This window comes from Anopheles marshallii, chromosome 3 (assembly GCF_943734725.1).
Source record: "Anopheles marshallii chromosome 3, idAnoMarsDA_429_01, whole genome shotgun sequence".
NCBI lineage: Eukaryota > Metazoa > Arthropoda > Insecta > Diptera > Culicidae > Anopheles > Anopheles marshallii.
Window position 1 is genome coordinate 42,122,614 of NC_071327.1, and position 543,020 is coordinate 42,665,633.

The window sequence follows — 543,020 nt, forward strand, 5'->3', positions numbered from 1 at the left end:
ATGCATGAGTGACGATTCGTCAAACAAATGTGGAAACACCTTTAGTCGATAGCAGATTATTGTTCAATGTGTTTAAAACTATTTAACTGTTTTTAAACAAATTTATTTAATAATAAAAAAACACCACGCAGTAAGACAACTGCAGCGTTTACACTACGTTCGTCTGATAAATCGGCGTTTACACTATGTTCCTAGCTAGCACAAACGAACTGTTGACTCTCAAGGTATTTGAAGTAACTCAATACGACATAACCTGTCCTACCTCTGATTTGTCCTTGCTTCGTATGCTTTGCTCGGTTCGTTTGATTCCCAGCTGGCTGAAATCCCACCCATGCATGTAAAAACCCAGCTCAATAGGTGCTCAATAATAGCTCGGTAGACGAACATTATTGAGCGGGTTTCAAACATGTGTGCGTGGACGTGCCCTCTTCGGTTATCGAGCCAGTTCTTTCCATGTGTGAGTGTTTTTTTTTGCCTTCTTTTTCTTCCGTTCTGTTCGGCGATAGAAGAAACATAATGCGATACACAAAATTTGCTACACGTAATACTTAATTTTATTTTCGATATTATGTTCTAACAAATTTGTTCTTAAATTTATTATTATTATAATTATTATTATTTCAATGCTCCTGGAGGAGCTGGATCTGATTGATTGCATTCGTGTTGAAGCGGAAAAGGCTACGGAATGCAAGGTGTTGGATACGTTACGCAGCGGGGCACTCACGTGCGTTCTCCGCGAGAATGGTCTCTCGTCGGTTGATGAGCACGAGTGCCCGTTATCATGAGATGGACCGAGATCGTTATCTCTGTGCCGATCGACGAAATGTGCAATTCGGGTTTGGGACACAGCTGGAGCAACAGCTCGAGAATCCTCTAGTGAACCAATTTAGTTAATAAATCAAATAATGTATAAAACATAAAACAAGCTATTGGCTTCCGATTCAGCTGAGGTTAAGAAACCTTTAGGGGGCTTTACCGTTGTTCGGGGCCCTTCTTTTATTCCTCCTTCCTTCTTTGTTGGGACTTAGCCACTCTTCGGTCCTCCTTGGGGTTGCAGCGAGATGTTCGTCGGTTGACGGGGAAACGATAACTACTTTTCGTTCGGACATGCCACCGCTTTTATACTGTGCTGGCCATGTCTCGAACTTTCCTGTCTCCTTACCATTCGTGTTTGATCCTGTCTGTTTTTCGTTTGTTCGCCTATTCTTTCGTTCCTCTATCCTTTTGTCCTAGCTTTACCGGTTGCTAGTTTGGGTTTACCTAGGAACAAAGAACTCATTGTATTCGTCTTGTCCAGGCAAAAACTTTCCAACTAGCAATTTGTTTAGTACCCTCTTTTTTGCATAGGTGGCGCTATTTTGTGTCTTGGCTAATTACGTCGCTCTGGTCGCCACAGTACTCCCCTTCTAGAGCGGTGTTACCAGAAACTGCGTGTGACTAGGAAACACCGATCGAAAGATTCCGCCAGTGAAGTGGCGACGAAGGATGACACATCGGTGATGTGATCCGGCGTCTGTTGTTGTGAAGCATCGGAGATGCGGTCGGGTGACGATAAACCAATTCGGTTGGTTCCATTGGATGTCGTCAGGCTCAGGATCAGTGTGCCATCAGCGATGATGGTAGTTCGTTCGTTCCCAGGAAACTCAACGAGGTGGAACGGACGCTGTATATTTCATGGAATACGTGGAACGGAACGGCATCGAACGGGATGATGTCGAACGGAATGATGTCCTACGGAAAGGTGCGGACGGGATAGCGTCGGTACGGATGGTGTTTGTTGACATGAGCCGGTACACGACGATGTATAAGTTAGCAGCATTTACGGGCCGAGGCGTTGGTATGGGGTGGTACTAAAGGTTATGCAGTCATATATAAAGAAAAACGTGTGTTGCCGCTTTCGATGTAAACTTCGGAAAGAATATATTTCAGTGTTGTCAATACAATATAAATGGTTTACAGTAGAGTCTTCGCACATCGTGTCTATCACACGTCATAATTCAATATGTAGGGTTTACATTCCTAACAGGTACCGGATGGTTCGTGGCTGCTGGTGTTGTTCCTCGGCGGCGGAGTTATCGCACGTTTCTGCGTTCGTCCTTGTTAAAGTGTAAACGGTTTTATTACAAGTTCTTAGTACACGTGTTGTCGTTACGAGGCGTTTCAGCAGTAGAGAATTGCTCTGGTCGTTTCCGCTCTTAACTGACACTGATCCAGATCTGACAATTAGACCGTGACCTGTTTATGAACTACGTTCTACTACTAACAGCGTTGCATTATCCAACAGTCCTTAGATGGTGGCGTCGTTCAGCACGTGGTGAAAGAAAATGGCGGCGTTAGGAAATCGTCACCGTTCACAGCGATCGTCATGATTGCGTTCGTCGTGCGGTGAAACGGCTTAGGGTGGTACGGCGTGTACGGACACAAGGCCAGGCGTGTATTGGTCGGCGTCGGAGAGCCAGCGTGTACGGGACGGCGTCATACTCAACAGTGTTGGTACGGGACGATGTCGGGTGAAGCGGCTTGTGCGGGTCTATACTGTACACTAACACGTACGTGGGGTAAAGAAACCGGATGTCCAAGGGAACAAAATCCGGAGTTTGGGAACTATTCTCAACCGAGTTTGGTCCTCCGAAATGTGGTCCCGAATAGTTCCGGTTTGCAGCAGTTTGGGCCTTCGAGGAACCCAAATTTTATGGACTCATGAGTTGAGTGAGCAGTTTTTGGGACTTATCACTCAAATTTACGACGAATCTCTAGAGATTGGACTTTGGAGCGCTTTTCCCCTGCGCAGGGAGAGAGAACAAAAAATATATGTTTCTCTGCTCTACTTTCCCCTACTTATCTTATACACTTCTCTACACTACTGTTGTACACTACTGCAGTACTGTTCACCCAAACCCTCGAATTGTGAGATTTTCGATCGGATTTCCGAGAGTTTTTCGATAAACCAAAAATGATCGGAAATCCGATCGAAAATCTCACAATTCGGGGGTTTGGGAAAGAGGATAGGGTAATTTTAGCGCATTCTTTCATTTTTGCTCCAAGTGATAGTCGACGACCGATCAGGTTAAGAATATCATGTTTATTCAATGAAATATCACAAAAATAAAAAAGACACTCGTAGCAATTTTCGTGCCCATTACTCGCTATACATAAAACGTAGATCGTAGAGTATGTCGGCATGCAATGTATGAACATATACACGCATACACGCGAAGATAACGGGACCGCATACGCTCACGGTACAATGTGTCGGATACAATGTGTCTTCTTCCTTTCGGATTTGGATATGATTCGGACATTCGATCTGTTTTGAATAGAACAAAATTCAGAACTAACTATCAATCAGTCGATTGATACTAACGTATGCACGTTGGGCGGAGTAGGCGACCGCCTAGAGCCTCGTAACAAGTTGCTATGCTGGAAAGCGTATCTGGATTGTCAAAGCAATGCTTTAACTCTTCCGCAAGGTATAACAGTTCCATACCTTCACTGAAATCGGCCGAACCATCGATGAGCGTTACCATTCCGTGCGGGTGCAAGCAGGAGAGAAATAGCGGTTAGAGCGAGCACTTCTGAGTTCTGTATGGCGCTAGGTCTAAATGTTTGCCTTGGGAAACTCGGTTGAGAATAGTTCCCAAACTCCGGATTTTGTTCCCTTGGGTTATTCGCGTAACTCGGGAAAAGACTGTGTATTACTTTGCAATACGTGTGTTGTAAACGGTTCACGTGTAATTCATTTTCGTGCATGTATGGTGCCGTCCTATTAGGCGCTAAAGAAAACATAAAAATCGGGTCTAAATGTTGCTTGGGTAGGTTATTGACTGTGTAAACTACCCCCTTATATACCCTTCTTATCGCCAAATATTCGAAGAAGTGGCTGTGGACAGTTTGAAGCCTAAATTTTCGTCCAAAAATATTTTTCTAGAATTTGGCGTTTGCGAAAACAATGCTAGACCTTCACGGTCTATCGGATTATAATTTAGTTCCGTTGGGTGGTCTATTTAATAGTGGAAAATTGCATTCTACTAATCCAGCGTTTAATTATGATGTGCCGTTTTATTCTTATCTTCTTGTTGTTCTTGTTATTTTTTCTTCCATTCAAACCATTAATTTAACTTTAAAAATTATAATATTTCAACCGCCTTTTTAAATACCAAAGCAAATTAAAAAAATAAAAATCTTTGCAGCAAAATCTCACCACACGCTATAAATATACTAAGTTAAAATGTTAGCTTATGATAATAGTAAAGAAAAAACGGAATAAGAAGCCTAAAGGAAATTTGAAATTGAAATGCTCAGAATTCTGACCAATACAAATTATATGATAACTAAAATTGATGTGTCGGACTTGTGATAATTTTCTACTGGAAAATGTTGTCCACCTGTTTTCGAACGTGTACAATGTGTTGTGTCTACTGTATCTTGAACTTTAATAAGAGAGTGTGAGAAAATTTTCGCCGCGTTTGCGCACTTCGTTGTCTACGCCAGCCCAAAGTGTATCAGAAATGGCAGCAGTAATATTATAGGTTGTCCTTGTTAAATAAGAATAGAAAATTTTCCACATTTCTAACAAGTTGGAACCTAGTATTCCAATATTGTGAAGTTTAGTACATTGTCGCTGAATACCTTTTAAAGTATTAATCTTCGGCATACGTTCTGTGACGCTGTGTAGTTAAAACGATATCCATTGTCGAAAACATATTTTGGCCTTTTATATTTTTTGATAAATTTGAGTACGTTTAAAGTGGATAGGAGATTTTTGTTGGCATTGGAACGGAATCCTGTTAATTGGTTGTTGCAACAATGTCTAAAATTGCACAAGAAAACAAAAAATCTTGCTTATACTCATTTGGACGTTGGTTCATGTATGGTTATGTACTGTTACTCCAAGTACCCTCCATCAACGGTACGTACGTGTTTTATAAACAATTTTGATATTTAGTAGAACCATGATATTCCCTGGAGTGTTGAATTTGATTTCGTTTAGTTCATTTGATACTTTTTCGATAACCCGTTAGTTCCACTCTAGTTTCAATAATAACGATCAATTAAAATTTTATTTTATATAGCAAGAAGTTTTTCATTTCTTTTTTATTTTTGCAGGTGCATATGGAAATGTTGTGTCTCTACCAGGGGAGTGTCGAGATGTGAATGGAAAAAAAGTGGAACAAGGTGATAGGAAATAATAATAGTTAATGCTTGTTAAGATTCGTAACTGCATTTTAAAAATATGCCATTTTCTCTACTTCGTTCGTAGATGCACATTATGTGCCACCAGGATCGGATGCCTGTCGACTATGTTTATGTGACAATGGCCACCCAAAGGCTTGCAAAGCAGTGCTTTGCAGACCACCGAACGATTGCAAATCCTTTCAGATTGGTAGTTCCTGCTGTGAGTTCATCTGTTTGGATGACACAATAGGCAATTCGGCAGATAAAAACTACGATGTCGGCATGTGACTAGTAGCTACTGGAGTGATCGTTACCTTTTCGTTAACCCTGCTTTTCTTCGTTATCAGTCGCTTAAGACATCGTAAAAGTCGTGCTCAAGAAGGGCGCGAAGTCATCGATGATCCTAACCAACGCAATTTGGTGAACAACGTGGGTTATATGGGAGGCAGTATAGGTTATCTCGGTGGAGGAACGATGAACATGGATTATTCATATGTAGACCATGCTGTCGCTCCACACTACCAACTTTGGAAACCTCCTGGAGCGTATTATACGAGGGGAGAAGCTCCACCTCCTTATGAAGAGGCCATAGCCATTGCTCACGCTGAATCGTTAAGTTCGTGTACTGTAAGGTAAGGATCTGTTTGTATGTAATATAGGAAGCATGAGGCTATGTTAGTTGTAATTAAATTAAAATTATGATATATTCATTAAGCAATTTTTTCAAATATTGAGTAATTTTTGGGTGAAAAGTTTTCATGTGGTACTAAAACATAAGAGGACTTGGCCTGCCTTTTTTGGATTTCCATGACTTTTAATAATCTTTTGTTGTATCCGTCATTTGAATTTGTATTCCAAAATCCATAATTATACATAATCTTGGCTAAACTGAGAAAGCCAAATTTACCAATATATGGACATCGATTATTTTTATTTTTTTTATTTATTCAGCAATAAAGTCATAAAGCCAAAATAATTCAAAAATGGCTTGGAGTAATATCTTAGGAAAAATAATCTTATGACCCTGTTAACAATTATCACGATAATTAGTTCCTATAATTTGTTTAATTTCGATGATCGCTCGTAATTATATTTTGATAAATTTTTGAATACAAATCTCAGTACATACGATTCCTATACTGTTTTACTGAAGGTTATTTAAGACTTAATTGAAAACGACCATATTACCGACGAATTAATAAAATATATAAAAGTAATTTGTAAAGAATATAAAAGTATCTCCGTCAATCTTTAAAAAAATAAATTGCATGTGTTTTTTCCGTAATTGTTGTATCATTTGGGAAAAAAATGATTCCTTACTCCAGTTCTTTCTTAAAAGGGAATTTTCATTCATTGTTGTGCATGGCTATTAATTTTGTTTTGTTAATTTTGTAGAAAATATTTTTTGTTACACTGGACAGCAGTTGAGTTTTATTGTCGTTAGAATGGTCAGATTTGAAACTACCACACATGCGTTAACAAAACATGTTACTCCTTTAAAACTTACTGTTATAATTTGCTAGTCATAAGGGATCAATATCGTCCTGGTTCTGGTTAACTAATTATCTGCATAAATGTTACTAATAGTCTTATTGTTCCCATAAAAGAAACATAGTCTGCATTCATGAAGAATGACAAATTGGTGCAAAAAGAACTATTGAACTGTAAACAATTAAAATGTATTTTAACTGTACATATTTTCTCCGCTTTTACATACCATTCCAGCGTCGCTACATCAACAGGAAGAAATTTTCCACTCGGAGTTGTGCAAGATTCCGATGCTATGTCAAACATTACGGCAAATACTACGAATTTAATAAGTATTAATATTAACGGAGGGGGGTCTGCCGCAAATGTTACTGAGATCGGTAGTGGGGATAGCAGCATGGGGGCTCGCAGTGTGGCCACTATTACTAACGAAGACCCACCATTTGTAACCTCCGCCAGTAACCGTGTTAGTGGTATTAATGGACGTTCAAACGTTTTAAACGGAGAAAATAGGCATAGTAACGAGACAAACGATGACACAGCTATGACAATTTACAATCATCAAGTATCGAATATTTTACACCAGAACGATGTAATCGATGTTAACGCTGGGAGTCTCTGTGAAAATGTAAATTTAAGTAGTAATCACCATTGCACCGGAAGCAACACGATTGCTTTCAGTAGCGTGGGGTCAGATCTATGCATGAACTCTAGCTGCGAGTTGAATATTAATGCCCATCAGTGCAACTTAACGCATCCTCAAGCCGCTGTTGCAGCCGTTAACGTCACTTCCGTGGAATTTGGCGATGCAGGAGTACATAGAGTAGCTCCGAAAGAGGACCATTGTTCTACCATGTTTAATAATCCAAACCGTCTGTCGGATGGTGTCGAAAAATTTGTTGATGCAAGTCATCATCGTCATTGTCAGCAAACGGGCACTGGAAACTGTGGAGACGAATGCGCACAATTACCAATTTCTTCTCAATCTCCTATATCACAGTCATTGATACAATCCGTCCCGGTACCAGCAATGTTCAACGATGATATGATAAACGACGGCAAGTTTAGCAACTATTCGGAAAAATCCACTGATGTTATCAAAAACCGATTAACGGGGAAAAAATACCATCGCACTATTCCTCGTCATTTTTCTGTTGTTGATCCTATAATAAATCCAATCAAATCAAACTTCATGGCAGCAGGGACAGCAGCCACTGCCACTACTCCTTCCGATTCTTCAGCATCATTCACTGTATTGCAGCAGGATCATATATTGGGAGATATAAGAGATAAGCAAAGTTTGCAACGCACTTCTACGCAAGGAGCGGGAGGCGTAACAACATCGCCAAACATAATGTTGACCTCAGTAAATGGAAATACAACAGTAGCAAACCGGAAGGTTTGTCAATGTCCAATACAGCATAAAACAGTGTCGGGTTATCAGTCAACAACTGCTGGAAGATCCTCGGTTCTATCATCAGTTCCAAGCGATGATAGCTACCGTAGCCTACGTACAACATCAGCCGATATCAGTCTGCACAATCGGGGCGATACTAGCAACAAGCAAACAACAGGCTATAGTAACCTGGTCATAGTTGCGAGCAAAAGAAACAATGGATTAGGAACGTTGAGAGAAAGTTATGGTACGGAAAGAACTGCACTAAAGAGAGGTAGCGATATGGGGCTAATGAATCAGCGGTATCATGAAAAGGAGCAACGTAAAACGGCTTTGACGTTTACTGACGCTACCGTAGGTACTGGAGTCAACAGGGTTAAGGCTAAGCAACAAATTAATTATCAACATCGTCCACACTTAAACCACAGCTCACACAGCGTTGCATCTGAACGCAAGGTGAATACTCATTTGCCATTGGATGATCTAGCGTCTACACGCTTGACAACCAGACCGGGAATAGAAGGTGAAGATCGGTCCCATTCTATTCTCAAAAAGCCTTCGTTAAATACAAACGCAGAAAATGAAGCGAACAGTGGTTTGCATAATCCCATTTTACCCCCGAAGGCTAAAAAACAACAGCAGCAGCATTCACAGTCACATCAAAATCAAGCATATAATAAAAACATAGCTGCTGGAAATCAACATCAACTGCGCGAAGGAAGTTTAGTGCATCAGAAATTAATGTCCCTTCCAGAAAAGTCTAATGATGTTAACAATGGAGGTGGAAACAAATTGCGGGAACTTCGAAAGTCGCCAGTCCACGTTAACTACGATACAGGTGGTGTGCTAAAGGTGTGCAATAGCAATGTTTTGACCAGTGGATTTTCAAATTCTCTACCCAGACACTCGTTTACAGCAGCACGAAATTATGAAAAGAAGCAGCGCAATGATAATTTGTCATCGTATAATTTCGGTAAGGGTTCCAAGTATACCAGGTCCGATGGGGCTGATAGTGGGTACGATAGTAATACGCTGCCGAAAAATATTCCTAACCACAATGGACGTAAAACAAGCCTAGTAACGGAAGCGGTAAACCACATTCCCCCTATTATTAATATTCCAGTTACATCACACAGTGCTATGGCTTTTGGAAGAAATGCAAATTCCAACAATCTAAGCATAAATACCATGAACTGCTCCAATAGTGCAACCGCTACAGTAGTAGGAAGCAGCAACCATCCGTCAGTTTTACACGGTTCGACGGAAGGTGCGCTAGAACTCACTGTAACGAGCACCACCAGAAATGGTGTTACCGGTGATGGTGATGATGGAGGGACCAACAGCAATTCATCCAAACAGCCGATTCTTCTGCCATTGCCCGTGTTGATGACGACTATCACAAATTGTGCCAATCCGCGGGAACACATCCTACCGAACGACAACAGTCTCGATGAGGACTATTTAAGCGAGTGCGAAAATTGCAAATCTTCCGCTAACAACATGCGCTACTATCTCGATTTAGAAGATGGTAGTAAAACTTGTGCTCCCATACAGGAAACAATGACATTGCAAAGGAAAATGCCAGACGTTGCAGAGGAGGAACAACAAAATTATTATCGTGTATCTTCGACATTACCGACAAATACCAGTAAACGAAATGTACCGTAAGTGTATTTTACTGATTCTTGCTTCATAACTTTGCTACTGCAGTGTTGTTTTGTTGCTTATATCTGTTGTTTTGTTTGTGAATTATTTGTCCTGTTCAGCAAGATGTTTGTTCTGTCTTGCAAACAATTCTACATAGTTCAAAATTCGTTTGTTGTAACAAGGGTTGTGAGTAGAGTAGTTTCCTTAGGTCAATAGCATATTGCAAACCAAAGATTATCATTCAGATTAGTAATCAAACACGTTTTATACATATAATTTTGTTTTATGCATATCATTTTGCACTAGTGTTTATTTGCATTAGTGTTTATTAACGATATGGAATATTTTGATTATCTAGTATACACTCAAATACAGTTGATAATCTTTTTATACAAAAGCTACAAAACTATTCTAGTAGCTGTAATTTTTTAGCTCACGGATAATCTGCTCGCCGGTTTGACGATTGGATGAGCCATCAGCATTATAATTTTCAATTTCTTTCATAATTTATAGCCAATTTCGTAAAATATTGTATTTTACATCTCAACTCTTGAACCCGCTTATACGTAAACAGTTTGATCAATATTGCATTTACTAAATTGTGCACGCGATACCATATCCAGTTTTGGCGATTCAGTAATGTGTACAGTCCTTTCCCGAGTTACGCGAATCTTAAAATGTTGACAGTTTGAGTAATTTTGTATGTGGAAATTATTGTTTTTTTTTTGTAAATGTACTTCTTCTTCTTTATTGGCCACAACAACCTTAACAAGTCTAGGCATGCCATATCTGGCATACTGTGACTTTATTTACCCGTAGCTGGATAGTCAGTCCTGCGTACGGGGGATTGGTCCGGGTGGTCCGTTAGTGTGTATACCGGCGCCGCTACCATCATGCCCCTTTGCCATTGTACAGTGTACAGAATTTTAAATTTGCCTCTAAAATACGTTATATTTAAACATTAAAATTATTTTTGTTGGTAAAAATTTACTATAATTGTCGAAATAGACGAAAAAATATCAATTAACATTATGCTTCGTAACGTGAAAAGAAGAATTCGATCACTGAATTCTACATACAAACGATACAGGGTTCAACAGTCCAGAAAACAACTGTCCACAAGATTATAACAACCGACCCTTAGACTTGACACCACTGTCTACCACTTGTACACACGACAGACGGTATAAGCTAATCTGTCCAAATGATTAACACAATAGTCAACTTCTTTTGAACAACTGTCATCTTCGCCATTTCGGCTACATGTTTATAATGTACACGCACATCTATAGCCGATTTCTAGATTGCTTAATTTATGATATAGAGGTGAGTTATGCGAATCCAATTTGAGGTTTCATTTTACTGTTATGCAATTTAGCCATTTAGTATTATAATTCAATCGCAAAACTCACCTGTGTTAAAATAAATTAAGCGGGAATAACTAGAAGTTGACTATTGTGTTAATCATATGGACAGAGTAGCTTACGCCGTTTGTCGTATACCTAGCTTTTCCCGCTTGCTTACATAAGGCACAGGTGTAACGTTTTTAAAATAAACTCAAAAAACTACAAAATAGTGATAATAACACAAATCTAACCATACTTTTTATTTCATGATACTTCCAGGGTTGTCAACAAGGATCGAGTAGCATGGTTTTCTACTATACCAGCTAGTTCGTCGTCGGAAGATGAAGAAGCTTGTGAATAAATTCACTAAAATGGCATACTTGTTTTAAGAAAACATTCCGCCATGTCTAAAACTCGATAGTAGTAGTAACCAACGACAGAAGATTGCATCTTTACTGAAAAAAATAAAATCTTCAATACGTGGAAATATTTAGAATATAAATAGTATTTAAAGTCGATAAAAATATGGTGAAAAATCAGCACATTAATTCAAATCCATTACAAAGCAGATATAGTATTAATTTTCAGCATTGTACCGTAAAATCCAAACAATGGTTATATGGATTTACTGTAATCTGAAAAGTTGGTGTATATCTATTTTTGTCAAAATTCTAACTCGTGGAACCGGGAAAATAAATGATAATGTAAAAAATCTGCAAACTTGTTTCTTATTCCTTGTATGAGGTGTTATGGCGTTAAATATACCAAGTGGTCAACATGGAACATTAACCACGGCTCTAACATATGCTGCTTCGGAACATATGTAGTGCTCGGTGATTGCATCATTAAAGTTAATAGTTTGTGAACGAATTATCTGCTTATCAGTTCTCATAAAATCGTGTACCTGTGTAATTTGAATTATATTAAAGGTATTATTTAACGTTTTGAGACGTTTTATATGTGTCGTAATTGGCTGCGAATGTGCTGCACTCGCTGGATTTCGATACATGGAGGAAGATCTGTACTGTACGTTAATTGCATGTTTTTGTTGTGTATTTTAACATTAAGTCGCATTAGGATGCCTGTGTGTCGATTGTGTTCGATGTTTTCAAATGTGACATTCAACTTTGGTTCTCGCGAATCTCAATTTTTTTACATTGCTTGTAATTTTGTTCGTCGAACTGAATTTGAAAAATTTCAAATCATCTCGAAAATACGTTACATTTTAACGTTAATATTAGGGCCAATTATCTATCACAAACAAGATGGTTTGAGAAAATACTTTACAAGATGTAGAGTATAATGAGAGCACTGACAGAGGACTGGCAGGAACGAGAGAGTGAACTCAAGAGGTTAGAAGCTGCAGGAAACTAACGGCAAATATTGGCAGAATCAATGTCACAGTCGAAGAGTGCGGAATTAAAACAAGAATAAAGCAATTGAGCATAAGTGAATTCTACACAAGACAAACGAAAACAGATTGCTTGATTGCTCAAAATTGGACCATTCAAAATTAGACACAAGCGGCCTATTGGCTGGACACACACGTACGTCCACTGGACGTCCGAAATCCACGAAGTCATACAAAAATTAAAAAAATGGGTCCTGCCGTGGACGCGTCCACAAAGCACGAAGTGAAAAAGGAATCGAAAATAACTATTAGAATGACGGGTACGGAGCATACGGGCTGATCGTACGACAATCGCTGTCTCGCTTAGGCCGTGCTCTGGGATTTGTCGTATACGACCAACGACAACGACATGTTTTACGGGTGCTCTAGGAGTTGTCGTATACGACAAACTATCAAAGCACGATGTTTAAATTTTTGTTGACGGTTGAACGGATTTGTTTTGATTTTACCCCTTGAAGCGCTTGTCAGATGCTTCAAACACTCAAGATCCACATATACTAGCTGTGCGAACGACAAGTTTTACGAGGTTTATAGAAAAAACAAATTGATTTGTATGACGACAGATGTTCTACCAAGTTTGATCGGATTTCACAGAGCACCTCCATAGAGCGCCATACGTTTGTATTTGTCGTTGGTCGTATATGACAAATCCCAGAGCACGGCCTTATGCGTACGGTAACGAATAGGTGTTTATGATATGGACGTGGGCAGGATGTGGACGTCCCGTGTGTGCACAGCCTATAAATACACATCTAGGTTCGAACTCTTCGAAAACTCTTCAATATTTACTTCAGATTCGTTCTAACATAAAAAATGTACATTTTGGTAGGAAATACACAATAAAATCACTTAACAACAAGAGAGTTTGAAGATTTTTTCCGTTGCAATTAGTTGCCGGAAAACAGTTTGCCAAATATGTGTATAGTTCACTGTTCTTTATTCCGTATTAGAACATACCGCTCAAGCGCATCTGCCCCTCGATTCCCACTTTAATCTCGAGCCATGCTGTCACTCACAAAGTTCTCATCGTGCTTAAACACACCATTCTCACGGGTTTCCATAACTCTCATCCCTACATCTCTTTTCTCGTCAAAAAAATAAGAATTACAATAAAACAAATTTAAAAAAAATCATTTACTCGTGCCTCGCAGGAAGCTTACATATTCGTTTCGGTCTGATTTTGTTTCCATTACCTGAAGTAGTTACCGTTCCTTTTCCTTTACTATTTTGTACAATTGTTTTTGCTTGTATCTTCTTAATGTGCGCAACCGGCCGCCGGTACTGCACTCCTTGGTCATGAACTACTATTGTAGTTATTTTAGTTATTGTAGGTATTTCCTTCTATTTTTACTACTTCATAGAACTCCCTCGACCACCCTGGTTCCAACTTTCCTAGTTCATAATTTCGTATTCTTACTTTATCTCCTACTAGAATTTTAGAAACTTGCTACCCCCGTATCTTATCGGCGTAAATTTTTCCTTTCATTTTATGATTTGGTTCTGTATCTTTAGTACTTTCATCTCTAATCCAGCTGGAGTCTGTCTTTAGTGAGGGTAGAAGGTGCTTTATTGGTCTTCCCGTCAGTAATTCTAATGGAGCTTTACCAGTGTCGTATGTTTTTATGTATGCATATTCTGATTTTCTGGCTTTGGCTATACGTAATGCTCGTAGAATTCCCTGATTGTTCCTTTCATTTAGGGCCAATTGGGAATGGTATGAATCAATCTCACATTCCTTCGACTACAATATGTTTAAAAGTCCTCGCTCGAAAATGGTGGACCATTGTCACTTCTAATCGTTTCCGGGTACGATTGTTCTTTAACCACTGATTCTAGTGCCTCGATTGTTTTTGATGCCGATGTGTCACTTATTCCATAATTCTCATATATCTACTGTAATAGTCAACTATCACCAAAAACGTTGCGCATTCTTTTGCAGAAACACTAATGAACAACCCTCATATTCTTGTACATAGTTTTCTACTTCGCGATCCATATACTACCACCATAATCTTTCTCTGAGGTTGCTCTTCATACTCACTGTTCTGAGATGGCCTCTGTGTGCTATTTGTAATGCTTGTCGCCGTAAACTACCCGGAAGAACTTTTCGATCATTTCTAACAACTATTCCGTCTATTATTCCCAATTCATTCGAGAAAGCTTGAAAATGTGCCAAACATGGATCCCATGACTGATTGTTAATAGTCATCCTGACTTTGTTTAACACTTCGTCTCGTAGCTGTATCTTCTTTAATTTGCGGTAGAGTAATTGCGATATGCTCGTCTCCAAGAGCATATAGGAAATGCTCCGTATTATCATCAAATGGCTTGTCTCCAGGTAAGGGACACAGTCGCGACAATATGACGGATACATTAGTAGGCCCGGGAATATGTTTTACTTTATATCTATAGGGAAGCAGGCGAAGAGCCCATCCTTCGGCTCTAGAACAAGCTTTTTTATCAGTCTGATGTTTGCCTTCAAAAATATATTGTAGAGTTTTGTGGTCGGTGAAAATAGTAAAATCTGTTCCAAATAGATAGTAATAAAATTTCTTCACTGCCCATACTATGGCCAAAGCCTCACGTTGCGTCTGTGGATATATCCTTTCGGTTTTCGTTAATCCTGTAGTGTGATGTACTACTTTGCATTTATTTATGAACACTTCGTTACACTTTTATTAACGCCTCAAGGTAACACGTGCTGTTGCTTGTCGGTCGGTCCAAACAGGAGTGATCTTGCAATCTTTTTTGCCAGTCCAGATCTTTTTGACAGAGCAGTCAGAATGACCCTGTGACAGATGCCAGCAGGTCGCATAATATCGCGCGGATGACAAAACGTTACAAACGTTTACTTGCTGGTACAATCCTTTAGACGCAAAATTAATTATGCGAGCCTTCCCTGTCTTTGTTCGTTGTGCTAGGACCGCTCCGGAGATGCATTCGTATACAATTCAGTCTCGTCTTCAGGATCAAAGAACCCTAGTCGTCTTACTGTAATACATAGTTCCTTTCTTTTTTCATCAAAAGCTGCTTTTTCATTCTTACCAAACGTTTTAGTGTCGCCTCGTATAAAATTCCGTAATGGTTCCGATTATGTCGATAGTTCTGGAATAAATTGTCCGACAAAATTGATTAAGCCTAAGACTCCTAACTTCTTCTTTTGTCTCTGGTTTCCTGAAATTTTTGATAGTTGTTATTTTTTCTTCCGATGGAGCTAGCTATTCCTTTCGCGCTAATATTGTATCCAAGAATCTCTAAGTTTGATGTTCTTAAAATACTGTATAATTTCAACTGATCGGCAAAGACGGTTAATGCGATATCAGCGAGTGATCGGTGTTGCACGTTGGGCATTCAATTTGCTACTGTTTATTAAACTGTCCGGTTACATAATTCATTCGGTAGAGTTCATCATTTGTGGATCGGATAGATCATCGGATAACGGGATTAAAGGACGGGAATTTAAACATTGCTCGACTTGAGCAATGAGGGTGAGCATACTCTCCTGCGTAATACTTGTAACACCTATCGTTCGCACTATGTGTTTTTTAGCCGATTTGACTGCCGCTTCCCACAGTCCGCCAAAATGTGGTGCTCTTGGGGAATGAATTTCCATTCCATTTCGTTGGACGCGCACCAATTGATGATAAGCCGGCGATCATCATCGTTGGTCTTCAGCATCTCGTACAGCCGATGCAGCTCATGCGCAGCTCCCTTAAACGTCGTCGCATTGTCGGAATGTAATTCACACACCTTGCCTCGGCGTGCCACAAAATGACGAAGTGCTGCCAAAAATGCCGTTGTGGTTAGGTCGCTGACTAGCTCGATGTGTACTGCTATGGTCGCAAACACACGAATATCGCGATGTATGCTTTGGTCGGGCTCCGGTTGCGGACGGTGGCTTTTAGCATAAACGGACCACAGTAATCCACACCGCTGATCGAAAACGGTCTTGTCGCTGTAACTCTCGACGTTGGTAGATCGGCAACACTTTGTTTCACGAGAGTCGGTTTGTTTTTGAAACAAACATTGCACCTATGATAAACAGCCTTTGTCAAGTTCCGGCCCCCTATTAACCAAAACCTTTGGCAAAGTGAGGCTAATAACAGTTGCGATCCAGAATGTAGCAACTGTATAAGGCAAGCCACTGCCAATAGCACCGACAACGGATGCTTCGCTGACAAACGTTGAAGGAAAACTTTCGCGATGATGATAGTCGGACCCAACAGACCAAGTGGGTCGAATATGCTTGCCGTATACGATAGGACAAGGCTCCTAGTTAGTACTTCTGCTGCCATTTCAGGGTTGATCTTCAAGCGCCGTTCCACTCCCAACAATCGTCGATCAGCTATTTCCAATGTCCCGTAGTTGATGATTGAGGTACAGGATACATGAGTGGAAATCACCTTGTGGGAAGTATTCCCAGCAACTGTCCACCCAAACGGAGTCTCAACCAACTAAGGACCGCCTTCGACCAATAATCGCTTCTTTCCCGTATGCATCTCCTGTTGGGATTATTATTCGCAGTGCAGAAAAATGTTGGGAGTGGAACCTCGTACTCTTGCGTGAATTCAACCTTTATTACGTTTTTACATACATACATCTGTCATCTCCGCCTGACATTTCGGGGGGTAGGAAACTAAACTATTGCAGAGAGTTAATACATTGCTATTTCTAACATCTCCCAGTATGCATCACTACCAATGACAACATCGATTTTGGCAGGCAGATGGAACGTCGAATCAGCCAACGGGATATTTGGGAAATTCCACGCAGTAACGTCGATAGGGGCAGTTGGCATTTCAATGCAAGGTAATTTCAAAATCACGAATTCTATTGGCGACGAAAATAGAGCTGAATTCGACTCAACAGTGACAATCAAGGAACCCTTGGCTTGCTATACCGATTCACCGATACCCGACAATGCTACGTTAATCCTTTTCCGCGTGGTCAACAGCTTTCGTGCTAAGGATTCGGACACAACATTACACATGGAGCCAGAATCCAACAACGCTCATGCTTTATGCCGGATGCCATGATCATCGACTAACCAGAGCATCGCTGTTTCAAGAACCACCACGTCATGATTCAATCCTACATTCATGGACACCTGGGCGGGAGTATTATCGTGCAAGAGGCTGTGATGACGTGCGTTACACTTGCTGCAACGGAAAACGGAATGGCACGTCCTAACCTGATGGTTCGGATTCAGACAATTGAAGCATAGTTTATGCTTTGCTATCACCTCACGCCGAAACTTAATATCTCCCCTTTGGAACTTTGGGCAGCTTCGTAGGCTCCACACACCAATGGACACGATACATGGGCTGCACTGCTAGGTGGCTTCTGGGTTGATACGGTATTTGCAACGTATTTTACTCTTCCCGATCTTCGCTCTCCGCCAGCCACCATTGTAGACGTTGATTCAACAACCTTTGTTAATGCTTGTGACGATCGCAAAATTCGGATTCTATCCTGCAGAAAGTCGATTAGTTCCGGATACTTATCTTGGCGGCTCGTTGACGAATGTTTCTCCCAAGCCAGGATAGTTGCGGGATCCAATTTGAAAAACATCAACGTGGTGAGCGGCGTATTCCAACTATCAACCGATTCAAGCAGCTTCTTTAGTCCGTTAACGTGGCGTGTGAACTCGTCCCCAAGCTGCGTCAATTCATCAACCGACTTTTAACGCATAGTGGGAAGGTGATGCAACTTTCGATAGCTGCGTCAATTCATCAACCGACTTGGAACGCATAGTGGGAAGGTGATGCAACTTTCGATAGTAGTCATGAACTAACATGCGTGGATTATCGTAGCGCTTTAGTAACGCGGCCCATGTAATCGCATAATTGTCCGCGGTTAAATTGGTATGCTCGAACAACAGCGCGGACACTTCAATGATGACAACAGATATTGTAGTTTAGGATGGATGGAATATCTGCCGAGGAGTCAATCATTGCCACAAATCGATCAAGGAACGTGAGCCATTTTGTCTTGTCGCCGTCGAACGTTGGGAGATCAATTTTCGGTAAACGAATATTAACCGAGCCTAAATTTCCCGGTGAATTTAGGGTAGAATTCGCTTGAGTTACCGACGCATTGAGCGGGTTGGCCTCACAGGGCTGCTTTTGCAGCAAAAATCCCTTTAGTTTGCGGTACGCACTATCCATATCACAACGTTCTTGCGTTAACGATTCTAACACTTCCGACGATTCCTCTAAGTTCCGCTAGTTTGACGTGACTTTCACTATGACGCTAAGCTGCGCAGGACGCTTCGATTCGACAGCTTCGATTATTGCCGTAAAGTTGATGCGGAGCAACAACTTACAACTCCACCAACGAATATCACACAACACACGAGAAAACTAACACAGTTTCGCGCCAATATGCGGAGCAAAGCAGCGAACAGGTTCGGTTTCTCACGACCACAATGAAAGCAACGTCGATACTGTTGCTTCCGGCTCGAAGGACCAAATGTAGAATTTCAACTGATCGGCAAAGACGGTTGATGTGATATCAGCGAGTGATCGGTGTTGCACGTTGGGCATTCAATTTGCTACTGTTTATTAAACTGTCCGGTTACATAATTCATTCGGTAGAGTTCATCATTTGTGGTCATTTTGTAAGTTCATTCTAACATTCTGACATATTCGCGTCAGAATACATTCGCATACATTCGCGTGCCTTGTGTCGCACTATCTTGCCCGTCTCATCCCTTTTCAGTTTGAAAACCCATTTCGCTCCTATGGGCTTCACTCCGACGGGTAAGTTTACAAGCTCCCATGTTTGGTTCTGTCCATGATTTCATTTCTTCAATCATAGCGTCTTTCCAAACAGGGATTTTCCTCGCTTCATGATAACTTGATGGCTCTTCGTCATGAGTGACCTTGACCACAACAAAGTCCTCATAACGTTTGGGAAGGACGCCTCGCATACTTCGACCTTCATTTAGTGGCTCTTCAGAAGTGTCACTCTCTTCTGCATCTTCATACACTGTCAAAGTATTGACACAACCTGCCCATTAGCAACGATAGGAGTTCGGGACGAATGACGGAAGAGGGCGCCACCATCAGGGGGATAAAAGGGACTGCATTGCGAGGATCGAGTTCTTTTCCTGTTGCAGACCACACAAAAAGGCAGTAATAAATTTTGAACGTCTCTAACCGAATCGAGGCTGTTAAAAATATTACACAAGTCCGAAAGTTTGCAACATACACAGATATAGTTTCTTCGGATTCTCCCACAGATACTTGATTCATCCAGTCCAGTTCAACAAGTACTTCAGTCCGAGCTTCCACGTTTTCCACAGTGCACTCTTCCTGCTGTTCGGAGCCATTACTCAGCTCAAGAAACCGGGCATCGCGACTAATGATCACGCGATCTTTATCGATGTTTAGAAATCTATACGCCTCATGCTGGTCCAAGTAACCTAAAAAAATAAGTTTCTCCACCTTCGCATCGAACTTCTTTCTTCTTGGGTCGGGAACATGAACGTAAGCCTCGCTTCCAAACACTCGTAGTCTGGACAAGTCCGGCTTTGACCCAGTCCAATGCTCGTAGGGTGTACGGTTTACTACTCTTGAAGGGAGTCGGTTCTGCACATAGGCTGCTGTCAATACAGCCTCTCCCCAGTATCGTTTCGGTAGTCCAGCATCAAGCAGCATACAGTTCGCCATCTCTTACAAGGCTCGGTTCTTACGTTCGGCTGGTTAGATTGTGGTGAGTATGGAGTGGAATATTGTGCGCTTATACCTTGGAACTTATAAAATTCCTGTAGACCTCTAACCGTGTCCACTCCACTCTCTTCATCGGTCCACATATATCAGTGTGTAAAAGGTCTTTAGTAGCTGTCCAACCGAAGTTGGGTCCTATTTTTATTTTTCCTTCCAACTGCTGGGAGTTAGGTCCCAGACAACTTTGCTTCCCTACTACACGTTTACTGGCTGAAGGATTTTCTTGTCGAATATCGGAGCGATAACTCGCAGAAGGTCTTCCTCGTCGGAGATCGGAGCGATAACTCGCAGGAGGTCTTCCTCGTCGGAGATCGGAGCGATAACTCGCAGAAGGTCTTCCTCGTCGGAGATCGGAGCGATAACTCGCAGAAGGTCTTCCTCGTCGGAGATCGGAGCGATAACTCGCAGAAGGTCTTCCTCGTCGGAGACCGGAGCGATAACTAACTTTCGTTCGGACATGCCACCGCTTTTATACTGTGCTGACCATGTCTCGAACTTTCCTGTCTCCTTACAATTCGTGTTTGATCCTGTCTGTTTTTCGTTTGTCGCCTATTCTTTCGTTCCTCTCCTACAAACAAGGATCTTATTGTTCTAGCTTTACCGGTTGCTAGTTTGGGTTTACCTAGGAACAAAGGACTGATTGTATTCGCCGTGTCCAGGCAAAACTTCCCAACTAGCAATTTGTTTAGTACCCTCTTTTTTGCCTAGGTGGCGCTATTTTGTGTCTTGGCTATTTGCGATGCTCTGGTCGCCACAGTACTCCCCTCCTAGAGCGGTGTTACCAGAAACTGTGTGTGACTAGGAAACACCGATCGAAAGATTCCGCCAGGAAGTGGCGACGAAGGATAACACATCGATGATGGGATCAGGCAACGGTTGTTGCTAAGCCTCGGTGATTCGGTCGGGTGACGGTTGTCACGACGTGATGAAGGCGGGCACATCGGTGATGTGATCAGGCAACGGTTGTTGCGAAGCCTCGGTGATGCGGTCGGGTGACGGTTGTCACGACGTCACGTCACGAGCAGGTCGATGATCGTCAACGTTGTATCGTAAACCAATTCGGTTGGTTCCAATGGATGTCGTCAGGCTCAGGATCAATGTGCCATCAGCGATGATGGTAGTTCGTTCGTTCCCAGGACACTCAACGCGGTTGTGTTTGTCGTTGTGCAGTGCAAGGAAAACAACCAGTAGATGATGGTGTGGCTACGTTCGTCACGCAATAAGACGGCGTGGATAGCGTTTCCTGGGAAGTTACAGCGTCTAGTTTTGTCGAGTATAGGGGCGCTCCGTATGTGCTTTTTGGCGCACTAATACGGCGTCACTGCGGATGACGGACGCTGTATATTTGATGGAATACGTGTAACGAAACGGCGTCGAACGGGATGATGTCTAACGGAATGATGTCCTACGGAAAGGTGCGGACGGGATAGCGTCGGTACGGATGGTGTTTGTCGACATGAGCCGTTACACGACGATGTGTAAGGTAGCAGCATTTACGGGCCGAGGCGTTGGTACTTTTGAGAATAAACTTGAAACAGACACTGTACGTGTTCACTCCTGAACGTTCCGTTTATTTCAATTTCAATATGTGTACCTCTCTGACAGATTACAGTGTCACACAGCTAGCTCCCACTGGTCATGCATAATGACACTTCTGATGTTGTACATGCCAACACTCCTCCTCAACATCAGTTACTTATTTTTCCAATCCACTTAGCTTTCTAAGATACTCAATGCGAATGCGCGCCATTGGTTTGGTAAGCATATCCGCCAACATATCTTCTGATGGACAATATTCGTACTTGATGCTTCCTTTTCTGTATAAATCTTTAACAAAGTTGTACTTTGTGTCTATATGCTTCGTTCTATTGCTGAATTTTTCCGCATTTAACATTTTCAAACACGATTGATTATCTTCTTTAAGCTTTATAACCTTAACATTCTCTCCTAAATCCGTAAACAAACGTTGAAGCCAAATTGCTTCTTGAGTAGCTTCTGCTAACGCTATAAACTCAGCCTCTGCTGTTGATAAGGAGACACATGTTTGTTTGCGACATGCCCATGATATTGTACCACCACAAAACTTGAATAGAAATCCGCTATTTGACTTACGATTCGCTGTACATTCAGCCCAATCAGCATCTGCATATCCTACTAATCCTGATTTGTCCAAGCGATTACTTATTCTCAGTTTAAGATCTACCGAACCTTTCAAATAACGAACAATTCTTCGCAATTCATTCCAATCTCGCTGTGTAGGATTGACGAGTTTACGACTCAAAATTGATACTGATGCCGCAATATCAGGTCTACTATTACATGCAACATATAATAATTTTCCAATGAGCTTCTGATATTCGAAATTATTTGGAAGTGGTTTATCTTCTTCAGTTGGCTTCAAATATCCCACATCGATAGGAACTTGTGATATTTTCGCATCTTGTAATCCTGTTGATTTCAATATGTCCTCAATATATCTTCGTTGAGAAATATGATAATCTCCATTTCCATCACATTCTACTTCTATACCAACATAAGTTTTAACTTCCCCTAAGTTAACCACCTCAAAATGTCTATTTAGTGTCTTGCTTATGGATGCCAAATTATTCTCATCTTCACTTGCTATTATTAAATCATCTACATAGATTAATACATAGCACCATTTGCCATTTTCTTGCCTTCTGTATAAGCATTGATCCGCTTCGCACCTTTTGAACCTATCACCTTCCAAAACTTGATGCAATTTGATATTCCAAGAGCGAGCACTTTGTTTCAAACCATAGATGCTTCGTTTTAAACGACAGACCTTGTTTTCTTGATTCTTTATAATATAACCTGGCGGCTGTTTCATATATAACTCCTCCTCAAGGTCTCCGTTTAAAAATGCCGTCTTTATGTCATATTGTCGCACAATCATTTTATGTTTAGCTGCTACAGACATAAGTGCCCTAAACGTCGTTTGACGAACGATACGGATGAGGCATATATTTCCTCATATTCAATGCCATATTTCTGATTAAATCCTTGAGCTACGAGACGAGCCTTGTACCTATAAATCTTATCTTTTGACGTTTTCTTTAATGAATACACCCATTTACAACCCAATACCTTCTTACCTTTTGGGACATCCACTAGTTCCCAGGTATCGTTACGTGTCATGGCCTCGAGCTCTTCTTGCATTGCCTTTCTCCAGTTGCAGCTATCAGGACTCGCCAGCGCTTCTGCTAGATTTTTCGGCTCCTCCTGAAGCGTAGTTTCAGCTAGACAGACATACCGCATCGGTAGTTTTCCTTGGGTAGCACGCGTTGATCTTCTCAGCATTTCCTCATCTGCTACAGGAGCATCTTCCCATCTTCGAAAGGGCATATATTTCCTCATATTCAATGCCATATTTCTGATTAAATCCTTGAGCTACGAGACGAGCCTTGTACCTATAAATCTTATCTTTTGACGTTTTCTTTAATGAATACACCCATTTACAACCCAATACCTTCTTACCTTTTGGGACATCCACTAGTTCCCAGGTATCGTTACGTGTCATGGCCTCGAGCTCTTCTTGCATTGCCTTTCTCCAGTTGCAGCTATCAGGACTCGCCAGCGCTTCTGCTAGATTTTTCGGCTCCTCCTGAAGCGTAGTTTCAGCTAGACAGACATACCGCATCGGTAGTTTTCCTTGGGTAGCACGCGTTGATCTTCTCAGCATTTCCTCATCTGCTACAGGAGCATCTTCCCAATCGTCTTGATCATTAGTGTCTGTTGTTGCAGTATCTATTGACACATCAGTTGGATCTACATCTGAATCGATAGTTGGCTATCTTCAACCAATAAACCGATCGTGGCCATTGCTATTTGGTCTTTCTTTGTCCATTTTTCAGGTGCCCCCTCTGGCTTTGCTTCACTGATCACTTCCCAACAACCATCCTTTATGAGGAGCAGTTTCACCTTGAAACTCCAATTATCGTAGTTGGTAGCATTCAGTTTCACAATTTTGTGCTCTATTTTTTCACTCATTTTGACGATATTAAACAAAACTGTTTCCTGGAACCACTGCTGGGCCCATAACCTTTTGAGAATAAACTTGAAACAGTCACTGTACGTGTTCACTCCTGAACGTTCCGTTTATTTCAATTTCAATATGTGTACCTCTCTGACAGATTACAGTGTCACACAGCTAGCTCCCACTGGTCATGCATAATGACACTTCTGATGTTGTACATGCCAACAGGTACGAGGTGGTACCGGATGTTTCGTGGCTGCTGGTGTCGTTCCTCGGCTGCGGAGTTATCGCTCGTTTCTGCGTTCGTCCTTCTATGGTGGCGTTGTTCAGCACGTGGTGAAAGAAAATGGCGGCGTTCGGAAATCGTCACCGTTCACAGCGATCGTGATGATTGCGTTCATCGTGCGGTGAAACGGCTTGAGGTGGTACGGCGTGTACGGACACAAGGCTAGGCGTGTACGAGTCGGCGTCGGAGAGCCAGCGTCATACTCAACAGTGTTGGTACGGGACGATGTCGGGTGAAGCGGCTTGTGCGGATCGAGACTGTACACTAACACGTACGTGGAGTAAAGAAACCGGATGGTTCCTCAGTACCCATGTTGATCCTCGGTGCCAGTGGTGCGGTACCCAACAAGCCTGTTTGAAGGCTGATGGTGGAAGGAATCACGTCGGGGTCACCAGTTTTAGGAGTGGTCCAACCGTTGTTGGGTCCTATTTTTATTCTTCCTTCCAACTGCTGGGAGTTAGGTCCCAGACAACTTTGCTTCCCTACTACACGTTTACTGGCTGAAGGATTTTCTTGTCGAATATCGGAGCGATAACTCGCAGAAGGTCTTCCTCGTCGGAGATCGGAGCGATAACTCGCAGGAGGTCTTCCTCGTCGGAGATCGGAGCGATAACTCGCAGAAGGTCTTCCTCGTCGGAGATCGGAGCGATAACTCGCAGAAGGTCTTCCTCGTCGGAGATCGGAGCGATAACTCGCAGAAGGTCTTCTTCGTCGGAGACCGGAGCGATAACTAACTTTCGTTCGGACATGCCACCGCTTTTATACTGTGCTGGCCATGTCTCGAACTTTCCTGTCTCCTTACAATTCGTGTTTGATCCTGTCTGTTTTTCGTTTGTCGCCTATTCTTTCGTTCCTCTCCTACAAACAAGGATCTTATTGTTCTAGCTTTACCGGTTGCTAGTTTGGGTTTACCTAGGAACAAAGGACTGATTGTATTCGCCGTGTCCAGGCAAAACATCCCAACTAGCAATTTGTTTAGTACCCTCTTTTTTGCCTAGGTGGCGCTATTTTGTGTCTTGGCTATTTGCGATGCTCTGGTCGCCACAGGTCCAATGGTTTCTTGGATTTGCATTCGGTCACTAGAGGAAAGGGCTTTCTGGATAGCTTCCCCTTCAAACAGCACTCGCACACAATCCTTTCTCTGCAATCCTTCACATGTAAACCGTTTGCTAACCCACCACGTCAGTCACATAACCGCCTTTGAGCTCCATAAAAAACTCGCGATCGTTGGTCATGTGACACGTGCAGCCACTATCTATCGTCCAAGCACCAGGAATTACTTCCACAGCAACAAAACACGCCGCGTCATGAACAGCAGTATCATTCCTTGTTGGTTGTTGCTTAGCTTGGATACGCTTAGCTTGCGCAGGTTTCGAAGTCTTCTTATAGGATGGCCGTTTCTTTCAATTTCACTGGAAATGACCAGGCTGGTGACAATAAAAACATTTCAACTCACCACGATCCGTTGTTTCAACCTTAAGGACTTTCTCCTCCTTACAACTTACTCCTGGTTGACATTCGCGCTTCATGCTTTTTTATCGCAATCGTGCCAATACTGATTCCATAGTGACGTCATCTTGAGGATCTCTCTTGAGGTCTCCACCGATGTGAAAAACGTGCTGCACGACGGCGGCAAAGTCCGTAGAAATAAAATGATCCGTAGCATTTCACTCAAATCGACGACGGCGTTGTCCATTTTTTCGTAGATGTTTTCCATATATTCGATATGCGATATGAGATGCGATTCCTTGCCTTTGTGTCCTTCTTCTTCCATTCTGCGAAACTGTCGTTCTTTTCATCCGGTATAGAAACCTCGATCACTTCCCATACCTCCTCCGGCAGCGTTTGCATACTCTAGCAGCGTTTGCATACGGAATTTCCATGCGATGAAATTCGCATAGTTTTTTTTTTTTTTTTTCGTTAGAACGGCCTGGCCGTATCGACTTATTTTACCTCGTAGCCGGATAGTCAGTCCTTGCTACGGGGGATTGGCCCGGATGGGATTTTGGTCCGGTCCGTTCGTGTGGAGACCGGCGCTGCTACCATCATGCCACCGGGCTGCCCCATTTCCCCAAATTCGCATTGTTCAATTTCGTAAAAATGGCCTTAACGGAATCCGTCATTTTGTACACCAAGCGACGCCGGTTGTTCAGGAACTTTATCTTTTCCTACGATCACGAAGAAAGAAATAATGCGCAAACTAAATACGCTCGCTTAGCACGTTTCGCAAATTACTCAAACTAGTAAATTTCAGCTCCTGGACCCATAACCTGATGAGTAATGCTCACGCAAGTAAAACTCTTTGCACAGTCCAGCGTCCGTTTTACTCCACGTTCAAAGCTCAAATGATTTATTTCACGTATTTTCAGTTTGACAATTCGTTGGCAGTGTTGCCAGAAATACAGAAAGTTGTTATTTACATTCAACAGTAACTAAAAAAACAAACAATATTGCATATAAACAAGTGCTTCAAACTCAACCCAATCTTTCACAAGGGGGGTTATACACATGCTGCTGAAAAGCTGCCAAGAGTCGGGCTGATGAAATTAAATGTTCCCGTTCAAAAATCCGGTGCTTGCAATGAAAAATGTGCGCCGGCGACAAGAAATCGAGTGAGGCGCGTCAAAAAATGTGTGCTGCAAGTCAAAACTAAAATGTAAAACCCTGTATGTTACAACTGGTGTTTTCTAGAGTGTGCAAGAAAAGAATCATCAGAAGAGTTGAACCTCATTCCGAGCAAACAAATTAAAGTAAGGCAAAATAAGTCCTGATTGATTAAATTGTACTTACCCTATAAGTGATCGAATGTTGCTGAAAACTATATATATATATAAATAAATATATATATATATATATATATATATATATATATATATATATATATATATATATATATATATGTATATATATATATATATATATATATATATATATATATATATATATATATATATATATATATATAACTGTACAACAGTATGTAGTTTTGAAAGATAGCCAAACGCGGGTTTTTGTACTGTAAACTAATTTTTAATTTAAAACCGTTACAAAAATGTTCAGTTACATTTGATAAAATGATGATGTGCATTATTACGGGGTTTAAATAATTTATGAAATATGATTTCTATAATATAATATATAAATATGTATGTATATAATACTAAGCTTTTGTTAAAAAGATATAGGTTGCATTTTTCATTCCATTCGTTAGTTTAAACACAACTTAGCGAAGCTGTTGTGAGCTTGTCTTTGCTTCTAGATTCGTTTTAATATTATATACGATAAATATGGCCGGATTATTTATTACAAAACAAAAACTAATCGTAAAAGCTAGCATTTGCCTTCGAAGTTTTCGTCCATTTGCTTGTATCCTCCTACTACCTGACATCATGGCTTATTGCAGCATATTTCCTACGGATTATTAGTATTTAAGTACAGTTTGTCAAATATTGGTTTATAGTAATTTCGTTATTTCAATCACACATTGGCAAATGATTGTGATGTCCCGTATCAATAATAAACAAATCGAGAAGTAGAAGCGTAATTACGCGTAATTTAATTTAACCCCATCTCGTGGCCAACGAATAAAGCGATTTTAGTAGTTCGAGGGCACGAGTATCGGAATTATGAGCGGAATGGTATTTATTTTTACTCGATGAAGGATAGCCTAGTGAACTCGAGAGATCTTTTGGCAAGCGCTGCGATACGATGTATGGTGGTTTGAGTTCGGAAGATGCATCCGATTCTAAAGACTCTACAGATCTATATTCTGTATCGATGATGTCAGCCGGAGTTTGAAAGGTCGTTAAGCTTGCACTATCCATTGTTTCCGATGTTGGGATTGCTGTTAATGTAGGGATTGCGGTGGGTTCCGTGATAGTAGTAAATGTCGTTGAAATACTACTATCAGCCGTTGTTTGTACTACCGTAGACGGATATGGTGTCGTAGTTGACTGTGTCTGTTGTGTATCGTCATAGCCATTAGCCCATCTGGCTTGGGTAGTGATAAAGTTCGGTAAGTAGCTTGTTTGACCCTCATTGGAAGTGTAGTACATTTTCGTTGTAGCTTCCGTGGTTTGAAAGTTGTTACCTTTCGACCACTCCTCACTGTTAACACGTTCTTGACTTTCACGCTCTTCACTGCTGCTGGCATCGTTTGAGCCCGTAAACGCTTTGGCATAATTTTCTGTCGTTGCCGCCATGTTAGGAGTTGTTGATTTATCAGCTGAAACATCGTGCAAGAGATTTGTATCTCTGTTGTACCCAATTTCTTTACCTCGACGATGTTCTGCCTGTCGAGTGTGGCTATCGGATAAGATACGTAGCTCGTCAGCACTTTGAGGATTCATTACACCACCAATGTTAATTAATGCCTCTAGCAAAGCTTTGCGCGATTCTTCATTCGTATTTGTTGGACTATCGTCACAGGTACGTATAAGAAGCAGAATCAATCTTCGCATCGACTTATCCTTATCGGCCATTTGAATTGCTGTCATAAGTTTATCCGCTTGTGCATCGTTCAGATCGCCAAACATTTCGTTTGCCTTTTTTTGCATAAAGGTAACATTTTCGCGTAAACTTTCGCTCATCAATGGCGTGGAATAATCTTCCGTTGCTATTCTTGATGCAGTATCACCCGGATTAAGCAGGGTTCCGTTCCATCCATAATGACGCGGCATATGTATCGCTGGTGTATGTGCTGCTGTTGGTTTGGGTTTTTCAAGTTCCATAAGTTCATCGTTGATAGTTAATGGATCAAAAAATACGGTGTAAGACATCGTAGTACGCGATGATGGCACTATACCGTTAGCCTCGTGTTGTACACTGATGGATGGCTGAACAGTAGCGGCAGACGTTTTGTTTACTGATGTGCCAAATGTTTCCACCGTTGTTGGATTGCCCCTAAAATTATGCAAGCTAATGACGCTGTACTTGTTTCTCTCATATATTGGTCGACTGTTTTGACTGGATAGGATCGATTCACTTTGAGCACGTTGCAATTGTTCGTCATCTTCTAGCACCAGTGTTGTTTTCGGTTTGATTTCCATGGAAAACCGATTGTTGGATAATACCGGGGGTTTTAATATAGATTGCGGGGCCGGTATCGCTTCGGTTACGCTAGCTGTTGATGTTGTTGGTAGCGTGGTAGAGATTGTTTGCGTATTAGTGTCTAATAGACTGTTGGACGGTAATGAGCTCGATGATCTTATGCCTCCGAATTTGTTTTCTTTGTTCTCTATACTAGCAAGATCCGCAAATCGGTTTGAAAAAATCGAGGATGCCGGTGTTCCTAGCTCACTGTTAACTTCATCGGCAAGTTCATTGCGACTGTTTGTTATGAATTTAATTGACAAACTTTTACCTTGTTTTCTTGAGACATCTTCTGCCTTACCCGTCATCTTATTATATTCGGTATAGTAATCAATCGTTGTTGTTGGTATGGTTGATGTATCGGGAATTGTTGTTTCATTTTCCGTAGGATTAGCAGTGATAGTAGTTGTTGTTAAGTCGGAGAAGTCTAGGACTTCATAATTTTCTGCGTCGTGCAACTGGTCATTTTGGATGGCCTTACCGACTGGTAAATACGTGGTACTTTCAAGCAAAGAAGACACGCTTGTACCGTATTCGTTGACAGTCGACCGCACGGGTGTTAACGATTTGTTGGCTGTTTGCGTTCCTGGAGCTTTCGGGCGAATTTCAGTCAAAATGCGTCGAAATGTCACTGGATCTTGCAAGTAGGCCGACAATGCATGAGTAAAAATTTGTGCCAACTCACGAATTTGTGTTGAATTTGACATTCCAAACACAGGGTACCTTGAAGATTGACCTTCCAGATCGTGTTCCATTTGCGAATCCATGTAAAACTCCGTCTCCAAGTGATCGTGACCGTGCATATCTTCAATATGGTTTTCACCATTTTCGTTATTTCTCGAATGAAACAGCCGATCGTATTCATTCAACGTGGTGCGCGTTAGAAGCGACCGATGGCCAACATCAACGTCGGGTTTACGCTCGGACACAATACGCATCCTTCTGTAGCGATCTACGCTTGGACCAACTCCCGATGGATGTTGAAACAGCTCGACAGAAGCCTTTGCTGGCGACGCAATCGTGGAGAACGTAATGGACTGGCCATCGAATGTATTGGTGGCTGCACTAGCCATCACGTCTTCCATGGTTCGTTTCACTGCATTACCATTACCTGCAGATTCATCAATTTTTAGATTTTTGATAGTTTGCATAATTTCAATGGCATGATCCATTATCGACTCTTCGTCTGTGGTACCCTCACGCCGTATTAAATGATTGAATTGGTTGCTAAAGCTGTGGGACTCGTTGGTTTCACCGTTGCTGAAACCGCTGATTGTTGTGGCCTTTGTCGTGACCATGGCATCCCCCGTTATTGCTCCCCTCGTGGTTGTTCTCGAGCTGGTAGTGAACGTGGGTACTGTTGGAGTGTAAAATTGCGTAACTTTGCTGTTTAAGTTCAGTTTTCGTGCAGTTGTATAAGGCATGTAGTTCATCACGTGCCTACTGCTGCTGTTGCTGCTGCTGCTGCTATTCTCTTCCCGACCATCTTTGGACAACACCGAAAGATAATCACGATGTGCATCTTCAACATTGGACTCAACTCTTCTGGGTTTGTTAACGTTTGTTTGATCTTTAAATTTTTGGTCGTGTGCGTAATACGTGTTGAACATTTTCTTTGCTATCGCGGCAAACGATGCACTTTGTGCAGTGTCTTGTATTTCATCCGCTGCATTTAATTTGTTGTTACTTCCTTTTATAATTTTACCACTTTTATTACGCCTATCGGAAGCGAATCCGATCAATTCTGCAGAGTTGATTCTATCGATACGTCTGTTCAATTCCAGCGAATGACGAGTCGGTATTTTACCAGGGAGAAGATTATTTGTGTTTCCTAACAGCAAATGCTTATCTTGAATGTTGAGCATAAGTCTTTCATCACTTTGATTGATAGGTTGGGGTACAGGGTGCTTGCTTTGTAAACGTGCTCTTTTAGCTTGGGTCAGCATTTCGGTACTTTCAGCGAAATGGTTTGGTGTCGCAGCACAGTCCACTTTAAACCACCAGTCACAAATTAAATCGAGCTGCCTAAAGATCGTACCGTTTGGGCAAAGAAACGAGATCTTCTTTCCATCATCGCATATATGGAATACCTTTAAATATAAAAGAAATCAACAACACAAAGAAACACAGGATTTAGTATTCAATCAAAAACTTTGACAAGAACGTATGATAAATGAAATTAAGATTCTTTGTTTGCGTTGGTTCAAAATAGGTGACGCATTAAAAAAATAATTCCTCGTACTCTATACTGACCTGGCAACGTGTTTCCAAATCGGCAAAGTAACCATTTCCATGACTTTTACAGTCAAAAATGGTCTTCGGGATATGGGTAAGGACCGGAAAGTCAATGCCTGGCCGGCCAACCAAACCTTGGTAACTGTTCATATGAACACCAGCAAACGAATTTGTCGCAGTGCCACCGTCGTTTTGCTGCATCAATACGCTTCGAGGAACTCGTCGCGATGGCACATGGAAGAGGTTACGCTGTATGCTTTTAGAATTGCCTTCGATTGATGCAAATTCGGTTACAATAACAAAACTCAAACACACTTGATCAACGTAAGAAGCGATGAAATGAGAAAAAAAATATCAAAATCTGATTAATTATCACGACAGTAGAATTTGAACAAACAGCAAATGTGTTTTGATAAAAACAAAAACTATTTTTCTATACTATTCAAAACAAAATGCTTCAATGAAATAAAATTCGAGGTAAAATCAATGTATAAGAGCAACACGATCAAATATCATGAAATTACCTAATTTAGATGGGATTATTATTATACTTGGTTAATGAATTATAGTCGATACCCGAGCTAATGCGTTCCAGAGAAATATCGAATATTATATGAACGTTTCGACTCGGGTATCGACTGAATTTGAGAAATTTGAATCAAACATAGTAATTAATAATTAATCCAATCAATTAATAAACATAATATAGTAGACCGCCGATTATCCGTGCTCATCGGGACTCAACATCGAAATTATAGTTGCTTGTTTTAAAATTGTAACTTTTTTTTATCTTAAAAGAGTTGCTAAGATGTTGCAGGGAATATGTTAAATTTCCTTTGGAACTATCATTTCCGAGCTGCTCGGATAATCAGGTATCCAGATAAATGGCACCGGCAATGCCGATTATACCAATCGGCACTCCACTGTAATTAGAATAAATTTATGAAATTACTTACTCAAGCGAATGAATAAAGTACAAGGACCCATTTTAGTGTAAGCTTTAAAACAATAAAATAAAAACAGTGCATACAGAATACATTAAAGCGTGTATGTAACTTCAAAGAAATGATGAACTATGATTTCAATTATTACCTGTCGCTCGTAACGAACCTAAGAATTGTGAACTGTAAAAAAACGTTACGGATGTACGATGATCCAACTTTGCTGCATGTGACGATGACTGTGACGTTTATAGCATTTCATGTGCAATACAATTTTTTGCTAGAATCCATTTAATTTTAAATGGAAACGCGGCCTGAATAAAGAAAAGAAGGAAATTATTCGTTTTATCGATTAAATAAAATAATAATTGTGATTTTGTGATAACCGAATAAAAAAGTAGATAAAGCACAAATCAACAACACCACCGATCATAGCTCAAACCTTGTTCCGCGATATGTAAACACACCAAATTTAACTTTATTACATAGCAGAAAACGACGTCCTTGGTATGAATTAGTTGGTCTAGATCTGATCCGTTACTAGGGTTGTACATTTGGTACGGAGCCATTGTATCAATGCCCGTTCCTATACCATTGTTAATGAGAAAAGGTGAAAGTAATTCATAGGATGGATCTGCGATGCGAATGGACTAAACACTGGGTTTTAACACTGCACAGATCGTCATTTCAAATCTACAGCGTAAAGCAGTCATATGATCATGTAGATGAGGGATCGGCACACTTAGCTAAGACAGATTTTGAAAATATACCAAAGTTGCGGACCAGATCCCTCAAACGAGTATTTTGCTATATGAATGAGATTCTTTGTCGATTATGCTGGTGCACGTATTGGTAAATCCTCCGAAAATTAAGGGTACTACAGCTTTTACTGACCTAATTTTTTTAAAAATATCGCCTTGATTAAACCCGTTAGAAAATACGCAACAAATAAACGAATTTTTGGTGAAATTTTCGTTTCAATTTATAAATGATGAATAATCACTATACATAAATGCTTTAATCATCCCATGCTTACTGTAAATCGCAACCTAAGTTAGGTTTTAGACAAACCAAGAATGAATAATCTAAAATAATAATCTTGTGTACATGCTTGGGTGTGTACTTGTCTTCTAAATTGTTTTGTACATCGCAATAATCTGAGATCATGTATGGACTTCACCGATATCTAATGTCATAGATCATAGACAGTTTTGTCGTTTTTTTAGTTTGAAATGTATTATAGTTTAAGATGAATGCAAATTGAACTGAACTATACTTCTATAACAATTTGAATATTTTATCTATATATATAAATATTTTATCAAACGAGCAAGTAGTCTCCTTTTTGCCTTAGCTATATAGCATTCGATTAAAACAATCAATTTTGTTTAACATTTTTGTTCTAATTAGTATTTGTTATTTAAAAAATGTTATTGTTACAACAATACAATTGAATATGTTTTTTGTATTTGTGCGTGAGTTCATATTACTTGGTTCCCATTATTTGGCTGTTAGAATTGCAACTGTAATTTTAGTTAACACAAATAGTGTTATTGGGTTTTAAAGTATAAAATAGTTACTGTAGTAGTATGGTAATGAACATGTGGAGCAATTCCGGTATAACATTTCGTAGATAATTTTTGCCACGTAATTTACCGACAATATACATGTAATAGTAATTTTGTGATTACAATCCACAATGTACCTCGATGCTCACAGTCATCTTCAAATCGAGCACGAGTAATCTTCATCACTCTCATCCCAACATAGACTTTTTCTGTCTAGAGCTGACCTCTCCCATAGCCTTCCAAGCAAACCAGACCAATTATTACGTTAGATTCAGAAATTGAGTGCATGGTATTCAACCCTACCACAACGTCCTCTACCTAGTAGTAGACGCAACTCTGGGAACTTGTTGTTTTTTTTATTATTTGTTATGTAAGCTCTACCATTGTTACAGTACATAATTAGCACTTGGTTTTGTCAGTTCGTGCCAGTTAAATTTTATCTAACGAACAAAATGAACAACGTAATCAAAACAGTTTCCCCCACTTGTACATCCGTTTGATTTTTAATCAAAAAATATCATTTCATTACATTCAAAAAACTCAAACGAGATCACATCATCATTCAGCTGTTAAAAAAGAAACTGTTTCATATAGTAGTATAGTTACCATCGTTTCTCTATTTAAAATCTTTTTGATTCGTCATATGTTAAAGAAAGTGAATTGAAAAGAAATTTGATTTACTGTAATTTTAATAGAACACAAATGACATCAAAACCTATTACATATTCTTGTCCTATGTGAATATATTTTGTTCAGAGGCTATGATACAAGCTGAATCACCTGAAACAAACGGTTTAATTATGACATGAAACCGAAGAAAAAAAACAACATATAAACCAAAACAAACTCATTCACCAAAAACATGTTCAAAACATGATCAAAATCGTATCAAAATCATGATCATTAAGAACGATATTATCAAGAGGTTCGGTTGTGTAATTTATAATTTCAACATTAAATTATTTGTATAATATAAAAAATCGATTCAATAACATATTTCTGCTTCAACAATGGATAACTGTCTTTTTTACTGATTGTAAAACTGCTTAATTCTTTACGTCAACTTATAAAACGCACAGTCGATTTGGTGAGATTGTGGTAACAAGTTGTGGATAAATTGCGCATTGTTTTCAAATTTTCATGACCTCCGCGAACACAGCCAGTTGTAATACAGCATCGAATGAAGCTGTGATCAAATGAAGGGTACAAAAGAAGAAGCATACTTATGGCAGACTGCCATTGCAATGAGTCAGTGAGACTAAATGTTGCATGCAGCGGGATTGAATCTTAATGCAAAGTATTATCGAAGCACGAGGCTCCCTAAAAAAAGTTGCATCAAAACTTCATGAGCCACACAGTCATGCTATGTTTCATGGGAATTTCTTTCTTCTGTTGATTGCACTGTACTTGCTGGTGTGGTAAGAAGCATTGGAAAGGCAGATGGTGTGAACGGGGTTGCAACGAAGTACAGTTTTCTGTTTGTATGGTAATACGTTACCAAACCATCTTCATTCTTTTGGTTTGTTTTCTCTCTGTTGAATCTAAGCAATAGGAGAAGTAACGAGTGAATTAAACAACGGATGCAATCATTGAGCAACTGAATAGCGACCATTGCTGAAAAATAGTTACAATGAGGAAAAAATGTGCGATTGTGCAGCTTCATATTGTTATTTAAACTGTACAGCATGAGTTCTTCTCGAAATTAAAATTTTGCAACTAACTTAAGAAAAAAAGGAGAAACATACAGTGATGAAAAAAAGCTAACAATTGCAAATATCATATGAACATAAATATGTTTGTACTTCCAATGCAAACTTTTCGCTTAGGTGTTCTTTCAATGCATTTTCAGCATTTTTTAGATTACAACGATTACGATTGAAAATTTACTTTTTTTAGTTTGCCTTGCTTGCTTGCTTTAATCTTCTTGCGCACAAAAATGTTATATAGTATATAGCAATATAGCGGGCATAAAGTTATGAAAGACAAATGCATATGATGTGTAGAGAGACGAAAATAATCGCAACATTAATGAATGCATGAAGGCAAAGCGGTATTAAACCAATACTACCGATACGTGCAAAAATAGATATTCACAATAATATGCACAACGCCGATTTCAACTGAAGATTAGAAAATGTTTTGTTGTAACGGACGTTAAATCGAATTGCTGAAGTATTTCTTAACACATGTGCTGAAACGCAAGAAACTACCACGGTCGTGTACGAATCTAGTGAAAGGTTTCAAGTCTCTAATACAGTCTCGCAACATGTAGCTGACATTTTACCCTTTTTTGATCTCATGACCAGGTCTGGTTTTTGCTATGCGAATGTTGAAATGGAATGCGCTTGAATAGGGCGCAATAGTCATACCGCGGAACAAAGATGCACCCATGACACAAAAGCCTTTCCAAACGAGAAAGTCAGTCGAAAACTGGTTATTTTAGAGAGATTTATGTTGATCGGAACAATGCTACAAGTACAAATACCCTTGGACTTTATATAGCAAAGAATGGAAAAATTGATCACATGTGTTACTTTTTGTTAATCACGACATTCGAAAATACGTAAATTTAAACCATTAGCAGATGGAGTTACATGGATGGTAAAAACAACAGAACTCTCTATTTTCTCATTTTGTCGCACACATTCTTAACGAGATGTAGAACGCACGAAACTTGGCAAAAATTTTAACTTTCGACCTGGGTACACATTGGCATGCTATTTAAATCCCATCAACTATGAGCGCCACGTGTATTGCAAAGAAGTACGAACTTTTTCGCGTATTATTTGGCGAAGGAAAATGTTAAAATAAAATCATTTCCACAAGTTAATATAAAATGCAAATGTAGTCAATGGGTGGCACGGTGATGTATTTGATAGCGACTTTGACAGAATCAGCCCAAAATATCTAGCTGCGGGTAAATTAAGTCAAAGAAAGCCAGATTATCAGGCCTAAAGCTATTGAGGTTGTTGTACCACTAATAAGAGAGAAGTAAATGTAAGGTAAGGAATAATTTTCATCAATGCACAGCAATTCATATGAATGGTTTGCACTTATTTAGAATAAAGTCCAATTGGAATAGTACTTTGCCTGCCTCATATTAGGTAATATTTCTTATCCTTGGCTTTGTTAGACTATTCTATATTTACCACGTGGCCCGAAAGTTTAGATACGATTATTTGTCATAAGTTAAGTAAAGCACTTAGGAAGGCATCTTAGAATCGTCACTAATGTACCTTTATGCATTCGGTTAGAGTTGTTTCTCGATGTATAGCTTTCACAAATAAATCGTGTGCAATAGATTTGCAAATTGTTTTGAACTATTAGTTTTGATCGGTTTTAACGGTACTGCAGTCTTAATTTTTGGTTTTTGTCTTTCACATCAAAAATCTCTGTAAAACACATGTTCACTTTAACATAACACTTAAGACAAAAACGTACACCATTTTCTACGACAAAAATGTTTAAAACAACTTATAATTTGTATCTGGCTTACTGTAACACCAAACTTACTGCAACACCAAATTTCTCCAGAAACCACAAGACGCTTACTGCTAAGACCACCGTCCGCCACCGTACGGAGCAGATCTAGAAGTGGCAGTGAATAACGTCTTTACACTATAACAATTAACAGAAGAATGTTCGTGGCTGATGAAAACTTTTATTCCATATCTTTTCGTGTAACAAGCTAACGATAGTCTTTTTCCCTTCTCCATTCACGATCAGCTAGCGCATCTTTTCGTACATCCATTGCTTTGGGCTTTTTGATGTAACTTCACGTACACCTCAGCAGCGAGAGCCATTCTCCCACCTTAGGTTTTAGAGATGCTTCCCACCACTACCCATGAAGTTGAATTCTGGTCAGAGAGCAGACTGTGTGAACTGGTAACCGTTTCATCATTATGGACTTGGTATACTACGCCGCAATTCGCTTTGCAATCATTTAACGATTTTATATTCTTCAAACCATTTTGATTTCTATTATAATTGTACATCAATTTTTGGGATTATTTTCTTAATGTTTCATTTCTTAAATTTTGATTGTTAGATTTTTCTTAATGAATGATCGTTTCTAAATTTTCCAATATTCATATAAATTTATTTTATTAATTATTTAATTATTTGTCATAAAAAAAACATTTGTTTTCAGTTCAGTAAGGTTGAAGAATAAAACATTTTGCTTCAGGACTCGACGTACGCGGATTTTCTAGTTACGCGGATCTTTCCCAGATTATAGCGATCCCCTATAATAGCGTATCTCGGGGACTGCCAGTAGTATTTTTTTTTAGAATTAAGGTTCTACTTATCTCACCATACTGGGTTTCTCATTTCTTCCGTCAACGATGTTCCAGGGAATATGTCAAATATCCTGTGGAATTATCAAAAATGCATTCAAAAATGCATTTACATTCAAAAATCCACGAAATACCAAATTTATAAAATCCACGTATCTGCGAATCCGCGTAAGTCGAAAACCGTGTTCCTCGGGTATTTACTGTACAGGAAGTTCCTGAGATACGTTATTAGAGCTGATCGCTACAATTTGCTCTGTAATGGAGTGGATCTTCATGGTTCCGTAGGCTCTCCTACTCAATTCCGATTCCGTCACGTCCGCGTGCAGAGTGGTAACGTGTTTCACTGCATATACAAGCTTCGGTACAAGGGAGCCACCATCCGGTGGTTAGGGCATGGTGTTCAGAACAGGCGTGGCAGGAACCGCTTCGACATTTACTACTGCTGCATCGACCGCCACCACATATCCGAGGTATGACCTTAAAGTCATCCTGGGGGATCCAATGCTAACATCGGTTGGGAACCAATGTACCGCCAATACATTGGCAGTTAGAATCACATTATATGAGCACAGCAATGACAATGGTAATAGTTTAGTAAAGTTTGTAAAGCAGCATACAATCTGGTTGTTGGAAGCACAAAATTCGCACTTCGGAATATCCACGAACCCACGTGGGTGGCACGTGTTGTTAAGTAGCCGAAGGCAATCGAGCATGTTAAACGTCATAATAAATCGGTGCCAACATCGATTCCGATCACTATTTGGTTGGCCTAGTGATACGTTTTAAAATCGCCCGTCTCGCCCAAATGAAAGTAAACATGCAGGTTCAACTCTACACGGATTCCCTAAGGGGCAGTAATGTCCAACAGGCATTCACAACCACCATAGATAAAGTAAATGATGCGTCCGCCAAAATGGCCGGGATTTGGGATTGGCTGGATGGCGCTCTACCGTGAGCGGCTCCTCCGCGAAGTCCTCGAAGCGGTTGTAGCGCCGAATAGGTAAGTAAGAAAGTAAGCTATGCAGTGTTTAACAAGCCACTTTGTCATGTGAATGGCATACTTCGCCGGTCTTGAAATGCATTTCGTATCCCATGAAGTATTTCCTACCGCTCAAAATGTAATTCCGTCGGCTCGATATGATTTGCGCAACGATTGCTTTAGTTTTTTCACTGGCATTTCAGGCTGAAAACGCTTCCGAACGAAATGTGTTCATGTTTGTGTGTATATGCACATGTGTCAAACCGAATCTGAATGACATGTAAACAAACCAACTTTGAGAATGGCACGTTTTAGTAAAATAGTGATATAATTCGAATAATATACATTAAACAAATTAATTTGTAGCAAATGCGTGAAAAAGTAGTTAAAATTGATGTTGAAAATATGGTACAAACCACGAATGTAAATTGAAAATATGATACAAACCTCAGCTGTCAAATTACTAATAACTGCCTCTCTCTGAGTCCGCGGACTGTCTGTATCTGTACTGTCTGTAGAACCGTTAAAACCACTGCGATGATCTGGCGTTTAACCAGCTTGATAATCTTCAGTAGCTAACGTGGGTAGGAACTGTGGCTTGTAGGCGCAGACTTTACTTTGCGAAGGTAATGTTTTTTTATGAGCCGAAGTACCAATGCATTATTTTTATATAACATTGTTCGAAGAGCCAATGCATTATTTTTATATAAGACTGTTTCTACACAGTTGACGATTGTCGCAATTGCGACTGCGACTCTGTCAAACTCTATACATGGGTCGTCACATCGCGACATTTCGCAATTTTTTTTGTATAGAGCTTGATAAGTCGCAGTCACAATTCCGGCAATCGCTAACAATGTTGGGATGGTCTAACATTGTTCCTAATCAACAATTTCTCCAAACAGTAAAAGGATACCTTGTCGAGGTGATGATTTGAGTAAAATAAAATCAAAAATATTTTTAAATATAGCACTTAGATGACGCTCTAGCCGAGGCCATGATTTAATCGTTACAATTTATGACGATTTTGTTGTTGATGAATTATGTTGATCTGATTCTGATTCGAAGAAATATCGGAAAAATTATTGAATTTTTATTCACCATTTCTTTCAAAAAGTGGACAGTCGAAAAGCTGAATGCATTACGAGTAGATAAAGCCAGTACTTTAGTTTCAAGGAATTTATACTGATAATTCGGTTTATGATACAAGTTGGTTCGCTCTTGTTGTGGGTGGCTTGTTTACACTTCGTCCTTCAATTTCGTTATTTTGATTGATATTTATTCAAAATTAATTCAGACCTTCGGTCAAAAAATTAACTTCCTACAAAATGAATTGTACATATTTATGAAATATATTATATCATTCAAATAACAAGCTGTGCGAATTAGGTGGTATGATTCGTTATACAGTCACTTCCTGTGTTACGCGACACTCAAGTTACGTAAATTCGACTTACGCGAATTTCAAAATTATGACTGTTCTTATTGATTGTGATTTTATGTTAGGAATAGAATTTTTCGATTGTAAAATTTCTTTTTATTTACAGAAATATGTTAAATTTTACTACTATAAAACTTACTGCTGGTAATATTTTACTCTAATTTTCGAAATAAATCTAAAACTTTCGTAATTTTCGTAACGTGAAAAGAATTATAAGATCCCTGAATATTAAATATAAACGATATTATAACAGAAATTCAACTTACGCTAAAACTCAAGTAACGCGAATTTCTCTAGCACGCAGTATTGGAGTAACCCGGGAAAAGACTGTATATTATAAACAATATTATTGGGAATTTAATATTAAATACTGCAATGCTGCTGTTGGCATTACGATCAAACGAGTATCAGCGTACTTATCGCTTCATAAATAATTAGGAATCATCGGACAAATCACTTTCGAAGTCAAGTGTATCCTGAAAAATAAACAAAAATAATAATAAAACAACTATAAATCTTAGTCGAAATTTTACAATATCTTACCTTCTCCTCATTTCCGTCAAATATGTTGGACATCATTTTGTTCAGACCTGCCACTGTTTCAAGAGATTCGGTTCCGTTGATTACATTAATTATAAAATCATCTTTGCTGCAAGCATAGCGTTCGAGAACTGCGGGAGAACATGCCACACAGTTTGTGTATCGCTCTGTAGCAGTAATCATCGATTGAAGTGTAGCGATGTTACCACGTATGGAATGGGGTATAATTCCAAGTAATCCATCTGGTTCTTGTTCTTGGTGAAAAGGATCCGATTTAGGAATCCGATAATATGCAGGAGCATTTCTGAAAATGGTTGTAAAAGATTCAAAACGTAAGAAAACGATAATTGTAGAAACATATTTCATAATTGTTGACCGGGATGGGGGTAGTATGTTACTTTCTCGACTACGGTTAAAGCGACACTTTTCGGTCCCATTTCTGGCAAAATTCATAGAGTTGTTCCTATTAAACTTTTTTTTTTGGGACACCCCACACGGTGGGGCCCTAAGCAGCCCCCTACTCCCCCTACCGTTAGATCCACCACTGCCATAGGATGTTATAATTTAAATTTAATAATTTATATAATTTATAATTTAAAGCGCCTCGGAACTGGACCTTTTTTTTCGTAATGGAACGGTATGAATGGCCCTGAGAACGGTTTATTTTGTTTTTTTTTTTTTAATTCTTTTGGTTCCTTTATTACTTTCTATCCAATTGTATGGTTGCCACTGTATAATTGTAAGAAATAAATCATCGAATCTTGAATTCTAGGTTATTAGTTTGAAAATACTATACCAAATCCCCACATATTTAAGTAGAGAAGTAAGTAAGTAAGTTAAGTCCGCGTAAGTAGAATCCGGGAGTAAAATCGTTTATACTTCAAAGTTAGATACTTGACTACATTCTCTGCACATTATTTATTCAGCCATTTGATAGAATACATTAGAATAAACTAAAAACATATGTTTTATATGTTATATGTTTATCAGATGAAGCTATTTTAGACCAATTTTACACCTTTTTACTTAGATTTTGTGCTATAAACGAACTCGGCTGTCAAATTTCCAAAAATCGCATATCTCCGAATCCGCGTATAAGAGGAACCGCGTATAAGAGGAACCGCGTATCTCGGGGACTGTCTGCATTTTTCATTCGTTTATTATAATTCAACGGACCGGGGGCAGTCCGGTCGCATGATCTGGGACCGAACCATTTCCGATTCCATTGACAAAAAACTGCATTGACGTTACTGCAATATTCCAAGCAAAAGAAGGAGGCGAATGTTTACAGAGATTGTGTAAATGCTACGCCCGAGTCCACATTTGAATTTACTTCCGCAAACCTAAATACAATTTAAAAACAACCGGATATGTTTGTCTGATCGTGCATTTTCGACTATATTATTTGAATGGCACGTAGCAGTGTTTAATGAAGGAAAATTATGATTTTTACAGGTTATTGGATTATATATTTAAATGTCATAAGGTATGTTCTTCTTCGTTATCGGCACAGCAACCTCAAAAGGTCTGGGTCTGCCATTTCTGGCTTTTTTTGGCTTTGTTTACCCTTAGCCGGATAGTCAGTACAACGCACGGGGGATTGATCCGGATCCGTTACCAATACACTACCGAGCCGCCCCTAAGGGACGGTAAAGCCGTGCTCTGGGATTTGTCATATACGACCAACGACAAATACAAACGTATGGCGCTCTATGGAGGTGCTCTGTGAAATCCGATCAAACTTGGTAAAACATCTGTCGTCATACAAATCAATTTGTTTTTTCTATAAACCTCGTAAAACTTGTCGTTCGCACAGCTAGCATATGTGGATCTTGAGTATTTGAAGCATCTGACAAGCGTTTCAAGGGGTAAAATCAAAACAAATCCGTTCAACCGTCAACAAAAATTTAAACATCGCGCTTTGACAGTTTGTCGTATACGACAACTCCTAGAGCACCCGTAAAACATGTCGTTGTCGTTGGTCGTATACGACAAATCCCAGAGCACGGCCTAAGGTATGTTCACACGATACAACTCATGCTCGCTTTTTCATCCTCTGTAAAACTTTTTTAGCATGTGTTGATGTATTAGCTCAGAGATGGCAAATTGTCGCCATGAATATTAGCAACATCGATTTTTATGTTAACATACAGTTGCCATATTAACATGTTCACGTTAGAATCGCCTGTGTTGAGATTAATGGAGACGGTTGAACTGGACTTATAAACACTGTAAGGTATTAAATAAATAACTGAATAAATACTATTTTTTACATACCCATGTTGTATAAGAGAAATCATCAACTCTACTGCTAATGCTGACGCCATGTTAGATACAGCTGGCCTCGTTACAGTACACTGTTGGTCTAATGTGCGATCCTTCATAGACTGATTGCGAAGAAATAGAAATGGTTAAAATGTCATAAAACTAACTAGCTTTTTGTAGTATACGTATAAAGAATACAGGCAGTCCCCGAGATACACTATTATATTGGATCGCTATAACCCGGGAAAGTTCCACGAAACTTGAATTTCCGCGTATGGCTAGTCCTGATGCAAAATCGTTTATACTTCAACGTTACATAGTTGATTTCTTTTTTTGTACTTTATTTATCCATCAAATCAGGTGTCTTTTTGAAAGAATCTTTAATATAAACTAAAAACAAATGTTTCATATGACAAAGGAAAGAATTTTCGACTTATTTTTCATCTTTTTGTTAGATTTTGTGCTATAAATTTACTAAGTTGTCAGATTTCAAACGCTGGCAACAAAATTGCTATGCATTCAAATAGTAACGTTGTGAGACTATTTCAGTGTAATGGAAGTACGAATCTAGTAAAGGTAACTGACGAAATGCTAAAAATATTTTTTGAAGAAAAAACTGATCAACGTGACGAGTTTCAAGATTTCCGTATAAGAAGTACCGTATGTTTCGGGGACTGCCTGTGCATAGAAATGCACTTACATTTCCAGGAGCAACAATATCATTGCAAAAGTAGCATCCCAAATCACAGCTTTTGATTTTACGGAATCCAGCAGGACAAGATAAATCTGCATCACTAGCCATATTAATATTACTGTTTCCAGTTTTTCCATGACGCATAACAAGATACGAATCGAATCCTAATGCAGCGTTTATAATTTGCTACAACACATAAAGGAATAATAGTTATTAAACAGTTATAGATTAATAACAGAAATATGTCATAATATCATACATACCTTATTATAGAAAGCGCCAAGCATAGTTGGAAGCCAACGACTTTCACGTGAGTCTGTCAGTAAGTAAATAACATCATGATGTTTAATGAGACTCACAAGTTTGTATAATATGTCTCTCGTTTCTGCAACTGCATCACCATGACCAATTGTATGTCCGGGCATTGGAATTTTTAGATTAACTCCAACAATTTTCTACAAGCATACATCCTATATAATTATCCGCTACGAATATAATATTTATGATTTACCGCGGCTGGGTTGATTTCAAGCAAACGTTCGGACGCCGTACTGGCCTTCGATTTTCCACCATTTAATGTATCTTCAAAACGGTATAAAGTTTGTCGAATTGGATTCGACATGGAAACATTTCCGCAGTCCACTATTGTAATATTGGTGATGCCCCAGGCCTAGAACGAATGATACAATACAATATAAAGCAAACTGTACGGCAAGCATACAATAGCTTCTTCTTCATTTATACAATTCATCAATTTAGATCACACATACTGATTAGTTAATTATCAATATAAATTCGTTTAACAACTTGAACAACAAAGTGAGCTTAAATAAATAAACATACGAAAACAATAAGGTAAAGATAAAATTTTATGTTAATTATCCTATTGCCGTCCATTATATTTAAAATAAAATTAAAATTATTAAAAACTCACCATCAGTGATCTAGCAACATTGCATCCTAGCGTTCCGGCACCTAGCAGAAGACATTTAGTTTGTTTGATAGCTCCTAGATTTAGTGTTGGGATGAGCCGCCATGTCATAAGTTTTAGATTTAAATCGATTGTATTTTCGGCGAGGCTAATAAAAAAATAATTTGTATGGCTATATTGCGGCATCGCTCATTGGTGCTTTTTCAGAATCCACTATAATTACCTTCCAGGAGACATACTATCGTTTAAAGATGTTACTCGTGGCAAGTATTTACCATTTCCATCAGATTCCCAACCAGACCAAAGTTTCAAATCATTTACATCAGCTACATGTTTTGGAAGATATATAGTCATTAAAGACAATTGAAGTTCACCTGGTGCTGAACCCGTCACTCGAATACAATTTATTCCTTGTTCGGCAAGAACTGGGCTTTTGGAGGAAAACAAAAACAAAGCTAGATAATGTCGGTAACATTACTTAAATTATGATAGCATACCTTGAAACAACCAGATACGTAAGCATCTGTCGTAAGTGCCAACCAAGTGCGAATGAATTTATGTCACTCGTTGGATCGTAATAACAGAAATAAACATTTTCTATATTTTCTTCACGGAAGTTAGTACCAATATTGCAATGTTGAATGTAATCGGGTAGCAGTTGAATGCCTTTGATAGTATGGTAAATGAAAAACGGTTCATTTGGCATTGACTTTTGGTACAGAAACTCGCCTATGCTTGCCCTTAGGTTTTCATACAAGTCCGATGGAATAGGTTGCTCATTTTCGTGCCTGTATGTTAATTCTGTTGGCACAGGGAATGCGAACCAATGGAAGAATTTATACGTTTTTAAATCCTAAAATCAAGAAAACAAATTGTTAATCTTAATCATAGACCTAGGTACTAGCGAAGTCGGGAGATCTGTCTCAATAATAAAATAAAAAAAAAAACAAACAAACAAACAAACAAGCATGCAATGGTAGTCATGCAGGCATAACGAATATTTTCGAGCACTTACTGCGAACGATAGCAATACAAAATGCACCAAATCTGCGCTGCTTTGGATCGTATCCTGTTTCATTAAATCATGGTAAAATTGTACTGCTTGATTTTTAAGAACCAAATTCTTATCACACATTTTGAAGGATTCTAACGTATTATGGTTTAAGAGAGTGCCTTTGCATCGAAAACCGCGCTGTGAGTCATCATGGTATGTACTGAAAATTCACGATAAAAAGTAGTTAGGAACGAATTATTACTTTTTAAAATACTTTTCTTACTTTCACTTACGCATTGAAAGAACTGCACGCAACCTCTAGCATTGTAGTCTTTGCAGCTTTTAACGCTATGGTGCCGTAAATTGGACGACCGGAGTCATCTAAACGATCAATGTCTATTTTGATTTCAGCATATTTATGCCAAAAATCGTTATGAATGAAAGATCGCAGTGGAATAAACTTTAATGTAGGATTTGCAATTGCTTTTTCAGCCATTCCGAATAATCGATGCAGATTATATTGAGCGTGGTAATTCTTGCACTCTGTATACGATATCCCGAAGAGCGGATTGAAAACAAAACTAGATTACGCGATTGACAAATTTGACAACATTAACGTATGAAGTGACGTCTACACGTATCTATTTGTCAAGGTGTGTACAACATTTTCAGAAGCCTTTAGAGATTGATCACAGCTTTGCCGCACCCGTATTGCCGCATGCCTTCGTATGGAGTTTGACGGTTATGGCAGCAGCTTTCATTTTGCCGTGAGACAATATCAAACAAGTTTGATATGAGCCGCATCCGACAAATGCGGATGCGGCAGAGCTGTGACCAGTCCCTCAGGTTAACAGATTTACCAACATTTGATGTTTCACAGAAATGTACTTACATTTGTAAAGATTCGCTCGCAAGCTCAACACCACTAGCCACAAATCCCAATATCAATGAGAAGGGGACAGCATCATTTGAGCGAGAAACTATGAGAAATACTGTAATACTGACAGTGGTGCAAAACATACCATAAGAACTTAAGCTTTCAACCTGTATCTGTTAAATAACCCTTGTACCGGGTTGTATCAGACTGTACAGATTTGTAAAAGAAAAAAATCGTTCCTTTGATATGATTTATAAACAATGTTTTAGGGGCATTTCGGGATACGCGGATTTCTCTGCAACGCATTATCCGCGTATCTCTATCGACTATATTAGACAAAATTCTTGAGACTTCTTCGTATGCTTGGCTGCGTGTTTGAAAACTTTGTCTAATGGAATCTTGTGGAATGCTAAAATAACGTTTGCGCTAGTTCATTGTGAATCACGATTTGCCATGGAGCATTTTTGTGCCCGATCCGATATTTAATGCGAATGCTGGTTGGGTGTGTAATTGTGTCAAGTATCTGCCACTGAACTGTAATGTAAGGCAAGCATTTTTGACGGGTATGTCACATGTTTTGAACACGTAACACAGTGTCGTGGTGTAGATTGTTTTGAAAAAGTTATATTCGCAGGTTTGAAATTCATCGTACGACTTTCGAAAGCACGAATCATCGCTTTCCACGCGGTGTATATATTAGTTTATTGACACAGAAGTTTATCCTTTCGTTTGCCTTAAGCCATAAACGCGGATTTGTTTCTGGGTTTTGCAGTGACTAAAAGAAGAAGCTGCCTAGTGTATGTATTATCTGTGTGAATGTGTGTACTTTTGTACGTAGGGATTGTAAGACTTATGGGACGGCCGATGAATAAGTTAAACCTAAATTGCATTATTTGTTATATCTTCCCCAAGTGACAAGTTGCTATGTGTGATAAGCCAGGAAGCAAACTCATGTTAAATTACTCATAGAAGAACCAAAAGTTGTGTTCCAGGTCAAAACATTACAAGTTCATCTTACAAACCAGAAACACAACTGAGAAAAACGTCAATTTATGATCGATATATATATATACGACCAGGAATTGTGCAGTCTTTTGAAACTTCGGTGAGCAGATTTAAGGTATTGAAAGGTCCACTGTGAATGAGAGTGCATTATTGATGCGGGAAGCGAACTGATTTTGTAAAAATAGTTCCGGTGATATTTATCGCCGCACAATAAATCAATAATTTTGTTAAGTTATAGAGCTGGAGCTTTTTAACGAAAACAAACAAACCCGATTGTAAGTTTGCCGTAAGACCAAGATTAAATACGCGGTAGATCACAATGCTACACAGCAAAATTTCGAATCTCGTTTCAGTAAAGTTTCTTACAGAAGTCCGTTCAGAAATGGTAAATATGACTGATTTTCAGCTTGAGTGCCACTATTTTACCAAACTTCAGAAAAACAATTTACTGCGCATTGCCATTTTTTCTGAAAAATCAGCATTTTTTTACAACAGTTTAATGTTTCACTAGAACTCAGTGAAATAAATTGTGAATCAGTAAAGGAAATTTTAATTTTTATCGTAGCAATTCTTGCGTTAATGTTTGCTCAAAGTCCACTGGACTGGTCAAGTCCAATTCAGTAAACTGTCCTATCATTGTCATTACCGAATGATACAGTAAGCCATTCTATTCTTTTACTGAAAGGATTACTGAAATTACCGTACAAAAATTTTCAGTAAATTTTACTGCAGTGCGGTAAAAAAATGTGTGTGCACGTTTTTTTTCGTGTCACTAAACCGTTGCTGTGGCTATTGCTTGCTATTTTCGGTTTAGGCTTCTTAGTACGCGAAGTCGTCGTGTCGCTCGAATTGCCTGAGCGCTAGTTGCAGCCAAACAAAAATTCAACCTGCCTTTGATTTAAATCTCACATATAAAAACTAGAATTAAACTATGCATCCAGTCCCCAAGCAACACGGTACCTCATCCCTTTTCTACTCGACAGTACAAAATACAGGTAGAAAATAAAAAAAAAAGAATTATGTTTTGTAATTCGAAGCTGTAAAATTGTATTTTTTATTTTTTCTATTTTGTTTTTACTTTCTTTTGTTTTGTAATGCGAATTTTTAAAAGTTTTCTTTCAAAAAGTCGCCTGAAATGCCAAATTAATTACGAGCAAAGAAGGAACTCGTCTGTTTAACTTGCTAGAATAATCAATGATTTATGAATTTTTAGTTTAGTTGCTTTTTATAAACTAGATACCCGGGTAACCCTGGCGTTTTTACACATTTATAGCTTCTTCCATTGCATACGTGGAAGTTTTTAAAGATAAATATAAAGATTTAACGAGAGAGATTAAAGAGATTTTGAACGACCTCACAAACAACACAAGATCTCAGTACTATACGTAACAATTGTTTGAAAAAAAATTGTAACAGCTCTCATGAGTGTCGGTTAGCAGCTATGAGTACCACATTGTTTCTTGGTTGTTGCAAATTATGTCATGTCTTGGCCACGAAATAAATATAAATCAATTGAGTAATACGATTTTAACCAGCTTCTCAGTATGCCTAATGTATAGTTCAAGATAAGCAGATGAGTAAAAAAGTGAAAAACACAATGTACACAACAAAGTAGAGGCTGCTCGATATATAACTTTAAAATAAATTGTTTTAAACGATTTTACGCCTTCATGTAGGTGACCAATATTATCTGGTATGCGTTGCTGATATGTTTTACTACAGGTTTTTGCCGTATTGATTCGTAGAACGTTTATCCTTGCGAAGAGTGATAATTTATTAACGTATACAGTCGATACCCGAGATACGTGGATAATGCATTTTTAAAGAAATCCGTGTATCTCGAGTTTCCTTCAAAATATGGTCCATATGTCGTAAAAAGCGATCGAATTTTTATTCCAACGTTACGAAGTACATTCAACAATGATATTTTTACGATTAATTCAAAGTTTCGATGAAATTTTATGAAAATTATGTTTTATAGCAATAAAATGTATCGTGTTTTTCGGATTGTTTGAATATTGCTGTTACGAAATTCAATTGTACTTGTAATCTCCGAATTCGCGTTAGTCGAGAACCGTGTCACACAGGTATTAACTGTATACTAGTACATCTAGAGTATACTTTGCAGTTCTTATAAATAATTTAACGGTTATGCATGAACATTAATTTTTACGTCTTTCGATTTTTATCCTTCATTTGTTTTGCTCTCTAGATTGTTTAGATTGCTGAAAAGTTGATAAATTTGTAAAGCACTCAAATATTCGTTGTTATGCCAAAAAAGGTGATTGTGTCCAAAAAGAAACCGATGAAAATGAAGAACATTGCTGATAATCTCAGTGTTCATCATCCTGATAATACGAATACATGGCGTCCTAAAGCACGTGAGGATGATAGTATTGTTTATGAAAACAGTCATTGCAAAACTTCGATTAGTCAACACAAGAAGTCGAACAAAGAACATGACAGGGGCGAGCCTTCATTCTGCGATAAAGGGAAACAGGTGAAGTGCTTCTCGTAAATTATGGAATATGCATGATGTGATGTATTAGCTATTATTATTTTCCTTCGCTCATTGCTCATTTTGACACTTTTTGTGTTATAAATTTAAATTATTGGTAACTTTCATATTTAGACGGATATGCATGTTCATAAATATGCACTATATCAAAGATGGAATGGGGGGGGGGGGGGGAGTCTTTTGATATATAGTTGGCCTTTTTTATGTGTATTGTATACGTGTTAGATAAATTTGCGTAGCTGCGTAGCATTTTTTGCGTAAGTCGAATTTCCTTCATAATATCGTTGATGTTTAGTATACAGGAATTGAAAACTTTATTCACGTTACAATGCACATTCATAATTGATATTTCTACGTTTATTTCGACAATTGGAGTATTTTTTTACCAAAAGTAATTTTTACAATAGTAAAATGTAAGTGTTTTAGAGAAAGTTGGAAATTCGGCAGATAAAAAATAGAACTCTAGTTTTACAAAATTACACTATCTGTCACAATTTCGAGATTTGCGTTACTCTGGAAATTAGTGTAATACTTTTCTACCGTAAAGTTATTAATGTATTTTTTTTAACTGTTAATTTAAAACTTAAATAGTTTCATCGTACAGACTGCTTGCCTTACCAAGATGTAGTTAACTGGCCCTTTCGATTAAGTAGCTGCTTTTGCTTGCTTTTGCAAAAAAAAAAAAATGCTTTTGCCACACATACATCTACCTTGTTTTATTTTCATATACATCCTGCACTATATGTATTTATTATGTAAATTAAGAATCTATAAAAAATCGTTTATTTATCATATTCATAAAAGTGTTTCATCAATTTAAACGTAATGTTTTTTTTATCTTCTGTACATATAGTCTCATCTGCTGGAGCACAGAACTGCTGGTAACACGATGAGGAAAAAAAACAGCAGTAGTTCGAACATCATTGCAACCTCCAACCGCAACGGGAACAGCAATAACAGTAACAGTACGGTATCACAGAAGAATGACAATAAAAAAATGGCCAAAGAAATCAAATCGCTAGTGCTATGGAAATCACCAATGAAAACCCTGAAATATGCAAGCCTAGAAATTTTATTCCATTTCAAAACCAACGTTAATAGGTAAGATATTTTACATATTGATTTATTGTTCAATTATCATTGCTCTACATCATTACGGCCGCTTTTACTATTTACATTCGTTGACAGGTTGATAATATTTTCCCTCTTAATTTGAAATCCTGTCCGGTCTTGTCCTGTGAAGACCGGAGCCACTACAATTGTATCACCGGGCCACTCCTGGCCAATGACCGGTGAAATTCACAACAATTCAGTGCTAATTGAGTGAGGCAACTAATCAATACTGTTATTACTATCGTTTTTTTTACTTAATTATGAGGAAAGCAGACGAAAGACAACGAAGCATTCATTAAATCTACTTACTATTACTATAAGTATCTACTTATTTCTTTGGCAGGTTGTTGCACCAACGGACACTACTCATGGCTATTTTAATTATATTATGTACCACCGCTGTAGCCATTTTCACTCCAGGTCACCATCAGAAGCTGATAGAATCTACTAAAACCAAAGGATTCTTTATTGCGTATTGGTTAGGCCTGGGTATACTATCCTCTGTAGGGCTTGGGACTGGACTGCACACTTTTTTATTATACCTTGGGCCACATATAGCCAGCGTTACGTTGGCGGCATATGAGTGCAGTTCTCTCAACTTTCCGGAACCACCATATCCAAATGAGTATGTATATCGCCATTGGTTTTTTTTTCGTTATTGTCCAATTAAAATCATATTGCTCTACACCAGAATTCTTTGTCCCGATGAAAACGGTGCATCGAACCATATCATTCCATCGTTATGGTCGATCATGGCCAAGGTTCGATATGAAGCATTTCTTTGGGGAGCCGGTACCGCACTTGGAGAACTTCCGCCATATTTTATGGCAAAGGCTGCCCGTCTTTCTGGCAATACAACTGAGGAGTTGGAGAATCTACAAGAATTAGAAAAGCTACAAAAACGCAAGGAAAAAGGCGAAAAGTTAAGTTTATTCGATAAAGGTAAATTGATGATGGAGGACATCGTTGAACGAGTTGGATTCTTTGGTATTTTGCTTTGTGCTAGTGTGAGTATATGAAAACTAATTCGTTTCTCCCCGAAAATTTTATATTTAAAAACTTTACTCTGTTTCAGATTCCTAATCCCTTGTTTGATCTGGCGGGCATCACATGTGGCCACTTCTTGGTGCCGTTTTGGAAGTTTTTCGGCGCTACCCTCATTGGTAAAGCGGTGATAAAAATGCATATACAGAAAATATTTGTTATTATATCGTTCAATGAAAACCTAGTAGATAAATTCATCGACATTCTTGCTTTCATTCCATTAGTAGGTGTACGCTTACAAAAACCCTTTAAAGGTTTTTTTGAAAGTCAGAAACAACGTCTCCACCGAAATAGTAATAAGCAGTCGATAAACGCATCTCAGGGCAACATATTAGCTAGTGTATTCGAATATTTTGTGTTTATCATGATTTGCTACTTTATAATCTCGATTATTAACACCTTTGCTCAAAATTGTTGTAAGCGTCTGAGAAAGAATCATGGGAGTAGCGCATCGCTAGATGTATCTATTAAAAAGGAATCCTAAATCATGGAATCGTCATTAAAATGAATGATAGCTTATACCTCTAGCTAAATTTTCTTGTCTTGTGTAAAGCTTTTCTACGTTGGTAGCTAAACGCCGTGGTTTCACCAAATTATATTTTAATCCAAGAAACTTCACACATCCTGGACGAAACGAATAAAAGGGTTATCAAATTAATAGATATAGAATTACAAAATTATAACAATAGCTTATTTGAGGCATTGTTTCAACTCTAGTCAACTATTGTTCCACATCCAAAATTTAAAATAATAAAATAACATAACATGAACCATACATGGTACAGCAAGCACAGAAAAAAAAAAACAGATTAATAAATACAAAAAAAAAACAACAGTAAACTGACTGATATAGTTAACAAAACCAGTTCTTTGCTTGATGAAATTAAATGAATTATTGTAGGTAATATGAGCTGCATTTGAATGATTCAATTTCAACTGCTTTAACCTGCTTCATTTTAAACTATTAAAACCATTTAGGCACGGTACGGTGGTGTATTGGTAGTGTCACCGGTCATACGACAAAGCCGAGACAAAATTCCATCCGTACCGTTCCCCCGTGGATAGGATTGGCCATTCGACTACGTGATTAAAATGCAGGCATAATATAATTTGGTATGATGTGGAACACAACTTTATATAATGGCTGTTAAAACATCTTGATCGAAAACATATTCTAATCTTCATCCCCCAACACAGAAAAGTGATTAAAAAAATATTTATTTTATTTATTTATTTCTTCCATGATGACGGCGTTTGCCGTATTATCAATTAAAAAAATATATTGAAAAGTTTTTGGTTTATCTGAATAAGTACTACTTTTTACCGATTAGTTGATTATTGAAATTATACTAAGAAACTGAGGAAGAACAAATCAATACAGATTATTGATAAATGATTGTTTATTACATATTACCCATACAATATTGACCTAGTGTTCCGTATTGATAACTTTTTTCTTGGTTTCTGGTACATACGGTACGGTACCGGGTTTTGAATTTTGGCGTCTATTTTCTTCCTTGCGTTTCTCCCTTTGCTTCGAAGCACGTTGCTTCGCCTGCTCATTGTATACCATTTTCGGCACCTGGCGATGTTGAGCAATGCGTCTAATGGAAGGATGTGCAGCATATTTCTCTTTCAAAGCCGTGTTGTAGTTGAATGCATTCTTTTCGCGCATCTGTAATGCGCCAAGTTTTTCGGCCGCATTTGCCTTCCACACACGTACGTTCATTTCATCGGATCCAGAGAATATAAACTTATTATCCATGCTCCAATTTACACACGTTACATGTTGCATACGCTTCGTGTGGTAAATTTCTTTGCTGTTGGCCTTTGCAGCATTGAATATACGTATGGTTTTATCGTAGCTTCCGGAAACGAATTCTCTACCCGTGGGTGCATAATCGACAGATGTAACCGACCCGACATGACCGTGGTGTATTTTTAAGGGTTGCGTTAGCTGACGGGTGTCGTAAGTATATAGGTTGTGATCTTCGTTGGCAACAGTGAAATGAAACGCTTGCATGGGATTCCAGGAAAGTTGATTCGAGCGCAAGGTCATAATTATTTTGCGAATAGGTTTGGTTTCACGCTGGTCGTACAAAATAATTCCACGATCAGAACCACAAGCCGCAAGGACAGACGTTTCTGTTGGATTATATTTGATGTCCTGTAGTAAATCAACACCCCATTTCAGTTCCTTTAGAGGTTCGTTGCGACTCTCGTCCCATATGTGGCAGGTTTCGCCGCTTGTTGCAAAGCATGGACCATCGAAACTGTGGGACAAAGAGGCTAGAACAGATTTGGTTGCAATTATGTTCGAAGGCTTTGGAGTTTCGTCTTCTCCCTGATCGACATCGTAACTCCAAGTCATAATTTTCTTATCGTCTCCAATCGTGATTATCCTGCTGCCATCGCCACAAAATGAAATTCCTCGGCAGTAACCGGTGTGTGCATTAATGCTCGTTATGCACTTTTTATTCGCCACATACCACACCTTCACCTCACCGTCGTAAGCGCCACTTGCAATAAGCGAAATTTTAGAATAACTTTTCGCCATTACCGCAATTCCATCTCGATGTCCATCCAGATTTCCTACGAATGGTTTAGCAAACACTCTTTCCAGTTTGGTGGCGTTCATGGCTCGCACGTACTCCCTCGAGCTTTGAAAAGGGTGTAATTCACGGTCATAATTACGAAAACATTTATGTATGTCCTGTTTAGTTTCACGAACATATTTGTCCGGATTTCTGGAGATAACTTTAACTTTCATCTTTAACAATAAAACAACTATTGTTTTTGCTTGGTACCAAAAACTCGTGCTACAGATATGTCATGCGGCACAGGATAACTAGAAGCAAGATGAGCACGGAAATGACAGATGCTATCTAAAGTATGTATATAGAAAGAAGATGTGGTTACAGCATTTTATACAGGGAAAGTAAATCATTAAAAACGGTGCTAATTGAAGAATAGCGACCTGTTTTATATAACAATATTTTTGAACGTATTTTACAGTATGCACAACAACCGACATAAACGTTTTATTATCATAGCTTTTCAACTTATCAATTCCACGTTTCGTTGCATGCTACTGTCAAACACGATGGTTAAAAATGGCTTATCGTAATAGGAAACCAGACAGACTGTTTTGCTCGTAAAGATATTACCTATGGATATGCATAGAAAAGAGTGATTTGTTCGGATTGGGAAAAACATAATCTTAAAATATGAAATACTGTGTGTATAATTGATGTAATTTTTGTTGACATTCCTGCATGGATCTAGTCATTTTTGAAGTGAAAGTGCTAAGAAACATGTACGGAAGTTAAATTTGCGACAACGGTAAAGTGATTGTAAACAAATCAGCGCATTGCAAAAATGCTTATGAAAGCCTAGGACAAACGTAACGTAGAAAAATCGATTTTAAGTGTAAGACAACATTGGCTCAGTGGAAAAGTTATCGTGATTGATTGTATATTTAATCTTCGTATCGATCGTAAACAATGTATGAAACGGTGTAAGCAATTTGATTCGTTGGTTTTGTAGCTTTAATTGGCCTTTGATGGATGCGAGAGGTAAGCGTGAGGTTTTATTTTACTTGAATGAATTTGATAAGGTTTTAGTTAAAGTCGTTTAAAGCAGCTATATTATGTCCGTAAATGAAGGGTATTTAAAAAAAAAAACTATCAAATTGCAGGAACAAGTCCATCTGTCAACATGAACCAGGAAGAGATCAAATCTTTGCAAGGAGGGAAGCAGTCTGACACAGGCGATAACGATGAAGTGGAATTAGCAATGTTGCATCTCCGGAAACTATTTGATGAATTTATCAGTCTGAAATCTTCTATGACGGATCCTGAGCGGGATAAGAAGCTCTATCAGATGCTACCACTATACTGCAACGTTGTAAACAATGCTAACCAGATGAAAGACACAACACACAATCTGTATGGATCTGGTAATTTGTTGTCATGGGAAGGTCATGCTGCTTTTTGTCATCACACCAGTCAGTTATTGGCACGAGAAATCAGGCGCAGGTAAATTCGATAAAGATTTATTGAAATATATTGGGGCAGCCATGTAGTATGTTTGACAGCGGCGTTAGCAACACACGAAAGGTCTGGTACAAATTATCAAACGGGCTGTTCTTCCGTATGGATGGATTAAATATCCGGCAATGTGATAAAAATAATTATACGTCCTTGCACAGGCGGATTTTCGGGTCCCCAAGCGGTGGTACCTAACCGTCCATTTATACCTAGCGGTCTTCACAGGTACGTTACCTGCCATTTACCATGGAGCTGGGTACGCTACCAGGTACGTTGGGAGCTTCCCACGATTTGTGGGAGACCAAAATGACAGGTACGCTGGCCAGCTTACCTTGGAAGACCGCTAGGTGTAGATGTACGGTAATGGGGCCCTAACCTTCTGCAAGAATATATCCTAATAATTCTAAATAATGCTAATTATAAATAATAATATTACAACATAAATAAACAGTTTCAGTATTATTAATTATTTAGTTATCTATGCATATTAAAATCTTCAAAATATGCTACATTATTCAGCCTAATGTTAATTTTTTTTATTCAACAAGAACGGCCAGGCTGTATTGCAACCTAATGTTGGTTAATGTCTACAATATATCTGAGTTCTTTTAAATACAAACAGTTACCGTGCTTATGCCACATTACATACAGGCAGTCCCCGAGATACGCGGATTCGGAGATACGCGGTTTTTGGAAATTTGACAGCTGAGTTAGTTTATGGCCGTATTACACGATGGTTTTTTGGCTAGTTATTGTCTGTCAAATCGCTGCAACCCGTAAAGGTATTCCGTGTTCCGTCTCTTCCAGATACGACGCAAGTACTCCTGCGTCTGCTGATAACGATCGAGCCGGTTATCGGGAATCCCATAAGACGGCTCTGGTAGCGATGACAGCGCACGATGGATGAGAAAATGGCCAGGGGTGATGATCTCCAAATCTTCAGAATCTGTTGTCAGTTGTGTTAGGGGCCGAGAGTTTAGGCAGGCTTCTGCCTGAACCAGTAGAGTTTCAAAGTCATCACGCCGCAACACTGCATTTCCGATGGTGGTCTTCAGGTGACGCTTCAGCGACTTAACCGCCGCTTCCCATAACCCGGCGAAATGCGGGGAACGGGGAGGAATAAATTTGAAGTTTATTCTCTCAGATCCGCAGTAGGATGTGACGGCATGTTGTAGTTGTTGCGTCTCAAACAACTGATGCAGCTCCTTCAGCAGTCGGTCGGCACCTCTAAAATTTGTTGCATTATCACACTCGATGATGTTCGGCTTTCCACGACGTGCAACAGATTGTTTCAAGGTGGCGATGAAGGACGGCGTCGAAAGACTGTCAATCAACTCGACATGTACAGCCTTCGTCGAGAGACAGACGAAGATGGCTACAAAACATTTCACCGGTATTGTTTTGAGAATTCCGGAACGGTAGTAAAAGGGTCCGCACAGGTCAACTCCCGTCTGTAGAAAAGGTAACACAGGTGTCACCCTTTCTGGTGGTAAGTCACCCATGAGTTGCTCGTTGGTGGTGGGTTTTATTCGGAAACACTGAACACAGTCGTGTACCACCTTCCGAACCAAGTTTCGAATCCGTAGCGGCTATTAACGTTCTCTTATGGTCGATATCATCATTTGTTGTCCTGCGTGAAGCAACGTTTTATGATAGTGCTGCACTATCATCAGGGTCAGCGGGTGTGATGCAGCTAGGATGACTGGATGTTTCCGATCATAAGAGACTGGGGCGTGTCTTAGGCGACCACCGAACCGCAGTATACCGTCGTGTAAGATCGGACACAGGGTTTTTAGTTTTGATGATGATTTTACTTGGCCGAACTCTTCTCTGAACGATTCCTGTTGAGCGATGCGGAGTAACACTCGGGTAACTTCATGAAGTTCCGAGGGTTGTAAGAATCCCACCTTTCGGTGGTCTCGATTGGCTGTTGAACAGTTGAAACCAAACCGACGTAAGTATGCGACTAAAAGCACTAAGTCCCCAAAAGACGAACGAAGTTCAAACAACATGTTTTTTGGCAAGAACTGCGTGACTGCCACTATTGGTTTCTCCTCCAACTCACCCGTTGGAACCTTTAGAGGCTGGTTCAGTCGGGGCCATTCTTCCTTGGGCCGTTGAAGCCACGGTGGTCCATGCCACCAAAGCGGGGTCTCTTTTAGTTGCGAAGGTGTCATGCCCCTAGAGATTATATCAGCTGGATTTTGTTCGCCGGCAACATGGTTCCACGCTTCTTTCGGAGTCTGGGTTTGGATTTCTGACACCCTGTTCGCAACAAATTGTTTCCATCTAGCAGGATGATTGGCTATCCAATACAGCACTATAATGGAGTCCACCCAAAAAAGCTTTCAATGGCGAATTTGCATCCTTGGTTCGCTCTTTGTCAGAGGTGCGCCGTTAGCAGGGCGCCGGATAGTTCGAGCATAGGAAGTGTAATGTTTCTTCTACCCTTTGTGTTTGGTATAGGAACTACCTTGGATTTGGCCGTAAAAAGATGAACACTCACCTTTCCATCAGATGCTTCGGACCTCAGATATAGACACGCTCCGTACGCCTTAATGAAAGCATCACTAAATCCGTGCAACTGGATAAGGTTGACGCATCCGACCACTCTTCGTGGAACAGTTAAAGTCTCGAGTTCTGCTAACTGTTCTCGAAACTGCAACCAACGCTGCTGTCGCTCGTGATCCGGTTCGTCCCACGTTTTTTCGTGTTGCCAAAGCTCTTGCAAGAAACATTTGGCAACTACCACTGTCACCTTGTGACCGCGCGATCGTTTTAAGAACGCTAGAACGCTAGAGTTTAAGTTGCGCTAGCTCCCCGCAGATGGCGCTACTTCGGACGCTTTCGGCCAGGACCCGAAGAATGACGTTCAGGAGGTGTCACTGATAAGGAGCTTCCTTTTTGATCCCGACCGGCCAACGAAGCGGACGAATTTTTAGCGCAGCATATTTGTACGGAGCGTATATATTTCTAAAATAAACGCAAATCAAAAGCTAAAAAAGCCGGAGTATTGTTCTGGTCGGGTCAGTGGACAACATTCTAAAAATTCGTAACTGATTATTAAAACTTTCCTCGTTAATTATCTCGTGCTGACATCGCATCGTGAAACCACGTGGTGACGAACAAAGGACTTGAACTTGGTAAGAGCTACACACACAAGCATACACTTACACAAAGTATCCGAAACGTAGTGCGTAATGGAACAAGTTAGTGAAACGGTTTCAAATGTTACCTGCGCGACGTGCGCAAAGTCTAACGATGAACCAGCAATACAGTGCGACTTTTGCGATAAGTGGTTTCACTACAAGTGCGTGAATGTGGACAAAATGGCGGAAACGAGGGCATGGTGGTGTCCAGGTTGTGACGCGAAGTGCAAAGTGGCTAACGATGCGACGGAGGACGAATTGACGCGCCTGAGGCAGGACATGGAGACTCTCAAAGCAACTACGGAAAGTGCGGTTAGACTGTTGCGGGAAAAGGATGCGGAACTAGCTCGGCTTTGTAACGGCCGTGAGCGAACCTCGTTTTCGTTAGGGGAACCGCTTCCAAGCTCAACGGCGAAACGGATTTCAGTGACCGACGATTGTGAACTGAGCCAGAGCCAAATAGCAGCCCGCCAAGCTGTAAAATCCGAACTTCCTACGTTCAGTGGAGACCCCGAGGGATGGCCGTTATTCTTATCTACTTTCAGAAGGTCTACCCGAACGTTTGGCTTCAGCGAAGACGAAAACATCCTTCGGCTGCAATCGGCCCTGCGCGGAAAGGCTTTACGCATGGTGCAAAGCCGTCTCCGCCACACGGACCACCTGGATGAAATAATTGACGCGCTGGAAAAGGCTTATGGACGAGCGGACGTGCTCGTTAACACCTTACTTGAACAGATTCGTGAGGCGCCACCGATAAAAACTGAGAAACTTGATAGCTTTATTGAATTCGGTGAGTTGGTAGCAGAAATCTGCGCGACGGTTAAGTCAAGCGGGAACGCTGAACGGCTTTACGACGCGTCGTTGTTGCAAGAGCTGGTGGACCGAATGCCGGCTTATCTTCGCTGGAGCTGGGGCATGCATAGTTTGGAGTTAAAGCGCATCACGCTTACAGAGTTCAGCGCCTGGGTTCAAAAGGCAACTGATGGAGCAATGGCGGTCACTCCCCCTCAGCCGAAGAAGAAAGCGTCCACGCGACAGGTTCACGCGCAACACGTGGAGAGCCACGTGGTCCAGAACAGTAAACCTCGTGCATGCATGATTTGCGACAGTGACTCGTGTAACACGATTGGAGAGTGTACGGCGTTCAATAAACTGAGTGTTTCAGCTAGGTGGGACAAGGTACGTAGCCTAAAACTATGCAAAAGGTGTTTAGGCAAGCACTACGGCTCTTGCCACGTACACGACGAATGTGGATTGCAAGGATGTGTTGCAAAGCATCACCGTAAATTGCATCGCGTTACCGGTGAGGAGCGGAAAGCCGAAGTGAACCATCATGGAACGGGAACGGACCACACGCTGTTACGATACGTTCCGGTAAAGCTACATGGAGAGAAGGGTCCGATCTACACTTACGCGCTGCTGGACGAAGGGTCGACGGTGACGCTGATGGAGCAGGGGCTGGCCCGACAAATGGGAGTTCACGGCGTTCCCGATCCAATGTGCTTACAATACAGTGCCGGACAGCGACGAGATGAACGTGAATCGGAAAGAGTGACGGTGAAGGTATCCGGTATTCAAGCAAGTGCGTCTGTCTACCCGATGGCCAACGTGCGTACAGTCGGCAAGCTATCACTGCCTAGCCAATCAGTGAACACGGACGAGCTCAAGCAAAAGTTTGAACACCTGAAGGCGATTCCGGCACCATCATACAAAGATGTTTCACCTCGAATGCTAATTGGTATTGACCATTACAGGTTAACGCGCCCTTTGAAGACGATAGAAGGAAAGTCAGGACAACCGACCGCAACGAAGACGCGACTGGGATGGCTCATTTTCGGTATGTGCACAGATCGTGATAACGAAGCGAATATAGTGCAGCCTGAGTCAAGCTACCACATCTGTGATTGCCAAGGAGTCACATCAAAGGCAGATCGTATGATGGCAGCGTATTTTGAGGTTGAAGGTTATGGTCCTGCAAAACCGCCATTACTCTCAAAGGAGGATCAACGGGCAATGGCGTTACTTAAAACCAGCACTCGACATATCGATGGGCGGTACACGACAGGTTTGCTCTGGCGAGCCGATAACGTATTCATGCCGGAAAATCGCCACATGGCACTGTCTCGACTAAAGTGCCTTGAAAGAAAAATGAATGAGGATAAGCATCTAGCTGAGGAAATTAATAGAATTATCAAGGACTACGTAACGAAGGGTTACGTGCGACAAGTAACGGATGAAGAACTTAAGACGTTTTATCCGAAGAAGTGGTATTTGCCTGTGTTTCCCGTCACTAATCCAAACAAGCCGAAGAAAATCCGATTGGTCTGGGATGCTGCTGCTGAGGTGAGGGGTGTCTCACTTAACAAGAAGTTGCTGACCGGACCAGATCTGCTGACCCCACTGCAAGCTGTGCTGTTTCGCTTTCGTGAATACAAAATCGGCGTGGCAGCTGACATTAGGGAAATGTACCATCAGGTGCAAATCGACGGCGATGACATACATAGCCAGCGTTTTTTGTGGCGATGGGGAAACACCAACGTGGAACCGCAGGAATATGTCATGTTAAGAATGACATTCGGTGCAGCGTGCTCTCCATGTACAGCACAATACGTAAAGAACGAGAATGCCGAGCAGTATCGCTCGCAATATCCTCGAGCAGTACAATGCGTTACGGAGGAACACTACGTGGACGACCTGCTAACGAGTGTGGAAACGGAATCAGAAGCAACCGAACTTGCGCATCAGGTGAGCCACATTCATTCAAATGCCGGTTTTTCCCTGCATAATTGGCTTTCCAACAGCAACCAAGTTGTTATAGCAGTAAAAGGCAATCGGGAAGGTGGAAAGGAGATGGATTTTGAATCGTGCCTAAAACCCGAAAAGGTGCTGGGAATGTGGTGGGACACCACAGCAGACAGTTTTAGTTTCAAGCTATCCCGCGTAAGACACCTTGAATTAGCACGCAGAGATAAACCGTTATCCAAGCGACAAATGCTAAAAACGTTAATGTCGATATACGACCCTCTAGGCCTGATTGCTAGTGTGTTATTTTATTTGAAAGTTCTTCTTCAGGAAGTATGGCGCTGTCAGCTCGGCTGGGACGACGAAGTCCCAAACGAAATTCGGTTTAAATGGGAATCGTGGATGGAAAGACTGCCGGAGCTCGAGAACATCGTAATACCTCGGTGTTATCGACAGGTGCCACTACATGAGTCGTCTCTTCAACTTCACGTGTTCGTTGATGCGGGTTCCGATGGATACGCGGCGGTTGCATATTTCCGCTTTGAGTATAAAGGAAAAATAGAAGTGGTCCTGGTTGGAGCGAAAGCTAGAGTCGCACCCCTGAAATACTTATCGGTACCTAAATTAGAATTACAGGCCGCTGTCATGGGATGCAGGTTAGCTACAGCTATAGCAAATGCTCATCGACAGACGATCCAACGTTATCGTTTCTGGACGGACTCGACCGATGTGATTGACTGGATAAACGCGGACCATCGCAAGTATTCGATTTTCGTCGCACACAGGATTGCTGAAGTGCTGGAGACGACTTCCAAGGACGAATGGCGATGGGTCCCAACCACAATGAATGTAGCCGACGAAGCGACCAAGTGGACCAACCTGAAGAATCATCTAGCATCGAAGCGGTGGTTCCATGGGCCTGAGTTCCTGCACCTACCTGAAGCAGAATGGGACATCCCGCAACGGATGCCATCGGAGACCCGCGAAGAGATGCGGAAGAAAAAGCTACCGAAGCTAGTTGGAACTCAAACAGTGCGTCAGGAGTTCATCGCCTACGAGAGATTTTCACGTTGGACGCGTCTCGTGCGGACAGTCGCCTATGTGTGCCGGTATGTAAACATTGTTACCAACGCTAATCCTCTTGCGATAGGTTCACTCACTCACCAAGAAGTACAAGCGGCCGAAAAGGTGATCGTGCGAGACGTACAGAGAAACGTGTTTCCCGATGAGTACGCACTATTGAAAAAACATAGGGATAATCCTACTGTGACGTCATGGAAGGGTCTGATACCCCGAAACAGCTCCCTATTTAAACGAAACCCTTACATGGACGAGGAGGGCCTGCTGAGGCTATGTGGACGGATCGATCGTTGCCGTTTTGTGGATGCGTCGACGAAGCGTCCTATCATTCTACCCAGGCAGCACTATGTGACAGAGTTGATAGTAGATGATATCCATCGTAAATACAAACACGGTTGCCAGGAAACGGTAGTAAACGAGCTGAGGCAACGATACGATATACCAGCGCTTCGATCGGTGTGTAGACGCGTTCGCTCGCATTGTAGAACTTGCATGTTACTACACACGCAACCGGTAACGCCGCAAATGTGCGAACTGCCCGCTGCCAGACTAGCTGCCTTTTCACAACCTTTCTCTTATACGGGAGTCGATTACTTCGGTCCGCTGTTGGTGACGAACGGTAGAAGAACGGAAAAACGCTGGGGCGTTTTGTTTACGTGTCTGACGGTCCGAGCCGTCCACATCGAGGTGGTGCGATCTTTGTGTACAAGCGATTGTCTAATGGCTGTTCGTAGCTTTATGGCGCGTCGCGGAATACCAACCGAAATCATCTCTGACCGGGGCACAAATTTTGTAGGTGCCGATAGAGAGTTAAAAGAAGCAGCAGAACGTGTTAACACAGCGATCCTCAGCGAATTCGGTCCTCCCGATCCAGCGTGGAAGTTCAACCCTCCGGCAGCCCCACACTTTGGCGGATCCTGGGAGCGAATGATTCAATCGGTCAAGCGAATGCTAGCTCGTACGCTCATGGAGAGGCATCCAACGGAAGCAGTGCTAACGGCTACCCTCATCGAAGTCGAGAATATGTTAAATTCACGGCCGCTCACCCACGTTCCTGTTGATGGTGAGGATGAAGAACCATTAACTCCCAATCATTTCTTGTTAGGCTCTTCCGCAGGAATGAAACCGTTGGTTAAGCACGATGACTCGCCCGCAAACTTGCAACATAATTGGAAGGCTGTGCAGGCAAGGGCTAACGCATATTGGAAGACATGGATCAAGACGTATCTTCCAACGCTAACACGGAGGACAAAATGGTTTGAACCAAGCAAACCGATCGAACCCGGAGACGTTGTCCTAATCGTAGACGAGAACTGCCCACGAAACTGTTGGCCGAGAGGAAGGGTAGAACGAGTCATACCATCAAGGGACGGAGCCGTCCGTCGAGTCATAGTGAAGACAGCGCGAGGAACAACGCTAGAAAGGCCAGTAGTAAAAGTTGTAGTATTAAACGTCGCGCCAAGCAATTCCTTTTAACTACGTCAAAACGCTGGTGGACTGTCACCTTGTGACCGCGCGATCGTTTTAAGAACGCTAGAACGCTAGAGTTTAAGTTGCGCTAGCTCCCCGCAGATGGCGCTACTTCGGACGCTTTCGGCCAGGACCCGAAGAATGACGTTCAGGAGGTGTCACTGATAAGGAGCTTCCTTTTTGATCCCGACCGGCCAACGAAGCGGACGAATTTTTAGCGCAGCATATTTGTACGGAGCGTATATATTTCTAAAATAAACGCAAATCAAAAGCTAAAAAAGCCGGAGTATTGTTCTGGTCGGGTCAGTGGACAACAACCACTATTGGTCCTAGCAGACCCAAAGCGTCAAATAGGTTTGCCGCATCAGACGCTGCTATTCGCTTAGTGATTGGAATCTGTTCACTTCCAGATGGTACATGGAAACAAAGCTGGTCTGTTGCAGGTCTCCAACCTAATCCCAACGTTTTGATCGAAGCACCTGCTTCAGTATTGAGAATCTCACTGTCGTTCTGGAGCTCTACCGGAATGCTTGCTAGAACTTCGGATGAGTTCGATGCCCACTTTCGTAATCGAAATCCAGCAGATGCCAGCAACTGTTTTAGTTCACCGCACACAGCCTTACCTTCGTGGATAGAGTTCACACCAGTAATCAGATCATCCATGTAGAAATCCGTTGCTAGGATTTCTGATGCGCTGGGATGCGTTGATCGTCCGTCATGGGCTAGCTGTTTTAAACACCTAGTAGCTAGGTATGGGGCCGAGGCAGTCCCATAGGTTACCGTTTTTAGCTGAAATACTCGAAGCTGCTCGTCCGATGACTCCTTCCATATGAGGCGTTGCAAGGGTTGATCCTACTTACGTACCCATATCGGCCGGTACATTTTTTCAATGTCTGCAATGATTACAATTTTATGTAATCGGTATCGAAGAAGCAAACTGAAAAGATCCTCCTGCACTGTTGGACCCACCAGTAAAGCATCGTTTAAAGAGATCCCGGTATCGCTTTTACACGACGCAGTGGTATTCGATGCGTCAGTTTAGTAGTGAGGCTGTCAGCACGATTAATACAGTGGTGAGGCAAATAGTATACTTTACCATTTATCTCGTTGTCAGGGTTAATCTCCTCCATATGGCCCAGGGCCAAGTATTCCTCCAAGAAGTTATCGTAAGCACTCTTGAGGTCGGGTTGAGCTTTTAATCTTCGATTTAAGGAGATAAAACGTCCTTTGGCTATCTCGTATGATTCTCCCAGTTGTGCAATTCGTTCTGGATGTTTTGGAAGAGCGACTACAAACCGACCGTCTTCATCTCGGACCGTTGTTTTCTCGAATTCAGCCTCACATTCTCTTTCTTCTCGAGACCAAATGCTAGGAGACTGGCAGGATTCCAGCTCCCAAAAGCGTTTCAGTTGATCTTCTAAAGATACGACGTTGCATACCGTTAACAAGGACAATGACGACTCAGGTTCAGCGCGAGACACGTTTCCCGACACAATCCATCCTAACTCCGTGTTCTGCAGCAGAAGCGCGGAGTTATCGAATCTGATCATTCCCTCTAACAGCAGCTCGTTGAAGCCTTCTCTGCCGACGAGAATATCGATAGGGCTCGGTTGGTCAAATTGAGGGTCAGCTAAGGGCAGATTATCCGGAAGCTGCCATCTTGTACGATCTACTGTCGACGAAGATTGATCTCAAGTAACGTTTTTCAACACGTGGAACTTCCAAACCGTCCGGAACGAGGTACAATTAGACTGGATGGACAACTGTACCATATGTAGGCAGGTGTGTTGCGCCTTGCCGATTCCACCTAGTGTATGATTCACTCGTGTCTTTGGAACCCCCAATCGTTGAACCAATCTTTCCGTCACAAGATTAACCTGCGAGCCGCCGTCTAGTAGTGCACGTGCCCAATGGTGGACTCCGTTAGCTGTAACGATTTTAACCACAGCGGTTGGTAACATAATCAGATGATTAGTCTTCATAGAGTTAGCGTTGTTGCCAGTGGAGGGAGTGTGAGTACAGTGGCTCAGCGATGACACAGTTGCTGGTTGGCGCCACAGCTTCTTCTGCGGGTCGACTACCGCTAACACTGTTTGCTGACGAAGAACTATGTAGCATAGTGTGATGCTTTCGACGACACACACGACAAACTCCTGATTTGCAGTTACTTCGCTGGTGCGACGCTGCCAAACAGTTAAAACACAAACAATTTTTCTTCGCCAGTTCATACCGCTGGATAACTGATGCCTTCCGGAACACCTCGCACTCGTACGCCGAATGAGCTTTCTTTTGGCAAAACACACATGTAGCTGCCTGTTCGATGTGTGCACTGTATACATCACAATGTTTCGGTTTGGGTTTTACGGTTGTTGAAGAGATATCCACATTACGCGCCTGTGTTACTCGAAAAACGTTCGCATGATCACGCAAGAACTGCAAAACCTCCTCGTACTTCGGAACTTCTTGGCTATGATGGTGGGTTTCCCACTGCTTGAGAGTACCCGGATCCAATCTTGCACATAGCATATGCGCCAATAACTCGCTCCAACCATCCGTTTGTACACGCGTCCGTTCGGTCATTTTTACACTGCCTTCAAAGCTCTCGATCAGCGCGATAAGCATGCCATATTCCTCTTTTCTCATTGCCGGTGTGTTGAACAATTTGTCGAGATATTTTTTCACGATCAATTTCTTGCTGTCGTATCGTTTCTTCAGAAGCTCCCATGCGACCACATAATTCGCGTTGGTGATCTCGATGGCTGCTACTAAAGTTTGGGCCTCTTTTGTCAATGCTCCCTTCAAGTATTGTAGTTTATCCACATCTGACAATGTACCGTTTTCATGGATAACGCTGAAAAACGCGTCTCGGAAGGGTAGCCATTGTTCGATCTGACCATCGAAGGAAGGTAAGCGGGTTTGTGGAAGTTTAACTCGTGCCTTGGTAGCGACTGGTGGTGTCACACTTGAGGACAATTGACGCTCAACATGCAACGCAATATCAAAATGCCGTCTTTCGAACATGGCGTACTGCTCCTCCTCTTGTTCGATGGTGTCCTCGGACGTCGTAGCATGCCGATTGGAATGCTACGTTTCGTATTCTGCAGCTAAGTTGGACAAACGCGCTGCACAACCCTTAAACAAGAATTCGTCCATGAGCGTAGCATCTTCCAACGTCTGTTCGATTCGTGCCAGCCTATTTTCATAATGCTTGCGCATTCGCTGATCTTGCGCATCCACATTAGTGGAGTCGAACCCTGCAAACTCAGAGCCCGATGCTGCCATGACGCTGCCGCTAACCAATTGGCGCGCTGTCACTTGCTCCTCGGAACTCTTCTGTTTAGAGGGACTTCCCATTACCGGCATTGTACCGCTCACACCGACTTTTTCGATTCCGGAAAATGTTCGCAACACAGCTCACTACGCGCACACAGTAAAACCGACGCTTTGCTCGATAGGCACCATGAATAGCGCTAGCACACACAAGTAGCGCTAAGGCCGATATCCGATATCTAAATATCCGATTGTTCCTACACATTTACAATAGGAATTTCTTTATCACTTCACACACGCACGGACCTGCACGAACATGAATTGAATGGAACCTGTACACCATGTGTTCTATACTTGAACTATTACAAGCCAACGATACGTTCTTATTGATTTCAAGGCAAGCAAATCCTGCACTTTAGATATTTCTTCCCATGGAGAAGAAACCAACTCTCAGATCGTCAGTACGATCTTAATTTGGCACCATGTACCAACTGTTACACAAATCCGATTTGCAAAGCCTAAATCCGGTTTGTCGAAGGACCAAATGTTGGGGGACTTGCTTTCACGATAGTTCAATTGCTACTGCTTTATTCAAATACATATAACCTTCTCAATCCGTCAACTCTCCTTTCTCTCCGTCTACCGGTGGTTGAAGAGTCAACCAAACATTGGCGTGTTAACCCTTCAAGTGCTAACAATATCATTTTGTACAATCATTATCAATCGATATCGATTAGCCACAATCGTCCGTGAAATGTCCTTTTCCACTCGATCTTAAGAGAGCGGCATCTTAAGATAGTGGCACTCCCAAGGATGAACTCGTGCGCAGATTCAGTTATAACGAAATGAATGCCTTTCGATTAATTGATGTTTTTCACGAAAAGCTGAAAACCAAACCAAAAATGGTGCTGACCGCAATGCGTTTGGACATTTAATTGAAGCATATTTTGCAATATTTTAATTTTTTAATAGATAGGCTGGTATCAATTGCCCAGCAAAGAAATGAGTGATATATTCTACAAATAATTATTTTCCGGGGAAATTTCCCCTTCTCAAATGATACACGTTCTATACGCTTGAACCGCTTTAACTGTAGCTATAAACGTATGATCTCACACCCACAAACGTCAAATTATTGGAAGAAGAATTTTACGGAAAATCGCTAATATTCAACATTGTCTCCTACAATAGCCTTGATTTTTAGAATCGAACCTGTGATGTTTGTGTCTGAATGTCTAGTGTGTTATGTATTTGCCTTTTACACCTGTGTTGTATTGGGGGCTAATATAGTGCAATAAAATCTACCATGATAGAATCGAGCGAAATATGCACTTCTGTTGTATGCCTTCGACATCAATTTGCACAAAATGCACCAAATTGTTGCAGTGCACAGTGCAGTAAAAGGTTGGTATGCAAGTTGGTTTCGTTCAAACCTCGGCCTCAACGAAAAGTGTTTCCTGAATTGAATTGAGATAAAAACAGTCACTATTCTACATTTAATATCAGACACTGATTCCAATGGAACAGCTGCGTCATCATTATCATGAAGCCTTCATGAGATAGTCTCGTATTGTGGGATTGTAGCGTAAACTATATAGTGTAATTCTCCATAAGTCAAAAACACACGTTTTCCAACCGAATCGTCGAAACAGATGGATTTTATTTTTTTGACTTAACCATGACATTTCCATCGTGACATCCACAATAAATACAAACTGCAGTAAATATATACATTGAAATCAAGGTCTACAAATTCACGATTTTAAGGTTACTACAATAGTTATGCTACGCATCCGTAGTATGATGAGTTGCATCCGACACCCTGGTTCCGTGTTGGACCACGTGACTTCCGAGCAACAGCACTGAACCTGACGCTCCAAGAATGTCACCACACTACATGGTACCGTGGGAATGGCAGTCAACACAAAGAACTGCTAGATGTCGTGCTTGCAGTCTAGTCTCGTCGAGCAGCCGCAGCGGATGAACGTATCCTAACCCAAACATAATCATTGGTAATAAAATTTGTTCTTGAAAACAATTCATAACTTTATATTTGCACCATTTATGTGCACCATCGCTAATGTTTCAAGAACTCTACTTGCAAACCATACGTGCGATTATAATGTCTTTTTCGACGCACAATATCACATGTACATTCAGAGGACGGTGGCGGTGATGAAAATTTCAACTTATATTAATCACTATTTCATGGCACTGGAGCTGTTGTGCGATGAAAAATGATCATCTATGCGTTCAGGACCCTCTTCGGGCACAAGATGGACTAGTATACTGGTGAAAAAGCACATTCATAAAACATAGATTTCTTTCATTCCTTCCGATCTTTCGGCTCCACGATCATGACGTTGGTACCGGTTGCACGATCATTATAGTAATACAAATGCGAATATTGCTTGATTCGATAGGGTAGAAGACGCAAAAGACTCCTCACTGTTGTTTTCTGCATGGAAACAACTATATTTCACATAATTACAGAAAAAACTCGTTCGTTTATAAAGCGGCTTCTCTTTATGTTGTTTACATGTGCTTCTTATTCTTCTTTTTCATGGCGTTGTGACAACCAATGTACTGCCCAAGTTATCAACATCAATAATAGCAATGCTGACGATGGTGGTATAGCCATTTATGTTTAGGGGTTTTGTAGGCTATCATATATTTATTTGGTATGGATATTATAGCACTGTGTAAAATGGAATTAGTGCAGCTTTGTATTCGCGGTATAAACACTGAACGCATCCGGGAGAGCAGTCCTTACTCGTAGGCAGTTGATCGCAGACTAGCTGATGTGTGTGCAGAACTGCTTTGCATAGGAACGTGTGTGTGTGCGATGTATTCCCGTGCTGAATACAATCCCGTGCATTGTCTTCACCGCAACTACTTGCGCTGAAGCCTTGCAGGCCGGGGAACTGAATTCAGGGAATTGCTGCTCGAATGGCTATTGCCCAGTCGAACAAAGTTTCCGAAAACCTTTTGTTCGTTTGGTCGCGGATATACCGCATCGACCTTTAACCGGAGCACCGATGGTCAGATACTTTCGACCTTCACGCACACACTCTCACCGGGGTGGTATATAAGGCTCCGCGTAGCAACGCGCGCTTCAGTCGCCTTCCGGCGTTTGCAGCGTAAGGACCTACGTCAGGTTGCAACAAAATTATGATTGATTTGATGACGAAATATTGGATTCGAGTGGAGGGGGAAATTTGGCTAAAAATAAAATTATTTTTTTGTTCTCTGCCTCGACAAGCCGGGGTGAGCGCTATACGCTCATGGGGAGCATTCGTATGTGCTCCCGTATCTTTTTTTGATACGTCTCTCTTTTTCCCATACAATTTTCTTGTCGCTGATGCTGTAAGGAAAGAGAACATTGAATTAAAGCATTGGTACAGAAGAAAGTGGTACTTACATTATTGCCGTCTGATTGTTGTTGAGTTGGGTACGTTGCGTATCATATATGAACGAGACGGAACGGGAAATATTTTAAATGTACGAAGATTACAAAGTTACTTCGTTTCGTATAGTGTACATTTGTAGACGAAATAATTTATGGTATGCTTTCTGCGTATTGTATTGTATTTACGCGTTCTGCGATTTTATTGACATTTGCCTCATTATTATCGCATGAATGATTCGATTATTTGCTGTTTATATATTGGTGAATAATTCGTGTTTTTTGCTCTCTAGGAGTATACAGTTTTATGGAAGATATTTGTTACTCAACTGCATCATGTGCCGGATTATTTTACGAAAATGGATAAACAACAGGAAACGGACACATTTAAAGGAAACGGGTATTTAAAAAAAAAGCTGTTCGGTATCGCTGTAAACTAATGTGTACGGTAGCAGTTTGCGGTTGTTAGAGACAAATGAAGAATACAGGTTTATTTAAATGAATCAAAACCGTTGCTCGCTGATGCGGGTTTGGTTATTTTCTCTATTGTAACTTAATGCCCTGCTCCATGAAACATTTGAATTGGAGTTTGTTCATTACGTTTTATTCTGGCACGTATTACTGTATGTATGTTATTAAACCATTTACAGTTTAGAAATTATAAGCGTTGGTTAAGATATTATATGTTAATCGTACTTTTTGTTATTAATTTAAAACACAAGGATGAAACCATATGTATGAACAATATACTGTATGTATTAACATATTTTATTCATCATAACTTACAAGGGTTGCAAAGTATGTAATAACGGAACTACAACGAGTCGTCGTTGTAAACGTGTTTACCTGCACATTTCTTACCGACAGGTAATGGGGTACACTCGCCTCGCACTTTCCGGTGTGTAGGTCAGTTACACTGACATTGTACGATCGAACCAAAGAACTTCGACCGTTCAGGCTCTTCGTCTGAACTCTAAAGCTGCGGGGCCACGAGCGTTGAGACTGCGTCTCAAACCTCCTCAGTCACTCATTTACCTCAAAAAGTCACTCAAAACCAAAGTCTCCGTTGCCTCTTGAGGATTCCCTCAATTTCAGTACAGTGGTGACCTTACTGGATTTGACGTTGACAACATACAGTATGTGACGAGTAAAATGTTTTTCATGTATTTTTATTTTTTTGTTTCTACTGTATTTTTGTTTCAATTTTATGGAAAATATGGTCAAAAAATTGTGGTTTGTTGATTAAAAACTAAATCATCATTTTCTTAATTACAGGAGCTTAATCTATCAATCATATTGCAGTTGAAAAGTATCAATTCAATTATAAAACATGTTGACAACTTTTGTCACACATTGTTCCAAAAAGTACGTTGCGGAGGCATAAAAACATCATACCGTACGCCAAAACATTGTGCTTGTACAATCATAATTACGCATAAAACACTTTCAGAATGTAGTTACATTCATAATAGTACGCAAAAAGTGTACTTGTATAAAAAATAAACCATTGTTCGTTCGCCATACCATCGGCAGATACAACAGGTTTTGTTTACATTTTGAGCTGCTGACTGGCCGAATCTGTCAAAAAAGTCTCAAAAATTTTTGAGACTTTTGTAGATGAGTCAGGTTTCCCTCAAAATTCAAGTCACTCAATATTTAGAGTTTTGAGGGAATCCTCATCGCTCGTGGCCCCGTGGCTTAAGGGGGTTCTCTTACTCGACTGTGGGAGACATTGAGGCCTTATTTTGGGTAGGGGACACGCAAAGCTCCTGAAAGAAGAACATAATGGGTTGTAGTTGTATGAACTCTAAGCCTGTCAGTCCAACTTCATCTCCGACTCTGACTCTTCCAAGCTTTAGTTGGCTTTATTTATATCTTAGTCATGAGTTTACGAACATTGCTTGAAACATTTCTTTCTCCATAAATAGTGCGAAAATCCTTGACGAACTGATGCAGCATTTGTTTTCTAAGTTCCCATTTGCGTCCCATTTGTTTTTTTTAATTAAAATTTAAACACGCTGCTCAACGGTAAAAATTGTCGGGTAATCGAAGAACATTTCCTGCATTTAATAGCATTTAATTTTTATTTATTTACAAACGATCGATTGCAAAGTATTGGCAACACTTTAAGCATTGGAACACTTTTTGCTAAGATATTTTGAAAAACAAGTGCTTAAATTCATTGGCCAAAACTGGGTATAATTAGATACATTCCGAGGCAATGCATTGCGGCGGTCGATAACTTACGGGTGTTTGTAAATAGCAAAAATAAAGCAATATTTAAATAATTTTATTAGAAAAAAGAAAATGTATGTCTCTATGACTTTCCTATGTAAAATTTTTACTGCCGAAATAATGAAAACATTTCGAACAAATATAAATAAAAAAATACTAATATTAGATCGATTGCATTATTTTTAAATATTAATATTTGAAACTTATTTGCTGCTATAAGTTATTACATAATTGCTTTAAACAAATATACTCAATTCTGTTATACTTGCAACTAGTTCTTCGATTACCCGGCAATTTTTACCGTTGAGCAGCGTGTTTCAATTTTAATTAAAAAACATTCCCTGCTTCTGTAGTCGGTGTCCCGTAGCCGCACTTACCGACCACTCTCAGAAGATTAATGATATGAGTTCAGCTTGAAAATTGGAGTTTTGGGCCAGTCCACGCGCAACTGCCAAACAAAAGTTCATCTAACATCAGGTCCAGAGCGTTTTGCACTCGGTTCTTTGGATCATCGCGACCGATTTGATCACTTAGCTGATTCCAACCTGTCTTCCAAGCTGTCCAGTTGTTCCGGTGTCTTAATAATTTCGAAAATAAAGCCACTTGGAGCCTACGATGACGGGACTATTCCAATGATATCATACACTGATGAAACTACGTGCACTACAGTACGCAAGCGTGGTCATCCTAAAGGAAGCTCCCCATGAAGCAGCATACAAGAGCATCTCCACGTATGCTTTCGAAACCGAACCAACACCTGAAGCGTCGGATGAAAGGTGGGAGCAAATTTTTGGAACAAATTGTTAACAAAGTGTGTGAACTACATCATGAAAATATAGCCACAGTAAACAACGAAACCAGCAATTAGGATAACTACACCAGGGCATAACATTTCCTTACACATCACTCCCGAATCCAGCTTAAGAAAAGGACCCAGGAACGAGTGATTTTTATTGAAGGACAGCACCATAATGAAATATTGTAGGGCAGCTCAATCAGAAACAGAAGGTATAACCGTCTATGGTTATGACTTCGTTCGTCAGTACGAATTGTTTGCCTATCCTTGTTCTTCTACAAAGCTAATGATGTTCCAAGCCAGTGTGAGTGACCTTTCCCCTTCGATAAGACAAGTGTCGGTTTCCGATATCCGCTGTAAGCTAGTAGGAATTAACGTGGATCATTCTGCTGTAGCATATCTGCTAAACCTCTAGTTGTAGCACAATTCTATCTGGAATAGTGAAATTGCTAACTGTGACCTACTTTAAGTGGAACCAACAGTCGAATAAGAGAACCCCCTTTGAGTTCAGACGAAGCGCACGAACGATCGAAGTTCTTTGACTCGATCGTACAATGTCAGTGTAACTGATCTACACACCGGAAATTATGACGCGAGTGTACTCCATTACCTGTCGGTAAGAAATGTGCAGGTAAATACGTTTACAAAGAGGACTCGTTGTAGTTCAGTTATTACATACTTTGCAACCCTTGTAAGTTATGATGAATAAAATATGTTAATACGTACAGCATATTGTTCAAACATATGGTTTCATCCTTGTGTTTTAAATAAATAACAAAAAGTGTTATTAACATACAATATCTTTACCAACGTTTATAATTTCTAAACTGTAAATGGTTAAATAACATACATACAGTAATACGTGCCAGAATAAACCGTTATGAACAAACTCCAATTCAAATGTTTCATGTTTTCCAATATGAACAAACCCGCGTCAGCGAGCAACGGTTATAATTTATTTAAATATATCTGTATTCTTCACAACAACCGCAAAACCCTACCGTACAATACAGCGATACAGGACAGCTTTTTTTTAAAGATACTTGTGTCCGTTTCCTGTTGTTTATCCAGTTTCGTAAAATAATCCGGCACATGATGCAGTTGTGTAACAAATATCTTCCATAAAACTGTATACTTCTAGAGAGCAAAAAACACGAATTATTCACCAATATATAAACAGCAAATAATCGAATCATTCATGCGATAATAATGAGGCAAATGTCAATAAAATCGCAGAACGCGTAAATACAATACAATACGCAGAAAACATGCAATAAATTATTTCGTCTACAAATGTACACTATACGAACCGAAATAACTTTGTAATCTCCGTACATTTAAAATATTTCCCGTTCCGTCTCGTTTATATATGATACGCAACGTACGCAACTCAACAACAATCAGACGGCAATAATGTAAGTACCACTTTCTTCTGTACCAATGCTTTAATCCAATGTTCTCTTTCCTTACAGCACCAACGACAAGAAAATTGTATGGGAAAAAGAGAGACGTATCGAAAAAAGATATGGGAGCACATACGAATGCTCCCCATAGCGTATAGCGCTCACCCCGGCTTGTCGCGGCAGAGAAAAAAAAATTTCATTTTTAGCCAAATTTCCCCCTCCACTCGAATCCAATATTTCGTCATCAAATCAATCATAATTTTGCCACAATCCGGCGTAGGTCCTTACGCTGCAAACGCCGGAAGGCGACTGAAGCGCGCGTTGCTACGCGGAGCCTTATATACCACCCCGGTGAGAGTGTGTGCGTGAAGGTCGAAACCCAAGCAGTCTTTTTGCAGCCATTTCGGAATAAAACAGGACCGTTTTAGGACGTCCTAAATAGGTCCCGTTTATACTCCAAAGGAAGCAAATTGGACCTGTCGCAAAATTTGTCAGGGGGAGTGGCAAAATTTTTTGGAAGCTTTTCGGTGCGATTGTGGTAGTGCCATAAAAAATGCAACTTTTTTCCAGTTGGAAAATTCAAAAATTAATTTCTCTCCGGTTTATGCTCTCTATCTTCGCTCTGTTCTATCTAGTGCATTTCGCCTATCTGTGCTAGCGCTCGTTAGTACTGTTTTTTTCTTGCACGTTTCGGCGCCGGTGGAAGTGCGTGTGGAGTGTAAAGGAGTGTGGCAGATGTTTTTTCCTTCGTGATCAGCTGTTGGGAGAACGAGTAGAAAACTTATGTTTACAATTTACCTCAAGTCGCCGTCGAATCGATGTTGCCACGGAATCCTAGTCAGAGGGTACACAACCGCGTCGAGTTTTGTTTTATGTAGTCAGTGCGTCGAGTGTTGTGTGTGTATGCAACTTTGGTGAACATACATTTCGGTCATTTGACCAAATGTGTCATGATGCGCAATTGGCTTTAACGCGCTAAGCAAAAAACAAGTATGATGCGCATTGAAGATGTAAATATTCCAATGATGCAATGATTTTAGAAGGATATGTTCAGTAAAGTTTGGGTCAGTGTTTGAGAACAATCCCTTTGATTTGTTATTGTTCTACGGTTGAAGCAATGACAATCGAACATTCGTATTCCCTCTTATAAAATGTTGATACAATAGACAGTACTAGAAACATGTTTTGAATGTCATCATGCAGATAGGTACTGCAGTTGCATTACGATGCAAGGAAGTAAACTATTGATGATATTTGATGATTGATGTCGAAACATCATTCAGGAAAAAGAGACTACTGCAGGTTTAACATGGTTTCTTTCCATTTTACTCCGAATAATAATCGATGACCGATCTGGCTGGAAGCAATTTGCGTACCGTGTTAGTCGTTATTGGTTGAGTCTGAAACAAACGTGTGAAGATGTATATGCGTGCGCACGCAGATAACGGTACTTATGCGCATAAGGTACAGTACCGCACAAAGAAGGTCAAGACGGCTTATGGAGTTAGTTTTCGTAGATGTTAACAAATCGTATATCGAGAGTAAACTATTACTGCTAGTTTGTTCGGATTCCTATCAGATAGCATAGCTGAGGAAAAAGCGTGTATGTTCGGTCTTACTAGAAGCAATGTTTTTTGTTTGTTCTCATGAAGCCTTTAGGTGTATGGTGACATACCATGTTCGTTATCTTTCCTTTCGTGAAATCATAACAGGAGGTGAATGTGGGTGAGGGGCATAGACAGGAGCATGTTGGTGTACCTTTCATTGGCACATGTTGTTTTAAACATGTTGTTATATTTGTGTACATAACTCGATGGATCTGTTCTGCATAGAATAAGATTAAGCTAAATAGTGATCCTATCAATCCATCAGCAACGTCCTAACGATGAAAAATTGACTGATTTAAAAAGGACGACCTCACCGTACTGCTAGAAAGCGTAATGTATACAAAAGCCCCATAGCTTTTCATGTAGCGCTACAAGTCTATGAACCATTTTTATGCCGTCTTGCTAGCAATGCAAAGTCCGATTAAAAAGTCAGTATCAGTCTACGGATAGTCTTTTGCCTTGGCGATCAACTGTCTCTACGTGTTGGATAAATCATCCGTCAGAGGTTAGGGAGTAAAAAGTTATGCTCATCGCTTTTGAGCGCTGTTTGGAGGAATCTTTTTTCTCTATGAAATGTTATCCTTTAACAGACCCAAACCTGCAGCTCAGTCATTGCTTGAGAGAGCTAACTATTTGCGCACATCCGATTGGCCTGAGCAGAACCTGACGCATAATAAAGTTTACAAACAAGATGAGTCCTTCAACTAGTGATGAGAAGTTAGAGGGCCGATCCAGGCTTGAAAAATCTGATCCAATCCTATTATATGGGATCACTGTTGAATAGCGCTTTTGATCGCTAGCCATCCGGGATCATCGTTGCATGGAAAAGGTGATGCCTTGTATGGGGATTGTGATCCACAGCGATCCGGGAACATCGTTGCACGGAAATAGCTCTCCCCCCCTTCTCCCCCTCCACCCCGCCAACCATTCCACAAGAGATCAGGGATCATTCGATCCCATCCTATTCCGGTATCGAGTAAATTTACACGATCCGATCCCAACTTTGGGATCATTTCCCATCACTTCCTTCAACCAACAGAAAGAACGGAGGGATCACTTTGATTTCGATTGCCATCTTTAACTTTTGCTATCTGTTCTAACATAACTTCGATAGCATTTGCCTAACAAATTAGCTGATAACGTGAACAAAATCTTAATCTGAGCTACAACAGAAGAAACATGACTGGAATCAAACACATGTGGCAAGGAACTCTTACGTTGGCTATCCTGTTGTTCGATCCTGTTGTAGCATTTACCGTTACAATTGCACGGATGACATATTTATAATCATGACAAACAAAACTAGTTCGTCATAACATATGACCAGACAAACAACAAACCACAAAACATCATACGTGAATCTACAATAGATTTCAGTAACTATAATTGTACTAGTGGAATGACCGGTAAAGTACCCAACATCCTCTGGGATAGTGTTATGGATATTAAAATGTGTAGAGAATCTTACTATGAACGAAATACATGCGTGCATTGAGCGAACCAATCAGCTCTGCAATGTTTCAAATCAGTTTTTTGCCATGAATCCCTCTGCGCAAAGTGAATTCACATTCAAAAAGTGAGGTTAAAAACGAAGGATTTTTGCAACAGTGGACTGTGTGTGTACGTTTGTTGACGTTTGTGTATGCCTGCAACGGACGCGACCGAGAAGGAACGACTTCGAAGAAACGAACAGCAAGAGAAATTTCGCTCCGATTGAGAGAGCTTTCGAGGGGGGGCTCGATTCGACGAGAGTGCAAGCAGGAGCGAAGTAGCTGTTAGAGCGAGCACTTTCTGATTTTCTATGGAGAAGGTCCAATTGCTCTCCTTGGGAAAGTATCTGACCATCGGTGCTCCGATTATAGGTCGATGCGGTATATCCGCGACCAAACGAACAAAAGGTTTTCGGAAACTTTGTTCGACTGGGTTGCTCCAGTTCGAATAAAGACATGTGTGCAGGATTCCAATGTTTTCTGAACAAACGGTCGCTGTGTGGAATGATGAGAGGTGGAAGTTGGTTTTAGCTTTGCCATTGTTTTTTTCAGGTTTCATCGAAATCTGTTGTAGGCTTGGTGCTGGAGTTTTCGTTTGTGGCAAAAATTTCCCCTGGTAGTCGAAGCGATGTACCGTAGGTTAGTTCAGCTACTGATGCTCCTGTCTCCTTTACATGAAGTACGCACTCCGAGTAGCACGATCGGTAATGCTGATGTCCAACTGAAGGTGTTGTGGCATTTCAAAGCGGTTTTGAGCTGATGATGTATGCGTTCTACATGGCCATTGGCTTGGGGGTGGTAAGGTGTAGTACGCAAATGGTTAATGCCGAGAAGAATGAGTAGCTCTCTGAGTGAGTTCGGATTCGAACTGTCTGCCTAAGTCGGTTTTATTGCTCGGTACACCAAATATGGCGATCCAACCGTTGACAAATGCTTTCGCTGCTATTTCGACAGTGATGTTTGGAATTGGCATAGCCTCGGGCCATCCTTGTTAATTTGTCTATTACGGTGAGACAATATTGATTCCCTTCAGATGGTGGCAAAGGTCCAATAATATCCATGTGGATGTGTGCGAATCTGTTGTCTGGCACGGTTATGTGTTCGATCGGTGTTCTGTTGTGACGAATTATCGTCGTTATTATACAGTGCATTACAAAATGTTTGCAATCACGCCCTATTGCTGGCCATACGTATGAGTCGGCTTGCTTGCATTGGCGGAAAGCTTTCGTTGTGGCTTCGTCCCATGTCAATGGTGTGCTGTCATTGCGAACATTGCCTTGCATCATGTTTTGGAGAATTTGTTGATTTTTCGCTGCGAGCGGTATGAAACGACGATAGAAGTTTACGGATACCAGAAATCGTTTTAACTGCTTGGCTGTTGTCCAGGGAACAGTGGGAAGTTTAATATGGCTTCTACCTTGCTTTTTGAGGGTTTGATTCCTTCAGCAGTAATCAGATGTCCGAGAAAAATTACTGCGTTGAGTCTGATTTGGCATTTGCCTGTGTTGATGGCTATTCCATTTTCCCTTAACCGTTGAAAAACCTGACGAAGATGTTCCTTGTGTTGTTCAATGCTGCTAGATGCGATGCACAAATCGTCGACGTACGGGAAAACAAAGTCTAGATCGCCTAAAATGTCTTGAAGATGTCGCTGAAGTGTCTGGCCTGCATTTCGGAGTCCGAACGTCATGAATTTAAATTCGAACAATCCGGTATGATGATAGCGGTTTTTGAAATATCCTCATGTGCGACTGGAATCTGGTGATAAACGCGTTGCAAATCGATGCAGGAGAATATTGTTTTGTTGTGGAGAATGTTTGATTCGATTGATGATTGATTTGACGATTTGATGACTGGCTCGGAAACGCTGCTGATGTTTGTTATTTCCAATCGTGTGGTGTTATCGATGATTTTGTTTCGTCGTATATCTACCAACAGGTCGTGATGGCTTAAAACATCTGCACCGACGATGGGTGATTTTACATCTGCTATGGTGAATAACCAGGTGAATGGACGACGCAAGCCTATGTTGAGTGTTAGACGTTAAGTGCCAAATGTAGCTATTTTAGTTCCGTTTGCTGCGAAAAGGTGATCTGATGAAGGATTATCGCGTTCTTTTAGTGTTGGCGGAATAACGGAAACGTCTGCTCCTGTGTCGATCAAGAAGTTTTGATGTGAAACTTGGTCCAGAATATGAATACGGTTAATCTGTGTAAGTTTAGTGCAGGTAGATTGCGCACCACTTAGTACTTTTGGAACCGGAGTGAAATGACATACTTTTTTGGACTATGTTGATTTTCACATTTTTGGGCAGAATTACTATAGTGTCGATGGTAATAGCAAATGGATAGACCACGTTGTTTGGACTGGCTGCGATTACGATGGTTGAGTCTCCCCGGATGACTATCGCGATGATTGGATCGACGCCGATGCTGTTTGCGCAGGAAATGGTCGAATTTCTTGTTTGATTGGTGATTTGCGATTCCAACGATGTTTGTCGTTCAGTGGATGGGGTAGCTTGGAATTCCGGATAGATTATCTTTAACAACTGTAACTGCGGGGAAGTACCTAGGCGTTTCTATTTACTTTCCGGATTCATTTTTACACTACGCGATTGTGTTTGTCGGGCGCGGGACGCGGTTCTGCTCGTTGGGCGCGGGACGCGATTTTGTTCGTTGGGCGCGATACACGAGTTTGAACTTGGGCGTAGTACGTGGAGTTTTTCACGTGAAACACTAATATGGTACACGGGATCGTCACTATTGTACTTGGGGTCACAAATATTCTTTGTTGAGACATTGACATTGAGTGAAATGAGTTTTGAGGAAAACCTGGCTCATCTACAAAAGTATCAAAAATTTTGGAGACTTTTTTGACAGATCCGACCTGTTAGCAGCTCAAAATGTAAACAAAACCTGTTGTATCTGCCGATGGTATGGCGAAAGAATAATGGTTTATTTTTTATCTGCAAGTTCACTTTTTGCGTACTATTATGAATGTAACTACATTCTGGCGTTTTATGCGTAATTATGATTGTGTCAAGCACAATGTTTTGGCGTATGGTAAGATGTTTTTATGTCTCCGCAACGTACCTTTTGGAACACTGTGTGACAAAAGTTGTCAACATGTTTTATAATTGAATTGATACTTTTCAATTGCAATAAGATTGATCGATTAAGCTCCTGTAGTTAAGGAAATGATGATTTAGTTTTTAATCGACAAACCAATTTTTTTTACCAATTTTCCATAAAATTGAAACAAAAATACAGTAGAAACAAGAAATAAAAATACATGAAAAACATTTTATTGGTCACATACTGTGTGTTGTCAACGTCAAATCCAGTAGGGTCGTCACTGAACAGAAATTGAGGGAAACCTCAAGAGGCAACGGAGACTTTGGTTTTGAGTGACTTTTTGAGGTAAATGAGTGACTGAGGAGGTTTGAGTCGCAGTCTCAACGCTCGTGGCCCCGCAGCTTATAATAGAACAAAATGCATCACGAAATGATGGTCAATCTCGAATCGATCCATCAAAACTGGGTAATTTGAGTTCGGGAAGTTTAATTCGGCGTGGTTGTGTACTAGAAGATTCAGCGCGGTTTGGTTTGTCATTTGTTGAAAGTGTTAGCAGTTTTTGTTCGACCTTTAGTTTCAAATCAAATAATTGATCATCGTTTCTCGCGAATCGTTCTTCTCCTATTTGAACCTCTAGACTATCACCAGTTTCCATTATCGATGAAAATATTAACGAGGAATCACACGAAAACTCCTTTAGCTTTTCCGCAATCAATTTCAACGCAGATACATCTGAGCACCTTTTGTCGTAGTTAGCTTCCACGCGTTTTAATTGTCGCATAAGTTGGTTAATTTGACGTTCACTTTTTTACCAATCTTCAACACTTGGGAATCCCTTAAAGGCTTCATCGTCCGAGTCGCTACCCTCATCAGGGTTCCGTTTGTCCTTGTCCGAGCTTGCCGAAACAGGTACATTTGTTGGCGTATGCATTAGCGACATTTTTGCAGTTTAATTTAAAAGCGTATACGCTCCAAATAGTCACTAGGTTCGATTGTCTGTATATGCACTTGATAAGAACGGGTACGGGTAAGTGGTAAGATGATGTACTTGGATAGAACTGAATAAGAGTAAGCGATAAGATGATGCAACACTTTGTAAGAGGCAGTAAGCACTGGTAAGAGTTCGAAGTGTTACACCCGGTTCGAAGGACCAAATTTTATGTAGAGTTTGTTTCAGTTTTTGTTTTGTAAAACAGATTTGTTATACAATTTAGTTCTTTATTTTCTAGTTCTTTAGTTCAATTTAATCCGCACCAATCCCGACTTATCCGGTTGAGGTCTAGGTTGGAACTAACTCGCTGCGCTTTTTCGCGCTGTTCTGAGAGAGTCGCGTCACCGTTCCTTCTCCGTTTGCTCGCTCTATCTCTCAATCTGATCCGCTTGATCCTTAACACCAGGGATAGCCTTCAAACTAAATAATTACACTATCAATAGACTTGATAGAACCCATAGACCCAAAGGTGGTGTCGCTATTGTAGTAAGATCGGATATAGCCCATAAGCTGGAAAAAAAATCTATAACCAAAGTAATGGAAACATTACATATTTCAGTGAATATAAATAGTGGAAATAATATAAGAATTGTTGCGGCATATCATCCTGGTTCCAACAAAAATATGAAACATTTTGTTTCAGATATGACAAGCTTAACTAGATATAAAACTAGCACTATTATCTGTGGTGATTTCAATGCTCGAAATAGAGTTTGGAACTGCGCTAGCACAAACTCAGCTGGAAAGACCCTTTTTGATCATATACAAAAAGGTATCTTTACTATACATCACCCAAGTACACCCACTTTCTACTCTGCTGATTCAAGTCCAAATCCGTCAAAATTGGATTTATTAATATCTAATAATTTAAATAAAATTACTGCTCTAATTACGCTAACAGATTTTGCCTCTGATCATCTACCAGTTTTATTTAAAATTATAACCTCTAAACGCATCTTAAGACCCCCCAACAAAATAAACAATTATGCAACAGTAACTTGGTCACTATTCAAGAAATACATTAATAACAACTTAAATATATCTCACACAAATCATAGTACTGTACTTCGTACTGATAAAATAGATTAAATGATTTCACATTTCAATGAAGTCTTGACCACAGGCCACAATTTAGCCGTTCAAACCGTTACTCCTGGACAATTTAACCTAGTAATCCCGAAATATGTACTAGATTTAATGAAACTCCGGAACAAGTATAGACGTAAATGGCACAGGCACAGGCTTTGCGCGGAATATAAAAAGGCATATTACACCCTCAGGTCCCATATTAATTATCACCTAGATTATATAAGGAGTAATGCACTTGTGGACATCAATATGAACATCCAAGATAGAAACAAGCTATGGAAATTTGTTCGCCTAATTAAGAACAAAACAAATACTATCCGTCCGTTAAAAGTAAATGATCAAACTATAATTGTGAATTCAGAAAAATGCAAAATTCTAAAGCAACAATTTTGGAGGTGCTCACAAAATCACATATATGGCAAAAAGTCCAGTATAACGTAATATAACATCGATAAAAAAAAATTTTCTCGGATCATCAATCACCAGGCTTGAGTGAATTAAATCTGGTTAAGCCAAAAGAAATCGGAAAAATAGTAAAAAAATTAAAACCCAAGAAAGCAATTGGATACGATGGCATCAATAACAAATCACTAAAAAGGCTTCCCAACAAAGCATTAGTTTTCTTAACTATAGTTTTCAAGAGTTGCTTTAAACTTGGGTATTTCCCTAATATTTGGAAAACATCCAAAATTGTTGCAATCCCTAAACAAGGCAAAGATTTGACGAACCCGGAGAGTTTTAGGTCTATAAATTTACCTAGTTGCCTGAGTAAAATTTTTGAAAAGCTGATAGAAATACGCATTCGTTCTCATACAGATAATAAGAAAATAATTCCCAAATATCAATTTGGGTTTCAGCCAGCACTCTCTACAACCCATCACAGATTAACAAAAAATATCCTAGTAAATAGAAAATAAAAAAAAAATCAACAGAGTTAGTTATGCTTGATGGAGAAAAAGCTTTTGATGCCATATGGCATGAAGGATTACTAAACAAACTTATATCTGGCAAATTTCCTTCATATTTGATCAAACTAACTAAATCTTTCCTCGAAAATAGACAAAATAGCGTTTGCATTGGTCAAGTAAAATCAAAAACCTATGTACCCGTAGCAGGTGTTCCACAAGGGAGCACGTTATCCCCTCTGCTATTTAACTTATATACATCAGATATCCCTACAATGCTAAACTGCGAACAATATCTATATGCAGACGATTTTGCTATATTTAATCATCATCCAAATTCCCCAAAACCATAAACAGATCACTAAATAACGCCTTGAAATCATATAGCAGATATTGTATAAAGTGGAAGTAGAAAATAAATGTTGTCAAATCAGAGGCCATATTTTTTACGAGGTACACATCAACACGCAGACTACCTCAACAAAATTTAAATATAAATTCTTCCACAATCCCCTGGAAAGACTCAGCGAAATACCTTGGTCTAACATTAGATAAAAGACGGACGTATAAAAACGACATAGAAAAATCATGCATCAAATCTGGTAATATACTAAAATCTCTGTATCCTTTCCTAAACCGGAAATCCAAACTAAATTTAAGAAATAAGCTTCTCCTATACACTGCTTGTTTCAGGCCAATGCTCACATACGGTAAACGCAAAACAAAATTTCAAAAATAATTCTAAATAAACTAATATGGTATAGTACAAGGCTACTTCATGTTAAAACCAATATAGACAAATTAGAAGAATGTATTTCCAGTATGAGCCTAAAATACTATAATAACTGCTCAGCAAGCGAAAATCCGATCTTATAACTACTAGTGCACTAGACTTGTTAGCATAGTATTTAAGTGTAAATAGTTCTATAGTTATTTTTTAGGTTAGGTATTTTCTTTTCTTTTCTTTTTCTTTTCATTCTTTAGTTATAAATAGAAAACAGAAAAATAATTAAGGGTGTTACGAACGTTATCGTAACAGAACGGCTCATAAAACGCGGTGTAGATTTTAATAGCTTTATTTTCCTCGAGAGAGGGCTAAAAAATTCACTACCTTCTCTAACTTTCTCAAGGCCATCGATTTGTTGTTGGGTAATTTTATATTGCTTCCGGGCCATAATAGACCTGTTTCGTACCGACCGTTCACTAGCTTAGTGTTTGAGTTGAGCAACTCTAAGGCCTGATCATCTTGTTTAGAAATACTGATTTTCATATTGGAGGATCGTACATCCTCCAAAGCAAAGCCTTGTTTCAAAGCGGCGTCGATTTTAGCATCTATATTTGCGCAGTCGCAGACGATTACACTATGTGTGGCTACGGCCATGTTTCGATTCTGTATTTCAGTGGTACAGCTTCCTGATACAATCCATCCTAAGCGGGTCTTCGTAGCCGTTGGTTCATTTATTAGTCCCTCTACTGTCTTAAGAGGGCGGGTTAGGCGATAGTTATCGATTCCGATAAGTAATTGAGGAACAGCCGCTTCATAAGGCTGCAACGGAAGAGTTTTTAGGTGGTTATATCGCGACGTAAGATTACTCACGTTGACAGATTGCGTTGGTAAGCCTAGTGACTTAACTGTCCGAACAGCAGGCATCAGGAACTTTCGATCTCCTTTTCGAATCCCGGAGATGGTGATCGGAATCTCGACGGAACCGTCCTCGTTTCGTAGTTGCCCCCCGGTCCAGCTCAAACAAAGAAGTTTTTTTGTTCCCTTTAAGCCCAGCTGTTTCATCAAGCTATGCTCCATCAGCGTCACGGATGAACCTTCGTCGAGGAGTGCCACCGTATGAACCGTCCGTTCATGTCCATGTACTGCCACAGGGACATAGCGCAACAATACCTCGCCTTTGCTATGTACTTCCGTGGAATGCGAGCGATTAACTTACTTACGATTACTTACGATTAACGCAAATCCGTGTCACGCGGCAAGGGTTGCGGTGACGACGCAAACATGTGCTGCATAGCTGGTCATTCTTCACACGTTTCCACCGCTCATCCGGAGTTAAACGCAGGAAACTCTCACAATACTCCAGCTGATTGCACTTGTTGTTGCAGGCGCACACTATTTTTTCGGAATGTGCGGGTGGCTCAGCCGTGGTATGCACGTTGATATGTTTGGCACTTCGCTTCTCTTCTGGTTAGGCACACTGGCACACTCTGCTTCGCTGCTGCTGCTGCTGCTGTTGGGGAAGCTATCAGTGCGGCTTCCTTAGCGTCATGGATCCAGATACCAAAATCAGTCAGGCTAGCTGGCGGCTTCCTCACACGTTCCATTCCCCATAGAAAGGCCACGGTAGACGGCAGTCGTCGCACTAGCTCCTCCAATAAAGGACCGTCGTACCGATTTTCGAGACCACTTGTCTTTACTGCGGCGCATACCTCTTCCACCATTATCGCGTAATCCACCAGCGTGTCCAATTTCTTCATCTTCGGCGACGGTGCCTTCCGAATTTGATCCATAAGCGAGCTTATGATCATTTCCGGTCGACCGAAACTGCTTCGTAGCGCTTCCATTACATCGGCCAGGTTGTCCGCTTTCCGAAGTCTCAACTGTACAGTCTTCAAGGCCTTTCCCTTTAATGCTCTTTGTAGCCGCATTATGTTCTCCCCATCCGAAAAACCACACAAACGCGTGCTTTCTTCGAAAGTCGAAATAAACATCGACCATTGGTCGGGATTTCCGGAGAAGAAGGGAAGCTTCGCCGCACCAGTGTGTCTTGCAGATGATTTGGCCCGCGATAATTCCGGTTCATCATCTGTTGCAGAAAACCCGAAAGTTGTAGATGCCAAAGCCGCCATTTGCGTTAGTGGCGTGCGCTTCTAGCTTTTGTTCTAACAAGTTAATGCGTTCTATCAGTTGATCCACTGAACTTGACACTGGTCTCCTCGCTACCGTACAAATCGCGCACTGCCAATCACGTATCGCAACTGCTTCTACTTCCTGAATACACTCGATGTGACACCAGCGATCGCATTTATTACACTCGATCATGTTCAGTGTGCCAGTACGATTGCACACATAGGATACTCGTTGAGGAGAGGAGTTGCTAGGGGGTTCGCCCCCTCGTAACATGCATGCCTTCATTTCGTTAAAGAGGCGACTTATCTCGTTCACAGTATCGTCCGGCAGCGATGATTGACGTGCTACCGGATTGTCTCGAAGCGGGGACGATGTAGCCACGCTCGTCGCGCGAGGTATGCATATTGCACATCGCCACTCGCGGGTTCTCACCGAATCGTCTTCACCTACGCAATCCGGATGATATGATCTCCGGCAATCAACGTATCGAATGCACACAATATCGGTGGCCGAGGCACAGATTACACAAACTAGTTCGTTGGGTGCCATTTTCACAATTTCACTTCAGCACGGTTCTGCTGTTCTATTTCTTCAGCAACTTGCCGGCAACGGGTGAGTCTGTGATGAATTAGCACTTTTGTCACTTATTCAACACAAGTGATTTTTTTAGAATGTTGCGAACGTTATCGTAACAGAACGGCTCATAAAACGCGGTGTAGTTTTTAATAGCTTTATTTTCCTCGAGAGAGGGCTAAAAAATTCACTATCGTTTCGCAATAAACAAATGAGCGCTTTTTTCCCTTCGTCGGTCCCCTTTATGCCTTTTTCTCGTCCTGGCCAGCCAATGACCCCTAATCGAAACGTCATTCGACCCGATCGACTCCACTTCGTACTGGGCGACGACGCCAACGCCATCTACACGTTGTTTATCTCTGACGCTGGTTCCTAGCTTTCCTAATTTTAATCGGATCGTTGATTTGTATCAACAAAGGGTTTTTTGTATCATTTTTCCCATACAATGTTTAATTAAAAATCACAAACAGTTCAAGGTATATTTTTGTAAAAACCAGCCAGACTAATTAGTTACACAACAATGAGGAGAGTATCAATATCGAACCCGTTAAGCCGTGGCAAAAACAAAAACCGTGTACCCATGACACAGAATATTAATGTAACCAATAAACACTACTACTACTACTACGTTTATTCAACAGCCACATACCACAGCAATATTCCCCCTGCATCGAGTAATGACTCTTGCAAGAATCATGTAAAGAGTTGACTCTTGTATGCAATTCATTCACAATGAGTTGAATCTTGAAAATGAGTTGATATTCCCATCTCTAGTCGACACACGCTTTGTGATCGGTCGCTTTGCATGTGTTGGTGCGTTTCGTACGTCCGTACACGCGCGATCGAGGGAGTACCGTGATTGCGCGTGTGTATGACGTGTGTGTTTGTCTTTTGTCTCACGTCGCGTGTAGGTCAGTACGAGAGATCCGAGTAAAATTAGATGGGGAGTGGCTCAATTGCTCGTTGGGATGATATGTAGACGAACGAACGAGAGTCAAGGAATATTGTCACACGCGCACCTTCTATTAGAATGACGCGTTCGGAGCATACGGGCAGATCGAACGATTATTGTGTCTCGCTTGCCCGTACGGTAAAGGATAGGCGTTTATGTTCGGATTTGCACGAAGTTCGATGTGGACGTGGGCAGGACGTGGACGTCCCGTGTGTGCCCAGCCTAAGCCTTTTGGATAATATAAATAATAATAATAAACGCACATTAAGTGCATTGAAGAGAGAGAGGGAGAGAGTATTTCCATGTCTGCGGCTACGTCTCGTCACCGGAGTGTCCCCGGTGTCCAGGATCGGTGGAGTCAGTGGCCTACGTGGCCTTGTCTTCAAATACCCCGTCATTTCGGAGATTCGGCAGAATTTCCTGGGTTTCTGTTCTGGGGACGCGATTCATGCATACAACCTAGCCATGAAACTGCTGGAAAGCCTGTAACAATGGGCCAGTATTCAGGAAGCAGCTCGCCAGATCACGAAGGTGCTGCAGGAGATCTAGCATCAGGATCGTGAGAAGAGGACGAGAGTGAGGTGAGAGTGAGAGAACAAAAACAGCACGGGGGAATCGAATCCATTGCGAATCCGAATCCATCCATCCAATGGCTGGACGGAATCGACGGAATCGGGTACCGTCTACGACGCCGTCTGACGCAGGTGACGTGAGGCCGAGCAGATCCGAAGAGCTGCGATAATGAGTGCGAATCAGGCAGATTAAGACACACGCGAACCCCTTATTGCAGACAAGTAGGCCTCGATAACCGAGACGACGACCTCTGGTCGGTAAATGCGACCCAAGATGTGACGGAAAGCTTAGTTCGAGAGGCTTATAATGAAACGGTGAGAGAATTTGATCCCGGCGAAGCGGATATCATCATATGAACTTGGGAGTTGCAAATTAGTTTAAATTAGCGTTAGTAGAAGCGTACGAACTATATCGAATATTACTAGCATATAAACTCTTATGGGAAAAAATGTAATGGATGGTACGAAAGACAATTACAGGCAGTCTCCGAGATACGCTATTATAGCGGACGCCATAACCCGGGAAAATTCCGCGTATCTCGAATTTCTGCGTAAGTCAAATCCGGGAGTATAATTGTTTATACTTCAAAGTTAGATAGTCGATTTCCTTCTCTGTATATAAATTATTCAGCAAACCTGGCTTTTTGATAGAATTCATTTATATAAACTAAAAACAATTGTTTTATATGATAAAGGAAGCTATTTTACACCAATTTTTCATCGTATTGCTTAGATTTTGTGCCGTTAACTAACTCAGCTGTCAAATTTCCAAAAACCGCGTATCTCCGAATCCGCGTATCTCGGGGATTGCCTGTACTTGCGTTATAATATCAAAATGTAGTTGAATAAACAGTTAACAAAAAAAAAGAATCTTGCATTAAATTTTGCGCTGGAATTGGAGATGTGCAGAAATGAATTAACTTTGTAATCTGAGCCATTCGTTTTAATTACTGAGTAAATTAACTCTTTATGTTTTCTATAAGGAACTTTTTCGGAGTTTCTTATAGAACAATGAATTGGTTTTCAAAGAAAAAAGAAACAAAATATTAAAAAAAATCGTCTCGTCAATATTGTTGTTGCTTCGGCAGTTTTTTTTAATCAATAAGGACGGCCAGGCCGTATTGCTTCTGTTTCGGCAGTTTGTGCACTGCAAAGTGTCTTTTCTGTTAGTGTAATACTCGAAGTATATACGATGGTGATCAACTATTCTTACTTTAGCTCACGTTTCAGCTTGTTTGAGTGATCCATTTGGAAAATGGAGGAGGTACAGAGTTTGGTCATCAGTGTCTAGTCTTTCGATGGAGTAGTGTTCACCACGATGACTGAACGCGAAAAGTTTATAGTGTAGTGTATTACATGCTCCAACTTGTGTACTGGTAATGACAACAAGGGTTTTTTTTTTCTTTTACTTGCTTTGCGTTTTTAGGTGCTACTTTTGTATGGGTATCAAGGGAGCCTCGTCTTTGCTAAGGATGTCGTAATAATTGCTGGTACTAATTACTGGGAAGTACTGGTATACGACCTCGATGGCATCGTCCTATATTATTTTATCTTACACCGGTGCTGTGGTTCTGTTGACGGTTGTGTAGCAATACACCTCCGGTACGGGACAGGATCCGACACCTCTCGAAGGTTACATAGGCTCTCCTGCCCCTACTCTTACTCAAATACGTCCCCGTCGTACAGAACGAGTCTCTATCCTATATCCGAGCTTGGGTATATGGGGAAACCCAACCCCTTGGGAGTGGGAAAAGCTGGCTAAATTTGAGAAGGGGGGGGGGGGGGGGTAGCCTGGTCAAACAGGCATCCCCCTTGTCCTGGCATCCTACGGGACGTTAAACAGCTAGTGTGCGTCGGCCCACCGACGAGACAGGTGGCGGGGGGAGAGGCCTTGCAAGCCACCCCCTGTATTACCGCAACGAACAGCCATCAATATAATATACCGATTGGACCAAACGATGACCGACCTACGCTACGAAAACGGACTAACGATTGGAAACTCGGGACATGGGCAGTCCCATGTGCATGTCCATGATCCCTCACGTCCGCTGGGAGTACCCGAATACTCGCGGACGAGGTGAGGGCCCGTGGCTTCGAAATAATAGCACTTCAAGAGTTGCGCCGGAAGGGAGTGATGGAGCGTCCGTATCGCAGCGATTGTATGATCTACCAGAGTGGTGGAGATAAGCACGAGCTCGGTACGGCGTTCCTCGTCTTAGGTGAGATGCGCAAGAGGGTGATCGGGTGGTGGCCGATCACCAACAGAATGTGCAGGTTGAGGATACGTGGCCGTTTCTTCAACATTAGTATCATCAACGGGCACAGTCCGCACCTTGGAAGCACTGATGACGATAAGGACGATTTCTACGGGCAGCTGGAAAGGGAGTATGATCGCTGCCCCAAACACGATGTAAAGATCGTCATCGGGGACTTTAATGCTCAGGTCGGACGGGAGGAGGTGTATAAACCAGCGATAGGCAACTTCAGCGTCCACCAGCTGTCAAACGACAACGGCCAGCGCCTTGCCAATATCGCCTCCTCCAAGTGCATGATTATCCGCAGCACCTACTTCCAGCACAAACCTCGGTTCAGCTACACCTGGAGATCTCCGCAGAACAGTTATTCCCAGATTGACCACGTTTTGATCGACGGACGACACTTCTCGGACATCATCGACGTCAAAACCCTCAGGGGTGCAAACGTCGACTCGGACCACTTCCTACTCATGGTCAAGCTTCGCCAAAAACTGTCCGTGGCTAACAAGTCACGGTCACAGCCTACCCCGCGGCTAAACACGGACCGGCTGAAACTAGCTGATGTGGCAGGGGACTACGCGGCAGCCCTCGGGGAGGCTCTGCCGGACGACGACGCAGTCACCACGATGTCCCCCAAAGCCCACTGGCGTATAGTGGAGCGTGCCATCAGCAAAGCAGCGGAACGACATGTCGGCTACGTGACACGCAGCCAGAGAAAGGAGTGGTTCGATGATGAGTGCAGGCGAGCACTACGGGAAACTCGTCAAAACGTGGAGAACTACAGATGGCTGAGGAGGCAGCAGACCCGACTGTTTCACGAGAAGAATCGACAGGTGGAAGTGCCACTTCGACGGACATCTTAACGGAGCACAGGCAGGAATCCTAGATTTGGGGGTGGAATGCAGAATCGAGCAGCACATCAGTCTGGTGGCAGGTGACGAGGTGCCCACGCCATCTTTGGAAGAGGTAACTAGTGCCATCAATCAGCTGAAGAACAACAAATCAGCAGGCAGCGATGGCCTAGCTGCCGAGCTCTTCAAGATGGGGCCGGAGAGGCTTGCCGTCAGGATGCACCAGCTGATCGTGAAAGTTTGGGAAAAGGAAGAACTATGTTACCGAAGGAATGGAGGCTGGGCATCATCCACCCAGTCTACAAAAAGGGCGACAGGCTGGACTGTGGGAACTACCGTGCCATTACAGTCCTGAACGCTGCCTACAAGATCCTGTCCCGAATTCTCTTCTGCAGACTTGCCCCACTTGCCTCAGATTTCGTCGGGAGCTATCAAGCCGGTTTTGTTGGAGGAAAATCGACGACCGACCAAATCTTTACTCTCAGGTAGATCCTCCAAAAATGCCGAGAGCACCAAACCCCCACGCACCACCTGTTCATCGACTTTAAGGCGGCCTACGACACCATAGATCGGATGCAGTTATGGAACACCATGCAGCGGTACGGCTTTCCGGGAAAACTGGTGCGGCTGTTGAGGGCCACCATGGACAGGGTGCAGTGCAAGGTGAGAGTATCGTGCATGCTGTCGGATGCGTTCGAGTCTCACCGGGGATTGAGGCAAGGTGACGGACTCTCCTGTCTGCTGTTCAACATCGCTCTGGAAGGTGTCATGAGAAGCGCGGGCTTCGATATACGGGGCACGATTTTCACCCGTTCCATCCAATTCCTTGGCTTTGCGGATGACATCGACATCATCGGAAGGACATCTGCGGCGGTGTGCGAGGCGTACACCAGACTGAAGCGCGAAGCCTCAAGGATTGGATTGCTGATCAATGCGACGAAGACAAAGTACCTGCTTGCCGGAGGCTCTGACCGTAATAGGGCCATGCTGGGAAGCAGCGTATCGGTTGACGGCGATGATCTCGAGGTAGTAGAGGAGTTCTGCTACCTCGGTACGATCATAACTTCGGACAACAACGTAAGCAGCGAAATCCGAAGGCGCATTCTTCAGGAGAATCGTGCCTACTACGGGCTCCACAAACTCCTACGATCCAGAAACCTTCTCCTGCGCACGAAATACACAATATACCGTACATTGATTCGGCCGGCTGTCCTCTATGGTCATGAGTCTTGGACCATGCTCACAGAGGATGCCAATGCACTCGGTGTTTTCGAACGCCGCGTGCTAAGGACGATCTTTGGCGGTATCTTGGAGCACGACGGGTGGAGGAGGAGAATGAACCACGAGCTTGCTGAGCTGTTTGGGGCCCTGACATCCTGACGGTGGCGAAGGCCGGAAGGATACGCTGGTTGGGGCACGTCATGAGGATGCCGGACTCGTGTCCCACCAAAAAGGTCCTCGTCGGCGACCCGTTCGGCACGAGACGCAGAAGAGCGCAGCGAGCCCGTTGGCTGGATCAGGTGGAGCAGAACCTGTCGGAGATCGGGTGCAGCAGAGGATGGAGAGCGACAGCCCTGGATCGAGTCTCCTGGAAACGTATTGGTGACCAGGCCATGTCAGCACGACGTGCTCAACATTAAGAGCGGGCCAAAGAAAAAGAAGACCGGTGCTGTGAGTGGTTTCGCAATGAGTCAGCTATGCTTTCTCTTTTTTCTCATTGAGATTTTGGTTGCGTTACTCGTTTAGCTTTTTGTTTTGATTTGCCACAGCACGATTAAATTCGTCCGATCAGATCAGATGCTGACAGGGAACTAGAGTTTCGATATAAGAAAATAATATTTTCTGAATTGCCGTACCACAGTGGCCTGGATGGCTCATGCAATCCACGGATTTGTGAAGTTCAATCGGTAGTCGCTGATTCGCCTCATACGGACTTGGCACCTTCCGATTATCACTTGTTTGCATCGAAGGGCCGAGTACTGCCACTATACGTCAAAAAGTTTCCAATTAATAGTTTGGGATTTTCGTTTTATAGTTTTTTCTTGAAAAGTTTTTGTAAATAGAAATATGGCTGAAATTGCTTTGAAGTTTGAGTGCATGTTTAACAATCTACGAGTAACAGGTATTTGAAAGAAGAATAAAAAATCATTGGTTTTATGTTTTTAGATTTGTCCATCGTCTGTATATTAACGCTTAAGTTTTTTTTTTTTTTTTGCAGAGCATTAAACCGAAGCACAGAAACTGCTTCAAAAACTATTGCATCGTTTTTAGAGCTTCATAATGTATACGGCAGAGAAGAACCGGGTAATGGAGCAGTTCTATTAACAGCTGTCAATTTGATGGTTACCGCAATGAACGATAATTCCTTACAAGAGGTATGTATTTAGCTGCATTTTTTATGTAAAAAAATGTAATAAATGTAATAATTAATACATTAAAGATGTACTTTCCTGTAAAGTCTCGAGTAATGTTACAAATCAGTTAGAAAAATTCCCTTGTTTCGGATTGCCTTATCCGGAATCATATTCTAAGCCAGTTTTTTGTATGTGTTTTGACTAGGGATGGGCAAAACGATTCTTTTTGATGAACTCGAACGACCCAGCTCTTTTTCAAAAAAGAACGAATCGTGAATCGCGATTCTTTCGTTCATTTGCGTGCTAGTATTTAAGAATGATATTATATATTATTATATTATTATACTATATTATTATTACTATTATATATTGCATTCCACTTTTTATTGAATTAAAACAGAATAGCGTTTAAATTACAGATTTTTTTTTCATTTAATCAACATACTCATTATTTAAGAATTGGTTAATTCATTGGTTCGATTGGTTAATTAATTCACTCGATACAGCCAGGCAGTTTTAACGAAAAAAAAGCTTATTTCATGAAATACTGAAAATGCATGAAATAGTTTTATTGAATCTCACCATCTGTTTTAAATTTCCTTACGAGTTGTTTTGTACAAATAAAATCTGTTCACACTTTTTTTGTAATCTAGTTCTTTTCTAAGCATACACCTGTCCTGCCTTAGAAAAAAATCGTTCGCAAGGAACTGAAGATCCTGGAATATTTAATAATTCAATAGCTAAACCAGAAACTAATGGGTACTTCAGAAAATTATTTTTCCACCATTCTAATGAATCCTCGTCAGTTAAAATATTTCTATCCTTCAGGTATAGTTCGAATTCGCCCACTGTTAGCTGTCTGGGATTATTTACATTTTCTTCATCATCCCAATCCATATACTCACTGTATATGTTGCTTTTTGTAGATGCGTGTTTACTTGTCTCATTTTGCATCAAATTAGATGATTCTTGTGGTAGGAGGTGCATGAGATCACTTATTATAGTTTCATACACTTTTTGAAATTCTACTGGCTCGTTTCGGAAAGGTTTTTTCTTAATACGTGGGTCTAGTAAAATGGCCATTGCGACTATTTCACTTTGTTTAAATGGCTCCAAATATTTTGCTACACCTTGTAAAAGTAACGATACTAGTTTGCTGATCTATGGAACTATAACCTCTTGTTGTAAATATTTTGTAAGGTTTGCTGCTTACATTTTACGCAACACCCCAATATGGGATATAGTAACGGATTTTTCATAACATATAAAATCTGTTGCTTTGTCAAATATCTTTATCACGTCTATGCTTTGTTCGATTATTTTCCATTCCGATGTTGCTATAGGATTTGGAATGTGAAATGTATCGCAATAAGCAAGTAAAGATATTTTGTTTGTCAAAAACCGGTTAAGCATATCATAAGTGGAATTCCATCTTGTTACCATATCTAACTTTAATTTTAGTTTTGCCTGATTTATTTTTCTCGTTCCATTAATGTGGGCTAATATGGGCAAACACTCGTGACATATCATGTCTATTAACAATGTGTCTAATTCTCGTTTCTTATTAATTGCCATTGGTTTTTTTAAATAGTGTGCCATAGAAGGGTATGATATACGTTCCGACGTGTCTGAACCATTATTATTTTCTTCTGAGTTTTTACTCTCTGCTGTATCTGAACGGCAATGTTGTGTAACGGATTCGCGATGAATTCCTGCAATTTCATCTCTGCGTTTTGTTCTATGTTCAACGGAACTGTAGGATGTTTTAGGGTTATGTGACGCTTCAAATTCGATGTGTAGCCTTGCGAATATAATATTGTTTAAAAACAAATACGACATTTAGCTCCTTTTCCAGTTTGTTGTAGTGATTCCAAATGGCACTACTTTGCTGATTCGGAGCCATATCTGTTAAAAACCAATTAAAAATATTGTTTCTAGTTTCCTTTCTAAATACAAGACCTATAAAAAAAAATCTCACTCACTTGTTTTAGTATACTTCAATTCACTCCAACGAACCGTAGGGTCAAGACAAGTTTGCTCAAAATGTACTTCTGCTAGGCCTGGTTGTTACGGACTGACTGATAACTCGTGACTTTTTTGACTGACTATCTAATATTTTCTTGTTCTCAATCTGCACGGATATCATCCTTTGTTTTCTTTTACTAAGAACAAACGGTACCTTTTATTCGTGTGTTAACACGTTGTGCGCAGTTATGCATCAGTTTTCGTTATGCCCATAGTTTGCACGTTCAAACTTGTTACTAAAAATAGAACATTTGCAAAGCAGCACATAGAGTAGAAGAGGCAAACAAAGAACAAAGAAGCAAGCTGGACAATATTTTTCGGTATCGTTTTTTTTTTTTATTTCAGTTGAAACAATGATTCTCCGGTCCAGCATTGTTCATATGGCACATACACACGTATGATTACACACTTCTAAGACGATTTAATCACAGAACCGAAGATTTTACCGCGCCGTACTCTTTACTCTGATTGCAATTCGATCTTGCCTAAATTTGATTGCCGCCTAGAGGCTTTGAGTAACAGTTTTGGAGTTTATTTAAAATAATAATATATGTATTTTACATATTATTTTTGAGCAATACCAAAATATTGTACATAGTTGAATGTTGTCATTTTTTTATTTATCTTAGATCAAAGTCTAGGCATTTGGCAATCGTAACAAAAACTTGTTTTTAATACCATCACTACATTTACATATAAGATTTACAGTTTGCACGTTTTGACAAAAAAATACTGATTAATCATTAGGCGCATATTATTATTAATTTTTTTATTATTTCAATTCATTTTCTTTATCACGTTGAAACAAATAATGCTTAGGGGCCATTCAATTATTACGTAACGCAAAAATTGAGAATTTTGGACCCCCTCCCCCCCCATTGTAACAAAACGTAACGCTGGAATGAACCCCCCTCAATTAATTACGTACTATTTTGTTAACACCCCACCCCCCAGAAATCGTTTATCGTTGATTATGAGCTTTAGTTTCAATAAAAACTGGAAACAAAAATATGGTATTTTCTTAACAAAACGTTTAGGAATGGTTGGTTTTTGACAGCAAGAATTAAAATCGTGGTTTTTTGATAGCTAGGCTTTAAAAATGGGTGAAACTTGGTGGAATATTAGGAAATATGATAAATTATGCGATGAAATTCATTTGAGACTGCAGATCGCCATTTTTTCATATTTTATATATTTTTATATATTCTTTTTTCATATCCGACGATAGCACAACAGTTGGTGCTAGCACAATTGATACACTTACCCTATCGCTAACAAACACTATGTAAAAAAATGTATTACTGACATAAACCGCTAGACAACAACAAGAACAAATAGGCTTGTTTACTGACGCCATGAATACCTTATCAAAACAACTACAAATACAAACAATAATGATAAAAAATGAAGAATCTGAGATGATAATGATAAAAAATGAAATCTAAAGAGAAATTTATACTTAATGTATACTGTATAAAGCTGCGAATACAAATCACACAACTAAAATAGACCCAACCAGTGAGGTCGAAACTATGTAGTGGCAGTAGTGGCAATGATGAATGAAGAAGAATCATCAATAATTTAGCCATCTGAACAACTTATTCTATGTTACGTAACATAAAATTGAATCCCCCCTCCCCCTATGTAACAAACCGTAACGTTAGTAGGAACCCCCTCCCCCTCCTAACAGCGTTACGTAATAATTGAATGAACCCTTATATCATTTTTGTATGACTTCGGGCAGCTTTGGCTCTGTTCCATTCTAGTGTGGCGTCTAGCCATCTATCAAACAGAAGCGGTTCTCAGAGAGTACTAGTTTGGTTCTCTCTCATTTTTGTATGGCAAATTGTGGCATACCCCTACAAACAATGAGAGAAAAAACGAGTGCGATTTACAGGCCAAGGGGCTGAGGAGGCCAAGAAATCTTGGGGAAACAACGTGCGACGCCGTGTAAAGACGAGGGGCCGTTGAATGTGTGCGTCAGCTATCGGCGGTTTCCACGAGCGAAGCGATTATGTACACGCTCGAATCCTTTCCATCTCGCATTGTCCTTCATCGCAGCGATCCTGCTCACGCGTTAAGCCAGCGCGGTTGCTGCTCGCTGATCTAGAGCGGTCGTGGGATGAGAGTTAGAAAATGTTCCCATCTCGTCCTTATCCGCGTAAGGACGCATGCTGTATCGATCTTTGTCTAGCGTTCACACCACCATAGCGAGGTCAGCTCAGTCTTCTGAACGCTAAGTCCGGGACGGACGTGTCGTGGGTGTTAGAACATTTTGATCTGTGCGTGTGTACCAACAATGCGCGGAAGTTTGCAAGTGATGCGCATTTGTTTTGTGCTACGTCTGCTAGAAGATATTGTTTTTTGTGAAGTGGAGGAGATTGTGTGCCTGTGTTTTGCCATGCCGTAAATGTGTGGTGTTTGTTTTCTTCCTACACTCCGTGCTTGCTTCGGCAAGCGCATTTATATTGGAGTTAGGAAAAAAACTTTCGGTACATGTTGTAGACAATGCGTCCTTCTTTTTATGCATCTAAACATAGTTGGTGTTTTGTGTTTGGAGTGAAATAGTGATTAAATTTCGGGTAAATGTTTATGCGCATTGTTAATCATCTCGTGTATTGATTTTATTGTCAGTTAGTGTGAAAATGTACGCGCGCCTGTTTTAGTCAGTGTAGGATCGTGTTGTTTTCGTCCTTCCTTGTGTGCCTGCGTTCGTCCGCATCGATCGCGTGTGTGGTGTTTGTGTACGGTGCAGCGTGCGCAGTTAAACGCACACTCAATCACCTTTGCTCCGCCCACACGGACAAATTGAAATAAAAAAAATAAAGCTCACGGGAGCGAAAACCACGCGCGAGAGCGCGCCGTGCATTTTGAATGGGGAACGGGAGAGGGCGACCGTTCATCGAAACTTAACCATCGAATGAGCCCGTTGTTCGATCTGGCGTTCGATGTGACATCTCACTAACATTGTTACAAAAAAAGCTCAAATTTTGCTGGCCGGGATACGATTCTTTGAGCGACCTTGCTCAGTTCTTTCTAATTTTTGTATGGTAAATTATATTATACGATTCTTTGAACGACCTAGTTCGGTTCCTTTTTCATTTTTGAATGATAAATTGCAACATTCGGTTCTTTCTCATTTTTGTATGAGAAAAGCAATATACGGTGCTTAAAGCGAACTAGTTCGATTTTTTATCTGCAGTTTTTTGCATAGCCTAAAAAAATATTAGTCATATGTTTTTAACCTTTTAAAAAAGAACCGTTCGTTCTTTTTTTAACGAACCTAGATCGTTCGTTCTTTTCAAAGAACCGCAAGAAGTTCACGGTTCTGATTCTTTTGGCACAGCTCTAGTTTTGACGTTTCCATGCTTATCCGTTAATAGCTCGCCATACAAATGGCAAGCCAAGTTAAGCCTAAGAAAGAAGGATTAGATTGGTTTCCCAATGAAAGCAGCTGACCCAAGCTCGACAAATGGCATAACAAAAAAAATTGCTAGGTGGTCTGAGCCAGGTTAGACCATGTTTCCCGTGTGCGAAAAATGTAAACAGTTTTTTTTAACAAAAACAACTGAAAAAGGATTATTTTAATAATGAGACAGATATATTATTTCAAATGAATTGATATTAAAATTAAATTTCTAAACTTTGATCGATTTTTCTTAAATTGTAGTTTACAAAAATGATCCCTTGTGTCATTCTTTATGTTTAAAAATGCTATGTCCTTTAAGAATCTGTACAGAATGATACAGCACGGTATCTGGATTATTTGGCATATATAGGCTTAAAGCTTAAGCTTTCTATCTTAGAGTATGATCTGCCCCAATATTTGCTTCATTATACTTACACTTTCTGCAGTTTGATGAAAGTGCAGTTGATTCTACTGGTCCTGTTGTGATCTGCATGCTATTCCTTGCTCTGAGACTTCTGTTTTTTCAACTTGTGGCTTTATGCGCTGTTTGCGCATCCTATTACCACCTTCGTTCGAATCGCATGCAGTTTCCATCGCATCGTGTGCCGTTTCCATCGTATCGTGTGCTTCTACGTCTTTCGCTAACGCTGGATTTGGCGTCATTATTTGAGACCTCACCAATTTTTGTATGGAATTAACAAGTGACGCAGACTGTTACGAACGTTATCGTAACAGAACGGCTCATACACGCGGTATAGTTTTTTTATAGCTTTATTGTCCTCGAGAGAGGGCTAAAAAATTCACTATCGTTTCGCAAATACAAAAATGAGCGCCTTTTTTCCTTCGAGGGGGGTCCTTTTTATCCCCTTTTTCTCGTCCTGGTCAGCCAATGACCCCTAATCGAAACGTCATTCAGCCCGATCGACTCCACTTCGTGCTGGGTGACGACGCCAACACCATCTACATGCCATTTAGCTCTGACGCTGGTTCCTAGTTTCCCTAATTTCAATCGGACCGTTGATTTGTATACAAAATGCTCATCGTCGTTTATTCCACTCTTATATACTCACACAGGCTTGGCTCATCCAGATCGATCGGTAGTGTGAGTCGTTTCATCTCGTAGATTTAATCTCGGAATTCCGGTTGATTAATGCACGATGCACATCACTCGCCCGTATGCGTGGAGCGAATTCTTTGATCAGCACCTTCTCCAATTTTGCAAAACTACTAAAACTGGGCCCAAGGGAGAATACGAATCGTCTAGCCGTACCGGCTAGTTTCTTACGGCAAGTGATCAGCTACTGTTCGTCGTCCCATCGCGCTGCTTTGCACACACTCTTTAGCTGCCTCAGCCACATCCTCACATCTTCTCCTTCCTCGGCACCGAAGGATTCAATGCTATCTTCCATGTCTCTAAAGGAATACACTTTCTGTCGTTTCGGTGCGTGTCTTCGTGGATTTTTGGGTGTTGATGTAGATTTAATTGCTGTCCGATACATCGAATCTGAATCTTCTTTATCAATGTTATCGTCCTCGTCGTCATCTTCGTCGTCAGTGCTTGGGCCATCGTCTTCATCGAGTTCCTCGTTGCCGGAGTGTTGTGAGTCGTCTTTCTCACAATTACCGTCGTCTTCGGAGCAACGATCATCATCCTTCTTGCCTTCTGAAGCATCACCGTTTTCACTATTGGAGCTGGTCTTACTCCGATGGTTGATGATCTTTTCGGCAAGTTCCATCTTTCCACCTGTGGTTGGCAAACCAAGTTTTTCGCACTCGCGTATCAAACCGATCTTAGTAAAATTCTCGCACAGTTCTTCAATCGTCGTCTTTATTTTTCGTCTTTATTTTTCGCACGTTTTAATTTGACACCAACTTATCCTTTTTTATTATCTCACTCACTTCCCGGACGAGCCCCCATGTAAGAGAAAAAAGTGGGGAGTATTTATTAAAAGATAACTGATTACAAATTCAATGTGCTTCCTCTTTGGCCGTCGATACGCGAATCTCTAATCCAGCCGCGCGTGGCTGATTATATTCTTTCTGTCCATCTCTTTCGTTTATACTCCTGCGCTAGATTGTTTTCACCTTGCATTATTCGTTCGATGTTATTCGATGTGCTGTCGCTTTTGATCGTCCCAGAAAATGATCTATATTTAAAACCATTGGTAATACAACATATATCCGCTCAGTTGCCAAATACTTCGTAGTTTCATTATATAACATATTTCAATAAATCGTCCATTCCTGATTCCTCTATGCTGTAGCTTGATATAGGTGTATTGTTATGTGGATAACTTCCAATCCATAGGGGCGGCCCGGTGGCATGATGGTAGCGGCGCCGGTCTTCACACGAACGGACCGGACCAAAATCCCATCCGGGCCAATCCCCCGTAGCAAGGACTGACTATCCGGCTACGTGGTAAAATAAGTCGATACGGCCAGGCCGTTCTAACGAAAAAAAAAAAACTTCCAATCCACAGCAAGCCATTCTTCGTATTTAGCATTGCAGGGAACTCTGAAACCAAATCTACACGACCATCTTCTAGCACTTCAACAAATAGTTTTGCTCCCAACTATACATCTATCCCCTTGGCTTAAATAAAATCAGGATCTGTCAGCTGTATTTCTTTATGGATCTTCCAGTTGTCAGTGGAAATGTTTGAGGTGAGTACGTTAATAGTTGTTTTTGGGATAACTAAAAAATCGGATGTTCATACTCCGCCAGTCTCGAGCGTATGGTACAAATTGTTATACCTTCAGATGCAACCGAAATTTGTCCAATGCCAGTCCTTGAGGTGCACCTTCTTCTCTCTTGCCTTAGCAGCTGTTTTACACGTTTTGATATAATGTTCAATTGTAATCTTGGGTCTTATAGTACTCTAGACTTTTAGATGATATGGGGTCGTCGCCCATAGAGTTGAGATGTGATATCACACGCGTAGAACGCTGGAACACGGCTGGTCAAGGTAACACTAATTATATAACAATTTTTTCCTATCCCAATGGGTGAGTTCTGAGTTTTGAGTTACTTACGCTTCACGCACTTTAATACTGCGGTCGCGTTTACATTTCATGTCACCACACTACTTCCCCCTTAGCTTTTTAGTATCGTTGAGGGATTTTTACCGTGCGTCCTGATCGCGTCCGATAGGAAGGCTCGTTGGTGATTAGTTTAGTCTGTTGGACATCCTTTGTATCGCTTTCTTCGCTCTGGGTAAATGCAGCCTTTAAACAATCAATCGAAACTGTGATGTTCTTTTTGTTGACCTCTACGACGAATACCTTTTTCTTTCGACGAACCACACGATATGGTCCATCATACGGTTGTGTAAGAGGTGGTTTGATGGCTCCTACTCGGATGAAAACATGGGTGCATGTAGAAAGTTCGTTTGAACGAAGGAAGCTACTCGCAAATTATGGTTACTGGTTGGCTTAGGTGAGATTTGAGACATAACCTATTTTAATTGTTTAACAAATTCCGGTGTCGCTTTTCGTTCGTCGTGTGACACAAAAAACTCGCAAGGTAATCGGAGTGAAATTCCGTAAACCAGTTCAGCGCATGTTGCCTGTAAGTTCTCTTATAACCGAACGCATGCCTATAAGGACAATAGATAGCACTTCTGTCCAGTTGGAGTTTTCGTGGCACATAATTGCTGCCTTAACACTTTGACTGCCAAGCAATTTTGAGCGAAAATCTTCGTGAGGCCACGGCTCAAGCGTATGTGTTGGTGCGCAGCGCATCGTAAATTTACAGCAATGGTTCTAAGAAAGACAAATGTATTTTGCTCAGTAGAGAAAAGGCTAGCCCTGTTATGTCATTATCGTTCTTATAAGTTGTGTTGGACGATGAAAAAAATCTTTATTAGTATATTACAAACATCAATTCAATTTTTTATTCAAAACATAGTTCATTGAGATTCATTGCGGTGAATTTGAAGCAATCCTCGCACATTTGTGGCTGATGCGGACAACGGGCACAATATGTTTTAGTTTTTTTTACATTGCAGTGAGCCTTCAAATAGTCCATTGCATTTCTTCGTAAGGAATAACATCGCTTACAAGCACGCCGTATCGTTTTACCCAAATCATTCTTCCGGATGGCGATAGTATGCTTTTTATCAGTAGATTTGGTAATATTGCTAGCAGGCAGCCTTAATAGTTGTTCCGCTATGATTTCCTTAAATTTTCTAATTTTCATTCCTTTGCCAGTAGCTGTTTTGTAAACCACTAATGCATTAACCACAGAAATTCCTAGTACCAAATGTATTCTCAGTTTACGATACAATTTAATTCCTTTTCTCAAAGCTGACGCATAAGATACCATTTGATCTGAATAATCTATTCCACACTTTCCCTTGTTATATTCCGTAGCGGCTAATGGTTTTAATTTTGTAACTGAAACACTTGAAGAAGCACCAATGTTTTTGTTTATTTGCACCATTATAGGCGCGTGTTTTGTGGATAGCAATCTAACATCTCTGGTATCCCTCCATTTCAGCACTACAATGTCATTATTATCCTCTTTGGCTACCATTTCTCCCTTTTTTAGTTTACTGTCCATGACGACTTTTGGGAAGGGGTTTTTTTTTATTATATCTCAACGTACCAACAACATGAGTCTGCTGGTTTAGGCATGATTTTGCTAACTCATAACTTGTATAAAAGTTATCAATGTATAGAGTACGCCCCTGGTCGAAAAGCTTATTTGCAAGTTGCAAACAGACATTATGCGCTAACCCAGTTTCTCGAATGCCTTGGGCTGATATTCCTGAGTATATCTTCATTCCCTATGTGTAACCGTCGTTCGAACAAAGTTTGATCATTTTTATTCCATATTTGTGAGCTTTGCTGGGTATATACGGTTTGAAGATGAGTCTTCCACGCCAAGGAATCAACGATTCATCGATAACTATATACTCGCCAGGTGTATAATTTTTTCATATTTTTCTTGAAGTTTGCTGAATAAAGGCAGTATTTTTCCAAGCCGATCTTCGCGAGTGATACTTGCTTTATCAGCAAAATGAATATTTCTCAGCAATAATTAAAATCGGTTGCGCGACATTATGCTCGAAGGGAGTTGGAAATTATTTAAATGATTTTTGGACCAACAATTGACCATAGGACTAACATTTACTAACCCCATCCACAACAGTAATCCAAGAAACTGTTTAATTTCTTGTGGATTAGTTTCTTTCCACTTCTGCATACGGGTGTTTAGTAACAGCTTCAATGAACTCAACTTTTGTTGTGGATAACGATTTGTTTCTTGAACGACAAAATTGATGATTATTATTATTATTTGAATTATAGAGACTTTGGCCTCCCGGCTGCATTCGTCTCTATGAAAATTGTTGATATCGTCATCTATCAACAATGAAAAAACATCATATGGACTTATATTGTCGGGTAACTGCACATTGAGGCAATTCGTACGCTCACACAAAAATGACTTCTGTCGACCACTAAATTCTTTCCATTCAACACTTTCGATACTTGATCCCTCTATGCTGTTGTGATTTGTACATTGTCTAAATGAATAGTACCGACTCGAGAGACAACTAGCAGACAACTAATTCGTTTATTCAATACAACCAAATATATACGCTCATACCTAAAGTCGCGTTTGCACGTTAGAACTTACTACAGTATATCGCACCAGGATTGAATACTTGAATTGATCCTTGACACCCTCGCACAATTCATGTATACTACCTAAACCTTTTGTATTTCTTTCTGCAATCCTAACTTTCCACAAAATTCTTTGAATGTTTTTGATGGTAGACCCTTTGTCATAATATCGACTTGTTGCATTGATGACGGCATAAACTGAACATCGATCCGTTTTTGTTGAATTTGCTCTCATATGAAATGATATTTCGTGTCTACATGCTTCATTCTTTTAATATCTCTTGAATCCTCTACAATCTTTATTGTAGATTGGTTATCTTCATACAGAGGTATCGGATCTATTATCAAATCTTTCAATAAACGCAACAACCAGATTGTGTGACATGCTGCCGTACATAATGCATTCAACTCTGCTTCAGTTGAAGACAACGAAACACTTTTGTTGGTATAATGTTCTATTCACGACACCAATTTTATTTCGGAGCCAAAAGAAAAACTTGGACCTACGTTGTGTTATTATTATTTTTTTTTTACTTTATTAGTCTGAGACGTCTTTGCCCGATCGCTTCTGCTATGCTACTGAACGCTCACTACAGGAGCACGATGCCCCAAGCCCCGCACGAGCTGCCTTCCTATTATTTACTGTTATTTCGCAGAACCGTTCCCCTATTTGCTGCTCAACCTGACTTTAGTCAGAAAAGAATTCTTATTAAATTCAGTATGCCGTTCAACGTCCAATACAAACAAATTCAAACATACCGGCCGCCTTAAAAATCTAATTTTTAAGAAATGGATTGAAAATCAAATAAACCTGACGAATCTAATGCACTCAACCTTCTACATCAAATTTTTCAAACGGCAATACGCAAATTTTGGAAGTTGGTCTCTTGTAAATTCCCTTGGCCGTTTTAAGCGATACAACTCGAACCACATTGTCCCTACCAGGATATACGTCTACAATTCTACCGAGATACCATTCGTTTTTTAATTTTTCTTGCTCCTTTAAAATCACCATCTGTCCAATTCGTAAACGTTCACCATGCGGTATACATTGAGATACATTATGAAGTTCCGTTAAATATTCGTTTCGCCATCTGCGCCAATGATGCTGAACTAATTGCTGCAGTTGTTCATAACCCTTTAGACGGTTAGCAGGAATCTCACTACGATCTACATCGGGCAGCGCCAACAAGGGTTGGCCAATTAGAAAATGACCTGGCGTGAGGACATCCAGTTCTCCAGGGTCATCAGATAGCGGCGTTAAAGGACGTGAATTCATCTGCACCTCGATCTGTACCAATACAGTTACCATCTCCTGGAAAGACAACTGTCTGCATCCCAAGATTTTGCATAAAGTCCGCTTAGCCGATTTAACGGCAGCCTCCCATAGGCCACCGAAGTTAGGCGCTCTTGGAGGAATAAAGTGCCATGTTATTCCTCTTTTTGATCCATAATCTTGTACAGTCACCTGAAATGAATCTTCATTGATTAGCGCATACAACTCACGTATTTCTCGACCAGCCCCTTTGAAGTTTAATCCGTTGTCCGAGTATACCTCAACCGGTATGCCTCGTCTTGAGACGAATCGCCGAAAGCACGCCATAAAGGCAGATGTAGATAAATCCTCTACTATGTCGATGTGAACTGCCTTGGAGAAAAAACATACAAATATGGCTACGTATGCTTTGTGGCAGGTCGATTTACGGTGCGGTGGTTTCAGCATCATTGGACCACAATAGTCAACTCCTACGATCGAAAATGGTCTGGCAGGGGATGTTCTTTGCTCAGGGAGCTGCCCTGGAGGTTGTCGAACTGCAACGGGATTTGTCTTGAAGCAGATATGGCATCTTTTGCAAACGAAGTTCACTAGCGTTTTACCATTTAATGGCCAAAACTCCTGTCTTAAGGCAGCCAGTGTTAGTTGTGGTCCTCCATGTAAAATCATCTCATGATAAGCTACTGCCACTGTTCGAGTGAAGTGGCATTTTCCAGGCAGAATCATGGGATGTTTTGCAGCGTACTTAATGTTGGCGTTTCTTAATCGACCACCAACGCGCAAAATTCTATCCTTATCCAAAAACGGGCGCAACTGTTTCAATTTCGATCCAGCTGGTATTGGTTGCTCCTTTGATAAGCACCTAATTTCTTTTTTAAACTCCTTATGCTGTAATGCTTTAATAAGAGTTCGTTTAGCTTCAGTATATTCATTACATTTAATGAATCCATTTTCAGTTTCCTTGTGTTGACAGCGCCGTATAAATCTCAGGCAATATACGGCCACTCTTAAGGATTTCCAATATGATGAGAACTTTTGAAGCAAAGGAAACTGGCTTTCTGTCGAGGCTGTCATTAATACCACTTTCTTCCTTTCTGGAATTTTATCAGCTGAAGTCCGTTTTCTGGGTTCGTCGTTAAAAACTGCTCCAGGTTGCTTTAACCACAAAGGTCCATGAAACCAGCGGTGCCGATTGATCAAATCTTTTGGCAGCAATCCTCTCGAGATCGATCGTCTGCTGGATTATCTTCTCCTTTAACGTGCAACCACTTACAGCCCTTGGTCAACTCCTGCACCTCTGACACTCGATTTGCAACGTAAGTTGTCCAGCTGTATGCAGGTGATGCCAGCCAATCCAGTACGATCGTCGAATCAGACCAGAAAAACGCCTCCGCTGATGTTAGTTTTAGCGCCTTAATAGCTGCATCGCATAATCTCGATCCGATGACCGCAGCACAAAGTTCTAATCTTGCCAGTGAAACACGTTTTAAAGGCGCTGGTCTTGATTTCGATGTAAGCAGCTCTACTTTTACGGTCCCGTCAGCATTAACCGATCTAGCATAAACGCATGCTCCATATGCTGCTTCCGAAGCATCGCAGAAACAATGTAGCTGTAGCAACACACCATTATTAAAGAAAGCATGACGAGCTACCTTTATGCTGGTTAGTAGATATAGTTGCTGTCGAAATTGGTTCCATGTATTGTTGGTTTCATCTGATACAGAATCATCCCAATCACTCTTAGCGATCCATACCTTTACCGCAATATTGAGCTCGTCCGTAGTTGGGCTCCAACAGACTCCCAACGCCTTAACTTGGTTTTCCGCTCCCAAATCTACGAAATCAGAAACTGCCTTTTCATCGGACGACAACTCACTCAGCACAGACGGTCGATTCGAAATCCACTTCTTTAAGACGAAACCCCCTTTCAGCAGTAATTCACACAGCTCTCGTACCAGACGCGATGCTTGGTTTTCGTCATCAGCACCTCCTATGTAATCGTCCACGTAAAAGTTTTCGAGCAGTGCACGCTTTCCGAAAGGCAACGCTTCACCTTCGTCTTCTGCCAATTGTTGTAACACTCTGGTAGCTAGGAATGCTGAAGGACCAAGACCAAACATAACACGTTGCAACTCGTACGCCTTTACAGACTTTGCTTCGGAGAATCTCCACAATATCCGTTGATATGGCGTATGTTCCTGGTGCACTTTTACTTGGAGGTACATCTTTTCAATGTCTGCTACAAGTGCTATTGAATAGACACGAAATCGGAGTATCAAATCGAACAACGGATCTTGCACAGTAGGACCAATCATGAGACTGTCATTTAACGAAAACCCAGAGGTGGATTTAGCAGAACCATCGAAAACCGGCCTTACTTTGGTGCTTGTACTGGACATCTTTATAACGGGATGATGCGGAAGATAGAACGAAAGGTCAGCCGACCTGTCCTGAACCTCTACAAGAAATCCCAGCGACATATATTCTTGCATGACTTTTGCGTACTCACGTCTAAGGCCTTCCTCATTTTTGAACCTACGTTCAAGCTGCGAAAATCGCCTTAATGCGGTTTTCTTGGAATCACCGATCATTTGCAATCCTCCTGCCTTGAAGGGCAGTTGTACAATGTATCGCCCTTGTTCATTTCGAGAGTGAAATTGCCGAAAATGTTGCTCGCAATCCTTTTCTTGTTGCGTTAGTTTCGATGCAACATGAATTTCTTCAATGCTCCAAAATTTTTCAATTTGCTTGTCTAAGCTGGCTTGAGAACATAATGTTGCAACGTTGTCTGTTCCTTGAACCTGTTTCTTTGAGCCAATCGCTATCCAGCCGAAAACGGTGTTCAGGAACACTGGATTCCCGTTATCGTCTTTTACGATCTGCGGCCGGCCGCCATCCATTGTCAAGAATTCAAAGAAGAACTCCGAACCTAGCAGCACGTCAACTTCACCACCTTTTTCTATTTCAGGATCGGCTGCTACCAAATTATCAGGAAGTTCTTTCAATGCAAGCGGTTGCATTGGAAGAATAGTGCCCATAATACTTTCCAACACTACAAAGTCCATCGCTCTTGAATAGCTACTGTTCCTAGAACTCACGATTGTTGTTACCATTGCGCTTCCCCCTACCTCACACTGACCGATTCCCGTTAACTTTATGTCGCACGTACGCACTGGCAATTTTAACTTACGACACAGCCGCTGACTCAGCAAATTCAATTGGGAACCACTATCCAGCAAGGCTCGAGCCGCAAGCACGTGGCCATTGTCTGTCGCGATGTGAATAATAGCTGTCGATAGTCTACCTCTGGCTGGAGATGCTTCAGGGCAAGCCACACTGCTAATCATTGCTTCTTTAGCCGGTTCAACATAACGCGCATCAATATGTTCGTTCTTGGATTCATTCTGCACTGGCGACCAGGAATGGAGCAGCGAATGATGGTTTCGATTGCATGCACGGCAACGCCCCTTTGATATACACTTGTCCTTAAAATGACCTGGTGTCAAACAATTACCACACAGCCCTTTGCTACGCACAAAATTGTAACGGTCTTTCACAGCACTATTTACGAACTCCTTGCATTTGGAAATATTATGGTCACCATTGCAGATTACACATTTTAATGAGCTTGCTCCAGTGGCAACATGCACTATCGCTTTCGATTGGTTCGAAGCCGTTTGTACGGGTTTTTGCTCTGACTTGTTCTCATTGGAAGCTTCCATAATTTTCACTTGTCCGCGAAGAAAACTTATCAAACTCGTATAATCCGTGCTGCCTTTTTCCTCAACCGAACGTTCCCATTCGCGCTGGGTTGTATCATCGAGCTTCGACACAAGCAGTTGGACTAATAGCACACCCCACAACTCTGGCCCTTCACCTAACTGCTCTAGCAGCTTGGTGTGACGCTCGAAACCTTCTATTAACGCATTCACGTGGATAGCACTGATCTTTTTGATTTTTGGCCAGTTTAGCAACTCGTTGACGTGACGTTTTTTCTGTAGATATGGATTAGCGTACCTGTTAACTAACGCACTCCATGCGGCTTCGTAGCTCGCTGCGCATGTTTTAAAAGCTTCCACTATTTTCAAAGCCTCTCCTTTCAACGAGCTCTTTAAGTAGAACAACTTTTCCACTTCACTCAACTTTGTAGAATTATGTATCTGCACGAGATACATATCATGAAATTGCATCCAAGAGTCATAATTACCAGCGAAGTTCGGTAATGTAATCCGTGGCAACTTCAAATTGCCATGCATTTCCTTCATTGACACGGATTCCGTTTTTACATTGCATTCGATTCCCGCGAGTGCCTTTAACCGCCCCATCAAAACCGTAACCCTTTCGTCGACCTCGTCGAGCAGGGCCTCGTCTTCTTCGACGCTTACTTGGCCACTCAAACGGCATACTTTACGTGTAACATTCTGGAAGCTTTCCCAGCACTCTTCCAACCGATGCACACGCGCAATCACTAGTTCGCGTGATCCCCCTTGAGGATCCTTTGCAAACGCTTCTATTCTTGTCACGCAACGTAACAAGCTCTCTCTTTCTGCCCTTGCGAGAGCAAGCTCCTTGGCGATCGAGCCAACCACTGTTTGCTCAGGACTATCCTCAGCAAAGCCATGGAAATTTTCTTCGGATTCTGACGACGACATTTTCAGTTTGATTTTACAACACCGAATTACGTAGTCTTGTTCACTATGCACCGGAAAATGGTTATAAAGTCTTGATCCACGGCACTAGGCGTTTATGCTCGAAAAGAATCCTGGTCACTACGGCACCAAATTTTATGTTGGTATAATGTTCTATTCACGACACCAATTTTATTTCGGAGCCAAAAGAAAAACTTGGACCTACGTTGTGTTATTTTTTTTTTTTTTTTACTTTATTAGTCTGAGACGTCTTTGCCCGATCGCTTCTGCTATGCTACTGAACGCTCACTACAGGAGCACGATGCCCCAAGCCCCGCACGAGCTGCCTTCCTATTATTTACTGTTATTTCGCAGAACCGTTCCCCTATTTGCTGCTCAACCTGACTTTAGTCAGAAAAGAATTCTTATTAAATTCAGTATGCCGTTCAACGTCCAATACAAACAAATTCAAACAACTTTGTTGTTTTCTTGTCAGCCATCCAACAGTATTACCATAAAGTTTCACTATATAACCAGATATCGAACGCCGATCGAATATATCGTTTGCCCAATCCGCATCACAAAATACGTGTAAGACTGATTCTTTTCTGTCAGCTCTATACAACAATTTAACTTTCAAACTGCCCTTAATGTATCTCAATACACGCTTAAGATGAATCCAATGTTCTTCATTTGGACAAGATTTAAACTGGCTGAAGAAATTAACTGCCGCTGATATATCAGGTATTGTTGTAACAGACGCATACGTAAGACATCCTACTAATTCACGATACGGTTTAGATGTTCTTTGTGCTTCATTTCCTTTATTTAGTTTTAAACGATTCTCAATAGGTATTGATATAGGCTTGCATTCAGTCATATTGAATCGATTTAACAATTTTTCGAAATAATCTTTTTGGCTAATTTCCATTATTCCCCTATTAATGTCGCGTTCGATTTTCATTCCTAAAAACATCTTTACTTGACCATCATCGGTCATCTCAAATTTTTCAGCACATTTTTGTTTGATAATTTCCAATTCCGTCAACGAAAAACTCACTATTAAAATATCGTCGACATACAAAACAAGTATTATCTTTTCCGTCCCTTTTTGTTGTGTATACAGACACATATCATTCGAGCTTCGTGTAAATCCAATACTTGATATGAAATTATGAAACTTTTCATTCCATGCATGGGAGGCTTGTTTCAATCCGTATATTGAACGATTCAACCGACAAACTAGTCCCTTTTCTTCTTCATAGCCCTCAGGCTGTTCCATATAAATTTTTTCGCATAAATCACCATTTAGAAATGCAGTTTTTACATCCATCTGATGGATGTGCAATCTTTCTTCATTTGCCAATGCAAGAACTATTCGTAGTCTAGTGTTCGTAGTTTGGCCACAGGAGCATACATTTCAGTATAATCTATACCTAGTTTTTGAGAAAAACCCCTGGCAACTAATTTGGCTTTATAGATGTCTTTGTTATCCCCACGTTTTATCTTGAAAACCCTTTTACAGGTGATAACTTTTCTACCTTTAGGAAGTTCCATAAGTGTCCAGCTATTGTTCTTCTTCATGGATTGCATTTCTCTATCCATGGTAGATTGCCATTGTCTCCAATCAGATCTTTGACTTAATTCGTTAATCGAGCATGGAATGTCATCGACAAAACTTAATGCGTTTAATGCATAGCCAACATAATTCATGTCGTAATCTTCGTGCCATTTTGGCGTTTTTCTATCGCGTTGAGAAGTCCCTTCTTCTACTAATGTTTCTTCACAATCACTTAATGATGTATCTCTTGCACTGTTGAAACTTATTTCATCGGAATCTTCTTTTACTTCTAACTGTGGAATGATTTGCTCTTTTTCTTGCAAGTTATTGGAACTATCTTCATTTGGCAAAATCACTACACTGTTTTTCATACCGGAAACTTCTTCTTCATCAAAAATCACATCGCGAGAAGCGCTGATGCAATTTCTCTCAGGATTCCAAATCCTATAGCCGTTTGCAGTATATCTAACAAAAATCCCTTTCCAAGATTTGACTTCGAACTTACCTCGAAATTGTATGGGGATGTGTAAAAAAGCATTTGTTCCAAAAACCTTGAAGCTCCGCACGTTTGGTTTCCGCTCATTCCATACCTCATATGGAGTTTTTCCAAGAGAAGCAGCCGGACTCCTGTTCATCAAATAGGCAGCAGTTTCTATTGCAGGACCCCACTTTTCTTCGACTCCTTTGTCTTCCAGCATGTAGCGTGCTTTCTCAAAAAGCGTTCTATTCATCCGCTCACTTGTTCCATTTTGTTCGGGTGTGTATGCATTTGTCCATTCCATTTGTATGCCTCTTTGCTTGCAATACATTTGAAATTCGTGGTTTTTGTACTCACCACCGTTGTCACATTTGAGTTTGGAAATACGCCTTCCAAACTTAGCACATACCACCGCTTCGTATTCACGGAACTTCCGATAAACCTCGTCCTTTGTTTTCATCAAAAACACAACGGTGAATTTGCTCCAATCGTCGATAAAGGATACAAAATATCTCTCACCACGCACTCCATTGTTTGGCATCGGACCGCACACGTCCGAGTGTATAATTTCTATAACTCGCGAGGATTGTCTTCCTTTCTGCGAACAATAAGAAGCCCTTGTTTGCTTGCCTGTGACACATGTTTCACATACTTTGTCCGTTTTACCAGGAAAAGCGTTCATCGGTAGTCCTTACACCAACTTGTTCTTGACCAGCATTTGAAGGTTTGTTGAACTTAGATGTCCATACCTTCGATGCCACAGATCTTGTTCCTTTGGTATTTTTCCACTGAATAATAAATCTGTTCCTGTTTCCACTTTTTCACGGTAAAGTTCAACTGTATAAAGCTTACCACATCTTTCACCGGCAACAATTCTGAGTTTTTGAATACTCTTACATTTCCACCCATGAAAATAACTTTTAAACCAGCCTCTTCCATTTTTCGAACGGACAATAAATTCACTCTTGCATCCGGAATGTACAACACGTTTTGTAGAGTGATTAGGCCAGCTTTTTCACTTTTCAAACATTTCAAATGTTTTATATCACCTCTATGTGTAGCTGTGATTTCCGCACCTCCCTTTGCTACCGCAATCTTTACAGGTTTTTCAATGTTTTCTAAACTTGAAAACATAATCATATTATTCGTTATGTGCTCTGAAGCACCCGAATCAACAATCCATGTTGTTGATCCACACATAACCGAAGTGGTTGTTGTTGCACTCATGAAACATGTTTCATTATGCTTTTCACTTTTTCTTTTGTCTGTTCTAATGTTCGTCGACGTACGGCAGTCCTTTTTCATGTGTCCTATTTTTCCACACTTATGGCATTTTCCCGTAAAACCTTTACGTTTGTAATCCTTGTGACCTACAAAGGCCGCTGGTGTACCACTGTCTTTTACACGTTCACTTCTTTTACTTTCTTCCGCTAAGAAACGTTGCTTTACTAATTCCATACTTAATTCCTCTTCCGGGAGGTTTTCAAGCGCCGTGACCAGCGGGTCATATGAATCGGGTAAACTTAGAAAAAGGGGGGGAAGGGTAAACTTAGAAAAAGGGAAATTACTTCCCCTTCTATTACATTTGAACCAGCCGTCCGGAGCTGCCGCACTATGCCTTCGAAAGCATTAATATGCGCACGCATGGAATCACCTTCGTGCATCTTGAGTAGTGCCAGTTGTTTCCTCAAAATTGTACGACTTGTTACACATTTATTCGCGTACACTTCGTTTAAACAATTCCACATTTGCTTCGCGGTTTTCGCATCGCGCACTGTTTCTAAACATTGATCAGCTAGAAACACCACTAACAGGCACTTTGCTTTTCGATCAGCAAGATCGAATTTCTCCTTGAGTTTTGTGTCCTCAGGAACTTCATCGGTAAGCGTGTGCAACACACTTTCCGCATCCAGCACCATTTTTAACGTGTGAGTTCAACAAGATCAAATCGAAACTGAAAGTGGTTATCAATTTTGCAACTAATTTCTGCCTACCGTATTTTATCAAAATCGATTCGTTTTTTACCGTCTTTTGCAAGCAGTGCATAGTACTAGTGTCTTTCGTACGCGGTACGTTGAGCGCTTTTGTCATCATCCTTACGTAGGGTGATGTGTCCGTATTTTCTCAGCAACGATTCATTTTTTACCGCCTTTCGCAAGCTCGGCATGGTATTAGTGTCTTTCGTAACGGTACGTTGTGCGCTTTTATCATCACCCAAAAGTTGGGTGATGTGGCCCCCTTGTGCGCTCGATTTGTCCGTTGGCTTGCGAATGGTGGAGTCGTGCGCAAGCGTGTAACACCGAGCATGTTAGTAAGGGTGCAGAAGAGTTCTGATTCAAATTGGCGTCCGCAATCAGTTGTTATGTTTGTCGGTACGCCGAATCGGGCTCTACAACCGTTGACGAATGTACGTGCTACAGTGTGCACCGTTATGTTAAGTATTGGGTAAACTTCTGGCCATCTCGTGAATTTATCTATAATAGTGAAGCAATATAAATTACTTTCTGAAGGCGGGAGTGGTCCTATAAGGTCCATGTGCAGATGTGCGAATCGAGAATCTGGAGTATTTATCTGTTCAATTGGCGTTTTGTTGTGTCGTTGAACCTTAGACTTTTGACATGGCATACAACTGATGACGAAATTCTTACAATCTCTCCGGAGAGAGCCCACCTGGCAAAAAGTATCTCACCGAACTTAAAAATCGTTTGACTAGCAGTTAGAATTTCGTTTGACTAGGCGAAGTTACTCAAACTATTTTGCCGAAAAAAACCGAAGGAACCCGGTCGTGCCCGATCGTAATCGCATATTTCTTTCATCGTTTCTTTCGATCTTATCCTACAATGACGTACACTACACTAGCTACGCTTCAACTTTTTTTTTCCTTAACAATCTATATAGAATTTTATTACAAATTATATTTTTCCACGGTAATATGCACTCTATTCACTCGTGTAACACAGTTTCACAAATTTCATGTTCACTGGAAAACGCACTCACACTGTATATTACCATACTTCTGCCGATACCCGACTACCCAAGGGAAGCAATTGGACCTTTTCCATACAAAATCAGAAAGTGCTCGCTCTAACGGCTATTTCGCTCCTGCTTGCACTCCCGTCGAATCGAGCCCCCCCTCGAAAGCTCTCTCGATCGGAGCGAAATTTCTCATGCTGTTCGCTTCTTCGAAGTCGTTCCTTCTCGGTCGCGTCCGTTGCAGGCATACACAAACGTCAACAAACGTACACACACAGTCCACTGTTGCAAAAATGCTTCGTTTTTAACCTCACTTTTTGAACGTGAATTCACGTTGCGCGTAGAGATTGTTAGCAAAAATCTGATTTGAAACATTGTAGAGCTGTTTGGTTCGCTCAATGCACGCATGTATTTCGCTCATAGTGAGAATCTCAACATATTTTAATATCCATAACACTATCCCAGAGGATGTTTGGTACTTTACCGGTCATTCCACTGGTACAATTATAGTTACTGAAATCTATTGTAGATTCACGTGTGATGTTTTGTGGTTTGTTTGTTGTTTGTCTGGTCATATGTTATGACGAACTAGTTTTGTTTGTCTTGATGATTGTAAATATGCCATCCGTGCAATTGTAACGGTAAATGCTACAACAGGATCGAACAACAGGATGAGCAACGCACGAGTTCCTTGCCAAATGTGTTTGATTCCAGTCTTGTTTCTTCTGTTGTAGCTCAGATTAAGATTGTGTTCAGATTAAGATTTTGTTCACGTCCCAAAGAAAACAATTGGACCTTTTCCATACAAAATCAGAAAGTGCTCGCTCTAACAGCTATTTCGCTCCTGCTTGCACTCTCGCCGAATCGAACCCCCCCTCGAAAGCTCTCTCGATCGGAGCGAAATTTCTCGTGCTGTTCGCTTCTTCGAAGTCGTTCTTTCTCGGTCGCGTCCGTTGCAGGCATACACAAACGTCAACAAACGTACACACACAGTCCACTGTTGCAAAAATCCTTCGGTTTTAACCTCACTTTTTGAGCTTTTTCCATGCAACGATGATCCCGGATCGCTAGGGATCACAATCCCTACACAAGGCATCACCTTTTCCATGCAACGATGATCCCGGATCGCTAGGGATCAAAAGCGCTATTCAACAGTGATCCCGGATCATTTGATCCCATATTATAGAATTGGATCAGATTTTTCAAGCCTGGATCGGCCCTCTAACTTCTCATCACTAGTTGAAGGACTCATCTTGTTTCTAAACTTTATTATGCGTCAGTTTCTGCTCAGGCCAATCGGATGTGCGCGGATAGGTAGCTCTCTCAAGCAGTGACTGAAGGTATGGGTCTGTTAAAGGATAACATTTTACAGAGAAAAAAGATTCCTCCAAACAGCGCTCACAAGCGATGAACATAACTGTTTACTCCCTAACCTCAGACGGATGATTTTTCCAACACGATCTATCCAACACGTAGAGACAGTTGATCCCCAAGGCAAAAGACTATTCGTAGACTGATACTGACTCTTTAATCGGACTTTGCTTTGCTAGCAAGACGGCATAAAAATGGTTCATAGACTTGTAGCGCTACATGAAAAGCTACAGGCTTTTGTAAACATTACGCTTTCCAGCAGTACGGTGAGGTTGTTCTTTTTAAATCAGTCAATTTTTCATCGGTAGGACGTTACCGATGGATTGATAGGATCACTATTTAGCTGAATCTTATTCCATGCAGAACAGATCCATCAAGCTATCTATGCAAAATATAAAAACATGTTTAAAACTACTACATCCTTCTGTACCAATGAAAGGTACACCAACATGCTCCTGTCTATGCCCCTCACCCACAATCACCTCCTGTTATGATTTCACGAAAGGAAAAAAAAAAGAACATGATATGTCACCAAACACCTAAAGGCTTCATGACAACAACAAAAAACATTGGTTCTAGCAAGACCGAACATACACGCTTTTTCCTCAGCTATGCTATCTGATAGGATTCCGAACAAACTAGCAGTAATAGTTTACTCGCGATGTACGATTTGTTAACATCTGCGAAAACTAATTCCATGATCCATCTAGACCTTCTTTGAGCGGAACTGTACCTTATGCGCATGAGTACCGTTATCTTCGTGCGCACGCATATACATCTTCACACGTTTGTTTCAGGCTCAACCAATAACGACTAACACGGTAGGCAAATTGGTACCAGCCAGATCGGTTATCGAATATCATTCGGAGTAAAATGGAAAGAAACTATGTTAAACCTGCAGTAGTCTCTTTTTCCTGAATGATGTTTCGACATCAATCATCAAATATCATCAATAGTTTACTTCCTTGCATCGTAATGCAACTGCAGCTCCTATCTGCAAGATGACATTCAAAACCTGTTTCTAGTACTGTCTATTGTATCAATATTTTATGAGAGGGAATACGAATGTTCGATTGTCATTGCTTCAACCGTTGGACAATAACAAATCAAAGGGATTGTTCTCAAACACTGACCCAAACCTTACTGAACATATCGTTCTAAAATCATTGCATCATTGAAATATTTGCATCTTCAATGCGCATCGCACTTATTTTTTGCTTAGCGCGTTAGAGCCTACTGCGCATCATGACACATTTGGTCAAACGACCGGAATGTATTTTCACCAAAGTTGCATACACACACAACACTCGACGCACTGACTACATAAAACAAAACTCGACGCGGTTGTGTACCCTCTGACTAGGATTCCGTGGCAACATCGATTCGACGGCTACTTGAGGTAAATTGTAAACATAAGTTCTCTACTCGTTCTCCCAACAGCTGATCACGAAGGAAAAAACATCTGCCACACTCCTCTACACTCCACACGCACTTCCACCGGCGCCGAAACGTGCAAGAAAAAAACAGTACTAACGAGCGCTAGCACAGATAGGCGAAATGCACTAGATAGAACAGAGCGAAGATAGAGAGCATAAACCGGAGAGAAATTAATTTTTAAATTTTCCAGCTGGAAAATAGTTGCAACTTTTTATTGCACTACCACAATCGCAACGAAAAGCTTCCAAAATTTTGTGCCACTCCCCCTGACAAATTTCGCGACAGGTCCAATCTGCTTCCTTTGGAGTATAAACGGGACCTATTAGGACGTCCTAAATAGGTCCCGTTTATACTCCAAAGGAAGCAGATTGGACCTGTCGCGAAATCTGTCAGGGGGAGTGGCACAAAATTTTGGAAGCTTTTCGTTGCGATTGTGGTAGTGCAATAAAAAGTTGCAACTATTTTCCAGTTGGAAAATTTAAAAATTAATTTCTCTCCGGTTTATGCTCTCTATCTTCGCTCTGTTCTATCTAGTGCATTTCGCCTATCTGTGCTAGCGCTCGTTAGTACTGTTTTTTTCTTGCACGTTTCCCCAAGCAGTCTTTTTGCAGCCATTTCGGAATAAAACAGGACCGTTTTAGGACGTCCTAAATAGGTCCCGTTTATACTCCAAAGGAAGCAAATTGGACCTGTCGCGAAATTTGTCAGGGGGAGTGGCACAAAATTTTGGAAGCTTTTCGGTGCGATTGTGGTAGTGCAATAAAAAGCTGCAACTATTTTCCAGTTGGAAAATTTAAAAATTAATTTCTCTCCGGTTTATGCTCTCTATCTTCGCTCTGTTCTATCTAGTGCCTTTCGCCTATCTGTGCTAGCGCTCGTTTGTACTGCTTTTTCTTGCACGTTTCGGCGCCGGTGGAAGTGCGTGTGGAGTGTAGAGGAGTGTGGCAGATGTTTTATTCCTTCGTGATCAGCTGTTGGGAGAACGAGTAGAGAACTTATGTTTACAATTTACCTCAAGTCGCCGTCGAATCGATGTTGCCGCGGAATCCTAGTCAGAGGGTACACAACCGCGTCGAGTTTTGTTTTATGCAGTCAGTGCGTCGAGTGTTGTGTGTGTATGCAACTTTGGTGGAAATACATTTCGGTCATTTGACCAAATGTGTCATGATGCGCAGTAGGCTCTAACGCGCAAAGCAAAAAATAAGTATGATGCGCATTGAAGATGCAAATATTTCAATAATGCAATGATTTTAGAAGGATGTGTTCAGTAAGGTTTGGGTCAGTGTTTGAGAACAATCCCTTTGATTTGTTATTGTCATATGGTTGAAACAATGACAATCGAACATTCGTATTCCCTCTTATAAAATGTTGATACAATAGACAGTACTAGAAACAGGCTTTGAATGTCATCTTGCAGATAGGTACTGCAGTTGCTTTACGATGCAAATAAGTAAACTATTGATAATATTTGATGATTGATGTCGAAACATCCTTCAGGAAAAAGAGACTACTGCAGGTTTAGCATGGTTTCTTTCCATTTTACTCCGAATGAAATTCGATGACCGATCTGGCTGGTACCAATTTGCGTACCGTGTTAGTCGCTACTGGTTGAGCCTGAAACAAACGTGTGAAGATGTATATGCGTGCGCACGAAGATAACGGTACTTATGCGCATAAGGTACAGTACCGCACAAAGAAGGTCAAGACGGCTTATGGAGTTAGTTTTCGTAGATGTTAACAAATCGTATATCGAGAGTAAACTATTACTGCTAGTTTGTTCGGAATCCTATCAGATAGCATAGCTGAGGAAAAAGCGTGTTTGTTCGGTCTTACTAGAACCAATGTTTTTTGTTGTTGTCATGAAGTTGTCATGAAAAAGCGTGTATGTTCGGTCTTACTAGAACCAATGTTTTTTGTTGTTGTCATGAAGCCTTTGGGTGTATGGTGACATACCATATTCGATTTCTTTCCTTTCCTAAAATCATAACAGGAGGTGATTGTGGGTGAGGGGCATAGACAGGAGCATGTTGGTGTACCTTTCATTGGCACATGTTGTTTTAAACATGTTGTTATATTTGTGTACAGAACTCGATGGATCTGTTCTGCATAGAATAAGATTCAGCTAAATAATAAAGTTAAATAATAATAAATAATAAAGTTTACAAACAAGATGAGTCCTTTAACTAGTGTTGAGAAGTTAGAGGGCCGATCCAGGCTTGAAAAATCTGATCCAATCCTATTATATGGGATCACTGTTGAATAGCGCTTTTGATCGCTAGCCATCCGGGATCATCGTTGCATGGAAAAGGTGATGCCTTGTATGGGGATTGTGATCCACAGCGATCCGGGAACATCGTTGCACGGAAATAGCTCTCCCCCCCTTCCCCCCCTCCACCCCGCCAACCATTCCACAAGAGATCAGGGATCATTCGATCCCATCCTATTCCGGTATCGAGTAAATTTACACGATCCGATTCCAACTTTGGGATCATTTCCCATCACTACCTTCAACCTCCAGAAAGAACGGAGGGATCACTTTGATTTCGATTGTCATCTTTAGCTGTTGCTAACTGTTCTAACATAACTTCGATAGCATTTGCCTAACAAATTAGCTGATAACGTGAACAAAATCTTAATCTGAACACAATCTTAATCTGTGCTACAACAGAAGAAACAAGACTGAAATCAAACACATTTGGCTAGGACCTCGTGCGTTGCTCATCCTGTTGTTCGATCCTGTTGTAGCATTTACCGTTAAAATTGCACGGATGGCATATTTACAATCATCATGACAAACAAAACTAGTTCGTCACAACATATGACCAGACAAACAACAAACAAACCACAAAACATCACACGTGAATCTACAATAGATTTTAGCAACTATAATTGTACTAGTGGAATGACCAGTAAAGTACCAAACATCCTCTGGGATAGTGTTATGGATATTAAAATATGTAGAGAATCTAACTATGAGCGAAATACATGCGTGCATTGAGTGAACAAAACAGCTCTACAATGTTTCAAATCAGTTTTTTTGCCATGAATCCCTCTGCGCAACGTGAATTCACGTTCAAAAAGTGAGGTTAAAAACGAAGCATTTTTGCAACAGTGGACTGTGTGTGTACGTTTGTTGACGTTTGTGTATGCCTGCAACGGGCGCAACCGAGAACGAACGACTTCGAAGAAACGAACAGCAAGAGAAATTTCGCTCCGATTGAGAGAGCTTTCGAGGGGGGGCTCGATTCGGCGAGAGTGCAAGCAGGAACGAAGTAGCTGTTAGAGCGAGCACTTTCTGATTTTCTATGGAGAAGGTCCAATTGCTCTCCTTGGGTTCGGCGCCGGTGGAAGTGCGTGTGGAGTGTAAAGGAGTGTGGCAGATGTTTTTTCCTTCGTGATCAGCTGTTGGGAGAACGAGTAGAGAACTTATGTTTACAATTTACCTCAAGTCGCCGTCGAATCGATGTTGCCACGGAATCCTAGTCAGAGGGTACACAACCGCGTCGAGTTTTGTTTTATGTAGTCAGTGCGTCGAGTGTTGTGTGTGTATGCAACTTTGGTGAAAATACATTCCGGTCGTTTGACCAAATGTGTCATGATGCGCAGTAGGCTCTAACGCGCTAAGCAAAAAATAAGTGCGATGCGCATTGAAGATGCAAATATTTCAATGATGCAATGATTTTAGAACGATATGTTCAGTAAGGTTTGGGTCAGTGTTTGAGAACAATCCCTTTGATTTGTTATTGTCCAACGGTTGAAGCAATGACAATCGAACATTCGTATTCCCTCTCATAAAATATTGATACAATAGACAGTACTAGAAACAGGTTTTGAATGTCATCTTGCAGATAGGAGCTGCAGTTGCATTACGATGCAAGGAAGTAAACTATTGATGATATTTGATGATTGATGTCGAAACATCATTCAGGAAAAAGAGACTACTGCAGGTTTAACATAGTTTCTTTCCATTTTACTCCGAATGATATTCGATAACCGATCTGGCTGGTACCAATTTGCCTACCGTGTTAGTCGTTATTGGTTGAGCCTGAAACAAACGTGTGAAGATGTATATGCGTGCGCACGAAGATAACGGTACTCATGCGCATAAGGTACAGTTCCGCTCAAAGAAGGTCTAGATGGATCATGGAATTAGTTTTCGCAGATGTTAACAAATCGTACATCGCGAGTAAACTATTACTGCTAGTTTGTTCGGAATCCTATCAGATAGCATAGCTGAGGAAAAAGCGTGTATGTTCGGTCTTGCTAGAACCAATGTTTTTTGTTGTTGTCATGAAGCCTTTAGGTGTTTGGTGACATATCATGTTCTTTTTTTTCCTTTCGTGAAATCATAACAGGAGGTGATTGTGGGTGAGGGGCATAGACAGGAGCATGTTGGTGTACCTTTCATTGGTACAGAAGGATGTAGTAGTTTTAAACATGTTTTTATATTTTGCATAGATAGCTTGATGGATCTGTTCTGCATGGAATAAGATTCAGCTAAATAGTGATCCTATCAATCCATCGGTAACGTCCTACCGATGAAAAATTGACTGATTTAAAAAGAACAACCTCACCGTACTGCTGGAAAGCGTAATGTTTACAAAAGCCTGTAGCTTTTCATGTAGCGCTACAAGTCTATGAACCATTTTTATGCCGTCTTGCTAGCAAAGCAAAGTCCGATTAAAGAGTCAGTATCAGTCTACGAATAGTCTTTTGCCTTGGGGATCAACTGTCTCTACGTGTTGGATAGATCGTGTTGGAAAAATCATCCGTCTGAGGTTAGGGAGTAAACAGTTATGTTCATCGCTTGTGAGCGCTGTTTGGAGGAATCTTTTTTCTCTGTAAAATGTTATCCTTTAACAGACCCATACCTTCAGTCACTGCTTGAGAGAGCTACCTATCCGCGCACATCCGATTGGCCTGAGCAGAAACTGACGCATAATAAAGTTTAGAAACAAGATGAGTCCTTCAACTAGTGATGAGAAGTTAGAGGGCCGATCCAGGCTTGAAAAATCTGATCCAATTCTATAATATGGGATCAAATGATCCGGGATCACTGTTGAATAGCGCTTTTGATCCCTAGCGATCCGGGATCATCGTTGCATGGAAAAGGTGATGCCTTGTGTAGGGATTGTGATCCCTAGCGATCCGGGATCATCGTTGCATGGAAAAAGCTCAAAAAGTGAGGTTAAAACCGAAGGATTTTTGCAACAGTGGACTGTGTGTGTACGTTTGTTGACGTTTGTGTATGCCTGCAACGGACGCGACCGAGAAAGAACGACTTCGAAGAAGCGAACAGCACGAGAAATTTCGCTCCGATCGAGAGAGCTTTCGAGGGGGGGTTCGATTCGGCGAGAGTGCAAGCAGGAGCGAAATAGCTGTTAGAGCGAGCACTTTCTGATTTTGTATGGAAAAGGTCCAATTGTTTTCCTTGGGTAATTTACGCAAAGTAATGTTTTGTTTTTTTTTTGTTAGAACGGCAAGGCAGTACATGGTGCTATTAAATATAATCATGATATTAAAAATCATTAAGCAAAAGGAAGTGATTTTGTAAATATGTACGATTTTCAAATGCCTCGAAGTTGATCAATAATAAGTAAATAAACAAATAAGGACGAATCATTTCCAACAGCATTTTGAAATTACTAAAAGACATAAAAACACATCAAATACAGATATTGCTTATGCTAAAAACTTACAAAAATTACTCCTTTAAACCTCTAGGGATTTAGGCATGATCAAATTACATCTCTCTCAAAAAATAGTGGAGTTCCCCGTATACTTATCATTGGAGTAAAGAGGGTGGTGCACTCGTAAAAGTAGCCTGTTCCAGTTGCACTAAGTAGTAAGATTGGTTCGGTTCTGTGACAGGAACGTGTTACAAGTGTGTCACCTGCCTTATAGATGGTGGTATGACCGAAATGTCGGCTCCAGTGTCAATCAGGAAACGATTTGATGTTTTCGGGCCGTGAATGTGTATGCGTTGTAAACGTCGTTTGATGCTGTTGTCGGATGCTGGCTAGCGGTTTGCGAGGTTAGTGGTTGGTGGGCTTACATGTGTCGTGGGCGAGTGTAAGCCGCGATCTTCCCGTCGAAAAAAAATGCACGGTACATTTGGATTCTCGCCTTTTTGCTTCTCGCACTTGCGAGCCTGAGCACCGTGTCGGTAATGAAACCAGCAGATCCAACGACGTTTGTTTCTAGCCGGCGTAGTGTCCCTTCGGCAGGAAGAACGGGAACGAGTATTAGTAAAATGTCTTCTCGTGCGAGTGTTACCTGTAAATGCTTCATCCATGCGTTTCGCCAGTGTATCGATGCGTTGTTCCAGCGAATGATAGGTTCCTGTTTAGTGGGGATGATGAATTGTGGCGATTTGCTCTTGAGGGGACTCGAGGATTTTATCCGCAACCTTCGCCTGTTCGTCCAGCGTAGATGTTGGCATGGCAGCGATGATTGCACGCGTTGTGGTCGGCAGGGCTCGTAACCACAGGTTTGCCAAGACGTTGTTGGAACAACCTGTTCTACCTAAATGGCGCATTTCCGATAGTAAAACACTGGGTTTCTGGTCTCCCAAAGACATTCCAGACAGCAAACTAGACAACCGTTGGGCTTCCGATGGTTGGAAGTGCGCGTTTACGGCGGCCTTTAAAGCATCGTACTTATCGTTCTGGCTGTTAGTCTGGCACTGTGTAATAACTGAATGCACAAATTTCGCTCTTGATCCCAACGAAACTATCACCGCATTGAATTTCACTTTGTCCAATTTTATCCCGTATACATGAAAAGGCGCTTCTAAACACCTAAATCATGTTTCAATATCATCCGGATCAAAAGTGGGAATGTTAATTTTGGCGATGACTGTAGCGTCACCTGTTTCATTTTTTACAGTGATGGCGTCGTTTTTGTTTGCATTCGTCATTTTGTTTCGACACACACGGTGGGGAGCAATTTTTTATTGGGAACTATAAAATCGGTTGTTCACGATTTATTTAAAATGTTTCTTGCGTTTTTAGTTCATTTGTAGTCGGGGTCACCAGTTATGGGGTCGTCGCCCATAGAATTGAGATGTGATATCACACGGGTGGAAATAACGAAGCGTACGATTAGCTGGTCAAGGTAACACTAATTTTATTCCTATCCTAATGGGTGAGTTCTGAGTTACTTACGCTTCGCGCACTTTAATACTGCCGTCGCGTTTACACTTTGTGTCACTACTATCATTTTTGCTCCTGATCTTTTTTGTTTGTGGTAGTGTCAGAGGTAATGATAGGGATGGTGTTCGTCGTATGCTCTGCTGTTGTGTAGTGATGGGTGAGCTGCCCAGATCACTACAGGACTCCCCCCCAGTGACGGAGTCTAGAAATAAATCAAACGCGTCTAGCGGAGATATATTACCGTTTGAAATGGACTCTTTTTGGTCGATAAGGCTTCGGTTCTGGGTAATGTGTTTCGAATGCCGGTTTTAGGCGATCTATTTCCATCGACTCGTTCTTCCCTTTTATGTCAATTACGTAAATTTTTTGCAACTTCGTATGACATCGTGCGGTCCTTCATAAGGTGCTTGGAGTCCCGTTTTAACTTTGTCAACACGCACGAAAACTTTACTGCACGTTTGCAGCAGGTTTGGTAGAAAAACATTTTGGTTATTACTTGATTTGGTGGGAGTAGGCTGTACCGATTTTAACGCTTTCTTAAGTTTGATAATAAAATCTGGTACATCATCAGGGGAACTCTAATGTGATGGTAGAAATACTTCGGATGGAAGCCGAAGACTTTGTCCGTAAACCATTTCTGCGGAAGAACGATTTAGGTCGTTCTTGAAAGCCACTCGTATACTCAAAAGAATCATCGGCAGATGTGTTATCCAATGAGTTGGATCGTCATAAGCTTTGAGAGAGTTTTTTAAATGACGATGGAATCGTTCCACCATTCCATTTGCCTGCGGGTGGTAGGCAGTAGTTTTGATGTGATGGGTTCCTAACAGTTATCAAACTGTTCTGTAAAAAGTCCCGATTCAAACTGTCTGCCTCTATCTGTGGTAATTACCAAAGGACAGCCAAATCGTGAAAAGTATTGAGTAAGAATAGTTTTTGCAATGCTATCTGGTGATATGTCTTTTATAGGAAACCTTCAGGCTAGCTTGTAAACCGATCAACTATGGTAAGCAAATAAGAATGTTCTTCGGAGGGTGGTAGAGGACCTACAATATCAATGTTGATATGATCGAAACGACCCTTTGGAATAGGAATGTTCTTTATAGGCGAACGTGTATGTTGGATAATTTTTTATCGTTGACACCCAAGACAAGAAAGATCCCAATTTGCATCATCCTTGTTCATAGGTGGCCAAAAAAATCTTTCCGTAAATAATTTTCTTTATGCACGTACTCCTAAGTGAGATAGACTATGCAAGTTTTCAAAATTTGTTTTCTAAGACAAACAGGAACGTAAAGCCTATTCCTCCTGGTTGCAGATTCGAAAATTTAAATATTGTTGTCCAATGTTATCCGCTCTAATTTAAATCTTGAGTCTTGCTATGCTACATCACTTAATGGTAGCTCTAACTGTGTGTCTGCATGTGGGCTTTTTGAAATGGTCTCGTATGAAATGTGCGGGATCGCTTCGGTTTCACCGATTCTTGATAAAGCATCTGCAGTAAAAGATTTTTGTAGTCCCCTCCATAGGGTTTTTTTAATTGGTTTCGTTGGTTTCGAAAATGGTAGTTGACCTTTGGTCTGGATGTAATAATGAATCGGGTGGCGAATCGGTGTACTGTAATTCGGTGGTTCGGTGAGGGAAACATACTGTTTCACAAAGTCACCGAAAATGTCTTTCTCAACGATAAAATGTTTAGGTGTCGGAGTGTTTACTATTGCTATGATAGCCTGTGAAGTTTGGTTGGTCATTGGATCAATCAAGCGACGAGATATGTGATCGATTAGCAAACCATGCTTCTTAAAAAAAATCAGTGCCAATAATGAGGCGGTCGGAGGCTATATAAAAAGGATGTGTAAACACGCGTGTGAGTCCAAGGCTGAGTTAAGCAACTTTGTGCCATGAATGTGAATGACTGTACCGTTAGGCGCTAATATCACTTGGTCTTTGGGTTTTGCAAATTTTCCACCCAACCAAGAAGGAATGACGGACACATCAGCTCCTGGATCAGTTAGGAATAAAATACGACTGATTTCATCATCGATAAAAAGTCTAGGAGAGGAACTCATGATAGTTCGTTGGGCGTCCGCAGGAACCGCCGAGCATTTTAGTTTTTTTATGTGCGTCATTATTCATGGAGGATTGCTACCTTCCGAATTGGCAAGGTTAGATGCAATTCCTTTAATTGTGCTCGAGAATTTTCTCCGGTCTGTAGAGCAAGTTTCCTAACCATGTATGAGGTAGATCATCCCAAAAGTTAGAAAGCTTAAGCTTAAGCCGGTATGTGTCAAATAATCGAGCAGATTTCGAGCGGCGAATCGGTAACGGGTTGCATCAATCACATATGGACATAGATTTTTGACATAAAGAATGACATTAGGTATACCGAGATTTTCAGGATATTTATTTTTTTATTTTAGTTTAAAATTATATCTACATTTTTTATATACATAGATACTTATAATAATTAACCTTATTTATATCTCAGTCAATTGAGCCGTCTCAACAAGAAAAGCCAGTTCAAAAACCTTTATGAGCATATTAATCCTACTCGGTATTTACATGTCTTTCAAAAGATTGGTTCAAGCATGTTCAAACCGTTTTTTATACTCATACTTATGGGAATACGTAAATACAAGCTAAGAAATTTCCTCAAGTATCGTGAGTCAAAAACAATTTTATGTGATTTATAAAGGATGAAATTCTATTATTTCAACATTAAAAAAAAAACATTCAACTTAAAAAATTATCAATTGTTGAGTCGAGCGAAGAACTCAAGAATTCAATCCGATGCTGACAACTAACCCGTCACCCGTCACGCCACATGTTAAAAAAAATCAAAGGATTATATCTCATTCGCTCTTTCGTTCTCATTCGTTTAAATACTGTGATTAAAGAAACATCACAGTTTTGTTGTGTTGTGTAAGTTGTGTTCAAAGTAGGCGGTGTAGTTGGTATGCGATCCGTATGTAGCTAAATCTGGTATATAAATAAAAGGAGAAATCACATGCATGTCGCATTTTCGAGTGTTCAGTGTGTTAACTGACAAACGTTCGAGTTTGAAGCATGATCCTTAGAACGACGTTGCGAATATATCCGAAGCATTTTACTGTATCAACGATGAAGAACATGGCAAGTGGAAGACACTGATACGGCCGGACTCGAAGAATATAATCCAGATCATGACGGTCATGGTGCGGCACTAAAAAAACTTTTTTAAACAGTGATTGACCATCGAAGCAGCCTATAATGCTGATAAGCTGCGGGGCCACGAGCGTTGAGACTGCGTCTCAAATCTCCTCAGTCACTCATTTACCTCAAAAAGTCACTCAAAACCAAAGTCTCCGTTGCCTCTTGAGGATTCCCTCAATTTCAGTACAGTGGTGACCTTACTGGATTTGACGTTGACAACATACAGTGTGTGACGAGTAAAATGTTTTTCATGTATTTTTATTTCTTGTTTCTACTGTATTTTTGTTTCAATTTTATGGAAAATATGGTCAAAAAAATTGTGGTTTGTTGATTAAAAACTAAATCATCATTTTCTTAATTACAGGAGATTAATCGATCAATCATATTGCAGTTGAAAAGTATCAATTCAATTATAAAACATGTTGACAACTTTTGTCACACATTGTTCCAAAAAGTACGTTGCGGAGGCATAAAAACATCATACCGTACGCCAAAACATTGTGCTTGTACAATCATAATTACGCATAAAACACTTTCAGAATGTAGTTACATTCATAATAGTACGCAAAAAGTGAACTTGCAGATAAAAAATAAACCATTATTCTTTCGCCATACCATCGGCAGATACAACAGGTTTTGTTTACATTTTGAGCTGCTGACTGGCCGAATCTGTCAAAAAAGTCTCAAAAATTTTTGAGACTTTTGTAGATGAGCCAGGTTTCCCTCAAAACTCAATTCACTCAATGTTTAGAGTTTTGAGGGAATCCTCATCGCTCGTGGCCCCGTGGCTATAGATTGATAAGAGCTGGACGAATTATTTGCTGGCTTCCCGTCAGTATGGTTATGACGTTCTCATTACGAGCGATGATTGCTGTACCATGAGTAAGCCAGAGATCGAGAAGTATAAGGAACGGACGTTCATGGCTTTGAAGAGAAGAGCTATAACCAACTAACTGGCAACGCTTAGAGTACGGAGGTTTCGTTGAACATGTATTTCCATACACCTTGCGCTGTCGTGTGAAAACTTCTTCGAATCATTCCCCTCGTGCTATAGCTGTATTAAGGAAGGAAACCAATCAAAGAAGCATACTTCAGCCAAAGAAATTGTATAGCACTCTCAAGCATCCCATTATCCAAAACTGACATTCCAAATGGTGCAGGTAATTAAGATCTCTGTTTATTCTTAACAGCATATGCTTAATTTTAAAGCAGTCGGTGAATCTCGAATCTAACAGAATGCCAGGGTCTTTTATATAAAATTCCATGTACAACGGTAAACCGCAACGGGTTTAATTAAAGTAAAGGACTACAAAATGTTAGTTACTCTAGATCGCTTAGTTTGGGTTCCGTGTTGTTGAAGTTTGACATTAAACGGTAAAAATGTATAAATGCACGAAACAGTTCCATGAAGTAGAAAGTACATCACCATATTTTTTAAAAGGATAGAAGCTACGAGGGTGAGCTAAATTAAATGAGCTTGCGCATCACAACGCAACAACAAACGGTATGTTCATCTGTATGCTATTATAATCGAGAGAAATAATCGGAGGACGCAAACTTCGGTTCAGTTTTAAAACATAATTTATGTTTCGTGTTATTTTTAAGGCAATATTTAAGTGATGTTTAGACTTTATAAACTGTGAACTGGAAAACTGCAAGTAAATTGAAATAATAATTTACCTTTTTTGATAAATTTTTTTTTAACTGATTTTTTTATAAAAATAATTATTGTTAAACACCAGAACACCAGAAATTAAAAAAAAAAACTTATTAATTATGCGTATTGATGTATTTTTTTTTCCTTTTTTAACATTCTAAGCCTATGGGAAATATGGCCTAACCTAGTTTAAACCTGCTAGAAAAATGCTTTGTTTTGATATTTGTCGAGCAGCTGTCGAGCACTTTCATAAGCAAAACAATCTAACCATCGATTCCCAGGCTTATCTGGCTTGGCAGTTTGTATGGGGAGCTGTAAGCTTATAAGCCTGGAAACGTCAAAACGCATACAAAAAACTGGCTTATCCCGTGATCTACCCCTATTTTAGTTACCCAATTTCTTTTTTCAGCGTTTCGGTGCTGTTGGGACACTCTGCTGTCTTAGTGGAATTGTTCTCAAGAATTGTCACGTGACCTGCTTAAGTAGCCTCCCACAGTCTATCCGAAATTTTTAGAAGTTCATTTATGTCCCTAGTCCCTATTGCTATGAGGGAGACTTCGATTGTTTTGGGTAAACGGGACAGCCAAAGTTTACGTATAAGTTCCACGGACAAGTTCTCAGAATTGCCTGATAAATGCACCATGTGACGATAGACATCAGATTTGTCACAATTGAGAAAGGCGTTTCTCCTCATTAATAGAAAGGCGTTCTAGCAATTGAGTTTTTAATGTGGGATATGGCTCTTCATGATATGGCGTGGTGATGATATCCATCACCTTTCGCAGAACCTCTTTTGGAAGAGAGCTTACTATGTACAAGTATCGGAGGGGCTCTTTTATAATACCCGAAATTTTGAACTTGGCCGCGGCAAACCAGGCGGCGGGCGAATCTTCACAGAACAATCGAAGATACGATTGCCAACGTATCTTTCATTTACCATGGGACTAGGAACACTAGCAAGAACGTTGACAGTTTCCCATCAATGGTGAAAGACCAAAATACAAGTTTTCCTAGCTAACGTACCTGGGATGACCGCTAGGTGTAGATGCACGGTTAGAGACCTGATGTATACATTAACAATTTGGCACAGGATACTAATCAATACGACAAAATGGTTACTATTTAGAATCTGCGCCTGAAATAGCTGAAGTCTTATTTAAAAACGATCAATCTCCATTTTGGACAAAGCTTGTAATACCCTTAACGCTCGTCCGTATGCACTGTTTTCAAATTTGTGTACAGTTTTGCTATTTGACAGCTTGAAAGATCAAAGCAACCGATCATCGAAACTGTTGTGATATCAGAAGTAAAACACCGATCCGTACTCGTAGATGGTCGTAACACAACTAAAGGTAGCCGGACACGCTAGCTACAAGTAGCCAGCTATATTTGACGTCTATAGCTTTCCATTGTTCTCTCGTCGCCGGCTTGTATCCCAGATAGGCGGGATACGAGCCAGCGACGCTGCTGACAGCTCAGCGACCGCAAAGGTTATACTAGTCGGGTTAACGAGTTGATGCATGTTCGGTGAGAAGATAATTCGCGGATTTGAATTTCCGCCGTTGAAACCGGCGTTTTGAAACCGAACATTGTTATGATTTTCCAATTGTTATGATTTAAAGGAGCATTACGGCGAGTATTATTGAATGTATGTCATTTGTTAAACACAGTATACACACAAACGCTGCCGATGCATTTCAAGGCCACACTACAGTTTACCTTCCAATTCTTGCACGTGTTATATGGGAAATTATTGCGTGGAAGTAATTTCGTAAATAATACACTTGGTTAGCGCATAGCCTTTACCTTTGAACATTGAAAGAAATTGCGTGTAAAGAATTTCCCCGTTAATTGTTGTTTTTAAGCATTTTCATTAGAGTGAAATTTATTTCCTTAGTAATTGTAGTTCAGTTTTCTCTGATCGCACGCGATGTTCGTTGTATGAGTTCAGCTATGAGACTGCTCTCAACTCGCTTGCGCTTCTCTCTTTAGGCTGCTTCGCGGCGATCGATCGTCAGGTCTTGCATCGATCCTACACAGCCCAATTCGCGCTAATTGTTTACCTCTCTTTTTTTTTCGCGGAAACAATTGTATTTCTAATGGTAAAATCGCTAGATGAAACAAAATATAACATATTAACATAATCGCGTACTGCGCAAACACATCAGATAACTGTGTTCGTCTAAACAAGAATGTTTTCTTCAACATTTAATAGATTCGAGAGTAAATAGTAATTACAACTTGTATAACTAAGTGTTAATAGTTTGTTAACATGAAGAATTCGTTATTATTGAAGACGTCATCGGATCCATCAACTTTTACGACATAAACACACCGACATGTCGCTTGACCGACGATTGACAGCCACAGCGGCAGCGACCGCAGAAGGCCCGAAAACGTTAGCTACTTGTAGCTGTCCCTACGTCAATGAACCCCGTTGAAGAACAAAGGAAAATCGCTGGCTGTCAAATGTAGCTGGCTACTTGTAGCTAGCGTGTCCGGCTACCTTAACGCTTTATTTCATCCTATGTGATCGATTATAACTTTGCTCAAGGTTGATATAATCAAGGTGATGCTTTGCATATATTTCAACACCCCTGCTCAAAGAATCATCCTTTCAACTCAATCCTATTTTAAATGCTAGTTGTTTAAATTCTGATGCCGGTAATCCTTTTGTCATAATATCTGCCAACTGTAATTTGGAAGGCACATATACTGCCTTTATCTTACCTAGTTGGATTTGCTCTTGAATATAGTTGTATTTAATGTCTATATGTTTCATACGTTTGCTTTCAATTTTGCCTTCCGTTAGATGTAAGCAAGATTGATTATCCTCGTATATAATAACAGTAGAAATATTTATGCCCATATCGTTCAATAATCTCCTCATCCATACTGCTTGAGTTGTTGCTGTACAAAATGATATTAATTCCGCTTCTGTGGATGATAGAGCTACTGTCGATTGCTTTCTAGTCATCCAACAAACAGTTGCACCATAAACACGCACTATGTATCCGCTAACTGATTTTCTATCATTTACGTTATTTCCCCAGTCAGCATCACAAAATATTTCTAACGGATTGCTAGTGTCATTTGACGTGTATTCTAATCCTTTATTTATAGTTCCCTTTAAATATCTCAAAATTCTCTTCAAGTACTTCCAATGTTCTTCTGTAGGGTTTATATAGCTTTAAATGACACTCAATCGGAGTTAGAACGGGCTTGCAGTCTTCCATGCCAAATCGATATAATAATTTCTCTATATAATCCTTCTGCGTAATTCTTATAGTTCGCTTCTCTATGTTTCTCTCTATAAGCATTCCTAAAAAGCTTTTTATCTCTCCCATGTCTGAGACTGAAAATTCGTTTTTAAGACAATTCTTTAATAATTCTATCTTATCTATCTTGTTTCCTATTATTAATATATCATCAACGTAAAGTAGAAGATGGAATAAATCTCCTTCATCTGTCTTAATATACAGGCAATGGTAATTTTCGCTTCGTTTGAAATTCATTTTCGTAACAAATTCATCAAATCTCTTATTCCATGCTCTAGATGCTTGTTTTAAGCCATATAATGATTTTTTTAACAGACAAACTTGATTTGAATTCGTTATATTGAGTCCTTCTGGTAGATGCATGTAAATTTCTTCCTCTAAATTTCCGTTCAGAAATGCTGTCTTTACATCTAGTTGGTGAATCAGTAAACCTTCCTTATTAGCTACAGCTAGTAAAGTTCGTATTGTGTCTAGTTTCACTACTGGTGCATAAGTTTCTTCATAATCATATCCATATTTTTGGGAGCATCCCCTGGCAACTAATCTCGCCTTGTATCTTTCTGGATCATTATCAACTCCTTTCTTGATTTTGAATACCCATTTACATGTAATAATTCTTTTATGCAGTGGTTTTTTACATAATTCCTAAGTACGGTTATCTTCATGCGATTGAAGTTCACTTCTTATAGCCTCCTCCCACATGTTCCAGTCGTCACGAAGTTTCATCATTTCTAATGAAGTTGGATAATTGTCTACATAGTTTATGGCTGATAAAGCCCAAGCATTGTAGCTTCCTTCGTAGTCTTTCATCCATACCGGTGGCCGCCTTTCTCTGACATTTCTTGTTTCGTTCTCATCAGTTGCTAGATCATCGTCCCCTGCTGAATTAAAGGAGTCGTTACCCGAGAAATATTCCGTTTCACTCTCGCAAATATCATTGTTCGGTAGCGAAACTTCCAGATTACTTTCACTAACGAGTGGTGGTTCAACCTCTTTTGTGTTTTTACTTTCGTTTAAATCAATTATAATGTCATTGTGATAGTCATATTGTGTGTGTTCTTTTGTGTTAATTTGTAATAGATTTTCTTCTTGGAATTTTACTACACGTGCTATGTGAAATCTATTATTTTTCCAAACACGATAACCATTCGGTGCATATCCTACGAAAATAGCACGTTCGTTCTGGTCGTCTAACTTCTTTCGTAAATGTTTTGGTTTTTCTATGAAACATTCACTTCCAAATATACGCATGTTGGACACGTCTGGTTTTTTACCATACCATTTCTCATATGGCGTCACATCCCTGTTCAGTGCTCTAGTAGGACTTCGATTTATTTGATAAACGGCTGTATAAACTGCCTAGCCCCACATCACTTTAGAAATGTTTTTTGTAAATGAGCATAGCTCGAACTTTCTCGATTATCTTTCGATTGAGTCGCTCACTGACACCGTTTTGCTCTGGTGTATACGGTACTGATGGTTGTAATATAATTCCTTTGCTTTGACAAAACGATTTAAAGTCTCTATTTATATATTCTGTACCATTGTCACAAATAAATTTTTCGATTCTGCTACATTCGTTTGCTTTGAAACAGTTTAAAACTTCGCTTTTAGATTTTATAAGATACACAGCAGATAAATGGGTAAAATCGTCCGTGAAAGTAACAAAATAATTATTTCCGTCCCATGTTGAAGGCGTAATGGGACCACAAACATCACTATGTATAACTTCGATGGGTCTACATGCACGTTTTTCTTCTCGACATTTAATTGTTTTTCGGGGTTCTTTTCCAAGTATACAGGACTCACATAATTTGTTTACACTATCACTATTTGGTTTAATGATTTTAATGTTTATTCCTTTAACCATTTGTTTTGTGATTAACAGTTCCAAATTTTTCTGACCAATATGTCCATATCTACAGTGCCATAACTCATAGTCCTTTATAACCGTTGACGCTTGCGCACAAATTGAAGGTACTTTTAAATCTATCTTGTATAATTTGTTTATTTTATTACCGGTCATCACTATGTCACCTTTTTCGTTACACACTTTTAGTTCACCATTTCTAAAAATCACTTCGAGCCCTGATAAGTCCAATTTTTGCAGCGACATTAAATTTATAGAAAGTTCTGGAACGTATAACACTATACACTTATATAAAAATCACTTCGAGCCCTGATAAGTCCAATTTTTGCAGCGACATTAAATTTATAGAAAGTTCTGGAACGTATAACACATCATGAATCTCAAACTTATTATTTCCACTGTATGCTATTATTGTCCCTTTTGGCTTAGCCATCAAATTAGAACCATACTTGGCAGTTCCAATTGTTATCGGGTTGACCATTTCTTGAAGTGAAATAAAAAGGTTTTCATTTCTTACCATGTGATCTGTAGCTCCACTGTCCATAAACCAATCATCATTGTTCTGGCAGCTAACAAGCGCGACAGTATTTGCATTTGCTTTACTTTCCGATTCTTTAGTATTTTGCTCCTGTAGCAAGCGACAATTGCGCTTTATATGACCGGGCTTCTTGCAATAGTTGCAATAGATTGGTCTTCTGTTGAACGTCTGTGTTTGTAGCGCTCTGTCCATATTACTGGATGTGTCGTCCCGCTCCTTGAGCCTATTGTGCTCATCCACAATTCTTGTCTTAACTGTTTCCAAGGAAATTGAGTTTTCTGGAACACTGTCCAGAGCTGTTACCAATCCGTCGAATGATTGTGGTAGACTTCGAAGAATCATGCAGATTTTAAGCTCCTCGTCAAGCTTGGTGCCAGAAGCGTCTAATTTTTCGAAGTATTCTTCGAAATGCTTTATGTGTTCACTAATGTCGCCTCTTGAAAAATTTATTGAACACACTTTTTTTAGGTAAGACACACACATCGATCGTGTTGTCTTTTCGTGGTGTGCTTTGAGCGTATCAAATATCTCTTTGTCGTGATGACAATTTTTGATCACATGTAATTGATCATCATCCACTAGTAGGATTAATGTGGCCTTTGCTTTGCAATCATTCTTTTTCCACTCTGGAGTCTTTTCCTTTTCTTCAGGAACTTTGTCTTCTACAGTGCTCCATAGATCCTCCTTTATCAGCACCATTTGAGCACGGACCTTCCATGCATGCCAATTATTATTGTTGAGCTTTTTAACACCATACTTTTCTTCCATTCTGAGCCTATTCGAACTGCACACGTTTCAAAACGAATTACTGCGATTTCACAATACAAGAGTCCTTCTAAACACTTTCAAAGTGTTAGGTGTCTGGGCCCATAACCTGTTGTGATATCAGAAGTAAAACACCGATCCGTACTCGTAGATGGTCGTAACACAACTAACGCTTTATTTCATCCTATGTGATCGATTATAACTTTGCTCAAGGTTGATATAATCAAGGTGATGCTTTGCATATATTTCAACAGAAGCAATCATCGTCTCTAGGGCTGGACACACACGGGACGTCCACGTCCTGCCCACGTCCATATCGAACTTCGTGCAAATCCGAACATAACCGCCTATCCTTTACCGTACGCACAAGCGAGACACAATAGTCGTCCGATCAGCCCGTATGCTCTGTACGCGTCATTCTAATAGAAGCATACATAAAGTTCAGAGCGGATCTAGGAGCTTTCCCCCTAGTTCCTTTTATAAACATTTTATTTGCGTTTTGAACTAAACGAATACGTTTATGTGCTGACGTTAGACAAAAAAGAGTTGTAGAAATCGATAAACATTTTTCTATGAAACTAATGGTTGTTTTGGAAATGGTTTATGATAATGAACAAACTAATACCTTCTATTTCTGCCGGTACATGTTAAAAAACAGTACTACCGAGCATTTTCGTGTGCTTATTTCGCGTAGTCTAAAATTTGTTCATATAATTATATTTTTTATGTAGGTTTCAGATAAACCATTGCAACCATCCGCGCAATGTGCTGCCCTCTCACGACAAATTGTACTTTCCGTAGCTCTCGACTGACGGAAAAAAAAATTTCCAACGGCTTCTCCATTTGGCAATGGTTGTGCAAATTTTTAACTTTCCGTTTGACAAACTTCTGTCATTGATTTTTAAACGTCTGAAACTGCCAAACGGAACGTCAAACGAAAAGTCATAATACCAAAGTGACATTTTGGCGTCGTTTGAGAAGACGTTTTAAATTGGGAATGAGCATGTATCTGCCCAATGAGCTCAATTTTCTGTCAGCTCAGCTGTAGCGAACAGTCGCTATTAAATAAACTGACCTGCAAAAAAAAAATAAAATCTGCAACAATTATAAATGATATAGAAGTTCCTCAAGGGTGTTTCCCCCGTTTTCGTAGGGGAGAAGTTCCAACAATCGGCGATAATGTAGTGTTTACGCTTCACACACGTCACACACTGTTGGTTTTGTTGTGACGTTTTTTTGTTGACTGTCAGCGCACCTGTTTCATGTATGAATATTTTCACTGGGACAGCGTTAGCTTAATTTTGGCTGTGTTAGTGCTACGGCCATTTCGGATGCGTGAATTACCACCATTGTACAAGCAACCACCAAATAGAGCGACATGTATGCCGAACGGCCACCCCGGAACAATCGTTTATACATTTCACTTGTTTTTTTTTTTTTTGATATGATATGATATATAGACGATCGAATGAGAGTTAAGGAATGGTGATACAGTCACATGTGCAACGTAATTAAATAAAATAAAAAAGTATAAAAACTCACTAATCGTCGAGTTATTTAAAAAAAATCCTCGGATACCCTTATATGGTACGCTCTGTATGCATTTTCACAGCGATCTGTCAGTAGCCGCCATTCTATGGAATAGTTGTCCGATGTAATACAATACAGACCTGAATCATCAACTTTCGAATCGAATCGAATCGAAATTTCTTGGATTAGGACAGTTAGGAAATCATGGGGAAACAATGGGCGAAGTATGTTGGAAGAATATTTTAAAGAAAATTGCATGAGTCCCTATTTCGGAGTTTCGGAAGCTTTTGTTAGTATGAATTATGGTTGGTTGATCTACTGTTTTCTTTTTTATTATATATTCATTTTTATTTCGTATCTGCGAGAAGAACAATATCGTATTGGAATGAATTTGTCAATAAATACGGCAAATGTATAATTGAAAAAGTTTTTTAACCTTGCACTGTTTTTTTTTTACTAAATTAAATTGTTTAGCTGTTATATCCTTAGCTGGGTGAACCCGCCATTCGCCTTCCTCCACATTACAATAAAAATAAAAACAAATATAAGAATACAGGAATACAATATGAAATTTGTTAAGTTGTATGTTGAGTGGTCTTGCAATTAAGGATATTGTTTTTTTTCAGATAATGATAAATGCTTCGCTGCCATCCACATTAGTGCGATGCATATACCTGTTTTTGGATCTTCCGGAAGAAAAGGAGACGCGCTCTTTCAATGAAATATCCTTGGAAGTAAATAAGAATATACCAATGAATTCATTAAGAGCATTTTCACAGGTAAGTGCAGTGTATCGTTCTTACAGGGTTTAACAGTCCAGAACACAACTGTCCACATGATAATAACAACCGACTCTTCGATTTGACACCACTGTCTACCACTTGTACACACGACAGACGGCGTAAGCTACTCTGTCCAAATGATTAACACAATAGTCAACTTCTTATGAACAACTGTCATCTTCGCCATTTCGGCTACATGTTTATCATGTACACACACATGTATACCCGATTTCCAGATTTTTCAATTTATGGTGAGATATAGAGGTGAGTTGTGCGAATCCAATTTGAGCTTTCAATTTGCTGTTATAAACTGTTTTAGCCATTTAATATTAAAATTCAATCGCAAAACTCATCTGTATTAGCAATAATTAAGTGGGAAAAGCTAGGTATACATGTGCGTGTACATGATATGTAAATGTTTGTAGTGTTTGTGTCTATCTTGTCTGTTCGTGTGATTCATTAAGTTGGATTCGCCATATCCTATCTAATGAAAACCCTATTATTACTAAACTGTATTATTCGCATTTATCTGCACAATGCTACATTCACGATTTCAAAAATTAAATGACTAACGTTAGGAAAAAGGAAAAAAACTAGAGATAACGAACAAAAACTATTGGTATAAATTAAGTAAAAGTTATAAAACTAGTAAATAACCTAAACAAAGGCAGTTAAGTAACAGAAAGGAAAAGAAGGGAAGTAGTTATAAACTAGGTCGAAGACGTTTACGATAGGTCTATAGAGTGAGGTGGAAATCAAGCAGATGACATGAGGAGTTAAACACACGCATATCACGAAACAAACGCATCCTTTCAATTGAGATTGCTCTTCCTCAATGGAGCGGAAAAGCGCTTCAAAAATATCGGTTTTGTTGCAAAAATTATGATGGATATAAATAACACCCACGTTGATTGACGTAGCGCTAAATTTTTTTATGAACCCAAACAAGTTCTAACACGGTTTGCAGCGTTAGTGTAATTTAAGGCTTTAGGCGAGAAGCGCAAGTAATAAATACGTTGCCGTAGCGGGGTAGCGGTGCTGTTTCCTGTGTAGCGATCACGCTACTAGCGTTAGAGAAAAAAATGAAAACGTATCATCTCCGGGTACTGTAGATCTGCTTGCTCGAGCTCCAAAAAAATGTATAAAAGAATAAAAAAAATTAGTTTTTAGAATAGAAGGTTTTGGCAAGTCTAAGTGATAAGATCTCCAAGACGACACAATAAAAGAAGTATCTCCACTTCATTGATGACGCCGACGTGATTTGCACGATTTGGAGGCATAGTCGGGTTCCTTAATACAACGCACGTGTGTATGTGAAAAACTCTCGCCACCATCCAACGGTGCACTCCTTAAGATTGGAGTCCATCCTTGTGTCAGCACTTCCACATCGAATAGTCGACGTTCGGTGCACACCACCATTACTACACCGTCAACAAGTATTCGGTACGTAAGTTCTTCCAATGTTAAGAACTCCGAATAACACCATGGCGACAACCAACGACGAAGAACAAACCACGCATACCATCCCGCAACTCGATGGTTACGATGAAGCAACCATCGCCACGCAGCCGATAACGCCACAGCCGTTGATAAGACGTTCGGTCATTCCGCCGCAGACAAGCCGCGATGTGATCAGTTCCGTCAAGCTACAGCCATTTTGGACCAGCTCACCAAATACCTGGTTCATTCAAGCTGAGGCCCAGTTCGAGAACGCCGGAACGAAAGCGGAGCGTACGAAATACGCACATCTACTGACAGCGATGCCGCCGGAGTTCCTCGCGAAATTTCTAGACATCGTGCAGAATCCTCCAGCCCAAAATCGATACACCTTCTTGAAGGACGCCTTGCTTCAACGCCTGTCGATCAGCGAAGAGCAGCGAATCTTCAAGCTGCTATACAACGCCGAGATGGGAGACAGCAGCCCTTCAGACTTTCATCGCCGATTGATGCAGCTGGCAGGAACCATGGATATCTCAGAAAAGTTGATTTTTCGTTTATGGTTAGGGCGTTTACCAAAAGCAATCAAAATTGCTGTTATTTCATTGCGTAAAACTAACTTTGCGGAAATATTACCAATCGCGGATAAAATCTGGGAAGCGTCAAAGGGAGCATCGGTTAATGCGTGTACGTCAAAGCCTGATTCAAGTGAGATTTCGAATCTTAAAAGCGAAATATTTGAGCTAAAAAATCTCGTCCAGAAAATGCATGTTTCACGTGGTCGTGATCGATCTGTTCCGCGCAAAGAGTCTCGTAAGCGTAGTATCTCGCGAGGAAGAAATGAAATGAAAGGAAAAAAACTTTGTGTTGGTACCATAACAAATATGGTAGTTCGGCTACAAAATGTGTACAGCCTTGCAATTTTGTAACCCATAATAAGCAAAAAATAGATTCCACGGATTCTGAATCTGTGGCTGAGTTCCCCTATTCATGCCGTCTTTTTCTTTATGATGAAGTTTCGAAGCTCACTTTCCTAATAGATAGTGGTGCAGATGTCTCGGTGATTCCGAATTCCGTTTTTGGAGTTATGCGGAAATCTGACGATATATTAGTTGCCGCAAATGGTACTCCCATACCTACTTATGGTGTAAAATTTTTAAATGTGTCACTTGGTTTGCGACGAATTTTTCCGCACACTTTTATGCTTGCCGCAGTGAATCATCCGATCATTGGGGCAGATTTCCTCAAACGATATGGTTTATTGATAGATCTGCGCAACAAACGATTGGTGGACCCACTCACCAGTTTATCTACCAAAGCAAGCATAGCCAAAGTAGATACTCCATCACCAAAATTATTTACAATGAGCGATGTCTACACAGGTTTGTTGAAGGAATTTCCGTCTTTAACGGAACCCCCGGATTTCAACAAACCTATTAAACATCAAGTTGTCCACCATATTCATACGAAAGGACAACTCCCTAACTCCAAACCCAGAAGACTGGACCCTGTTAGGCACAAAGCTGCCCACGCTGAGTTTCAGCACATGCTGGAACATATGCATATGCCGTCCTTCTTCATCACCAGTGTCATCGCCCCTACACATGGTGGTTAAAACTGACAATGATTGGAGGCCATGTGGGGATTATCGTCAGTTGAATGCAGTTACAATTCCTGACCGCTATCCTATCCCTCATATTCAAAATTTTGCTATGAATCTTCACAATTGTTCATACTTTTCTAAACTAGACATTATCAAAGCGTATCATCTAATTCTCATAGCTCCGGAAGACGTGTATAAAACTGCAATAACCACGCATTTCGGTCTCTTTGAATTTCTAAGAATGCCTTTTGGTCTTAGAAATGCGGGACCAACTTTCCAACGCTTTGTTAACTCGATTTTGCAAGATTTGGATTATGTGTTTGTTTACATCGTTGACATCTTAATAGGAAGCACTTGGCAAGAACAACACATTATGCATGTGAGAGAGGTCTTGAAAAGATTGGCGGAAAACGATGTTAAACTCAAATATTCCAAATGCGTATTCAGAGTACCACAGCTCGAATTTTTAGGGCATCATATCAAGGGCAAGGGTATTACCTCGATTAAGGATAAAGTTGACGCGATTAATAATTTTCCTCAACCAACATCCCTAAAGCAGCTACAACGTTTCGTGGGGATGGTAAATTATTACAACCGGTTTATTCCAGGAATTGCCGAGATAATGAAACCGCTGCTCCAACACATTGCCATCCATTCCAAAATCAAACTCTTGGGATTGGTCTCCGGAATGCGAAATAGCGTTCCAAAAATTGAAAGCTAGTATTGCTCAAGCCACCTTGCTCAACCATCCAAACAACAACGCTAATTACAATATTACAACGGATGCTTCAAACGTAGCAGTCGGAGCTGTATTACAGCAATAATGGCACTTGGGAACCATTCGCATTTTTTTCTAAACAATTGACAGAGGCAGAACAAAAATATTCTTCATTTGATAAGAAGTTACAAGCAATTTACTTAACTATAAAACATTTTCGATACTTCGTTGAAGGAAGGGAGTTTTTCATCTTAACCGATCATAAACCACTCACTACGGCTATTAACTCTAAAGCTGATAAAACGCCAAGGCAATCCAGACATTTGGATTACATTGCCCAATTCACCTCTGACATACGTTATATAAAAGGCGAGGGTAACGTCGTAGCGGATACCCTATCGCGCATAGGTGAAACTAGCGTTTTAGATTCAGTAAAAAAAATGAACTCGAATTGAAAAATCTTTTAAAACATCAATCTGAAAATTCCAAATTCAGATTGGACTAATTGCTAGTAGAGAATCAAGGAATATATTTCGAAACGTCTACAGGAGTCAATCGCCCTTATATTCCAGAACAAGGAATCAGAGCGACCAAGAAACTCTGTTCATCGAAATATTTTTGGCCTAGTATGAACAAAAATATAAACAATTGGACTAAAGCTTGCAATAGTTGCCAGAAAGCTAAAATCAACAGGCACCCTCACACACCTTTGTCTCAGTTTGACCTTCCATCGGGTAGATTCGATCATATACATATCGATATATTTGGACCACTTCCTCTCTCAAACAATATAGCTTACATATTGACCGTAATCGATAGGTATACTAGATGGCCGGAAGCATTTCCGATAACCGATATAACCACTGAGACGGTAGCTAAAACGTTAGTACAACAGTACATATCTTGATTTGGATGTCCCGTAAACATTACTACTGATAGAGGTAGAAAGTTTCAGTCAAAATTATTTGCTGAACTAGCTAAGTTATTAGGAAGTCACCACATATCAACTACTGTGTATCACCCGCAGTCGAACGGATTAGTAGAACGTTTTCATAGACAACTCAAAGGCTCACTTATGACAAACGACACCACGGAACGCTGGTCTGAAAAGTTACCATTAGTACTTTTAGGGATAAGAGTAACATTTAAGGAAGACCTTAAATGCACTCCAGCGGAGTTAGTTTACGGACAGAGTTTACGGTTACCTGCGGATTTACTAGCACCATCTTTAACACTTATGTCCGATTCTTCAAATTACGTAACGCGGTTAAAAAATACATTCAGCAAAATTTCTCCTACATCACCACGACAGTCTAACAATAAGGTCTACGTAGACAAGAACTTCGAGACGTGTGAAAAAATATACATAAGAGTAGACAGGTTTAGAGCTGGCCTCGAACCTCCTTACGAAGAACCGTATAGCTGCGGGGCCACGAGCGTTGGGATTGCGTCTCAAACCTCCTCTGTCACTCATTTACCTCAAAAAGTCATTCAAAACCAAAGTCTCCATTGCCTCTTGAGGTTTCCCTCAATTTCAGTTCAGTGACGACCTTACTGGATTTGACGTTGACAACACACAGTGTGTGACGAGTAAAATGTTTTTCATGTATTTTTATTTTTTGTTTCTACTGTATTTTTGTTTCAATTTTATGGAAAATATGGTCAAAAAACTGTGGTTTGTTAATTAAAAACTAAATTGTAATAACTTAAGATTTTAACGGAAGGTGTGCTTCGCACGAGCTTGCAATCACGAATGACCGCGTTGACCGTTTTTTTTGACATTTCTCTTTTTGACAGTTAAGATAAACAGACTATGGTATGACACGTTATTATATTTGAATTTCTACAGCTCGGTCTTCCTGACCCTAAATTGTCCTCAATTTTGTGTTTTAACTATTACTTAATTACCCAAGTGTTGCATTTCATAACTCGATCAATCACCAGCAAGAGGCACAATCCACCTTTTTAATTTGTCCGATTCCAAAACTCCATCGTACGGTATTTTCGTAATCTGAATTCCATAAATGTCCCTAATTACATATCTATCATTAGGTAAGCGTTTTTGTATTTCCTATGGACCCTTGTATCTGGCAATAAGCTTTTTGTTAGAGTTGACTGTATTATCTATATTTTATATCACTACAAACTCTCCTTCTTTGAATTGTGTAGCTGGACGTTAGTGTTTGGCATGCTGTTTTTCATTGTTTTTTTTGTGATTTTAAAATATTAGAAGAAGCTTCTGCGCGTATCACTTCTAGTTCTGAGGGTACTTTGTTTTTATCGTCGAGATATTCGGTTAGCAGGATCTCGCTGATCTACGCCAAAAAGCAACATAGCAGGGGAAAAACGAGTTGAAGAATGAATTGTGTTATTAAGTGCATACTCCGTGTATAGCAATTGAAGCACCCAATCAGAATGATCGGATTGATTTGATAATTTGCATAATATAGGGCGAATTAATCGGTTTACTTTTTCTACCTGGCCATTGGCTTGTGGTGATCCAGTGGTATTTAACACGTGACCAATTCCTCGACACGATAGAAAATTTGAGAATGCAGCCGAAGTAAAACACGTACCTTGATCGCTGACTATTCTTTTGGGGCGACTGTAGTAGGAAAAATATTGTTTCAAGGCATTGCATACTTCGCGGGTGCTAGTGGAAGAAGTTGGATATAATTTGACGAATTTGGTAAATGCATCTATTATTACAAGTAAATACTTTCTCTTTAAGGCTGATGAGGGAAGTGGTCCAAAATGGTCGTTATGTAATGTGTGAAAAGGGTAGGGTTCTTTATGGATACTGTGCAGGTTTCTATTATTAGTTCTAGCAGGAGCGGTATAAAGAACGCACTTTAAGCAATTATTTATGACGTTTGTTATCCGAGTTTTTCTATTGGGGAACCAGAAATTTTTATCAATTTGAGTACAACATTTGTCGACTCCAAGGTGTCCTGTTTGTTCGTGAATTGAGCGAATCAGATTATTTATCATTTCCGTAGGTACGTATAGTTTTAATTTGTTTGAAGTGGAAAGTTTATATACGATATCATCTTGCAACTCGTAACCTTCGACGTTGTTCGTTTCTAACTCCCTTTTCAACGCTTGTATAGTAGGATCTCTAGCTTGGGCAACGCGTAATTTAAAGTCGATATCAACATCACATCAGATTGTTTTGGAATGAAATCGGAGTTTGTAGCATTCTTGGAATCAGACATACCCAGTCGAACAAAGTTTCCGAAAACCTATTGTTCTTTTGGACGCGGATATACCACATTGACCTACAATCTAGGTACCGATGGTCAGATACTTTCGGCCTTCACGCACACACTCTCACGCGGTGGTATATAAGGCCCCGCGTACCCACGCCCGTTTCAGTCGTCTTCCGGCGTTTGCAGCGTAAGGATCTACGCCAGGTTGCAGCAAAATTATGATTGATTTGATGACGAAATATTGGATTCGAGTGGAGGGGGAAATTTGGCTAAAAATAAAATTAATTATTTTTTTCTCTGCCGCGACAAGCCGGGGTGAGCGCTATACGCTCATGGGGAGCATTCGTATGTGCTCCCGTATCTTTTTTCGATACGTCTCTCTTTTCCCATACAATTTTCTTGTCGCTGGTGCTGTAATGAAAGAGAACATTGGATTAAAGCATTGGTACAGAAGAAAGTGGTACTTACATTATTGCCGTCTGATTGTTGTTGAGTTGCGTACGTTGCGTATCATATATGAACGAGACGGAACGGGAAATATTTTAAATGTACGAAGATTACAAAGTTTCTTCATTTCGTAATAGTGTACGTTTTTAGACGAAATAATTTATTGTATGCTTTCTGCGTATTGTATTGTATTTACGCGTTCTGCGTATTGATTGACATTTATTATTGCATGAATGATTATCCTCATTATTATCGCATGAATGATTCGATTATTTGCTGTTTATATCATTCTTGGTGGATAATTCCTGTTTTTGCTCTCCAGAAGTATACAGTTTTATGGAAGATATTTGTCCTGGATTGTTGGCCTGGTGGCATGATGATAGTGGCGCCGGTCACACGAACGGACCGGATCAAAATCCCATCCGGGCCAATCCTCCGTAGCACTGACTGACTATCCGGCTACGTGGTGAAATAAGTCGATACGGCCAGGCCGTTCTAACGGAAAACGTAAAAAAGAACACAATGGGTTGTAGTTGTATGAACTCTAAGCCTGTCAGTCCAACTTCATCTCCGACTCTGACTCTTCCAAGCTTTAGTTGGCTTTATTTATATCCAGTTTTTAACGGCTTCCTTTTCGTTGTTACATTAATATGTTATGCTTTATCTGCTTAAATTTATGTGTGTTTGTTTGAGTTTCATAAGTTCTGTAGCTTTTTTCTTTTATTTCTGTAGCTTGTTCTAAACAGGAACGATACATTTCGGGGAGGGGAGAACTTCATTAGCTTTGTAGAAGAACAAGGATAGTCAAACAATTCGTACTGACGAACGAAGTCATAACCATAGACGGTTACACCTTCAGTTTCCGATTGAGCTGCCCTACAATATTTCATTATGGTGTTGTCCTTCAATAAAAATCACTCGTTCCTGGGTCCTTTCCTTAATCTGGATTCGGGAGTGATGTGTAACGAAATGTTATGCCCTGGTGTAGTTATCGTTGGGTAATTGCTGGTTTCGTTGTTTACTGTGGCAACATTTTCATGGAGTAGTTCACACACTCTGTTAACGATTTGTTCTTAAAATTTGCTCCTTCCTTCCATCAGACGCTTCAGGTGTTGATTCGGTTTCGAAAGCATATGTGGAGATTTCTTTCAAAGGTCTAAATCTTCCGACGTCCTCGTAAACATACTGAATATTGTGAACATTGCTTGAATCACTTCTTTCTCCATAAATAGTGCGGAAATCCTTGACGAACTGATCCAGCATTTGTTTTGTAAGCTCCCATTCGCTTTCATGTACGGAAGATGATAAGAATGTTGCTGCACAAAATAACAGCATAAAATTCTTGTATGCTGCTTCACGGAAAGCTTTCTTTAGGACGACCACGCTTGCGTAATGTGGTGCTCGTAGTTTCAACAGTGCATGATATCATTGGAACAGTCCCGTCGTCGTAGGCTCCAAGTGGATTTAATTTCGAAATTATTAAGACACCGGAACAACTGGATAGTTTGGAAGACAGGTTGGAATCAGATGCGGAGTTCTTGACAGCAATGGCAACGTCGCTAAGTGATCAAATCGGTCGCGATGATCCAAAGAACCGAATGTTAAACGCTCTGGACCTGATGTTAGATGAACATTTGTTTCGCAGTTGCACGTGGACTGGCCCAAAACTCCAATTTTCAAGCTGAACTCATATCATTAATGTGTTGAGAGTTTTTTTAAATAAAATTAAAACACGCTGCTCAACGGTAAAAATTGTCGGGTAATCGAAGAAGTAGTTGCAAGTACAACAGAATTGAGTATATTTATTTAAAGCAAATATGTAATAACCTATAGCAGCAAATAAGTTCCAAATATGAATATTGAAAAATAATGCAATCGATCTAATATTAGTATTTTTTTATTGATATTTGTTCGAAATTTTTTCATTCTTTCGGCAGTAAAAATTTTACATAGAAAAGTCATAGAGAAATACATTTTCTTTTTTTAATAAAATTATTTAAATTATACTGTTTTTGCTATTCTCAAACACCCGTAAGTTATCGACCGCCGCAATGCATTGCCTCGGAATGTATCTAATTATACCAATTATGAGGTAGATCATCCCAAAAGTTAGAAAGCTTAAGCTTAAGCCGGTATGTGTCAAATAATCGAGCAGATTTCGAGCGGCGAATCGGTAACTGGTTGCATCAATCACATATGGACATAGATTTTTGACATAAAGAATGACATTAGGTATTCTGTACCGAGATTTTCAGGATATTTATTTTTTATTTTAGTTTAAAATTGTATCTACATTTTTTATATACATAGATACTTATAATAATTAACCTTATTTATATCTCAGTCAATTGAGCCGTCTCAACAAGAAAAGCCAGTTCAAAAACCTTTATGAGCATATTAATCCTACTCGGTATTTACATGTCTTTCAAAAGATTGGTTCAAGCATGTTCAAACCGTTTTTTATACTCATACTTATGGGAATACGTAAATACAAGCTAAGAAATTTCCTGAAGTATCGTGAGTCAAAAACAATTTTATGTGATTTATAAAGGATGAAATTCCTTTATTTCAACATTAAAAAAAACATTCAACTAAAAAAATGATCAATTGTTGAGTCGAGCGAAGAACTCAAGAATTCAATCCGATGCTGACAACTAACACGTCACCCGTCACGCCACATGTTAAAAAAAATCAAAGGATTATATCTCATTCGCTCTTTCGTTCTCATTCGTTTAAATACTGTGATTAAAGAAACATCCTTTTTGTGATCCTAGCGACAACATGTAAGTATAAGCAATTAGGTTGTTAATGTATTGTTAAACACGTTGGTAGCTATGGCTATTATGTTTGATAGCCAAAAGTATATAAGTTATATGTAAATCAAATGACTGACTTTCAAGAAAATACCCGGCAACTAACGTGTTAAGCATAGATTTGAAATTTTCGATAATTGATACATTACATAGCATAGCATCACATAGCATTGATACATAGCACTCTCAAGCATCCCATTTTCCAAAACTGACATTCCAAATGGTGCAGGTAATTAAGATCTCTGTTTATTCTTAACAGCACATGCTTAATTTTAAAGCAGTCGGTGAATCTCGAATCTAACAGAATGCCTGGGTCTTTTATATAAAATTCCATGTACAACGGTAAACCGCAACGGGTTTAATTAAAGTAAAGGACTACAAAATGTTAGTTACTCTAGACTGCTTAGTTTGGGTTCCGTGTAAAAATGTATAAATGCACGAAACAGCTCCATGAAGTAGAAAGTAATACATCACCATATTTTTTAAAAGGATAAAAGCTACGAGGGTGAGCTAAATTAAATGAGCTTGCGCATCACAACGCAACAACAAACGGTATGTTCATCTGTATGCTATTATAATCGAGAGAAATAATCGGAGGACGCAAACTTCGGTTCAGTTTCAAAGCATAATTTATGTTTCGTGTTATTTTCAAGGCAATATTTAAGTGATGTTTAGACTTTATAAACTGTGAACTGGAAAACTGCAAGTAAATTGAAATAATAATTTACCTTTTTTGATAAATTTTTTTTAACTGATTTTTTTATAAAAATAATTATTGTTAAACACCAGAACACCAGAAATTAAAAAAAAATTATTAATTATGCGTATTTATGTATTTTTTTTTTCCTTTTTTAACATCCTAAGCCTATGGGAAATATGGCCTAACCTAGTTTAAACCTGCTAGAAAAATGCTTTGTTTTGATATTTGTCGAGCAGCTGTCGAGCACTTTCATAAGCAAAACAATCTAACCATCGATTCCCAGGCTTATCTGGCTTGGCAGTTTGTATGGGAAGCTGTAAGCTTATAAGCCTGGAAACGTCAAAACGCATACAAAAAACTGGCTTATCCCGTGATCTACCCCTATATTGGTCAATGAATTTAAGCACTTGTTTTTCAAAATATCTTAGCAAAAACTATTCCAAATGTTAGCTTAAAGTGTTGTCAATACTTTGCAATCGATGGTTTGTAAATAAATAATAAATTGAATGCTATTAAATGCAGGAAATGACACACCGAAATTACACAGCGGTAATGCCATGAAGCGGGACTGCACAGAACCATGCGGAAGTCGAACGCGGACACTGCGCTATGTAAAACGCCGTACGATGAGTCCGAAAAGCACCTGCGCTGTGTAAAACGCAGTACGATGAGTCCGAAAAGCACCCGAGCTGTGTACAGCGCAGTACGATGAGTCCGAAAAGCACCCGCGCTGTGGCAGTACGATGAGTCCGAAAACCACCTGCGCTGGTTCCGAAATAGCAAAAGTGTTGGCCACTGTACTGTAACACACACTGTACATAGGTACGTACGCTGTCGACACACGCCTTGCGGTCGGTCGCTTTGCATGTGTTGGTGCGCTTCGTACGTCCGTACACGCGCGATCGAGGGCGTACCGTGATTTCGCGTGTGTATGACGTGTGTGTTTGTCTTTTATCTCACTCAATTGCTCAATTGCTCGTTGGGAGGCTAATCCAAGATCAAAAAGTTGGGTTAAAACAAGGCAAATTGTGTGGAGCTAATGCATTATCACATGGGGTCACACACTAATTCATAGTCACAAAACGCTCAGCTGGACGATTCGCCTATGTGTGACGGAGAAGAAAGACATGTGCAAGGAAGACACATTCATTAAACCCACCTATACTTGCAAGACCGATGTGCGATACGTGTAAAAGTGTGCGAGAATGAGGGAGGAGAAGTGCAAAGCGTGAGAGAATTCTCTCAAATCGATCGACCCATCGATGAGCGTTACCATTCCGTGCCCGTGCGGGTGCAAGCAGAAGAGAATCAGCGGTTAGAGCGAGCACTTCTGAGTTCTGTATGGCGCTAGGTCTAAATGTTTTCCTTGGGAACCATGCCTCTGACTGTCGCCCAATTTTGTTGTCTGGGTGTATCACGTGTGCCAGGATAAGTGCGCTACCATTTTAGATGTCATCCCGCAAGCTAGTACGTTGGCACCAAAACGAGGATTTCGATCGTAAGCCGCTGATAAGAGAAGACATGCGTAGTGCGTATTGCGTGTGCGTGAACATTTTTACCTTTTAATATAGTTTGTATCATTATAAATTTGTATTCCGTTTTATTTGTAAACCGTTTTATAATATCACCGCACTCTACTAACACAAAAATTAGTAATATTAAAAATTTATTTTATTTTATTTGTACATTATACATATTTAAACATTTATTTTAAACATATGAATACACAATGAACCCTTGGACCTTTTAAATGAACAGCGAAGTATTAATTTAACGTTATTTGTTTATTTTATAGATATTGCTGAAACTTTCCTCACACCCATTGGCAGCAGAAGAGCTTATACGAGCCGATGATTTGAGTTTACTCTTCTCTACTGTGACTGCACAGAATGGACCGTGTAATCTTGCGTGGCGTTCGCTAGCTGCTGATGTCCTTAGTATTTTAGCAAGGCATGGTTTATCCGACGTTATCATTGATTATGTACATGGTAAGAATTTGGCATTGTTTGTTTTCGTTTTGTTTAAATTTTTCTTATTTGTTCAATAATTTTCAGCGAAAGGTTGTATGGCGCTCTGTGTTGACAATATGCAACGAATTATAGCTTCAAAACCATTTGATGCAATAGAAATGTTGATATCTATTTGTGACTTTCTACAGCAGTCGTCGCATTTCTCACAGAAGTTGATGGACGATTTTAGAGAATGCCAAGGATACCTGTTTTTTATTGATTGCCTTCTGAAGTAATGAGTGATAAGTTGAGATTTTCTCGGCTTATTTATAATTTTTTTCAATTTTCTTTTCAGAATGACCCAAGATATCCCTCACTACGAAAGAAATGATGAGTTAACGAATGAAAATATGTTTCGGAAGTTCATTCAGATGATCGTTTCGTTGTGTTATTGTGGTTATGCTCAAGTGTCATCGCCGAACTTAATTGAAATAACTAAAGCTCAATGTCACATGCAAGAATTTCGTGTTCAACAAAGAACATCCAAAGTTGCCTGTTTACGTAACGTCAATGCTTTTTTAGTTCTCCAAACAGTATTTTTACGTTCCGAAAACGTTCTTATGTGTTGTATGATACTTGATGCAATTAACGATATATATAAAAGTGATGATGAGAATTATTTTATACTTGAGTCTCAAAGCACGTTATGTTTATTTGCGGAAAAAATACACAGTAAACCAAGAACGGTACAAAAACAGTTTTTCGAGTTAATCGAATTTATAGTGCTTCACTTAAACTTTATACCTCGTAAGGAGCTAATAGCTCTATCTGTGCTTTTAAAAACAAATCCGGTTTTAGAAACTAGCATTTCGTGCACTCGAACATTTTTGCGCCTACTACGGTAAGTTTAAATGTTATTAAAGAATGTTGCATATATTAAACAGTTTTCATTGTTATATTGTTCATCTATTTTATAGACACAATAATAATTTCGCAGAAGTTTATCGAGAAATTGGAGTCTTGGAAGTTTTTGTCACATGCATAAGACGATATAAGGATTTCTTAGAAAAAAATAGTGATACACAAAGGATACCCTGTGACTCTCTTCATGGAATAATTGAGCATAAAAACTCAGGTACGTATCGCTCTACCAAACTTTATTTTTGTAAAGTTCAGTTATTATAGCCTCAACAGCTTCTTACACTTATTCAACAACATGCAATTATCTTGACTGGTTGACTGGTTACCTACTGTAATACTAATTTTAATTTTCATACATAAGTAACTTTCAATTGAAATACGGCAACTTTAAACACTTTTTTAAGTATCCTTAGGATTTTTTTTTCAGAAAATACTACCAATTTGGGGTTAAATATATTAGAAATATTTTTTTTCACGATTTTCTTTTCATATCCCTTATCTCTCCGGCATACCCGTGTATCCTATACATTTTGTATGGGGAACATAAATTTTTCGCCTTGAAATTTTAATAATCGGTTGTAGTGAAAAATTAAATTAAATACTTGAAACATAAAAGCAGACATTAATTTTCATTCCAATCGTGAAGCAACGGATATTGTGAACGTACATTTAGTATTTTTTATTTACGTTTTTGTGTATGAAAACCCATCTTTTAACAGATATCACTCTAGAATAGCTCGAATTACTTGAATTGATGTTGGTGTTTTTCAATAATGTACTTATAATTTTCACCGGTCGTGCAGATCAGGGGTATGAAAAGAAAATCGTTAAATAGGGAACGGTCTTCTTTGGAGAGAACGGATTTTGGTCTGTTTATATACATCAAAAGGATGTCGCGCAACTACAAAAGAATGTTCCAGAAGGATCTTGAAACAGAAAAAATGTAGCGTCTGTTACGCGCGCAATGATGATACCGATGATCATCTTCTATTATCCTAGCGTTCGGGATTGGTCGAGATGGTTTGCGAACGGCGCTAGTGTGAGTGTGTTAGTTGTTTTGATTCACACGTTGCGCTCACTCTCCCGATATCTGTCCAAAGAGCTCAATCACCTGAGCTGTAGCGAACATGCTCCCCCAAGCTGCGAGGAATCCGTTGAAGCCCTGCAATCCTGTTTGCAGTTGTCTTCGATTGGTAAGATGGAAACTCGAGAAACCGTTCGGCGATAGATTGATCCGCCAATTCTCACATCCACGGCTCGAACAAGATTGTTTGATCCTGGGTATGTGTTGATGATTCTGCCCATCTTCCAGGCCTGTGATGGCAGATCTCTTTCTTCAACCATCATTCCAGGGCGGATGTTAGGATGAGTCCTTTGGTTTACACTACGCGGTTGCAGGCTCTGCAGGTAGTCCTTCTTCCATTGTCTCCAGAAGTTATCACGTAGCTGTTGCAAGTATTGCCACCGGGATAATCGATTCATCGATATTTCCTCGTAGCTAGGTTCCGGAGTAGCAATCAATGGACGACCTATTAGGAAGTGACCCGGCGAAATGACCTCCGGGTCCAAGGGATCAGTAGAGATTGCAAATAGTGGTCGAGAATTTAGGATCGCCTCCACCTGGTTTAACACCGTCGCATACTCTTCGAAGGTTAGCTTGGCGTCCTTCAACGTCCGCTTAAGGTGGTACTTGGTGCTCTTAACAGCAGCCTCCCAAAAGCCTCCAAAATTTGGAGCTTCGGGTGGAATGGATTGTCACAAGATTTCCTTCAACTGGCAGTATTGCTCGATTTTTGCAACAGTTGTTCGGTTGCGAAAGAGTTGATACAGTTCATGTAGCTCCGAATTGGCCCCTTTGAAGTTGCATCCGTTGTCCGAAAAGATCTCATTGCTTAATCCTCGCCAACTGGTGAACCGATGAAACGCTGCAAGGAAGGCTTCGCTTGACATATCAGAGACCAATTCTAGATGGACCGCCTTTGTTGCCATGCAAACAAACACGGCAATATAGGCCTTCATAAGACGAGGTTTATACCGTCCCTCCTTGATGAGTACAGGACCAGCGTAGTCAACTCCAGTCTTCTCAAACAGATGTGCTTGGGTAACTCGGCATGAAGGTAGATTTCCCATTAATTGACTGGAACTTCATGGCTTGGACCGGAAGCAACGAACTGATGATCTTCCATCAATCAGCCAAAACTTCAAACGAAGGGCAGCAATCAATCCGGATGGTCCGATGGGAAGAAGTTCTCGGTGATACGCTTGAATGATAAGATCGGTAACTGGATGCCGTGGAAGTAGAATTTGATGTTGGCTGGACAATGGAAGGTCAGAATGCTGAAGTCTTCCTCCGACACGCAGGATTCCGTTGATAATTATCGGATTCAGGAAGTAAATCCGTTTACATGGTTCGTTGGCTTCCACTCGGTGGATTTCATCAGCATTGTAATCACAAGATCCCATGACCTTGGATATTAATTTCGCCAAAAGCTGAGCTCCCAACAGCTTCATTCGGAGAATGGTGATCTGCTTCACAAGAGCAACCTTAGATTTGCTGCAAACCAAGCGAAGGTTTGCAGTTCCGTCGGGGAAGATGCAACGTATATACTAGAGATGTGCACGCTGAGTAAGAGTGAGTGAGTGATTTGAAACCTTCGAGAGAGTGAATGAATATAAATCAACACGAAGAGTTTTTATGACTCCTTTAACCACTCTTTTGCGTTTATACTCACTCTTACTCTCTGTGCCGACTAGAAACTCACTCAGGAGTGAGTAAAACTGTTTTATCACTCTTTGGATTATAATCACTCTGTAAGAGTGAGTAAAAGAGTATTATTACTCTTTGGATTATAATCACTCTGTAAGAGTGAGTAAAAGAGTATTATCACTCTTTGGATTATAATCACTCTGTAAGAGTGAGTAAAAGAGTATTATCACTCTTTTGGGACTGTAAGCACCGTGGATGAGTGAGAAAACGTGTTTTATCACTCTCTTTGGATTTTATTCATCGCCCGCCAGGGGACCCCCTGTCGTTTCCTGGACGTTTTCTCACTCATCCTCGGTGCTTACAATCCCAAAAGAGTGATAATACTCTTTTACTCACTCTTACAGAGTGATTATAATCCAAAGAGTGATAATACTCTTTTACTCACTCTTACAGAGTGATTATAATCCAAAGAGTGATAAAACAGTTTTACTCACTCCTGAGTGAGTTTCTAGGCGGCACAGAGAGTAAGAGTGAGTATAAACGCAAAAGTGTGGTAAAAACATAAATGCAGTGTAATTTTTTTTAATGAATCTCAAAAGAGTGAGTAAAGGTTTCAAATCTTTAAACCCACTCTTTGACTCCGATTCAAATCATTGAAAAGAGTGATTATTCTCATCTCTAGTATATACAGGGCTGCTCCGTAGGCTGATTTAGATGCATCTGAGAATCCGTGCAATTCCACCGCGATGTGGTTAGGCACCAAGACGCACCGGCGAATCCTAATGTGGTTTATGGTTTGCAGGGAAGTCCGAAATTGCAGCCACTCCTTCTGTAGGTCTCCTTCGAGGTAGGTGTCCCATGCAAGTCCCGCTAACCAAATCCTTTGCATGATGAGCTTGGCGATGATTATCACTGGCGCTAGTAGTCCGATCGGATCGAACAGCTTGCTTATCTCGGACAGGACGGATCGTTTGGTTGGACAATTCGATGTTTTGGCGAAATGATTGGCGACTAATGCAAATTCATCCTACTGCGGACTCCAAGTCAATCCCAACGTCTTTAGCACTCCTTCACAATCGTCGCTCAGATGTACCAGCTCCTCTCGATCGGCTTTAGGGATGTGTTGCAGCAGCTCTGGTGAAGTGGAACTCCATTTGTGGACAGGAAATCCAGCGGACTTCAGGATACCAAGAAGCTGGCTCTGACACTCGAGAGCTTCTGATACGGTGCTTGCTCCAGACAGGATGTCGTCTACGTATCATTCTTCTCGAATGATTTTTGCAGCCTTTGGGAAAGAAGTGGCTTCATCGTTGCTCAACTGTAGCAGGCACCTGGTTGCAAGGAATGGGGCACATGCTGTCCCATAGGTCACGGTTGTTAATTCCAGGACACGAAGAGGAAGTGCAGGGTCCGCACGCCAGAAGATCCGCTGGAAGCACGAGTGGTCGGGAATCACCTTGATCTGCCGATACATTTTTGATATATCAGCGGTGAATGCGACGAAGTTTTTTCGGAATCGAACGAGGATGACAAAAATGTCGTTCTGTACGGTAGCTCCCACCATAAGGGCTTCGTTGAGAGATGTAGCGGCCTTTGCGGACGCGTCGAAAACCACACGAAGTTTTGTACTGGAACTAGACGGTCGTAGAACTGCATGGTGAGACATGTAAAAACAGGACTTGTTTGATTCGTCGATTCCCTCCATGATCTCATGGTAGTGATCAAGATCCTCATATTCGTCGATGAACTATGCGTATTGAAGTTACAACGAAGAATCCCTTTTCATTCGTCGCTCAAGTGAGAGGAAGCGACGCAAGGTCAGTTCTCGGTTGTCCTTCAGTACGGGTGGAGAATCACGGAAGGGTAGGGCGACAACGTATGTTCCGTCCTCGTCATAGTGATGAGTTGCGAGGAAATGCCTTTCGCATGCTTCCTGCTCGGTAGGTTCGTCAGCATTATTGATTTCTTCAACCTCCCAAAACCTTTTCATAGTCTCAGGAAGCGAGGCGGTGGTGGCGATGCAGCATTGCTGGTCTCTCTTCTGTTCTTCGATAACTCCTGCCACGACCCATCCGAGATACGTCTCCTGAAGCTCGGGCAGGTCTTCTCGTAGCTGTATTCTTCCTTATTTTAATAGACGAAGAAAGTGCGATACGCCTAATAGCATGTCAATTCTGCCAGGTGTATGGAACTCTGGATCAGCTAGGACTAGGCCAGGTGGTAGAGGCCATGTTGACACATCAAGTTGAGTTGAGGGGATGAATCCTGTCACCTTGGGGATCACCAGGCACTCGACGATTATAGCGAAGTCGGAAAATCTGGATTCCACTGAAACTATGATCTTCTCACGAGCGCAGGTCTTGACTGCACCTACTCCCATGATAGGCACGAACGTAAGAATCCTTTGAAGGGATAGGCGATCGGCGATTGCTGTTGAAATGAAGCTCACTTGAAGGGACTCTGAATCCAAAAGCACTCGGCAGGGTACCTTCTCGTTGTCGATGTTCCTTAGATGCACGAGAGCGGTCATCAGCATTGCTGTCTTCTGTGTTAATGGTCGGCTTTTTGGAACGGCAGTATTTATCGAAGCTGCAGGTTATTCTGCTGGAGTCGTGTTGACGAAGTGTGTGGGTTTTTCCGACACTGGCTTCGCATCCTGATGCAAAAGCGTATGATGTTTTCTTTGACACTTCGAGCAACCTTTGTTTGATGGGCACTCGTTCGAACGATGACTGCGTCGAAGACAGTTAATACACAGATTTAACTCCTTCACCTTGATGTTGCGTTGTGTTGTTTTCATTTTGTTCAGCACTGGGCACTCGAAGTGAGGATGCCTTTCAGAACACACGAGACAGGGATGTAATGTCGTTGTCGATGAGACGGCGTGTGCCTTCTGGCTCGTGAGCTTTCCAGTAGACTGCTTGTTGTCTGTCATATCAGCTGCCTGGGGTCGATTCTGGAACCTTTCCAGAATTTGGCATTCGTTTTGCAAAAACTGCATAATTTGCTCGTAACTCGGCAGTTTACGGTGCTCCTGAGTCCTTTCCCACAGCTGAAGAGTCTGGTCATCCAACCGGGCAGTGATAATTTTGGTAAGTAGCAGACAAGACATCGTGTCGACTTCTAAGTCTTGGTACTGCAAACCTCCTACGTGACGGTGTTCTGTTTTTACTAGCTCCATCATGTCCTTGTGGTGTCGTTTTGGAATAGGCTTTAATTCCAACAATCCAGCCAAATGCGTGTCGACGATGACGCGGGGATTCTCGAACCGCTCCTTAAGCTGTTTCCAGGTCAACTGGAAATTATTGTCCTGGATCATTTTCGCCGTTATCCATCCAGAAGCATCACCGACGAGAGCCTTATCCAGATGATGAAGTTTCATGGCGTCGGATACGGTGCTGCGAACGACGATGTCCTCAAACATTGTTTGAAACTTCGGCCAGTTCTCCACCTTCCCATCGAAGTTGGGAATCGGAGCTCGTGCTTGCTGATGCTGAACCATGATCGGGTTCATGGTATTGACCGTGCTATTAGGCGGAGCAATGGTTTGCGACGGTGCTATGGATAGCTGCTCGAGTTTCTCCATGGCTTGGGTGTGAAGAGTGTCGAATTCCAAGAGCATTTCATCCTGCTCTTCTAGCTTCGATTCCGGGCACGCTTCCATTATTTCGCGATGTACTGCGGTGTACTCCTGATAGTGCACATCTAGTTTCTTCGCAAAAACCTTCAGCAGGGTTGACGTCGCCTTTGCAGGATTGTCCTCGGCTTCTTTCAAACTGCGGTTGATGAGCGTAACCCTTCGTTTGATTTGGCCACGCTGGTGGATGAGCAGCTTGAAGTTGTTGTCATCCTTTTTCTCCGGTGTGTGATCGAGTCCCATTTTGCTTGGCACAAGCACACTACACACAATATACTTATCACACTTCGCCAAATGTAGAGGCGCCGGGTTGCCTCAAAAAGGGGTTTTTCTTTTTGTCGAATAATTTAGAAGGTAACACTTCTTTTTGTTACTTCACTAGTAACATTATTTACTTGACCCTTTGCCGGGTCGGATCTAACTGAACTGGTTGAGGATTTTGGTCATTATACCATTATAGTCATATATATCAAAAGGATGTCGCGCAACTACAAAAGAATGTTCCAGAAGGATCTTGAAACAGAAAAAATGTAGCGTCTGTTACGCGCGCAATGATGATACCGATGATCATCGTCTATTATCCTAGCGTTCGGGATTGGTCGAGATGGTTTGCAAACGGCGCTAGTGTGAGTGTGTTAGTTGTTTTGATTCACACGTTGCGCTCACTCTCCCGATATCTGCCCAAAGAGCTCAATCACCTGAGCTGTAGCGAACAGCTAGTGTTATCTTAAAGAAAATTAAATTTCCTAAATGTACCCCCCCCCCCCCCCCAAAAAAATTTAATTCAGTCTGAATTATTGTTATTATTATTATTATTACTATTTTCATTACAATTATTCATTGATTGTTTACCTCTCGGGATAAGTAATATTAAGTCAATAAGATAAGAATAAGAAAATTAAGTAATCTGCTGGAACAAGCGAGTACTACCAGACAGGGAAAACATATAGAAAAGAAACAAATAGAATTAGAAATGGAAAAATAACAAAACAGAGTAAATAGAGGAAGAAGACACATAAGAGACAATCATAGAACACAGGAAAATAACTAGTAAGAAACAGAGGATAGCAGACGAGAGCGACATGAAGACGTGGATGCTATAGTCAAAATGCACATCTTTAGTTCAAACCTAGCAATTATATTGTCTTTTTCTAGCATATTAATTTTGCTCTTGATTTGAAAGATAAAAGTGTTTTTTTTAATTCCTAATTTAATTCCTCCTGTTTATCCCGTTTGGTTGTTTAACTACTTCCTACTTACTAACTACTTACTACTTCGCATGGCGTCTGAGGTCCGCGATCCGCTGTGTTTGAATGTGCTGTATTGCTGCTGGGTACGTCCTATTCTGGACTATGCCAGCGTCGTTTGGTCACCTGCAGGAGTCACCTCTATGGGTATGGATCTCCCTCCAAAGCTATGCTGATGCGTTTGCAGAATGGTGTGTGACAAACCAGTACTGGCCGTGTAAAGTACCAGCTTGTCAACCGTTCACTTCCACTCGCGAGAACATCACCCAGCGAACTTTAATATTATCGGACTTCGCGTTTTCGGATTTCGTACCTAACAGTAAGTGATACATTGAGGCCTTACCGTGGGTCGAGGGACTCTCAATGATCGGAAATGAAAGACGACACGAGTATGGCCCAACTCATGACAGTCCAGATTAAGTCTGCGTACTGCCTACGGATTTTGGCTTTATTTTATATCATTTCTGGATGGGACGTGTTATGGGTTTGACGCCTTTGTGCCTGCTTTGGGCGGAGCCTAATTTCGCTTGTTCTACTTTCTCACGCTAGAAGCGGAAGAGTTCTAGTGAGTTGCGCTTGTGACGATTGTGCATGCGTTGTTTACTGACGCATCATAAACAATGCATGTGCGCAAACTTTCCGTGTTGTGCATGTGCGCAACCGTTACGTGTTTTGCCTATGTGCGCTTTTTCTCCTCGGGTCTTGTAACCTAACGCCTGTTTATGGTCCGTTATGTCAACTGTTGAGCTGTGCGGTAGGTTATGGTCTTGTGTGGCCTTGGTGTCACATTTTGAGCTGTGCGGTAGGTTATGTTCTTGTGTTCGCCTAATGGTTAGCAGTTATGCTACAGTTTCATATTTAGCTGATGTTAGCAGATATGCTATAGGTGTTTGTCCAACAGGCTCATCCTTTGTGTAGACAAATGCTACGTCATCTCGTTTGGTCGCTCTCCCGTCAAGCACCTATTTAATTATCATCTCTGTGGCTCACGCCTCCCTCGGGTCAGGCTAGTCAATGAATGCGCTGTATTGCTGCTGGGTACGTCCTATTCTGGATTATGCCAGCGTCGTTTGGTCACCAGCAGGAGTCACCTTTATGGATAGGTTGGAGAGGGTGCAACGGAAGTTCACTAGAATCGCCATCAAACGCTTCTTAAACGACCTCAGCGCTGCTTCCCCTCCCTATACAGTGCGGTGTCAAATGCTTATTCTGATCGGGCTAAAAGAGCGCTACGATCATGCGCGCACACTGTATATTGCCAACATCCTGCTATCCTATATCGATTCCCCTTTCCTTCTGGCGGTCATCCCCCTATATATCCCATCCTACCGCTTGCGTGTACAGCCCTCGAGGCAAACAATATTGATTTTTAATAAATAAATATATAAATGAATAAATAAAAAAGATTGTTATGCCACCTGGGCATAATTTGGTGACAGGTTGTGTATTAGAAATGTTATTTGGGAATCGAATTAAAATGTCAAACATACAGGAAAATAAAAGGAAGAAATCAAGTAGTGAACGTAGCGAACGGACGCGTTATCCTTTGCTCCCGAAATTCCACCTTGGTTTTTTCACCCTAATACAGTCCACTCGAAAGGACATTGTGGTCCTACCAAACCGGATGCGGAAACCAGTGTAGTGTTTCGTGTATTATAGGTGTATGGAACATCCGCGATCGGATGTTAGCGGCGTGACAGTGCGTCCCTACTGTGAAAGAGTAGCACTATCCGGAAAACAAAGCACCGTGATTCGGAAAGTGTGATTCAACGGCATTCCTCCCGACTAAGGAAGATCCGCGAACGGATCTTAGTGACGTGACAGTGCGTTGCTACTATGCAAAAAGAGTAGCACTATCCGGACCGTGATTTGGAAAGTGTGATTCACCGGCATTCCTCTCGATAAAGGCATTCTGCTGCTCGAAAGTAATCCGCTCAATAAAAGGAACATTGAATATTCTCGAAAACCGCATGTGATTTGGCTTGGCGTGGGTTTGCCAAAAGCAAATGGCGGACCAATAAAGGTGTGTGAGTGTAAAGACAATGCAATCACCGTTTACTCGGTCTAAGAAAGTGAAACGATCACCAGTAAAACGTACGACACCTTCACCAATATCAACACAGTCGCAACACGAAGAAGTAAAAAAGGTTTCCAACAAAATGGAGGACCAACTACAAGCTATAGTGAAACAAAGAGAGGGAGTGCGCAGCAAGCTTAGTCGTGTGTGTGCATCCTTATGTGATAGTGATGGGCAACCGAATGCCAACGTTAAAAATGTACGCTTCCTACAGCTCCAAGAAAAGGCTTTGGAGAACATATACAAGGAGTACAACGAAATACAAAGCAAAATCTACGAACTGTCGCTCTCGAAAGACGAAGACGAAAAGCAGAACAATCTTTACATCGAGTTCGAGAAAGTGTTTAATGAAGTCTCGTTGAAATTAAGTATGTGTTTTGACGCCGTGCCCAAACGGGAAGCAACTTTTCCAGTAGCTCCATCGACCTTGCATGAATTTTCGCCTTACCTGCCACCGTTGAATGTTCCCCTACCTACATTCGATGGTTCATACGAAAAATGGTACTCATTTAAAGCAATGTTTACCTCTGTGATGAACCGATACAAGCATGAGGAACCAGCCCTGAAACTGTTCCATCTTCGGAACAGTCTGGTCGGAAAGGCATCAGGTATCATTGACGAAGTATTAGTGAACAACAATGACTACGAAGCCGCATGGAACCTCCTTGCGCAACGGTATGAGGACAAACGTGTGGTAGTAGAAAAACACATCGACAATCTTCTTGGCTTAACTAAGTTTAGCCGAGATAACGGTGCCAATCTACGTAAGGTGATCGATACTTGCAACAAGAATGTTGATGCATTGAAGCATCATAGCCTTTTGGTTGATGGGCTTGGTGAACAAATGTTAGTGAAGCTCATAACGGGAAAGATGGACAAGAAGTTACAGGTTGCCTGGGAAACGAAGCAAAAGAAGAACGTGTTCTCATCGTACGCAGCATTAGTAGAGTTTTTGGAAGAGCAGTGCAGAATTTCCGAGATGGTCGACATAGGCGTGAAATCCTCTACGGAATCTGTTAAACCAAAGACAGTGACAAAAACGTTAGTTGTTAGCGATTCCAAGCAGCAAGCGAAATGTGCAGTGTGCAGTGAGGTTCACGAACTTAGAAACTGCGAACGTTTTAGGAGTAAGAGTGTTAGCGAAAGGCTTGATGTTGTGAAAAAGCGTGGCGCTTGCTTCAACTGCCTGTCGAATGGTCATCGCATCCGTAACTGTCGGTCAGGTTCTTGTCGTCGATGCGGCAAGAAGCATCATAGCTTACTCCATGAAGATCGTTCAAGCTATGTTCCCGATAGTGTAGCGCCAACAACGTTAGCTGAGAATACAAACTTGCCTGCTGAACCACCGACAACTCTATGCACGAAGGAAATGTATCCTGAGAGACAAACTGTTCTCTCAACCGCAGTGGTTTTAGTAGACGGTTTGTATAATACTGTTTACCCGTGCCGAGCGATTCTGGATTCAGCGTCACAAATGAATTTTGTTACTGAACGCTTTGCTAATCTTCTTTCTTTGAGAATGGAATCTACTGACGTCATAGCCAACAGTTTGAACGGCAACAAAACCCGTTTAAGCCGTAAACTGCACACAACGATTAGGTCTCGTGCTGGTGACATTGTAGCGGAAATGGAATTCTTAGTGACCCCACGAATTACTGGTGAACTTCCGTCCAAGTCTTTTGATATATCACAGTGGCCCATCTCGAGCGAACAGGTGCTGGCCGACCCTACCTTCAACAGAAAAGGACCTGTCGATATGTTGATTGGCGCTGAATCGTTCTGGGATCTAATGCAAGATGGCCGATGCGAACTTGGTTCCAACCGACTCGTGCTGCAAAAAACGAAACTAGGTTGGATTGCTGGTGGTGTGATTAGGAGCGACACGGCACTCATTGCACGTACACTTTGCAACACTACTGATGATGAGCCGCTTACTGAACTACTGAGGAACTTCTACAAGATAGAATCCTGCGACGAGCTCCGTCCTTCAACGAAGGCGGACGACGAGGTGTGTTTGGAACATTTTCAACGCACACACGAGCGAACGGAAGAGGGTCGGTATGTGGTCCGACATCCTTTCAACGAACGGAAACGCGAGCTAGGCGACTCGCGTGAAATGGCACTTCGACGTTTTCTAGCTTTGGAGCGCAAACTTGACAAGCAGCCCGACCTGAAGGAACAGTACTCTCAGTTCATTCGAGAGTACGAGCAACTAGGACACATGCGTGAGATTGTAGAAGCACCAAACGAGGACCCAGGGTCGGTGTTCTATCTGCCTCACCACTGCGTGCTGAGACCTTCGAGCACGACAACTAAACTAAGAGTCGTGTTTGATGGATCAGCAAAGACGTCGACGGGTGTATCCATTAACGACACTTTAATGACTGGGCCAACAGTCCAGAACGATCTCACTGCAATTCTTCTTCGTTTTAGAGGGTTCCAGTACGTCTTCACATTGGACATTCCGAAGATGTTTCGTCAGGTGATCGTCCATCCGGAAGACACGAAGTACCAGCGAATTTTTTGGAGGTACAACCGGAACGATCCACTGACAGTACAAGAGCTGCTCACTGTTACTTATGCAACCTTATGTTACCAAGCAACCATGGCGCTCAAGCAGGCAGCTAACGATCATCAAGACGAGTTCCCGAAGGCTGCCGAAGTAGTTAACAAGGGAACATACATGGACGATACGTTAACGGGAGCTGATACCCTTGCTGAGACATGCCAACTTCAACGAGATCTGACCAGACTGCTAGCGAATGCTGGTTTCAGTGCTCATAAATGGTGTGCTAATCATCCCGATATCGTTACAGGAGTAGCAGAAGAACTTAGAGGAACTTCTTTCGAAGTTACAGACAACACCTCCAAGACGACAGTGAAGACTTTGGGTGTTACATGGAATCCGCTTGAGGATTGGTTTTTGGTGTCTGTTCCTGATTTTGACAACCCACAAGAAATGACTCGGCGAAGGCTCCTGAGTCAACTGGCCAAGATTTTCGATCCACTTGGATTCTTTGGGCCAGTTATCACCTACGCAAAGCTGATTTTACGTGAAGTCAGCGAACTTCGGATCGATTGGGATGACACGGTTCCAACCGAAGTCAATGAGAAGTGGCAAAATTTCCGAACTGAAATGACAGCGCTGAGGGAAGTCCAAATTCCGAGATGGATTTCCTGGAATGATGTGCTCAAGCTAGAACTGCAAGGGTTCGCCGATGCATCTGATCAAGCTTATGGTGCCTGTTTGTACGTGCAGGGCTCTTTCTCGAAAGAGGAGCCCAAGATGCAATTGATCTGCAGCAAGTCTCGAATTCTACCAAAAAAACGGAATCCGAAGGAGAAGGCTATCACGACCCCTCGAGCTGAACTGCTGGCGGCACTGTTACTTGCTAGAATGGTCGTGAAGTTCCTGGACGTTACGGAGCTTCGATTTGAATCTGTTAATCTCTGGAGCGATTCAAAAATCGTCTTGTGTTGGCTCAAGAAACCCCCGGAGCTGCTGCAAACGTACGTATCAAATCGAGTAAGTGAAATTCAACAACTCAGCCTATCTTTCCATTGGCATTATATTTCCACTTACGATAATCCGGCCGATTTGATTTCACGTGGAGTCACACCGAAGAAATTGATTAAGTCTACGATGTGGTGGCAACCTCGGCCACTACAACCCATCGCTAAGAAGGCGGATTATACGGAAATTCCGGACAACGAGCTGCCAGAAATGCGAGCTGGAGTGGCGTTGGCCACTACCGTTCCTGTTGAGCGTTTTCCAATCTTTGAAAAGTTGGGAAGTTTCACGAAAATGGTTAGGAGTATGGCCTACTTGGTGCGCTTTGCTAGGTTTATCAAGTCACGCAAAAAGGTGGTGGTAAAAGGTCAACTCACAGCGACAGAATTACGTACAGCGACACACGTAATTATACGAATGGTTCAGCGAGAGGCCTTTCAGCAAGAAATCCTCGCTCTAATGGACGATGCGAATACAAATCGTCGACTCAATGGACTAAAGGCGTTTTTGGATCTAGATGATGGTATCATACGAGTCGGTGGAAGAATCAAGCGAGCCATCATACCCTACGATAGTCGGCATCAGATGCTGTTGCCGGCTAAGCATCCCGTCACCGAAGCACTTGTTCGTGAGTTACACATTAACAATTTGCACATAGGGCAAAGAGGCCTTCTTGCAGTTGTACGCCAACGGTACTGGCCGTTGAACGTGAAGAGCACCATCCGTAAGGTGACAGGAAAATGCATCGTCTGCTTCAAGGCGAATCCGTTTAAGATGACGCAGATGATGGGTGATTTACCATCATATCGTGTCCAGCCAGCCCCTGTTTTTTCGAATACCGGTGTAGACTATGCCGGTCCTTTCTTCATCAAGTCATCGACCTCCCGCAAGCCGCAGATCACGAAAGCCTACGTGTGCCTATTCGTATGCCTGCAGACTCGAGCCATACACTTGGAATTGGTCTCGGATTTGACGACGGACGCGTTCCTTGCAAGCTTGCGGCGGTTTACCAGTCGACGAGGATATCCGAAATCGATACGATCTGACAATGCAACCAACTTTGTCGGAGCCAAAACGGAGCTGCAAGAGCTTTGGCGTATGTTCAAGAATGAGTGCATGACGAAAAAAATCATCAACTACTGTGCTGACAACGGTATTGACTGGTCGTTCATACCACCGCGAAGTCCGCACTTTGGCGGTATCTGGGAGGCTGGTGTGAAGCAGGTCAAGTACCACCTGAAACGCATTGTTGGTGATAGAAAACTTTCCTACGAGGAGCTCTACACGACACTTACACAAATAGAAGCGATACTAAATTCTCGACCTTTAGTACCGAGCTCAGACGATCCATCCGACTACACCGCAATCACCCCCGCACATTTCCTGATCGGCCGAGAGATGCAAACTGTTCCAGAACCCGACTACTCCACCCTGAAGGAGAATCGTCTCTCACGATGGCAGTTGGTGCAGACTATGCTGCAACACTTCTGGAGACGGTGGACTGCCGAGTACTTGCCGGAACTCCAAAATCGGTCGAAATGGCTGAAGCGGAAGGTGATCAAGGTGGGATCGCTTGTACTACTAGCAGACCAGAATACACCTCCACTACACTGGCCGCTTGCAAGGATAGTAGCTGCACACCCCGGAGACGACGGTGCGACACGTGTCGTTACTGTTAGAACGGCGAATGGAGCGGAGTTCAAGCGTGCAGTGACTGAAGTCTGCTTGCTGCCATTGGACGAAAACGATAATTGAAACACTATTTCAACGCCGGGGAGGATGTTATGCCACCTGGGCATAATTTGGTGACAGGTTGTGTATTAGAAATGTTATTTGGGAATCGAATTAAAATGTCAAACATACAGGAAAATAAAAGGAAGAAATCAAGTAGTGAACGTAGCGAACGGACGCGTTATCCTTTGCTCCCGAAATTCCACCTTGGTTTTTTCACCCTAATACAGTCCACTCGAAAGGACAAAGATAATGAGTGAAAGTAATTATAAAACTTCAATGTTTCATCTTCACGTTAGGTTTACGACTGATAAGTGAAATTTAATAGGAAGCGATGGACGTTTATAGCACAAATTTTATCCTAATCACAAATAGATAGGAATGACTGGGTCGGTAGGGCAATCCGGTGGTATATTGGTTGTTGTACCGGTCTTCAGACGACAGGCAAAATAACCCATCCAATTCAAAACCACCGTAGCATGGACTGACTGTCCAACTACGTGGTAACATGAGAAGGAAAATGGTAACATAAAATAAAGAGGATCGGGTCGTTGGATTTAATGAACAGAAGAATAAAACAAAATCAACAAACAAAGTAAATTTTTTTCAATATTTTTTTTATTACCTTAGTTTGTCCTTGGATATACTATATACTAGATGTCTTAATTCTAGTCTTGTATTTCAGGCTTAAACTATCCGATACTTAAACGGAACGCAGAACAGAAGAAATTAACCGAAAAAAAACTAATTAAGATATCTAAAACATAGCATTTTGGGCAGTCCGGCGGCATGATGGTAACGGCGCCGATCTTCACACGAACGGACCGGACCAAAATCCCATCCGGACCATTCCCCCGTACGCAGGACTGACTATCCAGTTACGGGTAAATAAAGTCACACAGATCCAGAATTGGCAGGCCTAGACCTCCTTGAACTTGTTGTGCCGATAATGCAGAACATTACACTTAAGTGAAAATTTCTGATGAATTCGATCATTACAAAAATTGTTACAACCTTTGTAATACAGAAAAATGCAAACTCCTCCTCTCCTACATATGTATGTAGGATGGGTGTCAATTTGAACCACCCTGTGCTGCGTGATGGTAGCCCTGACTGAAGTGACAGTTGGGAGGACGATTTCACTCGTAAATTACGGGAAGGATAAAAAACAAGAGTTGCGAATTAGATGTAGCCGAGCACAGTTGTGCATTTTGGAACTCAATAAAGTCTTTATTTCTTTACTCTACACTTGATTTCTTTCCTACATGCATGGCCTAACCAGGTAGGTGGTTGTTGATGATGGGCACAAGTAGAAAGAAATTAAAAAAAAAATATTAACATGCTATGAAAACCAGTTTCTCTACGAAATCGATGAAAACATGGTTTTCTAGGCAATCCATGAATTTCCATTTCGTATTTCTTTCGAAACGAAAGATATTTTAAAATAAAAGTACTAAACTTACACGGGTAGGCGGTTGTAGAAACTACGGTTATGCAATCTAGCTTTAAGAATGATAGCAGTGCTTATAATATCTAAGTGCATTAATACAGAATTGTATTATTTTGGACGCAAACATTAAAAAAAAATCCAAAATTATGTATCCGGAGAGATTCATTCATCTCTGGGGAATCACGAATGCGGGAATGGAAATGGAAGGGATGTTGAAATCGAACAGCGTTTACGCTTTGCACGTCACACACTGTTTGTTTTTGTTGTGACGTTTTTTGTTGACCGGTTTAGTTTATGAATATTTTCAGTGGGGCAGTGTTACCGTTATTTTACCGCCTGTTTTAGTGCTACGGCTATTTTCTGATGCGTAAATTTACCATTATTGTACAAGCAACCACCAAATAGAGCGACACGTACGCCGAACGGCCAACCCGGAACACTCATTTAGATATAAGTGATTACATAATTTGCTAAACCCTTGGCACACAATAAAACATGTATGAAATAAAATGAATCCTATCCATCACTTACTAGCAAGCGACCAGATATTCTTCTTCATCATCGCCACAACAACTTCAAGAAGTCTACGCTTGTCATTTCTGGCTTTCTTTGACATTACAGGGTCTATAAGATTACTTGGCGACGGCTGAGTTTTTTTATTCGACTGTGGGCAAAACCATCACGAAACGCTTGCCATGCTGAAGCGTTGGAAAAGTGACACTCAGTATTGCAGGAAAAGAGTCAACTTCTATTTGAGATGGATCGAATTCGTGCGAATCATTCAGGATCTATGTTGGATCTTGTTAGTTCTGTTTGAATCGATTAAAGGAAAAGCTCCGCTGTCGCCGAGTAAATTCGTAAACCCTGTATTTACCCGTAGCAGGATAATCATTCCTGCGTACGGGGGTTTGGTCGGGATGGTCCTATCTTGGGAAGACCGGTGCCGCTACCAATACACCACCGAGCCGCCCCAAGACAGGCGACTAGATGACAGGAGCATTTTCTAGTATTGAGCGTACCCAGCAGCAATAGTTAGTTGACATTAAAACCCATCATTCGCACGCGCAGTTTTACTTCACGCCTGTATGCTTTTCTCTGAATTTGACGTTCTCTGATGGTATTATTTCGTTCGTATGATTTCAATATGATCAATCTTTATTTCTGTTTCATTTTATATCTTTAGAAACTGCAGAACTACCGATTGTAACGGATGAGCAAGAAATATTGGGAACGCTAGTAATAGAAGTCCTAGTGCAGTTACTGAATGGGAATTCCAATAATACGTCTATATTCAAAAATAGTGGAGGCAACAAGTGTATATACGACATCTTGAAATATAAATTTAACTGTCCAGCTGTTATGAGTATGTATTAACATTATTTTGCGTACGTAGACTATAGAAGTTTATACATGCATGTAGTTAATATATATCTTAAATATTTTTAGGAATGGTTAAAGAGCTTGTGTTAACTGTTGGAGGTGAAGATGATATGTTACATCTTTTGAAATCAATCAACTCACTAACTGAACTACATTCATGTACTGTATTGATGCGGATTCGTGTGTTACAGTTATTGATTGAATGTCTGAAGGAAAGTCATCGCACGAGAACAGTTTTTCGAAAGGTAAAATTTATTTACGTTTGTTTAGTTATATTAATGTGACGCTTGAAGTTTAGCACAAATTCAGTATAGGATACATGCATATGGTCGCTGCATATAGAGTAAAATGACAAGTAGCCATGGCAACTTTTGTGACAGTTAGTTGAAAAATTGTTTACGTTTATCGTCCCTACAAAAGTATTGCTACGCAGAGGCTCTGGATCTGGATCTAGCATTACTGAGCACTAAAGTGGATTAAGTGGTTATTTAGAGGTCCAAACTTCAAGTGACAAACTTACCAACAACAATTGGCGGATTCTTAAGGCCCTGTCGTCAACTCGAGGAAGAAAATTAGAATGTGTTCCTTCCCACAAATTCCTTGTATTGTGTTTCCGCTCTTTAGGATCACGGCAGTAATAAAATTATTAATAATTTTTGTTTTGGTGCAACCTTCACTTTCAAGTTTGATTCTGGCTCTGAGTTTATTACTATAGCTGACACTTTTCGCATTGTTATGGTTTTGGGTTTTATTATCATATAATGGTTTTTTAATCATTTTGTTTTCAATCTTAGGTTAGCGGGTTCGTGTACGTAGTCAATGTGTTGGATTTGTTAAAGAACCGATTTGGACAAAAACAATCCTCTGATGGTCCCAGCAAAATTCATGTTCGGTTGTTTCTTGTCGTATGTCAAACACTCAGTGCTGCAATGCGATTTGAACCAGCAAATGCCAAGTATTTCCAAAATGAGGTAACTAGTATTTTCAGTGGATATCATTTATTCGCCAATTGCATTCTCTAATTATTATTTATTCTTACTAACATTATAATCATCAACAGGTTGCCGACTCATTATTTTTGGAAGCTATCAGAGACATGGGATGCTTTTCTAGAAATGATTCGGTTAAAAAATGCCCACTTGATTTAAGTTGCGAAACTGCAAATGCCAGTTTTCAACGACCTTGGCAAGATTTGTCGATTGTAAACCAATCGGCAGTGGATGCTTACGCGGATATTTTCAAGACAGCAATAAATGACATGAATCACGAATCGTTAAGGTAAGATGTTTGTATTATTTAAAACTGCATATATTTTAAAAGATCACCAGTTTTGGTTACTTTAAGTTACTATAACTCATACATACCCCTTGCAGCAGTTTTAAAAACTATTTTTAAATTAAAACACTATTGTAGGTTTACTAATTGAGGCAGTGTGGGATATTTATTTGTAAATTTTTTTTTAATATATCTATATGTACAGTATTAAAAACATCGCACGCTCGATTGATTTGTGGTTTTTGGGCGTGGAAAACCTATAACATTATTTAATAATTTGTAATTTTTGGTTAATTTTGTATGGTATAACCATATGGTGTATGGTATAATAAAATAATGTGGTTTTCACAGCTATTTCCCGATGCTCATAAACGCTGCAACTAAATTGTTTTAAACGATTGTTAAGAATCGATGTGGGCGAAATGTTGTTAAGAAAATAAAAAGTTACATCATATGTATCGATTTTCCTACGTCCTCATACAAATCGTTTCGATTCGTAATTAAAAATATATTGCAAAGAATTTTTTTTATTTTAAATTACTTTATTTTTTTTTAATTTTTAACTGAAACTATAGAAACACGAAATATTCAAATCAGCTACTAAAAACGATTCCTAGAATGACGAGGTATAACACAAAGAAAAAAAAGATGGGCAAAAAAATTGCAAGCAACTTTGGAACAGATATAACGACTGTTCTCTCATACGAAGACCGGCCCTGTGTGATTTTGAGTTGGTGGTCGATCATACTCGAAACCGTGCCGAGCGCAAAGGGTTTAATCATGTTAGCGGAGAGATTCATGAATCTAGGTGGTTTCATGAATCGTTGGAATAGAGATTCTGTTAAAGATTCATTTTGATCATCAATTGTCTGCAGCGTTACAGGGCTGTGGTGGTGGCGCCGGTTTTCACACGACAGGATCAGTTCAAAATCTCATCCGGACCAATCCTAGCAATGACTGACTATTCGGCTACATAGTAAAATAAGTCTAGTAAGCCAAAAATTACAGGTCTAATTGCCAAAACTAAGTAGCAAATTTTCTCAGCTTGTTCCAGTACCATGGTGTCTATATTAGACATTGGATTGGAACCATGGTGACTATATTGACCAAAGGCCTGATTCTTCGCTACAAATGCAGTTCGACAGTTCTGTCCCACCAAGGAGTAGGATGTATGCTAAAGGAGCTTGCTTGATACCCTTGTTTGGGCTTCAAGGGCACACTCGTTTATACATTCAACGAGTTCTTTAAATATTCTACTAATAGTTGTAAGTTGTAACTGGTTGTTACAGATGACAACGAAACTGACATTAGTTCGCTGTGTATTTATCGTAATGACACGAAAAAAAACAAGCATTTTGATTTTCTCAGGGGAAAACTCGATACCTAGGTTATTTGCCCACACCTGTAAATTGTCAAGCGTTGTTTGCAAAGGACTTTGGAGACCTGCGATGTAGTTGCTAGCGACTGAGACAACATCGTCGTCTGTCAATTGCCGTAAGGTGTTGCTCCAGGCAACAATCTAAGTCGTTCGTATAAAAAATTTACAAAATGGAATTCAAACAGGATCCTTGTGGAAGTCCAAAGTAACTGATCTGTCTTGTTTGAACCAGACCATTATCGAAATTCATTGCCTTTTGAAAGGATGTCGCAAAGGCAAGTGTTCAACTTTGTACTTAACCCCGCGTATTGAAGTTTTTGACCCAGTATAATTACGGATAGAAGCATACGTAAAATTCAGAGAGGATCTAGGATCTTACCCCCTATTTCCTTTCATAAACATTTTCTTTGCGTTTTGAACTAAACGAATACGTTTATATGCTGATGTTAGACAAAAAAGTGTTGTAGAAATCGATAAACATTCTTCTGTGAAACTAATAGTTGTTTTTGAAATGGATAATGATAATACGAAAATTTAAACCTTCTATTTCTGTCGATAAATGTTAAAAATCCGTAATACCGAGCATTTTGAGTGCTTATTTCGCCTAGTCTAAAATTTGTTAGTATATAATTATATGTTATTATGTACAGAGAATATAATTAAATGTTTTATGTAGGTTTCAGATAAACCATTGCAAATATTGAGCTCATAAAAAAATGTTACATCATAATGTCGAGAACCGCTTCGCAATATGTTTGTGGTATTTAAACATTCTATCACCAAAAAAACAATGCTTTTCTTCCTAGTTCTCACAACGGTTCGATCACAACCCATCTTTTTGCTATCCATCCTTTTTACTCTACAACAGCAAGGCTCGGCCTTAGGCTGGGCACACACGTACGTCCACTGGACGTCCGAAATCCACGAAGTCATACAAAAATTTAAAAAAAATTGGGTCCTGCCGTGGACGCGTCCACAAAGCACGAAGTGAAAGAGGAATCGGAAATAACTATTAGAATGACTCGTACAGAGCATAACGGGCTTGATCGTACGACAAATGCTGTCTCGCTCGTGCGTACGGTAAAGGATAGGCGTTTATGTTCGGCTTTGCACGAAGTTGGTGTGGATGTGGGCAGGACGTGGACGTCCCGTGTGTGCTCAGCCTAAGATCGATTGCAGATCGATTTCAGAGTAAAAATTTGAGTTACTTTTGCCAGGTGGGATGATCGAAAATTGTGCTCGGAGCGTTCGGACCGCTAATTTTACACCAACACATCAACAAAAGTACTCTTCGCGGCACCCGAACGGCCAAAATCACTCAATTAGAGCGAGAGGAAACGATGAAAAAACGAGAGGTCAATATAAAATCATCGGTTTTTGTCACTTGGGATGCGGCTGGTGACGTTTAATCCTTTCACCGGCCGTGTGATTGTTGCGTGTCTCGTCATCTGAAACACATAAAATAACACGTGACTCAAATTAGCTGCGAAGAATATGCCATGAACATCTTACAATGCTTTTACTTACCTTTCGGAATGCACCGCTCCGATATTTCACTACTAAATTGAACGCGTCCATCTTGCACTCCAAACAAAATTTGTCGACTGAACGAGGACTGTGTGCATGTGTGTGTTCTTCATTCGATTCTTGCATTTTTTGGGCTTGTTGGGTTGGATGATCGGAAATTGAACTCTGATCGTTCGAATTACTAATTTTACACCAACACATCAACAAAAAAACTCTTCGCGGCACCCGAACGGCCGAAATCACTAAATTAGAACGAGAAGAAACGATGAAAAAACGAGAGGTCAATATGAAATCATCGGTTTTTGTCATGTGGGATTGCTGGCTGCCGACCCTCCGCTCTACGCCCGACTACTGTCGTCGTGCGGGATCGCAAATCACGATTCATACCTTCAGTTTGTCAACAGGATCATGTAGCATATAGCTATCTACGGTCCGCTTCCCTTAGGTAGCTCGTTAATTGTATTAGTTGACATGATTCGTTAACTGGGATCAATATTTCAGTAATACACACACACGCACACACACACACACACACACACACGCTAATTTGTCATTTGGACCATGTGCCTCGTCAATGTGTTTAGTGTAATTTGTTTCGGCTAATTTTAACCGATTTGGCCGCGTTTTTTTTTTCATTTTCACTATATGACACACACTGTCACAGAACGACATTCACCAATCCGGGAGCCACACCAGGAGCACCACCAGGACACCATGCGTTGTTGTAGTTGTATCGATCGTTTTAATGTTTATTATCCGATTTAGACTCAGCTTTCGGCTTTTAAACACTAATATGCACTGTCATATTAATTTTAAATCGCAGTACGTAGCTGCTTTGTTAAGTTTTGCATGTTTTTCCTCCGAAAACAACAGGAGCGCGTTTTCACCACGTGTTGACGTTTGTGCTGTCATATTCCGCTTTCGGTAACTGCGGTGCTTCTGCCTATCATATGGTAGATGGTAGGATGCATCCGGAGACGTCAAGACTACCGTCGCAACGGATGTTTTCACAATAATGGCCTACTCTTGTATGGCTGATTTTTTTTATGGGCACCGGGATAAACCCATCATCGGAGGAAGACTTTTCGATTTCCATCCTCGCCACACTGGCCAAAGAAGTCGAAGAATTTTTTTTTTGCAATCTTTATTTTTGTATGTGGAAATGGCATACTGATTGGATCATTGCAACAAAGGGAAAATGGATGTACTACTTAATCCTTGACGGTCTTGGGTAGGAGGGAACCACGGAGAAGTAAACTTCTTTGTAACCCAGTTCCTATCTGGTCTTGGCTGCAGAAGCTTCTTGAACAGATTTCACCACACCACCTCTCCAAGGTGCCCAACATGCAGGATAATGGATGAAACTCCGGACCATGTGCTTCCACTTCCACTATCCGAGGTTTAAAAGTGAGCGAAGTGAGCTGAACACTACCATTGGGTCAACAATGAGCTAGATGAACATGCTCCAGCTTATGCTGGAAAAGCCAGAATCATGGGAGGCGGTACAACCCTGCGGAACAAATCCATCATCCTATCTTGCTTTGACAGATTTAATTGTTAGTAAGGCAGAGTGAGAAAGTATGATGATTTTTCCCGCAGGGAAGTATTGATTCGGAAAATGCTGGAGAAGCTAGTACCAGCGTTGTAGCTTAGTGAGGCGGGAAGACGTTGGAGGTGTGAAGCGCAGTTGATAGGCCAAACCTAATTGCAATTGTGAAGTGAGTGTTAAGTGCGTTAAGTGCGCATGCGTCACCATAGTGTTTCTCAGTGTCGTGTGTATTGAAGTTGGTACTCGTGATTGGGAAAATAGTTCATAGACCATATGTTTTCACTGTATGCTCGTTAGTGCGCGTCAAGTTGTTTACGTTGTTCATAGAAGTCTCGATAATAGATCCTATGTGGAAAATTTGTGTGTGTGCCACAGCACAGCCCTTGTCACGAAGTGATACTGCAAGGTGATCGTGTTTCAGGGTGCATCAGGGTACAGGAGATCTTTTTACTGGGTAAAAATCCCATATCCCCGAAAGGGTGTCTAAGGAGATTTTAAATTCCTTGTAAAAAACAGGTTGATATGGGAGTCACTGACCCTTCGGCTTTAGCGATACGGTAATCTGTTATTTGTTTTGTAGCGTGTAAAACTTGCGTCCGTTCCCGACAACAGTAAAAGGGCTGAATGCGCTGTCAAGCGCATCCGTTCTGCGTACAACAGCAACCACCGCGTAGTCCAGCCAGCAGCGTCAGCGACTTCTTCGACAGCTCCATTTAGCAAAGCCTTATTCTACGTACACGTACATCACGAGTCCGGATCAATAAAGTTAAATCAATTTCTGTCCTCTGCTAGAAATTAATACGAAACCGCCAACTGTTCCTTTGGTGCGAGCCCTTTTTCTCCTACCCACGGATACTTCGGCTCAATCTCCTTGCACCGCATCTCTCAAAACTTACGGTCCCTTTTTGGGACCTTTTCTTTTATTCGATATATTTTTAATTTTAAACTTAATTCATTTTGGGCACAGTATTTAAAGTAATACCGCAGGAATCATATGCGTAATAAATACCTTATTATTTTCGCTCGAGGAATTTTCCAGTTTTGAAAAACCTTTGCTGTAATATATGAAAAAATCACCAAATTCCTTTCTAAAACATAACAATATTATAAATTGAATGGCATTCAGTGTTGTATATGCATATATGTGGTGTGAGTGTCGAGGCGGACTAAAAGAGAAAGAGAAATTGTGAAATATATAAAAAGAGAGGATAGCAGTTCGTGGAGGGAGTCGCTTACAGGAGCTTGACGAATAAAGTGGCAAAACAGATCCGCTCTGTGTGATTCTCATCGTGGTGTTCTACTCTTTATCTTACATGGGGGCTCAACCGGGATGTGATTTGGTTTGGATGATGTGAAGTACATCGTCGTGATTAAGTTGTAAAAGTTGTTGAACAAGTTGGAGAGACGTTGAACTATTTCACAAATTGTGTGGAATTGTTGGAAAGTTGTTAAAGTGTTGCGTAGTTTTGTTGCCAGTTATACGCGGTAGTAGAACATCATGGATCCTACAGAAAAGTTCGCGGAATTGGTGAGTGACTTTACTCGCACCGGCATCGTAAAACAATGCGAATCACGTGGATTGTCTACGACTGGCACCAAAGAGGAACTGGCCAAGAGCATTGTTGAGCACGACGCCAAAGAGGAAGCAAACGAGACAGTTTTTGAGGACACGGAAAGCGATGATAAAATCAAGATGACGATCATGAAAGCGGAACAGTGCGGGGGAATGAGAGACGATAAGCGCGTATACTCGTTTCGTGATGTTGAAGAAGCAATAGATGCGTATGGGGACGATGTAAAGAAGGACGTGAAATTATGGATTCGCGAGTTCGAGGACATAGCGAAAATGGTGAAGTGGACAGATGATCAGAAATTCGTCATGTGTCGAAAAAAACTAACGGGGACCGCACGCAGTTTTATTCAAACGCAGTGTGGAATAACGTCTTATACCACGTTGCGCGATGCGCTGATTCGGGAATTTGGAAAGATAGTGCGTGCAAGTGACGTGCACAGAGAGTTAGCGGCCAGACGAAAGAAGGAAAAGGAAACAATGCTAGAATATACATACGCAATGCAGCGAATCGCTCAGGTCGTGAAGTTGGACGAAGTGAGTCTGTGTGAGTATATTGCGGACGGAGCGACCGCAGACGCAAGGGAACTCGCGTCATTATACGAAGCAAAAGATCTCGACACGTTGAAAAGCAAGCTGGATTACATGGAAAGAGCCAACAAAAAGGCAGACGATAGGAAGAAACTATCGAATAAGTCTTATAGAGCAACAGAGAAGCATCATTGTTTCAATTGTGGTAGTATCGAACACAAGCTGGCCGAGTGTCCAACCAAGAACAAAGGACCGAAATGCTTCCAATGTGGTATTGTGGGGCATCGGGCATCTGAGTGTAAGGACAAAAGAAATACGGAGAAGAGAGGTCTGAAATGTTTCGTGTGCGACACGTTCGGACACTTAGCGAAACAGTGTGTGAAGCGAAATGTAAAGAACGAAAACTCGAACGTTAATCTAGAAGGTGTGCAAAAAGAGAGCACTATTGTTATCGCTATCGAGAATATAGAATTCTATGCTTTGTTCGACAGCGGTTGTCTTCCAAATATACTATCGGTTCAGGCGTATCTAAGAATTGGGTCTCCAAAACTCTCGCCAACCACGATGGTTCTTACCGGTTTCGGGGGAAAGACAACAAAAGCATATGGAACAGCGATCGTCAACATGACGATCGATGGTGTTGGGTGTGAGGGTTACGTTTCATGTCGTCCCAGATCAGACCATGCCATATGAAGCAATTTTGGGAAGAGCGTCGCTAGAACATTTCGGTGCTATAGTGACCACAGAAGGCGTGAAGATAGTACCAAAAGAAGAAAACAGTGTAATGGCAATTGGTTCCACGGAAGGTGATATCGATGTACCACCTCGCTATTACAATACCGTGAAAAGTCTAATCGATGAATATGAACCAGTAAAGGAGGTAACCAGTGTAGTAGAAATGAAGATTATTGTGGAGGATGATACTCCGATCCGTACGACTCCTCGCCGGTTCGCTCCAAAAGAAAAAAAAGTGATAGAAAACACTCTGTGTGAGTGGTTGAAGGGAAACATCATACGAGAAAGTGATAGTGACTATGCAAGTCCAGTCGTTCTGGCTCGCAAGAAGGATGGTTCTATGAGAGTTTGTGTGGACTACCGAGAATTAAATCGAAAAGTTAGAAAGGATTGTTTCCCAATGCGCAACATGGAAGATCAGATCGACCAACTTCAAGCGGCGAAGGTGTTTACAACGCTGGATCTGAAAAACTCGTTTTTTCACGTGCCGATCGAACAGTCGAGTCGGAAGTATACCGCGTTTGTAACACACACGGGTCAGAACGAGTTCCTGAGGGCACCGTTTGGTTTTTGTAACAGTCCAGCTGTTTTCGGTAGGTTCATAGCGAGCGCGTTCCAGGAACTAATCAAGGGTAATAGAATAATGGTGTATGTGGATGATGTGATCATCGCTAGTAGTGACGCAAAGGAAAACATAGAAACGTTGAAGGATTTGCTGAGTGTAGCAAAACGCAGCGGAATTGTATTTAATTGGACGAAATCACAATTCCTGAAAAGTGAAGTGGAATATTTAGGTTATGTGATTCAAAACGGTGTTTATCGCATAGCACCTAGCAAAATAAAATCGGTTAATTTCTTTCCGATACCTAAAAATGCGAAAGAACTTCAACGATTTTTAGGATTGACCGGTTACTTTCGTAAATTCATTGAAAGATATGCGTTGATCTCGAAACCACTAACGGACCTACTGCGTAAGAACGTTGAATATGAATTCCGTGAAAAACATCGTGAATGTTTTGAACAATTGAAGAAATATTTGGTTTCAAGTGCGGTGTTGTGCATTTACAATCAGAATGCAGAAACGGAAGTTCATACGGATGCGTGTAAAGAAGGCTTCGGGGCTATGTTACTGCAAAAGGGTGATGATGGTCAACTTCACTCCGTATGCTACATGAGCCAGCAAACGTCGAGTGCGGAAAAGAACTATAGTGCTTATCATTTGGAAGTGTCAGCAGTGATGCGAGAAGTACAAAAGTTTCGGGTATATTTACTCGGAATTACGTTCAAAATCGTGACTGATTGTTCGGCGTTCCAACACACATTCAAGGCGAAGGAACTGTCGGCACGCGTTTCCCGATGGGCGTTGATACTGGAGGAATACGAGTACACCATAGTGCATCGGCCAGGTACGGCAATGAGACACGTCGATGCATTAAGCAGAGCGCCGGTGATGGTAGTGACCAGTGACCCGCTCATCGAGATGATGATTACCGCTCAGCAGAGAGATGACCGCATTCGAGCTATCCGTGAATTGGTGAAGACGCAAGCGTATGACGACTATTGTATGAACGGGGAGTTATTGATGAAATTTGTTAACGGACGAGAGGTGATCGTGGTACCTACCGATATGCAGGGCGAAATAATCAGAAAAGTTCATGAGAATGATCATTTCGGTGTAAGAAAATTAGAGGATGTTATTAGTCAGAACTATTACATCCCAAACCTAACTGAGAAAATCAAGAAAAAAGTAGAATGTTGTGTAACTTGTTTGTTAGCAGAACGAAAACGAGGCAAGCGTGATGGATTATTAAATCCAATAGCAAAAGGAGACGTACCTTTCGATACCTACCATGTTGATCATGTTGGACCAATAGAGGTAACAAATAAACTATACAAATATTTATTTGTTGTGGTCGACGCATTTGCTAAGTATGTTTGGATCTATCCATCGAAGACTACAGCAGCTCAAGAGGTGATTCAGCGTCTAAGAAATCAGAGTGAGTTCTTCGGGAATCCAAGGAGAATAGTTAGTGACAAGGGAAGTGCTTTCACCTCTAATAGTTTCAAGCAATACTGCCAAGATGAAAATATTGAACATGTCGAGATTGCAACGGGTATCCCGCGTGGGAACGGTCAGGTAGAGAGAACGAATCAAGTAATTTTGACAATGTTAACGAAGATTAGTGTGAATGACCCTCGGAAGTGGTATAAGCATATTGGCACTGTACAAAAATGGATCAACGGTAACATGCATCAAAGCACAAAAATAACGCCATTTGAGGCAATGTTTGGAGTCAAAATGCGAAACACACATGATTTACAAATATCAGAGCTAATGGAAGAAATTCGTTTGGCACGGTTTAATGAAGAATGTAATGCTATTAGAGCAGAAGCAAGAGCATGCATTGAGAAGGCTCAGGTAGAACAAAAAAGGTCGTATGATTTGAGAGCAAGAAAGGCACGTAAATATCGAAACGGAGATATTGTATTAATACAAAGAACACAGTTCAACCCAGGGAAAAATGTGCCACCAAGTTTATAGGTCCATATAAAGTTCTAGAAAGTATGTCAAATGATCATTGCAGGGTAGAGAAAATAACTGGTGAAGGGCCCAATATAACAACTACTGCGGCTAGTCACATGAAAATCTATCAGTTAGACAACGAGGAAGAGTGAGTTCTTTCGGGACGAAAGTGGCAGTCAGGAGAAGCCGTGTGGTGTGAGTGTCGAGGCGGACTAAAAGAGAAAGAGAAATTGTGAAATATATAAAAAGAGAGGATAGCGGTTCGAGGTGGGAGTCGCTTACAGGAGCTTGACGAATAAAGAGGCAAAACAGATCCGCTCTGTGTGATTCTCATCGTGGTGTTTTACTCTTTATCTTACATATATGTTCAGAAGACGCAGCGTTTTTGGCACACGAGCGACTAACATTATCTTACAATTGCTTGCTTCTTATATTCATAACAATGGTTTCTATATGTCGTATGCTACGCTAACTTAAGTATTTTTTATCTTTTTTTATGTTATAGCGATGAACTCAACACAGGTGACGAAATTGTACCTTCTTTGCGATTTGTATGTATCATATATCGTATATTATACAACATTGTCTTCGATACGTTTGATGAACCTCAGACAGTGGAGGTGCTGCAACACAATAAAATCATTGCAGATGTGCCATCGGTGAGTATTCTTTGTAAATATTTTTTTTTGGTAAAACGGTTTATAGATTTTTACAACTTTATCCAAAACTAAACGTTACAATATATTCCGTCAATACTATTAGCAAAAGGTTGTCGCAAAGTTGTGTTTATACCAACTAAAGTTTTCACAACGAATCTAAACTCGTTGGGAAAGAGCCAAGACAGGAGGATTTACCGTCCGACTTGGCGGGAATAGTCAAACTAGTTCTTGCTGAGTTCTGGTTTGAAACTCACTTTATTAAAGATTTATTCTAGCTTATGTACTAATTTTATGCTGGTCGATCGCGGTCAGCATATTTATACAGTTTCAATATTGCTTATAACTTAATGCTGATCGAATCGCAGTCAGCATTTTTATACTGTTGCTATATTGCTTATAATTTAATGCTGATCAATCGCAGTCAGCATTTTTATCCTGCTCAATATCGTTTATATTTTAAAGCTGACTTGCTTGCATTTTGTTCCGTCGGTCAGTTACCAGACAGTGTTCATCCAATCATGCGGTGCTGTCGTCAACACCAACGGGCATGAATTATCTATAGAATGATGAGTTAGATCTTACAGAATGGAAAAAGGCACATTAGCATTCAAACTCCTGTAGAAGCTGGATAGGAGAAAATAGTAAAAGGTATAAGGTATGAACATGATTAAGGAACATAATTAAAACCAAACCATCCTTCTTTAATTAAGTAAATCAATAAAGTTAGGCTATCAGGGGACACGAAACGAAGTTAACAGTTGATACTCTTAGACTACGAATAATACGGTAATGAATGATAAACAGTTGTCGCAATTGCGGCACAACAGAAGAAAATTGATTTTATCATAAAGCGACAATAAACGACAAAACGTAATTAAACTGTACATAGAAACATATTCTTAGTTTACTAAGATTTCGTGCAGTGTCACATCACCTCCACGTTATCTCACCGCTGCTTGAACTCGACTACCAACGGATGTTGATTGGATATGAGGTAACGATAACGATCGTGCCGCACGTATGTGTCCGGTTGCGTACGCTAAGAACATCTCCCCTTTTTTAAAAACGTCTGTACAGTTCGAACCTACTTGGCGGTCTTCTATGCCTAGATGAGCGACCTGGTTCCCGTATTGAAGGTCGTACCGGAATTGGGGCATCCGTTGGATGCAGCGATGCCTCATTTGATCCATGCGATGCCTGCTGTTGATGTTCGTAGGCGAGGATCAATCGATACGCCAGTGTAATTGTTAACGCTTTGTTAGTGAAAGTGTTTCTATTATTAGTGTTATTGGAAACCTTTTTTGTACAATGTATGTAAGAAGATAATGGTATAGTGTTTATTGAATACAATTAATTGCACCGTTCTTATCGCTTCACTGATTGGAACTGGAGCTTTCTCCTTCCTGCGCTTCCTTATATAAGGCTATTTCCAGGGCTGTCAAACCTCTTTCCCACACGGCCTTTCCTGACAGTCATCCGCCCCGGATGTTCCCATGGTTTCAACATATCAGCCGCACTAACTGTTTGTCGTGGACCTTCATCTTTTTCACACAACTTTCGTACCTCATATCTGCCATACGGCATGATCTTCGCTATCTCATAAGGACCATAGAATCTTGGCTTAATCTTTTTACCCGTGACAAATTGCGTAACTGGTACAGCTACTAAATCTCCTATTTGATATATTCGTGCAGGTTTCCTACGCAGGTTATAATGTTTCCTGTTTTCTCCCTGCATCTTTTCAATGCTATCTCTGGCGCATTTTCGCCAATTATTTCGTGTTTCTTCAAAGTCCTTTTGCAATTCTTCGTTCTTCAACGTAGTCAAACCTACATCCTGCTTGGTGCGCATCTTTACTCCTACCATCAGTTCAAATTGCGTCGTTTGTTTTGCTCTTTGCCAACTGTTATTAATAACTATTTGCACATCCGTCACAAATTTGAGAAAATCTTCGCGATTTTTCATCGAAGGATTCCTAAATATCGGTATTATATTATATTATACGCGATGAATACGCTCAATCTAGCCGTTACCCCTCGGCACCCCTGTGGCAATTCGATGTGTCTCTACTCCACGATCTTCACAATACTTCTGAAACGCTTGCTTGCTTGCTGCTTGCTCCTCGATCAGAAATAATACGTTTAAGATCTCCAAATACACCTGCCACTACTTCCAACTATTTAATCGTCTCCTGAGCTGATGTAGTTTTTGTCGGAAACATTCAAACAAACTTGGTAAATGCGTCAATAATCGTCAAAATTTAGTATTACGACTTTCGAGTAGAAGGCATGCGCCCTAAATGGTCTAAATGAAACGTATCTAATGGAACATTGCCTTTAGGAATTGGTTGCAAGTGGCCCTCTGCCTTGCCCCGCTTTTTTTCACTCAGTATGCACTTGATACAACTACTAATGCATTCTCTTATCTTTTCCTCAGCATTTCGAATAAAGTATTCATCTGTCAAACGCTCTACTCTCCTAACTATTTCCATTTCCATGGCTCGTGGTACATAAATCTTCTTGCGTCTATTGACTTCTTTATACAACATTCCATTAACAAATCTGAAATTACCGCAATGCCCGTCACGTTCAATCATGTTTACAATTTCTGAACACTTTTCATCTTCCTTTTGAGCCTTAACCACCCTTTTACAAATTACAATCGAAACCTTCAGCACATTTGCTCTTGACAATGCATCTACATGTTGCATTCTCTCAGCGGGGCGGTGTTCTACATTGAAATCAAATTCAGCTAATGATACGAGCCATCTGCTTACTCTTGCATTAATGGTCTTATTAACTGCTTGTTTAAACGCTACACAATCGGTTATAACGGTAAACTTAGTATCTGAATTTCTTCATGTATTCAACAACAGCCAATCCCTCTAACTCAAAGGAATGATAGGCTGCGGGGCCACGAGCGATGAGGATTCCCTCAAAACTCTAAACATTGAGTGAATTGAGTTTTGAGGAGAACCCAAGCAGTCTTTTTGCAGCCATTTCGGAATAAAACAGGACCGTTTTAGGACGTCCTAAATAGGTCCCGTTTATACTCCAAAGGAAGCAAATTGGACCTGTCGCGAAATTTGTCAGGGGGAGTGGCACAAAATTTTGGAAGCTTTTCGGTGCGATTGTGGTAGTGCAATAAAAAGCTGCAACTATTTTCCAGTTGGAAAATTTAAAAATTAATTTCTCTCCGGTTTATGCTCTCTATCTTCGCTCTGTTCTATCTAGTGCCTTTCGCCTATCTGTGCTAGCGCTCGTTTGTACTGCTTTTTCTTGCACGTTTCGGCGCAGGTGGAAGTGCGTGTGGAGTGTAGAGGAGTGTGGCAGATGTTTTATTCCTTCGTGATCAGCTGTTGGGAGAACGAGTAGAGAACTTATGTTTACAATTTACCTCAAGTCGCCGTCGAATCGATGTTGCCGCGGAATCCTAGTCAGAGGGTACACAACCGCGTCGAGTTTTGTTTTATGCAGTCAGTGCGTCGAGTGTTGTGTGTGTATGCAACTTTGGTGGAAATACATTTCGGTCATTTGACCAAATGTGTCATGATGCGCAGTAGGCTCTAACGCGCAAAGCAAAAAATAAGTATGATGCGCATTGAAGATGCAAATATTTCAATAATGCAATGATTTTAGAAGGATGTGTTCAGTAAGGTTTGGGTCAGTGTTTGAGAACAATCCCTTTGATTTGTTATTGTCATATGGTTGAAACAATGACAATCGAACATTCGTATTCCCTCTTATAAAATGTTGATACAATAGACAGTACTAGAAACAGGCTTTGAATGTCATCTTGCAGATAGGTACTGCAGTTGCTTTACGATGCAAATAAGTAAACTATTGATAATATTTGATGATTGATGTCGAAACATCCTTCAGGAAAAAGAGACTACTGCAGGTTTAGCATGGTTTCTTTCCATTTTACTCCGAATGAAATTCGATGACCGATCTGGCTGGTACCAATTTGCGTACCGTGTTAGTCGCTACTGGTTGAGCCTGAAACAAACGTGTGAAGATGTATATGCGTGCGCACGAAGATAACGGTACTTATGCGCATAAGGTACAGTACCGCACAAAGAAGGTCAAGACGGCTTATGGAGTTAGTTTTCGTAGATGTTAACAAATCGTATATCGAGAGTAAACTATTACTGCTAGTTTGTTCGGAATCCTATCAGATAGCATAGCTGAGGAAAAAGCGTGTTTGTTCGGTCTTACTAGAACCAATGTTTTTTGTTGTTGTCATGAAGTTGTCATGAAAAAGCGTGTATGTTCGGTCTTACTAGAACCAATGTTTTTTGTTGTTGTCATGAAGCCTTTGGGTGTATGGTGACATACCATATTCGATTTCTTTCCTTTCCTAAAATCATAACAGGAGGTGATTGTGGGTGAGGGGCATAGACAGGAGCATGTTGGTGTACCTTTCATTGGCACATGTTGTTTTAAACATGTTGTTATATTTGTGTACAGAACTCGATGGATCTGTTCTGCATAGAATAAGATTCAGCTAAATAATAAAGTTAAATAATAATAAATAATAAAGTTTACAAACAAGATGAGTCCTTTAACTAGTGTTGAGAAGTTAGAGGGCCGATCCAGGCTTGAAAAATCTGATCCAATCCTATTATATGGGATCACTGTTGAATAGCGCTTTTGATCGCTAGCCATCCGGGATCATCGTTGCATGGAAAAGGTGATGCCTTGTATGGGGATTGTGATCCACAGCGATCCGGGAACATCGTTGCACGGAAATAGCTCTCCCCCCCTTCCCCCCCTCCACCCCGCCAACCATTCCACAAGAGATCAGGGATCATTCGATCCCATCCTATTCCGGTATCGAGTAAATTTACACGATCCGATTCCAACTTTGGGATCATTTCCCATCACTACCTTCAACCTCCAGAAAGAACGGAGGGATCACTTTGATTTCGATTGTCATCTTTAGCTGTTGCTAACTGTTCTAACATAACTTCGATAGCATTTGCCTAACAAATTAGCTGATAACGTGAACAAAATCTTAATCTGAACACAATCTTAATCTGTGCTACAACAGAAGAAACAAGACTGAAATCAAACACATTTGGCTAGGACCTCGTGCGTTGCTCATCCTGTTGTTCGATCCTGTTGTAGCATTTACCGTTAAAATTGCACGGATGGCATATTTACAATCATCATGACAAACAAAACTAGTTCGTCACAACATATGACCAGACAAACAACAAACAAACCACAAAACATCACACGTGAATCTACAATAGATTTTAGCAACTATAATTGTACTAGTGGAATGACCAGTAAAGTACCAAACATCCTCTGGGATAGTGTTATGGATATTAAAATATGTAGAGAATCTAACTATGAGCGAAATACATGCGTGCATTGAGTGAACAAAACAGCTCTACAATGTTTCAAATCAGTTTTTTTGCCATGAATCCCTCTGCGCAACGTGAATTCACGTTCAAAAAGTGAGGTTAAAAACGAAGCATTTTTGCAACAGTGGACTGTGTGTGTACGTTTGTTGACGTTTGTGTATGCCTGCAACGGGCGCAACCGAGAACGAACGACTTCGAAGAAACGAACAGCAAGAGAAATTTCGCTCCGATTGAGAGAGCTTTCGAGGGGGGGCTCGATTCGGCGAGAGTGCAAGCAGGAACGAAGTAGCTGTTAGAGCGAGCACTTTCTGATTTTCTATGGAGAAGGTCCAATTGCTCTCCTTGGGCTATACGCTCATGGGGAGCATTCGTATGTGCTCCCGTATCTTTTTTCGATACGTCTCTCTTTTTGCCATACAATTTTCTTGTCGCTGGTGCTGTAATGAAAGAGAACATTGGATTAAAGCATTGGTACAGAAGAAAGTGGAACTTACATTATTGCCGTCTGACTATTGTTGAGTTACGTACGTTGCGTATCATATATGAACGAGACGGAACGGGAAATATTTTAAATGTACGAATATTAAGAATTTTTTTTCGTTTCGTATAGTGTACGTTGGTAGACGAAATAATTAAAAAAAAAAAATTAAGTTAATTTTATTTTAAAAATTCAATTAATGAAAAAAATATTGTATGCTTTCTGCGTATTGTATTGTATTTACGCGTTCTGCGTATTGATTGACATTTATTATTGCATGAATGATTATCCTCATTATTATCGCATGAATGATTCGATTATTTGCTGTTTATATCATTATTGGTGGATAATTCCTGTTTTGCTCTCCAGAAGTATACAGTTTTATGGACAGTATTTGTTACACAACTGCATCATGTACCGGATTATTTTACGAAACTGGATAAACAACAGGTAACAGGCACAGGTACCTGTGAAAAAAAACTGTTCGTTATCGCTGTATTGTACGGTAGGGTTTTGCGGTTGTTGTGAAGAATACAGATTTATTTAAATAAATTATAACCGTTGCTCGCTGATGCGGGTTCGGTTATTTTATTTATTGTAACTTCAGGTGCTGCTCCATGAATCGTTTAAATTGGAGTTTGTTCATAACGTTTTACTCTGGCACGTACTGTATGTATGTTATTCAACCATTTAGAAGACCGTTTAGAAATTATAAACGTTGGTTAAGATATTGTATGTTAATCACACTTTTTGTTATTAATTTAAAACACAAGGATGAAACCATATGTATGAACAATATAGTGTATTTATTAACACATTTTATTAATCATAACTATGTAATAACTATGGTTGCAAAGTATGTAATAACGGAACTACAACGAGTCCTCGTGATTGATCCACATTATTTCCTACTAGCTAACAGCGGATATTGGAAACCGACATTTGTCTTATCGAAGGGAAAGGACACTCACACTGGCTTGGAACATCATTAGCTTTGTAGAAGAACAAGGATAGTCAAACAATTCGTACTGACGAACGAAGTCATAACCATAGACGGTTACACCTTCAGTTTCCGATTGAGCTGCCCTACAATATTTCATTATGGTGTTGTCCTTCAATAAAAATCACTCGTTCCTGGGTTCTTTCCTTAAGCTGAATTCGGGAGTGATGTGTAACGGAATGTTATGCCCTTTTGTAGTTATCGTTGGTTAGCTGCTGGTTTCGTTGTTTACTGTGGCTACATTTTCATGATGTAGTTCACAAACTCTGTTAACATTTTTTTCCAACAATTTGCTCCTTCCTTTTATCCGACGCTTCAGGTGTTGATTCGGTTTCGAAAGCATACGTGGAGATTTCTTTCAAAGGTCCAAATCTTACGACGTCCTCGTAAACATACTGAATATTGTGAACATTGCTTGAAGCACTTCTTTCTCCATAAATAGTGCGGAAATCCTTGACGAACTGGTCCAGCATTTGTTTTGTAAGCTCCCTTTCGCTTTCATGAACGGAAGATGATAAGAATGTTGCTGCACAAAATAACAGCATTAAATTCTTGTATGCTGCTTCATGGAAAGCTTTCTTTAGGACGACCACGCTTGCGTAATGTGGTGCTCGTAGTTTCAACAGTCGGTCGCGATGATCCAAAGAACCGAATGCAAAACGCTCTGGACCTGATGTTAGATGAACATTTGTTTTGCAGTTGCACGTGGACTGGCCCAAAACCCCAATTTTCAAACAGAACACATATCATTAATCTGTTGAGAGTGGTCCGTAAGTGCGGCTACGGGACACCGACCACAGAAGCAGCGAATGTTTTTTTTAATTAAAATTTAAACACGCTGCTCAACGGTAAAAATTGTCGGGTAATCGAAGAACTAGTTGCAAGTACAACAGAATTGAGTATATTTATTTAAAGCATTTATGTAATAACCTATAGCAGCAAATAAGTTCCAAATATTGGGGTAGATCACGCTCTAAGCCAGTTTTTTGTATGTGTTTTGACGTTTCCAGGCTTATCCGCTTACAGCTCGCCATACAAATGGTAAGCCAAGTTAAGCCTAGGAAAGAAGGATTAGATTGGTTTCTCAATGAAAGTACCCAAGTACCCAAAACCCAAGCTTAACAAATGACAAAACAAAGAATTTTGCTAGCTGGTCTGAGCCAGGTTAGGCCATGTTTCCCGTGTGCGAAAAAGGTAAACAATTTGTATTACGAAAACAACTAAAAAAAGATTATTTTAATAATCAGACTTGTAAATTATTTCATTGCATTGAAATTAAAATTAAATTACTAAACTTAAATCGATTTTCCTCAAATTGTAGTTTACAAAAATGATCCCTTGTGTCATTCTTTATGTCAAAATGCTATGTCCTTTACGAATCTGTACAAAATGATACAGCCCGGTACCTGGATTATTTAGCAGATACAGGCTTAAAGCTTAAGCTTTCTAACTTTTGTGATGATCTACCCCATTATTATATTTAAAAATAATGCAATCGTAACGATCTAATATTAGTCTCGTTTTATTTATATTTGTTCAAAAATTTTTCACTTTTTCGGCAGTAAAAATTTTACATAGGAAAGTCATAGAGAAATAAATTTTCTTTTTTTAATAAAATTATTTAAATTATGCTTTTTTTTTGCTATTCTCAAACACCCGTAAGTTATCGACCGCCGCAATGCATTGCCTCGGAATGTATCTAATTATACCAAGTATTAGTCAATGAATTTTAATGAATTTTTAACGGTGATGTCTACACCACAGGAACTGCAGAGTGGTGGTGTGGGTTTGTCGGAGTTGTAGGAGTGGGTAAGTCGGGAGTGTCCAATGCGGAGTCGGGAAAGTATTCTCTGGTTACGGCTGGATTCTGGGTCGTTCGATGCTGCTGTGGTGTGTTTGATGAGGCAAAGTTTTGAGGTGTTGGTGTTTATCCAGGTGGCGTTCCATTTCTGCGCTATGGTATTTGTTGACCAATGGATGAGGTTTCGACGTGCTATGGGGTTGTCGGATTCTGGGGATCGGGATCTACCCTGGTTGGCTGGTCGGTCGGCTTTTTTTTCCGCGAATTCCTGAATGACCAGGAATCCAACAAAAGGCTATTTCCGGTGTTGTGGGAAGTTGGTCTAGTTGTTGGATGTGTGAGTCACGGACAACACCATGTTCTAGGGCTGCTAGTACACTGGCGCTGTCGGTGAAGATGACGTTAGACTTATCACTGCGAAGACTTTCGTCGGCGGCGATGAGCATGGCTATTGCTTCTGCAGAAAAATGGAAGTGTTATTAGGTAATTTAATGGCACTATTGTCGAAGGAGGAATGTATTCCGCATCCGACAGACTCGTGTAAAACAGAGCCGTCGGTGAAGATGTGGTAGTGGTGTTGATACTTGTTCCGGATGTGGCGTGTGAAGATTTGGTTGGCTATATGGCTGCTTTTTCCTGATTTTAGTTGGTGTTTAAGGTCCCAGTCTACTGTAGGTGTTTGTTGATTCTAGGGGTGCTGACCGCGCCTAGTGAGGTGGAGGACTTGTGGTAATTGTTGGTTGGTGAAGGTTTAGAATGCAGTGCTGGCTCTATTGGAGAGAGAGGTGGCTTGGATCCCTTTTTCTTGTAGTCTAGTTGCTGCTGCTACTATTTTGTTGGTGATGATGTGGTGTAGAGGAAGGAGGCCGCTTTCGTAGAAGAGTGAATCGGTGGGACTGGTGATGAATGCTCCGGTGGAAGATTTTATTGCGGTGTGGTAGAGCGGTGCTATTGTCTTCTCGAATGTTTCTCTCTTTCGGGAGACGATCTCGATGCCGTAGAGGAGTTTTGGGAGTAACCAGCTGTTGATGATTCGGATGAGTGTGTTGTGGGATGCTCGGTGCTTTCCAGTTCCGAGCATTTTGAAGAGGTTCAGCCGGCTTTTTGCTTCTTTCTTGATGCATGTGGAATGGGGAATGAAGGAAAGTCTTGTGTCGAATGTAACTCCTAAAATGTCTGTGCGTCGTGTGTTTGGTATGGGTGTGTTATTGAATGTGATATCTTTTTTGTAGTGTGGGAAAAAGTTATTGCAAATGTGTAGAATTTTGGATTTGGTGTGTGATATTTCATAACCTGTCCACCTGGCCCAATGCCTAACCTTGTCGACCCCTGCTTGCAGGAGTTTACGAGATTCTGCACAAGAGCTGGATGAAGAGGCTAGGGTGATATAGTCTGCATATACGAATGATTTAATTTGTGTAGGAATGTAACAAAATAAGGATTCAATGCTAATAAGGAAGAGGGTTGGTGAGAGAATGGCACCTTGTGGACGCCATTTTCGAGTGTGTATGGATTGGAGAGGTCGGTACCAATGAGGACTCGAAAGGTGCGGTCAGTAAGGAAGCTCTCGATGAAGTTTGTGAGGCGTCCACCGAGGTTCCATCTGGATAGCTGTTCTAGTATGGAGTGTCGCCAGGTACGGTCAAATGCTTTGGAAAGTCTCTTATTGCGAGGTCTATGTGGTAGTTATGTGTGTAGGCAGTTTCCAACACGTTATCTAGCTTGGCAAAGTACGTTTCCGTAACCATGGCGCACTGAAACCCGTGTTGATCAGAACTAAGAAGTTTTCTATCTTCTATTTCTTAAGTTAGTCTACGGTTAACCATGCGTTCTAGGACTTTCATTATACAGTTGAGAAGAGAAATGGGACGTTAGTGCTAGGTTTGTTAGGCTTAGGGATGGGAATGGTGAGGCTGGATTTCCATTCCTTAGGAACGTTACCTGTGGACCAGATGTCGTTATAAATATTGTGGAGTTTTTGTTTGGCTTGTGGGGGTAGGTTTTTAAGGAGAGTGTTTGACTTCAGGATTTCTTTTAGTTTATTTACCCTACGTTGTGTTTTACATAAATTTTGCTCTTCATGTGTCTATCTGACCTGAGCTCAAAACTGAAACTGATTCCTCCTGGCCCAGATCAACCGGTTTAACGAAAGCTAAATACCGATCAACCGTTTTAACGAAACTAGATACATATTCGTTCCGGGCGATCTGTCAAAACTAAACTATATTCAAAACAATCCGTTAACTCAATTCAAAACAAGTTGAAACCAAACATGGCGCCCACTCAAATTTTAGGTATAAATTTATCTCTCAATTGGCAATACACAAATCTTCGCGGTGGGTCGCGTATATACTCCTCTGCTAGTACGTACTTTTACAACTCGTACAACTTTGTCTGAGCCCTCGAAAATCTCTACTACCCTTCCTAAAGGCCACTCGCAAACTGGTGCATTATCCTCCTTTAAAATAACCATCAGTCCTTCCTTAATACGCTGACCAGTGGACACGCGTTGTCCGTAGTTATGCAGTTCTGTCACATATTTTTTATACCTTTTTCTTCTTTGGCCCGCTCTTAATGTTGAGCACGTCGTGCTGACATGGCCTGGTCACCAATACGTTTCCAGGAGACTCGATCCAGGGCTGCCGCTCTCCATCCTCTGCTGCACCCGATCTCCGACAGGTTCTGCTCAACCTGATCCAGCCAACGGGCTCGCTGCACTCCTCTGCGTCTCGTGTCGAACGGGTCGCCGACGAGGACCTTTTTGGTGGGGCACGAGTCCGGCATCCTCATGACGTGCCCCAACCAGCGTATCCTTCCGGCCTTCGCCACCGTCAGGATGTCAGGTTCCCCAAACAGCTCAGCAAGCTCGTGGTTCATTCTCCTCCTCCACCCGTCGTGCTCCAAGATACCGCCAAAGATCGTCCTTAGCACACGGCGTTCGAAAACACCGAGTGCATTGGCATCCTCTGTGAGCATGGTCCAAGACTCATGACCATAGAGGACAGCCGGCCGTATCAATGTACGGTATATTGTGCATTTCGTGCGTAGGAGAAGGTTTCTGGATCGTAGGAGTTTGTGGAGCCCGTAGTAGGCACGATTCTCCTGAAGAATGCGCCTTCGGATTTCGCTGCTTACGTTGTTGTCCGAAGCTATGATCGTACCGAGGTAGCAGAACTCCTCTACTACCTCGAGATCATCGCTGTCGACCGATACGCTGCTTCCCAGCATGGCCCTATTACGGTCAGAGCCTCCGGCAAGCAGGTACTTTGTCTTCGTCGCATTGATCAGCAATCCAATCCTTGAGGCTTCGCGCTTCAGTCTGGTGTACGCCTCGCACACCGCCGCAGATGTCCTTCCGATGATGTCGATGTCATCCGCAAAGCCAAGGAATTGGATGGAACGGGTGAAAATCGTGCCCCGTATATCGAAGCCCGCGCTTCTCATGACACCTTCCAGAGCGATGTTGAACAGCAGACAGGAGAGTCCGTCACCTTGCCTCAATCCCCGGTGAGACTCGAACGCATCCGACAGCATGCACGATACTCTCACCTTGCACTGCACCCTGTCCATGGTGGCCCTCAACAGCCGCACCAGCTTTCCCGGAAAGCCGTACCGCTGCATGGTGTTCCATAGCTGCATCCGATCTATGGTGTCGTAGGCCGTCTTAAAGTCGATGAACAGGTGGTGCGTGGGGATTTGGTGCTCTCGGCATTTTTGGAGGATCTGCCTGAGAGTAAAGATTTGGTCGGTCGTCGATTTTCCTCCAACAAAACCGGCTTGATAGCTCCCGACGAAATCTGAGGCAAGTGGGGCAAGTCTGCAGAAGAGAATTCGGGACAGGATCTTGTAGGCAGCGTTCAGGACTGTAATGGCACGGTAGTTCCCACAGTCCAGCCTGTCGCCCTTTTTGTAGACTGGGTGGATGATGCCCAGCCTCCATTCCTCCGGTAGTTCTTCCTGTTCCCAAACTTTCACGATCAGCTGGTGCATCCTGACGGCAAGCCTCTCCGGCCCCATCTTGAAGAGCTCGGTAGCTAGGCCATCGCTGCCTGCTGATTTGTTGTTCTTCAGCTGCTTGATGGCACTAGTTACCTCTTCCAAAGATGGCGTGGGCACCTCGTCACCTGCCACCAGACTGAAGTGCTGCTCGATTCTGCATTCCACCCCCAAATCTAGGTTTCCTGCCTGTGCTCCGTTAAGATGTCCGTCGAAGTGGCACTTCCACCTGTCGATCACCTCTCGTTCGTCCGCCAGAATACTCCCCTCTGCATCGCGGCATATTGTGGTGTTGCGGACATCACCACTACGCGCCGCGTTTAGCATCCTGTAGAACTTACGAGTTTCCCCCGACTGAGTAAGCCGCTCCATCTGCTGCTCTTCCGACTCCCCCAGAAGACGCTTCTTCTCCTGAAACAGTCGGGTCCGTAGAAATCGTCCTTATCGTCATCAGTGCTTCCAAGATGCGGACTGTGCACGTTGATCATACTAATGTTGAAGAAACGGCCACGTATCCTCAACCAGCACATTCTGTTGGTGATCGGCCACCACCCGATCACCCTCTTGCGCATCTCACCTAAGACGAGGAACGCCGTACCGAGCTCGTGCTTATCTCCACCACTCTGGTATATCATACAATCGCTGCGATACGGACGCTCCATCACTCCCTTCCGGCGCAACTCTTGAAGTGCTACTATTTCGAAGCCACGGGCCCTCACCTCGTCCGCGAGTATTCGGGTACTCCCAGCGGACGTGAGGGATCGGCAGTTCCATGTCCCGAGTTTCCAATCGTTAGTCCGTTTTCGTAGCGTAGGTCGGTCATCGTTTGGTCCAATCGGTATATTATATTGATGGCTGTTCGTTGCGGTAATACAGGGGGTGGCTTGCAAGGCCTCTCCCCCCGCCACCTGTCTCGTCGGTGGGCCGACGCACCCTAGCTGTTTAACGTCCCGTAGGATGCCAGGACAAGGGGGATGCCTGTTTGACCAGGCTATCCCCTCCCCTTCTCAAACTTAGCCAGCTTTTCCCACCTCCCAAGGGGTTGGGTTTCCCCGTATACCCAAGCTCGGCTATAGGATAGAGACTGTTACCGTTCTGTACGACGGGGACGTATTTGAGTAAGAGTAGGGGCAGGAGAGCCTATGTAACCTTAGAGAGGTGTCGGATCCTGTCTCGTACCGGAGGTGTATTGCTACACAACCGTCAACAGAACTTTATACCATCGCTTCCAATACAACTGTGACAGCTTCTGAAGCTGTTGAAATCTACGCAAAAAATACCCTGGTGTGAGCACATTCAACTCCGCTGGATCTTCAGAGAGCGGGGTCAGAGGTCTGCTATTCATCTGCGCTTCAATTTGAGTAAAAACTGTCATCATCTCAGGAAATGTTAGCTTCTGATTACTCAACACCTTCCGCATAATCCGCTTAGCATACTTAACAGCCGCTTCCCATAAACCGCCGAAGTTGGGAGCGTGTGGGTTAATGAAGTGCCAATCAACATTATTTTGTAAAGCTGCACTCCGGATAACCAGTTGATTAGCTGGATTCTTCAACATATCATACAACTCCTTTAGCTCATTGCTGGCGCCGCGAAAATTTAATCCATTATCTGAGTAGACCTTAGATGGTAAACTACGACGCGAGACAAAACGTCGGAACGCCGCCATGAATGCCTCTGTCGACAAATCCTCCACCAACTTCAAATGGACTGCTTTTACCGCAAAGCAAACAAAAACTGCCAAATAACACTTTTGGGCAGCTGCGCTTCGATGCACCGGCTTACGATAAAATGGTCCACCAAAGTGAACGCCTATCATCGCAAATGGTCTTGAAGGAGTAGCTCTTAGGGAAGGTAGTTGCTGTACTAAGGGAATGGGTGCCGCCTTAAAACACGTAACACTGCTTCTGCAAACCCCATTCACCACGCGTCTTCCATTCAACGGCCAATATTCTCGTCGCATAGCTGCCAAGGTTGCTCTCGGTCCTCCATGCATCGCTCGTAGATGATACATATGCGCAATCAGATTGGTCAGGTTTGCGTTACAGGGCAAGATTAACAGATGTTTTTCGGTATATGGAATAGCAAGTTGAGCCAAACGTCCACCAACACGTAATAATCCTTCTTCGTCCAAAAATGCTCCTAATTTCCTCAGCTTGGAACTTGGTGGGATGGCACGGCCATTAGATAGCTCTTTCACTTCGGCTGCAAAATTGTCTCGTTGCAACATTCTTACTAGCACTGCCTTAGCTGTCGCAATCTCTTCGATGGACAAGCAAATGTTTTCACATTTATGGCTTGACTGCTTGTAACGTTTAATGAATTTGAGACAATATCCCATCACTTTAACACATTTCCAAAATTTACTTATTAGTTCTCACTTTTCTCTCTCTGGAATACTTCTCAGACCATTCCTTCGGGTTTTTTTTGGCTAACCACCACTAGCACCCTTTGCTTTCTTTCAAGATCCACGTCTTTGGGAGGATGTGGTCAAAATTAAATTAAATTAAATTAGACGTGGGTCTTTTAATAGATACCATTTGTCCTCAGATTCTTTCAGCCAAGAAGGACCATGAAACCATAGCTTATTAACAAGCAATTCCTTCGGTAGGGCTCCTCGTGATACGACATCAGATGGATTCTCACTACCTTTCACATACAACCATCTGTAACCCTTACCGATCTCTTGGACCATCGATACTCTATTTGCAATAAAAGTTGCCCTGGTATACGAAGGGGAACGCAACCAATGCAAAACTATAGTAGAATCAGTCCACATAAATGTTTCCGCTTCCTCCAATTTTAAAGCCTTGCCAACACATCCTCTTAACCTGGTGGCCAATACTGCGCCACACAGCTCCAGCCTGGCAAGACTAATTTTCTTCAACGGTGCTGGTCTCGATTTCGCTGCAACGATTTCCACCTGAACGTTTCCACTGCTTTCCATTGATCGGATGTACACGCATGCCCCGTACGCTGCCTCAGAAGCGTCAGAAAAACAATGGAATTGGATATTAACTACTTCGCCGAGCACAGCATGTCTGTCAAACTTAATGTCCTTCAATATCGTTAGTTGATTTTGGAAATCGTTCCATTTGTGTTCCATTTGCTGCGGTATGGCTTCGTCCTAAGTATTTGTTGCTATCCATCCATAGTGCTTGCATCTGTATCTTAGCCCAAGACACTATCGGAGCGAGTCCTAAGGGATCAAACAATCTAGCCACCATAGAATATACACGCCTACGCGTCCATGATTCCTCGAAAACAGGAAACAGGAACTAGATTCGTTGAATAACTTGTCTGTTTCGGGTCGTCAAGCTATCCCCAGCGCTTTTACGTGCTCTTCAGCACCCAACTTCACCAGACGTGAGCTTGCCAAATCCTCCGATGGAACATTCTCCAAGATGTAAGCTGAATTTGAATTCCAGTTTTGAATGTGGAACCCACCCTTTTCCATAAATTGTATCAACTCAACCAAAAGGCACCATGCTTCTTCTTCGGTGTTGGCTCCTCCCAGGAAATCGTCCCCGTAGAAATCCTGCTCCAGCGCTTTCTTTGCTTTAGGGAAGCTATCTCCTTCGTCTATAGCCAACTGCTTCAACACGCGCGTTGCCAAAATCGACGATGGAGTCAAACCGAAAGTAACGCGCTGCAATTCGTATGTTTCTATGGGCACCGAAGAATTATCGCGCCATAGAATACGTTGGAAACGCGTATGCTCCTGATGTACCTTCACCTGGAAGTACATTTGCTTTATGTCTGCAACAACAGCAATGGTTTGCATTCGGAAACGCAATAAATGATCCAGCAATGTGGCCTGTATAACAGGACCCTTTAATAGAATGTCATTCAGCGAGACATTACTGGACGTCTTTGATGAACCATCAAATACTGGTCGTATTTTTGTCGTACTGCTCGAAACCTTAATCACCGGGTGATGGGGAAGGTAATAACATGGCTGCTGATCATCATCATTGACTTCCACCTTCTTCAGATAGCCTTTGTTTTCGTAATCGGCGATCACTGCGGCATAGTCATGTGCCAACGATGGATTTCTGTTGAATCGCCTTTCCAGCTGCAGAAATCTCTTAGTTGCATTTTCTTTCGATTTGCCTAAAACCCTTGCCTTGGGGTCTCCAAACTACGGCCCGCGGGCCGCATGCGGCCCTCGAGAGTCTCCAGTGCGGCCCGCGACGCTATTGCTAATATTACCATTGTAATGAAAATGTCAATTTTGGGAATGTTGTAATATTTCTTAACTATTCAATTTAATTACTGAAATAGTTAGCAATATTTAATAATAGAAATTGTGAAATAAAAATCCCCCGAGCGCAACATCTTTCTAAATTACCCGGAAGATACAGGGTTTTGCAATAGATAGAATCTGATGAGCGCAACTTAATGAATCGCGTAAGCTTATAAGATAAACTGGGAGATTGATAGTGAAACACAACACAATTTACTGAATTGCAAAAGCTGGATATGGAGTCGCGGGCACAATTTAGTGAATGTCAAATCCGGCCGGGCTGTTTCTATATCTGCCGGATTCAAGAGTTGAAATAGAATATTCAAAATTAATGTACGACATTTTAAACAAAGTTTGTTCAAATCATCCATTAAAACTTAGGTTTAATGATGTTAAATACTTGTGATTAATTTGCAACTTCATTTTGTATTTCAACACTTGAATCCGCCTGTACGTAAACATGCTAACCGAGTTGGCATTAACTAAATTGCGCATGCGATTCCATATCCAGTTTTTGCGATTAATTAAAGTTTGTAGTTTTTGTGTCTGATCTTGTCTGTTCGTGCGATTCAGTAAGTTGGATTCGCCATATCCTATCTAATGTAAAACCCTGTAATGTATAAGTGGCCCTCACGCTATCATAGTTTCAACCAATGCGGCCCGCGGACTGAAAAGTTTGGAGACCCCTGGCCTAAAAGATTCGCTTCACCGTGGTTAAAAGGTAATTTAACTACATACCTTCCTTGGTCGTCACGGCAAAAATATTGCGCAAAATGATCCTCACAATCCTTTTCCAGCTGTGAGTATGGATTTCCTTCTTGTACGTCCTCGATTGACCAGAAACGCTCCATGCAGTGGGCCAAGGTGTCCAATGAATCATCGATCGTTACCAGATGACATGCTGCTTGTCGCTTCTCGAGCAAACCCGCTTTCCCTGATGCAACCCATCCAAAAACAGTTTTAACAAAACTGGGGTGAACACCATTAGAAGGAACAATAGCGTAGTATGGCTGCAGGATGTTCACAAAATATTCCGCTCCCAGCAACAAGTCGATCGGTCCCTTTCTGTAAAACTTTGGATCTGCCAAAACCATATTTTTTGGCAGCTGGTCAACATCCATATTGATGCTACTACACGGTTGATTTTCTGTTATGTGATCGAGTACAACAAAATCAACCTCCTCCAAGAATGTTCGTCCGTTCGAAGCTACCAACGATTTCGCCAACTGGGTATTTTGTACGTCTACCTGCCCTATACCAGTTACTTTCATGTTTCCGGGTAATAATGAAAGCTTCAACCGCTGGCAGAGCTCTTTAGTCATTATGTTAATTTGTGACCCATTATCCAACAGGGCTCTAGCGCAAAACCATTTCCCGTTTCGACCCTTTATGCGCACTATTGCGGTTGACAGGATCACTTGTCCGGGTACACTCGATTTACGCACTAGTAAAGCAGCTAGCATACTGGTGGCTTCGGCCTTTTCTTCTGGAACTTCTATTTCGGTTGTTTCATTTCGATGCAGCAATGAGTTATGACGCCTTTGACACTTTACACACCGATCCTTCGAGAAACATTTAACAGCCCAAAGTCCGGATCCTAAGCAATTTAAGCACAACTTTTTTTCGTTAGCCACTTTGAGCCTATCGTCAACTTTCAGATCGATAAACGATTTGCAGTCTTTTATGCCATGTTGTTTAGCGAAATGAACACATTTAACACCCTCTGTTAATGCCAAGTTTGAAACGCGGCGTTCAGGCTTCTTAACATTGCTCAAACTATGCAGATCGGCTTCTCTTGCATCCAACACACGTGTTTCCGCACGAAGAAAATCTAGCAAAGCACTCACTGTACAATTCCTATCTCTCTCTACAAACCGTTCCCATTTTATCTGTGTATCATCGTCCAGCTTCGACAGTAACAATTGTGACAAAAGCATGCCCCAACCACTAGTGTTTTCACCTAGCTGATCCAAAAACTTGGTGTTTCGCTAAAAAGCAACTATTACGTTGTGTATTTCCTTCGTTCCTCGAACTTTCATCTTTGGCATGCTTAAAAGATCATTTACATATCGTTTCTTCAACAAATACTCATTCGCGTATCTGCTTGTGAGCGCGTTCCATGCTGCGTCTTATGCTGAACCACAAGTTGGAAAAGAATCAACTACGCGCAATGCTTCTCCTTTGAGTGCACGCTTCAAATACATAATCTTTTGTGAGTCCGAGATAGTTTTGTTTTCGTGCACTGTGGTTACATACATACTGTGGAATGGCAACCATTCCTCGAACTTTCCCGAAAATTCAGGTATCCCTAGGCGCGGTACCTTAACATTTTTGTCATCCTTTACAATGTCCGTTACTGACCGAGGTTTATTGAAAGCGCGCTTCAGAATTTCCTCGAACTCCGCGATTAACACCGTACACCGCTCGTCGAACTCGTCTAAAAGATCTTCGCTTTCACTCACTCCGTCTTCGAGCGAACGTATCACTCGGCTCAGTTCTTGGAAATCATTCCAACACGTTTTTACACGCTGCAGCCTTACATGTACGAATTTGGCGTCACTTTCCAAGTAATTTTCCAAAAAATTCTCCTGACGCTTCAAACACCGCGCTATCACATCACGCTCTGCTATCTTCGTGTCTAACATTTTCTTAACACTTTGAAATGCTCCCGATTTCGAATTTTCCGCCGAGTCATTTCGAAACTTTTGCTTCAGTAACCCCTCCGGGCTATGCTGAGGTCCTTTTAACGCTGGCAACGTATCGATGACCGTCGTTGTCAGGCTCTCCTCCGAGAAACCCGCGAACAATCCTTCCTCCATCTCCTCCGAGTCTAGAGGAGTTGCCATATCGCTTCGCGTTCACTAAACCAAGAGGCCAGAAACAAAAACTTCCCAAATCCTGGTCACAGTGCACCAAATGTTGAGTTTCAGAATTTCTTTTAGTTTATTTTCCCCTACGTTGTGTTTTTACAAAAAGTTTTCTCTTAATTTCATGTGTCTATCTGGCCTGAGCTCAAAACCGAAACTGATTCCTCCTGGTCCGGATCAACCGGTTTAACGAAAACTAAATACCGATCAACCGTTTTAACGAAAACTAGTTACAGATCCGTTCCGGACGATCTGTCAAACTACACTGTTCAAAAACAATCCGTTAACTCAAATTTAAAAGATTGAAACCAAACAGTCACTATTGTGGGTATCGTTACTGGTTTGGATTTGGAATTGAGGTGCAATGGAGAATGAGATGGTGCAGTGGTCAATGATGTTTGATTTGGTTGAAGGACTTGAAGGTCGAAGGATTAAAAAATTTGCCAATGTTGTTCCCACTATTGTTCGTTATGGAACAGCCCCAGGAGCAATGTTGTGCGTTTAGGTCACCAAGGATAATGAGAGGATTGGGTAATTGGTGTATTAGTTGGGTAAGTTCGCTATTTATCATCGGAATTGTGAGAGTATGTGGTAGATAGAGACAAAGAACAGTGGCTGGAAGAGGAGATTCAATTTTAACGGCTATTGCAGATAGTGTGGTTGTAAGATTGATTCTTTTAGAAGATATGTTTTTGAGAGTTCCAATGCACACGCTATGGTGAGAGTTGGATGGACATGGATTAAAAAACCAGTTGTATTTATTAAATGGAGTGCTATTGAGAGAAGGTATTGTGATAGTTTCCTGTAGAGTTATAATACTGAGGTTATGGCGGATTAATAATAATCTAAGTTCTTCTACGTTAGTTCTCATGCTTCTGATGTTCCAAGTGTTTACGATTTGCACGTCATACACTGTTTGTTTTTGTTGTGACGTTGTTTTGTTGACTGTCCGCGCAGCTGTTTTAATGTATATAGATTATTTTCACTGGGGCAGCGTTAGCTTAATTTTGGCTGCGTTAGGGCTACGGCCATTTCGGATGCGTAAAAATTACACCATTGTATAAACAACCACGAAATAGAGCAGCACGTACGCCGAACGGCCAACCCGGAACAATCATTTGAACATTTCACCGGTTTTGAAAGAAACACTAAAACACAACGTAGGGATCGATCGCGAACACCAAGAAAGTGCGAAAATGGGATTTTGAATGTTGCTTATTGTTTGTGTGTTGAAAAGGATAAAAGGGAAGATGGTAACGAAAGTATGGGATTAATTGGAAGCTGATGTTGGGAGTGTTGTGTGTGTATTAACTGGGTTTTACTTTTTCTTGCTGCGGATTGGAGGGGGATTTTGGTCGGGGGATGGATTTGATAAATCGCAGCCAATCGATTTAGTAATAAGGGCGAAACACTATTACTCATTCTTCCCTAGTGCTGCGAGAGTGCACTTAGGCCCGGAATTTTCTTCACTGGCCGATAGCGCGTTTGGTTGGATTGTAGTGGGTTCGGCAACCTTACATTACCCTGTCAATACACAGACAACAATTTCCAACGCTGTGTGTCTGATGTCGCTAGAAGAAAGCATCGAAAGATTTTGGAAGATCGAATCGCTAGTAATGAAGGATGGATACTCGCCTGAAGAACGAAGATGTGAGCAGCTTTTTCAGTCAACCTCGACGAGAGACAAGCATGGGCGTTACATAGTACGTTTGCCGCGTCATCCTGATTTTGGAGTACGTTTAGGTATGTCCAAAATAAGTGCAAAGCGTCGGTTTGAGCTGCTAGAGAAACGATTTGCTAGAAATATGAAGTTAAAGGAAGAATACCTGGCATTCATGAAGGAGTATCTCGAGTTGGGGCACATGAGGTCGGTACAAGATGAAGCTCTGGAACCTTCTGAAGCGTATTATTTGACTCATCATCCTGTTTTCAAGGAGTCCAGTACCACTACGAAGATTCGAGTCATTTTCGATGGCTCCTCAAAAACCACAAGCGGATATTTCTTAAAGGAGTCGCTCTGTGTCGGCCCTGTAGTGCAAGACGATCTACTAGGCCAAGTTAATGAGTTGAATACCGTTACTTATGGGCTTACACCGTCATCGTTCCTTGCTACGCGCGCATTGATTCAATTGGCGGATGATGAGGGTGATGCCTACTCACGAGCGGGTACGGCATTGTGAAGGAACTTTTACGTCGACGATTTCATCGGAGGAGCGCATGATGATTATGCAGGAAATATGGATGACCTTGTGTGATTGGGATGATTCCTTGCCAGAAGACATTGTTGGCAAGTGGAAGCAGTTGCAACTAGAGATCCCTTATCTTTCACTATATCGTATGGAAAGATACGTATTGACTCCGGATGCACGGAGGATTGAGTTGCACACCTTTTCTGGTGCTTCATCTGCTGCTTATGGCGCATGCACATACGTTCGTTGTGAGGAACTGGAACGAGTGCGCGTTATGCTTCTCGCTTCCAAGAGTAAGGTAGCACCATTAAAGCAATCATCGATTGTCAGGGTAGAGTTATGCGCTTGCGTTCTTGCATCTAATTTTCATCACCGCATTAAAAGTGCTATTGACACGAACGTCGATGCATCTTGGTTTTGGACAGATTCAGCCATCTGCACAGCTTGGATTAAAGCTCCACCCAACACGTGGAAAACGTTTGCAGCTAACCGTGTGGCAGAGATCCAGCATTTTACTCATGATGCGAAATGGAGACACATAGCTGGAGTAAAAAATCCCGCCGATCTGGTGTCACGTGGGATGGAGGTGTTGGAGTTCAACAAAATTACAGCATGGAGGCACGGACCATCATGGTTGGAGAACTTGGAAGATGACTGGCCTGTGTCCAATTCATCGGAGCATCATGAGGCTCAAACGGAGAGGAAGGTTTTAACATCAGCTATTATAATATGTCCCAACGAGCTGTTCCTGCGATGGTCAACCTACAGTCATCTGATAAACATCGTGTGTTATTGCAGGCGATTCATTGCCTAGCTCCCCCGTTTACGTCATATAAGAGGAGAACGATGTTTGCCAGGCAGCGAAACGGGTACGGAGGTCAGATATACGGTACATCGTATAGTGTTTAGTATTCGTGAACGAGCAGCGGCTGAGAATGCTTTGATACGGCTAGCCCAGCGTGTGTCCTTTATGGAGGAATTTCGCGATCTGCAAGAGGAAAAGGAGATAAGAAGGCAGTCACCATTGAGAAGACTTACCCCATTTCTGGATGAGAAGGGCATCATCCGGGTTGGCGGGCGATTGAAATTATCTCAGCTGCCTTATCAGTCGAAGCACCCTGCATTACTACCAAAAGGACATCCATTAGCGCGGTTGATTGCAGAGAGCTACCATAAGATGTTGCTCCATGGGGGAGGACGTTTGTTGTTGTCGGCCATAAGAGAGAGGTTTTGGCCATTGAACGGGAGAGTATTGGTGAAAAGCGTGGTGAGGAATTGCATAAGCTGCATACGTTACCACCCTACTGCAGCGGAGCAGCATACTGGTCAGCTGCCTACAGCAAGGCTTGTGCCCAGTCGACCATTTGCTACCATCGGAGTGGATTATGTAGGCCCGTTGTACCTGTAGCCTGCTCATCGCCGTGCAGCATCATTGAAAGCATACCTATGTGTCTTCGTGTGCTTTGCTACCAAGGCGGTGCACCTCGAACTGGTGGGAGATCTCTCAACCGAGGGATTTTTGCGGAGCTTTTTACTAGATTGACGAATGAGGATGCCCAGTGTACCATAGCAGAATCGTGCGCGGAACAAGGCATAGCTTGGCATATGATTCCACCGAGAGCTCCCCATTTTGGCGGCCTTTTTGAAGCTGCGGTAAAAACTGCTAAGCGTCATTTGTTTCGACACCTGGGTAACACTCGACTATCATTCGAAGGCTTGACACAGTGCTACATCAAATAGAGGCAGCCATGAACTCTCGTCCACTGCTACCATTCTCTGACGATCCTAACGATTTAGCCGCACAGTTAGTGCGTCGCATTTTTTGATTGGCTCCTCGATGATGAATCAAGAAGATTAGATAGCTAGAGCACATATCGATAGACTAGTAGTTCGCGAGCGTTCGAATCGAACGTTTTTTCTGCGCAGCGAGTTTTTGTATTTTCGTCACCACGCCTTTTTTGACAGTTTGTGCAGAGATTAGTATGTGTGTTGATGTTACATCAAGGCGAGGAGTATGTTTACGCTTTGCACGTCACACACTGTTTGTTTTGTTGTGACGTTTTTTTGTTGACTGTCCGCACACCTGTTTAATGTATGAATATTTTCACTGGGGCAGCGTTACCTTAATTTTGGCTGCGTTAGTGCTACGGCCATTTCAGATGCGTGAATTACCACCGTTGTACAACCAACCACCAAATAGAGCGACACGTACGCCGAACGGCCAACCCGGAACAATCGTTTATACATTTCACTGGTTTTGAAAGAAACACTAAAACACAACGTAGGGATCGATCGCGAACAGGTTTAATTGTTTAAATCCCATCGAATTATAGAAAAAAACAGTTTTTGTATTTCAATCATTGAGATTTTTCACGGTGCAATCAATTTCAGAATTCCCTGACTATTCTGAAAGTGAAACGGTACAATTCAAATTTTTCTCCCGAGCGAAACGGTAATGTTGAACCGCTTCGCCAATTTGACAGTTTTTCGCTCCACGGAAAATTTCAAGAATAGTTCACGGTGAAATTTAATGGTCAGCGGGGAATGATGAGGAAATGTATTAAATGAAATTTTTTGTGAGTCTATATTATTATATATTGCTAACAGTTGGGGAATAAAATTTTCCATCTTTTGGTATGCGATACATAATATTGGCGCAAGACATTCGTGAGATATCCTCAAAAAAAAACAAAATTTCACATTCACTTTCACTCGATCTCTAAATAGGCCTTAAATGGGCCTTTAGAGTATGATTCCGGCCTAAGAAGATATCGACTACTATGAGACAATTGTCTATGAAAGCAGCGAAGATCGAGAATCAATTGACGACGCATCATCTGGCGTTATTAAGCCAGCCGTAGACGTGACATTTTTTTCTGCCGAGATGTTTGACGTCTATCGTCTTCCATTGTTCTCTCGTCGGCGGCTCGTAACCCAAATGGGGATATCTGCTGGGATGTTGGTGTCAGATCGGCAATCGCAAAAGTTATACCTGTAGTGTTAAGGACTTGATGCATGTTCAATGAGAAGGTAATTCGCGGATTTGAATTTCCGTCGTTATAATTCCGAAACTGATAATGATTTAAATTTTTATTATAACTTATAACTTATAACTTACTCTGAATATGAATGCCAGGGATTCATGTGAATCGACTGTAGCCAAAAACCGAAGCGCGATAGCGAGCCGTTGCTTAGAGGATTTTGCTTTGCGCATCTTTGTATTAGAGCATATTGCTTTGCGCATCCGCAAGCAAAGGAGCGTCCAGACTGTAGACCATAACAGATATACATAACAACATTTTGTTATGTTATACTTGTTATGCGCAACAAAAACAGAATAGCGAAATGTTGAATCCGTACCATAACATATGCTCGAATTTGCCACATTCGAGTTGTTTTGCAGTGGAAGCAAGTTTTAAACATTGGCGATTCAAATAAGAACTGAATTAAACTTTTTTTTCATGGTCTGGGTGTGGGAAAGATATATTTTAGCAATAAATAGAAACTTGTTATGCTATGCAAGAGATTTTGCGTCCACACTTGTTGCGGTCCGTTCAGTGTTGCCAAATCATTAAAAAACTTGTTGTATCCTCTTTGACAATTTTCGGCTCGACCAATGATAAAACATGGTAAAACTCCTCGCGATTCAGTCGGAAGAAATCGTTATAACGGTTGTTCGGTCCTTCTCCATCAATAGCCTGGAACAACCGGCCCCACACAAGATCCCTTTCCAGAAAAAGGTCCGTCATCCAGCAGCGCCGTTCTGCATTCTGCTCCTCTTCCTCCTCCTCCTCTTCTATTAATAATTGCACTAATCTTGCAGCTTCTGCCGCTGCAGTATGAACAGTTGCATTGAATGCCATTTTAGTTAAAAATTTTTCACGAAAACAGAACGGCACAACAAACACAGGCCACAACTTGAAGAATATTGATCACAATCATAAACACAACAAACCCTCATTTGACATGTACAACTGCAGCGATTGACAGCAACATCTGCGCTACCACAGAAGCCCTCCCAAACGTGAGCTATTTATCCAAGGTCATTGCCGGTCGCCATTGCAGAAAAAACAAAAGAAATTTGTAGACGTCAAACATCTCGGCAGATAAATATGTCACGTCTACGGGTAGCTGTACGCTAGCACATGGGATCTATTTGTCAATCGCCCTGCCAGAGCACTGTTTGGTAGATAGACGACATAATTGCTTGACAAAAGTGCCAGGTTGAATAATCCTATTGTAAAAAAAAGGAATCAAAAAAGATTTAATTAGGAACGCTCACGCGAACCAAAAAATTAGTCCCTTTATTCTTTCTCGTATTTTACATGTGAATGACGTTCGAGTTCGTCTTCGCCGATTATATAAGGTCGCTCTCTCTCTCCAAATTTACTAAACTCACCACGATTCTCACTCATGCCGATCGCAAACCCGACGACTGTCAAGGTTCATATACCTAAGGTCACCTCCACACGGACCGCTTTCAAATCTCCGCGCCTAACTGTCAAACAGGCGCTCCGCGAAAGGCGCTGCCGCGGAAACGCAGCATTGTACAAAACGAACAACTCTGCGGAACAGCAAGCGCGGAAGATTTGACAACAAAAACTGTTTCACTTATGCCTTTTCATTACTCAATTTATTCTGGATGTAAATGATACAGTTTTGCTTGGTAGCAACTTTGCATTCACCAATAGCGTTAACAAGATAAACCGTTCCCAACGGACATTCTCTATTATACTTCATTAGTTATTATCATTACTTCCAATTCAAGCGCAAAATTTTGTGTGAATGTACAATGAGAAAAACATAAAAATGTTTAATTTTAATCGGACAGAGAAACACCGTTGCAATTCAAATGGTCGGTGTACCTTTTCTGAGGGATTTTGCAGGTTGTCAAACGCACCCTCCCCTGTCAAACGCACCTTCTAGTTTTTCGTCTTTTTACTTGTCAGAATACTCTACATTCCACCACCTTGTCTCCTTCAATAGCCTTGTCCTGGTCGATCAATCGACATAAGGAGCCGCAATGACAGCGACGGTCGGTGTAAACATGTTTTTTACAACACCTATTAAAAGCCGTTTTTTATTAACAAGAACAATGCTTGTTACTTTTTAATATTATATGTTAAAGCTATTTATAAATGTTCTTTATCTTCTTTATTTCTTTTCAGGGATCAAGCCATGATGGAATACTGAATTCTACCGTACAATCATCCAACGTAAATGATCACTTGATAGTGCACCCATCTGTAATTTTGTGCATGGTGAAATTGCTTCCGGCAATTGAAGAACAATATGCTTCACATGACAATAATCAAACGATAACCTGGAAAGCCTTTACCGAAAGAGCAATAGCCTTGCAGTATTTTATATCAGATGTTATAAAGTCTTGTGTACGTAGTGAGCGCAATCAGCAAATTATGAGCGACAGTGGATTAAACCAGTGCATTGTTCGATTTTGTAAAGAGGCTTTGATCGATGAACAGCACCCACTACACGTGTCATTACAGTACATTTTTGAACGGTTAGCCGTACAAGCGCTTATGCCAAACGAACTGCGGACATTCCTTCGTTTAGGTCTTAAGTTTTCGAACGAAAATGATAGTTGCATTTCTGATGATTTCATACCGCCTGTGCCGTTAACCCGGTTAAAGACATTGGTTTCAATCACGACGCCGCGTGATTTTAGACATCAATGTTCATTTACAATGCCGCCATTCATTGAGATGGATATGTCAACAGAAGGCTTCGCATGTATATTTTTACCGAATATTGCACCAAGGCCTTTAAACGCAGAATATCCATCTATGACACAACACCTGCATAGTTCGGTTACGGCGGGACTAACTGGTAACGGGATTGGGATTACTAGTAATATTGGATCATTTTCCGGTTTCCAAAACAGTACTTATAGAAATACAAACAACAATGGCCCACAAATGGAATTTAGCGCTGGCGGCGGCATTGGATCGGGAAATAGAACATTCCCATCGAACAACGGATTAACATTTAGTACATGGTTTTGTGTTGAACGATACCCGTGCGCACACTTAGCCGATGGCAACCCACTCAGACTGTTTCATATTGTGCGATCAGTTGATGAGTCTAATGAAGAGGCGACGATCGTGTTTAGCATTTTAATTTTACCTAGTGATAAATCGCTGTCTGTTGCTACTCAGGAATTTCCATTTAAACGAGGTAAGTGTTTGTTGTTAAATGAATCAAAATTTGTGTGGTTTGGGTGTTAATTGTTTGAAGTACTATTATTTAAAGTTAATTAACTTTAAGTAAATCTTTTCATGTATTTTTTTAAAATAATATCGGATTTCATTTTTTTTTATTAAAACAACCTGTCTGTTATTGGCCGGAATCATAACCCTGTCGGCCAGATTGTACGAATAGGCGAGCTGTCAAACCGATGCAGCCTATGCTACCCTTGTGTAGATATGTGCGTGTCCGCGAGCGTGTGTGTCACCTAGCTCGTCATCTTTGCTTTGTGTGGTTTTGTACCTAGTGTTGTTTGGCGTCAGTGGTGCCTCTACGGTTGTGCCAAGTAGTTGCAGATTGTGAAAAGTTTATCAAGGAATGGAGATCAACTGAACATAGATTGTACAACGAATATGCACCAACAAGTAAGTACTTATCACATATATTAGCTGGAACTGTTGAGAAAGTCATAATTTCTATTAAACATGTATCATAACTACATTTCCAGGTGATACAGAAGAGAGCTCTGCTGCAGGAACCAGCACCAACCGCAGGAAGGCTATATCGACATTATTGACGAATATCGAGACCAAGGAAAATTCAACACGGATCCTGGAAAAAGATGATTCTGCTGCGATGATCATTCCGGTGGGCATCATTCTGATCATTCTGGAGGCTCCGGTCGTATGTTCCAGTTCCGTTTGAAAAGCGTCGCTAGACCTTTTTTGAATATTGTGCGGTAATGTATTGTAATGTGAAAACTTTCAAGAGAAATAAAATAATGTTGCAAAAAAAAAAACAAACTATTTTTATTAATATTTAATAACCTAGAGAAATAATAATTATTATGAACCTTGGGAGAAGCATCAGAGCTGTCAATTTGAATTGTACTTGTAGCCAGCGTACCTTGGAAGACCGCTAGGTGTAGATGCACGGTTACAGCTCGCCATACAAATGACAAGCCAAGTTAAGCCTAGGACAGAAGGATTAGATTGGTTTCCCATTGAAAGCAACTAACCCAAGTTCGACAAATGTAAAAAAAAGAATTTTGCTAGCTGGTCTGAGCCAGGTTAGGCCATGTTTCCCGTGTGCGAAAAATGTAAACAATTTTTTTTAACGAAAACATCTGAAAAAGGGATTATTTTAATAATCAGACATGTATATTATTTCAAATGAATGGAAATTAAAATTAAATTTCTAAACTTTAATCGAGTTTTCTCAAATTGTAGTTTCACATAAATGATCCCTTATGTCATTCTTTATGTCAAAATGCTGTGTTCTTTACGAATATGTACAGAATGATACAGCCCGGTATCTGAATAATTTGCCAGATACTGCCAAAAGCTTAAGCTTTCTAACTTAGATTATGATCAGCGCCATTATTAGTAGGCCTTTACGGCGAATACCAGTTTCGAACGATGAAGAATCTTTCGTCGTCGCTGTCAGCTAGTGGTAACTGACCACGCATTTTTTGAATAACGTACTATTGAGTAATGTGCTCTGAATAGGAATAGCAAATAGGAATGAAAGGTATAAGATGAAAAAGATAGGTAATGGAAAGGGACCCAATGTAGCATCTACGAGTGCATCAAATATTAAATTATGGATATATGTCACAATTAATCAAGAGGAATTAAACCAAGAGTTTATAGATATTGAAAATAAAAATTTGTAATTCTTTCGTGGCGGAAGAGCGGTCAGGACGGTCGAATGTTTAAGAAGTTTAGAAAAAAATAATATGACTTCTATTCTTGTTACGTATTTTTATGATTTTACGTGTGTTTCACGCCTGTTCTCGATCCACTTCTGACCATGTAACATTTCGTTAATTTATTTGCTCCTGCGTACAACCGTACGCTTCCAGCGTCACAAGTGTCTGTCTATTTTCCTGGCATGTGAACCCTGACGCCTGTGCTGTTAGACAAGCACACATTATTACAGTTGTGCTGTCCATCTTAAACACTGATTGATGAGGCAAATAATATCCTTGCTCATCGTTTTCCTCTGTTTCGCTTAACTAAGTCATGTTCCCTAATTCCACATATTCGTTCATGGATTCTACATATGCACGCTTAGTATCGGGCTATCGTTTGAATTTATTCTTTAATGAGTTGAATCTGCGCAACGCAATTCTATGCGAATCTCCCAACTGTGGGGTTTCTTTGCATGGTAACCGAAACACAAATCTGCCACTCGCGTTTCTCGTTGTAGTCTTTTTGAAGTGTTCTTCACATTCCAACTCTTCTACACTAAACACATTGTTTCTGCATAGCACATTGATGCACATATCAACGAAGATTCAATTTCCGCAGGGTTGAACGTCCCTCAGACGGTGAGTGGTGAGTATTCACCAGTAGAGGCAAATTCGATACCATTTTAATTTTGCATCCAATAGCAAATTGAAGAATACTTCGTCGCCTAAGATCAAGTCTATTTCACTATGTTGTGTTTTGTGTTTTCTTGAAGTTCTATTACTTTATTAACATTAACACGGGGAAAAATATAAACGAGAACGTATAAAAAGAAAATTGAAAACGGGGAAGAATCGCGTCGCTCTCCAGACGATGACGATGACAACGGGTAGGATCATCCTGTCAAAGAGACAATGAGATATTGTCACTTTCCCAAGGTTGATACGTAACACTCCTCCCTTCTTATACTTATACTACGGCGAGTATCGTGAAGGCGGGTTGCATCGTCTTGTTGAACGACGAACGGCGATCGGAGTGTCACTGGCACGGATCGAACTTCCTGTCGGTGTGTCATACGGTAAATCGGATGACTTGGATGAACCTGCTGATACTGACTTTGTACGAGGGAACTCGGAGACCAGAGGTGTCGGTGGAGAATCAGCTGTCCCGTAATAACGTCTGTGATGATGTACCTCAGGCGTTTGAGACGGTTCCTGTACATTACGTTGGTTAACCGTCCTGTTGTCGTATCGTGTTGGTCGTATCTGGTCTACGTAACATTTCATGAGGATACCATCGCAATCGATAGAGCAGTGCAGATCGCCTAAACGAGTTACCACTGAGCCTCAGATCCATTTATTCATTCTTGGATTGACCGAGAGGCAATAGACGAGTTGCTTGGCTCGAATGTATGACATGGATGGAAACCGACTCGTTGCTTCTCTACTGTTCTTTTCTGTATATGTTGTAGACGTACCAAATTGAGACGTGAACGGATGGTTCGTCCAAGAAAGAGCTTCGCTGGAGGTTCGTCGGTTTCACTGTGCGGAACTTTGCGGTATTGGAAAAGGAATTTGTTCAGATTAGCTTGCAGTGTGGTGCGAAACGTTTGTGAAACTGGACACCGATACGTTGGAGAAATGCGCTGAAGCGTTCTGCAGTGAATTGCGTTCCATTGTCTGTCACTGCGGTGAGAGGTGCTTCGTATGACGCGAATAGCTAATCAAGAATCTTTATCGTTGCTTCAGTTGTAGTTGAGCGAGTTACTTTCACTTCAACCTACTTGCTATATGCGTCGACGATGATCAGCAACATGGCGCCAGAAACGGGTCCAGCATAATCGATATGCACATGCTCCCAGGGACTGGATGGGTAATCTCAGTGGTGTTGGTGCAACTTAGGTGCATTCATGGCATCAGGCTTTGACCATCTGTTAAGTTGAGAATTCTGAAGAAAGATTTCTGAGAAAAGGTCTGTACTGTTCGACGTCCAGGAAGGAAGAGAGCCTCTCCTTCCCGTGTCCGTTTTATTAGTTCCCTTCTAGCGGTCTAATTAGATCGGTTTCGAATGGGCACGTTTACAGTTGGGAATCAATGTGTAGGCCGTGATACCCTTACACGCCCCATCCGCGAAAAAGAAAAAAAATATATAAAATGTGTTTTTTTTTTCTTACGTTGTATAAAGCTTAATTCTATTTTTGTGTACTAATTCTAGCTTGTTACTTTTTTCAATTTCAACGTTTTCAGTTTCAATTCGTTTTATAAAGTACGGACCTTAATTTTTCCTTTCTAATTTTCCGGCTGTTTCCATTTTTAGTAAAATCATATCTCCTATTTATAATCTACGTGTTTACAATGTGTATCATATATTCGTTTGTTTGCAATTTTCTTTTTCATCAATCTCTCCTTCACTTCTCGGTGCGCAATATTCATTCCTGCACGAAGAGTATTTACATAGTTATCTAAATCGTAATTCAATCTGGTGGTATTTTCATTAGTATGTGTTGGGAGATTGGGAAGTCTTCCGTAAAGTAAAAAAATGGTGAGTATTCTGTTGCACTATGTACCGTGCTATTGTAAGCGAATTCATAATATTTGATCATGTGTGGCCATGTTAAAGGATCTTTGTTGCAGTAAATACGTAAGAAATTCCCTATCATTTTGTGAGAATTTTCGAGAGAACCAATTGTCTCGTGGTGCGCTGTTGAGTGTAACTTTTTTAATTTGAAAAAATTTGCATAGTTCTGAGAACACTCCGGATAAGAATTCTGTTCCTCTATCAGTACCAATGGATTTAGGTATCCCGTATTAAAGAATAAAATTGTCGGCAAATGTCTTAGCTACCGTACAAGCTTTTTTATCTTTAACAGGTGTAGCCGTAATGAATTTAGTCATGTCGCATTGAGTGGTTAGAATGTATTGGTGTCCCTCTGCATTTAATAATGGTCCAACTAACCCAAGCGAACCAAAACGCTAAATTTGGACCTTGCCCGGGACCACCTTTGGACAGCGCAAAGTTTGTTCTAAAGTGGGTCCTAAGTCCTCAGCTTTGGACCTTAACGCTTGACAGTAACGCTTGTCATGAACGATGTTAAGAGAGCAAATATATATATAACGGTCCAAGAGAATTTGGAATCGTTTCGAGATAAAATAAACATTTCCCCTTTCCTTGGGAGAGAGCACAAAAAGGTATCCCACAGACACTGTCCACACACTTTCTTCTATGCCTGTCTTATTTTACTCTACCTTATCTTTGTATGTTCTACACTGCTCTACCTTTCTCTGTGTTATCTGACACCTCTTCCGTACTGTTTTGTCTCGTAGGAGATCGTGTGCATTACTACTCTATTCTGCTTGAGTGAATGGATGGACGACTTTGCGCACGGAAGTGGAAGTGCGTGCAGAGTAAAGAGGAGTGTGACCGATATTTTTGCATTCGTATGATTGTACGGATCAGCTGTAGAAAGAACGAGAACAGAACTTTTGTATTATACCATTTGATACCAATTTACCTCGACGGCGAATCGATGCGGCCCCGGAGTCCCAGTCTGAGGGTAAGTAAACGCGTCGGGTTTTGTTGAATGATCAGCGGGTCGATCGATGCGTCGATATGGAATATTGGTTTGAATGCATTTTGGTCATTCGATATCCACTTGCATCAAACGAACAGTACCATACTTATTGTGTTCAAAATGCAAATGAAAAAGACCTAGTTCGAAGCCTATTTTTTTATTACGGCAGGTGCTGTTGAATGCGTTCATATTGCACTGATTGGAGCATTAGCGTTAGTCTTTGGTTAACATTTATATACTGGCGATTGACTGTCTCTCTGCGTAATAATAATATAATAATAATAGTAATGCTCATCGTTTCTGAGCGCTGTAAGGAGAGTTGAGGTCTTCCGTAAAATTTCATCCATAAACAGTCGGAAGGAAATATTTTTCCAAAGCCTCCAAGCGCTGCTACTGAGTGATTCAGCATACTCGATTCCGATTTCGTTTGATGTTAGGGAAACATTCGTCAACACGAGAGTTTTGTTTTGCTTTCGTCTTCAATTGGTGTTGGAAAAGATAGAAACGTTCCACGCATTTGAAATTGGGTAACTGTGTAACTAATTTGCTGTGGAATGCTAAAGAATCGTCGGCTACTCGAGAAGTGTCAGCATTTTGTACTGCGCAACAAAAGAAGATCTGCGCAAAACGTGCGGACGGCAAAATGCTAATACGCACACGATCAAAAAGTTTTGTTAAAAACAAGGCAAATCGTGTGGAGCAATTGCATTATCACATGGGGTCACACACTAATTCATAGTCACAAAACGTTCAGCTGGAGGATTCGCCTATGTGTGACGGAGAAGACAGACATCTGCGAGCAGGACACTCTGATTAAACCCACCTATACATACAAAAACCGATGTGCGCTACCTGTACAAGTGTGCGAGGGTTACAGCAGAGAATTTTGCAATCGAGGGGAAAATGAATCTCATCGGCTCAAGCTTCGAAGCGTTTTACCATTCCGTGTGAGTGCAAGCAAGACGGAAAGAGCGGTTAGAGCGAGCACTTTGAGATTTTGTATGGCGTCTGGCCTAAATGTTTTGTTTGGGTAAATCGATAAATATTTTTTCCATGGGTTCACTAGCCGTATCCGTTAATTTTAGTGGAATTTTAGATTGATTTCGTTGCTTATTAAATTGGCATTGTTCATATTTTCGAATCATGTTTCTTACGTCTCTGTCTATTCCCTTCAATGAGTACCTTTGTTTAATGGTTCTTAGAGTTCTGTTCACTCCCGCGTGTCCTGCGGTAGGTAATATGTGATGGTCGTTAATGATCATCAATTTCCTTTCCTCTTCATTCTCTTTTAGAATTTTAACTGATTTATTGATAATGAATATTTTTGGTAACCCTTTTATTTTGCAATTTTTTATTTGCTCTAATAGGTTGGTAGCGCTACCGTTACTATTTTTCGTTACTAAGAAAATCTTTTGTTTGAATTGTTTTAGATATTCTTTCATCTCTGCCAGGAATCCTCGTAAGTGAGTCGGGCTAATGATGAATGGAATCGTGATTTTTTCATTAGTGAAATTAATGTCGTTTGTGTCGGGACTTAGGTTCAATTCGATATATCGAGTATTAGATACATCAGGCTGATCAGTTCCTTCTGTATCTACTATGTTGTCCTAATCTCTTTGTGTTTAGCTTGATTTCTCGTGGTGACCAATACATTCACAGTAAGATTTTTCAGTTCGGAGGAGTTTAAACGTGATAACGCGTCCGCTATCACATTTTCGCTTCCCTTTTTATAATATTCTGTGAAATCGTATTCTTCTAATGTCAACCGAAATTTTGTCAATCTACTCGAAGGATCTCGCATAGAGAACAAATAGACTAAAGGTCGGTGGTCGGTGTGTATGTCAAACGTTTGGCCATATAGATAAGGGAGAAAATGTTTAACGGCCCGCACAATTGCTAACAATTCCTTTTCAATAGTGCCATAGTTAAGCACTGCCATGTTTAAAATTCGGCTAGCATAAGCTATTGGCTTGCCATTTTTGTTGCTCAATACGGTCCACTGGCCGTCGCAGATGCATCGGTATGTAAGCTAAAAGTGTTGGACATCCTAAAATCGGGATAATCCAGTAAAGGGGGATTTATAACTTGTTCTTAGGGGTTTCGAATGCATTTTGGCAAATTTTATCCCATTTAAAGGGTGTGTTTTTCCGGGTTGATAAATTTAATGGCATACATATTGCTGCAAAATTGGGAATATGCTTTCGATAGTAGTTAGCGAAAGCTACAAATCTTTTAGTTTCCTCGGGGTTTGTAGGTGGCTGCCAATTTTGTATAGTTTCTACTTTTTGTGGATCCGGTTTGATACCTTCGCCTGATATGTAATGACCCAAGTAAACAAGCTCTTTCTGCAAGAAATTACATTTTGTTGGGTTGAGTTGTAAATCTACCTTTCGAAGTCTTTCGAACACATCCATTAGATTTTTGTTGTGGTCTTCAATGGTTCTTCCAAAGATAACAATATCGTCGATGTATACAAGACATTTCTCCAGATTAAGACCTGACATTGCTACGGTCATTAGTCTAGAAAAAGTCGATGGACTAGTTTTTAGTCCCATGGGTAGTCGTGTCATTTGGTATTGACCTTTCGTGGTTGTGAATGCAGTAATTGGTCTATCTTTTACCTTTAAGGGACATTAGTAATATCCTTGTGAGAGGTCTAGATGTGAAAAATATCTAGCGCCCGCTAAGGAATTTATAACCTCTTCAATATTCGGCAAGGGAAATCTGTCGTCTTGTAGGACGGAATTCACCTTCCGATAATCTATGACTAATAGCCATTTCTTTACATAATCTATCGTCTTTTTTGGTACTAGTAATATCGAGCTGCTCCATTCGGATGTTGCCTCTTCTATAATTCCATCCTTGAGCAATTTGCGTATTTGATTATCCACCTCGTCTCTTTGGGAATGTAGTAATTTATACTGTTTTGCAAAGATAGGAAGTGTACCTTGTTTTGGTTTCAACGATGCCTCATATATTCCAGTGACTTCAATTTTCTCATTTTCTAGACAGAATATGTCATTATATTTCAGACAAATTTGTTCGATAACCTGCTTGTCGTTAGGCGATAGATGGCAAAGTTTCAGTTCCTTTAATAGCTTTTTAATTCATGATTTTTAATTCGATTTTTTAGTTGTTTTTATTTCAAGAATGTTGTAATTTTTTGCAGGCTTTATTAAAGGTTTTAGTGAGCTGATTGTAACGGGTTTATTTTTAAAATTTGCATTTCGAACTGGGATTACTCCTGCAGACGGATTAGCAATTGAATTAGAGATTGAATTAGAGATACATTTGATGCAAGCGAATCATTCAGTACCACTCAAGTTTCCTTTTCGCTTGTGTGCACATAACTGATAATTTCAGTTCGAGCTGGAATATACACAGCGTCGTTGTCTCGTTCCGGATTCATTTCGTAAAAATCTAGTTTCGCTCCAAATTGAGATAAAAAATCTGTTCCGATTAAACCCGAAATATCACTCGGTAATGTGTCTATTATATGAAAAGTTATAGCAAAATTATTTGAATTGTGTGAAATATACGTATTTATGAATCCTAATGTATTTGAATTCCCATTTACCCCATTGATGTTCCTAATTTCTGATGTATTAATGGAAAATTTTGATGGGAGGCAGTTAATATTCAAGATGCAACAAGATGCTCCACTGTCTATCACTAGTTCTATAGGTTTTTTGTATAGATTAAATTTGGCCCTAATACTCTTTTTTATATTGAAATTAACGAAAAAGATTCGCCAATGAAATTTCTTCTTCTGTTTCTTGAGAGTTTGTTGGCTGCGCACTAGTGGAGACCACAAGTGCAGCGTTTCGATTGTTGTGATTATGACGTGGGATTCTATTTGAGTTCACATATTGCCCACGATGAGGAACGTGGTTTCTTCGTGGTTCGATCTGATTCCGGTTAAAAAAATTTCTTCTGGGATAATCGTTACTGCGGTTTTGGAAATTATTTCTAATCCTATTAAACGGTCTGTAACCTCGAGTATTACCTCTATTGTTATATTGATACCACATGATATCGTTGTCATTGTTCGATGTAGATCTTGTTGTCGGAGCACATTCTAGAGCATCAGATATATCCTTGCTTAGTGATGATGGATTTCTGGCTTTCAGGAAAAACTTTGTATTTGGGTCTGATAATCCTCCAATGAATGCACGAACTGCGGAAGATTCACAAATGTTAAAAATAAAAAATAAAAAAATCAACGTTTGACAGCTGGTGATTGTATCCGCTTCGCATTAAGCTCCTGATAAATTCACTTTTTTCAACACGTTCACGGTTCCTAATTGTGAGAAAATCGATCGCTGTAGTATCGCTAGTGTTTCTTCCTCACTTTGTGATAAATACCGAACTTTATCGTGCATCTCTGTACTGCTATTCACCAACCTCCGAGGTAGCGTCATCGAGCTCCATTGTTTACGTTCTGCTGTTCTCTTATTTGGTGTTAGTGTTTGTACGCTTCTGCGTCTGTGCTTGGAAGTGCTTACCATGGCCACGTCCTGCCCTTCGTGCTCTTTGCCTGTAAAGATCGAAGAAGCATATAAATGTGTGGGCTTCTGCAATACTACCTACCATCTTGGTTGTACTGGAGTCCCTGATGCTACTCTGTCGGAATTTACACGTACAGATGCTCAAACACTCTGGATTTGCGCACCCTGTAATGCATCCCGACTTCACGGCAGAGCTTTATTCAGTGACCTGAACATCGCCCTTGATGTTTTGAAAGATGAACTGCTACGTGAATTTGATGAACGTCTGTCTGCTGTCTTGGATGCTGTACGTGTTGATGTATTGTCAGCGGTTAATCGAATCAAATCCAACACGCACACCTTGATGCCACTAGCCCCACTTACATCCGCTACTGCCGCTGCAACGCCTTTAAGCTCCCGTCCTGGTGAACTGGATCGAGCGTCCCAAAACGCTCCAAATCGTAATGCGCCTAAACGTAGGCTTGTCGATTTCACTCCACCGGGAGCCGTTTCTGCACCTCCTCTCCACGTTGGCACTGCACCCATTTCATCATCGTCTCGTACCGTGTTGACCGTTCCGTTGAACGTTTCCAACGGGCCCAAATTCTGGCTTTATCTCACCAGAATAGCACCCTCGGTATCTGATGCCGAGATAAAGGAGATGGTGGCTACACAGCTAGGTACTGATGACGTCACGATCATAAAACTGCTGCCACGTGACAAGGACCCAAGCACTCTCACCTTTGTTTCCTTCAAAGTTGGAATGTCGCTTGATATAAAAGAAAAGGCACTTTCTCCATCCACATGGCACAACGGTATAGTTTTCCGGGAATTCACCGATCACCGAACTACCCTCGCAACACAGAATTTTTGGCGCCCAAGGCCCTTGGATCCACCAGCGACCATCAAGCTCCCCAGCAACATCCATTCCAGTCGCACAGTTCCGCAGCCAACCGAATCCACATCACAACAACAAGCCTTATCACTCGAACCACAACCGACCTAACTACAGATGTTTCCCGTGATTCTTATACGCCGACGCATGCTCTCACTACACACCCGGAACTTCACGTATACTACCAAAACGTACGAGGACTACGCACTAAGCTTAACAATATCAGGCTTGCACTATCCGAGTCCGAGCTTGATATTTTTGTATTCACCGAAACCTGGCTGGACGATTCCATACCCTCCGCATTATTGGCCGATACGCAATACAATGTTTACCGATGCGATCGTAACTCCGATAACAGCACTCATTCTCGTGGCGGAGGTGTGCTCATTGCTTGTGCTGCCTCTCTCAATAGCACCTCTTTAAGCCACGATCTCTCGTCGCTTGAACTCTTGTGGGTGCGTGTCAAACTTCATCGCTGCGCTTTGTTTCTCGGTGTTGTTTATATTGCTCCTGATCGAAGCTCGTCCGTGGATGTATTTGACAATCTACATGAGAGTGTAAGCGATATTTCTGAACGTATGTCGCCAAACGATCTCCTGTTGCTGTTCGGAGATTTTAATAAGCCAGCTATCACTTGGCACGCCGCTCCAAACCCACATCACCACTTCACATCCAACATCGAATCGCTCGGAAGTTCTCTCATCGACGGTATGTCGTTCAACGGATTGCTCCAACTATCAGGGGTGAAAAATCACCGCGAGCGTCAGCTCGATCTCATATTTGGTAATCCTGCTGCCGCTGCGAATTGTTCGCGTGTTCGCCCCGCTATTTGCCCCATCGTGAACATCGATAAACACCATCCCGCCGTGGAGATGTCTGTTGCAATCCCATCATCCTCGACCCCAGCCACTAATTTGCCAAGTCCAGTCCGTGGCTCACGAGGTTTTAACTTTCGGAAGTTGATTCATCAGAGACTCGTGGTAACTTTGTCGGATGTCGACTGGAGTTTCATCGAGGATGCTGCCAACATTGATGCCGCCGTTTCTATGTTTAATGATAAGATCACCGCAGCCTTCTCAATGTGTTGTCCCCTCCTTCATCCACCCCCCCGTCCACCGTGGTCGAACAGAACGTTACGTGTTTTGAAATCCGATAAAAATCGCGCACTTCGTAACTACCGCCGAAATCGCAACCCTGTAACGCTTCGCATTTATAAATATGCGTGCAGTGCTTACCGCTCGTACAACCGGTGGCGATATGCGTCCTTTGTTGTGAGGTTACAAGACCGCTTTAGATCTGACCCCAGGTCCTTCTGGCGTTTCAGTAATGCGCGTCGTCAGCCACATGGTATTCCTTCTATCCTATCCCTAAATGATGAAACTGCCTCCACTCCTTCCGAGCAAAGCCACCTCTTCGCAAAACACTTCTCCAGCGTGTTTGTCGATCCTAACAGCCGTGCGGTTCCTTTGGTTGAGGGGCTCTCGTACACCCCTCGTGATGTCCTCGCCTTAAACGATGTTCCTATTGATGTGTCCATGGTACTATCCTCTTTGTCCAAACTCAAGTTATCCTATTCGCCAGGTCCCGACGGTATCCCCTCATCCGTCCTAAAAAAATGTGACTCCCTTTTCGCCCCCCTCTTGTTACGCATCTATGTCAGATCCATCAATGAGGGTTCATTTCCCACCATCTGGAAATCTGCTTGGTTGGTCCCTATTTTTAAAAAAGGTGACCGATCTGTATGTTCCAATTATCGCGGTGTTGCACTGCTCTCCCCCCTCTCCAAAATCCTGGAATCAATAATTCATACCTTCATCCTTCCGGTCATTGTTGGTTATCTATCTCCTCGCCAACATGGTTTCATCCCCAAACGCACAACCTCCTCCAACCTTATGTGTCTAGTATCCTCTGCTATAGCAAACCTGGTATCCGGACGTCAAACTGACGTTGTGTACACCGACTTTAAAGCGGCCTTCGACAGTGTACCTCTTGACTTGCTGATTGCCAAACTCGAAAGACTTGGAATTGGGGGTCGGTTACTGTCTTGGTTCAAGTCCTACTTGTGTAATAGAACGTACAGAGTCAGAGTTTTGTCGTACCTGTCTGTTTCCTTTGTAGGCTCCTCTGGAGTTCCGCAAGGAAGTGTCCTTAGTCCTCTTCTATTTCTTTTATTTGTCAATGACTGCACTTCCATCCTCCCTCCTGAGGGTTTCCTGCTCTACGCAGACGATCTTAAGATTTATCTTCCTGTGTCCTCGTCGGCTGATTGTTGTACTCTCCAAACCTCTTTAAATTCCTTTTCTGCCTGGTGCCACAAGAATGGCCTGTTCCTATGTCCCGATAAGTGTTGTGTGATTTCGTTTACCAGATCCCGTGTGATTCCGTTCAGGTACACCCTCTGTGATACAGTTTTACATCGTGTATCTTCTGTAAAGGACCTAGGTGTGTGGCTGGATGAAACCCTCGCCTTCAACTCCCACATTGACTATGTCATAAGCAAAGCTAACAAGTCTCTGGGTCTCATTGTTAGACTATCGTCCGAAATCCGTGATCCCCTCTGCCTGAAGTCCCTGTACTGCTGTTGGGTTCGATCTTCCCTTGAATATGCAGCTGTAGTCTGGTCTCCTCCAGGCTCAACCGCAATGGCCAGACTGGAGAGTGTCCAACGCAGATTTACTCGGATAGCTGTTCGGCGCCTCCTTATTGGCTATCATCTGGCCCTCCCTCCCTATCCTGTCCGCTGTCGCCTTCTTGGGCTCGAGTCCATTGAAGATAGACATTCCCATATCCGATCATGCTTCATTGCTGGTCTCCTGTTAAATGACATTGATGTCCCTGCCCTGCTATCAGCCATCCCCTTTTATGCCCCTTCTCGTCATCTTCGCGATAGACCCCCCCTGTATATCCCATCCCGCAATACTAATTACGGCTCGAACGACCCTCTTCTCAGAGCGCTATCGGCCTTCAGCAACGCTTACCATCTGTTCGACTATAATGTCCCTCTGTCCCGCTTTCGAGCTCGTCTCCGTGAATCTTCCTCCCTTTTTCCATGACGCTTTCCATTCCCTTCATTCCCTGCTCATTAGTTTAAGACGAATTTCTGTTGTCCCTTTCCCCTTTTTTGTTAAACCATTCTTGGCGGACAATGAATTTAAATAAATAAATAAAATAAATAAATAAATAACAGCAGCCGCTTCAGATGTGAATGTACCATTTGAGACATGTGCTGTAGCTAATTTGGCTGACAGCAGCTCGATTTCGTTTGAAAATTCCGAAATGCTTTGAGTATTCTGCCGCCTCATGTTCATTTCGTTTTCTACGGCTAACGGAGAAAGCTTAATCGCAAATTTTTCTCGTAACAGTTTAATTACTTGTTGAACAGTTTTTGCCGGTTCTATGACGCCATGTGCTGGTCCGATTAGTGTTGTTCTTAAGAATTTCAAAATGTGCTCTTCCTGGATTCCTGGAGAATATTCCTGTAAAAGTTCTACACACTCTATGTAACTGGCTAGTTCTGTAGCTGAACCCTTGAAATGTTTGACCAGTTTGATGGCTAAACTCAAATCAAGTTTATTGGCCATTTCGGATATTGTATTCTTAGTTTTTCCCTTCTCTTCTTTTTCTTGTTCTTTTGTCATTACTCTTCTCGAAACGACTGCTCTTTGTTTTTTCATGAAGTTATTTTCGCGAAAGACATGAGATTCCAAAAACGAAAGGTTCAAAGATAGGAAAACCTAATACGAAATATGATCCATGTCAAGTATGTATTAATCGGCCAATGTTAAATGATTTCACAAAGTAAGGAACTTTGGGAAATGGGAGTGAATCTCCTAACCTCAAATTTTCCTGCGTTTTTTTTTCTCAAAATTTGGGTATCACACAAGCGGTAACCGTCCTTTAACCTTTTTGATACTAATTTAATTTCCGCAACGTTTCATCATACCACACTTTCTACACACGTGCTCTAGATACGTTTCGTAACCTATCAATTCGCATTGTCGCACTTTCACACACACGCACACGCCCGTTTCTTCTTTCCTTATCGCTTTCTTATCGCTTCGACACGTGGTATTAGTAGATGATCCGCACACGAAAGTTAGTTAGTTGAAATTTGAGTGATTCGCGTACTTACATAAAAAATGTATGATTAGCACCCGGTAGTGCGTTCGCAGCTAGCTCTTCTTCTTTACTCGCAGCACCGCTCCAACTGCATCCAATGCTCCTTCTCTTTCTCTGCAACGCGGCTACTACGGCTACTTTCATCGACGCTCGTTCGCTTCCTCTGCAGCACCGCTTCATTTGTTTCCCGCAATCGTCATCGTTGTCTTTATCTCCAGTATTGTTAAGCTGCGGGGCCACGAGCGTTGAGACTGCATCTCAAACCTCCTCAGTCACTCATTTACCTCAAAAAGTCACTCAAAACCAAAGTCTCCGTTGCCTCTTGAGGTTTCCCTCAATTTCAGTTCAGTGACGACCTTACTGGATTTGACGTTGACAGCGCACAGTGTGTGACGAGTAAAATGTTTTTCATGTATTTTTATTTCTTGTTTCTACTGTATTTTTGATTCAATTCCTCATCTTTCCTCTTGCCCCGCAGCTTTACAGCGTCCAGCGCCCATTCTCTTTATCGGCATCGATTTCTTCTCAAGGATGTATTTCTTCGTAGTCGGATCATCGCACCACGATCTTTTCTTCAGCTGTCCCGTATGCACCTGTCACTCTTGATTTGCGCGTTTACGATTTTCCTTCCATAAGCTGCGGGGCCACGACCGTTGAGGATTCCCTCATAACTCAAAACCTCAGTCACTCACGAGTGATTTTGAGTGAATTAGGTTTTGAGGTAAACCTGGCTTATCTACAAAAGTCTCAAAATTTGTTTTGAGACTTATTGAGGAATCGTATTGACAGATCCGACCAGTCAGCTGCTCAGAATGTAAACACAACGTATTTTACCGCTGGTGGTATGCGAAACGAGAGTAGGTTGGCAATTATTGGTAGTTAAATCGATTTATCGTTTAGGCAAAAGATTTTTGTAGTCCCCCCCTTTCTTTTGGATTGTCGGAGGAGAGAATCTTCATAGAGAACCAAGGGTGACCACGCCCAGGGCACTGCCCGATTCGCCGAAGCGTCTACGGACTAAAAACTCCTCTGGCCTCAGAACCTATGCCGGTTGGTCCGTTAAGACATTACGTCAGCGATAGACCTGCTTGGGTTTAGTTGTATACTTACAAGAAGATGACAAAACACCCACACATGGCGCCGCACGACGACACTGGTGAGGTGTCAGGCGTTCGAGATGATCATGGTATCAGCAAGGACAGTTACGCAATGCAACCATCAGTGCGTCAACCTACTCCTCTCGTGTTTGGTACGGTAATACAGACGCGTATAGAATAGAGGTTGGGGGCTGTCGAGCCCCATGGCCTCAAAGTCACGCTTCAACATACCTACCACACGAGTCTATGCTGCAGTGGCGGGATTGCCCACATGGCGTTCCCCTACAGCGGTCGCATACCACGGTGCCTTTCGCACCGGAAGTATACTTGCCACAGAATACACCAGCCAACTACCACTTGTTGACTTCAAGACGTGCCCATCCGTGATGTGACAACGTCGGCGTTCGAATACCGGGGGGTGTATTTGTGACCACAACCGTTGCCACCCAACTACTGTGCGAATGGCTAACTGTGAGGACTTTAGGCGGTTGGTCGGTCAACGACTGTAGATGGACTTGGAGGTTCGGGCCAGCTCCACCGTATTTGCAGGACCCGTAACTCTCCCTACAGCGTTTCCGCCATTCGTCTCACTGTTGTTAACTTTGGTCATTGACACCTATGACCTCTTTCGAAGTATTCGCAATAGTAGTTTTCACGCGTTCGCCTCATGGAAATCAAGGTCATTGCTGCTTGAGCGAGACTCTGGATAACTAGTCCATATGGAGTAACTCGCTGGCACGTATGCTGGAGATACGGCGCATTAGCACACAGGCGGCACCGCGCTTATCCCCAATGTTGCATCGGCCTCTAGTGGCTGAGGAGGTGGTGCTAAGTCACAGGCGTTCGAACAACAAGACACAAGACTCCATGTTTCTGCTCCCGGCTGGAGCCATGATATGGCCTTCATAAAAGAACTGATCGACGAACTTTTATGTTTTGGCCCCTCTCGTATGGGACACACGGATTTTAGGCTTCTCCGGATCTACATCCGGCTCCTATGCATCTCGTGGCCCCTTTGCAGACACAACGGATTTTAGGCTTAACCGTCAGTGGTTCGTGGAAACCCCGTCAGTCTCCTATAAATCTCGCGGCCCGAAGCCCTCTCAATTAGTTAGGAAAACACTGGGCTAGTTGGACCCAATGAACCCGTATCCAGCAGCGCCACGGGGAGGCTTGAGACAGGACTTGCCGGTGACTACTCGTGTTAGGTATCAGATCGCACGAGAAATTCACCGAGGGAGGTGTTGGCGCACCACCCCTGCCTTGTACTTGTAGGGTTTGAAGCTACCCGGGACAAAAATTTGACATACCATTATGGGCTGAACGTAGTTATGAAGGAAAACAAAATAAAAATTAAAGTGTTTTTATTTTTTGGTTTTTGTTGCAGTGGTGGTTTTAAACGGTGATTTAAGGAAAGTAAGGTGTAAGTTAAGAAAAAAAATTAATACATGTAATTTATTATTTATCAAAAGCATTACTGCTTAAAGATTTTACTCCCGCGAAGCATGAAATTTTTATTATAATTTGTTTAAAGATGTAGTTAACATTTATGCAAGGGAATATTCCTAATAAATTTAGCAAAGTCAAATAAATATATGTTTCAACAAAGTTTTTTTCATTAAAGATATTAAGTTAAATATTTAAAAAATAGTTATGTTGTTAACTATATGATAACCATCCTGAAATCATAAATATATTATAAGTTATTGGCTGATAGTTTTATGTTTTTTTTATATTTCCTTATTTTGTCATAATTTTCATAACCACCATTGTTTTTAACTATTACAGCCATGGAAACAAACATTAAAACATACCTCATAAAATTTTAATTTTTACCTTTCCATTACCAACTGGAGCCCATAGTGCAACAAATATGTTAAAGTTAACAGTATGCTCACTTGTCATTAATAATGTTTTTTTTTTAATAATTAAGAAATTGCAATATGCGTGTAAAGAAAGAAAGAATGTCCATGTATTTCGTCATTTAGGCAATTACTTTTCTTAACAGTCACCAGATTTTCCAATGATTGCTCCACATAACCTGGAGGAAACGTGTGGATATGATCACATAACTCTTTTGAAGCTGTGTTGTGCATACACGAGGTAGAGAAACAAACCTCTTTTAACATCGCATTGTTACCCATAGTGATCCTACAGGCGATCGTTGCTTATCCGTGAAAATGCATGTGCACAAGTTCACGTACCTGCTGTTCACGTGCAGCTGTGTTGAGCTCAGCTTGCACGAGGAAAAGAAGCTTCTAGCTTCTTCTCTTTTGGTCACATCCAAATCCATCCACAGCCAAATTGGAAACAGGAGAAAAAATTATGCTGGATTTTGAAAGCAGCACATGAATTTTTTACGACGTTAAACAAAAATAGCCAAATAAAATCTTTCATTTACATCATCCTCTTTATACTGGAAAAAGTCGAGATAGTTGAATTTAAGTGAATCATATGGACAATGCATTTTGGATTGTAAAATTAAATAAATTATTTTGCACTTGATTGCTTTTATTTAACGATTCGCAATTGTTATCAACTTAAAATAATATGTACAGACAAGATCAACATTTCGGATGGACTCAGTAACTAGTTCACAGAGACAAAATAATATGTTATTCATTCATCAACATTTCGGATACACACAACACTGGCACAAATAAAACAAAAGAAAAATCCTTCTCGTTGGCTTTCCTCCTTACTCGAATATTGCTCGGATATTGCCAGACAGACACCAGGTACAAATCGAATATATCTCAACGGAAAACTAGCCTTTAAAAAAGCTGTACAGGTGTGCGTCTGGCTGTTCTTCCGGGTGCTCTTTCTCCAGGGATGATCTTTAGGGATGTTCACTGTTGCAGATGTTGATGACGATTAACTGCTAAAAAATAAACATATGTACCTTTTATAGTTAGTTTACGGAAAATCCAAAACTTTTTGCAGAACAATTTGCAGCTGATTTGTTAGAAAATCCATAATTAACACCACAGTCTTTCGTCATCCTTTGAACGCAGTTGATAGTTTACAAGTTTTGTATGCTGAATTTTGTTTTGAACTCTTGGCGTGTTTTTTAAATACTGTTGTGTGCAGTGGTTTAAAGCAATGGAACCACCAGCGAAAAAAGTTAAGCATTGTGTAGAAAAGGTAAAACCGGGATAGGTCATACTAAAATACATTGCTAGAAGCTGCTCATGTTTTTTTTTTCGAGACTATAAATTTGAGTCAAGATAGCACATTGGCTTTCATTAATTTAATTCAACAACGTGAAATCTTGTGGAATCGTGGGAATCCGTTTTATAAAAATACCCCAAAAAAAAACAGACGCGTGGATGGAGATTTCTGTTGCCACCGGCATTCCAGTTTCGAGTTTGCAGAATAAGTGGAAATCACTTTGTGGAACGTACCGACACAATGTTTCCAGTAAGTAAAAGTAAAAGTAAAGTGACCGGTTCCGGTAAGTTGATACATATTAATTCAGAAGACATTATCATTAAATAATTGTAATTGTTGTTAATTTTCAGCTACGAATGCTATTTTTAAACCTTCGTGGTTTGCTTATGACAGCATGAGTTTTATGGAACATGTCGGGAACTGTAAACCAACCATGAGTACTGTGAGTATTTTTAAAACTATTCTAAATTAAATAAATAGTTCATGTTTAGAGCGTTTACGCACCTTGCGTACTTAACAGATATAAAGATATAAAAATAGATTATACCTAACAAAACTAATCACACATTAGTATGTACACATCTGACTAGTACCTAACTAACAAAACTACATCTAAAGCTACAAGGATATTAAAAACTAAAAACTAGAAAAATAATTGGCAAACCGCATTCGCATCGCCATAATTTGACGAGATGTCCTGATGCGAACTCCTGCTAGATCGGCAATCGAGGATGTCACTGCTTGCCGAGGATCAACCACAATATCGCCTTCCACTACTTGGTCCGAGTTCCGTGTGCGGATGAAATTATGCAGGTAAACAGTGGCCATTACCACTGCCTTTGCCAACTCCGGCTCCAACTGGATGGGACCAACCAGCACTCGAAACCTGCTCGACATTATGCCGAACACATTTTCAATTCTGCTTCGAGCAGCAGAATGCCGTTGATTAAAAACACGTTCAACGGATCCAGGGGCATGGTTGCCTGCAAATGGACGAATGAGGTAATCCGTCATTGCGAACGCCTTATCATCTAGCAAAACAAATGGTAATGCTTCGGGATAGGCCGTGCTCAAGAATTGTGGGGCGGGAATATTCAAGGCATTATTCTCCAACAACGGATAAAGGGAACAATTATTAAACACTCCGCCATCCGATACTTGTCCTTGGCATCCAACTTCCGCATATATGATGTTGTAGTTGGCATCGCAAACTGCAAGCAATACAATGCTGTAAAAGCCTTTATAATTGAAGAATTCACTTCCGCTGTGTTTCGGCGCCAGGATCCGAACGTGTTTTCCATCAATTGCCCCGATAGCGTGTGGAAAGTTGTATCGAGTTTGGAATCCTTTGCCACATTTAACCATTCCGTACTTTAGATGGTAACTGAAATAGTACAATAATAGTTTCAATTTGTAATCATACTAACATAACATTATTACAACAAAAAGCAATCAAATGAATGTTTTTTTTTTTAATTTCGACAACTTAATGACACATTTTGGTTTGTATTGCAGCTGATGCCGAAGATATTCACAACAGTCTCAAACTCTGTTTCAACCACACAAGTAACTGCGAATCCAACCGAGATATTACCTTCTATTCCGTCGTACATTCCTGCAACCGACCAGCCTTTTATTGAAATAGATGAACTTTCGGAGGATTCAGGGGATTCATCATCCTCCCAGTACCTTCTTACAATGCAACCAACAGTGGAACATGCAACCGATGTTGCACACATGACTCAACCGACTATGCCACCAATATCTGAACACGAAACCAATGTAGAGCACTTGTCCCAGCCTACTATGCAACAACTTCCTTCAGTACAAAGACCGACAACAAGGACAATGAGCGCTACAGTCCGCCCAGCATTAACCCGGAATGGACGAACACAAATGGCCAGTTATTTAAGCAGCGAAACCGAAACAATTAATATTTTAAGAGTATTAGCTAACCACACTGTACAGCAACAGGACCCGCAAGCAACAAAATTTGGACAAACCGTATGCGACATTGTAAAACATTTCTCACCAGAAAAACGTGATCAATTGTTTAGTGAAATTTTGCATGTCGTATATGAGCAAACTTCGTGCGATGCAGATGTCTTGCAATACGGAAAAATATTATGGACCTATTACAAACGATGGAGCAAAGCAAAAGAAAGTCTACGTACAACAAAATAGTGGCACTTATCAACAACCGTGATTCCAACAAATAAATAAAATACGTTTCACTTATATCTATCTAAAATAAATATAAAGTATTCGTGTTCTTACCCGTACATAATCTCGGAGCGATTGAACAATGGCTCTGCAAACTTCCGGAACAATGCGGCCGATGGACCGTTTAGACACCTATAAAGAGGTAATGCTACAATATCTGTTGCTTAATAATTTACAATGATCGTTAACTTACCCGAAAAAAAAAACTCCAAACTTGTATAACTGTCACCAGTTGCTAGATATCTGAGCGTTATCAGCAGACGCTCCTGGGCAGTTATTGATTGTCGCATATTTGTATCAAGTTTGCTGATACTGGGTTCCACGAGGCGCAAAAGTAAATCGAAATCCATTTTGTTCATTCGCAAAAAAATTAATGTGGCTCCGACGAATTCTTCTTCCATTAAAGTAGAAAGAAGCCGGTTTCCTGCCTCATTTCTTTGAATAAATAACGGCCTCATCCACCACTGATGGATTAAAGCCGAAACCCTCCTACGCCGCAGTAAGCCCATTGCTAATACTCTCGTCAACACCCCCACCCAATGGGGCGACTGCAAAATTTCCATAAACTGAATGTTGTTCCTAAAAGTTCAACATTTCTTCAAATAAATATGGTTGAAAACCCTGAAACACACATTAATTCTTATTTAACTGCACTTACATGCCGAACTATTGATGTTTAATGTTTTTTTCTTCTATGGTAATGCGATCTATTTATGTCAACATAATCATGTCCTAACTGATCAGTTGTTGACAAGAGTAGTGTGTAACTTTTTTTTTGCAATTGATACTCTACTACTGAAAAACTATTCATGAACTAACTTTCTTTAACAAGTAAAAATGACAATTTTTTTTTTACACTCAATTCACATTTAATGGATAACATTTCAAACAATATTTAAACAAAAACACTATAAACGCAAAATATACAAATACATTTAATACATTTTATTTGTCACATACTGCATGTTGTCACCGTCAAAAAGAGAGCCAGCATGGCCGTTAAGAATGACAGGTTGAGTGATTGAACGTGAGGAAACCCTCAAGAGGCAACGGAGACTTTGGTTTTGAGTTACTTTTTGAGGGAAAAGAGTGACTGAGGACGCTGGAGACTAAGTCTAAACGCTCGTAGCCCCGCAGCTATAGATGCAACACGTGCGTTCTATACGTTTTGCCGGTCTTTCTTCACTTCCTTTTCCAACGGCACCAGAGCTGACGAGATCTCACTCTATCAATTGTTCTTTCCTTCGTTATAATGCTGTTGAAGCTGACGACACGAGGGCTGGCAGGATCGCCATGTTAAGTTGAGAAAGGAAGGAAGAGAGCCTCTCCTTCCCGTGTCCGTTTTATTAGTTCCCTTCTAGCGGTCTAATTAGATCGGTTTCGAATGGGCACGTTTACAGTTGGGAATCAGTGTGTAGGCCGTGATACCCTTACAATCTGTTCGATGTCTTTGTCAATCCCTGGCTAGTAAACATATGATCGTGCGAGCGACTTCATTTTATCCATTCCGATATGTGTTGCGTGAGAGTCACGAAGTATTGCCGGACGGAGGATATCTGAAATGACTACTCTGCGTTAAGCCACGGGGCCACGAGCTATGAGGATTCCCTCAAAACTCTAAACATTGAGTGACTTGAGTTTTGAGGGAAACCTGGCTCATCTACAAAAGTCTCAAAAATTTTTGAGACTTTTTTGACAGATTCGGCCAGTCAGCAGCTCAAAATGTAAACAAAACCTGTTGTATCTGCCGATGCTATGGCGAAAGAATAATGGTTTATTTTTTTATACAAGTACACTTTTTGCGTACTATTATGAATGTAACTACATTCTGAAAGAGTTTTATGCGTAATTATGATAGTACAAGCACAATGTTTTGGCGTACGGTATGATGTTTTTATGTCTCCGCAACGTACTTTTTGGAACAATGTGTGACAAAAGTTGTGAACATGTTTTATATTTGAATTTATACTTTTCAACTGCAATATTATTGATGAATTAAGCTCCTGTAATTAAGAAAATGATGATTTAGTTTTTAATCAACAAACCACAATTATTTTGACCATATTTTCCATAAAATTTTAACAAAAATACAATAGAAACAAAAAAATAAAAATACATGAAAAACATTTTACTCGTCACACACTGTATGTTGTCAACGTCAAATCCAGTAAGGTCACCACTGTACTGAAATTGAGGGAATCCTCAAGAGGCAACGGAGACTTTGGTTTTGAGTGACTTTTTGAGGTAAATGAGTGACTGAGGAGGTTTGAGACGCAGTCTCAACGCTCGTGGCCCCGCAGCTTTACAATTGGTAAACATGGTGATACAGCAAACAATTGGCGACCATGGTGTACTTTGCTTCAGGTGCTTTATACCCGCATTGTGATAAGCCACGTCCCATTTCGAGTCACGTCCCGTGAGTTCTATCCTTTTTTTCTAACTTCTCGTCTTTTCGCGTTTCACTTTCGATTTGTTCGGCTTTGATGGGTGGCTGTTGGATTTGATTAGGCATTAATCCTTCTAAATCATCTTGATCGTCATTCCCTCCCCTGCGAAGAGAAGGACTGTGAACATCACAATGTTTTGCAAAACTAGGTATTCGGGAACAATAGTCGGTATTTTTGTTACGTTTGTCGATCGGTACACCACATCGAAATTAAAGTACACTAGGAAGTCTACGTAATTTGCCATGCGACTTATGCAAAGTGTTGGCAGCGACTTTTCGGGATGCAGAATCTGCGTCAACGGTTTGTGGTCCGTTATAAGCGTAAACTTCCGTGCATACAGGTATTTAAAAAACTTTTTTACGTCCCACACTATTACAATAGCTCAATTACAATAGTCATAATAGAAGCTTACGACGTTCGTAAGTCCTAGCAGAACTTCTTCCATACGACGCTGCCAGAAAGTTGGTATGTTGGCGGCACCGTGTACAGCTGTAGTTGGTCGAATAACATGTGTTGTGTTCAGAGTTAAAACATGGCGGAACTGTTCGTCTATCGGAAGGTGTGTGTATACGCATCGGTGGCGTCTAGATGACAAAAGAGAGCAGCTGTTTTCACCGTTTTCACCATTTGACGGTGACCGTGCAATTAGACGGGGATAAACAACCACAAGTGGCATATAACCAAACAAACGAGCACAGTAATGTCTCAGAGAAATGAACTTTTTTTGCTGGATTGAGCTACTTCAAAAAGTCTCGGAGAGAAAGTCTCCGAGGCAATTGTCACCGTCTAATTCAAGGCTATTATAGGAGACAAGGTAGTGGAATGTAGAGTATTTTTACAAGCAACAAGACGAAAAGCTAGAAGGTGCGTTTGACAACCTGCAAAATCCCTCAGAAATGGTACATCGGCCATTTGAATTGGAACGGTGTTCCTCCGTCCGATTAAAATTAATTATTTTTATGTTTTTCTCATTGTACATTTACACAAAATTTCGCGCTTGAATTGGAAGTAATGATAATAACTAATGAAGTATAAAAGAGAATGTCCGTTGGGGACGGTTTATCTTGTTAACGCTATTGGTGAATGCAAAGTTGCTACCATGCAAAACTGTATCATTTATATTCAGAATTAATGTAATAGTGAAAAGGCATAAGTGAAACAGTTTTTGATGATGATTAAATTTCATATCATTTTCCACAATCATTATCTATCGATATCGATTAGCCACAATCGTCCGTGAAATGTCCCTTTCCACTCGATCTTAAGAGAGCGGCATCGCAAGATAGTGGCACTCCCAAGGATGAACTCGTGCGCAGATTAAGTTATAACAAAATGAATGCCTTTCGATTAATTGATGTTTTTTACACGAAAAGAACCATGTGGACTTGGTACAGTAACAACCTATTATTTAGTTCATATTTAGCACCGCCTCAATTTGATTTTAAGTCATACAATCGGCCAAGCACACCAAAAATGGTGCTGACCGTAATGCGTTTGGACTAGTGTTGGGTAATTTAGATTCAGATTCATGAATCTGAATGAATCTTTGAACTGAATGAATGAATCTGAATCGCTCTCCGGAAACATAATTTTGAACTTTTTTTATTATTTTTTCGTCCGAAATAAGAAATTTATTCAGATGAAGTTATTATTAATACTGCTAGCATTAACGCTAACTTGCTTCAACTAATCGAGCTGAAGTTTTTGTCCTTTGTGACCTTTGCGTTGCCCTTAGAGTAATCTCAACGAATTAATACGTTTTTGGAAACTAAAAATATTTCAATAGTTTAAAGAATAAATATAATTAAATAAATCTTTGTTTCATTGCAAAGCAAATTGACATATGCGCTCTTTTATCTGCTGCCTTGATCTGGTGGCACTACTCTACCCACACCACATACCGTACTAATTTCCTGTTATTTGTTCTATCAGAATCCCTTCAACATAGATGAATGACAGCGCAGTAAGTTTTTGTACATTAGCTTATTTGCAGATTTATCGACGCCCCGTACATTCTTTTATAAAATTCTTTATAAATTCTTTTATAAATTTTTTTTATAAAATTCAGCTCGATTAGTTTAAGCAATCTAGCTTTAAGAATGCTGCTAATAATAGTGCAGTGCTAATAACAACTTCATCTGAATAAAATTTCTTATTAGGATTTGTAGCGTTCACGCTACTAGCGGCTTTTTAAAAAATGATAAAAAACGGATCACCTCCGAGCACTCCAGTTCTGCTCGCTCGAGCAGTAAAAAAAAATGTATATAAGGACCAATATCTTTAGTTTTAAGAAGAGAAGGTTTTTGGTCATCATACAGTTTTTGTCTTTCTTGGTTTGGTAGTCGACTCGAACGGACGTGTTACTTACGAGCTGAACTGCTGTTTCCAAAGGATTGGATAAACGCATAGTGAAGGAGGAGGTACTCGGGAGAGCAACCCGTCTGATGACAAAGCCTTATTTTACCGAGAATAATAGTGCTTGGTGATCAGCTACTTACACTGTGTGTGGTCGAAATTTATCAGAATAATTCGAGGATTGTGTGAGTGTGTGTGTGGGGTGCGCTGAGCGGTGCGCGGAGCACGCTCGTGCACTCAAGTCTACCGAGCCGGAGCAGTAAGTTGCTTCGAGGAAGTGAGGCGACTATATTTTTTCCAACGTCCAGTACCGCTCGTCTAGGGTTTCTAGAAACCGTTTAGGCAAGTACAATTTCTTCTTTTTGCAGCACACGTATTTTCTGTCAGGGCTTATAAATCTTTAGCGTTGTTCGTATACAAACTGTTTTTCACCTGGCCCGCATGATGGCGGGACCAGTGAACCCATGGGGGAATGACCCCCCTCCATCCAACAATCGTGCCAGGCAAATGCCATCATGGTTGGACCCCGAAAAAGGCGAATTGTTGTTTTTGATTATGAGCGCCAACGAAGGATCAACACTACCAAAAAATCCTTTCGTACTCCAAAAGAGCACCACAAATCATGCCGGAGAAATTGAACCATGCACCTTTTTGGAAAAAGGTACCAAACTTCTTGTTAAAACAAGAAGTCGGGCCCAGTTTGTAAAGCTTCAAACTCTCCAAAAACTAATCGACGATACACCGGTAACCATCATTCCCCACCCGTACCTTAACAGTGTACAATGCGTCATTGTTTGCGACCAATTGGAAGGCTTGAGCGACCAAGAAATCACCAATGAATTGAAGGAACAGAAGGTGACTAATGTACGACGCTTTTCCCGCAAAATTAATGGTGAATTTAAACCAACGAACTCATTCCTTCTTAAGATCGACGCACTGGCAGTACCCAACGAAATTCGCATCGGATGCATTAACATCAAAACCAGACCCTATTACCCCCGCCCACTGATATGCCACAATTGTTTCACATTGGGGCATTCCAAAACAAGATGTACTAACGAGGCTAGTTGCCTAACGTGCGGAAAAACGGTTCACGGAGACTGTTCTAACGAACCATCATGTCGAAACTGCCAAGGAAAGCACAACTCGCTCCATCGCAACTGTCCTGCCTACACCAAAGAACAAGACATAATTAGAATCAAAATCAACAATGGAATTTCATACAATGAAGCCAAAGCAATTTTCGAAAACAACCAACAGAAATCCGTCAATACACGCATAAATGCTGCACAAAATGACAACGGAAAAGATAAAATCATTGCTGATCTTAAGAAAACAGTAGCTGCACTAGAAAACAAACTTTCAGATTTTACAAAGAAAATGCAAGTCCTGCTAGAAGAACGCGAGTTCTTCCGCAACACCCTTCAAATGGAAGTTGGAAACAAAAACGGATCATCAAATGACAATAGCGACGAAGAATGCAGCTCCCAATCTGAATCTGACAGCGACGCACAAAACTCAGAGGAAAATAATGGCATGGACACGGATTTGACAAAAAAGCAAATGAACAATTCCCACGACATTATAACTCAAAAACGCAAAGCACAACAAAATTCTTCATCCGATGAAACGACAAGCAACAACAGCAACAATAACAAGAAATCCAATCGACAACATGGACAAACCACACCGAGGAAGAACAAGAAAGGAAAACAACACTGAATCATCTCTTCGATTCTGATTTTTACTCTTTTCTCTGATATCGACACAAAAATTTAAATTATTTATATAAACCTTTTTGATCAACTAACAGCAAACGTTAGTTCATCTACTAACATTATCTCCTGGAACATCAGAGGATTAAATACCAACATTGACGAACTTAAACTGCTTATATCCCAACACAATCCTAACATCATACTTCTTCAAGAAGTATGGAAAATCTCAAATAACATGACTGCCTCTCCTCTCAATCTTTATAACTGGCACTTCCATGAATCACCACAATTACAATATAATCTTGCAGTAGGTCTGAAACAAAACATAACAGCAACCAAACTAACTCTCAACACTAACTTGCCAGCAATAGCGTTCCGGATTAAAAGTAATTTTGATTACACACTTCTTTGCCTCTATATTCTTTTCAAATCTAAACCTTCACCACTTACTGCCGATTTTTTCGACCTTCTTATCCAACTCCCTACCCCTGTAATCGGTCTCGGAGACTTGAATGCTTCGAACAAAATCTGGGGTAATACCAAAACCACACATAGAGGAAAAATATTAAACAACATCTTTAACACCACCGATTTACTTGTAAAACACAATAACAAGAACACCCGTTTCGCTACCCACCTGGGAACCGGAACAACCATAGACCATTGTTTCACAACCTCATCCATAGCCAGCAAAATAAAAATAGACGTCGAGGACGACCTTCATGGGAGCGATCATTTCCCTGTTTTAATACACTTCTCTGACAATCCAGAACCCACCTCTTCTCCCCCCAAATAGAATTACCAAAAAGCCGATTGGAACTGGTATCAAATCGAAATAGATCGACTCATCACCCCCACTGAACCACTAACTGCAGAACAACTTACATCCATCATCTTAAAAGCAGCTGAACTAACCGTACCAAAATCTTACCCTAAATCCAGCAGACCTCTTGTTCCCTGGTGGAACAACACTGTATACCATGCAGTTAAATGTCGACGAACTCTACTCAGAAAACTAAGAAAAGCAACCCACACCGGAAATACTTCAGCCATTCCAAAATTACGCGCAGAATACACGATAGCCAACACCAAAGCAAAAGCAATAGTCAAAGAAGCCAAACAAAATAGCTGGAATAACTTTGTAAGCTCAGTCACTCCGGAACTTTCCTGCAAGGATTTGTGGAAAATAGTAGGTCAACTCTCGGGAAGATACAAAAACAAGCAAAAAACCACACCTACCCTACTGGAGAATAACACAGTCGTTTCTGATCCTAAAAAAGTTGCAGAAATCTTCAGCAAACAATTCTACGATAGCTCTGCCACAAAAAATTTCTCTCCATCATTCATCAAATATTGTAACCACACAATATCCCTTTTGCAAACAACATAACCAAAACTACAACAAACCTTTCACATTATCCGAATTAGAATACGCACTTAACAAGTGCACAGGAAAATCCAACGACCCAGATTCCATAGGATACCCGCTCATCAAAAACCTTCCATACTCCGGCAAAATAAAATTATTGCAAATATTTAATCACATATGGAATACAGGCATCATTCCCGCACACTGGAAACACAGCTTCATAATACCAATTTTAAAACCTGAAAAGCCTTCCAATAGTGCAGATAGTTACCGGCCTATCTCTCTTCTGAACTGTAAAGGAAAAGTTCTCGAAAGGATGGTCAATCGAAGGCTTATGCAAGAGCTTATGGATCGGGAGCTCCTAAGCAAATGCCATCATGCTTACATTAAAGGCAAAGGCACCGAGACTCTTTTCACAGAAATAGAAGATACTATCACCTCAGCAACCAATTCTAACCACCACATCATCCTAGGCACCATAGACCTAGCGAAGGCCTTCGATAGAACATGGCGTCCCCTTATACTGCAACAACTCCACACCTGGAAATTTAGTGGAAACATCATCAAATACATTTCCAACTTCCTCACTGACCGGACCTTCCAAACCACCGTCAGCACAGCAACTTCCGCTGTCTTCAAACAAGAAAACGGAGTACCACAAGGAGCAGTTTTATCCCCCACACTTTTCCTCATTAGCCTCGAAACCCTTATCACATCTTTACCAGCAGACATTAAAACATTAGTTTATGCCGACGACATCACTATCATATCCCATCATAGCTCCAAAATAGCAGCCCACACTAACATGCAATTTGCATTCAACAAAGTCAGTCAATGGACTTCTCAGGTTACATTATTTCACCCGATAAATGTAAAATAATGCATATCAATAGAGTTTTTGCACTTAAACCAATCACATTTAATAGTACAATAATACCTAGAGTCAATCAGATTAAAATTTTAGGAATCACAATTGACAGCAAACTAAATTTCAAAGCCCATTGCAAAAATGTCAAAGCAAACATCAAAAATAGAGTAACACTGTTCAAATATCTTGGCACAGGCGGATACCGCTCCTCTCGGGAGACGCTTCTTAAGATTTTCAACAACTGGTTCCTACCAAAACTCTTATACGGAATAGAATTAGTCTCCATTGGCGATCAAGAAATAGACTCCCAATTATCACCTATTTACAATGCAGCACTACGATACATCTCAGGAGCTTTCATCACAACTCCAACAGCATCACTCTTATGTGAAAATGGTCAACTTCCGCTATCTCTTGTGGTTCTATCAAAACAAATCGCAGCCTCAGGTAGAATTGCCTCAAAAACAAACCCAAATAGATCCTTAATACGCAGAACAAACACAAAATTAGAACATTTAAGCATTCCTTCCATCCCCCCAATAACCAAATTGATCAGAAAAGGCGATCGTCCTTGGCATCAAATCTCTCCGTCCATTGATTGGTCCATTAAGCACAATATCAAATCCAAAATAAACAACCCACTAACTACCCAACAATATTTCAAGCAACTCATATCAGACAAATATTCAAATCACAACCACAACTTCACGGACGGATCCGTACTCTCGACGGCCGCAGGTTGCGGAATTCACAGCAAATCTGCCAATTACAGCATCAAGCTTCCCGATTTCACTACTATCTTCTCAGCTGAAGCCATAGCAATACTAATAGCAGCAGAAGAACTCACATCCAGCGTGACACAAAGCATAATTTTCACAGATAGTGCTTCAGTTCTATCAGCCTTAGAAAAAGGCTCTACTCAAAACTCACATGTACAAGCACTTGACACACTTCGTAATTTACGTAATATCACCTTCTGCTGGGTACCAGGACACTCTGGCATATCCGGCAATGAAATAGCTGACAAACTGGCCAACCAAGGCCGAACGGACACAACAATAAATAACGCACCCATCACGCATCAGGACTTGAAAGTATGGAAAAACAATCAAATTCAACAACACTGGCAACATAAATGGAACACTCACCCAAAGCAGTTTCTTCACACATTTAAATCCACCACAGTATCATGGATTGATCATCCAATAGCCAACATCAAAGAATCCTCACCCGTCTCAGATTGGGACACACTCGCCTCACACACACACACATATTACAAAAGGATAACCCTCCCATTTGCCCGTTTTGCGGAACTACTACAACAGTACAACACGTTCTCATTGATTGCCGCGGATATGCTGCAGAACGTATTAAATACAACCTCAACTCCAACATTCAAATCACTCTGTCTAACGACCGTAAACAAGAAGAAAAATTATTAAAATATCTCAAAGAGACTCAACTTTACAACATGATATAATCATGAAAAGAGACGAATGCAGCCGGGAGGCCAAAGTCTCTATAATTCAAATAATAATAATAAAGGTATTTGGCAATGTTTGTGATAAGTTCTCCTAGACGTCCAAATAAAGAAGTATCTCCACTTCATTGGTGACCCCGACGTGATACGACGTGTTTCGAGAGGAAACGCCCACACTAAGAAACACGAACCAGCGAGCAAAGGAGAAACCAAAAACTAAAAACGGACAAAAGAAACAGTTCTTTTCAGAACAAAGTACCCAAGGAGAGCAATTGGACCTTCTCCATAGAAAATCAGAAAGTGCTCGCTCTAACAGCTACCCCAAGGAGAGCAATTGGACCTTCTCCATAGAAAATCAGAAAGTGCTCGCTCTAACAGCTACTTCGCTCCTGCTTGCACTCTCGTCGAATCGAGCCCCCCCTCGAAAGCTCTCTCAATCGGAGCGAAATTTCTCTTGCTGTTCGTTTCTTCGAAGTCGTTCGTTCTCGGTCGCGTCCGTTGCAGGCATACACAAACGTCAACAAACGTACACACACAGTCCACTGTTGCAAAAATGCTTCGTTTTTAACCTCACTTTTTGAACGTGAATTCACTTTGCGCAGAGGGATTCATGGCAAAAAACTCATTTGAAACATTGTAGAGCTGTTTTGTTCACTCAATGCACGCATGTATTTCGCTCATAGTGAGATTCTCTACATATTCTAATATCCGTAACACTATCCCAGAGGATGTTTGGTACTTTACCGGTCATTCCACTGGTACAATTATAGTTACTGAAATCTATTGTAGATTCACGTATTTGTTGTTTTTTGGTTTGTTGTTTGTCTGGTCGTATGTTGTGACGAACTAGTTTTGTTTGTCATGATGATTGTAAATATGCCATCCGTGCAATTTTAACGGTAAATGCTACAACAGGATCGAACAACAGGATGAGCAACGCACGAGGTCCTAGCCAAATGTGTTTGATTTCAGTCTTGTTTCTTCTGTTGTAGCACAGATTAAGATTGTGTTCAGATTAAAATTTTGTTCACGTTATCAGCTAATTTGTTAGGCAAATGCTATCGAAGTTATGTTAGAACAGTTAGCAACAGCTAAAGATGACAATCGAAATCAAAGTGATCCCTCCGTTCTTTCTGGAGGTTGAAGGTAGTGATGGGAAATGATCCCAAAGTTGGAATCGGATCGTGTAAATTTACACGCTATTTCCATGCAACGATGATCCCGGATCGCTAGGGATCACAATCCCCATACAAGGCATCACCTTTTCCATGCAACGATAATCCCGGATCGCTAGGGATCAAAAGCGCTATTCAACAGTGACACCGGATCATTTGATCCCATATTATAGGATTGGATAAGATTTTTCAAGCCAGGATCGGCCCTCTAACTTCTCATCACTAGTTGAAGGACTCATCTTGTTCTGCTCAGGCCAATCGAATGTGCGCAAATAGGTAGCCCTCTCAAGCAGTGACTGAAGGTTTGGGTCTGTTAAAAGATAACATTTTACAGAGAAAAAAAAATTCCTCCAAACAGCGCTCACAAGCGATGAGTACTGATAACTAACTGATAACTGTTTACTCCCTAACCTCAGACGGATGATTTATCCAACACGATCTATCCAACACGTAGAGACAGTTGATCCCCAAGGCAAAAGACTATCCGTAGACTGATACTGACTTTTTAATCGGACTTTGCATTGCTAGCAAGACGGCGTAAAAATGGTTCATAGACTTGTAGCGCTACATGAAAAGCTACAGGCTTTTGTGTACATTACGCTTTCCAGCAGTACGGTGAGGTCATCCTTTTTAAATCAGTCAATTTTTTGTCAGACAGACTATATTCAGAACAGATCCATCGAGTTATGTACACAAAATATAACAACATGTTTAAAACTGCTAAATCCTTCTGTGCCAATGAAAGGTACACCAACATGCTCCTGTCTATGCCCCTCACCCACAATCACCTCCTGTTATGATTTCACGAAAGGAAAGAAAACGAACATGGTATGTCACCATACACCTAAAGGCTTCATGACAACAACAAAAAACGTTGGTTCTAGTAAGACCGAACATACACGCTTTTTCCTCAGCTATGCTATCTGATAGGACTCCGAACAAACTAGCAGTAATAGTTTACTCTCGATATACGATTTGTTAACATCTACGAAAACTAACTCCATGAACCATCTTGACCTTCTTTGTGCGGTACTGTACCTTATGCGCATAAGTACCGTTATCTTCGTGCGCACGCATATACATCTTCACACGTTTGTTTCAGGCTCAACCAGTAGCGACTAACACGGTACGCAAATTGGTACCAGCCAGATCGGTCATCGAATTTCATTCGGAGTAAAATGGAAAGAAACCATGCTAAACCTGCAGTAGTCTCTTTTTCCTGAATGATGTTTCGACATCAATCATCAAATATTATCAATAGTTTACTTATTTGCATCGTAAAGCAACTGCAGCACATATCTGCTTGATGACATTCAAAACCTGTTTCTAGTACTGTCTATTGTATCAACATTTTATAAGAGGGAATACGAATGTTCGATTGTCATTGTTTCAACCATATGACAATAACAAATCCAAGGGATTGTTCTCAAACACTGACCCAATCCATACTGTACACATCCTTCTAAAATCATTGCATCATTGAAATATTTGCATCTTCAATGCGCATCGCACTTATTTTTTGCTTAGCGCATTAGAGCCTACTGCGCATCATGACACATTTGGTCAAATGACCGAAATGTATTTCCACCAAAGTTGCATACACACACAACACTCGACGCACTGACTGCATAAAACAAAACTCGACGCGGTTGTGTACCCTCTGACTAGGATTCCGCGGCAACATCGATTCGACGGCGACTTGAGGTAAATTGTAAACATAAGTTCTCTACTCGTTCTCCCAACAGCTGATCACGAAGGAATAAAACATCTGCCACACTCCTCTACACTCCACACGCACTTCCACCTGCGCCGAAACGTGCAAGAAAAAGCAGTTCAAACGAGCGCTAGCACAGATAGGCGAAAGGCACTAGATAGAACAGAGCGAAGATAGAGAGCATAAATCGGAGAGAAATTAATTTTTAAATTTTCCAACTGGAAAATAGTTGCAGCTTTTTATTGCACTACCACAATCGCATCGAAAAGCTTCCAAAAATTTGTGCCACTCCCCCTGACAAATTTCGCGACAGGTCCAATTTGCTTCCTTTGGAGTATAAACGGGACCTATTTAGGACGTCCTAAAACGGTCCTGTTTTATTCCGAAATGGCTGCAAAAAGACTGCTTGGGGCTACTACGTAGTAGCTCTATTCAGAGCTGATAATCCTTCTTATGGTAATTGTCCGTCCAGCCAATGGTTGTCCTCCTCATTTGCAGTCCTCCTCATCTGCAATTTCATCAACGGAGTACAATAACGTTATTGTTATTCTCAATCGTTTGCCAGCCTTCTCAGTCCGCGGTCAAGTTTGTAAACACGTGAAGATTCACGATATTGCGTGTGAAGTTTTGTCGGTCAGTTTTTTGTAGTGTGTGGACATTTATGTGCAAAGTTCTCATTGCGTTCCTCAATACAACGCACGTGTATATGTGAAGAACTCTCGCCGCCATCCAACGGCACACTCCTTAAGACTGGAGTCTATCCTTGCGTCAGCACTCTCACATCGGATAGTCGACGTTCAGTGCACACCACCATTACTACACCGTCAACAAGTATTCGGTACGTAAGTTCTTCCAATGTTAAGAACTCCGAATAACACCATGGCGACAACCAACGACGAAGAACAAACTACGCAAACCATCCCGCAACTCGATGGTTACGATGAAGCAACCATCGCCACGCAGCCGATAACGCCACAGCCGTTGATAAGACGTTCGGTCATTCCGCCGCAGACAAGCCGCGATGTGATCAGTTCCGTCAAGCTACAGCCATTTTGGACCAGCTCACCAAATACCTGGTTCATTTAAGCTGAGGCCCAGTTCGAGAACGCCGGAACGAAAGCGGAGCGTACGAAATACGCACATCTACTGACAGCGATGCCGCCGGAGATCCTCGCGAAATTTCTCGACATCGTGCAGAATCCTCCAGCCCAAAATCGATACACCTTCTTGAAGGACGCCTTGCTTCAACGCCTGTCGATCAGCGAAGAGCAGCGAATCTTCAAGCTGCTATACAACGCCGAGATGGGAGACAGCAGCCCTTCAGACTTTCATCGCCGATTGATGCAGCTGGCAGGAACCATGGATATCTCAGAAAAGTTGATTTTTCGTTTATGGTTAGGGCGTTTACCAAAAGCAATCAAAATTGCTGTTATTTCATTGGGTAAAACTAACTTTGCGGAAATATTACCAATCGCGGATAAAATCTGGGAAGCGTCAAAGGGAGCATCGGTTAATGCGTGTACGTCAAAGCCTGATTCAAGTGAGATTTCGAATCTTAAAAGCGAAATATTTGAGCTAAAAAATCTCGTCCAGAAAATGCATGTTTCACGTGGTCGTGATCGATCTGTTCCGCGCAAAGAGTCTCGTAAGCGTAGTATCTCGCGAGGAAGAAATGAAATGAAAGGAAAAAAACTTTGTGTTGGTACCATAACAAATATGGTAGTTCGGCTACAAAATGTGTACAGCCTTGCAATTTTGTAACCCATAATAAGCAAAAAATAGATTCCACGGATTCTGAATCTGTGGCTGAGTTCCCCTATTCATGCCGTCTTTTTCTTTATGATGAAGTTTCGAAGCTCACTTTCCTAATAGATAGTGGTGCAGATGTCTCGGTGATTCCGAATTCCGTTTTTGGAGTTATGCGGAAATCTGACGATATATTAGTTGCCGCAAATGGTACTCCCATACCTACTTATGGTGTAAAATTTTTAAATGTGTCACTTGGTTTGCGACGAATTTTTCCGCACACTTTTATGCTTGCCGCAGTGAATCATCCGATCATTGGGGCAGATTTCCTCAAACGATATGGTTTATTGATAGATCTGCGCAACAAACGATTGGTGGACCCACTCACCAGTTTATCTACCAAAGCAAGCATAGCCAAAGTAGATACTCCATCACCAAAATTATTTACAATGAGCGATGTCTACACAGGTTTGTTGAAGGAATTTCCGTCTTTAACGGAACCCCCGGATTTCAACAAACCTATTAAACATCAAGTTGTCCACCATATTCATACGAAAGGACAACTCCCTAACTCCAAACCCAGAAGACTGGACCCTGTTAGGCACAAAGCTGCCCACGCTGAGTTTCAGCACATGCTGGAACATATGCATATGCCGTCCTTCTTCATCACCAGTGTCATCGCCCCTACACATGGTGGTTAAAACTGACAATGATTGGAGGCCATGTGGGGATTATCGTCAGTTGAATGCAGTTACAATTCTTGACCGCTATCCTATCCCTCATATTCAAAATTTTGCTATGAATCTTCACAATTGTTCATACTTTTCTAAACTAGACATTATAAAAGCGTATCATCTAATTCCCATAGCTCCGGAAGACGTGTATAAAACTGAAATAACCACGCATTTCGGTCTCTTTGAATTTCTAAGAATGCCATTTGGTCTTAGAAATGCGGGACCAACTTTCCAACGCTTTGTTAACTCGATTTTGCAAGATTTGGATTATGTATTTGTTTACATCGATGACATCTTAATAGGAAGCACTTCTCAAGAACAACACATTATGCATGTGAGAGAGGTCTTGAAAAGATTGGCGGAAAACGATGTTAAACTCAAATATTCCAAATGCGTATTCAGAGTACCACAGCTCGAATTTTTAGGGCATCATATCAATGGCAAGGGTATTACTCCGACTAAGGATAAAGTTGACGCGATTAATAATTTTCCTCAACCAACATCCCTAAAGTAGCTACAACGTTTCGTGGGAATGGTAAATTATTACCACCGGTTTATTCCACGAATTGCCGAGATAATGAAACCGCTGCACAAACACATTGCCATCCATTCCAGGATAAAATCAAACTCTTGGGACTGGTCTCCGGAATGCGAAATAGCATTCCAAAAATTGAAAGCTAGTATTGCTCAAGCCACCTTGCTCAACCATCCAAACAACAACGCTAATTACAATATTACAACGGATGCTTCAAACGTAGCAGTCGGAGCTGTATTACAGCAAGATAATGATGGCACTTGGGAACCATTAGCATTTTTCTCTAAACAATTAACGGAGGCTGAACAAAAATATTCTACATTTGATAAGGAATTACTGGCAATTTACTTAGCTATCAAACATTTTCGATACTTCGTTGAAGGAAGGGAGTTTTTCATCTTAACCGATCATAAACCACTCACTACGGCTATTAACTCTAAAGCTGATAAAACGCCAAGGCAATCCAGACATTTGGATTACATTGCCCAATTCACCTCTGACATACGTTATATAAAAGGCGAGGGTAACGTCGTAGCGGATACCCTATCGCGCATAGGTGAAACTAGCGTTTTAGATTCAGTAAAAAAAATGAACTCGAATTGAAAAATCTTTTAAAACATCAAGCTGAAAATTCCAAATTCAGATTGGACTAATTGCTAGTAGAGAATCAAGGAATATATTTCGAAACGTCTACAGGAGTCAATCGCCCTTACATTCCGGAACCATACAGATTTTCAATGTTCAAAGAACAACACCATATCTCTCACCCCGGAATCAGAGCGACCAAGAAACTCATTTCTTCAAAATATTTTTGGGCTAGTATGAACAAACACATAAACAAATGGACTAAAGCTTGCGATAATTGCCAGAAAGCTAAAATTAACAGGCATACTCACACACCTTTGTCTCAGTTTGACCTCCCATCGGATAGATTCGATCATATACATATCGATATAGTAGGACCACTTCCTCTGTCAGACAATATGGCTTACATATTGACCATAATCGATAGGTATACTAGATGGCCGGAAGCATTTCCGATAGCCGATATAACCGCAGAGACGGTAGCTAAAACGTTAGTACAACAATACATATCCCGATTTAGATGTCCCGTAAACATTACTACTGATAGAGGTAGACAGTTTCAGTCAAAATTGTTCGCTGAACTTGCCAAGTTATGACCAGTCTGCATCCAAACTCGATAGCGAACGGACGCATTACGGGAGCTAGAGATCTCACACACAAACAAAACAAATCTAGTAGAGCAGTGTACAAACCATACGCCCAACGATGGGCGCCAAGAAACGGATTATAAACAAGAGGAAATACTCAGTGCCTCTAGGATCTTTCCACAAATCCGTGGACAATAACGGAAACTCTCCAAAATCCGGAAGATCTGGTGATCAAAACCCTTTCGACATCCTACAAACGATCGATGATGAAGTGGTCAATACCAACACGACAACCGTAAGACAATCGACAAGATTACCACCACCAATCGTGGTAGCAAGCACCAACGTGGGTGATGTCCACAGAAAAATAATTGCAGCTGGTGTAGTTAAATACACGACGTCCGTAACAAATAACGGTACTTTGGTACGCACCACGACCAGTAATGATTTTCGAGTGGTAGTAAACTACCTGAAACAAGCAAATACAGACTTCCATACGTACCAGTTGGACGAAGAAAAAACAACGAAGATCGTGCTGTTGGGTTTAACTGATAAGCCCCTGGAAGAGATCACACTAATACTAAAAGAGGAAAATGTCACACCAGCATCCATAAAAAAGTTGAGCATCAAAAACAAACGGTACGATGACCAGGCAGCGTACCTTCTTCACTTTCAAAAAGGTACTGTTGATATCAAAGTGTTGCGGACAATCACAGCGCTGGACCACCAAATAGTGAAGTGGCGATATTATTCGAACAGCAGTTCAATTATGCAATGTAAAAACTGCCAACGGTTTGGGCACGGTGCCGCAAACTGCTACCGACCTCCTATCTGCATGAAGTGTGCTGAGCATCATGGATCAACGACCTGCCCGGTGGCAAAGATTTCAACAGACGGCGTAATACCGGCTCACAAATTAAAATGTGCCAACTGCGTGCATACCGCGAATTATTTTGGATGCCCGATCCGTATGAAAAAAACCACAACTGAAAAACTAAAGAACAGGACCACAACACCTAAACATGTATCATTTTCAAACAGTAGTTTCCCACTCCTTTCTTCTACGCAATCTTCCCATTCGCATATTTCTAACACAAATACTAACATGATCACAGGGCAACGATCTAACCTTACTACCTTTGCCAAGGTAACTGCCAACAACCACAGTGAACTTTTCAATTCTGAAGAGATAATTGAAATAGTAAAAGAAACCTTCTCTTGCTTGAGAAATTGTAAAAACAAAGAAGATCAAATCTTAGTGGTTTTCAAAATTGTACAAAAATACTGTTACCCGTGATGGCAGGTTCCAAAAACATTAAAATTTCATACTGGAATGCAAACAGCATTTCCAACAAAAAATATGAACTCATTCACTATTTAACAAAGAACAACATCGATATCATGATAGTGTATGAAACTTTTCTCAAACCCGGCCATTCTTTTAATGTGGCTAACTATAAAACATACAGACTAGATAGACTACATAGTACTAAAGGAGGTATAATGGTGCTTGTAAAATGTTGCATAGAGCATAAGCTTCTTCCTTCATACAATTTAAGGATAATCGAAGCCATTGCTATTCAGATTTGATCCAACAATGTTCAGATCACGATTATTGGCGCATATCATCCCGGAGGTAATACTGATGCAGTTAAGTTCAAAAGTGATATGCAAGCTCTTACAAACACAAGAAATAGTTTTTTTATTTGTGGAGATCTAAACGCTAGACACAGACTTTGGAACTGCGCCTCATCAAATCGGGCAGGAAAAATTCTCTTTGACGAATTGCAAAAAGGACAATTTTCCGTTTACCATCCAAACACTGCAACATATTTTCCGGTTAATCAAAAATTCAACCCCTCCACAATAGATATTATAATAACAAATAATAATCACAATATTTCAGATCCTCTAACATCCATCGACCTTACCTCTGATCACCTCCCAGTCAGTTTCAATATCAACGGGTTTTGTTTACCTACCAAACCCGAAACAAAAATTTTTGATTATTCAAATGCCAACTGGGTTGCTTTTAGAGATCATCTAAAAAAAAGCAAAATAAATATGATGGAATTAAACCTTAGTTCAATACAAAATCAATCACAAGTAGATGAATTGCTAAGTATATTAACAACAGAGGTTAATATAGCTCATGACCTTGCTGTGCCGAAGAAAACACCAGGAAAATTTAACATTATCATTCCTGAGTATATTCTCAAACTAATTAAAATACGCAATATGTATAGAAAGAAATGGCAGCGACAGAGACACAACACAAACTTCAAATCCATGTATATGCACCTCAAAAACCTCATTATTGAGAAAGTTAACCTAGTTCGAAACGAATCATGGACCAAAAATCTTCAAACGATGAATAACTTAAAAAACCCAAGCAAAGTTTGGAAATTTGTCAAAATTATTAAAAATCAACCAAACTCGATTCAACATTTAAAAGAGAGTGGGAAGACACTATTAACTCCTGAAGAAAAATGCGAGGCACTAAGGACAGTTTTCCAAAGTGCTCATCAATCCACCACTCTAAACAGAAGTCTGTTGGAAAATAAGGTGAACCTAACAGTCAACAAATTTTTCAATAATATTTCACGGTCCAAATCTCAACCAATAGAACTGATAAAACCTAAAGATATTTGTAAAATAATAAAAAATCTTAAAGCGAAAAAATCACAAGGTTTAGACAATATAAACAATAGGGCGATAAAAAATCTGCCAAAAACCACAATAGTTCAATTAAATTTTATATTTAATAGCTGTTTGAAATTGGGATATTTTCCTGAAAACTGGAAATTATCTAAAGTTATCGCCATTCCGAAACCTGGGAAAGATAGCAGTCTGGCTTCTAACTATAGACCGATAAGCCTGCTAAGCTGTTTAGGAAAATTATTCGAAAAAGTTATTTTAAACGGATTGAGAATACATACAATAGCCAATAGTATTATCCCAAAATCTCAACTCGGTTTTCAAGCTGGTCTTTCCACAACCCACCAACTGGAAAGGCTCAAAAACAATATTAGTGTCAATAGAAATATGAAAAAATCAACAGGACTGGTTCTACTTGATTCTGAAAAGGCTTTCGATTCAATCTGGCATGAAGGTTTACTATACAAATTGATTAAATTCAAGTTTCCAAAATATTTAGTCGAAATCATCTCAAGCTTCATTGCTAACAGGAAAAATGCAGTATTTATTAAAAACCATAAATCAGATATATACACCCCAGAGGCAGGAGTGCCACAAGGAAGCGTACTATCTCCATTACTCTTTAACATCTACACGGCAGATATTCCTAAAATGAAAAACTGTGAACAATACCTGTACGCAGATGACGTAGCAATCACAGCATCCGGTAAAAACGCAAAAACTATTATAAAACGCATGAATACAGCCCTTTTAAAATACTCAGCATATTGCAAAAAATGGAAATTGAAAGTAAACGGAAATAAATCAGAAGCTATTTTCTTTACACGATTCACCCGTACAAACAAAATACCATCTACAAACCTACAGATAGATAATACATCCATAACATGGAAACATCATGTAAAATATCTGGGATTAACCCTGGATAAAAGAATTACATTCAAACAACACACTGAAAATACCATCATTAAATGTGAAAAAATATTTCGTTCAATATACAGTTTTTTAAACAGGAAATCGGTGCTAAACCTTAAAAATAAACTTTTGCTATATACAGCTTTGGTGAGATCGGTTATAACATACGCCTCTCCAGTTTGGATAAATTGTGCTATCACGCACAAAAATAATCTACAAATATGTCAAAATAAATATCTTTAAACCATATTAAACGTTGCCCCTTGGCACAGAACTCATATAATTCACAGTATGTGTAACATAAGCACCATTCAAAAACACTTAACAAAACTGAACTCTAACTATAGCTCCAGAAATTCAATGAACTTCAGTGCATGCAGTTAATTACACTAAAACATAATCCCTTCACATATTCCTACACCCATTAAATCCCTTACTACTGTTTAAAAATTGATAGCGAAATCAACACAACAATAACAATAGATCGATATGCAGATCTGAGTTAGGAGTAAATACATTATGTTATTATTACTTATATTTACTTATAATTAGATTAAGATACTTACAGTAAATATTAAGGATTAGGTTAGGATAATAGATTTAAGTTTTTTTCCTCTCCCTTTATTTTATGATGCGGGTTTTTATAAGATTTTTTTCCCGCTAAAACCGAATTTAACGCCAGAACAGGAAAAGTAAAACAAACTCCGACAAGCTCAGCCATATTTCAAAGCAATGAGGAAAGATAAGTTCGAACCCATTAGATAAAAAGATACTACAAATGTATTCTGTACACAAGCCTAATTACATTCAAATATACTCTTCTACTACTACTACTACTACTACTTGCCAAGTTATGAGGAAGTCACCACATATCTACTACTGCGTATCACCCGCAGTCGAACGGTTTAGTAGAACGGTTTCATAGACAACTCAAAGGCTCACTTATGGCAAACGACACCTCGGAACGCTGGTCTGAAAAGTTACCCTTAGTACTTTTAGGGATAAGAGTAACATTTAAGGAAGACCTCAGATGCACTCCAGCGGAGTTAGTTTACGGACAGAGTTTACGGTTACCGGCGAATTTACTAGCACCATCTTTAACACCTATACCCGATTCTTCAAATTACATAACGCGGTTAAAAAATATATTCAGCAAAATTTCCCCTACATCACCACGTCAATCTAACAATAAGGTCTACGTAGACAAGAACTTCGAGACGTGTAAAAAAGTATACATAAGAGTAGACCGGGTTAGAGCAGGCCTCGAACCTCCTTACGAGGGACCGTATGATGTAGTCAAGAAGCTAAGGAAACATTTTGTGATTGACAAAAAGGGAAAGCACGAATCCATTTCTATCGATAGGCTGAAACCCGCGTATTACATGGAAAAGTAGCGTTCACGCTACTAGCGGCTTTTTAAAAAATGATAAAAAACGGATCACCTCCGAGCACTCCAGTTCTGCTCTCTCGAGCAGTAAAAAAATGTATATAAGGACCAATATCTTTAGTTTTAAGAAGAGAAGGTTTTTGGCAATGTTTGTGATAAGTTCTCCTAGACGTCCAAATAAAGAAGTATCTCCACTTCAGATTCATGAATCTTTGAGGATTCATGAATCTCGAGGTTTCATGAATCTCTGAGGATTCATGAATTCTTAGAGAGTCGACTCTTGATTTGAATTACTCCTCGTTAAAGATTCATATGAATGACTCTTCGTAAAAGACTCATTAAGCACAACACTAGTTTGGACATATAATTCAAGCATATTTTGCAATATTCTTATTTTTTAATAGATAAGCTGGTATCAATTGCCCAGCAATGAAATTAATAATATATTCTAAAAATAATTATTTCATTCCCCCTTCTCAAATGATACACTGCCTACAGGATTAAATCGCTTTTACTGTAGTTATAAACGTATGACCCCACACCCACCAACGTCAAATTATTGGAAGAAGAATTTTGTGGAAAATCGCTAATATTCACCTTGTCTCCTACAATAGCCTTGGTCTAATTGCACGGTAATTGCACGATGACTATTTTGTTTGGAACTTGACCGCTACAGTGGTGACAGAAAGAGGACGAACGTTCACCGCAGTAGGTGGGAAAAAGACAACATGAATTAGCGTACACAAATCTTGGTTGAAAGTACGCGCTTGTGTGTTTCCGCGGAAGTAAAACTAGGGGAAACGGTGGGATCGCACACAATTTGGTCTACTGGGTAGCTCTTTGGCTACAGCTCACCTTTTTTCCGAGTAAATTCGTTGTATACAATTGGAAACGAAATATTTTCCGGATAGCTTTTTTGAAAGATTTCTCCGACCTGATGCTTTTACTACTCTACGATCCTAGTTGCTTTAGTAACGATAGTTACAGAATAAGCCCATGTGTAAATTATTACATTATTTAATTATTACTATCTTTTACAAATTCGCTTCATTGTCATGTAAAATCGATTGTTAGCTTACAAAAAGTTGTCTATATATACAATTCATGTTTAACAAAGCTTAAGGGGTTATTAAATTTGGTGGTTTCTGTCAAGCATTTTTGTCGTCTGGTGATAAGATGATTCCGTAACCAACATTGTATAGGGCATAAAATGTCACGGACAGACAAAAACTGTGAATTGGTGAGAATTATTGAAGAAATAATAAAAATAAGCATTTCAATTTGATTGTTCCTGGTTCTCTTGTGGTGAATTTTCAAAACTTTCCAAAATTCAGTCAAATTCGTCTGTAGTTTCACCTTTTTAATGGGGCATTAATACTAACAAATCAGTAAAATCAAATATAGAGAAAAATTATTGATAAAACGTATAACAGAAATAACAGAAATGTACTTTTTTTTTAACTATCTTTCAGAATATAGCAACATGTATAAAGATGATTCCATGTCTCGTGTGTGGTGCCCAACTTTCATTCGGGAAAACGAGTGGCATCATGTAGCTGTAACATTAGGCAGAATGTCACCAAAAACATCTCTCCTCTCGATTTATTTGGATGGCCGGCATGTACATTCGCAAAAAATTAATCCTATTTGTAGCTCATTATCCTGTAGTTCTGCAAGAAATCATACGAGTAGCTTTCACGCATTTGTTGGAACACCCCCAATGTGGCGAACGTATTCTAAGCTTATCTGGAAACAAGGAGTGTGTAATTTCATTGATGATGTAAGTCAGATGTATGTAATATACTATTACTGCTTTTGATTGATTGATTTTTTTTCAGACGTTCGAATATTCCGCTGTTGCCCGAGTATACATGCTTGGGCCACACTATACAGGCTCGTTTCAGGATGTTCGTTTGCAGGAAAATGAAGAAATAAACCCGTTAGTTGCAGAATGTAGGATAGCATTTAGCATCAACCCCAAAGCTTACTCATGTATGACGTTAAACAAAATAAGGAAAGTTTACAATCGCACGGATGCCAAATCAATTGCAAAACAACTCGGAATGAGTTCGCATGAAAACGCTACACCAATTTTAGTCCTGCATAATGCTGCCGGTCATTTGAACGGTCCAGCACGTACATTAGGTGGTGTACTCGTCGGCTATTTGGGTATTCGAAAGTTCAATCCATTTCCGGTTTCAATGTCGATTAACACAGTTGGAGGTTGTAGTGTATTACTAGGACTGGTAGCTATGTCACACGATATTGAAAGTTTATATGCAGCAGTTAAAGCATTAACATGCATTTTGCGTACTAGTAAATTGGCGCGTCAAGAAATGAATCAACGTCGTTTCTATCAAACTCTCGCAATGTTGTACAAAAGAAAAAAAAACTTGCTCAATTCACACATTCTACATTTATCGTTCAATTTGGTTGGCACCGTTCATAGTGGACATGAAACTTCTACGATCCCAAATGTGACAGCGTTTCAGGTAAGTTCTAGGAATTTATGCAATTTTCATATTTAAAAGAAAATTTATCATCCGAGCGACAGAATACAGATTGACTCTGAGATACACAATTGTAACGAACTGTTATAATCCACCAGAGATCCGCGTACCTCGTATCCGAGACCAATAACGTTTAAATTTGAATTAAATACAGGTCATTCTTTCTTAGCTTGAAATGTTTTACGCCTTTTAAGCCACTTTTTGGAAAGCGATTGTTCGATGGAAACCCGAGTGTTCGTGCAACGTCTAGATCAAGGCTAGATAAGGTGGTGGAATGTAGAGTATTTTGACAAGCAAGTAGACGAAAAACTAGAAGGTGAGTTGGACAGCGGAAGGAGCATTTTGTTGAACTATGCATTTGTTGAACCTGGAAGCATCGGGCGCACCAGAAAAAAACACGTTTAGAACGTTTGGATGTCCAAGCTCAACCACATCAAGTTCTTTGTTTATTAAGTGTCGTTTACACACAACGTCTTACGCTACGTTTATATAAAGTAGTTCCAATCTCAACACTCTCTCTTAATCCGAGTCCTGATCGTAAAGCCTTGAATCGGATTGCATCAATAGATTTAGTAAGAATATCCGCTACCTGGTCTCTAGTTCCTATATGTGCTACAACAACCTGTCCACGAGAAACTGTGTCACTTAAGAAATGATGTTTTATATCGATATGTTTGCTTCGCTTATTCTCGGTGGTCTTGGCCATGCTAATACACCCATTGTTGTCTTCATAAATGGTTACTGGAGCAGCTATTATCGATATGTCTTCCAATATTCCGGAAATCCACAGACTTTCAGAAACAGCTGCACTGAGTGCCAAATACTCAGATTCGCTTGATAATAGAGACACTGTTGTCTGCTTTTTGCTACTTAACGGTACCATCACCATTGTTTTTTACTTTAAATACCCACTTGGTGCTTAACGGTTTCATATCTTGATTCATGGGAGCTTTCTCCCACGCACTATTTTTTCCCTTGATTTAAGCTCTTCATCGATAGCCAGAAGCCATTTGTCCCTCTCTGTACTAGAGATCGCCTCGTTTAAGGTTGATGGAATAAAATCTTCGCAGTTTACTGCGAAAGACATAACATGATCATTAAATCTTTTCGGCAATATTCCTCTAGTTTGCCTTTTCTTCGGTAGATTCTCATTTTCAATGTCCTCAACCACTTTATCGTATGAGTTATTTGAATTTTCGCTATTTTCTTCATCGGAAAAAGACTGCTTATAACTGCCTTCGCTTGGGGCTTCATCATCATCTGTATCAATTGATTTTTCCTTCTGATGCTTGTTATCATCAATATTATCGCATTTTGCAAATATTACAATGTTGTGATCTACATTTTCAAAAAATTTAGCATCTTGACTTATTTTGTTCGTTACCCTATTTACGAAACGATATGCTTTATGCTGCGTGGAATATCCGACAAAAGTTAATTTCCTTGCTTTTGTATGTAGAGTCTCTCGTACTGTCTCTCGTACAAAATCTCGTACTGTCAACGCAGCTTCTGATTCGTTTTCCTATTGCCACTAGGTGTACTTTCTAAGGGGCCACTTAAGTCGGTGTGCACTATCTCCAGTGCCTCTTGAGTTTTTGATTCGGTTACGTTTGGAAATGGTAACCTACTCATTTTTCCTTTAATGCAACATCGGCATGGTAAATCCTTCTTGCATTCACAAATTTTGGATCTCATTTCACTGTCCTTAAAAATCTTTTTTACCATTTGATTATCCCGATGCCCCATTTTCCTATGCCACTAGTGTTCACAATCTTTTGTTTGCAACGCAGATTCAAGTGTACATAGTTTGTATAAGTTTCCTACAGCCTTCGCTATTGCTACCGATCTTCCCTTAGCGTTGTACACAATACATTGGTTTTTCAAAAAAACCACTTCAAAATCCGTTTTAGTTAACGCACTGACGGGAATCAACCTTGCCTTTAACCTAGGAACGTACAAAACATCTGACATATCAATAGTTTGCGTTTCTTCCATATCCGCAAGAACGTTTAAACTACCACTGCCGACACCGGCTACTTCAGCCGTTTGTCTGTCACTTTTGTACCTTGTGTTATTTCCAATGTATTAAAAAATTCTTTGCATGTGCTTCGAAGCACCACTATCCATGTACCATTCCCTGGGTTCACGTATGCCTACGATCCATGCGGTAGGTTCGTTCGAGAGAGTAACAATATTTACTATTTCCGCACATTGCCTTTTTAGCAGTCTGCACTCTTTTTTAAAATGTCCGGGCTTATTACAATAGAAGCACTTTTTCACTTCACCAGCACCGCTATTTCGTTTCTTCTGTTGCACCGTTTTCAACGCCATTTCACTCGCACTTCTAGTTTTTCTGTTGCACCTTCTAGTTTTTCGTCTTCTTGCTTGTCAAAATACTCTACATTTCATCACCTTGTCTCCAACAATAGCCTTGGTGAAAATTGAGCTCCATTTGTCGCAGTCGCAATTGCGACAATCGCTAACAATGTAGAGACGGTCTAAAACTGTCTCTACACAGTTAGCGATTGTCGTAATTGCGACTGCGATTTTGTCAAACTCTGTACATCAGTCGTCACATCGCGACATTTCGCAATTTTTTTGTATAGTGTTTGACAAAGTCGCAGTTGCAATTGCGATAATTGCTAACTGTGTAGAGACAGTCTTACAGCTCTGTCAAAAAGATCTGGACTTATAAAGGATCGAACCGTGCATCTACACCTAGCGGTCTTCCTGTAGGGATCGAGAGCCGTGTGATAGAAAAGATTCGAAAAGGAGAGCGAAAACTAGCGGATCGAGGCAGATATCTACACCTCGAACATAGCGAATGACATAGGTAAATAGAACTGTCATGCAAACGTCTAGGCAAAAAAGTTAAAAAAAACTACGGGAGGAAGAAGAAGCGCGAGTCTTGTGGTTCATCGCGAGAAACATAGACGTTTGTGAAATGAAATTGAATATAATAAATAAAATATGAGTGAAGATCACGTCACTTCCCAGCGTCAAAAGCATAAAAATCTCCGTTGCTTTTGCACATCTGCAACAAATTACGATCCATGCCAATTGCCCATAGTGCCACTCTCCGCGATAAGACGCCATCACTGGATCGATGGATTTTTTGACACCTAGGCGATCACAGCGCTCAAGCGTGAGGTAGGCTAGGGGCGTGTGTGTGTGTATTGCGATCCACCGAAAACAGACACTCTATTGCATGCACAATAATGACCAAGCCCGCGTTGATCGAGAGGGAATAAAATTAGCCGCGGGTGAGAGTGAGATGCGCATAGCTTGCAACCGATGACTATCGCCGCGACAACCGAGTTCGTGGAGGCGGTGTCGGTCTCAGGGCTGGAGGAAGGCTTGAAACGGGGTGGAAATCGTGCAACTTTCGGGTTTTGTCGCAAACTTTGCCGCTTGGGTACGTTGGCAACCGTACCTGGGAAGACCGCTAAGTGTAGATGCACGGGAAAGGTTACTCCCGCATGAACCGATCGGCAAGCAACAGCACGTGTAATCTTTTGGCGTTAGAAAAAGTGTATAGGAGTTTTATAAATAGAGACAATAGCAGTACATCTCACTACACGTCCGTAAACTTTCCCTTTCCACTCGATCTGAAACTAGGGAATCTTAAGACAGCGACACTCCTAAAGATGAACTCGATGCGCAGATTCAGTTTTAACGTTACTTATGCCTTTCGATTAATTGATGTTTTTATACGAAAAGAATTTTTATTTTTTATTTTATTTAATTCCCCTTCTCAAATAATACCATGCCTATGGGCTTTAATCGCTTTAACTGTAGTACGTATGTGTAGTATACACGTATGACCCACCTACGCCAAATTTTTGGAAGAAGAATTTTGAGGAAAATCGCTAAGATTCAACCTTGTCTCCCACAATAGCCTTGGTCTACACGTAAAGTGATTTTTAATTCTCTTGATAGTTGTCAGGCATATCTGACACTCTTTCCCTCTACCCAATTAGTCAAATCGGCATGCTTTCTGGTTTTTCGTAACTAACCATCAAATCTGGTTGAGCGAGAAGGCATGCTGATTTTACTACATTTGTATTTACATTTTTACTTAGGGCTAATAGTATTGTAAAATCAAATGTTCTTTTCGGGAAAAATAACTAACACGTTGGTTACGCTTCTGAACACTTTACAGGGTTTTCGGGGATTATATAGACAAGTTCAGCAAGTTGTTGTTTTGTTCGGGCATATAATTGACTTGTTTGGCAAGTTATTGAATTGTACAGAAGATGGCGTTGACATGTTCGGCAAAAGTATTGAGCAATCGTTGAATGATGTTGCTGGCAACACTGCTGCTAGCAAAGTGCTCAGCGAATAGCAACACAGCTTCTGTCAAATCCATAGCAACCGCGTTGCCAATAATAACATTCTACCGTCGCTCAATAGTTTTCCCGAACATGTCAACGCCATCTTCTGTACAATTCAATAACTTGCCGAACAAGTCAATTATATGCCCGAACAAAACAACAACTTGCTGAACTTGTCAATATAATCCCCGAAAACCCTGTATAAGAATCCTGTATCTGGAAATCGGGTAAACATGTGCATGTACATGATAAACACGTAGCCGAAAGGGTGACGATGACAGTTGTTCATAAAAAGTTGACTATTGTGTCAATCATTTGGACAGAGTAGTTTACGCCGTCTGTCGTGTATACAAGTGGTAGACAGTGGTGTCAAGTCAAAAATCATGTAGACAGTTGTGACAGTTGTGTGACAGTGGTGTCGGTTGTTATATTCATGTAGACAGTTGTGTACTGGACTGTTATACCCTGTAAGTCTGGAAACGTCAAAACGCATACAAAAAAATCTTTCTTAGAGTGTGGTTCTGGCCATTGTTTGTAGGGTTGCCAACGATGCAATAAATATACAGAAACAAATATTAAACAATTCTCGTTATTATTATACACTGTTTTATTTTAGTAATCCATTTTGAACCTTTAAACGCAATCTTAAAAAAACTGAAATTAAGAAGAGATAAAAATTCAATAGTTTTCAAATAACGTTTATTTCCTGTCTAATCTACCTATCTTTTAAGGAGTGTCCAAATAGTAGACCATAACAGTTAAACATAACAACATTTTTTTTATGTTATACTTGTTATGCGCAACAAAAACAGAATAGCGAAATGTTGAATCCGTACCATAACATATGCTCGAATTTGGCACATTCGAGTTGCAAAGGAAGCAAGTTTTAAACATTGGCGATTCAAATAAGCACTGAATTAAACTTTTTTTCATGGTCTGGGTGTGGAAAAGATATATTTTAGCAATAAAATAGAAACTTGTTATGCTATGCGAGAGGTTTTGCGTCCACACTTGTTGCGGTCCGTTCAGTGTTGCCAAATCATTATAAAACGCAATTTACTGTAAATTTGGTTGCCAGAATCGAAGACCATTCGAGCATATGTTATGGTTACGGTCTGGACGCTCCTTTACAATCGGTAAAACGCTCTTCAAATCAGCATTACATTCACGTTGAATAATCCTGTATGAGGCAGGAAGTAAAAAAGATGTATTATTTAAAACTGTACAAGAAGCATAATATATAACCTACTTGAGTTACATAAAATTAAAATCTGATGGTCAGGTTTGCTGTAGAATGTTGTTCGGAACGCAGAAGACGAAGCAAGGGTGCTGTTAGGAGATTGTTTTAGTTGAATTTGACTCACCACCCGATTGAAAGCTTTTAGTTTCCATTAGCCCTACGTCTACAAACGACGACAGCTGAAAAGAACACAAACATTTACATAATGCAAGACACAGTGGTAACATAAGTGTTTTTCGGTATCGTCCGATATCAATCAATGAAGGTGGGGATAATCAATACAATGATGCAATCAGATGAACCATTGGCAGCAAAACTAACCGAATACTTCAAATGACTTACCACGATGTGATGAGAGAATTCGGCTAGGTCCTGCCACTTCTTCGTCATATTCAGCCGAAAGCTGCTCCAATAGTTTATCGCGCTGGCGATAAGCTTTTCCCGTCTTTCGATTTTGTGACATTGTACGACAATTTAAAGACACAATTTGCAATTCTTTTTAACTGTGACAAACCAGTACTGGCCGTGTGAAGTACCAGCTTGTCAACTGTTCACTTTCACTCGCGAGAACATCACTCAGCGAACTTTAATAATATCGGACTTCGCGTTTTCGGATTTCGTACTTAACAGTGAGTGATACATTGAGGCCTTACCGTGGGTCGGGGGACTCTCAATGATCGGAAATGAAAGACGACACGAGTATGACTTTACTCATGACAGTCCAGATTAAGTCTGCGTGCTGCCTACGGATTTTGGCTTTATTTTATATCATTATTTCTGGATGAAGCGTGCTATGGGTTTGACGCCTTTGTGCCTGCTTTGGGTGGAACCTAATTTCACTTGTTCTACTTTCTCTCGCTAGAAGCGGAAGAGTTCTATTGGGTTGCGCTTGTGACGTTTGGGTATGCGTTGTTTTACTGACGCATCATAAACAATTTTGAGTACGGTTTAATGGCATGCATGTGCGCAAACTTTCCATGTTGTGCCTCTGCGCAACTCTTACGTGTTTTGCCTATGCGCGCGTTTTCTCCTAGTGTAAGGTTTCCTGGTTGTTCGGGTCTTGTAACTTAACGCTTGTTTATGGTCTGTTATGTAAATGTTTTGAAGGTTGAGCTGTGCGGTAGGTTATGGTCTTGTGTGGCCTTGGTGTCACATTTTGAGCTGTGTGATAGGTTATGTTCTTGTGTTCGCCTAATGGGTATGCAACGTTTAATGTTTTACAGATGTTAGCAGATATGCTACAGTCACACCACCATCGGAACTGCAAATGTTTCACATAAGAAAATAGACAGTCATCTGTTGACAGATTCAACTTTATTAAAAGTTGAAAAACAACGATTCCAATACATTGATGAGATATGAGAACAAACCAATTGTTTACGACAGCCCTATCTCGACACAGCCGGCCACGCACACACTCTCATAATCCGGTGATTCGAGCAAATTTCATGCAGATTTTGACAGGGGAACGCACCAAATTCATCCTTCGATGGACGAATTGTCGTAGGGGATGTTTCCCGTGTGCCAAAAATATAAATAACATTTTTAATGAAAACTTCGATTATTTTAATATTTTGATTTACATAATGTTTTAAATCCATTGAGTTTAAAGTTAAGTTTTTAAACTTAAATGAATTTTCCTCAAATTGTGGTTCTGCAAAAGTGATTCCTTATGTCTTTTTTATGCCAGATTTCCGTTTCACGTTCTTGGCCTGTGCAGGAGTCCTTTAAACCGCTCACGGTCGAGCGCCGACGTCTGCAAATCCGTTCTATCTGGCGGACGCGCCAAGGCCATCAATGCATCTCAATTTGGGCCTACCACGCCTCCTCTGTCCTTGTGGACGATTTAAACTCCTTTTTTCGAGCCGGGTCGTCCGGTGTCATTCTCATGAAGTGGCCAGCCGAAGTCTGGTTAGTCTAATCCGCTGTATTAAGCACAAAGTTACGGTTTGAGTAATGGTTTTGTACAAAGTCCATGTCTCAGAGGCGTATGTGAGTACTGGTACTATATAGGTTCTATGTAGTCCCAGTGTTAGCGCTAACGCTCGTACTTACGCCTGTGAACGCAGGTTGGATGTCTGAACGCTAGGACACGCATCCGGCGAAAGGATGCGTGCGTTACGTCATGTAATCGTTCTCTTCGTTCTAAAACGTGGGAATACAAGATTTGGGAAAGCACAGGATCGAAATCGAGCCCGAAATACAGCAAAAGAGGAATGGAAATCAAATAGATTAGCCACAACATTAAACAGACGAAAGCGTTTGTGGAGAGGATCATTGTTGCTAAACTGCGTACGACGTCTAGCAACAGATACGGGGTTTCCGGGATTATATTGACAAGTTCAGCGAGTTATTGTTTTGTTCGGGCATATAATTGACTTGTTCGGCAAGTTATTGAATTGTACAGAAGATGGCGTTGACATTTTCGGGAAAACACCCTTTGGAGAGACGTTGTTGATGCAGGATACTGCTTTCGGATTTTCTGGTGTTCCTATTGCTAAAATAAATAGCAAAACGGCTCCTTTTCGTGTCGTTCTTTGTGGTGTAGTTTCTGGTCTGTATTTCACGTGGTTTATATCTTCTTCTTCTTTTTACAAAACGCCAAAGTTTCAAAATAAAACATACCCAACTATCGTTTACTGAGGTGAAGGTGTTAGTTAGTGTTTTTTGTTGAACTTGTTGGATTACAAATAATATATATAATTATGCGGTTCACCACAGGTTATAATAAAACAATAATTTTTATTGATTATTATTGGCAACTCGCGGGACCACTTCCTACCAGTACAAAACTAAGTGTGAAATGAATCGCCTAATTCTATGTTCCCTGTTCTTTTATACCTTTCGGGAACTGATTGCTATCTATTGCGAAACGTGGGAATCGCGCATGAAGAGGATGTGTTGGCTTCCGGAGTGTCGGGCTGCAAGAATGCGTCTTCAAGATAGTCAAGTGATAAAGAGTGCAACCGTTTCCGTAGGGGAGAAGTTCCAACGATCGGCGATAATGTCTAGCTCCACTAATCGGAAGACATGCAGACGAACGGATGTGAGTCAAGAAATGTTGATACGATCACACGTGCAACGTAATTATATGCGTAAACAGATGTGGTACAACATTTGTATGTGAAACAAATAGGACGAGGAGAACGGCAAAAGAGAGTAGAGTAACATTTAGGAAAGGATAATGAAAGACCATTGGTTGAACACCAAGAACAGTCGGATGTGGAGGACACTGGGAGGAACAGTTTTACATCATCTGCAAACATAAGGAAACAATGAATGAGGAGGTATCAGATAGATATCTGATATCTGCAGAGCAGATATCATTGACAAAAAAAGTAAACATTAGAGGATTCAGGACCCTGCCTTGAGGCACACCAGAGGTACAGAGATACTCCAATTTTGACTGAACAAAAACGATCACTAAGGAAGGAGTTAAACCGGGATAAGAGAGCATTTCTAAATTCAATTTTGCGGAGTTTGGCTAAAAGAATGGATATGCCTCTTCTAGTTGGCTACGGAGGTCCGATCACCTTTTTTAAAGATCGGAACAAGCCAACTAAATTTCCATAAGGACGGAAAACGTTCGGCACGAATGGACCATTGGAAAAGGATTTGTCCATGGACCAATACTCTACATTTATTTACTGTTTGGTGTATGAAAATCCATCATTTTGCTTGTAACACTCAAGAGTGGCTAAAATTACGTGAAAAGAGCATAATGTTTTTTCCTCACTTACTTCTAATTTTCATTAAATATGAAGCTAGACCCAAATAATGTTCATATTGACTTATATTCTACTTCTTTCTGATTTTTTTCTGCTTGCATATTCAATATGAATATGGTAGTGGTTCGAAAAAGCATTCCACGTAATTCTCAAGTTAGTCATACGACAAGAAATGTATCGGTCTCATTTGTATAACACGACGCACCATTGAATGTTATCTGTCAAAAAGTAGAGTTTTCATACACATAAACGTAAATAAAAAGAAAATTGAATGAATGTTTCAAATTCTAATGTTTGTACGATTAGAAAGAATTTTTTACAAGTACAAGTGCGCTATTGTGTTGCAAGTATGAATTTTCAATTAAACTGAAGTTATTAATAGATTAGAATTATTATTAGACTAAGAAATTATATTGCCCATAGAAAATGTATGGGATACCTGGATATGCCGGTCATAAAGATAGGGGGTGTAAACAGAAATTCTTGAAAGTAAGTATTTCTAATTTTCATACACCCTTTTTCGTTAGGATTTTCTGAAAGAGAATTATATTTCCCAAAAGATCCTTGGCGAAAAGATTAGTAGCCATATTTATTGCCATTAAGCTATTTAAAAGCTATTTAAGTTTGAAAATAAAAATCATATTCGTGTACCCGGGTAAATCGTTGATTAAATAACATTATTCTCTTAAATTCCCATATAAAAATAAATTCCTATATATCTCATCCTACCGCTTGCGTGTTAGCGAACCCCCCCCCCCCCCCCCCCCCCCCCCCCCCCCCCTTCCCCCTTTTCATTCCCCTATGACGCACGCGGTTCTCCAAGAACGATCCTTAGGTGCGCGCCCTAGCCTCTTTTAATTCTGTAGGTGATCTGCTTGATCACAATCTATCCCTTTCTTCTTTCCGTTTTCGCGTCATTTCTACCTCTTTCCAGTGTATCTCGTCTTTGTTATTGTGTTTTTTTTGTTTTGCCTGTTTTTTTCTTCTTTCTGACGCTATTGTACAGCCCTCGAGGCAAACAATATTGATTTTTAAAAAATAAATAAATCAAAATAAATAATTTTTTTTCTCGAGTTGGATTTAATTGTCGCTTGGCCAACGACATATACTCTGTTTCAGCACGCTGAAGTAAATCAGGAATATATCCGATCTATTTCGAGGTTTGAGGCAGGATGATCCGCAAAACTATAGCAGATCAAATAAATCAGTTTGGCAAAAGTGGTCAACAAAGATAGTTTATTGCGTCCGTATCTCGGGGACTGTGTATACTGTGTATCTCGGGGACTAGCTGTACTTCATACAGTTTTTATATTAATTTTATTTTGTGTTTTAATATTTTTTTTGTTGTGCCTATTGATATAACATTTCTAAATATATTTTAATGTAGGGTAACTGCTCCAGTTTGCCGTAGTGTATCTACTTTCGGAAGGTGTGTAATTCAATCTAAATTTTGAGGGTATGTGATAAGTGTCATGAAATGAGACCTTACTGAGAGATGGAATGAGAGATGAAATGTGAACAATTTTAACTGCCTGCACCGGCAAGACGTCAAAATCTGACTAAGCAATTGACGAATCCGGCAACTTGAAATTTCTTATTTAAATACTTTTAATCATCGAATTCAGCATTAGCAAAAATAAAAAGTAAATTTTTCAAAATGTAAACCAATGTTTTAAACCAATTTACGTAAAAAAACTGTTTACACGGCTAACTTGCATTGCTGAAAATAACAGTGAAAACAATTTCATTCAAAACACTTGGAGTAGGAACTAAAATGCGTATGAAAACAAACAAATACTGGGATGGTTTATTAAACTGAATAAAAGCACAGAAACGAGAAGTAACAGTTTTTAAAAATATTTTATAGGAAAAATCTGCATTTAGCAGCCATAAGCTGAAGCAGTTACCCTACACTTTTTTTCTACAAGCTTTAAATATTCATTTATTTTAATATATCTTTATTTCATGTATTATTACAGGATTTGTTATGCGACTTTCCAATATGGTTAGACCCATCAAATGACCTGATACGTTCCTTGCTGGAGCATCTTCTTGAACTTTGCACTGAATCCAATGAAAAAGCTGCTAATATTCGAATCCTTCAGGATTTACAGGTATGTTAATTATTGCACTATAATATAATCATAATAATTTTCCGTGAAAGGATAGGCCAGCAATGGCTGCTGAGAGATTTCTCTGGAACTCATATCGTCACGAAATGATTAAGAGTGCACATGGCACATAGCACAATAACAAAAGTCTTAACACGTTTAAGTTCGCATCAGCCGAATTCAAGTGATGCCAATGGCTACCGCCTGGCCTTATCACCTGAAATCGAATGGTGCCGTAGCCCGTACGACACCCATAGCGGTATAGTCAATCCTGCATAGGGGGGATAGGTCCGGATGGGATTTTCAACCGGTACTGTCGTATGAAGATCGGCGCCGCTCCCAATGCACAATGTTTTTTTTTTTTTTTCAAAGGATTGTGTACATTCTTTCAAAAAGAAAATTTGCTGTCGAATGCATAATCTCACTAATTTATTATAAATCTATGCTTAATCCAGGCGCCGTGAAAACAATCAAATGGTTTTTTGTTTATTGAAAAAACACCTGATTATTTGTCGTTTTGTTTTTATTTACACAAATGGCCTAAATCTAATTATGGCCGAAATCCTACTCGAAGCTAGTTTTTTTTGTATGCATTTTGACGTTTCCAGGCTTATCCGCTTACAGCCCGCCATACAAATGGCAAGCCAAGTTAAGCCTGGGAAACAAGGATTAAATTGGTTTCCTAATGAAACCAGCTAACCCAAGCTCGAAAAATGTCAAGACAAAGAATTTTGCTAGCTGGTCTGAGCCAGGTTAGGCCATGTTTCCCGTGTGCGAGAAATGTAAACAATTTTTTTTAATGAAAAGAACTGATAAAGGATTATTTTAATTATCCGATTTATTTATTGTTGCAAATGAATTGAATTTAGAATTAGATTTTTAAACTTTAATCGATTTTTCTCAAATTGTAATTCCGCAGAAAAGATCCCTTGCATCATTCTTTTTGTCAAAAAGACCTAGCTTTTACGAATCTGTACAGAATGATGAATGACAGTCTGGTACCTGGGTAATTGGACAGGTACAGGTTAAAATCTAAAGCTTTCTAACTTAGAGTATGATCTGCCCCTATAATGGTATCAGTAGAAGTGCTGGTATCGTAGTGGTAGGCAACCAAAATGCACTGAGTTGATGTGTTGTACGTGCATATAAGCGGTATGGTGTTTATGATTTGTGTACATTTAGCACAACGCACAGCATTACCCAAGTGGTGAAAACCTTATCGTTTCCTCTCCGTCTAATTAATTGAGTTCGACCATTCAGGTTCGCGATTAATTCAGGTGTTAAATTAGCCGGTCCGAACAATCCGAGCACAATTCTCGATCATCCACAGCGCGATATGAGGACTTTTTTCGTTTGTTCCCTCTGATTGTCGTAACACATGCTTTCTTGGTACTCTTTTTTGCATATTCGTGTAGGGGGGAGGTGAAAGAAGCCCACTGCACAGTTTTCGTGACGATTGGTAATTCTGGGAAACTTTTACATGCATCGCAAAATGCAAAAAATGACAGAGTTTCAAGTGTCCGATTTTGAGTACTCAGTACTGTAATTAACCCTATTCCTGACAACCGGCTACCTGGGTGTTTATATTCGCTTATAACTTTTTTTCTACGAATCGTAGCTATCCAAAACTTGGAATGTACATGAAATTTATGGTATTTTTTCACAGAAATTAACCCCAAGGCTATTGAAGGAGACAAGGTGGTGGAATGTAGAGTATTTTGACAAGCAAGAAGACGATAAACGTTTTTTAGAAGGTGCGTTTGACAGGGGAGGGTGCGTTTGACAGCCTGCAAAATCCCTCAGAAATGGTACACCGGCCAAGGGGCGGCCCGGTGGCATGATGGTAGCTGCGCCGGTCTTCACACGAACGGACCGGACCAAAATCCCATCCGGGTCAATCCCCCGTAGCAAGGATTGACTATCCGGCTACGTGGTAAAATAAGTCGATACGGCCAAGCCGTTCTAACGAAAAAAAAAAATGTTACACCGGCCAATTCAATTCCAACGGTGTTTCTCTGTCCGATTAAAATTATTCATTTTTATGTTTTTCTTATTGTAAATTTACACAAAATTTTGCACTTTGAATGGAAGGAATGCTAATAACGAATGAAATGTAAAAGAGAATGTCCGTTCGGGACGGTTTATTTTGTTAAAGCTATTGGTGAATGCAAAGTTGCTACCAAGCAAAACTGTATCATTTATATTCAGAATTAATTGAGTAGTGAAAAGGCATAAGTGAAACAGTTTTTGATGATGATTAAATGCCATATCATTTTCCACAATCATTATCTATCGATATTGATTAGCCACAATCGTCCGTGAAATGTCTCTTTCCATTCGATCTTAAGATATCGGCATCTTAAGATAGTGGCACTCTCAAGGATGAACTCGTGCGCAGATTCAGTGATAACGAAATGAATGTCTTCAATTTTTTGCTATTTTTTACATATGAACTAGATGCACTTGGTACAGTAACAACTTTTAGTTCATATTTAGCACCGCCACAATTTGGTTTTAAGTCACACAATCGGCCAAACATACCAAAAATGGTGCTGACCACAATGCGTTTATAAATATAATTCAAGCATATTTTGCAATACGTATGACCCAACACCCACCAACGTCAAATTATTGGAAGAAGAATTTTGCGGAAAATCGCTAATATTCAACCTTGTCTACAGTCTACCTTGTTACAGTAGTCTTGGTTAACCCGGCGGTCTACAGTCATTTAACAAGAAACGTCAAATCGTATGGAAAATTTGTTCGCTGAACACTTGAAGGTCTTTTCGTAGACCCAACCAGCACATCCGCGTCGTTCGAGTCAGGGATCATCCCCGCGACACGAAGTTTGCATCGCTCGTTTGCTTAACTTTTGATTAACGAAGGTTTAAAGGAACATACCCAAAGAGAACATTTAGACCTAGCGCCATACAGAACTCAGAAGTGCTCGCTCTAACCGCTATTTCTCTCCTGCTTGCACCCGCACGGAATGGTAACACTCATCGATGGGTCGACCGATTTGAGAGAAATATCTCACGCTTTGCACTTCTCCTCCGTCATTCTCGCACACTTGTACACGTAGCGCACATCGGTCTTGCAAGTATAGGTGGGTTTAATGAATGTGTCTTCCTTGCACATGTCTTTCTTCTCCGTCACACATAGGCGAATCGTCCAGCTGAGCGTTTTGTGACTATGAATTAGTGTGTGACCCCATGTGATAATACATTAGCTCCACACGATTTGCCTTGTTTTAACCCAACTTTTTGATCGTGGATTAGCCTGCACCAATGCATCGCTAACAAAAATTATTTGAAACTATGCAGTGCAGTCAGAAACGGATCACGCACTACGCAAACTAATGGGTCCTGAAGATCTCGAGGAGCAAGGGGCTCGGAGCATCAATAATACCAATACCTAATTTCAACTAATTTCCAAAGACCATGATCCGCTATAGAGTGTAATTTTGCTCACTTAATGCACTTAAGCTTTTCACGCATAGTGCGAAACTGTGCGTATCAGCCCTTATCCGTCCGCACGTTTTTGTTTCCTCTTGGTCCTTCATTGCCCAGTACAAAATGCTGACACTTCTCGAATAGTGGGCTTCTTTCTGGCACACAACAGTGAAATGTATAGCGCTGGAAATATTGCGTAGGACACTGCGCGTGACTCCTTGGAATTGATACAGATCAAGTAGCAGATTCGCGTAAGGAACTGGACATCACAAGAGACTGACTTTTACGTATTTCAAGTTCGATCTGTTTAAATGTAATGGTTAATGCATACTGTAAAATATTCAGAAAACTAACCATACAAATGGAATAAGAATAAGACGCGAAAGTGCTACCAGAGCGTGATCCATTTTGACCACAGAAAATTCCAAATTAACAGTATAAAAGGACAACATTTTTTTACCAGAAGATGGGAAAGCAACTTCCAACGCAAACTCATCAAATTTCTCCGCATCAGTAACCTGTGCAAAGAAATACAACCATGCATAGCCATCTAGACCACCATCACCTACAGTAAAGAGGCGAATGAAGCTGCCCAGCTCAAAGTCTCTATAAAAACAATAAACAACAACAAACAGAAAGCAACTTCAGTTCATCAAGTGCACATCAGCGATCCATTCGAGTTACCATTCAGACCAGTCTTCAAGAGTCAGCGCCTACAGCCCAATTCATTGCCTCAACAGACAAGAACAGCCCTTTTCAAGGCTACTCCTTCGTCCTCATTCTGTTTGCTGGCTTGAATCGGTGCCCATGGGTAGGACTACAGTAGTACAGCATCCGTCGGATAACCAGACCAGCTGGTTAAAGCTCTACCTGTGTTGAAGAATAGTGCGACGCATACGGGTAGTGGCAGACCATCCGGAACCGGCTGTTACATATAGTTAGAGTGTTTGTTTGTATGTGTGAATAAATTAGTTAAAAGAATTCACCAATAGTTGCACGCTTTGAAACGGATAAAAAAACACATACGATACATATGCTTTAAAAAGTAGAGGCCACAGGATCGGTCAACAGGACTGATAGTACAGGGTAAATTGAACTCTTCGTTACTCCCGGAGTTGAAAGCAATCGCAAACATAGTTAAGAATCGCGTAGACAAAAACATCTTGAAATGCGCCGGTGTCTGCCGAAGCAATTTGCATTTGAGATGCAAGGAATCTCCCAGCTGCAGCGATCGGACATTTTGGGTAAAATTTTTCCTTCCGACCGATAGGTAGACCGATTTATGGATAACATTTAACGGAAAACCTCAACTCTCCCAACACCATTCAGAAGCGATGAGCATAGCATTGTCTTTGATGACATAATAGTCCTTTCATTAAACGGTTGATCTATTCCACACGGAGAGCCAGTTGATCGCCAACATAACATTATTATTCAAAGGGCAACATACACTTTCTATCGGCCTTTGCTATAGATCTGGTCAGACGACGCAGATTGTTTCTTGAAATTATCCTAATCGTTTTTTTTATTCCTATTCAAAATCAATCCACAATAGGGTCAGACCATTATCGAAAGGATGGTTTGGGGGCCTTGAAGTTGTGCGTTGATGTTAGTTGCAACATGGCGTGGAGGGGTTCTTTTGGCGGTTCTTTGTTCAACATTTGGAACTGTTATACCTTGCAGAAGAGTTAAAGCATTGCTTTGACAATCCAGATAAGCTTCTATACGTTTAGATAATCTAATCCAGCATAGCAATTTGCTATGAGGCTCTAGGTGGTTGCCTACACCGCCCAACGTGCATACGTTAGTATCAATCGTTTGATTGATAGGATCACTAGATACTTCTGAATTTTGTTCTATTCAAATCAGATCGAATGTCCGAATCATATCCAAATCCGAAAGGAAGAAGACACATTGTATCCGACACATTGTACCGTGAGCGTATGCGGTCCCGTTATCTTCGCGAGTATGCGTGTATATGTTCATACATTGCATGCAGACATACTCTACGATCTACGTTTTATGTATAGCGACTAATGGGCACGAAAATTGCTGGGAGTGTCTTTTTTATTTTTGTCATATTTCATTGAATAAACATGATATTCTCAACCTGATCGGTCGTCGACTATCACTTGGAGCAAAAATGGAAGAATGCGCTAAAAGTACCCTAGCCTCTTTTTTCTGAATTATGTTTTGGTAGCAATCCCCATTCATCATCAATATTTTCCTTTTTAGCACCATAATGCAAATGCAGCAACTAACTGCATGATGACAATCTAATTGTGTATCCAATAATGATTCTTATCTTCGACAAGAATGAGAAGATGACTTTTTATACAGCATTTGAACAATAACAAGACAAAATAACTGGCATTTTTCAATAATATACTCATTTATAAGTTAACAGCTTCGACGGCGAGTCAAAACCGTGCAGGGTATTTGCATCACCTGATGCAAGTCAATTGGCTTACTACTTTTACTACCAAAGTACGATCTTATACATGCTCCAATCAGCTGTGCGTTAATGTTAGTTGAATGCATGAATGCATACAACAGCACCTGCCATAATAGCCATCGGACTAAGTATTTTTCCTTTGCATTTTGAACCCAATAAGGATGGTATGGTTCGTTTGGTGCATCTCGAATGACCAAAAATGCACTCAAACCAATGTTGCATATCGACGCATCGATCGACGCGCTGATCATACAACAAAACCCGACGCGTTTGCTTACCCTCAGACTGGGACTCCGTGGCCGCATCGATTCGCCGTCGAGGTAAATTGGTATCAAATGGTATAATACAAAAGTTCTGTTCTCGTTCTTTCAACAGCTGATCCGTGCAATCATACGAATGCAAAAATATCTGTCACACTCCCCTTCACTATGCACGCACTTCCACTTCCGAGCGCAAAACCATTCAACCATTCACACATGCAGAATAGAGCAATGCACACTATCTTCTCCTACAAGACAAAATAGTACGGAAGTGGTGTCGAAAATGGCGCGCAGGTTAAGCATACTGCCTATAGCTATAGAACAGTACTGCGGTAGTGTACAACAGTAGTGTAGAGAAGTGTAAGATAGGTAGGGGAAAGTAGAGCAGAGAAACACATATTTTTTGTTCTCTCTCCCTGCGCAGGGGAAAAGCGCTCCAAAGTCCAAACGAAGGAGAGATTCGTCGTAAATTTGAGTGATAAGTCCCAAATTCTGCTCACTCAACTCATGAGTCCATAAAATTTGGGTTCCTCGATGGTCCAAACTGCTGCAGTTCGGAACTATTCGGGACCACATTTCGGAGGACCAAACTCGGTTGAAAATAGTTCCCAAACTCCGGAGTTTGCTCCCTTGGGATACCCGTTAAGCATTAGTGCAACACATTTCTGAGTGACCGTGAGTGACTTTGAGTGCCGTGAGTGATTTTTGCTCTCTTCCCTCCCTTCTTTCATATCCTCCATGCCTCCGCCGTGTCATCATGTTGTAAACAAAAGTTAATATTTTATAATCCCCATTTGGATTTTATTATAGTAGCACAATTTATTCACCATTTTAGGATTAAAAAGACAAGCCCTCAATAATTGACTGGCAGTCGAAGGCGCTTTACCGTAAGCGGTTAAATTGATTCCTGTTGCTGGCCTATATAGCGAAGCGTTTGTACTGCAGGATGAATCAACTATTGTCCTTTCGAGTGGACTGTATTAGGTGAAAAAACCAAGGTGAAATTTCGGGAGCAAGAGGATAACGCGTCCGTTCGTTACGTTCAATACTTGATTTCTAACTTTTATTTTCCTGCATGTTTGACATTCAATTTGATTCCCAAATAACATTTCAAAATAAACAACCTGTCACCAAATTATGCCCAGGTGGCATAACAACTATGCTTCGTTTATTTCCTTTTTGGGTGCAGCTTTTGGCGATGTGTAGAATCTGCAAATAATAATGCAATGAATTTATTAATTAACAAATATCGACAAAACCAAATGACATTATTACCTGAATGTGGTACTACTTCTAGATAACTTGCTGCTTCGGGTTCCGGCTTTCATACGGAATGTTCCATACGGAATGTCGTTAAATGCGGCACGCCTATTAAAAATCATGAAAACGAAGAAAAATTATTACGAAAATCTTTCCAAACTGAGCTGAAAGCTTCCATTTTGCACGTAAATTTTTTTTGTACAACTCAACGAACCCCGATCACATAGACACGAACTGTCAAAAAAATACCATTGCATAAACTGTCAGTCAGTTGGGTTGACAACCGTCATAATGACACCGCCGGTAAAGGTTTTTAAATGTCATTTCGCATTAAAATTTTGATTCAATGAAGAACTAAATTGTGTAATAATTCTTATTAGTTTTTAATTACTAATAAAAAAAAATTACATGTACCGAAACGGCACTGAGTGTAACATGTTATATTGAATAAATTACAATAAATTATTGAAGTGATTCGAAATTGTCTTCAATGTGACAGTGAGGTTCTTGTTTTTCTGACATGGCTATTTTAACTCTGTCAGTCCATTTAAACTTTGCTGCTGCTGCTTTGAAGTTTGTTGATACTTGAAGTAAACTTAATTTTGTTGTGAAAAAGTTATTTCTAAAGCACAAGTAAGTAATACACTTCTAATTGATGTTTGTTCTTCAATGTTAATGTGTTTTTTAATACCAGGACATGGATAACATGCCAGGAACTGCAGGTATTATGGAGCAGTTAAGGTTCATAAAAACGGCAACACAAGCAAATCTTGTACAAACAGCACGGTTGTCCACAGTGGTAGCTGGATTCGCTGTAACCTTAACCGATGTGGTAGAAGTGGTCAATAACCAATTAGACTCCACAAATGAAGTAAATCGGCAGGACATAGCAAGGACTATTGAACGACCTACGTTCCATCCCGCGAGCGTTAACAACAAGGAAGAGTTAGACAATTTAGAGACAAGTCTTTCTTTGGCGAATACAGGAATACAGGAATGTTCTAAACTTGTTGAAACGAGTAGGAGGAGACTTATAACTGAGGTTGAAGAGATCGTAAAAAAAATTAAAAACGCTAAAAGTGCGTCCTTAAGTCGAGACATTAATAAAAGTGTGCTACACAAGACACACAAACGGAAGAATAAAAGATCAGCAAATTAAAAGTCCTTTTATTATCCGTTTGAATCGGAAATGGTCTAATGAAGCGGAACTAAAAAGAAAAATATATATGAAGAAACTGGATTTTTTGAAATAAGTTGATGATGAAATGATGCCCATTTCTCAAACAAAATTAGAATCGAACAATCATGAGAACTAATACCAAAACATAATTGCAAAGTATTAAAGTTTATTCCACAATTTGACGCAGCTCAATCTTATGTGAAAGTGTGCAACAATGGAAATAATGCTATTGAATCTGGCTGGGGTGGTACTCTGATAGGAAGCTGAATTAAGGACTGGGATGGTATGAAAATAGGAACAAGTTTGCATTTTATAGAAGTATACGGCAATTCCATCTTCGATGTGGGAACATTAAGTTTCACTTTGAATATACAAAGTTTAACTGACGAAAGTTGTATGTCTGATAAAACATTATCCTCGTCAGAGACTACATTGAATAACTCCTCACATGACTCTACCATGTTACCAATAATTACAAAAGAGTTATCGTTTTTTTTTTACATCTACAAACTGGATGATGTTATTGTCCTTTGTTAAAAACTAACGATTCTGGAACTGCTTCTGGAGCGAAAAATCCTCATTAATATAAAAACGGCCAGTTGTTTTGAGCAGCGGATATTTAGGAACGGTTAACGTACCTGCCTTTATAACATAACTACGTTCGATTAATCTACCAGCAGCCTGTTCTACTATTTTAGTTCCAGATTTAACGCACTGCTTGACGAATCGTAAATTATTTTCAAATTCGTAGGCCGAATAAGAATTTAATGGTCCATACTTCATTACTTCTGGGCCTACATGCTGTAGGTTGTGAATATTGCTTATTAAATTTGACCGCCCAAAATATTTTCCGAAATGTCTAACGAATTCATCTAACATTTAACATGCAAGAGGCCAATCTACCTCAATGAGGTAGTTCATCCCAAAAGTTAGAAAGCTTAAGCTTTAAACCTGTATCTGTCAAATAATGCAGGTACCGGGCTGTATCATTCTGTACAGATTCGTAAAGGACATAGCATTTTGACATAAAGAATGACACAAGGGATCATTTTTGTGAAACTAAAATTTGAGAAAAATCGATTTAAGTTTAGTAATTTGATTTTAATTTCAATGCAATGAAATAATATACAAGTCTGATTATTAAAAAAAATCTTTTTTTAGTTGTTTTCATTAAAAAAAAATTGTTTACCTTTTTCGCACACGGGAAACATGGCCTAACCTGGCTCAGACCAGCTAGCAAAATTATTTGTTTTGACATTTGTCGAGTTTAGGTTTTGGGTACTTGGGTACTTTCATTGAGAAACCAATCTAATCCTTCTTTCCTAGGCTTAACTTGGCTTGCCATTTGTATGGCGAGCTGTAAGCGGATAAGCCTGGAAACGTCAAAACGCATACAAAAAAACTGGCTTAGACCGTGATCTACCCCATTGTTGGTGCGCCTTGGCAGAAAAAATTGTTATTCCGCAAAAGTACAACAAGAAATGATTGAATCGTGATTCATGTTTGAAAATATCTTTCAATATCACTACACTCAAATAGTGTAGGAATGTCCGATATTCTGTGGCTTTCCACAAAGGAACTTCGTTCAGATGCCGGATTCTACGGGGTATTTCAGAAGGGAGCCGTATTTTCATCATAAAAGCTGATATAGCTTCCTTCTGCCGAGGAAACAAATGGTCCACATTTTCAAAATTATCGTCAAGAATGCCAGCTAAAATTTTTTGAGTACCACCTTCATCCACTAAATGAAGCCTATCCGAAACTGGAATTCCTTCGACCATATCAAAACCATCGATGTCCTCTAGAGGAGTACGCCATGGTTTGTGGTGCAATTCGTCCAGTCTTTGTCTAAGCCCTGCGTCGGTACGCTGGCCAGCGTTTACCGAATCAAAAATTATTTTGTTAGAGTCGCTATTTTCGATTGTCATTCCAATACAAGTGCATTTTGAGCACCCATGTTTCGCGTTGTAATTCATGGTAGCTGCAAATATACAAATAAAACAATTGATTCGCATATTTTCCTGTCTACCATTTAAATCAACAATTACTGCTAGCTAAGCTGGACATACCTTTTAAAGTGGCCCGCATTGGTGAGTCGGCAATAAATGCACGAAGAGAAAACGGCACTTTTCGCCAAACTGTAAACCTCTTTTCTGTAGATCATTAATTTCTTCAACTAATGGTCTCAAAAACTCTTCAATATTAGGTTTAGCAGAGCCGCCGAAAGTTCCTACAATCATTGCCGGGTGTTTGACCAGTTCTAACACACGAATCTGTATTGGCCAAAGTTGTTTACGGGAACTTCTAAAAAGTGGTAGTCCATCGATTGACACATCGATCGTAAATTGTTCAACTTCCGGCACAGCATTTCTGAAATAAATAAAACCAATTAATACATTCAGTGTAATTTTTGCAACCCAGTTACATACAACTTACTCAAAATATTTCAGAAGGACTTTTTCAATGCCATGATACCGTAAATGACCCCATTGAATTGATTTGATTTCAGATCCAATTTGGGTGGGCGTTTTTAAGAGGGTACGTTTAGTTTTGGGTACTTTTGCGTTGAAATATTTTCGCAAAATTGCAAGAAATCCTTCGGTTAAAAACCGAGATGCACGGCCCGAAGTTATAAGATGCACAAGTGCATCTTTTAAATTTAAATTATTCATGAAATGATATGTGTTATCTGCGTCAATACCTTCCTCGGTTGATACATCCATATCCTCGGTTCTATCGTATTAGCGATAGTATTACTACTACTACTATTACCTCCAACTCCAGCAGCAGAAATGTATGTTGCAAACAATGATTCGAGATCCTGTTGCGTAATTTCTGAAAACCAATATTACAAAAATAACATTAAAAATAGCTGAAGACAAAAATAAAAAAAAGCTTTAAACTTACCCACTCCTAGATCAGGCCATGCAGTGGCCGAAGCTGTTTGCAGCGTAATGTTTAACTCATCGACACTACTTTTAGCTTCGTTTAACAACCGAGTTCGTTTTTTATAAAAATTTCCAGTCTGCTTAGAACGCTTTGACATTTTTTATATTTGTTATGAAATTATCAAGCAAACGTCTTACTCGGTACAGTTTTCACCTGCGATTGACTTTATTATCTTAAATTTTCGCAAAAATACTTTCTGTAGGGCACTCGGCTTCAGCTAGTTGCTGTGTCTGACTTCTGATTTCACGAGAAGTCCGTTCGTACGCAAGAAGAACAACAAGTGTGCAAACAATAACTGCTAAGAAAACAAGCTGACGTACGACACTTCAGCACATGGGTCAGAGGGGTATAGCGTATCGCGGAAGTAAGGAGAAACGCTGCAAAATTGAGTTCCGTGAGTGGGGTTCTCATATTTTGTACATGGGCGTTCCTTCTGACGCCATCAATCTGAACTCTGTTCCGATCAAGGAACCCATGGTGCTAACCGCACTCGCTCAGCTGAAGCGCTCCTTCTCTCCCGGTCCGGACGGCATTCCGTTTTCAGTAATGATCGACTCTAAGGAGGCGTTTTCTCCCATATTAACGCGCCTATTCACTAGGTCGCTTTGTATGGGAGTTTTTCCCTCGCTGTGGAAATCGGCCTTCTTGATTCTGATCTTCAAGAGAGGATGCCGTACTTCTCCTTCCAACTACCGAGGCATCTCAATCCTTTGTGCTTTATCTAAAGTCCTCGAGTCTGTCATCCACTCTTCAATCCTTCCTATTGTTCATCCGCTGATCCCTTCCTCCCAGCATGGTTTCATGCGTAGACGTTCTACCCTGTCGAACCTCATGTCAATGATGCTCGTCCTGTACCCGCAGATGATTGCTGGTAAACAGGTCGACGTCATATATACTGACTTCAAGGCTGCGTTCGATTGCTTGCCTCATTGGCTGCTCTTAGCTAAGCTCGAACGTATGGGATTCGGTGGTCTACTTCTCCTCTGGTTCTGTTCCTTCCTAAAGGACCGCACTTACAGGGCAAGAGTTTATGGTGTTCTCTCCGATCCTTTCGTCGGCAAGTCTGGAGTTCCTCAGGGTAGCGTCTTGAGTCCGTTAATATTCTCTTTTTTCATCTCGGATTCCGTCAGATGTCTCCCACCTAATGGATGTCTGCTGTACGCTGACGATGTAAAGTTCTATCTTCCGGTGTCCTCGTCTCTTGACTTCCTCTCCCTCCAAAGCTATGCTGATGCGTTTGCAGAATGGTGTTTGTCCAACGGGCTCATCCTTTGCGTAGACAAATTCTGCGTCATCTCGTTTGGTCGCTCACCCGTCAAGCACCTATTTAATTATCATCTCTGTGGCTCACGCCTCCCTCGGGTCAGTCTAGTCAAGGACCTTGGGGTGTGGCTCGACGACAAACTGTCCTTTGAACTACACATCAGTTCTGTCCTCGAGCAGGCAAACAAGCTATTGGGCCTCATCTCTCGCATGGCGTCTGAGGTCCGTGATCCGCTGTGTTTGAATGCGCTGTATTGCTGCTGGGTACGTCCTATTCTGGACTATGCCAGCGTCGTTTGGTCTCCAGCATGAGTCACCTCTATGGATAGGTTGGAGAGAGTGCAACGGAAGTTCACTAGAATCGCCATCAAACGCTTCTTAAACGACCTCAGCGCTGCTTCCCCTCCCTATACAGTGCGGTTTCAAATGCTTATTCTGATCGGGCTAAAAGAACGCTACGATCATGCGCGCACACTGTACATTGCCAACATCCTTCTATCCTATATCGATTCCCCTTCCCTTCTGGCGGCCATCCCCCTATATGTCCCATCCTACCGCTTGCGTGTCGTTAAAAGGTGACGCACTTTCCATTTGGAAACTTCTTTGAATTGATTTTGAACAACAGCCAAATGCTTCTGTCAATTTGACATCTCAGACTTGCTCGTTGTTCAATGAGTGCGTAGACCAGGTTCAGTTATGCTCATTGAACATTTGTTCAATGTTCAGTGCCTGTAGACCGACGGGTAAACAAACATAATTTATAGCATGAAAAAAAAAAGAAGCATGGCTTACGATTACGATTACGATAAAAGAAATGTGCGATCACGACCGTGCGGCATTGGATTGCTTGTTTTTTCCGCAAAATAGTTCGACTAACGGCGAACTGTTAGTCGAATAATTGTCTAATTCCGTGAGATACATTTTGCCAAGCCAATTTTAGCCATTTACACCAACGGCAGGCTACAAACAGGCTTTTCCAGATCCGGCTCCGCATCCACGGCTCCGAAACCAAGGCTCCGAAGCCGGCTCCGACTTCACCCCGGCACTCACGGAGCTAAACACACAGTTCCGAAGCAGGCTCCGAAACCACGGCTCCGAAGCCGGCTCCAACTTCATCCCGGCACAAGCACAGGCATATTTTAAAGAAACTACTAAACATGTTTTAGCAGAAAATTCGGCTATTGAAATTGGCTTATCTAAAATGTGACTCATTATTAGATTACGTTAAGTTGTAACATGTAGGTTGGACACCTTTGATTAATAACACATATCAATATAAAGTAGCCAAAAAACTAAAGACTAAAAAATTGTAAAACATCTCATGCAATAAAACCGCACGAGTTTTAGATCATTCTAGATACGACCTTTGATCTCAAGATTAAAGTGAGTTAAAGCAGTCAGGATTACAACAGAATAGCCAATGAGATAGCATCAAAAGTGGCGTCCCCAATACATAAATATGAAGTTAATATTCTGCTGATAAAATCTTAGATCAGAAATTATCACAACATAAAAAATCACCAAAAGATGCGCAGGAATCTTAGACACCACAAGGTAATATTTTCAAAGCACATTCTGCTACAAAGGGAAGAATTTTCAAATATGTAATGGAAATATTTCCACAGAGGCACAACTTTTGGTTACCTTTGGTTAGTTGCTGAATGGAATATCTGATAGATTAGATCCACCATTTAGCCATTAGCGTCCCAATCTGCAAACGTCACACGAAAGGGCGCCCGACGGTAGCCCGACGGGTGCCCTAATAACGATGGCTAGGGCTGGTTTTGATATTTACCGCAGCCAAAAAATTGGCAACGCAGCCAAAAACAAATTTTTGGATGCATGCTCCCTCCCGCGTTCTTTTTTCTTCTATGCATTTCGCTATCATTTTATTGACTATTTTTAGAGTCGAACCCGTGATGTGTGTGTCTGAATCTCTAGTGTGTTATGTATTTGTCTTTTACGTCTGTGTTGTATTCAGGGCTAATATAGTGCAATAAAAGCTACCATGATGGAATCAAGCGAAATATGCAGTTCTGTTGTATGCCTTCGACATCAATTTGCACAATATGCACCAAATTGGTGGTGCAGTAAAAAGTCGATATGCATGTTGGTTTCGTTCAAACCTCGGCCGAAACTAAAAGTGTTTCCTGAATTGAATTGAGATAAAAACAGTCTCTGTTTTACTTTCAATATCAGACACTGATTCCAATGGAACAGCTGCGTCATCTTTATCATTTAACCGTCATGAGATTGCCTCGTACTGTTTTCGTGGAGTTGTAGCGTAAACTATAGCGATGGTGCACATTAGTGGTGCAAATGTAATGATGCGAGAACTCTACTTGCAAACCATACGTGCGATTATAAGGTATTTTTCGACGCACAATATCACATGCACATTCAGAGGACGGTGGCGGTGATGAAAATTTCAACTTATTTGAACTATTATTTCATGGCACTGGAGCTGTTGTGCGATGAAAAATGATCATCTATGCGTTCAGGATCCTCTTCGGGCACACGATGGACCAGTATACTGATAAAAAAGCACATTCATAAAACATAAATTTCTTTCATTCCTGCAGATCTTCCGGCTCATTACGGTGGTACCGGTTGCACAATCATGACAGTAATACAAAGGCGAATATCGCTTGATTTGGTGGAGTAGCAGACGCAAAAGACTCCTCACTGTTGTTTTCTGCATTGAAACAACTTTATTTCACATAATTACAGATAAAACTCGTTCGTTTATAAAGCGGCATCTCTTCATGTTGTTTACACGTGCTTCTTATTCTTCTTCTTCATGGAGGTGTGACAACCAATGGGCTGCCCAAGTTACCAACATCAATAATAGCAATGCTCACGATGGAGGGCAAAAAATTGCAAATTGTTGAAAAATCGTCGGAATTCCAATGAAACCTGATTGCAAAATTAGGATAAATCTTCTTAAGGCCATTGCAGATAAAATTTCCGACCATAAAGCAATAAAAATGCTTCAAAAACACGTGCACTCTTGGACATGATAGTGTAAATTGACAATGTTAGCCCGTCCGGCTGTCTTTTGCATCCTGGGTAATTGTTTTGCAAGCTATGATTTTGGTCCCGAGAATGTCCTTGAAGATTTTGAACAGTGAAACAAAAAATACTCAAACAGCTTATGATGCCACTACAGTCTATTCCCAAGTTACTCGAAACTCGAGTTACGTGAATTCGACAAACGCAAATCCCAAAAATTTGACAATTCGTGTAATTTTGTACGTGGAATTAAAGTTTGTATTTGTAAATTTTCAAATTTTCCCAAAAATACGTTACATTTTGATATTAAAACATTAATTTTGGTTAAAATTTACTCTAATTGTCGAAATAAACGTAGAAATATGAATTACTAATGTGCTTCGTAACGTGAAAAGAAGAAATCGGTCACTGAATACTAAGTATAAACGATATTATGAAGGGAATCCGAGTTACATGAAAATTCGAGTTACGCGAATTTCTCTGGCACGTATTATCTGGCACGCAGGCACCGGGCTGTATCATTATGTGCATATTCGTAAAGAACACAGGATTTTGACATAAAGAATGAATAAAGAAGAAAGAATTAAGAACACAAGGGATCATTTTTGGGAAAATACAATTTATGAAAAATCGATTAAAGTTTAGAAATTTAACTATTAATTCTGTTGACGACAGCACCGCATGATTGGGTCAAACGGCCTGGTGATCGACGGAAACAAAATGCAAGAAAGTCAATTTTAACAAATGAACGATATCAAGCAAGATAAAAATGCTGACTACGTTTGATCAGCATTAAGCTATAACAAATATTGAAACAGTAAAATGCTGCAAAAAAGGATAAAATTAGTATATAAGCTGGACTGGACTGAACTGCTGGACTTGACTGTTCTTGCCAAGTACGACGGTAAATCCTCCAGTCTTGGCTCTTTCCCAACGAGTTTAGATTCATTGCGGAAACTTTAAATTCAATTATGTGCTCCTGCATGCATGTTCCTGTAAAAAATGTTTCATCGCCACATTGATAATATAATTAATTTTGTACTTCTTTTATTTTTCAGTGTATGTCAAAGCTTCTTCATATCATAGAGGATATCACTGACCAAGAGGCGGAACATGCATTTTTTGCTTTGATGCAAATTTTGCTCTCACAGCAATCTAGATCCAACGATTTACTACTGTTTGGCCAATATTTGGTAAAAAGTATTCCTACGGTAAGTGTTATTTGTTTTAGGTAATTTTTAAAGAATGAAAAAGGGGTTGCTGTACAAGTGCAACGACAGTATGTTTGAGTGTTAAATGTTTTTTTTATTTTGACTTAAAATTTAATCCAAAGTTACTGTTATTATTTAAATTCAACTCGTATGCCGTTACCGTCGATTCGCGTGCCTGCGTTCAATCGTTAGTCACAAAAAGAAGAAGTAACCGATAATGTGGAACCCTCTAAGAATGTCTCAAATCTAGTTTCCCGTCAGAATTTCGCTACCAACGTATTGTTTTATATATTTATCCATATACATAACCGTTGTTACAGGTAGTAAAGGTATTCATTTGAACCACAATGCTTCAACTCGCAATTGGGTCAGTGTTTGAGAACAATCCCTTTGATTTGTTATTATCCAACATTGATCTCCCTACCTCTGAGCGGTACGGACGCGTTTTATTATTCGTGCGTCAGACAGACTACACATACAGTAAACACACAGAGAGAAACAAAAAAAACTATTCCAGGTGGTCGCAAAATACGAATTGCTCGTCCCATCGACATGGGTCGTAGCAAGAGAAGCATTCCAATAAATGGCAACTCCACAGTGTCACTGGCTCAGTTTCACCACCAAAGTTCAGTGCGTAATAATGTTCCCAAAGTGCCTATTAGTAACAACTTCGACATTCTTGTCGATGATGAAGAAGCCCCACCTGCTATACCACCAAAAGCACAGATGCAGAAAAAACCGATGCGTGTTCCACCTATCGTCATAAAGGGAACTTCAGTTGGTGTATTTCACAAACAAATCGTATCTGCCGGTGTCGTACGGTACTCCACTAACACATCGACAAAAGGCATCGTTATCATGGTACAGGAGACAGATGATTTTAAGGCAGTGGTCAATGCACTTAAAAACACCAAAATAAACTTCTTCACGCAACAACTGCCTGAAGAGCGCACTACCAAAGTCGTGCTTTTTGGCTTACCCGACATGCCAGTAGAAGAAGTTATTGCAGCGCTAGCTGAATGCAAAATCAATCCATCCTCGATGAAAAAACTTCTTATCCGCAAAAAGCGGTACGACGATCAAGCGATGTATTTGTTACATTGCGCTAAAGGATCCATAACGATAGGCGAACTGAAGCAAATTCGTGTAGTAAATCATCATCGAGTACAGTTTGAATACTACACGCACAAGATCGGACCCATCCAGTGCAGAAATTGCCAACAGTTCGGACACGAAGAAGCAAACTGTTACCGTTCTCCTGTATGTGTCAAATGTGCAGACGCACACCAATCCAGCATGTGCCCCCTAAGCAAGAGCACCACAGACCCAGAAGGAAAAATTACACAGGCAAAGTTACGCTGTGCAAACTGCGGAGATCGACACACCGCCAACTACCGAGGCTGCCCCGCTCGCGACACGATCACTGCTCCGAAGAGAAAGAACCCACCTCCACCAAAGTTCCTGATGGCTCCCGACAGCTTCCCAGCGTTACCAACAGTAAGCCACACACGCACTCATACATTCACTCCAAACACGATGAACTTCGCAAAGCAGCTTCGCTCACACCAATGCGAAACGAGTGATAACGACATCAACCTGTACGAAATCGGAGATCGTTGAAGATGTTTTCAACCATTTATCAAAATGCAAGTCTAAAAAAGATCTCATATCCGTGATCGTTCAGGTCACAGCAAAATACTGTTTCAGAGATGCTCTTCACGGGTAATTTAAAAATATTATATTGGAATGCCAACGGTATCACCACAAAACAAGTCGAATTTTTCAATTATCTAATGGCAGAAAATATTAAAGTAGCAGCGATCTGTGAAACTTTCCCTCAACCACACATCCGCTTTTCGCATCCAGACTATTCTATACACAGGCTAGATAGATTGAATGGAATCAAAGGTTAGGTAGCGATAGCAGTATCGAAAGAATTATGCCATAAAGTAATTCCATTACCAAAATTGAAAATAATAGAAGCCATAAGAATCTCCATAGTAACATCGCTCGGTACCTTAAACATCATATCAATCTACCACCTTGCTTCAAACACGGACTGCATCAGTTTTAAGCAAGATATTACGGCTCTTTGCAATACTCGGGATAGCTTTATCATTTGCGGAGACTCTAACTCTCGCCACCAATTATGGAACTGCGCGAGATCCAACCGGATGGGAAAAAACCCTCTTTGAGACTGTTCAAAGAGGACAATTTTCAATATTTCATCCGGACTCACATACATTCTACCCAAGCGATTCTAATCGTTCGCCTTCTACTCTTGATCTAGTTCTTTCAAACAACCTCCACGACATATCCTCACTAAAAACAATTACAAATTTCGACTCCGAATACTGTTCGAATATGAACGAACTACGAATATGAATACTGTTCCCACACTGCTTCACAAGGAACTTTTCAATCCTTTCGTTTCGGTTGGTGACATGGGCAAATCCTTCCGCGCACACGATAACTTCATTCACACTGCACTCATCAATTATGAACTGATGATGAACAACTGCACAATGGTTAATTGCAGATTATGCTGCTCATTTCACTTATGATGAATGATGACTGTTGTCGCCGTCCTGTTATCACGGGAAACTTCTTAATCCTCTCGATTTTTTTGATGACAAGGATAACTTCGCATTTGATGTATCAATCCATCGTCGACGCTCACACGGTCCGAATATGTGCTGTTCAATTGAAAGATGAAGAAAGCTTATCACATACTAGCTACGATTGATCGTGTATAATTTGTAATCGCACTCACTTACCGTGATCGATCAGGGAGTAAATTCGTAGCACATCACAGCACAACACTTCAGCAAGATGACACTCTACAGAATGAAGCCTTTCTGCCGTGTGCCAAATCGTCACACACATACACACATAGCGGATATCCATGTGAGTATCAAACGCAAAGCGAAGCTGTGTGCAACTTGAGCGTTGCCGTGGTGATAGAAAGAGGAAGAACGATCACCGCAATAGGTGGGAGAAATACAGCATGAACCAGCGTATACAAATCTTGGATGAAAGTACGCGCTTGTATGTTTTCGCGGAAGTGAAACTAGGGGAAACGGTGGGATCGCATACTTTTCTTTTTTTTTCGCATAATTTTCCCCAATGGGAATTAAGTCATGGATGGACCATGCATGCAAAGGTGCATGTCAAATTTAAAAAAAACGATAGAAAAAACTGTCATGGCCGCTAAAAATATGAGGAACATTTGAAACGACCTGCTTATGTTGATTTTTGATTAGCTCTGTTCTTTTTTCTTTCATTGGGGCTGTGTGCTGTTTTCTTCGTTCGCTTGTACAGGACACCATCCTTCGCAGTTTTCATATCTCTTTTCTTTTTCGCTCCAGTGTTGATTATTTCTGAGTTTTCATGTGGTCTCATTCCGTCATATTGTTAAGATCTGTGAACAAACTTTTGAAAGATGTTATTTTTTACGAGTTTTGATCGCTTACCGGGTATGTGTAGTGCAATGTTACGCAGTTGTCTTCGCCTCAGGGTTGTACGGGTCTATTGGCGAGCAAGCTTTTGAAACCCATAATTATAATCGATTCAATCGGTGTACTTAGGCGGAAGGATATAATGAATTGCTTAAATGTCAGTGATTGAAAAACCACGTTTGCATAGCGTTTCCTTGAGATGTTTTCCCGTTACTTCTTGCTCCTTTTGTTTAACGTTCCATCTGCTGTACGATTACGAACACGACTCAAAATTACACAAGACGTTTTTTACAATTCAGTGAATCTTTAACAATATTTAAATGGCAGAGTGAGGAATGCATGAATCTAAATTGTTTATTGTGATCGTGCCAATAGAGCTTTTAGGGTTTCCAACTGGAGTTGGAACCTATTTTTATTTTACCTTCCTACTGCTAGGAGTTAGGTCCTAGACAACTTTTTACTTCCCTACTACACGATTACTGGCAGAAGAACTTCCTCGTCGGAGAGCGAAGCGATTACCGATCTTTGATACGGACGTGGTGCCGTTTTTATACCAAATTTTGTCCATCTGTTACCTCGTATGTGTTGGTATGTGTTCTTTTGTTTTCCGTGTTTCGGATCCCTGTCCTATTGTCCTGGCTTTACCGGTTGTCTAGTTTGGATTTACCTAGGAACAAAAAACTCATTGTTTTCGTCTTGTACAGGCAAAATTTCCGAACTAGCATTTTTTTAGTACTTCCTATTCTTCTTAGGAGGCGCTTTTTCGTGTCTTGGCTAACCAGGACGCTCTGGTCGCCACAAGCTGATGCATTGATTTTAAATTCACATAAATAAAAGCACACACAATTTCAATTGAAGAAATGTTTTTATTTTATTGTATTATCAACTTTTTTGCCATGTTCCCTATCTGTTCTCACTGTGTGTTCTCACTCACTCACTTCACAACACTATCACTGTGTTGTTCTGCTGTTTGTTTTTCGTCGATAAGTTGCTTCACAGTTGATAAGTTGATCAAAGTTGCTGTGCTATTTGACCCTTGTCTAGTTAGTTATGTTTACGCTTTAGCATACTTCCTTACTGATTTTTGTGCTTTATTACATAAAACAATTACATTCGGCTCGATACAAAGCACACGAGATGCAGCTTGGTGGTGCCAGTTTGTTTTTGTTTACAAATCCAAATTGTCATCGCATCAATTCTCATTCGCTCTCTTTCTTTCAATGTTCTATCTCTTTCCTTCCACCGATCTACCGCAAAGTTTGGTGGTTATAGCTCGCCATTTTTCCCCTACTTCAGGTTTCTACTCTTTTTATACCTCCTTTGCCCACAAGCTTGATGTCAATTGTTACTTGTGAAGCGTTTCGATTCGTAATTAAAAATGTATCGCAAAGAATTTTTTTTATTTTAAATTACTTTATTTTTTTTAAATTTTTAACTGAAACTATAGAAACAAGAAATATTCAAATCTGCTACTAAAAACGATTCCTAGAATGACGAAGTATAACACAAAGAAAAAAAAGATGTGCAAAAAAATTGCAAGCAACTTTGGAACAGATATAAAGGAGCGTCCAGACTGTAGACCATAACAGTTATACATAACAACATTTTGTTATGTTATACTTGTTATGCGTAACAAAAACAGAATAGCGAAATGTTGAATCCGTACCATAACATATGCTCGAATTTGGCACATTCGAGTTGTTTTGCAATAGAAGCAAGTTTAAAACATTGGCGATTCAAATAAGCACTGAATTAAACTTTTTTTCATGGTCTGGGTGTGGAAAAGATATATTCTAGCAATAAAATAGAAACTTGTTATGCTATGCGAGAGGTTTTGCGTCCACACTTGTTACGGTCCGTTCAGTGTTGCCAAATCATCATAAAATGCAATTTGCTGTAAATTTGGTTGCCAGAAACGCCGAATTTCTGCTCGAAGACCATTCGAGCATATGTTATGGTTACAGTCTGGACGCTCCTTAACGACTGTTCTCTCATACGAAGACCGGCCCTGTGTGATTTTGAGTTGGCGGTCGATCAAACTCGAAACCGTGCCGAGCGCAAAGGGTTTAATCATGTTAGCGGAGAGATTTATGAATCTAGGAAGTTTCATGAATCGTTGGAATAGAGATTCTGTTAAAGATTAATTTTGATCATCACTTGTCTGCAACGTTACCGGACTTTGGTGGTGGCGCCGGATTTCACACCACAGGATCAGTTCAAAATCTCATCCGGACCAATCCTAGCAAGGAATGACTATCCGGGTACATAGTAAACTATGTCTAGTAAGCCAAAAATTACAGGTCTAATTGCCAAAACTAAGTAGCAAATTTTCTCAGCTTGTTCTAGTACCATGGTGTCTATATTGGACATTGGATTGGAACCATGGTGTCTATATTGGCCAAAGGCCTGATTCTTCGCTACAAATGCAGTTCGACAGTTCTGTCCCATCAAGGAGCAGGATGTATGCTAAAGGACCTTGCTTGGTACCCTTGTTTGGGCTTCAAGGGCACACTCGTTTATACATTCAACGAGTTTTTAAATATTCTACTAATGGATCAAAACTGGTTGTTACAGATGACAACGAAACTGACATTAGTTCGCTGTGTATTTATCGTAATGACACGAAAAAAAACAAGCATTTTAGTTTTCTCAGGGGAAAACTCGATACCTAGGTTATTTGCCCACACCTGTAAATTGTCAAGCGTTGTTTGCAAAGGACTTTGGAGACCTGCGATGTTGTTGCTAGCGACTGGTAAGGTGTAATTTGGCTCCAGGCAACAATCTAAGTCGTTCGCATAAAAATTGTACAAAATGGAATTCAAACAGGATCCTTGTGGAAGTCCAAAGTAACTGATCCGTTTTGGTTGAACCAGACCATTATCGAAATTCTTTGCTATTTGAAAGGATGTCGCAAAGGCAAGTGTTCAACTTTGTACTTAACCCCGCGTATTGAAGTTTTTGACCCAGTATAATTACGGATACTGAGTCAAATACCCCGTTGATATCCAGAAATACAGAGGCCAACATCTCTTTACGAGTATGTGCCAACTCTATTTCTGTGACAAGAAGCGCCAAGCAATCGTTTGTACCCATACCTTTGCGGATGCTAAACTGAGTACGAGACAATAGGCCGTTTGCTTCCAACCAGTTGTCCATGTGTGTCCGAAAAATAATAATCCTCTCAAATAGTTTGCGCAAGCACGAAAGCAACGAAAATTTTGAAGCAACTTGCTTGTAACATTGTCCAGACCTAGAGAAGATTTTTTGCAAGAAAGTAAAACCATACTGATAGGTGAATCCATGCTTGTATCACCGTATAGCGCATGCTGTTCAAATTTTTGCTCAGGAACGTAATCTGGACAGACTCTTCCAGCAAATTGATAGAGCCAGTCTCCCGATTTTTTTACGCTCTCGTTGGTGAATGTGCTATTTCGCATCCTTTTACCCATGTTCCACAACGAACGGAGTGAAGTGGAAGTCGGGAGGCTTTCGACGTATTTCTGCCAAAAGCCCACTTTTTTTGCTTTAAGCAGATTTCTGCGTGATCGTTCGAATGCTTTATATTGTTCGTATAGGACATTCGAACCACGGTGTCTATATTGACCAAATGCCTTCCTCTTCAGTACAAATGCAGTTCGACAGTCTCTGTCCCACCAAGGAGTAGGATGTTTGCTAAAGAACCTTGCTTGGTACCCTTGTTTGGGTTTCAAGAGCACACTCGTTTATACATTCAACGAGTTTTTCTTTTGAATCTTCGAATCGTTGCGAGAAAACGGCTCCCAATGCATAATCTCTTACATCTGTTACAAGAATGAATTTAAAAAAAATCAAGATATTTGAAGATAGGGTCTAAAACTATCAATTGTTTACAATCCCTGAAGCAGTTTAAGAAAGTTTCTTTTTAGTTTCTTTGAAAGCAGTTTAAGTGCAGGATCTTTTTTTAAATATTATTATTACTTTATTGCTTGCCTCTCGGGCTATACAATTGTAAAATTAAATTAAGTTAATTTAAAAAAAAAGAAAATTAAGTGTGGAGGGATGTGCCATAGTCAAAACGAACAGAACGAACATTGAACTACCGAAAACACACTGTTTGAAATTGTTGAAATGGTTAACTTATTTGCATGAAATGTTTCACGGACGACAATGGCGAGATTGCCCTAGATCAGATTTTGACGCATCAGCTAGAGCAGTTAGCACGTTAGCAATAGCACAGTTAGCAATAAGGAGCCGTTATCACAGTTAGCAATAAAAACTCCTTGAGCATGGCAACGTCTAGATTCCAGCGAAGCGAGGTCTAGAAGCTCACTCCGAGTTGAATAGGATGGTAGATCGGCATTGGAGCAGCCACGGAGGCGCCTAATCGCAATGCGCGTGAAGAGTTTTTGCACCCTTTCAACTCTAGCAGTAGCCACAACTCCAAAGGGGCCCCACACAACACAGGTATACTCCAGTATCGGACGGACCAAGCCACAATACAATGATCGGAAACAAAGTAGGTCGGTAAAATCGAAGGAAATGCGATTAATAAGCCCAAGGGATTTATAGGACGTGCTAACCATATTCAAGATTTGTTCGTCAAAGAGAAACTTCGAGTCAAGAATATCTTCCAAATCACGAACAGAGCTAACTCGCTCAATCGGACACCCATTAATAATATAGTTGAAACCTCCAGGGCAGAGAGGAACGAGAGAATGTCATGACGCTACATTTAAAACGATAACGTTCGTTCGAAACGAAACGATAAGTCGTTCAGGTTAGAGACCCAGTCGAAAAAAGATTCCGAAAAACTTTTGTTCTTTTGGTCGCGGATATACCGCATCGACTTATATTCGGAGCACCGATGGTCAGATACATTCGACCTTCACGCACACACACTCACGGGGGTGGTATATAAGGCGCGGCGCCATACGCGGGGTAGCCACGCCCGTTTCAGTCGCCTTCCGGCGTTTGCAGCGTGAAGACCTACGTCAGGTTGCAACAAAATTATGATTGATTTGATGACGAAATATTGGATTCGAGTGGAGGGGGAAATTTGGCTAAAAATAATTTTTTTTTTCTCTGCCGCGACAAGCCGGGGTGAGCGCCAAACGCTCATGGGGAGCATTCGTATGTGCTCCCGCATCCTTTTTCGATACGTCTCTCTTTTTCCCATACAATTTTCTTGTCGATGGTGCTGTAATGAAAGAGAACATTGGATTAAAGCATTGGTACAGAAGAAAGTGGTACTTACATTATTGCCGTCTGACTATTGTTGAGTTGCGTACGTTGCGTATCATATATGAACGAGACGGAACGGGAAATATTTTACATGTACGAATATTAAGAAATTTTTTCATTTCGTATAGTGTACATTTGTAGACGAAATAATAAAAAAAAAAATTATGAATTTAATTTAAAAAATTTAATTAATGAAAAAAATATTGTATGCTTTCTGCGTATTGTATTGTATTTACGCATTCTGCGTATTGATTGACATTTATTATTGCATGAATGATTATCCTCATTATTATCGCATGAATGATTCGATTATTTGCTGTTTATATCATTATTGGTGGATAATTCCTGTTTTGCTCTCCAGAAGTATACAGTTTTATGGACAGTATTTGTTACACAACTGCATCATGTACCGGATTATTTTACGAAACTGGATAAACAACAGGTAACGTCACAGGTACCTGTGAAAAAAAAACTGTTCGATATCGCTGTATTATACGGTAGGGTTTTGCGGTTGTTGTGAAGAATACAGATTTATTTAAATAAATTATAACCGTTGGTCGCTGATGTGGGTTCGGTTATTTTATTTATTGTAACTTCAGGTGCTGCTCCATGAAACGTTTGAATTGGAGTTTGTTCATAACGTTTTATTCTGGCACGTACTGTATGTATGTTATTCAACCATTTAGAAGACCGTTTAGAAATTATAAACGTTGGTTAAGATATTGTATGTTAATCACACTTTTTGTTATTAATTTAAAACATAAGGATGAAACCATATGTTTGAACAATATAGTGTATTTATTAACACATTTTATTAATCATAACTATGCAATAACTATGGTTGCAAAGTATGTAATAACGGAACTACAACGAGTCCTCGTGATTGATCCACATTAATTCCTACTAGCTTACAGCGGATATTGGAAACCGACACTTGTCTTATCGAAGGGAAAGGACACTCACACTGGCTTGGAACATCATTAGCTTTGTAGAAGAACAAGGATAGTCAAACAATTCGTACTGACGAACGAGGTCATAACCATAGACGGTTATACCTTCAGTTTCTGATTGAGCTGCCCTACAATACAATTTCATTATGGTGTTGTCCTTCAATAAAAATCACTCGTTCCTGGGTCCTTTTCTTAAGCTGAATTCGGGAGTGATGTGTAACGAAATGTTATGCCCTGGTGTAGTTATCGTTGGGTAATTGCTGGTTTCGTTGTTTACTGTGGCTACATTTTCATGATGTAGTTCACACACTCTGTTAACAATTTGTTCCAAAAATTTGCTCCCATCTTTCATCCGACGCTTCAGGTGTTGGTTCGGTTTCGAAAGCATATGTGGACATTTCTTTCAAAGATCCCACGATTATCCAAAGAACCGAATGTAAAACGTTCTGGACCTGATGTTAGATAAACATTTGTTTTGCAGTTGCGATTTTCCATTTTCAAACAGAACTCATATCATTAATCTGTTGAGAGTGGTCGGTAAGTGCGGCTACGGGACACCGGCTACAGAAGCAGGGAATGTTTTTTTTATTTAAAATAGAAACACGCTGCTCATCGGTAAAAATTGTCGGGTAATCGAAGAACTAGTTGCAAGTATAACAGAATTGAGTATATTTGTTTAAAGCAATTATGTAATAACTTATAGCAGTAAATAAATTCCAAATATTAATATTTAAAAATAATGCAATCGAACTAATATTAGTATTTTTTTATTTATATTTGTTCGAAATTTTTTCATTTTTTCGGCAGTAAAAAATTTACATAGGAAAGTCATAGAGAAATACATTCTCTTTTTTTAATAAAATTAAATAAAAATTGCTTTTTTTGCTATTCACAAACACGCGTAAGTTATCGACCGTCGCAATGCATTGCCTCGGAATGTATCTAATTATACCAAGTATTGGCCAACGAAATTAAGCACTTGTTTTTCAAAATATCTTAGCAGAAAGTGTTCCAAATGTTAGCTTAAAGTGTTGCCAATACCTTGCAATCGATGGTTTGTAAATAAATAATAAATTAAATGCTATTAAATGCAGGAAATGCAACACCGAAATTACACACCGGTAATGCCATTAAGCGGGACTCCACAGAACCACGCGGAAGTCGAACGCGGACACTGCGCTATGTAAAACGCAGTACGATGAGTCCGAAAAGCACCCGCGCTGTGGCAGTACGACGAGTCCGAAAACCACCTGCGCTGGTTCCGAATTGGCAAAAGAGTTGGCCAGCCAGGCATACAAAAAGGTCGCACAGGCGGCAACACACACTGTACATAGGTACGTACGCTGTCGACACACGCCTTGCGGTCGGTCGCTTTGCATGTGTTGGTGCGCTTCGTACGTCCGTACACGCGCGATCGAGGGCGTACCGTGATTTCGCGTGTGTATGACGTGACGTGTCTTTTATCTCACGTGGCGTGTAGGCCAGAACGAGAGATCCGAGTAAAATTTGATGGGGCGTGGCCCCATTGCTCGCTGGGCGACATTCATCTGAATCGATCGATCTTCATGCGGTTCGGATGAATCCAAGAAGGAGTAATGACCGCTATCGTGAGGAGAGGCAACTTGTAAAAGTGCGTGCAAAGAGGCACCGGGCCTATTTTTCGCATGGAAAGTACAGTGAATTTTTTAATTATATAATACATTCAGTGACAAAAGAAACTGTTCTTTTGATTATTAATCGAAGATGAAAAGGGCATCGTTGCTGGACGCAACAAATGGGAAGGAAAATTTTGAGATCATCTGCAAAAAGCAGATGACCGTCAATTGGCAGGATGGAACAAACATAGTTAACAAACAGGAGGAAAAAGAGAGGACTTAAGATACTACCCTGGGGAATACCAGAAGTACATGAACAAATAAACTATGTCACCGCTTTAAATTTCACATTCCAAGTCCTACCAGATAGGCACGAGGAGATCCAGAGAATGAAGCCTGGAGAGAACCCTAATTTACCCAGTTTAATCAGTCGCAATCGCAATCAGTAGCGCGTGACAGACCAGATCAAACGCGGCCTAAACGTCGATGTAGCTCGTGTCCAATTGAGCACCATAATCACGATGGCTAAGGACGACAGATACAAAAGATACAAGATACGATGAGGTGTACCTACCCGTCAGAAAACCATGTTGGGTGGGATTATTTGAAAACTTACCTTGAAACAGGATAGAAGGGTAGATCGTTGATTCAAAGACTTTCGTGCCAGCGATGTTTGTCATCTGGCTCTGAAGCGAACGACGGTGCATTTATTTTATTTTTTATTCAACAATAACGGCCAGGCCGTATTGTTTACAACTAAAGGTAGCTTAATTGAAGATACAATTCACATTCATTTGAAGACATTTCCTTCTCCAAACAGTGAAAGATCACCTTATCTCGGGTGTACTCGGCCCGAACGACGGTTTATGTTGGGCAAAATTATTTAATACCGATTCAGTGCTAATACGCTAATGGGGTAGAGATACAGAAAGAATATTAGCCAGAGTGTATGCAAGACCATGGACGATGAATGAGGGGTCGTCCACAGAGGGTGTGAAGATAGCTGAAAAGTGATCGGCAAATTGGTTGGTTATTTCAACTGTGTAAGCTCAGCTCATTCGATGTAGAATACGCAAGCGGCGAGCTTTGTCACGCTTCAACACTTTCAATGTTCTATCTGACCATGGCAACAGGAGAGGGATAAAATGGAGGACTACAAAGACTAAGAACAGTCATAACCTGGAAAGTTAAGTACTCGACTGCTTCGTTAACTGACTGACAATCCAAAAGGAAAGACCAATCGTAGCGGGCAAGCGTCTCCTGCAGTTTACTGTAATTAGTCCTTTTGAAGTCAAGTTGACACGAGAAATCCTGGCTAACTGAAGTAGTAGGCGTCGTAGAAACATACAGTGTAAAGCTCAGTGGGGGATGGAGCTGATTAATTGGCATGAGCAGTAGGTCGTTTCTGAGCACAGTGGAACATTATGAGGCCGCCTCGGGAGATGCCAAGAGTAGGTTCAATATGCGATGCAAGCTGTTACTCACACCGTTCAGCTGAACCGTTGAATGAAACACTCACTGGAGGTTGAGAAAGAACTAGCCGTGTAGATAGAGCGGGATGGAGCGCCAGGAACTGAAGTGTCCAAAGTGAAAGCCCATTCGATGGACGGCTGAATAAAGTCGCCAAGGATAAGAAGTAGTGTTGTGACCAACTACCTCATTTTGATGAGCAGAGCTGAGCAAAATACTCAATTGAAAGAGCTGAGAAATGAGGTCCCTCTTTTGCTCACTGTGTGAGGTGGTGTCGTAAGCTGCCTGTGCCTTAGTGAGGCTCATTTGTGAGGCTCATTTGAGAGCTGAGAAAAAGAGGACCCTCTTTTGCTCATTGAGTGAGGTGGTATCATGAGCTGCCTCATTTGCTCTGAGGTTCAGTTGTTAGGCTCTTTCGTGAGGTTCCTCTTTCTGATGAGGCTTGTGAGTCCTCTTTTTTAGTATTACTCAGAGCACTAACACAAGGCCAAATTTGTCTACTGGTTTAAGAGTAGACCACACCAAGTCGTGCGTTGGTTGTCGATCACTTGCTAGCTGGAAGCTTTGTTCTAATAATGGGGTAGATCATCCCAAAAGTTAGAAAGCTTAAGCCTTAAGCCTGTATCTGCCAAATAATCCAGGTACCGGGCTGTATCATTCTGTACAGATTCGTAAAGGACATAGCATTTTGACATAAAGAATGACACAAGGAATCATTTTTGTGAAACTAAAATTTGAGAAAAATCGATTTAAGTTTAGTAATTTGATTTTAATTTCAATGTATTTGAAATAATATACAAGTCTGATTATCAAAATAATCCTTTTTCAGTTCTTTTCGTTAAAAAAAATTTGTTTACCTTTTTCGCACTCGGGAAACTTGGCCTAACCTGGCTCAGGCCAGTTAGCAAAATTCTTTGTTTTGACATTTGTCGAGTTTGGGTTTTGGGTACTTGGGTACTTTCATTGAGAAACCAATCTAATCCTTCTTTCCTAGGCTTAACTTGGCTTGTCATTTGTATGGCGAGCTGATACCTCATCCAACAGAGAGAGAAATGCTCACTCACGCACACAGATGAGCAGAGTGAGTGAGGCCCTTAGCTGCTCATTGCTCAATACTAATAAGAAGCTTGTCAACTGGGCGCAAACGATCGGCAATCTTACTCACATTGTCACGAAATAAATTGATGATGTGGGAATCCGTGCTGAGGCTTGGCAATATATAAAATACACCTACGTATACGGACGAATTTAAACAGTCAATGCAAACCCATTCTTGCTCCAAAGCAGTGACGCGCGTAGTTACTAATCTAGATGAGAGTTTTGACGAACATGCATACATAACACCTCCGCCACGGTGTCGTGAACTATTAGCTGATGATTAAACACACCGGTAGATTAAGAAGTTGTCTCCACATAATAGGGCAGTTAGTACGGTTTAATTCAACCAAGTTTCGGTATATATCAACACATCGTAAACAGATTCACTAAGAGCCGCAATCCATCATGTTTGGTGCGTAAGCCGCGCAGGTTTTGATAGTACATCGCCAGTGATACCATCTCGTGTCGAATAGTGATGGTGAATGAAAAGCGGTGTGTACAATGCTTCATATCCAGTGGGGCATGCAATGGTGATGCCACGCGATGAGAGGGAGGTGGCGATGTTGGCTGAAGCTTTGGCATGAAAAAATCTCTCCAAGGTCGGCTGACGGAACGAAACGTGATCACGAAGCTTAACGGCTGGAGCAGGAACATTGGAGCAAGTCGGAGGGGTTCGTGATGTGAGTGTGACGTTAGGACTATCAACGCGTGGCGTGTGTGTTTGTGCACAATTAGATTGTCATCATGCAGTTAGTTGTTGCATTTACATTATGGTGCAAACAAGTAATATATTGATGATGAATGGGGATTGCTACCAAAACATAATTCAGAAAAAAGAGGCTAGGGTAATTTTAGCGCATTTTTCATTTTTGCTCCAAGTGATAGTCGACGACCGATCAGGTTGAGAATATCATGTTTATTCAATGAAATATCACAAAAAAAGACACTCGTAGCAATTTTCGTGCCCATGAGTCGCTATACATAAAACGTAGATCGTAGAGTATGTCTGCATGCAATGTATGAACATATACACGCATACACGCGAAGATAACGGGACCGCATACGCTCACGGTACAATGTGTCGGATACAATGTGTCTTCTTCCTTTCGGATTTGGATATGATTCGCACATTCGATCTGTTATGAATAGAACAAAATTCAGAACTAACTAGTGATCCTATCAATCAGTCGATTGATACTAACGTATGCATGTTGGGCGGAGTAGGCGACCACCTAGAGCCTCGTAGCAACCCAAACACTCGATCTGAGAGATTTTCGATCGGATTTCCGAGCGTTTTTCGATAAACCAAAAATGATCGGAAATCCGATCGGAATTCAGTACTTTTCGATAAGACGTTATTATGCAGCTGCATCCAAACGTCTGATCGGAAACAGCTGCATCCAAACGTCTGCTCGGATGCAGTCGAAAAATGTAAATGCCGCGAGCGCTTTTTCAACAAAAAAAGAGTGGAGAGGAGTGACCAAAAACAGTCTCTCTCCCTAATCTGTCTGCTCTGCCCGCTATCCTTCACCTGCGACCTACCGTGTGTGTCTGTGTCGTCGCGTGTGTTCGTCTCTCGTTTGTTTCGTGTAGATTTTCTGTCGATGTCAAGTGTGGGGATCAGATGGGCGGCAGAACGAGAATGCTTTAAATTTTTCTGTAAGTAAAGTGGAGAGAAGAGTGACTGTTTCGAACCGGTTAAATTCTATTGTAGCTTACCCTGGCGTTTGCGGTGTCCGTCGTACGATGCGCGCGGGAAAAGTGTGCAAATAGCTAGGTTTTGTTCTTTACCCAGCGCGTCGATCGAGACACCGGTCGGTGATAGCGTACCGTGTATAGTGATGCGACGTTTTCGACGTGTATGCTTAAGCATACAAAATAGACATAATCAAATTATGTCGGAAATGTCTAGTGCGGCGATAAAGAACACATCCTGCTACATACTAACAGTTCTTTATCTTTATCTGTATTAACATTGCTCTACCTTTAATGGCGCAACAATGTACCCTAATACAACACTAAAACTAATGACAACAAGTAAAATAAAATCGGACAAGGACTATCGAAAAACTCAAAGCGGAAGCAATAGGAACTGGTAAAAAGAAAAACAAAAAGGAACAGGTAGCTAAGGAAGAGTTAAAGTCAAAATGATCAGAAAAATGATTCTGAAAGTGAAGAGGAGAGGATCATTAAAGCAATACAAAGTGTGACGGGATTCCACAGACAACGGGTTACGACGACGGCGAGTACGGCATCCGTAGAGCCGAGCAGCAATCCATCCACAACACAAGCTTGCGCTAAATGACGTCTTTGAATTAATGATTCAATGTCTAAAAGCCGACAACGCATATCATATGTGCGTATGGATTTAGTTCTGTAATAGCGTCGAAACACCATCCTCGAAAAATGACGCTGTACGCTCTCGATTCTAGAATAACCTTTAATGATACAAGGACTCCAAACCGCGCTAGCATATTCCAGATTAGAGCGAACCAGACTGCAATATAAATTCCGCAGGCAGAAAGGATCTCTAAAATCAGAAGTAGCACGCATTATGAAGCCTAATGTCCTGTTTGCTCTGCACAAGACATCATCGAGTTGCAATTTGAAGTTCAATCTGTCGTCAAGTATAACCCCAAAGGTCGCACACTACCTTGAGGCACACTCGACCAGCAAATTAAACTTCTTGACATGCTGGGACCAAGCTTTACTCTACATGAGCGGCCTTTTAAATATGAGGATAGCCAACCAACAATCGAACTGCTAAAACCTAATTTGAGTCATTTTGCCAGTAGGAGGTCGTGGGAAATACTATCAAAGGCTGCGCGAAAATCAGTGTAAATCACGTCCACCTGTAATCCAGCCTCGAAATTGCGAAACACTATGGAGACAAAAGACAAAAGACAAGTTGTAGTTGAACGACCAGGCATAAACCCGATCATCCGATCAGGGGAACATTTAATTTGTAATGTAACAAGTGACCACATACAGCTACACGAACTACAAAAATAAATGTCTTGCATTTTTATTACATCCTGTGTAACATATCACAATTTTTGCGATGGTCTTTTATCACCACATATACATAACATTCTAAACAGAGATGGTGTATCCTGCCCAGTTCTACCTACTTGCACAGTATCTCGACTGGTAGAAACTGGAGGTCAGCACCGCTCGACAGGTCACGAATGCATCTTTTATCATATCGCTAGAGGACATAGGAGCGTCGAATGCTAGCATTTTGCGGTCCAGTTACTGTCCTCTCACGATAAGTCTTCAGCTTGCCGATACTGCTGTCCGTGGTCAGAAACCATGCGTTCCCACCAGTGGTCTGCGTCCCACCAGTGGTCTGACTTTGCTTTGTGCGCATTAGTAGACAGCAATGTCATGCCACAAGACAGCAACATAAAGTGTTGGTACTCTGGCACACTCGGGATGGCAGTGTCATGTCTGCCTTCTTAAAGAGCTGCAAAACCACAGTGATGGATCGGATGGGTGTTATTGACACCCAGTAGCGGATACCATCGACGGTCGACATATTGGCAAAAGACCGGTCGGTGTCCCCTTCGATGCCGCTGCCGTCCGAAGAGCTATCGCAATTGTCAAGATATGACGATATTCGAACAGCATCTTCCAGACAGCGGTTGTGTCGGATCTACCCATCCAGGCGATCCTGGCGATCCTGGTGATCCAGACGATTCAAGCACCGCCTTGATAGGAACTAAATACAGATCCGTATTTCTAACTGACATACACACACACACACACAATGCTTGAACTTAACAATTCGGTTAGGGTAGGCTCGCTGGCCATCTTCTCCGGTCGCGTACATCTTCTGGAACTAAGGGGACCGGTGATAAAATCAACCGGTGTGGCGTTCGCGATTCAGATCATCGGACATCGTAACGGATAGCAGTTGAATAAAAATCAGCGAATAAAACTTGACATGCATCCTTAGGATATGTATAATCGCTAGCGTTTGGCTAATCACGACGCGTCATCGTATTGCCTTCGATTACTTTACAGAATAATTAATATAATTTAGTTTAACATCGAATCCCGTACCGGAATTGGCTTAAATGCCGAGTGCTTTCATCAGACGCTCAGCTGCTCGACACGGTTGTGTGACAGAGACAGAAAGTAAGTGCGAGCAGGACACACAACTGTGCACAGGCTATCGAAAAATAAATGCAATCCGATCGCAATTTCGAGAGCTTGAGACACCCACACATACAAACCCGATGCACGCGAGCTCGTAATGGGTGGGCGAAGAGCGGTGGGGCGGTCTGCGGAATGAGGCTACTGCAGTGAGCGGTTTCCGAGCCGTGTGTGAGCAAGCAGGAGGGAAATAGCTGTTAGAGCGAGCACTCTCCACTTTTGTATGGAGATTGATCAAAAATGCTTCCTTGGGCAAGTTGTTATGCTGGAAAGCGTATCTGGATTGTCAAAGCTATGCTTTAACTGTTCCGCAAGGTATAACAATTCCAAATGTTGAACAAAGAACCGCCTAACATCAACGCACAACTTCAAGGCCCCCTCGTCCCCTCTCTCATCACATGCCCCCCCACATGCCCTTTCGATAATGGTCTGACCCTATTGTTGGATTGATTTTGAATGGAATTAAAAAAAACGATTAGGATATTTTTAAGAAACAATCTGCGCCGTCTGGCCAGATCTATAGCAAAGACCGATAGAAAGTATATGTTGCCCTTTGATTAATATTATTATGTGGCTCTCCGTGTGGAATAGATGTACCGTTTTATGTAAGGACTATTATGTCAACAAAGATAATGCTATGCTCATCACTTCTGAATGATGTTGGGAGAGTTGAGGTCTTCCGTTAAATGTTATCCATAAACGATCGCAAGGAAAAATTTTACCCAAAACCTCCGATCGCTGCAGCTGGGAGATTCCTTACATCTCAAATGCAAATTGCTTCGGCAGACACCTGCGCATTTCAAGATGTTTTTGTCTACGTGATTCTTAACTATGTTTGCGATTGCTTTCACCTCCGGGAGTAACGAAGAGTTCAGTTTATCCTGTACTATCAGTCCTGTTGACTGATCCTGTGGCCTCTACTTTTTAAAGCATATGTATCGTATGTGTTTTTTTATCCGTTTCAAAGCGTGCAGGTTCGACCGAGGTACCCCGAAGGGAGGGGTGCAACTATTGGTGAATCCTTTTAACTAATTTATTCACACTTACAAACAAACACTCCAACTATATGTAACAGCCGGTTCCGGATGGTCTGTCACTACCCGAATGCATCGCACTGTTATTCAACACAGGTAGAGCTGTAACCAGTCTGGTTATCCGGCGGATGCTGTACTACTGTAGCCAGTACCCGTGGGCACCGATTCAAGCCAGCAAACAGAATGAGAACGAAGGTGTAGCCTTGAAAAGGGCTGTTCTTGTCTGTTGAGGGAATGAATTGGGCTGTAGGCGCTGGCTCTTGAAGACTGGTCTGAATGGTAATTCGAATGGATCACTAATGTGCACTTCATGAACTGAAGTTGCTTTCTGTTTGTTGCTGTTTATTATTTTTATAGATACTTTGAGCTGGGCAGCTTCATTCGCCTCTTTACTGTAGGTGATGGTGGTCTAAATGGCTATGGATGGTTATATTTCTTTGTACAGGTTACTGATGCGGAGAAATTTGATGAGTTTGCGTTGGAAGTTGCTTTCCCATCTTCTGGTGAAAAAATGTTGTCCTTTTATACTGTTAATTTGGAATTTTCCGTGGTCAAAATGGATCACGCTCTGGTAGCACTTTCGCGTCTTCTTCTTGTTCCATTTACATGGTTAGTTTTCTGAATATTTTACAGTATGCATTACATTTAAACAGACCGAACTTGTATCGTGTCGTGTGGAGCGAATTGTGTAGAGCTAATGCATTATCACATGGGGTCACACACTAATTCATAGTCACAAAACGCTCAGCTGGACGATTCGCCAATGTGTGACGGAGAAGAAAGACATGTGCAAGGAAGACACATTCATTAAACCCACCTATACTTGCAAGACCGATGTGCGATACGTGGACAAGTGTGCGAGAATGAGGGAGGAGAAGTGCAAAGCGTGAGAGAATTCTCTCAAAACAGTCGACCCATCGATGAGCGTTACCATTCCGTGCGGGTGCAAGCAGGAGAGAAATAGCGGTTAGAGCGAGCACTTCTGAGTTCTGTATGGCGCTAGGTCTAAGTGTTTCCCTTGGGTTAACTGATTAGCGAGTTTGAGACACGCGTGTCCTCAGCCAAGGCGAAGCTGAGATCTTCGATCATAACATCAATCGATCAAGACAAGTCAATCCGGCTACCACAATTCTCATCATCCACTAACCACCGTAAGATATCGGGCACACACATTCTTGCACACCCCCCTCCCTCCCATCATTCAGGTACCGGGCTGTATTATTCTGTACAGATTCGTCAAGGACATAGCATTTTGACATAAAGAATGACACAAGGGATCATTTTTGTGAAACTAGAATTTGAGACAAATCGATTAAAGTTTAGAAATTTAGCTTTTTTTAATAAATTTAAAATAATATACAAGTCTGATTATTAAAATAATTCTTTTTCAGTTGTTTTTATAAAAAAAATTGTTTACATTTTTCGCTCACGGGAAACACGGCCTAACCTGGGTCAGACCAGCTAGCAAAATTCTATGTTTTTACATTTGTCGAGCTTGGGCTAGCTACTTTCATTGGGAAACCAATCTAATCCTTCTGTCCTAGGCTTAACTTGCCTTGCCATTTGTATGGCGAGTTGTAAGCGGATAAGTCTGTAAACGTCAAAACGCATACAAAAAAAAAAAACTGGCTTAGAGTATGATTACGGCCATTGCTGTCTCCACACTGCTAACGTGTACCGCTTTGTTCACAACAACTTGTACCTCTTTGCTGCTGCCTAAAATTTGGTTCACAAAATTTTGGCTATTTTTGTCGCATGTCGCCCTAAGGCCACGACAGATCAGGGGGAAGCCTTTGTCACGGAGAAAATGGGTATTAACAATATCACTGTTACCAAATTGGTACCTACTGGCAAAGATATTAGCACACTATATTTCTCTTCATTTAAAGTTGGTATATCACTAGAATGTCAGGCAAAGGCTTTGACGCAATGAATTAAAAATACATAAATGTTTGTTTTTGGTTGCCTAAATAACAATTTTAAAGCATTAAAATCGAAAAACAACAATTTCGAAAAATGCGGTGTTTTTTCTTGAAATAAGGGTCGCTTTGCTTTCTGTTTTTATGCGACACAGTCCAGTGTATGTTCAGTGCTCCTTTTAAGCAACTGCATGCATGGCACAAATGCCACAAAAGCAAAAAGGGTGTTCACAACAGAAAATATCGAAAAATATGGTGAGTTCGTTCATACACTAATACATTAATTTAGTATTTTACGCAACATTTTCTAGAATAAATCGCATTGTTCTTGGGTTCTTCTCAACAAACAAAAGTGAACCATCAAACATAAAACAACTAACGCAACAAACATCAATCGCTGATTTGACACAATGATGCTGAGAATATACAGCGCCTAAACATACGATCAAAGATAATTATTTGACGATACGCAGCTATTTAAACATATTACCCTAGGGCCAAACGTCAGCTGTCAGAAGAGGATGGTAGCGAAATACGATTTGTATGCAGTGGCATGCGATTCGATGGTAAAACAGTATACGATTCAATCACATGGCTTGTGATTTGACGGTAACAGCTCGTGAATCGATCGTAGTAGCATGAGATTCGACGGAAACGGCATACGCTTCGAACGTATATGGTAACAGGCGTAATTTTTATATAATATTTAAAAAAGGAGAAGTTTATTATTTTCACTTATGATGTGTACATTTAAACCATAGAATTATTAAAAAAAATCGAAACGGGATGCCATTCCGTAGAATCAAACGGTTGTACATGCAACCTGATTTAATGTGCAACAAATTAGTTTTCTATTACGTATCTTTCATAATAAAATTTATCTTTCCAGATGGAAAACTGCTTTGAAAAATACGCAGAAAATCTTACGGATCGACATGTACATCTACGAAATCGTGGCTTGAATATCTTGCATAATTTATACTATGGCGCAAATAATATAATTAATTGGAAATTTTGCGATGAAATGTTTCGCGTGCTGGGACTGGATTGGGTGTTATTGTTTTTGCAACCACATTTGCACTACACCTCGACCGTTTGGGGGTTTAGAATGTTAGTGACAATGCTTACACGAGAGACTATACTTTCTCGTTTCAGAGAAGGAAAGTGCTTAAATGGTGATGAAGGATACTTGAAAAACACAGATATAGTTATGCAGTCTCGAAACGCCATCTTAATCACATCAAAATTTCCTTCCCAGGTTTTAGGTGGATTGGTTAATAATACAATTTCCGAAGAAAACACTACTTTAAACCAACCTTCTCCGCTAATGATGGGATTTCCTTACCTGGAATGGTTAATAATGCATCGTACTAACATACCTGAAGTGTTTTCATTGCTCATTGCATTGATGATTGGTTATCCGGTAAAATCGTCAATCATTCCTTCCAAAGATAATAATCTTGAGTCAATTTGGTCTTTTCTTTGGACAACTAATGCTATTACCTTGGTACCAGAAAAATTGACATTCTGCACCGAGGCACTATGCATTCTGCTCAGCCTGACGAGATCCATTGTACATTGCAGAATATCGGAAGAGAACTTAACAGTAGAGGATAAGACATCACCACATTGGTTACAAACGCATCCGTGTGAAATCATATCCTTATTTATGTCATTTTACAAGCATCTTCCTGATTTTGTATCAGTCGCTATGAGTGGAGAAGTTATTTCTTCACTTATAGCCATATTGTTTGAACCATCTAATGCCTATGACACTGAGAACGAAAATTCAACTGCGGAATTTAACACAACAGCACTCGGCAGTGCTACAACCGCTGTAAATAATCCAAAACTATCGTTTGCATCTACTTCACCCACAGTTGACGAGAGAACAACAACAATAATGACACCTCCAGTAATTGGTGAATTGAAAACACACATAGAAGAGGCTATAACCATTCACGTTATGGAAGCTTTGCAGACTTTGATTATAGATTCGCTCATATTGGTTCACTCTGCAAAATCGCCTTCTGTTATAGACATGGTGCTGGACTGTTTTGTAGTAGGAAGTACTATTTCCGAATTTCATCGTAAAAACTTTTTGACAAACATTATCTCATTACTTATTAAGAATAACTCAATGATAAGTATTATTAGTGAAGGACAGATTACCATTCCACTTGTCAGCAATCACATAAAAAGTAGTGGAAAAGAGCATGTGATAGCTAACGTTTTCTACGTAACAGCTCGATTTGTCGATAAATTGTGGCAACAGATGCTGGTAATTGATGGTCGTGAAGTTTTTGAGTACTGCGTTTGTTTATTAAAACATGCCAAACGGCATGCCGGATCTTTCACGGCACATATTTCAGGTAATATAGGATGCAGTGGCAATAATATTGCAAGCGCAAGTTCTATAGATTCTTTATATCGTTCGCTCAATCGATGTATACTTTATCTTTTGGCATATCCCCCTGCTCCGATAAATGTGACTTTAGTAGACGTACTGCAAAAGATTATGAACAACCGTTTAATGGTGTTTGGAGCCGGAAATCATGATCCAGAGTTCATTGGGTGTTTGACATATTGTATTCTTCAGTTACATAAGGGAGAAAATATAATGTTAACTAGTACAGCACAGGTTGACCAAGAACGAACAAACACTTGGTATGTAGAATCTCTGCTCAAATATGAAAATGTAGAATACGTTTCCCGTAAACAGCAACATGATGAAGTTGCAATCGGATCTTTATCGCAATTGGAGAATATATGTTTCAGAATATGGGAAGAACTTTATGTATGTAAAAAACCAGTAATAGAAGAAATATTCAAAGTAACGCTCATACAACCATTTCAAAATTCTCGTGCTCCAAATATGGAATGCACTTATGAACAGATTTTTAATGCCGCCTTCAAACATTGGCTGGCATACATCGAAAGAGAAAGGCATTCTAGCTCACGAAGTCCTTGGGATGTGCATAACACCATACAATCTAAAATCCAAAAGGTAACCGGTGGCCTGACACGGCTGACAAGCCGAACGAAATTAAAAAAAGAAGTTGGTAAACGACAAGGATTTCATAATGAAGAGCTTAGTGCTGAAACCAATCGACAGTTTCTTAATGGTAAAATTTCTCTTGTGAAGGAGTTATGGAGTTATTGTTTGACAGAGCAAGGGAATAGCTATATTCACACTAAACGCTATGTCCATCAAGATTGGTTGCAAGTGGAAGCAGAGTTAATACGCGAACGCGGAATATGGGGTCCAGAATGTTGCGCAGATTTCACAAAATGGACTCTTGATAGCACGGAAGGGCCATATCGAATGCGAAAAAAAATGTTGAAAAATTTGCTGTTTTTTGTGCATTATCCACCGCCCATTGATCTCGTAGATGTGGTTGATACCGAAGACTCTCTGCATCAACGACAAACCAAAAGCCGTATAGCCATCAGTCATGACAGTGGAAAGTATAATAAATTTGTACGATTGTACCAAAACATGTTTCCTGAACAGTTTGAACAAGACATTTCCGCAGCCTGTGGATCACCCAGAAACAATGCAGAAAAACATGCAGAATATTCAAAAACGGAACGGTAATTAAGTTATAGTTATTTAAAATATCTTCCTGATAGCTGCGTCCTTCTAAGTCATGCATAGACTAGAGGTGGGATATCATCATCATCCATGGAAGTTGACATTTTTTATTTCAAAAATAGTTTATGCAATACATTTCAGCGTCTGCTAAGATTTATTAAATTCTTTCATTTTATTGTCAGTTAACACTACCTATAAAAAAAGTTTCATATTCAACTGTAAAATAACTTTTTCGAATGCTCAATTCACTATTCCGATCGAATAACTGTTTTCAGCTGCATTAACTCTTGCTGCCATTTGTGTGCCATTTGTGCCGGTTTATTGCCTTCATTTTGTAAGATTGATGATAATTGAATAGTTAGCGCCATTTGAAGCTAAAAATATGTGTTTAACGCAACGTTAGGCTTTACATTTGGTGTGGATTACAATTGCATTATGGATCGAAAATTGCAATAAATAACTTTAGACCCGGCGAAAAATTGTAAAGGCTTGAAGTATTATTGAGGCACTACTGAGGAAATATATTTTCGCTCTCTAATTGTTTATTAATTTTGTTTTCAGGATCAAAAACGACGAAAAAGGGTTTTGTTTAGAAAATGAGGAAGATTTAGCGTTCTCGCTCCCAGATAATCAAATATTATTGCAGCTTTTGGAGGACAAAGAAAAGGTGATGTTTTATAGATTTGAGGTTGCTCTGATTGTTGCAACGTTACGGAAACAATTTTTATACTTACATTTGATTGATTTTAATACTACAGGTGTCTCACATTTTTCGGACGGCTCGTATACAAGGTCTGGATACCTTCGAAGGCTTGATGCTGTTCGGGAAAGATTGCTGCTATATTGTTGACGGATTCACTTTGCTTTGTAATCGAGAAATACATGATATCGATTCTTTGTCTACGGAGAGCTTCGATCCAATTTTACCCAGCACTACTGCAGGAAATCGTCAAGTGTAATGCTTTTTTATTTATATCAATGTAGGATATGATATTATCAATCTTTTAAACCAGGGGTCTTCAAACTTTTCAGTTCGCTTTGGTCGAAGTAACTGTAGCTGGAAGGTAACTTCGAACGGAATGATCTGAAAAACGGAACAGCACCTAAAAAAACACGTTGAATCAGCCTTTTGTTCAAGGTTATGTGACAGTTGCGTTATTGAAATGGACATTACATCTTGCATGACTTGGCTTGTGCTCAAGTCGTAGACTGTTCTGTTGTTCAAACCGAGCTTGTACAGAAAATAGAAACTTGTGCCCAAGTAAACCCCTGTATTAGCAATAAAAGGGAAGAGGGCATGTGGTGAAGTTCTAAGTTGGTGGATGTTTACAAAGTACATATTAGAATTGTTGCAAAATAACAAATATATGTAGTAACCAAACTCTTACTTGAATTTCTAAATTTCTTATAAATCGTCTTAGTTGGGGGAGGGGGACACTTTTCGGGCCCCATCTTGCATAATTCATATAATTTTTAAAACAGCTATTTTCGGGCCTTCCACACGCGAGGTCCTGGGCGACCGCGTACTCCGCCAACCGTTAGATCTGTTGCTGCTTTGGGGTGTTCTCAGATACTTGCAGGTATGCAAAAGGTTTTTAACGCGCACAAACAGTCATTCCCTTATGCAGTATAGATTTTACTTTTACATTTTAAAAATTTTACAGATTCATTTTACTTTGGGTATTTATAGTCAACTGTGAAGGATTTCGAGTTGTGTTTTTTATACAGTCGTTCGACTAAAGAGTTTCAAATTGAGTTTCATCTTTATACTGTTTTTTAAGTAAAGTTTTGGCGTTGTTCAGTTCGTAGTTAAAATGGACAAGCTTTACGTGTCTGTTTTTACTGGACTTATTATTACTATGTTTATGCGATGTTGCGTTATGCATAAGTGAATACCAATTTTTAAAACGGGTGGTTCGATGGCGTAGTTGTAAAAATATCGGTTTTCATTATACACGACTGGCATCCAAATCCAGTCTTTGTATGCAGGATTGATTATACAACTGCGATTAATCCATAGCCAAGTACAGGGTTTTCGGGGATTATATTGACTTGTTCTGCAAGTTACAGGATTTATGCGGATTATATTGACAAGTTCAGCGAGATCTTGTTTTGTTCGGGCATACAATTGACTTGTATGGTTGAATTTGTGTATGGTTCAGAAGATGGCATTGACGATTTTAAAAGTGTGATTATTTCTTTATACGTCTCTGCTTGCATACCATTTTCATTAAATAGAAGCGAAAATACAAGTTGATTTTAATTCGTTTCATTTTTTAATATTTGTTTCTTCAATTTCATTTCGCAGGTCTCGGAATATCAGACAATCTTCTAAAATATGTTATGAAGATATCCGTGAAATACACAAACGACGCTATTTATTACAGCCAATTGCATTGGAAATTTTTTGTGGCAATGGACAAAATTATTTGTTAAGTTTTCCTCAAAAAGTCCGTAACAAAGTTTTTCAAAAGGTATCTTCCATGGCAACGCAGATTGCAGATAATGCGCAGCAATCTGTTGCAGGACAGAAAAGAACAGCAAATGTAGAACAAAACGCCGGCCTGTTGAGCAGTTTAATTGGTGAAACTTCAGTGACTCAACGTTGGGTGGTAAGTTTAGACATAATAGAATAATAGTTTTGATGAATGACACATGTTCACTTTACAATTTACTATAAAATATTCAAATTAACTATTCTTTTAAATTTTTTATCCATTTTATACAAAAATTAATTGATTCTTGTAAACTCAACATTAATGGTAGTGAATTTGTGTATTCTTTTTTTTTATTTTAGCGTGGTGAAATATCCAATTTTCAGTACCTCATGCACCTGAACTCTCTGGCAGGACGCTCGTATAATGATTTAATGCAATATCCTGTATTTCCTTGGATATTAACAAATTACGACTCCACAGTCCTAGATCTGCATGAACCAGATAATTTTCGGGATTTGTCCAAACCAATGGGAGCTCAAACAAAGGAACGTTTGGATCAGTTTCTAAAACGATATAAAGACTGGGACGATCCCCAAGGTGATACTCCACCATATCACTACGGAACACACTACAGCTCGGCTATGATTGTATGCTCCTATTTAATTAGACTAGAGCCATTCACGCAACACTTTCTACGTTTACAAGGAGGACACTTTGATTTAGCGGATCGCATGTTTCACAGTATCAAAGAAGCTTGGCATTCAGCTTCCAGACAAAATATGGCTGACGTAAAAGAGCTAATTCCTGAGTTTTTTTATCTTCCTGAGTTTTTGGAAAACTCAAACAGTTTTGATCTTGGCTCAAAGCAGAATGGTGAAATTTTGAATCATGTTATACTTCCTCCTTGGGCAAAAAATGACCCTCGCGAATTTATTCGCATGCATCGCGAAGCCCTTGAATGTGATTACGTTAGTCGTCACCTACATTTGGTAAGTGTAATTCATTGATATAATTGATATAATACTTACTCTAAACTTTTAATCCTGACCTTTAAGAAGCTCCCGGTGTGGTATGTATAAGACATCACATGAATGACAAACCGCTATTCCGAAAGAAATGAACTTACTTTCAGAGATTACTGAATAAACACAGTTGACAAATTTTTAAAATATTTCGGGAATGCAATAAGTAACTTGCTAGAACCTTAAGTATACCCATAGGAAAGTAATTACACTCGTAGAATCTTAAAGCTAGCGCTCGGAGAAGTATTTTGTAATGCTTTCGTTCGCATCTCGTTATCCATCGTTTCCTATCGGAAACAGAAATAAAAAGTTCTTTGAGCTCCTGGTATGTCTTCGATTACATATCAGTCGTTTGGAAACTTCTCTACGATCCAATACGGTTCCTTATATTTCGCCTCCAACTTCCGACTCTCTCCGGTTGCCAATAGGTCCCGCTCTACTAATACCATGTCGCCCATTTCATAGGTCTGGGGTGCCGTACGTTTTTTATCGTAATACTCTTTTTGTTTTTGTTGTCCCTTTATTGTTTCCTCTGCGTTCTTGCGCCTAACCTTGTCTACTTCCTGTATCCTATTAGCATCCTCGTCGTGAAGGATTACGTGAAGGACGTCCCTGGGACAATAAGCCATGACCATTTCACTTGGGCTTCGCCTCGTCGTGGCGTTGCGCGTATTATTCAAAGTCCATTGTATTTGTAACTTTTCATACCACTTCCGGCTGTAGAGCGTCTCAGTGCTATTGCTACTTTCACGTGTTGGCTTGCGTTTGCCTCGCAATAATTGTCGAATATTTTTTATGTGAAAGCCGTACTCCTGTCTGTGATTATCCTCTTTGGTGTTCCAAAGATGCCGTTATTCCTTTTATCTTTTCGTCCTGCCTCTGCATAGATGCCACAAAATCATCATTATCTGCTTCTATCACTAAAATCTAATAGCTAATTCTGCCACTGTTGGCTCCCCTTCGGGTGATTCAACTGCACCGCGACTGAGAGCATTTATGTGCCCCATGCCCGTCCCTACTGCTAGTGCAATGCAGAAGTTGTACTTCTAACCATTATAAAACCATCTTGCTATCCTAGCGTTCATTTCGCGCTTGGTGCATGTGTTCCTGACCGCGCTACAATCCGTTTTTACCACAAAAAGTCTCCCAAGCAGATACTGTCGAAGTCCTCAACGCCTTACCAACACATCCTTTTAACCTGCTCCACATCCAACACAGCTCCAGCCTGATAAGACTAATTTTCTTCAACGGTGCTGGTCTCGACTTCGCTGCAACGATTTACACATTAACGTTTCCACAGCTATCCATGGATCGGATGTACACGCATGAAGCATAAGAAAAACAATGCAATTGGATATTAACTGCTTCGCCGCGCACAGCTTGTCTGTTAAACTTGATGTCCTTCAATATCGTTAGTTGATTTTGGAAATCGTTCCATTTGTGTTCCATTTGCTGCAGTATGGCTTCGTCCCATGAATCTGTTGCTATCCATAGTGCTTGCATCTGTATCTTACCCCAAGACACTATCGGAGCGAGGAGTCCTAAGGGATCAAACAATCTAGCCACCATAGAATATACACGCCTACGCGTCCATGATTCCTCCAAAACAGGAATACTAGATTCGATGAATAACTTGTCTGTTTCGGATCGCCAAGCTATCCCCAGCACTTTTACGTGCTCTTCAGCACCCAACTTCATCACACATAGAATACCCAACTTCACCACACATAGTTTTCTTACATATAAGTCGGTAGTGTTTTATAATGAATCAAATTGTTTAGGTATTTTTTTCTAAGTTATAAAAATATTAAATCCCCTCAGCTGTCAACGTATGTCAATGGCACACTGTAAAAAAAAACAAACATAAAACTGTTCTGGGTAGAACAGTTTTCATTTCAGTTTTTTACCTTTACAGTGTTTTATTGCATGAAACTTGAATGAGTTACGTAGCAGACCCAACTGGAAAAATAATATCGCTGACCGTGCAATTGGACGGTGACAATTGTGTCGGAGACTTTCGAAAGTAGTTCAACCCAGCAAAAAAACTTCGTTTCTCCGAGATATTTCCCTAGCAACAAAAATGAAGCGAAAATTCATCCAAAAACGTTCATTTTTAAAAAGGTCGAGCCAGGGTTGAGGGAAGGGTCGACGTGTCGTAGTCCCTCGACCTTTTGCCAAAGTGAACACACGAAGTGGTCGAACTGATTAAAAATGAATCGATGTTGTTGTTGTTTTTATTGTTAAAGAGATTTTGGGCTGATTGGCCACTTACATTTCCTAGGATAAATGGGATAAGGCTATGGGATAGTAGGGAAGGGGATATTGTGAATAAGGATAATTTAGGGTATTTGAGTTGTTGAAGGTAACTCAAACCTATATACCTCATGGTCATCAGTCCGAACAGGAGAGGAGAAATAAACCTCCCTTGCGGTCAAATATGTCCATTCGGAGAGTTGTAAGATAACTCAAACCTTTTAACCACGAAAATCAGTAGACTATATATATAATATAATCAATTTCGCTACATGGGTATTTTTAAATTATTCCTCTCTTTTTTGTTTAATTCTGGTAGTGATATGAATTTTTTATATTTTTTTATATAATTGCGTCTTTCTGAGAAACTTCAGAATTTTCCTTTGGCAATTTTCGTCAGGGGACAGCATGATATCTAAGTTGTCGTCTAACTTACATAATATCTTTATATTATTGTATCCATGGCATTCCGTCAAAATGTGTCGGATTGTGTTTAGTGTACCACAGTATTGGTAGGTTGGTGGAGTATCTCTTGAGAATAAATGACTAGGGGTTAATTTGGTATTTCCAATTCGTAGCCTAGATAAAACCTGTTGATCTTTGCTGTTTGGTAAATCTGTCCAGGGTAATGTGGACATTTTGATGGATGGAGTGTTTATTGTCGATGTCTTTTTGCCTTGTTTTTTGCAAAGCTTGTCTAATGTCTTGTTTGCATTTGATTATTGTGTCTCTTCTGGATAAGGGGTATGAGTTTATGTCTGTTAAAGTTCTTTGTTGGCAAGCATTTCAGCAACCTCATTACCAGTAATGCCGGTATGACTTGGTATCCAACATAATGAGGTTATGGTTCTGTTGGTTGTTTGTTCTATGGATGGGATGTGAGGGTCTTTAATTTGTCCGTGTTCTACCGCAGATAGTACGCTAGCACTCTCTGAGAAAATTACGTTTTGTTTTTCTGAGTCAATAGCTTTTTGGGCTGCTATAGCGATTGCAATGGCTTCGGCAGAGAATATGGTAGTGTAATCCGGTAGTTTTATTGCGCTGTTAATGTCTGAATTTGTGTTTTTGAAGTATATTTCACATCCTGCCTGTTTTGAATTTACTGAGCCATCTGTATAAATTTTGTGATAATCTAAGTATTTACTGTTTACATGATGTATGGAAATTTGGTACAATTGTTTTGGGTTAATTCTAGAAGGCTGGTGTATGGTCCAATCTATTTTAGGGGCACTTTGTGCTTGTGCGTTGTGCATAGACGACCTGATATTCGTTGAATTTTTGGTATCTCTGGCAGTTTTTCTTTTATGATTGTTTTGAATTCTTCGTTCGCTTTTTGGAAGAGTGACTCGCACTCAAACTCCTTTTTAACTAACCGGTATGCAGCTCTTATTAATTTTATAGTTATTATATGTGAAAAAGGAAGTGTTCCGCTTTCGCATAATAGGGAGTTAATTGGGCTTGTTTGGAATGCTTCAGTAGCCTGTCGGATAGCTTCATGATAAATGGGTGCTATATTTTTGTAAAAAAATATCGAATTGTGAACTAACAATTTCTGTTCCATACAGGATTATCGGTAGGAGCCAGCTGTTTACTAATCGGATCAAGATTTCGCGAGAAGCTTTGATTCTACGGGAACCTAACATTTTGAAGAGACTTGTGTGAGATTTTGTGGAGGTTTTGATGTGATTAAAGTGTGATTTGAAAGACATCTTGGTGTCGAAAATAACGCCTAAGATTTTTGCTTTAGTAACGCTAGGAATCAGTTTGTCGTGTAGGGTTATTTTGCGATGTGAATGGAAATGGATTCGGTTACAGATATGCAGGATTTTACATTTATTCGGTGCCACTTTAAATCCGATGACATTACACCATTTCTGTAATTTGTTCATGCCAGTTTGTATTTTATGTCTTGCTACTGTGGCTGAGGAATCGCTGGATATTAAAATTATGTCTTCTGCTTATATTAGAGGGGAAAAAGTATGAAAAGAAGTATGAAAAGAAAAAGGGATTCAACACTGATCAGTAAAAGTGTAGGGGAAAGGATTGCACCTTGTGGAACTTCATTATCAACTGTTTTAATTTGTGAAAAAATATTGTCTAATATAATTGAGAAAGTTTGGTTTTGTAAGAAGTTTTGTAGGAAAATTGGTAACTTTCCTTTAAATTCCCATCTTTTCAGCTGCTTTAGAATGCTATGTCGCCAGGTCAGGTCGTATGCTTTGGCAAGATCTATTATGGCAAGGTCAATGTGTTTATTATTTTCCTTTGCTATTGACATTATGTTGCAAAATATGTTTCTGTGCCATGTCCACATCTGAATGGTTTGCATGTAATAAATTTCTGGAATTTTTCCAGATTCCCTGATTTCATTATAAATTTGTAATAAATATTCCAAATCGCAATTTGGAAGATGTTGGAGCAGTGGGTAACCCACACTATCGGGTCCTGCGGATTTTCCAGTACACTTTTTTAGTGCGTTGTGAAGCTCCCTCATTGTAAATGGTTCATTGTACTGTATTTTTCTGATGTAGTGAAGGATATCCTCTTTTTTTCCGGCAGAGTATTTCAGTTTTAAAAATTTATCGGGGTAACTGTTGTTAGAGGATATGGTTTGGAAATGGTTTGCAAATTTTTCTGCTATTTCGGAGGGATAGGTTATGGGATTTTAAGGGTTAATGAGGCTAGGAATGTATGAATTGGATTTTTATCCCGTCAACATTTTCACTTTTCGCCACATTTCTTTTGAAGATGTGGATGGGCTAATTTCTTGGACGAATTTTTCCCAGGATTCGGTTTTGGCCTTCGATATTGCAATTTTGGATTGTTTGTGTGCCTCTTTATACTTTTCCTGTAAGGGTTTGCGAGTGTGGTCATTGCTATCTGAAAGTGCCAGTTTCTTGAGTTGACGCAGGTATTTTCTTCTAAGCTTTATTGCTTCAGTTACCTCTTTATTCAACCAAGGAACATATCTTTTTGATATAGTCCCGTTGGTTTTTGGGTTGCTTTTCGAAGCGGCTTCTAAGGTCAACTCTATGAGTCTTTGTTCACTCACTGACATCGAACCTTATGGGAAACTACCCATTATTGTTTGAAATGTTGACCAATCCGCTTCCTCGTATTTCCAACGAGGGCGAAATGCTGGGCTAGATTGGATTGTGATTGTGGGTGTATGCTTGACTGTTAATGGAAGGTGATCACTGCCGAAAAGATTTTGTTCAGATGAGAAGCTGAGATAAGAAGCTAAAGGATGGCAAATTGCACTATGATCTAATGAGCTTGTGTGGCGAGTAGAATGGGCAATGCGTGTGGGAAAGTTGTGATATAGTGTGTGTATTTGGCTATTCGCGAAAATGTCCTGGATAATCCTGCCACGATTGTTTCTTATCGGGCAGCCCCAGTCTTCGTGTTGCGCATTGAAATCACATATGATAAGCATATCATGTGGTATTTTATTGATTATATTATTTAATTTGTTTTCAATATTGTAGCTATTGTTTGGTGATAAGTACATGCAGATAATGTTCATTTTTAACGGGCTTTTTATTTTGATTCATAAGGATGGGATGGCTGAATTCATGGGAATGTTATTATAAGGTAAATCTTTTGAAATTCCTTTGCAGATGCTGTGGGCAGTGGTATGGGAGTTTTTGGTAATTCATGAATATTTATTTAGTGGCGTTCTATTGAGTAGAGTCGAATTGGTGTAAGCTTCTTGTAAAGTGATTATTTTTGGTTCGTGTTTATATACTAGCATTTTTAGTTCGTCTAGATTTTTTGAGAAACTGCGGATATTCCAATTCAAAATTAGTTTTGGTTCACCTGGCACTTTTGTGTTGTTGCTGTTAGTTTGTGGACTCACTGGGATTATTTAATTATTTCTTTGGCTCGTTTAACGTAATCATTTGAAAGAGAATATCTTGTAAAATCATTTTCGATGGCCTTTCTTTGCTTTTTTGTTTGTGGCGATTTCTTCACTTGAGGAGGTTAACGGGTGTTTGAAGTGGGCTGGTTTGTCTGTGGTGTTTGGTGCATTGTTATATACAAGTGATCCTTCTGTGTCTGAATCTGATACTTCAGTTCGTCGTGCTGTTTGTTCTGTTTCATTGAATTGGATAATGTTTCTATTGTCTTAGTGAGCGAAGCAATTTGATCTTTTAACATATTGACTGTTTGCGTAAGGTTTTCGATTATTTTGTCTTTATAATCTGTTACTTGTGCAGCGGCAATTCTCTGTTGTGCGAAGCTGTTGAATGTTTGTTTGTGGATGTTTTGTTCATATGCTAGTCTGGCGTCACGGAAGGAGTAGTTGCATTCTATTTTAATTTTGAGTATCTCTGTTTCTTTTATATATTTTGGGCAATTTTTGTCAAACGTATTGTGTTTATCATTACAGTTAGCGCATTTTGGAGAGACTGTGCACGGTCCATGTGAATTGTTACCACATGTTGCACATATTTCACTGCCCTTGCAATTTTTCGTTGTATTTCCGAACTGCAAACATTTATTACAGCGCATTGGTCGTGGGTAATAAACTCGGGTTTTTATTCTGTCTAGTCCAATGTAGATATATGCCGGGATTTTTGTGTCTAACATTGTGACAACGTACGCATTTGTCGGGATTGTTTGACCATCAACTTTTTTTGTGAAGCGGTATATGTCTTTAATTTTTTCTGGTGATAGCTGTGTCTTCTATTATCTGATATCTTCTAGACGGTCTTGTCATTTAAAGCGGTCTGGCCAGGGAACTAAGCCTAGCAAAAGAAGACTGATCGACGTTTTCAAATGGAGCGTGATATATTTGTAAGGAGTAAGAGGAGTGTGATCGTTATCGATACACTTACATTTTGAAATGTAAGAAGGAAGGATAGAGAAATGTGGAGATTAAAATAGTCGCACAATATGATGATGGCCGATGAAGAGCCTGGTACTTGAGGCCTAGTTTTGACGGTGGTACTCAAAATTTTTGGGAATTAAGAAGAAAGGGTAATTAAATGAGATTTGAACTTAGACTTGGAAAGCTTACCATGAGCAACGTTGTGCCAATACAAGCTCGACTACCGAGGTAGTTACCTGGCACCCCGATCGTAATCAATAAGAATTTTAAAAGAGAACCATTTTTTAAGCACACCTTGTGACCGAGTAAGTGGCATTTAGCGTGGCAGTTAAACAATGCGTGCGTTTTAGATTTTAATTTATTTGCAGCTCTACCATGAATGTTGGAGATAGTTTTACTGTGGGTGAAATAACAGTAACTTGCACCTCTTCTCACGCCAGAGCTTCGCAGCAGTCTGGTTTGTCGGAACCTTCTGTTACCATCCTACCGACAACACAGCCAAACCTCCCCACAAATATATGTTTGCTGGATACGTGCGAAGGTGTGGTAGCAGCGGAAGACCCATACTCGACTCGACAGTTGATGAAGAACCGTTGGCAGAAGAACCTATTGTGATTATGGTAACGGCAAATTCTCCGCCAAGTGCTCCACTATCCGTAGAAGAGTCTACACCAGGGACTTCAACATTTAATAATGAGTCAACATGTGCTGAACTAATCGAACAAGAGGGCGGTAAAACTCGTAGGCAAATTTCTGAGTTGGAAGCCATGGTGGAAGTGATAGGGGAACACGTGTGTGTACCGTATGCTTCGAAAAAATCCAACTTTAAATTCAAAAAGATTTTAAACGCAGAAGCATTAAGAAACTTAAATTCTAATTTAGAAGATGTGGTATTTAAGTATCAGTTTATTGAACGGCTGGAAAGTCACATGATTCAAACAGATAGCAAAAATAGGATGCATCACACAAGGGGCCTCATTTTTGAGAAGGATTTTTTTTACACAATGTTCCTGGCGTGGCAGAGGAAAGGATGCGCCCGAATTCCCGTTCGCTTCTTATGAAAGATTGGTAGAAGTTTGTAGAACTATGGGCAGCACACCGCTCATGAAGATGTCTGAGGAAGGGACAGTAATGTTTTTAAAAAATAAATTGAAACATGCAAGTGATAGAGTGCATTTGGTAGGTAAAAAAACGTTTTGTTTGAATCGTAAAAAATAAATTTGCTTTCTTTATGTATCAATTTACACAACAAAATTTTTTATTTATTATTTTTGTACCTCATGTATTAAAATACAGAGTTTCAGAATTTCGAAAGTTCTGGGTTTCCATTTATTACATCAAATAAGACTTACACAGATACAAATGGGTTTGATAAACAAATCGCAATTTGTAGAACATTCATTTCATTTTAATAATTTTATAGTATGAAGTAGTGGGAAAAAAACTAAACCGTCACTAGAAGTTTTTTTGATCGCTACTAATTTACACTTTACGTTATTTGTAGTTATGTTAGTTGTTTTTAATGCTGGATCGAAAATATTAGCGTGAAAAATGTTAATTTTAGCGGAGGAGAAGAAAGAAGTTTGAAAGTAAGTTCGGAATTTTAGTAGGGGATATCCATGAACAATGATGCGGGTGGATGTAGGGGATCGTGTTGAGGAACTGAGTTGCTCAAGCTCAACTGAGAAAAGTTGAGGAATTTGACTATTGCATTGGAATCCGTTAAAAACCACTGATCGTTAAGAATGGATTGTAATACAAAGCTTGAAGACATGTGAAAGGTAATGATTTGGGACTTTTCTACTATTACAGGATATTCGGGAAGGGATTGGGTAGCATATACTTCAAATTGGTGTAGTTCTGAAATTCTATTTGCCGCCTGTTGCAAACATTTAGAACCACTCCTCAAACTACGCTTTATATTGCGCAGGTACGATTCGAAAGGGTATGTTTAACTGTTTTGATAGTGAATTTTCTACTATATTCTTCGCCAGGTTTTCTCCACACGTAACGGCGGCCATCAGATCCAAAAATGTTAATTTTTATCTCGATCGTGAACAAAACCTGTTAAAAACAATCACAACACACATAATTACATGACAAATTATGTTTACTATGAATAAAATCTCTTACCTTCTACCAAAACTCTTTATCTTTATCGATACACTTTTTGGCAAACTCGAGCCGAAATACTTTATTCTTATCCGATATAACTGTTTTTTTTTTATTGTAACTCTACCAAACAAATTGTGTTTTCTCAGATAACGAATAACTGTAGAAGCATCTATATCAACACCCCCGATATCTTTAAGATTGTCTTTCAGCTCAACAGAGGTCAAGAAAGGATTGGAACGAATTTATCGCAGAATGTGTCGTCCATATCTATCATTAATTTTTCGTTTTAACTCGTTTCTATTCTTCTTATTTTCAATTCTACCGAATGTTTTATATCGTTTGATAATATCCTGAACTGTAGATTTGCTGATATTAGTGATTTCACTGATTTCTCTAACACTTTTTCCCTGTGTCATATTGCAAACCACAATTTTTCTAATGTAAACGTTCTTCTCAACACATTTCTTACTGATGGGTAACAGGGTACACTTGCGTCACACTTTCCGGTGTGTAGATCAGTTACGCTGGCATCGTACGATCGGACGAAATAACTTCGATCATCAGGTTGCTTCGTCAGAACTGTAAGAGGATTCTGCTACTCGACCGTTGGAGACATTGAGGCCTTACCTTGGGTAGGGGGACACTCAAAGCTCTTGAAATGAGAAGACGTAAGGAAGACGTTGAATAATATCTAGCTCAGACGGCCCAAACGATTCTCTCTGTTCTGAGCTGCGGCATCTTTATTTATACTCAATTTTACATTGCGGTTTTTACTCTATTTGTTAAACTATGTGAACCAAAAATGACCTCAAAATAATTGCTTATTATTTCTAGTTCAATAATTGTTCAAAGTTGACGTTGAGTTCACGCGGATTTGTAAGAATGCTTACTTTGCTTAACACATTACCTGAGCGTTCTTCAGCGCCTCATATTGTTCATGTTCTCATTTGCGTTGGTCACTAGTTCCATGCAATTGCTGATTTTGTTATTTCTTTCAGGGGTTTGCTATATGTGGGTCACTGTTCCAGACCGGGTTGTTGTTATGTTGGTTTAAAATGTACTATGATATATCGTTTGATGTGAGGTGGTCAACACTAACTTCAACAGATGTTTGCTTTGACATTTTCAAACGTGTTTGTTTTGATGCTCATCAATCGTCTACTAAAAGCAGTGGTATATTTTACTTTGTACCTTACCAAAGTTTGTCCATATTACACGAAAATTCCTAGTTAATCGAAGTGTCCGACTTTGAATGCCCAGCTCGATATGAGGTCTTTTTTCGTTTGTTCCCTCTGATTGTCGTAACACATGCATTCTTGGTACTCTTTTTTGCATATTCGTGTAGGGGGGAGGTGGGAGAAGCCCACTGCGCAGTTTTCGTGACGATTGGTAATTCTCTGAATCTTCTACATGCATCAAAGTGCAAAAAGCGACTGAGTTTCAAGTGTCCGATTTTGAATACCCAGTACTGTACTTCATACACGCGATGCAAACGAGATGCCGTTTTTTATATATTGATTTTTTTTTTCGCGTTTCATCTAAAAGTCTCAGGGAAAAAAGTCTCCGAGACAATTGTCACCGTCTAATTGCACGTTGAGTGAAGAAAACTGACCAGGGATGTCACAAAACGAATGAAAAAAGTCAACGAACGAATGAAACTCTGAAGAACCAAACAGATGACCCAATCGCCAAAATGTGTACAATTATGAGGCCAAACCAATTCATCCCCCTAGCAAACAAGTGCTCGAACCAGCATGCAATCCCCAATTTTTGTTATTAAATTAAATGTTAAATTAGGGCAAAATTAGGGGATTCGGGTATGCACTTCTGAGGGTGTGTGATTGAGCGTTTGCAGCCCAGGGGTATGCATTTGTGACTGAGATCGCTCGGTTTGTGTATGTAGTGGTGATTTTCGTTTTCTTTCGCCCAGCTGTTACAAATTAAATTGTCAGTTGATAAAAAAAATTGTAGATTATTTATGATTATTTATTATTGATATTTTAAACATTTTCTTTTAATGTAAGACAAACTCATTTTAAAAATAAATAACGTATTTCAAAAGATGCAATGATAATCCGAAATATTTTCGAATATTTATCCTTCAGTTGGATCATGTTGATCCTTCAGTCGTCTTGTTGTTGCTTCAGATCAACGTGATCAACGTACTAAATTGCACCGATGCCGCCTCAAAAGGACTTGTGTGCGTGGATTTGTTCCTATCCGTGTCCAACAATAAACATTGCAATGAACATCTCGTTGCGTTTCCTTGATTTGGGTTTCGATGTTTTTCACTTACCATGATGGTTTCACTAAAAAATTAGAAAATAACATATCGTCCCGTATTAGCAATACGAATGTAATTTATCAAGTGCAATCATAGCAACGATATATGCATGCAATCCTAATGTATAGCATGGTATGGAATGTTCCAATCATGAAACTAATTGCATTAATATAATACAAGTACTGGGTGGCAATAATTTACGTTATAGTCATATTTACCTTTTACAATCTGCAACGATTAAATTATCCGTTGTATTAGATCGAATGATCTCCCATTCTGTAAGTAGGACAATACGGATCAATTTAATTGATAATTGATAAAATGAAATTAGTTCGATAACAAGTAAACGATAAACAGCTACCAAGCTACCAAACCAAACCTTTAGAACACATTTCATCGCACTTTCCACAAGTAATTAAACTATTTTCAGCAAATAAAATCGATAATACTTACCAAAGGTCATCTCCATCGATGCCGGTCGATACTGAAACAGTACCGGAACTCGCGAATGCGTTGATTTTTGCGGCGTTTCTTTGTCCATCAGCTTCGGCGTGGATACTGTGATGGTTCCGACTTCCATTTTTATCCGTGCGGAACAACTCTTTTGCTAAAAACATATAAAATATGAATGCTGAATCATTTTTGTTTTGGTTAAGCTTACTGGTTACGAAGGACTTGTCAAATTTTCAGCAACACGAGTTTCATACGCACCAATATAACAATACATGTAAATTCCCTGTGTACAGACACGTTCGCGTGGATTGAATATGGTCGTTAATTCTTTTAAGACAGACGATCACCGTCTACGCGAGAAAAAGACGCAAAGGTAAAATCTTGTGTACGATCGCAAAAGTATGAGCCAAGTGAGGTTCGCGGGTTGAGGATCTTGTGTAAAACTACTCGAATTGTCTAGGGGGATAAAGGACTTAACATTTCAAACAATTGTTCGTAAGTAATCGTTCGCTGGAAACCATGCCATAATATTTTGTGAGTCCGAGAGAGTTTTGTTTTCGTGCACTGTGGTTACGTACATACTGTGGAATGGCAACTATTCATCGAACTTTCATGAAAATTCAAGTATCCCTAAGAGCGGAAACTTAAAGGAGCGTCCGGACTGTAGACCATAACAGTTATACATAACAACATTTTGTTATGTTACTACTACTATACTTGTTATGCTTTGTTGGTATACATGTTATGCGTAACAAAAACAGAATAGCGAAATGTTGAATCCGTACCATAACATGTGCTCGAATTTGGCACACTCGAGTTGTTTTGCAATGGAAGCATGTTTTTATGATTGGCGATTCAAATAAGCACTGAATTAAACTTTTTTTCATGGTCTGGGTGTGGAAAAGATATATTTTAGCAATAAAATAGAGACTTGTTATGCTATGCGAGAGGTTTTGCGTCCACACTTGTTACGGTCCGTTCAGTGTTGCCAAATTATCATAAAACGCAATTGGCTGGCAATTTGGTTGCCAGAAACGCCGAATTTTTGCTCGAAGACCATTCGAGCATATGTTATGGTTACAATCTGGACGCTCCTTAATACTTTTGTCATCATTCACAATGTCCGTTATTGACCGAGGTTCATTAGAAGCACGCTTCAGAATTTCCTCCATCTCTGTGATTAATACCGTACACCGCTCGTCGAACTCGTCTCAAAGATCTTCGCTTTCACTCACTCCGTCTTCGAGCGCACATATCACTCGGTTCAGTTCTGGGAAATCAATCCAGCACGTTTTTACACGTTGCAGCCTTTCATGCACGAATTTGGCGTCACTTTTCGAGTAATTTTCCAACAAATCCTCCTGACGCTTCAAACACCGCACAATCACATCAGGTTCTGCTATCTTCGAGTCTAACATTTTTTGTTTACAATTTGAAATGAAAATGTAATTTAATTCGGGAGTTAAAGTCCTCTACCGAGTCACTTCGGAACTTTTCCTTCAATAACCCTTCCGGGCTATGCTGAGGTCCTTTTAACGCTGGCGACGTATCGATGACCGTCGTTGTCAGGCTCTCCTCCGAGAAACCCGCGAACAATCCCTCCTCCATCTCATCCGAATCTAAAGGGGTTGCCATGTCACTTCGCGTTCTCTAAACAATGAGACCAGAAACAAAAATAACTTCCTAAATCCTGGTCACAGTGCACCAAATGCTTAGCTTCAGGATTTCTTTTACTCTATTCTCCCTACGTTGTGTTTTACAAAAAAGTTTCTCTTAATTTAACGAGTTTATCTGCCCTGAGCTCAAAACTGAAACTGTTTTCTCCTGGCCCGGATCAACCGTTTTAACGAACGCTTGATACTGATTAACCTTTTTAACGAAAACTATATACAGAAACTATATATATATATAATTCAAAAGCTTTAAAACCAAACAAATAAAATAAACTCAGAGTTGCCGATTAAGAGCACTATAGGAAATCGAGAGATAAAACTAATTGACCATCTGAAGAGTGATACGCGTGATACGACAATAGGGCGCGTGTATTTAAGTTACTGTAATGGACATTTATTATGGGGATGATTGAACTTTTACATTTTAAAGTGTGTACATTTATTCAACCAACGATTAAGACACGCTCGCACGCATGCTCCATAACTCGTTATCTCAACCACAAACAGCATATTATTGAGGCGAGTAAAATTACTATCCAATTACCAACAATTTTTGTTTAGTTTTTTCTGAAAGTTAGTTCTATTTGTTAGCTATACATACATCAACGTACGTCAGCCATGTCGTCCGAAATGTACCATATCGGGAATTTATAGTATATACACTTACTTATCTGTTACCAAAACCGCTTCTCGGTCTTGACCTGGTATATATACTTCGTTTTAAAAATCTAACTAATTTTGATTTACAGTGGATCGACCTTATCTTCGGGTACAAGCAACAAGGCCAAGCTGCAATCAATGCTGTGAACGTGTTTCATCATTTGTTTTATGAAGGAAATGTAGATATTTACAAGTATGTTTGTTCAGTTTTTCCTTGGTTTAGTGCATACATAGTAATGGATAATGTTTAATTGTTTTCCAAATTATTCTATTTGCAGCATTGAAGATCCCCTTCAGAAAAATGCCGCAATAGGTTTTATAAATAACTTTGGCCAAATTCCGAAGCAAATATTCCGAAAACAACATCCAGCCAAGAGAATGACTCCGACGAAACAATTTTCTATACTAGTTGATGTTAGCCCACTGATACCTCCACAGTCACCGATCGGAGGAACCCCAGCAATCAACTACGACAAAATTTTCTTTTATAATCTTAAGCATTTGAAATCGAGCCAACTGCCCATCAAAGGTAATGCCTGTAACAGGAATAAACTTACATTTTAGAGATTCCGTCGTATATGGCATGTAACATTTGTGCAACAATGCTACACTTGACCAATTTTATACTTTTAAATCGGTAACAAATGTTTAATATAACCCGTTGTTTAATGAGCTGGAATACTGATTAGCTGGTAAAATAGATTTGTAGTCCCTCCATAGGATTTGCAACTACCTCAGGCACACTTGTTTGCAATTGACAATGTGACAATTGCTATGTTTATTATTAATTAAAGGTGCAACGTAACCAAACTGTACCGATCGTCCGATCGGACGGATGGCTAAGCTGAGCTACTAAACTAGAACCGTACGTTCCACCAGCGACAGGTTGAAACTGAACACATTAAATTTAAAAACGGTTAGTTTAAATTTCTGTTTCCTTAGTCTGGAGTCATTGCACTGTCGCATGAGGATTGTATGGGATAGTTTTCATGCGACCAGTCGCATGTGACCTAACAATGACAATGACTTAACCGTAGTGTCAATGACCAAATTTACACATTCATATCCAAAGTATATGAAGATCAGGTGGTCTCAGCCCATGTAAATGGATAACCAAACCCAAGAATTTGTTTATTATTTTGACAAAATGAGTGAAAATGTAAGTGGTTAAAATTGTTCAGGAACATATGTCCTAGACGATGATCATCTCATCAAAGATATTAGTTCGTGAACAAGTTATCGGTTTATAAATTATCTATTGTGTGCTTGGCATTATATAAAGTTATGTCTAAAATTCTGAGACATAATACCAGGTTCATAATTGGTGTAAAATGTGGCGGGCGTGTTGAATATGGATCCTTGACGGTTGAAACTTAGGCTACCTCAGCACGGGCCACGGCCTCAGCGGAACCGCGGAAAATGAGTATAACTTGTATTCCATCTCGACGCCCTCGGTTGTTGAATCTATCGCACCTGGCTTTAGAAAACCACCGAAACGCAGCCTTGTTGGAGTAGCAAAGCTTTATGACAAAAGCTTTCCAACGATAGCACAACTATTGGTGCTAGCACAACAATTGATACACATACCTTCGGGATTGTTGCATCTGCTAAACGCAATGTGGCAGAAAGGCAAAAATTTGCTTGGCAAAATCGGTCATGTCTGATAAACCCAATAGACGACATAATCATTTGGAAGAGTTTGTCAGGTCTAATAACCCCTTTCAACCCTGAACTTCCGTGAAATCATCGTTTAATCTACCTTTGCAACGAATTATTTAACAAACAGATTTAATTATATTTTGTCTCATTGCATGACCAGTTTCAGCCCGAAGTGCAACAAATATGTAAATGATATATGTGTAATAAAATAGTTTCAGAATTGTTGTGGGGTGCAGCAGAGGATGGAGAGCGGCAGCCCTGGATCGAGTTTCCTGGAAACGTATTGGTGACCAGGCCTTGTCAGCACGACGTGCTCAACAATAAGAGCGGGCCAAAGAAGAAGAAGAATTGTTGTGTTATGTACATATGACAACATTTTGGTGGATATGTCATATACTGATAACTGGGAAGACTATTCTATGTTTGTATGTCAGACTGTCTCTACACAGTTAGCGATTGTCGCAATTGCGACTTTGTCAAACTCTATACATGGGTCGTCACATCACGACATTTCGCAATTTTTTATAGGGTTTGACAAGTCGCAGTCGCAATTGTGACAATCGCTAACTGTGTAGAGACAGTCTTAGACCGTCTCTACATTGTTAGCGATTGTCGTAATTGCGGATGCGACAAAAGTAGCTCAATTTTCACAAACAAATTTTGCGACATTCTTGCGACTTCTCGAGCTGTCAAAGTGGTTCACATTTTCACACACACACAGTTTTACAATTTTGGTCGAACCGGTTGCAAGAAATCATTATCGGATTTAATTTAATTAAGCTGTAAAGGAATATACAGTGTGTAATGTATTTATTATTTCGATGAACGAGAGTTGATTAACGGAAGGCTAGTGATTGTGTTTGAAAACAGTCAGCATCAAGAAAGCTCGACGACGGGTAACACCTGATGGTACCAAAATAATAATAAACAAATAAAAATTAAATACGTTCTCTTAATTTATTCCAGAACGTAAACATACTCAAATTAAATTTTACTTGATTCCATTTTATTGGCTCACAACTGAATTAATTTGAATTTTAACATTTGAATCAGCATCGAGCATATCGAGCAACTGCACCCATGACGACAGATTAACTGTCATGGCAATTTCGCAATTTTTAATGTATAGAGTGACAAAGTCGCAGTCGCAATTGCGGCAATCGCTAACTGTGTAGGAGCAGTCTGACAACCAAGCTGCACACACAGTTTGACAAGTCGTCAGATTTTAGTCGAGAGTCGGTGCTGACAAGACGTGAAATCTTACTATCCGCAGTTTTATTCCTACTATCTTGTGAAATCGCGTTTTCCAAAAAAACTTTTTGTAGAAAGTTAGAAGATTTGTGCGTGTGCTTGCGACCGATCTACAGTGCGGGTCAATGAAGTGTTCTGTGACTGGAACGAGAGAGACAAAGTTTTATACTCCCTACAGAAAAAAAAAATACAGTTTAACAGACCTACTGCAGACAACAGTGGGTGAAGCAGGCCAGGTTTCTTTTCGTGGAAATCTTGCGACTGTCGAAATTGGAACGCCAAAAACCATTGAGAGGCGGCACAGGATCTCCTGTGGCAGGTAATTACAGAAAAAAGGCAATATTGATATTTTATCGGAGCCATACCGAGCACCGACTGGTAGCAACAACTGGATCTCGGACAAAACAGGAATGGTACCAATCTGAGCAGTAGAAAGGTTCTCGATGCAGAGGATTGTATCTTCCGCCTTCGAGGGGTTTGTCATCGCAGAAGTTAATGGAGTTGTCTACTGCAGCTGCTATGCTCCTCCAAGCTGGGACCCTGATAGGTTCAACGCGATGTTGGAGAACTTAGTGGAGGAGCTCGATGGGTGTAGCCCGATTGTTATCGCTGGAGATTTTAACGCCTGGACAGTTGAATGGGGAAGTGTACGGACAAACAGCAGAGTAGATGCAGTGCTCGAGAGCTTTGCCCGACTGAAGTAAAAGGTGGCACTTCTTTGAGCTTTGCAGCTGTCACTCGAAAGCCTTGGAGGTTTGTCTTCAAGGTGCTGATGAAGAAAGGAGGAAAACACGAACCGGTAGAACGATGCCCCAGGGTTTCATCGAACAACTGTTCCCGAGTCATGATGATCCGGTTTTGAGCCATACTTTAAAAATCACAGAGTCCGAACCTGAGCCGGTAAAAATCAACGAAACCCTTAAACCGGGGAAGGTAAGCAGCTCGGATGGTATCAGGCGTATCCATTGGTGTTCAAGGCCATCCTACAAAGCACACTCTCTTCTGGTCAGTTCCCGTCGATATGGAAGCGGCAGAGACTGGTACTGAAACCAAAGCCAAGTAAATCATCGGACGATCCGTCAGCCCTAAGACCCTTGTGGCTGATTGATAATTTGGCTAAGGTAGAGGAGATGACAATCCAGGACCGCCTGACGACGCACTCGGAAGGTCAAAATGGTCTTTCGTAAAGCAGTCTGGATTCCGGAAAAAAATGAAGCGAAAAGCGAGCGAGGAAAAGCGAAAAAATGCGACAGCATTTGTGCAGGGTGCTGAAAAGTTACCTAAGCGGACGCATGTTGCAGTACGCAACGGACGAGGGTGTGAGTACAGAAAGCATCACAACAGGTGTTCCACAAGGACCAATTCTTGGACCCACCCTGTGGAACGCCATGTATGATGGCGTGCTAACCCTTGCACAGCCACCAGGAGCACAGCTTGTCGGGTTTGCGAATGACATCGCATTGACGGTTATCGGCGAGTCCATCGACGAGGGGGAAATGCTTGCCATTTCCAGGATCCCAGGGTGGATGAAAACTGCAAAGTTAGAGGAATGAAATGGAAGCGAAAACGGAGTTTATACTGATCAGCAGTCATAAAGAGGTACGCGTCGATAATGGTATGCTCAGAACGCATTGAGCCTATCAGGAACCTAAAGTACCTTGAGGTCAGAATCGACGACCAACTGAGATTCAAGGAGCATCTTCAGCAGGCCTGCATGAAGGCTATGAATACCACAAACGGATTGGCATCATTCACACCAAACGTAGAAGGACCGAGCAACAGTGTAAGGCGTCTTCATGTCAACGTTGCCACGGCGATACTGAGATACGGAGCGCCTATTTGGACACATATCGTATCGGAGAAACATCACCAAAATGCTGTGAACAAAGTGCACCGACGATTGCCCATGCAGGTGGCTAGTGCGTACAGTACCATCTCGTATAAAGCGGTATGCGTGATTGCAGGCATGATGCCTCTATGTATCATCCTAGAGGAGGACTCCGGGAACTACCGAAAAGAACGTACGTAAACTTCTATGTCACGCAGTTTCTATCCGGCCACGAATGATTCCGTAGCTACATGCAAAGGTTTTGGCACGCTTCTTCACCTCGGTGTCCAGCGTGCGTGGTTGAAGACGAGACAGTGGAACACGTCATGTTCCACTGACCAAGATTCGCCGAGGAGCGTCAGCAGTTGAGCAACCAATGGGGAAAGTAGATACGCCGATCCAACCTAGTACAGTTGATGTTGCAGAGTGGGAATTTGTGGAAGGAAACTTCAACGTCGATGCGACTGATGCGGTTAAAGCTGCAACGGTAGTAGCGAGACGACCAGCTAAACGGTCGTACCGTGTTTAGTGTTCTGTTTTATGTTTGTGCAGTGAACGTCAAAAATGTGTGTCAGTGTCAGTGATGCTCTCGCGTTACCGAAGGTATTTGAAGTTACTGGAAGGTAATCCCATGGAAGGGTTCGCTAGGGTCCAAGGGAATTTTATTACTGGGTAAAAATACCATGTCCTCATAACAGTTTCTAAGAAGATTTTCTTCTTCTTCTTCTTTGGCCCGCTCTTAATGTTGAGCACGTCGTGCTGACATGGCCTGGTCACCAATACGTTTCCAGGAGACTCGATCCAGGACTGCCGCTCTCCATCCTCTACTGCACCCGATCTCCGACAGGTTCTGCTCCACCTGATCCAGCCAACGGGCTCGCTGCGCTCCTCTGCGTCTCGTGCCGAACGGGTCGCCGACGAGGACCTTTTTGGTGGGGCACGAGTCCGGCATCGTCATGACGTGCCCCAACCAGCGTATCCTTCCGGCCTTCGCCACCGTCAGGATGTCAGGTCCCCCAAACAGCTCAGCAAGTTCGTGGTTCATTCTCCTCCTCCACCCGTCGTGCTCCAAGATACCGCCAAAGATCGTCCTTAGCACACGGCGTTCGAAAACACCGAGTGCATTGGTATCCTCTGTGAGCATGGTCCAAGACTCATTACCATAGAGGACAGCCGGCCGAATCAATGCACGGTATATCGTGCATTTCGTGCGTAGGAGAAGGTTTCTGGATCGTAGGAGTTTGTGGAGCCCGTAGTAGGCACGATTCCCCTGAACAATGCGCCTTCGGATTTCGCTGCTTACGTTGTTGTCCGAAGTTATGATCGTACCGAGGTAGCAGAACTCCTCTACTACCTCGAGATCATCGCCGTCGACCGATACGCTGCTTCCCAGCATGGCCCTATTACGGTCAGAGCCTTCGGCAAGCAGGTACTTTGTCTTCGTCGCATTGATCAGCAATCCAATCCTTGAGGCTTCGCGCTTCAGTCTGGTGTACGCCTCGCACACCGCCGCAGATGTCCTTCCGATGATGTCGATGTCATCCGCGAAGCCAAGGAATTGGATGGAACGGATGAAAATCGTGCCCCGCATATCGAAGCCCGCGCTTCTCATGACACCTTCCAGAGCGATGTTGAACAGCAGACAGGAGAGTCCGTCACCTTGCCTCAATCCCCGGTGAGACTCGAACGCATCCGACAGCATGCTCGATACTCTCACCTTGCACTGCACCCTGTCCATGGTGGCCCTCAACAGCCGCACCAGCTTTCCCGGAAAGCCGTACCGCTGCATGGTGTTCCATAGCTGCATCCGATCTATGGTGTCGTAGGCCGTCTTAAAGTCGATGAACAGGTGGTGCGTGGGGATTTGGTGCTCTCGGCATTTTTGGAGGATCTGCCTGAGAGTAAAGATTTGGTCGGTCGTCGATTTTCCTCCAACAAAACCGGCTTGATAGCTCCCGACGAAATCTGAGGCAAGTGGGGCAAGTCTGCAGAAGAGAATTCGGGACAGGATCTTGTAGGCAGCGTTCAGGACTGTAATGGCACGGTAGTTCCCACAGTCCAGCCTGTCGCCCTTTTTGTAGACTGGGTGGATGATGCCCAGCCTCCATTCCTCCGGTAGTTCTTCCTGTTCCCAAACTTTCACGATCAGCTGGTGCATCCTGACGGCATGCCTCTCCGGCCCCATCTTGAAGAGCTCGGTAGCTAGGCCATCGCTGCCTGCTGATTTGTTGTTCTTCAGCTGCTTGATGGCACTAGTTACCTCTTCCAAAGATGGCGTGGGCACCTCGTCACCTGCCACCAGACTGATGTGCTGCTCGATTCTGCATTCCACCCCCAAATCGGGGTCTCCTGCCTGTGCTCCGTTAAGATGTCCGTCGAAGTGGCACTTCCACCTGTCGATCACCTCTCGTTCGTCCGCCAGAATACTCCCCTCTGCATCGCGGCACATTATGGTGTTGCGGACATCACCACTCCGCGCTGCGTTCAGCATCCTGTAGAACTTACGAGTTTCCCCCGACTGAGTAAGCCGCTCCATCTGCTGCTCTTCCGACTCCCCCAGAAGACGCTTCTTCTCCTGAAACAGTCGGGTCTGCTGCCTCCTCAGCCGTCTGTAGTTCTCCACGTTCTGACGAGTTTCCCGTTGCAGCATTCGGGCGCGTGCTGCATTCTTCTCGGATAGTGCTCGCCTGCACTCATCATCGAACCACTCCTTTCTCTGGCTGCGTGTCACGTAGCCGACATGTCGTTCCGCTGCTTTGCTGATGGCACGCTCCACTATACGCCAGTGGGCTGTGGGGGACATCGTGGTGACTGCGTCGTCGTCCGGCAGAGCCTCCCCGAGGGCTGCCGCGTAGTCCCCTGCCACATCAGCTAGTTTCAGCCGGTCCGTGTTTAGCCGCGGGGTAGGCTGTGACCGTGACTTGTTAGCCACGGACAGTTTTTGGCGAAGCTTAACCATGAGTAGGAAGTGGTCCGAGTCGACGTTTGCACCCCTGAGGGTTTTGACGTCGATGATGTCCGAGAAGTGTCGTCCGTCGATCAAAACGTGGTCAATCTGGGAATAAGTGTTCTGCGGTAATCTCCAGGTGTAGCTGAAGCGAGGTTTGTGCTGGAAGTAGGTGCTGCGGATAATCATGCGCTTGGAGGAGGCGAAATTGGCAAGGCGCTGGCCGTTGTCGTTTGACAGCTGGTGGACGCTGAAGTTGCCTATCGCTGGTTTATACACCTCCTCCCGTCCGACCTGAGCATTAAAGTAAAGAAGATTTTAAACTCCTAATAAAAATAAAAAAGTCGTCAGATTATGGAACAGTTACCGTATACCGTCAATTCCATACAAAAATCTGTCTGATGCGATCTGACGCGGTTTGGTACATGTAATTTGAATAGCGTCGGGCTCAGAAAAATACGATATTACAATTATTGTATTATTAAAGTGTAAAGAGTAAAGTACTTCTTTAGTAGTAAGTAGTTCTTTAGTCGTTCAGCCGATCAAGCGTCCGTCGGATGTGGCTTAACGAGAAACATAGCGAACGGACTTACGAATTTCGATTAAGTTTCTTTCGCAGTAATATTTGCTGGACTCGCAGTTGATGTAGCGTAGAAAAAAGAGGAGGTTTTAATTCTCTACATCCGTATTTATAACAATTGTTTTGCCCCTGGCACTCACCTTTCGACAGTTGACAAAACTTAACGAACCCGATCGTCAACTGCGATGTTATTGTGCTTAAACACATAGATTGGATGAAATACGGTCAACCACGGCTAAGCCATGTAAACCCCAGTTTCTCCTCCAGATGAGGCGTATAAAAATCTCTTTCAGCTCGCTTTAGAGCATTGCGCGAAAGATGCATAACAGCAGAACAACTAACGTGAGCAAAAGGTTTTTCGGAGCATGGCTTGAAACCTTTACACAAAAAGTCTGCCCATACTTCACTCAAAAAAGGTTCAAAGGGTGAGCTTTCATTGTTTGGAGGAGGAAATGACTTCCAACGAATGTGAATTGTACATTATATTAAGCCACTGGTTATAAACAATACGGTTTCTTAAATAAAAAAGAGTAAATTACACCAAACTTGGCTAATTTTAAGCTACAAGATAGAGTGGTCATAAAACAACAACAAATGCATCGTCCAAGCCAGTCCAACGGATGATATCAAAACATTGGTCTTGGAATCGACGATTATAGCAACTCCTGCTGTCAAACTGTGTGTGTAGCTTGGCTGTTAAACATAACATTAATTCTTTTTCTACCATTACCATTGTTAAGACGCTGATGTTATTCTATTAGTTTTATATCGATATTCTTCCCATTTATATTTGTACAATACAATAGTTTTACAATATAAACATATTATCATTATCTTTATTATCATTTCAGAATTGAAAGGTCCAGTTGGACAAATAATACAACACGAAAAAAATATACTATCAGTTGAACAAAACAAAATTCTGATACCAAAATCTTACAATAGATACGTAGCTTGGGGTTGTGCTGATCATTCCTTACGTGTTGGCTGTTATGATTCAGATCGAACATATCATGCATGGGAAAATATCGATATCTGTGGTGATATAATCTGCTGCACGTGTCCAAACGCAAAGTTACTCATAATAGCTGGTACCAGTTCGGTATTATATGTATGCAATGTGGATGCAAAGATGAAAATACTAACTTTGAAGCAAACTTTGTTTGGACATTCAGATGCCGTTACCGCTTTAACGTCGAGCTCTGCGTACAACATTATCATAAGCGGTTCACGTGATCACAGTGCTATAATATGGGATTTGGCACGAATGACGTACGTCCGTCAATTAGTTGGACACACGGGAGTAATAGCAGCTGTGAGCATCAACGAATTGACGGTAAGTGGGAAATCATTATCCATGAAGTCATATTCCAAACCTTGTTGATGTTTTGTGTATTTGTTTACAGGGTGATATTGCGACGTGTTCCGGTACTTGGTTGCATATTTGGTCTATTAATGGCCATCAGCTAGCTGTTGTTAATACTAGCATGGGCAGCTCTGATCGAATGCAACAAATTCTATGTGTTACTTTTTCAAGCATTCGTGAATGGGATACGAAAAATGTAATCATCACAGGCTCGACCGATGGAGTAGTTAGGGTATTTATTTTAGCTAATATTTATATTGTTGTCTCAAATAGTTAATTGTTTTATTTACAGTTGATTCCACCTACGTTCGAATCTTTTGTACCATTTGTATTGAACTTCGTGCTGCTTGCTTCGAATCGCATCCTATCTCATGCGAATGCAGTACACTATGATTGAATCATGTGCCATTATATTCGAATCGTATGCCATATAACTACCATTTAATTTTTGGTGATTCCTGTTACAGTAGAACGTACTTCAAAATTAACCACGCAAGGAGCAATCGTAGCCCAGTTTCGTGTGAGATCCATGATCGAATTTGAAGCTGCTTTACAGGATTTTCGGGGATTATATTGACAAGTTCAGAGAAATGTTGTTTTGTTCGGGCATATAATTGATTTGTTCGGCAAGTGATTGAATTGTACACAAGAAGGTGTTAATATGTTCGTAAAAAAACTATTGAGCAATCGTCGTTAGATGTTGCTGACAACACTGCTGCTAGCATAGTTCACAGCGTGTTGCTGACAACACTGCTGCTAACATAGTTCACAGCGTGTTCAAAGAGGGCATCGCGCGTATTGTCGACATGCATACAAAAAATACCTGTTGACAGTTAAATCTCTTACGTGTAACACAATGTAATTGCGCACTTTGCGACGTTCTAGTTCACCGCAACTACCATAGTTTAATTATTTAATCTCTGTTTTTGGATTATTTTTTTTCAATACCCCTGTTTCGGGCACATGGGCTACGGTAAATTGTTTTTCATAGTCGTAGAGCTGTGTGCCGGGAGTCTAACATATTAGACGGCATCGCGAAAGAAATCGTTAAAAATTAATAGTCGTTAAAATTTAACCGAAGTCGTTAAAAATTGCTCGACTTTGGTATCGCAAATGAGATGAATTTACAGTCGTTTAATGTGAAGCGATCGTTTACGTCATACAGATTTGTAGCTCCAGTTAGCCAGTTTTCAACAAAGCAGGTTTTCCGTGATAAAGTGTGGGAGAGATATCAAGCTGCAGAAAGACTAAAAAGACCTTTTCAACCAGAAATGACTGATTGACTGATTTGTAGAATGAATGAGTATGCAACATGCACCGAAGAACGATGCATGATTATGTGAACAATTTTAAAATAAATATGTAATTGCTTAATCCTCCATATACTAAAAAAGCAGATTTTAAAACTACGCACGACGAAAATATTGTTAAAACAGACGTTTCATCTCATTTATTTGTAGTATTGGATAGAAAATTAATAAACATATTTATTTGTTAATTTTAACAACAGGCTCTGAGACGTCGTTAAATAAACGATCGTCAAAAGCGTACGGGATGCAAATTAACAGTCGTTTATTCAACTGCTCGAAAATTTTACCCGTGTTTCCTTTGTGCCTTGACGACTAGTCATTAATTTTTTTACAGTCGTTTATTTATTTTTTTTTTATTTTTTTTTTCGTTAGAACGGCCTGGCCGTATCGACTTATTTTACCACGTAGCCGGATAGTCAGTCCTTGCTACGGGGGATTGGCCCGGATGGGATTTTGGTCCAGTCCGTTCGTGTGAAGACCGGCGCCGCTACCATCATGCCACCGGGCCGCCCCTACAGTCGTTTATTTTAACAGAAATGAACAACAGTCGTTTATTTTAACAGAAATGAACAACCAATGAGTTCTCATGAACCAACATGAACTTTTAACGACTGTTAAAATTTGTTAAATGCTTCGCGATTCCGGCTATTGTCACTCTCTTTTATATTTATCTTTATCTTTTATCTTTTATTAAATAGCTTTACTCACTCTTACAGAGTGATTATAAACCAAAGAGTGATAAAACAGTTTTACACACTCCTGAGTGAGTTTCTAGTCGGCACAGAGAGTACGAGTGAGTATAAACGCAAAAAAGTGGTAAAAACATGTAATATTTTTGATTAATATTGACTAATAACAGTGTAATATTTTTTAATTAATCTCAAAAGAGTGAATAACGGTTTCAAATCTTTAAACCCACTCTTTGACTCTGATTCAAATCATTGAAAAGAGTGTTTATTCTCATCACTAGTCTGGAAAAACCGCGTCAAACGGCTTGATATCATCCGTTGTAATGGGTTTGACGATACGTTTGTTGAAGTTTTATGACCATCCTATCTTGTAGTTCATTATCAATCAAAGTTTGATGCAATCAAGTCTTAAAACAATTATTAAAACAGCATTCGTAACATTGTTACTAACTGAGCCGTGCATCTTACACCTAGCGGTCTTTCCGAGTACGTTTGCCAACGTTCCTGTTATTTATCATGGGGCATACGCTACCAGGTACGTTTTTTAAATCTTGGATCTCTCTGATCATCACAGTTGCATGCAACTGTGAACCTCACAGACCTGAACCAACACCAGGACCTGACCTGAAAAAAATATGGTTGTTTGTCGAATTAGGCCATGAAACTCACAATAGTGACCGAAAAAGTTATCAACATAATGTTCGTAAAGCCTGGGTGGCGGAAATCGGTCGCAAAAGCGTGATTTATTTGCATCTATTTTGATGATGACGATCCTCGCAAGGGAACAGTGGCGACGCCAAGTGGATGATGGCATGAAGCTGCCCAAAAGGCCAAAACAGTAACGCCACGTATTGGTCAAGGGCATCAAGCTGCCTTCTGAGTCACAAACTGGCAAACTGTGCCGCTGGTGGTGTTATTTTGCGTGAACAAACATGTAAATTTTTGTAAAAAAAAAATCAAATTATAGTTCCTAATATGCTTACCGCTGCAAACTAAACACATGGCGAGAGTTTTTAGTCCATAATAGGTCTGGGCCAGCGTTGCTTCCTTCCGCTGTTTTTGCCAGCTCTCATCCTTCGCTGCGTAGTTTGACAGCTGAGCCGTTAGAATTTGAATGGAGCATTACAATTTTTGTTGTTGCATTGTAGAAATATTTATGTAGATTCTTGCCCAAAATATTTTTTATAGTTCTTTTCGTCTTTATCTGTTGATCCAAGATCCTAGTTCTGTTGGCAAAATAGTAGCGATACCCCACTGATATGGGCATGGATACAAAGCCTAGTAGACTCTCAGAGACTCTCTAATCCTTACCCAACCTCGTAGCAGGATGGGTGATATGGCTAATTAGAGGGGAGGGAGGGTAGTCTGCTCTCCATGTAAAGGGCGGCTGGCTCTCGTCTTCGTCTTGGATTGCTACGGGACGTTAAACTACTGGGAAGCGTAGACCCTCCGACGAGATTAGGGGCGAGGCCATGCAGGTTCCTGGGATGTCCACTAAGTGTAGAAGCTCGGTTACTAGTGATGGTTTATTAAAGATAAAAAATGTTAATTGCACTAAACTTGGAAGAATAGTATGCAACCAGACAGGATGGCTATAAAACAACAAAAAACGTAACGTCAAAGCCAATTCAATGGATGATATCAAGCCGTCTTAAGGTTAGGCCAGATACGATTGGATGGTCTGGGAACCAAAGAATATAACAACGGTAGCTGTCAAATTGTGCTTGTAGTTTGACTGTTAAGCGGTCTTACATCGAATACTGTAGGAACCGCTAATGGCTGGCATGATGGTCATTTTCGGGGCCCCAAATGAACACTTAATCCGTTCTTTGAAACATCCACCTTTGTCATCTAACTCTCAAAAAAGTTCCCATGGCTACTTGTCATTTTATTCTATATGCATCAACCTGTATCCAGGATTGACTTTGAATAAGTGTTCTAATATCGACGATAAGAAGTGTTTCGCCTTGGGTTGAAATTGACAAAGAAGTTGCCAAAGTATTTGAATATATTGTTCACTCTTTCACTTTCACCCTGCTGCGTTTAACCTTTATCTCATAAGAGCATGGTTTTATGCCTAAAAGATCCACCACCTCCAATCTCATATGCTTATAAAAAATCATATTTACTAAACTAGAAATGCCATAATGCCAGGTTTTAAATCAGCATTTGACCTCATTCCATGAGAACTATTCCTTGACAAAATATTCTTATTAGGTGTCCACAGCTCTCTTATTTCTTGGTTTCGTTGTAATTTGTATAATCGCTCTTACTATGTTAAAATTTACATTCTTCTCTTTCCCCTCCAATCTGTTAGTACACGGGTGTTCCTCAAGGAAATGTGCCCAGTCCACTATTTATGTTATTTACCAATGATATCAGTTTTATTTTGTCTTCTGATTGTTATTTTTCGTAATGCTAATTTCCTATCTCCTAACTCTTCTTTTAATTCTTGCATGGTTTTTCAAAACATTTTAATTTTTTTTTTTAAATTCGTATAATGTTAATAAACTCCTTCTTTGTCCAGATAAATGTAAAGTTCTCTCCTTCAGTCGTTCCCACTCACCCATAATTCATTCTATGCTTTTGCGCAAGCTCCTGATAACCGAGTCTCTGTCATCAATCACTTAGACAGACAAGGTCTCACTTTCTCGAGTCAAGTCGAGACCCTTGTTTGCAGAGCTCGGAAGACTCTTGGCCTAATCAAGCGGATTACCAAACAATTTTCAAATCCCCTATGTTAGAAGGCTCTTTTTTGCTCACCGATGGATCATCGCTGGATCAATGTTCGGTGGTCTGGTCCTATTCGGACCAGATTCATATCATTCATATCGATCGTATTGAACGAGAACAGATGGCTTTTACTAGATTTCCCACCTGCAAAATGCTTGGTATTAATTCCTTCACACTCCCTTGTTACGAAGATCGCGCTCGTCGCGTTACATTGCAATCATCCTTCATCGCTTCACTCCTTCTAGACTGTATAGATTGCGCCCTATACACCCCTACATTGCTATCGTCTACTCTCCTATGTGTTCCTATCCGTAGAAATCCTCTGCTGGGTGCAATTCGTGCTTTCAACTTCAAAGCACACTCTTTTTTAATTTCATCTCTCTATATCCCCCTATCGTACCTGCCTATTGTCCATTATCTATTTATTTTCCTTTTTGTTGTCTTTTCATGGCTTAAGTTAGACTTAAGCATTAGGTTTAAGTTTGTTACATAAGTTCATATTGTCAAACCGTTTCCTCAAACAATAGTCATAAGAACTCGTAATAATCATGATTGAAGCGTACTAGCATATCAAAGCAATTGAGCGAGATGGTATGCAAATTGATACAAGCGGCACGAGGTTCAGTAAAAACGACACGAGATTCGATCGTACTTGAGTGTCTGGTTACGACGTTATTTTTTCTTTTTCTTCCAAATACTGTTATTGGAATTTATTAGAAAGGCATCATAAAATCTGTTATTTACACTTTGCAATTTTCACTATTAGTTGTTTTTGCTAGTATAGCAAAATACTTCCTGACTTTCGTTACTCTTTCGTTCCAGTTGTGGTCAATAGAATTTATTCCGAAAGCACCACTAAAACCGGCGGAGGAGTTGTCAGTGATGGCTTCGAAAGCGAAATTGAAAGTGAAGGACAATAACTCGCAATCACCGGAAAGTAAGTATACATTGAAGAGAAGTAGTATACATTGAAGAGTATGTAATACACTTTCCCGAGCATGTATACCAGCGTGTAATAAAGTCGGCTACATAACAATAACATAACAATTCATATTGTAGCTTTACAGTCAAACTACATACATCCTGTGATAGCAGGCCAACTTATAGCATAGTATAGCTGCCAGCTGTCAGAATATCAGAATATGAGGGTTCATTCGATTATTACGTAACGTTTATTAGAGGGAAAGGGGGTAGTTAGTAACAGTTTTTTATTTACATAGAAAGAGGTGTTTTTTATCCGTTTCAAAGCGTGCAGGTCCAACCGAGGTGCACCGAAGGGAGGGGTGCAACTATTGATGAATGCTTTTAACTAATTTATTCACACATACAAACAAACACTCCAACTATATGTAACAGCCGGTTCCGGATGGTCTGTCACTACCCGTATGCATCGCACTGTTATTCAACACAGGTAGAGCTGTAACCAGCTGGTCTGGTTATCCGGCGGATGCTGTACTACTGTAGCCTGTACCCGTGGGCACCGATTCAAGCCAGCAAACAGAATGAGAACGAAGGTGTAGCCTTGAAAAGGGCTGTTCTTGTCTGTTGAGGCAATGAATTGGGCTGTAGGCGCTGGCTCTTGACGGCTGGTCTAAATGGTAACTCGAATGGATCTCTAATGTGCACTTGATGAACTGAAGTTGCTTTCTGTTTGTTGCTGTTTATTGTTTTTATAGAGACTTTGAGCTGGGCAGCTTCATTCGCCTCTTTACTGTAGGTGATGGTGGTCTAAATGGCTATGGATGGTTATATTTCTTTGTACAGGTTACTGATGCGGAGAAATTTGATGAGTTTGCCTTGGAAGTTGCTTTTCCATCTTGTGGTGAAAAAATGTTTCCTTTTATACTGTTAATTTGGAATTTTCCGTGGTCAAAATGGATCACGCTCTGGTAGCACTTTCGCGTCTTCTTCTTGTTCCATTTGCATGGTTAGTTTTCTGAATATTTTACAGGAGGCTTTAACTTTTTGTTACGTAGCATGCTATAAGAAGAAACTTGAAATTGATGAAAAAATTACCAGTATTCAAACCAATACAGGGTTTTCGGGGATTATATTGACAAATTCAGTGAGATCTTGTTTTCTTCGGGCATATAATTGACTTGTTCGGCAAGTTATTGAATTGTATAGAAGATGGCGTTGACATGTTTGGCACAACTATGACCTGCATGTGTTTTATTTGGAAAAGATGGAACATACCTGTACTTCATTTTGTTTCCTTTAATGAAATCAAATATTCAATTTTGTTGGAACATATTTATTTTAATTTTTTAAGTTTAAATTTGCGTTTAAAGAAAAAGAATAAAATTAGATTCTAGTACTTTTGGAGTTATTTTTCAATTGTATTGTGTCTGCACAAACCGCTTCAAACGGCTTGATATCATCCGTTGAAATGGCTTTGACGTTGAGTTTGTTGATGTTTTATATTCATTATACATTGGTACTCCAAATTAGTCAAAAGTTGGTGCAATCTACTCTTTAAACATTTTTTAACAAATCATTCGTAACATTGTTTTGATCTGAGCCTGACGCTGTTCAAACTATACGTACCAAACCGCATCAAATCGCATCAGACAGATTTTAGTATGGGATTGACAACAGGCGCAGACTGTGCCATAATCTGTCGACTTGTCAAACTGTGTGTGTAGTTTGGCTGTAACACACACGTATGCCGCACCCAGGTTACAATTCTGTCGTAACATCCTCCCGCCCGTGAACCGCTTGCGTTCACGATTCTTAACTGACTCTTACATCGACCCGCGTTAATATCACTACCGGCCTTCTCATCAATCCGCTATTGGTATTTACCCATGCTTGCCTTACACAACCGTCTTGCCCCTTAACAACTTTCTCTATTTTGCCTCTTTTCCATGCGTTTCTCGTAGTGTCATCAATACATCAATACAAGATCACCAACTTCTAATGGTTTCACCGTTTCGAACCACTTTGATAAACCAACCCGAGTTTATAAACCCAATTTGTGTCAAAATATTTTTTATTTGACTGAAAAATCAGGTGTATTCAAAACAAATCAACGGTTATGAATCCTTACAGTCCCGTGAAACGGTGTGTTGTGAAAAACAAAAAGTGGAAAAGACGAGTGAAGACGGATTCATATGGTAGGCGACAGCGTAGAGACCGTCGATGGTGGGCAATCGAAATGTTTCCATCGAAGAGACCCCATCGTAGCCGAAAAGACTTGATGTCCTAAAACCAATATTAAATGACAGACAAAACAATTCATTGCTACTCGTTTATTAGTTCACTATCACCATAACCCAGCTACTTAAGCAATTGAGTGTTTCCGTTAGTGAACAGCAGTAACGCCAATAGCATCGATGAACAGGGCAGCAGGGGTACAAATAGAACAAGATAAAATTATCGTGGTCATAAAGGGCAAGATTCTTTGTGTCAAAAACAACACATTTCACCGGGGACAACACATTTCACAACACAAAACATAAGCACACAACACAGTGCTCCAGATTGTGAGCCAATACCGCACCGTTAAGAGCGGTACATATTTACAAACTTGGAATAACTCCGTGTCGTTTTGTTTTCCATTGCTAAAATTTAAAACTGCACATATTTATTCTTGAATTACAGATTATCTTTGTAGTTTGTTCCAAATTTACATACCGGTGCTAGAATTAATCACGATTGCGAAATGTAATTACACGATTATAGGGTCCCAGAGCGATAATCGATTTTGACAGATGGCGATTAATCTTTCTGTCAAACAGATTAATCGAAATCGCTGATTTGAAAGAAAGATTATTATTAATCTCAAAATTAATCGTGTTTTAACGTACGGTCAGTGTTGCTCTATAATCTGTTATATAAACCTCCGGCTGTTTAACTCCGTTCGAATTTCCCATTAAAAAATGATTTGGTGTTAAATCTTCTTGATCCGCGGATTCTAGCGGTATGTACGTCAATGCGTAGTTACCTCCTTTGAAATAGCACCGTGACATCTTTACATTTGTTAGCTTTGGCAACATATCAACCCAGCGTCTCCATTGTTCATGCAGTTCTTTGTTAATTGGTACATCCCAATCTGTTCCGTATATCCAAATGTCTTGCAGCAATATTCGTCCATGTATGATAAAGAATCCTAGATAAAGAGTCCAAGGGGATCGAATAAGCTCATAACTTCCTTTAGGATCTCTCGTTTTGTTGGTACATGTGTCTTCTCCAATAAATTCTTCGATGCCGGTAGCGTTTTGAAAGTAAACGTCAAAATGTCGCTTGCTATTTCCCATTTGATGCCAAGAACTGATTCTATTTGTTTATCTAAATATTTTCTCCGATTGCACAGGTTCGTTACTGACGCCTTCTACGATGACCGGGTTGTTGGACAAAAAGTTTCGTATTTTTAATGCTCCTTCCGCGTGGATTCTTTTTACTTCTTTTCCACTTCAATTGCTTCTTCTATTGTCGGAAAACTGTCTAAATAATCATCCACATAATGATTATTCCAGATAGCTTTTACCGCCCGCTTAGATGTCGTTCCCACTTCCGTTGCATTGAGATTTTTTATGTATTGCTCCTACGTAGGAGCTGCAAAGACTGCCACGTCCATAACATATGTTTGTACATCACATGTTTTATTTTCTCGCCACAAAAATCGTTGAAATTGTCGATCAGCCGGTCGTATTTGTACACGATGAAACATTTCTTTGATGTCTCCGGTTAGTGCGTATGCGTATTTGCGGAAGTGATACAATACTCCAATCAACGATTTTAAAAGATCAGAACCCTTTAGCAGTTCAGAATTTAACGATACTTCTTGCACCGTAGTAGCAGCATCCTAAATCAAACGGAATTTTACTTGGTTTCTTAGGATTTATTACTATGCCTAAGGGTAAATACCAACACTTTCCTATGTCTGTACTCTGCAGTTCGCCTATCGTAGCCCGATGTGTGTAACCTTTTTCTTCGTATTCTCGCAGCAAAGAAAGAAAAAAGGTTTGCATTTTTAGTTAACCGTCTTCCCAACGCATGGAACCGCTTTGGCGCCATTTCGTAACTTGGCGGGAAAGTCGGATTATCACGCTTCCATAAGAATCCCGTTTCGACACCAGTCCCGACCCTTCGGGTTGTATTTTTTAGTGTAACACGAGCCTTTTTATCTTCTTCAGATTCCATTAGTTTTGTTGAATCACTGATATCTGATGATAGTGTAGTTAGCGTGTCTGTAGAACTATTCTCTTTATGGCACCCAACTAAACCTGTTCCCGTATCAGATAGCAATCGAGCATAGATACCCCAACCTTGCATTTAACGGCTATCGGGTCCTTCCGCGCACCTTCTCTGACCTTCACTGGTACGTTCAAATTAAGGTTATCCGTTCCGATTAAAATCTTCGGTATCACTCTGTCATAGTCTGTAATAGGTAATCTATTTAAATGGGGAAACTTCTTAATCAATTTTAGGTAGCATAACGACTGCTCGGGAAGTTGTAACTGCTTAACAGTTCTCACATCTTGCACATAATATTTCTTATTAGGTTGTCCGTATATTGCCAATTTATTAATTCGCATCGATTGTTTTTCGACTCTTGACACCTGTCCTGTCCACGTCATGCTCAACTCCACTTGCTGTCCGTTAACGTTATATTATACGGAACAATGATACACTTGTCGATCCAACCCTAGAATGTGACGCACAAAATCCTTGATTTGCCGTCACAGGCAATGCTGTCTTTGTAGTGGTGGTTGTTGAATTCACTAAATGCAATATTGTAACGACAGTCTGCTATTTCACAGCCCTTGGTTTTTTTACACGGCTGTACTCCGTGTATATTAAGACATATTTTGCACAGACCAAATTTGTCTGCTTGCTTTAAACGTTCTTGCACCGATAACTTTTTGAATGTGGCACAAATTGCCACCCCATGCCCTCCTCCTGCGCATATCGCACACTTTTTTACATATTTCTGTTGCGACGCACTATTGTGAAAATTCACGTGCCCTCTACTGTTCGATAATCTATCGGGCTTCGAGTGCTTAGCCACCAGTTCCAACGCCGATTTCATCATTTTATTGGTAAATTGACTAAACACTTAAATGTCTTCTTCCTCTTCCCTCTTTTCGTATTCTATCTACTGAATCTGATAAGCTGGGCATAACTTTAACAACAATTCGTCCAATAAGCTTAGATTATTGAGATGTTTGTCTCTTTTTGCCACCACGATATGTTGCGTTAGTTCATCTACTACCCTGCCAAATTTCACCATGCTCTCCATATTCTCTACTTTTGGTGATAGTAAAATACGGCAGATCTTTCCCTACTATGTGGCCCGCCGCTATTTGTTTCTTCTTAGGTCCTTCTTCACACTCTTTCTTTACCAACGATTGACCTTTTGTTTTCGCAGTACGCAACCAACCTTCCACTTTATTCTCCGTCGTCATAGATTTTACACTTTCGTTGCCCGAAACACTACTTTTCTATTATCTCGTTGTTCTTTAAGCTTCCTCTCCTGTGATTCCTTCTCCGCGCGTAATGGTTTGCTGAGTTGCAATGGCAGCAGCGCAATCTCATTACGCAGTAATTGTTCTTGGAACTCCTCGTCTTGTTCGTCATCACCTTCCCATTCTTTCACACTTTTACATATTGACCGCGTTTGATACTCACGCCTTCGTCGCACCGCCCCGCTCTCAACCGATTTCTTATCGTCCCCCTTCCATTGCTCCGCTACACTGCTTCGTATCGATGACGTATCATCCACACCTTTCAATTCCACCACATCGTCTCTCTTTGACCGATTTTCGGCACCATCCAATCGTCTGACCGCACCGCTATACCATACCATTTCCGAGTTCTTTTTTTAACTATTAAAACAATTTTTATTTATTTTTTTTTTAACTGATTTCACATTTAATTTATTCAGCCAAACGCTCTCATCAAGTTCTACCACAAGACTAACTCGTTGCTGCCGATCTATTTTAATATTTGTCCTTTTCTATACTTTCTCGTTTCGTCCTGTTTCTTTATTTTCGCTCTCCGCTTTCATTCTCTTCGCTTTATACATATTACCTTTGTTGCTCTCTCTCTCTCTCTCTCTCTCTGTTATACTTCTTTCTCTCATGGTTGATCCTCTTCACCTCTATTATCTCTCAATCTCGATATCTACCTCATCGTTGATCTTTTTTTTTTTAATAATATTTTCTCCCACTCTCGATCCCTACATCCTCCATCACCTCTACTCTTGATAACATATGTAGTACATTACTGACTCTTTATATTTGTTAGGTAACCGTATATCTCTTTTCGGTCTGCTAGCACGATTACTCATTATTGGCCTCTGTTACCTCTATAGGTATGTCTGATTCTTCTTTGTCTTGTCTGTCTGTTCCTTCCTGCCCAGAGTTGTTATTAGAAACTCGTTTTATATCTTGAATGCTTCTCGTTAATTTTGTACCTTTCCCTATCACTATAACGACCTTCGCTCCTTCTCTGGCCAACACCGTAAACCGTTCTTTAGAAAATGTAGGGTCGGTTATTGTTCTTTGAAAAATAGTAATCAATACAATGTCGCCTACGGTGATGTCACTCGGCTTTGCTCCTCGATGGCCATCCGCAAACTTTTTACTCACCAGTTTAGAGAAAGCATCATCTTCTCGAAGCGCAACTCTATCTATTGCTTCTTTATGGTTCCAAAGGGATGGGAATGTTCCGCGGTATCGCCACCCAACCAACAATTCAAATGGCGTCACTCCCAACCTGGAGTGATGCTTCCGTGTGTTATGAACGTGGATATATTCATCCAATGCGTTTCTCCATTGTCTGCCTTCTTGTTTCGCAGCGGTCAAAGCTTTTATCACGCCCTGATTTTGCCTTTCGATGGCTCCGTTGGATTGAGCGCTGAGCGGAATTGATTTTCGTACCCTTACTCCTTTACCTTCCCAGTACTCAATGAATTCCGAACCTTGGAAAGGTGGGCCGTTGTTGCTTTGGATGATGAGTGGTAGCCCCCAAACTGAAAATACTCTACAAAGGGCAGCGTTAGTGCTTCGAGCATCCGTTTGCTTCATTTTAGAAACGTGTAAATATCGGGAATAAGTGTCCACGGTTAAAAGAAATTCGCCAGAACCACAATTAGGCAGAGACAAAAAGTCAATCTGTAAAATCTCCCAAGGACCGTCAGGTAGCTGTCTACTGGATAGTGGAATAGGTGGAATTCGTTTGGATATAATGATGCAAGTTTCACAATCAGAAACAAATTTTGCTGCTTCTTTTGCCATATTAGGCCACTAAAAGAACTCTCTAAGTATCCATCTCGTGGCTCCACAACCTACATGTCCGAGATGTGCTGCTTCTAGTGCTCTGGTGCGAAGACCCGATGGCAGAACTATTAAATCACCTTTGAAAACGATATGACCTAACGATCTTAAATGTTTTGACTCGGATTCGTAGCGTTGAAGACCTCTGATCCATTTTCCGGTTTAAATTCCTGCCCTTACAGCTGCTAGCTCTTCATCTGTCTCAGAGACGGTTTGCATTTCCGACCAACAAATAGTCATATTTCCAGCATCCAATGAATATAGTATGTGTCTCTCGTTGTCCTCATCAAAAGCATCATCCATTTGCGAATTGCAAATCAGTCTTGATAATGCGTCTGCAACGTTGAGATATCCTGGTACTCTTTCAATGTTAAAACAATATGGTAGCAAACGCAGAGCCCATGCTTCAGCTCGTGTCATGGCTCGTCTACCAATACGATGAGACCCACCAAATATATATTCGTTGGCTTCAGAATTCGTCCGTATAATGAAATATTTGTTAATCAGGTAATAAGTAAATCTTTCCACACTCCAAACAATCGCTAGCGCTTCTTTTTCTGTCTGTGGGTATTTTTGTTCCGCCGGTGTTAGTGATTTCGATGCGCACGATATTATACGTGGAATTCCACTTTCGTTAAATTGCACAAGTACGGCACCCAGTCCTGTAGGAGACGCATTCACGTATAATTCTGTCCTGTCTTTATGATCGTAATACCCGAGTTTGACGAAAGAGTTTAATGCTTCCGTTTTTAAAAACTCAAACTCTTATTGTTCCTGTTCTGTCCAGTAGAAAATGTTTGACCTAGCCAGTGCCCTTTGCTTTGTGGTTTTCTCAGCACGTTTGGGAATAAAGCGTTCCGTACAGTTTACTAAGCCCAGGAAGCTTTTTACTTCCGACAACGTTTCGGGTCCCCGGAAATTTTCTAGAGCTTTCCTTTTATCTGCTTCAACCCGCCATCCGTCTCCAGATAAATTGAACCCAAGAAACTTAACCGACGTTGATCCATATACACATTTATCTGAGTTCAGTCTGACGTTGTGTTCCCGCAGTCGTTGAAGAGTCTTTCTTAAATGAAGGTCATGCTCTTCTTTAGAACTTCCAAAAACTAGGATGTCGTCCAAATAGTTCAGTGAATTACTGTTGCATCTCCAACATAGGATACGACGGATTCCATACGATCGATTAGTTGTAAACCCGGAAAATCCACCTTTGTTGAATCCTCTTGCTTCCTGCATGCCCCAGTGTTTTTGCTGGTACGCCAAGTTACCGCGCGGAAATTCCCTCGAGCGTGACACCATTTTCGGGTAGGTACCGTATGACACAGCAGCAACTTCAGTTGTTGATCGATTTTGCTGGTGGTCTCTAACGAAAACATTTTCGTTGATCGTCTCAATTTCACATGCTCTCACTCTTTCTAGCAGTTCGGTAGTTGTCCCGCGTTTTTTTTAAACTTTCCATCCTACCATTCGTACCTTTGGATTAATTGCATGCATCTGAATTACATCAACAATGGTCTCGATCAGCTGGTACTCTTTGTAGTTACAGAGTTTGCTAGATTCAATAACTCGTCTCACGAATTGGTAGTCCGTTTCACCTTTCATTTGATTCATCGTACGTAACTTTTGCCGCTGAAGAAAAACGTAATAATGTGATCTATAATAATTATCCAATCTTTCCATTGCGTTCGAGTATGGATAAAGTTCCGCATTCTTCGTCGATTCCTTAGTAGACGATTCCTCAAGTATGTTCAATAGCGAAGGGCCTGCTTTCATCTTCAACGCACTCATCTTCAAAGATTCGCTAAAAATTCCTGTAAATTCCATCGCTGCGTCAAATTGTTCCTTCCACCGTTCAAAAGTCGTCTTATCAACCTCTTCGATCCCTTCTTTGAGTTGACAGGCTGGTATCTGCAGCGTCGCGAAAGACATTGACGCTAACATTGGTGGGTTGAGCCCCAGGTTGTAAAATTGTTGAAGAAGCACGTGGTGAGATTTCTGAGAGCTGATCATCCGATGGTTCTTCAGACCAGTCATTTCTCCGCTTGGTCGAGCCCGTACGAGCTTTCTTCAGCTGTAACTCCAGGAAAGAGTTCTTCTCCTTTTCTTCCTTTAATGCTTTAAGCAATGCGTTCACCTCCGTTTTCGTTATGCCACCGTCGCTGAAGAGATAAACAACAATACAATAACAGTAACCAAATGCCCCGTGTCCCTTTGTTCTCTGCAACGTATTCACACTTGGAGTTCGCATTTACTTTTCTTTCTTTTACTTTAACTAGAATTAGGTTTGAATTGTGAACCGCTCGAGGTTCTCCTTTTTTCTTTTTGCACATTGTTGAGTGCTTTTACCCGTTGAGCGTTACGCTTGTCTTGCACGCTTGTCGTCTCCCCGTTCTGTCGACAATTCCTTATAAATCGACAGTGAGCGAGCAATGCACACACGTTCAGAGTCTAGAGAGAGTCAGAGTCTGAACTTCAGACACGTCGAAGACAACGCTAAAACAACATTTGAAAGCTAGAACATTTCTTTTGCAGTGGTCGTTTCTGATAATTCTGACCATGTTAATTTTCACTAGGTTTGCTCTCAACTGAACCGCTTGAGGTTCGCTTTTTTTGCCATCTTATTAGTAAGGAATCAAAATTATGTTTTGAACCGGTTCGCTTTTTTGTAACAATAGTTTATCACATTACGAACCGTTCAAGGTTCCCTTTTTTTGTGACAATAAAATCATATTTAAATCCGTTCGAAGTGCACTCTTTTAATAACATTTTAAAACAATCGCCGTTATAATTTCACTAGGGTTGTTCTCAACTGAACCGATCGAGGTTCGCTTTTTTTTGCCTTCTTAAGTTGCGGGGCCACGAGCGTTGAGACTGCGTCTCAAACCTCCTCAGTCACTCATTTACCTCAAAAAGTCACTCAAAACCAAAAGCCACGGGGCCACGAGCGATGAGGATTCCCTCAAAACTCTAAACATTGAGTGACTTGAGTTTTGAGGGAAACCTGACTCATCTACGAAAGTCTCAAAAAATTTTGAGACTTTTTTGACAGATTCGTCCAGTCAGCAGCTCAAAATGTAAACAAAACCTGTTGTATCTGCCGATGGTATGGCGAACGAACAATGGTTTATTTTTTATACAAGTACACTTTTTGCGTACTATTATGAATGTAACTACATTCTGAAAGTGTTTTATGCGTAATTATGATTGTGCAAGCACAATGTTTTGGCGTACGGTATGATGTTTTAATATCTCCGCAACGATCTTTTTGGAACAATGTGTGACAAAAGTTGTGAACATGTATTATTATTTATACTTATACTTATACTAGTATTATTTGAATTTATACTTTTCAACTGCAATATGATTGATGGATTAAGCTCCTGTAATTAAGAAAATGATGATTTAGTTTTTAATCAGCAAACCACAATTTTTTTGACCATATTGTCCATAAAATTGAAACAAAAATACAGTACAAAAAAATTCAAATACATGAAAAACATTTTACTCGTCACACACTGTATGCTGTCAACGTCAAATCCAGTAAGGTCACCACTGTACTGAAATTGGGGTAGATCACGGTCTAAGCCAGTTTTTTTGTATGCGTTTTGACGTTTCCAGGCTTATCCGCTTACAGCTCGCCATACAAATGACAAGCCAAGTTAAGCCTAGGAAAGAAGGATTAGATTGGTTTCTCAATGAAAGTACCCAAGTACCCAAAACCCAAACTCGACAAATGTCAAAACAAAAAATTTTGCTAGCTGGCCTGAGCCAGGTTAGGCCAAGTTTCCCGTGTGCGAAAAAGGTAAACAATTTTTTTTAACGAACAGAACTCGAAAAGGATTATTTTGATAATCAGACTTGTATATTATTTCAAATACATTGAAATTAAAATCAAATTACTAAACTTAAATCGATTTTTCTCAAATTTTAGTTTCACAAAACTGATCCCTTGTGTCATTCTTTATGTCAAAATGCTATGTCCTTTACGAATCTGTACAGAATGATACAGCCCGGTACCTGGATTATATGACAGATACAGGCTTAAAGCATAAGCTTTCTAACTTTTGGGATGATCTACCCCATTGAGGGAAACCTCTAGGGGCAACGGAGACTTTAGCTGCGGGGCCACGAGCGTTGAGACTGCGTCTCAAACCTCCTCAGTCACTCATTTACCTCAAAAAGTCACTCAAAACCAAAGTCTCCGTTGCCTCTTGAGGATTCCCTCAATGGGGTAGATCACGGTCTAAGCCAGTTTTTTTGTATGCGTTTTGACGTTTCCAGGCTTATCCGCTTACAGCTCGCCATACAAATGGCAAGCCAAGTAAGCCTAGGAAAGAAGGATTAGATTGGTTTCTCAATGAAAGTACCTAAGTACCCAAAACCCAAACTCGACAAATGTTAAAACAAAGAATTTTGCTAGCTGGCCTGAGCCAGGTTAGGCCAAGTTTCCCGTGTGCGAAAAAGGTAAACAATTTTTTTTAACGAACAGAACTCGAAAAGGATTATTTTGATAATCAGACTTGTATATTATTTCAAATACATTGAAATTAAAATCAAATTACTAAACTTAAATAGATTTTTCTCAAATTTTAGTTTCACAAAACTGATCCCTTGTGTCATTCTTTATGTCAAAATGCTATGTCCTTTACGAATCTGTACAGAATGATACAGCCCGGTACCTGGATTATTTGACAGATACAGGCTTAACCGTACGTTTACACACGATTAATTTTGAGATTAATATTAATCTTTCTGTCAAATCAGCGATTGCGATTAATCTTTTTGACAGAAAGATTAAACGCCAACTGTCAAAATCGATTATCGCTCGGGGACCCTATAATCGTGTAATTACATTTCGCAATCGTGATTAATTCTAGCACCGGTATGTAAATTTGGAACAAAATACAAAGATAATCTGAAATGCACGAATAAATATGTGCAGTTTTAAATTTTAGCAATGGAAAACAATACGACACGGAGTTATTCCAAGTTGGTAAATATGTACCGCTCTCAACGGTGCGGCATTGGCTCGCAATCTGGAGCACTGTGTTTATGTTTTGAGGTGTGAAATGTGTTGTTTTTAGCACAAAGAATCTGGCCTTTTATGAACACGTTTATTGGTAAAAGATTTTTGTAGTCCCCCCCCCCCATAGGGTTTTAAGCTACCTTGGACATATTTGTTGCACTATGGGATCACGTTGGACATGAAATTGAAAAAAAATCAAATTTTAAGAGGTTTATTTCAATGTTTGCTCCCGATGTTCTAATAAGTAGGAACAATGCTGTTAATGAAAATTATGATAAATTAAGGCAAGATATTAAAAAATATAAAATTTTCAGCGAATAACTTGTATATCATCAATGATTTCAGGATGATTATGATATATTTAACAACATAAAAATGTTTTAAATATGTAAATAAATATTTTTCAATGTAATGTATGTATGTTTTAATATATTTTTATTAAACTTTGCTAAATTTATTATGAATATTACCTTGTATAAATGGTTACTACTAATTTAAATAAATTATAATAAAAATTGAATGCTTCAAGGGTGTAAAGTCTTTAAGTAGTAAGGCTCTTAATTAATAATAAAACACATTTATAAAATTTTATATATGTTTGCACCGATATCATCTTCAATTAACCATTTAAAACCACCATTGCAACGGAAAGAAAAAAAATAAAAAAAATCATTTTTATTTTATTGCCCTTATGACTACGCCCAGCTCATAGTGTCATGTCAAATTTTTTGTCCAGGGTAGCTTCAAACCCTAGGGGGGGGGGGACTACAAAAATCTTTTACCCGATTATTTTATTTTCTTCTATTTGTACCTCTGATGCCCTGTTCATCGATGCTATTGGCGTTACTGCTGTTCACTATATTGCCCGTTGTTGTTTATAAACAGCGGTCAACACGTTGTTACAACGATGACAGCAGACAGCGGGGCGAAAAAGGGCGAAACGATAAGGTCGGTCAGGTTAGGGACATTTATCCGAATCGATCGATCGTCATTCGGTTCGGATGAATCTAGGAAGGAGCAATGACCGCTATCGTGAGGAGAAACTACCTATAAAAGTGCGTGCAAATAGGCGTCAGCTCTTTTTTCGCATAGACAGAACAGTGAATTTTTTAATTCAAAGAATACATTCAGTTATTAAAAAAACTGTTGGTTTATCTTGTGATTATTAATCGAAGACGAAAAAGGGCATCGTTGCTGGACGCAACAGTTTAAAAAATTCATTTCTAGTTTCACTACTGGTACGAAAGCGAAACCGCAACGTTTAGCGAAACCGCAGCATCAGTGTGAAGTGCAACAAGAACTCCCTTACGACTGGACAATGGAAGGCAAAGTGTGTGGTGTGTGCAATGGTGCAGATACGGATAATGCAGTGGAATGCGATCGATGCGAACGGATGTTTCATCTGAATTGTGTGAATGAAGATGAAACTGTGTACAGTAGGGATTGGACATGCCTCCTGTGCGCGCCCGGAACGCCGCCCCCCGCGTCGTCTACGCTTCATCGAGCGACACCCTTTGTAACCGAGCCAGACGTTAGGGAAATGGCGGATACGAACCAGGTGAATCAGGAACCATTCGCGAGAGCTAGATCGACGGAAGTAATTTCCAACCTCCCGAATCGTCCCTCTGATACACCGACTACATCGCCCGGCCATAATGCAAATCTCATATGGGATGAGATAAGTAGAAGCTTCCATCGTATGATGGAAGAAATAGACGCGGCCCGCGAAACACGTAGGCCGGAGCATGACGTGATACATCGGCTCGAGTCAGTGTTAGAAAAGTTTGCGCAGCGCATCAACAGAGAAGATCCGCAAGGGTCAAGACGCGAAAACAGGTCAAATGCCACATCTTTCGCTCTGGACGAAAGTCAGGTATTAGCGAGACGTTCCGTTAGCTCCAAGTTACCAGCGTTTTCCGGTAAACCCGAGGAGTGGTCCGTATTTGCAAATCAATTTTACGAAACGACAGAGCTGTGCGGATATACCGATGGAGAAAATATTGTGAGGCTGCAACAAGCACTTAAGGGAGAAGCGCTTAAGGTGGTTCAAGGCCGGGTTAGAAATTCAGGAAACCTGAAGGAAGTAATGGAAGAGTTGAAAAATTCGTTTGGCCGTCCGGAGATCATAGTGAAAACGCTTTTAAGCCAAATACGTCGTCAAGTGCCACCGAAAGCTGAAAAGCTAGAGTCATTAATCCAGTTCGCCGTAGCAGTGGACGAGATGTGTGCTACAGTAAGGAACAACGGAGTCGAGGATCGATATGATGGCCCCCTTTTAGATGAGTTGGTCTGCTGTCTTCCTCCAATGATCAAGCTGATGTGGGGTTTACACAGCATTAACCTGTCGAAGGTCAACTTAGTCGAGTTTGGAAAGTGGATGAAAACCATAAAGCGCGCAGCCCAATCGGTAACGAACCCTGCAGCGCAGCCCGAACAGCGGAGCAGTAAATATGTTCATACACATACTAACAATGATCACTCGCAGAACAACACGGAAGCAAAGTGCGCATGTGACGAAGGATGCGCTCACCTACACGAGTGCGACGCATATTGGCAGTTGAGTGTGGCTGAACGCTGGGACATCGTTAAAAGTCGCTACTTGTGCAAACGCTGCCTGAAAAAACACCGTGCCCCCTGCAAGGACACCAGTGCATGCGGCAAAGAAGGATGCACGACAAAGCATCACCCTTCACTTCACAATAAAGCAGGTAAGGGAAAGCAGGAAGCTAATTTCTCTCACTCTACAGCCACGGAAGAAAACATTGTGCTGAGATACATCCCGGTTGAGCTCCGTGCTGGAGGAAAGACGGTCAAAACCGTTGCATTTCTCGATGAGGGTGCATCAGTGTCACTTGTTGAGCAATCTTTGGTGGATGAATTGGGTTTGGAAGGTCCAAATCGACCCCTGTGTTTGAAATTGACCGGAGGGCAGCATCGCACAGAACGAGACTCGAAACAGGTGAGCGTTAGCATAGTAGGAACGTCCATTGGCGGACCGAGTTACGAAGCTTCGAATGTTCGAACGGTTAAACGTCTTGGACTACCTGTTCAACGTGTAACAATGGAACTCCTGAGAAGGAAGTATCACCACCTAGCTTCCATCCCGTTAGCCCAGTACGCTGCTACTCCTCCACGCATTCTAATCGGCATGAACAATTATCATCTCACCGTACCGTTGAAGACGATAGAAGGCCAGGTAAATGAACCAGTTGCTACTAAGACTCGGTTGGGATGGGTAGTCTCTGGTTGCGATTCATCTTCAATGTGCAATACCAGCGTTGTAGCGTTTCATAGAGCTCACCTTTGTGAGTGCCAGGACATAGAAAGCAAAGTTGATCAAGCACTAAAAGGTAGCTTTGCATTAGAAGAACCGCGAGGCATGAGCAAGGAAAAAAGACTTTCTAATGACGATGAACGAGCAAGCATGCTGCTTCGGACTAACACCGAATTGCAGGGAGAGCGCTATGTCACCGGCTTACTGTGGCGGTATGACGACGTGAAATTGCTCAATAACAGATCGATGGCTTTACGACGTTTGGAGTGTTTAGAACGACGGATGGTAAAAGACGACAATCTCAGAAAAATGATGGAACAGGTATTAAATGAACACATCCAAAAGGGCTATGTCAGAAAACTATCTGAAAAGGAGTGTATCGAAAAACATCTTAGAAAATGGTACCTACCGATCTTCCCGGTATTCAATCCGAATAAGCCAAATAAAGTGCGAGTAGTGTGGGATGCAGCAGCGGCGGTAAACGGAACGTCTCTTAATTCCATGTTGCTGGCCGGACCTGACCTGCTATCTCCTCTCCCAACCGTTCTCAGCAGATTTCGAGAATTTCGCGTAGCGATAGCGGCTGATATTCAAGAAATGTATCACCAGATCGTTATCAACGAGGAGGATCAGAATAGTCAAAGATTCCTATGGAAAATTGACCCCCTACAATCCGATCCGGATGAATATGTTATGTTAAGAATGACCTTCGGGTCAGCCTGTTCACCAAGCTGTGCACAATTCGTCAAGAATATGAATGCTGATCGTTTCAAAGATCGTTTCCCATCAGCCGTCGAATGCATAAAGTATCATCATTACGTCGACGATATGCTTACGAGCGTAGAGAGTGTTCCGGAAGCAGTAAAGCTTGCACAAGAGGTTAAATATATTCACTCTCAAGGCGGTTTTAAACTGCACCATTGGATGGCAACTCATACCGAAGTATTAAGTGCAGTGGGAGGTAGCGACAATTCGGAAAAGGATATGAACCTCGATCCAGCTACGAGTGCACAAAAGGTTCTAGGAATGTGGTGGAACTCGCACGAAGATACATTCCAGTTCAGAGTGCCAGTAAAAGATCTGCAGATCCTACAAGGGATAACAACGCCGACGAAACGACAAGTTTTAAGCACACTTATGACAATATATGATCCCTTAGGTCTGATTGCAGGATTTTTGTTCTTCCTTAAGGTTCTGCTGCAGGAAATTTGGCGATCCGGTGTCGGGTGGGACGATCCAATTCCCGCCAGTTTACAAAACAAATGGAAGGAATGGTTAGCATGCATACCTCAGCTACAATCGGTCAAGATTTCGCGCTGTTACCGCACTGCAATTGGAATCGATGATTGCAAGATTCAACTTCATATCTTCGTAGACGCCGGGAAAGATGGATTTGCAGCAGTTGGATACTTTCGTTTCCAGTCAGAAAGAAAACGTGAAGTTGTATTGATCGGCGCTAAAACTAGAGTGGCTCCGTTGAAATACACATCGATTCCACGGTTAGAGCTGCAGGCAGCCGTACTTGGGGTCAGGCTGATGACGGCCATCGAAACAGCTCATCGAATGAAAATCGATCGTCGCTTCTTGTGGACGGACTCCAAAGACGTGTTGTGTTGGCTTAACGCTGATCATCGAAGATACAGCATCTACGTGGCACATCGAGTAGGTGAAATTCTAGAGAGCTCGACCATAAATGAATGGCACTGGGTACCGACAAAAAACAACGTTGCCGATGAGGGGACAAAATGGTCCAACCTTGACCGACACATCATTAGTGGAAGCTGGTTTAAAGGGCCAGCCTTCTTGCAACAGCCGGAGAACGAGTGGAAGCTGGAGCCTTTCGAGCCGTTGAGGACAGACGAGGAAATACGACCAATGGTATCACATCATGTCGAACTAACGCAGATAATCGCTTTCGAGCGATTCTCCCACTGGAAACGTCTACATCGCGCCATCGCTTACTTATGGAGATTCATCAACAATGCCCGCTCAACTACAACAGAAAGGCAGTACGGGCATCTCACAATGAAGGAATTACAACAAGCTGAGCGGTCCATATTTACAGAAGTACAAAAAACGGAATTCCCAGAAGAATACCAGCGGCTTCTGGAAGAAAAGTCAGGTACGAACCAAAATAAAAAGAGTATTAATAAACACGATCCTCTTTTTAGACGCAGCGCTTACATCGACGAAAACGATATTTTACGTGTACGTGGAAGAATAGATGCCTGTCGTTACGTAGGGGACGATACAAAGAGGCCGATAATTCTCCCCAAAAGGTCCTGGGTGACTGATCTGGTTGTAGCAGAATTTCACTGGAAATACAAACACCAAAATCATCAGACTGTCATGAACGAAGTGCGGCAGCGGTTCGACATACCTGCATTAAGAAGCGCGTGCCATAGAGTGAGAAGCAATTGCTTTATATGCAGGATTCGACAAGCGTTCCCAAGATCGCCCCAAATGAATGAGTTGCCTCTAGCACGATTGTCACCGTTCACCAGACCGTTCTCCTATATTGGAATTGATTATTTTGGGCCCTTTTTGGTTGCTAACGGACGCAGACAAGAGAAACGCTGGGGCGTACTGTTTACGTGCCTAACAATTCGAGCAATACATATAGAGGTAGCCTTTAGTATGAATACGAGCGCCTGCATTATCGCATTACGCAATTTCATTGCGCGCAGAGGTACCCCGATCGAAATCGTGACGGACCGGGGAACAAATTTCATTGGTGCTGATCGTGAGTTGAAAGACGCTGCTAAGCAAATTGATTACGAAGAGCTGATTGATGCAGTATATCTTCCTGATACCAAGTGGAGATACAACCCTCCTGGAGCTCCACACTTCGGCGGTGCTTGGGAGAGATTGGTACAATCGGTAAAACGCACCCTTTCCAGTATGCAGTTTACCAGAACACCAACAGATGCTATTTTCGCCAACTGGTTGATTGAGGTTGAACACATAGTCAACGCGCGTCCACTAACACACGTATCAGTTGATAACGAAGAAGAAGCCCCACTAACACCCAATCATTTTCTACTGGGATCATCATCTGGGGCAAAAGCAATAACCAAGTTTGACGACTCTTCCGCAGCACTAAAAAACAACTGGAAAACATCACAACTTTATACTGATCAGTTTTGGCGACGGTGGGTAGCCTCATACCTGCCTACGCTCACTCGTCGCAGTAAATGGTTTCAACCGCAACCACCCCTGATGGAAGGAGACCTGGTGCTAGTAGTGGATGACGCTCTACCAAGAGGATGTTGGCCCAAAGGAAGAATCATAAAGCTAATACCATCAAAGGACGGCGTAGTTCGTCGAGTGCATGTGCAGTTAGGAAACCGGAAGATTTTGGAACGACCTGCTATAAAAATTGCAACTATCAACGTTGAACCGCACGGAGGTGTTTAACGTGGCCAAACACCGGGGGCCAGTGTTGTTTATAAACAGCGGTCAACACGTTGTTACAACGATGACAGCAGACAGCGGGGCGAAAAAGGGTGAAATGATAAGGTCGGTCAGGTTAGGGACATTTATCCGAATCGATCGATCGTCATTCGGTTCGGATGAATCTAGGAAGGAGCAATGACCGCTATCGTGAGGAGAAACTACCTATAAAAGTGCGTGCAAATAGGCGCCAGCTCTTTTTTCGCATAGACAGAACAGTGAATTTTTTAATTCAAAGAATACATTCAGTTATTAAAAAAACTGTTGGTTTATCTTGTGATTATTAATCGAAGACGAAAAAGGGCATCGTTGCTGGACGCAACACCCGTTGTTGGTGCCCTTGGTACCTTGCACATTGCCCTGCAAAGCAACCGAAACACTCAATTTGTTGACGACAGCACCGCATGATTGGGTCAACACGGCCGATCGACGGAACAAAATGCATGCAAGACAACTTTAAAAAATAAACGATATCGAGCAGGATAAAAATGCTGACCGCGAGTGGTCAGCATTAAGTTAAGCAAAACTGAAAATTGTATAAAACTGCTGACCGCGATCGGTCAGCATTAAGTTAAGCAAAACTGAAAATTGTATAAAACTGCTGACCACGATCGGTCAGCAGAAAATTAGTATATAAGCTAGAATAATTCTTTAATAAAGCGACTTTCAAACCAGAACTCAACAAGAACTAGCGTTTGACTGTTCTCGCCAAGTCGAACGGTAAATCCTCCTGTCTTGGCTCTTCCCCAACGAGTTTAGATTCGTTGTGGAAACTTTATGGTGGCTCCAGAGAGGAAGTGTTGTTACCTGACGCTTACCTTACCAAAGAAACGCACTCTACCGGCGCTCCAACGGACGAGCTCGACGCCTTGTAAAAACAGGGAAAACCGCGATTGCCTAAAAATTGTCGGCAAAGGCAAAACTACTCATACCGAAAAGTGAACGAGTGTGAGAACTCCTATGAAAGTGCAGAAAGGTGCCTAAGTGCTTGTGCTAAGAAGTGCAAAAGTGCAGAGACGGCAATATCAGAAGGGTGACGTACGATCACCGAATAGTGTTTGTGTTTAAAACGCTGGTAAAGCCGACGTTCGCGATATTGTTCCGGCCGTACCACAGGCTCGTAAGCAAATCGAGTGTGTGCAGTGAAACGCAAGTGCAGAAAGGCGAAGAACGACCTTAGAACACTACGATCGAACCAAGATCAACAATTATTAAAGTGTCATCAGTTTAACAATGTATGCGTGTGGCATACGTTCGCAGCAAGAACGTAGTGGAAAAAGCCATAAGACGCTAACGACCGCTGTTCATGAACGTTAACGCTGTGTTACCGCAAGAACCTGTGTTCTCCAATTGAAACAGCAGCTACACCGCGGACGAGCATACACGAGGAGCATCCCCAAGCTAAGCCGTCTCCGGCGTCCCGGGAAACCACGAACATAAACGCGTTTTTTTGCGAAAAAAGTGCGAACTAGAAGAACTAAGGTTCTGATAAAGAGCGCGAGTGATTGAGCGACACGTGTGCTCTGCTAGTTATTGGTGCAGAACGCGTCCGGCTTGCTGAAGTGTGTTCATCGACAGGCAACTCCATTGCCTGACAGTCACTGCCCTGAGAAGACCCGACTATCCAGCGAAAGAAGTGCGACGGCAGAATTACCGAAGCAGCGGATCTGAAGGCAACCAGAAGGAAGGGGATCTGACGATTTGGCGAGGAACATCCGAAGACGACCTCGAGCAGAACGAGCAGGAGCAGGGGAAACAACGACGACACAGCTCTATCCATCCGACAACGACCGCGCAAGTCATCATATCCACCAGTACCAGTAAAGTGAGTAGTATGGATATTATATTTAAAAGTAACCCAAAGGGGAATTGCAAGCTATGCAAGAACCCCGATGAGTGGGACACGCAGGTTAACTGTATTGAATGTGACCGATGGTTACATCTCAAATGCCTGAAATTGGAAGGGCCCGTAAAAAAAATATGTGTGTCCAAAATGCCTCGCTATAGCTGAGGAACGCAAGGGTAGTAGGGAGGCATTAATGCAGGCAGAGAAGCTCCTAAAAAAAAAATTTGAAGCGGGAAAAAGATCCAAGGAAGAAAAGGAAAGGTGTGAAAGGGAAATAGAAAGACTAAAAGACATCCTAAGAAATGAAGAAATTCATAATCAAACCGACTCTTTACAAAACGACTTACAGATATTGAGGTAGATCATCCCAAAAGTTAGAAAGCTTAAGCTTAAGCCGGTATGTGTCAAATAATCGAGCAGATTTCGAGTGGCGAATCGGTAACGGGTTGCATCAATCACATATGGACATAGATTTTTGACATAAAGAATTACATTAGGTATTCTGTACCGAGATTTTCAGGATATTTATTTTTTATTTTAGTTTAAAATTGTATCTACATTTTTTTTATACATAGATACTTATAATAATTAACCTTATTTATACCTCAGTCAATTAAGCCGTCTCAACAAAAAAAAAAGCCGGTTCAAAAACCTTTATGAGCTTATTAATCCTACTCGGTATTACATGTCTTTCAAAAGATTGGTTCTCAAGAACTCAAGAATTCAATCCGATGCTGACAACTAACCCGTCACCCGTCACGCCACATGTTAAAAAAAATCAAAGGATTATATCTAATTCGCTCTTTCGTTCTCGTTCGTTTAAATACTGTGATTAAAGAAACATCACAGTTTTGTTGTGTTGTGTAAGTTGTGTTCAAAGTAGGCGGTGTAGTTGGTATGCGATCCGTACGTAGCTAAAACTGGTGTATAAATAAAAGGAGAAATCACATGCATGTCACATTTTCGAGTGTTCAGTGTGTTAACTGACACACGTTCGAGTTTGAAGCATGATCCTTAGAACGACGTTGCGAATATATCCGAAGCATTTTACTGTATCAACGATGAAGAACATGGCAAGTGGAAGACACTGATACGGCCGGACTCGAAGAATATAATCCAGATCATGACGGTCATGGTGCGGCACTAAAAAAACTTTTTTAAACAGTGATTGACCATCGAAGCAGCCTATAATGCTGATAGATTGATAAGAGCTGGACGAATTATTTGCTGGCTTCCCGTCAGTATGGTTATGACGTTCTCATTACGAGCGATGATTGCTGTACCATGAGTAAGCCAGAGATCGAGAAGTTTAAGGAACGGACGTTCATGGCTTTGAAAAGAAGAGCTATAACGAACTAACTGGCAACGCTTAGAGTACGGAGGTTTCGTTGAACATGTATTTCCATACACCTTGCGTTGTCGTGTGAAAACTTCTTCGAATCATTCCCCTCGTGCTATAGCTGTATTAAGGAAGGACACCAATCAAAGAAGCATACTTCAGCCAAAGAAATTGTATAGCACTCTCAAGCATCCCATTATCCAAAACTGACATTCCAAATGGTGCAGGTAATTAAAATCTCTGTTTGTTCTTAACAGCACATGCTTAATTTTAAAGCAGTCGGTGAATCTCGAATCTAACAGAATGCCAGGGCCTTTTATATAAAATTCCATGTACAACGGTAAACCGCAACGGGTTTAATTAAAGTAAAGGACTACAAAATGTTAGTTACTCTAGATCGCTTAGTTTGGGTTCCGTGTTGTTGAAGTTTGACATCAAACGGTAAAAATGTATAAATGCAGGAAACAGTTCCATGAAGTAGAAAGTAATACATCACCATATTTTTTAAAAGGATAGAAGCTACGAGGGTGAGCTAAATTAAATGAGCTTTCGCATCACAACGCAACAACAAACGGTATGTTCATCTGTATGCTATTATAATCGAGAGAAATAAACGGAGGACGCAAACTTCGGTTCAGTTTTAAAGCATAATTTATGTTTCGTGTTATTTTCAAGGCAATATTTAAGTGATGTTTAGACTTTATAAACTGTGAACTGGAAAACTGCAAGTAAATTGAAATAATAATTTACCTTTTTTGATAAATTTTTTTTAACTGATTTTTTTATAAAAATAATTATTGTTAAACACCAGAACACCAGAAGTTTAAAAAAAACTTATTAATCATGCGTATTTATGTATTTTTTTTTCCTTTTTTAACATCCTAAGCCTATGGGAAATATGGCCTAACCTAGTTTAAACCTGCTAGAAAAATGCTTTGTTTTGATATTTGTCGAGCAGCTGTCGAGCACTTTCATAAGCAAAACAATCTAACCATCGATTCCCAGGCTTATCTGGCTTGGCAGTTTGTATGGGGAGCTGTAAGCTTTTAAGCCTGGAAACGTCAAAACGCATACAAAAAACTGGCTTATCCCGTGATCTACCCCATTAACAGGAAAGGTGGAAAATCTAGGCAAGCGTAAAATTCTAAAACTACCGGAATTTTATGGTAACTATCGAACATGGCCCGGATTTAAACTGCTGTTTGAAGAAACTACTCGAACCGAAAAATAACCAACTTGGAAAATCTCACCCGGCTCCAAACACACCTTAAGGGCGAAGCGTTGAAGTCCGTTAGCGGACTTATGCTGAACCCAAATAACGTGGATGCCATCTTAGAAAGATTGGGGAGATTATACGGCAATCCACTTAGTATTTTTAATGCTCTATTGAAAGACCTCATGGCAGTTAAAGGGGTATCTTTAGAAAACCCAGCCACAGTAATAGAACTTTGTAATGCGCTTAACAATATGGTTGAGAACATGACAATGTTAAACCAAAAGGAGTACTTGATGGATCAGAGGCTTCTTACGGATTTAATCTCGAAGCTTTCTCCTGAACTTAAAACTCGGTGGCTTCGAGAGTCCCTCAACGAAGAAGGTGGCAAGGTTAAAAATTTGGCAGATTTTGCCAAATGGCTAAAACCAACGGAAGACGTAGCAATTACACTCGTCGCAATGGAAGGGCAAAAGGAAAGATCGACAAGACTAAATACTCATTTTTCAACTAGTCGCCAAAATTCCAAGGGTTGCCTAATTTGCAGTCGTCCGCACGAAACGACGTCTTGCTATAAACTAAAAAATGCTCCTGTAAATGAGCGATGGAAAGTTTTGAAAGAAAAGAATGTGTGTACTAACTGTTGCAAGTTTACCAACCATACAGCCATCAACTGTCGGTCAAATCCACAATGCACAGTTGACGGTTGTGGCCGACGGCACCACGTCATATTACATGAGGAAAGATCCAACCAGATTGGGGTATCTTCAAGGGGGCTTTTAAACTTTCATCAAAATTCCGAACAATATCTGTTCCAAGTTCTCCCAATAACCGTTTGTAGTGGGGATACTTCTATCAAGACGTACGCGCTAATTGATCCTGGTTCCTCCACTAGTCTCATGACAGAGGACTTTAGGCGTAAACTAAACGTCTACGGGCCAAGAAAACCTCTAACGCTTTCCTGGACGAATGGCTGCCACCAAGTGGAAGCTGAAAGCATGTCTGTGGCGCTCAAATTAAGAGGACCTAATGGTAGGATGCTCTGCATCAAAAACATTAGAACTGTGAATGAACTTGATCTCCCAATACAGAGCATGAACGTTAGTGCCCTTAAGAGAAAATTTTCTCACTTAAAGGCGGTGAACATAGCAGGCTATGAAAACGCTAAACCCGCCGTCCTGCTAGGCCTCCCACATGCATATTATACTCAAGCTATTGAGTCAAAAGCAGGAACACCCGATGAACCAGTGGCGCATAAAACACGCATTGGATGGGTCATTTTTGGAAAATGCAATCATGGAGATACAACAGGGCGACATCACTTGTTCACCGTGCAAGAAAAGAAAGAAGAAGAAGAGAAATCGCTGAGAGAACTTATGAAAGGATTTTTCTCAACGGAGGAATTTGGCGTTAGGGAAACTAAATCCTTACCAAAGTCAAAGGATGATGAAAGGGCTCTCAGAATAATGAGCAGCACCTTAAAGTATAAAAGAGGACAATACGAAATTGGTCTATTGTGGAAAGACTTCGATGTATCTCTTCCAAATAGCTACGCACAGGCGTTAAGGCGGCTCGAAAGTCAAGAACGCAAAGTGAAAAATAATGATGAAATGAAAGCATGGTATAAAAAACAAATAGCCGATTACATTCAGAAAGATTACGCTCGCAAATTAACACCGTTTGAACTTCTGGAAACAAGCTCTAAAATTAACTACATTCCACACTTTGTAGTCGTCAACCTTAACAAACCCATTCCAAAACCTAGGCTAGTTTTTGATGCAGCCGCAAAAAATGAAGGAGTTTCATTAAACTCTACCCTTCTATCCGGACCAGACACCACTACCTCTATCTTTGGAGTATTAATACGTTTTCGCGAATTCCCCATTGCATGTTCTGGAGATATTAAGGAAATGTTTCATCAGATACGGATCCGCGAGGAAGACCAGGTTGCTCAAAGATTCTTATTCAGAGACAACCCGTGCGATGAACCTCAAGTTTATACAATGAATGTAATGATCTTTGGAGCAACATGCTCCCCGGCATGTGCCCAAATTGTTAAGAATCAAAACGCCTTGAAATATAAAGATAAGTACCCTAGAGCAGTGGAAGCAATCTTAATAAATCACTACGTTGACGATTATCTTGATAGTTTTCGTACTATTAATGATGCAATCCAAACCATCAACGAAGTATGCCTCATACATGACAACGCGCACTTCTTTATAAGAAATTTCGTTTCCAATTGTCACGAGGTAATAAAAAATATTCCGGAAAACAGGTCTTCACAACAAGAGTTACTCCAGATCTCAAATAAGGAGACGAATTTTGAAAAAAATTCTGGGACAATACTGGGACAAAACGAGCGATGTATTGAGGTATAAAATCAAAGACATCCCTTGCATCAACCTATCCAAAAGGGAGATGCTTGCCTTTGTGATGAAGATATACGATCCCTTAGGCCTAGCTTCAAACTTTACCATACAAGCAAAGGTAATTATTCAAGAAATTTGGAAAACAGAACTGGATTGGGACAGCCCAGTACCAGAACGCATAATGATACAATGGCTCCAATGGATGGGAAGAACAAAGGAATTGGAGAGCATACAAATTCCTAGATGTTATTCGAAATCTAACGATGTTCAAAAAACTGAAATGCATACTTTCGTTGACGCCTCGGAGAAGGCGTTCGCAGCGGTAGTATATTTGAGAACCTTGAGCAAAACAGGTATAGACGTAAATATAATAGCAGCAAAAACCAGAGTGGCACCAATAAAGCCACTTTCAATTCCAAGGTTGGAGCTGCAAGCAGCAGTTCTCGGAGCTAGGCTCGCTGAAACTGTCAAAAAGGAGATGAGAATCAAAACTGAACAAGATTACTTTTGGACAGACTCCAAAACCGTCTTAGGATGGATTAACGCCGACCCACAAAAATATAAACAGTTTGTGGCCGTGCGCATTGGAGAAAGTCTAGATTGCACCAGCGCTCATCAATGGAAATGGGTCCCTTCCGATAAAAACCCTGCAGATGAAGCTACTAAAGTCACAACAAAGAAATCTATTTGGCTGAATGGGCCAGAATTCTTAAAACAAGAACACATTGAGAGTAAAGACCCAACGCTAATTGTCACACAAGAAGAAATACGTCCAAGCTACACTATCAAAACTGTTGAAAGACAATCATTCGAATTTATAAGAACCGAATGGTGCTCTAATTGGAATAGACTAAAAAGAGCACTTGCAATCAGTCTAAAGTTCATTGAGTTATTAAAAAGCAAAGTCCGAGGAACCAAATTTGTACCTATTATACAAAAAACTGATCTTGACGAAGCAGAGAAGCTTCTACTACAAAAGGCTCAATGGGAGAGTACGGAGATGATCTCTTACAACTATCGTTAAATGGACAAATACCAAAAAATAGCTCTATAAAATCCTTGAACCCGCAAAAAAATGATGGACTGTTACGAGCGAACGGACGATTAGCGAATATTAGTTACCTTAATGATGAAGTAAAACAGCCCATAATTCTGCCTAAGAAGCATCATGTGACAGCATTAATCATAAGCCAATATCATGAGCGCTACAAGCACAAAAAAACAGAAGCAGTTATTGCGGCGATTCGACAAAGGTACTGGGTAATCGACCTCCGTGCCATGGTAAGAAACGTGATCAGCAAATGCCAACACTGCAAAAACGAACGCGCGCGCCCCATTGCCCCAATGATGGCTCCGCTTCCCGAAAGCCGAGCCGCTGTGTTCAAAAAACCCTTCACCCATACAGGTGTAGACTACTTTGGACCCATGCAAGTGACAATCGGAAGAAGAATAGAAAAACGATGGGGAGCGATATTCACATGCATGACAACACGTGCTATACATTTAGAAATCGCTAAAGACTTGAGCGCAAATTGCTTCATAATGTGCTTAAAAAATATGCAGCATAGGCGAGGAAAGGTTTGTCACATGTACAGTGACAATGGTACCAACTTTGTTGGGGCAAACAGGCAAATAACGGAAATAATCGAAAGATGTGCAACCGACGGTATCCAGTGGCATTTTAATCCCCCGGCTGCGCCCCACTTTGGAGGTGTATGGGAGAGAATGGTCAGAGAGGTCAAGAGCCTGCTGGCAAACAATGGTAGTATGCCGGAAGAAGTACTAAGATCAGCCTTTATCGAGATTGAGTTTATCCTCAATAACAGACCTCTAACCCACATCCCTCTCGAAACTGAAGACGATGAACCTCTTACACCGTTTCACTTCTTGATAGGGTGTTCCGGAGAGGCCGAACCCAACCATCCGGGATTTCAGCAGCTGAAGCTAGCAGAAACAACTGGAAGAAGGCACAGATTATCACTCAAAAATATTGGGAACGTTGGTTGAAGGAGTACCTCCCAACACTAGCGAAAAGGGCACAATGAAATGGATAGCACGCTCGAACCCAATACAACCAGATGACATAGTAGTCTTCCCTGACGAACAACGCGTAGGCAGGTGGTTAAAGGGACGTGTAGTAGAAGTCTATCCCGCCAAAGACGGACAAGCCAGATCAGCAAAGATTAAGGTTGAAAACGGCGAATATAAACGCCCTGTTATCAATTTAGCGGTGCTAGAAGTAAAAGGGAACGAGAAAAATACAAGCGTACCTTCGTGGGGAGTAAAAAGACCGGTTAACAGCTACATTAAACAATCAGCTGATCACCTAAGAACTCCTCCTGCAAAAAGGAGGAAGCATTTCATAAGACCCTACAATGGTCCTGTATCTGTTCGTTCTAATTACGCTAATACACCCGATAAGTAATCTATCGGTCCGACAAATTAAAGAAGCTGGTATATTCTTCGACCACGAAGGAACGCTTCTCCTGAAAAGGGGTGTGTGGGAAACAGCCTTCCACACCAAAATACACCCTGAAAATGACACACAGACTTTACTAACGGTGGAAAAGAAGGTGATCACTGCCTTCAAGGCACTGAGCGACACGGACGCTAACCTTCTAAACATGGAATTGACATTACAACAAAACATTAAACACGCACTTCAACTATCACAGACTGCAGTAAAAAGACGAACCAAACGATCTAGCGGTATATTCGGATTTTTGAAAGGTATTCTTTTTGGAGAGGACGACATTGACGAGCAGTTAGCCGTCTTCAGAGCCTCTGAAGACCAGAAACTAAGACATATATCAGAAGAAATGACGAATAAAATCAAACAAGGTGATATGCTTAGAAGCGAGCTATATATGAAAATAGATCACATGCATGAAGGCATAAAGAGTATAAACAACAGCTTCAACGAAAACAAAAAAAATGTACTTATAAAACATGTCACAGAAACAATTATGCTAGCTGAAAGCATAGTACAACACATTACCACAAAATATCTCGAGTTAGAGATTCACCCCCTTAGTATATTTGAATCAAACAAAATAACCGAGAAGATTCAATCAAGGTTACCCAACGGACTTATAATTCTAGACCACCCTCAAATTACGAACAAAGAGATTTGCGAAGGGGAAATAATAGTGCGTATCGTGAACGTCATCGTCTCGCAAGAGAGATTCGAAGTATTCCATATCAGCATCATACCAAACCTAAAGAACCTTACAACTCTGGACTTAGATAAAAACGTAATAGCTATAAACGATATACACTACATATACCCAACAGACATTGCGCGATATAATAGCACTTACCACGTAGCCTCCGATTTAATAGTTAGGAGGGATTTGGATTGTATATCGTCATCGTTCAGACATATAAAAACAGAACGTTTGTGTGATATAAAACCAATAAAAACCCCAATAACTAAATTTATAAAACTCTCCCAGCCGAACAAAATCCTGTACTATTCGTCTCAACCTAACGATATATACTTTAATTGTAACAAAACGCTAAACGCACAAATTGTAACAAACGCTAAATGCAAAACGCACAACCCGCGTATCAAGCTGAAGTAATAACACTTAGTCAAGACTGTAAAATACAGACCAAGAACAAAGAAATCCAGCCAACTATGAGAATAGAAACAGTAGAAACGAAAATGTATTTCAAACCACTGGTTAAAATATTTTAATCAAACTTAGAGCAAAACAAAGATACGAATTCTGATCTACTTCACCTCATAATAATTACAAGCGGTATAGCCTGCGCCTCCACTTTAATATTAGGATTAACTGTGGCACTAATTATCAAACAAATACGAGCTAAAGGGTACGTGTTACGCCCTCCACCATTTAAACCGTCAGAAAGTAGTAACCCCTCTACGAGGAATTACGGGGGTCAGGATGTTGACGACAGCACCGCATGATTGGGTCAACACGGCCGATCGACGGAACAAAATGCACGCAAGACAACTTTAAAAAATAAACGATATCGAGCAGGATAAAACCACGCTGCCACCATTAAACCACCATTTTCTGCTGACCATGATCGGTCAGCAGAAAATTAGTATATAAGCTAGAATAATTCTTTAATGAAGCGAAAAGCTTTCAAACCAGAACTCAACAAGAACTAGCGTTTGACTGTTCTCGCCAAGTCGGACGGTAAATCCTCCTGTCTTGGCTCTTTCCCAACGAGTTTAGATTCGTTGTGGAAACTTTACAATTGCATAAGTAGTTGGGTTAAAGTGAACTAATAAACGAGTAGGAATGAATTGTTTTGTCTGTCATATATTGGTTTATTGGTTTTAGGACATCGAATCAAGCCATTTCGGCCATGATGGTGTCCATTAACCAGTATCCAGCCTGGTCTCTTCGATGGAACATTTCGATCGCCCACCATCAACGGTCCTTACTGGATTTGACGTTGACAACATACAGTGTGTGACGAGTAAAATGTTTTTCATGTATTTTTATTTTTTTGTTTCTACTGTATTTTTGTTTCAATTTTATGGAAAATATGGTCAAAAAAATTGTGGTTTGCTGATTAAAAACTAAATCATCATTTTCTTAATTACAGGAGCTTAATCCATCAATCATATTGCAGTTGAAAAGTATAAATTCAATTATAAAACATGTTCACAACTTTTGTCACACATTGTTCCAAAAAGTTCGTTGCGGAGATATTAAAACATCATACCGTACGCCAAAACATTGTGCTTGCACAATCATAATTACGCATAAAACACTTTCAGAATGTAGTTACATTCATAATAGTACGCAAAAAGTGTTCTTGTATAAAAAATAAACCATTGTTCGTTCGCCATACCATCGGCAGATACAACAGGTTTTGTTTACATTTTGAGCTGCTGACTGGCCGAATCTGTCAAAAAAGTCTCAAAAAATGTTTCCGTTCCTTTCCGTTCTCTTTCTCTTTTCGTCTACCTCGACACTCACACCACATATATGATGCATGTGCGACGTTTGCAGATTCTATGTTCCCAAGTAGAAATTTCGAGCAGTTTTTTGGCTTTTTTCAATGGGACTCGACCGCGCGGCAGCTTGTCGGGGGGTCGGATTGCACGCACACAAAGGTAGCCGTGGTGGCACGAACACATTGAAACCAATTTGTCAGCTGGCTTGACGCTCGCAAAAAAGCGAAGTGGGGATGGATGCTCCCCTACAACAGTGGCTTTGTTGTATGTTTCCGATCTATTTATAGGTTGCATTTATTTTTGAGCGTTGTATATCTGCGAATGAGAGGGAAGAGAAGATCGTATGAAATATCATAGTGAAAATTTGTACTCACCTAGATTTTGGCACATATGCTGCTATGCTAGGCCGGTGGTGGCTACGCGCAATCCAATTAAACTTTTTGTACCGGATTTCTCCTGGGAACATAACGATGGGTTTTTGTGTTTTCTGCATGTTGCAACAGTATACTCGACCAATCGCTCGTGGTAATCGTAGCGCTTGTGTTAGCGGAATGTTTGTGCGAAAGGGTGCTTTACATTGGTTTTGGTGAAGAATGTTATAGATTTTCCGAATACATAGCATCCTTCAACAGTACCATGTTGATCAATTTTTTTTCCACTATTCCTCTGGTACAGTGTGTAACATGAAATGCAGAAAAACGACTTCTCATCATATCTTATGCGTAAACAAAGTTCCGTTAGGCAACATATTTCAGCATGTTTTTCTTTCACACTCACGAGATCTAAACCAACCATTTATGGTTTTGCTCAACGTTCCCTATCCGAAGCTGGCAAGGTTATTCTTCGTGCATCTACGGAAGAACGATCCGGATGGTATTTGAAGCTATCGTATTATCTATTCTATCGTCGTATTGCGGACAAGTTTCAAGTATTAGAAAAAGAAGGATGCGAAATTATTAAATGGGATAAGAAACGTTGTGAAGGTAAACACACAAAACAGTTTTAGTTGATAGTTGATGGTAATGTATTATCGAATGTAAAGTAACATAATGCAATATTATGAACGTTAAAATTAAAGTTATTATCCCCTGCTGTGCTCTGTTTTAAAAGTTCCTGTTCTGCTTTTATTAAACTTTAAGTAAGTAGTATGAATCGCTACATACACTACACGCCTTTACACCCACGAGTCGTGTCAACGAAAACACGACATATAACATCTATTGCACAACTATACGTCCTAGGATCGACCTGCGCGCTCGTTTCTTTTAGGCCAGAAAGTACATCCACACTAGAACTAGTTAAACGGTTTTACGAAACCGTTAAGTTATGTACATGCTTAAAATGGTGGCAGGATCAGCCGGTAGGTCAACCTGCGTTGAAATAGACGCTGTTCACTGTTCGATCGTCGCTCACACCTCAACGACCGCATGTTGAAGCTGTACCGCTTACGATCAATTGTCCATAGATCAACCGCCATGAAACTGTGGCGGCGGCACGGTTGAGGATCGATGTAGTTGGCTGGGTCGCTCCAAAGTGGATCAGGTGTAGAAAATCATGGAATCATGTCCTATCAAGACGATTCCAAATTTGAAACGAATTTCCTACAAGCTTGACAACCGTGAGCGAACCTAATGAAAGAGAATTAGTCATGATAACATGATGCAACATGATTATCTTAATCTGTTATAATATTTACCGGTTTCAATTTCAAAGAGCGCTTTGGAATCCTCTATACTGGGACGGAATCAATCCAACAAGTGATTTACTGCTTTCTACTGGAACCAGCGTCTGCGAAAAAACGGTTGAATAAGCAACATTATGAGAAAAAGCTTATGTCCTTAGGTTATTGGTATGACTATTGCTTATAGTATACTTATCCTTTTTTCGTTGCGGATTCATTGCAATCGATATCCATCGACAAACACTTCGTATTTCCGCTTCATCTGCGAAGGTGCTTTCTGCTTCATCGTCCGACCAAGTACTGAAATTTGATGATCTATGTAAAATTCGTTCGTTCGATGATTCTTTGGTTGTGAGTTCAATGAATACTGTTACACACAGCAAATGAAATTTAAAACATACCTTCTGAAGCACTGATGAGTCCCAGCTGATTATCCGCTATTCCTTTTCTAAACGGGTTTAAATTAGTTTAGCTCGTCCTCACGATGTTTCACTGTGCTTAACAAGTTTTTGAACACATTTTAAATCATTTATTCTACATGCTTGAAGCCACAAAACACCTAAAACACGAAGGAAATGCGAAGTTGTACTGAAAACGCGTTGTTTACGAATACCGTTATGGGTTTGTTTTGAAACCGCTTCTGTCCGAATGTGACTTTCACCCATACCATCATACACTCTTACCGCTAGCCCGTCGTTTCATACCGCGACACTCCATCAACCTGACGTTTCGAACAAATTTTTACCCTTCACACCCCCTCTGGCCTATATTTAGCTTGTCAATTTCCACTTGGGTTGTTATTCGAATTCTTCGAATCTTTTTTTGAATTAGAATCCTCGAACATGGGGTCATTGGTACAAACTTATGAATTGCATTTTTTTGTTGATCTGTCGTTTCTAAAACTTTTTTAAGTTTCTTCCTCTTCTCGGCACCGCTTTGATATCTTTTCATCTGTGGTTGAAAATGTGAAAGAAGAGATATTAATGGATCATCGAATGTTTTGTTCTTTTTGTGTGATGCTCTGATATTGAAATTAGCTAAAAACATACCCTTTCGAAAAAATGTTACTCTTCCAGATCTTTTTTTGACCATAAACAGTCGAAGTGTTCTATTGTGAATACACAATATCAACTTTACAATATCTTCAAATATGATGAATAAGTTCACGATTGTTCACAATTTCCACAAAACTTTTTCCAAGTGAAAATTTTAAATCTCTGGTACGTTTTATTACTTGGCAAAACTTGAAACAGCACAAGCAGGAAGATGCAAGCAGACAAACTGACGGTGACAAACTAAACAAAATATTGGCATGGTTTCCGACGAACGATAGCTGACGACCTAATGTTTGTATTCCACAATTTTAAACGAACGCCAATACGACGGTTGCAAACCATTTTATGTGTTATATGATGTGCAAAAATTGTTGTCTTACATAGGTCGGTAGTCAATAGTGTTTTATAATGAATCAAATTGTTTAGGTATTATATCAGTAGTAGTATATCAAATAAAAGGTATTTAATATTTTTCCTTAGTTATAAATATATTAATTCCCTTCAGCTGTCAACGCATATTATCCCTAACTTGGAGCAATAACAAAACAAACCAACCGATCGATCGATCGGTCCTCCCTAGTTACTCTTGGAGAGCTCCATATAAACCTGTATCGATCTATCGTGGTAAACTGTAAAAAACAAACATGAAAACAATACAAACTGTTCTGGGTAGAACAGTTTTCTATTCAGTTTTTTTACCTTTACAGTGTTTTATTGCATGCAACTTGAATGACTTACGTAGCAGACAAAAATGTCACAAAATGAACGAAAAATGAGCTCTGAAGAACCAAACAGATGAACCAATCGACAAAATTTGTACAATTTTGAGGCCAAACCAATTCATTTTAAAGGGCTTAACAATACGAACGATAGCTCCACCTGCAACATTTTGGATCACATTTAATGGAATGTGACCCTCACAGTTGCGTTTAAAAAACAGGCCTTTGTAATCGAAGAACTGTCATCGGTCAAAATTTGACGAAAAAAAAAGGACGCAAAATAAAATGAGTCCACCGCCTGTCCCCCCCCTGTGGTTGTTGTGCTGGCTCGACTTGAACCATCACCAGGACCTGCCGTACGCCCTTGATCTACCACTAGAGCCATTTGTTCTTGTGAGGAGAGAGATGCAAAGCACCTAGATAAACAAAGCGTAGCTGTGGTGTATAGGCCGCCCACTGGCGCGGCACGCTATAAGCATCCTTGATGGCGCAGTGTTTTGGATTAGGAAAAGCCTTAAAAATGTTTGCAGCGCTTGCAAGATGATTGCGTTGATTGTTTGGCTGCTAATTATTAAAGTTATGAAGAGTAATAAATTTTTTTCTTGTAAGAGGAAATATTTAGGGATATGTACCGAACAAATATATCAAACATTTCATTCATGAACTTTGAAGTCAGGTGTGTATAGGTGGATCCTGTTACATCCATTGTAACATAACAAGCATCGTCGACTCGTAAAACAAATCTTGAGCTTTAAGATCTCAAGGAATCTCAGAATCTTCTTGCGTTTAAGCAAATGCAGTATCTATTTTTAAATCTATCAGCAAATATTCAAATTAATGATCAAAATTGTTAAAAGGAACATTGCATTACGATGCATCCGTTATCTCAAAGAACTTCAGTTTACATCACAAATCAGTTCATTATTCAATATCATTTAGTGCTGGTACGCTCATTCTCGAAACGGTGCTTGTATAGTCATGGTTAAGGTCAGAATACTAGCTAAAATAGTTGATGATAATGGTGCAGAATTCCACAATGCTTTGTAGAATTCAACCATTGTTTCTCAAAAATTTGTTTACTATTTTTTATTGACACTTTAAATTTCTGATGTTCCACTGGTTGTTAAATGACAGAAAAGGAGTCACTAACACTACTGTACTAACTATGGCCCGAATCATTTTCTTAACCAGATATTTGTATGCGTTTTGACGTTTCCAGGCTTATTCGTTTAGGCCTAGGAAAAAGGTTTCGTAATGAAAGCAACTGATTCATGTCCACAAATGTCCAAACAAACCATTTTGCGAACAACGATTTTGTGTCGCCAGGGTAAAAGCTTTCGAACTTAGAGTATGATCTGCCTCAATTGTATGTGTTCAAACCTCATTTTTCAGAACCTTTAAGGAGCGTCCAGACTGTAGACCAATACAGTTATTAGTTTGTTACATTTTGTTATATAAGACTGTCTTTACCCAGTTGGCGATTGTCGCAATTGCGACTGCGACTTTGTCAAACTCTATCTCGCCACGCCCCACTCATGCTTGAGCGTGTTTATGGTGTGAGGTCCAGTCCTGTAATTATATGCTCGTGTTTGGTGAATTCGAGTTGTTTTGCAACGCAAAAACTGGTGCAACACTGGTGTTTCAATTAAGCACTTAGTTAAATTTTTTATCACGGTCGAGGTGCGAAAATAATATATTTCAGTGTTACAAAATCATCATAAAACGCAATTTGGTGTCAATTTGGTAGCCAGAAACGCCGAATTTCTGATAGAAAATCGTTAGAGCATATGTTATGATTACAGTCTGGATGCTCCTTTACAGTATCGAGTGTCGAAAATTGACAATTTTTGCGTTACCTAATAATTGAATGAGCCATAACTCATGGATAATATTGAAAGTGCATTCCCTAGTGATCCTCTGGAATGTAAAAAGAAGAATGTTTTAGGAAATCTGTATGCAAATACTTGCGGATTTTTCTTTCATTACCAGCAACAGTAGCGTCTGGTGAAAGGAGCTTTAGTAAAGAAAAATTATAACAAACTATTTACGATCATCAATGGACCAGGAACGTCTCACTAGCACTCTGCGCTTGTTGTGACAGGCACTGATCTGTCTTAAAAAAAACCCTGTAAGGCAATAAAAAATCAATCCTGTGAGCGCACTAGAACTGCAGTACAAATGAGTATAAATAATAGAATAATTCGAGTTTTTTAAGGAAAGATCCTCGTACGATTACTCACCCACTTACGCAATGCACTCACTCACCTGAGTGTGTTTATGTTATGTTATGTTTTTATGTCCTGTAACTATATATTAAAATTACCTTGCCAATGCTACTGGAAAATTAATGTTAGTTTTCTTATTCTGTACATATCTGATTCATTAGCTTTGCATTGGGCGAGAACACTTGTCTTCCGAACGGAATTGACCTTGCATACTGCGTACGACCATAGAAATAATACCGAACCAGCAAGTATTACAGCTCTAGCCATCTCGAAGGATCATTACACGCTATATGTTGGTAAGGATGTTGCACATGAATAGCGAAAACAGTTTATTGAAATAAAAATTGAAATTTCTTCCTCCCAACAGGTGATGCTCGAGGGCGAATATATTCATGGTACGTAGCAGAATCTTCATTTGCTAATCAAGTGCGAGTATCTAGTGGGTTAGTTCTTCAAAAAGGAAATAAATGTTCTAGCTTAGAACATTCGTAATCTACCTATTATGCTGTATAAATCAAAGATAACCAAGTAGACTAATTGTTTGTTGGGTATGGTCTAATACAAAACAAGTTTAAATGTAGATGTTTTCAGAAGAATGTTCATCGTTGATAAATAAATATGAAAGAATAAATCTTCCTTCACAAAACAAATCTTCCTAGTGTAACATACCGTATTCATGAAACCCTGCTTTACCATTGCTATGGCACAGACACACACAGACTGAGGCTTATGTCACTGCTCCGTCGATGGCCATTTCGTTGCTTGATGTTGCCATTCGTTGGCCAAAAAATTTCTTGACAGTTTTTGTCGTCGACCAAAATCAAACTTGTTTGATGTTTTTATATCTCTCGCGATGGATTCTGTCTCCGAACTTCAATCCTTTGTCATCCGAACTCCGACTTCAATCCGAAAGTATAAACCCAATACCCAATATAATGTAATATACCCTAGCAACAATCCGAACCATAAATTCATCCAAAGTCCAGACAAAAAAAAAACGCCGATGACCGTCTACCGTCGTAAAATGATTGCACCGGTTTAAACAATTATTCCGCTTTTTCCAGCATACGGTTTAAATCGGTGTGCTTATTATTTTCAGCTGTCTGCTTGTACGAAAGAAAACTTATTCTCCTATCGACCGTGAACTGCTACTTATTAGAGCATACGAAACTCTTGATTAATTTTGCGAGTATACGGGGCAGTTTTGATTATATTTCGCGATTGTAAATCGGGTTAACCGTTTATTTTCAACAATGTCGGAGTTCAAGAAACAATTGCGAAAATCGAACCAATTGTATAGGCGAATTATTGCTCGCGAATCGCGTTTTCGCATAAAAGAGCAGAACCGGGTCTCTTCTCAAGCATCATCTTCTACTGTTTTGAGTGTTGCGGCGAATGTGCAAGAACAGCTTCCGAATGATGTACCACCAGAAGAAGATCGTGATTACATGTACCTAAGTGTGGTGTTTGACGAAGGAGATGATCAGGTACTCAACGATGAAAGTTCTAGCAAAGAAGACGAATGCAGAAATGCTGATAGTGGATTATTGGAGCAAGCAGAATATTACTCTGAAGATAATGCCCCGTTGTCTACAAATACTAGTGAGAATACTCTGTCAAATGAGCTTCCATTTCGTTCTAAGTTGAAGTATTTGGTGTTATCCTGCAACGTAACGCATGACACGTCCAATAAATTGCTGACTCTCTTACGCGATACAACGGATTACCAGCTGCCCAAAGACGCCCGGACACTCCTACAAACTCCGCAAAACGTTAGTGCGCAGATGTTCCCAGCACAGCAGGGCGATAAACCCGTGTTGAGCTCACGGACTGGAGTATCAAACTCCGACCGAGGGTGAGAGTAGGTAGCAACTATACTAGCCACGCCGCAGCCAACCGAAATAAAAAGGCTTTTCGTTCCGGTTGTGAGAAGCTTGCTTTATTCTGGGCTACCTCCCCGTAGCCCCCTGTTAGGTCCGTGTTGTGCTAGCGATACATAATATGCTGCGAATTACAATATTTGTTTTGGCAACTTCCTAGCACCCTACTCCTAAATCTCCTGATTTAAATATTTATTTATATTGTATTTCCTAACCTATTTATCCAACTTTATTTAATTTAAGTTAATTTAATTAATCCCTATTAAATACTTATTATCGCCAAATCCTTTCTTAATCCCTATCTTCGCTTGCGCAGATAGCGTTTTCGCATAAAAGAGCAGAACCGGGTCTCTTCTCAAGCATCATCTTCTACTGTTTTGAGTGTTGCGGCGAATGTGCAAGAACAGCTTCCGAATGATGTACCACCAGAAGAAGATCGTGATTACATGTACCTAAGTGTGGTGTTTGACGAAGGAGATGATCAGGTACTCAACGATGAAAGTTCTAGCAAAGAAGACGAATGCAGAAATGCTGATAGTGGATTATTGGAGCAAGCAGAATATTACTCTGAAGATAATGCCCCGTTGTCTACAAATACTAGTGAGAATACTCTGTCAAATGAGCTTCCATTTCGTTCTAAGTTGAAGTATTTGGTGTTATCCTGCAACGTAACGCATGACACGTCCAATAAATTGCTGACTCTCTTACGCGATACAACGGATTACCAGCTGCCCAAAGACGCCCGGACACTCCTACAAACTCCGCAAAACGTTAGTGCGCAGATGTTCCCAGCACAGCAGGGCGATAAACCCGTGTTGAGCTCACGGACTGGAGTATCAAACTCCGACCGAGGGTGAGAGTAGGTAGCAACTATACTAGCCACGCCGCAGCCAACCGAAATAAAAAGGCTTTTCGTTCCGGTTGTGAGAAGCTTGCTTTATTCTGGGCTACCTCCCCGTAGCCCCCTGTTAGGTCCGTGTTGTGCTAGCGATACATAATATGCTGCGAATTACAATATTTGTTTTGGCAACTTCCTAGCACCCTACTCCTAAATCTCCTGATTTAAATATTTATTTATATTGTATTTCCTAACCTATTTATCCAACTTTATTTAATTTAAGTTAATTTAATTAATCCCTATTAAATACTTATTATCGCCAAATCCTTTCTTAATCCCTATCTTCGCTTGCGCAGCAAGCGAGATAGAAAGTGACGCTTAACTTCCGTCCATCTCGCTTCCTGTTCTGAAGCGAGCGAGAGCGCTAAGCTTAGTTTACTCGTTTGTTTTATTTTTATGAGGAAGTTGGCGCCAAGCATGCTTCCTATTCTTCCGTTCACGCAGAACGCATCCGTGCGTATTCACGCAACCGACGGGACAGGATCAACGTCGCTTTCTCTCGCTTGCCGCTTCATTAAGAAGCGGTGCGAGAGCGATAACGTTTACCTCCTATATTTTCTCTATCCACGGCCTACTCTCGTGCACTTATAACTCATGTCTCATCCGGCTACTATTCTCCTAAGTATCTTATTGGAGCGTAACCACGGGCTTTTGAGGGACATAATTTCAGTCAGCGACATCCTCTCTCCCGTAATTCCTCGTAGAGGTGTTACAAAAATAGCTGACGTAATTATGTCCTACCCTTCCTCTCCTGGTGCGCGAACTTCCAGCTGTGCGACCTTTACCGTAGGCCTTTTAACAAACAATCTTCCTACTCTTATTGTTACGGAGCGCACCTGATCATCCTTGCCTTCTTGCACCTGCGTAATTACTCCCTTAAACCACCTTCCGCGTGTCTGTTCGTCCGGGAATGCTACTATGTTTCCAACGCGTAGTTTTTTAACTGGCTTTAACCATTTTTCGCGTTTTATTAATCGAGGCAGATATTCCTTTATCCACCTAGACCAGTATTTTTGAGCAACCCATTGGGCTTTCTTCCAATGTGTTTTTAATGCTTCGGCTTCCGTTATCTCAACCTGGGTTGGTTCCGCTTCTCCCGAACAGCCAATAAGGAAGTGATTTGGTGTAAGAGGCTCATCGTCCTCGTGATCCAGCGGTATGTGCGTGAGAGGTCTATTGTTTATCATGAATTCGATTTCAGTTAAACCACTTCTTAGTACTGCTTCTGGATATGGCTCCTTGCATAAAGAGAGGAGGCTTTTTACTTCTTGTACCATTCTCTCCCACGACCCTCCAAAATGTGGGGCCGCCGGAGGATTAAAGTGAAAGTCTATGCCTTCCGTGGCGCATTTTTCCTGTAACCTTTTTACTTCGCGACAAGCCCCCACAAAATTCGTGCCGTTGTCGCAATATAGGTGGGCAATCTTTCCGCGTCTGTATTGCATTCCTCTAAGGCAGATAGGAAATGAATTCGCACTTAGGTCGTTCGCTAACTCCAGATGCACTGCTCTGGTAGTCAGGCAAGTAAACAGCGCGCACCACCTTTTTTTGGATCTTCGTCCTATGGACACGGTGAGCGGTCCAAAATAGTCAGCTCCTGTGTGCGTGAATGGTTTTACGAACGGTGTCGTTCTACACGCAGGCAACGGTGCCATCATAGGTGGCTGTGGCTTAGCTCGTTCGTTCTTGCATTTCTGGAAATTTTTTACTACCCTTTTGAGCGCTGCTGCAAATCTATAACCCAGAAGCGCTGTCCGATCGCAGCTATAACCGTCTCTGTCTTTTTGTGTGGATATTTTTCGGGGTAATAGCGTATCACTAGCGTAGTAATATAACTGTGCTTCAGAAGTATAATTGGTTTCTTAGTATCCTCTCCTAAATATTGCACTCTTGTTAACCGACTTTCGGCTCTCATTATTTTTCTATCGTCCAAAACGGGACAAAGGTTTTGTTGTGTAAATTATTACGCTTTGGATCGGTCACTGTAAACGCATACGTCAAACTCGTCGATCGCATGACGTAAACGGGTTTAGAGCCAACGGGCTAACAGTTACAGGAAAAATAAAGGATGAGTTGCGAACAATCCAGAAGACCACGAGGTTTAAACTTTCTTCAAACATAGTGCTAGTTGAGAAAACCCGTGTTCTACACTACAAGTTTTTTAATGCACTTCTGCAGTTTATTGGATGCCCTACTGTCAGGACGGTCATCTCTTCGCAGAACTCCTCCCACTGTGCCTTTCTTATTAACAGGTGTTCTGCTGTATCTAATTCGGTTTTTGTGATAACCTTCGAAAATGACCCTTTTGTGCATTTAGCCTTCAGCCAATCGAAATATTTCAGGCAGATAGCAAGTGCTCGTCGCAGTGTTAACAAATTTGACGACCATTTTACGTTAATCGCCCCCCAGTCTGTTTGGTTCACCGTATTAAGTGTGTGCATTGGACGGATTTCTTCCATGGTTGTCGCTTCAATAGTTTCAGTGTTTATGTGAAGCGCCTTTAAAAATGGAGGACCTTTAAACCAGATTGAGTGCCTCTTCATGACCTTTGTTGCTTCATCCGCTGGGTTGTCCTTTGTTCCTATCCAACGCCATTCTTTCATACTTGTCCTACTGAGGATTTTTCGGACCCTTAATGCAACGAATTCCTTATAGTTCCTTGGTTCCGAGCTTATCCATGCCAGGACCGTTTTCGAATCTGTCCAATAACATACTTCATCCACTTCAATTCTCATTTCTCTAACGATTGTTTCGGCTAGTCTAGCTCCCAATACCGCCGCTTGCAACTCTAGGCGGGATATGGATAATGGTTTTGTAGGCGCAACACGCGATTGTGCTACAACTAGGCATACATCTATTCCCTGCTGATGAATCGTTCGCATGTATGTTACAGATGCGAAAGCCTTTTCCGAGGCATCTACGAAAACGTGAAGCTCTCTTTTCACCGCACCGCTTGCATTTGAATAACAACGCGGTATGGCGATATCCTTTACGGAATTCATCCTTTCCACCCACTCTTGCCATCGTTTTACTATATCGATGGGCAATCTGGCATCCCAGTCAATCCCTTGTTTCCAAATATCCTGCATCAGAATTTTTGATTCGATGATTAAATTTGCTTAAAGTCCTAACGGATCATAAATTTTCATTATGTTTGAAAGTAATATTCTTCTTAAAATTTTGGTTCCTAATTCATTTAATCCCTTCAGCATGTACTTTAACACATCTGTTTCTCTGTCCCACCATTGACCGAGTATTTTATCGTATGTGGCGTCTTTCTCGCAAATTTTCATCAAGATGCTTTCGCTCACCCTTTCTGGTGGTAGACTATCCAATACCATGCTTGAATTTGACATAAAGTTCCTTATGAAGAAACTGGCTCTATCATGTATTTCGATTACTTGTTTGGTTCTTGTTACTGCAGCGTTTACATTGTCGAAAATGTCAAGATATTCGTCCACGTAGTGTTATGTGTTATGGCAGCCACTGCCGCGGGGTACTGGTCATGACTTGCATTTCATAGACCTCTAGTTTAGTATGTGGCCCGCTCCTGTAAAGGAAACGCTGCGCACAACGATCCTCGTTTCGAATTTCAACTTGGTGAAACATCTCTTTGATGTCACCTGAAATGCCAATGCGACCCTCTCTGAATCGAATTAAAATGCCGAATAATTATGCTACTGCGTCTGGTCCCGATAAAAGCTGTGAATTCAGCGATATACCCCTGTTTATGGCAGCCGCATCAAATACCAGCGCTGCGCATCTGCGCTACATGGTTTGTTTGATTGCAACAGTTAGTGCATATGCCTATACGCCTAACTGTTTCCCACCTTCCTTCAACCGGCATGTTTTTTAATTCATGGCAGTCCGATGTTCTGTGATTCTGTCCACAAAGTAGGCAAATTGCTCCACGTCTCGGTTGCGAATATGTATTCGCATTTAATTGTGGGCGTTGTTGAGGTCTAAAATTACGATTAGCCAGTTGCTGATTTTGATGATGCGTTTGTGCATTTATTACATTATTTGCATCGTCGGCAGCCAACATGATAGCTAACTCTTCTTTAGGCTTAAGCTACTTAGCAAAATCCTCCACTGTTCTTAGCTTGGTCCTGCCCTCCTTATGTTTCTGAGCCAGGATGTGTTTATACCATTTTTCTTTTAAATGAGCTGGAATCTTATTGGCCAAGTCCTTTAGGAGACGTTGGTCGTTTAAATATTCGGGTTGACCGATAGCGTTCATATTAATTACAATATTGTTCAGTGCGTGCATGAAAGTGACAAATGTTCTCGGCTTCTGCATAGATGGGTTTTCCACTGCCAATAATTCATTTAGCAGGGCGTTATATATTAAGTCTGGGGAGCCAAATTCTTGTTCCAACCGTTATAGGATTAGATCAATGTTATGCGCGTCGAGCAGTAAGCCACTTACGCATTTCATGGCTTCTCCCTTTAGGGCCTTTTGGAAGCGATTTAGATTTTCCAAATCCGAAAATTTTGCTTCATCGCTTGTTTTGTTAAAAACAGATTTGAAATTATTCCATTTCTTAAAATCGCCATTTAACTCGGGAAGCTCCATTAAGGAATCCCTCTTAGAACGTTCATTTAAAGCGTCTACCATTCCCTTGACGAGCATCTCGGAAACCGGGCCGGAGTTGCTTGTCGATGCGGTTGGAACTGTAGCATTTCCGTCCTGCACATCACGCTTCAGTGTCCTTTCCTTCCTAAGCTTTTTTGACTCTGCCTCTCGTTCCGTTAGCTGCGCGGTCAGCTTGGCTTGCTTCTCCTGAGACTCTCTTTTCGTTTTTTCGTGTCTTTCAAGTAAATCTTTGTAATCGTTTTTCAACCGCTCAATTTCCCTTCTTAGTTCGGATACATCGTTCCCTACCTCCTCCTCAATTTTAGTTATTTTATCTTTAGAAGTTGCCATTTTACTCACGGTTTGTTTCACGGGAGGTAGCTTCTCGTATACGTTGTTGTTTCTGCCGCCGCTGCTACTGTTGCTGTTGTTGCCGCTATCACTGCCGCTGTCGCTGCTATCGCTGCCGCTGCTACCGCTGCCGCCAGAACTTTTACACCTTTAGGCCGTTATTGGCAAACACTGTTTCTGCTGCCGCTGCTCCCGCCGGAACCGTTGCACTTTTGGGCCGTTATTGGCAAACACTGTTTCTGCTGCCGCCGGAATCGTTGCAATTCACTGTACTTTACTGCTATTCCTTCACTTCGGTGCACGTTTAGCACCTTTACTGCTCCTTTACTTCACTGCACTTTTAGCACCTTTACTGTTCCTTTACTTCACTGCACTTTAGCCCCTTTACTTCACTGCACTGTTCTTTACTGCTATTCACTTGCTGCTTCTAGGCCGTTCTTTGCGACGCTGATACTACTGCTGTCGCCGGAACTATTGCACTGAACGCTTTAGGCCGGGTGGCCCTCTCTTCTTCTTCTTAGACGGTTAGGCTCTGCTCGGGCGGGTGCCCTTCTTCATTCCTTCTACCGGGAATGGGGTACTCCGGTCAGCTTGGGGCAGGTGGCCCACGTTCGTCCTCCTCCAGCCGGGAATGGGGTCCTTCGGTCTGCTCGAGGCGGGTGGCCTACCTCGTCCTCCTTCCTTCCTTCGACCGGGACTATTGTCCTCCGATCAGCTCAGGGCGGGTGGCCCTCTTTCTCCTTCCTTCCTTCGACCGGGAATGTTGTCCTCCGGTCAGCTCAGGGCGGGTGGCCCTCTTCCTCCTTCCTTCCTTCGATCGGGAATGTTTTCCTCCGGTCAGCTCAGAGCGGGTGGCCCTCTTCCTCCTTCCTTCCTTCGACCGGGAATGGGGTCCTCCGGTCAGCTCAGGGCGGGCGGCCCTCTTCCTCCTTCCTTCCTTCGACCGGGAATGGGGTCCTCCGGTCAGCTCGAGGCGGGTGGCCCTCTTCCTCCTTCGATCGGGAATGGGGTCCTCCGGTTAGCTCAGGTCGGGTGGCCCTCTTCCTCCTTCGACCGGAATGGGGTCCTCCGGTCAGCTCAGACCAGGTGGCCCTCGCTCGTCCTCCTCCAGCCGGGAATGGGGTCCTCCGGTCTGCTCGAGGCGGCTGGCCTTCCTCGCCCTCCTTCCTTCCTTCGACCGGGAATGGGGTCCTCCGGTTCTCTTCAGCGCAGGGTCTTCTTTCCACCGGGAATGGGGTATCCTTAGGGCTGGGATCTTCCTTCCACCGGGAATGGGGCCCTCCGGTATCCTCTGGAAGCTCCTCTTGCTTTGGTTAGTTAGCTAGCACTACCTTCCTCTCTGGAGCCACCATGTTCCCAGCACAGCAGGGCGATAAACCCGTGTTGAGCTCACGGACTGGAGTATCAAACTCCGACCGAGGGTGAGAGTAGGTAGCAAATATACTAGCTACGCCGCATCCAACCGAAATAAAAAGGCTTTTCGTTCCGGTTGTGAGAAGCTTGCTTTATTCTGTGCTACCTCCCCGTAGCCCCCTGTTAGGTCCGTGTTGTGCTAGCGATACATAATATGCTGCAAATTACAATATTTGTTTTGGCAACTTCCTAGCACCCTACTCCTAAATCTCCTTGTTAACAAATGTAAACAGTCCGACCGAGATTGTTATACCCAGCCGATCGAGGTAGCGATATTTGCCGATGGAGGGCGCCACAGTCGACTTGCAAAACCCGAAGGAGCCCGAAGCAGCGTTGGAGCGATGACCGGAGAGGCTGGGTTGACGACCGAGGATCGCATATAAGCACGTGCCGGCGCTCATTCGAGCCTCTTTTTTGACTGGCAAACAAGTACAAGTGAATTTTTTAACCCTGATGTACCCTGGTGCCGTACCGGGTACCGAATAAACGTGTTAAAAGGACTTGTGGTGTCGAAAGGGAGTATTAAAACAGAAACATTCGAAAAGTCTGTTGCGGTAACGCAACATTTTAAAAAATTCACTTTTGTAACTCGTGTAAAATTCGCACATTCAATACTCGGTACCGCGCGCGTTTCACCCTGAGAAATTCGGGTTCGTGTGTGTGTGTGTATTCGTGTTACGAGTGGGAAATCCTGAGAAAGTCGGATTCACGCGTGTTTTACCGGAGACATTAAGTAATCCTGAGTAATTCGGATTCGCGTTAGTGGTAACCGGACAGTGTCGTGAAGTGTGATCCTGAGGAAATCGGATTTACGTTCATCGAGCCCTGAGGAAATCGGGCTATGTCGGTCGACCAAACGCACACTATGGAAGCTGAGAGTGAAAAGCTGTCGTGTCGCGTGTGCTCCCAGCCGGGAGATGAAAATTTCGTTTTGTGTGACGCGTGTCAGGCGCCGTATCATTTTGAATGCGTTAATGTAGACGATTCCGTGCTTAATCGAGAATGGTTTTGTCCGCCGTGTATCGAAAAAACGACCGAACCGAGATCGTCGTCGCCGAATCACCAGCAGGAAGAAGCCATGCGGGAGATCAGTCGCCTCTTTGAGGAAATAAAGGCGTGCATTGACCAGAAAAGCGATACGCCAGGACCGTCGCGTTCCGTGCGAATTTGCTACGCGTGCAATGGACCCGAAACCAACGAGATGATCGCTTGTCAAAATTGCGATCGACGAACGCATGTCATGTGCCTGCCAGTGGGATTATCCGGGGCAGAACGCAACGAGTGGTTATGCGCTTTCTGTAAGCTAGAAAAGATGGAAACGCAGAACCCTATGAACGCTGTTTTAGCTAGGCTCAAAGCCATGGAACGGAAAATGGAGGAAAACATGATGGCGTCTACTCCACGTGCATCTCATGGTGCACCACCTGTTTCATCGACGGCATGGGGTCAAACATCGACGGAAGAAGGCAATGAATTAACGCAAGTGCAGCGTTCCGCGAGACAAGCAGTTACTGGAAAGCTACCACAGTTTTCTGGTGATCCCGGTCAGTGGTCTATGTTCATGGCGAGCTATGAAGCAACAACCCGCCTCTGTGGGTACACCGACGGTGAAAATATCCTGCGTCTTCAGCTGGCACTGAAAGGCAAAGCGTTGAAAGAAGTACAGTGCCGCTTGCGTCATGCGGATAACTTGCCAGAAGTGATGGAGGCTTTAAAGTCGAGATACGGGCGTCCCGAAATAGTGATAAACACATTATTGGATCAGGTCAGGCGTACGCCGCTACCGAAAACGGAAAACTTGGAGTCTCTGGTTGACTATAGCATAGAGGTTGAAGAGATATGTGCCACCGTTCGAATGAGCTGCACGGAAAACCGTTTCGATGGACCTCTCCTGCAAGAGCTAGTAAGCAGACTGCCTGGAATGGTAAAGCTGTTATGGGGACTGCATTGCGTGGGAAAACCCGTAGCAACGCTAGCAGACTTCGGCAAGTGGATGCGGAATATTAAGGATGCTGTACTATTAGTCACCCCACCATCTTCCAAACGGGACGACAAGAAAATCGTGAAGCAAATTAACGTTCACACCCCAGTGCGTAATACTCAACCCTCAACAACGACCTGTGCTTGTGATGACCGATGCCGACAACTAGACTGCTGTGAGATATTTCTACAGATGAAGGCTGCCGACCGCTGGAAGCATGTGCGTCAGAACCATTTCTGCAGTGGATGCTTGAGACGTCATCGTGACGAGTGTCGAGATAGGAGGACATGCGGAAGAAATGGTTGCGCGCTGAAGCATCATCCCCTGTTGCACGACAAACCGTCGACGCCAGAAGCGGAGAATAGCAAGTATCTCGGTAATCTTTCGCATTTCTCAGGTTCGCATCCGGAAGTATTATTACGGTACGTGCCCGTGACGCTGCACGGACGCGGTAAAAGCGTAGATACAGTTGCGCTACTCGATGAAGGCTCTACGGTTACCTTAATGGAGCATCGATTGTTGAATGAATTAGGTCTGGAGGGTTCCACCAAGCCACTCTGTCTTAGCTGGACTGGTGGACAGATACGCGAAGAAAATGATTCCGTACAAACGAATCTCTACATTTCGGGAGCGCGGGCTAGTGATCATCAGTACGAAATATCCGCAGTGCGCACCATACGATCCCTGGGGCTCCCACCGCAGTCTGTCTGTGCAAAGGTGCTTGGCGAAAAGTACAGACACTTAAACGCTCTTCCGATTCCTTCCTTCAAGTCAGCTGTCCCGCGTATACTAATTGGCATCGACAATTACCGTCTAACGCGACCCCTCAAAACCATAGAAGGAACGTCAAACGAACCAGTTGCTACAAAAACTCGACTCGGATGGGTAGTATCCGGTCGTTGCCGCTTAGACGGTCAGAGGGGCAACGAACGAGTGTTTAACCATGGCATAGCCGTCTGTGAATGCCAAAACATTGAAGAACGAATAGATGCAGCGTTGAAAGGAAGCTTTGCCCTGGAAGACGTTAGATCATCAAACGCAAAAGCCTTCCTATCAAAAGAAAACGAGCGCGCACTTAAGGTATTAACTAATCATACCCACAAGATTGGAGACAGGTATGAAACGAGATTATTGTGGCGTTATGATGACGTACGTATGCCAAACAACCGCCTCATGGCATTGAAAAGGCTAGAGTGTCTAGAGCGTCGAATGAAGAAAGAGCCACAACTACAAGAAACAATAAATGAGAAAATAAAAGACTATCTTCGTAAAGGGTATATTCGTGAGTTTTCCGCAGAAGAAAAGTCGACTGAACATCCAAGAAAGTGGTACCTACCGGTCTTTCCTGTAGTGAACTCCAACAAACCGGGTAAGGTCAGAATAGTATGGGATGCGGCAGCATCATTTAGAGGCGTATCGTTGAACTCGATGCTATTAACTGGGCCAGATCTGCTATCACCTCTTCCGAATGTGTTACAGAAATTCAGAGAATATCGAGTAGCTGTTTCTGCAGACATACGCGAAATGTATCATCAAGTATATGTGAACAAAGAGGATCAGCACAGTCAACGATTTCTATGGCGTTGGAGCAACACACAAAGTGAGCCTGTTGAGTACATTATGCTGAGGATGACCTTTGGTGCATCCTGTTCACCCAGTTGCGCCCAGTTCGTCAAGAATCTGAATGCCCACCGGTTTATCAACACACATCCACGCGCGGTCGATTGCATAAAAAATGAGCATTACGTCGACGACATGCTCACCAGCTGCGAGAGTACGCTAGAAACAATTGATATAGCGCGTGATGTTACGCGTATCCACGCCGGAGGTGGATTCCTGTTACACAATTGGCTTTCTAACTCGCAAGAAGTGCAGGCATGTGGTGGGAAACGAGTACAGATACGTTTCGCTTCAAGATACCCACTCGCAGACAAGAGATTCTTCAAGACGGAGTAACACCAACTAAGCGCCAACTGCTGCAGTTTCTAATGACTATCTATGACCCCCTAGGTTTGATCGCTGGTCTGCTCTTATATTTGAAGGTCTTACTTCAGGAGGTCTGGAAAAGTGGCGTTGGTTGGGACGATCCCATACCGTTCGAGCAAGAACTGCGATGGAAACAATGGTTAACCTGTTTGCCTCAGCTGGAGAAGGTCTCAATTCCACGATGCTATAGACGATCATTGCCTTTAGACGGTGGTGTATTGCAACTTCACGTTTTCGTGGATGCCGGCAAGGACGGTTTTGCAGCGGTTGCATACTTCCGTTACGAAAGACAAGGAACGATTGAGGTAGCCCTAGTGTCCGCAAAAACCCGAGTAGCGCCGTTAAAATATATCTCCGTTCCACGACTCGAGCTTCAGTCAGCTGTTTTAGGCGCAAGATTAGCCACCGCAATAGCAAACGCTCATCGACAACAAATACATCTACGTTACTTCTGGACTGATTCAAGAGACCTCATCTGCTGGATTAATTCTGACCACAGAAAATATAGTACCTTTGTGGCCCACCGTGTAGGAGAAATCATGGAGACTACCAACAGTAAAGAGTGGTCGTGGATATCTACCAAATCCAACGTTGCTGACAAAGGGACAAAATGGTCACAGCTACATCGACATTTAAATTCCAGCAGATGGTTTGAAGGACCAGAATTTCTTGGTCGCCCTACACCAGAGTGGCCGTCAGAAAAATTAGAAAGCAACGAAACACACGAAGAAGAACGAAAATGTGTTAATGTTCATTGCAAGCAGGCACCGTTGTTTGATCCCACACGATTTTCTCGATGGACGAGGTTGCATAGAGCCATAGCCTATGTATTGCGTTTCAGAACCAATGCTCGATCGCCAACCAATGCTGTTCGACAACGGGGGCCGTTATCACAAGCCGAGCTGCAAGATGCAGAACTCACCATCCTTCGCGAGTTGCAGCAGCAATCATTCAACGAGGAATATCACATACTACGCGATGCTCGAGACAACCCTAACCAAACTATGCAGCTCAATCGGCAAAGCGCTCTGTTCAAGCGTAGCCCATACATGGACGACAAGGGCCTCTTGCGCGTGAAAGGAAGAATTGACGCGTGCTCCTTTGTCGAAGACAGCGCGAAAAGGCCGATTATTCTTCCAAAATCAGCGGCAGTCACCGACCTCATCGTTGATGATTACCATCGTCGATACCGGCACTTGAACCACAGCATCGTTGTAAACGAGGTGCGACAAAAGTACGAGATCCCTGCGCTAACAGCCACTTGTCGCAGGATAAGAAACAAATGCCAACTGTGTCGAGTTAAGAACGCGAAACCGATCCTGCCATTGATGGGCGATCTCCCTTCATGTCGCTTGTCTGCCTTCACGAGACCCTTTACCTTTACCGGGATCGATTACTTCGGTCCATTTGTAGTAGTCAATGGTCGGAAGACCGAAAAAAGGTGGGGAGTATTGTTTACTTGCCTGACAGTACGTGCTGTGCATATCGAGGTGGCTCATTCCATGTCCACCGCATCGTGTCCTATAGCGCTTAGGAATTTCATAGCACGTCGTGGTACGCCAAATGAAATAGTGTCTGATCAAGGAACGAATTTCGTCGGGGCGAGTCGTGAGCTGCGTGAGGCCCTAAAAGAAGTGAACATGAATCAGGTGGAAGAAGAAGCCAACCTTACCGGAACGAAATGGACCTTCAACCCTCCCGCAGCACCGCACTTCGGAGGGGCATGGGAAAGGTTAGTACGATCAATAAAACAATCACTGGAATTTGTACGTTTCACTAGATATCCAACGGACGCGATTTTGCAAAGCTGGTTGATCGAAGTGGAGCACATTATCAACTGCCGTCCGTTGACTGACGTACTCGTTGATCGTGAGGAGGATGCCCCGTTAACACCGAACCATTTTCTGCTGGGTTCGTCATCTGGAGCTAAACCAATGGTCCAATTCGATGTCGCGACAGGAACACTAAAAAATTCATGGAAAACTTCTCAATACTATGCGGACGTTTTCTGGCGTAGGTGGATTTCAACGTACCTACCAACCCTCACCAAGCGCACCAAATGGTTCCAACGAACGAAGCCCCTATGTGAAGGGGATCTGGTGCTGTTGATAGACGAAAACCTGCCTCGTGGTTGCTGGCCAAAGGGCAGAGTAGTAAACACAGTAAAGTCGAAGGACGGAGAAGTACGCCGTGCTCACGTGCAACTAACGTCCGGAAAAATATTGGAACGACCGGTCGTCAAACTAGCTGTCATCGATGTCGGACAAACAAGGAGTGTCTACACGGATGAAAACACTGCGGGGGAGTGTTAACAAATGTAAACAGTCCGACCGAGATTGTTATACCCAGCCGATCGAGGTAGCGATATTTGCCGATGGAGGGCGCCACAGTCGACTTGCAAAACCCGAAGGAGCCCGAAGCAGCGTTGGAGCGATGACCGGAGAGGCTGGGTTGACGACCGAGGATCGCATATAAGCACGTGCCGGCGCTCATTCGAGCCTCTTTTTTGACTAGCAAACAAGTACAAGTGAATTTTTTAACCCTGATGTACCCTGGTGCCGTACCGGGTACCGAATAAACGTGTTAAAAGGACTTGTGGTGTCGAAAGGGAGTATTAAAACAGAAACATTCGAAAAGTCTGTTGCGGTAACGCAACACTCCTGATTCAAATATTTATTTATATTGTATTTCCTAACCTATTCATCCAACTTTATATAATTTAAGTTAATTTAATAAATCCCTATTAAATACTTATTATCGCCAAATCCTTTCTTAATCCCTATCTTCGCTTGCGCAGCAAGCGAGTCAGGAAGTGACGCTTAACTTCCGTCCCTCTGGCTTCTTGTTCTGAAGCGAGCGAGAGCGCTAAGCTTAGTTTACTCGTTTGTTTTATTTTTATGAGGAAGTTGGTGCCAAGCATGCTTCCTGTTCTTCCATTCACGCAGCACGCATCCGTGCGTATTCACGCAACCGACGGGACAGGATCAACGTCGCTTTCTCTCGCTTGCCGCTTCATTAAGAAGCGGTGCGAGAGCGATAACGTTTACCTGCTATATTTTCTCTATCCACGGCCTACTCTCGTGCACTTATAACTCATGTCTCATCCGGCTACTACTCTCCTAAGTATCTTATTGGAGCGTAACAACGGGCTTTTGAGGGACATAATTTCCGTCATCGACAGCAGATTTTTCCTATTGCAGGAGGACATATGTAGTATCAAGGGATCGAGAAGGCTCTGCAGTTTTACTTTCGGTTAATGAATCTGCATTAATCTAATTTGCCGACTGAATAAGTTTTAATTGTACCCTTTTTGTTTGTTACAGAAATTTCATCAGTGATATTGCCACGATTGAAATTACACTATCAATGGACGGGCTCCCGCTGCATAATAGTGGAGTGACAACCTTCTGGGCAGTACTGATTTTTACAAGTGAAAGGAATTCCGAATGCGGCTATTCGAGTTGTTGGTATTTTCTGTGGGAGCTCTATGCCGCAAAATGCAGAGAAATATTTATGGCCTCTTGTTAACGAGCTAAACCATTTATTTAGAAATGGAATTACTCTGAACGAAGTAACAAGGCCTTTTAAACTTCGTTGCATAATTGCAGATGCTCCAGCGCGAGCATTAATTAAAGGTAGTTGGTTAAACCTAGCTTCAATAAGAGTTACTATCAAAAGTGTATTGCTAACTGATGATTAAAATCATTTCAGGTGTAAAATACTACAATGGCAAGGACGGGTGCTTGAAATGCACTTGCTTCGGGGAATATTTGTCGAATTGGACAATTTCGACGTTGTGAAAGGTGTCCCTACTAGCGATAGTCTGCATTTGCTGGATCAGCGAGCGACATACAAATTTTTGGTTCGTTAGAAAACGGAATAATTCAAAACGGATGAGAAATGGTTGCAACAATAAATGGAGGAATTTACCATATTCTTAAAGGAAGTAAAGCTTCCGTCCGAAATTATTAGACCAATGCGATCTTTAGATGTATTAAAGTATTAGAAGGGCTCTGAATTAAAAGATTTCCTTCTCTACGATAGCATTGTTATACTGCGCGACCATTTGCCAGAAGAAGCTTATGAGCATTTTTGGAAATATTTTTGTGCATTTGGCGGGGAATTTGCATTCACATTCACACCACATTCACAATAGGCTCTTATAACGCCATACAAATCTAGCTGTTGTAGGGTTTCAGTATTAGGACGATGGTTGAACAGTGCCACGCAATCATTCACAACAGTAAGCTTTCCAAGCCGAAGTTAAGGGCATGGTTTACGGCGAACGATTGCTAAACAAGCAATCGTTCGTTATGTCAAGCCCTTTAAAAAATCCTAGGTTTGTCCTCAGAATTGCATAAACTTTGTCGTTTGGGTCATCTGTTTGGTTCCCAAACCAAACATCCCAGCCATGCAAACCCAACGAGCAATTGAACCACGCCCAATCAAATTTTACTCGGATCTCTCGTTCTGGCCTACACGCGACGTGAGATAAAAGACAAACACACACGTCATACACACGCGAAATCACGGTACGCCCTCGATCGAGCGTGTACGGACGTACGAAGCGCACCAACACATGCAAAGCGACCGACCGCAAGGCGTGTGTCGACAGCGTACGTACCTATGTACAGTGTGTGTTGCCGCCTGCGCGACCTGGAATGCCAATTCGGAAACAGCGCAGGTGGTTTTCGGACTCGTCGTACTGCCACAGAGCTGGTGCAATTCGGACTCAGTGTACTGCGCTGTACACAGCGCGGGTGCAATTCGGACTCATCGTACGGCGTTTTACATAGCGCGGGTGTTTTTCGGACTCAGCGTACTGCGCTGTACATAGCGCGGGTGCAATTCGGACTCATCGTACGGCGTTTTACATAGCGCGGGTGCTTTTCGGACTCATCGTACTGCGCTGTACACAGCGCTGGTGCAATTCGGACTCATCGCACGGCGCTGTACACAGCGAAGGTGCAATTCGGACTCATCGTACGGCGTTTTACATAGCACGGGTGCAATTCGGACTCATCGTACTGCGCTGTACACAGCGAAGGTGCAATTCGGACTCATCGTACTGCGCTGTACACAGCGAGGGTGCAATTCGGACTCATCGTACTACGCCGTACACACTACGGGTGCAATTCGGACTCATCGTACTGCGCTGTACACAGCGCGGGTGCAATTCGGACTCATCGTACAGCGTTTTACATAGCACAGTGTCCGCGTTCGACTTCCGCATGGTTCTATGGAGTCCCGCTTCATGGCATTACCGGTGTGTAATTTCGGTGTAATCGATTGCAAAGTATTGACAACCCTTTAAGCTAACATTTGGAATACTTTTTGCTAATATATTTTGAAAAACAAGTGCTTAAATCAGGGCCAATACTTGGTATAATTAGATACATTCCGAGGCAATGCATTGCGGCGGTCGATTGAGACGGGTGTTTGAGAATAGCAATATTTAAATAATTGTACTAAAAAAAGAAAATTTATTTCTCTATGACTTTTCTATTTAAAATTTTTACTGCCGAAAGAATGAAAAAAATTCGAACAAATATAAATAAAACGAGACTAAAATTATTAATCATTAATGCGATAATAATGAGGCAAATGTCAATCAATACGCAAAACGCGTAAATACAATACGCAGAAAGCATACCATATTTTTTTTTATTCATTAAATTTTTAAAATTAGATTAATTAATAAAATTTTTAATTATTTCGTCTACAAATGTACACTATACGAAATGAAAAAATTTCTTAATATTCGTACATGTAAAATATTTCCGTTCCGTCTCGTTCATATATGATACGCAACGTACGCAACTCAACAATAGTCAGACGGCAATAATGTAAGTACCACTTTCTTCTGTACCAATGCTTTAATCCAAAGTTCTCTTGCATTACAGCACCAGCGACAAGAAAATTGTATGGGAAAAAGAGCGACGTATCGAAAAAGGATGCGGGAGCACATACGAATGCTCCCCATGAGCGTATCGCGCTCACCCCGGCTTGTCGCGGCAGAGAAAAAAATAATTAATTTTATTTTTAGCCAAATTTCCCCCTCCACTCGAATCCAATATTTCGTCATCAAATCGATCATAATTTTGTTGCAACCTGGCATAGATCCTTACGCTGCAAACCCCGGAAGGCGACTGAACCCAAGGAGAGCAATTGGACCTTCTCCATAGAAAATCAGAAAGTGCTCGCTCTAACAGCTACTTCGTTCCTGCTTGCACTCTCGCCGAATCGAGCCCCCCCTCGAAAGCTCTCTCAATCGGAGCGAAATTTCTCTTGCTGTTCGTTTCTTCGAAGTCGTTCGTTCTCGGTTGCGCCCGTTGCAGGCATACACAAACGTCAACAAACGTACACACACAGTCCACTGTTGCAAAAATGCTTCGTTTTTAACCTCACTTTTTGAACGTGAATTCACGTTGCGCAGAGGGATTCATGGCAAAAAAACTGATTTGAAACATTGTAGAGCTGTTTTGTTCACTCAATGCACGCATGTATTTCGCTCATAGTTAGATTCTCTACATATTTTAATATCCATAACACTATCCCAGAGGATGTTTGGTACTTTACTGGTCATTCCACTAGTACAATTATAGTTGCTAAAATCTATTGTAGATTCACGTGTGATGTTTTGTGGTTTGTTTGTTGTTTGTCTGGTCATATGTTGTGACGAACTAGTTTTGTTTGTCATGATGATTGTAAATATGCCATCCGTGCAATTTTAACGGTAAATGCTACAACAGGATCGAACAACAGGATGAGCAACGCACGAGGTCCTAGCCAAATGTGTTTGATTTCAGTCTTGTTTCTTCTGTTGTAGCACAGATTAAGATTGTGTTCAGATTAAGATTTTGTTCACGTTATCAGCTAATTTGTTAGGCAAATGCTATCGAAGTTATGTTAGAACAGTTAGCAACAGCTAAAGATGACAATCGAAATCAAAGTGATCCCTCCGTTCTTTCTGGAGGTTGAAGGTAGTGATGGGAAATGATCCCAAAGTTGGAATCGGATCGTGTAAATTTACTCGATACCGGAATAGGATGGGATCGAATGATCCCTGATCTCTTGTGGAATGGTTGGCGGGGTGGAGGGGGGGAAGGGGGGGAGAGCTATTTCCGTGCAACGATGTTCCCGGATCGCTGTGGATCACAATCCCCATACAAGGCATCACCTTTTCCATGCAACGATGATCCCGGATGGCTAGCGATCAAAAGCGCTATTCAACAGTGATCCCATATAATAGGATTGGATCAGATTTTTCAAGCCTGGATCGGCCCTCTAACTTCTCAACACTAGTTAAAGGACTCATCTTGTTTGTAAACTTTATTATTTATTATTATTTAACTTTATTATTTAGCTGAATCTTATTCTATGCAGAACAGATCCATCGAGTTCTGTACACAAATATAACAACATGTTTAAAACAACATGTGCCAATGAAAGGTACACCAACATGCTCCTGTCTATGCCCCTCACCCACAATCACCTCCTGTTATGATTTTAGGAAAGGAAAGAAATCGAATATGGTATGTCACCATACACCCAAAGGCTTCATGACAACAACAAAAAACATTGGTTCTAGTAAGACCGAACATACACGCTTTTTCATGACAACTTCATGACAACAACAAAAAACATTGGTTCTAGTAAGACCGAACATACACGCTTTTTCCTCAGCTATGCTATCTGATAGGATTCCGAACAAACTAGCAGTAATAGTTTACTCTCGATATACGATTTGTTAACATCTACGAAAACTAACTCCATAAGCCGTCTTGACCTTCTTTGTGCGGTACTGTACCTTATGCGCATAAGTCCGTTATCTTCGTGCGCACGCATATACATCTTCACACGTTTGTTTCAGGCTCAACCAGTAGCGACTAACACGGTACGCAAATTGGTACCAGCCAGATCGGTCATCGAATTTCATTCGGAGTAAAATGGAAAGAAACCATGCTAAACCTGCAGTAGTCTCTTTTTCCTGAAGGATGTTTCGACATCAATCATCAAATATTATCAATAGTTTACTTATTTGCATCGTAAAGCAACTGCAGTACCTATCTGCAAGATGACATTCAAAGCCTGTTTCTAGTACTGTCTATTGTATCAACATTTTATAAGAGGGAATACGAATGTTCGATTGTCATTGTTTCAACCATATGACAATAACAAATCAAAGGGATTGTTCTCAAACACTGACCCAAACCTTACTGAACACATCCTTCTAAAATCATTGCATTATTGAAATATTTGCATCTTCAATGCGCATCATACTTATTTTTTGCTTTGCGCGTTAGAGCCTACTGCGCATCATGACACATTTGGTCAAATGACCGAAATGTATTTCCACCAAAGTTGCATACACACACAACACTCGACGCACTGACTGCATAAAACAAAACTCGACGCGGTTGTGTACCCTCTGACTAGGATTCCGCGGCAACATCGATTCGACGGCGACTTGAGGTAAATTGTAAACATAAGTTCTCTACTCGTTCTCCCAACAGCTGATCACGAAGGAATAAAACATCTGCCACACTCCTCTACACTCCACACGCACTTCCACCTGCGCCGAAACGTGCAAGAAAAAGCAGTACAAACGAGCGCTAGCACAGATAGGCGAAAGGCACTAGATAGAACAGAGCGAAGATAGAGAGCATAAACCGGAGAGAAATTAATTTTTAAATTTTCCAACTGGAAAATAGTTGCAGCTTTTTATTGCACTACCACAATCGCACCGAAAAGCTTCCAAAATTTTGTGCCACTCCCCCTGACAAATTTCGCGACAGGTCCAATTTGCTTCCTTTGGAGTATAAACGGGACCTATTTAGGACGTCCTAAAACGGTCCTGTTTTATTCCGAAATGGCTGCAAAAAGACTGCTTGGGAGTGGACTGTGTGTGTACGTTTGTTGACGTTTGTGTATGCCTGCAACGGGCGCAACCGAGAACGAACGACTTCGAAGAAACGAACAGCAAGAGAAATTTCGCTCCGATTGAGAGAGCTTTCGAGGGGGGGCTCGATTCGGCGAGAGTGCAAGCAGGAACGAAGTAGCTGTTAGAGCGAGCACTTTCTGATTTTCTATGGAGAAGGTCCAATTGCTCTCCTTGGGCAGACGCCATACAGAACTCAGAAGTGCTCGCTCTATCCGCTATTTCCGTCTTGCTTGCACTCACACGGAATGGTAAAACGCTTCGAAGCTTGGGCCGATTTGAGAGAATTTCCCACGATTGCAAACTTCTCTGCCGTAACTCTCGCACGCTTCCCAGCCGAACAAAGTTTCCGAAAACCTTTTGTTCTTTTGTCCGCGGATATACCGATTCGACCTACAATCTGGGGACCGATGGTCAGATACTTGAGACCTTCACGCACACACTCTCACGGGTAGTATATAAGGTATATAAGGCCCCGCGTAGCCACGCCCGTTTCAGTCGCTTTCCGGCGTTTGCAGCGTAAGGATCTACGCCAGGTTGCAACAAAATTATGATCGATTTGATGACGAAATATTGGATTCGAGTGGAGGGGGAAATTTGGCTAAAAATAAAAAAAAAAAATTTCTCTGCCGCGACAAGCCGGGGTGAGCGCTATACGCTCATGGGGAGCATTCGTATATATGCTCCCGTATCTTTTTTCGATACGTCTCTCTTTTTCCCATACAATTTTCTTGTCGCTGGTGCTGTAATGAAAGAGAACATTGTATTAAAGCATTGGTACAGAAGAAAGTGGTACTTACATTATTGCCGTCTGACTATTGTTGAGTTGCGTACGTTGCGTATCATATATGAACGAGACGGAACGGGAAATATTTTATATGTACGAAGATTAAAAAGTTTCTTTATTTCGTAATAGTGTACATTTGTAGACGAAATAATTTATTGTATGCTTTCTGCGTATTGTATTGTATTTACGCGTTCTGCGTATTGATTGATATTTATTATTGCATGAATGATTTTCCTCATTATTATCGCATGAATGATTCGATTATTTGCTGTTTATATCATTCTTGGTGGATAATTCCTGTTTTTGCGCTCCAGAAGTATACAGTTTTATGGACAGTATTTGTTACAAAACTGCATCATATGCCGGATTATTTTACGAAACTGGATAAACAACAGGTAACAGGCACAGGTACCTGTGAAAAAAAACTGTTCGTTATCGCTGTATTGTACGGAAGGGTTTTGCGGTTGTTGTGAAGAATACAGATTTATTTAAATAAATTATAACCGTTGCTCGCTGATGCGGGTTCGGTTATTTTATTTATTGTAACTTCAGGTGCTGCTCTATGAATCATTTAAATTGGAGTTTCTTCATAACGTTTTATTCTGGCACGTACTGTATGTATGTTATTCAACCATTTACCGTTTAGAAATTACGCACGTTGGTTAAGATATTGTATGTTAATCACACTTTTTATTATTAATTTAAAACACAAGGATGAAACCATATGTTTGAACAATATAGTGCATTTATTAACACGTTTTATTAATCATAACTATGTAATAACTATGGTTGCAAAGTATGTAATAACGGAATTACAACGAGTTCTCGTGATTGATCCACATTAATTCCTACTAGCTTACAGCGGATATCGGAAACCGACACTTGTCTTATCGAAGGGGAAAGGTCACTCACACTGGCTTGGAACATCATTAGCTTTGTAGAAGAACAAGGATAGTCAAACAATTCGTACTGACGAACGAGGTCATAACCATAGACGGTGTAGCATATCTGCTAACATCTGTAAAACATTAAACGTTGCATACCCATTAGAACATAACCGCGAACACAAGAACATAACCTATCACACAGCTCAAAATGTGACACCAAGGCCACACAAGACCATAACCTACCGCACAGCTCAACCTTCAAAACATTTACATAACAGACCATAAACAAGCGTTAAGTTACAAGACCCGAACAACCAGGAAACCTTACACTAGGAGAAAACGCGCGCATAGGCAAAACACGTAGGAGTTGTGCAGAGGCACAACATGGAAAGTTTGCGCACATGCATGCCATTAAACCGTACTCAAAATTGTTTATGATGCGTCAGTAAAACAACGCATACCCAAACGTCACAAGCGCAACCCAATAGAACTCTTCCGCTTCTAGCGTGAGAAAGTAGAACAAGTGAAATTAGGCTCCGCCCAAAGCAGGCACAAAGGCGTCAAACCCATAGCACACTTCATCCCGAAATAATGATATAAAATAAAGCCAAAATCCGTAGGCAGCACGCAGACTTAATCTGGACTGTCATGAGTAAAGTCATACTCGTGTCGTCTTTCATTTCCGATCATTGAGAGTCCCCCGACCCACGGTAAGGCCTCAATGTATCACTCACTGTTAAGTACGAAATCCGAAAACGCGAAGTCCGATATTATTAAAGTTCACTGAGTGATGTTCTCGCGAGTGAAAGTGAACCGTTGACAAGCTGGTACTTTACACGGCCAGTACTGGTTTGTCACATGGCGACCGTGACATTAATCGGCAATCTGCGGATTCGAAAGTGAGAGTAAGAAAACAGTGAGAGTTTATCGGAAAAAGTGGAAAAGTGGAAAAGTGGAAATAACAATGAAACATTAGAGTGTTATCATGGAACAAAGGAAGAAACAGTTACATGATGTTTTATTCCATGTGATGTCAGCATTAGCCCAATACGAGGCAGTCACAACACAAAGCGGAGTACGCAGGATCAGAACCTTTCTGCGTAAAGTGGACCATACAAGCGACCTACACATCAAAACACTGGAAGCGCTTATACTGGAAACGCATGAACACATACATTTCTTTAGGGAAGAATTGCACGTAATGCTTAGCGCATTCCCTCATGAGGAAGACTACGACAGTGGCCTAGACAGCGAATAAAAGTGAAGTGAAAGTGAGCGAAGTGCATATAGACAAAAAAAAAAAAAAAAAAAAAACAATTAAATTCGCAATGGGAGGAAAGGCAGCAAAACCGGAAACTAATGTAAGTGGAGACCACGATCTCACCATAGTTCAAACGCAAAATATTCACTCGGAACAGCATCTTGCGCATGAGTTAAAATTAAACATTATTTTAATAATGGTGACAATGCTATGCATTATGAAAATAGCAAAAGCTTGCTATATACACGTAAAAAACCAAGCGCAAAAGCAAGCTATAAAAGTGCTGTCGCTACCAAAATAGGGTAAAGTGAAAAAACAATAACAATTTCATTGAAACACAACAAATGTTACGCAATACAAATATCAGTACAGTGCAACGAGACATTCGTAAAAAGTGCAATGCGTAAACAAAAAAAAAAAAATGATTCGGTTCCCATAACGATAGAGTGACAACAAATAGAGTGCAGTGAAGACATGCCATTCGAGCCCTACAACTTCTTAAGCTACATCGACGACGCACGCATCCAGAGGTATACCAGAGAAATGGTAATCTACAAAGACGGGAAGTGACTACCAACGAGCTGTACAATACCCGCAGTGACTACAGGACTACCCCTCACACGAGAGACCGCAACGTGGCTGAAGCAACAGGAGCACCTACTCTATGCTAGGAGAACATTATCAACATTTCGGTCGCTGTACGCTGTAGACTACAACCTGACACAGGTACGAGGTACTCTTAATAAACAAAATAAAACGCCAAAAGTAGCATTAATAATAATTGGTGTGACGCAAAGAATCTTCAGAATTTGAAATTTTTTCTTTAATGGCAAAAATTAAGGAAAACCTCAAAAGCTTAGAAACTATAAAAAAACAACTAGAGGATATCACAAAAAAATTTAGAACATGTCAACTAAAACAATTTACACAGCAAACTGAGGAAACATATATAAAGCTCCAACAGGAATTACTGAAATCTGAGGATAAAATAGACGAAACAGTACTTACAGAATACGTCAAACAGGGAAGGCTTCTCCATACAGACATTCTAACATTAATACAAATTCACAATAACAGGCCACAGAAAGACACAACAATGACTTCACCAGCAGAAATGTTAAAACTTGCTTCGGCAGTAGTACCAAAATACGACGGAAACGAAAAAGAGGCAGATAACATTATTGCAGCATTGACGGCTTTAAAAACCACCGTCAATGAACAAAATGCACAAACGGCAATATCTATTATAGTTTCCAAACTGACAGGAAAAGCTAAAACTGTAATAGGGAATGAACCGGCCACAATCGACGAAATTATAAAAATAATAAAAGAGAAATGCAAAAGGAAAACTACTCCAGAATCCTTAACAGCAACTCTCAACGCAAGCAAGCAACAGGGAAGCGCAGAAGATTTCGCTAATGAAATCCAAAACCTTGCGAAACAACTAGAAAAGGCATATATCGCAGAACAAACTGCACCGGCAAAAGCGCTGGAAAAAGCAAACAAAGCAGGCATTACTGCATTTGCAAACGGACTTAAAAGGGAACAACACCAGACCATTGTAATGTCTGGAAGATTCAATACGTTACCCGAGGCCATAGAAGCTTTGGTAGAAATAGAAAGGAAACAGACGGAAAACACAGTCCACTCGATCAAGAAAGTGGTACAATTCCCATACGAACACCGTAGGGATAGACAAACAAACAATGGGCCACCATACAACAGAAGGCCATACAATCACAACAGATATCAGGAGAATTGGCGGCATAGATCCAAATCGCCAAATAGAAATAATTTTTTAGAGCAAGGTGGTCCCCCGAGAAACCACTATACCAATACAGGGACCACATATCCAAACAGGAGACCACACGGTCCACGTTTTCCATAAACATAGAAGAAACAAATTTCATCTATGTAAAACTAGGGCTTGCAGACACCCCTTGCACGCTTCTAGTCGATAGCGGTGCCGACCTCAGTCTTATAAAAAGACACAAAGTCAAAGCAACACAACCCTTAAATCCTAACAGAAAATGCACCCTTACAGGTATAAGCGAAGGAACAGTGACATCACTGGGAGTAGCTTCTACTTTTATACAATTACAGGGAGCAAAACTTAATCAGGATTTCCACATAGTAACAGATGATTTTCCGCTACCATTAGACGGAATAATAGGAAAGGATTTCATGACGAAATACCGATGTAACATAAATTATGACCTTTGGCTATTGGGAGCATATCACAATGGTGAATACCTCGAAATACCAATAGAAGATAATCTAAGAGGACAAATATTGATACCTCCCAGATGCGAACTCATAAAAAGGATCGCTTTTCTCGAACAATGTAGAGAAGACGAAGTAGTCTGTGCCCAAGAATTGCAAAATGGCATTCTAATAGGCAATAGCATAATTAACAAACATAGTCCATACATTAAACTAATTAATACCACTAACAAACATACTTTAGTAAAAATTAATCATATAGAAACAATACCTCTAAAATCATTTAACATAGCTCATAACACAATTAACCCACAAATGACTAGATATAATACGCTAAAGAAGTTGATACAGAAAGAGGATATCTCCAAAGACACAGAGAATTCATTTCACCAACTACTTGTAGAATACAATGATATATTCCATTTACCAACAGACAAATTAACCACTAACAACTTTTACGAACAAAAGATTAGGTTAGAAGACAAATCACCCGTGTACATACCTAATTATAAACAAATACACGCACAAGGACCAGAAATCAGGAGACAGATAGATAAGATGCTAGAGGATGATGTCATCGAAAACTCAGTATCACATTTCAACTCACCAATATTACTAGTTCCGAAAAAGACATCAAAAGAGCAAAAATGGCGGCTTGTTGTCGATTTTAGGCAATTAAACAAAAAATTGCTACCCGACAAATTCCCACTTCCAAGGATCGACTCAATCCTTGATCAGCTAGGTCGTGCAAAATACTTTAGCACACTAGACCTCATGTCAGGATTTCACCAAATCCCGTTGTCCGAAAGTTCAAGAAAGTACACAGCCTTCTCAAGCATAGACGGACATTATCATTTTAAAAGATTACCGTTTGGACTAAACATCTCACCTAATAGTTTCCAAAGAATGATGACTATGGCAATGACAGGCTTATCCCCAGAATGTGCATTTGTATATGTAGACGACATTGTGGTAATAGGATGCTCAGAGAATCATCATCTAACGAATCTAAGAAAGGTATTTGAAAGACTTAGGAAGTACAATCTTAAACTTAACCCTGAAAAAAGTTTCTTTTTCAAGAAAGAAGTAACTTATCTAGGACACAAGATAACAGACAAAGGAATTCTGCCAGATGATTCAAAATTCGACTGTATCAAAAATTACCCAATACCCACAAATGTGGATGATGTAAGAAGATACGTCGCATTTTGCAACTACTATAGGAAGTTCGTGCTAGACTTTTCAGAAAAGGCAAAACCTCTTAACAATCTCTTGAAGAAAAAAGCAGCCTTCAATTGGACGGCAGAATGCCAAGAAGCATTCGAATACCTCAAAAAAACATTGATGCACCCAAAATTGTTGCAATACCCCGACTTCGAAAAGGAATTCATCCTAACAACAGATGCTTCTACAGCAGCATGTGGAGCAGTGCTCTCGCAAACACATGACGGAGTCGACTTACCAATTGCTTTTGCAAGTAGAACATTCACGCAAGGTGAAACGAACAAGGCAATAATAGAGAAAGAATTATTAGCCATACACTGGGCTATTCTGCATTTCAAACCTTATCTGCTAGGAAAAAAATTTGTAGTTAAAACGGACCACAGACCATTAGTATATCTATTTGGAATGAAAAACCCATCATCCAAACTAACGAGAATCCGACTCGACCTTGAAGAATTCGATTTTAGGATCGAACACGTGAAAGGAAAACAGAATGTTGTAGCGGATGCTTTGTCACGCATCACAATTACGTCTGACGAAATTAAAAACATCAACGTGATAACCAGATCAATGACAAACGCCAATACTTCAAACAATGTTACGAACATTTTAGCGTCTGATCAACCTAAGATGTATCACGCTCTTTCATACGAAGAGGTTAGAGAACTACCAAAACTAGAAATGACGTACAAAGAAAACGAGAATACCATAGAACTTTTAGGAGTTTTAAGGAATAAAAAACGTACAAAGGAACTCTTATTAGTAAGAGAAATCCACAAGAAAGCAGAACTAGGAAGAAAACAACCCATTCTAGAAAGGGACTTCCGTAACAGAAAGGAAAAATCTGCATTAGTGCAATTTTTCAAGAAACTAGAAAGCAGAATCAGCTACAGATGGAAAACCATTGCAGTCTCGGGAGAAGACAATCTAATAAAACAGGCAGGAGAATCAATTATTAGAGAAGCGATAAACCGAAGCTCAATACAAACAAAAATAACAATTTATGATGCACCAAGGTATATCAATGACCCACAGGAAATTCAGACAATACTCGAAAAGACGCACAACACACCTACAGGAGGCCATATAGGACAATCGAAAATGTACAAGAAACTAAGACGAGAATTTACATGGACAAATCAAAAAGCAACGATAAAAAAATTTGTAAACAATTGCAACTTATGCAAATTAAACAAACACCAGGGAAAAACTGTTGAACCATTCGTAAAAACAGACACACCAGTACAACCATTTCAGATAATCTCAATCGACACGGTAGGACCATTCCAAAAAACATACCAAAACAATAGATACGCAGTAACCATTCAGTGTAACTTCACAAAACACATCACAGCAATAGCTATTCCAAACAAAGAAGCTATCACGATTGCAAAAGCCATAGTAGAAAAATTCATGTTGACATATGGCACCAATATTTCAGAAATCAGAACCGATATGGGAACAGAGTATAAGAACGAAATATTCAGCAATATGACAAAATTACTCAAAATAGAACAGAAATTCGCAACCGCTTATCATCCACAAACCATAGGAGCATTAGAAAGGAACCACAAATGTTTAAACGAATATCTCAGAATTTTTGCAAACCAACATAAAGATGATTGGGATAACTGGTTAGACTATTATACTTTCGCATACAATACAACACCAAATTTAGAACACGGTTACACACCATTCGAACTCATCTTTGGGAGAAATGAAAAGATACAGAAAGAAATAGTTCATAACAATACACCAATATACAATCACGAAGATTACGCTCAAGAACTCCGATACAGATTAAAAATAGCTCACGAGAGAACTAGAAATTTCATGGAAAAAGAAAAAGAAATTCGAGTAAAAGAACAAACAAAAATTAATCCAATCCATTTACAAATAAATGATAAAATAGCCATAACCAATGAAAAGAAACGAAAATTGGACCCAATTTTCAAGGGACCATATACAGTGACAAAAATATTAGGTACAAATATTGAAATAGAAAATGAACAAAACGAAAAACAGATAATCCACAAAAACAGAGCCATAAAATTAGGAGAATAATTCCGCTAAACTACATTATTCTTCCAAAGGGGGGAGGTGTAGCATATCTGCTAACATCTGTAAAACATTAAACGTTGCATACCCATTAGGCGAACACAAGAACATAACCTATCACACAGCTCAAAATGTGACACCAAGGCCACACAAGACCATAACCTACCGCACAGCTCAACCTTCAAAACATTTACATAACAGACCATAAACAAGCGTTAAGTTACAAGACCCGAACAACCAGGAAACCTTACACTAGGAGAAAACGCGCGCATAGGCAAAACACGTAGGAGTTGTGCAGAGGCACAACATGGAAAGTTTGCGCACATGCATGCCATTAAACCGTACTCAAAATTGTTTATGATGCGTCAGTAAAACAACGCATACCCAAACGTCACAAGCGCAACCCAATAGAACTCTTCCGCTTCTAGCGTGAGAAAGTAGAACAAGTGAAATTAGGCTCCGCCCAAAGCAGGCACAAAGGCGTCAAACCCATAGCACACTTCATCCCGAAATAATGATATAAAATAAAGCCAAAATCCGTAGGTAGCACGCAGACTTAATCTGGACTGTCATGAGTAAAGTCATACTCGTGTCGTCTTTCATTTCCGATCATTGAGAGTCCCCCGACCCACGGTAAGGCCTCAATGTATCACTCACTGTTAAGTACGAAATCCGAAAACGCGAAGTCCGATATTATTAAAGTTCACTGAGTGATGTTCTCGCGAGTGAAAGTGAACCGTTGACAAGCTGGTACTTTACACGGCCAGTACTGGTTTGTCACAACGGTTATACCTTCAGTTTCTGATTGAGCTGCCCTACAATACAATTTCATTATGGTGTTGTCCTTCAATAAAAATCACTCGTTCCTGGGTCCTTTTCTTAAGCTGAATTCGGGAGTGATGTGTAACGAAATGTTATGCCCTGGTGTAGTTATCGTTGGGTAATTGCTGGTTTCGTTGTTTACTGTGGCTACATTTTCATGATGTAGTTCACACACTCTGTTAACAATTTGTTCCAACAATTTGCTCCCACCTTTCATCCGACACTTCAGGTGTTGGTTCGGTTTCGAAAGCATACGTGGAGATTTCTTTCAAAACTCCAAATCTGACGACGTCCTCGTGAATATACTGAATATTGTAAACATTGCTTGAAACACTTCTTTCTCCATAAATAGTGCGAAAATCCTTGACGAATTGATCCAGCATTTGTTTTGTAAGCTCCCATTTGCTTTCGTATACGGAAGATGATAAGAATGTTGCTGCACAAAATAACAGCATAAAATTCTTGTATGCTGCTTCATGGAAAGCTTTCTTTAGGACGGCCACGTTTGCGTACTGTAGTGCACGTATTTTCAACAGTGCATGATATCATTGGAATAGTCCCGTCGTCGTAGGCTCCAAGTGGCTTTAATTTCGAAAATATTAAGACACCGGAACAACTGGACAGTTTGGAAGACAGGTTGGAATCAGATGCGGAGTTCTTGACAGCAATGCCACCGTGATCAAATCGGTCGCGATGATCCAAAGAACCGAATGCAAAACGCTCTGGACCTGATGGTAGATAAACATTTGTTTCGCAGTTGCGCATGGACTAGTCCAAAACTTCAATTTTCAAACAGAACTCATATCATTAATCTGTTGAGAATGGTCGGTAAGCGCGGCTACGGGGCACCGACCACAGAAGCAGGGAATGTTTCTTTAATTTAAATAGAAACACGCTGCTCATCGGTAAAAATTGTCGGGTAATCGAAGAAGTAGTTGCAAGTACAACATAATTGAGTATATTTATTTAAAGCAATTATGTAATAACTTATAGCAGCAAATAAGTTCCTAATATTAATATTTAAAAATAATGCAATCGATCGAATATTAGTCTCGTTTTATTTACATTTGTTCGAAATTTTTTCATTCTTTCGGCAGTAAAAATTTTACGTAGGAAAGGCATAGAGAAATACATTTTCTTTTTTTAATAAAATTAAATAAAAATTGCTTTTTTGCTATTTTCAAACACGTGTAAGTTATCGACCGCCGCAATGCATTGCCTTGCAATGTATCTAATTGTACCAAGTATTGGTCAATGAATTTAAGCACTTGTTGTTCAAAATATCTTAGCAAAAAGTATTCCAAATGTTAGCTTAAAGTGTTGGCAATACTTTGCAAACGATCGTTTGTAAATAAATAGTAAATTAAATGCTATTAAATGCAGGAAATACAACACCGAAATTACACACCGGTAATGTCATGAAGCGGGACTCCACAGAACCATGCGGAAGTCGAACGCGGACACTGCGCTATGTAAAACGCCGTACGATGAGTCCGAAAAGCACCTGCGCTGTGTACAGCGCAGTACGATGTGTCCGAAAAGCACCCGCGCTGTGGCAGTACGGCGAGCGCGCTTAGAGCTCGTCATATTAATGGCTAGCCAAGTTTAGCCTATTAAAGAAGGATTAGATTTGTTTTTTTAATGAAAGTACCCAAGTACCCAAAACCCAAGCTCGACAAATGTCAAAACAAAAACTTTTGCTAGCTGGTCTGGGCCAGGAAAGGCCATGTTTCCCTTGTACGAAGAATGTAAATAATTTTTTTTAACAAAAACAACTGAAAAACGATTATTTTAATATTCAGACTTGTATATTATTTCAAATGCATTGCAATTAAAATTAAATTACTAAACTTAAAACGTTTTTTCTCAAATTGTAGTTTACAAAAAAAAATCCCTTGTGTCATTCTTTATACCTAATTTCAACTAATTTCCAAAGAGCATGATCCGCTATAGAGTGTAATTTTGCTCACTTAATGCCCTTAAGCTTTTCGCGCATAGTGAGATACTGTGTGTAGTTAGTTTGAAAACCTTTCTTTATTTAGGATGTGCTCTGCCGGGCTGGTGTTATGGAGATGTTGCCCGGTTTAGATGTGACGAGATAAGAGAGCTTCCTGTAGTACGAGCCTCGTATCAGCCCTTATCCGTCCGCACGTTTTTGTATGCTCTTGGTCCTTCATTGCCCAGTACAAAATGCTGACACTTCTCGAATAGTCTGCTTCTTTCTAGCACACAACAGTGAAATGTATAGTGCTGGAAGTATTGCGTTGGCCACTGCGCGTGACTCCTTGGAATTGTTACAGATCTTGGAGCAGATTCGCGTAAGGAACTGGACATACAAGAGACTTAAACAAGGAACGGGAAGGATGTGCATCCCTACTAGAGATGAGAATAATCACTCTTTTCAATGATTTGAATCAGAGTCAAAGAGTGGCTTTAAAGATTTGAAACCTTTACTCACTCTTTTAAGATGCATTAAAAATTATTACACTGCATTTATGTTTTTACCACTCTTTTGCGTTTATACTCACTCTCACTCTCTGTGCCGACTAGAAACTCACTCAGGAGTGAGTAAAACTGTTTTATCACTCTTTGGATTATAATCACTCTGTAAGAGTGATTAAAAGAGTATTATCACTCTTTGGATTATAATCACTCTTTACGAGTGAGTAAAAGAGTATTATCACTCTTTTGGGATTTTAAACACTCAGAATGAATGAGCAAACGTGTTTTAACATTTTCTTTGGATTTTATTCACCGTCCGCCAGGGGATTTCGGGTTAGTAAGAATGAGTAAAATGTGTTGTTTCCCTTGTTGGATTTTAAACATTGAGTAAAACAGGAAGAGAATAAAAGAAAGTGTTTTATTTTAGTGTTTATTATTCTTTTATTGAAAATGGTTTATTACAAAGAAAGGAAACAATTGGATGCAATGGGTAATTTAGAGGGACTGATGGACAACAAGAATTTTTGTTCGTTCATTTTGATACGGAAAACCGAGTGATAAAACAGTTTTACTCACTCCTATTCATCGATCACAACCCAAAACGGATAATAAAACATTGTCACAATCTTTTACTCTCTCCCTGTTTTGCTCAATGTTTACAATCCAACAAGAGAGACAATGCTTTTTTACTCACTCTTTCTAACCCGACATCCCCTAACCGGTCAAAGAATACAATCCAAAGAAAGTGATAAAACACGTTTGCTCACTTATCCTCAGTGTTTACAATCGAAAAAGAGTAATAATACACGTTTAGTCACTCTTACAGAGTGATTATAATTCAAAGAGTGATATATTCACTCTTACAGAATGATTATAATCCAAAGACTGATAAAACAGTTTTACTCACTCCTGAGTGAGTTTCTAGTCGGCACAGAGAGTAAGAGTGAGTATAAACGCAAAAGAGTGGATAAAGGAGTAATAAAAACTCCTTGTGCTGATTCATACTCATTCACTCTGTCGAAGGTTTCAAATCACTCACTCGCTCTTACTCATCGTGCACATCTCTAATGAGTAAAATGTGTTGTTTCCCTTGTTGGATTTTAAATATTGAGTAAAACAGGAAGAGAATAAAAGAAAGTGTTTTATTTTAGTGTTTATTATTCTTTTATTGAAAATGGTTTATTACAAAGAAAGGAAACAATTGGATGCAATGGGTAATTTAGAGGGACTGATGGACAACAAGAATTTTTGTTCGTTCATTTTGATACGGAAAACCGAGTGATAAAACAGTTTTACTCACTCCTATTCATCGATCACAACCCAAAACGGATAATAAAACATTGTCACAATCTTTTACTCTCTCCCTGTTTTGCTCAATGTTTACAATCCAACAAGAGAGACAATGCTTTTTTACTCACTCTTTCTAACCCGACATACCCTAACCGGTCAAAGAATACAATCCAAAGAAAGTGATAAAACACGTTTGCTCACTTATCCTCAGTGTTTACAATCGAAAAAGAGTAATAATACACGTTTAGTCACTCTTACAGAGTGATTATAATTCAAAGAGTGATATATTCACTCTTACAGAATGATTATAATCCAAAGACTGATAAAACAGTTTTACTCACTCCTGAGTGAGTTTCTAGTCGGCACAGAGAGTAAGAGTGAGTATAAACGCAAAAGAGTGGATAAGGGAGTCATAAAAACTCCTTGTGCTGATTCATACTCATTCACTCTGTCGAAGGTTTCAAATCACTCACTCACTCTTACTCATCGTGCACATCTCTAATGAGCAAACGTGTTTTAACATTTTCTTTGGATTTTATTCACCGTCCGCCAGGGGATTTCGGGTTAGTAAGAATGAGTAAAATGTGTTGTTTCCCTTGTTGGATTTTAAACATTGAGTAAAACAGGAAGAGAATAAAAGAAAGTGTTTTATTTTAGTGTTTATTATTCTTTTATTGAAAATGGTTTATTACAAAGAAAGGAAACAATTGGATGCAATGGGTAATTTAGAGGGACTGATGGACAACAAGAATTTTTGTTCGTTCATTTTGATACGGAAAACCGAGTGATAAAACAGTTTTACTCACTCCTATTCATCGATCACAACCCAAAACGGATAATAAAACATTGTCACAATCTTTTACTCTCTCCCTGTTTTGCTCAATGTTTACAATCCAACAAGAGAGACAATGCTTTTTTACTCACTCTTTCTAACCCGACATACCCTAACCGGTCAAAGAATACAATCCAAAGAAAGTGATAAAACACGTTTGCTCACTTATCCTCAGTGTTTACAATCGAAAAAGAGTAATAATACACGTTTAGTCACTCTTACAGAGTGATTATAATTCAAAGAGTGATATATTCACTCTTACAGAATGATTATAATCCAAAGACTGATAAAACAGTTTTACTCACTCCTGAGTGAGTTTCTAGTCGGCACAGAGAGTAAGAGTGAGTATAAACGCAAAAGAGTGGATAAGGGAGTCATAAAAACTCCTTGTGCTGATTCATACTCATTCACTCTGTCGAAGGTTTCAAATCACTCACTCACTCTTACTCATCGTGCACATCTCTACGAATGATACTTTTTGAAGCTTTCTGAGCGATAAAAAAATTTTCAATTTTTGAAATTTTTTAGAATTTTTGAAAAAAATTCAACTCCGGGGCTTAAAAATTGGCCAAAGCCGGTATCGGCGAGACCCGGAGCTAGGTACTTGAAATTTGTTGTGATAATCGCAGGTTCCTTGTCATAGTCTAGGAGGCCCGAATGATACTTTTTGAAGCTTTCTGAGCAAAAAAAAATTTTCAATTTTTGAAATTTTTTAGAATTTTTGAAAAAAATTCAACTCCGGGGCTTAAAAATTGGCCAAAACCGGTATCGGCGAGACCCGGAGCTAGGTACGTGAAATTTTTTGTGATAATCGCAGATTCCTTGTCATAGTCTAGGAGGCCCGAATGATACTGTAAGAATTAGTTATAAAATAATAATTGAAATCTACAATAATGACCATAATTACACGGAATAGGATAACATTGCATGAATTATACACCTTAGGATAGGACAACACTAGCAACCTTGACAATCGATCTAGAGCAAAGATAATGAACTATAGGATTAATCATGAATTGTAAATGGATTAAAAAGGGACAGATGAATACACAGTTGCAAACCGGACAGTGGGAACATTAGACGCTTTGAGCACTCATATCACAACCAGTTTCGTGAATATTCCACATTTTGGTCCTTCGAACCGGATTTTCGGGTACTTAGTACAGTCAATTGTGATAGTGAGTGCTTTCTCAGGCATCATTCTGCATCAAGAGTGAAATTCGGTATTACGGCGTCTCAGTGCAAGTCATTCCGTGACATTTCCCGCCATCGCTAAACGCCCTGCATCAAGGGCAACGGCCGGTTACACGCTATCATTAAATTTCGCGCCAATACGTTGTGTCGTTCTTTCGTGTGTGTGATATTACAAATTTGAGTTTTTACCATGGACAAGAAAATCAAGGCAGCTCAGCTGAAAAAGAGAATCGCAGTGGAACATATAAAATCGCTGGAACGGTTTCAAGCGGCATTTACACCCGATGATGCCAACCAAATTCCGGAGGTGTTAGCAGATTTGGATATGCATAAGGCAGGGTTTTTCGCTGCATTTGAAAAACTCATCGAGATTGATGAAAGTAGTGAAACCATCGAAGCGTGCATCTCGGAAAAGATCGACATCGAAGATCGTTGCAGGAAGCTGAAATCTTTCTTACGTGGACATCAAATGAAGGAGGAAAATCCACTCATAGACGCGACGGGTTTGGCTTCATCTACACTCGCGTTTAGTCGGCCTTACACACCAAACTTACGCCTTCCGAAGGTAGAGCTTCCAACGTTCGATGGTGACCAGACAAAATGGCTTTCTTTTCGCGATCGATTTTTATCGATGATCGACGCTTCGGCGGAACTTCCCTCCATCGCAAAACTCCAGTACTTGCTGTCATCATTAAAGGGCGAAGCGGCAGTGCCATTCGAACACACATCTCTAACAGCAGATAATTACTCTCTAGTATGGACGGCTCTGCTGAAACGGTACGATAATTCACGAATGCTAATTCGGGGATATTATCGAAAGCTACATCATCTCCCGGCAGTGCAATCGGCGTCCATCGGCAAACTAAGACAACTAGTGGACGAATTCATTCCTGTTGTAAATGGATTACAAAAGCTACAGGAACCGGTCGATTCGTGGGATACCCCACTCTCGAACCTACTGCTGATGAAGCTCGACCGTGAAACACTAATAGCGAGGGAGAAACATTCGGTTCACTTCGCCAGAGACCGGTATAAGGATGTGCTCGAGTTCGTGCAAGATAGGATTCAAATCCTAAAATCGGCGGATGAAATGGTGTTTGAAGAGGCTAGTGGCAGTAAGGTGGCCGGCGTTCCTCGTCAAACCGTTCAAAAAAGGTCTGTTTCAAATGCAGCCACAGCTAGTTTGACCCCGGCTACCACGTATGTTCATCGTCAGCAAGCAAAATGTCCGTTGCAGTGCGTAGAAGACCATCGTTTATCCAGTTGTCCTGTCTTCATTGCTAAGGATGTTCAGCAACGGCGTGAGGTTGTTACTACAAAAGGGCTATGCTGGAACTGCTTGAGCAACACTCATCAAGTCAGAGCGTGCAAATCTGGTTATACGTGTCGAACGTGTCGTGAACGTCATCACTCGTTATTGCATCGGGCACCTTCCGCAACGGTTACAATGGCTGCACATTTGGATGACGATAAAGTGTTCTTGGAGACGGCGCAAATTCATATAAAGGACGACTATGGAAACAACCACGAGGCAAGGGCCTTGCTGGATTCCGGATCCATGTCAAATTTCATCTCTGATGAATTTGCTCGGAAACTGTTGACCAGTCGTAAGAAGGTTAACATCGCTGTATCGGGCATCGGAAATGCAGTACAGCAGGTGAAGGGTTCGATCATCGCTACGGTCGAATCCAAGACAAAACCCTTTACATCGGAGATGGCTTTCCTGATTCTGGACACGCCATCAGCTCACATTCCTACATCACCCACTGATGTATCATCATGGAAATTGCCAGATGTGGCATTGGCTGACAACACTTTTAACATCCCCGGGCAAATTTACATCGTAATCGGAGGCGATGCATTCTGGGAGCTACACACCGGTCGCAAGCGGTCCTTCGGCAAAGGCAAGCCGTGGTTGGTGGAAACGCACTTCGGATGGGTGGTTACCGGAAACACTCATCATTCGTCACCTGGGCCCCGACTGTGCCATCTCGCAGCCAATGAATCCTCGTTGGCGGACATCATGGAGCGGTTTTGGGAGAGCGAGGCCATAGCCGAGGAACCTGTGCTATCGGCTGAAGAGGAAGCCTGCGAAAGACACTACGTGTCTACCACTGTTCGCAACTCAGCGGGAAGGTATGTCGTTCGTTTGCCTTTTAACTCCAATCCTCATATCATTTTAGGAGAGTCTCGAGCCACTGCTGATCGTAGACTATGCTGTATGGAACGTCGTTTAAACAGCAACCCTAAAATGAAAGAAGAATACGTAAGTTTCATGCGGGAATACGAGCGTTTGGGGCACATGAAAAGGATACACGATCAGACAGAAGATTCAGGTCAGTTTTATTACCTTCCTCATCATGCGGTTGTCAAGGAATCAAGCACAAGTACCAAGGTTAGGGTAGTTTTCGATGCCTCATGCAAGACGTCCACTGGTTACTCGTTGAATGATAAGCTACTGGTCGGACCAGTAATTCAGGAGGATCTTTTCAGTATCATTCTTCGGTTCCGCTCCCATGCTATTGCCATAACTGCTGACGTGGAGAAAATGTATCGGCAGATTCTTCACGATCCACGTGATAGAAGCTTCTTGAGAATCCGATATAGAGAATCCCCGACAGAAGTTATATCCACATTCGAATTGGAAACGGTTACGTATGGTACAGCAGCTGCCCCATTTTTGGCTACCCGAACACTTCGACAAATTGCCCTCGATCACAAGGAGCAGTACCCATTAGCTGTAAACGCGGTTATGAACGATTTCTACGTAGACGATTTGTTAACGGGGACTGATGATCTAACTAATGCCATTGCAATACGACAGCAAATTTCAGAAATGCTAAATTCGGCAGGCTTCACACTGAAAAAATGGGCATCTAACTTGACGGAAGCACTAGTAAACATTCCTACCGAAGATGTGGCGGTTCAACTAACACATGAGTGGCAAGATGCGAAACAAGTGTCCACCCTAGGCATCGTTTGGGAACCTACTACTGACATGCTTCGATTTCGAGTAGATTTACCACCTGCACCAGCGGTATTGACAAAACGGGTGATTTTGTCACATATAGCCAAAATCTTCGACCCTCTCGGCTTGCTGGGTCCAACAATAATCGTGGCAAAACTATTTATGCAGCAACTATGGTCACTTAAAAAGGATGGGAAGTCATGGGACTGGGACTACGAGCTCCCATTGCACTTACAGCAGGAATGGTTGAAATTTCACTCCACGTTAGAATCACTTCGTGAGTTACGAATTCCTCGCTACACTTCACAATGTTCGGCTACGAATCTACAAATACACATCTTCGCAGACGCATCACAATCGGCTTATGGTGCTTGCTGTTACATTCGAGCTGAAGGTCTGGAAGGAGTCACCGTTCACCTGCTCACAGCTAAGTCAAAGGTAGTCTCATTATCTAACACTCATTCGATAGCGAGATTAGAATTATGTGCAGCACGATTAGCTACGGTTTTATTCAAGAAGGTCCAACAATCACTTCACATTTCTGCTACTACGGTCTGTTGGACAGATTCTATGACGGTGCTTCACTGGTTAAACTCTCCGCCAAATCGATGGCAGCCTTTCGTTGCGAACAGGGTCGCACAAATTCAACAAACGGCTGGTATATATCGCTGGAACCATGTTCCTGGCATCGATAATCCAGCTGACGATATTTCGCGAGGGATTATGCCTAATAACCTATTAGAATGTGATCGTTGGTGGCATGGGCCGCACTGGTTGTCACTCAGCAAGGAAGAATGGCCTCAAGACGCTCCATCACTTAGCGAAGTTGAAGGCGCTGAGGAGGAGAGATTGACGTCACAACGGATCGCAACAACAACAACGGTTGATGAATTCCGGAACGGCCTGTTTTCACGGTTTTCGGTATACTACAAACTGCAAAGGGTTATGGCCTATTGCTTACGTTTCATTCGCAACGCAAAACTTCCTAAGAAACGAACAACGCGTTCTACATCGGTTCCACCAATCACCGTCGATGAACTTCAAGGTGCTGAATTAAAATTGTGTTATCTCTCACAATTAGATACATTTCAAGAAGAAATGCATCACCTACAAAAGGGAAAGGAGATTCTAAAAACCTCAAACCTGAGATGGTTTTCACCGTTCATCGACAGTCAGGGTATCCTACGCATTGGTGGCCGGCTAAACAATGCCCAAACTTCGGAATCAAGTAAGCATCCGGTCATACTTTCATCGAAACATACTTTAGCAGCACTAATAGCAGTTTCATGTCATCTACGCAATCTACATGCTGGTCCACAAATGCTACTAACATCACTAAGACAACGGTTTTGGATTATCGGGGGTCGTAACTTGTGCAAGTCTGTTTACCACACATGTCACGCGTGTTTCAAAGCTAAACCAACACTCATAAGGCAAAGTATCGCTGACCTACCGACATCAAGGGTTTCACCGACCAGACCGTTCGCTGTATGCGGAATTGATTACTGTGGGCCAATTTTCCTAAAATCCACTATTCGAAATAGAAGCCCCACTAAAGCATATATTGCGATATTTGTCTGCTTCTCAACACGAGCGGTACACATAGAGTTGGTATGCGATCTAACAACAACAGCTTTTTTGGGTGCCCTACGTCGGCTAGTTGCACGCCGCGGGAAGATAAAGGAACTACACTCAGACAACGCAACTACATTCAAGGGAGCATCGCATGAGCTCAATCGGATTTATAAGATGCTAAAATGCAACAAAGATGATCGAACTACACTGTTTGATTGGTGTGCGATGAACGAGATGAAGTGGAATTTTATTCCGCCGCGAACACCGCAATTTGGAGGATTATGGGAGGCGGCGGTGAAGGCAGCTAAAAAACACATAATTAGAACCTTCGGAACAATGAGCATAACACAGGAAAATATGCTTACCCTGCTGGCACAAGTCGAGCAATGCTTGAATTCCCGACCAATCACTCATCTATCGGACGAGCCATCAGATATGGAACCCTTAACACCGGGACATTTTCTCATCGGTAGCAGCATGCAAGCAGTACCAGACGCCAACTACACCGACATGCCAGACAATCGCCTGAAGGAGTATCAGCTAGTGCAAAAGCACATGCGAAATATTTGGTCTCGATGGTATCCGGAGTATATTCAGCAATTGCACGCTCGAGCCAAATATTGCAATGGTAAATCAGTTTCCCTAAAAGAAAATCAACTGGTGATCATTAAGGAAGACAACCTGCATCCTACCTTGTGGCCGATGGGTTGTATTGTTTCGATTCATCCCGGGAAGGACGGAATTGTTCGCGTAGTGACGCTGCGCTCAGCTTCGGGCAAAACCATCGTACGCGCAGCAAACCGTTTGGCAATGTTACCCAATCCAGATGTGCTTAACAATTTGGATAGGAAGATCGGCAGTGGCACTGAATAGCATGCAGCGGCAAACCACGTTTTGTTTGTTTTGATCTGTTTGATAGTTGACAGCGATAACAAACAGTGCACTAACACATACATACGGAACGATTAGAAGGATAAGGATAGATTCAACACTCGAAGCGGAATACGGATTTAGGTTCCATGCATTAAAATTAAAAGAAGTTCCTTCTTTGGTGGCCGGAAATGTAAGAATTAGTTATAAAATAATAATTGAAATCTACAATAATGACCATAATTACACGGAATAGGATAACATTGCATGAATTATACACCTTAGGATAGGACAACACTAGCAACCTTGACAATCGATCTAGAGCAAAGATAATGAACTATAGGATTAATCATGAATTGTAAATGGATTAAAAAGGGACAGATGAATACACAGTTGCAAACCGGACGGCGGAAACATTAGACGCTTTGAGCACTCCTATAACAACCAGTTTCGTGAATATTCCACAGATACTTTTTGAAGCTTTCTGAGCGAAAAAAAATTTTTCAATTTTTGAAATTTTTTAGAATTTTTGAAAAAAATTCAACTCCGGGGCTTAAAAATTGGCCAAAACCGGTATTGGCGAGACCCGGAGCTAGGTACCTGAAATTTTTTGTGATAATCGCAGGTTCCTTGTCATAGTCTAGGAGGCCCGAATGATACTTTTTGAAGCTTTCTGAGCGAAAAAAAAATTTTAAATTTTTGAAATTTTTTAGAATTTTCGAAAAAAATTCAACTCCGGGGCTTAAACATTGGCCAAAACCGGTATCGGCGAGACCCGGAGCTAGGTACCTGAAATTTTTTGTGATAATCGCAGGTTCCTTGTCATAGTCTAGGAGGCCCGAATGATACTTTTTGAAGCTTTCTGAGCGAAAACAAAAATTTCAATTTTTGAAATTTTTTAGAATTTTTGAAAAAAAATTCAACTCCGGGGCTTAAAAATTGGCCAAAACCGGTATCGGCGAGACCCGGAGCTAGGTACCTGAAATTTTTTGTGATAATCGCAGGTTCCTTGTCATAGTCTAGAAGGCCCGAATGATACTTTTTGAAGCTTTCTGAGCGAAAAAAAAATTTTCAATTTTTGAAATTTTTTAGAATTTTCGAAAAAAAATCATCTCCGGGGCTTAAAAATTGGCCAAAACCGGTATCGGCGAGACCCGGAGCTAGGTACCTGAAATTTTTTGTGATAATCGCAGGTTCCTTGTCATAGTCTAGGAGGCCCGAATGATGCTTTTTGAAGCTTTCTGAGCGAAAAAAAAAATTTTCAATTTTTGAATTTTTTTAGAATTTTTGAAAAAAAATTCAACTCCGGGGCTTAAAAATTGGCCAAAACCGGTATCGGCGAGACCCGGAGCTAGGTACCTGAATTTTTTGTGATAATCGCAGGTTCCTTGTCATAGTCTAGAAGGCCCGAATGATACTTTTTGAAGCTTTCTGAGCGAAAAAAGAATTTTCAATTTTTAAATTTTTTTGGAATTTTCGAAAAAGATTCAACTCCGGGGCTTAAAAATTGGCCAAAACCGGTATCGGCGAGACCCGGAGCTAGGTACCTGAAATTTTTTGTGATAATCGCAGGTTTCTTGTCATAGTCTAGGAGGCCCGAATGATACTTTTTAAAGCTTTCTGAGCGAAAAAAAAATTTCTATTTTTGAAATTTTTTTGAATTTTTGAAAAAAATTCAACTCCGAGGCTTAAAAATTGGCCAAAACCGGTATCTGCGAGACCCGGAGCTAGGTACCTGAAATTTTTTGTGATAATCGCAGGTTTCTTGTCATAGTCTAGGAGGCCCGAATGATACTTTTTGAAGCTTTCTGAGCGAAAAAAAAATTTTCAATTTTTAAAATTTTTAAGAATTTTTGAAAAAAAATTCAACTCCGGGGCTTAAAAATTGGCCAAAACCGGTATCGGCGAGACCCGAAGCTAGGTACCTGACATTTTTTGTGATAATCGCAGGTTCCTTGTAATAGTCTAGGAGGCCCGAATGATACTTTTTGAAGCTTTCTGGGCGAAAAAAAAAAATTTCAATTTTTGAAATTTTTTAGAATTTTTGAGAAAATTCAACTCCGGGGCTTAAAAATTGGCCAAAACCGGTATCGGCGAGACCCGGAGCTAGGTACCTGAAATTTTTTGTGATAATCGCAGGTTCCTTGTCATAGTCAAGAAGGCCCGAATGATACTTTTTGAAGCTTTCTGAGCGAAAAAAAAATTTTCAATTTTTGAAATTTTTTAGAATTTTCGAAAAAAATTCAACTCCGGGGCTTAAAAATTGGCCAAAACCGGTATCGGCGAGACCCGGAACTAGGAACCTGAAATTTTTTGTGATAATCGCAGGTTCCTTGTCATAGTCTAGGAGGCCCGAATGATGCTTTTTGAAGCTTTCTGAGCGAAAAAAAAAAATTCAATTTTTGAAATTTTTTAGAATTTTTGAAAAAAAATTCAACTCCGGGGCTTAAAAATTGGCCAAAACCGGTATCGGCGAGACCCGAAGCTAGGTACCTGAAATTTTTTGTGATAATCGCAGGTTCCTTGTCATAGTCTAGATGGCCCGAATGATGCTTTTTGAAGCTTTCTGAGCGAAAAAAAAATTTTCAATTTTTGAAATTTTTTGGAATTTTCGAAAAAAATTCAACTCCGGGGCTTAAAAATTGGCCAAAACCGGTATCGGCCAGACCCGGAGCTAGGTACCTGAAATTTTTTTTGATAATCGCAGGTTCCTTGTCATAGTCTAGGAGGCCCGAATGATACTTTTTAAAGCTTTCTGAGCGAAAAAAAAATTTTCTATTTTTGAAATTTTTTAGAATTTTTGAAAAAAATTCAACTCCGGGGCTTAAAAATTGGCCAAAACCGGTATCGGCGAGACCCGGAGCTAGGTACCTGAATTTTTTTGTGATAATCGCAGGTTTCTTGTCATAGGAGGCCCGAATGATACTTTTTGAAGCTTTCTGAGCGAAAAAAAAATTTTCAATTTTTAAAATTGTTTAGAATTTTCGAATAAAATCAACTACGGGGCTTAAAAATTGGCCAAAACCGGTATCGGCGAGACCCGGAGCTAGGTACCTGAATATTTTTGTGATAATCGCAGGTTCCTTGTCATAGTCTAGGAGGCCCGAAAGAGGCTTTCTGAGCGAAAAAAAAATTTCAATTTTTTGAAATTTTTTAGAATTTTTGAAAAAAATTCAACTCCGGGGCTTAAAAATTGGCCAAAACCGGTATCGGCGAGACCCGGAGCTAGGTACCTGAAATTTTTTGTGATAATCGCAGGTTCCTTGTCATAGTCTAGGAGGCCCGAATGATGCTTTTTGAAGCTTTCTGAGCGAAAAAAAAAATTTCAATTTTTTGAAATTTTTGAAAAAAATTCAACTCCGGGGCTTAAAAATTGGCCAAAACCGGTATCGGCGAGACCCGGAGCTAGGTACCTGAAATTTTTTGTGATAATCGCAGGTTCCTTGTCATAGTCTAGGAGGCCCAAATGATACTTTTTGAAGCTTTCCGAGCGAAAACAAAATTTTCAATTTTTGAAATTTTTTAGAATTTTTGAAAAAAATTCAACTCCGGGGCTTAAAAATTGGCCAAAACCGGTATCGGCGAGACCCGGAGCTAGGTACCTGAAATTTTTTGTGATAATCGCAGGTTCCTTGACATAGTCTAGGAGGCCCGAATGATACTTTTTGAAGCTTTCTGAGCGAAAAAAAAATTTTCAATTTTTGAAATTTTTTAGAATTTTCGAAAAAAATCAACTACGGGGCTTAAAAATTGGCCAAAACCGGTATCGGCGAGACCCGGAGCTAGGTACCTGAATATTTTTGTGATAATCGCAGGTTCCTTGTCATAGTCTAGGAGGCCCGAATGATGCTTTTTGAAGCTTTCCGAGCGAAAACAAAATTTTCAATTTTTGAAATTGTTTAGAATTTTCGAAAAAAATTCAACTCCGGGGCTTAAAAATTGGCCAAAACCGGTATCGGCGAGACCCGGAGCTAGGTACCTGAAATTTTTTGTGATAATCGCAGGTTCCTTGTCATAGTCTAGGAGGCCCAAATGATACTTTTTGAAGCTTTCCGAGCGAAAACAAAATTTTCAATTTTTGAAATTTTTTAGAATTTTTGAAAAAAAATCAACTCCGGGGCTTAAAAATTGGCCAAAACCGGTATCGGCGAGACCCGGAGCTAGGTACCTGAAATTTTTTGTGATAATCGCAGGTTCCTTGTCATAGTCTAGGAGGCCCGAATGATACTTTTTGAAGCTTTCTGAGCGAAAAAAAAAATTTCTATTTTTGAAATTTTTTAGAATTTTTGAAAAAAATTCAACTCCGGGGCTTAAAAATTGGCCAAAACCGGTATCGGCGAGACCCGGAGCTAGGTACCTGACATTTTTTGTGATAATCGCAGGTTCCTTGTTATAGTCTAGGAGGCCCGAATGATACTTTTTGAAGCTTTCTGAGCGAAAAAAAATTTTCAATTTTTGAAATTGTTTAGAATTTTCGAAAAAAATTCAACTCCGGGGCTTAAAAATTGGCCAAAACCGGTATCGGCGAGACCCGGAGCTAGGTACCTGAAATTTTTTGTGATAATCGCAGGTTCCTTGTCATAGTCTAGGAGGCCCAAATGATACTTTTTGAAGCTTTCCGAGCGAAAAATTTTCAATTTTTGAAATTTTTTAGAATTTTTGAAAAAAATTCAACTCCGGGGCTTAAAAATTGGCCAAAACCGGTATCGGCGAGACCCGGAGCTAGGTACCTGAAATTTTTTGTGATAATCGCAGGTTCCTTGACATAGTCTAGGAGGCCCGAATGATACTTTTTGAAGCTTTCTGAGCGAAAAAAAAATTTTCAATTTTTGAAATTTTTTAGAATTTTCGAAAAAAATCAACTACGGGGCTTAAAAATTGGCCAAAACCGGTATCGGCGAGACCCGGAGCTAGGTACCTGAATATTTTTGTGATAATCGCAGGTTCCTTGTCATAGTCTAGGAGGCCCGAATGATGCTTTTTGAAGCTTTCTGATCGAAAAAAAAAATTTCAATTTTTTGAAATTTTTTAGAATTTTTGAAAAAAATTCAACTCCGGGGCTTAAAAATTGGCCAAAACCGGTATCGGCGAGACCCGGAGCTAGGTACCTGAAATTTGTTGTGATAATCGCAGGTTCCTTGTCATAGTCTAGGAGGCCCGAATGATACTTTTTGAAGCTTTCTGAGCGAAAAAAAAAGTTTCAATTCTTGAAATTTTTTAGAATTTTTGAAAAAAAATTCAACTCCGGGGCTTAAAAATTGGCCAAAACCGGTATCGGCGAGACCCGGAGCTAGGTCTCTGAAATTTTTTGTGATAATCGCAGGTTCCTTGTCATAGTCTAGGAGGCCCGAATGATACTTTTTGAAGCTTTCTGAGCGAAAAAAAAATTTTCAATTTTTGAAATTTTTTAGAATTTTTGAAAAAAATTCAACTCCGGGGCTTAAAAATTGGCCAAAACCAGTATCGGCGAGACCCGGAGCTAGGTACCTGAAATTTTTTGTGATAATCGCAGGTTTCTTGTCATAGTCTAGGAGGCCCGAATGATACATTTTGAAGCTTTCTGAGCGAAAAAAAAAATTTCAATTTTTGAAATATTTTTAGAATTTTTGAAAAAAATTCAACTCCGGGGCTTAAAAATTGGCCAAAACCGGTATCGGCGAGACCCGGAGCTAGGTACCTGAAATTTTTTGTGATAATCGCAGGTTTCTTGTCATAGTCTAGGAGGCCCGAATGATACTTTTTGAAGCTATCTGAGCGAAAAAAAAATTTCAATTTTTGAAATTTTTTAGAATTTTTGAAAAAAAATTCAACTCCGGGGCTTAAAAATTGGCCAAAACCGGTATCGGCGAGACCCGGAGCTAGGTACCTGAAATTTGTTGTGATAATCGCAGGTTCCTTGTCATAGTCTAGGAGGCCCAAATGATACTTTTTGAAGCTTTCTGAGCGAAAAAAAAATTTTCAATTTTTGAAATTTTTTAGAATTTTCGAAAAAAATCAACTACGGGGCTTAAAAATTGGCCAAAACCGGTATCGGCGAGACACGGAGCTAGGTACCTGAATATTTTTGTGATAATCGCAGGTTCCTTGTCATAGTCTAGGAGGCCCGAATGATGCTTTTTGAAGCTTTCTGAGCGAAAAAAAAAAATTCAATTTTTGAAACTTTTTAGAATTTTTGAAAAAAATTCAACTCCGGGGCTTAAAAATTGGCCAAAACCGGTATCGGCGAGACCCGGAGCTAGGTACCTGACATTTTTTGTGATAATCGCAGGTTCCTTGTCATAGTCTAGGAGGCCCAAATGATACTTTTTGAAGCTTTCCGAGCGAAAAATTTTCAATTTTTGAAATTTTTTAGAATTTTTGAAAAAAATTCAACTCCGGGGCTTAAAAATTGGCCAAAACCGGTATCGGCGAGACCCGGAGCTAGGTACCTGAAATTTTTTGTGATAATCGCAGGTTCCTTGACATAGTCTAGGAGGCCCGAATGATACTTTTTGAAGCTTTCTGAGCGAAAAAAAAATTTTCAATTTTTGAAATTTTTTAGAATTTTCGAAAAAAATCAACTACGGGGCTTAAAAATTGGCCAAAACCGGTATCGGCGAGACCCGGAGCTAGGTACCTGAATATTTTTGTGATAATCGCAGGTTCCTTGTCATAGTCTAGGAGGCCCGAATGATGCTTTTTGAAGCTTTCTGAGCGAAAAAAAAAATTTCAATTTTTTGAAATTTTTTAGAATTTTTGAAAAAAATTCAACTCCGGGGCTTAAAAATTGGCCAAAACCGGTATCGGCGAGACCCGGAGCTAGGTACCTGAAATTTGTTGTGATAATCGCAGGTTCCTTGTCATAGTCTAGGAGGCCCGAATGATACTTTTTGAAGCTTTCTGAGCGAAAAAAAAAGTTTCAATTCTTGAAATTTTTTAGAATTTTTGAAAAAAAATTCAACTCCGGGGCTTAAAAATTGGCCAAAACCGGTATCGGCGAGACCCGGAGCTAGGTCTCTGAAATTTTTTGTGATAATCGCAGGTTCCTTGTCATAGTCTAGGAGGCCCGAATGATACTTTTTGAAGCTTTCTGAGCGAAAAAAAAATTTTCAATTTTTGAAATTTTTTAGAATTTTTGAAAAAAATTCAACTCCGGTACTTAAAAATTGGCCAAAACCAGTATCAGCGAGACCCGGAGCTAGGTACCTGAAATTTTTTGTGATAATCGCAGGTTCCTTGTCATAGTCTAGGAGGCCCGAATGATACTTTTTGAAGCTTTCTGAGCGAAAAAAAAATTTCAATTTTTGAAATTTTTTAGAATTTTTGAAAAAAATTCAACTCCGTGGCTTAAAAATTGGCCAAAACCGGTATCGGCGAGACCCGGAGCTAGGTACCTGAAATTTTTTGTGATAATCGCAGGTTCCTTGTCATAGTCTAGGAGGCCCGAATGATACTTTTTGAAGCTTTCTGGGCGAAAACAAAATTTTCAATTTTTGAAATTGTTTAGAATTTTTGAAAAAAATTCAACTCCGGGGCTTAAAAATTGGCCAAAACCGGTATCGGCGAGACCCGGAGCTAGGTACCTGACATTTTTTGTGATAATCGCAGGTTCCTTGTCATAGTCTAGGAGGCCCAAATGATACTTTTTGAAGCTTTCTGAGCGAAAAAAAAATTTTCAATTTTTGAAATTTTTTAGAGTTTTCGAAAAAAATCAACTACGGGGCTTAAAAATTGGCCAAAACCGGTATCGGCGAGACCCGGAGCTAGGTACCTGAATATTTTTGTGATAATCGCAGGTTCCTTGTCATAGTCTAGGAGGCCCGAATGATGCTTTTTGAAGCTTTCTGAGCGAAAAAAAAAATTTCAATTTTTTGAAATTTTTTAGAATTTTTGAAAAAAATTCAACTCCGGGGCTTAAAAATTGGCCAAAACCGGTATCGGCGAGACCCGGAGCTAGGTACCTGAAATTTTTTGTGATAATCGCAGGTTCCTTGTCATAGTCTAGGAGGCCCGAATGATACTTTTTGAAGCTTTCTGAGCGAAAAAAAAAGTTTCAATTCTTGAAATTTTTTAGAATTTTTGAAAAAAAATTCAACTCCGGGGCTTAAAAATTGGCCAAAACCGGTATCGGCGAGACCCGGAGCTAGGTCTCTGAAATTTTTTGTGATAATCGCAGGTTCCTTGTCATAGTCTAGGAGGCCCGAATGATACTTTTTGAAGCTTTCTGAGCGAAAAAAAAATTTTCAATTTTTGAAATTTTTTAGAATTTTTGAAAAAAATTCAACTCCGGTACTTAAAAATTGGCCAAAACCAGTATCGGCGAGACCCGGAGCTAGGTACCTGAAATTTTTTGTGATAATCGCAGGTTTCTTGTCATAGTCTAGGAGGCCCGAATGATACATTTTGAAGCTTTCTGAGCGAAAAAAAAAATTTCAATTTTTGAAATATTTTTAGAATTTTTGAAAAAAATTCAACTCCGGGGCTTAAAAATTGGCCAAAACCGGTATCGGCGAGACCCGGAGCTAGGTACCTGAAATTTTTTGTGATAATCGCAGGTTTCTTGTCATAGTCTAGGAGGCCCGAATGATACTTTTTGAAGCTATCTGAGCGAAAAAAAAATTTCAATTTTTGAAATTTTTTAGAATTTTTGAAAAAAAATTCAACTCCGGGGCTTAAAAATTGGCCAAAACCGGTATCGGCGAGACCCGGAGCTAGGTACCTGAAATTTGTTGTGATAATCGCAGGTTCCTTGTCATAGTCTAGGAGGCCCAAATGATACTTTTTGAAGCTTTCTGAGCGAAAAAAAAATTTTCAATTTTTGAAATTTTTTAGAATTTTCGAAAAAAATCAACTACGGGGCTTAAAAATTGGCCAAAACCGGTATCGGCGAGACCCGGAGCTAGGTACCTGAATATTTTTGTGATAATCGCAGGTTCCTTGTCATAGTCTAGGAGGCCCGAATGATGCTTTTTGAAGCTTTCTGAGCGAAAAAAAAAATTTCAATTTTTGAAATTTTTTAGAATTTTTGAAAAAAATTCAACTCCGGGGCTTAAAAATTGGCCAAAACCGGTATCGGCGAGACCCGGAGCTAGGTACCTGACATTTTTTGTGATAATCGCAGGTTCCTTGTCATAGTCTAGGAGGCCCAAATGATACTTTTTGAAGCTTTCCGAGCGAAAAATTTTCAATTTTTGAAATTTTTTAGAATTTTTGAAAAAAATTCAACTCCGGGGCTTAAAAATTGGCCAAAACCGGTATCGGCGAGACCCGGAGCTAGGTACCTGAAATTTTTTGTGATAATCGCAGGTTCCTTGACATAGTCTAGGAGGCCCGAATGATACTTTTTGAAGCTTTCTGAGCGAAAAAAAAATTTTCAATTTTTGAAATTTTTTAGAATTTTCGAAAAAAATCAACTACGGGGCTTAAAAATTGGCCAAAACCGGTATCGGCGAGACCCGGAGCTAGGTACCTGAATATTTTTGTGATAATCGCAGGTTCCTTGTCATAGTCTAGGAGGCCCGAATGATGCTTTTTGAAGCTTTCTGAGCGAAAAAAAAAATTTCAATTTTTTGAAATTTTTTAGAATTTTTGAAAAAAATTCAACTCCGGGGCTTAAAAATTGGCCAAAACCGGTATCGGCGAGACCCGGAGCTAGGTACCTGAAATTTGTTGTGATAATCGCAGGTTCCTTGTCATAGTCTAGGAGGCCCGAATGATACTTTTTGAAGCTTTCTGAGCGAAAAAAAAAGTTTCAATTCTTGAAATTTTTTAGAATTTTTGAAAAAAAATTCAACTCCGGGGCTTAAAAATTGGCCAAAACCGGTATCGGCGAGACCCGGAGCTAGGTCTCTGAAATTTTTTGTGATAATCGCAGGTTCCTTGTCATAGTCTAGGAGGCCCGAATGATACTTTTTGAAGCTTTCTGAGCGAAAAAAAAATTTTCAATTTTTGAAATTTTTTAGAATTTTTGAAAAAAATTCAACTCCGGTACTTAAAAATTGGCCAAAACCAGTATCGGCGAGACCCGGAGCTAGGTACCTGAAATTTTTTGTGATAATCGCAGGTTCCTTGTCATAGTCTAGGAGGCCCGAATGATACTTTTTGAAGCTTTCTGAGCGAAAAAAAAATTTCAATTTTTGAAATTTTTTAGAATTTTTGAAAAAAATTCAACTCCGTGGCTTAAAAATTGGCCAAAACCGGTATCGGCGAGACCCGGAGCTAGGTACCTGAAATTTTTTGTGATAATCGCAGGTTCCTTGTCATAGTCTAGGAGGCCCGAATGATACTTTTTGAAGCTTTCTGGGCGAAAACAAAATTTTCAATTTTTGAAATTGTTTAGAATTTTTGAAAAAAATTCAACTCCGGGGCTTAAAAATTGGCCAAAACCGGTATCGGCGAGACCCGGAGCTAGGTACCTGACATTTTTTGTGATAATCGCAGGTTCCTTGTCATAGTCTAGGAGGCCCAAATGATACTTTTTGAAGCTTTCTGAGCGAAAAAAAAATTTTCAATTTTTGAAATTTTTTAGAATTTTCGAAAAAAATCAACTACGGGGCTTAAAAATTGGCCAAAACCGGTATCGGCGAGACCCGGAGCTAGGTACCTGAATATTTTTGTGATAATCGCAGGTTCCTTGTCATAGTCTAGGAGGCCCGAATGATGCTTTTTGAAGCTTTCTGAGCGAAAAAAAAAATTTCAATTTTTGAAATTTTTTAGAATTTTTGAAAAAAATTCAACTCCGGGGCTTAAAAATTGGCCAAAACCGGTATCGGCGAGACCCGGAGCTAGGTACCTGAAATTTTTTGTGATAATCGCAGGTTTCTTGTCATAGTCTAGGAGGCCCGAATGATACTTTTTGAAGCTTTCTGAGCGAAAAAAAAAGTTTCAATTTTTGAAATTTTTTAGAATTTTTGAAAAAAAATTCAACTCCGGGGCTTAAAAATTGGCCAAAACCGGTATCGGCGAGACCCGGAGCTAGGTACCTGAAATTTGTTGTGATAATCGCAGGTTCCTTGTCATAGTCTAGGAGGCCCAAATGATACTTTTTGAAGCTTTCCGAGCGAAAACAAAATTTTCAATTTTTGAAATTTTTTAGAATTTTTGAAAAAAATTCAACTCCGGGGCTTAAAAATTGGCCAAAACCGGTATCGGCGAGACCCGGAGCTAGGTACCTGAAATTTTTTGTGATAATCGCAGGTTCCTTGTCATAGTCTAGGAGGCCCGAATGATACTTTTTGAAGCTTTCTGAGCGAAAAAAAAATTTTCAATTTTTGAAATTTTTTAGAATTTTCGAAAAAAATCAACTACGGGGCTTAAAAATTGGCCAAAACCGGTATCGGCGAGACCCGGAGCTAGGTACCTGAATATTTTTGTGATAATCGCAGGTTCCTTGTCATAGTCTAGGAGGCCCGAATGATGCTTTTTGAAGCTTTCTGAGCGAAAAAAAAATTTCAATTTTTTGAAATTTTTTAGAATTTTTGAAAAAAATTCAACTCCGGGGCTTAAAAATTGGCCAAAACCGGTATCGGCGAGACCCGGAGCTAGGTACCTGAAATTTTTTGTGATAATCGCAGGTTCCTTGTCATAGTCTAGGAGGCCCGAATGATACTTTTTGAAGCTTTCTGAGCGAAAAAAAAAATTTCAATTTTAGAAATTTTTTGGAATTTTTGAAAAAAATTCAACTCCGGTACTTAAAAATTGGCCAAAACCAGTATCGGCGAGACCCGGAGCTAGGTACCTGAAATTTTTTGTGATAATCGCAGGTTTCTTGTCATAGTCTAGGAGGCCCGAATGATACTTTTTAAAGCTTTCTGAGTGAAAAAAAAATTTTCAATTTTTGAAGTTTTTTAGAATTTTTGAAAAAAAATTCAACTCCGGGGCTTAAAAATTGGCCAAAACCGGTATCGGCGAGACCCGGAGCTAGGTACCTGAAATTTTTTGTGATAATCGCAGGTTCCTTGTCATAGTCTAGGAGGCCCGAATGATACTTTTTGAAGCTTTCTGAGCGAAAAAAAAATTTTCAATTTTTAAAATTTTTTAGAATTTTAGAAAAAAATTCAACTCCGGGGCTTAAAAATTGGCCAAAACCGGTATCGGCGAGACCCGGAGCTAGGTACCTGACATTTTTTGTGATAATCGCAGGTTCCTTGTCATAGTCTAGGAGGCCCGAATGATACTTTTTGAAGCTTTCTGAGCGAAAAAAAAATTTTCAATTTTTGAAATTTTTTGGAATTTTTGAAAAAAAATTCAACTCCGGGGCTTAAAAATTGGCCAAAACCGGTATCGGCGAGACCCGGAGCTAGGTACCTGAAATTTGTTGTGATAATCGCAGGTTCCTTGTCATAGTCTAGGAGGCCCGAATGATACTTTTTGAAACTTTCTGAGCAAAACAAAAATTTTCAATTTTTTGAAATTTTTTAGAATTTTTGAAAAAAATTCAACTCCGGTACTTAAAAATTGGCCAAAACCAGTATCGGCGAGACCCGGAGCTAGGTACCTGAAATTTTTTGTGATAATCGCAGGTTTCTTGTCATAGTCTAGGAGGCCCGAATGATACTTTTTAAAGCTTTCTGAGTGAAAAAAAAATTTTCAATTTTTGAAATTTTTTGGAATTTTTGAAAAAAAATTCAACTCCGGGGCTTAAAAATTGGCCAAAACCGGTATCGGCGAGACCCGGAGCTAGGTACCTGAAATTTTTTGTGATAATCGCAGGTTCCTTGTCATAGTCTAGGAGGCCCGAATGATACTTTTTGAAGCTTTCTGAGCGAAAAAAAATTTTCAATTTTTGAAATTGTTTAGAATTTTCGAAAAAAATTCAACTCCGGGGCTTAAAAATTGGCCAAAACCGGTATCGGCGAGACCCGGAGCTAGGTACCTGAAATTTTTTGTGATAATCGCAGGTTCCTTGTCATAGTCTAGGAGGCCCAAATGATACTTTTTGAAGCTTTCCGAGCGAAAACAAAATTTTCTATTTTTGAAATTTTTTAGAATTTTTGAAAAAAATTCAACTCCGGGGCTTAAAAATTGGCCAAAACCGGTATCGGCGAGACCCGGAGCTAGGTACCTGAAATTTTTTGTGATAATCGCAGGTTCCTTGACATAGTCTAGGAGGCCCGAATGATACTTTTTGAAGCTTTCTGAGCGAAAAAAAAATTTTCAATTTTTGAAATTTTTTAGAATTTTCGAAAAAAATCAACTACGGGGCTTAAAAATTGGCCAAAACCGGTATCGGCGAGACCCGGAGCTAGGTACCTGAAATTTGTTGTGATAATCGCAGGTTCCTTGTCATAGTCTAGGAGGCCCGAATGATGCTTTTTGAAGCTTTCTGAGCAAAAAAAAAATTTTCAATTTTTGAAATTTTTTAGAATTTTTGAAAAAAAATTCAACTCCGGGGCTTAAAAATTGGCCAAAACCGGTATCGGCGAGACCCGGAGCTAGGTACGTGAAAATTTTTGTGATAATCGCAGGTTCCTTGTCATAGTCTAGGAGGCCCGAATGATACTTTTTGAAGCTTTCTGAGCGAAAAAAAAAGTTTCAATTTTTGAAATTTTTTAGAATTTTTGAAAAAAAATTCAACTCCGGGGCTTAAAAATTGGCCAAAACCGGTATCGGCGAGACTCGGAGCTAGGTCTCTGAAATTTTTTGTGATAATCGCAGGTTCCTTGTCATAGTCTAGGAGGCCCGAATGATACTTTTTGAAGCTTTCTGAGCGAAAAAAAAATTTTCAATTTTTGAAATTGTTTAGAATTTTTGAAAAAAATTCAACTCCGGGGCTTAAAAATTGGCCAAAACCGGTATCGGCGAGACCCGGAGCTAGGTACCTGACATTTTTTGTGATAATCGCAGGTTCCTTGTCATAGTCTAGGAGGCCCAAATGATACTTTTTGAAGCTTTCTGAGCGAAAAAAAAAATTTTCAATTTTTTAAAATTTTTTAGAATTTTCGAAAAAAATTCAACTCCGGGGCTTAAAAATTGGCCAAAACCGGTATCGGCGAGACCCGGAGCTAGGTACCTGACATTTTTTGTGATAATCGCAGGTTCCTTGTCATAGTCTAGGAGGCCCGAATGATACTTTTTGAAGCTTTCTGAGCAAAAAAAAAAATTTCTATTTTTGAAATTGTTTAGAATTTTCGAAAAAAATTCAACTCCGGGGCTTAAAAATTGGCCAAAACCGGTATCGGCGAGACCCGGAGCTAGGTACCTGACATTTATTGTGATAATCGCAGGTTCCTTGTCATAGTCTAGAAGGCCCGAATGATACTTTTTGAAGCTTTCTGAGCGAAAAAAAAATTTTCAATTTTTGAAATTTTTCAGAATTTTCGAAAAAAAATCATCTCCGGGGCTTAAAAATTGGCCAAAACCGGTATCGGCGAGACCCGGAGCTAGGTACCTGAAATTTTTTGTGATAATCGCAGGTTCCTTGTCATAGTCTAGGAGGCCCGAATGATACTTTTTGAAGCTTTCTGAGCGAAAACAAAATTTTCAATTTTTGAAATTTTTTAGAATTTTCGAAAAAAATTTAACTCCGGGGCTTAAAAATTGGCCAAAACCGGTATCGGCGAGACCCGGAGCTAGGTACCTGAAATTTTTTGTGATAATCGCAGGTTCCTTGTCATAGTCTAGGAGGCCCGAATGATACTTTTTGAAGCTTTCTGAGCGAAAAAAAAATTTTCAATTTTTGAAATTTTTTAGAATTTTTGAAAAAAAATTCAACTCCGGGGCTTAAAAATTGGCCAAAACCGGTATCGGCGAGACCCGGAGCTAGGTACCTGACATTTTTTGTGATAATCGCAGGTTCCTTGTCATAGTCTAGGAGGCCCGAATGATACTTTTTGAAGCTTTCTGAGCGAAAAAAAAATTTTCAATTTTTGAAATTTTTTAGACTTTTTGAAAAAAATTCAACTCCGGGGCTAAAAAATTGGCCAAAACCGGTACGGCGAGACCCGAAGCTAGGTACCTGAAATTTTTTGTGATAATCGCAGGTTCCTTGTCATAGTCTAGGAGGCCCGAATGATACTTTTTGAAGCTTTCTGAGCGAAAAAAAAATTTTCAATTTTTGAAATTTTTTAGAATTTTCGAAAAAAATTCAACTCCGGGGCTTAAAAATTGGCCAAAACCGGTATCGGCGAGACCCGGAGCTAGGTACCTGACATTTTTTGTGATAATCGCAGGTTCCTTGTCATAGTCTAGGAGGCCCGAATGATACTTTTTGAAGCTTTCTGAGCGAAAAAAAAATTTCAATTTTTGAAATTTTTTAGAATTTTTGAAAAAAATTCAACTCCGGGGCTTAAACATTGGCCAAAACCGGTATCGGCGAGACCCGGAGCTAGGTACCTGAAATTTTTTGTGATAATCGCAGGTTTCTTGTCATAGTCTAGGAGGCCCGAATGATACTTTTTGAAGCTTTCTGAGCGAAAAAAAAATTTTCAATTTTTGAAATTTTTTAGAATTTTCGAAAAAAATTCAACTCCGGGGCTTAAAAATTGGCCAAAACCGGTATCGGCGAGACCCGGAGCTAGTTACCTGACATATTTTGTGATAATCGCAGGTTCTTTGTCATAGTCTAGAAGGTCCGAATGATACTTTTTGAAGCTTTCTGAGCGAAAAAAAAATTTCAATTTTTGAAATTTTTTAGAATTTTCGAAAAAAATTCAACTCCGGGGCTTAAAAATTGGCCAAAACCGGTATCGGCGAGACCCGGAGCTAGGTACCTGAAATTTGTTGTGATAATCGCAGGTTTCTTGTCATAGTCTAGGAGGCCCGAATGATACTTTTTGAAGCTTTCTGAGCGAAAAAAAAATTTTCAATTTTTGAAATTTTTTAGAATTTTCGAAAAAAATTCAACTCCGGGGCTTAAAAATTGGCCAAAACCGGTATCGGCGAGACCCGGAGCTAGGTACCTGACATTTTTTGTGATAATCGCAGGTTCCTTGTCATAGTCTAGGAGGCCCGAATGATACTTTTTGAAGCTTTCTGAGCAAAAAAAAAATTTCTATTTTTGAAATTTTTTAGAATTTTCGAAAAAAATTCAACTCCGGGGCTTAAAAATTGGCCAAAACCGGTATCGGCGAGACCCGGAGCTAGGTACCTGACATTTATTGTGATAATCGCAGGTTCCTTGTCATAGTCTAGGAGGCCCGAATGATACTTTTTGAAGCTTTCTGAGCGAAAAAAAAATTTTCAATTTTTGAAATTTTTTAGAATTTTCGAAAAAAAATCATCTCCGGGGCTTAAAAATTGGCCAAAACCGGTATCGGCGAGACCCGGAGCTAGGTACCTGAAATTTTTTGTGATAATCGCAGGTTCCTTGTCATAGTCTAGGAGGCCCGAATGATATTTTTTGAAGCTTTCTGAGCGAAAAAAAAATTTTCAATTTTTGAAATTTTTTAGAATTTTTGAAAAAAAATTCAACTCCGGGGCTTAAAAATTGGCCAAAACCGGTATCGGCGAGACCCGGAGCTAGGTACCTGAAATTTTTTGTGATAATCGCAGGTTCCTTGTCATAGTCTAGGAGGCCCGAATGATACTTTTTGAAGCTTTCCGAGCGAAAAAAAAATTTTCAATTTTTAAAATTTTTCAGAATTTTCGAAAAAAAATCAACTCCGGGGCTTAAAAATTGGCCAAAACCGGTATCGGCGAGACCCGGAGCTAGGTACCTGAAATTTTTTGTGATAATCGCAGGTTTCTTGTCATAGTCTAGGAGGCCCGAATGATACTTTTTGAAGCTTTCTGAGCGAAAAAAAAAAATTCAATTTTTGAAATTTTTTAGAATTTTTGAAAAAAAATTCAACTCCGGGGCTTAAAAATTGGCCAAAACCGGTATCGGCGAAACCCGGAGCTAGGTACCTGAAATTTTTTGTGATAATCGCAGGTTCCTTGTCATAGTCTAGAAGGCCCGAATGATACTTTTTGAAGCTTTCTGAGCGAAAAAAAAAATTTCAATTTTTGAAATTTTTTAGAATTTTTGAAAAAAAATTCAACTCCGGGGCTTAAAAATTGGCCAAAACCGGTATCGGCGACACCCGGAGCTAGGTACCTGAAATTTTTTGTGATAATCGCAGGTTCCTTGTTGTCGCTCAGGCTAAGTTTAAGTGCACCACTCATACGGGGCGTGGCTTAACTACGTGAGTGACAAGCGTGGGTGTCGATGCGCGATCGCAAAAGTAACCGTATGAAAGGATGCGTGAGTGGTAGAAAGCAAGCGTAGATACTAAGAGGCGTGATTACTCACGCATCTACTATGCGCTTCTGAGCGAGCCGAGTGCGTCGGAGGTGCGTAGGCACAACAGCAACAAGCGAGCTTAGTATGCGGAATTAAGGATGTTCAAATCCTGAATTTCCCGGAGCTTTTAAGTAAATTATTTTTGCGCCTTAAGGAAGCGGAAGGGATATGTTTTTACTTAACGGAAAGTTAAACATCGCTAAAACAAAATGTATGAAAATGACGACTATGGGTGGAAAATAAATCATAAATCAGTAGCAAGGAGAAATTGAGTGCAGAGAATTATTTTTACCGAAATCGTTCGCATTCCTCGCAAGCCTTCTAATCCAATCGGAACCCTACCCGAGGTAATTTTGGTTGGACACTAGTAGGCGTTCAGGCGGTGGTCACTCTCCTCTCCTTCGCAACCAAGGGGCTCGTTCCGAGCGTTTCGAACTGCTGTGTTCAACATTTGGCAGGGTTCCCCTTCCGTCCGCATAGGCCCCCGCAAGCTTGGGGCAACTAGCTGGAAGGCAGTCGCTGCGAAGCGCGAATCCTGTCGGTGAAGACACCGTAGAGCGGCGACAATCGGCGAGCATTCTTGTTGCTCGGAATCTGGCGGCACCGGGAGACCAGCTACCTTCGCGGCTGGTTGGTGCTCGGCGGAGCCCGGACAACAGTGGTGGCTCCAGAGAGGAACCTAGCAATCGTTAGGTTCCACGACGCTTAGTGTACGCTAGGCGCGCGGATACGTACCGCGAAACAAGAAGTGACCAGGTTGTGTGCACGGACGGTGTACGGCATCGACTTCGGAGCTGGTTGAGCACGGACGGTGCGACCAGACCAGCGTGTGGCATCGTTGAATTCGGCAGACCCAGCGTAGAAGCTCGGACGCAAGAGCGAGAAGGTTGACACCTGATTGGTCGAGATCGAGAGAAGATGGCGACCAAAAAGAAGTTTTTTGTGGATAACGAAAACGGATCGTGTAGGCTATGCACTAAGCCTGACGAATCTGATGGCCATATGGTGCAGTGCGATGACTGTGACCGTTGGTTCCATTTGAAATGTGCAAAACTCACCGAACCTCCAACGGCCGACCAGCCGTTTCTATGTGTGAAATGTTCTTTACGCCCCAGTGTTAGTTCGCAGCAGTCGTCAACGTCAAAGGGGAAAGAACATGGGACGTTCAGCGGCGATGAAGCGTCGTTGGTAAAGGAGATTACTAAGGTTTTGAGAGACTTTGGTGGATCAAGGCCCAACGATAAGAACATTGAAACGATGCTCAGGCGAGAGAGCCTTATTATTCTTCCGACATTTGACGGCAAGCCAAAGGACTGGCCAAGGTTTAAGAAAACGTTGTTGGAAACAACGAAACAAGGCAAGTTTACCCAGCTCGAAAATCTTCACCGAATACAACGTGCCTTACGTGGGGAAGCAGAAAAGAGCGTAAGACCCCTAATGCTCGATCCGCTCAACGTACCGGCCATTATTGACAGGCTTGAAGAATCCTTCGGAAGACCCGAAGTAGTGTACCGGGAAATGGTGAAAGAAGTTCTCAAGGTACGAATAGAGAACCCCTATAAGATTCCTGAGCTGGCTGATGCGATCGACAACTTAGTGATGAACGTCACGGCGTTGAATTGTACGAACTACTTAAATGATCCGAGGTTGATCGATGACGTCATGGCAAGAATGCCCATATCCTATCAGTTGGAATGGATCGATTATACATCCGAGCTGCGAACGGGAGAACATACAACACTAAACGAGTTAAACGATTGGTTGAAGTTGCTAGCTCGTAAGATCCGACGAGTAGTGAAAGGGTCAGGACGAGATCATCTTCTGTTACACGAAGACGATTTTAAACAGCAAGATCAACGCTCCCTACAGCCAACAAACGAAAAGAAAGGCTTTACGTGTCCAGAATGCGGAAACAATCACTCAGTGATACAATGTGAGGCCTTTAAAGGCAAGACTATCGCCGATAAGTGGGCTACGGTGAAAGCAGCTAAACTGTGTCATGGGTGTCTACGTTTCTCGAATCACCAGATTAAGGATTGTAAGTTGTGGAAGGGTTGTGGCGTCAATGGCTGCACGAGAAACCATCATCCGTTGATGCATAATACGGAAACAGAATCGCACCCAGTGAAGCACCACGTACAACATCATGATACGACCACCGACAAGAGAAAGATATACTACCAAATTACTCCAGTCACCCTGCGTAATGGGTCTTCATCCGTCAAAACATACGCCTTTTTAGATCCTGGTTCATCTCTAACACTTCTAGAAGAAGGCGTAGCCGGATTATTAGAACTAGACGGAGCGTCTGATCCCCTCAGAATGAAGTGGACTGGGGACATCCAAGCCTGCGACATGACAAGCCGCAGAGTGAAGCTAAGCATTATGGGGGCAAACAAAATAGAACATCTCATCGATGAAGTGAGAACGGTGCAAAACCTAAATCTTCCCGTGCAAACCATCAACGTAGAAACGATGAAAAACGAATACCCTCATCTTAAAAATGTGCCAGTAAATAGCTACGCTAACGTTCGACCAACAATATTAATCGGTTTAAAACACAGCCACTTAATCGTGCCCTTAAATAAGAAGGAAGGCCTATGTAACCAGCCAATAGCGATCGAAACTAAACTCGGCTGGATGATATTTGGGAATGAAGAGGTTAAAAGCGACGACCCAGAAAGGCTGTTTATAATGAGAGAAGATGAGTGTATGGACGAAATGCTTCAACAATACTTTTCGACGGAAGATTTTGGCGTAAAGTTAACGGCTAAACCAGTATGTAGTGATGAAGATGAAAAGGCTTTGAATATTATGCGGGAAACCATGAAATATGAAGACGGAAGATATGAAATCGGTCTTCTCTGGAAGTCAGATAATATTCATTTCCCAGACAGCTACGGAAACGCCCTCGGAAGGCTGAAAAGTCTAGAAAAACAATTAAAGAAACAACCGGAATTAAAAGAATGGGCAATTAGAACTTTTAAAGAATATGAAGAAAAGGGATACCTACGAAAACTAACTCCTTCAGAGTTACTGAAGCCAAACCAACGTTTGTTCTACATCCCGCATTTCATAGTGATTAATCGAAACAAACCAGAACCTAAACCCAGAATCGTTTTCGATGCGGCATCAAAGATCGAAGGAGTGTCACTGAACTCGCAACTCCTACCGGGGCCAGATGCTTTAACATCACTATTCGGAATATTGATTAGATTTCGCGAGGGGAAGATAGCTGTGGCTGGGGACATCAAAGAAATGTTCCACCAAGTGAAAGTGCGTCCCGAAGATCAACAGGCGCAGTGTGTCCTATGGCGCGGATGCAATGAAGAAAAACCGCCAGAAATCTACACGATGCAAGTGATGACCTTCGGCGCCACATGCTCACCGGCATGCGCCCAAGCAGTGAAGAATGAAAATGCGCGGCGCTGCAAGCAATCCCACCCGAAGGCTTACAAAGCCATACTAAACCAACATTACGTAGACGATTACATTGACAGTTTTTCCACCGAGATAGAAGCTAAAGAGACTACCAAGCAAGTCATCACCGTCCACGATCAGGCTAGCTTCTTCATACGCAATTTTATCAGCAATTCGGAATGCTTGCTAAGTGCGATCCCCTCTGAAAGACGACAAAGTGGTGAATCAGTTGTCTTTTTCGAAGAGAAACACGGAACGTATGATAAGATACTGGGAGTGCATTGGAACATCGTATCCGACTGTTTAGGGTACAACATCAAATATGATAACGTCCGCACCGATCTCTTGTCCAAACAGAACCCGACGAAAAGAGAGGTACTAAGTTTCGTTATGAGCATCTACGATCCCTTAGGTCTGCTCAGTTACATAACCATTCAAGGAAGAATATTGCTACGATCGCTACACAGAGCAATGACCGATTGGGATGAACGTATACCTGAAGATCTTGGAGTTAAATGGCGTGAATGGTTGATTCTAGTGAAAGAGGCAAATCGATTCGAAGTCTCACGATGCGTCATACCGGCGAAAACACAATCAATCGAACTGCACACGTTCGTAGACGCATCGGAAGAAGCATTCGCGGCGTGCGTGTACCTTAGAAGTTTCAACGGACAAAAGTACACGACGCATTTACTTGCTGCAAAAGCGCGAGTGGCTCCTTTAAAAAACTTATCTATCCCGAGACTCGAGTTGCAGGCAGCCGTGCTGGGAGTGCGACTCACGCATTTGGTGAAACAGGAGCTACGAGTAACGATTGAAAAGACGACTTACTGGAGTGATTCACAAACGGTACTAGGGTGGATCGTGAACCGCAAAAGAAAATACCATCAGTTTGTCGCCCATCGAGTCAGCGAAATACTCGAGACTTCTGCCATGGATCAGTGGCGGTGGGTGCCCACTAAAGAAAATCCCGCCGACCGAGCGACGAAGATAACGGCGACTGATGATGTATGGAAGCATGGCCCATCGTTTTTACTGCAACAGGAAACCATGTGGCCACAGGCTCGCATAAAGCCTACAGCAGAAGAGGAACGCGTTATGCATCATTTTGAAGAACGTAAGCTGCTGAACGAGGACTACTACTCAGACTGGAGGAAGTTAGTGCGGCATGGAGTAATTCTTCGAAAGTTTGTCCATTATCTAAAGGACAAGACAAGGTTTTCACCGACTACAAGAACGTCGGACGTAGCGGCTGTTAAGGCAATGATGTACATCAGAGCGCAGCGCGAGTGCTTTCCAGCGGAGTATTCGGCTCTAGAAAAGGAAACCCCAGTGAGCAAACAAAGTATACTGAACAAGTTGGTGCCATTCCTGGATGACCGGGGTATCATGCGGTCAAGAAGCAGATTAGAGAATTTAGAGGTAATACCACCAGGCACTCGATGCCCGATTATCATACCGCAAAAACACCGAATCACGAAGCTACTAGTACGAGACTACCATGAACAATCCTTACACCAAGCCGATAATGTTGTTATTGGCAATCTGCGACAAGAATTTTGGATCATCAACGTGCGTGCGGTCCTGAACAACGTCAAAAGATGCTGCCAATGGTGCATCTTACATGCCTGCAAGCCAGCACCACCCCTGATGGCTCCCTTACCGGAATTTAGAGCCAATCCCTATACATCACCATTCCTGCACACCGGCGTTGACTACTTCGGACCATTTGAAGTAGCCATAAGAAGATCGACGGAGAAACGTTGGGGTGTGATTTTCATCTGCATGTCCACAAGGGCTGTGCATCTAGAGTTGGCTAAGAAACTGGACACTGACAGCTTCTTAGTCTGTTTGAAGAATTTTCAACATCGGAGAGGAAAAATCGGCCATCTGTACAGTGACAATGGCACTAACTTTATTGGAGCTGATAGGGAACTAAGCAACCTGGTCGCCGACATCAACGATCGGATGGGAAAGGAAGCAGCGATCCAATACAACATTGAATGGCACTTCAATCCGCCTTCAGCACCACACTTTGGCGGTATTTGGGAGCGACAAATCCAAACGATAAAGAAAGGGTTGCGGCAAATGATGGACGAATGGAGGCTGAGGAAACCGTCGCCGGAAACGCTAGTGGCCACGTTAATTGAGATCGAGTTCATCTTGAACTCTCGGCCATTGACACACATCCCGGTGACTAACGACGAGGAGGAAATCCTTACTCCTTTTCATTTTTTGATAGGTCGAAGCGGTAGTGCCGTGCCCCCCTTATCACTGATGACTTCTAGCATCGATGTCAAGCAGTACAAGCAGGTCCAACATCACTCGAAGGTGTTTTGGGATAAATGGAAGCGAGAATACCTGCCCACTCTGCTGAAACGTGATAAATGGACAAACAAGGTCGAGCCGCTGAAAGAAGACGACTTAGTGGTCCTGACCGATGACAATGCAACTCCTGGAAAATGGTTAAAGGGGCGAATCACAAAAGTATATCGTGCGGCAGACGATCAAGTGCGATCAGTAGAAGTGCGAACCGTAAACGGCGTATTAAAAAGACCGGTGGTGAAAGTAGCATTAGTGAATGTTAGACAGAAGGAACACATACTAAATGTAAATGGCAAAAGACGAAATGAGATAGGTGGAAGAAACGATGTCGCAAAAATGAAACGAAACCAAGAATAAGACAGTTAGTTAGCCAATCGCGATTAATTGTTTTGTAATCCAATTACTAGTAGTTGTATTACGAGGGTAAGGATGTCGCTCAGGCTAAGTTTAAGTGCACCACTCATACGGGGCGTGGCTTAACTACGTGAGTGACAAGCGTGGGTGTCGATGCGCGATCGCAAAAGTAACCGTATGAAAGGATGCGTGAGTGGTAGAAAGCAAGCGTAGATACTAAGAGGCGTGATTACTCACGCATCTACTATGCGCTTCTGAGCGAGCCGAGTGCGTCGGAGGTGCGTAGGCACAACAGCAACAAGCGAGCTTAGTATGCGGAATTAAGGATGTTCAAATCCTGAATTTCCCGGAGCTTTTAAGTAAATTATTTTTGCGCCTTAAGGAAGCGGAAGGGATATGTTTTTACTTAACGGAAAGTTAAACATCGCTAAAACAAAATGTATGAAAATGACGACTATGGGTGGAAAATAAATCATAAATCAGTAGCAAGGAGAAATTGAGTGCAGAGAATTATTTTTACCGAAATCGTTCGCATTCCTCGCAAGCCTTCTAATCCAATCGGAACCCTACCCGAGGTAATTTTGGTTGGACACTAGTAGGCGTTCAGGCGGTGGTCACTCTCCTCTCCTTCGCAACCAAGGGGCTCGTTCCGAGCGTTTCGAACTGCTGTGTTCAACATTTGGCAGGGTTCCCCTTCCGTCCGCATAGGCCCCCGCAAGCTTGGGGCAACTAGCTGGAAGGCAGTCGCTGCGAAGCGCGAATCCTGTCGGTGAAGACACCGTAGAGCGGCGACAATCGGCGAGCATTCTTGTTGCTCGGAATCTGGCGGCACCGGGAGACCAGCTACCTTCGCGGCTGGTTGGTGCTCGGCGGAGCCCGGACAACACTTGTCATAGTCTAGGAGGCCCGAATGATACTTTTTGAAGCTTTCTGAGCGAAAACAAATTTTCAATTTTTGAAATTTTTTTACAATTTTCGAAAAAAAATTCAACTCCGGGGCTTAAAAATTGGCCAAAACCGGTATCGGCGAGACCCGAAGCTAGGTACCTGAAATTTTTTGTGATAATCGCAGGTTCCTTGTCATAGTCTAGGAGGCCCGAATGATACTTTTTGAAGCTTTCTGAGCGAAAAAAAAATTTTCAATTTTTGAAATTTTTTAGAATTTTTGAAAAAAAATCAACTCCGGGGCTTAAAAATTGGCCAAAACCGGTATCGGCGAGACCCGAAGCTAGGTACCTGACATTTTTTGTGATAATCGCAGGTTCCTTTTCATAGTCTAGGAGGCCCGAATGATACTTTTTGAAGCTTTCTGAGCGAAAAAAAAATTTCAATTTTTGAAATTTTTTAGAATTTTTGAAAAAAAATCAACTCCGGGGCTTTAAAATTGGCCAAAACCGGTATCGGCGAGACCCGGAGCTAGGTACCTGAATATTTTTGTGATAATCGCAGGTTCCTTGTCATAGTATAGGAGGCCCGAATGATGCTTTTTGAAGCTTTCTGAGCGAAAAAAAAAATTTCAATTTTTGAAATTTTTTAGAATTTTTGAAAAAAATTCAACTCCGGGGCTTAAAAATTGGCCAAAACCGGTATCGGCGAGACCCGGAGCTAGGTACCTGAAATTTTTTGTGATAATCGCAGGTTTCTTGTCATAGTCTAGGAGGCCCGAATGATACTTTTTGAAGCTTTCTGAGCGAAAAAAAAAGTTTCAATTTTTGAAATTTTTTAGAATTTTTGAAAAAAAATTCAACTCCGGGGCTTAAAAATTGGCCAAAACCGGTATCGGCGAGACCCGGAGCTAGGTACCTGAAATTTGTTGTAATAATCGCAGGTTCCTTGTCATAGTCTAGGAGGCCCGAATAATACTTTTTGAAGCTTTCTGAGCGAAAAAAAAAGTTTCAATTCTTGAAATTTTTTAGAATTTTTGAAAAAAAATTCAACTCCGGGGCTTAAAAATTGGCCAAAACCGGTATCGGCGAGACCCGGAGCTAGGTCTCTGAAATTTTTTGTGATAATCGCAGGTTCCTTGTCATAGTCTAGGAGGCCCGAATGATACTTTTTGAAGCTTTCTGAGCGAAAAAAAAATTTTCAATTTTTGAAATTTTTTAGAATTTTTGAAAAAAATTCAACTCCGGTACTTAAAAATTGGCCAAAAGCAGTATCGGCGAGACCCGGAGCTAGGTACCTGAAATTTTTTGTGATAATCGCAGGTTTCTTGTCATAGTCTAGGAGGCCCGAATGATACTTTTTGAAGCTTTCTGAGCGAAAAAAAAAATTTCAATTTTTGAAATATTTTTAGAATTTTTGAAAAAAATTCAACTCCGGGGCTTAAAAATTGGCCAAAACCGGTATCGGCGAGACCCGGAGCTAGGTACCTGAAATTTTTTGTGATAATCGCAGGTTTCTTGTCATAGTCTAGGAGGCCCGAATGATACTTTTTGAAGCTATCTGAGCGAAAAAAAAATTTCAATTTTTGAAATTTTTTAGAATTTTTGAAAAAAAATCAACTCCGGGGCTTAAAAATTGGCCAAAACCGGTATCAGCGAGACCCGGAGCTAGGTACCTGAAATTTTTTGTGATAATCGCAGGTTCCTTGTCATAGTCTAGGAGGCCCGAATGATACTTTTTGAAGCTTTCTGAGCGAAAAAAAAATTTCAATTTTTGAAATTTTTTAGAATTTTTGAAAAAAATTCAACTCCGTGGCTTAAAAATTGGCCAAAACCGGTATCGGCGAGACCCGGAGCTAGGTACCTGAAATTTTTTGTGATAATCGCAGGTTCCTTGTCATAGTCTAGGAGGCCCGAATGATACTTTTTGAAGCTTTCTGGGCGAAAACAAAATTTTCAATTTTTGAAATTGTTTAGAATTTTTGAAAAAAATTCAACTCCGGGGCTTAAAAATTGGCCAAAACCGGTATCGGCGAGACCCGGAGCTAGGTACCTGACATTTTTTGTGATAATCGCAGGTTCCTTGTCATAGTCTAGGAGGCCCAAATGATACTTTTTGAAGCTTTCTGAGCGAAAAAAAAATTTTCAATTTTTGAAATTTTTTAGAATTTTCGAAAAAAAATCAACTACGGGGCTTAAAAATTGGCCAAAACCGGTATCGGCGAGACCCGGAGCTAGGTACCTGAATATTTTTGTGATAATCGCAGGTTCCTTGTCATAGTCTAGGAGGCCCGAATGATGCTTTTTGAAGCTTTCTGAGCGAAAAAAAAAATTTCAATTTTTGAAATTTTTTAGAATTTTTGAAAAAAATTCAACTCCGGGGCTTAAAAATTGGCCAAAACCGGTATCGGCGAGACCCGGAGCTAGGTACCTGAAATTTGTTGTGATAATCGCAGGTTTCTTGTCATAGTCTAGGAGGCCCGAATGATACTTTTTGAAGCTTTCTGAGCGAAAAAAAAAGTTTCAATTTTTGAAATTTTTTAGAATTTTTGAAAAAAAATTCAACTCCGGGGCTTAAAAATTGGCCAAAACCGGTATCGGCGAGACCCGGAGCTAGGTACCTGAAATTTGTTGTGATAATCGCAGGTTCCTTGTCATAGTCTAGGAGGCCCAAATGATACTTTTTGAAGCTTTCCGAGCGAAAACAAAATTTTCAATTTTTGAAATTTTTTAGAATTTTTGAAAAAAATTCAACTCCGGGGCTTAAAAATTGGCCAAAACCGGTATCGGCGAGACCCGGAGCTAGGTACCTGAAATTTTTTGTGATAATCGCAGGTTCCTTGTCATAGTCTAGGAGGCCCGAATGATACTTTTTGAAGCTTTCTGAGCGAAAAAAAAATTTTCAATTTTTGAAATTTTTTAGAATTTTCGAAAAAAATCAACTACGGGGCTTAAAAATTGGCCAAAACCGGTATCGGCGAGACCCGGAGCTAGGTACCTGAATATTTTTGTGATAATCGCAGGTTCCTTGTCATAGTCTAGGAGGCCCGAATGATGCTTTTTGAAGCTTTCTGAGCGAAAAAAAAATTTCAATTTTTTGAAATTTTTTAGAATTTTTGAAAAAAATTCAACTCCGGGGCTTAAAAATTGGCCAAAACCGGTATCGGCGAGACCCGGAGCTAGGTACCTGAAATTTTTTGTGATAATCGCAGGTTCCTTGTCATAGTCTAGGAGGCCCGAATGATACTTTTTGAAGCTTTCTGAGCGAAAAAAAAAATTTCAATTTTAGAAATTTTTTTGAATTTTTGAAAAAAATTCAACTCCGGTACTTAAAAATTGGCCAAAACCAGTATCGGCGAGACCCGGAGCTAGGTACCTGAAATTTTTTGTGATAATCGCAGGTTTCTTGTCATAGTCTAGGAGGCCCGAATGATACTTTTTAAAGCTTTCTGAGTGAAAAAAAAATTTTCAATTTTTGAAGTTTTTTAGAATTTTTGAAAAAAAATTCAACTCCGGGGCTTAAAAATTGGCCAAAACCGGTATCGGCGAGACCCGGAGCTAGGTACCTGAAATTTTTTGTGATAATCGCAGGTTCCTTGTCATAGTCTAGGAGGCCCGAATGATACTTTTTGAAGCTTTCTGAGCGAAAAAAAAATTTTCAATTTTTAAAATTTTTTAGAATTTTAGAAAAAAATTTAACTCCGGGGCTTAAAAATTGGCCAAAACCGGTATCGGCGAGACCCGGAGCTAGGTACCTGAAATTTTTTGTGATAATCGCAGGTTCCTTGTCATAGTCTAGGAGGCCCGAATGATACTTTTTGAAGCTTTCTGAGCGAAAAAAAAATTTTCAATTTTTGAAATTTTTTAGAATTTTTGAAAAAAAATTCAACTCCGGGGCTTAAAAATTGGCCAAAACCGGTATCGGCGAGACCCGGAGCTAGGTACCTGAAATTTGTTGTGATAATCGCAGGTTCCTTGTCATAGTCTAGGAGGCCCGAATGATACTTTTTGAAACTTTCTGAGCAAAAAAAAAATTTTCAATTTTTTGAAATTTTTTAGAATTTTTGAAAAAAATTCAACTCCGGTACTTAAAAATTGGCCAAAACCAGTATCGGCGAGACCCGGAGCTAGGTACCTGAAATTTTTTGTGATAATCGCAGGTTTCTTGTCATAGTCTAGGAGGCCCGAATGATACTTTTTAAAGCTTTCTGAGTGAAAAAAAAATTTTCAATTTTTGAAATTTTTTAGAATTTTTGAAAAAAAATTCAACTCCGGGGCTTAAAAATTGGCCAAAACCGGTATCGGCGAGACCCGGAGCTAGGTACCTGAAATTTGTTGTGATAATCGCAGGTTCCTTGTCATAGTCTAGGAGGCCCGAATGATACTTTTTGAAGCTTTCTGAGCGAAAACAAAATTTTCAATTTTTGAAATTGTTTAGAATTTTCGAAAAAAATTCAACTCCGGGGCTTAAAAATTGGCCAAAACCGGTATCGGCGAGACCCGGAGCTAGGTACCTGAAATTTTTTGTGATAATCGCAGGTTCCTTGTCATAGTCTAGGAGGCCCAAATGATACTTTTTGAAGCTTTCCGAGCGAAAACAAAATTTTCTATATTTGAAATTTTTTAGAATTTTTGAAAAAAATTCAACTCCGGGGCTTAAAAATTGGCCAAAACCGGTATCGGCGAGACCCGGAGCTAGGTACCTGAAATTTTTTGTGATAATCGCAGGTTCCTTGACATAGTCTAGGAGGCCCGAATGATACTTTTTGAAGCTTTCTGAGCGAAAAAAAAATTTTCAATTTTTGAAATTTTTTAGAATTTTCGAAAAAAATCAACTACGGGGCTTAAAAATTGGCCAAAACCGGTATCGGCGAGACCCGGAGCTAGGTACCTGAAATTTGTTGTGATAATCGCAGGTTCCTTGTCATAGTCTAGGAGGCCCGAATGATGCTTTTTGAAGCTTTCTGAGCAAAAAAAAAATTTTCAATTTTTGAAATTTTTTAGAATTTTTGAAAAAAAATTCAACTCCGGGGCTTAAAAATTGGCCAAAACCGGTATCGGCGAGACCCGGAGCTAGGTACGTGAATATTTTTGTGATAATCGCAGGTTCCTTGTCATAGTCTAGGAGGCCCGAATGATGCTTTTTGAAGCTTTCTGAGCGAAAAAAAAATTTCAATTTTTTGAAATTTTTTAGAATTTTTGAAAAAAATTCAACTCCGGGGCTTAAAAATTGGCCAAAACCGGTATCGGCGAGACCCGGAGCTAGGTACCTGAAATTTTTTGTGATAATCGCAGGTTCCTTGTCATAGTCTAGGAGGCCCGAATGATACTTTTTGAAGCTTTCTGAGCGAAAAAAAAAATTTCAATTTTAGAAATTTTTTGGAATTTTTGAAAAAAATTCAACTCCGGTACTTAAAAATTGGCCAAAACCAGTATCGGCGAGACCCGGAGCTAGGTACCTGAAATTTTTTGTGATAATCGCAGGTTTCTTGTCATAGTCTAGGAGGCCCGAATGATACTTTTTAAAGCTTTCTGAGTGAAAAAAAAATTTTCAATTTTTGAAGTTTTTTAGAATTTTTGAAAAAAAATTCAACTCCGGGGCTTAAAAATTGGCCAAAACCGGTATCGGCGAGACCCGGAGCTAGGTACCTGAAATTTTTTGTGATAATCGCAGGTTCCTTGTCATAGTCTAGGAGGCCCGAATGATACTTTTTGAAGCTTTCTGAGCGAAAAAAAAATTTTCAATTTTTAAAATTTTTTAGAATTTTAGAAAAAAATTTAACTCCGGGGCTTAAAAATTGGCCAAAACCGGTATCGGCGAGACCCGGAGCTAGGTACCTGAAATTTTTTGTGATAATCGCAGGTTCCTTGTCATAGTCTAGGAGGCCCGAATGATACTTTTTGAAGCTTTCTGAGCGAAAAAAAAATTTTCAATTTTTGAAATTTTTTAGAATTTTTGAAAAAAAATTCAACTCCGGGGCTTAAAAATTGGCCAAAACCGGTATCGGCGAGACCCGGAGCTAGGTACCTGAAATTTGTTGTGATAATCGCAGGTTCCTTGTCATAGTCTAGGAGGCCCGAATGATACTTTTTGAAACTTTCTGAGCAAAAAAAAAATTTTCAATTTTTTGAAATTTTTTAGAATTTTTGAAAAAAATTCAACTCCGGTACTTAAAAATTGGCCAAAACCAGTATCGGCGAGACCCGGAGCTAGGTACCTGAAATTTTTTGTGATAATCGCAGGTTTCTTGTCATAGTCTAGGAGGCCCGAATGATACTTTTTAAAGCTTTCTGAGTGAAAAAAAAATTTTCAATTTTTGAAATTTTTTAGAATTTTTGAAAAAAAATTCAACTCCGGGGCTTAAAAATTGGCCAAAACCGGTATCGGCGAGACCCGGAGCTAGGTACCTGAAATTTGTTGTGATAATCGCAGGTTCCTTGTCATAGTCTAGGAGGCCCGAATGATACTTTTTGAAGCTTTCTGAGCGAAAACAAAATTTTCAATTTTTGAAATTGTTTAGAATTTTCGAAAAAAATTCAACTCCGGGGCTTAAAAATTGGCCAAAACCGGTATCGGCGAGACCCGGAGCTAGGTACCTGAAATTTTTTGTGATAATCGCAGGTTCCTTGTCATAGTCTAGGAGGCCCAAATGATACTTTTTGAAGCTTTCCGAGCGAAAACAAAATTTTCTATTTTTGAAATTTTTTAGAATTTTTGAAAAAAATTCAACTCCGGGGCTTAAAAATTGGCCAAAACCGGTATCGGCGAGACCCGGAGCTAGGTACCTGAAATTTTTTGTGATAATCGCAGGTTCCTTGACATAGTCTAGGAGGCCCGAATGATACTTTTTGAAGCTTTCTGAGCGAAAAAAAAATTTTCAATTTTTGAAATTTTTTAGAATTTTCGAAAAAAATCAACTACGGGGCTTAAAAATTGGCCAAAACCGGTATCGGCGAGACCCGGAGCTAGGTACCTGAAATTTGTTGTGATAATCGCAGGTTCCTTGTCATAGTCTAGGAGGCCCGAATGATGCTTTTTGAAGCTTTCTGAGCAAAAAAAAAATTTTCAATTTTTGAAATTTTTTAGAATTTTTGAAAAAAAATTCAACTCCGGGGCTTAAAAATTGGCCAAAACCGGTATCGGCGAGACCCGGAGCTAGGTACGTGAAAATTTTTGTGATAATCGCAGGTTCCTTGTCATAGTCTAGGAGGCCCGAATGATACTTTTTGAAGCTTTCTGAGCGAAAAAAAAAGTTTCAATTTTTGAAATTTTTTAGAATTTTAGAAAAAAATTCAACTCCGGGGCTTAAAAATTGGCCAAAACCGGTATCGGCGAGACTCGGAGCTAGGTCTCTGAAATTTTTTGTGATAATCGCAGGTTCCTTGTCATAGTCTAGGAGGCCCGAATGATACTTTTTGAAGCTTTCTGAGCGAAAACAAAATTTTCAATTTTTGAAATTGTTTAGAATTTTTGAAAAAAATTCAACTCCGGGGCTTAAAAATTGGCCAAAACCGGTATCGGCGAGACCCGGAGCTAGGTACCTGAAATTTTTTGTGATAATCGCAGGTTCCTTGTCATAGTCTAGGAGGCCCAAATGATACTTTTTGAAGCTTTCTGAGCGAAAAAAAAAATTTTCAATTTTTTAAAATTTTTTAGAATTTTCGAAAAAAATTCAACTCCGGGGCTTAAAAATTGGCCAAAACCGGTATCGGCGAGACCCGGAGCTAGGTACCTGAAATTTTTTGTGATAATCGCAGGTTCCTTGTCATAGTCTAGGAGGCCCGAATGATACTTTTTGAAGCTTTCTGAGCAAAAAAAAAATTTTCTATTTTTGAAATTTTTTAGAATTTTCGAAAAAAATTCAACTCCGGGGCTTAAAAATTGGCCAAAACCGGTATCGGCGAGACCCGGAGCTAGGTACCTGACATTTATTGTGATAATCGCAGGTTCCTTGTCATAGTCTAGGAGGCCCGAATGATACTTTTTGAAGCTTTCTGAGCGAAAACAAAATTTTCAATTTTTGAAATTTTTTAGAATTTTCGAAAAAAATTTAACTCCGGGGCTTAAAAATTGGCCAAAACCGGTATCGGCGAGACCCGGAGCTAGGTACCTGAAATTTTTTGTGATAATCGCAGGTTCCTTGTCATAGTCTAGGAGGCCCGAATGATACTTTTTGAAGCTTTCTGAGCGAAAAAAAAATTTTCAATTTTTGAAATTTTTTAGACTTTTTGAAAAAAATTCAACTCCGGGGCTAAAAAATTGGCCAAAACCGGTACGGCGAGACCCGAAGCTAGGTACCTGAAATTTTTTGTGATAATCGCAGGTTCCTTGTCATAGTCTAGGAGGCCCGAATGATACTTTTTGAAGCTTTCTGAGCGAAAAAAAAATTTTCAATTTTTGAAATTTTTTAGAATTTTCGAAAAAAATTCAACTCCGGGGCTTAAAAATTGGCCAAAACCGGTATCGGCGAGACCCGGAGCTAGGTACCTGACATTTTTTGTGATAATCGCAGGTTCCTTGTCATAGTCTAGGAGGCCCGAATGATACTTTTTGAAGCTTTCTGAGCGAAAAAAAAATTTCAATTTTTGAAATTTTTTAGAATTTTTGAAAAAAATTCAACTCCGGGGCTTAAACATTGGCCAAAACCGGTATCGGCGAGACCCGGAGCTAGGTACCTGAAATTTTTTGTGATAATCGCAGGTTTCTTGTCATAGTCTAGGAGGCCCGAATGATACTTTTTGAAGCTTTCTGAGCGAAAAAAAAAAATTTCAATTTTTGAAATTTTTTAGAATTTTTGAAAAAAAATTCAACTCCGGGGCTTAAAAATTGGCCAAAACCGGTATCGGCGAGACCCGGAGCTAGTTACCTGACATATTTTGTGATAATCGCAGGTTCTTTGTCATAGTCTAGAAGGCCCGAATGATACTTTTTGAAGCTTTCTGAGCGAAAAAAAAATTTTCAATTTTTGAAATTTTTTAGAATTTTCGAAAAAAATTCAACTCCGGGGCTTAAAAATTGGCCAAAACCGGTATCGGCGAGACCCGGAGCTAGGTACCTGAAATTTTTTGTGATAATCGCAGGTTTCTTGTCATAGTCTAGGAGGCCCGAATGATACTTTTTGAAGCTTTCTGAACGAAAAAAATTTTTTTCAATTTTTGAAATGTTTTAGAATTTTTGAAAAAAATTCAACTCCGGGGCTTAAAAATTGGCCAAAACCGGTATCGGCGAGACCCGGAGCTAGGTACCTGAAATTTTTTGTGATAATCGCAGGTTCCTTGTCATAGTCTAGGAGGCCCGAATGATACTTTTTGAAGCTTTCTGAGCGAAAACAAATTTTCAATTTTTGAAATTTTTTTACAATTTTCGAAAAAAACTTCAACTCCGGGGCTTAAAAATTGGCCAAAACCGGTATCGGCGAGACCCGAAGCTAGGTACCTGAAATTTTTTGTGATAATCGCAGGTTCCTTGTCATAGTCTAGGAGGCCCGAATGATACTTTTTGAAGCTTTCTGAGCAAACAAAAAATTTTCAATTTTTGAAATTTTTTAGAATTTTTGAAAAAAATTCAACTCCGGGGCTTAAAAATTGGCCAAAACCGGTATCGGCGAGACCCGAAGCTAGGTACCTGACATTTTTTGTGATAATCGCAGGTTCCTTTTCATAGTCTAGGAGGCCCGAATGATACTTTTTGAAGCTTTCTGAGCGAAAAAAAAATTTCAATTTTTGAAATTTTTTAGAATTTTTGAAAAAAAATCAACTCCGGGGCTTTAAAATTGGCCAAAACCGGTATCGGCGAGACCCGGAGCTAGGTACCTGAAATTTTTTGTGATAATCGCAGGTTCCTTGTCATAGTCTAGGAGGCCCGAATGATACTTTTTGAAGCTTTCTGAGCGAAAAAAAAATTTCAATTTTTGAAATTTTTTAGACTTTTTGAAAAAAATTCAACTCCGTGGCTTAAAAATTGGCCAAAACCGGTATCGGCGAGACCCGGAGCTAGGTACCTGAAATTTTTTGTGATAATCGCAGGTTCCTTGTCATAGTCTAGGAGGCCCGAATGATACTTTTTGAAGCTTTCTGGGCGAAAAAAAAATTTTCAATTTTTGAAATTTTTTAGAATTTTTGAAAAAAATTCAACTCCGGGGCTTAAAAATTGGCCAAAACCGGTATCGGCGAGACCCGGAGCTAGGTACCTGACATTTTTTGTGATAATCGCAGGTTCCTTGTCATAGTCTAGGAGGCCCAAATGATACTTTTTGAAGCTTTCTGAGCGAAAAAAAAAATTTTCAATTTTTTAAAATTTTTTAGAATTTTCGAAAAAAATTCAACTCCGGGGCTTAAAAATTGGCCAAAACCGGTATCGGCGAGACCCGGAGCTAGGTACCTGACATTTTTTGTGATAATCGCAGGTTCCTTGTCATAGTCTAGGAGGCCCGAATGATACTTTTTGAAGCTTTCTGAGCAAAAAAAAAATTTTCTATTTTTGAAATTTTTTAGAATTTTCGAAAAAAATTCAACTCCGGGGCTTAAAAATTGGCCAAAACCGGTATCGGCGAGACCCGGAGCTAGGTACCTGAAATTTGTTGTGATAATCGCAGGTTCCTTGTCATAGTCTAGGAGGCCCGAATGATACTTTTTGAAACTTTCTGAGCAAAAAAAAAATTTTCAATTTTTTGAAATTTTTTAGAATTTTTGAAAAAAATTCAACTCCGGTACTTAAAAATTGGCCAAAACCAGTATCGGCGAGACCCGGAGCTAGGTACCTGAAATTTTTTGTGATAATCGCAGGTTTCTTGTCATAGTCTAGGAGGCCCGAATGATACTTTTTAAAGCTTTCTGAGTGAAAAAAAAATTTTCAATTTTTGAAATTTTTTAGAATTTTCGAAAAAAAATCAACTCCGGGGCTTAAAAATTGGCCAAAACCGGTATCGGCGAGACCCGGAGCTAGGTACCTGACATTTTTTGTGATAATCGCAGGTTCCTTGTCATGGTCTAGAAGGCCCGAATGATACTTTTTGAAGCTTTCCGAGCGAAAAAAAAAATTTTCAGAATTTTCGAAAAAAAATCAACTCCGGGGCTTAAAAATTGGCCAAAACCGGTATCGGCCAGACCCGGAGCTAGGTACCTGAAATTTTTTGTGATAATCGCAGGTTTCTTGTCATAGTCTAGGAGGCCCGAATGATACTTTTTGAAGCTTTCTGAGCGAAAAAAAAATTTTCAATTTTTGAAATTTTTTAGAATTTTCGAAAAAAATTCAACTCCGGGGCTTAAAAATTGGCCAAAACCGGTATCGGCGAGACCCGCAGCAAGGTAACTGACATTTTTTGTGATAATCGCAGGTTCCTTGTCATAGTCTAGGAGGCCCGAATGATACTTTTTGAAGCTTTCTGAGCAAAAAAAAAATTTTCAATTTTTGAAATTTTTTAGAATTTTCGAAAAAAATTCAACTCCGGGGCTTAAAAATTGGCCAAAACCGGTATCGGCGAGACCCGGAGCTAGGTACCTGACATTTATTGTGATAATCGCAGGTTCCTTGTCATAGTCTAGGAGGCCCGAATGATACTTTTTGAAGCTTTCTGAGCGAAAAAAAAATTTTCAATTTTTGAAATTTTTTAGAATTTTCGAAAAAAAATCATCTCCGGGGCTTTAAAATTGGCCAAAACCGGTATCGGCGAGACCCGGAGCTAGGTACCTGAAATTTTTTGTGATAATCGCAGGTTCCTTGTCATAGTCTAGGAGGCCCGAATGATATTTTTTGAAGCTTTCTGAGCGAAAAAAAAATTTTCAATTTTTGAAATTTTTTAGAATTTTTGAAAAAAAATTCAACTCCGGGGCTTAAAAATTGGCCAAAACCGGTATCGGCGAGACCCGGAGCTAGGTACCTGAAATTTTTTGTGATAATCGCAGGTTCCTTGTCATAGTCTAGGAGGCCCGAATGATACTTTTTGAAGCTTTCCGAGCGAAAAAAAAATTTTCAATTTTTAAAATTTTTCAGAATTTTCGAAAAAAAATCAACTCCGGGGCTTAAAAATTGGCCAAAACCGGTATCGGCGAGACCCGGAGCTAGGTACCTGAAATTTTTTGTGATAATCGCAGGTTCCTTGTCATAGTCTAGGAGGCCCGAATGATACTTTTTGAAGCTTTCCGAGCGAAAAAAAAATTTTCAATTTTTAAAATTTTTCAGAATTTTCGAAAAAAAATCAACTCCGGGGCTTAAAAATTGGCCAAAACCGGTATCGGCGAGACCCGGAGCTAGGTACCTGAAATTTTTTGTGATAATCGCAGGTTTCTTGTCATAGTCTAGGAGGCCCGAATGATACTTTTTGAAGCTTTCTGAGCGAAAAAAAAAAAATTCAATTTTTGAAATTTTTTAGAATTTTTGAAAAAAAATTCAACTCCGGGGCTTAAAAATTGGCCAAAACCGGTATCGGCGAGACCCGGAGCTAGGTACCTGACATTTTTTGTGATAATCGCAGGTTCCTTGTCATAGTCTAGGAGGCCCGAATGATACTTTTTGAAGCTTTCTAAGCAAAAAAAAAAATTTTCAATTTTTGAAATTTTTTAGAATTTTTGAAAAAAATTCAACTCCGGGGCTTAAAAATTGGCCAAAACCGGTATCGGCGAGACCCGGAGCTAGGTACCTGACATTTATTGTGATAATCGCAGGTTCCTTGTCATAGTCTAGGAGGCCCGAATGATACTTTTTGAAGCTTTCTGAGCGAAAACAAAATTTTCAATTTTTGAAATTTTTTAGAATTTTCGAAAAAAATTTAACTCCGGGGCTTAAAAATTGGCCAAAACCGGTATCGGCGAGACCCGGAGCTAGGTACCTGAAATTTTTTGTGATAATCGCAGGTTCCTTGTCATAGTCTAGGAGGCCCGAATGATACTTTTTGAAGCTTTCTGAGCGAAAAAAAAATTTTCAATTTTTGAAATTTTTTAGAATTTTTGAAAAAAAATCAACTCCGGGGCTTAAAAATTGGCCAAAACCGGTATCGGCGAGACCCGGAGCTAGGTACCTGACATTTTTTGTGATAATCGCAGGTTCCTTGTCATAGTCTAGGAGGCCCGAATGATACTTTTTGAAGCTTTCTGAGCGAAAAAAAAATTTTCAATTTTTGAAATTTTTTAGACTTTTTGAAAAAAATTCAACTCCGGGGCTTAAAAATTGGCCAAAACCGGTACGGCGAGACCCGAAGCTAGGTACCTGAAATTTTTTGTGATAATCGCAGGTTCCTTGTCATAGTCTAGGAGGCCCGAATGATACTTTTTGAAGCTTTCTGAGCGAAAAAAAAAATTTCAATTTTTGAAATTTTTTAGAATTTTCGAAAAAAATTCAACTCCGGGGCTTAAAAATTGGCCAAAACCGGTATCGGCGAGACCCGGAGCTAGGTACCTGACATTTTATGTGATAATCGCAGGTTCCTTGTCATAGTCTAGGAGGCCCGAATGATACTTTTTGAAGCTTTCTGAGCGAAAAAAAAATTTCAATTTTTGAAATTTTTTAGAATTTTTGAAAAAAATTCAACTCCGGGGCTTAAAAATTGGCCAAAACCGGTATCGGCGAGACCCGGAGCTAGGTACCTGAAATTTTTTGTGATAATCGCAGGTTCCTTGTCATAGTCTAGGAGGCCCGAATGATACTTTTTGAAGCTTTCTGAGCGAAAAAAAAAATTTCAATTTTTGAAATTTTTTAGAATTTTTGAAAAAAAATTCAACTCCGGGGCTTAAAAATTGGCCAAAACCGGTATCGGCGAGACCCGGAGCTAGTTACCTGACATATTTTGTGATAATCGCAGGTTCTTTGTCATAGTCTAGAAGGCCCGAATGATACTTTTTGAAGCTTTCTGAGCAAAAAAAAAAAATTTTCAATTTTTGAAATTTTTTAGAATTTTCGAAAAAAATTCAACTCCGGGGCTTAAAAATTGGCTAAAACCGGTATCGGCGAGACCCGGAGCTAGGTACCTGACATTTATTGTGATAATCGCAGGTTCCTTGTCATAGTCTAGGAGTCCCGAATGATCCTTTTTGAAGCTTTCTGAGCGAAAAAAAAATTTTCAATTTTTGAAATTTTTTAGAATTTTCGAAAAAAAATCATCTCCGGGGCTTTAAATTGGCCAAAACCGGTATCGGCGAGACCCGGAGCTAGGTACCTGAAATTTTTTGTGATAATCGCAGGTTCCTTGTCATAGTCTAGGAGGCCCGAATGATATTTTTTGAAGCTTTCTGAGCGAAAAAAAAATTTTCAATTTTTGAAATTTTTTAGAATTTTTGAAAAAAAATTCAACTCCGGGGCTTAAAAATTGGCCAAAACCGGTATCGGCGAGACCCGGAGCTAGGTACCTGAAATTTTTTGTGATAATCGCAGGTTCCTTGTCATAGTCTAGGAGGCCCGAATGATACTTTTTGAAGCTTTCCGAGCGAAAAAAAAATTTCAATTTTTAAAATTTTTCAGAATTTTCGAAAAAAAATCAACTCCGGGGCTTAAAAATTGGCCAAAACCGGTATCGGCGAGACCCGGAGCTAGGTACCTGAAATTTTTTGTGATAATCGCAGGTACCTTGTCATAGTCTAGAAGGCCCGAATGATACTTTTTGAAGCTTTCTGAGCGAAAAAAAAAATTCAATTTTTGCAATTTTTTAGAATTTTTGAAAAAAAATTCAACTCCGGGGCTTAAAAATTGGCCAAAACCGGTATCGGCGAAACCCGGAGCTAGGTACCTGAAATTTTTTGTGATAATCGCAGGTTCCTTGTCATAGTCTAGAAGGCCCGAATGATACTTTTTGAAGCTTTCTGAGCGAAAAAAAAATTTTCAATTTTTGAAATTTTTTAGAATTTTTGAAAAAAAATTCAACTCCGGGGCTTAAAAATTGGCCAAAACCGGTATCGGCGACACCCGGAGCTAGGTACCTGAAATTTTTTGTGATAATCGCAGGTTCCTTGTCATAGTCTAGGAGGCCCGAATGATACTTTTTGAAGCTTTCTGAACGAAAAAAAATTTTTTCAATTTTTGAAATGTTTTAGAATTTTTGAAAAAAATTCAACTCCGGGGCTTAAAAATTGGCCAAAACCGGTATCGGCGAGACCCGAAGCTAGGTACCTGAAATTTTTTGTGATAATCGCAGGTTCCTTGTCATAGTCTAGGAGGCCCGAATGATACTTTTTGAAGCTTTCTGAGCGAAAAAAAATTTTCAATTTTTGAAATTTTTTAGAATTTTTGAAAAAAATTCAATTCCGGGGCTTAAAAATTGGCCAAAACCGGTATCGGCGAGACCCGAAGCTAGGTACCTGACATTTTTTGTGATAATCGCAGGTTCCTTGTCATAGTCTAGGAGGCCCGAATGATACTTTTTGAAGCTTTCTGAGCGAAAAAAAAATTTTCAATTTTTGAAATTTTTTTGAATTTTTGAAAAAAAATCAACTCCGGGGCTTAAAAATTGGCCAAACCCGGTATCGGCGAGACCCGGAGCTAGGTACCTGAAATTTTTTGTGATAATCGCAGGTTCCTTGTCATAGTCTAGGAGGCCCGAATGATACTTTTTGAAGCTTTCTGAGCGAAAAAAAAATTTTCAATTTTTGAAATTTTTTTGAATTTTCGAAAAAAATTCAACTCCGGGGCTTAAAAATTGGCCAAAACCGGTATCGGCGAGACCCGGAGCTAGGTACCTGAATTTTTTTGTGATAATCGCAGGTTCCTTGTCATAGTCTAGGAGGCCCGAATGATACTTTTTGAAGCTTTCTGAGCGAAAAAAAAATTTTCAATTTTTGAAATTTTTTAGAATTTTCGAAAAAAATTCAACTCCGGGGCTTGAAAATTGGCCAAAACCGGTATCGGCGAGACCCGGAGCTAGGTACCTGAAATTTTTTGTGATAATCGCAGGTTCCTTGTCATAGTCTAGGAGGCCCGAATGATACTTATTGAAGCTTTCTGAGCGAAAAAAAAAAATTTCAATTTTTGAAATTTTTTAGAATTTTTGAAAAAAATTCAACTCCGGGGCTAAAAATTGGCCAAAACCGGTATCGGCGAGACCCGGAGCTAGGTACCTGAAATTTTTTGTGATAATCACAGGTTCCTTGTCATAGTCTAGGAGGCCCGAATGATACTTTTTGAAGCTTTCTGAGCGAAAAAAAAATTTTCAATTTTTGAAATTTTTTAGAATTTTTGAAAAAAATTCAACTCCGGGGCTTAAAAATTGGCCAAAACCGGTATCGGCGAGACCCGGAGCTAGCTACCTGACATTTTTTGTGATAATCGCAGGTTCCTTGTCATAGTCTAAAAGGCCCGAATGATACTTTTTGAAGCTTTCTGAGCGAAAAAAAAATTTTCAATTTTTGAAATTTTTTAGAATTTTTGAAAAAAATTCAACTCCGGGGCTTAAAAATTGGCCAAAACCGGTATCGGCGAGACCCGGAGCTAGGTACCTGAAATTTTTTGTGATAATCGCAGGTTCCTTGTCATAGTCTAGGAGGCCCGAAAGATACTTTTTGAAGCTTTCTGAGCGAAAAAAAAAATTTCAATTTTTGAAATTTTTTAGAATTTTTGAAAAAAAATTCAACTCCGGGGCTTAAAAATTGGCCAAAACCGGTATCGGCGAGACCCGGAGCTAGGTACCTGAAATTTTTTGTGATAATCGCAGGTTTCTTGTCATAGTCTAGAAGGCCCGAATGATACTTTTTGAAGCTTTCTGAGCGAAAAAAAATTTTCAATTTTTGAAATTTTTTAGAATTTTCGAAAAAAATTCAACTCCGGGGCTTAAAAATTGGCCAAAACCTGTATCGGCGAGACCCGGAGCTAGGTACCTGAAATTTTTTGTGATAATCGCAGGTTCCTTGTCATAGTCTAGGAGGCTCGAATGATACTTTTTGAAGCTTTCTGAGCGAAAAAAAAATTTCAATTTTTGATTTTTTTTTAAATTTTCGAAAAAAATTCAACTCCGGGGCTTACAAATTGGCCAAAACCGGTATCGGCGAGACCCGGAGCTAGGTACCTGAAATTTTTTGTGATAATCGCAGGTTCCTTGTCATAGTCTAGGAGGCCTGAATGATATTTTTTGAAGCTTTCTGAGCGAAAAACAATTTTCAATTTTTGAAATTTTTTAGAATTTTTGAAAAAAAAATCATCTCCGGGGCTTAAAAATTGGCCAAAACCGGTATCAGCGAGACCCGGAGCTAGGTACCTGAAATTTTTGTGATAATCGCAGGTTCCTTGTCATAGTCTAGGAGGCCCGAATGATACTTTTTGAAGCTTTCTGAGCGAAAAAAAATTTCAATTTTTGAAATTTTTTAGAATTTTTGAAAAAAATTCAACTCCGGGGCTTAAAAATTGGCCAAAACCGGTATCAGCGAGACCCGGAGCTAGGTACCTGAAATTTGTTGTGATAATCGCAGGTTCCTTGTCATAGTCTAGGAGGCCCGAATGATACTTTTTGAAGCTTTCCGAGCGAAAACAAAATTTTCAATTTTTGAAATTTTTTCGAATTTTTGAAAAAAATTCAACTCCGGGGCTTTAAAATTGGCCAAAACCGGTATCGGCGAGACCCGGAGCTAGGTACCTGAAATTTTTTGTGATAATCGCAGGTTCCTTGTCATAGTCTAGGAGGCCCGAAAGATACTTTTTGAAGCTTTCTGAGCGAAAAAAAAAATTTCAATTTTTGAAATTTTTTAGAATTTTTGAAAAAAAATTCAACTCCGGGGCTTAAAAATTGGCCAAAACCGGTATCGGCGAGACCCGGAGCTAGGTACCTGAAATTTTTTGTGATAATCGCAGGTTTCTTGTCATAGTCTAGAAGGCCCGAATGATACTTTTTGAAGCTTTCTGAGCGAAAAAAAATTTTCAATTTTTGAAATTTTTTGGAATTTTCGAAAAAAATTCAACTCCGGGGCTTAAAAATTGGCCAAAACCTGTATCGGCGAGACCCGGAGCTAGGTACCTGAAATTTTTTGTGATAATCGCAGGTTCCTTGTCATAGTCTAGGAGGCTCGAATGATACTTTTTGAAGCTTTCTGAGCGAAAAAAAAATTTCAATTTTTGAAATTTTTTTAAATTTTCGAAAAAAATTCAACTCCGGGGCTTAAAAATTGGCCAAAACCGGTATCAGCGAGACCCGGAGCTAGGTACCTGAAATTTGTTGTGATAATCGCAGGTTCCTTGTCATAGTCTAGGAGGCCCGAATGATACTTTTTGAAGCTTTCTGAGCGAAAACAAAATTTTCAATTTTTGAAATTTTTTAGAATTTTTGAAAAAAATTCAACTCCGGGGCTTAAAAATTGGCCAAAACCGGTATCGGCGAGACCCGGAGCTAGGTACCTGAAATTTTTTGTGATAATCGCAGGTTCCTTGTCATAGTCTAGGAGGCCCGAATGATACTTTTTGAAGCTTTTTGAGCGATAAAAAAAAATTCAATTTTTGAAATTTTTTGGAATTTTTGAAAAAAATTCAACTCCGGGGCTTAAAAATTGGCCAAAACCGGTATCGGCGAGACCCGGAGCTAGGTACCTGAAATTTTTTGTGATAATCGCAGGTTCCTTGTCATAGTCTAGGAGGCCCGAATGATACTTTTTGAAGCTTTCTGAGCAAAAAAAAAAAATTTCAATTTTTGAAATTTTTTAGAATTTTTGAAAAAAATTCAACTCCGGGGCTTACAAATTGGCCAAAACCGGTATCGGCCAGACCCGGAGCTAGGTACCTGAAATTTTTTGTGATAATCGCAGGTTCCTTGTCATAGTCTAGGAGGCCCGAATAATACTTTTTGAAGCTTTCTGAGCGAAAAAAAAATTTTCAATTTTTGAAATTTTTTTACAATTTTCGAAAAAAAATTCAACTCCGGGGCTTAAAAATTGGCCAAAACCGGTATCGGCGAGACCCGGAGCTAGGTACCTGAAATTTGTTGTGATAATCGCAGGTTCCTTGTCATAGTCTAGGAGGCCCGAATGATACTTTTTGAAGCTTTCTGAGCGAAAAAAAAATTTTCAATTTTTGAAATTTTTTAGAATTTTTGAAAAAAATTCAACTCCGGGGCTTAAAAATTGGCCAAAACCGGTATCGGCGAGACCCGAAGCTAGGTACCTGAAATTTTTTGTGATACTCGCAGGTTCCTTGTCATAGTCTAGGAGGCACGAATGATACTTTTTGAAGCTTTCTGAGCGAGAAAAAAATTTTCAATTTTTGAAATTGTTTAGAATTTTCGAAAAAAATTCAACTCCGGGGCTTAAAAATTGGCCAAAACCGGTATCGACGTGACCCGGAGCTAGGTACCTGAAATTTTTTGTGATAATCACAGGTTCCTTGTCATAGTCTAGGTGGCCCGAATGATACTTTTTGAAGCTTTCTGAGCGAAAAAAAAATTTTCAATTTTTGAAATTTTTTAGAATTTTCGAAAAAAATTCAACTCCGGGGCTTAAAAATTGGCCAAAACCGGTATCGGCGAGACCCGAAGCTAGGTACCTGAATTTTTTTGTGATAATCGCAGGTTCCTTGTAATAGTCTAGGAGGCCCGAATGATACTTTTTGAAGCTTTCTGGGCGAAAAAAAAATTTTCAATTTTTGAAATTTTTTTGAATTTTTGAAAAAAAATCAACTCCGGGGCTTAAAAATTGGCCAAAACCGGTATCGGCGAGACCCGAAGCTAGGTACCTGAATTTTTTTGTGATAATCGCAGGTTCCTTGTAATAGTCTAGGAGGCCCGAATGATACTTTTTGAAGCTTTCTGAGCGAAAAAAAAATTTTCAATTTTTGATATTTTTTAGAATTTTCGAAAAAAATTCAACTCCGGGGCTTAAAAATTGGCCAAAACCGGTATCGGCGAGACCCGAAGCTAGGTACCTGAATTTTTTTGTGATAATCGCAGGTTCCTTGTAATAGTCTAGGAGGCCCGAATGATACTTTTTGAAGCTTTCTGGGCGAAAAAAAAATTTTCAATTTTTGAAATTTTTTAGAATTTTTGAAAAAAATTCAATTCCGGGGCTTAAAAATTGGCCAAAACCGGTATCGGCGAGACCCGAAGCTAGGTACCTGACATTTTTTGTGATAATCGCAGGTTCCTTGTCATAGTCTAGGAGGCCCGAATGATACTTTTTGAAGCTTTCTGAGCGAAAAAAAAATTTTCAATTTTTGAAATTTTTTTGAATTTTTGAAAAAAATTCAACTCCGGGGCTTAAAAATTGGCCAAAACCGGTATCGGCGAGACCCGAAGCTAGGTACCTGAAATTTTTTGTGATAATCGCAGGTTCCTTGTCATAGTCTAGGAGGCCCGAATGATACTTTTTGAAGCTTTCTGAGCGAAAAAAAAATTTTCAATTTTTGAAATTTTTTAGAATTTTCGAAAAAAATTCAACTCCGGGGCTTAAAAATTGGCCAAAACCGGTATCGGCGAGACCCGGAGCTAGGTACCTGACATTTTTTGTGATAATCGCAGGTTCCTTGTCATAGTCTAGGAGGCCCGAATGATACTTTTTGAAGCTTTCTGAGCGAAAAAAAAATTTTCAATTTTTGAAATATTTTAGAATTTTTGAAAAAAAATTCAACTCCGGGGCTTAAAAATTGGCCAAAACCGGTATCGGCGAGACCCGGAGCTAGGTACCTGAATTTTTTTGTGATAATCGCAGGTTCCTTGTCATAGTCTAGGAGGCCCGAATGATACTTTTTGAAGCTTTCTGAGCGAAAAAAAAAATTTCAATTTTTGAAATTTTTTAGAATTTTTGAAAAAAAATTCAACTCCGGGGCTTAAAAATTGGCCAAAACCGGTATCGGCGAGACCCGGAGCTAGGTAACTGAAATTTTTTGTGATAATCGCAGGTTTCTTGTCATAGTCTAGAAGGCCCGAATGATACTTTTTGAAGCTTTCTGAGCGAAAAAAAATTTTCAATTTTTGAAATTTTTTAGAATTTTCGAAAAAAATTCAACTCCGGGGCTTAAAAATTGGCCAAAACCTGTATCGGCGAGACCCGGAGCTAGGTACCTGAATATTTTTGTGATAATCGCAGGTTCCTTGTCATAGTCTAGGAGGCTCGAATGATACTTTTTGAAGCTTTCTGAGCGAAAAAAAAATTTCAATTTTTGATTTTTTTTTAAATTTTCGAAAAAAATTCAACTCCGGGGCTTACAAATTGGCCAAAACCGGTATCGGCGAGACCCGGAGCTAGGTACCTGAAATTTTTTGTGATAATCGCAGGTTCCTTGTCATAGTCTAGGAGGCCTGAATGATATTTTTTTAAGCTTTCTGAGCGAAAAACAATTTTCAATTTTTGAAATTTTTTAGAATTTTTGAAAAAAAAATCATCTCCGGGGCTTAAAAATTGGCCAAAACCGCTATCGGCCAGACCCGGAGCTAGGTACCTGAAATTTTTTGTGATAATCGCAGGTTCCTTGTCATAGTCTAGGAGGCCCGAATGATACTTTTTGAAGCTTTCTGAGCGAAAAAAAAATTTTCAATTTTTGAAATTTTTTAGAATTTTTGAAAAAAATTCAACTCCGGGGCTTAAAAATTGGCCAAAACCGGTATCAGCGAGACCCGGAACTAGGTACCTGAAATTTGTTGTGATAATCGCAGGTTCCTTGTCATAGTCTAGGAGGCCCGAATGATACTTTTTGAAGCTTTCTGAGCGAAAAAAAAATTTTCAATTTTTGAAATTTTTTTAGAATTTTTGAAAAAAATTCAACTCCGGGGCTTAAAAATTGGCCAAAACCGGTATCAGCGAGACCCGGAACTAGGTACCTGAAATTTGTTGTGATAATCGCAGGTTCCTTGTCATAGTCTAGGAGGCCCGAATGATACTTTTTGAAGCTTTCTGAGCGAAAAAAAAATTTTCAATTTTTGAAATTTTTTAGAATTTTTGAAAAAAATTCAACTCCGGGGCTTAAAAATTGGCCAAAACCGGTATCAGCGAGACCCGGAGCTAGGTACCTGAAATTTGTTGTGATAATCGCAGGTTCCTTGTCATAGTCTAGGAGGCCCGAATGATACTTTTTGAAGCTTTCCGAGCGAAAACAAAATTTTCAATTTTTGAAATTTTTTCGAATTTTTGAAAAAAATTCAACTCCGGGGCTTTAAAATTGGCCAAAACCGGTATCGGCGAGACCCGGAGCTAGGTACCTGAAATTTTTTGTGATAATCGCAGGTTCCTTGTCATAGTCTAGGAGGCCCGAAAGATACTTTTTGAAGCTTTCTGAGCGAAAAAAAAAATTTCAATTTTTGAAATTTTTTAGAATTTTTGAAAAAAAATTCAACTCCGGGGCTTAAAAATTGGCCAAAACCGGTATCGGCGAGACCCGGAGCTAGGTACCTGAAATTTTTTGTGATAATCGCAGGTTTCTTGTCATAGTCTAGAAGGCCCGAATGATACTTTTTGAAGCTTTCTGAGCGAAAAAAAATTTTCAATTTTTGAAATTTTTTGGAATTTTCGAAAAAAATTCAACTCCGGGGCTTAAAAATTGGCCAAAACCTGTATCGGCGAGACCCGGAGCTAGGTACCTGAAATTTTTTGTGATAATCGCAGGTTCCTTGTCATAGTCTAGGAGGCTCGAATGATACTTTTTGAAGCTTTCTGAGCGAAAAAAAAATTTTCAATTTTTGAAATTTTTTTAAATTTTCGAAAAAAATTCAACTCCGGGGCTTAAAAATTGGCCAAAACCGGTATCAGCGAGACCCGGAGCTAGGTACCTGAAATTTGTTGTGATAATCGCAGGTTCCTTGTCATAGTCTAGGAGGCCCGAATGATACTTTTTGAAGCTTTCTGAGCGAAAACAAAATTTTCAATTTTTGAAATTTTTTAGAATTTTTGAAAAAAATTCAACTCCGGGGCTTAAAAATTGGCCAAAACCGGTATCGGCGAGACCCGGAGCTAGGTACCTGAAATTTTTTGTGATAATCGCAGGTTCCTTGTCATAGTCTAGGAGGCCCGAATGATACTTTTTGAAGCTTTTTGAGCGATAAAAAAAAATTCAATTTTTGAAATTTTTTGGAATTTTTGAAAAAAATTCAACTCCGGGGCTTAAAAATTGGCCAAAACCGGTATCGGCGAGACCCGGAGCTAGGTACCTGAAATTTTTTGTGATAATCGCAGGTTCCTTGTCATAGTCTAGGAGGCCCGAATGATACTTTTTGAAGCTTTCTGAGCAAAAAAAAAAATTTCAATTTTTGAAATTTTTTAGAATTTTTGAAAAAAATTCAACTCCGGGGCTTACAAATTGGCCAAAACCGGTATCGGCCAGACCCGGAGCTAGGTACCTGAAATTTTTTGTGATAATCGCAGGTTCCTTGTCATAGTCTAGGAGGCCCGAATAATACTTTTTGAAGCTTTCTGAGCGAAAAAAAAAGTTTCAATTTTTGAAATTTTTTTACAATTTTCGAAAAAAAATTCAACTCCGGGGCTTAAAAATTGGCCAAAACCGGTATCGGCGAGACCCGGAGCTAGGTACCTGAAATTTGTTGTGATAATCGCAGGTTCCTTGTCATAGTCTAGGAGGCCCGAATGATACTTTTTGAAGCTTTCTGAGCGAAAAAAAAATTTTCAATTTTTGAAATTTTTTAGAATTTTTGAAAAAAATTCAACTCCGGGGCTTAAAAATTGGCCAAAACCGGTATCGGCGAGACCCGAAGCTAGGTACCTGAAATTTTTTGTGATACTCGCAGGTTCCTTGTCATAGTCTAGGAGGCACGAATGATACTTTTTGAAGCTTTCTGAGCGAGAAAAAAATTTTCAATTTTTGAAATTGTTTAGAATTTTCGAAAAAAATTCAACTCCGGGGCTTAAAAATTGGCCAAAACCGGTATCGGCGAGACCCGGAGCTAGGTACCTGAAATTTTTTGTGATAATCACAGGTTCCTTGTCATAGTCTAGGTGGCCCGAATGATACTTTTTGAAGCTTTCTGAGCGAAAAAAAAATTTTCAATTTTTGAAATTTTTTAGAATTTTCGAAAAAAATTCAACTCCGGGGCTTAAAAATTGGCCAAAACCGGTATCGGCGAGACCCGAAGCTAGGTACCTGAATTTTTTTGTGATAATCGCAGGTTCCTTGTAATAGTCTAGGAGGCCCGAATGATACTTTTTGAAGCTTTCTGGGCGAAAAAAAAATTTTCAATTTTTGAAATTTTTTTGAATTTTTGAAAAAAAATCAACTCCGGGGCTTAAAAATTGGCCAAAACCGGTATCGGCGAGACCCGAAGCTAGGTACCTGAATTTTTTTGTGATAATCGCAGGTTCCTTGTAATAGTCTAGGAGGCCCGAATGATACTTTTTGAAGCTTTCTGAGCGAAAAAAAAATTTTCAATTTTTGATATTTTTTAGAATTTTCGAAAAAAATTCAACTCCGGGGCTTAAAAATTGGCCAAAACCGGTATCGGCGAGACCCGAAGCTAGGTACCTGAATTTTTTTGTGATAATCGCAGGTTCCTTGTAATAGTCTAGGAGGCCCGAATGATACTTTTTGAAGCTTTCTGGGCGAAAAAAAAATTTTCAATTTTTGAAATTTTTTAGAATTTTTGAAAAAAAATCAATTCCGGGGCTTAAAAATTGGCCAAAACCGGTATCGGCGAGACCCGAAGCTAGGTACCTGACATTTTTTGTGATAATCGCAGGTTCCTTGTCATAGTCTAGGAGGCCCGAATGATACTTTTTGAAGCTTTCTGAGCGAAAAAAAAATTTTCAATTTTTGAAATTTTTTTGAATTTTTGAAAAAAAATCAACTCCGGGGCTTAAAAATTGGCCAAAACCGGTATCGGCGAGACCCGAAGCTAGGTACCTGAAATTTTTTGTGATAATCGCAGGTTCCTTGTCATAGTCTAGGAGGCCCGAATGATACTTTTTGAAGCTTTCTGAGCGAAAGAAAAATTTTCAATTTTTGAAATTTTTTAGAATTTTCGAAAAAAATTCAACTCCGGGGCTTAAAAATTGGCCAAAACCGGTATCGGCGAGACCCGGAGCTAGGTACCTGACATTTTTTGTGATAATCGCAGGTTCCTTGTCATAGTCTAGGAGGCCCGAATGATACTTTTTGAAGCTTTCTGAGCGAAAAAAAAATTTTAAATTTTTGAAATTTTTTAGAATTTTTGAAAAAAAATTCAACTCCGGGGCTTAAAAATTGGCCAAAACCGGTATCGGCGAGACCCGGAGCTAGGTACCTGAATTTTTTTGTGATAATCGCAGGTTCCTTGTCATAGTCTAGGAGGCCCGAATGATACTTTTTGAAGCTTTCTGAGCGAAAAAAAAAATTTCAATTTTTGAAATTTTTTAGAATTTTTGAAAAAAAATTCAACTCCGGGGCTTAAAAATTGGCCAAAACCGGTATCGGCGAGACCCGGAGCTAGGTAACTGAAATTTTTTGTGATAATCGCAGGTTTCTTGTCATAGTCTAGAAGGCCCGAATGATACTTTTTGAAGCTTTCTGAGCGAAAAAAAAATTTTCAATTTTTGAAATTTTTTAGAATTTTCGAAAAAAATTCAACTCCGGGGCTTAAAAATTGGCCAAAACCTGTATCGGCGAGACCCGGAGCTAGGTACCTGAAATTTTTTGTGATAATCGCAGGTTCCTTGTCATAGTCTAGGAGGCTCGAATGATACTTTTTGAAGCTTTCTGAGCGAAAAAAAAATTTCAATTTTTGATTTTTTTTTAAATTTTCGAAAAAAATTCAACTCCGGGGCTTACAAATTGGCCAAAACCGGTATCGGCGAGACCCGGAGCTAGGTACCTGAAATTTTTTGTGATAATCGCAGGTTCCTTGTCATAGTCTAGGAGGCCTGAATGATATTTTTTTAAGCTTTCTGAGCGAAAAACAATTTTCAATTTTTGAAATTTTTTAGAATTTTTGAAAAAAAAATCATCTCCGGGGCTTAAAAATTGGCCAAAACCGCTATCGGCCAGACCCGGAGCTAGGTACCTGAAATTTTTTGTGATAATCGCAGGTTCCTTGTCATAGTCTAGGAGGCCCGAATGATACTTTTTGAAGCTTTCTGAGCGAAAAAAAAATTTTCAATTTTTGAAATTTTTTAGAATTTTTGAAAAAAATTCAACTCCGGGGCTTAAAAATTGGCCAAAACCGGTATCAGCGAGACCCGGAACTAGGTACCTGAAATTTGTTGTGATAATCGCAGGTTCCTTGTCATAGTCTAGGAGGTCCGAATGATACTTTTTGAAGCTTTCCGAGCGAAAACAAAATTTTCAATTTTTGAAATTTTTTCGAATTTTTGAAAAAAATTCAACTCCGGGGCTTTAAAATTGGCCAAAACCGGTATCGGCGAGACCCGGAGCTAGGTACCTGAAATTTTTTGTGATAATCGCAGGTTCCTTGTCATAGTCTAGGAGGCCCGAAAGATACTTTTTGAAGCTTTCTGAGCGAAAAAAAAATTTCAATTTTTTGAAATTTTTTAGAAGTTTTGAAAAAAAATTCAACTCCGGGGCTTAAAAATTGGCCAAAACCGGTATCGGCGAGACCCGGAGCTAGGTACCTGAAATTTTTTGTGATAATCGCAGGTTTCTTGTCATAGTCTAGAAGGCCCGAATGATACTTTTTGAAGCTTTCTAAGCGAAAAAAAATTTTCAATTTTTGAAATTTTTTGGAATTTTCGAAAAAAATTCAACTCCGGGGGCTTAAAAATTGGCCAAAACCTGTATCGGCGAGACCCGGAGCTAGGTACCTGAAATTTTTTGTGATAATCGCAGGTTCCTTGTCATAGTCTAGGAGGCTCGAATGATACTTTTTGAAGCTTTCTGAGCGAAAAAAAAATTTCAATTTTTGAAATTTTTTTAAATTTTCGAAAAAAATTCAACTCCGGGGCTTAAAAATTGGCCAAAACCGGTATCAGCGAGACCCGGAGCTAGGTACCTGAAATTTGTTGTGATAATCGCAGGTTCCTTGTCATAGTCTAGGAGGCCCGAATGATACTTTTTGAAGCTTTCTGAGCAAAAAAAAAAAATTTCAATTTTTGAAATTTTTTAGAATTTTTGAAAAAAATTCAACTCCGGGGCTTACAAATTGGCCAAAACCGGTATCGGCGAGACCCGGAGCTAGGTACCTGAAATTTTTTGTGATAATCGCAGGTTCCTTGTCATAGTCTAGGAGGCCCGAATGATACTTTTTGAAGCTTTTTGAGCGATAAAAAAAAATTCAATTTTTGAAATTTTTTAGAATTTTTGAAAAAAATTCAACTCCGGGGCTTACAAATTGGCCAAAACCGGTATCGGCCAGACCCGGAGCTAGGTACCTGAAATTTTTTGTGATAATCGCAGGTTCCTTGTCATAGTCTAGGAGGCCCGAATGATACTTTTTGAAGCTTTCTGAGCAAAAAAAAAAAATTTCAATTTTTGAAATTTTTTAGAATTTTTGAAAAAAATTCAACTCCGGGGCTTACAAATTGGCCAAAACCGGTATCGGCCAGACCCGGAGCTAGGTACCTGAAATTTTTTGTGATAATCGCAGGTTCCTTGTCATAGTCTAGGAGGCCCGAATAATACTTTTTGAAGCTTTCTGAGCGAAAAAAAAAGTTTCAATTTTTGAAATTTTTTTACAATTTTCGAAAAAAAATTCAACTCCGGGGCTTAAAAATTGGCCAAAACCGGTATCGGCGAGACCCGGAGCTAGGTACCCTGAAATTTGTTGTGATAATCGCAGGTTCCTTGTCATAGTCTAGGAGGCCCGAATGATACTTTTTGAAGCTTTCTGAGCGAAAAAAAAATTTTCAATTTTTGAAATTTTTTAGAATTTTTGAAAAAAATTCAACTCCGGGGCTTAAAAATTGGCCAAAACCGGTATCGGCGAGACCCGAAGCTAGGTACCTGAAATTTTTTGTGATACTCGCAGGTTCCTTGTCATAGTCTAGGAGGCACGAATGATACTTTTTGAAGCTTTCTGAGCGAGAAAAAAATTTTCAATTTTTGAAATTGTTTAGAATTTTCGAAAAAAATTCAACTCCGGGGCTTAAAAATTGGCCAAAACCGGTATCGCGTGACCCGGAGCTAGGTACCTGAAATTTTTTGTGATAATCACAGGTTCCTTGTCATAGTCTAGGTGGCCCGAATGATACTTTTTGAAGCTTTCTGAGCGAAAAAAAAATTTTCAATTTTTGAAATTTTTTAGAATTTTCGAAAAAAATTCAACTCCGGGGCTTAAAAATTGGCCAAAACCGGTATCGGCGAGACCCGGAGCTAGGTACCTGAAATTTTTTGTGATAATCGCAGGTTCCTTGTCATAGTCTAGGAGGCCCGAATGATTCTTTATGAAGCTTTCTGAGCGAAAAAAAATTTTCAATTTTTGAAATTTTTTAGAATTTTCGAAAAAAATCAACTCCGGGGCTTAAAAATTGGCCAAAACCGGTATCGGCGAGACCCGGAGCTAGGTACCTGAAATTTTTGGTGATAATCGCAGGTTCCTTGTCATAGTCTAGGAGGCCCGAATGATGCTTTTTGAAGCTTTCTGAGCGAAAAAAAAATTTCAATTTTTTGAAATTTTTTAGAATTTTTGAAAAATATTCAACTCCGGGGCTTAAAAATTGGCCAAAACCGGTATCGGCGAGACCCGGAGCTAGGTACCTGAAATTTTTTGTGATAATCGCAGGTTCCTTGTCATAGTCTAGGAGGCCCGAATGATACTTTTTGAAGCTTTCTGAGCGAAAAAAAAATTTTCAATTTTTGAAATTTTTTAGAATTTTTGAAAAAAATTCAACTCCGGGACTTAAAAATTGGCCAAAACCGGTATCGGCGAGACCCGAAGCTAGGTACCTGACATTTTTTGTGATAATCGCAGGTTCCTTGTCATAGTCTAGGAGGCCCGAATGATACTTTTTGAAGCTTTCTGAGCGAAAAAAAAATTTTCAATTTTTGAAATTTTTTTGAATTTTTGAAAAAAAATCAACTCCGGGGCTTAAAAATTGGCCAAAACCGGTATCGGCGAGACCCGAAGCTAGGTACCCTGAAATTTTTTGTGATAATCGCAGGTTCCTTGTCATAGTCTAGGAGGCCCGAATGATACTTTTTGAAGCTTTCTGAGCGAAAGAAAAATTTTCAATTTTTGAAATTTTTTAGAATTTTCGAAAAAAAATTCAACTCCGGGGCTTAAAAATTGGCCAAAACCGGTATCGGCGAGACCCGGAGCTAGGTACCTGACATTTTTTGTGATAATCGCAGGTTCCTTGTCATAGTCTAGGAGGCCCGAATGATACTTTTTGAAGCTTTCTGAGCGAAAAAAAAATTTTCAATTTTTGAAATTTTTTAGAATTTTTGAAAAAAAATTCAACTCCGGGGCTTAAAAATTGGCCAAAACCGGTATCGGCGAGACCCGGAGCTAGGTACCTGAAATTTTTTGTGATAATCGCAGGTTCCTTGTCATAGTCTAGGAGGCCCGAATGATACTTTTTGAAGCTTTCTGAGCGAAAAAAAAAATTTCAATTTTTGAAATTTTTTAGAATTTTTGAAAAAAAATTCAACTCCGGGGCTTAAAAATTGGCCAAAACCGGTATCGGCGAGACCCGGAGCTAGGTAACTGAAATTTTTTGTGATAATCGCAGGTTTCTTGTCATAGTCTAGAAGGCCCGAATGATACTTTTTGAAGCTTTCTGAGCGAAAAAAAATTTTCAATTTTTGAAATTTTTTAGAATTTTCGAAAAAAATTCAACTCCGGGGCTTAAAAATTGGCCAAAACCTGTATCGGCGAGACCCGGAGCTAGGTACCTGAAATTTTTTGTGATAATCGCAGGTTCCTTGTCATAGTCTAGGAGGCTCGAATGATACTTTTTGAAGCTTTCTGAGCGAAAAAAAAATTTCAATTTTTGATTTTTTTTTAAATTTTCGAAAAAAATTCAACTCCGGGGCTTACAAATTGGCCAAAACCGGTATCGGCGAGACCCGGAGCTAGGTACCTGAAATTTTTTGTGATAATCGCAGGTTCCTTGTCATAGTCTAGGAGGCCTGAATGATATTTTTTTAAGCTTTCTGAGCGAAAAACAATTTTCAATTTTTGAAATTTTTTAGAATTTTTGAAAAAAAAATCATCTCCGGGGCTTAAAAATTGGCCAAAACCGCTATCGGCCAGACCCGGAGCTAGGTACCTGAAATTTTTTGTGATAATCGCAGGTTCCTTGTCATAGTCTAGGAGGCCCGAATGATACTTTTTGAAGCTTTCTGAGCGAAAAAAAAATTTTCAATTTTTGAAATTTTTTAGAATTTTTGAAAAAAATTCAACTCCGGGGCTTAAAAATTGGCCAAAACCGGTATCAGCGAGACCCGGAACTAGGTACCTGAAATTTGTTGTGATAATCGCAGGTTCCTTGTCATAGTCTAGGAGGTCCGAATGATACTTTTTGAAGCTTTCCGAGCGAAAACAAAATTTTCAATTTTTGAAATTTTTTCGAATTTTTGAAAAAAATTCAACTCCGGGGCTTTAAAATTGGCCAAAACCGGTATCGGCGAGACCCGGAGCTAGGTACCTGAAATTTTTTGTGATAATCGCAGGTTCCTTGTCATAGTCTAGAAGGCCCGAAAGATACTTTTTGAAGCTTTCTGAGCGAAAAAAAAATTTCAATTTTTTGAAATTTTTTAGAATTTTTGAAAAAAAATTCAACTCCGGGGCTTAAAAATTGGCCAAAACCGGTATCGGCGAGACCCGGAGCTAGGTACCTGAAATTTTTTGTGATAATCGCAGGTTTCTTGTCATAGTCTAGAAGGCCCGAATGATACTTTTTGAAGCTTTCTAAGCGAAAAAAAATTTTCAATTTTTGAAATTTTTTGGAATTTTCGAAAAAAATTCAACTCCGGGGCTTAAAAATTGGCCAAAACCTGTATCGGCGAGACCCGGAGCTAGGTACCTGAAATTTTTTGTGATAATCGCAGGTTCCTTGTCATAGTCTAGGAGGCTCGAATGATACTTTTTGAAGCTTTCTGAGCGAAAAAAAAATTTCAATTTTTGAAATTTTTTTAAATTTTCGAAAAAAATTCAACTCCGGGGCTTAAAAATTGGCCAAAACCGGTATCAGCGAGACCCGGAGCTAGGTACCTGAAATTTTTTGTGATAATCGCAGGTTCCTTGTCATAGTCTAGGAGGCCCGAATGATACTTTTTGAAGCTTTCTGAGCAAAAAAAAAAAATTTCAATTTTTGAAATTTTTTAGAATTTTTGAAAAAAATTCAACTCCGGGGCTTACAAATTGGCCAAAACCGGTATCGGCCAGACCCGGAGCTAGGTACCTGAAATTTTTTGTGATAATCGCAGGTTCCTTGTCATAGTCTAGGAGGCCCGAATAATACTTTTTGAAGCTTTCTGAGCGAAAAAAAAAGTTTCAATTTTTGAAATTTTTTTACAATTTTCGAAAAAAATTCAACTCCGGGGCTTAAAAATTGGCCAAAACCGGTATCGGCGAGACCCGGAGCTAGGTACCTGAAATTTGTTGTGATAATCGCAGGTTCCTTGTCATAGTCTAGGAGGCCCGAATGATACTTTTTGAAGCTTTCTGAGCGAAAAAAAAATTTTCAATTTTTGAAATTTTTTAGAATTTTCGAAAAAAATTCAACTCCGGGGCTTAAAAATTGGCCAAAACCGGTATCGGCGAGACCCGGAGCTAGGTACCTGAAATTTTTTGTGATACTCGCAGGTTCCTTGTCATAGTCTAGGAGGCACGAATGATACTTTTTGAAGCTTTCTGAGCGAGAAAAAAATTTTCAATTTTTGAAATTGTTTAGAATTTTCGAAAAAAATTCAACTCCGGGGCTTAAAAATTGGCCAAAACCGGTATCGGCGTGACCCGGAGCTAGGTACCTGAAATTTTTTGTGATAATCACAGGTTCCTTGTCATAGTCTAGGAGGCCCGAATGATACTTTTTGAAGCTTTCTGAGCGAAAAAAAAATTTTCAATTTTTGAAATTTTTTAGAATTTTTGAAAAAAATTCAACTCCGGGGCTTAAAAATTGGCCAAAACCGGTATCGGCGAGACCCGAAGCTAGGTACCTGAATTTTTTTGTGATAATCGCAGGTTCCTTGTAATAGTCTAGGAGGCCCGAATGATACTTTTTGAAGCTTTCTGGGCGAAAAAAAAATTTTCAATTTTTGAAATTTTTTAGAATTTTTGAAAAAAATTCAACTCCGGGGCTTACAAATTGGCCAAAACCGGTATCGGCCAGACCCGGAGCTAGGTACCTGAAATTTTTTGTGATAATCGCAGGTTCCTTGTCATAGTCTAGGAGGCCCGAATAATACTTTTTGAAGCTTTCTGAGCGAAAAAAAAAATTTTCAATTTTTGAAATTTTTTAGAATTTTCGAAAAAAATTCAACTCCGGGGCTTAAAAATTGGCCAAAACCGGTATCGGCGAGACCCGGAGCTAGGTACCTGAAATTTTTTGTGATAATCGCAGGTTCCTTGTCATAGTCTAGGAGGCCCGAATGATACTTTTTGAAGCTTTCTGAGCGACCAAAAAATTTTCAATTTTTGAAATTTTTTAGAATTTTTGAAAAAAATTCAACTCCGGGGCTTAAAAATTGGCCAAAACCGGTATCGGCGAGACCCGAAGCTAGGTACCTGACATTTTTTGTGATAATCGCAGGTTCCTTGTCATAGTCTAGGAGGCCCGAATGATACTTTTTGAAGCTTTCTGAGCGAAAAAAAAATTTTCAATTTTTGAATTTTTTTAGAATTTTTGAAAAAAAATCAACTCCGGGGCCTAAAAATTGGCCAAAACCGGTATCGGCGAGACCCGGAGCTAGGTACCTGAAATTTTTTGTGATAATCGCAGGTTCCTTGTCATAGTCTAGGAGGCCCGAATGATACTTTTTGAAGCTTTCTGAGCGAAAAAAAAATTTTCAATTTTTGAAATGTTTTAGAATTTTCGAAAAAAATTCAACTCCGGGGCTTAAAAATTGGCCAAAACCGGTATCGGCGAGACCCGGAGCTAGGTACCTGAAATTTTTTGTGATAATCGCAGGTTCCTTGTCATAGTCTAGGAGGCCCGAATGATACTTTTTGAAGCTTTCTGAGCGAAAAAAAAATTTTCAATTTTTGAAATTTTTTAGAATTTTTGAAAAAAATTCAACTCCGGGGCTTAAAAATTGGCAAAAACCGGTATCGGCGAGACCCGGAGCTAGGTACCTGACATTTTTTGTGATAATCGCAGGTTCCTTGTCATAGTCTAGGAGGCCCGAATGATACTTTTTGAAGCTTTCTGAGCGAAAAAAAAATTTTCAATTTTTGAAATTTTTTTAAATTTTTGAAAAAAATTCAACTCCGGGGCTTAAAAATTGGCCAAAACCGGTATCGGCGAGACCCGGAGCTAGGTACCTGAAATTTTTTGTGATAATCGCAGGTTCCTTGTCATAGTCTAGGAGGCCCGAAAGATACTTTTTGAAGCTTTCTGAGCGAAAAAAAAAATTTAAATTTTTGAAATTTTTTAGAATTTTTGAAAAAAAATTCAACTCCGGGGCTTAAAAATTGGCCAAAACCGGTATCGGCGAGACCCGGAGCTAGGTAACTGAAATTTTTTGTGATAATCGCAGGTTTCTTGTCATAGTCTAGAAGGCCCGAATGATACTTTTTGAAGCTTTCTGAGCGAAAAAAAATTTTCAATTTTTGAAATTTTTTAGAATTTTCGAAAAAAATTCAACTCCGGGGCTTAAAAATTGGCCAAAACCTGTATCGGCGAGACCCGGAGCTAGGTACCTGAAATTTTTGTGATAATCGCAGGTTCCTTGTCATAGTCTAGGAGGCTCGAATGATACTTTTTGAAGCTTTCTGAGCGAAAAAAAAATTTCAATTTTTGATTTTTTTTTAAATTTTCGAAAAAAATTCAACTCCGGGGCTTACAAATTGGCCAAAACCGGTATCGGCGAGACCCGGAGCTAGGTACCTGAAATTTTTTGTGATAATCGCAGGTTCCTTGTCATAGTCTAGGAGGCCTGAATGATACTTTTTGAAGCTTTCTGAGCGAAAAACAATTTTCAATTTTTGAAATTTTTTAGAATTTTTGAAAAAAAAATCATCTCCGGGGCTTAAAAATTGGCCAAAACCGGTATCGGCGAGACCCGGAGCTAGGTACCTGAAATTTTTTGTGATAATCGCAGGTTTCTTGTCATAGTCTAGAAGGCCCGAATGATACTTTTTGAAGCTTTCTAAGCGAAAAAAAATTTTCAATTTTTGAAATTTTTTGGAATTTTCGAAAAAAATTCAACTCCGGGGCTTAAAAATTGGCCAAAACCTGTATCGGCGAGACCCGGAGCTAGGTACCTGAAATTTTTTGTGATAATCGCAGGTTCCTTGTCATAGTCTAGGAGGCTCGAATGATACTTTTTGAAGCTTTCTGAGCGAAAAAAAAATTTCAATTTTTGAAATTTTTTTAAATTTTCGAAAAAAATTCAACTCCGGGGCTTAAAAATTGGCCAAAACCGGTATCAGCGAGACCCGGAGCTAGGTACCTGAAATTTTTTGTGATAATCGCAGGTTCCTTGTCATAGTCTAGGAGGCCCGAATGATACTTTTTGAAGCTTTCTGAGCAAAAAAAAAAAATTTCAATTTTTGAAATTTTTTAGAATTTTTGAAAAAAATTCAACTCCGGGGCTTACAAATTGGCCAAAACCGGTATCGGCCAGACCCGGAGCTAGGTACCTGAAATTTTTTGTGATAATCGCAGGTTCCTTGTCATAGTCTAGGAGGCCCGAATAATACTTTTTGAAGCTTTCTGAGCGAAAAAAAAAGTTTCAATTTTTGAAATTTTTTTACAATTTTCGAAAAAAATTCAACTCCGGGGCTTAAAAATTGGCCAAAACCGGTATCGGCGAGACCCGGAGCTAGGTACCTGAAATTTGTTGTGATAATCGCAGGTTCCTTGTCATAGTCTAGGAGGCCCGAATGATACTTTTTGAAGCTTTCTGAGCGAAAAAAAAATTTTCAATTTTTGAAATTTTTTAGAATTTTCGAAAAAAATTCAACTCCGGGGCTTAAAAATTGGCCAAAACCGGTATCGGCGAGACCCGGAGCTAGGTACCTGAAATTTTTTGTGATACTCGCAGGTTCCTTGTCATAGTCTAGGAGGCACGAATGATACTTTTTGAAGCTTTCTGAGCGAGAAAAAAATTTTCAATTTTTGAAATTGTTTAGAATTTTCGAAAAAAATTCAACTCCGGGGCTTAAAAATTGGCCAAAACCGGTATCGGCGTGACCCGGAGCTAGGTACCTGAAATTTTTTGTGATAATCACAGGTTCCTTGTCATAGTCTAGGAGGCCCGAATGATACTTTTTGAAGCTTTCTGAGCGAAAAAAAAATTTTCAATTTTTGAAATTTTTTAGAATTTTTGAAAAAAATTCAACTCCGGGGCTTAAAAATTGGCCAAAACCGGTATCGGCGAGACCCGAAGCTAGGTACCTGAATTTTTTTGTGATAATCGCAGGTTCCTTGTAATAGTCTAGGAGGCCCGAATGATACTTTTTGAAGCTTTCTGGGCGAAAAAAAAATTTTCAATTTTTGAAATTTTTTAGAATTTTTGAAAAAAATTCAACTCCGGGGCTTACAAATTGGCCAAAACCGGTATCGGCCAGACCCGGAGCTAGGTACCTGAAATTTTTTGTGATAATCGCAGGTTCCTTGTCATAGTCTAGGAGGCCCGAATAATACTTTTTGAAGCTTTCTGAGCGAAAAAAAAAATTTTCAATTTTTGAAATTTTTTAGAATTTTCGAAAAAAATTCAACTCCGGGGCTTAAAAATTGGCCAAAACCGGTATCGGCGAGACCCGGAGCTAGGTACCTGAAATTTTTTGTGATAATCGCAGGTTCCTTGTCATAGTCTAGGAGGCCCGAATGATACTTTTTGAAGCTTTCTGAGCGACCAAAAAATTTTCAATTTTTGAAATTTTTTAGAATTTTTGAAAAAAATTCAACTCCGGGGCTTAAAAATTGGCCAAAACCGGTATCGGCGAGACCCGAAGCTAGGTACCTGACATTTTTTGTGATAATCGCAGGTTCCTTGTCATAGTCTAGGAGGCCCGAATGATACTTTTTGAAGCTTTCTGAGCGAAAAAAAAATTTTCAATTTTTGAATTTTTTTAGAATTTTTGAAAAAAAATCAACTCCGGGGCCTAAAAATTGGCCAAAACCGGTATCGGCGAGACCCGGAGCTAGGTACCTGAAATTTTTTGTGATAATCGCAGGTTCCTTGTCATAGTCTAGGAGGCCCGAATGATACTTTTTGAAGCTTTCTGAGCGAAAAAAAAATTTTCAATTTTTGAAATGTTTTAGAATTTTCGAAAAAAATTCAACTCCGGGGCTTAAAAATTGGCCAAAACCGGTATCGGCGAGACCCGGAGCTAGGTACCTGAAATTTTTTGTGATAATCGCAGGTTCCTTGTCATAGTCTAGGAGGCCCGAATGATACTTTTTGAAGCTTTCTGAGCGAAAAAAAAATTTTCAATTTTTGAAATTTTTTAGAATTTTTGAAAAAAATTCAACTCCGGGGCTTAAAAATTGGCAAAAACCGGTATCGGCGAGACCCGGAGCTAGGTACCTGACATTTTTTGTGATAATCGCAGGTTCCTTGTCATAGTCTAGGAGGCCCGAATGATACTTTTTGAAGCTTTCTGAGCGAAAAAAAAATTTTCAATTTTTGAAATTTTTTAAATTTTTGAAAAAAATTCAACTCCGGGGCTTAAAAATTGGCCAAAACCGGTATCGGCGAGACCCGGAGCTAGGTACCTGAAATTTTTTGTGATAATCGCAGGTTCCTTGTCATAGTCTAGGAGGCCCGAAAGATACTTTTTGAAGCTTTCTGAGCGAAAAAAAAAATTTAAATTTTTGAAATTTTTTAGAATTTTTGAAAAAAAATTCAACTCCGGGGCTTAAAAATTGGCCAAAACCGGTATCGGCGAGACCCGGAGCTAGGTAACTGAAATTTTTTGTGATAATCGCAGGTTTCTTGTCATAGTCTAGAAGGCCCGAATGATACTTTTTGAAGCTTTCTGAGCGAAAAAAAATTTTCAATTTTTGAAATTTTTTAGAATTTTCGAAAAAAATTCAACTCCGGGGCTTAAAAATTGGCCAAAACCTGTATCGGCGAGACCCGGAGCTAGGTACCTGAAATTTTTGTGATAATCGCAGGTTCCTTGTCATAGTCTAGGAGGCTCGAATGATACTTTTTGAAGCTTTCTGAGCGAAAAAAAAATTTCAATTTTTGATTTTTTTTTAAATTTTCGAAAAAAATTCAACTCCGGGGCTTACAAATTGGCCAAAACCGGTATCGGCGAGACCCGGAGCTAGGTACCTGAAATTTTTTGTGATAATCGCAGGTTCCTTGTCATAGTCTAGGAGGCCTGAATGATACTTTTTGAAGCTTTCTGAGCGAAAAACAATTTTCAATTTTTGAAATTTTTTAGAATTTTTGAAAAAAAAATCATCTCCGGGGCTTAAAAATTGGCCAAAACCGCTATCGGCCAGACCCGGAGCTAGGTACCTGAAATTTTTTGTGATAATCGCAGGTTCCTTGTCATAGTCTAGGAGGCCCGAATAATACTTTTTGAAGCTTTCTGAGCGAAAACAAATTTTCAATTTTTGAAATTTTTTAGAATTTTTGAAAAAAAATTCAACTCCGGGGCTTAAAAATTGGCCAAAACCGGTATCGGCGAGACCCGGAGCTAGGTACCTGAAATTTTTTGTGATAATCGCAGGTTCCTTGTCATAGTCTAGGAGGCCCGAATGATACTTTTTGAAGCTTTTTGAGCGATAAAAAAAATTCAACTCCGGGGCTTAAAAATTGGCCAAAACCGGTATCGGCGAGACCCGGAGCTAGGTACCTGAAATTTTTTGTGATAATCGCAGGTTCCTTGTCATAGTCTAGGAGGCCCGAATGATACTTTTTGAAGCTTTCTGAGCAAAAAAAAAAAAATTCAATTTTTGAAATTTTTTAGAATTTTTTAGAAAAATTCAACTCCGGGGCTTAAAAATTGGCCAAAACCGGTATCGGCCAGACCCGGAGCTAGGTACCTGAAATTTTTTGTGATAATCGCAGGTTCCTTGTCATAGTCTAGGAGGCCCGAATAATACTTTTTGAAGCTTTCTGATTGAAAAATAAAGTTTCAATTTTTGAATTTTTTTTACAATTTTCGAAAAAAAATTCAACTCCGGGGCTTAAAAATTGGCCAAAACCGGTATCGGCGAGACCCGGAGCTAGGTACCTGAAATTTGTTGTGATAATCGCAGGTTCCTTGTCATAGTCTAGGAGGCCCGAATGATACTTTTTGAAGCTTTCTGAGCGAAAAAAAAATTTCAATTTTTGAAATTTTTTGGAATTTTTGAAAAAAATTCAACTCCGGGGCTTAAAAATTGGCCAAAACCGGTATCGGCGAGACCCGAAGCTAGGTACCTGAAATTTTTTGTGATACTCGCAGGTTCCTTGTCATAGTCTAGGAGGCACGAATGATACTTTTTGAAGCTTTCTGAGCGAGAAAAAAATTTTCAATTTTTGAAATTGTTTAGAATTTTCGAAAAAAATTCAACTCCGGGGCTTAAAAATTGGCCAAAACCGGTATCGGCGTGACCCGGAGCTAGGTACCTGAAATTTTTTGTGATAATCGCAGGTTCCTTGTCATAGTCTAGGAGGCCCGAATGATACTTTTTGAAGCTTTCTGAGCGAAAAAAAAATTTTCAATTTTTGAAATTTTTTAGAATTTTCGAAAAAAATTCAACTCCGGGGCTTAAAAATTGGCCAAAACCGGTATCAGCGAGACCCGAAGCTAGGTACCTGAATTTTTTTGTGATAATCGCAGGTTCCTTGTCATAGTCTAGGAGGCCCGAATGATACTTTTTGAAGCTTTCTGGGCGAAAAAAAAATTTTCAATTTTTGAAATTTTTTAGAATTTTTGAAAAAAATTCAACTCCAGGGCTTAAAAATTGGCCAAAACCGGTATCGGCGAGACCCGGAGCTAGGTACCTGAAATTTTTTGTGATAATCGCAGGTTCCTTGTCATAGTCTAGGAGGCCCAAATGATACTTTTTGAAGCTTTCTGAGCGAAAAAAAAATTTTCATTTTTTGAAATTTTTTAGAATTTTTGAAAAAAATTCAACTCCGGGGCTTAAAAATTGGCCAAAACCGGTATCGGCGAGACCCGGAGCTAGGTACCTGAAATTTTTTGTGATAATCGCAGGTTCCTTGTCATAGTCTAGAAGGCCCGAATGATACTTTTTGAAGCTTTCTGAGCGAAAAAAAAAATTTCGATTTTTAAAATTTTTTAGAATTTTCGAAAAAAATTCAACTCCGGGGCTTAAAAATTGGCCAAAACCGGTATCGGCGAGACCCGGAGCTAGGTACCTGAAATTTTTTGTGATAATCGCAGGTTCCTTGTAATATTCTAGGAGGCCCGAATGATACTTTTTGAAGCTTTCTGAGCGAAAAAAAAATTTTCAATTTTTGAAATTTTTTAGAATTTTTGAAAAAAATTCAACTCCGGGGCTTAAAAATTGGCCAAAACCGGTATCGGCGAGACCCGGAGCTAGGTACCTGACATTTTTTGTGATAATCGCAGGTTCCTTGTCATAGTCTAGGAGGCCCGAATGATACTTTTTGAAGCGTTTTGAGCGAAAAAAAATTTTCAATTTTTGAAATTTTTTAGAATTTTTGAAAAAAATTCAACTCCGGGGCTTAAAAATTGGCCAAAACCGGTATCGGCGAGACCCGGAGCTAGGTACCTGAAATTTTTTGTGATAATCGCAGGTTCCTTGTCATAGTCTAGGAGGCCCAAATAATACTTTTTGAAGCTTTCCGAGCGAAAACAAAATTTTCAATTTTTGAAATTTTTTAGAATTTTTGAAAAAAATTCAACTCCGGGGCTTTAAAATTGGCCAAAACCGGTATCGGCGAGACCCGGAGCTAGGTACCTGAAATTTTTTGTGATAATCGCAGGTTCCTTGTCATAGTCTAGGAGGCCCGAATGATACTTTATGAAGCTTTCTGAGCGAAAAAAAATTTTCAATTTTTGAAATTTTTTAGAATTTTCGAAAAAAATCAACTCCGGGGCTTAAAAATTGGCCAAAACCGGTATCGGCGAGACCCGGAGCTAGGTACCTGACATTTTTTGTGATAATCGCAGGTTCCTTGTCATAGTCTAGGAGGCCCGAATGATACTTTTTGAAGCTTTCTGAGCGAAAAAAAAATTTTCAATTTTTGAAATTTTTTAGAATTTTTGAAAAAAATTCAACTCCGGGACTTAAAAATTGGCCAAAACCAGTATCGGCGAGACCCGGAGCTAGGTACCTGAAATTTTTTGTGATAATCGCAGGTTTCTTGTCATAGTCTAGGAGGCCCGAATGATACTTTTTAAAGCTTCCTGAGCGAAAAAAAAATTTCAATTTTTGAAATATTTTTAGAATTTTCGAAAAAAATTCAACTCCGGGGCTTAAAAATTGGCCAAAACCGGTATCGGCGAGACCCGGAGCTAGGTACCTGAAATTTTTTGTGATAATCGCAGGTTCCTTGTCATAGTCCAGGAGGCCCGAATGATACTTTTTGAAGCTTTCTGAGCGGAAAAAAAATTTTCAATTTTTGAAATTGTTTAGAATTTTCGAAAAAAATTCAACTCCGGGGCTTAAAAATTGGCCAAAACCGGTATCGGCGAGACCCGGAGCTAGGTACCTGAAATTTTTTGTGATAATCGCAGGTTCCTTGTCATAGTCTAGGAGGCCCAAATGATACTTTTTGAAGCTTTCTGAACGAACAAAAAAATTTTCAATTTTTGAAATTGTTTAGAATTTTCGAAAAAAATTCAACTCCGGGGCTTAAAAATTGGCCAAAACCGGTATCGGCGAGACCCGGAGCTAGGTACCTGAAATTTTTTGTGATAATCGCAGGTTCCTTGTCATAGTCTAGGAGGCCCAAATGATACTTTTTGAAGCTTTCCGAGCGAAAAAAAATTTTCAATTTTTGAAATTTTTTAGAATTTTTGAAAAAAATTCAACTCCGGGGCTTAAAAATTGGCCAAAACCGGTATCGGCGAGACCCGGAGCTAGGTACCTGAAATTTTTTGTGATAATCGCAGGTTCCTTGTCATAGTCTAGGAGGCCCGAATGATTGAAGCTTTCTGAGCGAAAAAAAAATTTTCGATTTTTGAAATTTTTTAGAATTTTCGAAAAAAAATCAACTCCGGGGCTTAAAAATTGGCCAAAACCGGTATCGGCGAGACCCGGAGCTAGGTACCTGAAATTTTTTGTGATAATCGCAGGTTCCTTGTCATAGTCTAGGAGGCCCGAATGATGCTTTTTGAAGCTTTCTGAGCGAAAAAAAAAATTTCAATTTTTGAAATTTTTTAGAATTTTTGAAAAAAATTCAACTCTTGGGCTTAAAAATTGGCCAAAACCGGTATCGGCGAGACCCGGAGCTAGGTACCTGAATATTTTTGTGATAATCGCAGGTTCCTTGTCATAGTCTAGGAGGCCCGAATGATTGAAGCTTTCTGAGCGAAAAAATATTTTCAATTTTTGAAATTTTTTAGAATTTTTGAAAAAAATTCAACTCCGGGGCTTAAAAATTGGCCAAAACCGGTATCGGCGAGACCCGAAGCTAGGTACCTGAAATTTTTTGTGATAATCGCAGGTTCCTTGTCATAGTCTAGGAGGCCCGAATGATACTTTTTGAAGCTTTCTGAGCGAAAAAAAAAAATTTTCAATTTTTGAAATTGTTTAGAATTTTCGAAAAAAATTCAACTCCGGGGCTTAAAAATTGGCTAAAACCGGTATCGGCGTGACCCGGAGCTAGGTACCTGAAATTTTTTGTGATAATCGCAGGTTCCTTGTCATAGTCTAGGAGGCCCGAATGATACTTTTTGAAGCTTTCTGAGCGAAAAAAAAAATTTCAATTTTTGAAATTTTTTAGAATTTTTGAAAAAAATTCAACTCCGGGACTTAAAAATTGGCCAAAACCAGTATCGGCGAGACCCGGAGCTAGGTACCTGAAATTTTTTGTGATAATCGCAGGTTTCTTGTCATAGTCTAGGAGGCCCGAATGATACTTTTTAAAGCTTTCTGAGCGAAAAAAAAAATTTCAATTTTTGAAATATTTTTAGAATTTTCGAAAAAAAATCAACTCCGGGGCTTAAAAATTGGCCAAAACCGGTATCGGCGAGACCCGGAGCTAGGTACCTGAAATTTGTTGTGATAATCGCAGGTTTCTTGTCATAGTCTAGGAGGCCCGAATGATACTTTTTAAAGCTTTCCGAGCGAAAAAAAAATTTTCAATTTTTGAAATTTTTTAGAATTTTTGAAAAAAATTCAACTCCGGGGCTTAAAAATTGGCCAAAACCGGTATCGGCGAGACCCGGAGCTAGGTACCTGACATTTTTTGTGATAATCGCAGGTTCCTTGTCATAGTCTAGGAGGCCCGAATGATACTTTTTGAAGCTTTCTGAGCGAAAAAAGAATTTTCAATTTTTGAAATTGTTTAGAATTTTCGAAAAAAATTCAACTCCGGGGCTTAAAAATTGGCCAAAACCGGTATCGGCGAGACCCGGAGCTAGGTACCTGAAATTTGTTGTGATAATCGCAGGTTCCTTGTCATAGTCTAGGAGGCCCGAATGATACTTTTTGAAGCTTTCCGAGCGAAAAAAAATTTTCAATTTTTGAAATTTTTTAGAATTTTTGAAAAAAATTCAACTCCGGGACTTTAAAATTGGCCAAAACCGGTATCGGCGAGACCCGGAGCTAGGTACCTGAAATTTGTTGTGATAATCGCAGGTTCCTTGTCATAGTCTAGGAGGCCCGAATGATTGAAGCTTTCTGAGCGAAAAAAAAATTTTCGATTTTTGAAATTTTTTAGAATTTTCGAAAAAAAATCAACTCCGGGGCTTAAAAATTGGCCAAAACCGGTATCGGCGAGACCCGGAGCTAGGTACCTGAAATTTGTTGTGATAATCGCAGGTTCCTTGTCATAGTCTAGGAGGCCCGAATGATGCTTTTTGAAGCTTTCTGAGCGAAAAAAAATTTCAATTTTTGAAATTTTTTAGAATTTTTGAAAAAAATTCAACTCTTGGGCTTAAAAATTGGCCAAAACCGGTATCGGCGAGACCCGGAGCTAGGTACCTGAATATTTTTGTGATAATCGCAGGTTCCTTGTCATAGTCTAGGAGGCCCGAATGATTGAAGCTTTCTGAGCGAAAAAATTTTTTCAATTTTTGAAATTTTTTAGAATTTTTGAAAAAAATTCAACTCCGGGGCTTAAAAATTGGCCAAAACCGGTATCGGCGAGACCCGAAGCTAGGTACCTGAAATTTTTTGTGATAATCGCAGGTTCCTTGTCATAGTCTAGGAGGCCCGAATGATACTTTTTGAAGCTTTCTGAGCGAAAAAAAAAAATTTTCAATTTTTGAAATTGTTTAGAATTTTCGAAAAAAATTCAACTCCGGGGCTTAAAAATTGGCTAAAACCGGTATCGGCGTGACCCGGAGCTAGGTACCTGAAATTTTTTGTGATAATCGCAGGTTCCTTGTCATAGTCTAGGAGGCCCGAATGATACTTTTTGAAGCTTTCTGAGCGAAAAAAAAAATTTCAATTTTTGAAATTTTTTAGAATTTTTGAAAAAAAATCAACTCCGGGACTTAAAAATTGGCCAAAACCAGTATCGGCGAGACCCGGAGCTAGGTACCTGAAATTTGTTGTGATAATCGCAGGTTTCTTGTCATAGTCTAGGAGGCCCGAATGATACTTTTTAAAGCTTTCTGAGCGAAAAAAAAAATTTCAATTTTTGAAATATTTTTAGAATTTTCGAAAAAAATTCAACTCCGGGGCTTAAAAATTGGCCAAAACCGGTATCGGCGAGACCCGGAGCTAGGTACCTGAAATTTTTTGTGATAATCGTAGGTTCCTTGTCATAGTCTAGGAGGCCCGAATGATACTTTTTAAAGCTTTCCGAGCGAAAAAAAAATTTTCAATTTTTGAAATTTTTTAGAATTTTTGAAAAAAATTCAACTCCGGGGCTTAAAAATTGGCCAAAACCGGTATCGGCGAGACCCGGAGCTAGGTACCTGACATTTTTTGTGATAATCGCAGGTTCCTTGTCATAGTCTAGGAGGCCCGAATGATACTTTTTGAAGCTTTCTGAGCGAAAAAAGAATTTTCAATTTTTGAAATTGTTTAGAATTTTCGAAAAAAATTCAACTCCGGGGCTTAAAAATTGGCCAAAACCGGTATCGGCGAGACCCGGAGCTAGGTACCTGAAATTTTTTGTGATAATCGCAGGTTCCTTGTCATAGTCTAGGAGGCAAAAATGATACTTTTTGAAGCTTTCCGAGCGAAAAAAAATTTTCAATTTTTGAAATTTTTTAGAATTTTTGAAAAAAATTCAACTCCGGGACTTTAAAATTGGCCAAAACCGGTATCGGCGAGACCCGGAGCTAGGTACCTGAAATTTTTTGTGATAATCGCAGGTTCCTTGTCATAGTCTAGGAGGCCCGAATGATTCTTTATGAAGCTTTCTGAGCGAAAAAAAATTTTCAATTTTTGAAATTTTTTAGAATTTTCGAAAAAAATCAACTCCGGGGCTTAAAAATTGGCCAAAACCGGTATCGGCGAGACCCGGAGCTAGGTACCTGAAATTTTTGGTGATAATCGCAGGTTCCTTGTCATAGTCTAGGAGGCCCGAATGATGCTTTTTGAAGCTTTCTGAGCGAAAAAAAAATTTCAATTTTTTGAAATTTTTTAGAATTTTTGAAAAATATTCAACTCCGGGGCTTAAAAATTGGCCAAAACCGGTATCGGCGAGACCCGGAGCTAGGTACCTGAAATTTTTTGTGATAATCGCAGGTTCCTTGTCATAGTCTAGGAGGCCCGAATGATACTTTTTGAAGCTTTCTGAGCGAAAAAAAAATTTTCAATTTTTGAAATTTTTTGGAATTTTTGAAAAAAATTCAACTCCGGGACTTAAAAATTGGCCAAAACCGGTATCGGCGAGACCCGGAGCTAGGTACCTGAAATTTTTTGTGATAATCGCAGGTTCCTTGTCATAGTCTAGGAGGCCCAAATGATACTTTTTGAAGCTTTCCGAGCGAAAACAAAATTTTCAATTTTTGAAATTTTTTAGAATTCTTGAAAAAAATTCAACTCCGGGGCTTAAAAATTGGCCAAAACCGGTATCGGCGAGACCCGGAGCTAGGTACCTGAAATTTTTTGTGATAATCGCAGGTTCCTTGTCATAGTCTAGGAGGCCCGAATGATTGAAGCTTTCTGAGCGAAAAAAAAAATTTCAATTTTTGAAATTTTTTAGAATTTTCGAAAAAAAATCAACTCCGGGGCTTAAAAATTGGCCAAAACCGGTATCGGCGAGACCCGGAGCTAGGTACCTGAAATTTGTTGTGATAATCGCAGGTTCCTTGTCATAGTCTAGGAGGCCCGAATGATGCTTTTTGAAGCTTTCTGAGCGAAAAAAAAAATTTCAATTTTTGAAATTTTTTAGAATTTTTGAAAAAAATTCAACTCTGGGGCTTAAAAATTGGCCAAAACCGGTATCGGCGAGACCCGGAGCTAGGTACCTGAATATTTTTGTGATAATCGCAGGTTCCTTGTCATAGTCTAGGAGGCCCGAATGATTGAAGCTTTCTGAGCGAAAAAAATTTTTTCAATTTTTGAAATTTTTTAGAATTTTTGAAAAAAATTCAACTCCGGGGCTTAAAAATTGGCCAAAACCGGTATCGGCGAGACCCGAAGCTAGGTACCTGAAATTTTTTGTGATAATCGCAGGTTCCTTGTCATAGTCTAGGAGGCTCGAATGATACTTTTTGAAGCTTTCTGAGCGAAAAAAAAAAATTTCAATTTTTGAAATTGTTTAGAATTTTCGAAAAAAATTCAACTCCGGGGCTTAAAAATTGGCCAAAACCGGTATCGGCGAGACCCGGAGCTAGGTACCTGAAATTTTTTGTGATAATCGCAGGTTCCTTGTCATAGTCTAGGAGGCCCAAATGATACTTTTTGAAGCTTTCCGAGCGAAAACAAAATTTTCAATTTTTAAAATTTTTTAGAATTTTTGAAAAAAATTCAACTCCGGGGCTTAAAAATTGGCCAAAACCGGTATCGGCGAGACCCGGAGCTAGGTACCTGAAATTTTTTGTGATAATCGCAGGTTCCTTGTCATAGTCTAGGAGGCCCGAATGATTGAAGCTTTCTGAGCAAAAAAAAAATTTTCAATTTTTGAAATTTTTTAGAATTTTCGAAAAAAAATCAACTCCGGGGCTTAAAAATTGGCCAAAACCGGTATCGGCGAGACCCGGAGCTAGGTACCTGAAATTTGTTGTGATAATCGCAGGTTCCTTGTCATAGTCTAGGAGGCCCGAATGATGCTTTTTGAAGCTTTCTGAGCGAAAAAAAAAATTTCAATTTTTGAAATTTTTTAGAATTTTTGAAAAAAATTCAACTCTGGGGCTTAAAAATTGGCCAAAACCGGTATCGGCGAGACCCGGAGCTAGGTACCTGAATATTTTTGTGATAATCGCAGGTTCCTTGTCATAGTCTAGGAGGCCCGAATGATTGAAGCATTCTGAGCGAAAAAAAAAAATTTTCAATTTTTGAAATTGTTTAGAATTTTCGAAAAAAATTCAACTCCGGGGCTTAAAAATTGGCTAAAACCGGTATCGGCGTGACCCGGAGCTAGGTACCTGAAATTTTTTGTGATAATCGCAGGTTCTTTGTCATAGTCTAGGAGGCCCGAACGATTGAAGCTTTCTGAGCGAAAAAATTTTTTTCAATTTTTGAAATTTTTTAGAATTTTTGAAAAAAATTCAACTCCGGGGCTTAAAAATTGGCCAAAACCGGTATCGGCGAGACCCGATGCTAGGTACCTGAAATTTTTTGTGATAATCGCAGGTTCCTTGTCATAGTCTAGGAGGCCCGAATGATACTTTTCGAAGCTTTCTGAGCGAAAAAAAAAAATTTTCAATTTTTGAAATTGTTTAGAATTTTCGAAAAAAATTCAACTCCGGGGCTTAAAAATTGGCTAAAACCGGTATCGGCGTGACCCGGAGCTAGGTACCTGAAATTTTTTGTGATAATCGCAGGTTCCTTGTCATAGTCTAGGAGGCCCGAATGATACTTTTTGAAGCTTTCTGAGCGAAAAAAAAATTTTCAATTTTTAAAATTTTTTAGAATTTTCGAAAAAAATTCAACTCCGGGGCTTAAAAATTGGCCAAAACCGGTATCGGCGAGACCCGAAGCTAGGTACCTGACATTTTTTGTGATAATCGTAGGTTCCTTGTCATAGTCTAGGAGGCCCGAATAATACTTTTTGAAGCTTTCTGAGCGAAAAAAAAAGTTTCAATTTTTGAAATTTTTTAGAATTTTTGAAAAAAATTCAACTCCGGGGCTTAAAAATTGGCCAAAACCGGTATCGGCGAGACCCGGAGCTAGGTACCTGAAATTTGTTGTGATAATCGCAGGTTCCTTGTCATAGTCTAGGAGGCCCGAATGATTGAAGCTTTCTGAGCGAAAAAAATTTTTTCAATTTTTGAAATATTTTTAGAATTTTTGAAAAAAATTCAACTCCGGGGCTTAAAAATTGGCCAAACCCGGTATCGGCGAGACCCGAAGCTAGGTACCTGAAATTTTTTGTGATAATCGCAGGTTTCTTGTCATAGTCCAGGAGGCCCGAATGATACTTTTTGAAGCTTTCTGAGCGAGAAAAAAATTTTCAATTTTTGAAATTGTTTAGAATTTTCGAAAAAAATTCAACTCCGGGGCTTAAAAATTGGCCAAAACCGGTATCGGCGAGACCCGGAGCTAGGTACCTGAAATTTGTTGTGATAATCGCAGGTTCCTTGTCATAGTCTAGGAGGCCCAAATGATACTTTTTGAAGCTTTCCGAGCGAAAACAAAATTTTCAATTTTTGAAATTTTTTAGAATTTTCGAAAAAAATTCAACTCCGGGGCTTAAAAATTGGCCAAAACCGGTATCGGCGAGACCCGAAGCTAGGTACCTGAAATTTTTTGTGATAATCGCAGGTTCCTTGTCATAGTCTAAAAGGCCCGAATGATACTTTTTGAAGCTTTCTGAGCGAGAAAAAAATTTTCAATTTTTAAATTGTTTAGAATTTTCGAAAAAAATTCAACTCCGGGGCTTAAAAATTGGCCAAAACCGGTATCGGCGAGACCCGGAGCTAGGTACCTGAAATTTGTTGTGATAATCGCAGGTTCCTTGTCATAGTCTAGGAGGCCCAAATGATACTTTTTGAAGCTTTCTGAGCGAAAAAAAAATTTTCAATTTTTGAAATTTTTTAGAATTTTCGAAAAAAAATCAACTCCGGGGCTTAAAAATTGGCCAAAACCGGTATCGGCGAGACCCGGAGCTAGGTACCTGAAATTTGTTGTGATAATCGCAGGTTCCTTGTCATAGTCTAGGAGGCCCGAATGATGCTTTTTGAAGCTTTCTGAGCGAAAAAAAAATTTTCAATTTTTGAAATTTTTTAGAATTTTTGAAAAAAATTCAACTCTGGGGCTTAAAAATTGGCCTAAACCGGTATCGGCGAGACCCGGAGCTAGGTACCTGAAATTTTTTGTGATAATCGCAGGTTCCTTGTCATAGTCTAGGAGGCCCGAATGATTGAAGCATTCTGAGCGAAAAAAAAAAAATTTTCAATTTTTGAAATTGTTTAGAATTTTCGAAAAAAATTCAACTCCGGGGCTTAAAAATTGGCCAAAACCGGTATCGGCGAGACCCGGAGCTAGGTACCTGAAATTTGTTGTGATAATCGCAGGTTCCTTGTCATAGTCTAGGAGGCCCAAATGATACTTTTTGAAGCTTTCCGAGCGAAAACAAAATTTTCAATTTTTGAAATTTTTTAGAATTTTTGAAAAAAATTCAACTCCGGGGCTTAAAAATTGGCCAAAACCGGTATCGGCGAGACCCGAAGCTAGGTACCTGAAATTTTTTGTGATAATCGCAGGTTCCTTGTCATAGTCTAGGAGGCCCGAATGATACTTTTTGAAGCTTTCTGAGCGAGAAAAAAATTTTCAATTTTTGAAATTGTTTAGAATTTTCGAAAAAAATTCAACTCCGGGGCTTAAAAATTGGCCAAAACCGGTATCGGCGAGACCCGGAGCTAGGTACCTGAAATTTGTTGTGATAATCGCAGGTTCCTTGTCATAGTCTAGGAGGCCCAAATGATACTTTTTGAAGCTTTCTGAGCGAGAAAAAAATTTTCAATTTTTGAAATTTTTTAGAATTTTCGAAAAAAAATCAACTCCGGGGCTTAAAAATTGGCCAAAACCGGTATCGGCGAGACCCGGAGCTAGGTACCTGAAATTTGTTGTGATAATCGCAGGTTCCTTGTCATAGTCTAGGAGGCCCGAATGATGCTTTTTGAAGCTTTCTGAGCGAAAAAAAAAATTTCAATTTTTGAAATTTTTTAGAATTTTTGAAAAAAATTCAACTCTGGGGCTTAAAAATTGGCCAAAACCGGTATCGGCGAGACCCGGAGCTAGGTACCTGAATATTTTTGTGATAGTCGCAGGTTCCTTGTCATAGTCTAGGAGGCCCGAATGATTGAAGCATTCTGAGCGAAAAAAAAAAAATTTCAATTTTTGAAATTGTTTAGAATTTTCGAAAAAAATTCAACTCCGGGGCTTAAAAATTGGCTAAAACCGGTATCGGCGTGACCCGGAGCTAGGTACCTGAAATTTTTTGTGATAATCGCAGGTTCCTTGTCATAGTCTAGGAGGCCCGAACGATTGAAGCTTTCTGAGCGAAAAAAAATTTTTCAATTTTTGAAATTTTTTAGAATTTTTGAAAAAAATTCAACTCTGGGGCTTAAAAATTGGCCAAAACCGGTATCGGCGAGACCCGAAGCTAGGTACCTGAAATTTTTTGTGATAATCGCAGGTTCCTTGTCATAGTCCAGGAGGCCCGAATGATACTTTTCGAAGCTTTCTGAGCGAAAAAAAAAAATTTTCAATTTTTGAAATTGTTTAGAATTTTCGAAAACAATTCAACTCCGGGGCTTAAAAATTGGCTAAAACCGGTATCGGCTTGGCCGGGAGCTAGGTACCTGAAATTTGTGGTGATAATCGCAGGTTCCTTCTCATAGTCTAGGAGGCCCGAATGATACTTTTTGAAGCTTTCTGAGCGAAAAAAAAATTTTCAATTTTTAAAATTTTTTAGAATTTTCGAAAAAAATTCAACTCCGGGGTTTAAAAATTGGCCAAAACCGGTATCGGCGAGACCCGAAGCTAGGTACCTGACATTTTTTGTGATAATCGTAGGTTCCTTGTCATAGTCTAGGAGGCCCGAATAATACTTTTTGAAGCTTTCCGAGCGAAAACAAAATTTTCAATTTTTGAAATTTTTTAGAATTTTTGAAAAAAAATCAACTCCGGGGCTTAAAAATTGGCCAAAACCGGTATCGGCGAGACCCGGAGCTAGGTACCTAAAATTTGTTGTGATAATCGCAGGTTCCTTGTCATAGTCTAGGAGGCCCGAATGATGCTTTTTGAAGCTTTCTGAGCGAAAAAAAAAATTTCAATTTTTGAAATTTTTTAGAATTTTTGAAAAAAATTCAACTCTGGGGCTTAAAAATTGGCCAAAACCGGTATCGGCGAGACCCGGAGCTAGGTACCTGAATATTTTTGTGATAATCGCAGGTTCCTTGTCATAGTCTAGGAGGCCCGAATGATTGAAGCTTTCTGAGCGAAAAAACAAAATTTTCAATTTTTGAAATTTTTTAGAATTTTTGAAAAAAATTCAACTCCGGGGCTTAAAAATTGGCCAAAACCGGTATCGGCGAGACCCGGAGCTAGGTACCTGAAATTTTTTGTGATAATCGCAGGTTCCTTGTCATAGTCTAGGAGGCCCGAATGATTGAAGCTTTCTGAGCAAAAAAAAAATTTTCAATTTTTGAAATTTTTTAGAATTTTCGAAAAAAAATCAACTCCGGGGCTTAAAAATTGGCCAAAACCGGTATCGGCGAGACCCGGAGCTAGGTACCTGAAATTTGTTGTGATAATCGCAGGTTCCTTGTCATAGTCTAGGAGGCCCGAATGATGCTTTTTGAAACTTTCCGAGCGAAAACAAAATTTTCAATTTTTGAAATTTTTTAGAATTTTTGAAAAAAATTCAACTCCGGGGCTTAAAAATTGGCCAAAACCGGTATCGGCGAGACCCGAAGCTAGGTACCTGAAATTTTTTGTGATAATCGCAGGTTCCTTGTCATAGTCTAAAAGGCCCGAATGATACTTTTTGAAGCTTTCTGAGCGAGAAAAAAATTTTCAATTTTTAAATTGTTTAGAATTTTCGAAAAAAAATCAACTCCGGGGCTTAAAAATTGGCCAAAACCGGTATCGGCGAGACCCGGAGCTAGGTACCTGAAATTTGTTGTGATAATCGCAGGTTCCTTGTCATAGTCTAGGAGGCCCAAATGATACTTTTTGAAGCTTTCTGAGCGAAAAAAAAATTTTCAATTTTTGAAATTTTTTAGAATTTTCGAAAAAAAATCAACTCCGGGGCTTAAAAATTGGCCAAAACCGGTATCGGCGAGACCCGGAGCTAGGTACCTGAAATTTGTTGTGATAATCGCAGGTTCCTTGTCATAGTCTAGGAGGCCCGAATGATGCTTTTTGAAGCTTTCTGAGCGAAAAAAAAATTTCAATTTTTGAAATTTTTTAGAATTTTTGAAAAAAATTCAACTCTGGGGCTTAAAAATTGGCCTAAACCGGTATCGGCGAGACCCGAAGCTAGGTACCTGAAATTTTTTGTGATAATCGCAGGTTCCTTGTCATAGTCTAGGAGGCCCGAATGATTGAAGCATTCTGAGCGAAAAAAAAAAATTTCAATTTTTGAAATTGTTTAGAATTTTCGAAAAAAATTCAACTCCGGGGCTTAAAAATTGGCTAAAACCGGTATCGGCGTGACCCGGAGCTAGGTACCTGAAATTTTTTGTGATAATCGCAGGTTCCTTGTCATAGTCTAGGAGGCCCGAACGAATGAAGCTTTCTGAGCGAAAAAAAATTTTTCAATTTTTGAAATTTTTTAGAATTTTTGAAAAAAATTCAACTCTGGGGCTTAAAAATTGGCCAAAACCGGTATCGGCGAGACCCGAAGCTAGGTACCTGAAATTTTTTGTGATAATCGCAGGTTCCTTGTCATAGTCCAGGAGGCCCGAATGATACTTTTCGAAGCTTTCTGAGCGAAAAAAAAAAATTTTCAATTTTTGAAATTGTTTAGAATTTTCGAAAAAAATTCAACTCCGGGGCTTAAAAATTGGCTAAAACCGGTATCGGCGTGACCCGGAGCTAGGTACCTGAATTTTTTTGTGATAATCGCAGGTTCCTTGTCATAGTCTAGGAGGCCCGAACGATTGAAGCTTTCTGAGCGAAAAAATTTTTCAATTTTTGAAATTTTTTAGAATTTTTGAAAAAAATTCAACTTTGGGGCTTAAAAATTGGCCAAAACCGGTATCGGCGAGACCCGAAGCTAGGTACCTGAAATTTTTTGTGATAATCGCAGGTTCCTTGTCATAGTCTAGGAGGCCCGAATGATTGAAGCATTCTGAGCGAAAAAAAAAAATTTTCAATTTTTGAAATTGTTTAGAATTTTCGAAAAAAATTCAACTCCGGGGCTTAAAAATTGGCCAAAACCGGTATCGGCGAGACCCGAAGCTAGGTACCTGAAATTTTTTGTGATAATCGCAGGTTCCTTGTCATAGTCTAGGAGGCCCGAATGATGCTTTTTGAAGCTTTCTGAGCGAAAAAAAAATTTCAATTTTTGAAATTTTTTAGAATTTTTGAAAAAAATTCAACTCTGGGGCTTAAAAATTGGCCTAAACCGGTATCGGCGAGACCCGGAGCTAGGTACCTGAAATTTTTTGTGATAATCGCAGGTTCCTTGTCATAGTCTAGGAGGCCCGAATGATTGAAGCATTCTGAGCGAAAAAAAAAAATTTTCAATTTTTGAAATTGTTTAGAATTTTCGAAAAAAATTCAACTCCGGGGCTTAAAAATTGGCTAAAACCGGTATCGGCGTGACCCGGAGCTAGGTACCTGAAATTTTTTGTGATAATCGCAGGTTCCTTGTCATAGTCTAGGAGGCCCGAACGATTGAAGCTTTCTGAGCGAAAAAAAAAATTTCAATTTTTGAAATTTTTTAGAATTTTTGAAAAAAATTCAACTCTGGGGCTTAAAAATTGGCCAAAACCGGTATCGGCGAGACCCGAAGCTAGGTACCTGAAATTTGTTGTGATAATCGCAGGTTCCTTGTCATAGTCCAGGAGGCCCGAATGATACTTTTCGAAGCTTTCTGAGCGAAAAAAAAAAATTTTCAATTTTTGAAATTGTTTAGAATTTTCGAAAAAAATTCAACCCGGGGCTTAAAAATTGGCTAAAACCGGTATCGGCGTGACCCGGAGCTAGGTACCTGAAATTTTTTGTGATAATCGCAGGTTCCTTGTCATAGTCTAGGAGGCCCGAATGATTGAAGCTTTCTGAGCGAAAAAATTTTTTCAATTTTTGAAATTTTTTAGAATTTTTGAAAAAAAATCAACTCCGGGGCTTAAAAATTGGCCAAAACCGGTATCGGCGAGACCCGAAGCTAGGTACCTGAAATTTTTTGTGATAATCGCAGGTTCCTTGTCATAGTCTAGGAGGCCCGAATGATACTTTTTGAAGCTTTCTGAGCGAGAAAAAAATTTCAATTTTTGAAATTGTTTAGAATTTTCGAAAAAAATTCAACTCCGGGGCTTAAAAATTGGCCAAAACCGGTATCGGCGAGACCCGGAGCTAGGTACCTGAAATTTGTTGTGATAATCGCAGGTTCCTTGTCATAGTCTAGGAGGCCCAAATGATACTTTTTGAAGCTTTCCGAGCGAAAACAAAATTTTCAATTTTTGAAATTTTTTAGAATTTTTGAAAAAAATTCAACACCGGGGCTTAAAAATTGGCCAAAACCGGTATCGGCGAGACCCGAAGCTAGGTACCTGAAATTTTTTGTGATAATCGCAGGTTCCTTGTCATAGTCTAGGAGGCCCGAATGATACTTTTTGAAGCTTTCTGAGCGAGAAAAAAATTTTCAATTTTTGAAATTGTTTAGAATTTTTGAAAAAAATTCAACTCCGGGGCTTAAAAATTGGCCAAAACCGGTATCGGCGAGACCCGGAGCTAGGTACCTGAAATTTGTTGTGATAATCGCAGGTTCCTTGTCATAGTCTAGGAGGCCCAAATGATACTTTTTGAAGCTTTCTGAGCGAAAAAAAAATTTTCAATTTTTGAAATTTTTTAGAATTTTCGAAAAAAAATCAACTCCGGGGCTTAAAAATTGGCCAAAACCGGTATCGGCGAGACCCGGAGCTAGGTACCTGAAATTTGTTGTGATAATCGCAGGTTCCTTGTCATAGTCTAGGAGGCCCGAATGATGCTTTTTGAAGCTTTCTGAGCGAAAAAAAAAATTTCAATTTTTGAAATTTTTTAGAATTTTTGAAAAAAATTCAACTCTGGGGCTTAAAAATTGGCCAAAACCGGTATCGGCGAGACCCGGAGCTAGGTACCTGAATATTTTTGTGATAATCGCAGGTTCCTTGTCATAGTCTAAAAGGCCCGAATGATACTTTTTGAAGCTTTCTGAGCGAGAAAAAAATTTTCAATTTTTAAATTGTTTAGAATTTTCGAAAAAAATTCAACTCCGGGGCTTAAAAATTGGCCAAAACCGGTATCGGCGAGACCCGGAGCTAGGTACCTGAAATTTGTTGTGATAATCGCAGGTTCCTTGTCATAGGCTAGGAGGCCCAAATGATACTTTTTGAAGCTTTCTGAGCGAAAAAAAAATTTTCAATTTTTGAAATTTTTTAGAATTTTCGAAAAAAAATCAACTCCGGGGCTTAAAAATTGGCCAAAACCGGTATCGGCGAGACCCGGAGCTAGGTACCTGAAATTTGTTGTGATAATCGCAGGTTCCTTGTCATAGTCTAGGAGGCCCGAATGATGCTTTTTGAAGCTTTCTGAGCGAAAAAAAAATTTCAATTTTTGAAATTTTTTAGAATTTTTGAAAAAAATTCAACTCTGGGGCTTAAAAATTGGCCTAAACCGGTATCGGCGAGACCCGGAGCTAGGTACCTGAAATTTTTTGTGATAATCGCAGGTTACTTGTCATAGTCTAGGAGGCCCGAATGATTGAAGCATTCTGAGCGAAAAAAAAAATTTTCAATTTTTGAAATTGTTTAGAATTTTCGAAAAAAATTCAACTCCGGGGCTTAAAAATTGGCTAAAACCGGTATCGGCGTGACCCGGAGCTAGGTACCTGAAATTTTTTGTGATAATCGCAGGTTCCTTGTCATAGTCTAGGAGGCCCGAATGATTGAAGCTTTCTGAGCGAAAAAATTTTTTCAATTTTTGAAATTTTTTAGAATTTTTGAAAAAAATTCAACTCCGGGGCTTAAAAATTGGCCAAAACCGGTATCGGCGAGACCCGAAGCTAGGTACCTGAAATTTGTTGTGATAATCGCAGGTTCCTTGTCATAGTCTAGGAGGTCCGAATGATACTTTTTGAAGCTTTCTGAGCGAGAAAAAAAATTTCAATTTTTGAAATTGTTTAGAATTTTCGAAAAAAATTCAACTCCGGGGCTTAAAAATTGGCCAAAACCGGTATCGGCGAGACCCGGAGCTAGGTACCTGAAATTTGTTGTGATAATCGCAGGTTCCTTGTCATAGTCTAGGAGGCCCAAATGATACTTTTTGAAGCTTTCCGAGCGAAAACAAAATTTTCAATTTTTGAAATTGTTTAGAATTTTTGAAAAAAATTCAACTCCGGGGCTTAAAAATTGGCCAAAACCGGTATCGGCGAGACCCGGAGCTAGGTACCTGAAATTTGTTGTGATAATCGCAGGTTCCTTGTCATAGTCTAGGAGGCCCAAATGATACTTTTTGAAGCTTTCTGAGCGAAAAAAAAATTTTCAATTTTTGAAATTTTTTAGAATTTTCGAAAAAAAATCAACTCCGGGGCTTAAAAATTGGCCAAAACCGGTATCGGCGAGACCCGGAGCTAGGTACCTGAAATTTGTTGTGATAATCGCAGGTTCCTTGTCATAGTCTAGGAGGCCCGAATGATGCTTTTTGAAGCTTTCTGAGCGAAAAAAAAAATTTCAATTTTTGAAATTTTTTAGAATTTTTGAAAAAAATTCAACTCTGGGGCTTAAAAATTGGCCAAAACCGGTATCGGCGAGACCCGGAGCTAGGTACCTGAATATTTTTGTGATAATCGCAGGTTCCTTGTCATAGTCTAAAAGGCCCGAATGATACTTTTTGAAGCTTTCTGAGCGAGAAAAAAATTTTCAATTTTTAAATTGTTTAGAATTTTCGAAAAAAATTCAACTCCGGGGCTTAAAAATTGGCCAAAACCGGTATCGGCGAGACCCGGAGCTAGGTACCTGAAATTTGTTGTGATAATCGCAGGTTCCTTGTCATAGGCTAGGAGGCCCAAATGATACTTTTTGAAGCTTTCTGAGCGAAAAAAAAATTTTCAATTTTTGAAATTTTTTAGAATTTTCGAAAAAAAATCAACTCCGGGGCTTAAAAATTGGCCAAAACCGGTATCGGCGAGACCCGGAGCTAGGTACCTGAAATTTGTTGTGATAATCGCAGGTTCCTTGTCATAGTCTAGGAGGCCCGAATGATGCTTTTTGAAGCTTTCTGAGCGAAAAAAAAATTTCAATTTTTGAAATTTTTTAGAATTTTTGAAAAAAATTCAACTCCGGGGCTTAAAAATTGGCCTAAACCGGTATCGGCGAGACCCGGAGCTAGGTACCTGAAATTTTTTGTGATAATCGCAGGTTCCTTGTCATAGTCTAGGAGGCCCGAATGATTGAAGCATTCTGAGCGAAAAAAAAAATTTTCAATTTTTGAAATTGTTTAGAATTTTCGAAAAAAATTCAACTCCGGGGCTTAAAAATTGGCTAAAACCGGTATCGGCGTGACCCGGAGCTAGGTACCTGAAATTTTTTGTGATAATCGCAGGTTCCTTGTCATAGTCTAGGAGGCCCGAATGATTGAAGCTTTCTGAGCGAAAAAATTTTTTCAATTTTTGAAATTTTTTAGAATTTTTGAAAAAAATTCAACTCCGGGGCTTAAAAATTGGCCAAAACCGGTATCGGCGAGACCCGAAGCTAGGTACCTGAAATTTTTTGTGATAATCGCAGGTTCCTTGTCATAGTCTAGGAGGTCCGAATGATACTTTTTGAAGCTTTCTGAGCGAGAAAAAAAATTTCAATTTTTGAAATTGTTTAGAATTTTCGAAAAAAAATCAACTCCGGGGCTTAAAAATTGGCCAAAACCGGTATCGGCGAGACCCGGAGCTAGGTACCTGAAATTTTTTGTGATAATCGCAGGTTCCTTGTCATAGTCTAGGAGGCCCAAATGATACTTTTTGAAGCTTTCCGAGCGAAAACAAAATTTTCAATTTTTGAAATTTTTTAGAATTTTTGAAAAAAATTCAACTCCGGGGCTTAAAAATTGGCCAAAACCGGTATCGGCGAGACCCGAAGCTAGGTACCTGAAATTTTTTGTGATAATCGCAGGTTCCTTGTCATAGTCTAGGAGGCCCGAATGATACTTTTTGAAGCTTTCTGAGCGAGAAAAAAATTTTCAATTTTTGAAATTGTTTAGAATTTTCGAAAAAAATTCAACTCCGGGGCTTAAAAATTGGCCAAAACCGGTATCGGCGAGACCCGGAGCTAGGTACCTGAAATTTGTTGTGATAATCGCAGGTTCCTTGTCATAGTCTAGGAGGCCCAAATGATACTTTTTGAAGCTTTCTGAGCGAAAAAAAAATTTTCAATTTTTGAAATTTTTTAGAATTTTCGAAAAAAAATCAACTCCGGGGCTTAAAAATTGGCCAAAACCGGTATCGGCGAGACCCGGAGCTAGGTACCTGAAATTTGTTGTGATAATCGCAGGTTCCTTGTCATAGTCTAGGAGGCCCGAATGATGCTTTTTGAAGCTTTCTGAGCGAAAACAAAATTTTCAATTTTTGAAATTGTTTAGAATTTTTGAAAAAAATTCAACTCCGGGGCTTAAAAATTGGCCAAAACCGGTATCGGCGAGACCCGGAGCTAGGTACCTGAAATTTGTTGTGATAATCGCAGGTTCCTTGTCATAGTCTAGGAGGCCCAAATGATACTTTTTGAAGCTTTCTGAGCGAAAAAAAAATTTTCAATTTTTGAAATTTTTTAGAATTTTCGAAAAAAAATCAACTCCGGGGCTTAAAAATTGGCCAAAACCGGTATCGGCGAGACCCGGAGCTAGGTACCTGAAATTTGTTGTGATAATCGCAGGTTCCTTGTCATAGTCTAGGAGGCCCGAATGATGCTTTTTGAAGCTTTCTGAGCGAAAAAAAAAATTTCAATTTTTGAAATTTTTTAGAATTTTTGAAAAAAATTCAACCCTGGGGCTTAAAAATTGGCCAAAACCGGTATCGGCGAGACCCGGAGCTAGGTACCTGAATATTTTTGTGATAATCGCAGGTTCCTTGTCATAGTCTAAAAGGCCCGAATGATACTTTTTGAAGCTTTCTGAGCGAGAAAAAAATTTTCAATTTTTAAATTGTTTAGAATTTTCGAAAAAAATTCAACTCCGGGGCTTAAAAATTGGCCAAAACCGGTATCGGCGAGACCCGGAGCTAGGTACCTGAAATTTGTTGTGATAATCGCAGGTTCCTTGTCATAGTCTAGGAGGCCCAAATGATACTTTTTGAAGCTTTCTGAGCGAAAAAAAAATTTTCAATTTTTGAAATTTTTTAGAATTTTCGAAAAAAAATCAACTCCGGGGCTTAAAAATTGGCCAAAACCGGTATCGGCGAGACCCGGAGCTAGGTACCTGAAATTTGTTGTGATAATCGCAGGTTCCTTGTCATAGTCTAGGAGGCCCGAATGATGCTTTTTGAAGCTTTCTGAGCGAAAAAAAAATTTCAATTTTTGAAATTTTTTAGAATTTTTGAAAAAAATTCAACTCCGGGGCTTAAAAATTGGCCTAAACCGGTATCGGCGAGACCCGGAGCTAGGTACCTGAAATTTTTTGTGATAATCGCAGGTTCCTTGTCATAGTCTAGGAGGCCCGAATGATTGAAGCATTCTGAGCGAAAAAAAAAATTTTCAATTTTTGAAATTGTTTAGAATTTTCGAAAAAAATTCAACTCCGGGGCTTAAAAATTGGCTAAAACCGGTATCGGCGTGACCCGGAGCTAGGTACCTGAAATTTTTTGTGATAATCGCAGGTTCCTTGTCATAGTCTAGGAGGCCCGAATGATTGAAGCTTTCTGAGCGAAAAAATTTTTTCAATTTTTGAAATTTTTTAGAATTTTTGAAAAAAATTCAACTCCGGGGCTTAAAAATTGGCCAAAACCGGTATCGGCGAGACCCGAAGCTAGGTACCTGAAATTTTTTGTGATAATCGCAGGTTCCTTGTCATAGTCTAGGAGGTCCGAATGATACTTTTTGAAGCTTTCTGAGCGAGAAAAAAAATTTCAATTTTTGAAATTGTTTAGAATTTTCGAAAAAAAATCAACTCCGGGGCTTAAAAATTGGCCAAAACCGGTATCGGCGAGACCCGGAGCTAGGTACCTGAAATTTTTTGTGATAATCGCAGGTTCCTTGTCATAGTCTAGGAGGCCCAAATGATACTTTTTGAAGCTTTCCGAGCGAAAACAAAATTTTCAATTTTTGAAATTTTTTAGAATTTTTGAAAAAAATTCAACTCCGGGGCTTAAAAATTGGCCAAAACCGGTATCGGCGAGACCCGAAGCTAGGTACCTGAAATTTTTTGTGATAATCGCAGGTTCCTTGTCATAGTCTAGGAGGCCCGAATGATACTTTTTGAAGCTTTCTGAGCGAGAAAAAAATTTTCAATTTTTGAAATTGTTTAGAATTTTCGAAAAAAATTCAACTCCGGGGCTTAAAAATTGGCCAAAACCGGTATCGGCGAGACCCGGAGCTAGGTACCTGAAATTTGTTGTGATAATCGCAGGTTCCTTGTCATAGTCTAGGAGGCCCAAATGATACTTTTTGAAGCTTTCTGAGCGAAAAAAAAATTTTCAATTTTTGAAATTTTTTAGAATTTTCGAAAAAAAATCAACTCCGGGGCTTAAAAATTGGCCAAAACCGGTATCGGCGAGACCCGGAGCTAGGTACCTGAAATTTGTTGTGATAATCGCAGGTTCCTTGTCATAGTCTAGGAGGCCCGAATGATGCTTTTTGAAGCTTTCTGAGCGAAAAAAAAAATTTCAATTTTTGAAATTTTTTAGAATTTTTGAAAAAAATTCAACTCTGGGGCTTAAAAATTGGCCAAAACCGGTATCGGCGAGACCCGGAGCTAGGTACCTGAATATTTTTGTGATAATCGCAGGTTCCTTGTCATAGTCTAGGAGGCCCGAATGATTGAAGCATTCTGAGCGAAAAAAAAAAAATTTCAATTTTTGAAATTGTTTAGAATTTTCGAAAAAAATTCAACTCCGGGGCTTAAAAATTGGCTAAAACCGGTATCGGCGTGACCCGGAGCTAGGTACCTGAAATTTTTTGTGATAATCGCAGGTTCCTTGTCATAGTCTAGGAGGCCCGAACGATTGAAGCTTTCTGAGCGAAAAAAAATTTTTCAATTTTTGAAATTTTTTAGAATTTTTGAAAAAAATTCAACTCTGGGGCTTAAAAATTGGCCAAAACCGGTATCGGCGAGACCCGAAGCTAGGTACCTGAAATTTTTTGTGATAATCGCAGGTTCCTTGTCATAGTCCAGGAGGCCCGAATGATACTTTTCAAAGCTTTCTGAGCGAAAAAAAAAATTTTTCAATTTTTGAAATTGTTTAGAATTTTCGAAAAAAATTCAACTCCGGGGCTTAAAAATTGGCTAAAACCGGTATCGGCTTGGCCGGGAGCTAGGTACCTGAAATTTTTTGTGATAATCGCAGGTTCCTTGTCATAGTCTAGGAGGCCCGAATGATACTTTTTGAAGCTTTCTGAGCGAAAAAAAAATTTTCAATTTTTAAAATTTTTTAGAATTTTCGAAAAAAATTCAACTCCGGGGTTTAAAAATTGGCCAAAACCGGTATCGGCGAGACCCGAAGCTAGGTACCTGACATTTTTTGTGATAATCGTAGGTTCCTTGTCATAGTCTAGGAGGCCCGAATAATACTTTTTGAAGCTTTCTGAGCGAAAAAAAAAGTTTCAATTTTTGAAATTTTTTAGAATTTTTGAAAAAAATTCAACTCCGGGGCTTAAAAATTGGCCAAAACCGGTATCGGCGAGACCCGGAGCTAGGTACCTGAAATTTTTTGTGATAATCGCAGGTTCCTTGTCATAGTCTAGGAGGCCCGAATGATACTTTTTGAAGCTTTCTGAGCGAAAAAAAAATTTTCAATTTTTGAAATTTGTTGGAATTTTTGAAAAAAATTCAACTCCGGGACTTAAAAATTGGCCAAAACCGGTATCGGCGAGACCCGGAGCTAGGTACCTGAAATTTTTTGTGATAATCGCAGGTTCCTTGCCATAGTCTAGGAGGCCCAAATGATACTTTTTGAAGCTTTCCGAGCGAAAACAAAATTTTCAATTTTTGAAATTTTTTAGAATTTTTGAAAAAAATTCAACTCTGGGGCTTAAAAATTGGCCAAAACCGGTATCGGCGAGACCCGGAGCTAGGTACCTGAATATTTTTGTGATAATCGCAGGTTCCTTGTCATAGTCTAGGAGGCCCGAATGATTGAAGCTTTCTGAGCGAAAAAATTTTTTTCAATTTTTGAAATTTTTTAGAATTTTTGAAAAAAATTCAACTCCGGGGCTTAAAAATTGGCCAAAACCGGTATCGGCGAGACCCGAAGCTAGGTACCTGAAATTTTTTGTGATAATCGCAGGTTCCTTGTCATAGTCTAGGAGGCCCGAATGATACTTTTTGAAGCTTTCTGAGCGAAAAAAAAAAATTTTCAATTTTTGAAATTGTTTAGAATTTTCGAAAAAAATTCAACTCCGGGGCTTAAAAATTGGCCAAAACCGGTATCGGCGAGACCCGGAGCTAGGTACCTGAAATTTTTTGTGATAATCGCAGGTTTCTTGTCATAGTCCAGGAGGCCCGAATGATACTTTTTGAAGCTTTCTGAGCGAGAAAAAAATTTTCAATTTTTGAAATTGTTTAGAATTTTCGAAAAAAATTCAACTCCGGGGCTTAAAAATTGGCCAAAACCGGTATCGGCGAGACCCGAAGCTAGGTACCTGAAATTTTTTGTGATAATCGCAGGTTCCTTGTCATAGTCTAGGAGGCCCGAATGATACTTTTTGAAGCTTTCTGAGCGAAAAAAAAAAATTTTCAATTTTTGAAATTGTTTAGAATTTTCGAAAAAAATTCAACTCCGGGGCTTAAAAATTGGCCAAAACCGGTATCGGCGAGACCCGGAGCTAGGTACCTGAAATTTGTTGTGATAATCGCAGGTTCCTTGTCATAGTCTAGGAGGCCCGAATGATGCTTTTTGAAGCTTTCTGAGCGAAAAAAAAAATTTCAATTTTTGAAATTTTTTAGAATTTTTGAAAAAAATTCAACTCTGGGGCTTAAAAATTGGCCAAAACCGGTATCGGCGAGACCCGGAGCTAGGTACCTGAATATTTTTGTGATAATCGCAGGTTCCTTGTCATAGTCTAGGAGGCCCGAATGATTAAAGCTTTCTGAGCGAAAAAAAAAAATTTTCAATTTTTGAAATTGTTTAGAATTTTCGAAAAAAATTCAACTCCGGGGCTTAAAAATTGGCTAAAACCGGTATCGGCGTGACCCGGAGCTAGGTACCTGAAATTTTTTGTGATAATCGCAGGTTCCTTGTCATAGTCTAGGAGGCCCGAATGATTGAAGCTTTCTGAGCGAAAAAATTTTTTCAATTTTTGAAATTTTTTAGAATTTTTGAAAAAAATTCAACTCCGGGGCTTAAAAATTGGCCAAAACCGGTATCGGCGAGATCCGAAGCTAGGTACCTGAAATTTTTTGTGATAATCGCAGGTTCCTTGTCATAGTCTAGGAGGCCCGAATGATACTTTTTGAAGCTTTCTGAGCGAGAAAAAAAATTTCAATTTTTGAAATTGTTTAGAATTTTCGAAAAAAATTCAACTCCGGGGCTTAAAAATTGGCCAAAACCGGTATCGGCGAGACCCGGAGCTAGGTACCTGAAATTTGTTGTGATAATCGCAGGTTCCTTGTCATAGTCTAGGAGGCCCAAATGATACTTTTTGAAGCTTTCCGAGCGAAAACAAAATTTTCAATTTTTGAAATTTTTTAGAATTTTTGAAAAAAATTCAACTCCGGGGCTTAAAAATTGGCCAAAACCGGTATCGGCGAGACCCGAAGCTAGGTACCTGAAATTTTTTGTGATAATCGCAGGTTCCTTGTCATAGTCTAGGAGGCCCGAATGATACTTTTTGAAGCTTTCTGAGCGAGAAAAAAATTTTCAATTTTTGAAATTGTTTAGAATTTTCGAAAAAAATTCAACTCCGGGGCTTAAAAATTGGCCAAAACCGGTATCGGCGAGACCCGAAGCTAGGTACCTGAAATTTTTTGTGATAATCGCAGGTTCCTTGTCATAGTCTAGGAGGCCCGAATGATACTTTTTGAAGCTTTCTGAGCGAGAAAAAAAATTTCAATTTTTGAAATTGTTTAGAATTTTCGAAAAAAATTCAACTCCGGGGCTTAAAAATTGGCCAAAACCGGTATCGGCGAGACCCGGAGCTAGGTACCTGAAATTTGTTGTGATAATCGCAGGTTCCTTGTCATAGTCTAGGAGGCCCAAATGATACTTTTTGAAGCTTTCTGAGCGAAAAAAAAATTTTCAATTTTTGAAATTTTTTAGAATTTTCGAAAAAAAATCAACTCCGGGGCTTAAAAATTGGCCAAAACCGGTATCGGCGAGACCCGGAGCTAGGTACCTGAAATTTGTTGTGATAATCGCAGGTTCCTTGTCATAGTCTAGGAGGCCCGAATGATGCTTTTTGAAGCTTTCTGAGCGAAAAAAAAAATTTCAATTTTTGAAATTTTTTAGAATTTTTGAAAAAAATTCAACTCTGGGGCTTAAAAATTGGCCAAAACCGGTATCGGCGAGACCCGGAGCTAGGTACATGAATATTTTTGTGATAATCGCAGGTTCCTTGTCATAGTCTAGGAGGCCCGAATGATTAAAGCTTTCTGAGCGAAAAAAAAAAATTTTCAATTTTTGAAATTGTTTAGAATTTTCGAAAAAAATTCAACTCTGGGGCTTAAAAATTGGCTAAAACCGGTATCGGCGTGACCCGGAGCTAGGTACCTGAAATTTTTTGTGATAATCGCAGGTTCCTTGTCATAGTCTAGGAGGCCCGAATGATTGAAGCTTTCTGAGCGAAAAAATTTTTTCAATTTTTGAAATTTTTTAGAATTTTTGAAAAAAATTCAACTCCGGGGCTTAAAAATTGGCCAAAACCGGTATCGGCGAGACCCGAAGCTAGGTACCTGAAATTTTTTGTGATAATCGCAGGTTCCTTGTCATAGTCTAGGAGGCCCGAATGATACTTTTTGAAGCTTTCTGAGCGAGAAAAAAAATTTCAATTTTTGAAATTGTTTAGAATTTTCGAAAAAAATTCAACTCCGGGGCTTAAAAATTGGCCAAAACCGGTATCGGCGAGACCCGGAGCTAGGTACCTGAAATTTGTTGTGATAATCGCAGGTTCCTTGTCATAGTCTAGGAGGCCCAAATGATACTTTTTGAAGCTTTCCGAGCGAAAACAAAATTTTCAATTTTTGAAATTTTTTAGAATTTTTGAAAAAAATTCAACTCCGGGGCTTAAAAATTGGCCAAAACCGGTATCGGCGAGACCCGAAGCTAGGTACCTGAAATTTTTTGTGATAATCGCAGGTTCCTTGTCATAGTCTAGGAGGCCCGAATGATACTTTTTGAAGCTTTCTGAGCGAGAAAAAAATTTTCAATTTTTGAAATTGTTTAGAATTTTCGAAAAAAATTCAACTCCGGGGCTTAAAAATTGGCCAAAACCGGTATCGGCGAGACCCGAAGCTAGGTACCTGAAATTTTTTGTGATAATCGCAGGTTCCTTGTCATAGTCTAGGAGGCCCGAATGATACTTTTTGAAGCTTTCTGAGCGAAAAAAAAAAAATTTTCAATTTTTGAAATTGTTTAGAATTTTCGAAAAAAATTCAACTCCGGGGCTTAAAAATTGGCCAAAACCGGTATCGGCGAGACCCGGAGCTAGGTACCTGAAATTTTTTGTGATAATCGCAGGTTTCTTGTCATAGTCCAGGAGGCCCGAATGATACTTTTTGAAGCTTTCTGAGCGAGAAAAAAATTTTCAATTTTTGAAATTGTTTAGAATTTTCGAAAAAAATTCAACTCCGGGGCTTAAAAATTGGCCAAAACCGGTATCGGCGAGACCCGAAGCTAGGTACCTGAAATTTTTTGTGATAATCGCAGGTTCCTTGTCATAGTCTAGGAGGCCCGAATGATACTTTTTGAAGCTTTCTGAGCGAAAAAAAAAAATTTTCAATTTTTGAAATTGTTTAGAATTTTCGAAAAAAATTCAACTCCGGGGCTTAAAAATTGGCCAAAACCGGTATCGGCGAGACCCGGAGCTAGGTACCTGAAATTTGTTGTGATAATCGCAGGTTCCTTGTCATAGTCTAGGAGGCCCGAATGATGCTTTTTGAAGCTTTCTGAGCGAAAAAAAAAATTTCAATTTTTGAAATTTTTTAGAATTTTTGAAAAAAATTCAACTCTGGGGCTTAAAAATTGGCCAAAACCGGTATCGGCGAGACCCGGAGCTAGGTACCTGAATATTTTTGTGATAATCGCAGGTTCCTTGTCATAGTCTAGGAGGCCCGAATGATTAAAGCTTTCTGAGCGAAAAAAAAAAATTTTCAATTTTTGAAATTGTTTAGAATTTTCGAAAAAAATTCAACTCCGGGGCTTAAAAATTGGCTAAAACCGGTATCGGCGTGACCCGGAGCTAGGTACCTGAAATTTTTTGTGATAATCGCAGGTTCCTTGTCATAGTCTAGGAGGCCCGAATGATTGAAGCTTTCTGAGCGAAAAAATTTTTTCAATTTTTGAAATTTTTTAGAATTTTTGAAAAAAATTCAACTCCGGGGCTTAAAAATTGGCCAAAACCGGTATCGGCGAGATCCGAAGCTAGGTACCTGAAATTTTTTGTGATAATCGCAGGTTCCTTGTCATAGTCTAGGAGGCCCGAATGATACTTTTTGAAGCTTTCTGAGCGAGAAAAAAAATTTCAATTTTTGAAATTGTTTAGAATTTTCGAAAAAAATTCAACTCCGGGGCTTAAAAATTGGCCAAAACCGGTATCGGCGAGACCCGGAGCTAGGTACCTGAAATTTGTTGTGATAATCGCAGGTTCCTTGTCATAGTCTAGGAGGCCCAAATGATACTTTTTGAAGCTTTCCGAGCGAAAACAAAATTTTCAATTTTTGAAATTTTTTAGAATTTTTGAAAAAAATTCAACTCCGGGGCTTAAAAATTGGCCAAAACCGGTATCGGCGAGACCCGAAGCTAGGTACCTGAAATTTTTTGTGATAATCGCAGGTTCCTTGTCATAGTCTAGGAGGCCCGAATGATACTTTTTGAAGCTTTCTGAGCGAGAAAAAAATTTTCAATTTTTGAAATTGTTTAGAATTTTCGAAAAAAATTCAACTCCGGGGCTTAAAAATTGGCCAAAACCGGTATCGGCGAGACCCGAAGCTAGGTACCTGAAATTTTTTGTGATAATCGCAGGTTCCTTGTCATAGTCTAGGAGGCCCGAATGATACTTTTTGAAGCTTTCTGAGCGAGAAAAAAAATTTCAATTTTTGAAATTGTTTAGAATTTTCGAAAAAAATTCAACTCCGGGGCTTAAAAATTGGCCAAAACCGGTATCGGCGAGACCCGGAGCTAGGTACCTGAAATTTGTTGTGATAATCGCAGGTTCCTTGTCATAGTCTAGGAGGCCCAAATGATACTTTTTGAAGCTTTCTGAGCGAAAAAAAAATTTTCAATTTTTGAAATTTTTTAGAATTTTCGAAAAAAAATCAACTCCGGGGCTTAAAAATTGGCCAAAACCGGTATCGGCGAGACCCGGAGCTAGGTACCTGAAATTTGTTGTGATAATCGCAGGTTCCTTGTCATAGTCTAGGAGGCCCGAATGATGCTTTTTGAAGCTTTCTGAGCGAAAAAAAAAATTTCAATTTTTGAAATTTTTTAGAATTTTTGAAAAAAATTCAACTCTGGGGCTTAAAAATTGGCCAAAACCGGTATCGGCGAGACCCGGAGCTAGGTACATGAATATTTTTGTGATAATCGCAGGTTCCTTGTCATAGTCTAGGAGGCCCGAATGATTAAAGCTTTCTGAGCGAAAAAAAAAAATTTTCAATTTTTGAAATTGTTTAGAATTTTCGAAAAAAATTCAACTCTGGGGCTTAAAAATTGGCTAAAACCGGTATCGGCGTGACCCGGAGCTAGGTACCTGAAATTTTTTGTGATAATCGCAGGTTCCTTGTCATAGTCTAGGAGGCCCGAATGATTGAAGCTTTCTGAGCGAAAAAATTTTTTCAATTTTTGAAATTTTTTAGAATTTTTGAAAAAAATTCAACTCCGGGGCTTAAAAATTGGCCAAAACCGGTATCGGCGAGACCCGAAGCTAGGTACCTGAAATTTTTTGTGATAATCGCAGGTTCCTTGTCATAGTCTAGGAGGCCCGAATGATACTTTTTGAAGCTTTCTGAGCGAGAAAAAAAATTTCAATTTTTGAAATTGTTTAGAATTTTCGAAAAAAATTCAACTCCGGGGCTTAAAAATTGGCCAAAACCGGTATCGGCGAGACCCGGAGCTAGGTACCTGAAATTTGTTGTGATAATCGCAGGTTCCTTGTCATAGTCTAGGAGGCCCAAATGATACTTTTTGAAGCTTTCCGAGCGAAAACAAAATTTTCAATTTTTGAAATTTTTTAGAATTTTTGAAAAAAATTCAACTCCGGGGCTTAAAAATTGGCCAAAACCGGTATCGGCGAGACCCGAAGCTAGGTACCTGAAATTTTTTGTGATAATCGCAGGTTCCTTGTCATAGTCTAGGAGGCCCGAATGATACTTTTTGAAGCTTTCTGAGCGAGAAAAAAATTTTCAATTTTTGAAATTGTTTAGAATTTTCGAAAAAAATTCAACTCCGGGGCTTAAAAATTGGCCAAAACCGGTATCGGCGAGACCCGAAGCTAGGTACCTGAAATTTTTTGTGATAATCGCAGGTTCCTTGTCATAGTCTAGGAGGCCCGAATGATACTTTTTGAAGCTTTCTGAGCGAGAAAAAAAATTTCAATTTTTGAAATTTTTTAGAATTTTCGAAAAAAATTCAACTCCGGGGCTTAAAAATTGGCCAAAACCGGTATCGGCGAGACCCGGAGCTAGGTACCTGAAATTTGTTGTGATAATCGCAGGTTCCTTGTCATAGTCTAGGAGGCCCAAATGATACTTTTTGAAGCTTTCTGAGCGAAAAAAAAATTTTCAATTTTTGAAATTTTTTAGAATTTTCGAAAAAAAATCAACTCCGGGGCTTAAAAATTGGCCAAAACCGGTATCGGCGAGACCCGGAGCTAGGTACCTGAAATTTGTTGTGATAATCGCAGGTTCCTTGTCATAGTCTAGGAGGCCCGAATGATGCTTTTTGAAGCTTTCTGAGCGAAAAAAAAAATTTCAATTTTTGAAATTTTTTAGAATTTTTGAAAAAAATTCAACTCTGGGGCTTAAAAATTGGCCAAAACCGGTATCGGCGAGACCCGGAGCTAGGTACCTGAATATTTTTGTGATAATCGCAGGTTCCTTGTCATAGTCTAGGAGGCCCGAATGATTGAAGCATTCTGAGCGAAAAAAAAAAAAATTCAATTTTTGAAATTGTTTAGAATTTTCGAAAAAAAAATCAACTCCGGGGCTTAAAAATTGGCTAAAACCGGTATCGGCGTGACCCGGAGCTAGGTACCTGAAATTTTTTGTGATAATCGCAGGTTCCTTGTCATAGTCTAGGAGGCCCGAACGATTGAAGCTTTCTGAGCGAAAAAAAATTTTTCAATTTTTGAAATTTTTTAGAATTTTTGAAAAAAATTCAACTCTGGGGCTTAAAAATTGGCCAAAACCGGTATCGGCGAGACCCGAAGCTAGGTACCTGAAATTTTTTGTGATAATCGCAGGTTCCTTGTCATAGTCCAGGAGGCCCGAATGATACTTTTCGAAGCTTTCTGAGCGAAAAAAAAAAATTTTCAATTTTTGAAATTGTTTAGAATTTTCGAAAAAAATTCAACTCCGGGGCTTAAAAATTGGCTAAAACCGGTATCGGCTTGGCCGGGAGCTAGGTACCTGAAATTTTTTGTGATAATCGCAGGTTCCTTGTCATAGTCTAGGAGGCCCGAATGATACTTTTTGAAGCTTTCTGAGCGAAAAAAAAATTTTCAATTTTTAAAATTTTTTAGAATTTTCGAAAAAAATTCAACTCCGGGGTTTAAAAATTGGCCAAAACCGGTATCGGCGAGACCCGAAGCTAGGTACCTGACATTTTTTGTGATAATCGTAGGTTCCTTGTCATAGTCTAGGAGGCCCGAATAATACTTTTTGAAGCTTTCTGAGCGAAAAAAAAAGTTTCAATTTTTGAAATTTTTTAGAATTTTTGAAAAAAATTCAACTCCGGGGCTTAAAAATTGGCCAAAACCGGTATCGGCGAGACCCGGAGCTAGGTACCTGAAATTTTTTGTGATAATCGCAGGTTCCTTGTCATAGTCTAGGAGGCCCGAATGATACTTTTTGAAGCTTTCTGAGCGAAAAAAAAATTTTCAATTTTTGAAATTTTTTGGAATTTTTGAAAAAAATTCAACTCCGGGACTTAAAAATTGGCCAAAACCGGTATCGGCGAGACCCGGAGCTAGGTACCTGAAATTTTTTGTGATAATCGCAGGTTCCTTGCCATAGTCTAGGAGGCCCAAATGATACTTTTTGAAGCTTTCCGAGCGAAAACAAAATTTTCAATTTTTGAAATTTTTTAGAATTTTTGAAAAAAATTCAACTCTGGGGCTTAAAAATTGGCCAAAACCGGTATCGGCGAGACCCGGAGCTAGGTACCTGAATATTTTTGTGATAATCGCAGGTTCCTTGTCATAGTCTAGGAGGCCCGAATGATTGAAGCTTTCTGAGCGAAAAAATTTTTTTCAATTTTTGAAATTTTTTAGAATTTTTGAAAAAAATTCAACTCCGGGGCTTAAAAATTGGCCAAAACCGGTATCGGCGAGACCCGAAGCTAGGTACCTGAAATTTTTTGTGATAATCGCAGGTTCCTTGTCATAGTCTAGGAGGCCCGAATGATACTTTTTGAAGCTTTCTGAGCGAAAAAAAAAAATTTTCAATTTTTGAAATTGTTTAGAATTTTCGAAAAAAATTCAACTCCGGGGCTTAAAAATTGGCCAAAACCGGTATCGGCGAGACCCGGAGCTAGGTACCTGAAATTTTTTGTGATAATCGCAGGTTTCTTGTCATAGTCCAGGAGGCCCGAATGATACTTTTTGAAGCTTTCTGAGCGAGAAAAAAATTTTTCAATTTTTGAAATTGTTTAGAATTTTCGAAAAAAATTCAACTCCGGGGCTTAAAAATTGGCCAAAACCGGTATCGGCGAGACCCGGAGCTAGGTACCTGACATTTTTGGTGATAATCGCAGGTTCCTTGTCATAGTCTAGGAGGCCCAAATGATACTTTTTGAAGCTTTCCGAGCGAAAACAAAATTTTCAATTTTTGAAATTTTTTAGAATTTTTGAAAAAAATTCAACTCCGGGGCTTAAAAATTGGCCAAAACCGGTATCGGCGAGACCCGGAGCTAGGTACCTGACATTTTTTGTGATAATCGCAGGTTCCTTGTCATAGTCTAGGAGGCCCGAATGATTGAAGCTTTCTGAGCGAAAGAAAAATTTCAATTTTTGAAATTTTTTAGAATTTTCGAAAAAAAATCAACTCCGGGGCTTAAAAATTGGCCAAAACCGGTATCGGCGAGACCCGGAGCTAGGTACCTGAAATTTGTTGTGATAATCGCAGGTTCCTTGTCATAGTCTAGGAGGCCCGAATGATGCTTTTTGAAGCTTTCTGAGCGAAAAAAAAAATTTCAATTTTTGAAATTTTTTAGAATTTTTGAAAAAAATTCAACTCTGGGGCTTAAAAATTGGCCAAAACCGGTATCGGCGAGACCCGGAGCTAGGTACCTGAATATTTTTGTGATAATCGCAGGTTCCTTGTCATAGTCTAGGAGGCCCGAATGATTAAAGCTTTCTGAGCGAAAAAAAAAATTTTCAATTTTTGAAATTGTTTAGAATTTTCGAAAAAAATTCAACTCCGGGGCTTAAAAATTGGCTAAAACCGGTATCGGCGTGACCCGGAGCTAGGTACCTGAAATTTTTTGTGATAATCGCAGGTTCCTTGTCATAGTCTAGGAGGCCCGAATGATTGAAGCTTTCTGAGCGAAAAAAATTTTTTCAATTTTTGAAATTTTTTAGAATTTTTGAAAAAAATTCAACTCCGGGGCTTAAAAATTGGCCAAAACCGGTATCGGCGAGACCCGAAGCTAGGTACCTGAAATTTTTTGTGATAATCGCAGGTTCCTTGTCATAGTCTAGGAGGCCCGAATGATACTTTTTGAAGCTTTCTGAGCGAAAAAAAAAATTTTCAATTTTTGAAATTGTTTAGAATTTTCGAAAAAAATTCAACTCCGGGGCTTAAAAATTGGCTAAAACCGGTATCGGCGTGACCCGGAGCTAGGTACCTGAAATTTTTTGTGATAATCGCAGGTTCCTTGTCATAGTCTAGGAGGCCCGAATGATACTTTTTGAAGCTTTCTGAGCGAAAAAAAAATTTTCAATTTTTAAAATTTTTTAGAATTTTCGAAAAAAATTCAACTCCGGGGTTTAATAATTGGCCAAAACCGGTATCGGCGAGACCCGAAGCTAGGTACCTGACATTTTTTGTGATAATCGTAGGTTCCTTGTCATAGTCTAGGAGGCCCGAATAATACTTTTTGAAGCTTTCTGAGCGAAAAAAAAAGTTTCAATTTTTGAAATTTTTTAGAATTTTTGAAAAAAATTCAACTCCGGGGTTTAAAAATTGGCCAAAACCGGTATCGGCGAGACCCGGAGCTAGGTACCTGAAATTTTTTGTGATAATCGCAGGTTCCTTGTCATAGTCTAGGAGGCCCGAATGATACTTTTTGAAGCTTTCTGAGCGAAAAAAAAATTTCAATTTTTGAAATATTTTTAGAATTTTTGAAAAAAAATCAACTCCGGGGCTTAAAAATTGGCCAAAACCGGTATCGGCGAGACCCGAAGCTAGGTACCTGAAATTTTTTGTGATAATCGCAGGTTCCTTGTCATAGTCTAGGAGGCCCGAATGATACTTTTTGAAGCTTTCTGAGCGAAAAAAAAATTTTCAATTTTTGAAATTTTTTAGAATTTTTGAAAAAAATTCAACTCCGGGGCTTAAAAATTGGCCAAAACCGGTATCGGCGAGACCCGAAGCTAGGTACCTGACATTTTTTGTGATAATCGCAGGTTCCTTGTCATAGTCTAGGAGGCCCGAATGATACTTTTTGAAGCTTTCTGAGCGAAAAAAAAAATTTTTCAATTTTTGAAATTTTTTAGAATTTTTGAAAAAAATTCAACTCCGGGGCTTAAAAATTGGCCAAAACCGGTATCGGCGAGACCCGGAGCTAGGTACCTGAAATGTTTTGTGATAATCACAGGTTCCTTGTCATAGTCTAGGAGGCCCGAATGATACTTTTTGAAGCTTTCTGAGCGAAAAAAAAATTTTCAATTTTTGAAATTTTTTAGAATTTTTGAAAAAAATTCAACTCCGGGGCTTAAAAATTGACCAAAACCGGTATCGGCGAGACCCGAAGCTAGGTACCTGAAATTTTTTGTGATACTCGCAGGTTCCTTGTCATAGTCTAGGAGGCACGAATGATACTTTTTGAAGCTTTCTGAGCGAGAAAAAAATTTTCAATTTTTGAAATTGTTTAGAATTTTTGAAAAAAATTCAACTCCGGGGCTTAAAAATTGGCCAAAACCGGTATCGGCGAGACCCGGAGCTAGGTACCTGACATTTTTTGTGATAATCGCAGGTTCCTTGTCATAGTCTAGGAGGCCCGAATGATACTTTTTGAAGCTTTCTGAGCGAAAAAAAAATTTTCAATTTGTGAAATTTTTTAGAATTTTTGAAAAAAATTCAACTCCGGGGCTTAAAAATTGGCCAAAACCGGTATCGGCGAGACCCGGAGCTAGGTACCTGAAATTTTTTGTGATAATCGCAGGTTCCTTGTCATAGTCTAGAAGGCCCGAATGATACTTTTTGAAGCTTTCTGAGCGAAAAAAAAATTTTCAATTTTTAAAATTTTTTGGAATTTTTGAAAAAAATTCAACTCCGGGGCTTAAAAATTGGCCAAAACCGGTATCGGCGAGACCCGGAGCTAGGTACCTGACATTTTTTGTGATAATCGCAGGTTCCTTGTAATATTCTAGGAGGCCCGAATGATACTTTTTGAAGCTTTCTGAGCGAAAAAAAAATTTTCAATTTTTGAAATTTTTTAGAATTTTTGAAAAAAATTCAACTCCGGGGCTTAAAAATTGGCCAAAACCGGTATCGGCGAGACCCGGAGCTAGGTACCTGACATTTTTTGTGATAATCGCAGGTTCCTTGTCATAGTCTAGGAGGCCCGAATGATACTTTTTGAAGCGTTTTGAGCGAAAAAAGATTTTTCAATTTTTGAAATTTTTTAGAATTTTTGAAAAAAATTCAACTCCGGGGCTTAAAAATTGGCCAAAACCGGTATCGGCGAGACCCGGAGCTAGGTACCTGAAATTTTTTGTGATAATCGCAGGTTCCTTGTCATAGTCTAGGAGGCCCAAATGATACTTTTTGAAGCTTTCCGAGCGAAAAAAAAATTTTCAATTTCATAGTTCCAAGGTTCCTTGTCATAGTCTAGGAGGCCCGAATGATGCTTTTTGAAGCTTTCTGAGCGAAAAAAAAATTTCAATTTTTTGAAATTTTTAGAATTTTTGAAAAAATTCAACTCCGGGGCTTAAAAATTGGCCAAAACCGGTATCGGCGAGACCCGGAGCTAGGTACCTGAAATTTTTTGTGATAATCGCAGGTACCTTGTCATAGTCTAGGATGCCCGAATGATACTTTTTGAAGCTTTCTGAGCGAAACAAAAATTTTCAATTTTTGAAATTGTTTAGAATTTTCGAAAAAAATTCAACTCCGGGGCTTAAAAATTGGCCAAAACCGGTATCGGCGAGACCCGGAGCAAGGTACCTGAAATTTTTTGTGATAATCGCAGGTTCCTTGTCATAGTCTAGGAGGCCCGAATGATTGAAGCTTTCTGAGCGAAAAAAAAATTTTCAATTTTTGAAATTTTTTAGAATTTTTGAAAAAAATTCAACTCTGGGGCTTAAAAATTGGCCAAAACCGGTATCGGCGAGACCCGGAACTAGGTACCTGAAATTTTTTGTGATAATCGCAGGTTCCTTGTAATATTCTAGGAGGCCCGAATGATACTTTTTGAAGCTTTCCGAGCGAAAACAAAATTTTCAATTTTTGAAATTTTTTAGAATTTTTGAAAAAAATTCAACTCTGGGGCTTAAAAATTGGCCAAAACCGGTATCGGCGAGACCCGGAGCTAGGTACCTGAATATTTTTGTGATAATCGCAGGTTCCTTGTCATAGTCTAGGAGGCCCGAATGATTGAAGCTTTCTGAGCGAAAAAATTTTTTTCAATTTTTGAAATTTTTTAGAATTTTTGAAAAAAATTCAACTCCGGGGCTTAAAAATTGGCCAAAACCGGTATCGGCGAGACCCGAAGCTAGGTACCTGAAATTTTTTGTGATAATCGCAGGTTCCTTGTCATAGTCTAGGAGGCCCGAATGATACTTTTTGAAGCTTTCCGAGCGAAAAAAAAAAATTTTCAATTTTTGAAATTGTTTAGAATTTTCGAAAAACATTCAACTCCGGGGCTTAAAAATTGACCAAAACCGGTATCGGCGAGACCCGGAGCTAGGTACCTGAAATTTTTTGTGATAATCGCAGGTTCCTTGTCATAGTCTAGGAGGCCCGAATGATGCTTTTTGAAGCTTTCTGAGCGAAAAAAAAAATTTCAATTTTTGAAATTTTTTAGAATTTTTGAAAAAAATTCAACTCTGGGGCTTAAAAATTGGCCAAAACCGGTATCGGCGAGACCCGGAGCTAGGTACCTGAATATTTTTGTGATAATCGCAGGTTCCTTGTCATAGTCTAGGAGGCCCGAATGATTGAAGCTTTCTGAGCGAAAAAAATTTTTTCAATTTTTGAAATTTTTTAGAATTTTTGAAAAAAATTCAACTCCGGGGCTTAAAAATTGGCCAAAACCGGTATCGGCGAGACCCGAAGCTAGGTACCTGAAATTTTTTGTGATAATCGCAGGTTCCTTGTCATAGTCTAGGAGGCCCGAATGATACTTTTTGAAGCTTTCCGAGCGAAAACAAAATTTTCAATTTTTGAAATTTTTTAGAATTTTTGAAAAAAATTCAACTCTGGGGCTTTAAAATTGGCCAAAACCGGTATCGGCGAGACCCGGAGCTAGGTACCTGAAATTTGTTGTGATAATCGCAGGTTCCTTGTCATAGTCTAGGAGGCAAAAATGATACTTTTTGAAGCTTTCTGAGCGAAAAAAATTTTCAATTTTTGAAATTTTTTAGAATTTTCGAAAAAAATCAACTCCGGGGCTTAAAAATTGGCCAAAACCGGTATCGGCGAGACCCGGAGCTAGGTACCTGAATATTTTTGTGATAATCGCAGGTTCCTTGTCATAGTCTAGGAGGCCCGAATGATGCTTTTTGAAGCTTTCTGGGCGAAAATAAAATTTCAATTTTTTGAAATTTTTTAGAATTTTTGAAAAAAATTCAACTCCGGGGCTTAAAAATTGGCCAAAACCGGTATCGGCGAGACCCGGAGCTAGGTACCTGACATTTTTTGTGATAATCACAGGTTCCTTGTCATAGTCTAGGAGGCCCGAATGATACTTTTTGAAGCTTTCTGAGCGAAAAAAAAATTTTCAATTTTTGAAATTTTTTGGAATTTTTGAAAAAAATTCAACTCCGGGACTTAAAAATTGGCCAAAACCAGTATCGGCGAGACCCGGAGCTAGGTACCTGAAATTTTTTGTGATAATCGCAGGTTTCTTGTCATAGTCTAGGAGGCCCGAATGATACTTTTTAAAGCTTTCTGAGCGAAAAAAAAAAATTTCAATTTTTGAAATATTTTTAGAATTTTCGAAAAAAATTCAACTCCGGGGCTTAAAAATTGGCCAAAACCGGTATCGGCGAGACCCGGAGCTAGGTACCTGAAATTTGTTGTGATAATCGCAGGTTCCTTGTCATAGTCTAGGAGGCCCGAATGATTGAAGCTTTCTGAGCGAAAAAAAAATTTTCAATTTTTGAAATTTTTTAGAATTTTCGAAAAAAAATCAACTCCGGGGCTTAAAAATTGGCCAAAACCGGTATCGGCGAGACCCGGAGCTAGGTACCTGAAATTTGTTGTGATAATAACAGGTTCCTTGTCATAGTCTAGGAGGCCCGAATGATGCTTTTTGAAGCTTTCTGAGCGAAAAAAAAAATTTCAATTTTTGAAATTGTTTAGAATTTTCGAAAAAAATTCAACTCCGGGGCTTAAAAATTGGCCAAAACCGGTATCGGCGAGACCCGGAGCTAGGTACCTGAAATTTTTTGTGATAATCGCAGGTTCCTTGTCATAGTCTAGAAGGCCCGAATGATACTTTTTGAAGCTTTCTGAGCGAAAAAAAAATTTTCAATTTTTAAAATTTTTTAGAATTTTCGAAAAAAATTCAACTCCGGGGCTTAAAAATTGGCCAAAACCGGTATCGGCGAGACCCGGAGCTAGGTACCTGAAATTTTTTGTGATAATCGCAGGTTCCTTGTAATATTCTAGGAGGCCCGAATGATACTTTTTGAAGCTTTCTGAGCGAAAAAAAAATTTTCAATTTTTGAAATTTTTTAGAATTTTCGAAAAAAAATTAACTCCGGGGCTTAAAAATTGGCCAAAACCGGTATCGGCGAGACCCGGAGCTAGGTACCTGAAATTTTTTGTGATAATCGCAGGTTCCTTGTCATAGTCTAGGAGGCCCGAATGATACTTTTTGAAGCGTTTTGAGCGAAAAATGATTTTTCAATTTTTGAAATTTTTTAGAATTTTTGAAAAAAATTCAACTCCGGGGCTTAAAAATTGGCCAAAACCGGTATCGGCGAGACCCGGAGCTAGGTACCTGAAATTTTTTGTGATAATCGCAGGTTCCTTGTCATAGTCTAGGAGGCCCAAATGATACTTTTTGAAGCTTTCCGAGCGAAAAAAAAATTTTCAATTTCATAGTTCCAAGGTTCCTTGTCATAGTCTAGAAGGCCCGAATGATGCTTTTTGAAGCTTTCTGAGCGAAAAAAAAATTTCAATTTTTTGAAATTTTTTAGAATTTTTGAAAAAAATTCAACTCCGGGGCTTAAAAATTGGCCAAAACCGGTATCGGCGAGACCCGGAGCTAGGTACCTGAAATTTTTTGTGATAATCGCAGGTACCTTGTCATAGTCTAGGAGGCCCGAATGATACTTTTTGAAGCTTTCTGAGCGAAAAAAAAATTTTCAATTTTTGAAATTGTTTAGAATTTTCGAAAAAAATTCAACTCCGGGGCTTAAAAATTGGCCAAAACCGGTATCGGCGAGACCCGGAGCAAGGTACCTGAAATTTTTTGTGATAATCGCAGGTTCCTTGTCATAGTCTAGGAGGCCCAAATGATACTTTTTGAAGCTTTCCGAGCGAAAACAAAATTTTCAATTTTTGAAATTTTTTAGAATTTTTGAAAAAAATTCAACTCCGGGGCTTAAAAATTGGCCAAAACCGGTATCGGCGAGACCCGGAGCTAGGTACCTGAAATTTTTTGTGATAATCGCAGGTTCCTTGTCATAGTCTAGGAGGCCCAAATGATACTTTTTGAAGCTTTCCGAGCGAAAAAAAAATTTTCAATTTCATAGTTCCAAGGTTCCTTGTCATAGTCTAGGAGGCCCGAATGATGCTTTTTGAAGCTTTCTGAGCGAAAAAAAAATTTCAATTTTTGCAATTTTTTAGAATTTTTGAAAAAAATTCAACTCCGGGGCTTAAAAATTGGCCAAAACCGGTATCGGCGAGACCCGGAGCTAGGTACCTGACATTTTTTGTGATAATCGCAGGTTCCTTGTCATAGTCTAGGAGGCCCGAATGATTGAAGCTTTCTGAGCGAAAAAAAAATTTTCAATTTTTAAAATTTTTTAGAATTTTCGAAAAAAATTCAACTCCGGGGCTTAAAAATTGGCCAAAACCGGTATCGGCGAGACCCGGAGCTAGGTACCTGAAATTTTTTGTGATAATCGCAGGTTCATTGTCATAGTCTAGGAGGCCCAAATGATACTTTTTGAAGCTTTCCGAGCGAAAAAAAAATTTTCAATTTCATAGTTCCAAGGTTCCTTGTCATAGTCTAGGAGGCCCGAATGATGCTTTTTGAAGCTTTCTGAGCGAAAAAAAATTTCAATTTTTTGAAATTTTTTAGAATTTTTGAAAAAAATTCAACTCCGGGGCTTAAAAATTGGCCAAAACCGGTATCGGCGAGACCCGGAGCTAGGTACCTGACATTTTTTGTGATAATCGTAGGTTCCTTGTCATAGTCTAGGAGGCCCGAATAATACTTTTTGAAGCTTTCTGAGCGAAAAAAAAATTTTCAATTTTTGAAATTTTTTAGAATTTTTGAAAAAAATTCAACTCCGGGGTTTAAAAATTGGCCAAAACCGGTATCGGCGAGACCCGGAGCTAGGTACCTGAAATTTTTTGTGATAATCGCAGGTTCCTTGTCATAGTCTAGGAGGCCCGAATGATACTTTTTGAAGCTTTCTGAGCGAAAAAAAAATTTCAATTTTTGAAATATTTTTAGAATTTTTGAAAAAAATTCAACTCCGGGGCTTAAAAATTGGCCAAAACCGGTATCGGCGAGACCCGAAGCTAGGTACCTGAAATTTTTTGTGATAATCGCAGGTTCCTTGTCATAGTCTAGGAGGCCCGAATGATACTTTTTGAAGCTTTCTGAGCGAAAAAAAAATTTTCAATTTTTGAAATTTTTTAGAATTTTTGAAAAAAATTCAACTCCGGGGCTTAAAAATTGGCCAAAACCGGTATCGGCGAGACCCGAAGCTAGGTACCTGACATTTTTTGTGATAATCGCAGGTTCCTTGTCATAGTCTAGGAGGCCCGAATGATACTTTTTGAAGCTTTCTGAGCGAAAAAAAAAATTTTTCAATTTTTGAAATTTTTTAGAATTTTTGAAAAAAATCAACTCCGGGGCTTAAAAATTGGCCAAAACCGGTATCGGCGAGACCCGGAGCTAGGTACCTGAAATTTTTTGTGATAATCGCAGGTTCCTTGTCATAGTCTAGGAGGCCCGAATGATACTTTTTGAAGCTTTCTGAGCGAAAAAAAATTTTCAATTTTTGAAATTTTTTAGAATTTTTGAAAAAAATTCAACTCCGGGGCTTAAAAATTGACCAAAACCGGTATCGGCGAGACCCGAAGCTAGGTACCTGAAATTTTTTGTGATACTCGCAGGTTCCTTGTCATAGTCTAGGAGGCACGAATGATACTTTTTGAAGCTTTCTGAGCGAGAAAAAAATTTCAATTTTTGAAATTGTTTAGAATTTTCGAAAAAAATTCAACTCCGGGGCTTAAAAATTGGCCAAAACCGGTATCGGCGTGACCCGGAGCTAGGTACCTGAAATTTTTTGTGATAATCGCAGGTTCCTTGTCATAGTCTAGGAGGCCCGAATGATACTTTTTGAAGCTTTCTGAGCGAAAACAAAATTTTCAATTTTGAAATTTTTTAGAATTTTTGAAAAAAAATTCAACTCCGGGGGCTTAAAAATTGGCCAAAACCGGTATCGGCGAGACCCGGAGCTAGGTACCTGAAATTTTTTGTGATAATCGCAGGTTCCTTGTCATAGTCTAGGAGGCCCGAATGATACTTTTTGAAGCTTTCTGAGCGAAAAAAAAATTTTCAATTTTAAAATTTTTTGGAATTTTTGAAAAAACTTCAACTCCGGGGCTTAAAAATTGGCCAAAACCGGTATCGGCGAGACCCGGAGCTAGGTACCTGAAATTTTTTGTGATAATCGCAGGTTCCTTGTAATATTCTAGGAGGCCCGAATGATACTTTTTGAAGCTTTCTGAGCGAAAAAAAATTTTTCAATTTTTGAAATTTTTTTAGAATTTTTGAAAAAAATTCAACTCCGGGGCTTAAAATTGGCCAAAACCGGTATCGGCGAGACCCGGAGCTAGGTACCTGACATTTTTTGTGATAATCGCAGGTTCCTTGTCATAGTCTAGGAGGCCCGAATGATACTTTTTGAAGCGTTTTGAGCGAAAAAAGATTTTTCAATTTTGAAATTTTTTAGAATTTTGAAAAAAATTCAACTCCGGGGCTTAAAAATTGGCCAAAAACCGGTATCGGCGAGACCCGGAGCTAGGTACCTGAAATTTTTTGTGATAATCGCAGGTTCCTTGTCATAGTCTAGGAGGCCCAAATGATACTTTTTGAAGCTTTCCGAGCGAAAAAAAAAATTTTCAATTTCATAGTTCCAAGGTTCCTTGTCATAGTCTAGGAGGCCCGAATGATGCTTTTTGAAGCTTTCTGAGCGAAAAAAAAATTTCAATTTTTTGAAATTTTTAAGAATTTTTGAAAAAAATTCAACTCCGGGGCTTAAAAATTGGCCAAAACCGGTATCGGCGAGACCCGGAGCTAGGTACCTGAAATTTTTTGTGATAATCGCAGGTACCTTGTCATAGTCTAGGAGGCCCGAATGATACTTTTTGAAGCTTTCTGAGCGAAAAAAAAAAATTTCAATTTTTGAAATTGTTTTAGAATTTTCGAAAAAAATTCAACTCCGGGGCTTAAAAATTGGCCAAAACCGGTATCCGGCGAGACCCGGAGTAAGGTACCTGAAATTTTTTGTGATAATCGCAGGTTCCTTGTCATAGTCTAGGAGGCCCAAATGATACTTTTTGAAGCTTTCCGAGCGAAAACAAAATTTTCAATTTTTGAAATTTTTAGAATTTTTGAAAAAAATTCAACTCCGGGGCTTAAAAATTGGCCAAAACCGGTATCGGCGAGACCCGGAGCTAGGTACCTGACATTTTTTGTGATAATCGCAGGTTCCTTGTCATAGTCTAGGAGGCCCGAATGATTGAAGCTTTCTGAGCGAAAAAAAAAATTTTCAATTTTTGAAATTTTTTTAGAATTTTCGAAAAAAAAATCAACTCCGGGGCTTAAAAATTGGCCAAAACCGGTATCGGCGAGACCCGGAGCTAGGTACCTGAAATTTGTTGTGATAATCGCAGGTTTCCTTGTCATAGTCTAGGAGGCCCGAATGATGCTTTTTGAAGCTTTCCGAGCGAAAAAAAAAATTTTCAATTTTTGAAATTTTTTAGAATTTTTGAAAAAAATTCAACTCCGGGGCTTAAAAATTGGCCAAAACCGGTATCGGCGAGACCCGGAGCTAGGTACCTGAAATTTTTTGTGATAATCGCAGGTTCCTTGTAATATTCTAGGAGGCCCGAATGATACTTTTTGAAGCTTTCTGAGCGAAAAAAAAAAATTTCAATTTTTGAAATTTTTTAGAAATTTTTGAAAAAATTCAACTCCGGGGCTTAAAAATTGGCCAAAACCGGTATCGGCGAGACCCGGAGCTAGGTACCTGACATTTTTTGTGATAATCGCAGGTTCCTTGTCATAGTCTAGGAGGCCCGAATGATACTTTTTGAAGCGTTTTGAGCGAAAAAAAGATTTTTGCAATTTTTGAAATTTTTTAGAATTTTTGAAAAAAATTCAACTCCGGGGCTTAAAAATTGGCCAAAACCGGTATCGGCGAGACCCGGAGCTAGGTACCTGAAATTTTTTGTGATAATCGCAGGTTCCTTGTCATAGTCTAGGAGGCCCAAATGATACTTTTTGAAGCTTTCCGAGCGAAAAAAAAATTTTCAATTTCATAGTTCCAAGGTTCCTTGTCATAGTCTAGGAGGCCCGAATGATGCTTTTTGAAGCTTTCTGAGCGAAAAAAAAATTTCTATTTTTGAAATTTTAGAATTTTTGAAAAAAATTCAACTCCGGGGCTTAAAAATTGGCCAAAACCGGTATCGGCGAGACCCGAAGCTAGGTACTTTTTTGTGATAATCGCAGGTTCCTTGTCATAGTCTAGGAGGCCCGAATGATACTTTTTGAAGCTTTCTGAGCGAAAAAAAAATTTTCAATTTTTGAAATTTTTTAGAATTTTTGAAAAAAATTCAACTCCGGGGCTTAAAAATTGGCCAAAACCGGTATCGGCGAGACCCGAAGCTAGGTACCTGACATTTTTTGTGATAATCGCAGGTTCCTTGTCATAGTCTAGGAGGCCCGAATGATACTTTTTGAAGCTTTCTGAGCGAAAAAAAAAATTTTTCAATTTTTGAAATTTTTTAGAATTTTTGAAAAAAATCAACTCCGGGGCTTAAAAATTGGCCAAAACCGGTATCGGCGAGACCCGGAGCTAGGTACCTGAAATTTTTTGTGATAATCACAGGTTCCTTGTCATAGTCTAGGAGGCCCGAATGATACTTTTTGAAGCTTTCTGAGCGAAAAAAAAATTTTCAATTTTTGAAATTTTTTAGAATTTTTGAAAAAAATTCAACTCCGGGGCTTAAAAATTGACCAAAACCGGTATCGGCGAGACCCGAAGCTAGGTACCTGAAATTTTTTGTGATACTCGCAGGTTCCTTGTCATAGTCTAGGAGGCACGAATGATACTTTTTGAAGCTTTCTGAGCGAGAAAAAAATTTTCAATTTTTGAAATTGTTTAGAATTTTCGAAAAAAATTCAACTCCGGGGCTTAAAAATTGGCCAAAACCGGTATCGGCGTGACCCGGAGCTAGGTACCTGAAATTTTTTGTGATAATCGCAGGTTCCTTGTCATAGTCTAGGAGGCCCGAATGATACTTTTTGAAGCTTTCTGAGCGAAAACAAAATTTTCAATTTTTGAAATTTTTTAGAATTTTTGAAAAAAATTCAACTCCGGGGCTTAAAAATTGGCCAAAACCGGTATCGGCGAGACCCGGAGCTAGGTACCTGAAATTTTTTGTGATAATCGCAGGTTCCTTGTCATAGTCTAGAAGGCCCGAATGATACTTTTTGAAGCTTTCTGAGCGAAAAAAAAATTTTCAATTTTTAAAATTTTTTGGAATTTTTGAAAAAAATTCAACTCCGGGGCTTAAAAATTGGCCAAAACCGGTATCGGCGAGACCCGGAGCTAGGTACCTGAAATTTTTTGTGATAATCGCAGGTTCCTTGTAATATTCTAGGAGGCCCGAATGATACTTTTTGAAGCTTTCTGAGCGAAAAAAAAATTTTCAATTTTTGAAATTTTTTAGAATTTTTGAAAAAAATTCAACTCCGGGGCTTAAAAATTGGCCAAAACCGGTATCGGCGAGACCCGGAGCTAGGTACCTGACATTTTTTGTGATAATCGCAGGTTCCTTGTCATAGTCTAGGAGGCCCGAATGATACTTTTTGAAGCGTTTTGAGCGAAAAAAGATTTTTCAATTTTTGAAATTTTTTAGAATTTTTGAAAAAAATTCAACTCCGGGGCTTAAAAATTGGCCAAAACCGGTATCGGCGAGACCCGGAGCTAGGTACCTGAAATTTTTTGTGATAATCGCAGGTTCCTTGTCATAGTCTAGGAGGCCCAAATGATACTTTTTGAAGCTTTCCGAGCGAAAAAAAAATTTTCAATTTCATAGTTCCAAGGTTCCTTGTCATAGTCTAGGAGGCCCGAATGATGCTTTTTGAAGCTTTCTGAGCGAAAAAAAAATTTCAATTTTTTGAAATTTTTAAGAATTTTTGAAAAAAATTCAACTCCGGGGCTTAAAAATTGGCCAAAACCGGTATCGGCGAGACCCGGAGCTAGGTACCTGAAATTTTTTGTGATAATCGCAGGTACCTTGTCATAGTCTAGGAGGCCCGAATGATACTTTTTGAAGCTTTCTGAGCGAAAAAAAAAATTTCAATTTTTGAAATTGTTTAGAATTTTCGAAAAAAATTCAACTCCGGGGCTTAAAAATTGGCCAAAACCGGTATCGGCGAGACCCGGAGTAAGGTACCTGAAATTTTTTGTGATAATCGCAGGTTCCTTGTCATAGTCTAGGAGGCCCAAATGATACTTTTTGAAGCTTTCCGAGCGAAAACAAAATTTTCAATTTTTGAAATTTTTTAGAATTTTTGAAAAAAATTCAACTCCGGGGCTTAAAAATTGGCCAAAACCGGTATCGGCGAGACCCGGAGCTAGGTACCTGACATTTTTTGTGATAATCGCAGGTTCCTTGTCATAGTCTAGGAGGCCCGAATGATTGAAGCTTTCTGAGCGAAAAAAAATTTTCAATTTTTGAAATTTTTTAGAATTTTCGAAAAAAAATCAACTCCGGGGCTTAAAAATTGGCCAAAACCGGTATCGGCGAGACCCGGAGCTAGGTACCTGAAATTTGTTGTGATAATCGCAGGTTCCTTGTCATAGTCTAGGAGGCCCGAATGATGCTTTTTGAAGCTTTCCGAGCGAAAAAAAAATTTTCAATTTTTGAAATTTTTTAGAATTTTTGAAAAAAATTCAACTCCGGGGCTTAAAAATTGGCCAAAACCGGTATCGGCGAGACCCGGAGCTAGGTACCTGAAATTTTTTGTGATAATCGCAGGTTCCTTGTAATATTCTAGGAGGCCCGAATGATACTTTTTGAAGCTTTCTGAGCGAAAAAAAAATTTTCAATTTTTGAAATTTTTTAGAATTTTTGAAAAAAATTCAACTCCGGGGCTTAAAAATTGGCCAAAACCGGTATCGGCGAGACCCGGAGCTAGGTACCTGACATTTTTTGTGATAATCGCAGGTTCCTTGTCATAGTCTAGGAGGCCCGAATGATACTTTTTGAAGCGTTTTGAGCGAAAAATGATTTTTCAATTTTTGAAATTTTTTAGAATTTTTGAAAAAAATTCAACTCCGGGGCTTAAAAATTGGCCAAAACCGGTATCGGCGAGACCCGGAGCTAGGTACCTGAAAATTTTTGTGATAATCGCAGGTTCCTTGTCATAGTCTAGGAGGCCCAAATGATACTTTTTGAAGCTTTCCGAGCGAAAAAAAAATTTTCAATTTCATAGTTCCAAGGTTCCTTGTCATAGTCTAGGAGGCCCGAATGATGCTTTTTGAAGCTTTCTGAGCGAAAAAAAAATTTCTATTTTTTGAAATTTTTAGAATTTTTGAAAAAAATTCAACTCCGGGGCTTAAAAATTGGCCAAAACCGGTATCGGCGAGACCCGGAGCTAGGTACCTGAAATTTTTTGTGATAATCGCAGGTACCTTGTCATAGTCTAGGAGGCCCGAATGATACTTTTTGAAGCTTTCTGAGCGAAAAAAAAATTTTCAATTTTTGAAATTGTTTAGAATTTTCGAAAAAAATTCAACTCCGGGGCTTAAAAATTGGCCAAAACCGGTATCGGCGAGACCCGGAGTAAGGTACCTGAAATTTTTTGTGATAATCGCAGGTTCCTTGTCATAGTCTAGGAGGCCCAAATGATACTTTTTGAAGCTTTCCGAGCGAAAACAAAATTTTCAATTTTTGAAATTTTTTAGAATTTTTGAAAAAAATTCAACTCCGGGCCTTAAAAATTGGCCAAAACCGGTATCGGCGAGACCCGGAGCTAGGTACCTGAAATTTTTTGTGATAATCGCAGGTTCCTTGTCATAGTCTAGGAGGCCCGAATGATTGAAGCTTTCTGAGCGAAAAAAAAATTTTCAATTTTTGAAATTTTTTAGAATTTTCGAAAAAAAATCAACTCCGGGGCTTAAAAATTGGCCAAAACCGGTATCGGCGAGACCCGGAGCTAGGTACCTGAAATTTGTTGTGATAATCGCAGGTTCCTTGTCATAGTCTAGGAGGCCCGAATGATGCTTTTTGAAGCTTTCTGAGCGAAAAAAAAAAATTCAATTTTTGAAATTTTTTAGAATTTTTGAAAAAAATTCAACTCTGGGGCTTAAAAATTGGCCAAAACCGGTATCGGCGAGACCCGGAGCTAGGTACCTGAATATTTTTGTGATAATCGCAGGTTCCTTGTCATAGTCTAGGAGGCCCGAATGATTGAAGCTTTCTGAGCGAAAAAAAAATTTTCAATTTTTGAAATTTTTTAGAATTTTTGAAAAAAATTCAACTCCGGGGCTTAAAAATTGGCCAAAACCGGTATCGGCGAGACCCGAAGCTAGGTACCTGAAATTTTTTGTGATAATCGCAGGTTCCTTGTCATAGTCTAGGAGGCCCGAATGATACTTTTTGAAGCTTTCCGAGCGAAAAAAAAAAATTTTCAATTTTTGAAATTGTTTAGAATTTTCGAAAAAAATTCAACTCCGGGGCTTAAAAATTGGCTAAAACCGGTATCGGCGTGACCCGGAGCTAGGTACCTGAAATTTTTTGTGATAATCGCAGGTTCCTTGTCATAGTCTAGGAGGCCCGAATGATACTTTTTGAAGCTTTCTGAGCGAAAGAAAAATTTTCAATTTTTAAAATTTTTTAGAATTTTCGAAAAAAATTCAACTCCGGGGCTTAAAAATTGGCCAAAACCGGTATCGGCGAGACCCGAAGCTAGGTACCTGACATTTTTTGTGATAATCGTAGGTTCCTTGTCATAGTCTAGGAGGCCCGAATGATACTTTTTGAAGCTTTCTGGGCGAAAAAAAAATTTTCAATTTTTGAAATTTTTTAGAATTTTTGAAAAAAATTCAACTCCGGGGCTTAAAAATTGGCCAAAACCGGTATCGGCGAGACCCGAAGCTAGGTACCTGAAATTTTTTGTGATAATCGCAGGTTCCTTGTCATAGTCTAGGAGGCCCAAATGATACTTTTTGAAGCTTTCTGGGCGAAAACAAAATTTTCAATTTTTGAAATTTTTTAGAATTTTTGAAAAAAAATCAACTCCGGGGCTTAAAAATTGGCCAAAACCGGTATCGGCGAGACCCGAAGCTAGGTACCTGAAATTTTTTGTGATAATCACAGGTTTCTTGTCATAGTCTAGAAGGCCCGAATGATACTTTTTGAAGCTTTCTGAGCGAAAAAAAAATTTTCAATTTTTGAAATTTTTTAGAATTTTCGAAAAAAATTCAACTCCGGGGCTTAAAAATTGGCCAAAACTGGTATCGGCGAGACCCGGAGCTAGGTACCTGAATTTTTTTGTGATAATCGCAGGTTCCTTGTAATATTCTAGGAGGCCCGAATGATACTTTTTGAAGCTTTCTGAGCGAAAAAAAAATTTTCAATTTTTGAAATTTTTTAGAATTTTTGAAAAAAATTCAACTCCGGGGCTTAAAAATTGGCCAAAACCGGTATCGGCGAGACCCGGAGCTAGGTACCTGACATTTTATGTGATAATCGCAGGTTCCTTGTCATAGTCTAGGAGGCCCGAATGATACTTTTTGAAGCGTTTTGAGCGAAAAAAGAATTTTCAATTTTTGAAATTGTTTAGAATTTTCGAAAAAAATTTAACTCCGGGGCTTAAAAATTGGCCAAAACCGGTATCGGCGAGACCCGGAGCTAGGTACCTGAATTTTTTTGTGATAATCGCAGGTTCCTTGTCATAGTCTAGGAGGCCCGAATGATACTTTTTGAAGTTTTCCGAGCGAAAACAAAATTTTCAATTTTTGAAATTTTTTAGAATTTTTGAAAAAAAATCAACTCTGGGGCTTTAAAATTGGCCAAAACCGGTATCGGCGAGACCCGGAGCTAGGTACCTGAAATTTTTTGTGATAATCGCAGGTTCCTTGTCATAGTCTAGGAGGCCCGAATGATACTTTTTGAAGCTTTCTGAGCGAAAAAAATTTTCAATTTTTGAAATTGTTTAGAATTTTCGAAAAAAATCAACTCCGGGGCTTAAAAATTGGCCAAAACCGGTATCGGCGAGACCCGGAGCTAGGTACCTGAAATTTGTTGTGATAATCGCAGGTTCCTTGTCATAGTCTAGGAGGCCCGAATGATGCTTTTTGAAGCTTTCTGAGCGAAAATAAAATTTCAATTTTTTTAAATTTTTTAGAATTTTTGAAAAAAATTCAACTCCGGGGCTTAAAAATTGGCCAAAACCGGTATCGGCGAGACCCGGAGCTAGGTACCTGACATTTTTTGTGATAATCGCAGGTTCCTTGTCATAGTCTAGGAGGCCCGAATGATACTTTTTGAAGATTTCTGAGCGAAAAAAAAATTTTCAATTTTTGAAATTTTTTGGAATTTTTGAAAAAAATTCAACTCCGGGACTTAAAAATTGGCCAAAACCAGTATCGGCGAGACCCGGAACTAGGTACCTGAAATTTTTTGTGATAATCGCAGGTTTCTTGTCATAGTCTAGGAGGCACGAATGATACTTTTTAAAGCTTTCTGAGCGAAAAAAAAAAATTTCAATTTTTGAAATATTTTTAGAATTTTCGAAAAATATCAACTCCGGGGCTTAAAAATTGGCCAAAACCGGTATCGGCGAGACCCGGAGCTAGGTACCTGAAATTTTTTGTGATAATCGCAGGTTCCTTGTCATAGTCTAGGAGGCCCGAATGATTGAAGCTTTCTGAGCGAAAAAAAAATTTTCAATTTTTGAAATTTTTTAGAATTTTCGAAAAAAAATCAACTCCGGGGCTTAAAAATTGGCCAAAACCGGTATCGGCGAGACCCGGAGCTAGGTACCTGAAATTTGTTGTGATAATCGCAGGTTCCTTGTCATAGTCTAGGAGGCCCGAATGATGCTTTTTGAAGCTTTCTGAGCGAAAAAAAAAATTTCAATTTTTGAAATTGTTTAGAATTTTCGAAAAAAATTCAACTCCGGGGCTTAAAAATTGGCCAAAACCGGTATCGGCGAGACCCGGAGCTAGGTACCTGAAATTTTTTGTGATAATCGCAGGTTCCTTGTCATAGTCTAGAAGGCCCGAATGATACTTTTTGAAGCTTTATGAGCGAAAAAAAAATTTTCAATTTTTAAAATTTTTTAGAATTTTCGAAAAAAATTCAACTCCGGGGCTTAAAAATTGGCCAAAACCGGTATCGGCGAGACCCGGAGCTAGGTACCTGAAATTTTTTGTGATAATCGCAGGTTCCTTGTAATATTCTAGGAGGCCCGAATGATACTTTTTGAAGCTTTCTGAGCGAAAAAAAAATTTTCAATTTTTGAAATTTTTTAGAATTTTTGAAAAAAATTCAACTCCGGGGCTTAAAAATTGGCCAAAACCGGTATCGGCGAGACCCGGAGCTAGGTACCTGAAATTTTTTGTGATAATCGCAGGTTCCTTGTCATAGTCTAGGAGGCCCGAATGATACTTTTTGAAGCGTTTTGAGCGAAAAAAGATTTTTCAATTTTTGAAATTTTTTAGAATTTTTGAAAAAAATTCAACTCCGGGGCTTAAAAATTGGCCAAAACCGGTATCGGCGAGACCCGGAGCTAGGTACCTGAAATTTTTTGTGATAATCGCAGGATCCTTGTCATAGTCTAGGAGGCCCAAATGATACTGTTTGAAGCTTTCCGAGCGAAAAAAAAATTTTCAATTTCATAGTTCCAAGGTTCCTTGTCATAGTCTAGGAGGCCCGAATGATGCTTTTTGAAGCTTTCTGAGCGAAAAAAAAATTTCAATTTTTTGAAATTTTTTAGAATTTTTGAAAAAAATTCAACTCCGGGGCTTAAAAATTGGCCAAAACCGGTATCGGCGAGACCCGGAGCTAGGTACCTGAAATTTTTTGTGATAACCGCAGGTACCTTGTCATAGTCTAGGAGGCCCGAATGATACTTTTTGAAGCTTTCTGGGCGAAAAAAAAATTTTCTATTTTTGAAATTGTTTAGAATTTTCGAAAAAAATTCAACTCCGGGGCTTAAAAATTGGCCAAAACCGGTATCGGCGAGACCCGGAGCAAGGTACCTGAAATTTTTTGTGATAATCGCAGGTTCCTTGTCATAGTCTAGGAGGCCCAAATGATACTTTTTGAAGCTTTCCGAGCGAAAACAAAATTTTCAATTTTTGAAATTTTTTAGAATTTTTGAAAAAAATTCAACTCCGGGGCTTAAAAATTGGCCAAAACCGGTATCGGCGAGACCCGGAGCTAGGTACCTGAAATTTTTTGTGATAATCGCAGGTTCCTTGTCATAGTCTAGGAGGCCCGAATGATACTTTTTAAAGCTTTCTGAGCGAAAAAAAAAATTTCAATTTTTGAAATTTTTTAGAATTTTTGAAAAAAAATCAACTCCGGGGCTTAAAAATTGGCCAAAACCGGTATCGGCGAGACCCGGAGCTAGGTACCTGAAATTTGTTGTGATAATCGCAGGTTCCTTGTCATAGTCTAGGAGGCCCGAATGATGCTTTTTGAAGCTTTCTGAGCGAAAAAAAAAATTTCAATTTTTGAAATTTTTTAGAATTTTTGAAAAAAATTCAACTCTGGGGCTTAAAAATTGGCCAAAACCGGTATCGGCGAGACCCGGAGCTAGGTACCTGAATATTTTTGTGATAATCGCAGGTTCCTTGTCATAGTCTAGGAGGCCCGAATGATTGAAGCTTTCTGAGCGAAAAAAATTTTTTCAATTTTTGAAATTTTTTAGAATTTTTGAAAAAAATTCAACTCCGGGGCTTAAAAATTGGCCAAAACCGGTATCGGCGAGACCCGAAGCTAGGTACCTGAAATTTTTTGTGATAATCGCAGGTTCCTTGTCATAGTCTAGGAGGCCCGAATGATACTTTTTGAAGCTTTCCGAGCGAAAAAAAAAAATTTCAATTTTTGAAATTGTTTAGAATTTTCGAAAAAAATTCAACTCCGGGGCTTAAAAATTGGCTAAAACCGGTATCGGCGTGACCCGGAGCTAGGTACCTGAAATTTTTTGTGATAATCGCAGGTTCCTTGTCATAGTCTAGGAGGCCCGAATGATACTTTTTGAAGCTTTCTGAGCGAAAGAAAAATTTTCAATTTTTAAATTTTTTAGAATTTTCGAAAAAAATTCAACTCCGGGGCTTAAAAATTGGCCAAAACCGGTATCGGCGAGACCCGAAGCTAGGTACCTGACATTTTTTGTGATAATCGTAGGTTCCTTGTCATAGTCTAGGAGGCCCGAATGATACTTTTTGAAGCTTTCTGGGCGAAAAAAAAATTTTCAATTTTTGAAATTTTTTAGAATTTTTGAAAAAAATTCAACTCCGGGGCTAAAAATTGGCCAAAACCGGTATCGGCGAGACCCGAAGCTAGGTACCTGAAATTTTTTGTGATAATCGCAGGTTCCTTGTCATAGTCTAGGAGGCCCAAATGATACTTTTTGAAGCTTTCTGGGCGAAAACAAAATTTTCAATTTTTGAAATTTTTTAGAATTTTTGAAAAAAATCAACTCCGGGGCTTAAAAATTGGCCAAAACCGGTATCGGCGAGACCCGGAACTAGGTACCTGAAATTTTTTGTGATAATCACAGGTTCCTTGTCATAGTCTAGAAGGCCCGAATGATACTTTTTGAAGCTTTCTGAGCGAAAAAAAAATTTTCAATTTTTGAAATTTTTTAGAATTTTCGAAAAAAATTCAACTCCGGGGCTTAAAAATTGGCCAAAACTGGTATCGGCGAGACCCGGAGCTAGGTACCTGAAATTTTTTGTGATAATCGCAGGTTCCTTGTAATATTCTAGGAGGCCCGAATGATACTTTTTGAAGCTTTCTGAGCGAAAAAAAATTTTCAATTTTTGAAATTTTTTAGAATTTTTGAAAAAAAATTCAACTCCGGGGCTTAAAAATTGACCAAAACCGGTATCGGCGAGACCCGGAGCTAGGTACCTGACATTTTATGTGATAATCGCAGGTTTCTTGTCATAGTCTAGGAGGCCCGAATGATACTTTTTGAAGCGTTTTGAGCGAAAAAAGAATTTTCAATTTTTGAAATTTTTTAGAATTTTTGAAAAAAATTCAACTCTGGGGCTTTAAAATTGGCCAAAACCGGTATCGGCGAGACCCGGAGCTAGGTACCTGAAATTTTTTGTGATAATCGCAGGTTCCTTGTCATAGTCTAGGAGGCAAAAATGATACTTTTTGAAGCTTTCTGAGCGAAAAAAAATTTTCAATTTTTGAAATTTTTTAGAATTTTCGAAAAAAATCAACTCCGGGGCTTAAAAATTGGCCAAAACCGGTATCGGCGAGACCCGGAGCTAGGTACCTGAATATTTTTGTGATAATCGCAGGTTCCTTGTCATAGTCTAGGAGGCCCGAATGATGCTTTTTGAAGCTTTCTGAGCGAAAATAAAATTTCAATTTTTTGAAATTTTTAGAATTTTTGAAAAAAATTCAACTCCGGGGCTTAAAAATTGGCCAAAACCGGTATCGGCGAGACCCGTAGCTAGGTACCTGACATTTTTTGAGATAATCGCAGGTTCCTTGTCATAGTCTAGGAGGCCCGAATGATACTTTTTGAAGCTTTCTGAGCGAAAAAAAAATTTTCAATTTTTGAAATTTTTTAGAATTTTTGAAAAAAATTCAACTCCTGGACTAAAAAATTGGCCAAAACCAGTATCGGCGAGACCCGGAGCTAGGTACCTGAAATCTTTTGTGATAATCGCAGGTTTCTTGTCATAGTCTAGGAGGCCCGAATGATACTTTTTAAAGCTTTCTGAGCGAAAAAAAAATTTTCAATTTTTGAAATATTTTTAGAATTTTCGAAAAAAATTCAACTCCGGGGCTTAAAAATTGGCCAAAACCGGTATCGGCGAGACCCGGAGCTAGGTACCTGAAATTTTTTGTGATAATCGCAGGTTTCTTGTCATAGTCTAGGAGGCCCGAATGATACTTTTTGAAGCTTTCTGAGCGAAAAAAAAATTTTCAATTTTTGAAATTTTTTAGAATTTTTGAAAAAAATTCAACTCCGGGGCTTAAAAATTGGCCAAAACCGGTATCGGCGAGACCCGGAGCTAGGTACCTGATATTTTTTGTGATAATCGCAGGTTCCTTGTCATAGTCTAGGAGGCCCGAATGATACTTTTTGAAGCTTTCTGAGCGAAAAAAGAATTTTCAATTTTTGAAATTGTTTAGAATTTTCGAAAAAAATTCAACTCCGGGGCTTAAAAATTGGCCAAAACCGGTATCGGCGAGACCCGGAGCTAGGTACCTGAAATTTTTTGTGATAATCGCAGGTTCCTTGTCATAGTCTAGGAGGCAAAAATGATACTTTTTGAAGCTTTCCGAGCAAAAAAAAATTTTCAATTTTTGAAATTTTTTAGAATTTTTGAAAAAAAATCAACTCCGGGGCTTTAAAATTGGCCAAAACCGGTATCGGCGAGACCCGGAGCAAGGTACCTGAAATTTTTTGTGATAATCGCAGGTTCCTTGTCATAGTCTAGGAGGCCCGAATGATACTTTATGAGGCTTTCTGAGCGAAAAAAAATTTTCAATTTTTGAAATTTTTTAGAATTTTTGAAAAAAAATCAACTCCGGGGCTTAAAAATTGGCCAAAACCGGTATCGGCGAGACCCGGAGCTAGGTACCTGAAATTTTTTGTGATAATCGCAGGTTCCTTGTCATAGTCTAGGAGGCCCGAATGATTGAAGCTTTCTGAGCGAAAAAAAAATTTTCAATTTTTGAAATTTTTTAGAATTTTCGAAAAAAAATCAACTCCGGGGCTTAAAAATTGGCCAAAACCGGTATCGGCGAGACCCGGAGCTAGGTACCTGAAATTTGTTGTGATAATCGCAGGTTCCTTGTCATAGTCTAGGAGGCCCGAATGATGCTTTTTGAAGCTTTCTGAGCGAAAAAAAAAATTTCAATTTTTGAAATTGTTTAGAATTTTCGAAAAAAATTCAACTCCGGGGCTTAAAAATTGGCCAAAACCGGTATCGGCGAGACCCGGAGCTAGGTACCTGAAATTTTTTGTGATAATCGCAGGTTCCTTGTCATAGTCTAGAAGGCCCGAATGATACTTTTTGAAGCTTTATGAGCGAAAAAAAAATTTTCAATTTTTGAAATTTTTTAGAATTTTCGAAAAAAATTCAACTCCGGGGCTTAAAAATTGGCCAAAACCGGTATCGGCGAGACCCGGAGCTAGGTACCTGAAATTTTTTGTGATAATCGCAGGTTCCTTGTAATATTCTAGGAGGCCCGAATGATACTTTTTGAAGCTTTCTGAGCGAAAAAAAAATTTTCAATTTTTGAAATTTTTTAGAATTTTTGAAAAAAATTCAACTCCGGGGCTTAAAAATTGGCCAAAACCGGTATCGGCGAGACCCGGAGCTAGATACCTGAAATTTTTTGTGATAATCGCAGGTTCCTTGTCATAGTCTAGGAGGCCCGAATGATACTTTTTGAAGCGTTTTGAGCGAAAAAAGATTTTTCAATTTTTGAAATTTTTTAGAGTTTTTGAAAAAAATTCAACTCCGGGGCTTAAAAATTGGCCAAAACCGGTATCGGCGAGACCCGGAGCTAGGTACCTGAAATTTTTTGTGATAATCGCAGGTTCCTTGTCATAGTCTAGGAGGCCCAAATGATACTTTTTGAAGCTTTCCGAGCGAAAAAAAAATTTTCAATTTCATAGTTCCAAGGTTCCTTGTCATAGTCTAGGAGGCCCGAATGATTGAAGCTTTCTGAGCGAAAAAAATTTTTTCAATTTTTGAA

At 40.1% G+C, this 543,020-nt stretch overlaps 8 protein-coding genes and 1 pseudogene across 8 annotated transcripts; 5 read left to right on the top strand and 4 right to left on the bottom strand.

Moving 5' to 3' along the window:
- Positions 1-5,271: 5,271 nt before the first annotated feature.
- Positions 5,272-11,413, top strand: LOC128714431 (uncharacterized). The gene is made up of 3 exons (XM_053809306.1): positions 5,272-5,807; positions 6,901-9,723; positions 11,332-11,413. The coding sequence occupies exons 1-3, from the start codon at positions 5,614-5,616 to the stop codon at positions 11,411-11,413; spliced, it is 3,099 nt and encodes a 1,032-aa protein (XP_053665281.1). The 5' UTR covers positions 5,272-5,613.
- Positions 11,414-17,357: 5,944 nt separating this feature from the next.
- LOC128712620 (uncharacterized) lies at positions 17,358-17,872 on the bottom strand (annotated as a pseudogene).
- Positions 17,873-28,036: 10,164 nt separating this feature from the next.
- Positions 28,037-32,789, bottom strand: LOC128713998 (uncharacterized). The gene is made up of 3 exons (XM_053808873.1): positions 32,759-32,789; positions 31,821-32,116; positions 28,037-31,657 (listed from the first exon to the last, which is right to left on the bottom strand). The coding sequence occupies exons 1-3, from the start codon at positions 32,787-32,789 to the stop codon at positions 28,037-28,039; spliced, it is 3,948 nt and encodes a 1,315-aa protein (XP_053664848.1).
- Positions 32,790-41,460: 8,671 nt separating this feature from the next.
- LOC128711367 (ubiquitin-like modifier-activating enzyme atg7) lies at positions 41,461-46,946 on the bottom strand. Its single transcript, XM_053806238.1, has 11 exons — positions 46,744-46,946; positions 46,472-46,670; positions 45,954-46,309; positions 45,680-45,886; positions 45,460-45,604; positions 45,037-45,195; positions 44,789-44,980; positions 44,532-44,711; positions 43,844-43,953; positions 41,570-41,870; positions 41,461-41,502 (listed from the first exon to the last, which is right to left on the bottom strand). The coding sequence occupies exons 1-11, from the start codon at positions 46,944-46,946 to the stop codon at positions 41,461-41,463; spliced, it is 2,094 nt and encodes a 697-aa protein (XP_053662213.1).
- A 3,655-nt stretch (positions 46,947-50,601) lies between these two features.
- LOC128712621 (vacuole membrane protein 1) lies at positions 50,602-53,491 on the top strand. Its single transcript, XM_053807510.1, has 5 exons — positions 50,602-50,832; positions 51,704-51,951; positions 52,307-52,588; positions 52,655-52,970; positions 53,039-53,491. The coding sequence occupies exons 1-5, from the start codon at positions 50,602-50,604 to the stop codon at positions 53,489-53,491; spliced, it is 1,530 nt and encodes a 509-aa protein (XP_053663485.1).
- A 945-nt stretch (positions 53,492-54,436) lies between these two features.
- On the bottom strand, positions 54,437-55,777 carry LOC128714747 (DDB1- and CUL4-associated factor 13). Its single transcript, XM_053809628.1, has one exon. It carries the CDS (start codon positions 55,775-55,777, stop codon positions 54,437-54,439), a length of 1,341 nt encoding a protein of 446 aa, XP_053665603.1.
- Positions 55,778-56,724: 947 nt separating this feature from the next.
- LOC128712623 (WD repeat and FYVE domain-containing protein 3) lies at positions 56,725-382,166 on the top strand. Its single transcript, XM_053807511.1, has 33 exons — positions 56,725-57,044; positions 96,042-96,198; positions 141,574-141,726; positions 154,452-154,644; positions 154,711-154,897; positions 154,961-155,506; positions 155,583-155,740; positions 165,710-166,235; positions 166,794-170,359; positions 173,070-173,249; positions 173,333-173,511; positions 174,061-174,237; positions 174,327-174,544; positions 184,861-185,014; positions 212,131-213,157; positions 258,166-258,473; positions 258,532-259,185; positions 270,485-270,619; positions 287,506-287,658; positions 288,151-288,175; positions 303,258-303,263; positions 309,478-312,154; positions 312,717-312,822; positions 312,914-313,110; positions 314,464-314,767; positions 314,953-315,582; positions 329,977-330,080; positions 330,166-330,416; positions 339,004-339,488; positions 339,559-339,750; positions 345,073-345,187; positions 381,836-381,970; positions 382,042-382,166. Exons 1-33 carry the CDS (start codon positions 56,725-56,727, stop codon positions 382,164-382,166), a joined length of 14,343 nt encoding a protein of 4,780 aa, XP_053663486.1.
- Positions 382,167-382,927: 761 nt separating this feature from the next.
- On the top strand, positions 382,928-422,130 carry LOC128712624 (uncharacterized). Its single transcript, XM_053807512.1, has 3 exons — positions 382,928-383,161; positions 419,541-421,757; positions 422,035-422,130. The coding sequence occupies exons 1-3, from the start codon at positions 382,928-382,930 to the stop codon at positions 422,128-422,130; spliced, it is 2,547 nt and encodes an 848-aa protein (XP_053663487.1).
- Positions 422,131-423,599: 1,469 nt separating this feature from the next.
- On the top strand, positions 423,600-447,435 carry LOC128712625 (uncharacterized). Its single transcript, XM_053807513.1, has 3 exons — positions 423,600-423,891; positions 442,751-443,371; positions 444,413-447,435. The coding sequence occupies exons 1-3, from the start codon at positions 423,600-423,602 to the stop codon at positions 447,433-447,435; spliced, it is 3,936 nt and encodes a 1,311-aa protein (XP_053663488.1).
- Positions 447,436-543,020: the final 95,585 nt, after the last annotated feature.

Coding starts and splice junctions, on each gene's coding strand:
- LOC128712621 (XM_053807510.1), top strand. CDS start 50,602: ATGCCAAAAAAGGTGATTGTGTCCAAAAAGAAACCGATGAAAATGAAG. Junction 50,833..51,703: donor TCTGCGATAAAGGGAAACAG/GTGAAGTGCTTC, acceptor CTGTACATATAG/TCTCATCTGCTGGAGCACAG. Junction 52,971..53,038: donor GTATTTTGCTTTGTGCTAGT/GTGAGTATATGA, acceptor ACTCTGTTTCAG/ATTCCTAATCCCTTGTTTGA.
- LOC128714747 (XM_053809628.1), bottom strand. CDS start 55,777: ATGAAAGTTAAAGTTATCTCCAGAAATCCGGACAAATATGTTCGTGAA.
- LOC128712624 (XM_053807512.1), top strand. CDS start 382,928: ATGTCGGAGTTCAAGAAACAATTGCGAAAATCGAACCAATTGTATAGG. Junction 383,162..419,540: donor TTGACGAAGGAGATGATCAG/GTACTCAACGAT, acceptor TATTATCGAAAG/CTACATCATCTCCCGGCAGT. Junction 421,758..422,034: donor ATTTACCACCTGCACCAGCG/GTATTGACAAAA, acceptor ACATCTTCGCAG/ACGCATCACAATCGGCTTAT.
- LOC128714431 (XM_053809306.1), top strand. CDS start 5,614: ATGGGAGGCAGTATAGGTTATCTCGGTGGAGGAACGATGAACATGGAT. Junction 5,808..6,900: donor TTAAGTTCGTGTACTGTAAG/GTAAGGATCTGT, acceptor ATACCATTCCAG/CGTCGCTACATCAACAGGAA. Junction 9,724..11,331: donor ACCAGTAAACGAAATGTACC/GTAAGTGTATTT, acceptor TGATACTTCCAG/GGTTGTCAACAAGGATCGAG.
- LOC128712625 (XM_053807513.1), top strand. CDS start 423,600: ATGAGCATAACACAGGAAAATATGCTTACCCTGCTGGCACAAGTCGAG. Junction 423,892..442,750: donor TCGAGCCAAATATTGCAATG/GTAAATCAGTTT, acceptor GTGGGGAAGCAG/AAAAGAGCGTAAGACCCCTA. Junction 443,372..444,412: donor GAATCACCAGATTAAGGATT/GTAAGTTGTGGA, acceptor CGCATTTCATAG/TGATTAATCGAAACAAACCA.
- LOC128711367 (XM_053806238.1), bottom strand. CDS start 46,946: ATGGCTGAAAAAGCAATTGCAAATCCTACATTAAAGTTTATTCCACTG. Junction 46,671..46,743: donor GCGTGCAGTTCTTTCAATGC/GTAAGTGAAAGT, acceptor GTGAATTTTCAG/TACATACCATGATGACTCAC. Junction 43,954..44,531: donor ATATTGTTGCTCCTGGAAAT/GTAAGTGCATTT, acceptor CTTCGCAATCAG/TCTATGAAGGATCGCACATT.
- LOC128713998 (XM_053808873.1), bottom strand. CDS start 32,789: ATGGGTCCTTGTACTTTATTCATTCGCTTGA. Junction 32,117..32,758: donor TACTTTATTCATTCGCTTGA/GTAAGTAATTTC, acceptor ACGTTGATCAAG/TGTGTTTGAGTTTTGTTATT. Junction 31,658..31,820: donor ATTTGGAAACACGTTGCCAG/GTCAGTATAGAG, acceptor TTATATTTAAAG/GTATTCCATATATGCGATGA.
- LOC128712623 (XM_053807511.1), top strand. CDS start 56,725: ATGAACCAGGAAGAGATCAAATCTTTGCAAGGAGGGAAGCAGTCTGAC. Junction 141,727..154,451: donor CATTAAGAGCATTTTCACAG/GTAAGTGCAGTG, acceptor TTTATTTTATAG/ATATTGCTGAAACTTTCCTC. Junction 173,250..173,332: donor TAACTGTCCAGCTGTTATGA/GTATGTATTAAC, acceptor AAATATTTTTAG/GAATGGTTAAAGAGCTTGTG.